This window comes from Hylobates moloch, unplaced genomic scaffold (genome assembly GCF_009828535.3).
Source record: "Hylobates moloch isolate HMO894 unplaced genomic scaffold, HMol_V3 SCAFFOLD_14, whole genome shotgun sequence".
NCBI lineage: Eukaryota > Metazoa > Chordata > Mammalia > Primates > Hylobatidae > Hylobates > Hylobates moloch.
In genome coordinates this window covers 91,360,080-91,921,288 of record NW_026652289.1, presented here as the reverse complement: position 1 = coordinate 91,921,288, position 561,209 = coordinate 91,360,080, and the positions used below count along the sequence as shown (strand labels likewise).

General features: G+C 38.5%; 1 long non-coding RNA gene across 1 annotated transcript; it reads right to left on the bottom strand.

The window, feature by feature from the left end:
• Positions 1-249,724: 249,724 nt before the first annotated feature.
• LOC131381167 (uncharacterized) lies at positions 249,725-524,941 on the bottom strand. Its single transcript, XR_009209689.1, has 3 exons — positions 524,676-524,941; positions 307,863-307,942; positions 249,725-249,786 (listed from the first exon to the last, which is right to left on the bottom strand). It is a non-coding gene; the product is annotated as an uncharacterized LOC131381167 (long non-coding RNA).
• Positions 524,942-561,209: the final 36,268 nt, after the last annotated feature.

Sequence of the window (561,209 nt, the reverse complement as noted above, 5' to 3'; positions counted from 1 at the left end):
GGATCATTCACTCATTCATTCTTGCATATATTCATTTCACCATTTATTATTAATAGCAGCAATCTGCTTTGTGTAAAGCGCTACACAGAGATAAACGAGAAATACCTTGCATTTAGACAGCAACTTAAAATTTCAAAAGCAATTTTATCATTTAGAGTCGTGGCAGGGAACAGATGGCACACTTGACTTTGGTAATTTAAGGAGCCTTTAATAAAGGGACTGTTTATTAAGGTGTGGGTAGAGTACAGGGAGACCATAGGGGCCAGTTACTCTGGGGCCTTTACTACCTCTAGGTCCTGAGGAGCCAGATGAGGGAGGTAATTGCTCCAGCAGAACCTGGAGATAGGAACACTGTAGAGAGGACCCACTTGCAGCATCTGTGTCCTTCAGTCAAGGGACTCTCTCATCCTGGGGTGACATGTAGGAAAGGGATGGGGAAATAAATATCACCACCCACTCTCTTCCCTCTTTCTGATCCCCTGCAGGTGCTCTTCAATGGTTCAACCTCACTTGAAGACAAAGGGCAAGAAGGCCCATTGATGCAGCGCTTAATGGTCAACCTCCAGGGAGTAGGGAAAAAAGGATTAAGAGTAGATCTGGTGGCACAAATGGAAATTTACTATTTAATTTTATTTTGGTCCTTATAGAGCACTATGTGGTAGGGGTGCTCCTTTTGCAAATGAGAAAGCTGCAACTGGGAAATTTGCTTATTATAAAGATAACCCAGTTACATGGCAGAGCCAGAACCTGCGTCTTCTGAATCTAAGTCTGGTGCTTATCACACTGTCTCCCTATTCTCTGCCCTTTGGACTTCCTTATTACACTTATCTCACCATGTAACTTTATGAACATGTTTTATTACTTACTAGACAGAGCTCCCTGAGACAGGGAACTAGGTCTTTGTATCCTTACTGTCTAGAATTAGAGGCTGAGATAGGAACCCAGGAGACTTTTGATGGATGGAATAATAAGTGAGAGAGCATGCAACCTGACTGAAGAGACAGATGTGCAAAGAGTTAACATCACATGTAGCAGAATACTGTAAATACTAAACCCAGACGTAGAGGAAATGTACTTTGGATGTATAGGACAAGGGGAAATGCATAATACTGCAGGTTATAAAAGCTTCATGACGTGGGGCCTATAAGCTGAGTCACACTGGAAGATAAATGTCTACAGGTGGAAACTCTAACAGAGGTACTTTGGGCAGAGAGGGCAGCAGAATCAAGGGAGGGTGATAGGGCATGGTATACTGGGGCCACGATTAGTATTCTTGGAGGCAAGTAACAGGAAATGTGACGGAAAAGACAGGATGAGATCATTGTACCGAGTTCCTTAATTGGCATGTGCTAGAGTTTGAATGTTTTCCTCATGTGTTTACAAGACAGATTTTTCAGGAAAAGATGATTGTAATGCTTTTGAGTGAGAGACAGCTCTCAAGCTGTCTCAAGCCAGAGGATATATAGCTTGGAGAAGCAAGAGGTTTCAGATGTAAGAATGCTAGTGTAGGGGTCAGGACAGAAGATGACTTTAATGGAGGTAGAATCAATAGAAAAGTGGGAACATACACCAGAACACACAGCAGAGTTGGTAGATGTTTGAGTGTCAGGGAAGGGGATGTGGGAGATTTTTCCAAGTTTCTTAGTCTGGCCAAATTTAAGAAAAGTTGAATTTTGATAAAAGAAACATGAGGTGGAAAAGATTAATGGGGGGATAATTGAGTATGGTTTTGGGTAAATGGAGTTTAAAGGGCGGGCATGGCGTCCATGAGGTGATGCCCAGCAGAAAATTGGAAATTATTACACAGTTACTTCAGTAGACAGGGGGAACATATTTTCCAGAAAAATAACAAAATCTACATGAGCCACATACATACAAAAAAGTAAGAGAAAGTCCAGTTTTTATCCAGTGATGCAGGTTAGCCTATCTGCCTTCTGAAGGCGTACGTGCTCAGGAGAACGTGCACAAGAAACCCTTCATCCTTCGCATTCCTAGGCTCTGTCCTCCAACTTGGAAATTATGCAGTCCTACTGGTGGCTTGCAAACATAGGAAATGCAGACGTGGCAATTCATCATATTTTATCTACTATTTTTTTTTGAGCTGACTGTTTAGTGATATCTTTTCAGCCTGACACTTTTACAGAAAATGCTGATAGATACTTTTAAAACTTTTAATGAAACTATATAAAAATCATTATTTCAGAAATTTTAAGAGAAGTTTGGTCTTAGTGTGGTGTAGATGAGGTTGAAAAATTACCGAAATCAATTTACTTAACCATTACCACTGCATGTAAACTTAGGCATCCTTAGGCTCTGATCATCAAGATTTGCTGCTAAAGTGTAAATGAACTTAGGGAAACACAGTTCAGTAGCTTCTCTCAATTTTCTTGGACAACATGAATATGTCATTTTACTTGATTTGAAATGCTAACGTGAAACATAAAAGAGAGTGGATCATTTCAGAGGAAAAAGAATCACATCTTGACAGCCAGATGATAAAATGCTATAACAATAAAAGATTAGGTCACTTCCAATTCTCTTTACAAAAAAACCTCTGAAATATATAGGATATAATTTTAATTCTTTAAGCAGAGTTTTCCATTTTATTTTGAAAAGGAAAGCTTATGAAAAGTGAGTATGGATATCGTGAGCATCATGGTATTATTTAATGGTTAGGGTGCTTTGAGGTAGCAGTACGTTCAAGACAATTTATCATGTAATAGTTATAGGATTACAAAATGGGCACTTTTTTTTCTTATGGTGATTTGTTTCTTCATTCATATTATGTGGGTCATTTTAAAACAACTTAGATAGTGTTCTCCTAATATCTAGAGGAGAGGGAGAGAGAAAAATAGAAAGAAAGAGAGAGAGAGGTTGAGAGACAGAGTGAAAAGGAAAGCAAATGAGAAATCTAATTAAATTTAATGGAACATTTCCAAGAAAAAGATAAAGTCTTTAGCAGCATCTGCAGTTTCAATTTGCGAACTGTAGGTACTTACATTGCCGGGAACTTACTTTTCTTTTCTTTTTGTTTTATGATTTGTCATTAATGCAGAGAGAAATAAAATAGATATAAGTATTTGTTAATTTCAGGCAAACCATTTCAACTTACATAGAATGTCATAGAATGTATGCTTAATTACATAAGCAACCTTTGTATTAAAAATATCACTTTATTACCCTCCATAAACATTTATGAATCTCTTTAGTTTATGATGAAATTAAGAGAAAATGAAAGGCAGGAATAAACTACAAAGGATTTTTTCCTCATCTTTTAAACTGACTTCATTAAAACTGTAATTTAGTGCTATGTATAACTGAGCAATCCAAGAGTAGAGATGGGACAAATTTATACTTTTATTCAGTCAAATGTTGAAAAAATAGTGTTTGGCTTTTGATGAATATTTAATATGCCAGAGAGCTCTCAAGATCCCACTTTAGCAGTGAGATCTGGGGCAGTTTTCAGCAGAGACTCAATTTCTGATCTGGCCTCCTGAGTTCCCTCTACTACTTTTCTTCCTCTCATATTCCTTAAGTTGCAAAGAGGCAGAAAAATACAACATCCTTTGCCCAAACAGTCTCTCACATGTGCCCTGTAACTGAGGTAGATTAGGACAAGGGCTCTGGGACTGAAGCAGTCTTCATTCTGGAGAAGGAGCAGGCTGCCCTTGATTGGAAGCCATAGGAGTGTGGCTATCCACTGAAGGTTCTGGCTCCCTGGTAATGGCCTTAAGCCTTGAGGGCTTGATAGAAAGCCAAAATGCTTCACAGTGCAGCACAGACTTTGGCCCTGCACTTCCTCTCTTACCTCTTGATAGCATAAGTCAATGCGCGTCAAGAACCCAGGAATTTCCTGGGGAACTGGTCTTAGGTATTCCTGTACTTCAGAAGAACTGGGAAAAACACTGGTTGGAAAGGCCTGTTGTGATTAAGAGGTGATTCTCTGGTTGAAGGAGGAAATGAGAGAGATTGGGTAAAAAATCAGGGAAGAATGAGTTCTAGATCCCACTGCCAAAAATTATGAAAATTATTAAGTCATATATTACATTTATTCAATTATTTTACAAGGGTAAGTACAAAGAGCACAAGTTTTGATTTTTAGCTTAGCTTTGAGCTCTAAACAATTCCAACTTTCAGTTTCCTCTTCAGTAATGTTGAGATAATGTTTAACGTGAAGTTTATTGTTAGGGGTAAAGTAAATGATGTTGGTAAAAACATCGTGTAAGTTTTATAAAGTAAAACTGTAAAACCCTAAATTAAAGTTAGATATTACCAAAGTCCAGTGCCCAATTTGGTGGCCATATCAGAATCACTTGGGGGTGCTTTGATCTGCCTCCCTTCCTTCTCCATTACAATAAGACCCTCTAGTGTCCCCCTCTCTCCGTTTGGTACCATTGCTCTCCTGACCCACTGTTGTGCTGTGTCCCATAGGTGCCTCAGAGTAAAAGTAATTGCCTTCAGGTGTGCTAGAAAGCGTGGGCCTTATGTTTATCCCGAGTGCTGAGGACAATGTTTAGCTAAATATATATTTATTGAATGGATGGCTTGAGTGGTAACACAAAGATGCTTACGAGAAAAGTGGATGTGTTTTTACTGTTATAGAATCCTTTTTTTAAAAAAAAACTTTAAGTACATCTTGATTATAGCTCTTATATAAAACTAGAATAGGATAATTTTTTGCCATGTTCAAAATGTAAACCTCTCATTTCAAAATCCAACAGTTCTTACTGGTAAAATACAAGAATCCTTTTTTTTTTTTTTTAAAGAAAATAAGAGCCCTGGATATCAATCATCAATTGCTACTGTTATTTACCATTATTTTGAAGGTGTTAACCAATGCAGTAAGACAAGATTTTTTTTTTTTTTTTTGAGACAGGGTCTGGCTCTGTTGCCCAGGCTGGAGTGCAGTGGCATGATCATGGCTCCATGGCTCACTGCAGCCTTGAGCTCCTGGGCTCAATCAATCCTCCCACATGAGCCTCCTGGGTAGCTGGGACTACAGGCACATGCCACCACATCCAGGTAATTTTTTGTAGAGATGGGGTTTGGCCATGTTGCCCAGGCTGGTCTCGAACTCCTGGGCTCAAGTGATCTGCCCATTTGGGCGTCCCAAAGTGCTGGGATTACAGGCGTGAGCTGCTGTTCCTGGCCCCAAAATTTGAATTATCATGTATATTCTGAGATTGGCAGCAAAAACTCACTATTTACAGTGATGGTATACATTAAAACTATACAAAATATTTTAAAAATATAAAGTGGTGGTATATATTAACACTTAATGCATAGAAAGATATCCACTGTAGGCTGGACATGGCGGCTCACGACTGTAATCCCAGTACTTTGGGAGGCTGAGGAGGGAGGATTGCTTGAGCTGAAGAGTTTGAGGCCAGCCTGGGCAACTTACTAAGACCTTGTCTCTACAAAAAATTTTAAAAAGAAAGAAAGAGAGAGAGAGAAAGAAAGAAAGACATCCACTATATACTGAGAGATAAAAATATGCTATAGAAGAGCTTATTTCATGTGCTTCCATTTTTGAAAAACAAAAGCAAAATGAGGACTGCGTATATGAGCGCATATGTATGTGTGTCTGTGTAAAGCTATATATCAAAACATTAAAAATCCCTGGGTTTTTGCAACAGATAATTTTCTTTCTTTTACACACCCCCATGTACTATGAAAAGGTTTTCCTTTCATTAAGAATAATTAATTTTATTAGCAGACAACTTAATCTTTATTAAGAAAATCTGAAGCCTTGTAAAACTTTTCAAAATATTCCAACATTAGATGATAAATACACACACAGTTAAACCTCCCTATCTCCCCTTGCCCTGAAAAAGAGAGAGAACTGGGCCATTGTTCAGTATTGGACCTAACCATACTTTTTATCTCCATTATTGATTTGGATATTGCAGGGTTTTTCTGTGGTTTCTTTTGCCAGAATTATCTATATAATAATATTAATTTTCTACTTTCCTTTATGTAAGTGCAAATTCAAAGAACAGGAACTGTTTTTCACAGTCATCATTTTTCTCTGCAGGAGTTTCTGGAAATTGTCACAAATTGGGTTGCTGCGTAGTGGGTTCCTTTCATTTTTTTTTTCCACAGGAATAGTGATGCACATGAAAGTTTGCATATTGGACCAAAATACGTTATTATTGATACTGTGGCATAAATCACAGTTAGAGCCTATGTCATAAATTTAACTATGCAAATGTGCACCTTTACATTTAAATAGCAAACTTGTATTTCATGTCTTAGAAAAAAAGCATGAAAATGTTTTTATTGATTTTACAGAAGGCCCCAAAGTACAATAAAATGATTGTATAGCCTATAAAAATATAATTTCACCCATGCCATATACTGCAGTGATCTAAAATTAATGGGCTAGCTCGAGTAAACATTAAGCACTTGATTAACAACATGTACACCTGCTATAGATTATAGAAATTCTTTTGGAGGGTTATTTCAATGGATCGTGTCTTTTTGAAAAAGTTGTATGTGGAAATTTGAAATAAGCATATTTTTGCTCTTAATAAATAAATTCATTTTCACATACAGCTATGTACAAAATCTTTCCATCTATTTTTTTGTATAAACACACACTGCATTTACATTATAATTCACTATTTGTGCTGTACATTCTAGGAGTCTGGATGAATGCATAATGACATGTATCCACTATTACGGTATTATACAGAGCAGTTTCACTGCCCTAAAAAAATCTTCTATGTTCTGATTACTCATCCCTCCTTTTTTTCCCCTCTCAACCCCTGATCTTTTCACTGTGTCCCTGGTTTTGCCTTTTCCAGAATGTCATAGTTGGAGTCATACAGTACATAGCCTGTTTATATTGGCTTCTTTCACTTAATATATATTTAATTTCCCCATATGTCTCTTCATGGATTGATAGCTCATTTCATTCAAATATTGAATAATATTCCATGGTCCGCACGTATTATACTTTATCCATTCACCTACTGAAGGACATTCTGGTTGCTTCCAGGTTTTGGCCATTATGAACAAAGCTGTATAAATATCCATACACAAGTTTTTGCGTGGACATAAGTTTTCAGCTCCTCTGGGTAAATACTAAAATGTGCGATTGTTGGATTGTATGGTAAGCCTATGTTTAGTTTTGTAAGAAAACACCAAACTGTTTTCCAAAGTGGCTGTACCATTTTGCATTCCCATCAGCAATGCATGAAAGTTCCTGTTGCTTCACGTCCTTTCCAGCATTTCTTGTTGTCAGTGTTCTGAATTTTGGTCATTCTAATAGGTGTGTGGCAGTATCCTGCTGCTTAATTTGCATTTCTTTGATGACATATGATGTAGAGCATCTTTTCATATGTTTATTTGCCATTTGTATATCTTCTCTGGTGAGGTGTTTCTGAAGGTTTTGGCCCTTTTTTTTTTGAGGGGCAAGGAATGGGGAAGAGACCTTAATGCTGTGTCAGAGGCATCCATTAGCCAAGTATGACCATCAGTGTCTGGCTGTAGGTAAAAATCATTGGGAAAATGTGTTTCTATAGGCAAGAAAAATTAAAGCTAATATAAATTTCTGAATAAGAATTTGGCTAAAAAGAAGAAGAAAAATGTTGAGTATAGGAAACACTTTTGACTAGTTTTGACTGCAGTGGGCCGCTTTTTCTGTCTACTGTAGAACCAGCAAACTAGCAGTTCAGAGGATGTGCTCACAATAAGGATAGGTGAGAGGGTACAGCTTCCCTAGGTTTCCATCCTTCTTCAGAGAGGTGTGTCTGAACTTCACTGTTAAAAGCAGTACTGTGCCTGAAGAACCAGGTGAGGGGATGCCAGAGCAAGGCTTCCTGCATTTCATACCATTAGCCATGGAAGGGGATATATCATCACTAAAGCAGCTTCTCTAACACCATATGAGGAAATTTTTGCTATGATACATTACATATTTCTACTTTCACCTTCTTTCTGGACCAAAAGTCTTTTTAATTTTAACTTTATTTATTTATAAGTGGATGAATACAAATTGTGAATATTTATTCTGTACAACATGTTTTAAAGTCTGTATACATTGCAGATGGTTAAATTGAGCTTACTAATACACGGGTTATCTCATGTAATTACCATTTTTTGGTGGTGAGAAAATTTAAAATCTACTTTTTTAGCAATTTGCAAGAATAGAATTCGTTGTTATTAACTATAGTCACCATGTTGTACAATAAATATCGTGAACTTATTCCTCCTATCTAACTGAAATTTTGTATCCTTTGGCCAACATCTCCCCAATCCCCCTCCCCTCAGCTCCTGGTAACCACCATTCTACTCTCTACTTCTATGAGTTCAACATTTTTAGATTTCACATACAGATGAAATATTTGGCCTATTTTTTAATTGGGTTGTTTGTTTTCTTATTATTGAGTTTTAAGTGTTCTTTATATATTTTGGACAACAGTCCTTTGTCAGATATGTCATTTGGGAATATATTTTCCCAATACTTGGTTTATCTTTTCATTCCCTTGACTGTGCTGTTCACACAGCAAAAGTTTTTGATTTTAATGAATTCCAGCTTATCACTTCCTTCTTTCATAGACTTTGCCTTTGGTGCTGTATCTAAAATGTCACCCAAACCCAAGGTCATCTAGAATTTTTCCTATATTATCTAATAGAAATTTTATAGTTTTACATTTAGGTCTGTGACTTTTTGGGTATAAGGGTATAAGGTCTCTATAGATTAATGTTTTTTCCATGTGGGTATCCAGTTGTTATAGTAAAATTTGTTGAAATAGCTATCTCTTCTCCATTGTATTACATTTGCTTCTTTTTTTTTTTTTTTTTTTTTTTTGAGACGGAGTCTCACTCTGTCACCCAGGCTGGAGTGCAGTGGCGCGATCTCGGCTCACTGCAAGCTCCGCCTCCCGGGTTCACGCCATTCTCCTGCCTCAGCCTCTCCGAGTAGCTGGGACTACAGGCGCCCGCCACCACGCCCGGCTAATTTTTTGTATTTTTAGTAGAGACGGGGTTTCACCGTGGTCTCGATCTCCTGACCTCGTGATCCGCCCGCCTCAGCCTCCCAAAGTGCTGGGATTACAAGCGTGAGCCACCGCGCCCGGCAACATTTGCTTCTTTGTCAACCATCTGGGCTCTCCATTCCATTACACTGACCTATTTGTCTGTTCTTTTGCCAATACTATACTTTAAAAAATGATATATGAGCTTGCTATGTTGCCCAGGCTGGCCTCGAACCCCTGGGCTCAAGCGATTCTCCTGTCTCAGCCTCCCGAATAACAAGGACTACAGGTGCACGCCACTGCACCTAGTCTATACTTTCTCCTTCAGTAGGCTATTCTGAGTCTTTTGCCTTTCAATATAAACTTTGAAATCAATTTTTAAAAATTATTTATTTACTTATTATTTATTTATTCACTAGAGAAAGGATCTTACTTTATCACCCAGGCTAGAGTGCAGTGGTTTCATCATAGGTCACTGTAACCTTGAACTCCTAGGCTCAAGCAGTCCTCCCACCTCAACCTCCTGAGTAACTAGGACTACAGGTGTGTGCCATCATGCGTGGCGAATTTTTGTTTTTTAAAAAATATTTTGCAGAGACAAGGTCTCCCTACATTGCCTAGGCTGGTCTCAAACTCCTGGCCTCAAGTGATCCTCCCACCTTGGCCTCCCAAGAATCAGTTTGTTGATGTTTACAAAATAGCTTGGTAGGATTTTGATTGGGATTGCATTGAAACTATAGATCAATTTGGCAAGAACTGACATCTTAACAATATTGTCTTCCTATCCATGAGCATTGAATATCCTTTCATTTATTTAGTTCCTTTTTGATTTATTTCAATAAAGTTGTGTAGTTTTCCTCAAATAAATCTTGTACCTATGTTGCACATATTTATATCTAAGTATTTCATTTTGCAGGATGCTAATGTAAATTGTATCGTGTTTTAAATTTCAAATTCCACTTTCTTATTGCTGATATATAGGAAGGCAATTGGCTTTTGCATATTAATCTTGCATCCTGCAACCTTGTTATAATTGCTTATTGGTTTTAGGAGGTGCTTTTTCATCAATTCTTTCAGATTTTCTGCATTAATGATCATGTCATCTGCAAAGGCAGTTTTATTTCACATTATTGTTTTCATTGCATTAGCTAATATTTCCAGTATGTGTCAAAAAGCAGTAGCGAGAAGCGACATCCTTGTCCTGTCTTGGTCTTCATGGGGAAAGTGAAATGTCTTGAATTTGCTTGCTTTTCTTTTGTTTTCTTTTCTCCCACAAATATTCCCCTTCCTTTGCAATGGAATTGATGTGAAATGCAGGAGGGCAGTTTAGGTATATGCCTAGGCACGACATGGAGGGACAGCCACTATCCTCTGTCTGTTGCTGGTAGCTTATGTTTTCAAGATTTGCTTTGCTATCTGTTAATTAAACAGAATGACAAACGTCTAAGGTCTTTTTTAGAGGTGATTTGATGTAGTGAAAACGCACTGCACAGAGACAAGTAAAGCCAAACTTCACTCCTTAATAGCTGTTTGACCTCAGAAAAGTCACTTTAATTTGATGAGTTTTAATTTCCTCATATATAAAATAGGGATAATACCAGTCTTCATAGGATTGTAAAAGACAAATGAAATAGCAAGGGCAAAGTACTTTGCACAGTGCTTGGCACACAGTAGGCTTGTAATAAATTAGTTGTCTTGCTCTTTGACCTAAATCCTATGATTGTGTGAAGGTTAATTTGAGGTAAAATATAGGTTCCCATTGAATAGTATTGAATAAAAGGAAAAGTAAAATAAAGGCCTTTAAAAAGCTGGCATAGGCTCACCCTTCTTGTCCTTACTAGACTGGGTATAGAGTAGGTGCTCAATAAATTGTACAGATAATTAATATAAAAAAGCAACTTAGGGATTATTCTTCTTTCATATTCTCCTTCTTTTAAAATCAGTCACTTCCCTTTGCCTGCCTCTGCTCTCACAGCCATTTTAAATTTAACTTTATTGAATCATACAATGGAGAATGTTATAGCTACTCCTTGGAGTGGTGGTGGTAGGTTATGACAGTGGCTGGAAAATCATACTGTCTAGGGATCTAGTTTGTCTCTAGTTCATGGGAGGCAAGTAAGTAGCAAGTATAGTATATTGGGGCAACTCTGATAGTGACTGCATGGAATGTTGCATTGACAAAGATGCTGTGGCTGCAGCAGAACTCATGGGAAAAGAGTATTATCATTAATTAGTTCCTGGGTTTAGCAAGACAGACTAGATACCTGTGTGCCATGTATTTCTACTTCATATATGTGAATTAGCTACATCAGAGGAAAAGATGGAAGAAGGGAAAAAGTAACAGGTGATTTCCAGGCAGGAAGGGAATAATCAAGTTTATAAATGTTTCTCATTTAGTGGATTCACATTTTTAGGTCCCATCTATATCAACACATTTTTCATTTACCTCTTGAGAAGATTTCCCTGGTAGGAAGATTTTAGTAGCCTGGAAGCCATGCCTTGATGAAGTCTTAAGACAGTTTTATTTTTATTGCCAGAGGTTTTGCAGTAGCAGCATAAAGCATTTATAAAATTTTGCTCTCGCCACTGGAAAATTTGATCATTTTGTCTGTTAAATAATACCTAAGCTTATACTGGCCCTTTTTTTCTCATCTCTTTTATTGGTTACTTACTTCCACAGAGTGGCAGAACATCTAGAACAGCTTGCATTTCATTGTTTATTGACCATTCCTCACTTCACCATGAGAAATATTTAAGTGTTATTTTTGGATAATGAAAAAATATGTAATCTCAAAGGGATCTCCCTAAACTCATATTTTAATAATGGGAAATAACCATTTTGAGGAGAAATGAAAAAGTGAATTATCCTACAAGCATATGTTAAAGATTAGGTGACTTTTGATAGAATAAAAAAATTGAATGGATTCTAAAAGATCATCTATGGCCAAGTCTTCTATTTTACTAATGGGAAAACTGTGACCCAGAGCAGTTGGCGATCTTTTGGCCTTAGCAAGTTAGGGAAGCATTGGGTTGGTATTGAATCTAAGTTTCATGGCTCTCAGTATTTTCCAACAAATGTTACTGATCTTCAAAAGAACTGTGTCAGACATGAGATGGTGGTGTACGTGCTGAGGATGCTATAAGCCCTTCTCCTAAGGCGGGGGGAGGGGGGGCGCAGGTTGAGATGGAAACATCAGAAAGCTTTAATCAGTGATGGAATTAGATTAATTAGAATTAATTTCTAATTCATCAGACCTTCCCTATATAGAAAGAGAGATTTTGAAAGAGACTAAAGGACAATTAAAAATATCAAACAATGGGCTAAAAGGGTTTTGGAGTTTGATTTCTAACAAATCCAGTTTATTAAATTATTACCTAAAAATACTTAGAATTTAGAAGTAAAAATAGGATGAATCTTAGAATTCAATAAGTATTAGTCAATATTCAACCAATAGGCAAAATTGCTACAGCTTTTCTTAGTGGGAGAGGAGAGGAGGCAAGAGGTAAATTAGGGCAACAAACCATTATTGTGGATACTTCCAGTGTCCTGAGAAGTTCTTGTGAGAGTTCAGAGAGGAAATCAAGGCAGGGCTTGCTGTTTGGGAGAGCAGGATAACTATTAAATGCCAGAATTCCTATCAAGATATGAATACCTATGAACAGACATATCCTTCCTGCGGTTCTCTGCTCTGGCAGTGAGGAGAGATATTCAGGGCCCTCCATCCTGCTCCCTTGTTTCCTGCAAGTTGACAGATGTGCATTGCCCTTACCCTTCCTACTGAAGGGAAATGCAACTGACTTGTTCTACTAAGTTCTTTAAAATCTGGTGCCAAGAAGGAAGGTGAGAAGAGCAGTAAATACATTTTTTCCCTTATTCAACAATTTCGTAAAAATTTATTGGACCCCTATGAAGTGCCAACCATCTGATCCCATTGCAGTGGAGGCCTAAGTAGGACTTAAAAGACGATGATGATTATAATGAAGACGACAACAACCACAAGAATGATGACAATAATAGAAGTTCCCATGTATTGAGTCCTTATTGTGTCAAATGTTCAGTTAGATATTTATAAATGTTAATCTTCATAACTATGAGACATAACTTCAAATCTATGAGACAGATATTACTATCACCAGTATTATACCTACATCTATGAACTGTACAGCCAGTCCCTAATGCAGAATTCCAAATGCTCAGCTCTGTCACTGCCTGTGTGATTAGGGGAAAGGACTGAATTGTTGGAGCCTCAGTTTCTCACCTACAAAATTGAAGTAACAATCCCCACGCCCCCGTCCCCATGGCAGGATTCGGGTGAAGGGCCTGTCATAGTACTTGGCTGCCAAGAAGCTGCACAGCAGATGTCAGATCCTTACCACTCCCTGCATCCTTTCTTTTCATCTTTGGCAGCAAGACAAGTCACTAGGGGCTTTTGCCAAGCGGAGATACCACCATGGAGAGACCCTGTCTCTCCTTCCCCACAGCCCCTAGTTCTAAAAATAACTGCTGAGACTTGCAGTCCCTGAAGACAATGTCTAAAGTGTGTTGTTCACACTGAAAGATACTCTTGGACGTCCCTTGTTCTGTGTGAACTTAGCAAGAAACCCCATTGCTCAGGAGACTTACAGAATTGCAGTGTGAGACAACTTTGGCTTGTAGGGAGAGGTAGAGAATGCTGAATGTCCAACTACACTTGGAGTAGATACTATAAATGGGTGGATTTGAAGACTGAGTCATCTAATGAAATTTTGAATTGAAAACAAGTTTTTCAGTCCCTAACAAAATCTTGGAAAAGTGGAGTTCAGATCACCCTGGTAATCCATCATCAATTTAGGTCAAGGAAGTGCGTTAAGGGTGAGTGAAGGGAAGACCTTTGTTTGTGCTAAGGAAACAATAGATTTCCTAGTAGATAAAGGAGAGAATTAAACAGCATAAACATACATGCACATCTGTAAATATGTTTATGTTCCTTCTTGCAAAAACTGTTTTAAATGTGTACTAAAACTACCAATGACCAGGTTATAACAATACATTAGTGAAACCCATGCTTACTGGATATACTGATGGTTTACTGGTTACAAAAATGTCAGCTTGGTTTATCACAAATCAATAACTCATTACATGCTCCAGAATATATAAAATCCAATATAAATCATCTTGCTGTCACATCCAGGCATTCAAATATCACACCAATTGTACTTTCAGTCACGTAACTCTTCATTTTCCCTTCCTATACTAGTTTTGGGGACTAAAATACATTTTGTATTTTGTTAGATAACAAATAACAAATGTTATTCTTGTATTTCTTTGGAAATTTTGATAGTCAAAGGGCAGACATCCGATGATAATATGAATTAAGAACTTCATTTAACAAGACCTAGCCTATAAATTTGTGTGTGTTTGTGCATGTGTTCGTGTGTGTGTCTGTGTGTGTGTGTCACACTTCCCTCTTTCCTATGTAGAAGTTATCAGGGCTTCCATAGTTCAGATTAACAAAGCTAAGCTAGGAGCACCAAATCTCTTCCAGCTGGTGTTGGCTGAGATGATTACTGGCACCTTGCAAAGGAAGGAAGATGCTCAAACTGTCCCTATAACCTATTAGGAAACAATACAGAGCTTCATTGAAAAGAATATTAATTTGCATGGCTATTCTAGCAAGATTCTTAAAGGTGAACAGGGACACATTATCTTTTTTCTTTTCTGCCTTTGAAAAACGAGAATTCAGTTTTGGCATTGATATTATAAATCAGCTTGAGTCCACAGAAGTTTGATTTACATTTGGGCACAGATGAGGAACTTCATTAAGTGTGCCCACCAACAAGCATGGACCACCTAGTGGCTAGGCAATCTGCCTGTCTATGTAACTTAAGTCTTAAGCCCTGGGGGCATATGCCAGGCACAGTGTTGCCGTTCAATAAATAAATAATCTCCATCCATATTGACTTTAATTTTTGCCCAAGGCAATGCCCTGCTCCCAAGCCTATGGTGTTCAGGGCTTCGGATCCTCTCCCTGGTACCAGCATATATCACTACCATCTCAGTAACTGTAACACATACTCTAATTGGACACAGATGTATTTTAATTACCAACCTTCCCTGCCATGACTTTTCATCTTTGTCACTATCATAGAAAAATGATCTGATTTGAGAAAAGCTGCCGTATTCTTCCCGTGCCATGCTGCAAAAAATAACTTGCAGTTGACTGGTCACAACAGACACATGCCTTGATCTTTTCACAGCTGGGTTGTTTGTATTCATGTGAGCCTAGGAAAAATATTGCTATTTGTATCAGGTGAATGAATACACAGCTAAGCCACAGGCCTGTAAACCTCAGCATGCAGATTGATGGCCACAAGCAGGAGGCATATGTTTCTCCCAAGCAGGCCCTGAATTAGTTGAAGAGGGGCACAGGAAGAAAGACTTTTCCTTTGGAGGTTTATTTTGTAATAAGAAAGAATAAGCTTTTTTTCTAAATGTATGGTTTGGTGGGTTGGAGGTGAAGGCAAGGAGTCTTAAGTTCTCAAATTGGGGTCCTTAAAGACATTGAGATGTCATGGACCTGACTGAGGTAGACCAATGAATTTCTATATTAAATATAGACTTTTTGCACATATACTTTGTGTATGTGTGTGGGAAGGTCCCATAATTTTTCAGATTCTCTTGACCTTCTAACATGTAAACTATTGATGCATTAGATTGTTTTTCAAATGTGAGCATTTCTCAGCATTGTTTTGAGGGCTTGTTAAAACATTGATTCTTAGACTCTGCTCCAAGAGTTTCTGTTTCAGTAGCTCTGTTTGTGGGGCCGAAGATTTTGCATTTCTAACAAGTTTCCAGTTGACTCTAATGCAGCTAGTTTGGGAGCCACACTTTGAGGACCACTCCTTTAAACTAATGCAAGGGTTTCCAAATCTATCTGTACGTTAGAATCTCTTGGAGAGCTCTGAGAAAATCAAGTGCTAGTCTCTGCTCTCAGATTTTTTTGTTTTTTCTAGAGTAAGGGTTTTGCTCTGTTGCCAGGCTGGGGTGTCGTGGTGCGACCATGGCTCACTGTAACATCGAACTCTCGGGCTCAAGTGATCGATCCTCCTAACTCAGCCTCCCAAGCAGCTGGGACAACAGGTATGAATGAGCCACCACACCCAGCTAAATTTTTAATGTTTTTGTAGAGATGGGGTCTCACTATGTTGCCCAGGTTGGTCTCCAACTCCTGACCTCAAGCAATTCTCCCTCCTTGCCCTCCCAAACTGTTGGGATTACAAGTGTGAACCACGGCATCTGGCCCACAGAAATTTGAGTTTAATTGATCTGGGGTCCCCAAGCATTTGAAATTTTTCAAAACTTTCCAGGTGATTCTAACAATATGCAGGCAGGACTGAGAATCACTGTCTTAGGGCTTGGGGACTGTCACAGTGATAGTATGATAGGGGAATGGAGGGGGATAGGTGATCTTTTTCACTTTCATATATTTAGCCATCTAATTGTTCCTTCCACCTAAGGTTATAAACAATTATATTAGTTTGCTAGGGCTGGTGTAACAAACTACAGAAACTTACTGTTTCACAGTTCTAGGGGCCAGAAGTCCAAAATCACGGTGTTGGCAAGCTTGGTTCCCTCTGAGAGCTTTGAGGGAAGAGTCTGTTCCAGGGCTCTCCCTTGGGCTTGTAGATGGTGGTTTCCTCCCTATGTCTCTTCACATTGCCTTTCCCTGTGTGTGTCTCTGTGTATACATTTCCTTCTTTTATACGGACAACAGTCATACTGGATTAGGGACCATTGTAACGACCTCATTTTAACTTGATTACCTCTGTAGGGACCTTATCTCCAAATAAGGTCACACTCTGAAGTACTGAGAGTTAGAACTGAAGCCTGTAAGTTTTGGAGGAATAGGGGTACAATTCAACTCATAACACTAATTCTGCTCTAAAGCTGAAAATATTTGAGGCTGGAAGTGGGATACTCTCTATTCCTTTTTGCAAGATTTCCCATTAAAATCAGAGCCTTTCCTAATCATATTAACAGAAAGTCAGTCTTTTGTAAACATTGTCTTTTCAGCCTATCATTACAGATTCTGAACTTTTCGTATGATGCTTTTGAAGCAGAGCTGCTAGATACTAGAATGAGGCCCCAGGGTCATTGCTACACAACTAGAAAAGCGAAGGTCACTGGCACCTGTTGTGATAAGCCCATCCAGGAGACACCATCAGCCATGTCTGCAAACAGACCCCAAGAAAACTTCAGCCAGTTTAGCCAGCCAAGAATTCTCCAGCAGGTTTACATGAGTCTGCTTTGCTTTGAGCACTGGAGGATCAGGTATAATATGTTTTTAATGTAACATGACAATATTTAAGGTACTAGACAACCTTGTTTTTACAGCTTCACTCTCTGGGCTGAAAGGATGCTATGTTGGCAGCATGCTTAGGGATTTTTTAAGCAGAGCAAATTGTGCAATCAGCAAGTGGACCTTAGCAAGACTGTTACCAGGTTGGCAGAACAGAGCTGGTATGGGAGAGGCGGGAAAGCAAAGAAAGTAAGTGGGTGCACATTTAATATTCTGGTATGTTCACAGTAGAGCAAGGAAACCTCTGTGGAATAAATAACACTTTCAACTACAAGCGGAATTAAGGTATGGGCTGGAGTCAGAAGGAAAGTACATTTCTACCACCAATGACTTACAGAAATGTCTAAAACTGGGCAGAAGTCTAGATGGTCATTAGCTAAGGAACAAATATGCATATAAGCCTCCTAAATAGTTTTGGCTATTAAGTACCCGTAGCTCTTAAATTATTCATTGTGCTCTGGCCACTCTGGCTCTCTTCCATTTTCTCAAACATCCTAGGCTCTTTTCCCATGTCAGGGTCTTTGTCTTCACTATTCTTCTTGCTAGAAATGCTTTTCCTCTTGCTCTTTGCATAGAGCAGTTTTTGCCATCCTTTGTGCTTCATTGTCAATGTTGCCTCTTGAATGAAGTTTTCTTCTACGACTCCATCTAAATATGTTCCCTCTCCCATTTTTCTTTTATAAAGCATTTCACATTTTGTGTATTTTCCATTTTTTTTTTTACTGTCTTTTCTTCCATGAAGGTATACTTTCCATGAGGGCTGGGACTATAAAACCAGCACCTGGCATATGGTGGGCACTCAATATAGGGCTTTTTTGAATAAACGAATGAACGAGGCTAGCAAAGAGTTCATGAATATGACCTGTGTTACACCAGAACAGAGACATCTGTCCCATCACCCAAAAGACATGGCTAATACTTTTAATTAAGTACCCACTACTGATCTGGCCTTACATGGAAACCTTATATTTATATTCTCTAATATTCAAATCAATCATGCAAGATAGAAACTATTATCACTATTTTGTTAAAGAGAAGGTTAAAGACTTGTCCAACACTGCAGACCTATGATTCAAACCTTGGACAATCTAACCCGTATTATTCTCATTTCATCATGAGACTAACAATTGTCCTTTGAGTCTCTGTAGTCCTCTTTGACTACAGTGACAAAGATGGAGAAAGTATTTATACTGCCTATCACCTCTAGTAAATGTAGATCCAAAGGAGAAACAGCATGATTTGGCTTCCTGGCCCTCCCTTCTTTTCAAGCCCAGAGGGGCAAAGCGATTACTATCCTGGGTTACACAGGCCTTCAGGTATCATCCTGAAACTCTAGCTTTGAAAAATCATGGTTTCAAAGGGAAAAATAGTAACTTTACAGTGGAGCAACGTGGAAGACTCTGCTTTAACCAAGTGATCAAAGTCAACATCATCAATATTAAAACACTGATATCAAGTACTTCTTGATGGGATGCTTTGAGATGGACTGAATATTGCTTCTTTGGTATCCTTGGCAAAAATACATAAACACATTTTAATCACGAGACAACACAGACAACCCCAAACAGGCATATTCTAAAAAAATAACTAGCCAGTACTCTTCAAAAGTATGATGGTCATGAGGAATAGTCCCAGATGAGAGGAGACTAAGGCGACATGAAACTAAATTATCCTATCGTTATATACAATCTTAACATGAGGGTGAGTTGGGCAAAGGGTATCATGGGACTCTCTATATATTTTTATACCTTTTTAAGGTTTCAAATTGCTACAAAATGAAGTGTTAAAAAATAGCACGGTTTCTACAAAAGACTATTCCAATTTCTAAAAACTAAAAACTAAAACAATAGCTTACCAAAGGGAGTTTAGCACAAGCTTGCATGTAAGCTGGGGACTCTGTATACATTTTTGACACTGGGAACCACCTTGTAGTGCCAGAAGTTGTTTAGCAGATTCTGAAGGTACAAGGTGGTAATGCTTTGTTATTATTTGGTCTCTTGGAGTAGGAATCAAGAAAAAAATGATTTTGAAATCATTTTTCAAATGAGAACATCTGTGCACATTTGAAGGGAAACAGACAATTTTTGGACCTCTCATTTCTAAATGCATTATTGGGAAAATGAGTTCTTTGTGGAGAATAGTGGACAAAGTCTGAAATCAAGAAAGGAAGTGGATGCTAATTGTGTATTTTACAACTATAATTATCTCTTAATATTTGTGTTTTTTTTCCATCTATCATTAAAGACTAAGTCAAATGCTATTCCTTTCCCGTCTTTATTCCTTTACCTGAAATAGACGAGGAAAAATCTCAGAATAATTTAATTAGGAGCTAGCCTCTGGGTACAATGACCTAAGGCCTTAAGAGGGAATCATTTATGTTTTGAGGCTTTTGACTTTTTCAGTAGACGCAACTTGTTTCCTATTGCCTATAACTTCATCAATGGGCTAAACATCATGTCTGCAGATGGCAGCGCAAGGTGTAATTGCTGGAGCAGCCAGAGCCTCTGTCCCTGTGACAGGAACACTCCCCTGCATAGAGAAAGGAAGGCGGCTGGCCATGGAGGGGGTTTTTAACAGCAGAACTGGCCTGCCCAGGAAACATTTTGCTCTAAATCCCTGCTTTCCCCACCCGTAGCAAATCTCTTGCTGTCCAGGAAACCCCTGAGGAGCTGTGAATAGGAAAGAGATGATGATGAGCAAATTTATGCATACCAAAAAGCTGTGTGCCCTGGCAAGCTCATTTCATCAGACTGTCATGGAAGTCAGTCCTCTGCAGAGACACATGCCCAGGAGAAGGGGAGGGAATGGAGTAAGAACTTTGCTCTGAAACAGAAAGTCCTCATCTCTCAGTGTGTTGGCAGGGCATCTGAAGGTGGTGGCATGGCTGGAGAAAATTAGGATTCCTGAAGACCAGTCTCTCTCCTTGTTAGAGCCTTTAAGTTGTCTGGGGCTCTTTGTTAAAGGCTCTGAAGGAAGTAGAGGCCCTTCCTCATTTTACCCAGTGTCCAAGGCAAGACCTGAAGAAAGCAATGCAGAGATCTGCTTATTTTCTTTTTTCCTATCATCTCACTGAGATAGAAGCTGATTTATAAGCCCAGGATTCCTATTCTAAGACATAGCCGATTGGCTAAGCATGACAAAGTTATCTGTATATTGCCATCTCATTGGTATAATTTTATATGTGTTTATTTATGAAAAAGCCAATCAGCTTTTACTACTGAATTCAGCTACATGCCGTCCAAGACTGCCTTCTTACAGCATCTTCTAGGATTTCAGCATTTTCTGAACAGGTTATCAAACCTAGAGATATTCCAGTTATCCATATAAAAATGAAATTCAAAGGGGTGACTGAAACAAGAAGGATATATTTTAAGAATCTGAATATGAGTGTATTGTTGAGCATGGTGAATGTGAACAGATATTACTGATAAATTATGCCATGTAAAGTCTAAGCTCATATCTGTTTCCAGGTATGAGAAGGGCATTACTGTATGATCCATATTTCTGCCACTGCCTCCCAGACCCTCCTTTTCCTGGGTGGATCTTTGAGGAATATTAAATCCATTATATTTGTAATGATTCAAAATTGTTTATCCATGATTCAAAATTGGTTTACACTGTCTTTGCCAACTTGCATGATGGCCTATGAGTCATTTCCTTTGCCTCCCTGGAAGCCTTCATTTTTTAAACAGTCCTTTCATCCAACCAAAATATGCATGTGAAAAATTTACATAACTGAGATATATTGGTAATGTGTGTAGAAACTCTCATTAGGAACCTTACCAAAGATTTTGTCAATCCCTCCTCTGTCAGTGAAGAAACTGAAGTACAGTTTGTTGAAGTTGCCAGGTTACACTATGAAATGGTAGACTCAAAACTTGAAAATAAGTCCTCGTCCAAGTAGTCTGCTGAAATTATGTTGCCTCATCAATGTCCCTCCCATCTCTAGTCAATGCGAATCAGAGTCTCAAGGTTGGAAAGTACCTTAAAGGTTTGTTAACCTACTCATTTATCTGATCTTCTCATACTCTACAAAACCCTTAACAGCTCTTCCCCTAGCCTATGCTTAAATACTCCCATGACAATGCCTTCAATAATAATTGTTGAATGAATGAAGACATAATAATTTTATTCCAGCTTCTATTATGATTGTCCTTTTAATATTTGAAGAATTTTCTTGTATTTAGACTGAACATTCATGCTTGATTCAATAGTTTTTAGGTTTTATCTTGGTTTTCAGCCTCCTCGTCACCAGGACTCTCTTCTGAAGCTGCTTCTAGTATGGTACCCAATAGTCAGTATGATGCTCAGCATGACCTGATCAGCTTCAAGGAGAATATGACTGTCCCTACTTTATTTTAGAGCCAAATACATTCTGGGTTAACACATGCTATCATCACACTGTCACATTGTGGACTCTATGAACTTAGTGTAAATTCAAACTCATTTCTAATATTCTATCTCTAATTCTCTTGTCTCATTTATTCCCATGGTTTTAGTTACTATGTATATGTTGATTCTCAAATATGTACCTCATTAAGTTAGTTTGGACCTCATTTGTGAGCTCCAAGTTCTTATGTTCAACTGTATCTTGGTCATCTGTAGTTGGATAGCGCACAGGAACATGAGCTATCAAAATTCTACATGTCCTAAATTTTAGCCCTTATTTTCTCTTTTTAAACTGCTGTTCCTCCAATATTTTCCTCTCCCTAAACAGTACCATCCTATAATGAGATACTCAAGTCAGAAATCTAAATGTAAGTATCATCAATGTCTTCCCCATCCTTCACATCTCAAATCCAAAAACTTATCACATCTGGTTGCTTCTACTCCACAAATCTCTCTGCTACTTTTCTCTCTGTTACTGGCTGTCAGCCTCTGTTGCAGGGATCCCTCCTGAACATGCTTATTCTCCACATGCTTCCAGAATGATACTTCTAGAGCTCATATTTGATCATGTTACTTTCCCCCTTGAACTGCTCAGTGGGCTTCCGTTGCTTTTATAATAAGATCTAATCGTTTAATATGGCTTAAGGGGGCCTTTCATGATCTTGATTTTGCTACGTTTTCCACCTCCTTGAATATCTATCTCTCTGCTTCACTTAGCTAATTCCAAATCTCCTCTCTTTCTTTTTTTAGATTCCAGCCTAAATGTTGCTTCTTGGGGGCATGGAAGACATCACCCAGATAAGTTAGGGACCCCAACACTATTTCTACTATCATAACACTTGGCCACACATTTTAATTTTGCTGGCTTAAAGATCTGCCTTCCTTGTCGCATTCTAAGTGCTTCTAGGGCATGGAAGCATCTGTCTTGCCCACCACTGTATCCACAGTGCCTGGTACGGTGGGAGGCATTATCACAGAGGCTCAAAATTATTCATGGAAAGAAGAAAGTCCAGGAGCTTTCATTTCATCTCTACAAAACCTTCATATTTCTAGATCTAGTGGAAGTTTTCCATGTTCTTTTTGGGAATTCTGTATGTCATAATTAATAGTACTTTTTTTTTTTTTTTTTTTTTGGATACAGGGTCTTGCTCTGTCACCCAGGCTGAAATACAGTGGTACAATCATAGCTCCCTAAAGCCTCAAAATCCTGGGCTCAAGCGATCTCCCTGCCTCAGCCTCCTGAGTAGCTAGGACTACAGGTACAAGCCACCCCTCTTAGCTGATTTTTTCATTTTTTGTAGAGATGGGGTCTTGCTATGTTGCCCAGACTGGTCTTGAACTCCCATCCTCAAGTGATCCTTCCTCCTCAGTCCCCCAAAGTGCTGGGACTACAGGTGTGAGCCACCATGCCTGGTTTAAGTTATCTACAATTTTGATAATTCTATCTCTTGTGTGTTCATTCAAGGAATTTGACACACATGTTGAAGTGCTGATGAGATCATGTGCTAAGAAATATGCATGATTGGAGTGTTGGAGGGCCTGGGAGGGTGGGTGACCAGGAAGAAGGAGAAAATGACACTGGAACTATCCTGAGGCTCTCATCAAGTTTGGTAAGAGTAAATTTGTGTGCTATCTTTTGTTTATCCATAATGTTAGCAACTTAGGTATTGTGCATTTGTACGATGATGGAGAATTTTCTAAATCTCTTTGAAATGGCTTTTCTTGCAGAAACTCATACCATGTAATCATATGTATTTTTCCTCTGAACATTTTTTGAGGTTTGTCAAAATTGAAGTTGGTTAGATAGGTAAGTCTTCACATGTAGGACTGAGACTGTCATGGAAGCACTTAAAGAAAGTTTCAGAGGGTTATAAGTAATTCTTCTGAGACATCTAAATATTTAAAGTTTTTTTCTTTTTGCCTTAATTCATGACTTAGTTCTTATTTTACTTGTGAACCATTGCAAATGATTCTATAATATGACATCTTACTGGGAACAGGTAGAGTATAAGTAAATAAATGACTTGAAGTCCTCTTAATATATGTTGCCACTGCACAGGAATGCATCATCCATTTTTTTCCACCTGGATAGTAGCTGAGAGTACTACTCATTTTTTTCCCCACCTGATAGTAGCTGAATGTCTGCAATATTTTAATTTCTATTCCTCTCTGCAAATCCACACCCACCTGCTCTCCAGTGGACTCTCTGTGTCAGAAATCACATCTATCCCCTATTTTAAATCTCAGATATGCATCTTTTAATCAGGCAATGTTTCCCTCTGGTTTTGAGCTCTCCCAGGGGTACTGAGTCTGGAGGCGTTACAAAGCCATAACAGGAACATGGCACAAGTTTCTGGGGTCAATCTTGCTCACAGGTTGTATTAGATTCCTCATATGGTCAGCTCTAGATACCTGGGATTCAACCTGTCTCCAGGATCCTTGTTCACATGTTCTACCATAGCTGTGTTGGTTTGAGACTCCCACTAGGGGTCTCAGGATGCTCCTACCATTCTAGACTCAAAGAAGTCCCTCCCATATGGGTGATGTGGCTTGCTCTGTGGTGTCTTGAAGGGGTCATGTGGCCCTAACCCAGAATGCAGAAGTGTTAACTCCCCACTGGGCAAAGTTTGATAAATATGAAATGGACCCAGTGCACAAATTCCCTCCCATCTCCTTCCTCACCCCTTCAATGACAGAGTCTCCATATGGCCTTTGAGGAGACATCCAGCAGACCAGGCCATCAACTCTGTTTGCTACAAAGGGAAAGCTAACTTGGTGATGTCCCTCATATCTGCATTCCACCCAATCTGCCTCATCCCCCTTCTCTCTCCCTCCTGCCTCTCTGGGATTGTGCTACTCGGCAAAGTGTCAGTGTGAAAGCATTTGCCTCAGGCACTGTTTTCTAGGGATTCTGGGAAAATCTATTGGATGGTATTGCACAAAAGTTTCATGAATTTCAGGATAAAATATGACTCTTCAAAAATACTTAATGCTCACAATGGGCTCTTCAAGAGAAACAGACCCCTTGGAAAGACAGGTTTGATCTCATCTACTCTTAGGGATTCTTCAGTGGAAACATTTGAAGAGGACTAGAATATGTTCTGAGTTTTTCAATACTATATTTAATGTTGAAATTTAGTCCACTCTTTCCTCCTCTTCCTTCTCTTCTTTTTTCTTTTGTGATATAATCATTACTTCACTTTGTCATTTATGTTCCCTGCCTTGGTTTCCATGGTAAGTTTCCCCATGTCTCTGGTATTTGGCATTGAGCCTGGCATATAGAATACAGCCAGTGAATATTTCCAAATCAATTCATGAATGAATGAATGGAGTACCTTTCATTTTTTTCTATCAAAATTAATAAAGATTGAATAACTGAAACTGATGCTAATTGTGATAAATCTTCCAATTCACACACATTTTTAAAAAAGAGAATTACCATTTTAAAAGTTCTTACAATTTTCCAAGTATTTAACTTTAAATTATTACAGGGCAACTGCTAGCATAGTAACCTTAGAGTAACCTATGTTCATTCATTCATTTATTCAGCAAATGTCATTGAGCTCCTGGTATGTACTGGGCATTATCATAAACTCCAGGAAACACAATAGTGAACTAAATACTCAAACCTTCCTGCTATCATGGAGCTTACATTCTATATCATGTCTCTGTGCTTTAATATGAATTGTAAAATGAGTATAGTTCCTATCTCAACCTTTTTAAAAGATAAAATGAGGATACCTGATACAGTGATAACTAAATATAATCTTGAAGAATATATATATCTTGATTTACATAATTAATATATAGGTATAATTTTCCAGTTTTAAAGATAGTATCAAGCATGTAGTAAGTACTTAATGAAGGTGTTATTATTGTTGTTAATTTTTTATTATTGTCGTTAATTTTTTTTATTATTGTCATCATTAAGCAGACTGGGGCATATTCCATAAAACTGCATAATCCGCATGAAGATAACGCAAACACGAACACCCATTTTAGTGTAGGCAGTGTTTGATGTAGCCTTAGGAAGGCATCATCATCTTTCAGGGAGAGGCAAGTGGGGCTTATAATGCTTTTCTTTCTGCCAAATCTGCTGAGACGTGAAGACCTTTGTGTCTGCCATCTTGAAGATGACTCTGTATCAATTGATATAAAACATAATCCATCCCTTTAAAGAATCCTGCCTCTTTATTAATAATCTATCTTCAGCAGCTCTTGGATTTTGCTATCACTAGGTATTAAACTTGAGGAAGGTCACTAAATGCACGTTGATAGAAAAAAAAGTAACACTAGTTATACATTATAAGGCCTGAACTCAGTGAAGACACAATGCCTTCCCATTGTGCAGTCAATATTTCACTCAGCCATGGCCTCAATGCCTGGATTCCCAGGGAATATGAATCATTCATGTGCTGGTAAAGCCATACCAATACTAGTAATACTTAAATAACTCTTTTGTGTGTGTTATATATGATGTCTGCTTGTGAAAACAGGGTAAATATCAATACAAATTAAGTAAAATGTGCAAGGCTGATTTTTTTCTAAAAAAATGCAGACAAGATATATAACCAAATATATCACATTCAGTTAAAACAGTAGATACAAAACATAAAAGCACTGAGTTTTCCATGTACAGAGTTTATAATATGATGCAAATTTAAGGATGTTGAGATTTTTCATAAACTACTAGCTTTTCTATCTCCAGAACTTGGACATTAGCGCTTTTCAGTAAAAATCTTGACATAAAAATATGTGCAGACATAAAAAAGAATGAAATCCTGTCCTTTGCAGCAACACTGATGGAGCTGGAGGCCATTATTCTAAGTGAAATAACTCAGAAACAGAAAATCAAACACTGCATGCTCTCAAATGGAAGTGGGAGCTAAGCAATGGGTGGGTACACATGGACATACCGAGGGAAATAACGGACACCGGGGGCTCCAAGAGGGGAAGGGTGGGTGAGAGGCGAGGACTGAAAAATTACCATTTGGGTATAATGTTCACTCTTCAAGTGATGGGTACACTCTAAGCCCAAACCTCACAATTATGCAATTTATCTATGTAGCAAACCTTCATATGTACCCCCAAATCTATAAAAAATATAAAAAATATGTGCACAGACTAATCATTTCTACTCATGGTCTGCTCTTTAGAGTCTCAATGCAGCCATGAGAATGAAACCTGAACGTGCTCACTGTATTCAGGAAACCAATCAACAGCACTTATGTGCTTAGCATCAGTGATGAGCATGCAGTTTTGCTGGGGAAATCTGTCCCTCTTCTCTCAAATGGTGTTTGTGTGGTATCCAGGGTTTCCATCTTCAGCTCTATTAGTGGACATTTGTGAGGACGGTTTTACGTACTGCGGGTAAATGAACTCATTTCAAAAAAATGAGTAGTCAGTTTAACTAGAATATTATTACTTGGCAGAGCTGTGCTACTCTTAGAGCAATGGTACCAAATGATTTGCAGTAGTTTAATTGGTCTTTTACTCATTTGGGATAAGATGGCAAAGCCATCCTGGAAAAGCATCATCCAAGATTTGGTATGCAGGGTGGGTAAACCAAGCCCTGTAAATGGGGCAATAAAGAGGAAAGCTGGTCACTGAGGTTACCAATTCTTTACATATTTTCATTTGTGATTTGAAGATATACGTCAGAATGATATGAGCATTGCAAAGATAACTGACACAAAAGTGGCACTGTTGGCTGGGCGCGGTGGCTCATGCCTGTAATCCCAGCACTTTGGGAGGCCGAGGCGGGCGGATCACGACGTCAGGAGATCGAGACCATCCTGGCTAACATGGTGAAACCCCATCTCTACTAAAAATACAAAAAATTAGCCAGGTACAGTGGCGGGCGCCTGTAGTCCCAGCTACTCGGGAGACTGAGGCAGCAGAATGGCGTGAACCCGGGAGGCGGAGCTTGCAGTGAGCCGAGATAGCGCCACTGCAGTTTGGCATGGGCAAAAGAGTGAGACTTTGTCTCAAAAAAAAACCAAAACGTGGCACTGTTTGGATCAGGCTGTGAACCATTGTCTCCTCACATAGTAACTGGTTGAGAAAAGATCTCGGGACTAAATTTACCCTTTAGGGGTTTACATACATCCCCTAAATCATGCCTTACTCAGTGACATTTTGGAAGATTAATGTTACGGAGCTAAAACTTGGCTTTTATAAAAATTTAATATTATTTGAAACAACTAGACCATTGAACCTAAAAGCTTTTTCTTAGAGAGTAATCTTTATGATCAAATATTTTTATTACTGATTACACTTGAGAAATTTTGCCAACATCAACTATATCCCCATGATGATCTCTTCTTCAGGTGGAGAAGCAGTTATACAATTTATGATAACAAAAATACATCTACTGTTTATTTCACAATGTTTTACAATTAATCATCATTTCAATTCAACCTCATATCACCCTTGTAAAGAATATATTGCTATTTGAGGACTGGAGAGGTTAATTATTATGTCCAATGTCATATAGTGATTGACTAATAAAGGTTGGTCTGAAGCAGACATTCGTTTATCCATTTATTCATCATTCTATTTTTTTATTGTGCTTAATAGCACATGAGATCTATCCTCTTAACATGTTAAAGTGTATAGTACAGAATTGCTATCTCTAAATACAATGTTGTACAGTACAGCTCTAGAAATTTTTCATCTCGCATCACTGAGACTCTTTACTCATTAAACAGCAACTCTCCATTTTCTCCTCCTCCCAGTCCCTGGAAACCACCATTCTACTTTCTGCTTCTATGCGTTTGGCTACTTTAGATACCTCAGATGAACGGAATCATGCAGTATTTGTCCTTCCGTAACTGGCTTATTTCACGTAGCTTAATCTTCTCAAGGTTCATCCATATGGCAGGATATGACAGGATTTCCTTCCTTGTAGGCTGAATAATATCTCAATGCATGTATATACTATTTTCTCTACCCATTCATAAATCCATGTATTCATATTTTCATATGCATTTACAGTGTTTCTACGTCTTGGCTATTGTGACTCATGCTGCAGTGGACGTTGGAGTGCAAATATCTCTTTGACATACCGATTTCAATTCCTTTGCATAAATACCCAGAAGTGGGATTGTTGGATCATATAGTAGTTCTACTTTTAGTTTGCTGAGTAATCTCTATACTGTTTTCCATAGTGGCAACAATAGTTTACATTCCCAACAGTTCAGAGGAGTTTCGATTTCCCTAAATCCTCTAAATACTTGTTATTTTCTGTTGTTTTGATAATGGCTTGTCCTAACAGGTGAGGTGATACCTCATTGTGATTTTGGTTAGCATTTCCCCAATTATTAGTGAGGTTGAGAATCTTTCTATAGACCTGTTGGTCATTTGTATGTCTTCTTTGGTGAAATGTCTATTCAAGTCCTTTGCCCATTTTAAAAACAGGTTATTTATTTTTTGCTATTGAGTTGTATAAGTTCCTTATATATTTTGGATACTAATCCCTTTTCAGATATATGGTTTACACATATATTTTTTGTATTACATCATCTAGTAATTGTTTAGATTGAGTCATTTGAGCAATAGACAAAGCTCTATGTTGTCAATAATGATCTGATTTTCTGATGTGTCCATGTCTCCACATTTATGTCATCAACTGCATTTTTTGAGGGGTAAGGGTAAAAAGTCTTTTCAATGCATGTATATTACCAGGAAAGGGAAATATGCTAACCAGTTAGTACCTATGGTCTTGTATAACAATAAATTCATTAATCAAGTTTCCATCCTGTTATTTGGCTCAGAGCAGCATTCACAAACGAAGTGACCCCAAAGATGAGAAATCTGGTGAGTGAAGTGTATCAAGCCAGTTAAGCATAAAGTATACCTAGGAAGACAGGCTGTGGGATATGGGGATGGATTTCAGTGAGGGCCTCTGAATTATAAAAAACAGTAGGAAGAATAATATGAAGATTAGGAACATGTGATATGCTAGGAGCTGCTACGGGCAGGCGATGAAAAGGGCAACAAAGGAAAATTTTTGTCATTTTGTCCTGATAAGAGTAAACTGGTTTCCCTCATCTTACCCCGGATAACACAGGCGCCTATTTACACTCTAATCAGATTTATGTGGGAGCCACTTTGTAATGGGGCTTCTTGGGGTCCTCATGCAGGTAAGTGGGGCAATTCTATGAAAGGGAATATCTGGTGATTCTCAGACCCTTAACCCTTGGCATGGAAATCCAAATTCTGTGGTGCTTTGAGGCCCCCTTTTGTCATTTAATAGCTTGGAGACATGAGACAATCTGGGTGGTCACTCAGGCAAATAACCTAAAGCAACTGGATCTCTAGTTTTCCCTTCTGTGGAAACCAGGATTGGCATGGGGACCAAACAGCCAAAGATTGCAAAAATGCTTTCATGTCTGCAGAAGGTTACAGCCACATTACTGATGGGCATTGTGCTTATTTTTCCTTCAGACGTCTCAACATTGCAAAATTTCCCATGGAGAAATTTATTTCAATTTTTATCAAGTTAAAAAATAAAATATACACTGCAAAGCACTTTGGGGAACAGCGAAATTGTAAAGCAAAGCAAAACAAAACAAAACACAAACAAACAAACAAACAAACAAAAGGGTACTGCCTCTCTGCAAGGCTAAAAATCAGCAGGACAAGGGATCCAGGGCTGCCGAGAGGCCAGAGTGAAGCTCCTGGGAAACCAGGCGTTTTCTTTTCTCCTGGTGAAAATGGAAGAGACCCACTTGGAAGAATAAAAGAACCAAGGCCAAAGAAGTACTTTTTTAAATTTCTCAGCCAGAAAATATGTCTAGAAAACTATATCATGTTGTTGGATTTCAGAGTAATTATCACTACTTAGTCCAATCCTTTTATTTTATCCATAAGGCAATTGCCTAATTGACCAAAGAGGGCAATGAACTCCCTCACAGTCAAACAGCCCTAAGCGGCAGAGCTCAGTCCCAGGTCTGGGTCTTCTGATTCTCAATCCAATGTTTTAATCTCACGTCAGCTGAATTTATAGCAAAACAAAATACATATCTGTAGTATAAATGTTAGTCTAGGCACTTATTTGCAGCAGCAGCAAATATTAATTCTATGTGCATGAATACACGGTGTACAACATCGGACATATTTTAATATCAAATTTTGAAGAGTCTAAATGTTAAGTATGAAATGTCACCTTCTCAGAGGACCAGCATTCGTAAGGATAGAAAATATCTTATGATTTGGAGTCAGATATCCTGGCTTTTATTCCCATTTTAACATCTTAATTTAGCTTCTCTCTACCTCAGTTTATCCATCTGAAAATGGGGCCAATAATAGCAAACACCCCACAATAACACTATGTGAAAATCAAATAAAATATGCTACAAATACAATATATAAATATTAAATAACATAAATACATACATAGAAAATATTATAAAGTACCTCACACAGAGCCCAACACACACAAAGGACTAAATAAATCTTAGCCATTAGAACAAATATTATGGCTAAAGGGAAATAGAAAGTGTGCTAAAAAAAACCAAAAAGGTTAGGATAAGAAATCAGTACTTCGCCACTCCCATCCATGGCACTTTGCTGCTTACTAGCTATGTGCCCTTTGGGAAGTCTCTCAACTGGAATGGGCTCCATTTTCCTCAGCTGTGAAATGCAAGCAATAGTATTGAGAAGTATCCTAGTGTTGATGTAAGGATCAAACAAAATAACCTGGACAGCATTTTCTGATATATAATATATCCGTAACAAAATATTGTGAAAGAAAGGAAGGATAGGAGGAAGGCAAGCTATGAAAACACTTGAAAACCATAAAGCATTTTTTGACTGTCAGTGACTGGGGACTTCTGCTTGTCTGTGGCTGAAAAGTCGAGAACTTTACCTTTTTGCCACAGCTCAGCTGCTGACTCATTGTTTGATGCTGGGGAAATAATTTAATCTCTAGATGACTATCTCAGTGGGTGTATATAATTTGTACTCTTCTGCCCAGCGTCACTGCATTGGATGAGATGACCTTGAGGTCCCCTTCAACTCTAATTTTCTATGATAAAATTATGTTCTCTCTGCCAGTGGTGCCTCTCCAATAAAAAGAAAATAGTAAAACCTTAGGCTAGTGAATGTGTCAAATGCTCTGAGATTTGCAGGAGAAAATTAACGTTCACAGGGTGGTTCTTGTTGAGAAAGGATACTTCCCATTTTCACACTCCCTTTTTTTCTATTGAGGTTTTTAATTTAGTTGAATTATAATGCTTTTTTGCTGCTCTACAACTTTCAGACATGGGTGTGCTTTTGTGAAAAGTCTTTAATCATCTAATTTCTTACATTCTCTGTCTAAAAGCGACATCATGAGAATTGCTAGCAATTTAAGCTTTTCCTTTCATATGACTTTTTGGTTTTCAAGACCTATGGCTAGGTAGATACAGATACTGGTGTTCACAATGAGCCAAACACTGAATTTTTAAATGTGAATGACTGTAAAAAGTGTCTCATTCAATTCCATCATTTAACAATAGGAGAGCCTGGAGCTCAGAGAGGGAAAGCATCTAAACCAAGGTCAAACAGGAATGGACTTCAGATCTCTTGATAAGCAGTAACTATGGCAAATTGCCTTTTTCAAAGATACTTGTAACACTGTCTCCCATTCCACATGCTTCTCTGTAATGTGCTTTTTGCCACTCTTCCATTAAGAGATGGAGGCTAATTCTTCTCTCCTTGAATCTGCTTGACTAATAGAATGTGGCAAAAGTGACATTGGAAAATTGAAAGGCTAGGTCATGAGGGATCTTAGCAGCTTCTCCCTGGGTCTCTTGGGATGCCTCTTGGAACCCAGCCCCAATGCTATGGGAAACTCTAGCCACATGGAGAGGCCATATACAGGCAATACAGTCAACAGCCCCAGCTGAGCTCCCAGCCTATAACCAGCACCTACTCTTAGTCAAGAAGTGAAGCTTTCCTGGACATCCATCTCAGCTCAACCTTTACAACAGGGGTCCCCAACCCCCAGGCCGCAGACTGGTACCAGTCTGTGGCCTGTTAGGAACCTGGCCACAAAGGAGGAGGTGAGTGGTGGGTGAGTGAGCATTATCACCTGAGCTCTGCCTCCTGTCAGATCAGCAGCATTAGATTCTCAGAGGAGTGCAAACCCTATTGTGAACTGTGCCTCCAAGGGATCTAGGTTGTACTCTCCTTATGAGAATCTAATGCCTGATGATCTGAGGCGGAACAGTTTCATCCTGGAACCACCCACCCACCCCACATGAAAAAATTGTCTTCCTCAAAACTGGTTCCTGGTGCCAAAAAGGTTGGGGACTCCTGCTTTAGGAGACTGAAGCCCCAACCACCATCTATGACCCCATGAAGCATTCAGGAGAGAACTCTCTGAGTCCAGCCTACCCACAGAACCATGAGAGATAATGAATATCTGTTTCAAGATCTATGTGTTGGGGTTGTTTGTTTTGCAGCAATAGGTAACTTGAACAGTACCCTAGCCTGCATTGGCTCTCGGGTTCACACTGTTTCCTGCTGGTAAACTATTTGGGATTAGCAGGGTATCTCAATTGTTGCAAGTGAGAGCCATTAATTTGAGTTTGACTGGAGGAATAATTTAATGTCAGAATTCTTAAAATTGCAGAAATTGTAACTTCCTATCTTTTGCTTATATGGAAAACTTGCCTCCTTTGCTTCTAGGGGTAGTCATGGCACTAACTGTTGACCAATGAGGTATAAGCAGATATGTGTGCAATTTTTCCAAAAGATTGCTTAAAGGAGCTGAGTTAGCCAAGAAGCAAGACCTTTTTATTCTACTTTACTTTCTCTCTCCTTCTGTCCTAGAACTAGACATGATGGGTGCAGTTTTAGCAGCTAGCTTGGATAATGAGGTGATCTCCAGTATAGAAGTTGCATCAGGCAGGGTCTAACCAGGAAAGCAAAATCATACTTCACATTTAATGTTGATTGAATTTAAAGGGGGGAAGTGGTTACACAGATCCTGGAAGAGCTGAGAAGCCAAACAAAATGGTGAGAAAACCTAGAGATTAGCAAGAGATTAGCCACTACCAGTGCCAGAGGGGAGGCAAAGGAGAGAGACAGTCTTGCTGGAGCCGACTGCAGAGTCACCCAACAGAAGCTGAAACACAGTGGGCCTAGCCTGTAGGAGCCAGAGCCCCAAATAGACACAGCCACTGCCAGGGGCAGCCCAAGGCAGAAAGGCTTCTCCCTTCCCCCTGTCCACCAAACTCTGGCCAATGCCTCCCACTGGCAAAACTCAGCAGGAAGCCAATAATCTCAAGAATCAGGGCAATACAAGCTACAGGGGCCAGCTTCCCTGCAGTACAGGGCACATCAGGGAAAGGGGTAGGGATGCCTCTGAGGGCAAATAAGCCCAGAACCACCACAGAAGCCAGTGCCGGGATGGTGAAACAGAAAGACAGAAGGAAGCTGAGCTGTGATGATCATGGAATTGCCATACAAAATAAATGCTGGTTTTCTGCAAGCTGTCATTTATTCTGATGTTTTTCTTATATACAGAAAAACACAATACTAATTGATATCAATGCCTCTTAGGGAGGGGAGTATATTAGTGTGCCAAGTCTACCAGAGCAAAATACCACAGACTGGGCGGTTTAAACAACAGAAATGTATTTTCTCACAATTCTGGAGGCTGGAAGTCCCAGATCAAGGTGTCAGCAGGCTAGTTTTCCCTGAGGTCCCTCTCCTTGTCTTGCAGATGACTACTTTCCTGCCATGCCCCTCACATGGCCTTTTCTCTGTGTGTGCCCTGCTGGTCTCTCTGTGGGTCCAAGTTTCCTCTTCTTGCAAGGACTCCAGTCTGATTGAATTAGGGCCCACCCTAATTGCCTCATTTTAACTTAATTACCTATTTAAAGGCTCCCTCTCCAAATATGGTCACATTCGGAGGTCCTAGGGAATAGGGCTTCAACATACAAATTCGAGGGAGACAAAATTTCACCCATCACGAGGGCCAAGGAAAAGAATCAGAAAGTTGGAGAGTTAAATCATCCTAAATGATGTATGCCAACCAGAAAATAATAGTGTTGATAATGCCAAACGGCCAATAATCTCAGAAACATTTTTATGTGGCTTTACAACACCAAGGTTACTCCTGGGTCGAACACCTCTGTGTCTTACAATGCTGATATGCTGTTATGTAACTTAGCCTGTTCTATTTGCTCATGCTCACCATTCGTTTTCACTTAGATCACTGAGTCTTCTAAGAGACCTAGAATTTGGCAGGTGCTAATTATTGGCTAACCCCTCAACTAACAGGAATTCCCACTTCTGCTGGGGAAAGGATTCGGATGCGCAGTGAATCCTCAATAAAGGGGCAGCTGCAAAATGGTGTCAGTTCCATAGTCTGTTCCTATAATTAGCTGCACCTTAATCCTCATGTACACAATTCTTTCTGAGACTACAAAAGCGCCATCCTCCTCCAGCTGCCAGCCCTTTCCCCTAAGCTTGCTTTTGGCTACACAGCACTGCTTCTGAAGATGTAATTTAGCCTTTCGGTTTAAAAGGCAAGGTCTAATGAGTGATCCTGACTGGTGATACGCAGAACCCTCACCCTTCCAAGCACAACGGCTGCACATAGAATAAGAGAAAGCAGAGGCAGTCAGAATGTCACTAAAGGAGGCAAATGTGACCCCGTGGGTGGAAATTTCAAGTTATCCTCTTAATCAAAGAATAGTTTATTGACAATGTTTTCAACACGGATCAAGCTTTCTCAAAGACCATGCTTTAGTCAGGTTGAATTACAAGGGTTCAAAATGGCCCCAGTGACTTCTGATGACAATAATGGTGTCTGAGGAATCAGTCGCTTTTCCCACAGGTTACGTCTTTCCTTCCAACCTGCCTTGACACTCACCTTTCTGTGAAAGAAAGCCAGGCTTGACATTTCAGATGTGAAAATTACCCTAAAACTGATTTCTGAGGTAGACACTCAGTTCTTATTTGGAAACATTCTGTTGCCAACAGCATATTCTCTCTATTTCATTTTAATTGGGCTCAGACCTAAGGGGGTCTGGGGCACTTGATCTGAGATGGGGTCCCAGGAGCCAGTGCTGGTTTTGTGTTGAGACACGGCTGTCCCGTGGGCTGCAGAGCGTGAAGAGAGATCGGCAGAGAGTGTCCGGGGACAACATGAGACAAACCCGCCAAAAGGATTGGATGCAAAGATTGAATTAGATAGGAGACAATGACATAAGAAGCAGAGGTGTCAAGACATAGAAATACTAGCTTGCGAAAGCACTGTACAGAGGGCACAGCCTGAGGACATAGCCTAAGGAATGGAAGCATAGCGTTACTCCTCCTGCAGAGGCCTTTCTACAGTGATATGCCTGTAAGCTTTCCTGGGGGTAGGAGGGCACTTCTGCAGGCATCAGGCTAGTTTGCAGACTTAATTCCCTGGTCTCTCTTCATAATCTTTCTTCCAGTTATTCTGGGGCTAATTCTCCCCCTCTGCCCTGCCACGTGACAGCTCCCTCCTTTTCCTTCCTGCTGCAAGTTCCTGAGCAGGGCTGGTCTTGCCCCATAGACTGGGTTGTTTTTCAGCTGATTATGAAGCTTACAGTGTGCCCACTGCATCAAAACAAGGTTCCCCTGCAAACCTTATCCCTGGATGGAACGTGACATCTTCCACTGAATGTCTTCTGGACCCGCCCGGTCATTCTGTGACAGGCAGCATACAGGCAGCATTCCCAGACGTGGATTCTGGGAGACAGCCATTTGAAGGCAGGGGTTAAGTTGGAGAGGGGAAGGAGGAGGGGGAGGAGTGTTTCATCTCATGTTGATTCTGTCAGATTTCAGCTGAGGTTTGTGAAGAGATAATTGTGTTATATTTTCTCATCCTTCACAGCCTGGTGGTTCCTGTATAATTATATATGCCTGAGCTTAATATTATTTCAGAAAGAAGAAAAGTATACAACAGATTTTTAGCCTCAGGCTTCTTATGATTGGGTACAGATTTTACTCTTGCAAATAATTTAGTTCTTTCTTCCCTTTGCAAGGAGTAATTGTAGGGACATGGCTCAAGTGGATAGCTGGCCTTTGGGGGATTTTCTCGGGGTGAGAAGAGTCACCAAGCTAGGGGCATATGTCATTCGTGACCTGATGAAACCCACGAAAGTGGTCCTCCTGTGTTTTAGACAGCAACTAGGGAAATGATCTTTCTGCCGTAGGCACCAGAAGCTAAAGGGGTTGGCTTGCAATAAAAATCCCATTTGAAAAAATTCCTTGCCTTTTGGGTAACCCAACCAATTTGTAAAAATTTTAGGAACATTTCCAAATATCATTTAAGTTTTGCCACTTACATTATTAATATGATTAAATATTATTAGGTTATATTTATTATGTTACACTGAATTATTACGCTAATTATTAATACATTGCCGGGACTAGAAAAATAAAAAAGAGCACCTCAAGTTGAGTGAAATTTTCATATTGATGCTATATAATTACCATTATTGAACCAGAAAGAGAAGCCGAATGCAATTAGGAAAAGAAAGCCTAGTCCAAATGTTTTTATTGATATCATTAATACACATACTCAAGATTGCTGATAAAAATTTTAATACAACCTAGTGATAGAATAAATTATACCAGTAATATAATTACTTCAAGTTAATTAAAATACTATTGGCATATATAATATTTTTCTTAAAATTGAGGATGTAACCCTACCTTCCTATTTACACTATTTAGAGTTTAAGTTACCATGTTATTGACTTTTATGTATAACTTTGGCTTTTTCTTCCCTTATAAGCTTTTGTGGTCTATAGTCAACAGAATATTGGATATTCTGGCAAATACCTCACTTTCTATGAATCTGTTTCTGATATGTAATATGGGGATGATCAGGAAAGCCATTGCTCACTGTGGTTGGGTTTTGCAGTGGTATGACGTCAGACACAAAATGCTTAGCAGGAAAGCACGGTGGTATGAGTTCAGGCTCTGACGCCAGGCTTCCTGGTTTTGAATACTGGCTCTGCGTGAGACCTTTGGCAAGTCGCTTAACATCTCTGTGTCTTGGATCCCCCATGTGTAAAATGGAGATAAATATATCACAAAGGGAAATTTAAGAATTATATGTGATAATAATAACATAGAGGGATGTTAGAAGTCTTCCATGAATTCATAGAGGTAATGGTTTTAGAACAATGTTTGGTACACAATACTCACAATATAAAATGTTTGTAATATTATTAGCAGACTATTTGGCATGCTGTAAATGCTCAATAAATAGTAGTATTTGTTATTTTTATAAACATCCTCACCCACGCAAGTCCACAAAGCAGAATGTCCTTACTTCCTATTCTACTCCCTGCCATTCACAATATTTCTCTCTTGCTTGCCCTTATATTGATCTTGTTTCCAAGCCTTATCGCTGCTTCTTTCACATCTCTTTGATTCCGTTTTATTGCTACCACCACCAGGTTTTCAAACTTAAAATATCATGATAGCCTTCAAACTGCTATTCCTGCCTTCAAACTTTTCCCATTTCAATCCATCCTTTGTGTTATTAAAAAACATGATTTTTTTTTTCCTGCTCACTGACTACTTGAATCCATTGTTCAGATTCTTTATCAACTGGAGCTCTCCATTTGTAGTCCCCGAATATGTTCCATTATCCAGTGCTCCAGCCAGGCTGATTTATTCCCAGTGGTCATGATCACTTTTCCTTTGTCTGATGTTTGTCCAACTATTTGAATCCTACCTGTTTTCCTCCTTAAGTTTCTCCTCCTAGCCCTTAAGCTTTTCTCATTATGTTGATTCGTGTAGGTCTTTCCTACACCTTTTATATACTTGCTGATAGGAACAAATACTAGATTGCATCACTTTATATTTTACATTATGTCCACATTTTGTTTATACCTTTAAGGATCTGGATCACTTTTGACAGCTCTCTTGGAAACCCTATGTTGCCCAGCATAGTGATAAACAAAATGGTAGGTATTTTAAAAAATCTTAGAACAACTATCATATCTAGCTGAAACTACTCAGTTCCCTTTTCCAACTCAATTCAGCATCATTTTCTGGTTCTTATGTGCTATGTGTAATGAGATTTGCTTTGAGTTATCAACACTGCAGGGAAATGTTTAAATTAGAATGAAAAAGCCCACCACCGATTTCTTTGAAAATGGAATAAAAACACATTTTTTTTCTGTATTCTATTACCAAAATATCTAAATCCAAAGCTATCATCTCAACAATATCACTTTTTTTCTTAAGAATATAAACTTGGTTTAGGAAATATACTTATAGAAAGTAATTAAATGGAAACCAAAATCCCTACAAAGCATTACTGCATAATATTTCTTGCAACAAAAAGATTGCCTAATGCTTAGAAATTGACAGGGTAGTAGAAAAGACCAGATATCCACTAGTAAAATTCCCACTGGACTTGGGAATTTAATAGCAGCCCTTTAAAAATGAGGAGTCAGGAAAGAAGGAGGTGAGAGGGTTTATAAGTGTGGAAGTGTTTGTATGGGAAAAAGGCATTGAAAATTCCTTTTGTTCCTCAAACTCAATCCCTTAACTACTTTAATCCCTTGAAGATTTTTCTTGTGCTCATCACAGGAACAGAAAACCTACTAAGCCTCATTGAGAGTCTACACTGCTGGGAAGAAATCATTAAGGCAATGCCTTCCCCATGTGTATTCTACCCCATGTTTTGCTTGCTTCCCGCTATGCATTAGCCAAGACTCCTGACCTTGGTTCTGTGATCAGGCACAGCACTAAGCAGGCAAGGACAGACACACTGAAATCATGAAATCATGCCCTCTTACTTAAGAAATTTCTTAAGGGCTAATTACTTCTCAGATAAGGTACCATGTTCTCTGTGGTGAAGTTAGCATCTGTGTGTGTAAGACAGCCATGAAGAACACATTGCTATTCATAGTGTGGTGTGTAGGACAGACCCTCAACCAGTGTTCACAATGGAACACAATGAATATTTCCTAAGAGTATTTATGGGAAGTTAAGGGAGCACAGAGAAGGGACTGACTAATTCTATTTTGCGCCAGGGTGGCCAAGAGGAGGGAGTGATGCTCCAGAAATGCTTCACAGCCAGTATGCCATTTGAACAAGGTCTTGAAGGATGCACAGAATTTCTCCAGTTGGAGAAGAACAAAGGCAGAGGACAGTGTGTCCACAGGTGAGGAATGACAGAAAGAACTTGATGTGCTCTGGGGAACTGAACAAGGACAGGGACTGGATGTCAGTAGTTGTTTTACAAAAGTTATCAAAACCTCACAATTTCCTAGAACAATACAATTCCCTTTGTCTGGAAGAAGATGGGTTGGTAACAGCTGCTAAGTGTTAGACTTCAGCTTCAAGTCCAGGTCAGACTTCAAGGTGGTTTGTTGTAGACCACATGAGAAGGGATGTGATCGAGCACAGATGGAAGTATAGCTCAGCTGAGGAAGAAGAACATTTCTTTCTCTGAAAGTGTTGAGAAGGAAAGGGCAGATATAGGTATGGAGGAGAAGGAGATGGACAGAGGAATTTATATTTATGCATAAGGAGATTGGTGGGGTCATCTTTTGAAAGTGAAATGGAAAAGGCTGGGGTAAGAGAAGGATAAGAGTTTTGAATAGTAGCCATGGAGAATAATAAAGGAAGTCTCTATGGATTGTCAAGGCAGCCATAACAGATGGCCAAGGGGAGCAGGGGCTTTGGAGTTTGGGGATGGGAAAGCAAGGGAGGGCTATCATCATTCAGCCATTCATTTAGCTAACAGTTAAACACACACCATATGCCAGGCATTATGCCAAACATTGATGATCCAGAGAAAAATAAAAGAAGCCCTGCCTCTAGGAGTTTACAGCTGATGAAGAAGTTACAGACTTATAAACAACTCCGTGCAAGGGTTACAAGTGCTGAGATAAAGATGTATATGCGAAAAATGTGGAGAGGGAATTTTAAAATAAGTGGTAAGGAATTCATTTATGTGGAGGAAAAGGATGCCAGGAAGGCCTTCAAGAAGTGGTACTATAAAAATGTCCTTATTCTGAGGACCTACTTGCCCATATAGGGATGAAATGGCCTGATGGCTCTGCCCAACTTCCCTTCAAATCATTAGCCAAATGGGAAAAAAAAGAGAGATAGAGAAATAGAGATAAAGCCAAATGTAGCAAGATAACCATTAGTGAATCTATATGGGCGTTCATTATAATATTTTTCAACTTTTCTATAAGTTTGATTTTGTTTATAACTAAAAAAGGAAAGGAAACAAAAAGATGGACCTTAACATGAGAATTGCACTGCGGTAATTTATTTCCTGCCAGTACACAAGGGCTGAGGGTGGAGGTGGGGCTGGAAGATGGATACTGCCCCAAGAGCAGTGACGATGGCCCGGAGGCGACACTCAACCTGGGTGGGAACTGCAGGCATCCACATTCAGAATGCTTAGAACCCCAGGTACAAGGGGGAGGATGGGGAGAGATGAGGCTGAAGAGGCAGAGAGGGTCCAGACATGGGTAGGAAGAGGACCATTCGCTAGGTCAGGGAACTATGATATCAAGGTGTTGGAAGGGACTCTTCCTTTCCAGTCTTCAAAGGGTCTCACTCTGTAGGTTCAGGCATGCCTTTGGCTTCTTGAAGTGAAACATGCAGCAGAGAAGGGGGAATGGAAGCTAGGGTGGCATTTGTCTCATTGATTTTGTAATTTCTGGGATGTATGAAACCAGGGTAAGCAGCTAGGGGCAGAATAGAGCCCATGTATTACGCAGCTCTTTATACCCAAGATGTTGGAATAGTGTATACATTATAAACAGTGGATTGGAAATTAAATGGCCATGACCAGGCTGGAATAGGTCAGACTGTTTTTTGTCTTAATGTTTTCCAGTGTTAGATCTACTGGCTGTTTATAGTACAAGAAAGAACAAGCTGACCCAAGTTATTTGAAAGCCATTGACAGTGTGCATTATTTTAGATTATTATTTTAACAGAGTTAATTCCAGGCCACCAGGTACGTGAAAGGGGAAATAAAGTCAGTGAAGTTCAGTCTAAGTGATATTTTTAAGTAATCTTAGAGATAAAGAAATACCCCACAGTTGTACTCTAGGGCATTCATTTTTCCAAGGCAATTTTCAAGAAAATTTTAACTAATTATATTTGTTTCAGAAAACTTTAAAGAATTCAAATATTTTCATGTAATAATAGTATATATTCATTCAGAGAATGAACAGAGAATAAATATATAGGAATAAATAGAGAAGCAAAAACTTTCCTGTTCTTGGCACCTGCCCCAGTGCAGCTCTAGGATCCTGGGAACCTGCGTCAGTGCCCCCATTTACGAAGCTAGCTGGGTTCTCACAGGGTTCACCCTAAATATTATAGACTGAATGTTTACAACCCCACAGATTCATATGTCGAAATCTGATCCTTAATGGGCTGGTATTTGGAGGTGAGGCCTTTGGGAGGTGAGTGCTGTTATAAAAGAGACAGTGCTGAGCTCCCTCAGCCCTCCTGCCATGTGAGGACACAGCAAGAAGATGGTCGTCTATCAGCCAGGAAGTGCGCTCTCACCGGACATCAAGTCTTCCTTGTTCCTGCACTTCTCAGCCTCCACAACTGTGAGAAATAAATTTCTATTGTTTATAAGCTACTCAGTTCATGATATTTTGTTAGAGCAGCCCGATCAGACTAAAACACTGTCAGAAGGATTATTTGTTGGGAATACCACAGAGGGGATAGTGTGTTCTCAGTACCTCTTATCAGAATGTATTCTCTCCAGCCCAAGTCGGCTGCCCTCTTCAGGCAGCCCTCTAGGAAGCCTCAGACCTGACATGCTTGAGAACATGTGTAGCTCTACACAAATCTACGTGACTTTGTGTTTGAATGGTGTTTGTACTTACCCCTAGTGTTATGTACAATTACTTAGTGTTTCAGAAAATCAAAACTTGTTGACGATGGTGATGGTTCCAGTTATTCTTGCTTTATAACAAACCATTCCAGAATTTAATGGTGTAAAATAACTGTTTTCTTATGCCCACAGATTCTGTAGGTCTGGAATTTGGAAAGGCCATGGCAGAAGGGGCTTGGTTGTGCTCTGCAGTTTCTGGTGCTTCAGTAGGGAGGATGTGGAGGCTGAGGGTGATGGGATGGCTCAGTCCTGGAATCTTCTGGAGGCTTCTGGAATCTTATACTGGATGTGTGGGCTCGTGTGACTCCAAGGCTGAGTCCAGTCAGGACTACTGATTGGATTAACTATGAGTGGCCTCTCCATGTGGCTTGGGAACTCTCCCAGCATGGTGGCCTCAGGGTAGTTGGACATCCTACATGGTAACTTATTGAGGGTCATGTAAGAGCCATGTGAAGGCCATGGATGATAATTTGGAAAGCACTTTTCTTTCAAACACTTAAAACACATTTACATTGAGTAGCTTCATTTGCTGTTTATGTGAGGAACGTACATTCCCTAGATGTAAAAAATAGGGAGAAAGAACAAAACAAGGAGGGAATTCTTATCTGTGGATCATAGTGAGAGCAATTTAGCTGTATTTTGATAACTCTAAGAAAAAAATACTGAAAGAACACAGAAATTCGGCACCGTAGTGTACCCACTTAGTGGTATATATACTCATGGTTATTGTCTGTCTTGCTCCCCCTACCCAGCTCTGGTTTCAGAAAGATGCCATCAAACCAGTAAGGCTTGCTTTGTTTGAAAGCATTCTCTTAGTTGCAGTCTCCCCAATTCTCCTCCTAAATAAAAATCAAGGAGTTGGTGACTAAGCAGGAGATTATCCCTTCAATGTCACAATTTTGCCCTCAGCCAGGCTGGTCCTAAATATAATTCCTAGCACAATTACTCAACAGGGGCAAAATAGGGGTTTTCTTAGGGCACTAGCCTTGCCATTACATATAGAGACGTGTCTGGGCCCAGCTTCCTGAAACAGGAAGGCAGTTTAATTTCTTGTTTCTTTTCACAGCCTCTTACAGCACAGTGAAGATGTAAACACTATCTGAGCAGGAAATCTGAATAGAAGTTTGTACGCAAAACATTTTTGTAGGTTGATATGTCATACAAAATTTCCTTTAACAGCTGGCTAAAAATTTCACCAGAAATGTTCAGGATATCTGAACTCTTATGCTGCTGGGGATATCCATATATTATTGGCAAGCATCTAACTTTAGGATAGCAATGTTTTGCAGTCGAAGAATTGGGACACGTGTCTAACAACACAAAAAACCTGGAACTCCTAGTTTATTCCTAATACTCTTGTCTGTATTATTGCCAAATGCAGTCTCCTGAGGTTGTTGCTTCATCTGCAAAAATGGGAGTGTTACTGGTGATCTAATGCTCACTAGTTATTTTAGGCCAGTCACTATGAGTAAACTATTATTTATTTATTTTTTTTGGAAACAGAGTCTTGCTCTGTCGCCCGGGCTGGAGTGCAGTGGCATGATCTTGGCTCACTGCAACCTCCACCTCCCGGGTTCAAGCGATTCTCCTGCCTCAGCCTCCTGAGTAGCTAGGATTACAGGCACATGTCACCATGCCCAGCTAATTTTTGTATTTTTAGTAGAGACGGGATTTCACCATGTTGGCCAGGATGGTCTCACACTCCTGACCTCAGGTTATCTGCCCACTTCAGCCTCCCAAAGTGCTGGGATTACAGGTGTGAGCCACCGCACCTGGATAAACATTTCTTAAATAGGGACTGAATGTATTTTGTCCAGCCCAAGTCTGCCCATGCCCTTTCTCTAACCATTACCTTATTATTTGATTAGTTGCTGTTCTGGCTTCCTGAAGAGCTTACAGGATAAAGAAAGACTGGAAGGGAAATGCAGAAAACAAAAGACAAAAGCATAAATAAAGATAGGAAAGGGAAGAAAAGGCAAGAAGAATGAAAAGGAAAATGGAAAGCAATCGTTTAGAACAATTAACTGTAGAGGAAATGATCTAAAGCTGCAAAGAAAAAAAAAGAGAATGGATTTTCTTTGTCCCTGCTTTCTTCCTACTCAAGGGCTGATAGTATCAAGCAAGAATTATTCCTACCATGACTTAAAGAAAGAAGTCAAATAAGAAACCCCAGCAACTCAACAGGTACATGCTACCACTATAGGTATGTTTGACAGAGGAAGACATTAAAATAGGAAGAATAACGAGCTTCTGAAATATAAGAGAGGACCTTCTCGGTAATATTGAGCCTTGGAATTGTTACCCACGCCCCCACCTCCATTAAAGCGGGGAAGGTAAATACAGTCCTCCCACGAAAACTGCAGTGGGAGTTTTGTAGCAGCCATGCTTGCTGAGGTTATTCACTGGGGCTGCCCAGCATTTGCCTACCTGCCTCATTAATGCAGAGACTATGAACTGCATGCAGAGTTGATTGGGGGAACTCAATTCTCAAGATGAGCTTTGAACAACTGCAAAGAGAAAGCTTGAAAACTTTGCAATCAGATGCTCAGTCCTAATCTTGGGAAGTGGTTCATCACCGGAGATTGGCATGTTTCAAGTGAAGAGGACAGGAGAGGTACACACGGGGCAGGAAGGAAAAGGAAGGCAGAAAGTAGGACCAAGGGAGGGTCTCATTCCTTCTGGAGAAGTTCCCCTCACAGGCATGCTCAGTGATCCACCTACGTCACACTCCAGTGAAGAGGGATGGTCAGTTCTGTGATACACATTATAGTGACATTTGCATGCTTTTTGAATACTGTAGAGCTGTGATACATGACAAATGTTTCAGTTCACAGTGCAGTGTGGTTTCTGGTCTAAATAATTATTTTATGGTCTTTTTAAGTTAAGAAGATTTCTTAAGTGGAATCATCATTACCTAGAATGTTTCCTGGCACATGTGGTAAGAGCTCATTAAATATTCTATAAACAGAGCTCAGTTACTATACAGGTGAGGAATCTTCCAAAATAATCCAATCAGAGCAAATTCCTCTGTTGTGCCTGTATTTGTAAAGCATAAGATAGGCACCTTAAAAAAGAAGACAAGTGTCATCATTTGATGTGTATGTGTATATATAAATGTATGATAGTTGAGCAGAAAGAGCTATAAATAAATAATGGTATCTGCAGTAGATATAATACCATGGGATGAAAATTGTTTTGCTTTGAGGCTCTGTTAATATATTCAATGCCGTTTATCTTCAGATTTATTCTAACACTGATTTCTGGATTTTTTATTCATAAGAAGAATAACGAGAATAAAGAATAACTTTTTCAAAATGAAAAAGTTCGATGAAGTCTGGTAGTAAAACAAGAATAGATCCAAAAGTCAGAAGACTCAGGTTCTGATCCCACAAGGGCTCCTAGTAGTTTGAGTGTCCACGAGCAACCACTTTACATTTCTAGGGCTGAACTTCTGCATCGCCAAACAAAAGTGCTGGGTTAGATGAATTTAATCACCACATCCATGTGCCTGGATTTTCTGAAAGAGAGTGACACTTTCTAGCTTTCTTTCTCTTCTCCTATCCAAACTCTTAGCATATCTTGGAATTTCCAGCAACTCCGTTTTCGAATTACATTCACAGGTGCCTCGAATTCACAAAACATTGGGATCTTTTGAGGGGTGTCGTTTCCAGAATTCTGGTGAAGAACTATGATCACTGTATTCCCTATACTCCCCTCTAGTTCTAATATTCTATGATGCTAAGTTGTATATTTTTTTCATTTCTGGGCACCATTAGGACTAGCAATAGTTTACAAGTAAATGCCTCTTTTCAAAGCTCCCAACCCTATTACTATTGCAGAAACAAAACAAAGCAAAATCCTAATTTTGTTACTTCAGAGATCAATCCAAGATTAATTCAGGATCAGGAAATAAGGTAATTTGGTTCTAGTGACACTGAATTGAGTCAGGATAAACAGTTTACTGGCCAAAAGGAATTACACATTTCAAGCATCTTACTAGCTGGAACAAAGTAATTTTCCATTACTGAACACACTTAGCCTTTTTCACAGTGAGCAATGTTCTTGGAACATTCCTCCCGGAATTTGTTAGCATCTGTGTAATCTTTAAGGACTCCCACTGCCCACTGAATTAAGGGAGTTGACATTTATTGGGTACCTGCACTGTAACATACACTGTTAGATGCCTTATAAACGTTTTAAAATATATTATCTCACGTTGATCATTAAAATTGCTTTGAAATTTAATTATGAGTACTTTACTCTGATCTTCGATGCCTTCTGGCATATGGTTTCAATTTACCTTTTGAGCCTACTTCTTGCCAACATGTAGGATAGCCTATTTCATCCTGGCTAAACTATTTGTTATGCCCAAAATACACATCCTTGATTTGCCATTTCTATAACTTTTATTACTCCATATGATTCATGGTGTGTGTGTGTGTGTGTGTGTGTGTGCGCGCGCGCGCGCTCATACACGTATGAATAATGACTGCTTACTTCTATCTCCTTTTTCTCTCTCACAACCTACTCCCTCAATCTAGGTGAAATGCCATCTGCTTAAAACAGTCTTTTGTGGTCTACTCAACTCAAAGTTTGCAAAGAGTGGTATCCAAAATATACGCATTGAGTTGAACCGAAGTCATGTATTCTTTAAAGTGTAAGTTTAGAAGAAATAAACTCCTAACAAATGATGTAAATATGTATAAGTGGAGAATGCCTAATGAGGCAGGTTATCGTTGGAATGTATTTGGACACATTTAGGGCTCCCTTCAGAGACAGAGGAATATAAATTCTAAGAAAGATACACAAAAATTTGTGAACTAATAACAGGATTTTCTGGCCTTCCTGATTGTACGACACTGTCACTAGAAGATAAGACTGAGACGAATGCTTATGGAGTAGCATAGAGACATGGTTATTTTGAAGTTTCAGTGGTGCACTCAAAGAAGATGGCAAAAATCACAGAAATGGATTTGCCATTGTCATTCTGCCGCTTCTAGCCCTGCTCTTGGAGATGTCACTCAAAGACTATGAGGAAACAACACAGCCACATGCACAGTATTCTGACTGCCAATGTGTGTGTTTGTTGAGGTGGGGGGTGAGGGGATGGGGCAGTGATGGTGGCAGTAAACCTGCTCCAACATTGCATCTCTGTATGCAGAGCCTATTGGAACTACTGCAACCTACTGCCCTCCATGTTTGCTTTCCCAGACACCGCAGACACCCGCTGATACACTCTAACATACAGCTCCACTCACTCCATTTTTGCTTCCAGTCAGGCAAGTCAGATGCATAGCTGGGATTTGCAGACCACATCTGAAGACTGTAACAACTGGCTGGGAAGGAGCCTCCATTAATTGCTGCTGTTAGGAACGCCAGAAATGAAATGAAGAAGTAACTGAGCAGTTTCAACAGTGATCTGTGCAAGATATCTAGGCTGATTCTCCAATTGGGACAATAAGAGTGTTTGAATAACTCAAATACTTGTGTTAGCATTGCTTTTTAAAACATTTGCTTCCTTTTAGAGACATGGGTTCTAATTCTACTCCTGCCTGCACTTTTGACATTTAGAGCAAAAATCTCTCAGTAACTAGGCAACGCGGTTTTGCTTTGCACAAAAGGACTCTAGCATCACCTTCTCAGGACACAAGCTGGTCATTATTCTTCTTGGACGCACAAACATTCTTACCTTCAAAGTCTCCATTTTCCCACAGAGCCAAAGCTTCAGTTCCTCTGTTCGCTTCCTGGAATGAGCTTTTCACTAATACTGTTTTTCTCTCTGAGTTCCTCCCTTCAGGAGAGAATGGGAGAAGCCAGCTCTTCATGCAGTTTCCATAGCTTCACTCCTCACCCAGAAAATCTTAAGGATTGTATATTTAGCAGGGCAGTGCCAAGGTGTCAAAGCCAAAATGTATTTTAGAAATCTTAATTCTAAAATACATTACAGAAATCTTAACTCTGACATAGGCAGAGATTACATCATCAGTTATTTGCATCATCACCAACTTTTGTTTTGTTTTTGTTCAAGTCGTAAAAAAGAAGGATGTGAAAGTATGTAAAAGGAGGCATTTACAACAGGCTACCTCAAAACCAAATAGAGTCAAGTGCAATTTTTGTATACATTTCTTAGGGAACAGTTTCCCCAGGGAATTGCATATTGGAGCTGTCACTGAGCAGGAAAGGAAGAGGCCTGTCAGGTAAATCTTCCTTAAACAAATGTGCAAGAAACAAAGTGGTATCTAAAGTTGCCCAAGAAAGAAGGTCCACTTTTCCTTTAGTTGCTTTTCTTAGAAAATTAAGTGAATATGGAAACAAACTGATAACTGTGGCAGAGAGTTCAAAACTGACCTGCTCCATTTTGCTCAAAGAAGACATTAGGCAAATGCGACTGTGTTTCTTTATCCAAAACCTAACTTTATTAAGAAATGAAAGCAGCAGACTTTGCTTGCTTTTCAAATTATTTTCATTTCATTTCAAATTTTCATTTGAAAACACGTGCTCCCTTATGCTGTCCAAACAAGTGTAAAGAAATAAAATGAAAAATCAACTTTTCAAGATCTTCAGCAAATTTATGAATCACTCTAGATTCAGAAAAATATCACTTCTAATATCAAAAATAGTTTTAAAATAAACTAGATGTTTTAATTGGTAAAGTAATGTATGCATATAGTAAAAAATCAAATATTATAAAAGACTGTCCATCAGAAAGTAATATTTCCCAAGACCCTAGTCACTTCCTGGAGCAAATTCTGTTAATAGTTACTTGTTTATCTATCCAGAAATAGGCAAATAGATCCCATACAAGCCTTTGCATCTGCCTGGGTCTGTCTGTTCGTCCACATTCCATATATGCTTTCCTGTACCTTGCTACTCTTATTTTTTAACCTTAGATACATACTATAGGTTTTTGTATATAGTTATATACAGATCTGCATGTTTAAAAAAGTAACTGCAAGTTATCAATTGTGTGGAGGTCTGTAATTTATTAAATTAGGCCTCCTCTATTCATACACATTCAGATTATTCCCAGGCATTTACTGTAACTTTTCAAGAAATACCTTACGGTCCCTTCCAAGAAGTATGACCACATACAAAGTGACTTCATGTATTTCTCAGGGTTTTTTTTTTTTTTTAATTTGTTGACTGGGGATAACAGTAGTACATATCTAAGGCAGACACTTTTGATTGCCTATTCAGCAACTATTTCCTCCTTTTTAAGTGTTAATATTCTTAATTTGTCTTGGTGGCCACACAACATGCTCAGGTAAGTGGAGTCTATAATACAAAAAAAAATGGAGTCCTATGAGATTAAACAATGATTGGTTATAGCAAGATTGACAATGACAATCCCTTTTGGTAATGATCAAACTTAATATGTATCACTTAAATTACTCTTCAAAAAGGGACATCAAATTACAATGAGGTTATCTGTTTTCAAATACTCTTACCAATATGTACAATCAAACTTTTCTAATTTGTGGGTATAAAAATTTATTTTAACTTGCACATTTTAAATTGTGAGGTTAAACATCTTTCATCTATTTAGAAGCCATTCATATTTTTTCAGTAACCTGTGTATTCATGACCTTTGTTCTTTCCTTTCATGAATTTTAAGAACATTGTATATGTAAAGGAAAATCAGCCCTTTGTCATGGGCTGCAAATATAAATCTGTCATTTGTTCTTTTAGAAGTATTTTTGACACATGAAAACTTTTGATTTTTATAAACAAATTTATCAGTCATCATTTTCTTGTTTACAAAGAACTTCTCCACTCCAAGTTTGTAAATAACAAAAATAAAAACATTGTAAAAATTATGATCCTATCTATTCTTATAAGATTTTAATTTTTTTAACATTTGATTCATATATCTATCTGTATTTAGTCATGGACATAGGTATTTTATTTTTTACTTTTTTTGCAGATGACTGGCTAGTTTTCCTAATACAATTGTATTGATCAATTCCTGTTTCTTCATTGATTTTAATATAATATTTATCATATACTAAATATTCTCAATAGACTTGGATCTATTAATGGACTCTATCCTATTTTATTGACCCATTTGTATATAATGTGCTAAAATCAAATTGTTTAATGTAGAAATACATTTTTATACTAATTGAGTGATGTATCACATTATTTGTATTTTTTGGAAAAGCTCTGACTATTTATATGTGTTAGTTTTTTCATGACAACTTTAGATTTTGTTTCTCTAATTTAAAATATTACATTGGTATTTTAATTTGGATTCCATAAGTTCATTAATTTGAAAACCGACCTATTTACAATACTGATAAAGTATGCCCTTTTTAGTCCTCAATAGAATACTAAAGTTTTCTTCGTAAAAATCATGAAGCTTTCTTGTTAAGCATATTCTTTACTATTTTTGTTGTTATTTAAAAGGATATCTTTTCTTCTTTTGTATTTTCTAAACTGTTGTGTGTGGGGGTATGTGTGTTTGTGTGCATATATGTGTGTGTGTTTGTGGACCTAGGGAAGTTAAATGACAGTCTCCTATGCCTTGTTAAATATGATTTGCTTAATATAATTTAAGCTCTTCTTTTAATACAAATTGTTACTCTTATGTGGATTATTGTGACTAACTAATGTGATGAACAATTGCTATGTAAGATATCACAACAGACACTAGAAAATGACAGACTGAATGTTTAGATGTTAGTTGAGGGAGGAAGGATTGCACAGTTCAACACCAAAATTGGACACAAGTAGCTTTGTCCAGTATTGTTTATGAATATTGTTGCTAAAATTCAAAATAAATGCTTGAAACTTAAATTCAGGGGTCTTATATCACTTCTTTAAGTCTAAGCTACATATTTTTTCACATTTTAATATTTTTGAAATTGAGAAGAATCTTATAGTCCATCTATATACCTTTTGTAGTAATGTTTCTTTTTCCTGCTGAAAAATCCCTTACCATAATACTTGATGGCATGCAGGGGTTGAGAAAAATATTATATTATAATCATATAGTTTTCTACCTCTAATCCCAGGAAAGCAAGAATAAGTTTAGTCTATTTATTAATATGATCAGTTACTTCTGTTGTTCAAAGGATAAAATGTAAGAAATTATTAAGAAGTATTGAAAATTTTGGATAAAATTTAACATCTTACTATTTTTATAAGTCAATAACATGATATATAAAGAATAAAACTTCATTTGCATCATAAAAATATGTCAAACCAACTGCCACTATTATTCTTATAATAAGACATTACAAATATTACATTAAAGTAAGGGTAAAGAAATGAAGCCCTGCCGAGTGCAGTGGCTCACGCCTGTAATCCCGGCACTTTGGGAGGCCAAGGTGGGTGGATCACAAGGTCAGGAGATCGAGACCATCCTGGCTAACACGGTGAAACCCTGTCTCTACTACAAATACAAAAAATTAGCCAGGTGTGGTGGCAGATGCCTGTAGTCCCAGCTACTCGGGAGGCTGAGGCAGGAGAATGGTGTGAACCCGGGAGGTGGAGCTTGCAGTGAGCCGAGATCCGCCACTGCACTCCAGCCTGGGCGACAGAGCGAGACTCCTTCACAAAAAAAAAAAAAAAAAAAATGAAGCCCTCTGTCACTAAATGGATTAAATTTTTGTATGAATCCTAGCCTACATTTAGATAAAAAAGTTTTGATCCTATGATTAAAAAAGGTATACATGTTGAGAAAAAGGAGAACATGCACTATAATTTTTAGATATATTCTCTTTCTTTCTGAATTAAATTGTAAAATACATGTAATAAGAAAATTAGGAAATGCAAAAATTAGTAACTTCCTTATATACCTGTAATCCCTAGTTCAAAGTTAAAATGGAAGAAAAATCTGTTCATGACAAAATTAATAACATTAAAAACGTAGGAAAAAGCTAAAAATGAGTAGAAATGAGTTGAAGAAAATCATGAAATTCTGCTCAAATATATAAAGCATATACACAGGGAGAATCATATTGTTTCTTTATACAGAACTCTTAAATATTAAGGCACTCAGAACCTACAAATATTTAACAGCTTTCTCTTCTTAATTTTAACAGCAGGACTTAAAAACTTACTACTCAGTTCACTCATTATCATCTGTCTGTGCTCAATCACTTTTTTCTATAAATGTTAGCATAACTTTTTAATTTCTGCTTTTTGCTTTTCACTAAAGGAAAACGAATCAAATTGTACAATTTCTTCAGTGCTCTGATCCACTGCAGAGATTGCATACATCCCATTATACAGAGTAGCATATTTCAGGTGAATCTGGCATTTGATACAATTTCAACAACACAGCCTGATGCTTTCAGGGATTATACACATTACACAGGGCATTCTCTGCCTCTTAATAGTATGTAGCTGTTCTCTTTCTGTCACTTTTGTCACTCACTATTTTCCACTATCTGAGTGTATACTGGTTTCCACTCCTCTCTCTGCTTCTAACTGATGCCACCATGCTGATCACCATCCACTCTTGTGCATGTTTTGTAGCCATTTGCCAAAGGCAAGCTTAGTATTTCTCATCAAGGGGCTCTTCCCTTCCACAGGGCAAAGGGGTCTCATGCGCATGCAGCTTATATCAACTGCATTTGATGCTAAGATAACGCTTTACCACTAAAAAGTTTCTAGCTTTAAAAACAAGCAAACAACAACAACAACAAAAAAACCTAACAGAACTATTTATGAGTTTGAAGGCTTCCTAGAAGCCTGGCCATTCCAGAGGCTCAATTCTGGAGTTATCTTTACAGACAAAGAAACAATACATTGTTAAATACATATAAAGTAAGTGTGTTTATTGCTATTTGAACTTATTTTTAAAATAATTTTAAGGTGAAAATCCTAATATTGTATTAGAAGGGCACAGAAACCACATTTTCTAGCTAAGAATTATATGCCAGGTACCATGCTGGACACTTTACACAGTAAATATTCATTATTCATGGTAGGTGTGTTCTATAAAGTCACCACAAACACTGCATTAGCAAATACTGAATCATTGTTCTTAGGGGAGCTACAGGGTTAGATTCCTGTGAGCCTCTGGTCACATTTTTGTCAACAGATCAACACATAGCCTTGTTTGATATGTGTTTCTATTTAAAGGCACCTTATTTAGTATATACTGTTGGTTCATTAGTGTTAAACACACAGCCAACAGCACTATAACTCAAATGCGAACAAAGCTTATCTAACACACATATTTTCTCCATAATGCACATCACAGCCTTCTTGTGTTTAGGAACGTTAGACAGTATGTCAGCACTATGGTTGGGAGCCATTTAAAGCAGCAAAATGTGAAAAGGTGGCATTAAATAAACTGTGAAAAGGACATGTGTTTACAGTATTAGAGCTGAAATAAAAAGGCAGAGCATCACCTTGCTCAACCTCAGCTGGTAATGAATGCGTGAGGCAACTCACATTTTTCACCACTTTGTGCATATCCAGAAACGACTGCACAAGTGCTACAAACATTGATTTTGAAATTATAAATACATTTTGGCAAGTAGGTGAATTCACGACTACTGAATCCGTGAATAATGAGGATGAACTGTATTTGAGTTTTCATTTTAGCATCCCTAGCTTACAGATGAAAAAGCTAAGGTGTAGAGATGGTTTTTAATAGAGAGCTTCAAGAACATATTAATGATTTGCAAGGTTTTGTTTGCGAATTCTAACACCTTTGCTCTTCCCACATGATTTCTAAATATTAATGATGAACTTATAATTCACCTTCTTTGAAGGAAGTGAATGTAACTGCAACATTAAAATAAGGTGCAATGCTCGCTTAAAACAAGATATTGATTTTCTTGGACTTCTTGTGGTCTTATTTAAGACATTTGTAAGTGTTTATAGCAAGAATACACACATATATATTATTTTCTTGTTGTTATTGGCTTTCTATTCAGAGAGATTTAAGAATATAATTATGGAGAGAGAAATTATGACAACAGTCCTCAACCCTGGTTTCACATCAAAATCCCTGGGAAGTTAAAAATGTACATATAAATGTCCAAAGCTGGCCCAGGCCACTTAATCAGAATCCCTACGGGGAAGGCCAAGACATCTGTAATGTATTTAAAAGCATCCCAGTTTATTTAGATGTGCAGCTAGGTTCGGATCCATTCAATTGCAAGATGTAGAAACCATTCAAGAAAATTCACTTCATCTCCTTCAGTAAGAGATCAAGAAAGGTATGGAGGGAAAGAGTAAAGATGTATCATATACGGTTGGCCTTTGAACAACATGGGTTTGAACTGAATGGGTCCACTTATTGTTCTGCTCCTGCCACCATGAGACAGTTAGACAAACCTCTCATCTTCTTCCTCCTCCTCCTCAGCATACCCAGTGAGAAGATGATGAGGATGAAGACGTTTATGATTGTATTAGGCCATTCTTACATTGCTATAAAGGAATATGTGAGACTGAGTAACTGATAAAGAAAACAGGTATAATTGGGATATGGTTCTGCAGGTTTTACAGGAAGCATGGCGCCAACATCTGCTCAGCTTCTGGAGAAACCTCAATAAGCTTAACCATTCTGACAGAAGATGAAGCAGAGGCAGGCATGTTAATGTGACAAAAGCAGGAGAAAGAGAGAAAGGCAGTCGGGGGAGGAGCCACACAGTTTTAAAAGACCAGGTCCCCTGGGAATTCGGAGTGAGTGCTCACTTATCACCAATGAGATGGCCCAAGCCATTCCTGAGAAATCCGGCCTCATGATCCAATCACCTCCCACCAGGCCCAACCGCCAACATTGGGAATTACAATTCAACATGAGATTTGGGTGGGGACAAATATCCAAACTATATCAATAATGATCCACTTCCACTTACTGAATGGTGTATATATATATATATATATAGTCTCGCCCCTATAATTTTTTAAATAACATTTTCTTTTCTCCAGCTTACTTTATTATAAGAATACACTATAGAATACAGATAACATACAAAATATGTGCTAATCAACTATTTATGTTATCACTAACGTTTCTGGTCACAATAGGATATTGGTAATTAAGTTTTGGGAAAGTCAATTTATACATGGATTTTTGACTGCACCAGGGAGTTGGCAGACCTAAGCCCCGCACTGATTGTTCAAGGGTCAACTGTAATTACAAAACTGGTTAAAAAGTGGTATAAATGGTGATCTAGCACCACTGAATTAAACTAAAAGAGGAAGAACCCTGCAGTTCAGGGTGGAAAAACGATCATCATCCCTTCTTTCTTATTCATTTTAGGTGAAGACAACACTAATTTTGTGGGACCCTTGTAGAAGATTTGTAATCACATCAACATGGAAGATAAGATTTTATATCACTATAAATCCCTAAGGCCAGGGATTATCGTCATTTTCCTCACCACTGAATTCCCAGAGCCCAGCACAGTGCCAGGAACAATGTAAGTCTCATTAGATTTGTGCTGAATATACTAATGAGGCATTGCATTGATTCTGAAATGAATGATGGCAAGGGCCTTTAATCCTTGATTAATTTTCCATTCGTTTATTTGTGGATATGACAAGCATGCCTTCTGTGTACGTATATGCCCTCTGGGTGGCTGTTTACTATGTGGCATACAAGAGAAATATAAGATATGTTTTTACTACTAAGAAGTATATTATTGTTGCATGGGCAAGACATATGAAATATTAGTAATCCACGTTAAATAATTATTTTAAAAGCACCTCACTGAATCACAAAGATAGTAAGTATTGGGCAATTGTTTAGGCAAAGCTTTGCAATGGCTCTGGGTCTCTAAGTGGCTCCTAGAGAACCACTAAGCTCTGCCTAGGCAGAAAGGAGCAAGTCAATCAAAAGAACATTCAACAAATGAAGGAAACACTAGAGGCATCAGCTCTGTTCTCTACAGGTCTTGCTATGAAAGAGTTGGCATTTTCTCTGGGTTTGAGAAGAATGCGTGAGTATTAGGGAATGAGCACCAGCAGTCAATTTTCTCTGCTTTTTGTGATTTTTATTTTCATTGCATATTTGAAGAGTCTCTATTATTTCCTGCAGAGTCAAGTTTCTTTTTATGTGCAGATTCCATCACACATTAAGCATGCTTACATGCGAATAGCTTCAGGTTAAAGTTCTATTTGAAGTTTTTCTATGTAAAGAGTGATTCAGCCTTGATTTAAGAAAATTTCTCATTATCTTGCATTTTCCTTGCAAATTGATCTTCTCTCAATTATACCTTGCCAGGTGTATGGGCATGTTTATCTGCTAAGAAGACAGAACTATTTTTATCATACCCTTTCCTAGCCAAGGAGAACTGGGAGTGATAAGTATGCATGGAGAGTAAGTCCATCAACATTCTTAAGTTCTTGGCACCATAAGCTCAGGTACGAGGAGTGCTAGGCTCTTGTAAGTTTCAAAATTTATATCATCTTGGTTGCTGTCACTGAAAAATGATTTGATTTAACCCTAGCTTTATTGTAGCTGGATTGAGAGCTCCTCAAAAATACTTCCACTCACTGATGGGAACAGCTTTATGAGTGTCTATCTAACTCTGAAGCAAAGCAGAGACAAAAAGGATCATTTCCTTAAATAAGAGAAACATCAGTGAGCCAATTATAGCACCAAGCCAGTCCTTGAATCTTCCTTTGGACCTTGCTTTCTTTAGAGACAGGCTGGGCACAAGCCACATGTAAAGTCTGTACATCTCACTGGGCAATGGCGAGTGCCAAGGGAAAGCAGTCTACACTTGAAACGGACTAAGTAATGCCCCCAAGGCTTTTCTGTTTATATATGATGCAAAAACACTCAACATTATCTAGCTACATCATTCCATAGTTACATTTTTAACACTCTCGGGAAATTGGAGACGGGTGGGGTTTTGAAGAAGGGGAGCGGAGCGGGCAGGCGGGGTGAGGAGGGGGTCTGGGGAATTCCAGAGACTAGCACAGACTTCAAAGTCCTATTCCTGCTAATCTCATAATGTCCTTGAGCTCCTCCAGGAACAGCTGCTGTTGTTGGTAAAGCTGATCTTAACCCTTAAGGTACTAGTTCCCTATAAACAGAAAACCACACAAAGACCAGGTGGGAATATCTCTTGAAAATAATAGATTTTGGGTTTTTTCTCCTGTTTGTCTCTCATGTTTCTATATATCAGAAGCACTCATTCACTCCACATTACTTGAATGAAGCTTCTACATGCAAAGTACTTTAAAGACAGCAGGGAATTCCAAGTGTAAGAAATATTTCCTGACCACCAGGAGTTATAATTTCCCAGTAAAGGTAGAACAGTATATTATGTATGGCAAAAAATGATTCAGAAAATAAGCTTATGAATACTAAGAGTAGGATGAGATCACCACTGACTTGGGAAATCAGAGAAACATTCCTTTTTTAAGCAGGCCATTTTTGAAGGACACATAGACTTCTGATCATCCAAGATCTATCCAGGCAGGTTGTTGTAAAGCACAAGGGAGTGACTGGTACATCTAGGCTGAAGGAAGGATCACACAGGTGTCCTGGAGACCAGATACCAAAGCAAAGAGTCTTAAATGGAAACAATTGGAAATGTTACTCTCAACAGTATATCAGAAAATGTGCAGGGAACAAAAGGTGCAAAATTGCTGAGATGAACATCACAAAGGTTGTCAAATCTAGAATGGGACATGAACAGAATATCAGATGCAGCTGAATCAGGTCTGACCTAGAACATCCCCTGATAATAAACCAGGATTGAAAACAGGGGCAGGGTATGTGAAGAACCTGGTGGTTGCCTCATTCTAGAACACTCTTTATGCATTAAGAAAACATCATTCTCAGTAAACTATCGCAAGGACAAAAAACCAAACACCGCATGTTCTCACTCATAGGTGGGAATTGAACAATGAGAGCTCATGGACACAGGAAGGGGAACATCACACTCCGGGGACTGTTGTGGGTTGGGGGGAGGGGGGAGGGACAGCATTAGGAGCTATACCTAATGCTAAATGACGAGTTAATGGGTGCAGCAAACCAACACGGCACATGGATACATATGTAACAAACCTGCACATTGTGCACATGTACCCTAAAACCTAAAGTATAATAAAAAAAATTCTCAATAAATTTCAAATGATTTAAGTTAAAAAAAAAAAAGGATTCACAAGCAAGGATGGGTTAACTCTGGTTTTAAGGTCCCAATAAGATCAGCTATGAATGGATTAGGAATCAGGCTATTTTCCACTGATAGGAGCTCTTTGAGGACAGGATTTATGTTGCCTGTACTAACAGAAGTTTACTAGTTTTTTTTTAGAGGCAGAGTGTTGCTCTGTTGCCCAGGCTGGGGGTGCAGCGGTATGATCATAGCTCACTGCAGCCTCCAATTCCTGGGCTCAAGTGATCCTCCCACTTCAGCCTCCTAAGTAGCAGGGATGACAGACACATGTCACTATGCCCAGCTAATTTATTTTTTAAAGATGGGATCTTGCTCTGTTGCTCAGGCTGGTCTCAAATTCCTGGCCTCCAGCGACCCCCATGCCTCAGCCGCCCAAAGTGCTGGGATTACAGGTATGAGCCATCATGCCCAGGCCAAATTTAGGAATTTTTTGGTAGCTCATAGGATTCAGTAAAAGAAAAGGAAAACAGACCTTTGCCACTCATGTCATTAAGGTAAAGCTCTGTCTGAAAATTATGAATGTGCCCAGAAGCAAAGAAACAGCACATAGACAATCACGAGCACCCTCACTGGCAAGCAGTAAAGGGAGAACAGGTGCAAACACTGACTGGTCTAATGAATCAATGATGCAGTGTGATCAGCACTGACTTCCAGATAATTTTTAAGTTTCTTCTTATACCATGTCAGGAAATTTGAGTGTAATTTTTCTGTTTCTCAGTGGGGTAGTATGAATTGAGCAGACTTGAGATTCAGCAGAGAAAGCAATACTACCCTGGACTTTTGCCCCAGGTCAGTGTGGTACTTAGCATTGTTGTTTTTGTGAATTGCATCATCTCTTTAATCTGCATTTTCCTATTCTCTATAGGGGAACTAGAATAACTGTTTCTCCTATATCACAATGTTCTTGTGAAGAAAAAAGTGAGTCAATAAATGTGAGATTTGAAATGAAAGCTTCCTGTGCTGCCAATCACTATATAAATTCATTGTACCTCAATCTATTGACAGGGAAATCAGCAACTCATTACTGAGCTTGGTGTCAGCTACACCTAGAATTTTTTTGCTGTATGCATACGTAATGTTAGTATTTATATAGAGCATCTTTAAAGTGCCAGGTGGCATATCTTTAAATGTAAATTCAGCAAAAGTCACTCGGCTGTGAGTTCCCACATAGTTATAGTGGTCTCTTGGACAGAGAGGTTGCCATGCTTTTTGCATAACAGGCCCCTCCCCAGGTGATGCTGACATCTTCATCTACAGCCTGGTGTATGGACTGTTAGATGAGGTAGTGTCCAGTCCAGCTTGTATGGACTAGGTTTTTAGAGAATTACAAACATGGGTCTACTGAATCCTGCACTGAACTAGCAATGTAACCTTGCACAAGTCAGTTAACCCAATACTAGAACCTTCTTCCCAGGATTGCTGGGAGGATAAGATCTGATGATGCCTGTGAGCACTCAGCATATCACTGGCACATCCAGGCGCTCAGTAAATGTTGTCTATGCTGAGGTGGTGGTAGCTGAGAAGAGGGCATGTGGGGCCAATAATCTAGCTTCCAAAATCTGTTTTATTCCCTCGGGATAGTAAGCAGCTATGTTCACAAGAAATACTTTCAGTGCAACCCATACTTCTTCACACAAAATTTCTTCAGTGAAGACTCTAAGCTGGTTGAGAAGTTTTAAGAGTACACTATTAGCCCTCACTTTTCATTTTGGAAACTGCCTCCAGGAGCTATTGTATAGCAGTATCTTTGAAAAGTTGTAGGCATTTGGCTTCTATTATGAAAGTGAACCGCCATCTGTTGGTCCTGCAACCATTTGCACAAAACTTGTATTCTTTTCGTTCTCTCTCTTTCTCTCTCCCTCTCTGTCTCTCTCTCCTCCCCTCTCTTTCTAGACAGGGTCTTGCTCTGTAGTCCAGCCTGGAGTACACTGACTAGTCACAGGTGTGATCATAGTGCACTTCAGCCTTTAACTCCTGGGCTCAAGCGATCCTCTGGCTTCAGCCTGCTAAGTAGCCGTGACTACAGGCACACGCCACAACACCTGGCTATGTAGCACTGTCTTTTGATGACTTGTGGCTCATACTTTCTTTTTCTTCTTCTTTTATTTTTGTGAAGGTCTCTGAGGGAAGCCCCTTCCTGTGCAGGCCACTTTGATTGGTGTTAGATGTCTGTTATGTTAGCTGATAATGTCCCAGTGGCTTGTGTAGTTCAGTTTTGAATGACTCGGTGACATTTGTGTCAGACATTTATTTTTAGTACATTTTTTCCACAGATACGTATCTGAGATGTGTCTCTTCATCTGTCTATCTGGCTCAATGCTTCTGTTTAAGTGACACGTAAAGCCCTGTACACAATGCTTTATTCCTAAACTCTCCCATAGCTGTTCTCTTCCTTATGCCATTATAAACAGACGCAGAGCTGCAGGAAGGACCTTAAATGGGTTCTTTATGGTCATGACTTCAATATTACATATGAAATTAATATAAATGGGCATATTAAAATAGGCCCATTGAAAGTGGCCTAATATGTAAATCCAGTCCTATGCACACAGACATACATATGTATTCACATATAAATACAAATATAGACGTACTACATATACAGTTGGTCTTCATGTGCTGTTGTCAATATTTTCTTGGAAACTGCAACTTTAAGTAAAACCACATATTAAAAGAGTAGTTTTACCATAAGCTAATTGATATAAAAAAGAGTTAAGTTCCTGTGGGATATTTCTGGTCACAAAAACATCACCGAACTTCTAATTAAAGACTCAAAACCTTCTAATATTAAATACTGAAATAAACGTGAGCTATACACACATTTAAGAATGATTAATCAAAACAAGTCATAAAAACGTTGGGTTAAAATTATTTACTCAATTTTTGGTAAATCAGTGAGTGCTGGCTGCTGTAGAGGTGCTGGGTTGCATCAAGGAATAAATGTTTGTGAAGTGAAAGTTGTCAGGAGCACCTCCTACCATCACACAGTTCCAAAACAAGCAATTACAAATAGGGCAGGCTCCCTAAGTGCCTTTGTATGATTACCATCTACTTTACAAATTTTCATTCATTCATTCACTCTCCAACCCAGTTATTCCAGGTCAGGGTTGCAGGTGGCCAGAGTCTACCCTGGCAGGTCAGGGTGCAAGATGGGAACCAACCCTGGAGAGGATGCCATCCCATCTCAGGGCACACTCACACACACCCATGCTCAGTCAGACTGGGACACTTTAAACATGCCATTTCAGCTAACATGCACATCTTTAGGATGTGAGAGGAGATCGGAGCACCCGGAGGAAGCCCACGCAGACATGGAGAGAATGTGCCAACTCCACACAGACAGTGGCCCTGGCTGGCATAGATGTTTTTTTCTCAACATCATAGCAAAATGATGTTATCTGAGGGCCTGTTGTATATATTTTATATCATCAATATTATACTGACATATGACAACAGGCCCATAAAAAGACATACAGTATCTACTTACACATAAATACACAGGTGGGTGTATATTACATATAAATATTGTGTTTTGTACCCTCAAGTAAGTTTACATTTTTCTTTTTCATTTCTGTTGGGTTTCATATGCTCCAAATCATCCAGAATATGTGAGTGTGAGGAAAGGATGATTCAGCACCCCACTATCACTCTGTCCCTGCTTAGGGATGGAATGTTAAGTCTCTTCTCCACAGTTAGGGAGTGTTCCACAGTTCTGTTTCGGAGCAAACATGTATAGGAAGCTAGCCCTATCTTACAATCTGTAGAATATTTCAGGCTATTTGGATTCATTGAATAATTTGCCTCTAAGAAGGCTGTCGGTGCTGATTTTTTTTTTTTTTTTGCCCACAACTGAATTGGGCATGCCTGTTGTAAATTCTGATTTAGCAAAACTCCATTCAATAGAACGTTAAAGAGTCAAAATATGCGAATTTAGTTTCATCTGCAACTAACCAGGCTGGCTTAAGAGAGAACATGTTTCTATTTTCTCCTCTTTTTAAAATGTATGTGCTTTGCCACTAAAATATTAATACATCTGTTAAGCATGGAAATGTATGTGAACCTACACGTTTTGCACATGCACAAAAATACTCAATACTTCTTTAGCGTAACCCCCATAACTTATCATGCGTTTCATCTGTCAGCACCAAGAATAAAGACCTTCCATGAATACAATTCCAATCATGTAATCCTGTTAGTTCAAAGTGAGCTTCAATAGCACTTGACAGACCCCGGCTAAACTAGCTCACTGCATGAAAACAAACCGCACAATTCTGTTTGTACTTGTTGACACGCTACTAAATTGTTTTAATAGGACTTACTTAGAAAGGTGTATATCTTGGTAGTTAAAGCCTATTACACTGTAAAGTACACTTCATATCCAAAATGTTGCTCTCACAGGAAAATTGTGATTACAACATTTAGACGACATAGCCAAACTATGTTGCTTTGTCATGTCTTTGGAAAACTCGTACTAAGCTAAAATTGTACCTGTCTTCGAATCAGCAGTGATGAGAAAGAAAGAAAAAAAGAAAACCCCAAAACAATCACCTAGGGATTTAGCAGAGTATGGAGGGTGTAGGTTGCTGCACAATTAACCACAGTTCTGCTTGATTATTTTTGGTCACAGCTGCAGTTTGGATGAAACTTAAATGCCAACCTTTTTTAGTCTCTGAAAATCTTGTTCTTTCATGAAATTTGTTTACCACAGCTTTCTCTCAGAGAAGATGGTGGCTAGTGATACATTTTTCAGCTCGTGGCATATTTTGCCAAAGGGGACACATTTACCTAGTGAATATAATAAATCCAGTCCTATGTACACAAGCAGTCATTTCCTTCCACTTTTTTCCTAAAGTTGAACTCCCTGGCTGCTTTTGACATCATATCCCGAGAGTGAAGGCCTGGTCTCAAGTATGAATATGGCTCTGTTTATAATCAGCCCTTGGGGCTTAGGGAGAAGTACAGTGATTCAGAATCACACTGTCCCCAGAACGTTTCCAGCTTAGCTGCAGCAATTTCATTTTCTTCTTTCCACTCTAAAAATCCTGAAAATGCCATCAGGAGATTTTCTCTGTCACCCAAATGATTCCACTAATGTTTCCTTCTTCTTAAGTGTCTTTTTCTTATTTAAAAATGGAGATATTTCTAAATGTGTTCAGTCCGTTCTCATGTCTAGGTAGGCACTATGATCTCAAACATCCTTCAGGCTGCCTGGCACACACTTGTGATATAGTGAAATCTATATATTTATTTGGTAAGTTTCCTGACATATGGCTTCTAAAACCATTGAAATCAGCAGAGTAATAAGAATATCTTTTGTATGCTAATGAAAGACTGGTGGCTGGGATTTCCTAGATAGCTTCAGGATGGGGGCTGGTCACCAGAAAGACTGAGGCAAGGTTAGAGGGTTGGGACTATTGTCCCCCACCCCCCAACCTTTGGGGAGGATAGAAGACTGAAGTTTGCCTTGATCCTCAATGGCCAATGATGTAATCAGTCCTGCTTACATAATGAAGCCACCATAAAAACCCAGAAAGACGGGGTAGGAGAGCTTCTGGAGAGCTGAGCATGCGGAGGTTCCTGAAGTGGGGCTCCCCGAGAGGACACGGAAGCTAGGTGCCTCACCCCACATACCTCAGCCTATGCATCTCTTCATCTGGCTGTTCACCTGTGTCCTCTCTAGTCTCCTTTCTAATACATGGGTAAACAGTAGAATGTTTCCCCGGGTTTCTGTGAACTGCTCTAGCAAATTAATGGAACCTGAGGAGGGAGTTGTGGGAATCCCAATGTATGGCTGGTTGGTCAGAAGCACAGGCCAACCACCCGGGGCTTATGATTGGCATGTGAAGTGGGACAGTCTTGTGGGACTGAGCACTCAACCTGTGTGACCTGATGCTATCTCCAGGTAGACAGTGCCAGGGCTGGAATGAATTATAGTACATCCAGCTGGTGTTCACTGAGGTACTGCTTGGTGTGTGGGGAAAAACCCCCACACATTTGGTGTCAGAAGTGTTGTGTTGAGTTGTGTAAGTGAGAAGAAGAAGAAAAAAAACCTCCAACTTTGTTTTTGGGCTTATTTTTTCCTATCTAAAAGAACATCCCACACCCATTCTGCCGGCACCTTGGTGCCAATCTCCAAGTAAGTTAATCTATATAAAGAGAAGACTAGGAGAGAAGGCCAGGGAGTGGGCTGGACAAGGGAAAATTGTGGAAGGTTTTATTGTTTCCTAAACGTCCTATAAAATACCCATGGTGGCCTGTGCTCACCCTGGTGCCTTCAGAGAGGGAGAAGTGACGCTCATTTTCCACAATTTGACTGTTTCCTTAAAGATGTTTCCAATAAGGGACTAAAGCATCACATAATTAGGCCAAACTTCCTTTATCCCTCTTTGGATCATCAAGGCTGCCAGCAACGAAACAGATTTGGAGCCCAACCAACTCTCAGATGACGCCCCGGCACCCACATGCTCTCTTTCCTGGACAGGCTGATGTCCATATCTTCACCAGAGTGGATGTTCTTTTGTTGTCTTGGAAACAGATGTGTGTGCCCTTTTAGAGACACACAGATCAGCATGCTGTGTCCCTGAAAAATCTCCAATATGCTAATTTTAGTCCTTGTCCTAATGTTATGAAGCTTCACTTGGTCCTCAGAGACTAAATCAGGCCCCCAAAAGAAACACTGATAGTTGGTGGGAACAGGAACAAGCCACTTCAGTTATCTCTAAGACCCGCCAGTATAAACTATTTGATGTGGGAAAGCCCCTGTCTAGTTTGTTTGGTGCTGCTATAATGGAGTATCTGAGACTGGATAATTTATAAAGAATAGACATGTATGTTTCATAGTTCTGGAGGGGAAGGCTGAGATCAAGGTGCTGGCATTTGCTGTCTGGCGAGGGCCTTCTCCCTACACTCTCAAAGGGCAGAAGGCAGAAAGGCAAGAGAGCAAGCCGCTCCCTCCATCAAGCCCCTTTGTAAGGGCACCTACCCCCAATCACCAGGGAGGAGCCCTCATGGCCTAATCACCTCTTTGAAGGCCCTGCATCTTAATACTATCACATTGGCAGCACCTACATTTTGAGGGGACACATTCAAACCATAGTAACCACCTTATTGTAAGTGAGCAGAAAGCTAGAATTAATTGCTTCAAAATGCATAGTTGAGGCAATTCGATTTTATCATAAGTAAACAATTTTACTTGAATATGGCATTATACATGACACAATGACTTTGAATGCCAACTGTGCAATTGTGTATGCACTTAACATCTGTATACCATTTTCACTCATTTTTCAACTGTGCATTGCAAGTCCACAATATGCAGGACACTGATGATTTTTTTAAATTACATGATATTTGAAGGAGTAAATATTAAGTGGGAGAATAAAGAATGGTGCACACACTTTGATCTTTGATTCTTTTTTAACCATTTCACAGCAAATAAGACAGAAAGACTAAGATGAGACCTGGCATAGATGTTTTTTTTTAAAAGCTCCCCAGGTATATAGCCAGGGATGCAGCTCACTAGTCTAGACAACGGGGAATTAATTGGCTGTTCTCACTCATGTGTGGGAGCTAAAAACATTGAACCCATAGAAGTAGAGAGTAGAATTGTGGTTGCTAGGGCCTGAGAAGGGTGGGAGAGGAGAATAAGAAGAGGTTGATTAATGGATACAAAATTATAGCTAGATAGAAGGAATACATTCTAGCGCTCTATAGCACTGTATAGTGACTATAACTAACAGAATTTATTGTATATCTGTAAATAGCTAGAGAAGAGGATTTTGAATGTTCCCAACACACAGAAATGATGAATGTTTGAGGTGACAGATATACTAATTACGCTGATTTGATCATTACAAATTGTATACTTGTATCAAAATATTACTTTGTACTCCATGATATGTACGACTATTGCCTGTCAATAAAAAGACACGCTTTAGGATCTTGCTTTTATGTCTAGGGTCAACATTCCTTGGAAGTTTGTAATGAATGCAGAACCTCAGGCCCCATGCTAGACCAAATGAATCAGAATCTGCATTTTACTAAAATCCCCAAGTGATTAGCAAGTACATAAAAGTTTGAGAAGACCTGCTCTATCATGTTGCATACTACAGCTAGGTTACATATTTGAAGCCTGTAGCTAAGCCTCACCCCTTCCTCTTTCAAACCTGCCATCAAAAGCTATGCTGCAGACACTGAGAGTCTACACTGTGCAGCAAGATATATTTTCTTCTGTTCATCAGATCTTCCAAAGCAGTGGAAATGCAGGCCCTGGACACTTTACGTAGTGGAGAAAGGCAAGTTCATTCATAGTAATTAGTCTTAAAGAGTCCTCTGCACTTACTGCATGTGGTATATTCAACAGGAGGTCTTCTTGTCAGTACAAGTGCAGCTACTACTGAAAAAGACATCTCACATATAAGACATAGTAGAAACTTACACCTCCTTTCCTCATGTGCTTGAAGAATCCTTGCTGTAACTGAATTGTGAAATAATCCCCATCCTTGTTCCTATTTCTCTCTCTCTTATTCCTATTTCTGTCTCTCTCTCTCTCCCTATTTCCATCTCTGTCTGTATATCTATCTCCATCTCCATCTTCAACTCTATCTTACTCTCCATTGCAATCCCTATCCCTTCCTGCATTTCCTTCTCCATTTTCATCTCTAACTCTCTCTCTCTCTCAATATATCTAGCTGCTCCACCATTTTCCAAAACACTATTTGAAGTGGTTCACAGTAGAATCACAGGATAAAACCATACATCATCCCAGCTCCTCCTGCCTTCCTGCCCTTTCTGAAATGGCCTTCTTTTCTCAGCCATCATATACTCAGTCCTATCCCCCCAGAAGTGACAGTTCCCTCTCTTGCTGCTCCACAACATCATTCCCTTCGTGCTGTCTCTCACAGACTCCTGGCTGGGCCACTCCAGGTCTTCTGACCCCTTGTGTCTCCTCTCAGATTCCTACATTGCTCCTATCTAGATGTGTGCAAGCCTTGCCTCTCCAACTAGACAGTGAAGCCTTTGAGGGCAAGGAATGTGACTTTGGGTGTCTGAAAAGGCATACCCTCTGCTGTACTCACAGTGTATGCTCAGCAGCTAGTGTGTGTGTGTGTGTGTGCATCTGTTTCTGTCACATGGTACAAAAGAGTGGAAAAAGCACTGGGTTTTGAGTAAAAAAAAATCACAGTAGAGTCTGAATGATCTTCACCAAGATGTTTAATCTCTGCACCCCAGTTTACTCATCTGTAAAAGCAAAGGGCTGAACTAATGATCTTTATGTTTCTTTCCAGCCCAGACTTGCTCTATTTCTGTTATTGTCCATAGTTAATGCCTCTACCAGCACTGGCTGATTGAGAATCCACTTTAACAGGCATATGACATATCTGTACCAAAAAGTAATGGCCATCAATTTGTCTCTAAACTACAGAAAGATTTGATGCTGTCATTATCATTAAGTTAGGTGGGCTTCCTCCACTAAGAAGGCTGGGGAAACAGATCATAATTCATTTAGCAAGCATTTGCTGAGTGGCTACCTTGTGGCAGATACTGTGCTGAGCCCTGGAGATACAACCCTCAAGGCTAGCAGGGGAGGCCGACAAGGCAACCAAGTGAAGCACAGTACACACACTGTTACAACAGGGCACATCCAGGGAGCTCTCCACATAGGAGTGCCCAATGCCAGACTGGGGATTATCAAAAAGTGATATTTTGGGTGAGTGTTTTAGAGTGAGGAATACCAGTGGGCAGTGTGGGGAGCATGATGTTTTATGGCAGAGGGAGTGGTGGATTCAAGACCTATGATTTGGAGGAACTAAAAACAGTTCAGTGAGGCGGAAGGGCAAGAGGTGTAAAGGCAAATGTGGCTGTAGAGGAGGAAGAAGCAATGTGGAAGGGCCTGTGATGTCCTGCAACACACAATAGGAATTAAGCTGGTACAAGCCAGGGCAATTCCCTCTTCATAAAACGAGCCACATTTCCCCAAACTTCTGGATCCTTTGGAAGAGCCCAGTTAGCCTGGATCCAAGCCTCACCAAAATGCAGATTACTCTAACCTTCCCCCCAGGTACTTCCCTAAGCACAAAGCAGGAATTAGAAATCAGAGATTTTAGAAACTGTAGGAAGAGAGAGAGAGAGTGAGAGTTACAGAGAGAGGGAGATCGAAATTCCTAAGGCCATGCAGACAAGAACAGCAAATAACAGGCCCGAAGTCACAGTCACATCCTTTGCCAACACACCCAGTTCTCGCACTTTCTCAGCCCTGCATCTTGAATAGTACCTGGTTTTTAAAAATCTGTTTAAAGCCATGATATTTCTAGACATGGTTCTTGTTTCCTGCTGTCCTGCTGCTGGCCATGACCATTCATTAGTTCACCCTGATCCCCAAGCTGCACATGCAGGTGGGAAGGGGATGCGAGAGGAATGGATACTGCGGCAGCCCTCAGGCGGAAGCAGCAGTGGGGAAATGGAGCAGCTCCTCCCCCTCCCACTCCGCTCCATTTAACTTGGCTTTGAAAAGGATGACCACTGGGGACCAGGTTTTTATCACTAGTGACTTCCTTTCCCAAGAAATGTGAGCCCTGTGGATATAAAGAATAATTGGTGAAGGACTTTGAGGTTTCTTGAATATAATAGGCTGTGTAGGTGTGTAATATTATTATTACCACTTTCTGTTCAAGAAGCGATTTAAAAAAAAAAAAGCATGCAATTTTCAGCTTTCTTTCCAGACTGGCCTGTGGCCATATTTAACGTTAATATCATATTCCTTTGGGTGCACATGATTAGGATGTTTTTTGTGACTAGTTAACGCTGACTTAAGAAACGTGTTATATAACAACATTTTTGCTTCAACACTAGGGATGTGTCAGCCACCCTGACGGCCCTCAGTTCGTAAGACAGAAGACAATACCTCCAACACATCAACTAAGGCTCACAGACGTACAAAATTCATTCTTATCAATCAATAAGCACCTTTCTTTTTGGTGATCCCTTAAGTGCACTGGAAGCTCTTTCAAGAGTACTGACCTCCTACTTGCAAGAGAATCACCAGTTTCCCTAGCGCATGGGCATTTCTTTGAGCTCCGTGCAGGCTCAGATAATTTCACAAGTTCACTCTAAGGTGAAGATAAGCAGGATCTCAAGAGCTGCTCTAGAAAACACAGCAAGCAAGATTTTGAAGATTATAGACCGATATATTTGTGTCTTAAGACAAGCCAATTCTTTATATATTCTCTTCCTGAGACACCTTGGTTAGTCCCATCTGCAGGGCTTTCCCTGCAGATGGTGTGAGGACTCGTGCATGGGAATCTTTCCTCCGCTCAAGCCTGTTGGTTCCCCACACTGTGAATTATCCCTGGTGTCCAATATTTCTTCAAAAAATTATATGTGCTTTTTAAAAATATAGACTTTATTTTATAGAGCAGTTTTAGATATGCAAAAAAAGCTTAGAAGATCATTACAGAGACTTCTCAAATACCCCTGCATCAGTGTCTCCTATTATTAACATCCTACATTACTATGATATATTTGTTACTATTAATGAACTGATATTCATACATTATTGTTAACTAACATCACAGTTTATTTCGATATCCAGAGTTGTTACCCAATGTCTTTTTCAGTTCCAGGATCCCATCTAGAAAATCATATTAAATGCATAAATCATGCCTCTTTCGGCTCCTGTTGGCTGTGACAGTTTCTCAGACTTTCTTTGTTTTTGATGACCTTGACAGTTTTTGAGGAGTGCTCATTAGGTATTTTTAAGAGTGTTCCACCAGTGGAATTTGTATGATGTTTTTCTCCTGATAAGACTAGGGTTATGGGTTATTGAGAGGAAGACTGGAAAAGTAAAGTGCCATTTTCATCACATCATATCAAAGTTACATGCCATCAACATGACTTCTGACTGTTGATATTGGCCTAGATCACGTGCCTGAGGTAGTGTCTGTCAGGTTTTTTCACTGTAACACTTCTCTTTTTTCTCCTTTCCATACTGCACTCCTTGGAAGGAAGTCACTATGTATGTGCAGCCCACACTTGAGGACTGAGGAGTTACTCTTTCCCTCCTTGAGGTTGGAGAACCTCCATTAATTATTTGGAACTCATCTGCATGGGAGACTTGACTCTTATTTCCAGTTTATTGATGTATTCAATCATTTTATGTATAAGTGCATGGATTCATGGATATTTATTTTATATTTTGGGTTTTAACTCAATACTACTTTATTTTGTTCTTTAAATTGTTCCAGCTTGGTCCATTGAGAGCTTTTTCAGTTACATGCTGTGCTCCTTTGGCATATCCCACCATTGCATTTCTTTAGAGCATTTCATTACTTTCTGACACTACAAGATGCACCAGGCTCATGCTGTACACATGCTTTTCATTTGTAGAAAACATCCAGTCACTGGTGGTCATCCCTTTAAAGAGATCTGCCCTCAACCTTTGAGCCTTAGAGGGCATGTAGTTTAAAACCCCAGGCAGAAGGGTACCTCACATGAGCAGAGTCTGTGTCCTCCCTGCTAGTGGCCTAGGCTCCAGGAGACAGACATAGTGCACGGATGTGAGAGGAAGCCACAGACAAGCAGGCAACTGGACAGAAGAATATCAGAAGTGGTTGCAGCTGGGGACCAGCCTTTTTCCTGAGACCAAGTGCCACATTTTAAGAATCAATGAACTGATCATTCACAGCTGAAAGCAAAGAGCCAGCCAACCTGATCCATCTGCTGGCAGAACATTTGAGTTGAGGCAGCCGGTTTTTAAAAGACATTGGGGTAATCTTTGGTTTAGACAAAAGCGAGAAATGGGGAGGGAGAACAGAGAGGAAGCATCTCCTTGGTGTCATGTGCCAATCCAAATTAACAACTAATGAAAGCAGATTGTATTTAGCAGATTTTAATATAAATTAGGTTAATGCTGACACATTTGAAATAGTACATTGAAAAATCAGTCTGTAATAACAAGCTAACAGATGTTGGCATTTTTGTTATTAATTATACATTTCATTATCATCTGATTATTGTCAAACATCATTCAAGAGAAAAAAATCATATAAATGATTCATACACATTTGTTACATTGTTAAGGGGTGCTAGTATCTGTTTTATTAATGCAGTGACTTGAGTAGTCTGATATCATTCTAAAAATCTCAAGTTTAATGAAGACTATTGAGTCATACACAAAATGCTACAATATTCCTGAGTTTTACTGTGCTTGTCATTGGAAGGTCTCAATGAGTTTCACATCCTGCCTCATCTTACCCACCCTCCCATCTTCTTTACCAAGGCCCACAGAGAGGATGATCAGTTTCTCAGGGAATATTGTGGAACAAATTGGACAGCATCATCACATATCATACGGCCATTTTGCAAGAAGATCCCAGAGAGAAACTGTTATGAAATTGCTATTGTAGAATCCAGGAAATTAAGAAATTGGGATTTTTTGTCTAAGATACACAAAATTATAAAACAAGCAGCAAAGATAGCTAGTCACTGCACCAAATTTTTAATAAGTTTTTTCCCTTCATATTTTTGGTCAAATCTGTTTATACAATATATATGCTCCAGATAATCTGTGCCAGCAACATAACCTTTCTACTCAGATATTATTCTAGTTATGGTTTGCTGACTACTTCAGACAGTAAAAAAGTCTTGTGATTTATGTGTTGTCTGGGGATTTCATTAGTCAAGTGGCTCCTTAACTTTGTTGGAACGTGTGGCACCAATGAGGACTGCCAAGGGTGGCATGGAAGCACTGGATATTCCCCACGAAGACTTGGTAATGGAGTGGGAGACCTTTAGCAGAGAGGCCACTTTTATTAGGCCACTACTTGTACTTGTATTGGGCCACGACTTTATTTACATGATTTGAAAGAGTCTAAAAGCCTTCCTGAAAATAACTACTTCCAAAAGCTTATTATAGCATCACACCTATTTACTACCTGGTCTGTGATTCCCAGCATGAAAATCATTCACATTGAAAAACTGACAAGATGCTGAGCACAGAAGGTTAGTGTGAAATGTTCCCCAATTTCCTGAGCATTGAGGAAACCCCATGGGCTCTCTGCTATTGATTGACATGCTAGAAAAAAAGTGTATCCTCTATCAGCCAAGTGACTTATCTTAGAGCCCTAATCTTGCTCTAAGGTCATAGTCAGATTAGTGGATGGACCAGCCAAGCAGTTGCCCTGACTTCCAACCCAGAAAGGGTGATGAATGAAACATGGGTAGAAAAGTAATACAATTCAAAACCCACATTTACCAGAAGCTATCTCAGGGAAAGCACTGTTTGGGGTGGAAAGAAATATTTTATTAGCTTCTTGGAGTATAAGTTGAGGTCTTCTGGAGCGTGTTCCAGTAACAATAAGTAATAGCTACACTGGCTTTGAAGAGAATGTGTTCAGATCAAAGCAGACATTTTATTTTGCTGAGAAGATGTGCAAAAATTCTGTCCAGAGCTGAGTTGCTCAGAGCCAAATATGTGGTCTAAGCCTGGCACTCCTGGGCCCCTTCTCTGCCTTTTTTTCACCAGCATCACACTTATGTCTACAAAAGTGCTTCAGCACTACTTCAAAAACACCAATTTCACCAGGTATCAAATTACTAACCTACTAAGTGTGTTCACATAGCCCAGCCTAGGGCAGCCATGAGCACACTTTGGCCTGGTGAAAAAATCTTTAGTGATCCTCTAACAAGGAGAGAACAGCAAGAAACACTGATATGAGATTAATATTTATATGCATCGGGTAGGGTTCTAGGGCCCTTCTGTATTGCAGGCCCTGGTTCTACAGTAGTGTTACCACAGGACAGAAGCCAATATACTGCCTTCTTCCCTTGGACGCTGGGACAGTGCTGACTGAGGGGACAGTACAGCTGCCCTGGGGTAAAGGAGAATATCTTGCCTTTGCTGTGATGTTAGGAGATGTGGAATCTTAAGAAGAGATGATAGAAGAGGACTGGCTAGAAGATAACGTCTAGGGTGTGGGTAATCGCAGGGGTGGGGTATCTTGAGAGTGGATTGTAGCCAAAGAGAACAGGTCCACCCTGATGAGAAGCTTGGGGTAGGAAACTGAGGAGATAACCATCATCCATGTTGGAAAGTGGAGCCCTGCAAACAGCCTGCACCTCTACCATAATTCAGCTCATGCCTGGTTTTAACAAGAGTTTCACTAGGGACAAAGAGTTGCATTATTGTCATCTTTGCATTGTACACTGGTTCAGCCATGATCAATATTGTTTTTCAAGACCATAATTCAAGTTTGAAAACCTGCTCTCAATTCGGAAATGAGCAGCTTCTATTTGTGGTACTTCCAAATTTCATTTTATTACTCTTACTTTGTATTTTTATAGTTCAATTATTTTTAGTAAATGTATAAAGTCGTGCAACCATCAACACAATCCAGTGTGAGAACATTTCTATCATCCCTAAAATATTTTTTGTTACTGGTTTAGTAAATCCTGCTCCCCATCTGTGTTAATTTTGAGAGCAAAAGCAATCTATGTATGTTGAACATTCAAGATGGCTTCTGTGAAAAAAGTTGTGTGCTTGAGGCCCTTAAATGGCAAGATTCTCTTTGGTAAAAAGATTTTTTTTTTTTTTTTTTTTTTTAGCATTTAAGTTTCGTGAATTTTTATTTTCCTGTCAGGTGCAGTCTTCATTGATAACAAACACCAGAAGAGAATTTCTGATTCTCACCTTGTATTTAGTTAAAACATGCATGACATTTGTCATGTGCACCTGCTGACATGACTGCCTGCCTGCCAAAGCTCAGGTACCCAACTGTGATCACACATTTGGGTGCCTTGGTATGGGCTGGGGAAGGGTTCCTAATACTGACAGTCAGCTGATTCTCCAGATACCAACTGTGTGTTCAACAATTCTATTCAATTCTGATACTTACTAAACACCTCGACTTATTGCAGACAACACAGGTTAAAGTCTCAATCCCATAAGACTGCCCTCATCTTTAGATGCCAGTCGCAAGTCCAGGGACTCCCATACTTCTGACTGACCATGTATTGTAAATATTTTTAAATTTCCTATGTATGACAATGTTTTGGCGTCTTAAGACATCTGTCTGGCTGGGGAAGACATCTCTTCTTGGCGTAGCCCATTCTTAAAGATAACAAAGGACCCTATTGGGAGCTGTTTTAATATGCAACTAACCAATCTAGGTTCATGCCTCCCTTATCTGCCAGTACACCCTCAGAGACAACATTCTTCTGTGTTGATCACCCCAAGGCCAGGTACTAGGCAACAGGAGACCACCCCTACAGCCAATCCCAAACTGTCTGTCTTGTCCTGTCTTGCCTTTTCCTCAGAAACCCCAATAAATTCAGTGGTGTAAACATTCCCCTAGTTCCTGTCTTCTGCCTTCTGATCATCATAGTGTCTTTCTCATGTATCCCTGAAATGTGGAAGGAGAAGCAGACTTTACAGGGAGGTCAGGACTTGAGGAGTGACAAGGTGGGGAGTTCTCTGGTTTCCTGATTATTTCCTGCATATTCTTCACAGGGAGCTAAAGAAGGCTCCATCTTGGATGTACTATCTGTTACTGACTGAAAAGCTCCAAAAAAGGTCTGTTCTCCTAGTCAAAACACCAGGAAAGTGCTGGCATAAAAGCAGAAAACCTTTTTTGGCAATACCTTCCATATTCCAGTCAAACATGCAGGAAAAACCTGCACCATCAGTGGGGCAAACTTGAACTTGAACTTCCACCCTGTCCCCACCCCTGAAGAAGCAGGCAGTGCTCTGATTCCTCACTATGGTGCTGTCCATGGACACGGAAACTGATCTTCTATTCCCTGCCTGACAGACAGAGACAGTGCTACAACTGCCTCCACCAGGGTAGTGTCAGCAAGGTCTAGTGGTGGGTTGAGCCTCCTTAATGACCCTGAGACAATGACACTGAATAAGCCTAGTTGATATTTCTGTTCCCCTGTCTACGTATCTCTGCTGCATCAACAGAGTGCAGTGGGAAGCTAAGCCTCCACTCTCACTTAATATCAATGAGGTGGAATGAGGTGCTTTGAAGACATGCTGGTGACACTTAGCTTCTTCTTTTCCACTGTCATGGTGTCATCAGGGCCCAGAAGGGAGCTGAACTTCTATCACTATTGTGCAGTAACAAAGTTGTGTGACTCAGCCCTCCTCCTCCTTCTCCCAGGTGGCAGTGAAGACCATCGGGAAGGTGATCTTCGACCTCAACTCAAGACAATCAAGACAATGAAAGCAAGTTGTTGCCCTGCTTTTGCTAGGAAGGGTCAGCAGCACCAAGGGGAGAGCTGAATGTTCCCCCCACTTATTTGCAATGAGGAACTATGAGTAAGTGACCCATTTTTATTGGTGTTTTATTGGTGGTGCCCAACAGAAAGTTAAACAAATGCGCCCATCTGGCCTTCATAAAAACTGACACTCAAAAGATACCACACTCAAGGGAAATCATATGTCGGCTTATTTGACATTGATGTTAAAGCAGTCATGAAAATGCTTCAATAAGTAATTACAAATTCTCTTGATACAGATAAAAAAGGAAAAAATCTCAGCAAAGGGATAGAAGTTATTTTAAAAAGACCGAATGGAAATTACAGAACTGAAAAAATGTAGTAAGCAAAAGAAAAACTTCCTGGATTGGCTCAGTAGTAGAGTGGAGATGACAGAGGACAGAACAAATGAACTTGAGGACAATTCAATAGAGTTTACCTAATTTGAACAATAGAGAGAAAATACACTGAAAAAAATTAATGGGGACCTTTGGAACCTGTGGTACAATAACAAAAGAGCTATCGTTTGTATCTTCAGATGTCAGAAGAAAAAGAAAGAGAGCATTGTACTGAAAACTGCTCAATTAAATGAAGTAGAACATTTCCCAAAGTTTACAGATAACATGAACTTACAGATTCAAGAAGGTGAGTGTACCCCAGATAGAATAAACCTAATGATATCCACGACAAGACACATTACAATTCAACTTCTGAAAACGGAAGACAAAGAAACAAAAACCGTGAAAGCAACCACAGATAAATGATACATAACTCATGGGGAATACTAATTTGAATGACAGAGGATTTCTTATCTGAAACCATGGAAGCCAGGAGAAATTGCACATTATTTAAAAATACTAAAAGAATAATCAACTCTGATTTCTATATCCAGTGAAACAATCCTTTATCAATGAAGAGAAAATAAAGACATTCTCAGACAAAGGAAAACTAAGATAATTTGCTGCTAGAAAATCTACCCGTAAAAATGGCAATGACTAAATAGGAAATAATGACTAAAGAAAGGAAATAATAACAGAAGAAAGTTTGGAAACTCAAAAATGATAGAATACTGGAATGGGAGTAAATATAACATAAGAGTAAATATAATCAAATATCTACTTCTCATGAACTTCTTAAAACTTACAGGCTGGCTGAAGCAAAACTTATAACATCATCTGATATGGTGCTCCATATATGTAGAGAATATATTTAAGGTAATTATGTTTTAAAAGTGGAGAGGGTAAAGGAACCTAAGTGAAAATAAGAATTCTACCTATCACTTGAAGTAGTAAAACATTGATACCAGTAGACTATGATAAGTTATATATGTGTAGTATAATACTTAAGGCAACCTTTAAGAAAACTATACACAGTGATATACTCACACACCATAAATAAATCAAGATGGAATACTAAAAAGATTCAAGTAACAAATAACAGCAAAATAAGATAAAAAAAAAAGAGGACTAAGAAACAAAGGAAGCAGAAAACAAATAATAAAATGAAACACTTAAGCATTAACATATCAATAATTACCGTAAACGTAAATGGCCTAACTATGCCAATCAGAAGATAAAGACTGGCAGTGGATAAAGGAAAAAAATGACTTAACTATATTCTGCTTATAAGAAACTCACTTCAAACTCAATAATGTAGGAAGGTTGAAAATAAAAATATAAACAAGATATTCTATGAAAATAGTAACCAAAAAATAAAAAACCAGGTGTAGCTATATTAATATTAGGTAAAGTAGAATTCACAACAAAATTTACTAGAGACAAAGAGAGATTAATTCTTCAGGAAGACATAATGATTACAAATGTGTACATATAAAACACCACATGAGCCAACCACTGAAAGCTGAAAGGAGAAATAAACAACTGCACAATTACAGCTGGAGACTTCAACACTCCCTTCTCAGCAACTGACAGGACTAACAGACAGAAAATCAACAAGGCTATAGAAGATCTGAACAATACAACTAACCAAGTAGGACCTAATCAACACAGAGAGAACACTCTATCCCAAAACAGCAGAATAGACTTTATAAAAAAAAGTAACCGTGAAACATTCTTCAACATAGACCATAACTTGTGCCATAAAATAAACCTCAACAATTTTAAAATAAATTAAATCATACAGAGTGTGTTCTCTGACCAAAATGGAATCAAACTAGGAAGAAAACAAAAAACAAAAAAACAAAAAACAGAAAGACAACAGGGAAATCTCCAAATACTTGAAAATTAAGCAACACACTTCTAAATAACCCATGGTCAAAGTGAAAGTCTCAAAGGAAATTTAAAAAAAAAATATAGAGCTCAATAAAAATGAAAATACAACATATCAAATTATGTGGGATGCAGCTAAAGCCAGTCGTGAGAGGAAATTATATAGCACTAAATGCTTACATTAGAAATGCTTACCATTAAAAGAAATCCATGCCAAGACACATTATAATAAAGAAGAATATATTGGTTTCTTATGGGTGCTGTAACAAATTACCACAAACTTGGTGGTTTCAAACAATACACATTCATTCTCTTATAGTTCTGGAGATCTGAAGTCTGAAATGAGTTTCACTGGGCCTCTCTCTGGTTCTACAGAATAGGTTCTAGGGAAAGACCTATTTCCTTGATATTCCAGCTTCTAGAACTTCAGCAGTTTAGTGTCTTGCTTCAGTTTCACATTGCCTTTTTTTCCTTATTTGGTCAAATCTTCCCCCTACTTCCTATTATAAGGACACTCGTGTTTGCATTTATGGTCCACCTCTATAGTCCAGGATAATCTCCCTATTTCAAGATATTTAACTTAATTGCACAGGCAGAGCCTTTTTTTCCTTTTTCTTTCTTTCTTTTTTTTTTTTTTTTTGTGTGTGTGTGTGTGTGTGTATAAGGTAGCATTTACAGATTTCCAGGGATATCTTTGGGGGCCACTATTCAGCTTACCACAGAGTACAGCAGATAACTTTATACTAATAAATTCTATAATTTAGAATAAATGGATTTCAAAAACCACAAACTGCTAAAACTCAAACAAAAATAACACAGACAATCTAAATAGTCTTATAAACATTACAGAAATTGAATAATTTAAAAGCTCCCTAAAGAAATTTTCAGGCCCCAGAGTTATCACTGAAGAATTATACCAAAGATTTACAGAAGAATTAACACTAATTTTATACAACCTCTTTTATATATAGATGAAGAAGGAACACATCACCACTTGTTTATGAGACTAATAATGCCCTGCTACCAAAACCAGACAAAGACACCACAAACAAGGCAAACTACAGACAAGTATCTCTCATGGACTCTGATGTAAAATCTACAAAAAAATTTAACAAATCAAATCCAGCAATGTATAAAAAGAATTATGCACCATGAGTAAGTGGTATTTATTCTAGGTATGCAAGACTGGTTAAACACGCAGAAATAAATCAACGTAATACTCTAAACCAACAGACTAAAAAAGAAAAAAATCCCATGATCATATCAAGTGATAGAGAAGAAACATTCAATAAGTCTAATACCAATGTATGATTTTTAAAATCTCAGCACAGTAGGAATAGAGGGAAATTTCCTTAGCTCAATAATAAGCATCCACAAAAACCCAACAGCTAATATCATACGTAATAATGAAAGACTGAATGCTATTCTTCTAGGGGTCAGAACAAAGCAAGAATATTTGCCCTTACTACTCTTATTCAACACAGTATTGGGAGACTTAGTCATTTCAATAAGGCAAGAAGGAGAAATAAAAGGCATACCAACTGGAAAGGAAGAAATAACACTGTCCCTATTTACAGACGATGTAATTGTCTTCATAGAAAATCTCAAAAAAAGTCTATAAAAAGTCCTAGAACTAATAAGTGTGTTCAGCAAGGTCACAGGATACAAAAATCAATCTCATTTTTATATAACAATGAACAATGTGGATGCTAAAAATAAAAACACAGTATTATAATCACTCCTAAGAAAATAAAATACTTAGATGCATTCGACAAAATATGTATAGAATATGTATGCCAAAAATTAGAAAGAAAAAATTAAAGGAAACAAATCACAAGAACGAGATATCATTTCACCACAGTTAGAACGACTATTGCTAAAGAGGCAAAAAGATAACAGATGCTGGCAAGGACACAGAGATAAAGGAACTCTTATATACCACTGTTGGTGGGAATGTAAGTTAGTACAACCACTAGGGGAAACAGTATGGAGTTTTCTCAAAAACCTAAAAATAGAATTGCCATATGGTCCCACAATCCCACTGCTGAATATCTATCCAAAGGAAAAGAAATCAGCACTATTTCCAATAACAAAGATATGGAATTAACCTAAGTGCCCATCAATGAATGTATGGATAAAGAAAATGTGGTATACATACACAAAGGAATACTATTCATCCATAAAAAAGAATAAAATCATGTCATTTGCAGAAACATGAATGGAATTGGTGGTCACTATATTAAGTAAAATCAGCCAGGCACAGAAAGACAAATACTACATGTTCTCACTCATAAATGGGAGCCAAAAACTTGACCTCATGAACATAAAGAACAGAACAATAGATACCAGAGATTGGAAAGGGTGGGTTATGGGTACAAACACACAGTTAGATAAAAGAAGCGAGTTGTAATGTTTGACAGCAGACTAGAGTGACTATATTTAGCAACAATATTATATATATTTCAAAGTAACCTGAGGAGAGGACTTGAAATTATACTGACATGTAAAAATGATAAACACTCAGGATGCTGGATACTCCAAATGCCTTGAGTTGATCATTACTCATTCTATGCATGTAACAAACAGTCACATGTACTGATAAATAGGTAAATTATTATATATCGATAAAAGGAGAGAAAAACCTTAAATCAAGGGATATACCATGTTCATGAATTGGAAGACTCAGCATAGTAAGAATATCAATTCTTTCTAAATTGACCTATTGGTTTCATGCAATTCCCATTTAGCTCCTAGCAATATTTGTCTATAGTCATAGATAAGCTTATTCTAAAATTTGCATGAAAATGCACAAGCCTTAGCCTAGCTAAAACAATATTGAAAAAGCATAATAAGGTGGAAAGAGTCACTATCTCCAACATTAGGATCTACCATATATTGGGAGGAATTGATTTATTCAATTTTATGACTTATTACATAGCTGCAGTAATCAAGAGTGTGTAGTATTAGAGGAGGGACAGACATCTAGATCAATGACACTGAATAGAGAACTCAAAAATAGACCCACATGAATATGCTCAGTGGATTCTTGGCAAAGGTGCTTCCTCAATGGAGGAAGGATAGGCTTTTCATCAAATGTGCTGGAGCAAGTAGGCATCCATAGGCTAAGTAAGTAAATAGAATCTTGATCTAAAACTCAAAACTTCTATAAAAATTATCTCATAATGAATTTCAGACTTACATGTGAAACTATAACCCTTATAAAAAATAAGACAAAGTTTTCCAAATCTTGAATTAATTCTGCAAAGTATGCATGGACTTGACACTAAAAGTACAAGCCATGAAAGAAGAAAAGACCTCTTCAAATTTTAATTTTATTTTATTATTATTATACTTTAAGTTTTAGGGTCCACGTGCACAACGTGCAGGTTTGTTACATATGTATACATGTGCCATGTTGGTGTGCTGCAGGCATTAACTCGTCATTTAGCATTAGGTATATCTCCTAATGCTGTCCCTCCCCAAGGCTTTGCTCTACAAAAGACCTTGTACAGAGGATGAAAAGACAAGTTATAGACTGGGAGAAAATATTTGCAATACATATAGCTGACAAAGGACTAGCATCTAGAACATATTAAAAAATGTCAAAACAATTAAAAACTGTCAAAAGCAAACAATCCTACTAGGAAATGGGAAAATTTACTGAAGGGGATATATAGTTAGAAAAAAAGCCCATGAAAAGATGTTTAACATCATTAACCATTAGGGAAATACAAATAAAAATTATGCTGAGCTATCATTTCACACCCATCAGAATAACTAAAATAAAAAGTAGTGACAGCACCAAATGCTAGTGAGGATGCAGAGAAACTGGATCACATACCTTGCTGGTCAGAATAGAAAATGGTATAGCTATTCTTTTGTAAAACAACTTGGCAGTTTCTATAAAGAAAACTAAACATACAACTCACATATAACCCTGCAAGTGCCTTAATCTCAGAGAAATGAAAAAATATGTTCACATAAAATCCATGCATGAATGCCCATAATAGTTTTATTTTATAATAATAGTATTATAATAGTTTTATTTATAATAGCTCCAAATTGGAAACAACCCAGATGTCTTTCAGTGGGTGAATGGTTAAACAATCCATGGTATATCATATCCATAGCATGTAATCTAGTGTGTGGGATTAGCAGAGGGGTAGGCTAATAGCATGTACCTAGCAGTGAAACAAAAACAAATTATTGATAATAATAATATAATAATAATAATAGCATGTACCTAGCAGTGAAACAAAAACAAATTATTGATACATGCAATGATAAAGAGGAATCTTCAGGCAATATTTGTGGGTGAAAAATGCTAGTTTCAAAAAGTTACTTACTGGATGATTTTATTTATACAACATTCTTGAAATGACAAAAATAACAGGTGAGTGTGTTTGCTCAGAGTCAGGGGTCAGTGGTCAGGGAGGGAGGGTTGGATATGTCTGTAGAAGGGTAACAGGAGGAGTCCCTGCAGTGATGGAGCTATACTTTTATCTTGACAGCACCAATGTTGACATTGATTTAGATATTACATTATACTTTTGTAAGATATTATTAAAGGAAACTGGGTAAGTGTACAGGGGATCTCTCTATACTATTTCTTACAAGAGTGTGTGAATCTACAATTGTCTCGAAATGAAAAGTTTAATTACAAATAATCAAATGCAAGTGAGAGCATTTATTGAGTACTTATTATACATTTAGCACTTAGCTAAATGCTTTTCAGGTATTATAGCATAAATTCTCACCATATCTCTGTGATTATTATCTCATTTTACAGATAAGAAACAGTGATGGCTCAGAGATGAGAACTAAATTGATTTAGGAAACTTGATTGATAGAGGCAGGGTTAGAATTTTAACCCTGGCCAAACTAAAAAATCAATTAATTGATTTGTTTACTTACTTCCACATCACCAAAATTCTTGCTTATTGGGCACATTTAAATACTCTCTGTGGTGTTCCTTTAAGATCCAGACTGATTTCAAAGCAGCATTTGAGATGAAGATCTGGGAATGGATCTGGGAATAATCATGTTAAAGGCAAAGATGAACTGGCTTTTGTTTCCTTATCCTTCCTCCCACTCCTCCTACTTCAATCATATCACCAGGTTGGGAGAAGATGGGTAGTGAATGCTTAGCAAGTCACAAGTCAGGGCCGCCATCTGAGAAGGCTGTCCCACTAATTACCATTCTTGTACCAAACAAGGAAGGCTTGGCTCTGGTGATGGGTCACATTCTCTCTTGCTCACCAACTTGCTTTCGTAAATTAAACTTCTTTGGTACGATACTCTCTTTCTTGTTTCATATGACATCCCTATTGTTAGTGTTCCTTTGTGCCTCCTGTTCTCGGTCAAATGATTGTAACTATTAGGAAATTAAATTAAATTCAGAACATTCCTTACACACAAAACTGCATGCATTTTGGAACATTCCCATTAGCCAAAGCATTGATTTTTTTTTCTTTTTTTGGTAGATAATTCAAGGCTGACTTCATTTTACTTGCTTAACACTCTATCAAACAAGGGGACTTGTTATTCAATTTCAAAATTAAAAGAGTACAGAATGGACAAGGAAAAGCTCAGAAACAAAGGTGTTGTGTGGAAGGGCAACAGAAAAACATAAAAATAAGAACAGCAGCAGCAACAATAACAACCCCGCTATTTTTCAGAGCCCTTCTTTAATCTACCTTTCTTGTTTTCTTGATCAAATAAAGACATTGAAAACTCTTTTTGTTTTTATAGGATGACAAATGTAGGGCTTCATGGAATGTCCTCAGTTTCTCCAAGTCTTTGGGAAGCCGATGACAACAGGGATTCAGAAAGTCCACACTCAGATAAGCATGTAGGTTACTGGCCACTTTGATTAAGAAGAGCACTTCTGAGTGGAAGTAGCAGTGATGTGCCCATGGAAGGGCAGCCACACACTCAGGGAACTCACATTCTCATAAAAGAATAAACCACGAACCATAGTGTCTTAGTAAGCACATCCAGGGAACTCTGTGTCTGCTCTTCTGTCCTTGGACATTTGGGGAAGTTTCCTTAGACAGAACCCTGATTTCACGTAGAGCCCACATGGTTGTGGTGCACATCTCACAACTCCTAGGTGGGCAATGCTTATGCCTTCCTAGGACGCTAAGTCTTATCAGTCATTCCTGACCAAAGAAGTCCTCCAACTCTATCTGCCTAGAAAGCCTATAAATTGGGCACAAGTTATATATTTTAAAAGTCTACTAAGGCTCAATCTCATTCACCTGCCCCAGGCCCCCTTCCTGGCTTTTCATAATCCCTGGTCTCTTCAAGCCCTGAGAAATCTTCAGCTAGAAAATGTTTTAAGTAGTGGCCTTCAAAATAAGATATGGTTACTTTAGGACTATGAAAGTGATTGTATTGGAATACAGGAAGAAAATAGTGAAGTCATATTTATCTATATTTTATCACATCCTTTTAAATTAAGTTTTTGTAAATGTTGCATAAAGTTTAACAGTACATAATCATGCATGTAATTCATAAATAAGCATTCCTATTTGTTGTACATATTTTCTTTTTTCAAAATTTATTATTATTATTATTAATATTTTTGAGACAGGGTCTGGCTCTGTCACCCAGGCTGGGGTATAGCGATCCTCTCACCTCAGCCTCCCATGTAGCTGGGACTACAGGTACACGCCACCATGCCTGGCTAATTTTTTTTTTAATTTTAATTTTTGTAGAGACGGGGTTTCACAATGTTGTCCAGCTCCTGAGCTCAAGCAATTTGCCTGCCTCAGCCTTACAAAGTGCTGGGATTACAGGCGTGAGCCATTGCACCCAGTCCTGTTGTGCGTATTTTCAATAGGCATTTTACTGATAAAGATGGAACATAAAAAATGTGAAGCCCACCCATCTAAACCATGCATGGCAGATGATTGCCTATTTTCTTCTTAAGTTATTTTTCAACATTCAGTAATAACTCATCTAAATATTTTATCACTCCTGTATTTATGCGTTCATTCACTTCAACCACTTAACAATTATCATAGCATATAACAATTAGGCCATAAGCTAGGTACTGGGTTTTGGCTCAGAATTTTTATTCCTCTCCATGAGCAAGGTTTTCTCCCCCTAAAAAATATTTGGGAGAAAAGTGATTTGTCAACCAGAATCTTAACTTCATTTTGTCTTTTCTGAACATAAAAAAAAAATCAGCTTTCTTATTAAAAAATCTCTAAAATGGTGATAATCATGTTTAACCTGTAAGGTGTTGTAAAAATTGAAGGAGAGGATGTTCATTAATGCAGCATGTTGTTAATTGGAAAACAGTTTAAAAGTGTGATGTAGCCGCATTGTTTGAGTCTCAGAAACAATGATTCCCTTCTCCAGTCTATGTGAAATTATCTCATTTTCTTCACTATTTCGCCAAAATATATTTCATTAGTTTATCACTTGGTGACTGAAAGTAGATGCCTTACTCTGCTAAAGCCACGGTGGAGGTAAAATTCCCTTCCCAGCCAAATATATCAAGCCTCATTTAATGCATCTGGGAAATATGAATTTGTCCTGCATTTTCTTCCTGTAATGGCACTTCATTGCTGACTCACATTTATCTCATGGTTGGTTATGTGTCCTAAGTGTTTTTCCACTATATTTCTGCTTAGCCATCCTATATTTGTGTTACAAGATTTGTGTTCTTTGGAGGATGACCTGGCATTTGCCATATTACATTTCAGCTTTGTTGATGAAATCATTTTCTAATCTTTCAAGAACACTTTCTATTTTTCCACATATCTAGAATTCTGGTAACCCCATCTAATTTCATATTATGTACAAATTGGATGACTATATTTGTAAGTTTTTCACAGAGGTGATAAAAAATGACACAGTGCCTACCAGAAAGTGTTTGATAGAGCTTCTCAGGTCAACACCATTAATAACTCTTTTTATCTTATTCCCCTAGGCTAAAAGAAATGTGCAAGGCAGTGGAATAAGTGTGAGCATATGGGCAAATACCTGAAGCTAGGGAAGCATGCAAGTACGGCTCCTAACACAGCCTTGGGGGATAAGGAAGTCTTCCAAGAACACGCAATGTCTATGCTGAGTGAGATATGAAGGACAAGTACAAGTGAACCAGTTCAAAAAGGGCATGAAGAACATTCTAGACATACGTGCAAAGGTCTAAAGGTGAGGACAGATCATATTTCTCCTGGGTACTGACAGCAGTTCTGAATGACAGAGGGGGATCAGGAGAACTGGTGGGACAGGAGATTGGAGAGACTGGCAGGGCCAGCTCACGAGGAGTTTTGTCAGCCAGGGTCAGGAGCCTAGACTTTGATTCCAGTGGGGAGACATCGAAGGATTTTTAAAGCAGGATTCTGACATCCTCAGTTTGTTTCATGGGAAAGTTAAAAACTATTTTCCCTTCAGTGTGAAGAATGGATTATAGGGAGGGCAAGATTTGAAGTACAGGTATATCACAATGATCTATATGGATGTCTTATTTTTCCTTCTGGGCTACAAAATACTCTGAAAAGGACATAGGTCTGTTTCTTGTTTCCCTTCCATTACCTCACAGAAGCCCTTGAAAATATTTTATTGAGTACATGAAAGAAGATACATCACATCCGTACCTTTTCCCATGTCTGTCATGGCTACCATTCTATTATGGGAGAAAATGAAACTGATCCGACTTACCTGCTCTTCACAAACTACTGCTGGTAGTATCAACACCACTCTCATTTTCCAAGCAGTTGCTAATTATTTGCTTGATGATGCATCCTAGTACTTTTCTAAAACTAATTATTCTATTGGCTTACAAATCAGGATAAATTTTACTACTGACAACAAACATTATTTTGTATCAGTTGCCTTATCTGTAAAATAAGGATGATAATTTTACCTATATAAAAGAGGTTACTGGGAAGAATAAATGAGTTAATTTAGGTAAAGTCCATAAACTAGCACAGAAATAAGCACTCAATGAATGTTCGCTATTGTGTAGTGATCAGTATCGTTATTTTAGCTACAAATAACAGAAGACCCAGCTAACACATGAGGCTGAGACTGGGCAGGGAAATAGTTGGGCCTTGGAAGGCAGGCCCAGCAAGGTGAGGGGCTCATGGACCATGACATAAAGCTTGGACCAGACTCTACAAATAAAGCTACTTATGCCTTTCACACAGATAGAAACTTGACATCACTATTTTGACTTGAAGACAGGGCTGTAGGAGAGGGAGGGGGGGAAGAGAAGGGCAGTTTTGGAGAAAGAGAGTTGTCACTACAGTGGGTAGTGGACTGGTTGAGCTCTCTCTAGATCCCCTGGGATCCTTTCTAGTGATTCCATGCACTCTTTCCCCAGCTTGTGTTTTTTTTACTTCTAAGGGCCATGCCCGCAACTCTTTTGAGAGGACTTTCCAAGGACTTCTGGAACTGCTCTTGCAGAATGCCAGAAGTTTCTGAGAGTTTACAAACCCACCAGGTGGCCTTATCAATACCAACCCCTGCATGCCTTTGAAAGATGAGCTCCCAAGCCTTCAGTGGAACAAATGCTAAAGTGTAATTTATGCTCCAGAGCTCCCCTTGGGGATCATGCTTGAGCTAGGACTTTGGCCAAAATCACACACTTGATTGACTTCTCCCTTCCTGTCCTGCAACCCCCTCTCCCTTACTGGTGTGCCCTAGGAGTATTTTCTTAGTAACTTGCTCATACCCAAATGGTGGTTTCGGGGTCTGCTTCTGCAGAATTCCTAAGAGGATATCAGGAGCAAGGAGAAGCAAAGTTGAAGAGATGCATTAAAAGGCCAAGGATGCTAAAGACAAATTGAACTCCTGCAGATTTGGCTGATTCTACAGTGGCTTCTGTGCTGCTTCCTTTGGATAGGCTGAATTTCCCGGCTTTAGCATACTCCGGTGCCATGTTGAGGAGAGAGGTAACATTAGAGGAAACCTCATGGAAATCAGGCAGAATTTCAGCTTTATTTGCAATTGAGGAAGCTGAACTTTGGTTACTCTTATTCCCACGTTTTGAGACTCTCTGTGAATCAAGGTAGCTGAGTCAGCAATCCCTCCCATATTTTCATTTCTTTTTTTTTTTTTTTTTTTGTGGCTGGTTTTGACCTGCATATGCATAGATTCAAAAGACTCACTGATTTAAAGCTACCTCAAAAAGTTTTGGTCAGGAAGTTATTTATAACCTCAACCACCAGCAATCTACCCTGATGAGTCCTAGGTGAGTTTTTGGTCTTGTTCAATCACCCCTCTCAGTAGTGCCACCACGGACTTCCTCCTCATGAACGGAACCCTCCAGGTTACTATCCCACACTTTCAGGAGACAGCAACCACTAGCTTTCATAGCCTCTGAAAATTAGGGGTGGGGTTAAAGTGTTGTGCTTGAAGGCTAATAATATCTTAGCTTTCATAAGACACTTCATGCTTACAAAGTGCTTCTATATGTCTTCTATATGTACTGCCTTGGTAGCTCTTTATAACAACATTGTGAAGAAGGTGGAGTTGATTGAATTATGTCTATTTGACAGGTGAGAAAGCTGAGGCAAAAAGATTAAGTGAAGTCTTTAGAGCCACATAAAAGGGAAGATGAAGCGCTGAGAGCCAAATCAGGATCTCCTGTGCAGAGAGGGTGGGGCTGTGGGTGTGGAGGAAGACCTTCACCACTTTTCATGCTCTCGGGCACAGAGGGATTCAGGAGCTTGCAAGAGCTGCAGGTGAAAGTGACGTAAAGTGTGGCTATGAACTCAGGCACTCTGGGGACCCTGGAAATTGCCCATAGCCCCAAACTGGCTCTACCAGACACAGCTGCTCTCTTTGCACAGGTTTAGACTTCCTTGCCAAGGAAGATCTAAAGTGAGTCATCACTGTTGATTCACCGGGCTTATGTATTTAGCTAATTCAACTAAAATTAAAAAAAAAAAAATCTGTCCTGGGGGAAGAGTTTGGACATACAGTGCTTATAACTCCTACGTTTCTATTTCTGATCATGACTGCAGTTTATGACATTTGGCGATCCTTTTGTTCTACTTAGCAAAAAGTCAGAGACAAGCATTTATGATGCAAGTGAGCACTGCACGTTTTAGCTGGTGGGGTTCTCACCTGCTGCTGTAGTGGGTGCTTGAGCATGCATGCACATGTGTTCACCAGGGGAAGTTTGAGAAAATGCTACCATCTCGAACTTTAACAGGGTAGGTTAGTTCTAGGCTATTTTCTCACCACTGACTGTGAACTAACAAGGGTGTAAGAGCCCATCTCTATGAGTCTATATGCCCGTTGTGTATGCAACACAGGGTTTTTTTTTTCATATCACCCTGTGTGTTCTTCTTCTTCTATTAGGGACCTCCTATTATACAAAGGCAGGATTCCATGCTGTCAAGAGCTGGGTCACAGGTGGAATGCACCAGGGCACCTAACCTGGGCCATGAGACCACAGCCTGGGGACAGACTGGAGTCTCACCTGCCTCAGCTTCCCTCTGCCACATTGGAAAAATGAGTAGCTAAGACATATTCCTCTGAACCCCACTAATCCAAAGGTTAAAAAAAACCCACACTCACAATAACATAATATTTGCACAAATAAAGAATATATATATATATATATAATGCAAGTGAAACCCCTCAGCCACAACCACCACTTCCTAATTTACTGCCTTTAGTACCCACTAGATCATGACATGCTGACAGGATGATGAAGTAAGGAAGATGAATATACGGAGTGTCAGCACAGCTGGCTGATTTGCCTTTTAAAAAATATCCCAGGACCAGGTCAATAAGTAACCAGAGGCTGCATGTTCATCTTAATTTTTAAACTTTAAATATTAGTTATTCTTTCCCCTGTGACCTGAAATTACAAGTCCCCATTGTCTTGATATTGAGAATAAAGTGAACCAAGCGCTGACATGCTGAAGCAGATACTCTCATTCCCCTGCCTCCAGAGGGTGTGAGGAGCCTGGGCACATGCACTCCACTCAGGGACTTTCCCTGCTTGGCACTCCCAGGGGTGAGATCGCTTGCAAATGGACATAACCATTTAAAGAATTCAAAAACATTCACTGCATGTGCACAGGGTGGGCATGCAGAAGGTGCTGATCTTGTGAGACTGCCCTTTAGGAAGGGAGTGCAGTCTTAGATGACATTAACAGAAGCTTGCTGTTTGGGCAAAGGATGAGAGGATCACTGTGCTATGACCTGCTAGAACCACGTCTCAAGTGGTGAGTTCAGGCTGGGGTGTCATATTGTAACCCCTGGTTCCACTGTCACTGCCACCCCTTTTCTAAGACACATCCTCTCAGTCACATCCTGTATTGAATAGCAGAAGTAATGTGAACAGGGAGACAAAAATCAATTAAAATAATAAAATCTAAGCTTTGGAAGGTCTTTGAAGGAAATTTTTCTTTTGACCTTTGGATTTCCGAAGGCAATAAACATGACATAGCATTGCTAATCTTATAGTTTTCCAAGTAAGGATGTTATAACATGGACAAAAATTCCATTAATTTTCATCATCATTTCATTTTTAAAAGTCATTTTGGTGCCTCAAATTCACACTAAAGAGCACTCCATTAAGTCAGTGATTCTCAGACTTTAGCGAGCAAACCAAATCACCAGGATGGCTTGTTAAAAACAGACTTCTGGGCCTCTCCCCAAGATGCTGATTCATATGGTCTAGTGGGCCTGAATTTCATCTTTCTAACAAGTTCCTTAGTGATACTGATGCTGCTGGCCTGTAGGCCACACTTCAAGGAGCACTGCTAAAAAGAAAAGAAAATTAGCTTGGCTAAAGCTCACTACTTTGTACTTATTCCACTTACTTTATCTAGGACCAAGGAACACGTCCTCATACCTGGGCTCTGGCCTGCAGGCCCACTGGCCAAGTGTGACTTGTCATCTAATGCCACCATCCATTCCACTGCTTGTCAAAGCAGATGTCAGCTATGGGTGTGGAGAACCCCACCCTCTTGCGTTGCTTTAACTCAAGGTTTGAAGATGAATATAATGCTCTCCTCCACCACTCATCCAACACACACACAAGTGAGGAGCCTAATTCCCTCCAAAGGAGAGAAAATGAAACGAGGAGGCAAGGAAGTCGTTCTTGTCTAGCCTAAATGATGACTAGCATAGGTCTTCCCTTAGTGGTTTGGCTCTTTCTGCCAGGGTGCTACTGCCTTGGAAACTACCTGGCCTGCACAAATGCCTGTGCTTGAGTCCTGCAATGTCGGCTGAGTTCCCCCTCAATTCTCTTTTACCCAAAAGTGCCCCAGTTCACAGCCCTTCTGGCCCATAGGTTCAACTACAGAAATGCCAGCTTTACCTCCCTCTGGAAAGTGACCCAGATGGATAGAGAGCGGTTCCTTCTATAATATTTGACTACTATATATTTTACAAAGCCAAATCACACATATCATATCTCTGAATCTTCAAAACCTCCCTAAGAAGTTACTATTATAGCCCTATTGTATAGATGAAGAATCTGATATTTACACTCAGTTAACATGTTCAATGTTACCTATGAAGTTATTCTGTATTATAGCAGTCATTCAACTCTGGCTGCACCATACACTTATTTCTGAAATTATTCTTATTCAGTTATGTTCCTCTTTTTGCCCTTTCCAACACAGAGAGGTGGCAAAGGTCAAACGTGAAGCTAAATACAGACTGGAGATTAACTCTACTATTTCTATAATGGGAAAAACACACAAAAATCCCTAAAGCTACATCACAGGAAAGTGACCCAATTAATTCAGTGACGAGATCAGCCACATTGATCGGCTGAAGCGTCCAGTGGACAATGCAACTCATTGATTGAATGCTTTACTTTTCAGAGGCTTGTGTAGACAGAGCCACAGGCAAGTCTCTTCTGAAAGTGTTGCCATGGCACCAGCCAATTGCTTTGCTGGTCCAGCCTCCTTTGCTTTCCAGGGCAGTCCTTTTAGAGCCTCGGTCCGAGGGTGGCTTGCCTAGGTCAGGCAAAAACCTCCTCGGATTGTATGGTTTTTCAAATAAATGAGCTGCTCTTTTAGGACAGTCTTATTTCAGTTATGAAGTACCTATTAACTCTTTATATTTACAAATTACTCGGCTTTTTATTGTTGTTGTTAGCCATCTAAGCACTGAAAAAGTGCCAGTAAGTATTATCCCCATCTTACAGACAGGGGATTAAGGCCCAGCAAGGTTTAGGTCACCCAGCAGGCTACACTGGGGCCAAAATTGTTTCTCCTAGTTTGAATATTCTCTGAACTGTTTTCTGTGTTCCCAAGAATAAATCGATAAAAATGCATTAACCTTGAGAATCAACTCAATTAAGGGAGAACAGACAAGGAATTAGAGCAGACATCTTATCAGGACCATACCAAATGGATGCCCAGTGAAATATCAGTTGGAGGAAATGAACTCAAATGAGAGGGAGATGTTAAGAGTAACCAACAGTTATACAGCATCTAGCTCTTGCTTTGTGCCAGGCAATGTTCTAAGTGTTTATATAGATTAACTGCATTAATCTCTAGCTCAGCCCTAAGAGGTAGGTACCATCCCATTTTACAGGTGAAAAACTGAATCTGTCGAAGTCTTGCCTTAGGTCAACAGATCTCAGTCTACACCAAACACAGGAATTTAACTCTGCAGGGTATATTTAGGAATTGTGCTAAATGTTTCTCAAAGAAAGAGAGAATGTTCTACAATATTCCTGTATGCTCTAAAGTGGGAAAAAAATACAAAGAAACAGAACCAAACCAAACATACAAAACTGGCCATTTTCCTCTTTCCTGAAAGCCTACTTCTGTTATAAAGCAAATCAAACTTTGTTTGTGGCAACTTTTAAAAACAGTAGAATTTTTACTGACTCCTTCCTAAAGAGACCATGAAGAGGTTGAATTTCATCACACAATACATAGTAAAACTTTGTCCCATTAGCAACTACTTTTCATAGTCCCCTTAGTCTCGCTAATTTTCATTGGCCTGTTATCAACTACTAACTATGATTTTCTCAGCCAGTTTCCTCCAAGCCTCCAAGCAACAGACTGCAGTCTGAAAGTTGATGAATTCCTTATCCTCTGCCAGAGAAGGTAGGTAACCTTGGAAGAGACTTTGGAGAAACAGTAACGAGCTCCAGCTTCTGAGAGAAATCTTGACTGAATTCGACTAACCAGGAGATCAAGGTGGAGTGATGACTTTGGCAAGCAACTCACTGTTGAGCTCATAGAAGGCAACAGCTCACTCCTGCTAACAATCATGCCTGGGAGCTACGTTTGCTGCTGCAAGTCTTGGCCCTGGGCTAATATGTGACTAGAAATTCAGGTGTAAAAAAGTGTATGCCCAAACCAGCTGTTTCTTAGCAGTTCAGTTGAAGCTGCTAAGGAGATCTAAAATACTTCTCAACATATGTGCAATGCTGTCTAAAAGTCATAGAGTTGCTGGGAGAAGGTAAGAGGGCTGGGGTTTGAATTCCATAAAGGAGAAAGGGAGTGAGGTGTTAAGAAAGAAATGTGTATAGTCTACACAACACTGGGTGTACAGTCTTTTATTTTCAACATCTACTTTTCCATCATAGACACTCAGAGTCCCAGTAGACAGAAAGTACACATAAATTCTGTCTTAGCCAAACCTTTCACAGATGCATCATTTACCCACATAAACACCTACACACTTAAACTATACCTTGTCTAGGATCATCTTGTTTTTTTTTTTTTTTTTTCCTCTTTGGAGAGCAATCACATACAGTCAATAATTCTTATACTCGCTCTCTCTTTTTAAACACCTACCATTGTGTCATAGCCAAGTAGAGCACTGAAAATAGAGATTTTTAGGCTGGGCACGATGACTCACACCTGTAATTCCAGCACTTTGGGAGGCTGAGGCAAGTGGATCACGAGGTCAGGAGATCGAGACCATCCTGGCTAATATGGTGAAACCCTGTCTCTACTAAAAATACAAAAAAGTTAGCCAGGCGTGGTGGCACGCGCCTGTAGTCCCAGCTACTTGGGAGGCTGAGGCAGGAGAATCACTTGAACCTGGGAGGCAGAGGCTGCAGTGAGCTGAGATTGCAGCACTGCACTCCAGCCTTGGGCAATAGAGCGAGAGAGACTGTCTCAAAAAAAGAAAAAAAAAATATTTTAAGTCAAGGTCTAGACACTTGAGTATGTAACAATTGAAAGAGGGTGAGAGATCAGTAAATATTAATTCAAATAAGATGTAATCATACTCGAATATGCACAAAGGATTAAAGGTGACCCAAAGTGGATGCAGCTAATTTACAGGAAGACTTCAGGGAGGAGGTATTATTTAAGTATTTGAATTGGGCCTCAACATGTGTTAGGAGTTTCCCAGACATTTAGAGGAAAAATGTGCTCTTCAGTAACTGGATAATTCATGGCACTGTATACATTTTGATTTAAAATGCAAAGCTCATGTCCATTTCAGATTTTTAACAATCCATCTGAAATGGTTTTCATATTTTTGCTTTATTAATGCAAATGCCTTCACAAAGAGACAATTTCTGTACAGGGCTTGCATGAGTGTCAAATAAAACAGAATTTCCTTCTTATGTGTGGCATACTTTTCTCTCCTTTTATTATACTCATTTGGACTGATGTGGTAATAAAAGGTCCCGAAGCCAACTATTCAAATACATTAGAATTCATGACCCTTGGGTATTCCTTATTTGTTTTCTTTGATAAGGATTTCTTTGCAATAGGTGAAAAATAAAACCCTAAAACTTCCTCATCTTTGCAAAATAAACACAAGAAGACAGTTTTTTAAAAAAAATACTCGTTTTTGTGTGTATAAACGAAGCTTAATTTTTACAGTTACAAAAAGAGAAAATAACTGTGAGAAAACTAGAGTCATGGAAGTTGTTACGTATAGTCATCCCTGGTATCTGTGCCATTGGTTAAAGGACCCCTGTGGATACCAAAATCCACAGATGTGCAAGTTGCTTATATAATATGGCAGAGTATTTGCATACAACTTATATACATCCTGCCATATACTTTAAATCACTGTAGATTACTTCTAATACCTAATACAATGTAAATGCTATGCAAATAGTGATACTGCATTGTTTTTATTTGTATTTTTTATTATTGTATTATTTTTTATTGCTATTTTCCAAATATTTTTGACCAGTGGTTGGTCGAATCATACATAATTTGTGTATATGGAAGGTCAACTTTATTAGGTTGAAGAAAACATTTTTAGAATGCCCCTGGGATTCACCCTGAGTTCCAATCATTTCAGGCTTATTCCCTAACAGGTTGTGGTTGGCACATACTAGGGCCTTGAAAAATGTATCTGTTGAATGTATGGAGGAAATAATAATAAAAATAATTGACAAAAATTGGCCAGACATTAAGAGAAATGTTATCTCATTTAATCACTAGATTAAACCTGTAGGATGGATATTGTTATTAACCCCATTTTCCAGATGAGGGCACTGAGGCTCCAAGGAATAAGTAAATTGTCAATGTCACACATGCTAAGTGGCAGAGTCTAAACTCAAGCCCAGAAGGGTCTGACTCCTAAGCCTTGTATTTCAATGACTGTAGATCCTAAACCATGCTAGGTCCTGGATCTACAGAGATTGGAGGGTGGGAACTCTTAGGGAACACAAATTATACTGGGGAGTTGATACGTGCACCAAAGTACTTAGTGAGATCAGAAGGACTATGAAGATAGATGTGTAAAAGACACTGGAGCTGGGAGGAGGGACTGACTAGCTGACTGCATAAGGTCTCATGTCTCCAGCCGGGATCCAAATGACTTTAGACAGGAAGCTCAGCTCTTTCAGAGGGGAACACGAAGCTGGAGAGAAAGAGGGATTTGAACTGCAAAGAATTAAATGAGGGTTGTCAACTTAAAGGAGTTTGGCACTTGATACAACAAACACCAGCAATGCTGACCCATTTGAACCATCTGAATGGTTATGTATTGCCTGCCATGACTGGAGGGAGCTGACAAAACTCCTAAGTGTGCTGCATGAGGTGTTTGCAATGGACACTGCGATTCTTGATCATCCAGAGAGATGCCACGGAAGTGGTTTGGGCACACGCTTTGTAACTATGTTTTGAGGCAGGTTGTTTGTGTGTGTGTTTCTTTTTTTCACCTGATTCATTCGTCATTTGTTTTTTGTTTTGTTTTATTTTATTTAGATTTCTGTAACGGGATCTTTGGGGCCTCTCTACTTATGGAGTAGCTGACATTTTGTAATGAATTAGAACTGGATATAAAAAGGCTTAACTGTCACTTAGTATCAATGGCATTAAATTGTACAAATGGTACTAAATTTAAATATTCCTTGAAAGAATAAGATTCATTTAAAAATAAAGTTTTGGGGGTCTCTTAATGGTCCAGATATAATGTACTTACAAATATTTTCTTTACTTACAATTTGTCCTGTAAGCACCATGATGACAAAGGAAAAATGTTAAATGTTACTCGTCTTAGTATCTCATCCTAAAACTGAGTGCTACCTGGTATTTTTTTTGTATTATGAGTGCATTTTTTTGCTATCTTCCTCCAAGAGAATTTTAAGCTTTCTGACTGAGGAGGCTTTGTCTGTCTTGTTCACTACTGTATCCTCAAAACCTGGGAGGAGACTGATGCATACAGGGGCTCAATAAATATTTGATGAGGAATGCACGAAATATTCATTAAAACAGTGCTGAAAATGCAGTGGAAACTTAAAATGTAACCTAATTAATGAATAAATGAGGCTCAAACCTACCCTTCCACCAACTGAAGGTGTAGGATAGAGTGAGTTGAGGTGAAATATGATTATTGTGTGAGGGTGCATGTGTGGGGATAGAGGCTTTCTCAATGCTGTGACTGCAAACAGTTATTTAGCTCCAAATTATGTAGATGTACATATTTGAAGTTTCTTTATCTCAAAAATAATGGAAAAATAAACAAAGTATAATGGTAGGCTCCATAGAGTTTAAAATTCACCTGGATAATATCTTGCAGAGTGTTTTCCAACTTGGTTCCATTCTCCCCGTCACTTTCAGGTACACCAATCAGACGCAGGTTTGGTCTTTTCACATACTCCCAAATTTCTTGGAGGCTTTCTTGGTTTCTTTTTATTATTTTTTCTCTAAACTTCCCTTCTTGCTTCATTTCATTCATTTCATCTTCCATCACTAATACCCTTTCTTCCAGTTGCTTGCATCAGCTACCGAGGCTTCTGCAATCTTCGCGTAGTTCTCGAAACTTGGCTTTCAGCTCCATCAGCTCCTTTAAGCCCTTCTCTCCATTGGTTATTCTAGTTATCCATTCTTCTAATTTTTTTTCAAAGTTTTTAACTTCTTTGCTATTGTTTTGAATTTCCTCCCATAGCTCGGAGTACTTTGATCGTCTGAAGCCTTCTTCTCTCAACTCGTCAAAGTCATTCTCCATCCAGCTTTGTTCCGTTGCTGGTGAGGAACTGCATTCCTTTGGAGGAGGAGAGGTGCTCTGCTTTTTAGAGTTTCCAGTTTTTCTGCTCTGTTTTTTCCCCATCTTTGTGGTTTTATCTACTTTTGGTCTTTGATGATGGTGATGTACAGATGGGTTTTTGGTGTGGATGTCCTTTCTGTTTGTTAGTTTTCCTTCTACCAGACAGGACCCTCAGCTGCAGGTCTGTTGGAGTTTGCTAGAGGTCCACTCCAGACCCTGTTTGGCTGGGTGTCAGCAGCAGTGGCTGCAGAACAGCATGGTACTGGTACCACAACAGAGACATAGATCAATGGAACAGAACAGAGCCCTCAGAAATAATGCCACATATCTACAACTATCTGATCTTTGACAAACCTGACTAAAACAAGAAATGGGGAAAGGATTCCCTATGTAATAAATGGTGCTGGGAAAACTGGCTAGCCATATGTAGAAAGCTGAAACTGGATCCTTTCCTTACACCTTATACAAAAATTAATTCAAGATGGATTAAAGACTTACATATTAGACCTAAAACCATAAAAACCCTAGAAGAAAACCTAGGCAATACCATTCAGGACATAGGCATGGGCAAGGACTTCATGTCTAAAACACCAAAAGCAATGGCAACAAAAGCCAAAATTGACAAATGGGATCTAATTAAACTAAAGAGCTTCTGCACAGCAAAAGAAACTACCATCAGAGTGAACAGGCAACCTACAGAATGGGAGAAAATTTTTGCAACTTACTCATCTGACAAAGGGCTAATATCCAGAATCTACAATGAACGCAAACAAATTTACAAGAAAAAACAACCCCATCAAAAAGTGGGCAAAGGACATGAACAGACACTTCTCAAAAGAAGACATTTATGCAGCCAAAAAACACATGAAAAAATGCTCATCATCACTGGCCATCAGAGAAATGCAAATCAAAAGCACAGTGAGATACTACCTCACACCAGGTAGAATGGCCATCATTAAAAAGTCAGGAAACAACAGGTGCTGGAGAGGATGTGGAGAAATAGGAACACTTTTACACTGTTAGTGGGACTGTAAACTAGTTCAACCATTGTGGAAGTCAGTGTGGCGATTCCTCAGGGATCTAGAACTAGAAATACCATTTGACCCAGCCATCCCATTACTGGGTATATACCCAAAGGACTATAACTCATGCTGCTATAAAGACACATGACACGTATGTTTATTGTGGCACTATTCACAATAGCAAAGACTTGGAACCAACCCAAATGTCCAACAATGATAGACTGGATTAAGAAAATGTGGCACATATACACCATGGAATACTATGCAGCCATAAAAAATGATGAGTTCATGTCCTTTGTAGGGACATGGATGAAACTGGAAAACATCATTCTCAGTAAACTATCGCAAGGACAAAAAACCAAACACCGTATGTTCTCTCTCATAGGTGGGAATTGAACAATGAGAAACATCACACGGGGATTTGTGGGGTGGGGGAGGGGAGGACAGATTGAGGAGTTAATGGGTGCAGCAAACCAACACGGCACATGGATACATATGTAACAAACCTGCACATTGTGCACATGTACCCTAAAACCTAAAGTATAATAATAAAATAAAATAAAATTCACCAACATTATGTTTTTCATAAAAACATTTACAGCATTCTGAAATGTGTTCTATGCTTTGAATTCTACGTTAGCATTGTTAAGGCATTTGTAACTACAAGATCTAGAAAAGAAGTTGTAAAAGTTGCAGATTTATAGCAAGTTGCCAAGAGAACAATGGTTTGATATCACTTCATTTATAATAACTCACCTATTTGTCAATCTCAACATTCCAGACACCAAAAAAATAAAAAATGAACAACGCCTTTGAGTTGTCAAAACCATCTTCATAAAAGTCTGAGTGCTAAAGCCCATGCCCTTCATTCACAAGAAACTTCACTGAGCCCTTGCTCTCTGACACAAATATTTTCTAAGCCCAGATATAATGCAAGGAACAAATGAGAAGGGTTTGGGGACCACTAGAGACAGTGAGAAATCACAGTAGAAATCCAGGAAATTAGAGAAAAGAAGCAATAGCTATGAAAAGGAGCAGGAGGTAACTACAACCGTAGCCCTCATGGCATCATTTTGGATAAGAGCTTCTTACACCTCACCAATTTTTAACGGCATTACTCTCTAATGTAATAATTTACTGTGTTAACTTTGCCCCAAAGGAAGAAATATATTGAATTTCTTCTGCTTAGGTAGGCAAGGGACTGATGATTGCATTGTATTTGTATTTCGTTCTCAAAATTGCTGATTTTCTCAGTAGAAAGTTCTGTCTTAGTCACCATGAGCCCTTAGGTTGGTCACCAAACTGCAGGCTCAATTCTTTTAAGGGGCCAATTACAAATCCAAACATGCAAAGGGACAATGGTATGGCCTCAGGGGCAGCATAAAGGGCATTGCTTTTGCTATGAAATTTATACTCTGGAGAGTATATCATTCTCTCCAGAATAACCATTCCAATGCCTACCAATCAGCTTCAACTCCTAACCAACTAATTCCACTTCATAGACATGATTATCTAAACTCAGGATAAAGCCAAGGAGCAGAAACTCACATCTCTCCTTTCTGTTCTCATTCATTACCCCTTCATTCCCTCACACTCTATTTTCACCTGGCATCTTTATTTCTGCACCTTTTTCTCAATGCCACTGTTAAGCAGTTCTTACATGTATTTTCCATCGTGCACTGGCTCTACTTCAATATGGCCACTTTGTTTCAGCTGAATGAAAACCACAGTCTCTCCAAAAACATAACTTTTGACATTGATTTATCAACTTTCACTTTAGTGGCTCTTATGGGATGAGCTTTCCTTCCTTGGAAACGATTTAATGCTTTTCCTAGTGCTCCAGGACTGTGACATTTGCACGAATCCTTTATGTCTTAACTATCTGTAAACATTGTTCTAAGATTTACGTTTCTATACAAAGCCCCATTTTTTCTTTACCAAATTAATATATGTTCATTACAGAAAATATGGACCCTATAGAAAAATCTATCAAAAACATTCCCTGTAATTATGTCAGCCTAGTGATAAGTATATTTTGTGTACCTTGTACATATAAACACACACACACGTTCATTATATTGTATGCAAAGTGCTATAATCTGGTTTTTCACTTAATGTTTTGGCTTGAGTATTTTCCCAAATCTTAACAATTTTGACTATTTTCCCATTTTTAAAAAATGTATTGGAAAATCTTTTAATATATATGATAGTATGTTGTCATCACTAAATCATTTATTATTAGACATCTAGGGTATAAAAAAGGCAAGGTATCTTGCAGCTGAAATGTAGACAAATGTAAAGACTGGTATCTGTAGCACGGATTCTGCAACTAAGTCCTAGACTCCTACATGTTTGTGTGTGCTTGTGTGCATGCGTGTGTGTGTGTGTTTGTAGGAAGGTGGCGGTGGGTAGGCTAATCAATTATGTGCAACCTTGACTCAGGTGCCTTTGCTGTTGCCTCGTTAGGCTGGGATTTCGTATGTTCTCACCACTAGGTGCTGCCTACATTAGGAATGACGATAAAGCCTCAGTCATTTGTGTGCCATTTGCCACATAAAGACATATGCTCTGAGCATATCTAGCTGTTTTAAAATCTTTTTAACTGCCATATAACATATAGTCATTCCTTAAATAACTTAATCCACTTCGAAATGAGCTATAAGAGTATCTGTTTTCTTTCCTGTCCTGCTTCTTTCATTCTGCTCTCTACTTTGGAAACAATCATGTTGGGCATTTCTGTAGCTTATTAACTATGTTTTCAGCAGTGGAAAAACACGTAAGTTCTGGGAAAATTCCTTTTTTCAATATTTTAGCACAGAGTATTGCTACTTACATTAAGAGTTTGGAAGAGAAAAATGGTACTAAGACTAAATTATTACACCCCGAATGAGTGAGATATATCTAGGAAGGAAGCAGATGATGAAAGTGATTTCTTCAAAAGAGTGAAAAATGATAAATGTACATATGGTGGCGGGGGCATTTGCCTGAGCTTCAGCCTGTTACTCTTCATCATTAAGGTTTAGACATGTCTGCAACTTTTCATCACACAGGTATTAAGGCCATAAAAAAACACGTATTCAAATAGAGCCCAGAGTTTTTCTTGAGGATGAGGAGATGTGGTTAAAGGTGAATCCACTGTTGGAATTCAAATAAAGCTGGGCATGTGTGTCGAACTTCTGTGGTGGTCTAGTAGAAGTCTAGAAGGGTTAGGCTGTGGCACTAATTATCTTCCTGGGAAGAACCCACCCTAATGGAAGAGACAGCCAGTGGAGATAATCTTGCTTATATATGTTTCCTAGGCATTGGTGAAGAGTAGGAAGTCAGCCTACGGCCTGTATCCTGAAAAGTGGCTAGGTCCTGGAGGAAGAAAGGGCTAGAAGCGAAAATAGAACGTTCGTGTTAAACTGCCTAACTCACTGAGAGTCAAGAAATACCGCCTTAGTAAGACCCCTCTTTAACCACAGAAGAAATCAGTTCTCCTTACTCTATTGCAGGCTGCTGGGCAGTCTGGATATCCTCAAAGCAGCCACCAGGAGATAATGACCAGGCTGGGATCGAGCAGGAAGAAAGACAGGGTCATTAGGCAGAACAGAGCACACATGCGGCACCTAATGGATGCTGCAAAAGGCAGCAGGGCTGCTGAAGCCACAGGGGCAGTGGCAGGCAGTGGGAGAGGGTGTCCTTCCTGGTGGAGCCTAGGTAAAGTAAATGCACGTGCTGAGAAAATGGCTTCTGAGTACACAAGCAATATCACCTGGGAGTGCCTGGGAGGCCTTGGAGAGGGGCACATTTACAGCCATGGACTTCCTGCATGAGCAAGGAGGGGATAAATCCAGGTTAACTGGGTTACGGGGATAAAAAATTTAGTAAGCCTTTTGATTTACACATCACATATATATGCTATTTTAGTGCAGAAAGACTTACATTTTAAATATGTTTTAGAAGCAGTGAAGTTCAAAGGCCTCCTTTGGGGTCAATGAAGACCTGCATATATGTACCTTCAAATGTTTAAGGGAGTTGCTCCTCAATTTAGGGGCAGCTTAAGTGAATATGTACCTAAATAGGCAGAAAAAACTGGCCTCTGAAAAGTCTTCTGTTTTCTGTTTTTAAACTTGTAGACTCATATTTGTACATTACATCAAGCTCCAAACATGTAAGAGCATGCTGGTCACAATAAACTAGTGAATTCTGCCCCAAATATATATCTCAACATGGTTTTTCCATTGCAGCATGGTATACATTCATATCCTTCCCTCTGTATCTTCTTATTTCATTTACAAATGTTTCATTTATTAAGATCTATGTAATGGGCTGTAAAGGTAACAAAGACGCAAAAGTTACCGCCAGAAACCCTATGGCTACTCCATTCTTCTATTTGTTACACAATCCGTGTTATGGCACAACTAACATGGTCACTTAAACGTCCCAAGTCTGAAAGTCAGTGAAAATTCATGATACAACTTTAAGCTATTGTATCGAGTGTTTATGTAAGTTCAATGAATACAGGAAGAACACATCAAATTCTCACCTATAATGTTTTCTATAAATGTATGAACCAGAATCAAATATATAAACATAGGCTAGAAAAAAGCAGAGTGTTCTGTAATAATTCCGGGAGTAAAATGTGTTAATGCTTATTTTTGTATAATTTATAGCTTGGTCCTGTAGGAAATTATTGGAGATTACAATGACATTTAAAGGTAAAAGAATTCAACATTACAAATGTTCATTTAATTGTACCAGAAACAAGGTGCTGAAAGTATGATTTAAATACATATACATCAGATAAGTAAAATATGGATTTTGGGCAGAAGGAGATTGAATTATTGTTGAATTTGGATCCAGAGAAAATATTATATAAGGATTATATATACATATATGATTTACACATAATATACATTTATAGGTAATGGCATATATACGTTCATACCGAAATATAGGAGGTGATTTGATGCTTATGAGTTCTTGAAACACTGCTATTTAACTGGGAAGAGGAATTACGAAGGGAATAATGAGGAAATGCAAAAAAAGTAGTTTTCCTCCACCAGATAATAGTTAGTAACTTTGCAATTTTAATGAAAATCTAGCAAATCAGGTATTGTACAACTGTTTTCTCCTCACCAAAACAGGTAAGGAGGAAGCTCATTTTCTATTGTTGAAGTCTACAGATGAAAATTCCTCTAAAAGTAAAACCATCCCCAGTAGATGTAATTAGTCTAGTTTTTGGTCATTAATAGTTCATTTAGGTTAATCTAGAAAATATAATTGCCAGTGACAGAGGAGGAGGTAGAGAAGTTCATGAATCAGTAATCTATGGATTAAATATTTTTATATCTTTTAAATCATCTAAGTAAGTAAATTACCATCATGTTCCTTTAAGGAAACGGCAGAAAATCCAAGTCTACTCCCACTCGGCACACAGATGAGCCATTCCATAATAATATTATCTTGACTGCAAAAAGAACAGTCTTTGTTTACATGTAAGCTGGAAAACTTTTAAATAATAATCTTGAGGGTGGAGAATATACAGCACTCTCTTAGGTCAAATTATGACCACAGTTACAACAGACAGTGCAAAAAGCTTTGAAAGGGATAAGATAAGACAAACAGAACTGACAGGAAAACAAAGTGGCCAGAGAAATGTTTGGCAGAAGCCCAGCATACTCCTGGCATCCTCTCCCTAGGCCTTTTGCTTGTCTGCAGAATTATCACTTATCTTCCACCAGCTTCTCTCTCTTTAAAGAAAGGCCAGTGTACCCCTTCCAATGCTTCATCAATACCTCACATGTCACAGAGTACAATGTAAATGGGCTACAAGCCCATATTTCATGGTTCTCCAAAGCAGCTTCTTCTCATAAGAACAAGGTTACGCATTTGCAAGATTTATAAAACAGAGGACTGCATCTTAATTAGGCCTGCACTGTTAAATGAAAATATTTTCTTAGACACATTGGCACTTTTCCCTTCAAGCCAATAATGCTCTTCCTCTCAAACTGTGTGCTTGTTTGTTTTAAATAAAAGATAAGTAGATATTTACTTAGAGTGATAGAGGAAATACACACCAACTACTTGGTATAGTAGGTAGGTGGAAAGGGACAAGGATCCAGACGTTCTGAGTTACACGCTGCTGCTGCCACTAGCTTGTTTTGTCACCTGGAGACAGTCATTAATCTTGATGAACCTCTATTTGTCTATCTATAAATTGAGAAAGTAGGAAATTTCTAAGCCTGCTTGTTAGTTATATGATCTGTGATCTAACCATATTGGTCAATTATAAAGTGTCATGCCAGAGATAACATTTTATGGGTCAATTAGAGTATGTGGTGACTGACTGGGGAAGTCATATATGATTTTAATGAACTCCTTTTTAAAAAGAAATATAAATTCTACAAATCAATTAAACATATTCCTAGATCCTTGATCTCACCTTCACAAAGGTATCTGATGAGGTCCTTATCATAATTTTCAAACAATTTTATTTGAGCCTTCTTAGGCTAGTTTCTAATTTGGCACAAGAAGGTTCAATGTAGATCATCTCCCTTGATTCTCGGATTTTAAGGATTGGAAATTGGAGGTCATGGCACAATTCAACAGCAAGAATATTAGTGCAGCCCAGGTCCTGTGGTTTGGGCCAGGCATCTCTCCATTGCCACAGGTTGCCTTCAGAAGTCTGAATGGGACACATAGCCCATTTTCAGGCCTTGAGAATTCCTGTGAGAATTTCAAGCAAGTTTTTGTTTCAACAGCTCACATGTGCAAGGGCCACCAAGAGTTTAGTAATGTAAATAGATAACATATCATCATTTAGCCAAGGAATCACATTATGAGCATATTCAAACCACATTCAAGAGGACACCAGATTTCCTTGAAACACCTGTAGATAAAGGAAGAAAAATCATGGTGGATGTGTAGCCAGCCTCCAACATGGGCTCCAACGACTCCTGCCTCTTGGTATTCAAGTCCTTGTGCAGTTTCCTCCTATAATGTATCATAATTGGTCTTTGTGACCAAGAGAATACAGCAGAAGTGATGGCATGTCACTTCTGAAGCTAGGTCATAAAAGGTACTCTGGCTTTGTGGTATAATAAGAAAGATATTCTGTCTTTGTCCATAGTGCCTGGCACAGAACTCCTGTTGAGGAACCCCTGTTCCCTCAAACCCCTGGACCACCACACAGAGAACTATCTCCAGGCCTGGACTTCCCCTGACTTGGGGATAGCCTTATTCTCAGATCTCTCTCTATTTTCAACTGGACTATCCTCTGTACAACCCAGAAAGCTCCATCCAAATGCTGTAAGGACTGGTCTCCAAGGGGGAAGGGGAGGAGGGATGCCATTTAGGGTTATAGATTCCCCAACTCTGCCAGCTCTAACTGTCCCCTGAGTTGCTACTATGTAAATTAAATCTACCCTGCACCACCCTTCTCTCTCTCTCTATATATATATATACACACATATAAAGAAGTAGGGTGATAGAAGCATATGTGTTCTAATGAGGCAACTCTTAGCAAGCCTCTAGATAGCTTCAGGATGGAGGCAGGTCATCAGAAAGACCAAGCCTTGATTAGAAGCTTGGAGCTTTCAGCCCCAACCCCCAACCTCCAGGGGTTAGAAAAGGGGTTAGAGATTGAGTTAATCTTGAATGGTCAGTGATGTAATTAATTGTGCTTACTTAATAAAACATCCATAAAAGCCCTAAACAATGGGGGTTTAGAAGAGCTTCTGGGTTGGTGAACACATGGAGGAGCTGGGTGAGTGGTGTACATGGAGAGTGCATGGAAGCCTCCAACCCCCACACCTTCTATGAATCTCTTCCATTTGGCTGTTCCTGAATTGTATCCTTTATAATAAACCTGTAATAGCAAGTAAAGTGATTTCCTGAGTTCTGTGAGTAATTCTAGCAAATTACTGATCCTGGGCTGCCTGATGGGGATCGGGGATGTGGTCGGGGAAATGTCCAGGTCGGGGAGGTGCTGTTCTCTGAAAGGTAGCCTAGACATTCCATCTGCAGTTGGCATCTGGAGTAGGGGCAGTCTTGTGGGATTAAGCCCTTGACCCAGGGGTGTCTGCATTAACTCTGGGAATTGGTATCAGAATTGAATAGAATTGTTGGACACCCAGTTGGTGTCTGAGTTGGTTGGTGTGAGTAAAAGCCTCTTTGATTTATTGCTTGTTCTCTTTTCCTATCTGATCCTTTCTCTCTGTCTCAGATCACTCATTGTGGAAGAAATCTGACGCCATGTCTTGAGGACACTCAAGTGGCCTATGGAGAGGCGAACATGTAAGGAATTGAGCCTCCTAGTAATAGCTAGTGAGAAGCAGAGGGCTCTGCCAACAGCCATGTTAATGAGCCCTTGGGGAAGTGGACCCTCCACTCCCAGCCCAGCATTCAGATGGCGGAGGTACCAACATCTTAGATTTGCCTACTGAGAGACCTTGCACAAAACCGCTGTCAGATTCCTGACTCTCAGAAACTATGTGAGACAGCACATGTTAGTTTTAAGCGGTGAAATTTCAGGGATATTGGTTACACAGCAGTAGATAACTATTACAGTGAGGCCGGGTGCAGTGGCTCACGCCTGTAATCCCAGCACTTTGGGAGGCTGAGGCAGGCAGATTGCGAGGTCAGGAGATGGAGACCATCCCGGCTAACACGGTGAAACCTTGTTTCTACTAAAAATACACACACACACACAAAATTAGCCAGGCATGGTGGTGGTGGGCGCCTATAGTCCCAGCTACTCGGGAGACTGAGGCAGGAGAATGGCATGAACTCGGGAGGCAGAGCTTGCAGTGGGCCAAGATCACGCCACTGCACTCCAGCCAACTATTACGGTGCATAGCTACTCCATTTTACAGGCCTTGTCATAAAATCCACCAAGGATGGATCCTAGAGTTTTAAAAGAGAAAGAATCTAACAAATTACTCTCTGAATTTCAAACACAACAAATATTGTAAGTGTAACATATATTGTATGTTAATGAAAATTCTGAGTATTTAAAATAGTTAATTCATTTTGACAAAGTTTCAAGTTTCACGACGTCTCCTGGACTACTTCTTCCATAATTTTAATTGAAGCTATTAGCATATCCCTGTTTAGTTGTCTTTAAATAAGTAGTGTAAGGATACCCACTTCTACCCCTAAGAAATGACATAGCTTAAGACTTTCTAGGCTCAGGCCGGGCGCGGTGGCTCACGCTTGTAATCCCAGCACTTTGGGAGGCCGAGGCGGGCAGATCACGAGGTCAGGAGATCGAGACCACGGTGAAACCCCGTCTCTACTAAAAATACAAAAAATTAGCCGGGCGTGGTGGCGGGCGCCTGTAGTCCCAGCTACTCGGAGAGGCTGAGGCAGGAGAATGGCGTGAACCCGGGAGGCAGAGCTTGCAGTGAGCCAAGATTGCGCCACTGCACTCCAGCCTGGGCGACAGAGCGAGACTCCGTCTCAAAAAAAAAAAAAAAAAAAGACTTTCTAGGCTCTATTTTTCTCTTAAGTTTATCTGACCAGATGGATTGTAGAATCTTTTTAGGAACTGCACACTGTAATAACAATTATGTGTTAAGCATTTTCTTTATGTAAAGCTTTAGTCCACAAACTTGGATGTGAAAGAAATGTCTCTCTTCTTTATTTCTTAAAGTCAAATTAATTTGGTTTTTGATCTCTATCCTTTCAGAAAGATAAGAAACCCAACCTCCAGCACTATGAGACTCCCTCCTCTCCATCTCCAAGGGTCAGGCCACGGTCTTAGTCATTGCCAAGAGCATCACAGAAGGCCTCTGCCTCCGGTTCCTACCTGGGCCCCTTCTATGCTCATTAACTGATGCTGCAGCCTGACTTCTTCAAGACTAAGTTGGGCTGTATGCTTTGCAATCACGGGAAGAAAACAAAAGAGGGTATAAACACAATACAATGCCTCCACAAATCACTCCATCTCAGGGGGTCAGAAAATAAATTAAATGTTAGGAAAAACAGAAAAGAAGTAAGCAACATAGTGCCAGCCTTTGGGTTCTTAGACACTCAAAAGGAAACAGAAAGTACAGAAACAATACACCAGGAAATAAAAGAGGGCATTTTTAGAAGTACCATTTAAATTGCAAGGGCTGCAGGAATCAACAGAAGGAAATAATTGGGACGAGGGGGAGGGGACTTAATAAGAATAATAATTATATATATATTCCCTCAAATTTGTATGGAATTTATAAATTATGAGGGACTTTTCACACGTTTATAACTTCATTTTAGACACTCAATGAAATTAAGTAAAATGGGGTTGGCGGCACAGATGGTAACATCTTCATTTTATGGATGAGGAACTTGGACTCAGCTAGCTTTGGCGACTTGTTGAGAAAGACAGAACCAGTTAGTCGTGGAATATAAAATTGAGCTCGGCTCTCTTCCTACCTAGTCTTTTCTCTGCTCCGCTCCCACACTTCAGTGAGAGTTGCTTTCCTGAAGGAGTAAGTTCTAAAGCAGGATTGGAAGTTTCTATAGGGACAAAGAGAAGAGGCATCCACGAGTGGCAAGGAGTGTGAAAGGGATGAAAAACACATAAGAAGAAATGGAGACAGGCGGAAGGTCCCAGCTACAGGACAGAAAAGCCAGGGTGTGGGCTTCTGAGAGATGATGCTGAGTGGTGAATCACGGGTGACTAAGGGAGCCATTGACTTCAGATTGCAAATTCTCCCCTCCTACCCCGTGACGAAGAAGTTTATCTCCTATATCTCTTTATATATGAAAAACCATAAAGAAAACACCAGTATTTTTATGGTTTTCTATAAGAAAAACCATAAAGAAAACACACATAGTGTACCATCCAATGAAAGCATATGCCATCTCACTTGGGCCCTTTATCAATCTTAGTCACAGTGCCCAATATCGTTTCCGTTTGTCATTCTCTGAGTTCTGTTGTTCAAAGCTTATCCTCTTGCCTGGACTATAGAGACAGAGGTGAAATCTTTGAGAAGTGGATCCTATCCACTTGTCATTATACCTCTGTAATTCTTAGTGATGTTCCACATTGCCTCCCACACTGACCCTGTACAAACTACTGCAAGAGTTTCGGGGGTGAGGGACTGTTACTTGAGCCTACTTCTTCCATCCTGCAAAGGCAGGGATGGAGCTCAGGAGATGGTGCTTTGCATCTTTACAACTGGAACAAGATGAAAGGTCTCTGAAGGAATAATGAGATCCAGGATTGATTCAGGACGAGAGGCCAGATGGGAACAGTAGAGCATTAGGATGTTGTGATGCCGGGGTAACCTTTCCATAATGATGTTGCGTGCCTGAAGTTTGATGCTGAGAATCTACACTGATTTCTGGCTTAGAAATAAGAAATTGATCAGTAAATGAAAAAAAAAAAAAAAAAAAAAGCCTACCTATATCCAATCTCTCCCCACCAGCCCCCTCTCCCAACATTGTTATCTATTTGTATACACAACAGTATTTTAGCAAATGAAAATTCTCAAAATTCTAATCACATCTTTATCCCAAAGCCTAGATTTAGTCAGAAAGCTTTATAATGCTTCTGACTCGGTAGAGTTAGTTATCCTGTTTAATTGGATTGACGGTGACAATTGTAATTACCTTAGATGAGATTGCCTGTAATGTAATTATACTTCCTTCATCAGCATGAGCTGGACTTGTGGAATACATGCAGAAGATGCCTCCGATTACTGAGAGGTTAAGAAGGACATTATATTGCCTCACAAATCCTGTTTGTTACTGTATAGAATTGTAAAAATTATGGAAGAAACTGAAGGAATTACTCCTCTAAAGCAGGTTTGTGATCCAAATATGTTTCTGTTTCATGGAGTAAGATGACTATATTCCACAGCTATATTTTTGTTTAAATAAAAATTATATTTTAATAACTCAATATGGGGGTAGCAATAGTAAATCTGGTATTTTATTATTATTTTGTTTCTGCTTATTATGTACAAACAGCGACTGCATCTAAAAGACATTTTTAAAAAGCATACAATACACAGTGAAGTTTAACTTGACTTTTTCTATGATCTGAAAACTTACAGTCTCTAGAATTAGCATAGTAAGTAACAGGAGATAACTTTAAAATACTAGTCTTTATGAGTAGATGGACCCATAATTAATACTTAGGAAGCCAGATGCTCTACTACAATGATAGCTTTCTCTATTTTCCAGTTAACACATGGAGAACTTTAAAATTTTCAACTGGAAGCCTAGCCTCTCAACAGGACATTTCTGCCAAATATATTGCAAACACATGTAGTTTAGGAGAAATGGCACATACTAGAAATCCACCCCAATCTTATTAGCTTTAGCATTGCTCTCATTAAAAATAGAGCTGCTTACAGGTTTTTCCTTCTGAAGCATATGAAACATAGAACTTGGAAATGTGCCCTTTTGAAAACTTATTCTTGTATTCACAAACCAGATGGTGCACATCAAATGCATTCTGATTTTCTAATGAAATAAAAAAGGATCCCTATTATGTTATTTAATATGATTAACACATCCTCAATTGCTATTTTTACAGATACTCCTGGAAAGTTAAACAACTTGGCTCATACTCTCCTGCTGGAGTTGGACAGGAAGACCTCACCAAAGCTGAAAGGTTAGGGCTGTGCTGGGGGCACTTTGCTTTTTAATTCTTCCAAAACAGGCTTTGGAGAGGTGCAAGGCCCTGCCACAGCTGCTCACAAAGAAACCTTCTTCTGTTTTTGAACATCAGAGACAAAGAGTCTGCTGTATCATAAAAGGGCTGATTGGGCAAGAAAAAGATACACACACACTGTCTGTCTGTCTCTCTCTCTCTCTCTCTCTCTCTCTCATTCTCTCTCTCTCAATTTCTCTTAAGACCAGTACTTAGTCAAGCAATATTCATAGCATGCTCGAATTACTAACATCACCAGTAAACTCTAATTCTGAGCACCATTTGAATGTCTCACTCATGACATACAGCAAAAACTTATCTAAAACCAATAACAATTTGCTGGATTTTGCCAACAGATTGGAGAACAGTATAATGTTGTTTACCTTGAAAAAGGTTGGCTTGTCTGGTCAAAAACCTGAAAAAAGAAAAGAGAAATGGATTGATTTTCCATTACTTCTGACCTTTAAAACTACAATACTGAGTTAAGCATAGTTGTGGTGTGCTTATTAATTTAGTAAATCGGATTGTCATTCTCTAATTTTATGTATCTCTTGCTTGAAGTAATAATGGCTTAAGCTAAGTTGGATTCTAACCTGAATCCAATTTCTCTATTGAATTCCACTATTAGTCAGGAATATGTTCAGCTGAGGAAAAGCATCCACCAGTAGACCAGAGTAAAACACCATGATAGGCTAGACACTGTGCATGTGAAACATCTGTTTTCTTTTGTTGTTGTTGTTAAACTTTTAAAACTTGAAGATCTCTGGTCAGCTATGTCTTATTTTATCTTCTACAGATAAGAAAACATTTATTTGGGCTGAGACAGCTGTTTCATGAAATGCAACACCATATCTCATTTTTCTTCATGAACTTCTCTCATTTAACAATTAGGCTGGAAGAACACACATTACCAATAGGTTCAGTCATATAACACTCAGAACCTGGAAATAACGAGTTGTAAGTTTCAGATCCTACAAAATAAATCAGTTACTCCATCAATTCTATAATATAAGGCAAAGAATCTGAAAATTGAAGGAAGATATTTTGAACAACACTGTGCAAAAGCTATAGCTGAGTTAGGTATTCAGTTAAGCCAAACACCACGCCTGGTTCTCAGTTTGTTTTGCAAAAGCATTTATTCTACATTTTAAATATGCACATGTTCCAACTTGGGCTAGAAAGACTTAACTAAAAATAACACCACTATCACCAAGTGATGCTATGGTTGACCAATACTCCAGGATTTGAAAAAAAAATTCCCCAAATGGTACAAATTCCCCAAATGCTACAAATTCCCTAGGAACTGGAAGCTTTTCTTCTCAAGGTGAAAGACTGTTTCTCCTCTTGGTGTTTTGCCATTAAAAAAAGAAAGTATTTAGCAAACAACTAGCAGATCCATCAAAAGGTTAGGATTCTTTTTATTTTAGTGCTCTTTCTTAATGGGCAAAAATTGATTGATTAGTTCACCTGGAATGTTCTTAGCCTTAGGGCAGAAACAAGAGGTTTGTATGCATTAGTGGACTGGATTTACAAAAGAAAAAAGTCCACATTCAAGAATACAGAGAATTTCAAAAATAGAAGAAAATAGAAAAAAGAAAAACAAGGTCTAGAAGCATATTAAAATTCTTGTATTCATTAAAAATCAAATGGCTGTGTTTTCAGTTGTATTGAGTTATCATATGTGTACTGGTTCTTTGCCTTAGTTCCAAATGTACTCATATTATCATCTCTAAATCCATCTGGATAGTTTATACAGTGAACCCTGGAATCACTTAGTTTCTCCAAATTCCATCTACTTTTTGAGAAAAAAAAAAAAAAACAAAAACTTAAGGCAGATCTTTCCCCATTAGATCTCCAACCTCTGCTGCTCCCTTCCCCCACTTGTTGGTAAAACTACTTTCTGGAAAGTTTGTTTACCTTTCAGACAAGACAAGGCGTGAAACAGAGGAGCAGCGACCTGCTTGCCACTGGCTAGAATGAAGTGAGGGGAGTTACCAGAACGCAGTGGTATTAATCCCCTGTTACTCTGATGTTACCTCAGACCCTCTTCTACTATTTATTTGGCCATACTGCCAGCACAGTGATTTACATCTTGGAGGAAGTAGTATTTACATGTGTGTGCATAAGATTCTGTTGGGGAGTTTATTAACAATGCAGATTCTTGAGCTCTAGCCTGCTCTATGAAATCTGCATCCCTAGCAGATTAGCACCCAGGAATGTTCATCGATAAGCTTTTCCAGCGAGTCTGATTAGGTATGTGGCCTCATGACCACATTTTGGGAAACACAGACTTAGGATGATATGAAAAGTGATGTCAGGCTGTGCTAAGTGCCAAGCCTTGAGTGGAAAGGTGTTTTAAGTCGCTATCTCATCTCAGAGTACATAATAAATATTTAAATTTGAGAAAACTAGTATTTAATAGATAAGTAAAATCTGTTTAGTATTTGCTATTGTTTTTATTTATGGTTTCCAAACAGATATCTGATCTGCCTTAAGCATTATTTGCCTTGGTGATCTGTAAATTCCTGAAAAAGGGAGAAAGCTTAGGTGATATACACTCTAATTAATGTGGCCCTCATATACTGTTTAAGTAATAGAATCCTTACCACTTAGAGCCGGAAAGACTTTTAAAAAATGTAGCCCAGCTTTTTAATTTTTTCAGGTGAAGATGCTTTTATGCAGACAGATGAACTAATGTAGGAATTATTTTGTACAGGGGGGTGATCTGAAATATTAATGGGCTATTTTAACCATCAGCTTGAATAATTCAAAGGTGTCTGCTTAATTCTTGTGCTTCCCCAGTTCGGATGAAAATATCCACAAAGAGAACTATGTAAGTAAATACAATTAATCATAATCAATCATGTACTGTCTTGGATTTCCCTAAAACCAAAACACTGAAATGGACACATGACATCCTTCTGGTCCTAATTTTCCACCAATTCATGAAACATTTCATGCTTTGCTTGGGACAGCACAAACCTTTCAACCTCCAATTATATTAATATTATGAGGGCACTGAAGTGCCCAAATATGTGACATGAAGTCCTTGAGTGTGGAATGGCCGTTTCCAATAGACATACAGTTTGCATAAATGGAAATGAACACAATATTATCACCCCTTGAGATTTCCTGGTTTTGGAACCAACAGGTGGTGGTCCTGGATGCTTTACAGTATAATCTCCTTTTAGAGATTCTTAGTGCACAATATTATAAATTCAGAGTTCTTCTGAAATAAAGAAAAATGTTATCTTTATTTCATCCATCATTTAAAAAAGTTATTTATCCTAGGAAACACTGAACAGAGTGATCTTTTTAAAATTTAGTTTTTTTAATTTAATTTTATTTATTACACATTATAATTACATACAATTATGGGAGTACAAAGTGATGTTATTTTATATATTATATATATATATTATATATATATATATGAATGATGTGGAATGATTGAAACAAGCTAATTTCATATCCATCAACTTAAATAGTTATCATTTGTTCCTGCTGTCTAACTGCAACTTTCTGCCCTTTGACCAACATCTCCCTCGTTCCCCACACTCCCCACCCCCAGCCTCTGGTAATCACTAATCTACTCTCTGCTTCTATGAGTTTTATTATTTTAGACTCCATATATAAGTGACAACATGTAATTTTTCTCCTTATGTGCTTTGTCTATTTCACTTAACTTAATGTCCTCTAGGTTCACTCATGTTGCCTCACAAAACAGATTTTCTTCATTATAAAGGCTGTATAGTATTCCATTGTGTATATATATCACATTTTCTTTATCCATTCATCCCTAGGTTGATACTTAAGTTATTTCCACATCTTGGACACTGTAAATAATGCTGTAATGAAGATGAGAGTTTAGCTATCTCTTCATAATACTAATTTTAAGTCCTAGACTACCTACCCGGTAGTGGAATTGCTGGACCATATTGTCGTTCTGTTTTTAGTTTTTTGAGGAATATCCACACAGTTTTCAATAATGGCTGTACTCATTTACATTCCCACCAGCAACGTACAAAGATTTTCTTTTCCCCCATCCTTGCCAGTATTTGTTATCTTCAATCTTTTTTTAGTAATAGCCATTCTGACAGGTGGGAAGTAATATCTCATCATTTCCCTAATGATTACTGATGTTGAGCATTTTTTCATATATCTGTTGCCCGTTTTTAAATTGAGTTATTTATTTTTTTGCTATTGAGTTTTTGAGTTATTACATATTTTGGATATTAACCCCTTATCAGAGGTATTGCTTGCAAATATTTTCTCTCAACCTGTAGGTTTTCTCTTCAGTCTGTTGTTTGCTTGCTATGGAGAAGATTTTTAGTCTGATGTAAGGCCTATTATTTATTTTTGGTTTTGTTTCTTGAGTTTTTTGGGTCAAATTAAAAAAATAACTGCCCAAACCAATGTTGCATAGTTTTTTTCTCCTGTTTTCTTCTAGTTAGTTTTACAGTTCCAGAACTTACATTTGAGCCCTTAACCCATTTTGATTTTATTTTTGTATGTGGAGAGAGATATGGGTCTAATTTCATTCTTCTGCATATGGATATCCAGTTTTCCCAACACTCTTTGTTAAAGCCACTGTCCTTTACTGATGGTGATCTTGTCACTTTTGTTAAAAATTAATAGACCATTGATGTGTGAGTTCATTTCTGGGTTCCCAATTCTGTTCTATTGGTTGATGTGTCTATTTTTATGCCAACATGATGTTGTTATATGTACTATAACTTTGTAATATAGTTTAAAGTTAAACAGTGTGATGCCTCCAGCTTTGTTTTTCCTGCTCAAGATTGCTTTGGTTATTTGGTGTCTTTTGCAATACCATATAAATTTTAAGATTTTATCCTATTTCTGTGAAAAATGGCATTGAAATTTTTATAGGAATTGCTTCAAATCTGTATATTGCTTTGAGTAGTATGTACATTTTGGCAATATTAATTTTTCCAAGGCATGAAGACAGAATATATTTCCATGTATTTGTGTCTTCAATTTCTTTTATCGATGTTTTATAGTTTTCATTGTAGAGATCTTTCACCTCTTTGGTTAAATATATTCCTAGGTATTTTAGTTTTTGTAGCTATTGTGAATAAAATTTTTAAATTCCTTTTTTGGATAATTTGTTGTTAGTGTATAGAAATACTACTGCTTTTTGTTTGTTGATTTTGTACCCTGCAACTTTACTGTATTTGTTTTTCAGTTCTAATAGTTTTTTTGATAGGGTGTTTAGGGTTTTCTATACATAGGATCATGTTGTCAGCAAACAGCAACAATTTCACTACTTTCTTTCTTACTTAGATGCCTTTTATTTCTTTCTCTTGCTTAATTACTCTGGCAAGGACCTCTAATATTATATTACATTGAATAGAAGGGGTTAAAGTGGGCATCTTCGTTTTGTTCCTGATCTTAAGAATAATATGCCAATAAATTGGATAACTAGAAGAAATGGGCAAACCATAGATACGTACAACTTACCAACACTGAATCAAGAAAAAAAATTAAAATCTAAAAAGATGAATAATAAATAAGGAGACTGAATCAACAATAAAATTTTCTCCCATCAAAGAAAAGCCCAGGACTTGATGACTTCATGGGTGAATTCTAACAAACATTTAAAGAAGAACTAATACCAATTTTTCTCAAGTGCTCCCTAAAAAATAAAGAAAAAGGAGTACTTTGGAACTCTTTTCATGAGGCCAGCATTACTCTGATACCAAAGCCAGACAAGGACATTACAATCAAAGAAAATTACAGACCAATATCCCTGATGAACATCGATGCAAAAATCCTCAACAACAACAAGAGTACTAGTAAACTGAATTCAACAGCATATTAAAAGTATGATTCACCATAATCAAGTAGAATTTATCCCAGGGATGCAAGGATGGTTCAACATATGTGAATCTATAGATGTGAAATATCATATTAGCAAAATGAAGGACAAAAACCATATGCTCATCTCATTAGATGCAGAAAAAGCATTTGATGAAAAATTTAACTTGTTTTCATAATAAAAAATCTCAACAAACTAGGTATGGAAGGAATGTACCTCAATACAATAAAGGCCATATATAACAACCCTGCAGCTGACATTAACCTCAATGGTGAAAAGTTGATTTTTAAAATAAATGTGATTTTTGTCTCTTTTTTACTAGACCATCATTTGATTCCTATTGGCAAAGCCCAAAACTCTGCAATGAAGGTCACAGAGTCTTTCAACATCTGGCACCTATCTTTCTTCTCAATTAACCCCCCCCCCGGATATCTCACAGATTCCAGAAAAAGTGAACACTGTTTCCAGGATCCACCACACCACTTCAGCCTCCATGCCTTTACATGTGCCATTACCCGTGCTTGGAATGCCTGTGTTCACACTCCTCTACACACAAATACACACATGCCGTCAGATACCATTCTTCCAACCTTTTCACCTGACGAACATCTGCTCCTCCTTCAAAATCTACCCCAAACACTATTTCTGTGGGGCCTTTCTCAATCTTCCTAAACTTGGTTACTTCCTTTCCTGTGCTCCCATTTTGGCTATTTCTAACTATTCTAGAATACTCATCAAACTATAAATTATACTCTTCTGTGTAAAGGTCCACCTCCCTCATTAGACTGGGAGCTTCTTGGAAGCAGGTACTGCCACTTACTTAATAAACATTCAATGCCTACTCTGTTCTGGGAAGTTCATATCCCAAAGTATAGGTCCTGGAACGGTGAGTGTCAGTATGTGATGGGTACCCAATAATGGCTGATTTAAAGCATAAATAATTGAATGTCTCCTGCAAATTCTCTCAATGATATAATGATTGTCATGAACTACCTACTTACAATTTACCTGCAGGTGTCCCTGAGAAACACACATGGAGGTGTCTTAGTTGTTAGTAAGGTGATGGGTATGCTAACTTCAGAAATAGGAAATCATTTTCAGAGTAGGTACTGGCCTTTAAAGAGCAAAAAGAAAGGGAAACAGAGGAAAAGGAGGAGGAAAAGAAAACCAACCAAACCTGGGGCCAGGGCAAAAGAAATGAATTTTCTCTTCTTAAAGGAAGAAATTTGTTTGTACCTAGGGAAAAAGAGAATAATGAGTTCTATAATAGTGATTTCAGTTCTGTAGAGAAACAAATATTATCTTTCATAATGTTTAAGCCCTGATAGCATCTGTCTCTCTTGCTGCACAGGAGATGTGAATTACGTTGTCTATGCACTGATGAATTAAAATTGCCTCAGGCATTGTCAACTGTGATGACATTTGATACGGTTTGGATCTGTGTCCCCACCCAAATTTCATGTGGAATTGTAATCCCCAGTGTTGGAGATGGGGGTCTGGCGGGAGGTGACTGGCTCATGAGGGTGGATCTTTCATGAATGGTTTAGCACCATCCCCTTGGTGGTGTTCTTGTGATAGAGTTCTCATGCGATCTGGTTGTTTAAGTGTGTAGCACTGCACCGCCCTCTTTCTTGCTCCCACTCCAGCCACGTGATGCACCTACTCCCCCTTCCGCCATGTTTATAAGTTTCCTGAGGCCTCCTCTAAAGTGGAACAGATGTCAGCTTCCTGTATATCCTGTACATACTGTACATGCTTCCTGTACACCCTGTGGAATAATGAGCCAATTAAACCTCTTTTCTTTATAAATTATCCAGTCTCAGGTATTTCTTTATAGCAACACAAAAACAGACTAACATACCACTTCACCCTGGAATTTTTTCCTTCAAATTTTTAAAGAAGGGAGAATGTCTTGGTGTTTGAAGCTTTCATTTTTTCTGATTATTTAAGTCTTTCCAGGCAATTGTCCAAACAACAGGGACTTTAAAGTCTTCATTTTTAGAAATTTTCATGTAATTCTCTGTTTGGATTGACGGTATAGATTTTTTTTTTTTTTGAAACAGAGTTTCGCTCTGTTGCCCAGGCTGGAGTGCAGTGGTGCGATCTCTGCTCACTGCAAGCTCTGCCTCCCGGCTTCGTGCCATTCTCCTGCCTCAGCCTCCCGAGCAGCTGGGACTATAGGCGCCCACCACCACAGCTGGCTGATTTTTTTGTATTTTTAGTAGAGACAGGGTTTCACCGTATTAGCCAGGATAGTCTCGATTTCCTGACCTTGTGATCCGCCCACCTCAGCTTCCCAAAGTGCTGCGATTACAGGTGTGAGCCACCGCGCCCAGCCAGATCTTTTTTTGACTAATCATGAGACAAAAAGTAATGAATGCTTCTGAAATTCCAGACCAAGTTAGAATCAAGAACACTTCACAGAGAAGAGAGGTACTGCTGTGGCTCTCAGGAAGAGATGAAAGGGCAAATCTGTCTTTGTATGATCTGTACTGTGCCAAGACCTAGCTTTGTTTATTCCATTGTGAATACATTCTGGAAGGTTATGTTCATTATGGCACTTTATCACTAATCTGATAAGAAAAACAATTAAAGTGATTGCCAACATTGTTACTTCTCATAATGAGCAAAGCAATATATATGTAGTTATATATATGAATAATCATTGGATGCAATGTATTATGGACTACAGTTAGAATTGATTTGTCAATTACAGAACTACTACACAATGCAAATAAAAATTCTACAATCTTTTCATAATTTTCATGAAGGGCCCTTCTAGATGCAAATTTTTATTTATGCAATTTTCACAGGATGCAATTTGACATGGTCTCCATCTCTAAACCAAGGGGTTTGTTGTAAACACTCTATTTAGCTTGCAATTACCATACAGTTAAATGACTAATCACAGAAACTCACTCCATGATCACTGACAAAAATGGCCACACTCAACACAACTGAAATCAACATTGAGGAAAATGGGTCTGCCTCTCACCCACACCCAGCCAATCAATCACAGCAAAATGAACTAAATATGGCTGTTTTCTAGGATGAGATACAATTAATCCGTGCAGTCTGAGTCTGAAAAATTCATATGTTAGGTACTGTTTTCCCACTTTAAATACAGTAGTGTGCCACAAAGGGAAACGTGGAAGGACTGGTTCATAAAGTCAGAGTAAGGCATTCTCTAAGAATGTTTAGATGAGATGTTTGAACTATTTTTCACATTTTTCTTCCCTTCTCTAGTGGCCTACGAAGTATGAAGATATTGATTTTTAATGAAATGTACTTATGAAGCAGTGATCATATTTTCCCAGCTTCCATTGTCTTGATTTTAGAAATAACATCTAGTTCGCTGACTGCTGGAGACCTAGATTAGGGCTGGAAAACTCAGGAAATGTCAATAAGAATGCCACTGACAGCAGGAAACAACTGCTCCCCCAGGATTTCACTCTCATTCCCCTTTCCAAAATTTATCATTTAACAATGACAGATGCTGGGGTCTTGTGGTGTATGTGACCGTAGGTAGCTCTCCTTCCCATTCTTCACTGTGGCTCTTTCCAACTGTCACTCTCCCCAAGCTCTCTCTCCTACCATACTTCTTTCTTACCAGTGTCAGCACATAACTTTGCTTCTTCAGACACAGAGACACTAGATGCCAGTATATGAGAATTCTCTCAACATCCTGAAGCTGCTGTGCTCACTCCCATATGTCATTCTCCATCCACACATTTGCTGTGTCTCTATCCATCCTCATCTGCTTCTCTCCTGATACAATGTAACAGGTGTTTTTCCTACAGTCTCAGGTTTAACCTGCTAATTAAATTCTGGAGCCTATCCTCTCATAGCCCCTCTCTCACTGTAACTTTTGAGGTTAGGTCAATAGAAGTCTTGTTCCTTCCACCTGGGTCTCCTGGAACACTTGTTCTGGGGGAAGCTAGCTGCCATGTAAACAAGTCCAACACACCTGGCTATGTTGAAAGGCTGCAAGGAGCAAGAGAACAATGTACAGCCAGGCCTCAGCAGTTCTTATTGTCCCAGATGAAGCACCTGTCATGTGGAGAAGCCTCTGGACATATAGCCCTATACAGCCTTCAGTTGTGCTACTGGGTTGCATGTTTGTGTTCCTCCAAATTTAATGCTGAAACTGAATCCCCAATCCAACAATATTAAGAGGCGGGGCCTTCAGGAGGTGTGTAGGTTATGAGAGCTCCATGTCATGAATGGGGTTAGTGCCCTGATATAATAAAAGAACAAGAGGGAGTCTGTTAGTCGCTTTTGCCCTTGCTTTCCTCCCACCTCATGAGGATGCAGCAACAAAGTGCCATTTATGAAGCCGGGAGAAAGTCCTTACCTGCATCTGTTGGTACCTTGACCTTGAACTTCCCTACATCTACAACTGTGAGAAATAAATTCTATTGCTTATGGATTACCTGGCCTAAGCGATTTTGTTATAGCACCAGGAATGGACTAAGACAAGTTAATTCTAGCCCAAGTCAAGATCTGACTGCAATTGTATGAGAGATTCTGTACTAGTCCCCTAGGGCTTCCATATCAAGTATGACAAACTGGGTGGCTCACAAAGAAGAAATTTATTTCCTCACAGTTATGAGGTGAGAAGTCTGAAATTAAGGTGTTGGCAGGGCCAATCTCCCTCTGAACTCTGGGTAGAATCTCTCCTTTGCCTTTTCCTAGTTTCTGGTGGTGGCCATCAGTCCTTGGTATTACTTGGATAGCAGCTGCATTGGTCCAAGCTCTGCCTCTGTCATCACTTGGCGTTCTCTCTATGTGTCTCCTTCCCCTTCTTACAAGGATGCCAGTCATATGGTATTTATAGCCCATCATACTCCATTATGACTTCATATTATATAATTATATCTACGGAGACCCTATTTCTTTTTTATGTATTAATTTGCTTATTATTTATTTATTTATTATACTTTAAGTTCTAGGGTACATGTGCACAAAGTGCAGGTTTGATACAGAGGTATACATGTGCCATGTTGGTTTGCTGCACTCATCAACTCATCATTTACATTAGGTATTTCTCCTAATGCTATCCCTCCCCCAGCCCCCCACCCCCTGACAGGCCCTGGTGTGTGATGTTCCCTGCCCTGTGTCCAAGTGTTCTCATTGTTCAATTCCCACCTATGAGTGAAAACATGCGGTGTTTGGTTTTCTGTCCTTGTGATAGTTTTCTGAGAATGACGGTTTCCAGCTTCATCCATGTCCCTGCAAGGGACATGAACTCATTCTTTTTTATGGCTGCATAGTATTCCATGGTGTGTCTGTGCCACATTTTCTTAATCTAGTCTATCATTGATGGACATTTGGGTTGGTTCCAAGTCTTTGCTACTGTGAATAGTGCCGCAATAAACATACGTGTGCATGTGTACAGAGACCCTATTTCTAAATAACGCCAAATTCTGAGGCAATGGGGGTTAGGACTTCAACATATCTTTTGGAGGAAAACAACTCAGCCCAAAACAGACCCCAATCTAGAACCATCTAACTGAACCCAATCAACCCAAAAACTCTGAAAGGTAATAATAAATGGAGGTTTTAAGCCACTAAGTTTTATGGTAGATTGTCCCATAGCTATAGATAACCAAAACGCCTTCCTTTACTCAAATCTACTCAACCTACTAGTTTGGCTTCTGCCAACACACTCTACTGATGCTGCTCTTATAAGCCACCAGTGACTGTCTTGGTGTTCCATCCAGTGGATGACTTGGTGTTCTAGAGGGATCCCTTAGCCAATACCTCTACCTCTGTGCCTCCCTAAAGTCCATCGAAATGACCAAGGAAATATGTATGCAAGAATAAATTCACTAAAACCCTATAAAGCAAAGAAGGTGGACATGAGCAGACTAGAAACTTGGAGTGTTTTTTAAAGATGGAAAGCGGGTAGGATTGGATTGAAGGAGGAAGAGAAACACGGCCAAGGAGCCCATGGCTCAGCAGGCCAAGGAGAGGACCACTGGGAGGGCAAAGACTTGCTTTGTCAGCAGGATCCAGGGGAGAACTCACATTCAGAGTCAGCAGAGGCTGGAGCAGGATCAGGAAGGTCTGCCAGAGTTGGAGCCAGACTCTGTTTCTGCCCCATCTCCCTTACCACGCAAAGCATGGTGGAGACATGCCCCCTTACCTACATTTGTTAGGAAAAATAGCACCTCATGGGGGAAGAAACATGAAAGTATTTCCCATCCATGTACCCTTTCTTGCCACCAGAATGGAGGTGGTGTGGTGGGAGTGGTGCCCTCTGCTGTCTAGCCATGCACACACCCTGAAGGAAGCTTGCCGGGAGGGGACCCTCATGTGACTCAGACGGCATATCCACTCATGCTTTATCCACTCACAGTGGAGGGCTGCTCAGAACACGAAACACCTTTCATTCAGTGTTTCTCAACCTCAGTACTATTGACACTTGGTGCCGGATAATCCTTTGCTGGGGGTCTGTTCTGTGCACCACAGGAAGTTCAGCAAAATCCTTAGCTTCTACCCATTAGATACCATTAGTATGCACCCTCCCCATTGTGACAGTTGTGGCAACCAAAAACATCTCCAGACATTGCCAAGTGTCCCCTTGGCAGACAAACTGCCCCGATCGAGAACAACTGCTTTTCATTTGTGACTGACAAACCCTCTCTTCGGCTCTTTGCTTATTACTAAGGGACTATAAAACTCAGTCCTCTAGGAAATACTAGTCATGTCTAAGTGTAACTGCCTTCTAAAGCCCTACTCTCATTCTCTAAATTCTTCCAGGGACTTTACTTTTTCTTCACAGACGGAGCCACAATAGAGACTCACACTTTGAGACAACATCCAGATGGCTGGTCTTCAAACTGCAATTGCAAATGCCTGCAAGGGAGGCTCTCTGTAGTCTCAAATTCGTGAGTTGTGGTTTCAGATATGTGCAGTTCTTATGCTAACTCAAAACTTTTCTCCAAGTAATGACTCTTTTTTTACGGAGTCTGAGGAGCATGGCTTACAAAAGAGGAAAGGCAGGAGCAGGCAGATCCTGTGGCTCCATTTGTGAAGGAGGGGGCAGCTGAAAGGCTAATACCAGGGATTTGACTCTGCTGAAGTCAGTTTAATCTACTCTCTAAAAGATAGGGGCAGAACAGGCTACAATTCTGTCCCCTAAACAAATGGCCTTACTGGAGTTTCACTGAAGTTAATTACCCCTCTGAAAAGGCAATGTCTCTGCAGAGGAAGGATAGTGGGGCAGGAAATCTTGGAGAGTGAGAGGACAGACATGACTGGGGTCATGGCTGGAGTCCTTTGTGGGATCCTTTGGGCTGGCCAACTCTCATTAGAGGGACTAGGAGTGTATATGGGATAGGGCGTGGGAGGGAGCCAGTGAGAAGAGGCCCTTTCTGCTCAGTCTTTCTATGAGTGTCAAGGGAATTTCTTCATTAGTTAGGCATCCAGTTATCTTTCCTCTGTGTTTTCCTGTAGAAGTAGCTGCACACATGCAACTTCCCAGCCACTCTTTTCAGAGATGGCAACTGTCTGAGTAAATCAATGTTGCCATTTCAACTCTCATTTAGCTACAACAGTGAGCTCAGCTGACAATGAAAATGGAGAAAGGGGAGGAGATTCAGGCATTCTAGTATTTACTGGAATCCGAAATGTCAAAGTGACATCCCAATAAAAAAAAAAAGAAAGAAAAAGTAAAAAATGTTTTTATTGCTCCAGCAATCAGCAATCTCTGGCCTCACCACCTGTTTTTATAAATAAAGTTTTACTGGAACACCGCTATATTCATATGGTCTATGGTTGCTTACAAAGACAGGGTAAATTAGCTGTGATAAAGAATGTATGGCCCTCAAAGCCTAAAATATTGATTAGGTTGTCCTTTAGAGAAAACGTTTGCCAGCCCTGGCTTTGGATCTCTGAAGGCAGAATTTATTTTGCACCATATGTAGTGGACTTGTTTTTCTTATCTGTGCTATAGCTAACCTAAACAAACTGTAAGGGTTTCAACATAAGACTGACAGTTGTAGAAGGTATGCATAGATTCAAGGCTTCTTTATTTTCCAATGAATCATGCTCTTCAGAGAGGTCTGAAATGCTGTGGGACCAGAGACTAGTTTGGACTCTCCAGTCAGCAGAAATGTAAGATGGAGCCAGGGCACACAAGACAAGCGACTGTCTGAAGGGAAGAAGTGTAGAGGAGGTGATGGGACCACTTTGAAACCCAGGACAGAGCCATGACGGATGGGGTGAGGTAGGGCAGAGGGGGCCTTGTAGGGCCCTCCTGCACTCCTAGCTAGCCTGCCTCCTTCAGCTTTGCTCCTCCCATGTGCCGGGGAAGCTCCTTCAGTCCTGGGAAGAGGCTTCCTCCAGCGGGTTGGGCCCATCAACGAATGCTGAAGCTCCTTCTTCCCGTCTGCTGCTCCTATACTACAATAACTCTTCTTTCTCTTTCCTCAAACCCAGACTCCCTGGAGACTTCAGCCTCTAGCCTACCCTTTGGCAGCCTTCCCAGCCCACTAGAAGCACCCTGGGGAGAAGACAGCTGAAGACAAACACAGGCAGGTCTTGTTAAAAAAAAAAAAAAAAAAAAAAAAACCTGTCAAATTTCTTTTTGAAAATCTTACCCTACATTTAAATACAGTTCTAGCGAAACATAAGTAGTGAAACAGAATTTTCTTTACAGATTGACGGCTGCAGGGTGGGGTGGGGGGTGAAACTTGTGAATATGTTCTACAGAATTTCTCTTCGAAGACAATTCATTTAATTCCACAAATCACTGGTACTATGAGCCAGCTGTTGGGGTATGGGGGGCACTTTACTCATAGAACTCCATTGTAAAATGCTGTTGGTTTCCCAAAGTAAAATCTTCTGTATACAATGATAGGATATGAGACCATTTGGATAATATAACCACCTTTTATTTATTTGCATTTGTGTAATACATCATAGTGAACAAAGCACTGTGAAAGAGAGGACCATATTTGGTCGTCCTAGCCAATCTGAGAAGTAGATAAAAAGTTATAGCTTTGTAAAAATAAGTTAATTAAGGCTCACTGAAGTTAGCTGCCTTGCCCAACCAAGACTGCCCTACAGTACAAAAAAGACATGAAGCAAGAACATGATTTCTGAGTTCTTGGCATTTTCCCTGGCATCCTTGATGTATCTTCTAAATTAGAGTGCTGGCTCTCATCTTCTAACAGGCCCCTATCACTTCTTGTAAGAAGTCCCTGAATTCTGTTGCCTGCTAAGCACTGTTTGTACACTAAATAAGGGATACATCACGAAAATACATCTAAGAGGCCATAATAAACAACATATAATGGAACTCATTTAAAAGGCACCTTTTTGTCATTTTTATGTGTAATAAATATTAAAAGTAAGTGTCTACTATTATTTAATTGTAGAAAGACTTGCTCATTTTAAAAGGCTGAGAAACAGCAAATTAACAGGTTTATTGAAGTGAGTATTACAGAATTTGAAGGAACCATAGTGGTCTTGGGTAGGAATGTAATCTTGAACAAATGGTCCCCCATGGTCTCATCTCTCCTTTAAAAAGCCAGTTAATCATAATAACTCTTTGGAGAGAGGCTGTGTGTCTGTGCCTGGTGGTTAGGGCTGCAGGCTGGTGCCAGACAAATCTGAGCAAGTTTCTAAACTTTTCTCAACTCGAGCTTTGGCATATATAAAATACTACTTGCTTATGGGGTTGCTGTAGGAATTGAATAGGATAATGCATTTTAAAAAATTACCTAGCCCAGTGCACATAGTAAATGATGGATCAATTTTTGTTATTGTTATCAATAGTATTATTGACATAAATAATATGTGTTTGGCCTCGCCCCTAGATCAGTTAGTACTCTCCTAATTTCTGTGAAAAGACGCTGCTTGGTTGAGCTATTGGAGGCTTGCAGAAACTTGTTATAGAAAAGGTGGACTGTCTTTCTCTTATTTCTTGCTACACAGTGTCCTTGCCTCTATTAAGCTAGCAACAAGCCCCAGGCAATATTACCTTTTCAAGAAGAGGATAGGCTCCCACATTGGGGCTGTCAGAGAGAGTTTGGGACATGAGAGCCACTTAAATAAATCAGACCTGACAAATCCGATTTGCAGATTAAAATAATGTTGTGATATTTACGAACAGTAAATATAGCAAGTTAAGACACCAATGACAGGCAGACATTGATTGCCTATTTTAATCAACTGGTATAATTTAGGTACCACTAGAAGCAAAATGCTTAGGAAAGGTAAATCTGATCATATATAATTTCCATTTTGATGCATTTAAGCGTCATTTAAAGACTTTTGTGCAGGGTTTGTTACAAGGTGACACATCTGCTGTATTATGTGAGTTCACATCAGGTTTCATTTGGATGTTGGAAGAAGATCTGACTTGACGTAAACAGATGCCAAACAAAGCATTAAAGCAATTTCACCAGTGCTTTTGTATTAAGATAGGCAGAAAGACGATGGAGACCTGCTGCCTCCATACATTCCCTAAATCTCTGATGCCTGTGGGACCTTATCAATATCACTTCCTCAATATCCCCACCATTTCTGAGTATTGAGAGAATCACAGCCTTGAAAGAAACTTCAAGAAGTCACTTGGTCTAGAAACCCTGGAGCAAGGTGATTGCTTAAGAGAAGCATGGTCTGGTTTTCAAAACTTATTTGTTGAATGAATACATGCATGAATGAAAAAAATTCACCTTCCATCCCCAGAAGGCTGCTTTGCCCTGGGGGTGTGAGAGGAAATGGAAAGTCTAGAGAGGCCCCAGAGGTTTAAAGCCTCATCCACTCATTCATTTATTATTTGTACCCTGCCTACTTCTAAAACAGATTTAAGGCAGTTTCCAACAAAAGATACCAAAAATAAAAAGCCTTATTCTCAATCATCCCTTGCAGGGTTTTATTATCACTTTCATGATCATCAAACACAAGTATTAAATGGCTATTTGCATGAGATGCTATGCCAGGGGCTGAATAAATCAGGCAGAGCCAGGCTCTGACCTCCGCAAATTTCCATCCATTCAATTTGCATTCATTCACTCTTCTTTTTTTTTTTTTTTTTTCCCTGAGACAGAGTTTCGCTCTTGTTGCTCAGGCTAGAGTACAATGGCATGATCTCGGCTCACTGCAACCTCTGCCTCCTGGGTTCAGGCGATTCTCCTGCCTCAGCCTCGTGAGTAGCTGGGATTACAGGCGTGTGTCACTACACCTGGCTAATTTTTGCATTTTTAATAGAGACAGGGTTTCACCATGTTGGTCAGGCTGGTCTCGAACTCCTTAACTCAGGTGATCCATCTGCCCTGGCCTCCCAAAGTGCTGGGGTTACTTTGGCAAATATTTATTCAGCACATTACACATGAAAGTTCTGTTAGGGAGTTTGGGGGGCAAACATGCATCACATGTAGATCTTGCCCTGCCCTCAAGAAGTTTACAGACTAGTGCAGAGGGCTGGGGCAAGGGCAGGTGATAATGATGTGTGTGTGGATAAGCCATAGACGGGAGCCGTGCTGTGAGCTAGTTGCAGTGGGAGAAGGACAGGGAGACTGCACTTGCTCATTGTGTCCTAAAGACATCCAGTCTAAAGTAGATCAGGATGCAGACAAAGCTGTGAAGAAGAACCCAACTCTTCCAGTAACCTCTTTGACCTCTGGCTACTCTCTGCCTTCTTTCTCCCTTGCTCTCCTCCCAAGCCCTAATGTTGTCACAGCTGCCACGATTCCCCTTTCCCAGAAGACTTGTAGGCCATCTTGGCCACATGTCCTGGAATACACATTCCCATTCCTATCCATGTCCGCTCTCTGCGGGCCATCACTGACAGCTGGGGTATGCAGCCCTGCTTTACACTAAGGTAGAAATAACTGGTCATTGTTTATTGCCAAGCCATGTCTAGGAGTGACTACTTTTAAAAGAGGGCCATGTCTAGGCACAAAGGAAGCAATCCTGATAAAATACATGGCTCCTGGAGACCGCCTGTTGGGGTGAGGGCTTTGTGGTTGCCTTCAAATCCAAGACCGGAACAACTTCCAGCCCTGACTACCTATAAGGCACAGAATCCCCAGAGAACATCCTTGAATGGTCTCATGAGCAGAAGATGCCCCTTGCTCTGAGGCCAGACTCTAAGGAGCAGAAAGAACCTCTCCAGCTACAGTCCTTCATTCCTTGGAGCAGCAGTTCTTGAACTTTAGTTTTTACAAAAATCACTGGGGAAGCTTTGAAAAAGTGCAGATTCCAAGGCACCATCCTAGAAACTCAGTTTCTACAAAAGGTCTAGAGTGGGCCATGGAACTCACATGTTTAGCAAGCGTCACAGCTACCTCTACTGAAGTGGACTTAGGGCCATCCTTAAGATATATGGCCAAAGGGATGTGCATCCTAGGAGGAGGTCCAGAGGGCAGACCTTGGGTCTTTCTTATTCATAGATTAATTCCTAGCACTGAGAATAGTGCACAGCTCTCATTAGCTATTCAGTAAATATGTGCTGATTTCATGAATGAGTGAATGTGGGCTTGCCCTGCTTCCTGGAATCCTGTGGGAGTGGAGGGCTTGGCAATATTTTGTGGCAAATGATATAGCTTTGTAAAAGGCATAAAGGTATAGCAGTGTCTACATGAAAGATTCTGGATTATGCAGATGTGGAATGAGGCAGTGGAGAACAAGTCTGTAGCTGAGGGTAGGAATCACTTACGGATCTTGCGCTGCCCTGGAGAGGCTGGCAGGCTGAGGGTGGGGGTGGGATTGGGAAGACACGCTTTGAAGCTCAGCCTGAGAATCACAGAGCTGTTTAGTACCTCACCACTCACCGTCTCCTCCCCAGTCTTCTAGAGACAAGAGACATGGAGGGCTGCAGGCAGGACTGCAGGACTGAGGAGGAGCAAGGGATGTGTGAGCTCAGGGCTGTGGGCGGTGCACACAGGGCCACCTGCTCCAGACCCTCACAGGACACCCAGCAGCCTCTTCGCACCACACCCTATAGGCAGCTGCCTCTTTGGCTTAGTGTAGAGCAGAACCCCAAATAGCCTGCTTTTTGCTGAGGCATTTACCCTGTGGCATTTAGCCTATAGTCAAGTTAGATTTACTCTTTTGTCTTCCGACTGGCTTTGATAAAGAAGAAGTGTCAATCCATCTAAGAAAAGAAATTCCACAACTTCTTTCAGTTGTGGGACTCATTGTGCGGCCTTGTAATCCACTGTCAAGAGATTCTCATGCCTCGTGTCTCATGTCAGTTAGTGGGAAAGCATGGAACACTCTGGACATCCGCTGACTGCATCATTGCACTCCTCAAAAGCACCCCTCAGGGGTGGTAGGTCTGGGCACCAGCAGTTGCTTAAGCAAGACTGGCTGTCTTACAAATCTTGCTAGCACCTATGATGGCTTAGTGGCATTTATCTGACCTATTTTTCTCTCACCAGTGGAATGAAACAGGACATTGGACATAGCCTGATTAAACTGGACTTCTGTCCAATATCATCATGCTTTTAATGGATCCAGAATCTGTTTTGGGACAATCTGGGAAAATTTCCCAATCAATATCCTCTTTCCCAGAGTTCAAATGAAGGACTCATCTAGGAATGGCTGCATGTGTATACCTATTCCCATGAGGAAAGATATGAGACCTAGATTCTGGCTGGAGACGTGACCTTGGGCATGAAGTATAAACTCTCTAGACCTCAGATATTCATCTGTAAATAGAGCAGGTGCTTCAATCAGTAGTGGAAAAAGTCTTCCAATGGCTTCTCATCACACTTAATCTAAAATTCCTATGACCTACAATGTTCTCCTATGTCTATATGAGTTAAAACCCAGCTACTGTTCCCACCCCCCTGTTCTTTGCTCTGGTCCTCTTTGTTCCTCTAACATTTGAAGCTTATTCCTGTTTTAAGACCTTTGCATCCCTTACCCCCACAGATCCCACCACCACTCTTCTTAGAATGCTCTTAGCTAGATTTTTGCATGACTGGCTCCTTCTTGTTATTCAGGTGTCAGTTCAAATGTGACCTCAGAGAGGCCTCCTTGGCTACCCCATCTAAAAGAGTGCCTTCCCACTCCATCCGGGTACTTTCAGCTATGTTCCCTGATTTACTTTTCTCAAACTACTTCTCATTACATGGAATTACCTTATCTGGCAGTTTGCTTGTTTATATGTAGTTCTGCTATAAGGTGACATATGTGTTCCTAAAAATCACTATGTCACATGAAATTGCACAATGTAAACCACAAGACTCATGGAGAAAATAGGGTTAGGGGCCCAACATGCAAAAACTTCACCGGGGACACGTTACGGGAAAAGATGGCAACAATAAAAATGATAGCACAGTTTTATATATGTTAAGTGGTCAATATATACATAAATACTACTGTACCCTGAAAAAGATCTGAAGTTTGCTTGTGAGGGCAGAGGTGGGTTGCAGCCTGTGAGTGATTGTAATGTGATAGAACAAGGATTATGTGAAAATGGATCAACAGTTGCAATACCAGATGCAGATGGATGTGGTTCATAACAACGTGGAGAACTGAAGAAGCTGGTAGATCCCTAAGCATGTCCACTCTGTATATTCCTATGTGACTCAGTTCAGCTGGGGGCAGTTTCCTGCCTTGCAGTGTTTCTCATGGACAACTCATGCATAAGCAAACACAAAATTCACATTACACCCAAATTGTTCCCTAATACATTGCATTGGAACAAATTCATGTTTTCAAAGCGAGCATTATAGGGGATCTGATAGCATTTGTTTGCTCCACTCACTTGAATTTAATCTCCATAAGATCAGAGAACTTCTGTTTTACTCATTGCCATATTCCCAGCACCTAAGCAGCCTGGTGCATAGTGGGCTTTTAATCAATAATTGTTGAATAAATGAATGAATGGCTTTTTTTTTTTACATACTTCTCTTTGCACATGGTAGTGATACACTTTCAATGGCTATAGTAATCTTTATCGATGTGGTAGTTGCTGTTGGTGAGTGAGAGGTAATAGAACAAGAAGGGTTTCAACATTACTGTGCTTGTGAAGACAACCACAAACACGAAAAAACAAAACAAATCTATTACAGGTGATTCAGATATCTACCTAGGTCCTTCCACCTTGCTAGTCATGGGAGAAGGTCTCTAACTGTATTCATTACAAAAACATGATTTTAACTATCGATTGCTTTGCAGAGTTCGTGGAAAACCATGGATGCCAGTAGAACCTGGAAACCTTACATGGAGCATAGTGTTATGTGGAAAGGCTTTTGGTGCTCATCCCATTAGGAAGAAAAGGAACCTCAAGTCTAAATGTAAGCAAGCAAGGTTGTCTGGGGAATGCTAGCTCCTGTCCCTCCTCTCCATATAAGTGTGTCTCAGACCTAAAATTTCATCACCCTCTGCTAACTCAGAGAATAGAATTAGAAGTAGCTTTGAAAGGTCATCCCAGACAGGTGGGTTATGTCATATTTTTAAAGAGTTTGCAAATTGTTTAAATTTCAGAGAAATTTTCTAGCACTACTATGTAAAAGGTCAAATCAGAAAGTCCCCAAAGAGCTCAGGAATGCTCTTTCCTTTAAATTTTCTGATTTAAATTCTGAACCTAAGAAAATGTGTCTGAAAATGCAAATGTTGTGGTTGAGGCGCTTTAGTTTATCAGGCAAAATAGGGAATATTTTGTGATGATTCTCTACTTCCTCAGTAACTGCTCAATCTTATGGAGAGTTGAGTGGAGTGGCAAAGTAATTATATGGTGAGTACCATATATTTACGATTATTTATGTTTTCTAGATTGGAGTACAGGATAATTATTTTTGGTCTTATTAAGTGCAAATTACCAAGTAGTCTTCAGGAACATGTAATTACTATGTACTGTAGTCACATGCCACTTACCAAGCAAAATGAATGCAGTGAAAATTTGATTTAATACAAGCAAAATGATGCATATGGTTTTATGAAGCAAAGCACAGAGGCCTACTTTCCTGTCTGGGGAGAGGAAGCAGAAGCAGTCCTTCTTCACATAGGGCATTTCCTCAGTTAACTACATCAACCCTTCACAAAGGTTGGTGCTCATTAAGAATACAGATTTCTGGCTGGGCGCGGTGGCTCACGCCTGTAATCCCAACACTTTGGGAGGCCTAGGTGGGTGGATCACCTGAGGTCAGGAGTTCGAGACCAGCCTGACTAACATGGAGAAACCCTGTCTCTACTAAAAATACAAAAATTAGCTAGGCGTGGTGGTAGGTGCCTGTAATCCCAGCTCCTTGGGAGGCTGAGGCAGGAGAATCGTTTGAACCCGGGAGATGGAGGTTGCAGTGAGCTGAAATGGCACCACTGCTATTCCAGCCTGGGTAACAGGGTGAGATTCTGCCTCAAAAAAAAAAAAAAAACAACCAGATTTCTGGACACTCAACTCACGCCTACAGAGTGTAACTTTCAGAGGTGAGGCCCAAGTACCCAGGGGCTTCATATGTACACCACAGTGAGAACACTACCCTCATTCAGAAAATGCTCTGACCAGTAGTTTCCTCAAAACACAACAGGGAGAATAGTTTGGAATTTTAAAAATGGGGTCCACCTATGCAAGATAGGTGGCATGTATTTTTCTGTTTTTGATTATTTCACAAGTTTGTGTTACTCTTTTTAGATTGTACTTTGACAAGTATCCTTAATCCCAACTGTTGTAAAGACACAGAAGTGTTATTATATGTTGTTTTCTATTACACATAGATCATTTAGTTATATCAAATGGCTGAAAATGTATGCCACATAGGTACACATCCATAAAATGCTCTAACAGGTAGAATTTCCTCAAAACACAACAGGTAGAATATATTGGAATTTTAAAAATGGGGTCCACATGTGCCATATAGGTGGCATATATTTTTCTGTTTTTGATTATTTCACAAATTTGTGTTACTCCTTTTAGATTGTACTTTGAGAAGCATCCTTAATCCCAACTTTTATAAAGACATGGAAGTGTTATTATATGTTTTCTATTATACATAGACCATTTGGTTAGATCAGTTAGTTCAATTTAGCTGAGATCTTTTAGAGTTCCATTTAGTTGAGATTTTAGAGTTTAGTCAATGTGTGCTCTTGTATGTCCATGTGCACGCACATAAACAAACACAAAATCTGAAGAAACAGTAGTCCTCAAAAGACCAGACACTAAATAGGGATTTGACTCATGATCAGAACAAGGGTAAACTTTCTTCCACAGATATTTACTAAGTACTTCCTTTATGCAGTGTAATTTTATTTTCCTATACCCACTCATTCAATAAGTCTCATTGATGTAAGACTCATTAGCTGAATTGAGGTAGTTCAATGAGATGGTTAAGATCACAAGATTTGGAGTCAGAGAATCCCTGGTCCACTATATACTAATGAGGAAACCATGGGCAAGTGACCTCTGTAGCTCACTTTCTCCATCTGTAAATTTGGGATAAAAATGCATATCTCAGAAGGTTACCTGGAGGAAAAAAATAACATCATGCATCCAATGTGCTTAAAACACTGTTACTATCTATAAAGGTCTCCACAAATTAAGCTATTATTGATGTAATAAACATGAGAATACTATATTTTTATGTTTGGCACTTACATTTTCTTCCACATGCATATTCTGAAACGAAAAATCAGTAAGACTTTTTTTTACACATATCTTCCCTTTCACTTTTGAAAACTCCAACCACACTGACAGGCAAGAGTAGAACATGCTTTGCCCTTGCTGAGGCAGAGAACAGGTTAACTTTCTGACTTCAAGAGAAGCCAGCTGGAGCGGCAGACTGTCTGCTAATGGTAAGGGAGGGAAAGCAAAAACTAATTTTAGCCATCATTCCTCAATCACTGTCCAGTTCCCCCTCACACTTCTCCTTGCCTACTCTCCCCATCCTCCCCGGACTGTGAGGCATAAGGGTCTTTCCCAGGGCACCTTCGATCCCTCGAGGGAGGGAATAATTTTGCAGCAACCCACTGGCCTCTTCTCTTGAATTAGAGATGCTCATGTCCCAGCTTAAAACACATCTTGAACACCAAAAATTCCAGCCTCCCATTACTTGCAAATTATCTCTTTTTATCAGAGGCCCTCATGCAGCCATGTGCCTTTTCTGCCATCTTTTGCTGAAAGTGACTTTTTCAGAAATTTGAAACACTGCTGTGGAAAAATTTGAGAAAGTCCAGATACAATTTAGCTTGGTCTTATAGTAAACAAGGATGAGGGAAGCAAAGATTAATGATGATTGCTAGGGTGACCCCATATGCTTGCACAACTTTCTTCACCCTTGCTGTTAAAGTCAAAATATCAGGGGAAAAGGAGAGAAAATTATGCAAGTAAATATTATATTTCATAAGCCTGACTTTCTGCTATGAAGATTGTGAAACAGAAAATATATTTGTGAAATGCAAACATTTTTCACTTACTAATGTTTATAATTAAGTCACAAATTCCTACTCAAACAAAAATCCTAGCTTGGGGAATAGAAACACAAACAGAAACACAACTAATGCTTTTGCTGACAGCAGGTTTCTTCTGTAGGTAATAGCAAGCATTCCATCTGTGCATAAGTACCAAGATGTATTTCTGTAGGTACACAAACATACATGCATATATAATATGGGCAGAAGCAAGAAAACCTCAAAGGACAAAAGGAAACATCTAACTGCTCAGATTCGAGAGCCACATAAGGCTCATTTTGTTCTGGATAGATAAGCAATGAAGAAAAGGCTTGGAAGACATAGTCTGGACAGACAGAGTATTAAAGAGGATTAGTCTACCAAGCCAGAGAAAACCCGGCCTGGAAAGATTCTGCTAGTGCCTAGCCCGGGTCCAGGGAGTAAATATTGAATAAAAGAAATCTTAGAATTACAGGATTGTAAGAGGCCTTAATAGTTCTCTAATTCAATCCTAGATTTGCCAGCAGAATGCCCCAGTGACCGCTGGTCTGGGAATAGAGTGATTTAGTGCAGTTGAGCTGCCTCTAATGGGCTAGGCTCAGACAAGGGCATTCCTTACCTGGGGCCATGCAGGATGTCAGCAAAGCCAAGTTCTGAGATCAATTCATCACAGGTAGGGTGCTGATCAGACCACCCCACCTGTCTTTCTACCACACTCAATCATCAACTACTTCACTTGGGGTATGGGCTTGCCTTAGCACCAGATCCTGCTCTAGCCCCCACTCCCAAGTACTGGGAGTTTTCTTGGCCTCCTTTACCTGTGATGGGAAGATGTGCTGGGGTCAGCTGCATTTGGACTGTGGTCTTTCTTAACAAATCATTTTAGTTTCTCTTTATTTCAGTTCTATATCTCCACCACTCCGCATTTTAAAGATAAATTCCAGTATAGTTTCTGAACATTATACAAGGAAGCTTTCAGTTAAAATTAAGTGCAGGCAATACATTGATTCCTGAAACTTAAAAGAAAAATCATAGTCAATTAGTAATGCTGTCAGGAACTTTCAATTTAAAGGAATATCATTGCGAGTCATTTTTTCATATAAAAATATTTTGTAATGCAAATGTCTCATTTGGGTAAATCTAGAATTTTCTCTATTGTGGCTCCTTATCCAGCCAAACCAGTAAAACTGGGGAGCAGAAAGGATGGTCTGCATTTTTAAATAATATGTACAGAACACCTACTACATGTGCATTTGTGTTAATTTTTAAAGTTGCATGCCCTCATCCAACTTCCATACCTAAAAAGGAGAGATACCACAGTGTTTTACTGATTTTTTAAAGAGATCACCTGGATGCCACTCAAAGCCCTTACTGTGAAAGCACCAACTTCTTTTCTCCTTTTTTTTTTTTTTTTTTCTTTTTTTTGAGATGGAGTTTTGCTCTGTTACACAGGCTGGAGTGCAGTGGCGCAATCTCAGCTCACTGCCACCTCCGCCTTCCAGGTTGAAGCGATTCTCCCGCCTCAGCCACCCAGGTGGATGGGACTACAGGCGTATGACACCATGCCTGGCTAATTTTTTGTAGTTTCAATAGAGAAGGGGTTTCACTGTGTTAGCCAGGATTGTCTTGATCTCCTGACCTCATGATCTGCCCACCTCGCCCTCCCAAAGTGCTGGGATGATAGGCGTGACAGACTTCTTATAGTAGCCAGCTTCCATTCAAGCTGCTCCTTCCTGCACCGTCCAACCATTGTGCCCTCACCCTACCCCATATCTGGGCTTTATTGTGGCTTCAGCTATGACTCACCCTTAAGTCTCTTATTGACCTTGTTTCTACCCCCTCCCTGCCTAACCACTTTAGAATATTTTCCTCTATTTCAGAAAGGCTATGTGTTGGGAGAAAGCCATGTATCCTCTGATCCTGTTTCAGCAACCTCAAAAGAATTAAGAGACAGAGTGGAATAGATTGCTACATAATTGATACGATTAATTTGTTTCAATGAGTGAAATGACAATTGTGTCCCTGATGCTCTTGTTTCCATCAGCTCAGTGATCTGATCCCAGATCTGGTTTCACTTTATAGGTCTAACTTAACAAACACCATTTGAAAGTCCTCTCATTTTGTAGACACTGTGGCATTGTATTTTTGTGTCAAAAAGCTGACAATCCTTTGATTTTTACAATTTGAGCCAGGCTTTGGCCCAAACTAAAATTGATCCGTCATTTCCTAGGTAGATTAGTGTATTTAGACCCAAACAAGACCAAACAAAAATTACTTTAGGCGTATTGATTATTCTTAATAGTGTGGGGAAATGAAGAGATAGCAGAGACCTGAGAATGAAATCAGGCTCTATCTAAAAGAACTCAGATCTTAGTCAATAATTGTTTTATTTAAATGTGCCACATGTATACATCATATAGCAATATTGGAAAGTATTATATATTATGGCACAAATAAGTAGAGGTTAAATTGGTAATATTATTTTATGTCTCTGCATAGGAATGTTTTGGTCTCAAAAGATAACTGTTCTTTAGAAATGCCTTGTTTTGTCATGAATGGGATTTCTCAGCATTTTACCTGTGCATACAAGATTCCACTAAATTCTTGCTGAGGGTTCTCTAGCCTTAAAAGGGAAAATTTGCTTCCCTTTTGGGGTGAAAAAGTAATAGAGTTGTTTCAATTGATGTGCATATAGAATTTTATATCAATGCTCCACATTGGTTTCAACCAAATGGGAGAAACAATTCAGGACCTGGGGTATTGATGGGGTAGATGCATCAGACCAGCCAGTTGAGGTCTCCCTTTCAATTCCAGAAGAGCCAAGTCATAACTGGATGAGGACAATCAACCTGAAGTCTCAGATCAGCCTGCAAAATCCAACAAGTTCTCGCTAATAACAAAGATAATTAACAACTACGGAGCTTACTGATGCACAGCAGACCAACTTTACAAGTCATAATATTCTTTTCATCTTTACAGATGACAAAAGCCAAGTGAATTTTCTAGAGGTACACAATAAACACTGGCAAAACCAGAATTGAAACCCAGTTGGCTTCACACCAGAGAAGAAGTTCTTGCCTGGATCCTATGAAATAACAACAATCTTATGAAGATGGCATACTCTGTGGGAAATCAAAGTCTTGTGGAAACAACAGCCCAGTGTAGACTGGCTTTGTCACAGAAGATTTGATGGGTTTGCACTGAAGAGACATATTGACATACAGATGGCATCAGAAATGAGGGATATGTTGAAATCAGAAGTATGGAGTAGGATAAAGTGACTTCCATGTCATTTAGAAGTCAACATCATAAGATTGAGTGTTGACAGCTGGGATAGATGAAAAATAAAGTTGAAGAGGCAGGGCTGATTCCTGTGGAAATTTCAAGCCAGGCTAAGTTTAGACTTGGCTTATTAGGCATAAGGAGTCCAGCTGATTGATGATCAGCATGGGACACGTTTTAATAGTGGCAATTTAGGAAGATTAATGCCATGTTAACTACAAGAGATGAAAGAAAGAAAGACCAGCAATGATGCACCACAGTTGTCTCCATGAGACTCAAGATGAGCATCTGGACTAGGATGGTGGCAGACAGAACGAACAAAATGGGATGATTTCTTAAGATATTCCCAAGGGAGAAATGATAGAGCTTAACTGATTGACATAAGGGTCACTTTAGAGTGGAATATAAGATCAGTATTTAATTCAATGGAAGTTCGTCATGTAAAAATAATTCTATGTTCTGGAACTTTTGAATAACTTCTTTAGCATGCATTTTGTGGCTAAATCTTGCCTGTTTTATAAGGTTTAATTTTGTCTTAGCTTATTTTCTGACTTTTTTGGAGAATAAACACTTTGTGAGTTGTTTAAAACAAATATTATTATTATTTTATTCTTAAGTATTTTGTTCAGTTCAGCTGTTGATTTTTTTGTTAAATCAAAACATTTGAATGATTTTTTTTTAATTTAACTTACAAATTCACTTTTGCCTTCACTATTTCGTGCTGGTTGTTTCTTCCTGAGTTTAAGGTACCTTAGTCTTATACTTTTATTTCTTTGTATCACACACAGTGCTTACCAAATTGCCCACACAGAACATTTATTGTTATAGTGATTAATTTGCTTTTAAAAATAAAGCTTTATTTTTTTTCAAGTGTCAAGCATTGAAAAATATTAATATTTAATATTTTTTTCAAATGCTCTGGTTTGATTTATCTTTAGGATGTAATTCCATGAGGACAGAGCCTGCATATGTGATGTTGCTTCACCTTTAAAACTTAACATAGTATCTGGCAAAAGTTCAAAATACATTCATTGAACAAATTAATGATTTATTTGCTTGAATAAATATTTTATTTTTAAAAATAATAATTCCAGAGCTCTGAATAGGTTAAGATTTCCTGGAAAAGCAGTAGTACACATTCTGTGTTTGTATTTTTCTTGTATTGGAAGAAAGTGTTGTATATATGTGTTTGTGTGTTTGCGTGTATATGTGTGAGAATGCATGTGATTTGATTGTTAATATGTCAGTAGAGAAATGCCTGTTTCTGAAGGCTGACCCCAGCTATCAAGGAAAGCAGGAGAGAGGGTGGTAGGTAATTTCTCAACAGATGGTGGCAGAGGCAGATCCATAAAGGAAGGGCCAGGGTCTATCACAGTTTCTGTGCTGAATACAGAAGCTGCCACCTAAAATAGAACATTTTATTTCAAAATACCAACAAAAGGAGGAAAATGATTATAAAAGAATTTAAGGCACTGTTCTGTATGTATGTTATATTATAATAGCCAATTCAAAAAACTCACAAAGACTAATACACAAATAATTTATTATATAAAACTAGCTGATATAAAAAGTCTTTCAAAAATTGAAAATGACCTATAAACCTCATTTGATACACATTTGACCAGAGGAAACTAGCCACTATTACAGACACATTTTAAGAAAGATTTTAGAACTAGTTATTCCCCAGGGATGACATCCAATGCAGAGATGATTGTACTGACCCAATGGCCTTTACTTTCAGAAACCTGTACTGCCTCGTGATCAAGGAGGTGTTTCCTAGGCTGAAATTTTCAACCTCATCTAGAGTCAGAAGTGATGTTGATCTGAACCTATGACAATGTGTGATTTGGCATCTGTTTCTATAATACTTTAAACTAAGTACTGGATAGGAAACTCAATTCCAACCAGAAAATAATAGGTTTTGTTTTTCAAGGACTTTTTGCCAGAAGAAAAAATCATCTCTTTGTTTCAGGTAATGATGAACTAAGGGATGTACATGTACACACAAACATCACACACACACAGACACACACGTGCATAGCCAAATTTTGAGACCTGCATTTTCATAATTTAACCAAAATTTGGGCAATTTCCTATTTTGTACCAAAAATGATCTTGCAAAACCTTAATATTTGTGGTTCCCATAATCATTATCCAATGAGGTCTACAGAACTCTAAATATGCCTAAACCACAGCTGTTATATACAACTTTTAGCAGAATGTTTTCTACAATGCTTTTTCAGGAAACCATCCCTGCCACAAAATAGTTATTGGCATCAGATATTTAGCTTTGTTAAACCTGGATTGAAGATTGATGATGATTCTGGGATGTTTTAAAATCACTCTATAATTGTAAATGGTTAATCAAATTCATTGCAGAATTTGAAGACTTACCCTTTGACTTAATGGTCTGCTCTGGACTCAAGAATGCTCTAATCAGACAGCAGAGCATCTGTAATTGGCATTCTTGAGGCCAATGGCCATGGCAGCCACTTGAATAAATTCCAGGAGCATTAGCCTCTCAAAATATTCCTTGTTTTATTTTCAAATGCTTTCTTCCAAATTGGGCTCCAGAATTTTTTTTTTCTTTTCCAGTTACAGAGTGAGTACAGCTATGCTCTTAATATTGGCCTCAAATATATTTTAAGCAAGTGGGCCGAAGAGTAATTCTCCATCAGAAGTGAACTTATGACCCTGTCAATTAAACAAAAAAGTCACAGTGAATGTGTAAGATAAAGACTGAGCCACAGCTTGCAGGCAGGCAGGAGAAGAGTGGGGAGGGGAGGGAATTCAGATCAAGTTTGCTGTTTTGTAGCATTTTGTATTACACAGTCAGAAATGTATGTCAGCTTTTGGATCTATTCATAGAATCTAAAACTCCCCAGCCCTAGATGCATATTTTGGAGGGCCCAAAAATGTCTGCACCTCTTTTCAGATTATCTGAACATATGGAGCATTTCTCACAGCATCAGGCCACTCCATCACTGAGACACCCCTGGCCTCTTCCAACCCACTAATGCATTAGGTTGGACCTTGCTGTGTCTTTTGGCCACAACTTAATCATTTGGGATGGCACAGTCTGGGAAGAGCTGTAAAGTACCCTGATTGTCTTGCATTGAGGAACAGCCTCCTGGACTCAGAACTGAACTGTGTGTGCCTTGGGTAGTGGAGGGAAGATCTCACTGACCAGATGAGGCTGGCACTGGGCCTGCTGGGGTGCAGCACTGGGGCTGACCAACCCAGGCTGAGAACAAAAGCAATAATCCAATTAGAGTTCCAATCCCTTTTGATGAAGACATACTTAGGGAAATCTCAGGTGTCAAGTGGCAAATACTTTTTCAGTCAAAGATACATTAAACAATAAAAAGTCAAAAAGAAGTTTCACCAATTGTGACATATTTAAATATCAACCTTTAAACTAAACAAAAACATTGAACACACACAAAAACCCCATGTAATTGTACCACTCACAAGATGATTATAAGATTTACAACAAAAAGCTTGTTCCAGGTGAGTAATGGCCCAGTGGACCACCTACATGCAGTGCAGGGCATCCAGCCTGGAACCAGCCTTTATGAGTCCACAGGTCTCCGCATATCCTCAATCACAGGGCACAAAAGATCACTGAGGCAGTCGGAGCAGTGTTTGAGGATGTTAGAATGGGGTGGGTCAGCGCCAGATTTTGAAATTTTTTGGTTTTAATAAAAAGACTTCACAGTAAAAGGAAAACCAAACAAAACTCAGGGAGATACAGCTCTAGGTCGGAAATTTCAAATCTATTTTTTTTGAGATGGAGTCTCTCTCTGTTGCCCAGGCTGGGAGTGCAGAGGCGTGATCTCGGGTCACTGCAATCTCTGCCTCCCAGGTTCAAGTGATTCTTCCACCTCAGCCTCTTGAGTAGCTGGGATTACAGGCACCCGCCACTACGCCTGGCTAATTTTTGTATTTTTAGTAGAGATGGGGTGTCACCATGTTGGCCAGGCTGATCTTGAACTCCTGACCTCAGGTGATCCACTCGCCTTGGTCTCCCAAATTACTGGGATTACAGGTGTGAGCCACTGCGCCTGGCCTCAAATCTTTATAAAAGGATCCATAGCAAGATAATTTACTAAATTATTAATTTATGTATATTTCCCTCACTGCATTTCCCTCCTCCATTCCAAAGTGTCCAGCTTTTGTATTCCTTTAAAGGTGGAAGTAGTCAGTCCTGGGCAAGTTAAGTTCCAACACTAGAATGGGAATGTGTTGGGGACCTACAGGGTGCCCTAGAATGCTTTTGGGTCCTCCGAGGGGAATTACTGTGTGGTCTCTTTGGTTGGCTGGACCCAAGTACCTGTTCTCTCACTGCTGAAAGTGTCCTGTGCCCCACGTGGTTCAGGATCCACGGAATGACCTAAGGGCTCACATCACCTTGTCTGAAAAGCATATCAATAATGACCATGGGCACTGTACGCCACAGTCTTCTCTTGAAAGGTTTTGCTTTATAAGACCCCTAGAAACTTGCATGATTCTAGAGGACAGAGGGCAGGGCAGAAAGGGAGAGCCAGTAGTAACAGATACTGAATTACCCAGCAGCCAGGTGGAATGCAGATGTAGAATCACAATCACATTTAATTTAATTTTGAAAAAAAAAAAAGAAGTCATGTGACATTTCTTACAGCTTCACATAACAGGTGAAAAGGTATAATTACCATAAAGCTATATACATTTTCTTTAATGGAAACCTTATTTCCAGGTCCAACATGAAAACAGATCAAAATTAAAGCCTTTCAAACTGAAATGGGTTCCAAAGCCTGAAGCCCTCTCTCCTCGTTTTCCCAAGCAGCACCCAAGAAGCTTCACAGAGGCCTTGGAGGTCCACAAATGTCTGTGGAATTCCATAGAGCACAGTTTGAAAACTGCTGTTCTACTTAGCATCCATTAGTGGAGAATTAATGATGGCCATAATAATAATATTAATAATATTATTCGTAATAATAACATACTGCTCTATAGTTTAAAAAGCACTGTTACGTGTGTTAGCTCACTTAGTATCTGCAGTAACCTAAAATAGAGGAAGTAGATATCCTAATTCTTAAGACGAAGCAACTTGCCCTAGGCACAGTATGAGTAAATTTAGTGCCTATTTTTGTTGATTTTTAATATGGGAAAATAAAACAAAATATGAAACTCATTGAGGACACATAATAAATACTTATATGCTCATCACCAGAAATGAATGATTATTAACACTTTATCATATTACCTGAGACGTAATTATTAAAGAAGTAAAATTTACAGATAAATAATGCTATGCTTTCCTCTCTCTTTCCTTTCCTTTTGTTTTCTGCAGAGGAACCAATAAAATTAATGTAATGTAATGTAATGTAATGTAATGTAATGTAATGTAATGTAATGTAATGTAATGTAATGTAATGTAATGTAATGTAATGTAATGTAATGTAATGTAATGCAATGGGCCCAGGTACGTACGTGTTTTATTTAAAAATGATATATAGAATTGCTTGTAAACTCGCATTGTCACTCAATATTAAATCATTTTTACTAATATTTAATAGTACTGCATCACTTGATTACATTATAATTAATTTATCCTTTCTCTTGCCAATGGACACTTGGGTGGTTTATGACTGTATACTATTATAGACATTGCTACAAAGATGATCATAGCCATAACTGAAATAGTTTCTATAGAGGAAACAATGTTATTAGATTGGTGCAAAAGTAATTGCAGTTTTTGTCTTTTTTTTTTTTTAAATGGCAAAATCAGTTTTTTTTTTTTTTGACGAGCATTATCAGTTTTATTAGATATTGCCACTTTGGTCTCCAAGTCACATCTCTACCAGCAGTGTATACAAGCTTTGATACAACTACATTACCTCTGAAATTTCAATTGGCTAGTTTTAAATTGTTTTAAAAATTTCACTGGGGTTAAATAATAGCACATTGTTGTAAATAGGAATTCTCTATTACTAATGACATTGGGCCTTATTTCATGTTTATTGGCCATGTGGGTTTCTCGTTCTCGGCATCACCTATTTAAATTTTTTGTAGATTTCTCAGTTGGTTGTCTTTTCCCTAGTGATTTCATTCATTCATTCTTTCACTAATTCATTTGTCCATTTATCTGTTCAATTATCTCTTGTTGAGGGCCTACCATATCCCAGGCCTACTTTTAGGAGCCTGTTGAGTCCCATACCTGGTAAACTTTAGTGCGGGAAGACAAACACAAGAAAGTAAGCAATAAGCGTATACTGTAATATTAGACAGTGATAAGAACTAGAAGGAAATACAAATTGAAGGAAAACGGAGAATAGTGAGAATGTGTGTGTTCACATACGAAAGAAGTGTCCAGGAATGAGTTTTCAAAGAGGTCACATTCTGATGGAAACCTAAATGAAGACAGGGAAAGAACTTTGGGAAGATTTAGAGGAAAAGTATTTCATGGTTAGAAATGAGAGCAAAGATCATGAGGAAGAAAGAACAATTTTGAGATGTGAGGAAGATTAACTAGTATAATCATGTTTTCATCCACGTACTATGTCCTTTAACATTATTTGCTAATTTGTTTGAAGTTTATTTATTTGAATATGCATACATATTTTTCCTCACTATTAAATTTTTCTTAAATTTTCTAATTCGTTACTCCTAACATAAAAGCCAGGGTTTGAAGCGAGGGTTTCCAATGTAAAATTTCACATCCTTTTTGTTTTATCATGTTACCTCTCTCAAATAACAATGGAGAATACAGACCAAATATGCAGAAAATTATAATTAAAAGCAGAAGTTTACACAAAAACTCTTCAATGGGAAATTCTCTGATGAATTTTTGAGCCTACTTTAAGACCTGTCTATTCTTTCATGCCATTCCACAGCCACTATAAATACTGGTGGCAGAATAATTCCAAACAACAAATTTCAGCTTCCAACAATGACTTCTTTTTGAAGAGTGAAGAGAGGCTGATATTTTCATGCCTTGTCCAAAGGAGCAAAAGGTTAGGCTCATTCATTTTCTTTTCTCTGTAATACCCTCTTGTTTTATTCTTAAACAAACAAAGCAAAAACATCTTCCGTCTTCCTTCAGAACTCCTCATATTTTTGTCAGGGCTACACAGCTAGCCTGTGTTAAACACTATCACGTGACAGGCACTGGAAGCAATACTTTCCATCCATTAATTAGCTCATTGAATTCTCATAACAATTTCAGGAGCGAGGTATTCATTGCCCTTTGCATATGTGGAACTCTGGTTGGGGAAGGTTAAATGACTTGCTCACAGTCATGCAATCTGTAAGTGGTACAGTCCAGATTTTCTAATCTCTAAGGTGTTTCTAATTTCAAAGGAGTTCCCACTTAGCATAAAGCAAAATAACCTAAGAAGCTCTTGAAAATGACTCTATGTTCTTTGTAACTGTGGGAAGCCCCAGGGACACACTTCTTGTCTCTACAGATGTGAGAACTGTCCTTGGGCTCTGAATACCTGATGCATGCACACTTTGCAGTTTGATAACTTACAGTTGGTCCAAAGCTCACTCAGTTCAAGTGAACACACTCCAGCCTTACTTTCTCATTGTCTCTTCCTCTTCCCCACTGTCTGCCTCCTACTGTCTCCACTCATTACTGCTGGAAGAAGGGATCTCCCTCTTACTCAACAAGGCCAAAGTGGGCCTAGCATGAATCTGTCAAAGCAGGTGGTGACCCAAACACTGGGATCCAAAGGCTTTGGGAATATCCTCTGACTCTTGTGAATCCCCAAATCACACATTTCAGAGCTGGCAGTGACCTCAAGGAATGACCTCATCCAGACATCTGCCGCTGTCAGCTGTCAGACATTATCTCAATTTTGCTGATGAGGTAACTGGTACTCTGTGAGATTATGTGACTAAGTCAAGGTTATATGCTAGGAAAGTAACTGTGAAGGCCTATATCCCTGTACAATAAGTGCTTCTTTTATTACATGATTAGAGTCTTTCCTTGGGGTTTTGCGATGTTTAAAAAACATTTAAACTTCTACAACTCAGTTGTAAACTAAGGAAAAAAATTAAGTAGTGGCAGGATGAAGACAGAAACACCAAAAGTGAAAGGAGAGAGGGCCTCAAACTCACGTGCAGTGACGAAGAAGAAAAATTTTGGTGACTTCCTGCTTTGTACTGAATAAAACATAGTTTGCATTTCCAATTCTACTTTTCTGGAATTTTACAATGATAGAGTTGGAGAAAGGGAAGGGGAGAGGACAATATGTTATGTACTACACATTTGTATCTCATTTAATTCCTCCCCACCCCAGAAACCTAAGAAATAGAAATTGGCTCCCAATCCCTTATCTACAACCCTTGTGGTTCAATGCCTCCCAGATTCAGAACTGTACAGATTTTAGAAAGTCAACAGAATGCATGTATCATACATTTCAAAACATTCTCAATAGTACTGAAGAAGGATATTTCCCTGACCCCTTTGCAGGACTTGTGACAAGGGTGCCCCATTTACTTAGCCCGTTGCTCTCAACTCCTAACGGGAGGGAGTGTGTGAGCAAATGAGGCGGGAACTGGAGTACATGAATGCTGGAACCAGCTGGCCCCTTCAGCACTGGCAGGGATGATCTCCACTCACTCAGACCCGCTGTGCTCCACTCCTCACAGGAGGGAGTGTGCAGGTGAGTGGGTGCAGGAGCTGGGGTGAGCGCTTTTGGGCACCAGCAGGAGCAAACTCTGTGCCGGCCCTGCAGCAGTCTCTAATGGGGTGCCTGTGACTCCTGCAGCCCCAGTGGGCATGTTACAGTGCTCTTTTAGCTGTGCCATCTTCAGAAAGGTTAACTGTTAGCAGCTCAGTGGGCCCTTCTGTATCTGCACTTGCTCCCAAGCTCTTGTCCGGCATCCAGGAAAAATGAGGTCACATGAATGAATTAAAGGATGGTAAATGTGGGGAATTTTATTGCCAGTGAAAGTTGCTCTCAGTGGGAAGGGGAACTGAAAAGGGAATGGGGGATATAGGTAATCTTCTCCTGAAGTCCGGCATTCTTTTCTGAAGTTACACTGTCAAGCTGTCCCTCTGAAGTCAAGCTGCTTCTCTCCAATATCCAGTCATAGTTGTCCCAATGTCTAGATTCTTCTTCTTCTCTGCTGGCTGAGTCTGGGGTCTTTATAGGCAGAGGATGGGGTAGGGTGGGGTCATGGGTGGTTTAGGAAAAGGCAACATTCTAGTGGGAAAACAGGGATATAAGTTCTCACTTTGGGCCGTGGTCTCAGGCTTTTCAGCTTGAGGGTTTCACCAGGGACCCCGCCCTTTTCTCCCTAGAATTTCTCTGACTCCTGTCCCTATCAGTATCTAGGTCAGCATCCTGTAATCAAACATATCTGTGTTTCTTCAGCCAAAAGTATGCATATTCTTATTAAGTGGGATTAGATGAAGACTATAAATAGTCTCATATCAGTTCAAGTAAGTTCAGATCAGGTCAGGTTTTAACATCAAACAAGTTACAAAAAAATTCTGTTTTGAGAGATTTCTGGAATTTGCAATTGCAGATAAGGGACTGGGGATCTACATTAATATCCTGTATTCTTATCACATCACAAATGAAGAAACAGAAGCTTAGAGTTTAAGTAATTGCCTAAGTTCCCACAGTATCATGCCAGAAATGGGGCTGGAAACTACAACCTTCAATACCACCACTTTCTGCATTACTGCCTCCAGAGAGGGGATTTCTTCACTCAAGAAGATGGCGGGTAAGCTTGTATAGGCAGGCTGACTCTTGTCTTTCGTATTTTTAGTATCTTTCAGAGGAGCTTGCATGGGCATTAGGTACATTGTACACTGTCTCAAGACCTATGAGGAAACACACTCCATGATTTATAAATGAGCATGAAGATTGTTTGGAGATGTCATCGACGTAGGGTCAGGTTTCTTTGAACTCATAATTAAATGGTGGTCAGAAATCTTTCCAAGGAAGTATGACAAAGGAGATGCTGATCACAGATTTACACTTGCAGAAAGTAGAGCCTTCCATCTGCCAGCACTTGCCTTTGTCTGGGAGTAGGAAGGAAGATGTGAGGGCAGTTACTTATCTTTTGCCACAGGACATTGGCCGAAGAGTTATCTTCGGCAAAGGTACCAGGTGTGTGGCTCTTTATGATGATACATAACCTATGTAAATGTGATGCTTTTATTAATTTTGTAAGTATTGGTTAAACATTTTCTACATGTCAGTTATGGTCCTAGAACACACTGGGTATTTAAAAATAAGTAAGACTTATTTCCTGTCCTCATAATGCTCTCAAAAAGAAAGATACAATAGAAGGGATAAGGCACACAAAGACTTAATTATAATACAGAGAAGAGAATGAGTAATGTAAGAAGAAAACTATAAATAAAGTGCTATTGGGAACTAATGGTATGATCATCTAATCAGAAAGTTCAGGAAGGGCTGTGGAGATGATTACTGAAGAAAACGTAGGATTGGAGATGGGGGGAGGTAGGAAGAAATGTGTTCCTTGTAGAGGAGACATAACATATCAAGAACAGTTGGCATTCAGCCTTTTAAAAAATTATTATTCCTGATGAGAAGCGTGGCCTATATGTGGCATATATTTATATCCCTAACTCTTCAAATTGTTTTCTTGAATTTTAATGAACTTTCAGACTTTTTAAAGTTTACACTTCAATGATTTTTAAATCATTAAAAAGTTGTACAACAGTCATTACAATCCAGATTTTGGACATTCCTATCACACAATAAAATTTCCTCAAGCCCATTTGTAATCAATTCCAGCTTCGATTTCTTAGCCCCAGGCAATCACTAATCTATTGACTGTATATTTGCCTTTTCAGAAAAGATGAAATAAATGAAATACATGAAATTATACATTATGTAGTCTTTTACACCTAGCATCTTTCACTTAGAATATATTTTTCAGGTTCACTCGGTTTGTAGCATGTATCAGCAGTTCATTGTTTTTGCTGTTGAATGTAATCCATTGACTGGATATACCATCTTGTGTTTCTGCATTTGTCAACTGATGGACATTTGGGTAGTTTCCAATCTTTGGCTACTGTGAATAAAACTATGGATATTCTCAAACAAGTTGTTGTTTGGATATATGTTTTAATATTTCCCTTAGGTAGATTACTGAATTTACAAAAATTTCTGGGTTTTATGGAAACTTTATATTTCAGTTTTTAAGAAACTAAAAAATTGTTTCTAAAGTAGCTATACCATTTTACATTTCCACCAGCAAGGTATGAAGTTTCTAGTTTCCAACTCTTGGTATCATCTGTCTTTTTTACTACAGTCATTCTAGCATGTATCTCTGTGATTTTAACTTGCATCTCGCTAGTGACTAATGATATTGAGCATATTGTCATGTGCTTATGGCCATATAGATGTCTTTTTAGGTATGATGTCTATTCAACTCTTACCAGATATATGATTTGCAAATACATTTTTCTCAGTTTCTGTCTTGTCTTTCTTAAAGCTATTGTTTCAAATGCAAAAGTTATTTATTTTAATAAATCCTATTTGTCAAGCTCTTTATGGCTTTTAATGTTGAATATAAAACTCACTGATTAACCAAGCTTATGCAGATTTTCTCATAAGTTTTCTCCTAGAATTTTTATAGTCTAAGTTCTTACATTTTAGGTCTATAATGCATTTGAAATAATTTTTTAGCATAGTTAATGTAAGGATCTGCAATTTATGGCCGGGTGTGGTGGCTCACGCTTGTAATCCCAGCACTTTGGGAGGCCGAGGCGGGCGGATCACGAGGTCAGGAGATCCGAGACCATGGTGAAACCCTGTCTCTATTAAAAATACAAAAAATTAGCCCCGCGTGGTGGCGGGCGCCTGTAGTCCCAGCTACTCAGAGAGGTTGAGGCAGAAGAATGGTGTGAACCCAGGAGGCAGAGCTTGCGTGAGCCGAGATCGCGCCACTGCACTCCAGCCCAGGTGACAGAGCGAGACTCTGTCTCAAAAAAAAAAAAAAAAAGGATCTACAATTTATTTTTTTTGCAAGTGGATATCTAATTGATCAAGCACTACTTGTTGAAAAGATTATGCCTTCTCTGTTGAATTACTTTTGTGCTGCTGTTGAAAATCAGTTGCCCATGTATGTGTGGGTATATTCCTTGACTATCTACTTTGCTTCATTGATTGAATTATCTGTTTTTATGACTATATCAACTCTCTTGATTACTGTAGCTTTATATTAATAATATACCTTCAAATCAGGTATTTTGTTCTTTTCTTTAATGTTGTATTGGCTATTGTAGGTCCTTTGAATTATATAATAAGTTATTCAATTTCTATTTATAAAGCCTGTTGGGATAATGATAGAAATATGCACCTTAACTTTGCACCATATACTTTAGAAAAATACTAACTTAGATTTGGTAAAACATGGGAACTTTGCTCTGATATATCTTCCTCTCTTGTGCAATTTTGTCATTATATATTGAATCCTAAAACCCAACACAGTGTTTTAATTATTGTTTAATAAAATCTTACATAATTTTTTAAAATTAATAAAAAAGTGAAAAACACATTTATAGAATTGTTTATATTTACCTATATTTAAAATATCCTATATATTTTAAATATATTTACCTATATTTAAAATATCCTGTATTCTTCAGTTTTTTCTTAGGATTTGGTGTTACTCTTTGGTGTCATTTCCTTTCAGCTTGAATGACTTCCTTTAATATTTGTTAGAAGGCATATCTGATAGCAACAAATTCTTTCAGTCTTTGTTTATCTAGAAATGTCTTTATTTCACCTTCATTTTTGAAGGATGGTTTTGCTGGATATAGAAGATTTGGTTGACAAGGTTTTTTTCCTCTCAATTGAAGTTGTCATTCCACTGATTTCTAAACTCTATTGTTTATGACAATAAATAAGCTGTTATTCATTCCCCTGTATGTGATGGATCATTTTTCTTTTGCTGCTTTCAAGATTTTCTCCTTTTCTTTGGCCATAAACAGCCTGTAATGTGTCCAGAGGTGAATCTCCTTGACTATTTCTGTATGAGACTCATTGATCTTGGATCTGTAGGTTAATAATTTTTAAATTAAATTTGGGAAGTTTTAAACCATTGTTTCCTCAAAACTTGTTTTTTTTTTCTGTTTTGTATTAGTTTCCTGAGCCCCCTTAATAACATACTAGGAACTGGGTGATTTAAGCAGAAATTTATTGTCTTACAGTTCTGGAAGACAGAAATCTGAAAGCAGGTGTTGGCAAGCTTGGTTCATTATGAGGGATGTGGGAAGAATCTGCTCTATGCCTCTTCCCTGGCTTCTGTTAGACTGAGGCAATCTTTGCCTTCTCTGCATCATCACATAATCTTTCTTCTACACAGGTTTTTCTGTGTCCAAAGTTCCCCCTTTTATAAGGACACCAATAATACTAGACTAGGGCCCACAGAGATAATGACCTCATCTTGATCATTTGCAAAGACTCAATGTTCATATTAGGTCACATTTACAGGTTCTGGGAATTAAGACTTTAATATCTTTTTGGAGAACAGAATTCACCCCATAATATTCCCCCTTTACTCTTTTTTTCCCCTCTAAAAATTTCAGTTGCATATTATGATATGCTTGATGTCGTTCCACAGGTTTTTGAAGTTCTGTTCATTTTTCTTTAAACATTTTTTTCTCTGTTCTTCAGACTGGATAATTTCTATTCTCAACTTCATACTTTATTTTTCTTTTCCATCTCAAATCTGCTCTTGAGCCCTTTATTAATTTTTTTTTACTTCAGATATTGTACTTTTCAACTCTAGAATTCTCTTTTGTTTTTTAAAAATAATTTCTCTCCCTTCATTGAAATTCTCTATTTGTTGAGTCATTGTTATTATGCTTTCCTTTTGTTCTTTAAACAGATTTATTTAGTTTATGGAACTTATTAATAAAAGTTGCTTTGAAGTCTTTTCTGCTAAATCCAGTTTTTATTTACTGCATTTTTTTTTTGTCTCTGAATACTGGTCTTTCTTGTTTCCTTGCATGCTTTGGAACTTTTGGTTGAATACACTTTAGATAATGTATTTTAGCAACCCTGGGTTCTGATTTCTCCTCCTCTGAAGATTATTATTTTGTTTTTATTTTATTTGTTTGTGTAGTAATTTACATAGACTGTATCTGTGAAGTCTGCCTCCACTGTAAACTATAGCTGCTGATGTTCCTACTCAGTATTATCATTTATTTTGTTTTATTTCTAGTCTAACTTCCTAGGGATCATCCCTGTGTCTGCATAATTTTGACTTCAGCCCAAGATTGGTCAAAAGTTGTGTTCAAACACCTTCAGCCAGTAAGGCTTCCATTTTCTGGGTGTTAGCTGGGAATGACATTCAAATTTTAGGCCATTCTCATTTGTCCTATCTTTTGCTTCCTTCCAGGCTGTCTTCTATTGCCTCTGAGAATGTGTGCATGCTCCACTGACCTGATATTTTTGGGTGGCTTGAGCCTTCCCAGTCTTTCCTGCATATCCACACAGCCTCCAGTCAATTCAGAATATGTGGAATGTTTATCAGTCCCCTTAATCCTATCTCATCTCCCAGAACTCTCTGTTAAATCTCTGGCTCCACTCCATTGACTGCCTCATACAGAACTGCAACATCAGTGGAGCCCCTAGATCTCCCTGTTAGCTTCTACTAAGCTTTAACTGTCAATGCTCCAATATGTATAATTCTCCAGCATGGGTAGCAGGGCTGTTTGTTTTCATGAGCTACGAAAGCTGAGTAGGAGATGGGAGCAACCACTGGCATGAAAACTGCAAACTTATATTCTTCTGACCTGAAGCTCAGTATTTTTCATGAATAAATGCTTCTCAATTTGTTGTCTGTCTTTGGTTAAATTTGAGAGTATTAAATGATTGTTTCTCATGATTTTGTCCAGTTTTATAGTTGCTTTTTTGGAAGAGAATTTGTTTGCCCCCCCATTCTGTCATGCTTGAAGAGAAACACTTTAAGACTTTTTTTCAATAGTCGTGTCCTTGATTTCCTCAGCATTGGGCATTGACTCTTTGCTGTGTCTTTACAATGGTATCTTTCCAGATGCCTTTGGTTCTAGCAGCTTGGGAGATACACCAGACAAACAAAATGGATCGAACCTTCATTTCTAATCTCTTAATCTATCCATTCAAAATCATAAGCTTACTCACGCTTCCATGAGTTTTCTCATCTATTAGCACTTTCTAGAATGTTGTATCTTTTCCCTTTCAAACCCATCACTGCTCCAAGACTCGGCTCAAAATCAGCATCCTTTATAAAGTTGTTCCTAATTACTTCAACTCACTCCACTTCCCTTCTCTGTGACATTTTGGCTTTAATTTTTGCCATTATTTTTGGAAATTACACTGATTCTATCTTATACTCTTCTCCTAACTATTCTTTTTATGCACTATTATTTTTAATATCCCCAGAGAAATCACATTTATTGAAGGCAGAAGCAAAGCTGATATTCTTTTCCATGTCTCATAGATTTTACTGAAATCCTAGATATATCTAGTGCACAATTTAGAGTTAATAGATTGAATTGAATATGATAGAGTAAATGATTCCCTGATTGATAATCATGCCCTATACTTTTAGGACAGTTAGCATCATAAAAAGATGTTTTACATTCCTCTTCACCCTGTGCAAGTCTCTGCTTGCCTAATTCACCCTATTTTTCAAATTCTGGATAAAATACCTCCTTCATGAAGCCCTTCATGATTCTCTCCTTCCTGAACTTGCAGTGTATCCTACACTTTGCCTGTGGTTATTTGGCACTTTCTGTCCTGAATCACTGCTCTTTATGTACATGACTTTTGCTGTTAAATATGAGCATCAGCTTCAGACAAGGATTTATCTCTGTAATTTATCTCATTGGCAGAATATCTTGGTATACAACTGACATAGTTATTATATAGTAAATGAATGAATGAATGAATAAAGCTCAACCTTGGTTCTACCAATTTCACTCAGTTTGTAGAATATAATGATAGAATATACACAGTATGTCCTATGAAGTCAGAGGAGGTTAGTGCTGTAAAAGAAATTACAGATGATCTAGCACGGTTGTACCTTTTCATATGGGATCATTGAGGTCCAGTGAAGTGAAATGATGTGTCCAGTAATGAGTATGAGAGGTCTATGGATGGCCGGGGAGATTGCTTTGCACGGTTTTGATCATTCTTCCAAACTCAAGGATGCAGAGTAAAGCTGGCATTGCACATTCCAAGAGACTATAGGCTTCATCAGAATTGTAGGTTTCATTTAGTGCTTCTCTTCATGGCAAGGAATTTATATTCAAATCCTTTTGCCACCAACAGTACAGCTGATCTTGCATTTACTGTAGGGTAACAAATTAACAGGCCCATTCTAATAGCAGAGTTACCAGACCCAACAACCAATGCTTTCCCTTGATGAAGAGATGTTAATATACTCCAATGTATTGATTGGCCTTTAACAAGGAAGTAGATTCAAAACTAACAAGAAAATGTAAACCTGATGTGATTTCCCTAACCAAAACACAGCAAATACACTCTCTGTGAAATGTACAGCTACTAAACTTTAATGACAATATTAGTTCTGCTTGATGAGGGGAGTAGTAACTCCTTGGTTCATCTATTACAAAGATTGGAATTCAGGCTGATTTCTCTGCACTTGGCAGGTGGCTGAGCACTAGGGAGCTAATGCAGGCCATTCTAGCTGTATTAAATGAAGGTGGCACCCAAGACATCAACTTCAAGAAAAAAGCTTATCTATGCATTTGGTTCATACTAAGCATTATGTTTGTGAAAGTGCTGATGTTTAAGAGCATGTTAACCTCAAATTAAATAAATAGTAAAATCACAACTGTAGGTTCTCCAAGTGTAGGTAGCTAACTGTCAAGTTTATGTTTTCATTTTAACCAGGTGAGAGAACTTCGCAAAAGTGCAGTGATAGAGTGCCTGCTATGTGACAGGCACCCCCACAGACATGTACTTTACTCCTGTCATTTTACATGAAGTGACTGTTGAGTTTCCCCTAGGCCTTCTTTCCCTTTCCCCATTCTGCTCCTCTGCACCACACTGGCCCCTCCTGTAGTCTCCGAGGGTACTATAAGTAGTGATAACTGCTTTTACTTCTTGACACTGTATGACAAGTCAGGTTCTCTAGCAGATGCTCTACATTGTCTCTTTTAATCATGACAAGTTGTTTAAGGTAGGCATTGTTATGTACATTTTAGTGATGAGGTACTCAAGACTGAGAAAGATGAACTGGCATGCTCAGAGTCACACAGCAATAAGAGAGAAAGACAAGTTTTGGACACATGATACCTTTGCACTGACACCTTGCTTTAACACTTTCAAACTTGATTTTGACTTTGGGCACACAAAGACACAATCCCCAGTTACTGTTCTCCATCATCTTTGTCCAATTCTGTGAGAAAAGGAGCACACAGCCCCAGCCATGTTATGCTTCCCTAGGGCTCATTCTGTTGGGAAGGGAGGCTCCACAGCAGGGAAAAGCAATGAGGAAAAACTGCATAATTTTTCTCATTTAGTTCTGTGTGTCCAAAATATCTTTAGGGATGGCACACGCTTCTGTAGCATGACCCACAGACAATAACAAAAATAACAGGACAAGAAAAAAATAGATAAAAATACTAGGAAGGCCAAGAAACATTTTTTCTTACAGTCTTACATGCACAATGCCCAGCATAGTACCTCATACATAACAGGTAATCAACATAAACAAATTTGACATTTTGATAAGCAAATGTTCTTAGAAAAATTTATTTCTTAGTCTATTTCATATGATAATCCTTGTCTATTCATCAAACACAGTTAAAATGTTAAGCAGAAAAAGCAGAGAACAAAATTTTATCCATGCTATGATTACAACTAGAAAAATTATGGGTGCATATGGGGAATCGGAAAGGAGTACAAAAGTGGAAGCAATAATTTGTTGGTGTGGTGGGATTGCGGATAATTTTCTCCTTCCATTTTGATTCCTGTTAAAGCTATTATGGTGTTGTTTGTGCGATAAATAATCTTTTTAAGCAGAAAGTATATACCAATTAAAAAGAAAACATGTAAAGGTATGTGCCAAAACCATCAAGAAACATAAATGTAGCATTTCTATTTCTGCTGGAATTCTGGCTTCTAATAAGGTCTTTATTCTCACTGTCACAAAGTGCAATCACTCCCCAAGCAACTGTGTTAAAGGAGAGAAACGCTGATGAGGGTCATCTTAACACAGGGATGATGAGTGGCCCTGGGGGTACCCCCAGCTATTCCATGGGATGATTTTCTGTTTTATGCGTGCCTGATAGGTATGGTTCTGTGGGTCATTTCTAAATAATTTATTCTGACTATCAGGAAAGTATCTACATTTTGGCTTTCCTAAGAGAATATGACCCAATTTGTGCTCATCACCTATTACATCATGCCATTTGAAAGCCATTAGTTTAGAGTAGACCCTGCAGTGCTATTAATCATTATCAAGATATGGTCTCCTAAGTAGAAACTTTGGGGGACTTATTAGAAATGCAAATACTCTGGCTCCTTAGACTTTCTGAATCAGAAACTATGTGGCTGGCCTCAGCAATCTACGTTGTAGGAGACTCCCCACCACCACATGATTGTGATGTTCAGCAAATTTAGTAATTTGGACTAAACATACCCACATAATGTTCCCACCCTACTTTTTCAGGAATGATCACTTAGTTCATATTACTTGTTTACTATTTCAGGTTAAAACAAGAAGTTATTAAAACGAAATGTGTTGTATGGAAGGGGTAGTGTTTTAAGCTATTATGTGCCATTAATATATTAGATTGAATTAATTTGTCAGTTTTCATGGCATGAATGAGTTCTCTTTAGGGCCTGGGAACCGAGAATTTAACAACAGATAACCGTTATGAGAAGAAGAACCACGACTGTGGGGAGGCAGAGGCCATCACAGAGGTTTCTGGGGTTGGGAGAGAGCAGCATTAGGACATTCTTGAAAGGGGTACATCTGGGCTCTGCAAAGTATCTTACCTCCCTTAGACTACCTGAGCCAGCATTCTGTTCATTAGAACCAGTTCAACATCCTCCTGGGGAAGTGGCTCAAGTCTACCTTTACTTGTTGTATGCATACAATTGGTATATCCATTCTCTGAATATATTACGGATTTACATTTAAAGCGGGCCTGCTTGGAAGCCTCAATTGTTGTCCAGAAAAAGCACTGCCTGCTTACGGCATGCAAAGATATTTTCAATCAGAGCGAAAATCATGTGCAGCTCAAGTCTTATCCTCCTGTATAATTATAAATCATTTATCCTGGATTGAGCCCTGCTGAGCATAGTTTCATCCTGGGATCACCATAATCCCCCTGAGAACACAGACTGCCTTGCTTTAGCACTTCCTCACCGAGGGCTTATTAGAGAAAATACACAGAAGCTACACGACCAAAACAGAACCTTACCTGAGATGTATCACAGATGTTACAGTGACACATGACAGAGAACTAAAGGGTCTGTGTGCCCTCCATGTAACATCATTGTTCATTATCTGTGTGTCAGTGTAGACTTGGCTTCAATGCTCTATGTCTTGCTTAAAAATGAGCAGCGGGATGATAAAATAGAGAAAATCATAGAGGTGCTCTCTTGAGAAAGGAAAACTGAATGCTGAAGTGACTTACTAACACATTTTCCCATCTATGGAAGGCCAGGATCATCTGTGCTGTGACAAAGTTTGTTTTCTTCCATGGCTACATCATTGATCCCTGCAAAGAGAGTCTCCTCTTTCAAAGTGCCCACCGTTGGGTCTGTAGCACTGTACTTGTGAACTGCACTCATTCATTTAGAACTTGAGTTCATGCCTTGTTCCCTGTCTTATCCAGGCTAAGCAGCTACAGTCTTCTGACTCTTGTCTTGTGACTACGAAAGGCAGCTGGAGAACATAATGGCTATGAACTGGACTCCAGAATGTACAGAGGCTACGAATAGAGGACTCTACACTAGAGTGTCTGAGTTCAAATCCTGCCCATACCACACAAAAGCTGTGTGACCTTGAGCAAGTAGTCCAATCTTCCTGTTGCTCAACTTTCTTATCAGAGAGTGTGGTGACGTTTATAGCTTCTTCACCATGGAGTGCTCAGAGAGGGTGAAATGAGACAATGCCTAGATCCCCTGGTGCAAAGTATGTGCTTCAACAAAGTTGGTTTCCTTTCCCATGCCTTTCTATACCTTGTCTCATCCTCACCTTTTTTCTGTGGTCACACTCTGGCTGTCATCCTTCTAAAATGAGTTGCTAAGAGCAGAGTGCACCTGCAATGCATTGCTCTTGGGATAGTTTCTCCCCTTATTCCTGAAATCCTATATTCCTCTAAAAACATACAAATCTTTAAATGTGACCCACTTTTTATAGCAGACTTGGGAAAGTCCCTCATATGTAATGCATTAATTCACAGACATTTTAAATTTTTTTTTTTTGCCTTCTTATCAAACAACACTGAAACGCCCTGCTTAAGACAGGGTAAGTGTAGGAGAAAAAAAGCTTTGTACTGACACACAGCTGAATACAGCCTGGTTTGCACCTTCAAACAAAACCTCAACTTCATTTCTAACTTCATTTTAGCCCCTTGGTGTGCTCTCTTTCAAGTCTAATATTCACTGATACAATACATCAGTAGCCTTTAAATATGCTCTTTCAGGCAGGAAATGTGAACTATTAGCAGGACTAAAATATGCCAGCCAAAAGGAAAAGGGTGATAGGCTGATAGGTGTGGGTGTGGGCAAAAGATGTTTTATGCAATCCTGCTGGGACACCGTCACTTTAGAAAACAATTTTACAGCCATATAGTTAAATTAACTGGTAGTTAGAGGCAATTATGTGATAAAGTAAAAACATTTATGTTCTTTAGAGCTCCAAAACTGTCATTTAAAGTGTGACAATTTCTTAAGGAATTTCACCTGTAACTTTTGAAAGATTTTATGACTAAGGACATAAAATTGAAACAGGTTGGCTGGGCGCGGTGGCTCATGCCTGTAATCCCAGCACTTTTGGAGGTCAAGAGGGGTGGATTGCCTGAAGTCGGGAGTTTGAGACCAGCCTGGCCAACATAGTGAAACCCTGTCTCTACTAAAAATATAAAAATTAGCCGGGTGTGGAGATGGGCTGGGTAATCCCAGCTTCTCGGGAGGCTGAGGCAGGAGAATCGCTTGAACCCATGAGGTGGAGGTTGCAGTTAGCCAAGATCGAGGTTACTACACTGCAGCCTGGGTGACAGAGCGAGACTCTATCTCAAATATATATATATATAAACAGGTTGTCACTGTGAAACAATATCAAACCTATCTTCTACCTGCAATTTTGTGCTGATGAAATGTCTCAGTCATAGTTCTCATGCTCAAAATCTTTACTTTCTAAACAACTGCATTTTGAAATTTAAGATTTAAAAATGTCACTGCTCCCTGAAAAACCTAAAATATGTCCATGTGCACAGGCACACACACATACATACACTTCTTGGTGCCTTGCCATATACGTATGTGTCTGTCTATATATACACATATATACATGTGTATATATGTGTATATATACACATATATACATATGTATATATACATACACATATATACACATGTACATATGTGTATACACACATATGTACATGTGTATATATACATACGTACATATACATACATGTATACATATGTACACATGCATATATACATACGTATATGTATATATATACGTATATACATATATGTATATGTATACATATATACATACATATATACATATAGATACACATATATACATATATACACATATACATATATACATATATACATACATATATACATATATACACATACATATATGTATACACACACAGACACATAAACACACATTGCCATTTTCTTGATAAGAATAAGCTCATACTTTCTTTCCTTTTTATTGCTAAAAAGTACATTGAAAGCCATAAACCATAGAAAAGGAAATAAATCACCTACTACCATATCTTCTACATAACTATTTTATTGTTACTCATTGTCATTTTTTGTCTCTGCCCATGTACATATACATTTCACACAATTGCAACCATGGTGCATATATAATTTTGTGGTTTTCCTCAGTATTTTATATTGCACATTTTTAGTATTGCTACACAGACTTCAGAACCACCAGTTTAACAAGCTGCAAAATATTCTTCGGAATGTCTGCGCCATAGTTCATCACACTATTCTTCTACTATTGGGCACTTAGATGGTTTCTAGTATCTCACTATTGTACATAGTGCTGTGATGAACATATGCGTATGACTGTCTTTTTTTTTTTTTTTTTAGTCTGTTTCCTTGGGCTGGAGTCCCACAAGCCCACAAGTGGGATTACCAGGTCAAAATGCATGCACTTTTAATTTGGTAGCTCTTGATACCTAAGGTCAAATTCCTTTTCAAAGTGTTTTATCAAGTTGTATGACCTCTAGCAATATATAAGTTCATCCATACCTCTGTGTATTTCAATTTCATAGCAACATGTTTATTTGTATGGTTTCAGTGAAATTATACATAATTCTAAAACATTTACTATGGCTCTGAATCTCTGGCCCTGGTTGAAGTCCTTCTGGTCACGTGGCTTTAATGGATGTTAATACCACAGCATTCAAATGCAGGTGCATAAGGGGACACACACACACACACACACACACACACACACAGTCCCAGATATTAAACTTCGATGGAGATGAGGGCTAGGGATATCAGTCAAGTATTTGCCCTTGTGTATTGGAAGCACAGAGATAAGAAGGAAAATGAAATGTAGTATGTGAGGTTCAGCCTCCTCTTCCTCACTTCATTCTCCCCTCTTCTTTTAACCAGCTCATTGCCTCCATTCTAGGCCCTAGGTCCTGCAGAGGTTGTATTCTCTTTTATTCATGGCATAACGCCAGTCTCTGTGTATTGCCATTGGTCCACCTCACCTTTTGTCATAGTCTAATTGCCTCTAAGTTCAAAGTGAAAAGGTGTACATTCAGTCCATCCCTTCCCCCAACTCTGCAACCTGTCCCCAACCAAATGGAGTAGGCCTCTGAACTGAGGAATAACTCAGGAGATAAGTGTGCTCCCAGCTGGCCAAGCAATGCACAAACTCTCTGAGTACCCATCAATACAGATCATGAGTTGTGGTCATCTAATCATGAGAGAATGGATCAGAGTCAGCAACTCATCTCATACAGGTCACTCAGGAGCCCAAGACAGAAATAAGTTTGAATCAATGCAATCAAAAGGTGAAAACCTTCATATAACTGGAGGTGTCAGGTGCAAAGCTTATCAATATCCTGAGTCGTCCTAGCTCTCATTAAAAATCATAGCTTTAACCTTTCATATATGATAGTTCTAGTCTAATTTTTATTATGATGTTATGGAGAATTTATGCCTATTTTATGGCAAATGTGCACTTTTGAAAATGATAATGCCACATTTACTTTTACATTTTCTCCCACATCGAATTTTGCCTCAATTTGGGGATGTTTCTGCTTGGGACAGTAATTGCAAGTTGTGAGCTCCTTGAGGTTTACAGGACATTGGTTTCTCAGCCACAGGACAATGATTGAGACAATAAGACAGGCAGCATGTACCTCTTGAAAAATTCTTGCAAATGAGCTCTGAGGACTACTTGAGCTTGGAAAAAGGAACTGCTATGATAGTTGGTGAGTATGACGCACACTTGTCCATCACTGCATAGAACTGAGTCCACATGGATGGATGGGTAGGTGGGGAAAAGAAGGTTAGACAACATGGCAGGATCAGCCATGGAGATGAATAAAATCATGGAGGTTTTCTTGACAACACACTCAGATTCCTCGGCTGTAGTCTAGTTCTCACATTAGGGAATACATATTGTATCCTATAAGAAGGTAGTGTTCTATCAATATCTATACATAAAGTTAACTGAGAGAAGAAGCAAATAACATAGTGTCATTTGTCATTTAATAGAAAGAAGTAAATGAGGGCAAGATAAAGTACCTCTTTCTCCCCTCTTCCTTGTTAATTCTGTCTCTACACCTCTCCTGTGGTATTAGAGAAATATTTGAGTTTTGCTTTATTTCATACCATTAACATTAAAAAATGGACCCAGAGAAGATGCTTGATTATTCTTGCCCTGCATCAAAACCAAATCAACTTCAATACTTGGAAGTAAGGAAACCCTAACTCTAAAATTCATTTTTTTCAATCACTTTTGCTCACTGTTTCAATTTTAGCTTCCCATGATATAATAAAAGTAAAACCTCTTGAAAGGTTATAAAGCACCATACCATAGCAACATGTTCTCTAGTCTCTCAAAAAGGCCAAAACTTGGGCAAAGACACCTTTCTACTCTCTCTTTAATGAGAATTTAGATCTTCCACGGGGCACTTTTAGGGTGAAGAAAGGGAAAACTGGGTGGGGTATCCAACTTCCAACGACCTTTGTCACTATTGCCTGTGCAACTTTAGCCAAGTATTGGGACTTTAATCCAAGGAATGAAGGATACTTGCTTAGGGCTGTAGTGAAAAAAGATCCATTTTTCACACTTCCAGAATCCCTTTAATTTTCTAAAAGGAACTCAGAAAGAGGAAGGTTTGTACAAATCAATACCTTAAGTGTTTATAATCATCTTCATTTCAACAACTTTAAAGCCAGTTTTCTAGTTATTAGTGGTTAGTAGACCTAGATGTTTATGATATTTGGTAGCACACAAATGAATTTATTTCCTAGTCCAAAAAAAAAAACCCATGGTGAAAATGTGTTTGTATTCTAGACTTTAAAAAATCCTATTTAAAACATTTCCTCCATTTAATATAAGATGGTATTAAGTGATTTCTCCCAATAATACCGCCAAGATATGGAACAGCACTGTAGTCACCACAGGCTCACTATACAGTGGCTTCGGGCCCTGACAGCAGTTTCGTAGGAAATAAGCAGACTGCTGGGGAAAGAAAAGGTCCCTCAAGGCTACCATGAGGAACTTCAGTCCTCCCTCAGCCACTCCGTACAGCAGATGGGCTTCTGGGACCCTCAGGGTCACATCTTCACTTCTGACTTTGTTGCAAGAATGTGAAGAAGCTTCCCTTCATGCACCCACCTGGCACAGAGTTTCCTGTTTCCTCTAAGCGGGGAAGGCTAGGGTTGGGGCCTCCATCCCCATTCCCAGAGTTGACTGCAGGCTTTCTCGCTATCTGTTTTCTTTGTCAGGTGCTAGGGGAGAAAAGCACTTGGTTGGCTCCATCGGGGCTGGAGAATCCCCTGTAATACACATAGCAAAGTGATAAAGGTCTTTTTCAGCTCCTAGGTCTGCATGAATTGATTCAGGTAAAAGTGTAATAGTCTTCAGCAACGTGTCCTTATAACTCATGAGGTGGCTTTAGAAGCCTGGATGCCTTGCTTCATGATCTACCTTGTTGCTATTAATAATATTGGTGATAATACTGATATTATATTTAGTAATAATACTAATAGAGAGAAAGATCTTCCAGGGAAGTCCATTAGAATTATATGGTATCACAACTTCCTACATTTTTCTAAATGTTTACAACAAACACATTATTATAGATTCAGAACATTATACACATATGTGCACAAATACATACTTTGTGCATTTGTATATATACATATATGTGTATGTGTGTATATATGTGTATGTGCACATGTGTGTGTATTTTTCTAAAGTTGACATCCTATAAACCAAATCCCTAGTTTCTCAGGGCATACTAGAGGGGATTCTCTCATTCTGCAACCTTTTTTTAAGGAGCACAATGTTCTGTCCTAAGAGTGTTCATGCTTGCTTTGAAGAATGTCCAAATGACAACCAGGACGACTCAGGAGAGTTCTGTGAAAGCTACATTAGAAGAGCAATGGCTTGTTCCATATTTTTGAACATGTGCAAATTCCCTTGCCTACATTTTGTATACTTCCCCATTTCTGTGTTTGCTTCCAGAAGGGAGAGGGCCAAGAAAGAGCTGAACTTGTTCCAGGGGGAGGTGTTTCTGGCAGGTGTGAGGATTTTAAGATAATAAAAACATGTAACAACCAGCAGTCCCCTCAGCTGAGCCACAGCTGCCTCTCCACGCCGCTTACTAAAGCCTACTTTGGAAGAGTTCTTGGCATCAAAAACTAAGCGGACCCACTTCTGTGTTTCCAACCATTTGATCTTCCTACCAGTTAGCCCATCGCTGGGGATTCCCAACCACCAAATTAGGAAAGTTTGAAAAGCCCTTCATTTCCACACCAGTTGCCATCAACTGTGGTAGGCAGAGCACACCATCTTATCTTAAGCACCTCATTTTTCTCAAAGAGCTTGTGGCAAATGAAAAGACACAGGGATACCACTGGATCAAGGGGGATAATGTATCAGCAGTTATGCATTTGAGAGAAAAAAAACATGTTTTCATTTTAGAGGTGGGAAATTCTAGAATAGTCTCTTCCTGGACTAAACTTAGGATGAATGTAGGTGAGAAAATGGAGTTGTCTTTTCTTCTGTATCTGCTTAGCATGGGTGAGAGCCACAGTGAGCTGAAACTTGACTTCATTTTGATTACTTTCATGTAGGTAGGAGAATCATGTTAATAATGCTTTAGACATACATTTTTATAAGGTTTTAAGAGGCTTTAGGCCAACGTGGCTGGTTTTCTATGATTTCCTTTATGCTGTATGCATATTTTTGAGCTTCAAACTAAGATTCTATGAGCCTGCTATTTTCAAGTGCAGATAACAACATGATTGAAACAAATCTCTATTAAAGAAGAACAAAGATGGATGAACACATTTTCTTTCATTTTATTGGGACTTACCAAATGCTGAAAGTTAAAAAAAAAAGTTAAAAACCAATATAGCACAGAAACAGGAGCTCTATGAGAATATTTGATGTTTAAAACAAAAACGAAAGCAAAACCCAAGTTGAGATATTTCACAAAAATTACCAATAAAGTTGAAAAGCAAGACATTTTATTCTGCAGTAGGGTCTTTCCCAAGCTTTAGGCTATATAAAGCTAATCAGTGAGTATTAATTAAGCCTCACAACAATTTTCCTGTGATTAGTGGTGATGCTGGTGTTGCTAATGTTTCTGGGAAAATATCAGGTGCTTATGTGGTATGAAGATTTATAAACTAGTGGGTTTTAATTTGGGGAAATTTTAATTTAATTTTCAACATTTTTTCCCTACATGTTAAGACTGGCTTGATTCTCCAGTCACATAGCTCAAGATGTATAAGAAATAATAATCTTCCCAAGAAGTATTTATGTACGTATACATTGATTTAATGTAAAAAAAATTGTGTCATTTCACAGGTTCACATAAACATCAGAAGTATCTGTGAGTTTGTGTGTATTTTTGTAAGCTGTGATCCACCACTGACTCTTCCTCATGCAGGCCAAGCTGGAAACAGACTATTTCTGTCAGCTAGGATGTCTAGCTCTTGATGCACAAGCACTAGACAGAATTGGGTTGGAATATGGTGTGACAGGGCCAAGGTTGCAAGCTGGATTCCAATTAGCTTTGCAATAGGGATACAACTGTGTCTTAGGGGCACAGATGCCCTTGGTCATCTGACTGGAAGGTAGCTATGGTTGATCTCCAGGGAAACCTGAATGTGAATGGTCCAGTAGGATCAGTCATGTCCACTGAGATACACACCAAACATACATGCCCCACCAAGGTGGGTTTCTCCTTCATGGCCACAAGGTGCTGGTCATGCGTCCCAAATGCAAAAGGTTAGGGGCCTGGGGGAGGAAACTTCTCTGTGTTCCATGGCTTTATTTTCTAGGTCATCTACATTGAGACTTTTCAGATTTGATTTTTAGTCTGCAATCACTTTTTTGCACTGAGAGAGAATTCTATTTCAAAATACTTGGAGATATAATGCACTTACAGATACATATATACCTACATATATCTAGTGTGGGTTAATTGGCTAGATTTTATTAATTAGGCAGACAAGATAAAGCGGTGAAAAGAAACTCAATTTTGGAATCAGGCAAATTTAAATTAGAGTCCCAGTGCTATACTACTTTCTACTTGTATAACCTTGGGAAAGTTTGATAATTTACTGAGTCTTGGATTCCCAAATGATAAAATGGGGTATGTCTGATACACGTGTTTTTCTCTTTTGGTTTTGGTGATACTCTGAACTCTTCCTTGTCTTGCCTCACACTACTTTTCACCTCTTTCGACTTCCGTGGTTTTGGAGTTTTAAGTTTCCTTAAAAGAAAACTTTCTATGCCAGCAAATAACAACGCTGAAAGTTTCCCTACCCCTTCCAGTAGGGCTAGCTCCATCCTTCCCTACTGCTCGCTTATGCATAAATGCACTCTAGCAAGTGTGTGTCCATGTGAGTAGCTATTGGGGTGAGAGCTTCAGGCAGTACTTAATCTCATGTCTCTAAGCTTTTCCACCTTGAGTTTTGTGCATCTTTCTGCTTCCTATCTAGAAAGGGCCTTTCATGTAGCCTAGACTGTTGCCACACTGGGAGAGGAAAAATGACAAGGAGGGCAGATGGATTAGGAAGAGATGATGTCACAAGCTAAAGATGGAAGACAAAATCTAAACGGGAACAAAATAGAATGTCCACAGATGTTCATTCCAGGGCTTCTTTCCTTCATTCTGTCCTCTGAGTAACAGAAGACATTATTTTCCACCTAGCTCTTCCATGAAATATATGAGGGAAATGCATATATTTGAGTTTAATTTCAGTCTATATTAAAAACCGATTATATTTACTTAAATCTTAGAAGTTAGATTTAGATTAATCCAATAATGGACATGCAAAGTAAAAGAAGACTACAGAATTCAATTCAGAAACTGACAGTCTTGGAATACATGTTGCCATTCTGAGCTATTAGTTATTAATGTCAAGAAAATGTGATGTCTTACTCTGGCCCTGTGGTAAGGTTGTTTTATCATGACACAAATTATAATGTGGTTTGGTATTACAGCCTAAAGGATGTATCTTTCAGGACAGACAACCAACAACCTTAGTAACTGGTCATCTGATCCAGAATAGGTTTTGGTAGTTACAATGGAAATTGATGACTGCCCATTGTATTCACCCAGTGATGGATAATTTAGCAGCCTACTTTAATTTACCTTAATTTGCAATTCAATTGGTTATACTTTTTTCCCCCAAAGTGTTAATTTTCAATCAAAGTAGATTGATTTGTCACCCTGGGTCCCTTCAGAATCCTAAAGTATTATTTATCTTGAAAATAAAAACTCATCTCTTTGGTATATGTCTACATTTTCTAGGCAAGTTCTAAGGTATAGATTTGTGGGTTGACTACCTCTTCTTCCCTCATCCCATGACATCTTGCAAAGAAACCATTTCATACATAGCAATTCCCATTATAGTAGTTTTAGATAGGTCTGTAATTTTAATGACAACTTAGTGAAAGTTTCCCTACCCCTTCCAGTAGGGCTAGCTCCATCCTTCCCTATTGCTCGCTTATGCATAAATGCACTCTAGCGAGTGTGTGTCCATGTGAGTAGCTATTGGGGTGAGAGCTTCAGGCAGTACTTAATCTCATGTCCCTAAGATTTTCCACCTTGAGTTTTGTGCATCTTTCTGCTTCCTATCTAGAAATGGCCTCCAGGAAATGACAACTCCAGGTTTAGAAATTTTCATATAGTTATCTCTAAAAGTTATTTCCACTTATTGATCAACACAGCCATTCATATCATTTAACAGATTGCTGATCTAAGCTCTCAAGATAAAAAATACTTGCATTAGGCTATAATTGTATTGAAGGCTATCCCCAAAAAATACGAGTCCCCCCACCCCTGCATTTCCCTCTCTGTTTAATCTTTCTGATTCCCCTAAAGTTGTTATCTGTGTTCCCAGAGCCACATATGGGAGCATCCCATTCTTCTCTTTCTCTCTATTTCCAAAGTCCTTCATATTCCAGAAGGTTTCCTGGTTCCTTTCTCCATCATAGCTTATCTATCCTGAGTTCAATTTTCCCAGGACTTCTTGGATGACATGTACTAATCTGAATTATTTGACCTTAGAGGTTAATGGGTTACAGTGGCCTGATGCACTAATACTTCCATATTTTAAAATACAATTCCATATTTTAAAATATAATTGACCATAGTATTTTTTTGAGTCCTAAATTTCCAGCACAGTGCTTGACAAATAGTAAATATTCAATTTCGAGCCAAAAAGCATGTATTCAATAACTACTTGTTGAATAGATGATAACGACACTTATTCACATTCTAACAAGAGTATTAGTGTTAACCCAAAGGTTTCCAGGCTGATGTTGTCATCAAAACTCAGAGCACACTTTATTTTGGGTATTTTGGGATTGGGGAACTCCAGAAAGTATGCTGAATGTTTCAAGTTATTGACTGTTTGATCCACCATAGGAAAGTCTAATAAAATTAATTTTACAAAAACAGAGTTTTATATAATACCTGGTTGCACCCACTTAGTAAGAATCAAAACATTCTAATAAAATTTAAAATATTTAGTCTTAAGCCTACTTTTTTAGTTTATTTTCGTGGTCAAAATTAACCAAACTTCTTTCATTATTTTATTGGAGATGAATAGGAAAGCTTCTGACGAATGGCAGAGACTTTCAAATACTCCAAGGCAAGTCTACCAACACGGTTTCACTCTGGAAGTTCACTCTGGTCTAGCAAATTATTCATCTTCTGAACTCTTCTATCCATCTTTATAAACTTTACTCTTATTTGTTTAGAATAAAGGGTTTTTTTTCTCCAGTTGGGCACAGTGAAAGTACCCAGAATCAATTTAGCAGGTTACCATCTTCTTATCATAAAATCATGGGACTGAAATAACACTCCAACAGTTATAGGATTCCAGAGCTTGAAGGAAACACTGCAGATCACGTAGTTCAAACCCTTCAGTGGAAAAAAATAATTTAAAAAGGTGGAAAAACACTTGTCTTAAAATAACTAGCCCAAGGCACATGTATACATATGTAACAAACCTGCACGTTGTGCACATGTACCCTAAAACTTAAAGCATAAAAATAAAATAAAATAAAATAAAAACTAGCCCATAGGTGGCATAGTAGGTGTAGACTAAAATTTAGGCCTTTTAACTCCTTGTATTAGTTTGTTGTCACGCTGCTAATAAAGACATACCTGAGACTGGGAATTTATAAAGGAAAGAGATTTCATAGACTCATAGTTCCACATGGCTGGGGAGGCCTCACAATCATGGCTGAAGGCGAAGGAGGAGCAAAGTCACGTCTTACATGGTGGCAGGCAAGACAGTGTGTGCAGGGGAACTGCCCTTTATAAAACCATCAGATCTTTTGATACTTATTCACTATCATGAGAACAGTATGGGGGAAACTACCCCCATGATTCAATTATCTTCACCTGGCCCCGCCCTTGACGCATGGGGATTATTACAATTCAAGGTGAGCTTTGGGTGAGCACACAGCCAAACCATATCACTCCTATTCCAGGATTCCTCTGTAGCACTATGCTTCATCATGAGCCATGAAGTCTTTATTTGAAAACCATTTTCGTTGAACATCTATACTGTGTCAACACTGTTAAAGCATTGCTGATGTAGTGATATAAAACTGATGACATCCCAGTGTCCTACCCCTGCCTTCAGGATACTTACAGTCTAATGAGCATGATAAAGATCTAAACAGATACCTATCAACAGTAAATGTACAGGACATTGTGGGAACATCCAGCAGGGCACCTAACTTGACCTGAGGTCAAGGAGGACACTTGAGCTGGCTTCTGTCCTGAGCCTCATATCTAAATTGAACAGATGCACAGTCATTGCTAGGAAGAGCATCTGGACACCTGAGCTGGCTTCTGTCCTGAGCCTCATAGCTAACTTGAACAGACACACAGTCACTGCTAGGAAGAGCACCTGACTTACTTGGCATGTTTCCCTCAAAGCCACACGAGTGGTTTTATGACATTCCACTGGCATATTCTACATAGTATTGGTTATAACTAGCAGAAACAAGTTATTGACTAAAAAGAAAATGCACATCTCAGAAAAAAAAGAGTACTACTTGAAGCAAAATAGTATTCTAAACATTAGGAATGGATAGGGAAGCAAAGTAGGAATACTGAAACCTCTAGCTTGGTAAGTTGTTAAGCCAAAACAGGTCTCTTGCTCAATAGTGTATTACTTGTGAGTTGTACATAAGGTTGGCCAACCATTGTAAATCACCAGGCCAGACAAGTAGCTTCATAGGGCCAGAGTCCAGAACTGCATGTGCAGAACTGAGAATAAAACACATTTCTATGGTCTGCTCAAAGGAGTAGCACCTATAGCTTAACGGAGATCCTAAGGATGGTGACTTGTTGCCAATTTAGAAAGGCATATAAGTTCTCCAAGGTTTATATATTCCAGAATACCACAGGCTTAGCTTTTACTTTAATTAGTTTCTCATAAAAACAAATTCTTGTCAGACTGTTGGGTTATTTTGCTTTGGAGAAAAATATTTCTTGAACATTACAGTGGAAGTCAGAGGAAAATAGGATCTAATATTAGAGAAATTTGTTATTGGCTGATTATTATAACATATCCAGAATCTTAGGTGCACCTGCAGTTCAGTTCTGTGATTGGTCTTCAGGATTTCACTGACTGTCAATGTCTTCATTTTTCTTGTTATAAGAGCAATCTTGCTCTGTATATATGCATATATAACAGTTTTTTTAAGGAAATGTGAAAATGTTTCAAAGGGTCTTTTTAAAAATCAAATAAGCAGCTGCAAATGGGGAAATAACCATTCCGACTCTGTTTGGGAAACAGCTCTGATCACTCAGAGCATTCAGCAACAGCACAGAGAACTGATTTAGAACAGCTCTGAATCTACCAAGAACACAGCCCTAAGTTAATTCATCTGATTGTAATCTTGGCAGCTCTTTTTGGATTGCTAACACTTTGCAGCTGTAAAAATAAAACAGCAACACCCTTGAAATAAGTTAGGTGCATATATGAAAAGCACAGCTGGGCTATTCCCCCGATCATCTGTAGATACAGGATTCTGTTTTTGAATGGTATTTTGCAAAGGGGAAAGACCACGGACATCTCTGAAGAAATGCCAGAATTTCAGAGAGGATTCATTCACAGTTCTTTTTTTCCCCCCTCTACCATTTCTCTCCTGTGTCTCTGGCATCACCTTACTACATAGAAAATGCTGTTAGAAACATCAGTTTTGGCTGAGTCCACACAAAACCAAGTAGAGATCAAGCAATTTTTTGGAGGCTCACAATAACAGAGAATCTGGATGATTCTGGGCATGAAAGTTTTTTATTTACTATAGGGATTCTTTCATCTTGAATTTTTTTGGGGATTATTGTTTATGCTGATATTGTCTTTGTAGAAACACTTAGATACTGTAAGAGTCAAATTACATTGTTGATTTTTTTAGTGTAGTGGAGCTAAAATATCTTTCTGGAAAACTTTCAACCCAATTCCAGCCTTCCTAATAGCATTTCCAACCAAACACTTGAGTATTTCTTATTTGCAATGTTCTTTACTATGTTGCACATGAATGTTTTGTCACGTCCAAGAATGTCAGAAAGCTCCCTGAAGGCAGGGTCTACATCTTTTCTCAAACACAGCCTCTCTGTATTGTGCCCATCATAAATTTGATCATGTCATTAAAATTCTTCCATGGTTCCCCTTTATCTTGTAATTTACACCTAATTCTTAGGTCTGGTTCAGTCTTCTGTCCTATATTCTATCAGCTTTCTTTTCCATTACTAATGAGTTTCTTGCTCTTGGGACACTCCAAATTTGCTTACAGTTCTCAGCTTTTAGAAAAATTGTACTCTCTTGTCTGAAATGTGGTCCCCACTCTGACTCTTGGCCGCCTGGGACACTCTATTTTTCCTTTCAGTTCACTCTGACCTTCCTTTTGAAGAATTCCTCAACTTTCCTAGGGCAGCTCTACCTGTCCCTTCCCCAGTTTTCCCCAAGGATGGTATGAATTACTTCATTTTAAGATTCATCACATTGCTTTTCAGTGAGATGGTGCACTCCCTGAGGCCAGAGTCTTATCTCTTCATTATTGTATTCGGAAGTGCTATGTAGCTGTTGACCAATTAGGACACCAGCCACACACACATCCAGTTCCTCTGTCTGGTGCATACTGGCTAAGGGCAGCCTGCCTGCGTTGCCAGGAACTACAATATATTCATTCACTGTTTACTGAACAAATGGAGAGAGTCAACTGATGAATGAATAAATGAGTAAATGCATGCTTTTTTTTTCAGTACAAGTTCATGAAGTAACTTCATTTATTTCTTAGTGGCAAAGGATGCCTTGCTAATTTTGAAATGCTATCTCACATTCAGAGGTCGCCCACCATAGAAACCTGGAAATAAAGTTTCTTGACATTTTATTCAGATCCTGTTTAAAGAAGGTCTTTCTAAGCTACAGGCAAATCTCGTTTATATGTGGGTGGATTCCCTGAATTATGGCTTACTCACAATAAACCACGTTTTAAAGTTCTTATTAAGAATTAGCACCTACTCTAAATTAATTTAAGTGTTCACAGTGTGGCTTCATTACATGGTTTGAAGTGTTTTGAAATCCCAGAGCACTAGACACATCCATATTCAAACGTAAGTGCAACACACACACAAACACACACACAAACAGCTAAATATAAAAGTCTTTCAAATCATGCTCCTGATCATCTCTTGCATGAGTAGTTTTCCAGACTCTTCAAAGTGCATTCTAATGCATTTCGTGAGATCAGAGAGGCTTGTATCATCCCCTTACGCAGATGAGAAAACAGATACCAACAGGATCAATGATTTCCCCATGCAATGCAACTCCATCATGATAGAGAAGGGCCCAGATCCACCAACTCCTGGATCGGACTTGTATTTTTGGCTATATTTCTTTGCAGTTGTATCTGTGCTTCCCACAGTGCTAAGCACAAATAATCAAGAGCTGTAGTTCCTTTCTTTGCTCCTGTTTGTATATTTATTTCCTTGGTATAAGACTGAGCTAGTTGGGAGGCCAAGGCGGGTGGATCATGATGTCAAGAGATCGAGACCATTCTGGCCAACATGGTGAAACCTCGTCTCTACTAAAAATAGAAAAATTAGCCGGGTGTGGTGGTGCTTGCCTGTAGTCCCAGCTACTCAGGAGACTGAGGCAGGAGAATCGCTTTTACCCAGGAGGCAGAGGTTGCAGTGAGCTGAGATCATACCACTGCACTCCAGCCTGCAGACAGAGCAAGACTGTCTCAAAACAAACAAACAAACAAAAAAAAAACAAAAAAAAACTGAGCCAGGGACTATATGGCAAATGACCTTTGTCTCAGAGGCATTTAAAATTGCATTATTATAACATTATAAATCTTTTGATTACGTGAGCCTATTTCTTTTGGGAATAAATTTACAGTGTTTTAATTGTCGCCAGGGTATGTTAGCTAGCAACACAGTTGGAAACACGTTAGCAGAAATTTCAGTGGCGGTACCAGGTGATGACAAGCACATCACAATATAGGAAAGACTTTGAAATAAAATTGTTATGTTTTACATTATTTGGCTAGATAATAAAATTCAGCAAAACAGAATGTTTCTTGCAATATGCCTTCTAACACCTTGTCCGGGAAAGGCGTGGTTATCAATTTCCCTGAAGCTTAAGTGACAGTGTGAACATTCTCAATAAGAAGAGGGTTTTTCAGGATTCTTAGCTTAATGTGCCTTTTCCTAATCTTATCCCATGAGCTCTAAGTAGATCTTCTTCATACCAGGCAAATTATTTCTTTTTTTCCTTTGGGTTTACATCCTCTGCATGGTTGTTAAAGGTGTGCCTGTTCTTTCTATCCTCTTTAAATAACCAAATTTTCTAAAGTTAATTTTTCCCCTATACATACATCAAAGTTCTGACATGAAATTATAATTTTATGTAGATTTTTTGACAGTTGGAAAATTCTGGAAAGGTTATTTGTTACTAAACTCAATAAAAAAGACTTATTTTTTTAGAACATTAAAGTTTGCCTGAAATAAACCTATTTATTGCTGTTTCAAACAACCACACTCTATCATGTATTGTAATATGTATCAATAGCCACCGTGGTTATCCCACACATCAATCAACAGACCAGTGGATTCTGGTACAGATAATTCATTTGACTCTATAAGATATCTTTACTAAGATGCTGGCTTTTCTGAAATTGATATATTCTAACATTACTACTGGGACTTGGTTTGAATTTTTAACCCAAAGAGATACAAACATATGGGGCTCTTCCAGACCTCAATTTGTCTGACGTGCTGCTGGGTCCTGTGGGAACTGGAGTGGAGGGTAGGACATACTGCAAAAGCCTTTAACCCCATTGTATCAACACCCAACTTCTTCAAACTTTCTTGAGTAAATATTTATTGATACCTATCCTGGATCAGACACTACTAGATGTGAAGAATATAATATGAGGGAGTGGAAATTTGAACAACTGACTAACTAGGAATGTCCTGGATCCTGAGCAATCAGAAAATGTGTAGCTTCTATCAAATTACTATAGTTTTTGAGAAAATATCTCATCATACTGTCCTTTTCTTCTCTGATCACATCTTAGTCTCTCTACCCGGTCCCTAGTTCTGTGTAATGCTCTCAAGCTTTGATCTTCTGCTTTGCTTCTTTCTGAATCATCTCCTTGAAGAGCACATCCAGTCTCATGTTCTGTGCCCACAGCCACGTTACTCACTTCCACATCTACTTCTCCAATGCTAACTGTTTTCCTGCATCGCTGCCTATGATTGATATTTGGATAATCTCTTGTCAACTCTCCACACATTCGAAAACAAACTACACACTCTCCCTTCTCTCCAGAATCTCTAGCCCAGCATTCCCATTCCCACTGACAGCCATGTATTATCCCAGACACAAAGGTAGCAACTCTTGAGACACACTTCGTTTATCCTTGATTACTTCCTTTCTTGCACCTCCATAGCCAGTCTATCACCAAGCTTCATGACTGGTCCTTTGAGGCAACTCTTAAATTTGTTCCATCTCCTAATTCCAACTGCCAACATCATTGCCCAGACCCATGTAGCTCAAGCCTAACTCACGGCAGAGCATTTGAACCAGTATTATTCCTTCTATATACATAAACAAAATTTTAAAGTCTTTCTCCTTTTTAAGACTTACAGTGCCTTCCCAATGCCTTATAGCACCTAATCTAAACTCTGCCTAACTTTACAATATCTCATAATGCTTCAACCTAAGTGCCACCTCAGTTAAGCAGAGGGAGGCACTGCATCCCACTTAGCCTGGGCTAACCTGTACCTTCCACCTCAAACATTTATTTACCATGTTTCCTGACCAAACAGCATCTTGCCCTATCCTCTTAATCCATACAAGTTGTATTTGTTCTTTAAGAAGGGTCTGCTTTGTTGTTTTATAATCTGTTCAAACCCATCCCTCCTAGCCATGATACATTTATCAAGCTTTACTCTCTATTATTTGTAGTGTGAAAAGAGGAATGTTTGTTTTTCTCACTTTCCGACTATAAAATTCTTATTTATTGTGATTTTTCCAAATTATGCTGGAAGAGATTGTCATAACCAGTATTTCCTGGTTTTACTCTTCTCAGAGAATCACTGGCTCTACTCTTCTAAGATGCTTCTTATACCACCTTGGTGTTATCTGACTTCTGTATCTAACTGCTTATAGATGCATCACACTGATGTTTTCTTAATTAAATGTTTTCATGCATTGTTATCTAAATGTATAACAAAGACTCATTAAGGCAAAGAGCATGAAGTATTTTTACATGGAGAAATTACTCCCTAAATATTCAGTGATGGCTTGTGTGAGTTGGGTAACTTTTTTTTTTTTTTTTATTATACTTTAGGGTTTTAGGGTACATGTGCACAATGTGACAATGTGCAGGTTTGTTACATATGTATCCATGTGCCATGTTGATTTCCTGCACCCATTAACTCGTCCTTTAGCATTAGGTGTATCTCCTAATGCTGTCCCTCCCCCCTCCCCCCACCCCACAACAGTCCCCGGAGTGTGATGTTCCCCTTCCTGTGTCCATGAGTTCTCATTGTTCAATTCCCACCTATGAGTGAGAACATGCGGTGTTTGGTTTTTTGTCCTTGCGATAGTTTACTGAGAATGATGTTTTCCAGTTTCATCCATGTCCCTACAAAGGACACGAACTCATCATTTTTTATGGCTGCATAGTATTCCATGGTGTATATGTGCCACATTTTCTTAATCCAGTCTATCGTTGTTGGACATTTGGGTTGGTTCCAACTCTTTGCTATTGTGAATAGTGCCGCAATAAACATACGTGTGCATGTGTCTTTATAGCAGCATGATTTATAGTCCTTTGGGTATATACCCAGTAATGGGATGGCTGGGTCAAATGGTATTTCTAGTTCGAGATCCCTGAGGAATCGCCACACTGACTTCCACAATGGTTGAACTAGTTTACAGTCCCACCAACAGTGTAAAAGTGTTCCTATTTCTCCACATCCTCTCCAGCACCTGTTGTTTCCTGATTTTTTAATGATGGCCATTCTAACTGGTGTGAGATGGTATCTCACTGTAGTTTTGATTTGCATTTCTCTGATGGCCAGTGATGATGAGCATTTCTTCATGTGTTTTTCGGCTGTATAAATGTCTTCTTTTGAGAAGTGTCTGTTCATGTCCTCTGCCCACTTTTTGATGGGGTTGTTTGTTTTTTTCTTGTAAATTTGTTTGAGTTCATTGTAGATTCTGGATATTAGCCCTTTGTCAGATGAGTAGGTTGCAAAAATTTTCTCCCATTCTGTAGGTTGCCTGTTCACTCTGATGATAGTTTCTTTTGCTGTGCAGAAGCTCTTTAGTTTAATGAGATCCCATTTGTCGATTTTGGCTTTTGTTGCCATTGCTTTTGGTGTTTTAGACATGAAGTCCTTGCCCACGCCTATGTCCTGAATGGTATTGCCTAGGTTTTCTTGTAGGATTTTAATGGTTTTAGGTCTAACATATAAGTCTTTAATCCATCTTGAATTAATTTTTCTATAAGGTGTAAGGAAGGGATCCAGTTTCAGCTTTCTACATATGGCTAGCCAGTTTTCCCAGCACCATTTATTAAATAGGGAATCCTTTCCCCATTTCTTGTTTTTGTCAGGTTTGTCAAAGATCAGATAGTTGTAGCTATGCGGCATCATTTCTGAGGGCTCTGTTCTGTTCCATTGATCTATGTCTCTGTTGTGGTACCAGTACCATGCTGTTTTGGATACTATAGCCTTGTAGTATAGTTTAAAGTCAGGTAGCGTGATGCCTCCAGCTTTGTTCTTTTGGCTTAGGATTGACTTGGCGATGCGGGCTCTTTTTTGGTTCCATATGAACTTTAAAGTAGTTTTTTCCAATTCTGTGAAGAAAGTCATTGGTAGCTTGATGGGGATGGCATTGAATCTATAAATTACCTTGGGCAGTATGGCCATTTTCACGATATTTATTCTTCCAACCCATGAGCATGGAATGTTCTTCCATTTGTTTGTATCCTCTTTGATTTCATTGAGCAGTGGTTTGTAGTTCTCCTTGAAGAGGTCCTTCACATCCCTTGTAAGTTGGATTCCTAGGTATTTTATTCTCTTTGAAGCAATTGTGAATGGGAGTTCGCTCATGATTTGGCTCTCTGTTTGTCTGTTATTGGTGTACAAGAATGCTTGTGATTTTTGTACATTAATTTTGTATCCTGAGACTTTGCTGAAGTTGCTAATCAGCTTAAGGAGATTTTGGGCTGAGACAATGGGGTTTTCTAGATATACAATCATGTCATCTGCAAACAGGGACAATTTGACTTCCTCTTTTCCTAATTGAATACCCTTTATTTCCTTCTCCTGCCTGATTGCTCTGGCCAGAACTTCCAGCACTATGTTGAAAAGGAGCGGTGAGAGAGGGCATCCCTGTCTTGTGCCAGTTTTCAGAGGGAATGCTTCCAGTTTTTGCCCATTCAGTATGATATTGGCTGTGGGTTTGTCATAGATAGCTCTTATTATTTTGAGATACGTCCCATCAATACCTAATTTATTGAGAGTTTTTAGCATGAAGAGATGTTGAATTTTGTCAAAGGCCTTTTCTGCATCTATTGAGATAATCATGTGGTTTTTGTCTTTGGTTCTGTTTATATGCTGGATTACATTTATTGATTTGCGTATGTTGAACCAGCCTTGCATCCCAGGGATGAAGCCCACTTGATCATGGTGGATAAGCTTTTTGATGTGCTGCTGGATTCGGTTTGCCAGTATTTTATTGAGGATTTTTGCATCAATGTTCATCAAGGATATTGGTCTGAAATTCTCTTTTTTGGTTATGTCTCTGCCAGGTTTTGGTATCAGGATGATGCTGGCTTCATAAAATGTGTTAGGGAGGATTCCCTCTTTTTCTATTGATTGGAATAGTTTCAGAAGGAATGGTACCAGTTCCTCCTTGTACCTCTGGTAGAATTCAGCTGTGAATCCATCAGGTCCTGGACTCTTTTTGGTTGGTAAGCTATTGATTATTGCCACAATTTCAGAAGCTGTTATTGGTCTATTCAGAGATTCAACTTCTTCCTGGTTTAGTCTTGGGAGGGTGTATTTGTCGAGGAATTTATCCATTTCTTCTAGATTTTCTAGCTTATTTGCATAGAGGTGTTTGTAGTATTCTCTGATGGTAGATTGTATTTCTGTGGGATCGGTGGTGATATCCCCTTTTTCGTTTTTTATTGCATCTATTTGATTCTTCTCTCTTTTCTTCTTTATTAGTCTTGCTAGCGGTCCATCAATTTTGTTGATCTTTTCAAAAAACCAGCTCCTGGATTCATTAATTTTTTGAAGGGTTTTTTGTGTCTCTATTTCCTTCAGTTCTGCTCTGATTTTAGTTATTTCTAGCCTTCTGCTAGCTTTTGAATGTGTTTGCTCTTGCTTTTCTAGTTCTTTTAATTGTGATGTTAGGGTGTCAATTTTGGATCTTTCCTGCTTTCTCGTGGGCATTTAGTGCTATAAATTTCCCTCTACACACTGCTTTGAATGTGTCCCAGAGATTCTGGTATGTTGTGTCTTTGTTCTCGTTGGTTTCAAAGAACATCTTTATTTCTGCCTTCATTTCATTATGTACCCAATAGTCATTCAGGAGCAGGTTGTTCAGTTTCCATGTAGTTGAGCGGTTTTGAGTGAGTTTCTTAATCCTGAGTTCTAGTTTGATTGCACTGTGGTCTGAGAGACAGTTTGTTATAATTTCTGTTCTTTTACATTTGCTGAGGAGAGCTTTACTTCCAACTATGTGGTCAATTTTGGAATAGGTGTGGTGTGGTGCTGAAAAAAATGTATATTCTGTTGACTGGGGGTGGAGAGTTCTGTAGATGTCTATTAGGTCTGCTTGGTGCAGAGCTGAGTTCAATTCCTGGATATCCTTGTTAACTTTCTGTCTCGTTGATCTGTCTAATGCTGACAGTGGGGTGTTAAAATCTCCCATTATTATTGTGTGGGAGTTTAAGTCCCTTTGTAGGTCACTGAGGACCTGCTTTATGAATCTGGGTGCTCCTGTGTTGGGTGCATATATATTTAGGATATTTAGCTCTTCTTGTTGAATTGATCCCTTTACCATTATGTAATGGCCTTCTTTGTCTCTTATGATCTTTGTTGGTTTAAAGTCTATTTTATCAGAGACTAGGATTGCAACCCCTGCCTTTTTTTGTTTTCCAGTTGCTTGATAGATCTTCCTCCATCCCTTTATTTTGAGTCTATGTGTGTCTCTGCACGTGAGATGGGTTTCCTGAATACAGCACACTGATGGGTCCTGACTCCTTATCCAGTTTGCCAGTCTGTGTCTTTTGATTGGAGCATTTAGCCCATTTACATTTAACGTTAATATTGTTATGTGTGAATCTGATCCTGTCATTATGATGTTAGTTGGTTATTTTGCTCGTTAGTTGCTATTGTTTCTTCCTAGCCTCGATGGTCTTTACAATTTGGCATGTTTTTGCAGTGGCTGGTACCGGTTGTTCCTTTCCATGTTTAGTGCTTCCTTCAGGAGCTCTTTTAGGGCAGGCCTGGTGGTGACAAAATCACTCAGCGTTTGCTTGTCTGTAAAGTATTTTATTTCTCCTTCACTTATGAAGCTTAGTTTGGCGGGATAGCAAATTCTGGGTTGAAAATTCTTTTCTTTAAGAATGTTGAATATCGGCCCCCACTCTCTTCTGGCTTGTAGAGTTTCTGCTGAGAGATCAGCTGTTAGTCTGATGGGCTTCCCTTTGTGGGTAACCCGACCTTTCTCTCTGGCTGCCCTTAACATTTTTTCCTTCATTTCAACTTTGGTGAATCTGACAATTATGTGTCTTGGAGTTGCCCTTCTCGAGGAGTATCTTTGTGGCGTTCTCTGTATTTCCTGACTCTGAATGCTGGCCTGCCTTGCTAGATTGGGGAAGTTCTCCTGGATAATATCTTGCAGAGTGTTTTCCAACTTGGTTCCATTCTCCCCATCATTTTCAGGTACACCAATCAGACGTAGGTTTGGTCTTTTCACATAGTCCCAAATTTCTTGGAGGCTTTGTTCATTTCTTTTTATTCTTTTTTCTCTAAACTTCCCTTCTCTCTTCATTTCATTCATTTCATCTTCCATCAGTGATACCCTTTCTTCCAGTTGATCACATCTGCTACTGAGGCTTCTGCAATCTTCGCGTAGTTCTCGAAACTTGGCTTTCAGCTCCATCAGCTCCTTTAAGCCCTTCTCTCCATTGGTTATTCTAGTTATCCATCCTTCTAATTTTTTTTCAAAGTTTTTAACTTCTTTGCTATTGTTTTGAATTTCCTCTCGTAGCTCAGAGTAGTTTGATCGTCTGAAGCCTTCTTCTCTCAACTCATCAAAGTCATCCTCCATCCAGCTTTGCTCCGTTGCTGGTGAGGAACTGCGTTCCTTTGGAGGAGGAGAGGTGCTCTGTTTTTTAGAGTTTCCAGTTTTTCTGCTCTGTTTTTTCCCCATCTTTGTGGTTTTATCTACTTTTTGTCTTTGGTGATGGTGATGTACAGATGGGTTTTTGGTGTTGAAGTCCTTTCTGTTTGTTAGTTTTCCTTCTACCAGACAGGACCCTCAGCTGCAGGTCTGTTGGAGTTTACTAGAGGTCCACTCCAGACCCTGTTTGGCTGGGTGTCAGCAGCGGTGGCTGCAGAACAGCGGATTTTCGTGAGACCACAAATTCAGCTGTCTGATAGTTCCTCTGAAAGTTTTGTCTCAGAGGAGTACCCGGTTGAATGAGGTGTCAGTATGACCCTACTGGGGGGGTGCCTCCCAGTTAGGCTGCTCAGGGGTGAGGGACCCACTTTAGGAGGCAGTCTGTCTGTTCTCAGATCTCCAGCTGCGTGCTGGGAGAACCACTACTCTCTTCAAAGCTGTCAGTCAGACAGGGGCATTTAAGTCTGTGGAGGTTCTTTGCTGAGTTTTTGTTTGTCTGTGCCCTGCCCCCAGAGGTGGAGCCTACAGAGGCAGGCAGGCCTCCTTGAGCTATGGTGGGCTCCACCCAGTTCGAGCTTCCTGGCTGCTTTGTTTACCTAAGCAAGCCTGGGCAATGGCGGGCGCCCCTCCCCCAGCCTCGCTGCTGCCTTGCAGCTTGATCTCAGACTGCTGTGCTAGCAATCAGCGAGACTCCGTGGGCATAGGACCCTCCGAGCCAGGTGCGGGACACAATCTCCTAGTGTGCCGTTTTCCAGGCCCGTTGGAGAAGCGCAGTATTAGGATGGGACTGACCCGATATTCCAGGTGCCGTCTGTTTCCCCTTTCTTTGACTAGGAAAGGGAACTCCCTGACCCCTTGCACTTCCCGAGTGAGGCAATGCCTCGCCCTGCTTCGGCTCGCGCACAGTGCACTTCACCGTCTGTTGTGCACCCACTGTTAGGCACTCCCTAGTGAGATGAAACCGGTACCTCAAGCAGAAATGCAGAAATCACCAGTCTTCTGTGTCGCTGGGGCTGGGAGCTGGAGACCGGAGCTGTTCCTATTCGGCCATCTTGGCTCCACCCCCCTGGGTAACTTTTAAAGTTATTTTTTTCCATCTTCTTAGGTTTCTCTATGACTTCTGCCTTGTACAATAATACCATCTTTGGGAATTATGGATTTTAGTGACCTAAATACATTATGATTGGCTTAGTTGTAATAGATATGGAATAGCTGATTGTATGTTTTGTTCTTAACTACATTTTATTTTCTCAGTATTCATAATCAATATTTACCCTGGAAAAGACAACATGGGACCAATAATAAGATATATTTTTCAGGTGAAGACATGGATATCATTACTGACTTGGACACTCCTAGACCCTCAGTGATGAACACCTAGACCCTTCTAAGATTCACTCGGTCTGAGTCTGGAAGCCAATGGTACAATCTGATGACTGAGACTGAACTTGCATTAGCTAAGAGAGCCAAGGGGCTCCTCCTAAGCCTTCATTGTGTCCCCAGTAAGAATGGATACCCTTTCCTCTTGGCCTTCATAGAACTTAGCACCTCTTAATAGCACTTGGAATACCTATGTGAAGCTCTTTGAAGTTGAAGACAATACCTTATTTATTTCTATACTCCTCAAACCCACCACAAAATCAAAGTAACCACCATTTATGGTGGAACTCCTCCTTTGTAGAGGTAATGTAATGGTACATTGGTGTAGAGGAGTTTATGGTTATGTAGAAGAGTTCTACATAAATGGTTGTTACATTGAATTGAACAAAAATGAAAGCTTTATCTACCTGGAACATTAGCATTTCAAGGAATCACACCATTCTAAATCACAGATCAATCTTTCCAAAGCAGTTCAAAAACTGTTCATAGTTCCCAACCAAATAAAATCCAAATCCTACAGCACAATATTTGAGGCTCTTGATGTCCTGAATTTAACTCACGTTTCCTGCCTTCTTGCCCACTCCTCCCCATGAAGCCAAGACAAGCTAACAAGCTACTTTCTGTATCTGCCCCAATTATCTTAACACCTTCCAGTGTGCTGCTTTCATTTACCTCTGAAGATTCATTCAATCTTCACATTTACAAATTCAGCATACCTTTGAAATATGCCTGACATGAGGCTTTCCCTCATATTCTCTCTCTTTCCCTGCCCACATCTATCTCATCCTCTGCTACCTGGAAATGAAATACTATCTTTTGAAAACTCCCATACCATTCATCTGTGTCTTAATTTATTTATTTTTGTATTTTTGTCACTTTCTATCGAGTATTATAGTGGTTTTGTATCTGTCTTAACTCCCTTTGGGGTATCAACTTACCTGATTTGTTGTTTACTCTCCTAAGGTAACTAGCTCTTATGTACAGTAGGTGCTTAAAAAGTACTTGTTGAATTGCTAATAGAACGGTTTTTCAGAATCAAGAAATATCTAGATCCACTGTCCCATTTTAGGGACAAGGCCTAGGGGCTGTTTCGTGTGGTGGTTAACATCAGGGACTTTGAAGCAAACTGAGTCCATACCCCGTATCCCATATCTCTTTGCCTCTTCCTACTCAGTGACCTTGGGCAAGTTACTTGACTTCTGTCTACCTTTATGTTCTTATCTGTGGGATAGGTGAACACCTGTATCTACCTCATAGGGTTTGGAATTTAACAAGTAACACATGTAAACACTTAGAGCAGCACCGGGTACACAGTAAGCATCACATAAGCATTAGCTCAATCCCTCAGAGCAGCTTTCTCAGACTCTATTGCTAATTTTCTGAAAGGTCTTTTCCTGTCATCTCATTTTTTTTTTTTTTGTCACATTCTTGATCCTCTCATCCCTCCTGCTTGACTGATTCTGAAATTCTCTGGTATTGAATGATTTTGCCCCCAAAGCTGTTCTACATTATTATGTCTATTTCTAGTTTTCCTGAGCTTAATATTACAAATACCTACATTTACATTTGCTACACACAGACTAGTGTTTACATATAGAACAAAGTGGCAGATATGTAATATGTAAATGATGAATGGGTTTTTCATCAGTGTGGCAGGGAGAGGCAGCGCTGTGTTAGAAACCGTATTATACAAAGAATTTGTGTGTGTGCATGCAGGTAAGGGAGCGCGAGATAGAGCAAAAATTTATGTGGGGTGAAAAACTAATTCTTCCACGTAGGAAACTTCTTCAAGAATCTCAAATCCCTGAAAGCATTACGTGGTCTCCTCAACAGTGGGATACTGCCAGACCAAGCTACTTATTTACATGAGCATTTGTTTATAAAAGTCAAGAATGGCATATATTTAATATAAATTATTAATGTTAGTAACTATTCTATTTATTTTAAATGAAAAATTATTTTATTAGGCTGCATTAGTGTTTACCTTTAGGGAATAAATAGTCATTGTTGGCCAGGTGTGATGGCTCACGCCTGTCATCCCAGCACTCTGGGAGGCCGAGGTGGGATCACTTGAGGCCAGGAGTTGGAGACTAGCCTGGCCAATATGGTGAAACCTCATCTCTACTAAAAATATAAAAAATTAGCCGGGCATGCCTGTAATCTCAGCTACTAGGGAGGCTGAGGCACGAGAATCACTTGAACCCGGGAGGCAGAGGCTGCAGTGAGCCGAGATCGAGCCACTGTACTCAAGCCTGGGTGACAAGGTGATAACTTGTCTCCATTTAAAAAAAAAAAAAAGGCATTTTTGGCTTAGATACCTTCTTGCTAGTAGTGTTCCACAGACAGACACACGCAGTACATTTGCACATTCTCAGTGTCCTTCTTTCCTTCCAGGTGATAGGCACCCTGGCAATCTGTGCCACAAAGCATTATATAACTCTGGGTTGATTTCATATGTGATGACTTCATATTAAATACATGTCTTTGTCTTTGCACCTCGGTTAAAGTTAATGTATCAGTAACATTTTACAATGAAACTTTTAAAAAGCACTTAGATTACTCATAAATCTGACACAATTCTGCCATTTTGAATTTCGATTCTTTCATTCAATCAGAGGAACCATAGAGCATTCAGTGTGAGTCGCATAAGCCTATGTGTATCCCAGTTTTGGCTTCTATGTTAAACTCAGTAAACAAGTTCCATCCATCCTCCATCCATCTAAGAAGCCAAAAACCTTGTCTCTGCACATTCTTCTTCCAATGGCCCCCTGTCCTCTCACAAGTAGAATATAATGGTCTGATGGGAGCACAGTCAAGGGGCGCAGCTTTGGCAACACTAATAGCCATCAGTCACCCACTCAGTCACACGTCCACCCTGACAGCTCATCTCGGCTCAGTGAACTGTCACTCCTCTGTCTTCACTTCCCATGCTTCCCACACACCCTAGAGAAAGTGAATCTACAGACTTCATTTTGAACTTTAAAGAAAATGACCAAATGAAAACACTTTCTGCTGACTATTGTACTCTCTACAATATTCCAAAAGATAAAATAGCCATAAACAGCTATTGAATAATCTCCATATGTTTTACAGATAAATGCTGTGCTAAATTCATTATCACCATGTCTATGTTCAAAGTTTTCATCTCTTTATTAACCATTTCCAGAAGACAGTAGAGGCTGCAATGTTATTTTTTGTTGAGTTTATTGGTTTACGCCTATACTGCCTGAACTAGATTCATGCTTTCTTTTTGAAAATTTTCAGCCAAGCAATCATTATAATTTTTTACCATCTACAGATGCATTAGGCAGGTAGGAAAAATAAACACATTATCTCAGGGATAAAAACTTTAGGCACCAAAGACTTCTCTATTTTATTACAGCCATCCTACGGGTTATCAGTGGTGGCACTTAAAGTATTAATAACATCTGAGGCCTTTTTTTTTCTGTTTTACTTGTGAATGTGCCATGGAAGATGGGCTGTTTCTTCCTCAGGCTTGGTAGCCTCATCATGATCATCATCATCAATAACATCAAACAATTTTTATTTAAAGCTTAAATTGAAACTTCACTGTGCTGGGTGGTATACACTTCTCTTTATACATATGCCAACAAAAGTGGGCAATGAGGTCATCCTGAAATTTATATATAGTGAATTTCCTGGTATCCAGCTGTACTGAGATATGGAATATTCAGCTAAATGAAAGATTTCAATGAAACTGAGATACTTAGTCACTATCTGCCATCAATAGCAGCCTTGAAGGATGGATCTCCACAGGATCTCTACCAGCCACTGTGGATTGGCCAAGGAGTGCACAAGAGGCCCCATGAGAATCAATCCTCTCACCAACCAGCAACCAACTGAATACCCCATCCTAAGAACTTGTACTGAGAGACCCAGAATGAAAAGGTTGGGATTTGACTTTGACATCTAATAAAGGTTTGGGGCCAGAATCAGTGCCATAGCAACTCAAAGCTTAATGTAAGCCAAAGCGATAGGGAGCTGGAACCAAGAACCTTGAGGAAAAGTCAATGCGCAGTGAGAGGAATATGTCAAATGTACAGCAGAGATGAATAACGGTGCAAACCCAGAGGAGGAGGGAGAGAGCCTGTCAGAGGTTCCAGGAAAGTCAGATGCACTTCATGCAATTAGAGTTTAAGAGATTTTACTGTATTCTTTCAATAAATGTCTTTATTCATTGAGAGTTTTTTGGTTTTGTTTTTGTTTTGATGGTGATGGAAGGAAGTTCTTTACAACTAAATTATCCCTGAAAAAGACATCAGTCAACCAAGACAGGCTAATTTTCAGAGAATTCAAATATACTTATGACCATTACGGGAAAACTTCCTGGACTGTAATTTGATTTTACATTGAGGCTTGACAATGTTCTCCAGGATCTTGCCATGGTCAAGGTCTTTGGATACCAAAAAGAGAGGCAGAGGAATTAACTGCTGGGAGTGGGGCTGGAGTGTATAGTGTGAACAGAAGAGCAGAGGTGCCATTGTATTAGATGGTGCAAAAGTAATTGTGGTTTTGCCATTACTTTTGCACCAACCTAATACCACAAGGAACATTCTGTTAGTCCACTGGGTGCTTTAGAACAAGAATCCCTCCCCTCCAACACATACAAAGAACAGTCCATAACAACATGACCTCTAATTGGTAGTTCATCAGGAAAGTGAATAAATAATTATAGGTGTGGGGGAGACTGCAGGAAGAGAAGGCAGGCTGGAACCAGCCAGAGCTTTCTTTCCCACTGATTCCCAATAAAGCATTGTGTCCTGACACTGACCCCTTGGAGGGGATGAGTCTGGGGGGAGACTAGTAATGTCCCCACAACTCTCAACCAATCCCTGTTCTAATGAACAACCACAGAGTAAGTGCCAACTAAATCATTGAATTCGTTTGTCAAAAAGGAGATCATCACAAATGCATATCCACATATATATAGTGCCTTTACCTGAAAATATGTTCAATGATATAAAGTGCTTTTTTAAAATAGCATCTGCCAAATGGGCAGCTACTTTCTAATATCTAATAATTTTGGTACAAACTATGTTACAGAATACAGTATGTGTGGCCACGTAATGAAAGACCAAATACAATTTGTTTATGCATATGGAGGCAAAAGCACAGAGTGAGGTTATGAAGAGGATTTCCTGTTTGAATCCTAGTTTCTTTGCACTTTAAACCACAATCTTAATGCCAAGCTGATATTCTGCACATATAATTTTAAAGTGTCTATTTGCTATATGTGTATTTATAGCAAATTGACAACACATGGTTTCTTCCCTGGAGGCTAACTTGGTAGGAAACTTTTCAGATACATATAAAGAGTATATGTCTTTGACCTATTTTCATTTTCACTTAGATTTTATTTTGGTTACATTAAAGGCAAATTGGATAGACTGTCATAATTCATTGTTCCTTATTTTTAATTTCTTGTATAAATATGTCATTATTCATAAATTATATATAGTGAAGTAATTATGCCAATAATAATGAACAATTATTGAATACTTATTCTGGCCAGATAGTGTGCTCAGTTACTAACTTGAATTATTTCATTTAATTATACCCATGACCCTACGGGACAGGCACCATTCTTAGCCCCATTTTATAGACAAGGAAACTGAGGCTATGAGAGGTTTTAATAACTCCTCCAAGATCATCTAGTTAATGAGTAGCAGCAGCAGGACTCAACCCACATTTGTCTGTCTCCACCCTCCATCATGACTTTGGACCCACACTCTTTAAACAACTCCTACAAACTCAGGTGATTTAAGCTAGGATTTGTATTTGGGAGAGCTTTGATCTTAAAATCATCTCTTCAGACTTCTGACTTTTGGAAATGCCCTTTATTCCTTACAGTATATTCAAAATCTGTCTGACGTCTCTTTAAAAATCTTGTGATCTTAATTAGGTAAACTAGCAAAAAAACTATGTCAAAGAAATAATCATAGAGGATTTTTAAAAGAGAAGGAAGGTTTGAGTTTAGGTATATATTTTATATGACAATGGTTTTTTATATAAATGCCCCAGTTTAGGGAACTACTGGCTAATTATGAAGTTCCTAATTCCGTTGTTTTAAATTCCAGTATTTGGTATTCAGAATGAAATCTATTAATGCATTTGCTCAAATTATTTTAGATTACTCACAAGTTAGATGTTCTATCTGAATGTGTTTGTCATGACAAAGAGAAATATAGGGAAGATTTTAAAAACATGAAGTCCAGCATTTCTAAAGGAGATTCAACTAAATTGGGTCCTCTACACCTGTGGTATGTATCTGTCAAAACAAATAGCTTCTCCTGCTCTGCCATGTGAGTCGGGGCCTGAGAGGATCATCAAAAGAGCATCTTCTCAGCCCAAAAGCATGACAGGAAACAAGAGATGCGATACCTTTCCTTCCCCGCTGACTGCTGAGTGGAGCTATAGTGACTGCTTCCTCCTGCCTATGGCAGTGAGAGCTTGGTAAGCTCAGGCTGAATCATGACTTTTGGTAGGAGCTGCATTTCAGACTGTGACTATTACCCAAAGAACGAACGTGAACATGAACATGAAATATGCAAGGCTTTATCTTCCTGGAACATGCTCTTTCAAACTAGCAGCAAATGGCTGGAACGATCACCCCTTCATATAAAATTACTTACAAAATAAGAAAAATGTAGGTTTTGAAAAATAAATATGATAGCCTTCCCCAAAACCCTAACATCTCCACAAGGTTTACATCAATGACTCCCATTTGTGGAACAAAGCTCTTTCCAAATAGTGCTAGTGGGGCCATCACTAATTAAATATTGAGAAAATAAATTAAGAAAAGTAAAAAAGTGTGCCTCAAAGTGAAGATGTCTTTCTTTTTATAGTGCTACAGATACTTAGAGCTAAAATGGAGAAACATCCAGAAGAATTTGAATCTCTTTCGTGAGTGTGACTAGGTTAGGCTTAGGAAAGTAGATGACAGTGGGCTTACCCTTAGGAAAGGGAGTGGAAGCCTCCCTTTTCTTATCATCCCTACTTTGAGCCTCCCCTTCCAGCTAAAGCCTTGTTGCCCAATACAGTTGACCCTTGAACAACATGGGTTTGAACTGTGCCAGTCCACTTATATGCTTATATGCAGATTTTTGTCAATAACAGTTATACCGGTGTACCTGCCTCACCTGCCTCTCCTCCCACTTTCTGAACTTTCTTACACCTTTGCCACCCATGAGACAGCAAGACCAACTTCTCCTCTTCCTTCTCCTCCTCAGCCTACTCAACATGAAGACGAGGAAGATGAAGACCCTTATGATGATACACCTCCACTTAATGAATAGTAAATATATTTTATTTTTACTGCTTTTCTTAATAACATTTTCTTCACTCTAGCTTACTTGATTTCAAGAATAAAGTATATAATATATATAACAAACGTGTGTTAATCAACTATTTATGTTATTGATAAGACTATATTTTCTCATCCTTATTATTTTTAATAACATTTTTCCCTAGCTTACTTGATTGTAAGAATATGGTATATAGTATATACAACATGAACATATGTGTTAAGCAACTATTTATGTTATCGATAAGACTTCAGACAACGGTAGACTATTATTCATTTTTCGGAGAGTCAGTTATATGTGAACTTTCAACTGTGTTAGGGGTTGGTGCCCCTTACCCCTGAATTGTTCACGGTTCAATGGTCAACTGTATGTATTTTCAAAGGGACAGCCAGGATAAAGACTACATTTTCCAGCCTCCCTGGCAGCTGGATGTGGCCTAGCTCTGGCTAATGCAATATGAGAGGAAATAATATGTCAAACTTCCCTGTAGTAACCGTAAAGAAGGGCCTTTCCTTTTATCTATCCTGCTACACGGTGGTGGGCCTTATTGAACCATGCATGTCAAGGCTACATGCTAAAGAGAAAAATATCCCTTCATTCCACAATTATGTATGAGGCTGAAAATCCAGTCTTCTAAATGCTGGCCAACTGAGAAGGATGGAGAGGAATGAAATGATAAAAGTAAGATACAAGTTAAATGGCCCCGCAGACCAACCTGCCTGTTTTCCAACTCTACTTCAAATTGCAAGCCTTTGACTAAAGTTTGAGGACTGTACTCTTGGTTACCTTAAAAAAAAATTGGACAATCAGCCCTTAGAAGCCAAGAAGTGATGAGCAAGATCTAGATGTGGGGCTTTCTTCTTGGGAATTCTCATCTTAGTTACAGCTTAAGTAAAGACAAAACTAAAAATGCATAAGGATTTGGTTATTCCTCTGAACACTGATACGGTGAATAAGTGTGGAGGAGCTGAAGCACTGTCCTCATTCAGTTAAAAATGAATGCAGTGTCCACATTAAAGTTTAAAACAGAGACTCAGGATTACATCAACCAGGTGCCTTACACTTTCCTTGGTTTTGTTCTGGGTGTAGTCAAGCATGAGGAGTTGAAGTGGCCATCCTCCCACCCCATGTCTGGATGGAAATAAAATGATACTACCTTTTGCCAGCTAGAAAACATTTACTTACATAGCACAGGAGCTTTTCATGTTGAAGTAATATGGGAAACCTGGCCTTAAAATAATAGTAACAAAGAACTGTGCTTTACTCTACTGACATGCAATATCTTGAAATCTGCAGGGGATTTTCTGACCTGCTGGGGGTTATAGAGTGTGAAAAAACAGCTGTTGGCAGTTTCAACAGTGGATTATTTTACAGAAATTTTCATGAAAAAAATTCACAAGCATTTTCCAGTATTTATTTATTTTTCCTTTTCTTCAGGAAGCATCTAAGGAGGAATATAAATTTAGTTTCCTTTTTCCCCACTGCTCAAAATGCCCTAAAGAAAACAGACATGGTGAGGAAATAAAGTAAGAGGCTATGAGTTTTATAAGATTGGCATACAAAATTACCTTCCTTATTTTATGCTGTGAACTCAGTAAAACACTTTATTTGCTGTAAGAAAAGAAACTCCAACACAGAAACACACATATATACATGAACACCTTTCATCAATTAATTTCACAGAAAATCTTTGAGAGGCTGGTTTTCTTTTGGAACTAGATCTCCAGCAAATTCCAGAACAATCTATATGTGCTATCATAGAAATTTTTTTGGCATTTCCATATAACTTTTGGTCAAAACACTCTTTGGCAAAAATATGCACCCGAGATACTCATACATTTTTTTAAAACACTTGTATAAGTTAAGCATAGATTTTTTTTTCAAAATTTCTTCTTAACAAATGTATATATTTAGTGTGTCACTGCCACTTGGAAAATTAGAGCTGCTTCTTCTTTTTCTTTTGAGGGGATCACTTTGTCTGTTTTTGTCTTTTTATTAGAAAAGTGCAGTTAACCCACAGGACTTTAAAGTGTTTGGCAAACACTCCTCATGGAGATAATTCCTGTTGTGGAGCAAATGAGTAAACAAAGGACCCGAGACAATGAGTAAACAAAGGACCACGCAATTAAGAATTACTGGTTCAGGCCGGGTGCGGTGGCTCACGCCTGTAACCCCAGCACTTTGGGAGGCTGAGGCGGGTGGATCACAAGGTCAGGAGTTCGAGATCAGCCTGACCAACATAGTGAAACCCCATCTCTACTAAAAATACAAAAAAATTAGCCAGGCCTGGTGGCAGGTGCCTGTAATCTCAGCTACTCTGGAGGCTGAGGCAGGAGAATCGCTTGAACCCTGGAGGCGGAGGTTGCAGTTAGCTGAGATCACGCCACTACACTCCAGCCTAGGTGACAGTGCGAGACTCCGTCTCATGAAAAAAAAAAAAAAAAGAATTATTGGTTCCATATTGGTGCCAACCACCACCACCACCACCACCACCAACAAAAGCCAAAACCAAAGCAAGCAAACATAAACCATTTCTGGCAGAGGAGAAAAACTGGCTGCCCACCCCATGAATGATGGTACTTATCTACTGATTACAGATTCCAAATTAAATATGCACGTTCTAGCAGGCACTGCTGAATATTGGTCATGGCCAATACTGGCTAGCTGCTTCGGTCTGAGTAAGTCTGGTCTTTGGGAGGATTATTAACAATATTCAGGTTCCCAGTAGTGCCCCTCAAGTCATGGCCTACCTTAAAACTAGCCTTTTAGCAATACATATTTGCTCATGGGAAATATTTTGAGAGATGCTGTTAGGTATTCAGCCCTCAAAAAGGACCCCCCTTTCCAGCTTTCCTTCTCTCAATTATAGTACATGAGAGCTTTGAAATATTCACATTCCTTAATAAAAGGCAAATAGCTCTGAGAAAAATGGTCAATAGGCCTTAGCCATTCAGAATAAAGAAAAGATACGGGACAGCTGGTTGAGAGCAAAGTCCTGCAGGAATGGGGTACCAGCTGGTAGCAGGGAAGGAAGCAACAAGAATGACAATGAAGAATTAAAATACACATATTGGAGGTTAGACACAGAGGCTTACCTTGGTGAAGAAACTAGTTTAAGAGCCAGGATTTCTCTTTTTTACACTTCCTAAAATCCCACCATTTACCAAAGAGGAGGTGGGAGAGGCTCCCCCTGTTCTCCAATAGGTGCTGACAGCTTCTATCGTGGGTGGCCTTCCCCCTTCCTTCTGCTGCCCTACTGGACTTGTTTCGCCTTTGTTTTTTTATTTTTTTGTTTTGTTTTGTTTTTTGTTTTTTGTCACTCTTTTAAACTGCCATCTAAGTAAATGACATAAAAAACTGCCTATCTGATTTCAGAGACCCCTGCAAGGCTCCCTTGCCTCTTCTACCCTCACTGGAGGCTGAAATTGCACAATTAGAACTACAGGACTTTACAGTGGGGTCAGACCTCTGAGAGCATTTTGAATCAGGTTCCAGCCAATTCAGGGGCCTTTTTTTAACCCTCTCTAGCAGATGAGTAGTCGATAGCAATTACGTTAGAAGTGAGGCTCCCTAGGAAAATGATTATACTTATTTTCAACTTCCCATTCCTATTTGTGGATGAGTTTTTAAAACCTACCCTGAAAAGCAGGATTTAGTAAAAGAGAAATAGAAAGCATAAAGACAATGAGAAAGAGAGGGAAAAGAAGGACTTCTTACCCAGGTGGTAGAAGAATTTGAAGAGTCCAAGAGGAAGCCCTGAAGATGTCCTCCATGTGACCAACTATGCAGCAGAGGTTTCACTGTGGCTTGACCTGAAAGCTTTGGGGCACCTTCTAAGGTGTCTCATGATGAAGCAGTTGTTTGCAAAAAGGCGAGAAGCATAGCTATGTTTCCATAAAAGGCCCATGGTGATTTTAGGCCATCTTCAGACAATTATAAATCTCTTATTCTTGCTACCCTTGAGGTGATCATTTTTCATCTTCTCTATCTCTTTGAATATCTAGTCTCATTGATCCGGATCACCTATGATACAAGAGGAGAAGGACAGAGAGAGAGACTACTGGTAGGCAGGGGGCAAAGTCACATGGAAGTATGACAAATGAAGACCCTGAAGTGGGCAGGGAAAGAGACACTCTGTGAATACAAAAAGAGAGGAATAAAGGCAGAAGTAAAGCCCATTTCCTACCCAGCCAGTCCCTCTTTCGGAAAGGAGCAGTCTGTAGAGATGCTCAGGTGTCTGTGAGCACTTTCATGAAGGAACCCTTTTTTTATCTCATTAATATGCTCATGCCCTACCTGGTTCACTGAGTAGCAACACATAAATACCTCCTACGATTGCTGGTCTCAGAAAGGGCCCTAACATTCAGTGTCCTGGCCTAGTCCAAAAAGCAATTATTAAGCAATGTATTTCAGTAGCCTGAACCCAACTCATCCACATGGGAAGGTAAATTTCCTTATTTGCCCCAAGGATAATGCTAAACATGAACAGTGAAGAAAAGACTTCCTTGCATTAATGAAAATCTTGATACTGTAGTTCTGTCTCCCTCTAACGAGATCACACCCCTGAATCTTTTGGGTCTGACTTGGTATTAAGTCATTTATAATTAGGTATAAACTACAGCAAACTTTCTACTTGTCTATGATTTATTCACGGTATCAGGCATCTTTAGGAAAGTAAGCCCTTTATATTTCTTTATTGGCAGAAATCTCATTAATTTGTTGTGTTTTTTTTCCCTGATAAGGCTCAAATTATTAGCAAGGTAATCTTAGAGTAAGTTTCAATCAGCAGCCTCACAAGGGGGAACGGTATGCAGGCAAGTGGAAACACAGGCCCCAGCCACCTGCATGGAAAGGCTTCTGCTCATTCTCCCGCACAATTTGCAGTCTCCCGGGGAGATGGGGATTAGGTTGAGCATGTTAATTCAGGATGGAATAAAATGGCTTAAATCTTTAAGCAGTTCCATCCATACCTAGATATGGCAACATTCACCATGCAGCAATCTTGTCAGCAAGGAGACATAATGCACAAAACTGTCACTAAATTATACACTGAAGCCAGTTTGTATCGGTGGCAATAGATTTTATGATAGATATCTCACTGAAGCAGGGCACATAATTTATATCTATCCCACGTCCCTCGCCTCTCCTTGATAAAAGTCAGGAGGAAGGCATATTTGTATTCTGCTGTCCTCTGCCGAGGGTGTTTAACATGCTTATAGGCCAAATGAAACCGCTTTGTTTGTTATCTCCTGGCTTCCAGAAATAGTCAGCTCTGATAATGTGCCACTGGAGTTCTGAGTTACCACATAATGATGTAATGGCCCGGGAGTACAGTGAAACCACAAATGTCCAAATGAATTGACACAATTTCCTGTAGAGGAAGCAATCTGAAAATAATAGGCAGAAATTCTGGCTCCTTTTACACTTAGAGGAGATGACAGTCATCACAGAAGGGGTGTCTAGGAGAGTTCTGGTTGATCCACAGAAGGGAATGCTCACAAATACCAGGCTTTCAAAAATAGATGGTGGACCCATCAAGTCTTCTTTATCTACCTTCTAGGAGAAAATTGGGAGCAGGCTTTGTTGAGTCAATAACCAACCCTGAGAATCACCAAACCTTCCTGTTTAAGTCTGGGCATCATTTCAAGAGTTCCATGAGAGGACGATAAGCTCTTTCACTTCCTGTCCTTGCACCTGCCCTTTTCCTCTGCTTGGAACACTGGTGTTTCTTCCCAACTGTTCTTCCTGTCTTCCCCTGCCCCACCCTGTCTCCTTCTCAGCCTTTGATTCACAGCTGAAACTTGGCCTCCATTGGGAAGCCCCCCCGGTGAAGAAGCCAGAATTTGGGGAAATCCTCTCTTTGTGCTTTCTCAGCAGGTTCCTCACCTGTTTCCTCTTAGAGCACAGCCCTCTCCACTTGACTGGGAGCTCTCTGAAGGTAAGCACTGTGCTTTATTCATTCACTCTTCTATCTCTAGGAGCCTTCCCAATGCCTGGCACAGAGGACAGGCTCAATCAATATTTACTGAATGCATATTGAAAGGAGAAATCCAAACTATGGGGATTTACTTTGTTGTTGAAATGTGTTATTTGGGGATTTCTTTTTTAAGACCACAAAGATGTCTACGAGCACTCTCTGGCAGATGTAAGCTTTTGGGTATGGCTATCTTTGCTGGATGTTCTATTGCCTTTTGGGATATCCTCTTGTACTCGTTGGTACCCTGTTCTGTGCCCTGGAAGGTGACCTACCAAGTGGGATCCCAAGCACTTTGCTCTCTGGCTTTCAGTTGGATTCAGCCAATGAAGGGCACTGTTAGCAGATGGAAGACGGGAGGAGAATGGGATGTGGATATTTACCACCAGCCCCATCCCCACTGCCTCCCTGGTGGGTTGGCTCTGTATTTCTATTAAAAAGCTGTGGTCCTTTTGACAATGTTCTATAGCTTTGTGCTAACACAGAGGCTCTGCTTCCATGGAAGCCTAAAGGTAGTAATGACTCCCTTCCATGATTTGGTACAGGCAGCTTCATCATCCCTTATAGATTTCTCTTAATCTGTAAATATCTTGGTAAAGCTCCACTCATTAAATTCTCCCTAATTACTTGGTTTGAGAGCTGTCATCTGTTTTCTGCTGGGACACCAACTGACGTGCTTTCCTTCCCTGATTCTACCATCTGCCATCATGAAGAAGGGACCATGGTGAACAAAAGAGACCACACAAAGGCCACAAAGGCAGTGTCGCTAACACCATATCCTCTCAGTATAGTGGGCGGACTCCATCAACACTTGTTGGGACCACCACTCATGCCTTCCACAGACCCCCTTTGGCTTCCTCTTTTAGAGGAAATAAAACATTAAAAACTCTTGAAAGGATGCTTACTTACCTGCCTTTTAATTTATTTCTCATTCAATTAATGTGTATTGAGACCCTATGTTTGCCCTTCCAGATAGAGTGTAAATGAGACAGGCCAGGTACATTACCTCATGGAGTTTATAGACTGATAGGGAAACAAGACCACAAAGAAGACATATGATTTATAATTGTGGGAAACAGCACAAGGGAGAAATGCATGGTGCCAGGATATTTCTGAGAATATCCTGTAGTTCATACATAAAAATATTTCTTGTATAGATTTATGTACTTAAAACATTGAATAGACATGAGTTTGAAATGTGATTACAAATGCTTTGCATTGTTATTGAAAAGCATAGGACATTCTGAGACTCCCTGTAAACTCCAAGTGCATGGAATGTCCTGGTTTTGTGTCAGCTCCACAGGACATGCGTATAGTTGATCTAGTGCCCACAGAGCTGGGCTATCTACCTGTGGTTTGGAGCTGGGTTGGTCAAGTACAATCAGATTGCTGGTAGATAAAGTGATATAGTTCCCTTAAAGGGCATTACTGCTAATGAATCTTTTTTTTTTTTTTTTTTTTTTTTTTTGAGACAGAGTCTCGCTCTGTCACCCAGGCTGGAGTGCAGTGGCGCCATCTTGGCTCACTGCAAGCTCCGCCTCCCTGGTTCATGCCATTCTCCTGTCTCAGCCTCCCGAGTAGGTAGGACTACAGATGCCCACCACCATGCCCGGCTAATTTTTTGTGTTTTTAGTAGAGACGGGGTTTCACCGTGTTAGCCAGGATGGTCTCAATCTCCTGACCTCGTGATCCACCCGCCTCGGCCTCCCAAAGTGCTGGGATTACAGGCGTGAGCCACCGCACCTGGACATGAATCTTTATGATATGTTTGTTTCCTAGTTTAAAGGAAGGATTTTAGAAATCCACAACAATGTATTATTGCTCACTGTTCTAAGGAGATTGTAATCGCAAATGGTGGTGTAGTCAAAAAGAAGGAAATTCCTTCTAAAATGGCATGATGCAATGACCATGGTAGGAGTCATCCATCTACTCAAGGAACATTTGTTGAATACCTGCCATGTGCCAGCTCTGGCATAGGCACACAGCAAGTAGAAATGGACACAAGGCAGGCAGGTCCGAGAGGAGTTTACATTTTAGTTGAAGAGATTGTCCAGAATTTGGGGAAGGGGAAGAAGCAACCCTCAGAAATGCAAGTGTCCTGAACCTTGAGCAATATTAGGTGGGAAAAATGCCTTCTCTACAAGGTTCTGTGGAGCCTGATGCTTCCATAGAATGCAGGTCCCTGCTTCCGCCGCTGCCCCTCCAGCAACTCACTTATGACACCTCTTCCCTTCCAGGTGCCATCAGAGAGCACTGCAACCTGTGTTCAGCCAGGTCATGTGAATGAATGCATAACTGAATGAGTCCACGTTGACCCACGTCTCAAGATGGAGCTGTGAAGGGCACAACTGCCATCTTGTCAGCGAGGCCCTCCAAGCCAACACCTACGAGAGCAGGTGGTTCTACTTTGGTTCCAACAACACAAAAACGGCAACTTTCTACTCACCCAACCCACCTTCAGACACATCTAGCCTGTTTGAAGCTGGGTAACTAAAGCTCAAGAAATACAAAATCCAAGATTTCTCGTCAATTCTTGGAGACTCTCTTCTGCCTCAAAAACACGGCTGGCACCAGGACACCACAAATAGGCCCATCCACTTTTGCCAAACTCTAGCCTCCTTCTGGCACCCTCCCTTCCTCTTTGCTGGGGTTCCCCGAAATACCTGCCTGGTACTTGATGTTAGATTCTCCATTGTAATCCCCCATTATTTAATCTTTGAACTTCTCAACCTCCACTCTTCTGTCTCACACCATTCGCTCATGGCTCTGACATTTGTGGCTGAGAATACAGGTGTTCATGGGATACTTCTCAGAAACAACTAGCTTCCAGAAGTTTCTGAAGACCAATGCACAGTGCAATATCTCTAATCCTATTTTTTTTGCAATATATTCTGATAGGTGGCATTGGAGGTTAAAAGTTTAAGTTCAAACTTTTGGTAGCTCAATGACATTATTGTAGGTCTTGTCCAAGATGTGAGTAAAAAGGCGTTAAAGCATCTCTGTCCATCTTATGTTTTCTCATGTTGAGAAACTGCGATGTGGTGAGGAAAAAAAAAGACCGCTACTTTGTGTCACAGGGGATCTGATTCCTAGTCCTCACTCTGCCCCTGGCCCAGGGCCTAGGGACTCAGCAGTTTTGGATCTCAATTTCCCCATAGCACTCCTTGACAATTATGATTTGATACATGTGAAATAAATTCCCAGGACATAATTCTTTAGAGTAAGTCTTAAAGTATTTTAAAACCAAAGGAAAATTGATTTTGTATCAGCCAATGGTTTCTTCCTTATCTGGCCTTGTGAGAATAGCCCAGGTGTCAAGGAGACATAGAAATGCACATGCGCAGACACACAGAGACCTGAGGATTCTGTCGATCATTTTTCTCAAGGTCTTGCTTCATGAGACTATTTCATCTCTCTTTCCTAATTCCCTTTAGGAAAGAACTTGGATGATCGGCTACATGAGGAAAGATTAGCATAGGCTGAGAATCCAATGCTGAAAAGAGGGTCTATCCTAGCACCAAGCAAGGCATGAAAACATTTTCAAGCATTTTGTGATGATGATGATAATGACAACACCATGTATTTCTCCCAAGAAGCTCAAAGAACTTCATAGGCCTCACATCAATCATCCTTGCCACTTTCCCAAGAGCAAGGAAAGGGCAGGTACTGATATGATATAAATGGCAGTAGCAGAGTGAGCCATCACATCGAATGAGAGCCTTATACATTGTTCATTGTCACTTGTAACCAAACAGCAACTACAGTGAAAGTTAGGGAGGGGATGTGGCCAGGTCTCAGGCCAGAAGCTACATCCCTGGGCAAGTAGGTGCACCTGAGTTTTGTAAATGGCACTTTGGACAATGATTTATTACTGATTATGGCCTGTCTAGTCTCATATTTTCAAGTCATATTTTGCTGTCCTGATGTTGTTTGCAGAATAAAACCTGGTTTCCACAAACTAATGATTACTAGATTTCCCCTTAAGCTTCTGATTGTCATCTATATAAACAATTACAGTAATGCTCTTCATAATATTTTGGTCAATGATGGACTGCATATATGTCAGTGGTTGCATGAGATTATAAAGGAGCTGAAGAATTTCTGTTACCTAGTGATGCCCTGGCTATCAAAATATCGTATTGCAATGCATTACTCACATGTTTGTGGTGATGCCAGTGTAAACAAGCCTGCTGTGCTGCCTTTGTACAAAGTCTAACACATACAATTATGTGTAGTACATAATACTTGATAATGGTAATAAATAACTACATTCTGGTTTATGTATTTACTACATTATACATTTTATTTTTATTTAATTTTTTAACGTTTATTTATTTATTTATTTATTTATTTATTTATTGTATTCTTTTGCTTTTGGCCACCATGCCTGGCTAATTTTTTTGTATTTTTAGTAGAGACAGGGTTTCACCATGTTGGCCAGGCTGGTTTCAAATTCCTGACCTCAAGTAATCCACCTGCCTCGGCCTCCCAAAGTGCTAGGATTACAGGCGTGAGCCACTGTGCCCGGCCTTTATCATTATTATAGAATGTACTCCTTCTACCTATAAAAAAATTAACTGCAAAATAGCCTCAGGCAGGTCCTTCAGGTGGTATTCCAGAAGAAAGCATTGTTATCCTAGGAGAAAGCAGCTTCATGTCTGTTATTGCCCCTGAAGGCTTTCCAGTGGGACAAGATGTGGAGGTGGAAGACAATGATATTGATAATCATTCACCACTCACTTACTGACTCACCCAGAGCAATGTTCAGTCCAGCTAGCTTCATTCATTGTAAATGTCCTATATAGGTATATTATTTTTTATCCATTAGATCGCATTTTTGCTATACCTTTTCCATGTTTAAACATATTTAGATATATAAATACTTACCACTGTTCTAAAATTGCCTGCAATATTCGGTACAGTAACTTGCTATACAGGTTTGTAGCTGAGGAGCAAGGGGCTATACCATTTAGATTGGTATAAGTACATTCTATGATGTTTGCACAAAGACAAAATCATCTAATACCACATTTCTTACAATGTATCCCTGCTCTTAAATGATGCGTCACTGTTCAATTTTTTGTCTAAAAGAAGGTGAACCAAAGAGCTTCCCATCCTCATGATCCTTTAGCAAATAGATAAGACAAAGGCTTATCCTGTATTTCACCACTTCGATTTCTTCCAGTGTTTCTCTAGCTTAAATATCTCCTTCTCTGCTCTGTCTCTCACTCTCTTCTGTCCTTGTATTTCCCATTTTTTCCTCATTATTAAAAATTAAATTCCTATTCTGTGCTCTAAATCATAGCCCCACAAATGCACATGCAATTCCAGTTTAAAATGTAAATAAATAGCCTTATCCCTGGAAGCTGCAGTTGTCCTAATCTCTCTATCATTATCAACATTTAATGAGTTCTAAGAAGTTCAGGACACAGTACTTGTCAAAGAAAGCTGAAGCAAGCCATGCACTCAAGTCAATCTGCTTTTTGAAATAAGTTGGTGTGGCCCAGCTTGGAAAAAAGGAACAAAACAGTGGGTCAGGGTGGGCCAAATGACTTATTGTGGGGAGAAAAGCATGAAGCCAACAGAGGAGACATTTCCAGAATATTGAGAAAAGACAGCTCCCCAGTTTGTTAATGCTGGTTAAAGCAGTTTCATTACTTGTTAAGGGTAGAAGTCAGTCTATCGAGGGTTATAAAAAGTTCAGAGTGAGGACCCAGAAACATTGGGTGGAGGCCACTTTGCTTAAACAAACAAACAAACAAACAAAAAGAGGCATGAAGGAAATACAGCAGCTAAGAATATTCCAAGGTCAGAAGAAAAGTTCCCTTCCAGGTAAAGATTTCCTGAGTGGGAAGGAAGAAAGAGGAAACAAATAAGAAACACCATGACCAACAAAAACAAAAATCACATCTTTGTTTTTTCAGGTTATATTTTGTTCCCAGTCTGTTTCCTGAGATATATCTAAAAATGAAAAAGGAAGCTTGAAATAGAATTCACTACACTTTTTAGACTACAATACAGAAGTGTAATGAATGCATAGAGAGGAGCAAATAGGTTTTCCCCATATAAACACACACACACACACACACACACACACACACACACACACTCACACACACTCAGCTCTCACGCCAGAGTCCTTCAAGTAGGAGGATTTCAGAGAGACCTCAAAGACATCTGCCTTCTAGTCTGAGAATATATGATCTAATTTCTAACATACCCACCTTGAAAACTCCTGGTTTTCAAAGCAGTAACTGATCACGACAGAAAAAATCAGGCAGCCAGGGATTCAGGGGCAGCCATACAACTGCCTCCCAGGGAAGTATTTCCCCTGAGACCTAAGGGTAATAGATGACAGTTCATTTCCCATTCATTGTACAGCTAAAGAACTAAAAACCCTACTGTCCGAGGTATTACGTTTCCCAGAAGTGCAGCTAGAGGCTACAAAACGAGAGAGTAGCACTGACTCCTGAAAATCATGTTTCTCTAGAAAGCAGCTCTCTGCACTCAAGGAAATTGTTTCAGTTCAGCACATCTGTCAATAAGTGTTAACTCTTATTGGGCACTTAAAGTTTACATTTTTAAATTAATTCTTCTTTTTACAAAAAAATGAATTATTCAAAACAGCTACTTTTGAGTGTGGACTCCTGGACACCCTGGGGACACCAGGCTGTGGATTAGCTCTAGGAGATATTTTGGCACTTGGTAATTATGAGCAAATCTTATGACTCATCAATACGCATCACTTTGATGATGTCCTCTTCCGAGTAATTTCTTCTAAGAAGTGAGGCACCTTACTCAGCTGCAGCTGAGGGCACACTACTACGATACATATTAATTCAGTGTCCCCATCAAGGACACTGAAGGGGCTTTTCTGTCCCTTAGTTGCCTGTCCATAGGGCAACAATGGGGAGGAGCTCTGAGCAATTACTATTCAAGGCTTCCTCCTATATCCTGGAAAGGTACAACAAATTGATCAGATAGTAAATTAGGCTTTTGTTAAATCCACTCAGTTTGACAGTAATGGTTAAATTCAAAACTAGATCATCAATAGCATTGAAAAGTAAGTTGAGTAGTCACTTTGATGTGCCATGGGCTGCCATGATCTTTTGGGAGCAAACAGACAGAATTCACCATTTCATTCCAAAAGATTCTTTTGTAATTGCATTTAAGCTACTTTAAGGCCTGGCTACTTATTTGGTGAAACTGTACAAAAGTACCTGCTGGTTCAGCATACTAATGAGATAAGTTTACCTTGAGGTAACTAGGTGCCAAAATAAGTCACCATGGCTACAAAATTAATCTGGCACTCCAGAAACCAGGATGTGCAGAGTCATTATAAACAACAGTGTTGCTCCCGTAACAAAAGCCATCCATTCCACATGGCTCAATGCAGACGACTGTGCAAGTAGAACCCTATAAGATATTATAAGTCTAAGGCTTAGTTCTGCAGCCAATCATAATTTGAAGTGTGGCTCTCTGGTTTCCAAAAGTAACTACCTCTGTCATCCTTTTCAGACCCACCCAAATTATAGCTTTGGCTGTGAAAAAGCGTTGGGAGAATGACTGCATAGTGAGAAAAGGGTATTTTTTGAAACGTAATTGCCCTATTTGTTGGTTCTGCTCCACATCTGGCCCACAGAGTCAAAATATATTAAAATGTCATAAAGCAGCCTCACTGAAAAGTTGAACCATGCAGGGCTCATGCCTTTTACTAGCTGGAGACATATGCTCCAAATGCCAGATCATATTTTAGGAAGATGCTAACATTGTTCCTCAAATATTCTCCAAGGGGAAAGGGAATGCTCTCCACAAACTCTGCCTTTGCTGAAGGCTGCCTCTGGGAGAGGGTCTTTTCTACTTCTTTCAGACTTTTGTACTTCCTCTAGGAGGGAAAAAAATCCCTACTGTTTCGGAAGGGTTGCTACAAAAGTTTATATCCACTCTTCTCAAAGCATCAGGTGACAGAATATCTCTATTGCATTCATCAATTTATTCAAATATTTGTTGAGAGCCTACTAGGTGTCAAAGGTGATTTTAGGCACTTCACATATATCATTGAATGTCTTGGTGGAGTTGACTTTCACGGAAGGGGGCAGTGGGAAAATAGATGATAAAAACAGACATAATAACTAAAATATATAATACATCAGTAGGTGATAAAAGCTAAGGAAAAAAGTAACAGAAGACAGATATGGAGATTAGGTACGTGGAGCATGAGGTAGTTAACAAGCGGAATCGGGTACTCTGGCTTATTAATAGGCCTCTTTGAGAAGGTGATATTTGAACAAAGGCTTGAAGGAGGTGAGGGAGTTAGTGATATGGATGGTTGGAGGAAGGTCATTTAGACACAGGGAACAGCCAATGAAAAAGCCATGAGTCAAGAGCGTGCCAATCATATTTGAGAAAGTTTGGGAGGCCAATGTGAACGCTGCCAGGCGAATGCAAGGGAAAGAATGGGGGTAGGAAATGAGATCAAATAACAATAGGTACACAGATCATGCGGGGCTTACAGAACAGTGACCTCCAACTTTCAAGTGTATATAAATTAACTGAGATCATGTGAAAAGGAAGAGTCATATCCACTTGGTCTGAGGCTGAGCTTCTCTATCTCTAATCTAGTGTCTCTGGTGCTGCTGCTCCACGGAACATATTTTGAGCAGGAGGATTTCTGACCATTGTAAAGGACTTTTACCCTGAACGCAGTGAGGATCCACTGAAAGCTTTTTCAAGTGTTGAGAATAGACTGTGGCCAGGGAAGAGAAATTGGGAGACTAGTGAGGAGACTACTGTAAGAAAGGCAAGAAAGCAGGAGGACTTGAGTCAAGAAAGTATTAGTGGAAGCAGTTAGACTATGGACATGTTTTGAAGATACAGCTTTCATAGTTTTCTGATGGGTCATAAGTTGTGTGTCATAGAAGAAGAATCAAAATTATGCTGAAGTATTTGACTAAAGCAGCTGAAAAAAGGAGTGGTAATCAACTGAAATGGGGAGTGCTGCAAGTGAGACACGGTTTGGGAGGTAGGTTAGGAGTTTTCATTTGTCCATAATACCTCTGGTGATGTTAAGGAGGCAAAATTTGGAACTTGGAAGAGAGAGCTGAACTGGAGATACGAACGTGAGAGTGGTTGACGTAAGATATTTGAAACCATGAAACTGGATGAGATCACCCAGGGAGTGAATGCACATAGAAAAGAAGAGACCAATCGTGGTCCTGTGGCACTCCAACTGGCTCATTTCCTGGTGTTGTTCTAAGAGAGTCTCTTGCCCCCAGGAAAAAAACATAGAGGAAGACTTGAAAGGGAATTCTTTCTCAAATTTTGCTGGAAGCAGTTCCTCTGGACTGAGTGTTTGGATTCTCCTCCAAGTCTCCCATACCACATCTCACGCATGCAAGTAATGAGACCACACTGTCCGTTTAGCAATGACTTGTGAACAAATGCAGAGTGGGTGTAAAGGTACAGTTTTCCACCCTCTAGAATCTCAGTTTCTATGGTGGAGCTGCATCCCTCTTCAAGGATTATCCTGCGAATGGTCAACGACTTGGAGTCCCTATATGATTTGTTGAAACAAGTCCAGGGCAAACATCCATTTGAGGCGGCAGCACAAACATTTATTAATGCATTCAACAATGTGCATTACAATGTGTAAGTACTTGCCTAAACAATTTAGAAGTTACAGAGAAGAATCACCTATGAATCTTACCCATATGACTGGTTCGGTATTCTGAACTGCTGAGCTTAGCTTGATATGCTTCAAGAAAAACAAACTACACACACACACATCATCATCGTCATCTATTGCCCTTGGGAATCTATCTTGGATCAGCTTCTCAAACCTGCTCATTCCATCTGGCCAAGCTTCTGTTGCAGATTTATCCCTTTGGTACCTTTCTTTTCTGTAACTGCTACCCTGTTAATAGGAGTTTAGATTGCTTTCAACTGGTCTGTTTTCCTGGAATACATGGTTCCATTCTACCCATGCCTAAGGCCAGCTGCAGTTCCCAAGACCAAGGAAGGGCAAAGCTGTAGGCTCCCTGCTTATTTAGGACTAGAGATGGTTAAGTACTCTCCTCAAGGAAATTGTAGTGGAATAGAGATTAGTATTGTAAGATTTGCATGACAAATCAGCCAGAGTATATATATGTGAATATACATTTTGATGTATACATAGAAGTGGGCTACTAGTAGCATAAATATTAATATTATAATGTAATTTATAGATACATGATACATATATATCACAGATACAAATCCATCTGCCTGTGTTCCATCTCAGATGATGGGGGCCACTTTTTTTTCAAGGGAGAAGACTGTTATTCCCCAATATCCACCCAAAGGTTAAATGTGTGCCCCATAATTTCCCCATTTCCATTAATAGTTCACTCTGGGTCTTTCATCCATGAATTTACCTATACCTTTTCAGAAGCTATTGAAATTTGAGAACGTGCCACCTCCTGGGGGTAATGCATCACTGGGAAGTGACAGTGCAAAAGGTATCTGTCGAGGCCTGCCTTGGTTTGTGCTCTCATGGCCACCTCTCCCCATTGCATGGAACACATTTCTCCCATCTATAGACTAATCCCTTCCCCAGGATCTAGGACCAATCCTGTCTTTAATCACAAGGTCTTAAAGAGAGGTGCTTCAACACTTAGTTGACTCAGAGGTAAATCACCATAGTCACCAATTCTGTCAGACTGTATGACCCAGTTCTACAAGCGAGCTTCTGTCTTGTTTCTGAGATCAGCTTCCCACCTTGTGCCCCAGTGGTGGCTTCACAGTCTTTGTCTTGGTCCTTTGTATCCAGGTCCCCAATTTGGTAACCTGTCCAGGATTCTAGGATTCTAGGCCTTTTTTTTTTGAGACGGAGTCTAGCTCTTCTGCCCAGGCCGGAGTGCAGTGGCGCAATCTCGGCTCATTACAAGCTCCGCCTCCCGGGTTCATGCCATTCTCCTGCCTCAGCCTCCCGAGTAGCTGGGACTACAGGTGCCCGCCACCACGCCTGACTAATTTTTTGTATTTTTAGTAGAGACGGGGTTTCACTGTGTTAGCCAGGATGGTCTTGATCTCCTGACCTTGTGATCCGCCTGCCTCGGCCTCCCAAAGTGCTGGGATTACAGGAGTGAGCCACCGCGCCCGGCTAAGGCCTTTTAAGAATAGTCTCAGCCATTCTTTCTCACACCTAAAGCATCTGCCTGCAAAATGGGAATCCTTTACCCAAAACCTGAATTGCCAGTGTCTCCTGATGCTGCCTGTCTACATGTCTGTCTGCATGATGATCCTATATTTCTGTGCTCTGCCCACCTGTCAGGACTACACAGATATTGAGCATCTGACCCTTTACACTCATTGCCTCCTGGATCCTCCTGTTGTTGATGGTGTTTAACTGTGTGGATATTGTGCATGATGCATGGTCATTTTCTCTATCATGAGCACACATGCAGGAGAAATAAAGAATATTAATCTGAGCCACTGCTTACTGCTCTGCGGATCACAACTGCTCAATTGAAGAGGGTGCCATATGCAATGTGGGAAAGGTGCAGCAAATCACAACATAAATAGCACCCTCTAGAGTTGTGCTGTGCAAAACCTGATGCTAACCACTGCTTGATAACCTAACAGCACATCTAAAGCACCGCACTTGTAGCTAGTGAAGTGGTTGTCAGCATATGTATTGGTATCAGCATTTACGGGTGCGGATGTTGACTAAAAGTTCAATAAACTTTAATTACAACCTAAAATCAGGGTCAGATTCAAAGGAAAAAAGTGTGGCAATATGCCTAACCTCAAACACTTGGTATTTAAATAATGTAACAGTCATTAAGACTAAAACTTTTTCTCACCAAGGTCAGGCAAGCTGCTTTCCCAGGAGGGGTGGCAAAATCCTAAACGATGCAGTGCACATTTCAAACTGCAATGACTCACACAGCACATGTGTGGCCTGAGGGGTGCCAAAAGCCCTTCTTGCTTTCAATGATCTCTTCCTCCCATCTGCCAGAGATCTTAGACTCCTCACCATTAAAGTCAAATTTTAGGATTAATTGGAATCCTACTCAGCTCCCTTGATTTCCTCTCTACCCCTCCAAAAAACTATTATCTTGGAAACCTATTAGGTATTCATTTTAACACAAATCACCATTATTGTCTTAATGAGTCACATGTAAGTTTCTGAAGGGATACATTACAGGTCAACTCTATGGAGGAGGGAAGGAAGAGACAATAATGTCAAGATACAGGAGCAACCTAATACATGTGGCAGGAGGGGGGTAGTGAAAACTGATCTGAGAAGCAGGAGATGTGGGATCCAATAGAGGTTATACTGCTGGCCAACTGTCCAATCCTGGTCAAGTCATGCTACATCTCTAGGTGTCTGCCCTTTCAACTGTAAAGATGAAGGAATTAGGTTAGATGATTTGTGAGCACTTGTCACTGTTAAAATTGCAAACTATAAATCTGGGAAGTTGAAGCTTTTTCTGCATGAAATGCCAAGGTGGTGATCTTCAAACAGAACAAGGACACAGATTAAACTGATGCTGAAGGAATTCCCAACAAGTATGAGGAATTGCCCCAAACCAACTGCGCCTCCTTCACAATTCTCCCCAAGGCTGCTCTGAAAGAAGATGAACACTTAATTGCAAAGCAGGAGCTCCAACAACAGCATGTGTAATTGAAAAGGTGGTTTCATGGGCACCACTGAAAACTGAAGGAAATTTGAAGCTTTACATGTTGGCATTCATTCAGAATGTGGTACTTGTGAATACCTATTATACACCCAGATTTTCATCTCATAAATTAGGTTATAATGTACTTGGTTAATTCTAGCAAGGTATTAATATCACATTAATCCAAGTCATAAAAATAAAGTATTTATGGATCTTATTCATCCCTTTAAGAACCAAGTGCCATATGGAAGGTGGTGTTGAAGGAGATGTGAGGTCCACAGATGAGTCTCCCTGCTCCCGTTCAAGGAAAAGCATCATCAGTCTTCCAGGCCCACTGACGCTCCCCGCCCTCCATGCTTAGCTCAAGCCCCATTTCTCCACAAAGAGCCCCAGGAAGCTCACCCAAAGTCTCTGCTCTTCCTGATTTCCTGTGGCACGTACTGCTGCCCCTCACACTGCACCTTTGCATTCTGGCCATCTTATGTTGTTTGGTAATTATCTTATATATGCAAGTCTTGACATTCCAACTGAATTGAAAACTCCTTCAGACCAAGATCCCATGATACATTTCTCCTTTATCTCTGCAAGGACTGGGGGCTGGCACATATTTGGTGCTCCACAACTATATATTGAACCAGATTAATTTCACAGACTTTTGAGAGTCTACTATGGGCCAGGTTGGGAGAGAGAATAATAGATTACAGCAGTGGTCCCCAGTGTTTTTGGCACCAGGTACTAGTTTCATAGAAGACAATTTTTCCAGAAACAGGGGTAGATGGTTTCAGGATGAAACTATTCCACCTCAGATCATCAGACATTAGATTCTCATAAGGAGGGTGCAACCTATCTCCCTTGCACGCAGAGTTCACAATAGGATTCCTGCTCCTATGAGAATCTAATGACACAGCTGATTGACAGAAGCTGGAGCTCAGGTGGTAAAGCCTGCTTGCCCGCCACTCACCTCCTGCTGTGTGGCCTGGTTCCTAATAGGCCACGGACTGGTATGGGTCCATGGCCCAGGGGTTGGAGACTCTTGGACTACAGAATCTCAGTCTTAAAAGCATTTATGAAGGAGAAGGAAAGAGAGAGATGTTTATAATAATCACTAAGGTGGAAGGGCCATGACAAATAAAAGAATGAAATATTTTGTATCCAAAGAGGAGAGCAATACATTTTCAATGATAGGCTAAGGCAGTGGTTGTCAAATGTTGGCATGCATTGAAATCACCTGTAGAGTACATATGGCAGAGCTCCACCTCCAAAGTGTTACTCAGTTTGGATATGGCCTGAACATTTGCATTCCTCACTAGTTCCTGGGTGATGCTGACGTTCCTAGTTCAGGGGCAATACTTTGAGAACCACTGGACTAGGGACAGATAGGCCTGAAATAACAAACAGCATTTCAGCAGCTATTTTCATCTTTTTATTTTAAATGAGTGGAAGAGGACATTGCCAAGTAAACAGGATGAGTGAAGGTGTAGAGATATGAAAGCAGCCACAATGTTTTGGGATAGAAAGTACTCGGAGAGGCTGAGGCAGGAGAATGGCGTGAACCCGGGAGGCGGAGCTTGCAGTGAGCCGAGATTGCGCCACTGCACTCCAGCCTGGGCGACAGAGCGAGACTCCGTCTCAAAAAAAAAAAAAAAAAAAAAAGAAAGCAGCTGTATGGAGATACAAGGCTACCAGAATTCGGGGGCAATATTTTGGAGGCCTTCAATGTCATGGCAGGGAGCCTGGATTATTTATTAGGTTATAGAGAATATGGGGAGTGGTGAACATAGATTCCAAGAATGGGCTGACAACAGGAGGCAACGGCAGAATGGACTAGAGGGTTTGATAATTAAGCCACTAGACCAAGCTGTCTTTATTAAGCGGAAACCAAAATATAATTGAGACATGTGCTCTTCCAAAAGCCACTCCATATGCTTCTGGGGTTTATCTGAGTAAGCAGGACAAAGGCCCCAGTTTGGTCACAGTGTAGGGTTTTGAAATTCTGCTTTTATTATCACACACACACACAAACACACAGGTACACCAGAATTTAGCAAATGCTTCCTCACTCATCTGTTTGAAGGAGCCTGTAGCCCTGAAGTTAAGATTTAGCCTGTTGCTAGCTGTATGGGTGTGGAAGCATTACCAGATTCCCATGATGAGGTGATTCTCTCAGCTCAAGAGGTGTCCAGAATAAAACTGGACATACCAAATGGAGCTGAAGAGGAGGAAAATGGTATCAAACCTGCTAATGGGGCTCTGTTTGAAAAAAAAAATACTGAGTTTCAATTCTGTCTCCCAAAAATAAAAAAAAAAAAAACAAAACAGCAGACATATAGTGCCAGGCACTGTTCTATACATTATACATATATTATTTAATTCTCACAACAGGAATCTTTATTATCTCTGTTTTATAGATGAGAAATCCAAGACATAGATAAGTCAAGGAAGATGACAAGATCACAAAGCTCGTAAGAAATGGAGCCAGTATTTGAACTCAGAAATGCCAAGAATCAGCATTTATGCAGTTAGCCACTACACTAGGTGTGTACTCCCTGCAGGGTAACAATTCTGAGGTTACACTTGCATTTGAAAAAATAAAGTCCTGATTTGTCTTATGCCTTCTTCTCGTCTGTCCTCTCTTCCTTCCTTACTTCTTTCCTTTCAAATTATTGAGCATCTATGATGTGTCAAGCACTGCGCACAGATTGAAATTGGTTTTAAAAAGTTGGGCCAATAAACTATTCTAAGCAGGGAAATAATTCTAGTAGTGAATTACATATGTGGGCAGGACACAGGGTTTTCAAAAAAATCAGCCACTCCATGGGGCCATCCTCTTGGAGTGCAGCTCTGGCTACACTTGCAACTTAATATAATTGCAGGACCTTATCCCCAGCCTCATTTAGTTTCTTATCAGAAACCATACTGAACATTTTGCAATGCCAAACAGGATCCAAAACCCCCTGGAAGAAGATAGTGTACAGACGGTTTTCATATCGTTTTTTGGGGAAAAATATCTTAAAAACACATGCATCTGAATTCTTTCAATTCTCCCATGGAATGCTAACCTTTATTTGCAGTTTGGGAGATTCCTGTCAAAAGCTTGCCGTAGCCTGAGGTTTAAACCAGAAAGAATCTGACTTGGTCCTGAGGCGGGTACCTCTGTAGCTTTCTAATCTCTCTCTCTGAAGTTCACGGGCTTTTAAGAGAGGTTGGTGATGTTCCCTGCAGAGGATTTTCTGTCATTTCATAGGCAGTATTGCATGGTTATGATATTAAGAACTGAAATTTAAATCTCTTTACATTTTCCTTAATTGCCATTATTGGCCTAATTGCAGGTACAGGGCTCAAAGACAAAGCATGTCACTTGCCATCTGTAGCCCGAAGGTACTTGAACCAAACCGAATCTGTTCAGGATGCAAAAGACACTTTAGCATATGCAGAGGCCCGAAATGGCTTTATAGACCCAAATCCTTTTAATAAGCTTAAGATAGGCCTGAATTTATTTAAATGTCTAATTCTAAATGTACGTATGCCTGGTAGTAATGTTTACCATCTGCCTGACACTGCCTGTTGAGGTAATTGTCAAGCTACAGTATGACATATGGTGCACATATTTGGACCTTAAATATAACAGCCTTGGCATGAAACAATTGGAAACCAAGATTTAATCTTTGGTATCATTCAAGTTGGAGTTGAACAAACAGACAGTTCTGGGCTATTACTGTTTTCTTCCTTTATGATAAATACTCCTCCGTAGGCATGCCTGAGAACAACATTGGAGTGGCAGGCCTGGTTTCAATGCACTGCCTTTTTCTTGCTCTGGCTCTGGCACTTAGAAACCCAGTTGGAATGGCAATTGTGCAGTGGGGGCCAGAAGCCAGTCTCCGACTCCGGCAGCAGCTGGTCTCAGCCAAGGAATATAAGGCACGGGGGCGCGGAGGGGGTGTCCCACTTGAGAGCCCAGAAGAGCTGTTGCCTTGGAAGGAAAAGGCATATCAAGGCAATAATAACAACTGGAACTCTTCTTTCTCCTCTGTATTCTATTTTTCTACCTTCTCATTTAGTCTCCATTCTGTTTTATTTCCCTATTTAGTTTTCTCATCATTGGGCCAAATATGGTGGACTCAGTGGAAAGGAGGAAGACAGGGCAGAGGCTGACAGCTCCATAAGCCCTGTAATGCCCTGGGGAAATGCACATGGCTCCAAGAGATGAGAACAACACCCTTTTCAAGTTATTTTGGTTAAATGATAGAGACCCTAGAGTGACAAATAGCTCAGGCAGTGCTCCCTTTTTTCTTTAAATACTAGCAGCACTGTAGCATTAGATACAGCTGTGTAGATGCCTAAAGCCTGACTTGAAAGACTTACTTTATGCTTGGATTAGAGGATGAGTGTAGCTATTGTCGTTGCAGTCGCTGTCTGGATCTAAAGTGATGTAAATATGGCAACAGGAATAATGTAACTCTTGCAGCAATGTTACTAAGAACGTGGTCAATACTTCTTCTCAATGGGTATGGCACTCCATACAATAATAGCTTCCAATGTAAAGTCAACATAGACACTCTCTTAAACCCTGCTTCTATCCCTCCACTGCACTGCCTTTTATTTATAAAATGAGGCACTGGGGGATAAGCAAGCCAGTCGATAATGCTGTGTGTGTGTGTGTGTGTGTGTGTGTGTGTGTGTGTGTGTGTGTGTGTGTTTGTCTGTGTGTAAAAACGCCCATGTAGTTAGGAGGCCTTGAAGACTAAAATAACAATATACTGGGTGAGTCGCCAAGGTAATTCAGGCTTGGATTTTCCCCCAGCCTGAAATGACGACTTGATTCCATATTTTGGTATCCTGCCAAGTTCTGCATTTAAGCCTCAAGCTTAACGTGTCCTCTGTTCCTAATTAGCAACAAGGCTAAATTTAGCAAAGGTTTCTCCGATGCCACCACGGACACAAAACGATACTAAAGTCTAACATGAAGACACGTTACTTGATGGATTTAGGAAAAGGCAAAACAAACCTAAAGGTGCCTCTCTAAGATCAGATGGCCTGGGATGCTAAGCGTTTTTGAAGCACAGGGATAAAATTGGCCTTGTGTAATGTTTAAATTTTGACACAGGAAATTTTCTCCCTGGAGGCCAGAGTACATATTGTAGCAGTGAAGGGTTATACTCTCTTGAGAGGCCTGGTCCTGGGGAAACAATGAGAAGAGGGGTGAGATACATTTCTCATGCTCTCCTACTCCCCTTTGGATTCCCACTGCCCTCCTGTCCTGACTTTGTTCCTTGGGTGGAGTTTCTAGCAGATCACAATCCTCCAATGCATTACCACCTCCGCCCCCTGACTTCTCCACACCTTCAGACTGGAGTTTCTCTGCAATCACGTCCCACACATCAGCCTTTCCTCCTGATTGGCCCCTCAACCTCTCTAGTGCTTCTCCCTGGCTCTCCACAGCATGTTATTTTTAAGAATTTCAAATCTACAGAAGAGCTCCAAGAATAATATGATAAAAGATGATCTAGTTATAACCTTCGCCTTGAGTCACCAGTTATTAGCATCTTGCCATAATAACTTTATTTTTCCTTTTCTCTTTCTGTATATGTGTGTATAAATGTACACATATGGTATATGTAATATTTTCATTATTCTTGCTGAACCGTTTTAGAGTCAATTAGATATTCTGACTCTCTCCTCCTAAGTATCTTTGCATGCATGTCCTAAGAACAAGGATGTCAGCTAGATAACCTCAATGACAATCATAACACTTAGGAAACGTTACATTAATACTGTACTCATAGCCACTCTGTAGCCCATGTTCATATTGTCCCCAAATGTCCTTTATCAGTCTTTTATGTAGGACATTGGTGTTTACGGAAGGTCTAAGCCAGTTGTTTTGCAGAATGTGCCTATTGCTTTAAACTTTAAGTGTTGTCACTTTTGGTCCTTCATTAATGGTCCCAAACATCCCCGTATGTGGTTAAGGCTTAAGTTCTCAGTCCTGCTTAACAATGAAGAACCAAAGTGCTGGGAGACCTGATGAAGGCCATACAGCTTACTGCTGGCAGAGCTGCAAGGAGAGAGCCCATTTCTCCTGACATCCTGCCTGGGACCAACTAGAAGAGGTGGGGCAAAAGAGCATATTTATGGTCCTTTCTCTTCCCTTCATCTTAGGGGCCCCACAACCACAGATCTAACTTCTGGAAGGCCTGAACTCCTCTCTTACTCCTGGCCTTGCTCCCCTCCACTTCTGCAAACAGCCACACTGAGCCACTGTAATTCTGTTTTCTGTGAGTTTGTTGGGTGGCCCGAGTCTCTCCAGGCTAAGATGACAGGAATGAGGCAAATTTTCCTGATAGAGACAAGCCTTTACTCTCCATGCCTCTTTTTTCCCACAGAAGGAAGGAAGGGAATTTCCACTCTCCTCCACAAAGAGAAACACTATGGAGATGATTCCCACAGACACTCCCCGGGGAAGTGACTGGTAAAACCAGACGAAGAATCTGAGTGTCCAAATTAGCCTCTTCCTCTTTTGTTCCAGGCTGCCTGTCTGAGAAGACCCACTTGCATGCTCACATGATTGCCTGTGTGTGTTTGTGTGTGTGGTGGGTGCAGTTAGAAGAGATGAGTTCCACTTAGAGGGCATATTAAGGCACCCATTTCGTGGCACATCAAAGACATATGACATTCTCTAATTAGCTTTATCAAAAGTAAAGCTGCTATTTTGATGTTTATCTGTCTGATGACTGTAATTCCCTGTTGTTTCCTAGCTCAGGAGGGCAAAGGGGTCTTATTTATTGGCTCCCTGGATCTCCTGCTTTTCTATCAGAGCATTAACCGTAATAGAGAATGCAGGCTTCCAACGTCCCTCGCTGTTCCTCGCCATAGGGTTGGATGAGCACTATGCTTGCACCGAACTCCTCTCTCCTGAAGAAGAGAGAGGGTTGCCTAGGCTGTGGGACAACAGAGACAACTCAGGGCTGCTCAGTCAGGGTGGGGGTGGTGAGGACAGAGGCAGCCAGCCAGCCTCAGATGAGTCCTGGCCGGCTGGTCTGCCCAGAGACTCCAGGAAGAATTCAGAAGGTGGGAGGAGAGGCCTGGTTCTGCTAAGCAGTTGCAAAGGATAAAAATGGAGGGGGAAGCTCCTATTTCAAACCCTTTGGTGAAAAGGCAAACCCGGCTGATGCTGCCTGGCAATGTACCATCTCTGGACTTCCAAGAAGAGGCCACCAGCCTGCAGAGGGAGGAGCAGAGGACTTCATGTCCAGCTGCCAATGCTAATGTGTTTGCTATCGAAACTGAGCCTCGGGGTTCCTACCAGGTTCTCTGGCTCCTTTACCAGGAGGTGACTGGACCTGTTCTTTCTAGAAAAATGGCCTGTTGTTAGTCAGGGGAGGGGGATGTGACAAAGGTTAAGTGGCAGTAAACACAAGGATTAGAGTCTGTCGGCCTTTTGGTTACATCACTAAGACTTTAAATTATCCCAAATGATGTTTGGTTCACTTCTGAGTGTGGGAAGAAATGCAAGGAAAAGACGACTTATCCAAAAGCAGAGGTGGCGCAGCCTAGGCCTTGAGCTGTCACATACAGGGATTTGTGTGAATGTGTGTGTGTGTGTGTGTGTGTGTGTGACAGAGAGAGAGAGAGAGCACACCTGCATGTGCACAGACACAAGCAAAGATACTGATGTTTCCCCCAAAAGTGACATTAATGTTTATGCCATATCTACATGGTGGAACCATGAAAGCTACATTACTAAAGTAAATGGAAATGAAAGAACTCACAAAATTTCTTCACACTCTGTATTACTTACTAGTCCCATTTTACAGCTATGGGAACTGCGACTTGCCCATAGTCATCTAGCTGGTTAAGGACAAATTAGTCGGAATACACCAGTCTTTCTTTTGACTTCACCACACAGATAACCTCACAATTTCTATGAACAACAGGTTTACCAGGATTTGGTATGTTCTCACTTTGTTTTTCTTTCTGACAAAGGAAGAGTTTACACTTGGAATGAAGATTCAATATGATGAATGGTGACTCAGGTGTATATTACTTCAAAGAGAATCATCATACAGAAAGCTATTTTTTTTTCTTAAACAGATATATCAGCAGAAAAATATTGGATATTGGAATTTTATCTCAGAATTCATCACAATATATCACTAAAGGTCAAGTTTCCCTAGGACATCTAACATACAATTTGAGTTTCAAATATTTGGTTGACACAGATTTTTGTATTGTATTACTTGAACAAAGCAAGTATAAGATAGTGTATAGTCAATAAAGTGGACACCACTCAAGGTAAAAAATATTATCACTTATATTTACTGATATTTCATATCAAGTGTCAAAATGAAAATACAAAATGAGACCAGGCTTTAAACAAAAATGAGATTGGTTGTAGGAGAGGGAAGATAACAGTCTACCCTGTTTTTCATTCTTATTTGGCTTGTCTCTTTTATGGAGACATCACAGTGAGAACATGTTTGATGAGAATATCAAATGCTTTTTCTTCAACCTAATAGTTTGGGTCATAGGACTCAGGAATGGTTGAAGGCAGGAAGAGTATTAATACATGGAGGTAGAGTCAAGAGACATTTCATGTCCCAGTGGACATTTTTATGACCTAAATGAGTTTGAAAATTTGCTACAAAAGACATTCCATTCATTGGAATAGAAGGGAGCCATCTTTCAAAGATGATATGAAATGCCCTTGTCATTTTCACATGGCTTGGGTCGCAGATTTTACCAATTACTGTATAGCCTTTAGTGTTTTCATGCCATATCAATGTTTTTTCCATTTGCACTTCAGGCTGGAGGTGGGCGCGTAACATCTTTCTTTCTTTCCATGTGGTGGCCTGATCCCAGGAAGCCCTTTCATTTAGGGGGCAGGACCAAAACAAAAGAACAGAGACCATGCAGCTGAATGTGCCAGATTCCCAGAGGAGCCCACTTTCTGTAGTGTACTTTTAAGTCAAAGAATTTATTTATGTTCTCTCTCTCCTTTCTTGGTCAATGACACGGGTCAAAGGCATTTAATCAAACCCTTGTAGAGAGATGGGTCCCATCACCATGCAGTGCGACGATCTAATTTGTCTTCTGTCAAAAAATGTATTTTGGGAACAGAGCTGAATATGATAAGTGTGATTTTTTTTACGGTCACTGCTGAAATATGTGTATGGCACAGATTTGCTAGGCTTATAATTTCATCTGTCTCTGGATAAATACTGAAATTGTTGTTAGCGTGGATGCTAAATACTGAGGAAACACGGGGAGATATTTTCCTTATACTATTCTTGAGTTCAGCTAGTTGAAGCCAAAATTACCTTCTGGTCTCTGAACCTGAATAATTGATAACCAAATAGGCAATGCAATGACAGAAAGATCTACAGGTCAGAGGTTTGATTGTTGCTGGAGAAATAATGATGTAAATGAAGCTTACAGTAAAAGAAAACAAAACAAAACCAAAAATCTCCTCCAGTCAGTAGGTGGTACCAAAATTTATAATGTTTGGCTATTTTGGGCGTTGTAGACAGCTTGCTAATTGCTTTGTCAATTAATTTAACTGATGTAATTTAATTTCTTTTGCTGCATCAAATAATGGTTTATTAAAGAACTCATATTCAGCTCCTTGGCCATGGATGATCAGCTCACTTGTTACTGTTGCTAACAGTTCCCAGAAACCCTCTGCTGACATCCTCATCTTCCTAAATGAGAGGAAGCGGGGAACTTGATCCCACATATTAAGCAAGGGCAGATATAGACCTAGTTTCTGAACTAGACCTTACGTCTAAAACTTAAATCTTAACTTGTAAAGTAAGAAGACAGAATGATGTCCCATATACAAGGTACTGGAGAAAATCTATTTTGGTCCCACGGAGGATCTTTCCCCCAAGTCCATTGCAGGTTTTTGGTATATGGTGAACCCCTGATGTGTCCTCATGTATTTTCCTATGTATAATTTGTTTCATTTTCTTTGCTAAAGAAGCAGAGAAAGAAACAACTCATTAGACGAGGAAGGGAAGTGAGAAGCTAGCAATAAACTTTATGGGAAGGGAAAATTCCACCTCTGAAAATAACTCCAGACAGTGATATGTCTCTCTAGCACTTAGAAAGGTCCCTGTTTAATCTCAGGAGTGGAACCATGAAAGCTACATTTCTAATGCAAATGAAAGAACTCAAAAAATTGTTTGAACCGATGAGAAGAAAATAATTTTTTTTCTGGGATTCCCCATTTGCCCAGGGGCCAGAATTACCTTCACTTCTTTCTGTTGCCTTTTCTAGAAATACCCAGAACAATACTTCCCTCTACTGCTTGGAAGCAATTATACAACTCAGATAACCAGAATTATTTATACAAAATAGCATACCTGTTTCACAGGTGAAGAAACTGAGGCATATGTGTTGGCTTTTGCAAAGTGAAGTCAAAAGGAAAGTTTAGCAACACTCTAAGACACTCTCTCCTCTATAGAATATCTATATGTAAGCATAGGCAAATGTACCTTTCTGAATGTAAATCTGAACCAATTGACTCTGTTAAAGAGATCAGGCAAACTATTTTTTTATCTATTAGTTGTTAAAGGGAAGCCTTTGAAATAGATTTAGAAGAGCAGAAGTGACAAATTATCAAAGTATGTATCTATAACTACCTGGGTCCCACATCACACTGCTGATGTCAGAACTTCTGTAAAAGGGACCTGGGCTGGCCTCTAACAAAATTTTTCAAGCAATTCTAATAACTGCTAAATGAGTGAAATATAATCCTGGCTAGTAGGGTATTTGAAAGACAGTGGAGAAGAAAATTTGTATGTCTCTTTTTATTATTTATATAAAATGATTTCAATTTTATCATTTGACAAAAGTACAGAATAAATTCATATGCACTGATTGATTATATTATGGTCTTAAGTATTTTAAATTATATAAATATATGTAATAAAGTCACAATTATCAGCCATAGAAACATACAATTTAGAAATTGTCAGCAGATGTTGGTATCTTTATATTTTTTTCCCATTTATAATTTAGCTCCATTTACATTTGGTGGCATTTGTTGAATAGCTACAGAAAGAATGAAAGTGCATCATGAGAGTGTAATTAGGTCTGTGTGACTCACCAAATGTCTGTAAAACAAAGAGAGATTTCTCAAGGGCAAAATGGCTTCTAACCAGTAGAAGTCTTATATTTCATCAGGAGGGTCATTCTACTAGTGTCCCAGCTGACTATGAAACTGGCTATGAAAATGACTTCTCAAGAAACTAGAAAGTCTAGCAGTATTGCAGTGTCAAAAAGAGATTTTTGCTGCAGAGGTGGGAGTGTTTGAGCTTATCATTGAGGGATTAAGAGCCAGACTGTTAGCAACTATCCTTCAAGTAGCCATGATAATGTCAAGAACCTCCATGGGTAGGAGTACTGGTATTGCCTTTAAGCACTGAAGATTAAAACAAAAAAAAAGCTTGACCCACTGAGACAATCGGTCACACCACCATCTGTGAGCCTGGTGTTCTATGGGGGAAAAATAACAGGCTATCAACCCAAGATTTACCTGCAAAAGCTTTAGAACTGCAATTTCAAGCCCTCCAGATATAGCTTTATCTTTCATTTAAAGAACCTTTTGTTTCCATCTAAGAAACCATAAGCAATAGGTAAAGTTGAATCCCAAGTTTCATAAGGAATATAACTCTGAGAAATAATATGTGACTTAAAATCACACAACTGAAAGTATTAGAATTACCTTAAGTCGGTTCTGAAAGCATGACCTATTCATCATACTTTATGAAGCAAGATATTTAAATACAAAATACCATGACATTAGTAATCCTAGTCAAATGTTTGCCATGAGTTATAATTTTATGAAGCTATGAATTAATAGATCCATAATTAATTTTTGAGACAAATAACATAAATGTTTAACATAAATCTTGTGGCTGGTCTCATCTGGCTTTGCAGGTAAACCATGGAAGTTATGCAGAGAATGAGGGAGAGGGCAAGGGGGAGGTTGGTTAAATGAGCCTGGGAAGGCCGTAGAAGCCAGGATAGAAAGACTATTTCTGAGGACGGATTAGAGGACTAGAGAGGAGAAAAGATCTTTGGTCTTAGACCTCAGTCTCATTCTCCATCCCACCATTCACTAGATGTGCAACTTGTAACAAGTTTCGTAGAATTCATGACCTTCAGTTTCCTCGACTGAAAGTACCAATACATAAAATCTCATGAAATCATTTAAGGGCTAAATTAAAATGATGCATAGAGAGTGATCAGCAAGGTGCACAGCAAGTGCACAAAAAGTGGCAACAATACTTTATACAGTTATTAATTGCTGGTCTCCACTGAGTTACTTAAGAGAATAACCATCATTCAATAAATAAAGTTTGCTATTACATACTACAGAACATGGTATAAATAGTTGACAATGTCAGGAGTAGGGCTACTAGAAACCTACCTGGAACCTCTACTCTGAGACTGTTAATTTGTAGCTCATATTTGAGGCCACTGTCATTTCTGTCTTTCTCACGATTCTCCTGATCTGCAGTCATGAGGGCCTCTTATGCCTCAGGTAGCTTATTAGGAGAAAAACATCAATCTCTTTGAGATATTCTCCAGCGCCCCTCCAAGGTAAATCTTTCACAAAGTTTATAACATATATTTTGAATCAGTCCTTGATAAACATATCCTTCAAATTTGGTGAAAATATATGCATTTGCATAATTTATGAAAACAGAGGCAGGCACTTTTCTTGGCATTAATTCACAATATTATCTCCTAAATAATACACATATCTATAAACCAGAAGGATGTGGAATCCTGAAATTCCTCATTCTAAGTAAGATTCAAGAAAGTACCTCTCTTTCCCATTCAAATATATCTCCCCTAGTAGCCTTGAGACAAGAATTTGATAATTTGATGTATTTATCAAGATTGGTGAGAGATGCAAGAAAGGGGATGAGAGGTACCAAAACCAAATTTACCTATTTTGCAGTTTTGCTTCAGGCTGGTTCATAATTCTCAATCCTTAGAATAGGAAGGAGGAATAAGGTATAAGTTCTACTGTCCCCATTGCTAAGTGAAAACCTAAAATGATAACCACATTGTGGAAATCCAGGTTATAATCAGGTCACTCATTTTATTGTTATAGAAATGCATGATCTTAAAGTGGTGTTGTAGGCAGTAGCTTTGTTAAAACAGAATGGATCAAAGTCTGAAAACAATGATTGTCACATTTTAGAGTGTGGACTTAGTTTTAAAAGCAGCAGGGAATCAATGTGTTTTCGTGGTATTGGAACCATGCTTTAAGAGAATAGTCTGACCACAGTATACAAAGAGATAGAAAATAAGGGAAGAAGTTTATTGTGCAATGGTTCCTATGGGAAACGCTGAGGTCCTGATGTAGTGTTTGCATTAGACAGATGAAGGTAACTCTGCAGAAGTAGAACCTACTGGAAACTGACTAGAAGCCAAAGAAGGCCAAAGAGGGAAGCAAGAGAAAGGGAGATGAAACTGTAGAAAGATTCCAAGCCTTCAGTGGTGGCTGAATGATAGTATGGTACTGCAGTTTACAGAATTAGAAGATACTAGTTATAGCAGAAGGTGGATTTGGGGATTTTACACATGTTGGTCAAGGTGCCAGGAAGGCTGTTACAGAATTGGCCAAGGTGCATTGGGAAGGAAATCTGGAGCTGTGTAAGGAGACTGAGGCATACAAATATTTTTAAGAATCTACTAGGGAGATGTTTGCCATCAAGAGAATTGATTAATCTGCTGAGGGAGAGAGTACATATCTATGGGAGGAGAGGCAGTCAAAGAAGAGAACTAGGAAAGTTGGAATTTCAAAAGAAACTAAATAGCAGTGTTAATGTGATGAAGTCAAAGCAAATGATCACTTAATAGAAAAGATGACTCAAGGGGAGCCAAGGGTATAGATTTTGTTTCTCACTAAAGGGAAGGAACGAAGAAATAAGGCATCAGCTTGGGGAAGAGACAAGCGTGAGGAAAAAAAAAAAAAAACTTGTTGTTTTTCCTTTTTGTTTGGTGTTGAGGACAACAGTCTAAAAATTATATGGAAAATGCCAAAGTAAGAGTGGTTTATGGAGGAAGAGGCTGGCAGAAGCAGCAGGAAATAGAATCAAACACAGAGAAAAAAGAATAAATTCTGGCAACAAGGAGGAATTTTTCTTTCTCACAGGCAGAAAGGAAGAGATGACAAAAGAATGATACCTCACAAGACAGAAGACAGAAAATTATAGGATTGTGGCAGACATGAGCGCAACTATTGAGAGAGTGAAGAAAGGTCTCAGACTGGTATTGTGAGACAATGGAGAATTTAAAATCATTGTTGAGATTTTGGCTGGCACAAACTAGTGGTACATTGAAGGACTGCAGTGCAACTGTGCTGGTCCAAGCGAGGACAGGCAGCAAAAAGTAGTGTTCATTTTTGAAGGCTTTCTCAAGTGGTTTTTGGTGGCTCAGACGTCAATGCATCCAAAAATTGTCAGAACTGGAGATCAGCTAGATGAGAGGAGTGAAGGTCAAGTAGGTGAGACATCCTTGAATCATCCTCACTAGAATGGTGCAAATTCTTAAAAGACAATCCAGGCAAATAAGAAATTAGAAAAAACATGGGAAAAGATAACAAACCAGGAAAATGAGCAGTCAAGTACTGGAGAAAATGTTGAAATTTTCTCAACATTTCTCAACATCAGATTTAGGCGATGTTGTTATCAGAGGTGAATTAGGGCCATTTTAATGATGATGAGATCAAAGGTGACTGAGTCACTGGTGTCGGAGGCAGAATGAAAACATAAGCTTGTGGAGCTGAAAACAGGAGTATGTATTCAGGAGTATGTATTAAATTTAGGAAGGAGGGTGAGCTTACAGTAGAGTGGGTAACTAAGAGTTAGGTTCTGAAGTCACTGAGGACACAGGAAAGTGTTGGTGGATCTTGAATGAGATAATGCAGAAGATGTTATGAACACACCAAGGGTAAATACCTTCAGAAAATAACGTCCTCCATTCTGTGGATCAGTGGTTGAATGGCCCCTGCTTAAATAGCACCAGCACTTTCAGAGACAACAAAATATGGTTCAGGTCTAATAATGGAAATCATGGAAAATCACTGTACTACTTAGTCTTTGACCAACTAGACAAAATATTGGATCTGAAAGTATATAAATTAGCTCCAGTGTTCCATTAGTATATATTAGCATCAGTAATCAGAAATCTAAAAAATAAGTTTAATGGAAAAAATGAAGGTGAGTCCCTAGTGTTTTGTTATACTCTATTTCCAGTGAATATTGTTTCTGTCTCCCTTGGAGAATCTCCTTTCAGAGACCAGGTGAAAAGTGTGTCTATAAAAGAAATATTGATTAGTTTAACAACCTCATTAAATGTGATTAACCTTTAAAGAGTATGAGGTAGATCTTTAAACTCTACAAAGCTGAAAAATACTTGTATGTTCAATGAAGGGCATCTTTTAAATACTTTGGAAATTTATGAGAATTGGGTACTCATCAGACTAAATTTAGAATTCAAAATTTTAAAATGTGTCATTATTTCTGTACTTTTGTTTTTCGGTTACTCAGAATTAAAAATAACAACATTTATTTTATTTGTGAAAATATTTATGAAGAGAATGATATGCCAAACCAGGCTAGAAGACAGTTCCGTAGAATAAAGAAAAGTTGAAAGTACTACCCCACACATAAACACACATTCGGACTGAAGTTTTACAATGTTCCTTCTCTTCTTTTTTTAATGTTTCCCAAATTCTATAACATTTGCGATCATGGATTCATAAACAAGACCTAATAACAAGAGTTTTAACATAAATAGTAATGGAACTACTAGGGGAAAGGAAGGAAATTTACCTCTGAACTACATGCAATAGCTAACCCCTGCTACTCCACAACCTCAGTTTAAAAAGTAAGTTCTTTGGCATCAGTACAAAGTTGAATCAGCTCCATGAGTCTCGATTTACAATAAGGCATAACATAAGCTTTAAGGGAGAATAGAACTTATTAACAAACGGAAAATCAGAGAAGTTTTCTTTCTTTTCTAAAAAAAAATTTATAGTAAAGGAAAACTACGTTCTTTCCCTGAACACACAGTTGCAAAAATTATTATTTATAGAGTTTCTTTAATCATGCACAACCATAAGAACGACTTCCAGTTTTTTCTTTTCCTATTCAAAGCAGATTTTTAACAAGAAAATGGTGAGGCATCAGAAACTTAGTTCCTCATGGAGTTGACCTTTTAAATATTCAGTATTTCTATTGACTGTCCATTGTATTTTCTTCCCTTGAGATACTGGTATGGTAATCAAAGCGTGGGAATAGTTAAACATTATTACAAAACCCCAAAGCCAAATGCATCCTCCACAAAAAACTGCATTTCTCTTCCAACAACTAACTGTGTTTGTGATTAAATGCAAATATAAATGCTAGCAATCAAAACAATGGCTTGCAATCATGTGCAGAATGATTCATGAATTAGCGTGTGTGTGTGTATCTGGAGATATATATATATATATATCCCGCTCTCCAGATTTTTAAATGTACTTTAGAGGTTAGAAGAAAAATAAGAGAAAAGAATTCAAGTATTTTGAATTATAATAAAATATGCTGCCAAATCCTTCAGCAACTGTTCATCATGCTAAATATATTATAATAACTATGCACTGGTCATATATATTCAAAATTCCCAAAATTATATATTAACAAATTATGTTCAAGATGCATAAAACTTAATGGGAAAACTTTTAAAGCCTGAATTTCAGTACAAAAAAACCTTTGGAATGTTCTCTACTTGAGATTTTAATGCTGCTTAGAAATTTCTTTAGGACATCTAGAACTCCTTTTGTGATTCTTCATCAGCTGTTTTACAGACAGCAGTGATCTGTATAACACACATTTTCACTTTCTGCATGATTGAAAGAGTTCATATGCCATATCCAATTTTAGGGTAGTGCATAAGATTACATTTCTAGAATACAGAAAGCGATAGCCATCAAAACTGCACCGTTGCTGTTTATAGAAATTCTCAGTATTTACTGTTTGATGGACATTTGGGAATAATAGAGAGGGTGACACCAAGATGATGTTTGGGTCACAGTAATAACTGGTAGTACACACTGTTTGACTATAGACAGGCGTGAACCAGCAAGCACTTGGATACTCAATACACTTCCAAGTGGGAAGCTTCTTTGCTTTTTGGAATGGAACCGACTTTGAAGAATATGTGACACATATACATAATATCATTCTGGCTGACTTTCTTTGCCTTGTTGAAGTTTACATGTTGCATAAATTTAGGATTTGAATTGTCCACTGCAGATTTTATTCAAGTTGTTTTGCAAATTACCTTCCGTTTCCAACAGTTTGGCCATGAATTTTACAAAGAACTCCAATGCACTTTTCAACAGAAAGCCTAGGATAGGCAGAATAGCAAAATGATCGAGAGTATGAATTATGGAGTGAGGCTGACCTGGGATCAGTCTTGGATAAATTACTTTGTTACTCTTAGCTTCAGTTTCTTCACCTTTATACGAGAAACTGTAGTAATTTTACCTCCCAAAAATATAATGAATAAGTGAAATAATACACATGAAACAGGTAACAGAGTTCTTGACAAATAGAAAACACTCAAAACTGTTACGTGGTGTAATTGTGAGCTCACATACATATGTATGACTTTTATGTAAATTACCTTTCAGTGTAATGACTGATTCTCCGTCAAGGGTGTCTGTGAATGCTGGGTTGTGGCTAATCTTCTTCCAATGCCCAGCATTGGTAACTGCTTCAGATATATTGTAAAGTGCCTTTCTAGCTAAGATATTGTGATAGAGCAAGTTTTCAATTCTAAAGAGAAGTCTCCACACTGACCCTGATGATGCTTTTACTTGCCAAAAAAAGACCACAAAATGAAAAGACTGAGAGGTGAGAGTTGCTAACAAAATTTCACACAGTGTGTTTCTCCACAGTGTTTCCAAGGGCCACAGTTTTCTCTATGTGAATATCACACTCTGAGAATGGGGTGTTGTTCACCTGTGCCTTCTGCTGATGTACCCACTATCCGTTACAGTATGTCAAGCATCAGGGATGAGAACCTCCTATGGGGACCTTTAGTGGACATTTGGAGAATCTAATTGTTGTGGTCAATTCTTACTCTAATGGCTCAATTCCTGTTCTGCAGACAAGCTTTTTGATTTGAAATCTGTGTCTTTCATTCCAGCTTAGCATGTAGGGTTGGATGCAGGAGTAAGCTCTTAGTTTCTTTTCTTGTTTCTCCTGCTGTCCTGCTCAGAGGACCTTGGTAATGGATATGGAAGAATTTAATACCCCAAAGACTCTTCAAAAGAGTCTTACTTGACAATACTTAAGTCAAAGTTGGGACTGAGACAACTATCAAAAATATATGCAAAATGTTGACTCTTTTTCCTAACGTTCATTGTAAGGTTATTGTAATACTGTGCTGCTTCCATTTAAGGGGCAGCAGTTATAGTTATGCCAATGCTTCCACCATAAAACCCCTAGTACCCAGACATTGTTAACTACCTATAAAAACATATGTAGATACAGAATATGGCATTCCAAATATCATCATAAGTACATTTTTAAGAATTCACTTAAGGTATTTCCAGAATGTTCTAAATGCTTAAAAGAAACAAAGCCATATTCAGGTTCTCAGGCAGTTTTTCAAAACACCTTTACATATTGCTTGGAAAGGTATAAAAATACAGGCAATGCTGTGTAATAAATATACACATTTTAAGGTCCTGGCTAAAGATCAAATGTTCAAAGAGCTGGGACAAGCAATTTGTACATTTGCCTCAGAAATGTGTACTTCCTTCCCTTGAGGACTGGGAGTGAGAGAGAACTTTTAAAGTATTAATAGCGTTTTCAGTTTTGCTCCCTTTGCCAGGAATTGTAGAGACAATTCTATATTTCCATAATATGACTCTGCGGTATGGAAAACATCTCTTCTTTTTCTCTATCTTAATTTCAGTCTAATTTAGATTTATCTGCTTTTCAGTCTAATTTGGACTTTTATCTTTCACTTTGTTTAACCTCATGTCACAGCATTTGAATTAAACATTTGTAATTAGGGAACTCTTACACTTTTATGGCCAAGGTTTCTCTTGTGTTTTCTTATATTAAGATAATCTTCCTTTATTTCTATCATAACCACTAATTGAGAAGTTACCAGCTTCTTGAATTTCTACATCTTGAATTTCACAGCAGGATCTAAAACTCTGAAGCCTCATACCCAGCATTCATGATTAAGACTCACCATTATACAAAGCTAATAACTAGCTATAATAGAAAGGAGGAGAAACCAAATTTGTGAGTTTATTAATTAATTCAGCCACTGGGGTTTACTTTTTTTATCTGCCTTCTGCTCCAGGCAGGCACAAACCATGAGGAACAATTAGAGCACTGACCAAAGAAAAGATGAATTACACAGAATGAGATTTCTTTGGCAAAACTTACTAACCAAGCTCATTTTGAAATATTTATATTCTCAAGTTAATTGACTTAATTAGATCAATCTTAGTCTTCATTTGTATATTATTGGTATATGCATAGCTCTCTTTTACCTTATTTCCATTTAAAAATATAATACAAACCCACCACCAATCCAAGAACTAAAACACTACCATTCACTTACATCTATTAATGAGCACCTTGCCATTCCTTACCATCCCCTAAGAAGTAAGCAATATCTCTAATTTTGCATTTATAGTTTCCTTACTTTTTAAAGAATATTGTTTTGAAGCCACATATATTTGCACAAACAATGTATTGCTTATTTTTGCCTGTTTTTGAAATTTGTGATGACAGTATCAAACTATGTAGTCCTCTCACGCTTGTTTTTCTCATTGCACATTATGTTACTAAGAGTCATCTGCCTTGTCTGTAATACTAGTTTATGTGTTGTCATTGCTGTATAATATTCCACTGTGATAATATATCACAAGTTATTTATCTGGTCTCTTGTCAGAATGTCTTATCATCTTGGTTGTTTCCAGTTGTAGGGTTGTTTGAGGTGGGTGGGCAAAGAGCAGGAAAATTAGAAAACTTTTTTTATTTTACTGCTGAAGAATTAAGATACAGATGTCTGCATGGTGTATCAGTGCAAGTGTTTCTACTTATATGTACGTACGTGTACATGTGTAATTTTTAGATCAAGGGTATGTGAATGTTCAACTTTATGAGATAATCCCAAATTCTTTCCAAAGTGATTGCTTCAGTTTACATTCCCACTAGCAATTTGAATGAAAACTCACTGAACCACATCTTCTCCAGCACTTACTCTGTTGAGTTTCTCACATTTTTCTCCCAATTAAAAGGAAGTAAAATTGTATTGCAGATTTGCACTTCTCTGATTATTAATTACATGGAGCATATTTTCATATACATATCAATCAAATATATTTACTGTTTTCTAAAATGCCTATGGAGTTTTCTCACTCATTTTTTATTTGTAGGGTTTGTGTGTTCCTTATTTGCTTGGTGGAATATTTTATAAATTCTGAATACTAATCCTTTGTCAGCTGTACGTTTACAAATATTGCTGCACTAGTTTGTAGCTTTTATTTGTATTATTATTATTATTTGAGACGGAGTCTCACTCTGTCACACAGGCTGGAGTGCAGTGGCACAATCTAGGCTCACTGCAACCTCCACCTTCTGGGTTCCAGCGATTCTCCTGCCTCAGTCTCCCGACCAGCTAGAACTACAGGCGCATGCCACCATGCTGGACTAATTTTTATATTTTTTAGTAGAGACAGGGTCTCACCATATTGGCCAGGCTGGTCTTGAACTCCTGATCTTGTGATCTGCCTGCCTCGGTCTCCCAAAGTGATGGGATTACAGGTGTGAGCCACCATGCCTGGATGTAATTTCTTCAAAGTGTCTTTTAGGGAATAAAAGTTTTTAACTTAATAAAGTCCAGCATATCAATAATTTCTTTTATGTTATAATTTTATAAATCAAATAAGTTAAATACATACTGAGCACTCACTATGTGTATGGGTTATGCCAGGTCCTGGAGATGCAAAAATGAAAACAAAATAGTCCTTTCTCCCAAGGAGCTAAAAGTCTAAGGAGAATAACAAACACGTAAGTGATTATAAAATAGTATGATATCTACTATAATAGAGACAGCAAAAAATGTACTGAGCACAACTGGAAAACCTTCACAGAAGCAGATGCAATATCTAAGCCACTACTTAACAATTGCAAGAAAGAAACATTATTAACATATGCCAAGGCTAAGTGATAAAAGAAACCATAATGAAAAACTGTGCGGCTGAGAGTGGTGGCTCATGCCTGTGATCCCAGCACTTTGGGAGGCCGAGGTGGGAGGATCACTTGAGGTCAGGAGCTTGAGACCAGCCTGGCCAACATGATGAAACCCTATCTCTACTAAAAATACAAAAATCAGCTGGGAGTGGTGGCAGGCACTTGTAATCCCAGCTACTTGGGAGGCTGAGGCAGGAGAATCGCTTGAACCCAGGAGGCGGAGGTTGCAGTGAGCCGAGATCACACCACTGCACTCCAGCCTGGGCAAGAGAGGAAGACTCCGTCTCAAAACAAAAAAAAATGTGCAAGTAAAATCAAACTTGACATGCAATTGGTATGAGTAAAGGAAAGTGAGGCACTGTGGGAATGCAACCCCCAGGGTCTCACCTGAGAAGAGATGCACTGTGGAGGGACACAGCTGACAAACACATAGGGACTTTTCATGTGTGCTGGAGTCACTGCTGTATCCATCCCCAAGACTTTTGAATAGTTTTGACACATAGTGAGTACTTCCATAGACATTCGTCAAATATCTGAGTGAGTGAATAAAAAAGAAAAGGAAAGAATGTCTATTAGTTGATGTGGGCTGCTGTAACTAAGCACCACAAACTTGGTGGCCTAAAACAACAGAAATGTATTCTCTCAGAGTTGTGGAAACCAGAAATCTGACATCAAGGTGTTGGCAGGGTAGTGCCCCCTCCAAAGACTCCAGAGAGGATTTGTCCTTGTCCCTTCCAGCTTCTGGCGGCTCCAAGTGTTCCTTGGCTGTGGCAGCATCACTCCAGTTTCTGCCTGTGTCTTTCAACGGCCTTCTCTGGGTATCTCCTCTATTTATAAGGACACTTCTCATCGGATTTAGGGCCCACCTGGGTAATCCTGGATTATCTCATCTTGGGATTCTTCACTTGATTTTTCCTGTGAAGACCTTTTTTCTCCCCCAAATAAGCTCATATTCCCATGTAGAAGGGATTAGGATTTGGACATATCTTCTTGGGACCCACAGTTTAACCCACTACAGAATATCACTTCCATGCTTAAGTCTTCAATTACTCTCTACTCTTTACTGTTTTAGGGTAAAATATGAATTCCTTTAAACAGTCGACAGGACCCTAAGAATGTGACCCTTGTCTATTTCTCAGTCCTTATCTCACTGTCTCCCTCTCTTCCTTTACTACACTCTAGTCACAAAGGCATCTTTGAGAATTTCTTCCAGGCCCTGCTCATTCACACTCAATGTCTTTGCACATTGGTTCCTCTGCTACAGATGCTCTTCCTCCCACTCCTTCTCTAGCTAACTCCCTCTCTTCCTCAAGTCTCAGGCTTTCTCTTCTGATTCTCAAATCAAAAGTCATCCTACTATTGCCCTACACATTTGAAGATTATAAAGCTCGATGAATTAAAACATATTTTTCAGAAAAAGAGGAGTAAATATCACATAGTACATACTATGGAATCTCACGCAGATTTTTTTTTTCAAAAATGAGATCTAACTGTACGCTTTGATATGAAAAGATCTCCAAGAGTGTTAAGTGACAAAAAGCAAGTTGAAAATCACATGTATAGCATAACTCTACGTATATTAATAAAAAGACTAAAACCAGACATGTCTATAAAGCTTCATGTACATATGGAAACAGATAAAAAGGATACCAGAATAATATCTCCCAACTGTTGACAGCTGGGAGAAGGGCAGGGGACGTAATGAGAGAAAGAAAGGGTTTTTCATGTTTCCTCTGGTATTTCTGCACCCTTTCAACCATGTGCAAAGAAGATACTACCAGTATAATCAGTAACGAAAATACCGATGACAGAAACAAAAATGTAAAAAACAGTATGACTGATTCAGGAATGTACAAATAGATGAACAGAACACAATAGAAAGGCTAGAAACAGGTGCATGTATATCAGAGATTTAGTGTGTGAGGGAGGTGGGCCTCAATTCTGCCAGGAAAAGACAGCTCTTCAATAAATGGTGTTGACTGGCAATTTGGTGGTGCAGATAATAGATTCTTGCCTCTAACCACTCACTAAAACCCAGATGAAGGAAAGAGCTGCATATATAAAAGAAAAAAATAAGGTAATATATTTTATAATATTGAGGTTGAAAGAAACTTCATAAGCAACACAGACTAGATAACGTGTAGATAACAACACCAGGGAAATACTTGCATATGTGCATACAGAAGCATCTGTAAGGATGGTCAGTGAAGCACTGTAACCTAAAATTAGAGACAAGCTAAATATCTATAAATAGGGAGAGAATTAGGTAGAGTGTCATACATCTTTACTATGACAAATGATTCAGCCATCAAAAGAATGAAATAGATCCATATCTAGTGACATAGAAAAGTGACATATAGTGTTGTTAAGTAGAGGAAACTAGCAATACATATAATGTAATCCAACTTATGATTTTTAAAAAGGAAGCCATACACATACATGTATAGATATGCATATGTATACACAGTCTCATACATGTAGACGCACATATCTGAATACATATGTATAGATGTGATTATACATGTATACATGTACATGTATTATAAATGTGTGGACAAAGGCTTGGAAAGACATGCATTTTTATGCTGGTGAGTTTCTTAGAAGTGGGGTTGGAGGGAGGGGCATCGATAAAACTACTTGATTAGCAATTAGCATTTCCTGCAGTTTCCTTGAGGGGATCATTCTTCCCTCATTCTCTAAGGTTCTTATGGGGATGTCAATTACAGTACACATCTCTTGCACAATGTCACTTGCAATTGAAAGTCTTGGTCAATCTAGGCTGTTTCCCTTTCACTCTATGTATTTTTATATTGTTTGATTGTCTTTACAAAGAGAATGTATTAATGTGTTCCTTGTATAAAAAGTCACACTTTGATTTAAATATTTATTTGCATATTTGTTTATTTAATATTGCCTTGCCTCACTAGACTTGAGGGCAAGGATGACAGTATAAACAGAGACTACGCCTGTTACACAGTAGTTGCCCAAGAAATAGTTATTTAAAAATAACAGTGTGTTCTGGGAAAGTTAAATAGTACATATGCCTTGACTGTAGTATGCTCAGGGAATGGCAAGGCTAATAAAGGTGGTAAGCATGTTAAGGGGAAAGTTATAAAGAAATTTTTAAACCATGCATTACATCTGTAGTCAATGGTAGTACAGATTTAGCACCTGTGTCATCAATTAAATCCTTAGTTTAAATTCTTCTCTCCTATAAAAATGTATATACTCAGTTACAAAGACTTTCCTAAGGTCAACAATTCATTAACACATGAGTGTGCTCTCCCATGTCTTCGGCCAGGTGGAAAAGCTGGTTTCAGCAGGGTGCATATGAGGCCAAGAAAACAGATGTAGTTCTTTGGTAGGTCTGTTTTCTTCATTGTAATGCACGTCCAGCTGTCTGGCAACCTTGCACTTGAGCTCAAAATGAGAATGGGTGAGAGGGTGTTTCAGAGTTGGCACAGATCCACTAGAAAGAGCTCAAAGCATTCTGCTGGGGAGTATCGACATCCTCATCTTCCTCAATAGGAGACAACTTTATAAATACAAGAACTTTGCCTACAGTGCTCTCTTACCAGTGGAATCAACATCAAAAGTTCAATCTTAATAAAAATCTATGTAAGTTCTTTCATTGTTGTTCCGCTTGTGGTGCACATCTGTTTATTTTCTTGACATGAGTTGCACATTACAAATTCACTCAGTACATGGATGGAAAATATTAGTGGGAACATTGACTGCAGCTGTCCTTTTCATAGGCTGAGATTGTTTGCAACTCTGTCTTGTATACTTTTTTAAAATGCTTTAACTAAAAATGAGTTCTTATGTCTGGTCACAAAATATCCACAATCCCACTTTCCCAGTAGCCATGACTATGGACTTTAGCAGACTTTGGCTTTATTAGACACTTGAGACACTTCTCATAACCACACTCTCATACCTGGCCCTGTTGCCCTAGTTTAGTTTACTACAAAGTGGTTTTTTGGGCATCTTGTCCTTTCATTGTCTATACAAACACAGTCTAACATTGTGGACTTACAATAAGCAATGTTACTGGCTCTGTGGACTGAATCTTTCTGGCTCCTTTTGAAAAATAATATTATTTTCCTCATATTAACAGTGGCTAATGAAAGTGCTCACAAAGTTGGGTGCACTGTAGAGAGTGGTGCCACATCTCTTGGCTACATGAAATATGGCACAGACAGCCATAGCACTGTGGCTCAGTGTTATGCCTAACTGCCACTCTTGTGAGAGTTACAGGCTAGCTTTCTTAGGCTTTCTGCTATTTTTCTTGCAATGTGTCATCAGTTCTGGACAGTGGTCAAGCTAACTCAATTTAATGACATCATTCTAGAAAGCTGGATATATAATATAATTGAGCCTGCCATAACTGTCTTTGGCTTAAGTAATTGTATGACTCTCTTTGGTATATATTTAATTGCGATTAAACCAGACTATTTCACTCTCTCTGCAAAATATTTTATTATGTGCCTGTTCCTGGTGATCTTCATTTTTTTTGAATGGGAGTGGGTGTCAGTTATGTTTCTATCTAAGTATAGTCATTTTGTGTTTATTCTGTCTTCCAAAATATTAACTACTTCTCAAAAAATAAACCATGTTTAGATATCCTGAGAAACATAGATGTGACCAAAACTATATTAGTTGGTTTCATTCAGTGTGACCATTACTTTAATATGGACCTATAAATATTTATCTCTTTTGTGCCTGCCTTGCAGGTCATAATGACTCAGATTTTGACCACATGTATAATAATTCATTTAGTCATAGTGACACAAATATGGTATTTATATCATTAAGAAATTGGTGAATCTCCTGTAGCATAAAAGCCACATACACATAAATGCCAATTTGAAGTGTTCTCTAAAGATTTGTAAGCATTCATAAATCATTACATTATTTTAAGATGTATTTGTCCAGTGGGCTGTGCTATAGACATCCTTATGTAACCTTTGACAAATAAATGGAAAAGGCTTAAAAAACAACCTTTCAAATCAATCAGCTAGAATTGGGATTTATCCCACAGGACATCACATGGCATTCATTTTCTTCTCCAATCCCCACAACTGTACAATTTGAAACTTCTCTTTAAAATGACTATTGTCATGAGAGTGATAAAATTTAGAATGTATTTTTATTTATTGTTAAGGAATGAGAAACAGAATTGAAAACAGGATATACATAGTGTAGGCCTTGACTCCTTCTTGAATGCTATTGTAAATTCAGAGGTTACTTGGGGCCTTAAATCTGATGGGATTCCATTTGCCCGCCTGGATCTTCATGGCTTGAGTGACTCTGATTAGGGGATAAAATATTAAATTCATGAACTAACCGGTAATAGTATCATATACTTGTGAAGAACTCCAACAATATTGGAAATAAAATAAACAATAGGATTCTGAGTTGCTGTGTGGCCTCTGAAACAAAATGTTTAATCAAAACCATTACCTGCGCTAATCCTCTTTGTGATGTTACATAGGAGGTGTTTCGAAAGTACCACAGAAATATCCTTGCCTTGCTACTGCTGGTGCAGGAATTTTAATAATGCTACACAGGAAGTGTCCCTAAATGGCTGTTGGTGAGGCAGGGATATTTAATGGTGCAACACAGGAAGTACCTCTGCACTGTTCCTGCTGAGATAATGTCAAAGTACTGCACGATGGAGAATGTTTTCAGCTTGGTGCCAGGCAGAAGATAACTCCTACTGCCAAAAAGAGACGGAAAATACCCTTCCTGCTGCCACAGTATGCTTAGAATGCTACAAAATGCAGAGAAAATGTTGATTGTGCCAAAAGGAACAAAGAGAAGGGAGCCCTCCTGTGTGGGAAGAGTTGCAGGGCCAAGACACTTCTGAGGCTACCAAGTAAAGCAGGCAACCTGCAGTTTGGTGAGATAAGCAAATATCTCTGCAAAGTTTCAACATGAAGTGCACTTTAAGATTTTGCACACAGGAAGACCAAGAATGCATCAACAAGGGCCTTGAAATCAGAAACCCACATCTGGTATGAAAGAAATGAAACAGGGCATTTTCAGCGAGCCAAAGAAGCTCTAAGAAACAGAAACAAAAAGAGGGGAAGAGTTGAGTCTGAGATAGCATAGCCAATATTCCTTGGCCATGAAAATGAAGAGATTTTTAACAGATCCTTACTTAGATGGGCATGAAGATGGAAAATTGAACTCCGCTGACTGATATTTATGGTTGTTCTATAGTAAATATAGTCCCCATGGTAACTGAATACTAAAATTCGTATAGTTCTCTCATTCCAGAGAGTAGGTGTAAACCTTCAACAAATCCTTCTATGATTTTTAAAACATCCTGAGTTAAAAATCACATCCTCGTACTGTAATTGATAGAAATTTGAATGGACTATAAACTTGACTATTACAATTAAGACTCTGGTGTCCTGAGTAGGCAAAACCAGGCAAGCTGCTCTCGTCATCTTCTGGATGAATAAAGAAAATGAGCAGCCACAAATTTCATGAATTCATCCATGAAAGAAACATGGAGACTCCAATGAGCCAAATGTTCTGTCCTCATCAACCACTACCTAAATTTTCCTTTCCTGGAAGGTGACAAGGTCAGTATGTGAATCAAGTTGATTAGTCTCTGGTCTCCTAAAAAACCGTAGCACATACCTTTGCAGTCTGAAGGGTCTATGGCTAGTGAGTCTCTATGATTAGAGAGGAGAAAATTAGTTATAAATATTTTCAAGTTGTATGAGGTTTTCCAGCAAATATTCTGACAGTAGGTCAAATGGTGAAGATTTATAAATGAATGACTCTAAATTCCCTCCATGCCACCAAATTCCTAATAATCCTTATTCTATTATACATTTTCTAACTTTTACTGTACTTATCAACTTCTAATAAGCTATTGATTATTTGTTATATCATTTGTTCACTGCTTGTCTTTCCCATTGTTAGAATTCATGCACCAACAAGGGCAAGTATCTATATCTACTTTTTTCACTGATATATTCCAAGCTGCCAAACATATGCTGAATACAGAGTAATTTCTCAATATACACTTACTGAAAGTGTTGAAATAATAGTTATCGACCTTAATATTTTATCCCCTCTCTAAGCCATTTCTATCTAGTTAATATGTTCCCATTAACACAGATCTAATGAATTAATAAATAACTTCTCATTTGTTTTTTATCAAAACAAGAATTCCTCCCACATTGTTCTATTACATTCTTGGAACAACTCTTTGCAGTCGCTTAGCTTCTACGTTTCACTCATTTCCTATTCATCATTTTTCCTCATACCCTATGTCCATGTCATCCTATTCATGCTAATTAATATTAACACTAATATTAATGGTATCATATGAATGCCATCTTATTAATGTTAATACATATCCTGCACGTGACTGGTACATAATGGCCCCTGTTGTACCATTTCTCTAAACCACAGATAGCATTTAGGTATCATGAGGCTTGCCAACTGAAATCCATCAGTAAAGGGTACCCAGAGGACTGTGCTGAGAAGGATATCAGTGCCACTCCGAAAGCATTCTGCATTTGAATAGGGATGTATGTCATGCGACAGGTAATGATGGCATGTCATCCTCAGATTAATGCCTCATCAGCTCATACATTTAATGTAGCAAACTCCTTCATGATGTCCAAGTTTTAGTTCATTCCTCTTTACTATCTTTAATATAAAAGTTTTTAAAAAATCTTCCTCAAAAATATTTTAATCATGCTTTTCTCCTACACATAATTTATAATGTTTCCCTGTTGTCATTATGTCAAAATATATCTTTAATCAAAATTCTAGACAGATCAATTACTGAACCTTCCTTCCCCATCCTCAGAGACTTAATCATTTGTTTTCCCCACTCAGAATCCTTGCTCTAGCCAAAGAATCTGACTGTTTTCCTCGCATGCCTTGCTCAACTCTGTCCAACTCTTGTTACATGAGGTTGCATGCTGTACCTGAAACGGCTGTCCTCCTTTTCCTGGCCAAATACTTCTCTCATCTCTCTGGAAAATAACTTCCAGGAGGCTTTCTGTAATTAACCAGACCTGGTGAGACACAGCTCCACTCTATCCAGCCTCAGGAATCCTATGTTCAGTCTTAACATATTTTTATATACAAATATAGAGCTGTATCTTAAACAGGTAAGGCTGAATTATACATGACATGCATTTATGCTCCTCCCCAGCAGTAGGGTCAGGATTTAGCACATAAAAGGAAATAGTCCATGCTGATTATAGTCTAAGGCAGAACAATCTTCCCCTCTTGTTCAGAGCACTGCAGTTATACTCAGTAATAGAGCTCAATGGACTTGTGAGTTGGAGGTGATGGGACTGTCAGTGGCCTCACTTCAAGGCCAGATGTCTGGGAATTGCAATGGTTGTGACCTAAAACAGTCTTGTATCCATCAATCTTAAATTCTTAGGAACACTCAGTCAAGGTCGGTTTGAGGAGAACCATGAGAAATATCCCACTGCACATAACTGGGGTTCAGATGTCTAAAAAAGCATAAGAGTTTTAAAAGTTTGCTACTTTCTCAAATCCATCCTAACTCTTTTTAAATCTACCAAAGATACTTTCCTCTTCATGCACTTAAGTACAGAGCTACTCTGCAGCTATAAATGGGGGCAGCTGTGGAGTTCAAGATGACACAGCCAAAGCTGAGTATAGTTTTAGAACCCCGCAACTGGAAGAGTTTGTGGCTGCTCACCTCAAAAAGGTCTCCCTAAATCTTATCTTAGCCGCCCTCATCTACTGGAGACACTCTCTCCAACACTACCAAGAAAGCCATCATGGATCTGAGCCCTTACAGAGCCATTCAGAATGTACTGAGCACCTACAAAATTACAGTCATCATTCAAGACTCAGGGAATTTAATGCTAGATAATTCCTCGGGGGATGCTTTTAATCTAATAGTGGAGGCAGCTCTATAATTATATAATTTGACTATAATGGTATAGATCTAAGATGAAAGTATGATTGAAGGGCAATGAAAACACAAAGGTGCACATAACCCAGCCTGAGGTGTTAAGAAGGGCTTTCTGGAAGAGGTGCTATCCACAATAGGTCTTCAGATTTAAGTAGGAGTTCACCAGGTGAAGAAAGACAACAGGGTTAGAGGAACTGTGTTTATGTTATTATGGTTTTGTTACAAGGATACAAAGAGAAGTAAGATGCCGCTGTCTTCTAAAAAATGTTGTAGTATTACGATGAAATGGGTCTAAGAATAAATAAACACAAGCTAAAATGGTTCAGATAAGAACCTTAGCAGTTCAGTGGCAGAAGCAGGGGTGGAGGGGAGTGGATGACATAAAGGTGTGTCATTAATGTGACATGTGAGGTAGATCTTGAAATGAAGGCAGAATTTTGGTGTGAAAACAAATATTTGGGATAACATAAGCCAAGGAATAAAGGTGGGGAAGCTAATGAATGCAGAGGCCACATGAAGAGTATTATTGAAATTGAAATGTAGAGGGTCTGAAGGAGAATAATGGGGAATCGGTTTCAACAGACAAGTTGGGCCTTGCTTATGGGTAATCTTGACTGCCAAAGTAAGGTTATTCGACTTTGTCATGTCGACCATGGAGAACCATTGAAGGTTTCTGGATGGGACAGTATTATGATTAGAGTTACCCATTAGATAGGAGATACCCATTAGCTAAAAGTACCTAAAATAATCTGGAGACAGAAGAGATAAAATTGGGGAAGTTGTTCTGGAAGTTATTACTTTCATGTAGGTGAGAAATAAAAAGAACACAGGAAGTGCAATAAGAATGATAAGAAAATAGGGCCAGGCACGGTGGCTAGTGCCTATAATCCTAGCACTTTGGGAAGCTAGGGTGGGTGGATCACTTGAGCGAAGGGGTTCAAGGCTAGCCTAGGCAACAAAATGGGACCCCGTATCTACAAAAAAAAAAAAACAAAACAACAACAACAACAAAAAAACATTAATCAGGTGCTGTGCTGTGGTTCCAGCTACTCAGAAGGCTGAGGTGGGAGGATTGCTCAAGTCCAGGAGGTCAAGGCTGCAGTGAGCTATGATTACGTCACTGCACTCCAGCCTGGATGACAGAGTGAGACTCTGTCTCAGAAAAAAAAAAAAAGCATGATAAGAAAATAGTGAATTTAAGAAATGGTGCAGTATGTAATTAATGAAATTGCGAACCACTTACATTTGTCTGTAGATGTATGTTTTCATTTGGGCAGAGGTTAGGGAAGTGGCATCTCTTTTTAAAACCTCATTCCTTTGATAGCAAATGGCCCCTCGTCCTAGAATATTATAATCACTCCATTAACAAGAAAAGATATTCCAATTAACTCTTCCCAAAGAGTTGGTTTCCAAGTCACGACTCTAGAACTCCAACTTATTTTACATAGACATAATACAAATGAGATTGCCTCCACCCTCTTGAAGACAACCTCATAGAGTTCTCCTGATGAGATAATAAAGTAGGTAGTACATAAAAGATAGTTCGTGCTTATACATTTATTAGTACTACTAGCAGTGTTCTTATGTATCAGTGACTGGGCCTAGCCTTCAGAAAAAGTCAACCTCAAAACTGAAATAAGGTTCTTAGTATTTAGCATCAAGCCTGCCTCTTACTGAACTTAGCACAGAGAAACAGGTTGAGGATGGAGATCCTGGATGGGCAATTAGGGAGGCTCCTACTCAACAACTGATGCTGTGCTCCAAACTGAGCAAGGCAAAAGACATGGAAGATTTCAAAAATGGACATTTTTTTCCCCCAGGAGCATATAACCCACTTGGTAATAGAAAAAATATATATGTATGAAGTAACTGTTGACCAAGACCAAGCAAGGATGAAGAATGTGGTTTACACTTTGAATACACAGAATGATGGCTGATATGGTTTTTGGCTGTGTCCCCACCCAAATCTCATCTTGAATTGTAGCTCCCATAATTCTTATGTGTCATTGGAGGGACCAGGTTGGAGGCAATTGAATCATGGGGTGATGGGGGGTTCCACATGCTGTTCTCAGGAGAGTGAATAAATAAGTCTCATGAGATCCAATGGTTTTATAAAGCGTAGTTCCTCTGCACACTCTCTCTTGCCTGCCTCCATGTAAGGTGTGCCTTTGCCCCTCCTTCGTCTTCTGTCATGACTGTGAGGACTCCCCAGCCATGTGTAACTGTGAGTCCATTAAACCTTTTTTTCATTATAAAATTTCCCAATGTTGGGTATGTCTTTACTAGTAGCTTGAGAACGGACTAATACAATGGCAAAGAAGGCATCTGTGTTCATTATTCTCTTGCCATCTGCTGTAGTCAATCCTTGCTAAAGCTCTGACTAAGCCACCATTATTTCTGAAGGCTGTTTTTGGTTCCAGCTCCCTTCCTTCCACCCCATGCTATACCACAACACCCTGCTCTTGGCTCTTTGCTTTTACTGTACAGACTTCAGGGTTGCTTCATAAAGGTCTAATATTAGCCTGACCATTCTGGTTAGCATCATCCTTTCTCTATAGTATTTGTGGAACTTAAAGATGAACCACGCAGACAAGAACTTTAAACTCTGTTATTGCCCTTTGTTGACACTTTCAACAAGTTAATTGTCTGCTTGCCTTTCTGTAATTACTTTAATTACATGCCATTAGTGACCACTAATAAATGCAAGCGTGTTTGATTTTCATAAACCTTACATTCTTTGCCCATCTACAGAACTCTTCCAAGGCTTTCACATGCAGTCAAAATAGAAAGAGGCAAACCAAGCACACTCACATTTAACCTTTGGGGCTAAAGTGAAAAATAAAGGATAATTCATGAATAGGCTAACTGTTTTCTCCTGCTTCTGACACTGACCAGCATTCCCTCTATAGTGATTACATATATATGCTGTGTGCTCGTTTATAAGACAGCAAAATTTAAAAGGGGTTGAGAAATAAAAGCTGGCTAATTGCTGCTATTATCTCAACTCAAGGAGAGAATTGCTGGGTGATATTATGAGGATCGAAAAACCATTGAAGAGTTTATTGATGGAACACTTTTGCTGTAACTTCAAGCTACAGAAAATGAAGGTCATAATTTTAGTTTTTATGAACAACTGATTGGGCATTTACATAGAAAGAGCTGAACTATGAGGAGACTAAGCCAATATTCTCTTTGATACAGTTTTCTAGATTACATCACAATATCTGGTACAAAAAACAGTTTATCCAGTAATTGACTTTATCCAGCTTTACCAATGAAGTACACTGCAAGCCTCAGAAAATGAATTGTATAGAGAATGGTTAGTTAAATACTTCTCACTGTGTCACCCGACCAAAAAGAAAAGAAAAAAAAATTGGCAAAAAATCAAATTCTGTGTCTGTTGGCTGGTTTAGATAGTTCCAACACAATTCTCTTGCTTATTAAAACATTAAATACACTAAATTTATTTATGATGATAGCAATATGCTTTCCTCCAAATACAAAATGATGATTTCAATCCTTAATTACTGGAATTTGTGGTTCAAATTTTTTTCTTGTTGTAAAAGTGGGTTATTCCAGGTCATTCTTGATCTTTCCCTGCTACAGATTAATGGCAACACTTGAGTGGCAGCTGGCCAGGGTTGGGCATGTAAGCTCTTTATAGTTAAGGAAAGCATTTTTAATGTGTCTAAAATGAATGGCCCCAACCAGATAATCCCAAGAAGGTAATGTGTGTGAGCACCAGGTGTTCCTCACTGCATACTCTATCCAGGTTATTAGGATGGGACTGATAACATAATTTACATGCAGCCTCCAGCAAGAGTTCATGTGGTATTTAAAAACACTCATCTTGTCAGAGGAAACAAAAACAAAAACAAGTGCTATGCAATTAATTTCAGGGAAAGGGTATATTCTCCTGATATTTAAAAAAAATATCTAGCTTGTGAATCTAGTCAATACATTTTGGATAAATGAATTAACATGCTGGGAAACATAAAATATATTCCACATTATGAAATGTCAGTTTTCTGATTCATCAACATTGATCCCACACCATGGACTTTTCATAAGTATACAATATTATCCTTTTACATGACTACTAAGTATCATGGTCTCCTGTTTCTTCAAGTACTGACACATTTTTGGATGAAACATAGATTTGTATTTTAAGATCTGACCTGACCAAGTGCTCTCAGAAAAGGAGGGAAGCACAGGGGTGCTAAGAAAATGAACTGACCAGAGTCAGGAAAAAAGTCTAGGAATTGGAGAAAAAGGAGTCTTAGGCCAGAGTAAATGGCATGAGTTCATGGGAGAAACAAACAACGGACTTAATTAAATCAGACAGTATGCCTGGAGTGTGTCAGCACTGCTTTATACTCATGCTCCCCCCACCGCCATTCCCAGTGTTTGTCTCTAAACAATTTTAGGCTTTTATTGAAGGAGATAGAGCATGAGGAAGGCTTTAAAGTGGATCATGCATAAGTGAAAGAAATACTACATAATTTTAAGCCATTTCTAAGCTCCGCCATTAGTGGAAGAAATAGTACATAATTCTAAGCTGTTTCTAAGCTCCACCATTGGTTTCTGTTTAATTAAACCTGGAAATAACATATATGAAATTTTCAGATGCTTTACACACATAAAATGCGTACAATAATTAGGTCCATCTCCTTTTACTAAATAAAAGCTTATATTTTAAGATTATAAAGTTCACTTAGGATTCTTAAACGAAATCTTTAAATTAGCAAGATAAACATATCCCTTCCCAACCTGATCCTAAATAACTTTTGCAGTTCATTTCTCTACTCATCTTTCCATGAAATCTATGCTTCAACTAATTCCCAGCATCCTCAGTAAAGTTAAATGAATAAATGAAGTGCTAGCACCTCAAATACAGAGTTCTTTCCTGTCTACCTGCCGGTGCTGAGAATGCCCAACCTACCTCCTCTGTCTGGAATATGTTCCTGTCTCCTTCAGCATCCATGATAAATGTCCCTCCCTTGCGGCACAGGTTTCACAAATAATTCTCTTTGTTTTCACCACACTTTGCCCAAACTCCCCACTATAGGCCCTCCATTCAGCAGCACTGTCATAGACGAGACAACTCAAGGAAAGTGCTCATGTATTCTTTCTGAGTCTTTAGCCAGGGCTGTTTAATAAATAAGCAATAAATAAAAGAATATAGAGGCATTATTAGACTGTTAGAAAGGGGGGAAACTGAGGCAAGGGTAGTCCAGTCCAGTATATCATCCAAACTTTGGAAAAAGTAATTTTTTTAAATTTATAGATAAAACTGATTTAATATCATGTTTTCAGACCTAATTTCAAACAACATAATTAAGTTATCTAATAAGATCTGACTTACTGTGAACTGGGATGCTGGCAACTTTCCTCTCTTTCAGCTTCTATTCCTCTACTGAACTCTGACATGCAACTCTGTCCTTATCAGGAACTGCAAGCTCTCTTACAATGATTTAAAATGTGAAGACTTATTGAATTTAGGAATAAGGATTGAATGTATGGGGGCTTTCCAGCTAGCATTCAGGTTGCCTACACAAACATGTAATCTGCCAACAAAGGAAGCGATATATGATACAGAAAAATGAAAATCAGATACACTGCAAAGGATTCTACAGTCAGAATTCTTGAGTTTGAATAGAACCTTCAAGACATTCTGTGACAAGATTTAGCTATTCTAGGCCTTATTTTCCTCATTGAAAAATGGGGATGATACTTTATAGAGTTGTTATGCAACATAAATAAAATTATAAATGTAAATGACTTAGCACAATGCCTGGCACACAAATAGGGCTCAAATATATTGGTATTGGTATGATTACGATTTAGGCTTTTATTTACGTAAACGAGAGTGCTTTCTTTTTTCAGCAAAAATTAATTGAATGTACACTAATTGCTTGGCACTTGTCAGGTTAGGCTCCATTATGCAAGCCACAAATTGACTCCTAAATATCAGTGACTTAATGTCACAAAGGCTTATTTCTTGCTCATATTTTATAGCCAATGAGGTGTCAGCAGGGACTCTGCTCCACACAGTCACTCAAGGATCCAAGTTGAAGGAGACTCTGTCACCCTGTAGCTATTTTATAGCCAATGAGGTGTCAGCAGGGACTCTGCTCCACACAGTCACTCAAGGATCCAAGTTGAAGGAGACTCCGTCACCCTGTAGCTATACCATCCAGAACACATGCCTGCTAGATGGCCATGAAATCATGCTGCAACATCATACCATAGAATCATGAAGCATTGCATGACAGCTTTCATTCTCTCAGTCTGCAAGTGACATTCGTATTACCTCCAATCACACGTCATTGTCTAGAGTTGGTCACAGTGTCATGTCTGATTGCAAAAGGGCCAAGGAATACAGGGAAAATGACAAAGAGACCATTTGCTGAGCATCACTGTTTTTGCCTCAATATTAAGCACTGAAGAAACAAATATAATAAAGACTTAGTGCCTCTTTGCATGTAGCAACTTGCATAGGTGTTAAATGGCTTTAATAAGTCAGTACCTACTAGAGGGATGCTGCACATATGAGTATTTCATTGAAGTCACACAAGACACTTTGAGAAGAATCATATTTTAAGATGATTTTTAAAGTCATGTAACATTTGCTGTAAAAGATATACTTGTAAGTTTAAGACTTAATGCCATGTACCCTTTGTGCAATAAGGTTTTCATTGCCTAGAAATAAAAGTGTAGTTTTTGTTTATGGTAATTTCATGGGATAATAGAAAAAAAACAAATATTGAGCAAACATTCTACAATTAATTAGGCCATTTACTCTTCAATCTACTTCTCTAAATTGAAAGGAGTGAGGCCTCTGGCTAAGATATTCTGACTCCAATGGTGACAGGGAGGGTCTGTCTTCCTCACGGCTCAGTGGTGAGCCTGCCTCAGGCAGCCCTCAGCTTCTTCTCAACTCAGTTCACTCCATGAGTCCAAAAGCAAGGCGACAAGCTGACAGGAACTCAGCTAGAATTCTTGGCCTTCTATTCTGCTTCATGAGCCAAAGGGAAAAGAGGCCACCTTCCAAGGTCCAGCCAGCTAGGAATTAAGCCTCCTTCTCCTTTTTTCTTCCTTTACCCTTGCCAGAAAGCCTGTGGACAGCCTTCCCAGGCTTCCGGCTCCCCTGGCCAGCTGGGAAAGGCACAGCCTTTCCAGAACCCGATGAGCTTGCCAACAATTTTTTTTTCTTGCCCCATGTAAGAGCCAGAATTGCGAGATTACAAAGCCACCATCACAATATAGTCAATAATAGATGTTTTAAGAGACCAAGGGGAAAGAAGGAGTTTCTGGGTCAAAGAAAAAGAAAGAAAATGATGAGTTTCGAGCAGTGTAGTCACAGTTTTTCATAGTTTGCCGATAATCAGAGCAAACCATTTCCTTCCAGGGGACCCCAGGCAGTCTGGAAGACATGTCTCTGAAATCCGTTCAGAGCCATATTTCATTAGTTTTATTTTATGAGAAGCTTTCTTTTTAAGCATTAACCCCAATTCTCTAATGCATGAAAAATTTAAGTTCATACTTTATGAAGAGGCATAATGCTGGTACCAAATCTCTATTTTACATATAGACTTCCTGAGGACTTGATGGAGAGCCAGCTAGTGACTCTCTTTCTTTCAGAGTGTGTAATGTGAGTCAGGAGACTTGAGCATAATTACTGGATTTGACGGGTGATGTAGATGACTTCCAAAGTTGGCCTTGGTGTCTCTTGGCTCAAGAACTCCCCTGGCCCAGCCACAGACCCTCTCTCAAGAGGTACCGACTCTCTGATTTGGCCTGGTATTATCAAGGGTCCACTGGCTCCACAAATCCTAAATCTTCTCTAGCCCTGGTTTTGAACTGGAACCAAAGCTGCCTCTGCAGTGGCTGAGGGGAAGGGCCCAGAGTGCAGTGGGTACTGCCAGCTGTGAAGTGAGGGTGAGGCTGCCACTCCTTTCCAGGGAGGCCTGTCTGCCTCTTCCTCTCATCTATGTCCCCAGTCTCACGGCTGTCCAAAGGATTAGCAAAGCATTTTCTTTTCCTCAGACTGACCCTAGAGAAGAGGTAGAGTCTGAATGTCTCTTTCCCAGGAAGTTCCCATGACTCTTTCGAGAGCAGAGTGCTGTCTAACTTATTACAGTTACAGTTTCAAATGGCAGGTACTACACAAAACATTGGAGCTCTCTCCAGAAAAATGGGCGTCATTTGCTCTATTATCTGCATAACTATAAGCAACCAGGCAAATAGTCCTTGACAGAACAAAAGCATCTCCAACCTAAAAAAAGTGATTCTACCTCCTACCTTAGACTGCAGAATACAGTTCCAAAAATCAAATCAGTATTTTCCACATTGAACAATTTCAGGATTCAGTCTTCACCTATCTCTCCCTTATATACGTGTATCTCATTTAATCCTCAATTCTACTTTTTATATCAACGTTATTGGTATTTTTATTGATATTTTTAATATGTTATTGATTTCTTCTAAAGCTCAGAAGAAATCAAGATATACAAACCACAAGATTAATGCCACACAGATTATAAGAGATGGAGGCAAGATTTGATACCAGTTCTCTTTGGCCACAAAGGCCCGTGTTCCTTCTACTGCATGGAGGCATCCACATTCCTCCAATAGAGTTCTAGGGTCATTTTGGATTCCCTTTTAATATCTTCTCTGTTTGAGAGAAAAATAAATTGCTCCTGCTCTTGTGATTTGGAAAGCATGGCCTACAGATAATTAGGGCATGTGGACTTGGTTCTAATTCTAATACTGCCAGTAGTGCACTAAGTGACTTAAGCAAGACATGGCACATTCTGGGCAGCCGTTTTAAAAATGCCATCCATCTTTAACTTGTTCTGATTTCTCTATACAATAGGGGCTATTAAAATACACAGGATTTAGAGCCCACGCTAGTGTCTAATCCGGCGGCACTTTGGCCCCTTTGAGAATCGAAATGGCAAAGCCAAGGTAATATATTCTCAAACTTCAGCCGTCCTGTGTGGCTCCCTATCACTCACAATTGCCTTCTTGCTTTTTGCTGATCTCACTTAACCTTGCTTTCCAAGGATAAAGTATTTGTGTCCTCTATCTATTCTCTTTTCTCTCCCTCCAACCCCTTCCCCCTTCCCTCTCTCTCTTTCTCTTTTTCGTGTCTGTCTGTGTGTGTGTGTGTGTGTGTGTGTGAGAGAGAGAGAGAGAGAGAGAGAGAGAGAGAGAGAGAGAGCACAGCCAGGTAGAGAACTCTGATCACCAGAGGTTGGTATATTTCAGGAATTGTCTTCCATTCTCCTGACACACATTTGTTAACCTCAGATGTTACTACCGGCATTTTCTTTCATAGACATGCCTCGCTCTCTTTCCAGGAAGACACTTAAAAATCAAAAGCAGCCTACCTTGTAATCTAGCTCCTCCCACTAGGCCCAGCCCCTAGTCTGGCTCAAATACCAAGGAATATGGGCCTATCTGCCAGGCTGCTCTCTACTGCCATCTCATGGTAATTCAGCCTCTCTCAGAGAATCCACCTTTCAGTAGGTGCAGACCCTCATAAGAGACAGAAATCATAAAGGCTGATGTCTGCCAGAGCGGCAGTCTTTACGACAGATTGTGTAGGACATAAAGGCTGAAAATATCAAGAAAATTACTGAAGGAGTTGAACGTTTAAGCAAGGTATATATCATAACTTGATTTCAAAAAGTAACAATTATGAAGGTATGACTTATGGCAGAAGGTGAATCCTGAATCAGAAAGACCCATTTCTGGGGGGAGAAAGTGGGAATTTGAAACATACCAGAATCTTGAAGATACATTTATGGAGATGAACAAACTGAAAACTTCACTAAGAGTCAGCAATGATTTCAACACAATGACTAGGACAGTGCGTCAGTGTCTCACAGAGTCTGTAAAAGCAAAGTCACAATGAAGTCCACTCAGTCACCCAGTGCCATGTCGCTGTGTGCGTAGAACTGTTGACTGCCCTGGCCCTGCTCCCACCAACATTCATGAGGAACAGCAGTCACATGTCCACTCACAGACTCTCTCTGACACTTGGCTGCTGCTTCTCCCATCACTTGGTCATAATTTGGAGTATTTCCATCTATAGGCATCATGCAACTTGCCTTCCTGTGTGGCTGCTTAACAGACAAGGCCATTACAGTGTACACATTTGGTTATGAAAAGAACACACTTTACATTGAATAAAATTTGGGAACACCCCACAAAGGATTATCAGTGTATGGCATGCAACTCACTGACCTAGGTTATGATTCAAACGGTGTGCTTGGGCAGTGCTTTTATTATTTATCTTTATTCTCCTCCTATTGTATTGTTTTCTAAATTGGCAAAGAGGGTTTAGATAATAACAATAATACTTGTAGTTTGAGCTGTATTAAATCAAGAATCCAATCTGTAAAGCTAACCCAATCTGACCACTTAGTCAAGCTCGTCTAATGCCAATTTGAGGCAAAAATCAAGATTATGTTAAATGCTTCCCTGAAGGAATGAATCTTCCAAGTTCAAACTTAAATCAAACAGCAGTATCATTCCATGGGGAAGAGACATAATTGCAAAAAAGTTCATGCCTTACCTCCAGGAGTCTTGGGCTTCCAGAGGGCTTCAGGCTGTCGATTTGCGAACAAGAGATCCAGGATTACACATTCTACAGTAAATAGAAAAAAACGAACAAAAATATATTGGGATAGCTACAAATGCTGTGAAAATGTGTCACCTACAAACTACTAAAAAAAAGAGAAAATAAATTGGAATTAGGTTCATAATTCCAGTTGATATAAGCAATTCTAGGCCTTCAATCAAAAAGATTTCTCCATGCAAAACTTAATAAGTAATCCAACAGTGTTGACCAGGGCCTGACAAAACATATGGCATGGTTATTGTAGGTAAGCAAGACCATTAGGTGGAACAAGGACATGGAATAAGGTAACACCAAGGCACAGTGTAGCAAAGTTATTTCCTTTCCAATAATTACAGTTTATGGGAAAAGTCTTATTTTGGTTAAGGTATGTCTCTAAACTGTACTAATCTTTTAACTAATTTGGGTATTGGCAGACAAGATTCAACTAGAATTTATTAATAGGGTTTTTTTCATTGCATTTGTATATATATATATCTTCTATTTACCATCTGCAGGACACTCTGAGGAGCAAGTTGTGAGAAGTATACAAAGTCTCACGGAGTTTATAATCATGTGCACATTTTTCTGAGAGCAGAAATAAAGTATTTCCTTATAAAATGGTTTTTAACTTAAGTGGGAGTAAAGTAAATCTTAAGTAAATAATAATGCTTTTAATATATCAACATACGAAAGATCTTAAAGGTAGTAATAAGTGACTGAGTTTGGGAAATAGAATTTTCATGAAGAAGGGAGGTAAGCATACCTGGGAGACTGGAAGCTAAATGAAGACAGAGTCAAGGATTTCTTTGTTAATTTTATCTCCAATATGTAGCAAAGTACATGGCATATGATAGGTATTTGATAAATACTTTTTCAATAGATGAGCAAATAAACACTTTCTGGAGAATCTGGAGGATGTTTAAATGTCGGAGCTTCTGATGGGCATGAAACAGGGCTTGCCTATTATTGTAATTCTAATATCTGCAATTGTTAATCTGACAGTACTCTGGGAATACTTACTGCATATATAACTGAACAGGTTGAAGTGTCCTGATTTCTTAACATTTCTCGAAAAGAAAAGGAAAATGAAAAAAACTGAAGACAACTTTGAAGTCCTCCCCCCACTAAACACACACACACACACACACACACACACACACACACACACACACACAACACACACACACACACACACACACACACACACACACACACACACACACCTTAAAGCAATTGTCCTCAGGCATTCCAAGGCAGGAAATCTGCCCCAGGTTCAGGCAATAAGGGGGTGCACTGCCTGTTAAGAGTTTTAAAATCATAATAAAGTTCAATTAAAAGTTGACTTGCTTTTTATCACCATCTTGCACGAATAATTCTCAATCATGTCAGTGATAAAATACTCCTTCCTCTGGGCAGATAGCTCCCACTACTCACTGTGCCACTGGGCTCAGAAAAGATGGGTTATTCACTTAAAACAGGTAAGAAATCATGCTGACAGGAAATTTGGCAGTGACAGACTTTCCGTACCCAGAGACCTCAAGAGTTCAGGGGTCAAAAAAAAGGAAAATCCAGGACTTTCTACATATAACATTCCAAGAAAGTCTACACAGGGTAGAATAGGAGGAATTGGTCTTGGAAATCATTCTGAATGGCTTCCTAGTGTGTTGATGAGGGTAAGCAAATGCAGCCCAGGGGAAGGGCTACTCCCTTTAGCCTGAGTGTCTAACAGTTGTGGGCAATTTTATCTGTACTATTCAAACCTGGATATTGGATATTGGCAATTCAATCTGTGCTTTCTTGATCTTTTCTGTGGAAGATAAGTAAGGAAAAGTGCCGCTTTAATAATTGCACAGCCTGTCAACAGCAAAATATGTAAAATAAAGGGTTTAGATAAGCAGGTGATCTTTCGGAAGGTATTGGGTCAGCTGCTCTTGATAACTCCCCCTTTGTTGTGAACTCGCTCCACATAACACAGCTCACTTCATATCTACAGCTGCCTTTTCTGAGGTTAGCCATCGTGGCTGACCATGACCCTTGGTGACTTATGTCCTTTCTCAGAGCTGAGCTTTCACCCACTTATACTGAGTACCATGAGTTGGACAATTCTTGCTCCTCATTGCCTGTTTCCCTGCAGAGCTAGTGCTCAGACACTTGTCTCCACACCATTTTACCACTTCTTCGACTGCAGTGGTTGAAACAGTCTCCATTTCTACTAATGCTGTTAATTCAGGATAAATTCTGCTATCATGAGAAAACACCAATAATGGAAATCACTTTCAGCTGTAACTGCATTTTCAATGATGAAGAAACATAGGTATGAACACACCCACACCCCCCCACACACACAGTAACATATATTTAAATTAGAAACAAGGTTGAAGTTGCTAATTTTCTTGATTGTACTGTATTTCCAACAAGAAGGCAGTCAAATCTAGTGCAATAAGTGACAATCAGTGGCATAAGACCATTATTTACATAACATATGTACTGGCCTATGCTTCACCAAGCACTGTGATATTAACGGTCTCAAAACAATCCTGTTGGTATTATAATGTTATAATAATATTATTTTTATACTACAGATGAGGGGAAACACTAAGGCCATAAAATTAAAGACAATTTTTCCAGATCACATCACTAGTAGGGGAAGGAGTTCAAACTGGTCTTCTTTCTGCTTCCTACTGGAGCAGGCACATTTACTAAATGGCACCGATGCTGCCGGTGTAGGTCTTACAGAAATAATTATGACAGTGATAAAGAACTATATCAATGTTCTCTTAGCATCCTGGCAGGGAAAGAAAAGAGACAATGAGTTAATCCCTAGCAAAATGACATGATGTGTAAAAAAGAGAGAAACAGCTCCACTTCCATTTCGCAAGCACCTAAGTCAGCGTTTGCAAAGTTATCCCTGATTCAACAGCTTTTTTTTCCATCCCTTCCTCTACTTCTAAATCTACCATTTAGCTAACATTTTCCAGTAGTTAGTTTCCAGAAATTTGCCAACATTCTTGCATATTCAGCCTTTAAACATTTAATGAGAATACACAGTGTATATGGCCTTATGTCAATCCACCTTCTCTACATTGCCTCTTCTAGCAAGCATTAGCATTAATACCAACATGTTTACATCATAATTACTTTAATTTCCTTGGCCCCAACCAGACCCGGAGTGTGTCAATCCACAGTGATTTCCAGGGTGGGGAATGATAACTGGTCTATGAAACACAGATTACAATAAATGCTTGGAAACTTGGCATATCACTTCTGAAATGATCCCAGCCTTGCAGCAGGGAGGGCACAAGCCTTTTACATTGATATGGGTAACTCACAGTTTTCCAGGTCTTCATGTTCTCATTTGTAAACAAGAATAAAAATTATTATCCTTGTGAAGAAAAGGGAACCCTTGTATACTGTTGGTGGAATTTTAAATTGGTACAACCATTATAAAAAAGGTGTCAAGGTACTTCAAAAAAACTAAAAATAGGCTGGGTGCAGTAGCTCACGCCTGTAATCCCAGCACTTTGGCAGGCCAAGGTGAGTAGATCATTTGAGGTCAGGAGTTTGAGATCAGTCTGGCCAACATGGTGAAACTCCACTTCTACTAAAAAAAAAAAAAAAAAAATTAGCTGGGCGTGGTGCCACACTCCTATAATCCCAGCTACTGGGGAGGCTGAGGCAGGAGAATCACTTGAGCCTGGGAGGTGGAGGTTGCAGTGAGCCGAGATCACTCCTCTAAGCTGGAGAGCCTGGAAGACAGAGCAAGACTCCATCTCAAAAAAAAAAAAAAAAAAAAAAAAAAAAAAAAAAAAAAAAAAAAAAAACACACCTAAAAATAGAACTGCCATACAGTCTAGCAATTCCACTTCTCAGTATATATCTAAAGGAAATGAAATTATTAATGATACATTAAAGAGATATGTGCACTCCCACATTATTGTCGCATTATTCACAATAGCCAAGATATGAAAACGACATGTGTTCACCAGCAGATGATTGGATAAAGAAAATTTGATAAATATTTACAATGGAATATATTATTCAGCCCTTAACAAAAGGAAAATTTGCCACTTGTGTCAACATGAATGAACTTTGAGGACATTATGCTAAGTGAAATAAGCCAAACACAGAAAGGCAAACACTGCATGATCTCACTCATAGGTAGAAACTAAAGAAGTCTAACCTATAGAAACAGTAGAAAAGTGGATGCTACAGGATAGAGAATGGGAGTAATAGAGGGATTTTTTTCAAAGGGTACAAAATTTCAGTTATAAAATGAACTAAGTTCTGAAAATCCAATATACAACATGGAAACTACAGTTAATAATAATGCATTGCATCCTTGTCATTTGCATATAGAGTAGATCTGAAGTGTGCTTACCACACACAGAAAAAAAAATGGTAACTATGTGAGGTGATGAACATCTTAATTATCTTGATTGTAATTATTTCACAATATATATGTATATCAAATCATCATTTTGCATACCTTGAATACATACAACTTTTATTTGTCAATTATACCACCTATAAAGCTGGGAGAAAATAAAAATACATTCTTATCTTTATCTTTTCTCTATGAAAAGTTACAAATATGAACATTTTGATATCAGAAAAGCATGTCAAGTTCCCTGGAGAAAACCAATAGGTAATATTATTGCAGAATTGGCAAGACCCTTTACTGGTGAATTAGTCCATTCTCGCATTTCTATAAAGAACTACCTGAGACTGGGTAATTTAGAAAGAAAAGAGGTTTAATTGACTCAGGTCTGCAGTCTATACAGGAAGCATGGCTGGGGAGGCCTTAGGAAGCTTACAATCATGGTGGAAGGCAAAGAGAAAGGAGGCACATCTTACATGGCAGGAGAAGGAGGAAGAGAGAGAAGGAGGAGGTGCTATGCACTTGTAAACAACCAGATCTCATGAAAACTCACTATCATGAGACCAGCAAGGAAAAAGTCCGCCCCCACAATCTAATCCCTTCCCACCAGGCCCCTCCTCCAACACTGGGGATTACAATTGGACTTGAGATTTGGCTGGGGACACAAATCTAAACCATATCAACTGGGTTTAGAACATGAAGTCAGAAACCTTTCCCCTTTATAAGTTATACAAGAGTTTAGCCACCTAGTAATGTTGCAAAGCTAAGTCTAGGCAGTAAGAATTTTAATTGGGATGTGGACAACTATTTGCCCACTTCTTCTTGTACAAACATCTATATTTAGGGGCTTATTATTAAGAACCAATTAACAGTGAAAGAGGTTAGAGTCAGAGGCCAAATTGAAATGATTGAAATTTTATGAGGAATGTTTCAATATTTCTTAGACATTACAAATCCAAATACACATTGGTCAAAATGCATCTACTGACTACCTGCTGTGTTCAAAGCACTGTGAGTACAAGATAGAAGACGATCTTGTGTTTATCGAGTACCTACTATATTCTAGGTGCTGTGCAAGGCACACTTAGTTGTGTGTCTGTGAGTGGTGAGGGGAGTCAGGGAGGGCCAGGAGGTGTAATAGGAGAGAAATGAAGTATTCTAGCTTGAGGGTCACTTTAATTTATCACTGGGATTCATACATATCTGGCAAACTTGTGAAATTACCTGATTATTTGCAGAAGAAACTTAAGAGTCTCTTAATAGAGTAAATTCAGGCAAACCCCCACTTGGTCCATGACAGTGTGTCTTTTATCAGTGGGGTTGAGCAATCCATGGGACTGTCACTTTGATTTGTGTTCTGACCTAACTTTGTATGGACTCATATATTAACATATGGTACTCATCAATTAAGAGGTATTTAAATTAAAAGGTTAGAGAGAGAGAGTCTTTCCATTTTGATAAGGGTGCAGGGTGGTTTGTGCACATGGAGGACTATAAATAATTCAATAAAATTTTAGCTCCTTGAGGGCTTGACTAAATCAGCCACACCACAGTGGTGGCAGGGAATTAGCTACCATGCCTGCATACTAGCACCTCCTCAAACCAACCATCTTACAAGAGCAAAAAGCCAGGTCCAGATGTGGAATACACTGTTGGCTGATCTGGGAGCAGCAGGAGTCCTTGGAATGGACTGGACACTGGTGGCAGTGGTTTGGCATGAGGCAGAGACAATGGGTATCACCAAAGGCACCTGAAGCAGGATGGGTGCCTTTTCTTAATGAGCACATATGAGACACCTCTATGGAGGGAGTGCTGCAGGGGCTGAATTTATTACAATAGCACCAAGAGAAAGACTTTTTACCCTACATGATCTTGCAACACATACTTAACATGGAAAATATATTTTACTTTATTTCTCCTAACTGCCTGACAATAAAAGTTTATTAACCTCATCTTACTGATGAGGGATTGTAGCTAAAAATAAAAAGTTAAAATCTCTTCTTAAAGTCACTACACGGCTTGAATGGCAGCCCCCCAAAAGATATGTCCAGATCATAACCCCTGAAACCTGTGAATATTACCTTATATAGCAAAATATGTGAATGAGTAAATTTAAAAGGGGGATGAGCCCATTCTGCATTATCCAGGTGGGCCCTAAAGGCAATCATGTGTATGTATCCTTATGAGAGAGAGGCAGAGGGAGTCTGGGGGACAGATAAACAGAAGAGAAGACATACAGGAGAGGAGGTGGCAAAGTGACCACAGAGGTGAAGATTGGCGTAATGCAGCCACAAGCCAAAGTATGACTGGAGACACCAGAAGCTGGAAGAGGCAAGGAATGGGCTTTCCCTAAAGCCTTTAGAAGGGGTGCAGCTCTGTGGACACCTTGATTTCAGACTTCTGGCCTCCAGAACTGGGAGAGAATAAACATGTTTTAAACCACCAACTATCTGACAACTGGTCACAGCAGCCACAGGAAACTATTACAGTCGCACAGTCAACTACAAAAGACATGTTTCAGATCTAAGTTTGACCAACTTTAAGCTGTGTTCCATTTGGGCCCCATGGGGATTCCCCCTGAAATACTATCAACACACTCTACAACTCTTAGGCCTACCATGACACATGCATGTGCTTCAGCCACCACCGCCTTTTCTTTGGAAATACATTGCAAAGAGTTGAGAAACTTTGGCGTTTGAGCCTATTTTCCTTTGTAAATGAAAATGTACTGGATGTGTTAAGATTTAAAGGAGACATATATGCAGTCAGGGCTATAGGAATTGAGTCAAGAGAACTTGTCATGGGCAGAGATGATCAGCAAAGGATTTATGGAGAAGAAAGTTTTGAATTGTGAAGAAAAGGGTACATGTATGTGGATAATTGTGGAGGACCAGCTTGAACATTCTAGGGCCTCTGAAGGCTTGAACAATATTTCTAGGGGAAAATTACAAGCTTCATGCAGAGTTCACTGTGGAACCCCGCTTGCAATTGAAAATATTGCACCAAAATGAAAAACTAGGTGGATTTAGATCCTGGTTGTTTTTGTTACTGTTATCATGGATTGCTGCTATTCCTTCAGGAATCTGAGGTAGTCTTATTTATTTACTGAAGATCCTTTTCTTCATTTTTTTTTAAAAAGTCCTTCCCATATCCAAGTTCATCATTGAATTGGTCTTGTAGCTACGTCTCTTTATGGTCAGGCATTTTCTCTCTGTCCATGTGCCTCTTTCAATGGCATCTGTTTTGCTAAGAGATCTAATGAATTATAAGCCAGACTAGGAACAAACAGAGCCATAAACGCTGGGTGCTTGCAGAACAGGTTTTAGCTTTATTTCAGCCCTTCTCCCCTCACCCAAGGTGAATTAAGTAATCTTTATGAGATAAAATTACCTGCACTCTTGCCTAATCTTAATAATGAAAAAGAGAAGGCCTTTTATCTCTATTCATTGTGAACAGAGTAATCACAATTCGCTATGGCTCACAGAAATAGGAAAAAAAACAATAACAACAAACCACCACAACTAATGTGTTTTTCTTTCTATCTGAGAAGCCGAAGAACCTGGTAGTTTTAACTCTAGTTCATTACAGTCAACGATTTAATCTCTGATGGCAGGGAAGCAAGAAATACGTTTATGTCCGGGGTAGCAACAGCATCACTCCAGATCAATACTCAAAAGGGCTGTAGGAAGGAGGTTCAGTTTCCTAAAAAAACACCCATACATTTCCTATCTGAGAAGAGGGAGGCCGAGATGGGTCATTTGGGGTACGTGCAGCATTTGCCCTCCAGAATTGCTGGTGAGGCAACATATGCTTGCCTGCTATGTAAGGCACTGTGCTGGGACCTGCGGAAAGCACAAAAGGTTAAAAGCATCATCCCTGCATTAAAAATCTTGTTGGTGAAAAGAGCCATAATGACTTAAAATTTTAAATAATAGCCCCAAACAATCAAAACAAAAAGAACCCCAAGTAAGAATTCAAGACAACAAAAATAGCAAAAGGCAGGCCACATTTAATTACCAATAATTGCTACAGGATGTCAGAAAAATGGGAAGAGTATATCACATTGGCGTGGTCTGGAAAAACTCCACGGTAGTACCAAGATTTGAAATGAATCACGCTAACAGGATGTAAAAGGAGAAAAACATCAGTATCTAGAATCACCAGATAGTAACTTTATGAAATATTCAGTATTTTCTGGTAATACACCAGGCCCGTCCTAGTCATGTGGCAGGATTAAACCTTGGTATGCATTCACTTGGACCTAGGCACATTGGAAGGTAACATTGTTCTTTCATCCCAATATAAATATGAATATACAAGCAGAAACATATACATTCTTCACATATTTTACAGATTTGCCCTTCAAGTTCTAATCTTATGAATTTATCCCTTTGGGACTATCTGTCAGTTTGTATTGGTCTTAGCTCATCCCTCTTAAATAAATTAACATATGAGGACTAGATTTTCCATCCCAAATAGAATGACTCATTGAAGAGCAGAAAGCAATTAAATTTCCAAGATGAAGCTTTTTCCAAACATCCTATACATCTCACTTTACCAATTAAAAAAACTGCTATGGGCATTATTATTATTATTAATATTATTTTTAATGATGGAAATACTGTTCCATGCTATGTGTAACAACCATGAAATTTAACTCTGGTGGACAAACCTCAGATTCTTGGTCTACTAGATTCAACTTAATCATTTGTCCAACAAATATTACAGATGACTCCTTTATGCTAGGTGATGTTTCCAGTGCATCAGATATAATAGTGGGGGAGAAAGCACAAGGTCTGTGTATTTATGCAGCGTACATTCAAGAGTGTGTGTGTGGCGGTGGCTATGGGGAGACAATGAAGGAGTAGTCTAATGAATAAAGGCAATTTCAGAGTGCAAGGTTTCTGCATGTGGAATAATGACAGTGTGATGAGATGATGAGGTGCAGGTGGGGATGCCTTTATTTTAGGCAATGTGGTCACCAAAGGCTTCTCTGAGAAAGTCATGTTTGAAGTAAGAATCAAATAAAGGCAGTGATGCGAAGACCAAGCAGAGGGTGGTCTGGGCTGAGACAAGAGCAAGTACAAAGGCATTGACATAGAAATGAGCTTGCTCAAGGAGCAGAAAGAAGGTCAGGAGGGCTGGGCAGAGTGAGAGAGAGGAAGTGGCTGGAGGAAGCAGGAAGAGGAAGTAGGCCGGAGTCAGACCATCTGGGGCCTTGTGGGCCACAGACAGGACCCAACATGCCTGTTTAGGGCAAATACCAACAGTAATTTCACAAGATCAAGGCATATTTAGTTGAATTAATTTCCAGATCATTAAATCTGCTGTTTTATATTAAAGTGCTTATTGGTAATAAACATCTCAGTTACTTATAAGCAACGTTTACCAAATCTATAACATTTACCAAAACTGGGATTTGTTTGTTCACCCGGTTTGATGATTCTATTATAGTTTAAATAAAAATTAGGAAATTTTTGCAATATGTTTAAATACTCCTCATTCCCCTTTCACAATATTATCTGCACAAAAGTTTGGAAAACAAAGAAAAACATTCACAATTACATTCACACCTAACACTAATGAATCCACTGATTTCCAGCTGTCTTTCTTCCTTCTTATACACTGTCCTCAAGCACACAGCATCATGATGTAGTTTTTAATCATAGCAGATATATGATTTCCCTTCAGTGCTTTCAAAGCACATTGAGAGTCGGGTACTCATCATTTTGTAAGATTTGGTCATCAGCAAGATGATTTCTTGGACTACTCTAAATAAGCCTGGCTAACCTAACTTCATTGATCACTGCTTGCAATGATTTGCCCCTTCTTGTTGGCTTAAATCTTCACTTCTTATCAAAATTGGCTTTTCAGAGTAAAGAAGACTTGAGACAAAAAGTAATTTCTGATAAGCAGTAATGAGACTGACTCCTTCTTACTGAGCTCCCTGGGCAAAAAATTAGATTCTAAGTAATTTCTAAATAATTTCTGAGAATTCACAGGAGGAGAATTCCTCGCCATAGTTGAGTGTCATTCAGTTGCAAATGAAGAGACACAGTGGTGGGATGGCTAATTAGATGACTTTAACCTCACCTAGCTATGCCTTAATAAAACCTAGAAAATAGGCTTTTTTTTTTTTTTAAGTTTGTATGTAAGATTTTAAAACTCCCTGAGTTGGGGATTTGAATACAGGGATCTAAAGAGCTTAAAAGGTCAATGGAGGAGTTAGTGGAATTGATTTTTAAGAATGGATTTTATTTAACAAATTCATGTGCTATTTAGGAAATTGAAGTAGAAGAACCAAATACAGTATATTTTAAACACTCTGCATTACTCCACATTTTCCCCCAGATAGTTATCTCTGTTATCACCCAGAGATGAAATCTTTTTAAGTAGAATTTAATAGACTCTCCACCAGAAATTCTTAAGAGTTTAATATTGGTCTAAGTGTAAAGCTGCAGGGGAAAGAGGGAAGAAAACCTATTGTTTGTTTTGAGGTTATTATAAAAGTTTTTAATTTTAAATATTTCCACTTATGGATATTGTAAACACCTCGAATTTAGTATAGTCAATACAGAATTTTTGATTTCCACTGTTACTTCTCTCCATCTGTTTCTCTTTGGTCTGTCTTGTTTAGTAAGTCACCACCACCCAGTGCAAAACCAAGCTAGGTTTTTCTTGATTCTCCTCTTTCTCTCAGATGATCCTGCATTCAATAATCAAGCCATCTGCAAATCAGTCTACAAAAATATGTCACATGGCTGTAATCAATGTATTGGTGGGCTGTGTTTTCATGTGCAGGTTCAACTGGGAAGAAACTGATGCCCAGATCATTCAGGCAGTTGACAGGATTCATTTCCTGAGAGCAATTTGAATGAGGGGCCTGGCTTTTTACAGGCTGTTGTCTGAAGGCTGCTCTGAGGTCTTAGAGGCCACCAGAAGTGGCTAGAAGCTGTCTACACACCTTGCCACATGGGTTTCTCCAACATGGTCACTCAATTCATCAAGCCTACAAGAAGAATCTCTGGCTCCAGTCTGCTGAGATGGACGGAGTTTCACATAACGCAACATAATGATGGGGGCTGTATCCTATCACCTTTGCTATATAACCAAACCTAATCACAGGAATGACATCTCATTACCTTTACCATAGGTAATTGGTTAGAAGCAAGTCACAAGTCCCATTCACGCTCAAGGGTAGAAGATTAGACAAAGCCGTGAATATTAGGAGGTGGGAATCATTGGGGCTTATCTTAGTGTCTGTCTGCAACATTTATACTGATATTCTTTATTAATAGTTTATTTATTTATTTTTGGTTTTGAGCTCATAGCTTTATTTCTTTTGCTTACTTTGATTTCAGATGTTTTGTCCCTCTAGGTTTTTTAGATGGAAGCATATGCCATTGATTTGAGACCATTCTTCTTTCCTAAAAAAAGGTGTTTAGTACTATCAGTCACCTTCCAATCACTGTGATAACAGCATCCTATACATTTTTATTTTTCATGCTTTTACTTTAATTCATTTCAAAATGCATTCTGATTTCCCTTTTGATTTCTTCTTTGACATACAGGTTAATTAGAAGTGTGTTATTTCATTTCCTAATACACGGGGATTTTCCAGATATCTTTCTACTATTAATTCCTAATTTAATTCCATTGTGGCTAGGGAATATATTTTGTATGTTTTGAATTCTTTTTAAATTAATAAGACTTCTTTTATGGTCAGAATATTGCCTATCTTGGTAAATGTTCCATGGGCCTTTGAAAATAATGTGTATTTTTGTTATTGGAGAGAGTCTTCCATAATGTCAATTAGGTTAAATTAGTTGATAACATTGATTAAGTCTTTTATATTCTTAGTGTACATTTCCTTTTATTGAAATAAATTGTTAAAATATTCAACTATGATTCTCATACTACCGCATATATGGTGAAAACCTCCAATACATCAGTATAATTTCTACTTTAAATAACCAATTGTATTTTAAAGAGATTTTTAAGAGTATTTTTATATATGCTCACACTTTTAACATTTTCAGTGTTATTACTTTGTATAGATCTAGATTTCAGCTCTTGTTTGTCTGAAACATTTTGTATTTTTATTTTGGTTTTGAGAGATATTTTGCTGAGTATAAATTCTTGGTTGACAATTTTACTCTTGCAGTACTTTAAGAGGTTTCTTCTCTGTCTTCTGGCTTGCATTGTTTTCAATGTCTGCAGTCATTTTGATGTTCTCTTTTTGTCTGTATTCACTGTGACTTTTTTTTTCTTTTGGCTACTTTTAAGGTTTTCTGTTTATCACTGGTTTTCAGCAATTTGATGACAATATACTTTGGTGCAATTTTCTTCCTGTGCTTGTGCTTGGCATTTATTGAGTTTCTTGGATCTTTGGGTCTATATTTTTCATCAGATTTGTAAATTTTCACCCATTATTTCCTCAAATATTTTTTTCCATGTCTCTTACCTTTTGAGTACTCTAATTACAAATATATTAGCCTGCTTGAAATTATCCTGTGTGAGAAATTTGGTTAGTTTCTAAAGGAATATCTTCAAATTGGCTAACCTTTTCTTATGTAGTGTCTAATCTTCGGATAGTCTCTTCCTACATATTTTTAAATCTTGGGCAGTTATATTTTATCTCTACAAGTTTGAACTAGGTCTTTTTAATTATCCTCCATATCTGTGCTTAGCATGCTCATGCTTTCTTTTACTTTCTTGAACATATAGAATATACTTATAATACTGCTTAATATCCTTGTGTACTGATACTTTCATCTGTGTTTTATTTTCTGAATCTTCTTGTATTAATTGATGTTATTTCTCCTAATAAAACGTGTATTTTTTCTTCTTCTTTGTGTGTATAAGTAAGTTTGTATTGGGTGCTTGACATTTGAATTTTATATTTTTGAATGCTGGATATTTTTGTATTCTTTAATGTATGTTTGAGATTTGTTCTGAAACCCAAATAAATTATTTGGTAAGCTTTTCAAGCCTTGCTTATAATCTTTGTTACAGAAGACCAGAGCGGTCTTTAGGAATAATTTTTTATTGCTACTAAGGCAATACAGTTCCAAGTACATTGCCAGTGCCCTGTATAATACAAAGTTTTTCCACTCTGGCTGGAAGGATGAAAATTATTACCAGCCTTATGTGATCTCTTGAGACTGTTTCACCCACTTCTTTATTGGTTCTTTCTCAAGATGTGGGTGGCTTTCTCACACCCTCATACTGATGAGAATGCAATAGAAGACTTGGGAACACTCATTATGGAGACCTCAAAAGCATTCTCTCTGTGCAGCTCTTTCTTTTCAGTACTCTGTCATACAAAGTCTAGAGACTGTGGCCTCCCTGAATTCTCAAATCCATCTGCTAAGTACAGGGGGACTTCTGTCATCTGTTTCAGATCCTCCTTCCTGGAAACTCTTGAGCAGTAAACTGAGACAATCTCAGTGATTACCTCATTTGTTTCCCTTCTATCAGATATTACCATTTGCACTGCCTATTGTGTACCCTAAAACTGTTGTTTTGGAAATATTATTATTTATTTCTTTACTTGTTTAAGGTGAGTGCATAAATGTAGTCTCTGGTCCTTCACTGCTAAAAGTAGAAGTGAATCTTTTCATTTTGTACCCTATTATATGTACTTCTTTATTATAAGTTGAAAAAAATTCTAGCGGCAGCTCTAATAATTTCAAGCAGTGTTGAGCATAAATAATATTTCCAGATATCTCTAAAGACTGTATGTGATATTAAAATATTTGTATTTTTTTTGGTGATAAAATCACAGCAACTGCTAATACTACTTAGACTTGAATCTTGCATTAATAATTGGAGGACTGTTACATTTCAATTAGAGGTTAAGTGAAAATAAAGATTCATTTTTCTTATACAAGTTCATGGACTCCTGAATTTTCCATGAATACCATGGAGGTGTATGGATGCCATGATAAGAAGTATTGTGTAGAGAAAGCCCCCTGGTTCTTCAATTTTGGGGATAAGTCATAGATCACAGAATCCGTTGCCTCCAACACCTTGTTTGGTTAAGCTTCCTGCTGGTTCTATATCCTAATTGTCAGTGAGCTCCTAAAGAACAATAAGACTAAGTGGGATAATAGGTAAAACAGTTACCATTGTGCTTGGCATCCAATAAGCCCACAATAATCACAGTAACATTAGCTATTAATCATCATCGCCATCATCATCATGGCAGAGGGGAACCATCTTGGAGGGGGGCTGAAGCTATAGAATTTGAGGGTCCCCTCTTTAAAAAAATCAATAAAATATTTTCCTTTTGCAAATCCTATGAAAACTCATGACTATATGAACCTATTACTGTATCAGGATCTCTCACAGGGTCTTGAAGCCACATGGGCAAGTAAGCAGTCCTGAAACTTAATCTTCATTAAATCCATGATAAATCTGCTTCTGATTGCCATTCTCTTTTCTTCTTCATAATTCATCAGTTATTCATGATGCCAGAGCTGTTAAGGTGGAGTTAATGGTGGTGAGAAATGTGGAAGGGCAATGAAGATAGGCGAGGACCACTACCAGGCCTGACCTTAACCTTTGGAGGCTTAGGATGAGTATTTAAGTCCTGGAGAGATTCTTTTTCCCTATATTCTCAACAGCAAGTGTATCAGAGTTGACTAGTGACAGAGAACGTATCAATGCAAGGCAGGGGTCCCGCTTATGTTACTCCTTACTCTATTCCTATCACCTAGTGTGGATGCTCTACACAGTGTGTCAAAACAATGCATGAATGTGGTTTCATTTTCCAAGAATTTTGTGAAAATAAAAATTAAAAAAGAAGAATGAAAGAAAATAATGGATATTGCTACAAGTTGTTTGAATTTTAACTATTGAATCTTGTATTTTCTAATGCTGGGATTGTGGAAAGAGGGACATATGGGGTGAACAGGGAAGGAAATCTGCTAAATTTTTCTTCAGTGCCTTTCCAATTGTCCTGCCAACTCCTGTTATTCTTCCTCCAATTATGGTCTCCTAATCCTCCCTCCTTCTAATGCCTAACTCTTATTCCTCTGGTTCCAACTGGAGTGTCTGTGGATAACTAATAATGATAATAATAATAATAATAATAATAATAGCTAACATTTATTGAGCGCTTACCGTGTGCTAGGTTCTGGGCTGTTTTTTAAGGATATCATCTCAAATTCCTACCATTCCCTTGATGTAGGTACTATTAACCCTTATATCATAGAGTGGAAAATCAACACCTACAGGATCCAGTTAGCATGCCCAGTTCACACAGTTAGTAAGTCATAAAGCCAAGATTCAAATTTAGACACTGACTGCAGAGCTTGAGCTCAAAACCACTGAGTCCCCATACTACTTGGCTGTAGTGGGAATACAATTCAGGCGTGATTCATTCAGAAAGCAAATGCGTTTTAAAAGGGGTAACTCTGTAATGAAAAGTCTTCAGGACTCAAAAAAATGTATGTGAAAAATTGGCATATTAGGTTGCTGAGGTGAATAAGAATCCTATCATATAATGTCAGTATGTCCTGTGAGTTAAATAATGAAGTAAAAAGCTCTGTGTGTGTGTGTGTGTGTGCACGTGTGCATATGTGCAAGGATGGTAAACCCTCTCTGTGAAGGCATCCTTAGCTGTCTCACAGTGAATTAGGTGATTTCACCTCCAGTGCCCATCTCAAGATAGCTCATTGCATTCTTGTTGGGTAGTCTTCACAAGATGCCATGCAGTCCTCATGGGCAGCAATCTATCTATTGTCCCAGAAATTTGCTTAACGAAGGTGTTCAACACACATTTGTGGCATGGAATTGTATTCAGGTACCAGAAGAATAAAACTGGGGAACATCAAAAATGACAAGTTGTAAAATTGCCTTGGAAATTAAGTGACATTCAGAGAAAAAGCTGCTTCACTCTAAGGAGCACTAATGGGTAGAAATTCAGTTATTAAAACTAAACCATAAATTTTTAAGTGTATCATAAACTCGAAGAAGGCAAGAATTCACAGCCTTTGATTCATATCTGCATCTTATGAGCACAGAGCCTTGTATATATCCATCAGGCTCTCCAGAAATGCCCACCGAGTGCGTGGAAAAACTGTACTGTTTTAAATATGTTCTCCACCAACCACACCACAGGTCTTGCATTACTCACAACACTAGCTGGATAGCAGTATGCTTTTGCTTGATCATTCTTTAGTCTCATAAAGCAGTGGCAGCCACAATCATTGGGGTGTCAGATTCACATGGCCAAAGAGAGCATCAATAGGAAATAAGCTTTCATAAAGAGCATGGGCTGTCTGGGCCTCAGATGAGGAGGGCTCCTTTTTCAAGGTGTTTGGGACCACTCTATCTTGTAGCTTCATTTGCAATACTTTTCAAGCCTGTGTATGGCATGCCAGAAATTCTGGCCAAAGATGGTATCCACATGGGCTCTTGATCTCTCTTCTATGCCATCTTTTTGAAAAGAGCTATTAGAAGTGGCTCCTGTTTTGAAGTAGATCAAACCAGTGACATTTGATTCTGCCTCTTTGTGGAGTGGGGCTATTGGTTTTAGTTCATGGAAGCAAACTGAAAATTTGCAGACGTGCTGTTACTACATAAATTTGGATTCTTCCTTGACCTTGAAATGCAGATAGACCCTAAGTACCATTCCCAGCTCTTTCTTCTCAGTGGGATGTAAAGCTTTTGTGTACATAATGAACTCAGATATTTTAATAGCTGATTTGTAAAATGTAATAGCTATCATTTTAAATAGCTCTTGTCATAACCTCTACAGATTCACTGTGGATTTTTATGTGAGGTTTAGCATTGTTTATTTACTTTTTTCATATCTGTTCTTTAAGAGATAGAAATTGTCACTTTTGTTTAAAATGCATTTGTTGAAAGGGTGTTTTTTTTTTTCTAAAGGGCACTTAAGTCATTTTTATTTAAAATAAATTAATTAAATTTATCTTTCTCATTTGCCTCTCCATGACCTTTTGGGAACTTGCAAATTAAATTTTATCCTAATATTTTACTTTCTAGCTTGGCAAACATTGAGACTATTTTAGATTCTGAACAAAGTTGAGAAAGCACAGATTTGTTTTTAAAAATCATTTCAATTTTGAAACAGGAAGTGATAATTATTCTGGAGATTTATCTGCTGTGGTATGAGCTTTACTTTTTCTTTTTAAATGAACTACAAATGAGAAGGTAATGCAATCATAAAACAATCAACTAAAACAAACAAGCAAATGAAAAACTCATGGGGGTAAATTCAACTGTAAATACATTCATTTAAAAATAAAAAACGTTCATGTTGTTATTCAATAAATACTATTATTTGACATGATACCATAATAAATTACTGAACAGAAACTGAAATATCTGTTATTAAGAAGATCAAATTAAAATTCCTATTAATGGGAATAAAACAAAGTAAAGATCTCCAAAATGTGCCAAAGAGAAGAAGCAGATCAAACAGAATTTGCTATGGTAATTTAAAATGTTTTTTCATACTCGATCACATAATCATGTAATAAAGATATTCCAGAAGTTTTTGAAAATATTATTTAAAAAATAAAACAAACCTAAAAACATCCCATTAAAATCCAAGAATTTTTTCCTTAAAAATGTCAGTATTTTTTATGATAAAAGAAAGGTTTTATTATGCTATGTACACACTGCAAAAACCACTAATTGCATGTGGTCTTATAATTTTTGAAGACATCACCATAGGTAGATAAAACAAATATTCCTTATTTCTCCATGTAAACATATAAACTGGAGCTTAGAAACATAAAGTAACTTGCCCAGATTACACAGATGCTAAGTGTCAAAGCTGCAACTTGAACACAAGTCATGTAGCTTTGAGTCCTTTTTTTTTTTTTTTTTTTTTGGTTGATAAAGAAACACACCCTTCTAGGGTTTTTATGGTTTCAGGTCTAACATGTAAGTCTTTAATCCATCCTGAATTAATTTTTGTATAAGGTGTAAGGAAGGGATCCAGTTTCAGCTTTCTACATATGGCTAGCCAGTTTTCCCAGCACCATTTATTAAATAGGGAATCCTTTCCCCATTGCTTGTTTTTGTCAGGTTTGTCAAAGATCAGATAGTTGTAGATACACGGCATTATTTCTGAGGGCTCTGTTCTGTTCCATTGGTCTATATCTCTGTTTTGGTACTATTGCGGCACTATTCACAATAGCAAAGACTTGGAACCAACCCAAATGTCCAACAATGATAGACTGGATTAAGAAAATGTAGCACATATACACCACGGAATACTATGCAGCCATAAAAAATGATGAGTTCATGTCCTTTGTAGGGACATGGATGAAGCTGGAAACCATCATTCTCAGCAAACTATCACAAGGACAAAAAAACCAAACACCACATGTTTTCACTCATAGGTGGGAATTGAACAATGAGAACACATGGACACAGGAAAGGGAATATCACACACTGGGGACTGTTGTGGGGTGGGGGGAGGGGGGAGGGACAGCATTAGGAGATATACCTAATGCTAAATGACCAGTTAATGGGTGCAGCACACCAACGTGGCACATGCATACATATGTAACAAACCTGCATGTTGTGTACATGTACCCTAAACTTAAAGCATAAAAAAAAAAAAAAAAAAAGAAAGAAACACACCCTTAACTCAATTACTGCAAAAGTAGTGAGGACAGGTTTCTATAAGACTGAATGGACACTGAAGAGCTCCTTGAACAAAATTCTTGATTTGCCTCATCGTTATTATCATTAGTGAGTTTTGTTTTGTTTTAATTTAGTGCTTGCTGCTATGAAGAACTCAAAGAAGAGTGATGAAAATTAAGTTCTGGTCCAGGCTTTAAGGGACTAAGAGGTTAGTAGGGGAGTTATCCAGGAAAAGAAGTAGTAACTGAGGTCTATGTATGCACAACACAAGATACCAACACCAAGTACCAATGGCCTTCACAAAAAGACACGATCAGCTGGGAACTGGAGTGAACAGCAATTCAATATTTGGTTTTTGTCTTAAATCAACTATATTGAGGTATAATTTACATACAATAGAATGTATCCATTTTTAATGTACTATTCAATGACCACTAAAATCAAGACCAACAGCATGTCCATTGCCTGTAAATATTCCCCCCAGCTTTTCCTCAGTCAATCTCTTCTCCCACTCTCGGCCTCACATGACCACTGATCCAGCAGGGTTTATCTAGATAACTGAGAAAGTGCAAAGAGGGTAAAGGAAACAGTGAGAACAAAGGGAGGACTTAAATCAGATGAATTCCCCAATTGTTAGAATTCCAGGTTATAAACCTAAATAAAATTTTCAGACCAGGAGGGAAAAATGATTTGGGTTTGTGGGGAAAGGGACAGCTACCTGCTCTCCTGTATAACCTTTCTATTCCTTCCCCAAAGTTATTTTCTGGTTTCTCACTCCTCATCCAGTTACCAACCTTAGGCCCATCCAGCACTTATATTTATCTATAGGATAAAAATGGTACCAGTAGGGCTCTGTAGTACTGGGAAGCTGTGATCAATCTGGATCACAATGGTAGCTCCAACCACCGTCCTCCATGTCCATGCATCCTCACCAAGATTCTACTCAAGTAGTTCTTAGACTTCTGGGAGTCACAGGCCTCTTTGAGGAAGCTTTCGGTCGCCCAGTAGTATGCACATAAACCATTTTGCATTCAATTTCAGGTTCACAGGGCCCTGAAACCCAATCCCAGAATCCCAAGGGTATACTTGGTGTTCAGGTAAAATCCTTGCCATAACCTTTATGTTTTCTGCACCTTCTTTCACTGGACAAACCAGGTAGATATATCTCATACCCTGTAAAAGGAATCAGGAAAGTCTCTGCATCACTGCTTTTAAGCCTCACATTAGCTGCAAAGCAGGGTTGTTGATTTTTTGTTTTTTGAGTTTTTTGTTTTTTGCCTTTTATAACACTTTGTTCTTCCCTTGGATTGGAAGTGGAGACTTCCACTACTTTACACAGAGAAATACTGTTCTGAGGCAAAGCTTGTGGGGAAGGCAGTGATGTGTGGCCTGTTGAGAATCAATGCTTCAAAAGATGGAGAGAACACAGGATATTGCAGGGTTCTCCTTGGTCCTGTTTTTCCCCAGTAACAATGGCTCAATGCCAAGAAAGTCACAGACCTCTCTAGGTACCCCCAGTACGCTATTTCAAATGAGAAGGGTCTGTCTGGATTGTACCTTTATGCTCAATAGTCTAGGATCCCTTGTCCTATTCCCACCTTCCCGTAAGTCAAACTACCCTTCCACTTTTATAATTGAAATAAAATATGCGGGACACTTGAGGTCACCTTATGAAATATCCAGCACATGCATTTGAAAAAATCCAGACATTTGAAAAGCCCATAAAACTGAGAAATGCCCTGACATGTAAACAGTTTGAAGAAGCCAATTTCTGAGGAGAAAGCCCACCTCCTTTGGGTCATGCCTTCACAGACACCCCTGCCGTAGGGACGCACTGCTCTGCTCTAGTGACCAGTTGACTGGAAACACACTAACAAGGTGAGGTGAGTTTGTTAAGGCGCCAGGGACAGTAAGAGGCATGGTGATGTCCTGATCAGTATACTGGAGGTGCGAGCACTGCATTGCAGTATCATCTAGCACATCGTAGACAATGAATAAATGAATATGTCTGGAATGAATGCACGAAAAGAAGGAAATTCTGTGACATTATCTGGTCAGAAAAGGGAGAACAGGAATGAAAAAGTTAGATATTTTGGTTTATTTTAATAGAGATTATCTTACCTATTTAACATGCATTTAATGTGAGCCCACCTTGGGAGGGTCTTTGCCTGTGCAATGGGCTCTGTACTCATTCTGTTTACTTCACTTCCAATCTTATTTTTTAAAAGGCAATTAGAATGGTGCCCAACTATCCCCTATGTACAAAAGGTCAGCCACTTCTTAAAATAAACCTCACTAGCATCACAGTTGTGGAAGTCGAGATGTGTCTCTGAGAGTTTCCCTAATTTTCTGTAACATTTTAAAATAAGCACTCAGGGACAGCTAAACACATAACTTGTCATCTAAATATGCATTTTGAGACTTCTAATAGTTATTATAAATATGTATTTAAGGATTTTCTTGCAAGAAATAAAGAGCTTTGTAATAACTCTTTTGGAAGGATTGTGCTCTATTGCATTATATGTCTCTTAAAAAATTAATGATATTTTACTGATAGACCAGGATGTCTGATAAGAGATGGTAATGAGACACTGTCAGTAAGGCATGGAGAATCTCAAATTCCACATATGATGTGAAGCCCCATTCTTCATAAAGACAAGGTCTGTGGTGAGAAGCTTGGGATACTTTGTTGTTTTTTTTTTTTTTTCATAAATAATTCAATACAATTGCTCATATGTCAGCCCCATAAATGGAGAAACACAATTGATATGAACTGGGTCATCCAGGTTCAAGGCAGTCTGTGAGAGGAAGCCTTTCCACAACTCTACAAGGGAGACAGAACCTGCCTTCAGATGCAGATAGCCAAATGCAGCAAGTTCCTACCTAGGTTCGTGTAACCCCTTCTCCAGTCAGACCCTCTTGTTTCAGAGCACACACACCCTAAAATTGTCTAGACCAATTGACACCAGCATTATTTTTATTATGGACTCCACCAGCGAAATATTTTTATAAACATATCTTCAGTACTGTATATTTATTTTCAACTCTTAAGCTACATATATTGAATACTGGTAAAGCTTAATCCATGTCTTATATTTCAATAAAACATGAGAAAATGTGCTAATATTTTCCTTTATGCCTCAATAAATCACCAAGTTCCTGGGTTTTGGGAAGTCACCAAGACAGGAAGCATGCTCATTTACTATGTCCTGTATAGGACATTTCTTGTTCCATCAAAGTCTCTTCAGAACATGCATAGGAGGGTGTCAAAGCCTGTAAGCCATGGTGACACATGTTAGCAATTCCCTTTGATGATCACAAGAGTAGCTATAAATGGGGGAGATGATGATTTTTCACGTTTGTTTGCTAGAACAAAATTCTGGATGAACATAGCACCATGACTCCCAGAAAGTTCTGAACAGGGTGGAAGGATGAAGAGGATTTTCCACAGCCCTCTGCTTGAGGCACAGGCAGGGGCTGTTCCAGAACAAAGATGAAGACCGAGTCCTCTCATTGGAAGATGTTCATCTCGGTGGCTTCTACAACCAGAACAGGTCCCTTTCTCAATGAGGATGCTCTTGTAGGCAAAACTTTAAAGCAGGACCCTTACTTCGACCCCATTTGATTCTCTTTCTGCAGGCTTTTCCCCTCTCTAAGTAGACTGAGTCGCCATGGACCTCATTTCTTTCTTCTCACAACAAGGAGGCCCTGCTTAGGAAAATATTGTGATAAATAGATTCATCCATCCATTTATTGGACAAATATTACTGAGCTCCAACAAGGTGCCAGGTTGAGAAATAAGTGATGGATCAGGCATTATTCCTCCAAGGTCTAATTGGTTAAAGTGTGTGCCCCATCAGTAATGGATCAGGTGTCAATAACCAGGCCTCCCACGCATGACTGAGGCCATGCCACAAATCACTGAAGCCTCACAAGACAATTTCTATTCATGTCTTGGACCAGATCAACTGCGCCCAGGTCATACTGAGATTATTTTTCTGGAAAATAGTCAGCTCTTCTCCATTTCATTGTCATACAGGCATGAACAAAGATCCCGGCCCAGGCGTCGTGGTACAATCGCATTAATGTTTGGGTTGGGGGTATGTACAAAGGAGTGGAGAACCATAGAAGGTGACAAGTGAGTGCAGAAACAACACAATGAACAGCAGCAAGCCAGCCTGTGCAAAGCCAATGGCAGGACACCCATCAGCAAATGTGGCCTCTGTGACCTTCCAAAGTACATTGTAATTGGGTGGATTTCTGGGTGAGTATACTGGAAAAACCAAACTGATTTTCCTCTGATGTTGTACCACAACCATCAATAAAGAAAACTTCTGTGACCAAATGTGTAAGGGTTTTCCCACAGACACCAAGTGAGCAATCATTTCTTTAGCAGATACCAGCTGGGCATCCTCCAATACAATTCAGTTCCGGCAATGTCCACCTGGAGGTAGCCTCAAATCGCACAGGTTGAGGACTTAGTCTCACAAGACTGAGCACCACGTCTATGCAGATCAAAAGCCCTAGGCTATTTTGCCTGTGCTCCTAACCAATCAGCAATAAATTGGGGTTCCCACTGCCCCCTCCTTGGGTTTGATTAATTTGCTAAAATGGCTCACAGAACTCAGGGAAACTCTTACATTTACCAGTTTATTGCATAGGATATTTTAGAGGATACAAATAAACAGCCAGATGAAGAAATATGTAGGGCCATGTCTGAAAGGGTTCTGAGCACAAGAGCTTTTGCCCCTGTGGAGTTGGGGTGTGCCACCCCCCAGGAGTGTGGACATGTTCTTGTTCACCTTCCCAGAAGACCCCTTTGGCTATATGCAAGCTCCCCAAGCCCAGTCCTTCTGGGTTTTTATGGAGGGCTTCATTGCATAGGCATGATTGATTAAATCATTGGCCATTCGGTGACAGACTCAACCTTCAGCCCCTCTTCCTTCCCCAGAGGTTGGGGGTGGGATGAAAGTTACAACCCTCTAATCCTGGCCAGTCCTCACCTTGAAGCTGCCTAGGGACTACCAGCCACCAGTCAACTCATTAGACTACAAAACAACACCTACCACTTTGAAGATTCCAAACAATATCATACTCAGTTTCTCTGAGAAAGGAGATGCTGACAAAACTGAGAGGATCTTGAAGGCTGGGCACAGTGCCAGGATGTCAAAGCAGGAAGATATCTCACTGGAGGAGAGCATGTGCCCAAGAATGAGGGAAATGCCCTTCAGCATGGATATGGCAGGGGTGTGCCCACGGATGAGGCTCCAGAAAGAGGCCAGGCATGACGCAAGGAAAAGACCTAGGAAGGCCCTGTGTGTCATGTCATGATTTCTGGATGTTGTCCTGCATGCAAACAGAAATCACTGAAGGTTTTTAAGAGGGGAAATACATTTTATAATGCATCGGACCTGCTGAACACCTTATCTCTTTGCTGGCCATTTTAAAAGTGTTCTCAAATTTGCTAGAACAGACATGATATATGATATTCCCATTTACAGCTGTCATGAAACATTATTAAAATTAAGGTAGGTGATGCTCTGTTTAATTTCCAGCACACCAGCTGTACCTCCAGTTTCTTTCCCTTTCGGAAGGATGCAGGACAGATTTCAAGCAAACATGGTAGATTTATTATTAACATAACATTGAAAAGAAACATAATTTGTGACGTTTACTACTGAATTACTATTAGTAACTAAACACCCGCTTTACACCAGATTGAGGCCTGCCACTGAATTATGATAGTGAGTGATCACCAGTGTCTAAACATATATTTGCTTTAGTAGATCCTATTTTAAGAAGTTTAAACTTCTATCTTTTTAGTTGAAGAACTGGATTGTATACATAATTTCTCTATATAGTGTATGCATACAATTTAGCAATGCAATTACAGAACATAATAATATGTGCACTAACACAAATATAATCATATTCATCCTTGGGACCCATAAAGAACAGAGCATCCCATGCCAGCCCTCCACTGGTACGAGCTGGCTTCCCCCAAGGCTTGTGGCCCTTTCTCCCAGGTTACCCTCACAGTGGCTAAGAAGACGTCACCTCTTCTTTTAGAAGTGATCATTGCCTCCCTGTTCCACCTAGCAGGGTGGGAGTAGGGGTGGGGGTCAGGCTGTCTGGAGGAAGTAGACCAGCAAGCCCACCCTTCCAGGGCAGACAGGCAGCATGAACAGAGGTGGGTGAAGAATGAAGCAAATGTGCATGCAGGGATGAAAACTGTCATGCGTAACTATTTATTTTATTTTGCACAAGGATTACACATTTTCCTTGAGGGGGAACGGAAGAGGAAGGTGATCACTGTGCATTTATCATGAGTCCAAAGTGCTTTTAGGTTTAAGCCCCATCCCCCAATCTGTGTTGTGCTGCCAGCACGTGGCTGATATAACTGCATCTGAGGTGAGCTGTCGCACATTTTGAACACAACCTTTTGAAAGTAGCGATATTTGTCACAGATATGGAGCGTGAATGGGGTACACGAACATATGCTGAGGGGGAGGACATGCCTTGACTTCTAAAATACCATCTGTTTTTTTTTTTTAAGTTGAAAATTTAAACTAGAATAGTAAAAAATAAAAAGTGAAAAAAACCCTCTTACTAAACTAAAAACAATCTAAACATTTGATAAAAGGGGAATGGTTCAGCAATAGGTAACACATAGAAAGAAGGAATATTATGCAGGGGCTAAAATTAGTGCTAAGAAAAATTCTATGTTAAATGAAAAGTGTAGAGTTCAAACTGGTATACACCATAATTATCAGTATGTGAAACAGATGCAGGTATGGTTAAGCCCCAAGCAGGGATAGGTTAAAATGAAGAGTTGCTGTATTACTGTGGCAGGATGATGGGTATGTATTGTTTATTTTCTCTCTTCCCTATTTTCCACAAGTTTTCTTTAAGGACAGTATCATAATATAATGATAATATCATGACCAAATTGATACAAACAGGAGACAGGGAAATACTGGGTAGAAGAGGTTGGCTCCCCAGCAGAGGCCCCCCCACAAGCCTGGAAACTCATGGCCCTCAGTGAGAACAGTCATTCCTCTTTTCTCACCCAAAAGTTGTCTTTTTACCCACCACACCCCCCTCTTCTGTACCCATATAAGCCGCAAACCGTAGGCTCCATGGAGAGAGACAAACAGAAGAGCAGAAGAATGGCAGAATGGCACAGCAGAGAGAAGAGACGGAGTGTCTGTATCCCAAGAGGAGTTTGGCCGGGGATGATTGGAGAGAAGATCATTTGCTGGATGGCCAAACTCCAGGGGAAAATCATCTTCCCACTCCATCCCCCTTCCAGCTCCCCATCCATCCAGCTGAGAGACGCCTCCACCACTCAATAAAACCCCCATGTTCATCCTTCAAGTCCGTGTGTGACCTGATTTTTCCTGGATGCTGGACAAGGACCTGGGTACCAAGAGGGCACTGAGCTGGTTAACTTTAAGCTGTCTGTGGATGGCAAAGCTAAAAGAGTGCACTGTAACATGCCCACATGGGCTTTGGGAGTTACAGACACCCACTCCTAGACACTACCAAGGGGCAGGAGCCCAAAGTGCTTGCTCTGGCTCCTGCACTTGCCTGTCTGCATGTTCCCATTCCTGTAAGAGGTTTGAGCACATGGTGGCCAAAAAGATGAAAATCTTTATACTTTTAGTATTATTTGAACAGGAATTTTGTCTGACTTAGAGTAATTTTATTCCTTTCGCAATAAACTAGTCTAGCTCATTCTGGATGCAACTGAGTATTTTCCCCATTATCTGTGTAATGACATATCCTTCTGATACTTACTCAAAGGACTGAGGGAGCAAAGCAGGCTTTATCCTTGAAATCTTATCCGGGCATCATGGGCCTGATCATAGCCCAGTTAAAGAAAACCCGCTGATCCCAAACTCTCAGCTATTCTTTACTCCCTAGCACTTTATTTCAGGCTTAAAATATCCCATCTCCACTGAAAGTCATCCTTGCCCATTTTAGCTATTAGGAACTTTCTCCTTTGTGAATATCCACAGCCTGTCAGTCCTACTTATTTGGGGGACACAATCTCTTCTGTATTGTTAGTAACTGCATGTGTGGGTGTGTATGTGCCTGTGCATATGATTATAAACTCCATGAGACTTTGTATACTTCTCATGACTTACTCCTCACAGTGTCTTGCAGATGGTAAATAAACACAGGGAAAAAAGTCCAAGATATAGTTGTTGAGAGAAACAATGGCCTACTCAGTCACATTTTAGCCAGGTGGCTTACTCTAAAGGTAGATGATTTGCTGGTTAGGATTCTAACGACATCCCCAACATACCATGACTGTCTTCTAAATCATCAATTTGTTTATCATTATTATTAGCAAACTTTGCACTTATTTTGTTCTAGCAATGGTGGTGAGCTATTAGAAAAATATACTGTTCTTAGATATGCCAAGAAGACAATTTTCCACGGTAGGTGGCCATAATTCATTAATTTCCCAAAACAGCCTGATGCCAAGGGACTTCTGAAGTTGCTAAAGTTTGGTAACTGTATATTGATGAAAATTTCTCTTTAAAAGTTATTTTTGCACTTACTTTGATATTTTTTAGTGCATTCCAGTTGTTGATTATTGCACTAAAATCACCCCCTAAATTAAGAGGCTTTAAACAATAATCATTTTGTTATCTCCCATGGTTTGTAAGAATTAGAGATTTAAGAAAGTCTTAGCTAGGTGGTTCTGGCTGGAGTCTCTCATGAGGCTGCAGTCAGATGGTGAGTGGAGCTGAGACATCAGGTGTGAGAACATCTGGGAGATGCCTGGGCATGGCTCTGTGTTCTTGTAGTCTTGGGACCTCTATATGGTCATGCCACATGGGTTAATTTGGACTTCCTTGCAGCATGATGGGATCAGAGCAGTCAGACTATTTAAATAGTAGCCCAAGGTTTTGCTACTCCCTGGTAGCAAAGTGGAAGCTGCATTGCATCTTACAACCTAGCCTCAAAAGTAATTTCAACTATTTTCTATTGGCCAACACAGTTATAACAGCTTGCCAAGTTTCAAAGAGAGGGTACACGGACTCTACCTCTCAGTGAGAGGTGTGCAGGTATAGGAGATATTGTTGTAGCTATAAAGTTTTTTTGCATACTACCATCTGCCACAAGGTGACATATCTATCATTACATTCTGTGTGATTAGAAATCATTTTAATTTGCTAAATTGAAATGCATTTTCCTGCCCTCACTGGCAGAAGAAGGCTAATTTTCTAGCTGGTGCTCTCTGTTGTAATAATCTGAAATTACTCCTGGTTAGAGAAGGATTTGCCTGTCTGTTTGGGTTCTGGAGAATACTATTTGGTATACACACTTAAGGCTTAGAGGGAAGGGGACAATAAGTAATACTTCTAGTTGATTTGAAATTCATAGACATCTATAGGTTTTAGGATACTATGAGTAGCAGCAAGCTTTTCTCTATTTTACAACAAAGCTTTTTTCTATACAAAGAATCAACACTCACAAAAGGTGACTCTGTCATGGTGCACTAAAAAGGAGGCCATGCCAGAAAGACCATGGCAAATGCACTTCCAACCCAGGCATTCCAGACCCGAACAAATAACAGTAATATGGACTTGTACAGCACTTTCCAGTCTGGAAGATGGCTAGTAACCCAAACAATGTCAACATAATATTTACAGCTTTAAACTGTGAGAAGCACATGCACAGATGTTGCTGTTTATACTATAGCTATCTACGGCAGACATTACCCTCAGTCATCATGAGGAAAGAGAGAGACCCATGGAATCAAATGGCGTAGGTCATATGACTAGCTGGTGGCAGTGAGCATGAATAAGGACTCAGGATCCCCAAATGCAGGCTAAAGTTCCTTCCTACTTGACATTATAGAACAGATATAAAATTTTCCATGCCAAAAAAGAAAGAAGAGGCAGCCAAGTCTCCCCTTTCTGTACATCATGGAAGGTATCTTTCTCAAGGGTGGTTATAGCCCACTGCTCCACATAGGAAGAGGAGGGTGAAGGATTTAAGTGTCTCAAGGATTGGCAAGTAGGTCACACATCTTGGAAATAGTGTGGACTCACAAAATTCGATGTGCACCATATAAGGAATATTATTAATGGATTTTAAACTCTTGAGTGGAAATATTGTCCATGTACTGTGAACACAAACAAGGTTTGATAGGCATTCAAAATCTTTCCCCAAGCTATTTACTCTAATTATAATATACTGAATGAAATCAGAATGAATTTAGCTGCCTTTATAACATTAGAAATTGTATACGATGAGGGAGGTGTGGTAAACTTGCTGGAAAGTGCTCATGATTCATGGATTAAAAACCTGGTTAATTATCTCATTGAGTTATAATAATATCAATAATGAACTAAGGAATCTGAGGTTACAGGAGATCTCTGAGTGTAGAGATGTGGCAGTCACCCCCTCACACTCCATCCATTCTGACCGAAATAACCACGTGGAAATCAGCCATCTACAGGCTACAAATGCTTTCTCTGCTCCACTTCTTGGATGAAAGGCTTCATATTAACAGATATTCATACAATATTATGGTTGGAAACACATTCAAATCAACCTCATTAAAAAAAAAATGTACTGACTATGATTCCATAAAAGATTTCAGTATATTGGAATCTTCTAAGGCCAGTTCTTTTCAGAAAACTGAGATCTGCTGTTGCCAAAACTTATGCAGCATCTATGGTTGAAAAGACAGCTGTGTATTTTGAAACTCCTGCCTGTAAATATTTAGAAGACAAATGGTACATCAAGCTATTGTATAAATGAAATTGTGTCCACATTCTTTCACAGTCATAAACATATCATTTGTCTTGCTTGTTGTTAGTGGGAACACTCTATTTTGTCATTTCTCAATACACCTTGTTCCTACCCTCTCAACTTACATTACAAATTTATTTTTACTTTTGACTTTTGTCCACTTTGGTTTCTCCCCAGCATTATTTAATTCTCTGTTTAACTTGTCTTTCACCTTCCAGATGATTATTTTTTCATTAAATGTCAATGACAAGATGAAGAATATGTTTTTGGAATTAGAAATGATTGGTCAGGAACTGGAAACACTTGTCTGGAAGGACGTGTGATCTATTTAGGTGGCACAGTTCAAATAATCATAAGAAAGACCAAAAGAGACTCATAAAGAGATAAAAAATAGTATGCAAAGTGAGTGTTTAAGGACATGATTTAAGATTAACCTCACAAGGCTGCCATGTAAGGTTAAGTGTCAAGTGGAATGTCAGGGGAATGGTAACATTTCAAAGGCAAAAGGAAGAAGGAGCAAGTTACACACAAGGTGAGGACAAACAGATGAGCCTGGTTGTAGTGTTTGGTCTCCTAAAGGTCAAAGAAAGAATTATAAATATAAATCCTGGCAACAGATTCGCCAGCAGATTCCATAAAAATGTGTCACGATTCTCATTTTCTTGTTTCCTTTCTATGTGCTAAACTATTCGAATGCATATATTCTAAATTGCCTTCATGTCCTCACCACTAATGTTTTTCATCCAGGCAACCTGCCTGCATTTCTTACTGACCAACACATAATGCTCTATTCTGTTCCTGAGTTCAGTTGCTTCTATGTTAACTCATCATTCAACACCCGTCTTTTTTTTTTTTTTTAACTTTATCTTCAGCACCATTGAGTATTTGCTTTTCTTTCTAATTTGATCCTAAAAAGTGGTCCTTCCATCTCCCTCATGCATGAATGGCAGTTCTCTTCTGAAGTTTAGCTGGGGGTCTTGTGTTCTTTCCCCAGTGCTCTGTTCCTTTCCAGCTAACAACCACCACTAAAAACATGCTTGCATCTGACTCTCCTAAGGCAACCCTCAGCCCAGTATTTCTTACTGACTATAGCTTTTTGTCACACAGATTTCTTGCCAATAACTAGTTAAATATAACCACAGCCAAGCTCATCCTAAAATCCCTATCCCTGATTTGCTGCAATGCCCACTGTCACGTCATTTTGTTTGGCTTTACCGTTGGTGAGGATAATCTCTTGCCTCCTGTGTCCTAACTCATGGGAGGCCATCTTTTAAACTCTCTTTCATGTCTTCATTCTGCCAAGTCCCTGTATTTCTCTCTTGCTCACATGTTTTAGACATGTTCCTCCCTCTATTTCTAAAACCACTGCTTTCATCCAGTCTCTAACACGTGCACAACTGTCTTAGCATATTCACAGCCTCCCTGGTTTCCATCCTTCTTTTTGCTCTCCCAAGTTCAACTTTTCCGGCATGTGAGCCACTTGCTTTTATGTAACCTTCCGAACTCAACCTAAAATATGTGCTCCATAAATGTCGGAGGCTGACATTTCCTGTCACTTGAGACTATGTCTCAGATGCATTGTATTTTTTTCCTCTTTTTCCTTTAGTGCCTGAAATGCTTTTTCAAATGAAACTGCCATGTATTCAAATTCCTCTTAGCAGTTGTGATCTTCTGGAAAATTTTTTTGCAGTATCGCAGTGAAGGATTTTTACAAATTTAAGTGAGTCTGGCTTTCTTGAGACCTCAAGTTACTTTTCATCTGATTGTTATTGTCTGCTTAACTTGGCCTCTAAACCCACAGGGTAGAAATTAGGTATAAAGTGTTCAGCTGTGAGAATAGCATCAGCACTTAGTCAATAATACACTGTCTGCTTTCAGCTCTGCCTTTGCAAAGTGAATGAGAAATCTCACACAGAAAAGCCTGTAATGAAAAGATACACCATGGCCCAGAGGATATTGTGCAGATCATATCATCACTTAGGTCACATGATAAATTCTCTCTGTAAAGGAGAGTTCACACATCCAGAGAAGAAAGTACATTCAAAATTACAGTGTTGGCACAGCTCAGGCCAAATTGTATCAGTTGTTTCTAGTAACTATATAAACAGAAGTACAGAATCTTGAGTATCTTATAATTAAAGACTTCTAAGGGCCTAATCTGTATAAATACAGAGACTGTAAGTATTGAGTTTATATATGCTTTTAAAAATAGAATTGAGCTGACTCACAAACATTCTTAAATATGTACACAAACTACTCACTTATTGGTACGTAGCTATTGTTTGGTTACAAAAATAAAACATTGCTAATGAAATAAATTTCTGGGTATATGCTCACATTAATTGGCACCATGCTCTAATTATAATATGTGAAGAATACAAGGGGATTCCTTTCTTACTTCATTGCACAGAAATCAGAAATTAAAAATTCACAAAAGCTATAGTTCTCAGATGACTTTTCAGGTTATCTCTTTTAGTTGGTGAACTCAAATGTCTTCATTCTTTCTCCTTCTGCTCTTCCCTCAAATGTCATCCCATCATACCAACTGTTTACCAGCTACAAGGTATTTGCTGGGAGATTGTGCCATATAAAATTCATTTGTTCACTAAATATTGATTATGCATCTGTTGTGCGACAGACTCTGTTCCAGACATTTGGGATACAATCGTGAGCCAAATCAAAAACCTCTCTCCCGCATGGAGTTTAAATTCTAGAAGGAAAAACAAATAATAAATAAAATGAAGGAGAAAATTACCAGAACAAGCAGAAATAAGTATACCCAGGGAAGGGGCAGCTGCAAAAGATCATGGCAGGCCCATTAGGGTGATATCTGAGCAAATCTGTAGGAGATGAGGGAGCTAGCCATCTGTGGAAAGAACATAACCAGAAGGACAGCAACTGCCAAGATCCTGGGGCAGAAGCCATGTAAGGTGGGTTTCAGGAACAAGAAGGAAACTAATGATCTGTAGCATAGTGAATAGGGGGTGGGAGATTTTAGGGGAGGAGAAGAGATGGGTAACAAAGTCAAATCTCACAGGACATAGTGGGCTGTTATACGGATGTTGACTTCTACTGTGTGCAAGGTGAAACTCTATCATGGGGATTTTCAGTAGAGAAGTAGTAATATCTGATCTATAGTTTAAAAGATTACTGTGGCTGCTGTGTTGAGATTGGTTCTAGGAGATCATGAGACAAAGAAGAGCGATGACTTAGGAGGCTATTACAGTCAAGAGATAATGGTAGCCTGTACCAGAGTGGTGCAATGGAAGCCATGAGAAGTGGGAGGATTCAGTATATATTCTGAATATGGAGTCAATAGGATTTTCTGATAGATTAGATGTGAGATGTGAAAGAAGAGAGGTGTCAAGGATAACTCCAAGAAGTTTGGGTGTGAGCAGTTAGGATGATGAATACTACAAGCTGAATAATCTTTGTGGGAAATATCGGAAATTCACTTTAGAACATGTGAAGTCAAACAATTCAGTCACACAACCAAATCTGGTAGCAGTTATAAATTGGAAGTACCAAGAATGACACTACCTTTATAACTCCCTCCACCACACACATCAATTCATCCCAGATTTTGCCAGAAACTTAAGTCACAGCAAGGTACCAAATAAGAAAGAAAATTTCTATTAACAGACTTATGAATAAAATAATTTTAAGGGGTTATTTTTGGTGCTTTCAAGACAAACACGAGAGAGAGAGAGACCAAGGTTTTTATTGAGTGTTAACTCTAGGAAAAGAAAATTTGTAATTATAGCAAATTAGCTGAATCACCTGCACCAGGCTATGACTCACACAAATCAATGCTGCACAGGTCTCCTGAAGGAGGTTCTCCTTTAGTCAGAGAAAATGACAGTGATTAAGAGCCAGTCCAGGAGGTTGGTATCCAAGGTGAGAGACACTTCTTTTCACAGTTTAACTAACTAGATACTGCTTAGTTCCTTTGCTAATTTCAGACTGTTGTGGGTGGGGAATGATTTGGGATGAAGGAAAAGGATTAATATTATGTAGGCAAGTGTTCTGAGGGAAATTTACACAATTTATTTTCAGTCCAGCAGGAACTGTGTATTCAAAAACTTTTCTGACATGCTTGTAGATGACTAATAATCTTGACACATTCGTTCATTTAACAGTAAACTTTACTACTGCCTACTGCAAATCACAGGTTTTCTTAGTGATGGGAGTAAAAACATCATAAGACATGACCCTTGCCCTAAAGATCACTGTGAACTTTCCAAGCCTGTAAGAAGGCTAGATGTTCCTTTCGATAATCTGAATGGGCACACAATACAATTTGGATTAGGCATAAGACAGCAATTGGCTAAGTAGATATTTGACTAAAGGAACCGTTGGAAACTTCTTTTTCACGGTGAGGAATGGAATCTTTTTAGTGTCAGTGAGAGATAGACAACCAAACCATGCTCTCCTCGCCTCTCCTATCTCCCCTCCCCTCCCCTCCCCTTCTCATCCCCTCCCCTCCCTCTCCCTCCCTTCTCTCTTTCTTTCCTTTCCCTCCCCTCCCCTCCCCTTCCCTTCCCTTCTCTTCTCTTTCTTTCCCTGCCTCCTTCCTTTCTTATTTTTTTTTTCTGAAACAGAATCTTGCTTTGTCACCCAGGCTGGAGTGCAGTGGCACAATTGCAGCTCACTGCAACCTCAGCCTTCTGGGCTTAAGTGATCCCCGCACCTCAGCCTCCTGAGTAGCTAGGACTGGAGGCATGCACCACCACTTCCAGCTATTTTTTTTTTTAATAGAGATAGGACTGCCCAGGCTGGTTTCAAACTCCTGGCCTCAAGGGATCCTTTGGCCTTGACCTCCCAAAGTGCTTGGATTACAGGCATGAGTCACTATGCCCAGCATAAAATATCCATTTTTAATTTTGGCACCAAGTAATCATTTTTATATAGCATTTTTTCTGCATCGTAAAATTAAGAACATTAAACTTCTACTTGAGATAAATATATTTTATATATATATATATATGTAATTTAGTGTCATTAGAGCATCACAAATACTATTTATTTGTATTAGTCAGGTCAGGCTAACAATGACATGGTAACAACCCCAAATCTCAGCACATTAATACAGCCAAAGTCAATTTTTTTTTTTTTTTTTTGTGAGACAGACTTTCACTTTTGTTGCCTAGGCTGGGGTGCAATGGCATAATCTCAGCTCATTGCAACCTCCACTTCCTGGGTTGAAGTGATGGTCCTGCCTCAGCCTCCCAAATAGCTGGGATTACAGGCGCTTGCCACCACACCCAGCTAATTTTTGTATTTTTAGTAGAGACGGGGTTTCACCATGTTGGCCAGTCTGGTCTCGAACTCCTGATCCACCTGCCTCGACCTCCTAAAGTTCTGGAATTACAGGCGTGAGCCACTGTGATGGGCCCAAAGTCAAATTTTTAATTTGTGCTACATTTCAGTAGCACCTCTACCCAGAAATAATACAGTATGAATCTTGCATCTCTCAAGAGCCAGAGCAGAATTGGCCACACTGAGCTGGAGCATTTCAAGGGGCCAGCATGCAGCAGCCACAGACTTCCCTTAGCTCAGAAAATGGTGAACATGGCCCAACTGGGTAGGGAGCCACATGTCATTAGACTTGCCATGTGCAAGTCAATGTTTCTCATCAGGGCCTTTGAGAGTGTATACTACAGGGCATAAAGAGGAAAAACAGAGTTTCCACGGTTCTAGGAAGCCAAACTTTGTCATGGAAGACGGTGACAGAGTACAGCGAGAACCTACTCTATTTTACTAATAGTTTGGAAAATTACAGAATCAAAGATAGGGATTGATGATTCACAAAGCAGGCTGCTTTTACAATAGCAACCTCACAGGAATTCTAGACTGTTGTTTAGAATATTTCCTTCTCCATTCAAAAAAATGGTGTTTTCAAGTAAGTTCTTTCAAGAAAAGCCCAGCTTCCCCACCACCTACTGTTAACTGCAAAATCTATGAAGAATAAGTTAAAATATAGTATAAAAAGAAACTGAAACTTGAATCCAATGTGATGTTTCCAACATGGTTAAGTTTAAAATCTGGCCATTTTTTAAGAATTTACAATTCAGCGATTTATTTTGAACATTTATTATCTTCCTTTGGGATCAAGATAAAGCTGTCAAAGAACTGTGGTCTATGTGTGTGTATGTGAGTGTGTGTTGTTTCTGATGACCAGCTGTGTTTAGTCCCTCTTCAAGGTCAAAGGACGGCCCCATTTTCTTCCCATCTGGCATATTTCTTACAAAGGACACACTGATATAAACACACATATTCCTCTTGTGCACTAAGTCTCGTTCCTGGATTGATTCTGGGTTAGTCAATGGGTCCTCACATATGATTCAGAAGGAGCTATGCCATGTGGGACCACACATTATCCATTTGTAGAATGGATTCTATGTACTAGACATTATTTATGTGCTGTGTAGGATACAAAATTAGATCAAATACAGACTTGACTCACAAAGTAGCTTCCATCAAATAGTGTATCACTTGCCTATAGTCTATGTTTCTGAAGACAGAGAAGGAAAAAAAGTTATGTTTATATATCACTGATCATGGAAGCTTCCAAAATAAGGAAAACAGCAGAAAACTGTCAGGATAGCATGTAGCAAGAAAAGAGACAGAGTGGAGGGTGAAAGAAGAAAAAAAGTATCTGCTTTGACTCAGATAGCTCACTTCTTTAGAGCCAGGACCCTCCTCCCTCTGCTTCAATTCTGTATCACCAGCAACCTATTGAATATTCCAATCTGCATGACCCAGAATGCACCCATTTCAACAGGATTAAACCCCTCTTTCCAAACTGCTTCCTTCCTGCTCATTTCTGTCCATTTTTTCAGTATTCATCACCAGGCTTGAACCACAGTTACCTTGTTCTTCCCTTTCTCCCTCAGCCTCCAAATCGAATCACTCTGTCCAATGCTACCGCACAGTTTCTCAGTTTCTAGTAACACTGACTCGCTTTCAGTGGAGGCCTCATCATCTCTTAGATTGTTGTCATTGTGGCCTTCTCATTTTTTCTCTGCCACCTCGACACCACCACTTACGATTTTAGCCAACTTTTGGAATTTATTGAGATGATGAAAACTTACATTACTTCTTGCTGAAAACCTTAACATTCAGTATGTAGACATAGTTACTGAAAGTCCATCATAGTTTATATTTTCAAACGCATAAGGGATCTCTGGATAGAAGACGATGCTTCTACTACTGATTATTTCTTTAGCTTAATCTCTTCCACATCTTATAATTGAACTGAATGTGACATTTAAGACATATTTTCTGTTTGTCCCATTGTGCTTTGGAAAAAGACTAAGAGTTATCCAGGAATTCCAAAGTTTTGGTGATGTTTTTCTATATCTATAAATCAGGTATCTCCCATACTCTGCAACTTCAGTGAGTTTATTTTTCAAATTAATCATTAACCTCACTAAAACTCGGTCTCAGAATGTGTGATCTATAAAACATTGAATTGCAATGTTTGGCAGAAAAAGATTCTGATAAAATAAAGCAAAAAAAATAAATTAAATGTAATAGTCACATAAACATCTCTACAAGTGGTCAATTTTTATTGAAATCTAAAACCTGCTATTCTTTTGAAGCAAAATCATAGTTTACTTTAGCTGGAGAGGTTGACGGGTTAATGAAAAGTCATCGAAGTCTCTACTGTGGTTTTTATTGCTGTTATTCTGCATGACAATCTGTTGTTTAGAAGACATATTTTATAATGGCATACTTGGATATATGTCTAATATAGAAATACTTGGTGATAATGCCTCTAGATCAATAAATGTACAACCTTTTATTAGTATTCCAGTAACAAATAACTGAAGAGCCTAATTCAAGTTTATGTTTGCATTGTCTACGGAAACAGCTCAGCAACAGAAATTAACAACATAATTAAGCAGAAAGTGACAATGTCTAGAAAGAACCAATAGCATTTATCAAAATTGGTAATTATAGCTTATAGTCTATAGACAGCTTGTAAGGAGGGATATACCACTATTTATCAGCACTTAGCACACTGTCTGCCACAAAGGCTCAGGAAATTTTTGTGGAATTAGTCAAAATTTTTGAGTAACCTATAAATATGGGAAGGATTCCTTCACAAGTAATAAAATCATTTTACCCAATCTTTAAAAAGAAAAAAGCTCATTAAATTTTTGATGAATCACTGACAGTGTAGTTTATTTTAGTTTGAAAAATAATTTTTACATCTTAAAAATGCACACTTCTCACCAAAGCAAAAATGACTTACATTTAATCATTTGCACTTTTAGTTTTTCCACACAGTGGTTCTCCTAAGTGATGCTTGGATCATAATTAGGAGTGGTTAATTATAAAGTTGCCTTTTCATCTCAAGTGTGGTCACATGGTCTTTTCAGCTCAGTTGCCTGTTCTGTTTCCTCTCAGACCAAGTCAAGTCACTTTGCCATTTTTTTTCTTTTTTGGGCTGAGCACTTACTAACTGTGTGTGTATATGTATATACACATGCATATAGGTGTATATGTATATACACATGCATATATGTATATATGCATGACACATATGTGTATGTATATATGCATATGTATATGTGTGTAGATATATACAAATAAATGTGTGTGTTTATGGAAAGAAAAAGACAGAGAAACAGGAGGAAGAGAAGGAGAGAAAGAATCAGAGAACAATTATGTTTTAATAAGAAAATTGTTTCCCCTTCTAAAATTTCACCAGTCTCAACAAAATTTACTTTCCATGTGTTTCTATTGACCCATATTTATAAATCATGTTTATTCAGGAAAGCACTTTTTGCTCCTACTCTCTCTTCTTATCTCTATGTTATAAAGACAGAAGACATAAGAATCATATCTACATAGTTTTATGGCATGGACATTGTGTGTCCTGCCATTTATTTTCAGTGTGAATATTAACAGGTCTGAAGTTGCTCTTGGCTCTTTTAGGGTTCACTAATGATTTTGTGAACACATAGCTCTCCTCTTAAAAAAGAAAGTATCTTTTTAGGTCTTAGTGCCTCACACATTGCTTGATGCCCTGGAACATCACCCCAGTCCAGCCATGTAACATTGCTGGTGGTTGGGGGTGGATATTTAGAAGAATAAAAAGAAACCATTGATAAATCTATCACATTTCCAGGTTGTCTCAATGAATGCAAAGGCTTGTGCATACACAGAAGACACTTATGAAATAAATAAGAGGCTTATTTATAATTATTATCTTTGTTTCAACAGAAACACTAAGATATCTTTTAGTCACATAAGACACGATGGCACAAGCATTTTCAACTGTACTGTATCTGAAGTCTAAACTGTGCATTTCTTTTGTGCATGTGAATCAAGAGAAGGCATTCAAAACAGATCACACAGGAAGCATTTTTGTGGGTGGCCTTGGAATTGGGACCAGCCTGATTCTCTCATGTCCACATGCTAGACCTCAAGGGGCAATGACCAAATAGTGTTCCTGCTGTCCACAGTGGCAGTTCTGCCAGTCAACCCTACCTCCAGCCCACGACTCCATCCATGTCTACCAAGAAGGTATGGTTAGTGAAAAATCTGGAATTACTGTGGGAGGATGTAGGTTTGCTGCATAGTGGGAAGAGTTACAGAGAGAAAATTATGTTCATAATGAGGATACAGAAAAAGGGGTAAAGATTTGGGTTTGAAGCTATTTAGGCTCCAGGTAATGTTTGAAATGGGAAGGGAACTGTTCAAACTACAGTGTTATGCTCAAATTGTGCTTTGAGGTGTTAATTTGAAGGGCATGTTTCTAAACATATTTTATTTGGTTTATTATTTAATTTAACAAATAAAATAAACATGATATTCAATTGTATGATAAAAGTCCCTTAAATCAAATATTATAAAGAGAAATCTTAAGACTCACAATATTCTGGGTTGAAAATTCTTAGTTCAATCTAAATGAGAAAAAAGTCTTATTTGAATCAACAAGAGAGTGTAATTTATCTAGAGTTTGTTGGTTTTATTGATAGCTATAGAAACGGCCACCATCTATGATCCAGGGGACTGACAGCTATGACTTGCCTCACAAAAGAACTCCGTGGCTGGGGCTCATGACCATCTGAGCTTTGCTGGGCTTACCTGGGCTTCCCAGATGAGAGGCCTTGCTCCTGCAATTCATCACCTCCACCCCACCCCATCTAAGAGGCTACACCACTGAAATGATAGAGGGATGGTGAAGAGTGAGGAGGGGTGGTAGCATTTGACTTGGTCTTGGTAGTTTCTTCATGAGATGACGCCTGGACTTTCAGACACTACCTTGGGCCTGTGGGGGAATGGAGTAGAAATGGGGGCAGGGTGGCAAGTTATAACATTGAAACGTATGCTCTTTTGTTTTGGTCACTTTTCAGGTTTTCTTCCTGTCTGTCTGCTCTGTCTTAGTATTTCCAGGTGCAGACACTGAACAATTTGACCTGCCACCCAGGAGACCCAGCCCACATTAGCCTGTCTCTGTGCCTATGTTTCTGCCCTTTCATCTACCTGAGTAAAACAATATATTTTATTTTGGAGGAAGCACAATTATTTTTCCCAGACCTGCCCCCAGTCTGATAAGATGCCAAAGAAAGAAAAAAACTCCCTGGATGATCACAGACAAAAGGCAAAGTCACATCAAGAACGGGACAGAGTTTGCAGCAATCATGCAAATAAAAATGGTCCCCAAGGAAAAACAGGAGTGTTTCCCTCCTCCTTTGTGGTAGATTCCTATGCTAACAAAAAGGAATTCTCTTTTTCTCTCTACAGCATGGAAAATGGTTTTCCTTACTAAGGAGGAGATTTTTGGGGGAATGATGTGAAGTGGGAAAAAAAGAAGGATGTGTAAGGAATTAATGCTAAAATCCAAGAGTGGCAGGCATACTGCATTTTTATTATTTTCCCTCACTCTGAGAAAGTTCTGGCACCTCAGAGTACTCAAGGGAGTCATTGCTGAATCAGGTTGGAAAGCACATAGGAAGAGCCTCTTACTTTCACATGTAGTTGTATGGGTGCCTTATAGTGGATGAACTCCAAACGAACATATAAGATGCTTGGTCTGTGTTACATCATTTAAAGATGCAAGAAAGTAAGAGAAACTTTTCACAGGTGGCCACTCAGTTGCTACTGAGGTCCCCAAACTGTAATTTTCTAGTCATTGAAGACGGTCAACTGAGTTGATCACAAAAACTCTGAAAACTTCAAAACTCCCACAGACAAGAATAGACATTTTAAAAAAAAATATATATATATATTATCTTTAAACACTCTTGAACCATTTTAATCATCAGTGGACTTTGACAGGACAGAGCACAGTGGCCTTAACCACACTATATAATAATAGTTGATTCAGAAAAATACCATCTGCCCCATTGCATTCCTTCCCAGGCAGTTGTTGGCTGGAGAGCCAAGTGCTTATGGTCAATGCATAATTTTATTGGTGTTCTGTTGCCTTACCACCAAATATGCAATAGGGTGACAACACAATACGCTCAAAGATATTGCAAACCTAAGTCAGATAAAATCCCTCTTAGCAATTTACTCCAGATTTTTGAAAGACTGGCTAGATTCGTTACTTCATGACCTCTTGGAGCTTCATCTCATTTCCATGTGTAGTAACGATGTTATTTCACAGCTGTCTAACATTTTACTAACTTCCCAAACCTTTTTTAATTCTTACAAGAATGCTAAAAAGAAAGCACCTCATTGTATAAGAGGACTTGGAAAATTTAAGCAACTTATCTGAGGTCACACAGGTAGTAAGCAGCAGAGCCAGGAACTGGCCAGCCTGTAACTTCTAATGATAACCCTGGTGCTCTCTGCATGGTATCATTGTTCCCTCTAGGTACCTGCATCTGGGTGTTGGGCAGGCAACTCACACACCTCTCTTCTCAGGAAGCCTTACACTCACTAGTACTTGCTGTGGTCTTAGTGGGATGCCCTATTTTACCGGAATTTCCTTTCCTCTTGTCCTTTTCCTTCCTTCCTTCCTTCCTTCCTTCCTTCCTTCCTTCCTTCCTTCCTTCCTTCCTTCCTTCCTTCCTTCCTTTCTTCCTTCCTCCCTCCCTTTCTTCTTTCCTCCCTTCCTTCTTTTGGTCCTTCCTTGCTTCTTTCCTCCCTCCCTCCCTTCCCTTCCTTCTTTCCACTTCTTTCCTTTTCTATTTATCCAATTACATAACACATCTGTATCGAGTACTTGAGTACTGACAATACACAAGGTACGTAAATACCAACTGCCGGGGAGACAAAAATCATAAGAAACCCATCTTACCCACTTTTTTTTTTCCTTGACAGAGTCTTACCCAGGCGGGAGTGCAGTGGTGCAATCTCAGCTCACTGCAACCTCCACCTCCCAGGTTCAAGTGACTCTTGTGCCTCAGCCACCTGAGTAGCTGGGATTCCAGGCCTTCACCATCATGGCCGGGTATCTTTTTTATTTTCAGTAGAGACAGGGTTTCCTCATGTTGGCCACGCTGGTCTTGAACTCCTGACCTCAAGCAATCCACCTACCTTGGCCTCCTAAATCCTAAAGTGCTGGGATTACAGGTGTGAGCCACTGCGCCTTGCCCCATTTTACCCACTTTTAAGGGTAGATCTGCGCCTAAATACTTTTTTACCTCTCCATCCTTAGAACTCCTTTTGTTCTTGTAACTGCAGTATACGGTTATAATTAAAAATACTCTGGTCTTCTGCAAAGCTGGAGTTGATTGATGTATATTTACACCATGTGTTCATAGTAGCCCTACAATGGGCTTGTAAAAGCTTTGATCAACATAAACTCATTATTCTTTTCTCTTTATATGTCATGGTGCTGGGCATATAATATGTGCTAAATAAATTCTCAGTGGTTGATTTATCTACCTTTGCCTCTATTGCAATATGATCAGGTAGATGGACCATTTTACACCTAAATTTATCTATATATTGTTGTTATTAATAATGTTCAGCTTCTTCTCTCTTCTTTTACATTTTTTAAGGGTAGATCTCTTGCATAACATGATGAAACACCTAAATCTTGCACATTTTCTGGTGAGCTATTTCAAAGTAATTTGTCTGAAAGCAATTTATTAGATTATCTTGTTTCATATACCCCATTCTATTTATCTTTTCCCTAAGAAGAATATACAATTTCTCAGGCTCCTCAGAGAAAGAGAGAGTAACAGAACTTTGGTAAGAGAGTTTAGGAAATCAAGAAGGGTTCCAATAGGATAAATAAGAATTTCTTCACTACTTCTGGGGCAGAACTCTTAAAGTTAATAACAATAATGATAAGGATAAATACCACAAATGAGAGTGCTTCATGGATTACAAAAGGCTTATAAAAGCACTATCTCTTTTAGACGTTGGATTCAATGACCCACTGTGAGTTAGAGAAGATAACATTATTCCCACTTCACAGCAAGTTTAAATGGTATCCCCAAGGTCACATATTTAGCAAATATCTGTAATGTCACACCCAGTGACTTTTCCCAAGTGTACATTTCTCTTCTTTTTTGAAATAAATTCATTTAAGATATAAAAGATAGTATTTCTGAGATCAAGATTTTCCAAAGAATTTTCCACTGAATCATAATTCCATGGGCTGTTATAAAATGTGACAGAATGAAAAGGAGTGTAATAAGCTTGGAAAATGCTAAGCTAAAACATGTTAAAGTGTAATATTTCTCAGCACATTTAACCTGCCGCCGTGCATGGTTGCATGCTGTGACTGTACATGAGTGCATAGCATCTCCCACACCTAGTGGCTGTGGAGTATGCAATATACAGCAGGTTTGTGTGCAGTGTTTCTCAAACTTATGTGACCAAGGGATCACTCTATTGATCAACACCTTCTGCAGTTTGTGTCCTAGAACACACATGGTGGGCAATGCTGATCTCCATCAGTGCCTCCTTTCTCCCCATTAGAGTTGTTCATATTATGGATACTTGCAATGTCATGTCTTTAAATGAAATTAAATGATGCTATCACTGTAAAGGAACCTTACTTCAATACAATCACAAAAGAAAACGCAAATATGTCTTATAACACCCTACTGGTATTTGAAATTGCATTTGGTACCTGACTTATTCATTCCTTTTTACAATAGTTTAACCCATATAAAGAAGCATGTGATTTCTACCATTTAAACCCTATCAGTAAAATGATCATTATGTCTTTTTAACAGAAAATATTCTCTTCAGATTTATGACTTGCATCTGGCAGACAAAAACTGTGTAATTTATACAGTTCATTACCACAATTGTAACAAGAATAAAAATCACAGCAGCCCTTAGGATATTATAAAACATATTCAAAACTAGTCCTTTCTAGCACTGGGCTTTACTTGGGGGGGAAATATTTGGTATTGTATATGTATGTGTGTGAGAGAAAGAGTTTGAGTTTCTATACCCTGTAGGGAGTACAAATCAGGGATGTGCTATTATATGATAATGAAAATGTAAATAAAAGAGCAAAATCTATCTTCAAATCTTTCCTTCTGTATTCCTGTGCTTTTAAACTAGCAGCTCTTGGGACAAAAGATTTTACTAGCAATGGCTCTAAGGCCCTATCCTCCCCTATATAAAGACCGCATCCTCATGTACCCCACAATGTAGGACTAGAAGACAGGTGATTCAATTAATCCTACTACTTGCCTGCAGGGTACTGATGATCAAAACTATTCTGTTTTGCTCTGCATCAGAAGCTCTGCAGGTTCTTGTGATAAAATGGGGACCCATTAGACAATATCAAATAAAACAGAACAAAATAACAAAACTCTAGCACCAAAGCCACGCATGGTGGTACATGCCTGTAGTACCAGCTACATGAAGCTAAGGCAAGAGGATCGCTTGAACCTAGGAATTCAAAGGTAGCCTGGGCAACATAGTGAGAGCTCATCTCTAAAAACATAAATTAAAAAACTCTTGCACTAAGCTACCTCAGATCCTAAGTAATACAAAATCCATGTGTATATTTTTGTAGAATTTGGAAACCTATCAAAAATTCACACAAAAGGCTTTCAAGGCATGAGACAAATAGACAAAGTAGCATGTATTAGTATATAGAGCATAACTAAGGAGTGTCTTATAGGCTATTTCCCCTAATTATTACAAAACACCTGCCTATAGCCAATAGACACACAACATCTCCAGCAGAAAATGATTAAAAGTAATTAGAACAGGTGTTTATTAGGCTGGAAAATTAGAAGGGAGACATTAGATTATAAATGGAAGAGAATAAATTCGTTCCCAATCCTAAAAGTGTCCCCGGATTCTGTGAAAATTTGAAAATGGAGGAAAAGGTACATTTACCTCGCTTTACCTTGCTTGAACCTGGGAGGCGGAGGTTGCAGTGAGCTGATATCATGCCACTGCACGCCAGCCCAGGTGACAGAGTGAAACTCTATCTCAAAAAAAAAAAAAAAAAAAAAAAAGTACCTTTACCATTTAGGCACAGTGAAACAAATTTCAGTTGCATTTAAGAAGAAGGTGTGGCATATAAAACCACAGCAGTATTACTCCAAGGGGTAAAAAAGCTAAAGCACAGTACAAGGAATTAATGTTCCTTTTGAGGGTGTCCTTGATTAGCCCATTAGCCTTGTAGGCCAACATGGATCAAACATAGGATTCTGTTGGGGGTCAGAAAGCAATACCCCAAAGTATGGTGCTTTGGCTTGCTGAGCACTTTGAACTAAAAATAAATAAAAATAAATAAATTAATTAATTACAAGGTCTGGGAGGCAGCCTCAGAATCAGGGACTTTCTGTCTCAGGTTTCTCTTCTCACTCGCCAACTGCAGATAGGGGATCACTCAAAAAGCTCCCCTATCTTGCTGAGGAAACTTTTTCCTCCCCCAAAATAATGCAATTGTCTTGAAACTTCCTCATTTAGAATCTCACTAAATAACCAGGGAAGGATTACCCACCAAAGAAGAGAAAAGACTAAAAGTCATCACCACAATTAGACAGACTTTTCAATGATTCCTCTGAGGGAAGCTCCGGGAGATTGCGTGGAAAACTTTATCTGCCTAATAAGACAAGTTCACAGTGCAGTTTCACCCCTCACCTTCCCACAACTGGCTGCCATCACCTCCAGAGCTCAGAGGAACCTTGTCCCAGACCATTTTCTGCTTTTGGGGCTCATTTGACTCCCCTAAAAATCATTTACTACCCTTCAAAATTACCTGCATCTCCCACCTCCCTCTCCCAGATAAAGAGGTTATGTAAGCCTCAACCATCTGGCCCTTTTGAGTCTCATATTTTGTATGACTCCCACGTACACGTTCACATTAATCAATTTGTTTGCTTTTGCTCCTGTTAATCTATTGTCAGTTTATCTCAGAAGACTTGAACCTTCAGAGGTGGGAGGGAAAAATTCCCTTTGCCCCTACAATTCATACATCTTATTCAAACTTATTCCACCTACATCAGTAAGACCTAGCCCTGATTTCCATTTTCAGATTTCTCAAGCTCTACCACCTGCTTTGCACCAAGGATATTCATTACATTGTTGGGGGATGAATGGATGAATAAATACATTAAAAAAATAACTCTAGGATAGAGACAATGTCTCAGATATTTATTCTGAACTTATTTTCCAAGTTATTACAAACCGGTAGGCTCTAATTTGACCGACACTTATGGTAGACAAAATGTTTATTTCATTAAAATCTGTTTTATTTCATCATAACTGATCTATAGAAGCAATTGAAAGCACAATGAATTTTTTCTTTTCAAAACTAATTTTCTTTTTTTCTTATTTCATGAAATGTATGCAATATCTTACAGCTCTGTATATATTCTCAATCCTTCTCTTTAAATTTCCATGTTAGACATCTATTTTCGATTACCAGCAGGAATTAGAGGTATTGGCAAATAGTCACTAGGTAATCTTCTAATCAGAAGATGTTTCGAGTGCACTTTCCTAGTTAGCATAGCTACTCTCTAAACAAATACATTGAGTAGCATGACAAATTATTAATTCTATACATGCCATTTGCTGCTTCAGACATTTTTTCATCTCTAGGCCTTCACTGATTTCCTATTTAAAATTTAATAAAGTTGCAAAATTCCATGACTCACAGAATCATTCTCTGAGCTTTTGTTATATTAGATATAAGCAGAAAACGTGAGTTCTTTGTCTGTCAATTACAGACAAACAAATTATGCCTGGTCGCAATGGTAACTGTCATCTTTAAATGATTTTAGTATTATTTAGTACTTTGAGCAAGAAAAGCACTTGGAAACAGTAAATGCTAAACTCTAGTGGGTTTTAGACAAACCCCACCACCAATGCACACACACATACCTGTCCCTGCAAAACAAGACTGTAAAAGAATAAAATTAGAACTTGCTTACTGGGTCTCTTAAGTCTGAGGAAAAATCCATACTCTAACTTGTTTACTGTAGTGGTGAATATTTCATATACATCAAGACACATTATTATATATCCAAAACATGAAGTATAATTTTTCACTTAAGGAAAAAAAATTGATTTCTTTATCCTATGTATTTGTAGTTGCTGTTTTTCTTTAGTATGTCATGTAAAGATTGAATTGTAGTCTATGTTTCTTTGATGAGAACTAGGAGTTTCATTAGACAAGGTCCCAGGAGGGCTATCAAGTATGTTATTAAATAAGCTTTGACTTAAGGAAGCAAGAAGGCAGGTTCAGAACAATTGTAAGCATTCAAATAATTCTAAGAACAAGAAAGGCTATTTACTAGCAATCTTTTATGTGACTAAGAATGCCTGATAGGGGCTGATGGTGAAGATCATTTATCAGTGGAGTAAGTCTGAGTTCTAGGCTCCAAGGCAGCTATAGTTTCTCAAATACACTTGTGTGAGTCTCTATTTTTGGTGTGCAAAGCAGGTAGTGCTTGGGTTGTTCTGATTGATCTGAATGTTCTATCACCAAAAGCCAGAGTTAAATGTTCCCTAAGCATAAGAGGTGTGGCCCATCACTTTATAATATACACATTACAGCACACAGAGAAGTGACTCAGAGTCAATCGGAAGGAACAGGAACTCCGCTTGTAACTCTTATTTTAGCAAAAGGCCAAGCCTTGCCTTTTAGTTATATATCTTTGTTAGAGGTTGTTTTAGCCCAAAGGTCTTTTTTTCTCACTCTTACCAATTTCCTTTAGGGTTGGGTTTCTGTTGCAACTGAGTTGTTTTGATGATAATGTTTCCTTTAAGAAGATTATTTGTTTAAAGTTCAGGCTAATAAAAATAACATCCCATTAAAAATATTCTGGAGAGCATAAGAACATTTTAGGAGGTTAATTGCTCATGTTACCAGTCATCCGTGAAACATATGCCAAAAATGCTCTGAAAGGTTCCAAAATGCCTCTTGCAGTGATAAATCTTTTACAGGTATGATTATGTGGAAGCAGAAATAAGAAAAAGTACATCCAACATCTGGAGTCAAACGGTTTACTGAAGTAAGATTACAAAATTAAATTTAAATGAACTTAATTGAAAGGGGAGGGGAATCTAATTTAATATGGACATTCATCATGTCCTCATTGAAGTTTCTTCTAGCACCAGAAAAATACAATGAAGTCTGAATACAAAAGTTGGATAAAGCCTCTAACGGAGTATGAAAAGATGACCAAAGAGACACAGTCAGGCAGAATATATTCTCTTTTTCTTTTGGCCATTTAAATGACATGGAATACCCAACTGTTTTGAAAAGGTAGTATCAATCAAGAAACTGAGCTTGGAAACTTATCTGTTTTAACTGTCTCTACTGTTTGGAGTTTCATTGTACATACTTCATCACTTAAAGATGGTGATTACTAGGTTTGGTTTTTAATTCAATGATACCTGACTGAAGACTCCAACAATATGCAGTTATAAGAAAATGGAAGGAAGGAAGGAAGGAAGGAAGTTAGTTCGAAGGAAGGAAGGAAGGAAGGCAGGCAAAAATAAGAGTGTTAATTTTAAATTAAATCACCTGCCCTTTGGTTTTCATCCTCTAAAAAAATATAAAATAAACAATGGACCCCCTTAACATTGTGGTTCTTAGTTCTTGCTGAACAGTTTCAGTCTTCCTAGTTCTTAAACATTCTGTGCTCTATGTGCTAAGGAAGATGTGTGAAGAAATCAAAATTACACACTATGAAGTTACATATCTATAATTATGTGGAGACAACAGAATTTTATTTTATTAAATTGATTATTTATAGATTCTAGAAAATACAGTCAAATGTTATTTTAACCTTTGTAGTCCTACACACTACGGACATTGCTAGAGGTTAACTTTATGAAAACTTTTTACCATCAACTGACACTCAGGTTCCCATCATCTCATCTTTCCCTTCGACTTCATAAATATTTAGTTTTTGTCATACATGTCACTGGCACCTTTACTTCTGATCCCTCCTTATCTAAAAGACAGGCTCCTAATACCTCCCCATCCCAACCACAAATCTAATCTAATATGGTACACACTCATCAGTCAAGTGGAAAGTAAAGGCAAAAAAATCCTTAAGCAGAAAAATGGAGTGAACAGTTGCAGACGCCAGAGAAACAGGAAGTATCAAAAATAAAGCATTAAAATTAATCTATCACCTGAAGCCAAAACCAAGGAGCAGATGATAAACATAAATTATTAGTGCATATTTATTTAGGACCTACTCTTCATAAGTGCTGAGCACTTTCAAATACATGAGGGTAGTTAAACATAGCAACCTTGTGATAAGAAAATAGAGGATAATAGCATTTCACTGATGTCTTCAGCATTGTATAGCTGGTAAGTAGCAAAGCCAGACTTTAAACACCAGTCCTGTCTTGCCATATCCAATGCTCTTACTCTATATGGCACTGCCTCAGAAACTGCAGGTGGTGAGAACCTGAGATTGAGAACCTAAGGGAGAATGAGGAGTATAACAAGAGGACTGAATCTTGTCTTAGAATGTCAATAAAGAAATAACCAATGGTACAGGTGAGGATGAAAGTGAATAATTTTAACTGTTAAGAAAAATTCATTTATCTAAATCATGTGTTCTTCACTGACTCATATCATTTACTTCCAATAAAAAGTCCAAACATATTAGGCTTTAAAATCCTTGCAGTATCTCTACATTGTATGAGAAGAAGAGAAATAGCAATTTTATGGTTCACGATGACCCCAATGGTACTGATGGTCTATGTTACTAATTGTGATCCTAATTCTATTCATAGCTACTTCATATGTACATTTTTTTGTTCTATATAACTGAATAGCTGCCCCTAAGGTCACAAACAGAAAATTACTTTTTGGAGATAGTGGGCCTGAGGCCTTAGATTTCATTACAACTTGCATTTTATTATAGTCCCATAGAATGACTGATCATAGTGCCTCCAAAAACTATATGAATATTATCATCATTCCCAAAAAGATGTTGGTTTTAGAACTGTTTTAGATAAAAAGAGGAAAAGTTAACAGTCACTTATGACACAACAACAGTTCTCACATCAGTTCAGCAAAGGCAGAAGGTCAAGACAAAGGAGAGGGCCACTAGGACTTGCAATGCACACACCTTCCTTCACACAGCTCAGAATGCAGAAAATAGAAGATGGGCAAAACTATGGGGCAACTAGTATGCACAGAGGGGGAGAAGGCAGTACTTCCAGAGACATTGGAGGCAATGGACATACAGACAGTTATTCGTTCATTCACAGCATCAAGGAGTAGAACAGGCTAGGACAGAAAATTAGGGGAGGGAGAAGAAAGGTTTATAAATAGGTTGAGGGGAGAAACAGCAAAGATCACAAAAGAATGCTTTAAATGATGAAAATAAGTTTCACAGTTAGTCTGTATATGATAAGCCCAATAATACAATGTTCTACCGTTGAAGGAAGGTAAAGGCATCCTCTGATTAAAGTTGAGCCATTGGGCTCTGTAATGATGAACTCAGAGGGAGTCAGCCCATTCAGTGTAAGACCACTGAGCCGAAGGCCACCGTTTGGCTCAACTTAAGAGGGTATCTGTGTGTTCTGAGCAAACCACCCTTCTGAAGGATAACAGTCTCCTCAGCAACAGTCAATCATCACCTGACAGGTCTTCATGTTCTTGGAAAGGTCTGTCTCATCCTCAAAACCTGCACATAACTCTCCTTACTCTCAACGCTCATAGCCTCACCACCACCACCTGCCCTGGACCAGCAGACCAGCTATTATCGCACCATGGCAGATCAGTCACCACACCAGCTGAGCACTTCCAGGTCATCTTTTATCTCCTCTTCTCTAATCCTCATTTGGCTTTGTTCACTACTTGTTCTGATCTTGGCCTCATACCTTCTGAAAGTTTTTCACTGAATCCTCTGGGACTTGAGGTCAATCATCAGTAAATCTGTTTATTCTCTACTTCCTATGGAAACTTCTCTTTTCACCTTTTTGCAATAGTTGAAATCTGACTTCCCAGATAACACTTATTCCACTAAAGCCCTTTCAAGAGATAGCTTTTACTCTCCTAGATCCCTTGTACCAAGGAGCATAAAAGTATAGTAGGTGTCCTCTGTGTTCTTCATTACTGTGTCCAGGCCTTTTGTCTTTCTTCCTCAATAAAACTCCAGCTTTCTCTTTCATGGCATCAAGCTATACTCCCCTTCTCTTGTTGGTGCTTCCTCCACCATCCTCCAGTTCATTCCCCCTCCATTCATTGGAGATTTTAGCACATGGCTCATTATCACTTTCTCTAGTACTACCCCTATTTAATTTTTGGCCATTTTGATATCCAATGGCATGATCCTTCCAATATCCTGTTTCTCAGTTTCTGGACTACTTTGCTTTTAGAGATTTCATCAGCCATCCTTCTTGAGCCACTCACTTCCACAGTCAAACACTTGACTTTGTGGTTATCAATAACTGCACTGCTTACAAAAATCTCAATTTTAAATATTCTCTTCTATGATCATGATCTCTTATTTTTCCCGATCACTCCTTCTAATACCCTAACTCCTACAATTCTAAAATCCCACAAGGACCTGAAATTCACTCTCTGTGTCTCTAAGACATAGCTCTCTCATGAAATCCTCTCTTCCCTCTTCTCTCCTTTCCAGCTTAAATTCCATAGAGGATCATTATAATCTTTTCCAAGATCCTTTTTATCTTAGTGAACTTTCCTGGTGAAATCATAACCCTCCTTAAGTTCAATTAGATGATCACTGTATGCTTGCACTTATGCAGTCTAATGTGACTGACATTTGGTAAACAATCAAAAGAGAACTTTCATATCCTGTGACTACCATCTCTTCCCACCTATCCGCACCTTTCCTGTTCTTACAGACAAGTTCTTTGTGCTCTTAGTCAAGGTCACCTTCTCCACCTAGGCACAGGAGCCTATCCTCTCTTCCTGAAGTTATTAAAGCAGGCTCCTAAGTGGTCTACCTACTTATGCCTTCCCTACCCACCCTGAGTTTCTTCCAACTCTGCTATGAATGTTCATGTTCCGCCAAAATCCTTATGTTGAAATCCTAACCCTTTAGGTGATGGTATCAAGAGGTGGGGTGTTTGGGAGGTAATTAGGTTATGAGGGTATAGCCCTCAAAAATGGGATTATTGCAATTTAAAAAATCCCAGAGAGCTTTATCGCCTCTCCCACCATGTAAGGACAAACAGAAGGCTCGGCCTATGAACAAGGAAATGGGCCCTCGCCAGACACTGAATTTGCTGATGCCTTGATCTTGGACTTCTTAGCTCCAGAACTGTGAGAAATAAATTTCTGTTATAAGCCACCCAGTATAGCAGCACGAACAGACTAAGACACACTCTTGGCATGGCAGCCAGACTGAATAGCCTCCCTGCTAATTTTCAAGTATACTGTCCATTCTCTTGTCTCAGAGCCTTTGCACTTAACTGTTCTCTCTGCCTAGAACAATCTTCCTCAGATTTCTGCCTGGCTTGCTGTCTCACTTCCTTCAAGTCTTTTCCTCAGAAGGTATCTACAAAGAAAAGCCTTACCAGGCCACTCCATGTAAAGTTCAGCCCCATATACCATTTCATATCTCCTCTTTTTTCTTTTTGCACTCATCTATATATAAAACATATATGGGCATATAAAATATATAAATGCTATTATTTTAGATATATTTATCCATGCATCATTTATCTGCCCCATTGAAAACTTCCTTGAATGCAGACACTTTCATCTGTTGAGTTTACTTCAGTATCTCCAATATACAAAACAATGTCTAGCAATACCTACATGGTGATCGATAAACATTTGCTCAATGAATGAATTGAAAAAAAAAAAAGGATGCATGAGTGATTAGGAAAAGAAAAAACAAAAAGTGATTAATGTCTTTCATATGGAAAATTAATATTTAGAGATGTCTATTTTTACCATGATATCCTCCATTTATGAAATCAAGATTTCAGGGGATCCAAGGATACAACAGTTGTCACGGTAGTGCCATGACAATATGGCACTACAGCTCATTGAAAAATACACCAAAACAACACTAAGAATTAATACAAATCCTGAACAATTCTAAAACTACTATTTTTAATCTTAGCAGTAATTGTCACTCCTTAAACAATAGATATTTGGTAAATCTTGCCCCTTCAGGCAACCTCTGAAAGTTTTACTTTTGATAACTCTACTTTCTCAGACATTCATATTCTCTCTCCCTCTCTCTCTCACAAGCACACACACACACACATACACACATATATACACATATACATTCTTAACAATGTGTCTTAATAAAACACATTATTAAGAACTATAACTCCCCTTTCTCCTCAATTTAGCAGAATCCTTTAGTGATAAAAAGATTGCCTTTATCAGAGGCTCTCAATCTGTCCCAATTTTTCATAAGTCACTGAGCTCTAACGACATTTTGTCAGATGCAAAACTTGAAAATAAAAGAAGAAAATTTGCTTTTGATTTTATTACACCAAAAATGTCTGAGTGATAGATGGAACCATTGCAGTTATGGCAGTTCTCGGGTTCCTATTGTTAGTCATGGGCTATTTTGATCAGCTGCAAAGTAATAGCGGGTGACCAGAATAGAAAATACTTGCAGTTTTCTGGAGCTTCACAAAATGCTAATTTAATAGCTGAGATTTTAGAGACCCTACTAATCTCTGTCAATTTCCATAATTTCCTGATCCTGTTCCTGGGAAGGGTCCTAAGGAGCTCTCTTTGCTGATTATATCTTACCTCCACATTGGCTTTGGGGAGAAACAGAGGTCAGTGATTGAAAAGAGAAATTACCCTTTGAGTTGGGAATGCTAGAAATAATAGACATCGCCAGATCTGCCAGATTGTGAGTACACTGTTTGACTGAGTTATTAGTACTATGATCTGCTATGATGATTTCAAACTAATTTTCAAGCTAACTGAGTCTGTTATAAACACATGGAAATTTGGGTGGAGTATTTTAGGACAACATTTCTCATACTTAACCTTATTCTCATCTTAATTCTCTCTGATTACTTTCCCAGATTAGTCTCAGAATTTTGTGACCAAGGAAGGTTTAAATTAAGTTCTAACATGAGGACAAAACAGACCATACCCAGGCTTGAAGGAGCTATTAGTTACTTTTGTTCTCTTGGGAGAACAAATTGGTAGAAATGAGGGTGGATTTTAATTGTCACAAAAGGTACAAATGATGCTGCCATGTGATTGGGGGTCTTGGGACTGGGGAAGAATATCGTTATCATTAGGGAGGACCACAGTGCACACAAGTAAGTATCTCCACAATGGTGACCTTGGCATGGTGTGCAAACTTTACTCCTAAATAAAAAATAAATGGATGATACTCTTGGTTGGTATTTCATATGTCAGGCAATTTCTTTGACCCACATCCATTATGTTAACGTTCTTCTCTAGCACTCTGGATAAAAATTTGGGCCACTATGTTTAACTTCATCCATTATTCATAGTCCTTGATTGCTTCTAACATTAGTACATGAACTGGGAGCTCTCAAAGATTTTTTATGTCATGTGTAATTGTTGGAATTTCCTGTGTATTATTTAAGTTACATTTTCCAAAAACTTGGCTTTGTTCTTAAAGGACGTGTGATCAACAGTTCTTTGCAAGGGCAAAGATTATGGTATGTTCCAGCAAATTGTGTTTGTTGACCTCAGACATTTCCCCCCACCCCCAACTCATATTGATTGTCTACAACATTTGTAATGAAACAGAGTCAGAGAGTAAACTCAGGGCTATGGGGGTATATTTGTCTTACAGATCAAACACTTAAAGCAGGATTTATGGAAGCAGAGGGCTGTGGGTCAATAGCTAAAAAAAATCTGGATTGTAAACAATCAAAGGACTTTCTGAGGTGTGAAGGAGAGGAGAAAGGAGACGGGAGGGGGTAGACAGGAGGAGAAGGGGCAGGAAGATACACAGGGTTTGCTGTGGTAGGAAGTCTACATCTGAAAAGAATTAGAGGAAAGGAGGTCTGAGAAAGACGGCTTTACCACAAGGATCAGCCCCAGAGACCCTTTCCACTCCCCTTACTGACAGGGATTGTATCGTAAACATTTCCTCTATACGCTCCCATGCTCTCATTTGGAGTAATTTTAGAACACTGAAATTTCGGATCAGTGCATTAAGAACACTAAAAATAGATACACACAATTCAGGGAAAATGATTGCATTTTGTTGTTATCATAATTTAATAACAACAGTCAAGTGTATTAGAGCTCACAGCAACTGTAAGCCTTCATTCAATGTGAAAACATAGACCTGACTGATGAAGATGCTTTTTTGACCTAACGTTCAAATCAGACAAGTGCTATTAATAAGGAATCAACTTTCTAGCAATACTAAATTCTGTGTAATGGTTTTAAGTCCCAAAAAGTATTTTTTACTTATTATTTTATCTCCAGCTAAGTCTACAGAGAATAGAGTACATATTAAACCCCTTTTACAAATTAAAAACTAAGGCCTGACATTTAAGAGACTATTTAAAATCTTAGAGACAAAAGAAGAAAAATCCTACCCAGCAAAGTCAGGTATGGTTTTAGGATTAAGATTGAGGTACACTGGTGTCTACATTAGTGCTTTTCCACTCTGTCACTCTACATGATTATATTATTTCTCAAACAAGTCTATCTGTTCAACAGTGTCCTCATATGCAGGAGTGGGACAGGATTCTGTATGGTCCTTAGTTCTCTACAGAGACAAGAGGCTCCAAGGCTAGTTCTAAGAAAATCTTCCCACTTTCTAAATGATGCAACTCAATTTAGCATGGTCTATTGGATTTCTTTTGTAGACTTTCACTTTTGATAACAAAAAGCATAATTTGATATATACAGTTCAGATGAAATGATGACTTCTGTGGTCCAGATGTGAGTTGTAGGCCACTTCCTTGGAGGCTTATAATTTCACTAAGGCCAATCACATGGGTGTTTCGCTTACTTTTTTTTTCCTCCTCACATTGCTCAACCTTGGGGATTTTTAAAAGCCCTGTTCAGTTTAACTCAGCGCCTTCTGACATCTAAGATTTAATGACTCTAATTAGGATGTCATCTTAAATTCCATGTATGTATGAGGAAACCATGACTTATGTATGGAAGTTAGGCTTTGGTGGTAATTCCTAGAAAGCACTTCTAAATCATGAAATAAAACATGAAACTCAAGTGCAAAATCACTTAATTTTCAAGGAGAATGTAATATTCAGATAAAAGAAACCATAATGATACATTCATTTACTTTTATATGCATAAAAGTATGAAGTTATATCATTACTTCCAGGTATCAGTTTATATAATGCATCTTCCAAGCTATTTTACAATCATTCTTCCATTGTTCCATAAATAGATTTTGAGAATACAAGCTGTTAAACTAAAAGTTACTGCAATAATATGATTGAATAAAGCAGTAAGGCAATTTGAGAAGAATATACTAAAAAGACTAAATATGAATGCTGAATTTCCAAAATATATCCTTCAGAAATTCACAGATGTAAGGCCATGGTCAGTATACAAGAATGAGCAAATCAGGCTGTTCAAAGTCACATTTTGCTCAGTGCACCATGGATCTGCTATAAGACCACATGAAAATGGGGACTAAGAAATATATAGAAACTATATTAGTGGCCGAATGCAGTGGCTCACCCCTGTAATCCCAGCACTTTGGGAGACCAAGGCAAGAGGATCACTTGAGGCCAGGAGTTCAAGACCAGCATGGGCAACACAGTGATACCCTATCTCTATAATTTTTTTTTTTATTTAGGAAGGCATAGTGTTGTTTGCTTGTAGTCCTAGCTACTCAGGAGGCTGAGGTGGGGGGACCCTTTGAGCCTAGGAGTTCAAGGCTGCAGTGAGCTGTAATTGTGCCTCTGCACTCCAGCCTGGCTGCCAGAGCAAGCCTCTGTCTCAAAGAAAAAGAAAGAAGGAAAGAAAGAAAATATATTAAAATGGTAGCTCTCAGAGAATTGAATGTGCCAAATATAGCCTCACTCCATGAAGATCTGGCTTAAAGGAAGATGGTAATGGAATGGGTATTTTTTTTTAATTTAACCTATTAAATTAAACAAAACAGGGTCCAAAGAATCCACCGAGGCCTAGATGATCTTGTTTGACTGTTTAACCCTATCATGGTGCAATTTCTACTTTATATTGAAAATGTTTCCAGAGATGGTGCTCTGTTTTATTAAGAATGTAAATTTTAATTATTACTTTTTTCAATATTATATTTTGGCCTCAGATTTAAGGGAGGGAGTATATGTGTGTTTGCCACACATATATGTAAATACACACACACACAGAGGAGTGGGAGACCTCCCTTTTCAAAATGATCTTCCAGTAACACAATTTGCCATCCGTCTGTCAACAGTCACCATTATCACTCTCTTTTTAAGTAATGGCATACAGATGTCTCTGATGGCAGCAAGTGTCCAGCGTGTGGAGGTGCACTGTCATCGGCCTCAGAGAGTCTTCATCTTTACGTAATCTCCTAACTAACTGCAAATGTGGTTGTTTTAGAAACCAAACATCTGGACCCATGTTAAGGGTATGACTGCCCCATGCAGAATTGAAAACAGAGTCATTTTCCCTTTCTTTCTCCCCATTGATCTTAAACTCTGTGTCCCTTTGTGCTGTATAATAATCATATCTCTTCTGAATACATGTAGTTTCATTGTTCAAAATGGAAACCATTTCCTCCACTTAGTCCAATGATGCAGACACTTAAAAAATCTAATTATTAATTTCCCTATTTTCACCCGTACCAACAAACACTATGTTCAACATTTATGGATTATGGATTTATCTTGTGTTTGCTATGGTTTTGCAAGTAGAGATCTTTAGTGATCAAAAAAGATATACCTAAACTTCAGTTTCACATATAATGGAAAAAGCCAGAACCCAGTAATATTTACTGTCCTTCGTTGTTATATATTTAAATCTTACCACTGCAAGCAAATGCGAAATCCTTAAATTGCTGGCCTCAGTGTTCCCATGTCAACTGGCATATGCTCAGGTTGGAGATCCTGCCAAAAGTCAAAGGAAAACATTCATGAAACAGAGCCTGATGGATGATTATTCTAATCCTGTCTGCCCAGCACTGCCGGCAAGCTTGGTTTATAAATGCCTGCTGCTGCTTTAATGATAAGACCTCTGAAACACAGCTGAATGCAGTGCACCAGTGGATTTTCTTTTTTTTTCCTCTCTCTGCCCTAACTACGAGACTGATTATTGATCTCTACCTGGATGTTCCTATTGCGAACAGGCCATTCATGAATACAAGCAGGACGAATAATGGTACACTGCCTAGGTAGTTTTAATAAACTGCAATCAGGACATGGTCTCTGTGGGGGAAAAAAGTAACCAACCCAATTTTAATGAAGTATGTGCTTACATGACTGCAAAGTCTGTGCACATTCTATGGGCCACACATTGGCTAGTGGAGGGCAACTGCTTTTTTACTGAGTCCCTTGTCACAGTGGACAAGGATAACCTATACCCTTACTCAAGAGAAGTTTCCAAATTCCCTCTTTTGACCTTGAGATGAGGCTCTGAGGCCTGGAGTGAATTTATCTTGTTCTGATCACACTACTGGAACAGAGGGATCTGAACCCAGAAGTGGCTACACAGACACACAAGGAATGCGAGCCCATGGAAGCACTCAAGAATCCCAAACCTGGAGACAGAGGGGGTGAAAAGCAGCTGAATTAATATCCCTGGGAGCTCTATGAAGCCTCTTTGAAAACCAGAGAAACCTTAGTTTCAGAAATAGAGCAAGGCGTTTTAAAGTTAGAAAATGTCAGACTTTGTCATTCTTAGATGAGTTTTTGTTCTACCGGTATATGAGTGTATATGTTAGCTTGTTTGATGCTAAGAGGAGATATAAGTTTTATATTTACCATCTGCGGAAGTATTTTTTTTGGAGTAACACACTTGATATTTCTGTATTTCAATAAAATGAAGCAGAACTATAGGGGTAGTTCTTCAATGGCAGGCATGCATGCAACTGTGAATATTAAAACAAGAACTCAATCCCAGCACTTTGGGAGTCCGAGGCAGGCGGATCACAAGGTCAGGAAATCGAGACCATCCTGGCTAACACAGCGAAACCGCGTCTCTACTAAAAATACAAAAAAATAACCCTCAGCTAAGGAATCATCTGGAAAATGAGGGTCACCAAGAAGAAATGTTGATACCCTACACCGTGTCCACCATGGCATGAGTCAGGCCACAGCCACTCACCTCCTTGTATTTAAGTGGAGAGAAAAAATATTTTCTTTGAAAAAATTAAATGGTATGTTTTCTATACCTGTATTATGGTCTGAATCCTGCATTATTTCACCATTTCAAAAACTAAAGAATCATTTAGGGTAGTATTATTTTGTTAAAGACTGAAAATATTTGGGCAAGTATTGAGAATGGGTGTTTTCAAATGTGAGTGTGCATAAGAGGTTTTGGAGAGTTTGTAACAACACAGATTCTTTGGCCTTACTTCCTAAAGGTTCTGAATCAATAGGTCTGGGCTGGGGTCCAGGACTATATGCTATATATTTTCAAGAAGAACAGGTCATTTTAATGCACCTACCCCAAAGATCCAATTCAATAACTAATTAGTAGAGGCCTCCTTCAGATTCACTTAATGAGAAAACCTTTTCTGTTTTAGCCAGCCCCTTGCTGTATTATCTGACTATAGTTGACAAATGAGGAGCACCGAATTTAGCAGAAGTATTTGTAAGAGGAACAACAGCTATAACATTTAAAAGGGGAACTGGCTTCTTACAAATCAGAAACTGCCATCAATAAAGCATGTGAGTAACACTTATTTGGAGGGCAGATATAAACCTAAATTTGTTCCAGTGTGTTTTGATGCTTCTTGCACAAATGAAGCTATTAAGCCAAAGAAGCCAGAGGCACACTTCCCATCGCATATAAAAACGTTCTAGCCAGGTGCAGTAGCTCCTGCCTGTAATCCTAGCAATTCGGAAGGCCAAGGCAAGCAGATCCCTTGAGCCCAGGAATTCGAGACCAGCTTGGGCAGCATGGAGAAACCCTTTCTTTACCAAAAAAAAAAATACAAAAACAATTAGCTGAGCATGGTGGCATGTGCCTGTGGTCCCAGTTACTCAGGAGGCTGAGGTCAGAGGATCACCTGAGCCCAGGAGGTTGAGGCTGCAGTGAGCCGAGCACTCCAGCCTGGGCGACAGAGTCAGACCCTGTTTTAAAAAAAAATTTCTTAAATATTTGGTTCTAACACCGACTTTCAGAAATAAAGTGTTGCATAGAGCTTTTAGCCTGAAATCTAAGACCCGCCTCCCCGCCCCCCCAACACCGACAATAGTTTGCAAATTTTATGAAATTACTTGTGATGCATTTGCTCCTCCCATCCCTTCCCCACTCCCAGCAAGTCCAGGGCTTGCATCAGATTTTTAAGGTGGACTATGACTCAACAGATTAAGAGCCTTCGGACTGGTGGTCTGCGGATACTGGTCCCAACCTTAGCTTGGCTTCTACTTGGTTTGGTGGCTTTTGACAAATAACTTCACCTCTCTACAACTCAGTTTTCTCATCTATGAAATAAAAAAGCTGAATTAGAAAAATCTGAATATTTTTCCAGCTTCACAATTCTAGGAAGTGCCAATAAAATTGGAAGCAACAGGCTGGAAGGTATCTTGACATTAACATGTCTTTGGACTAATCTCCTTATTTATGGAGGAGGAACTGAAGTCCAGAGAGTTTACCATATTCTGTAGCATGTGGGAGATATCATTATGGTGGGAGATAAAAAATGGAACCCAGAATTTCCAAATCATCCACCAACTCACTCTTCATTCTAATACACAGTTAAGTTTCTAAAGCTCTGTTTCCAGCTCATACTTTCTCATTGGCTGAGGGTGCATTTCAGGCAGGATTTTCTTCTGTTGGCAGAGAGAGGGGTACAATGCGTTCCTTGGGGCTCTCTCCCAGATTTTCTCCAGGAGAGAACATATGCCCAGGTCCCCAGAGAATTGTGCTCCCACACTCACAGCTGTACAATAGGCAAGAAAAAGCTCTCTACAAGCTTAAATAAACCATCAGCATTTGCAAAAGTGCTCTCAGGTGTCTTCAGGAAGTGTTCCAGGAGAATTGCTATTCTAAAAAGATCACTAGGTTCTCTTGTCCTGGATTTTACCCCACACTCAGACATTAATACTTGAAGTGCATCAGTGATACTCATTTATTCATCCAAAGTTCAACATTCAGTAAGTACAACTGGCAACAAAACAGACGGAGTCCTTGCACTCATGCAGATGAGTGTCCAGTGGGGAACTGTAGCCTCCTGCAAGCGCTGCTGCACTCCTGCCTGTGTGCTTTGGAAGGGAGGGAAAAGCACCTACTCCCCAAGAGAGAGGCTCATGCTTCCTTTGAGTTGCGCTCTTCTAAATTACAAACACAGTTCTGGGAGAATCTCTATTATCTTAGCATGAATCGGTTTATCCAAATTGCTTTTGTTAAACCTAACAGCATCAGGCTCTGTCTGTCTTTCCTCATTGTGTCAATACCTATTTGCTTATTAACACTTTACTTGTCCAATAATACCTAGATCAGATTCCCCCTTTTTAATCTCTCTGTGCAATTTTATCTCATGTACCTTAGAATATACAGAGCAACCTCATTTATTTCTTGGTTATGGCACTGGAAGTGGAAGAATTTTCAGCCTTTACTAGTGTGCAGGCATTATAAGTCATTTAGTTTACCCTTTTTTATAGATAAGGATAGTGTGATATAGAAGGAAGTCAGAGTCATTATTAATAAATTGTTATAAATCAAAAAGAAGGTAGTGGAAAGTATATTTTTGTTCGTTTTTGTTCTGTGTATGTTTTCATAAGATATTTTACATATCATATTTAATCTAATTCTTGAAAACACTACTCAGTAGATATATTATTATGCCCCATTTACAGATGCGATAAGTCTCAGTGGGGATAAATAACTTAAACCAGGTCAAACGGCTGCAAGTGGTAGCTGGCAGAGGCGGGGCTCAATACCAGGCCTGTGTGAGGATGCCAGAACATGCCAAGGTAGTTGTCTTACCCACCACCTCTCTCCACTTCCACACCAGGTCACAAAGATGGGAGGAGAAAATGCTGAAATTTACTGAGAAAGGGGATTCGGACAGCGCAAATGAGAAACCGCAGGTCCTTGACAACTTGGTTAAGAGTCCCATCTACTGCTCTCCTTCTGAGGCCCAACGTCAGACTCTGCCAGTCTTCACCCCGTCCTTTCACATGGAGATTCCCAACACCCCCATCCCACCACCCCCACCAAGGTGCAGAGAGGAGGGAGAAAGGGTGAGGGCACCATCTCCCTGTGAAAGGATAATGCAAACTGACAGCAGCATCTGCAAGCATCTGAGCTTCTGGCTGGTTATCCATCCAATGTGCCTTCACAATCATGCTAAATCTTTAAGTCCCAGAAAAGATAAGAACTCAGAGTTGTGGAACTGCAGGTCTGCACTTTGTGTATACCACTTTTAAAGGGCACCTCCCAATCCTCCTTTCCAAACACTACCCACCTTACACATATATGAGGTATTTGGTAGCTTTTTGCACCAAGAAGGTGGATAGGAACTAGGCTTGACAGATGAACGCATCAACTTCTCTGCTCCTCAGTAACAATACTACATCTACTTCAGGTAAACATTTCCAAATATTTTTGCAACAATGACAGCCTAAGTACCTCCAAAATAATGATGATAATCACACATTCTGGTTGTTTGGAATTGTTCACTTTATTAAGTATTTTTGTTTGTTTGTTTTTTTCTTTTGAGACAGAATCTTGCTCTGTCAGCCAGGCTGGAGTGCAGTGGCACCATCTCGGCTCACTGCAACCTCCGTCTCCCAGGCTCAAGCGATTTTCCTGCCTCAGCCTCCCAAGTAGCTGGGATTACATGCGTCTGCCACCATGCACCATGCCTGGCTAATTTTTGTATTTTTAGTAGAGACATGGTTTCACTATTTGCCAGGCTGGTCTCAAACTCCCGACCTCAGGTAATTGCCTGCCTCACCTCCCAAAGTCCTGGGATTATAGGCTTGAGCCACCCCCCGCCCGGCCTACAACATTCACTATTTTCACTTAATTTCCACCACAAAAACTGCATAAAGTGAATAGGACAGTTTTTTGTTTTTAAATTTACAGTTTTCTTTTTTCTGTTTTTTGATTTTGTTTTTTGAGGTATGACTGACAAATAAAAACAGCATACATATCTAGGGTACATGATATGATGTTTTGGCATAGACATACGTTGTGAAATTATTACCACAATCAAGCTAATTAACATATCCATTATCCATCACCTCACAAGTCCCTTTTTTTTTTTTTTGGTGGTGAGAACACTTGAGATTTACTGTCTTAGGAAACTTCGGGTATACAATACATTATTAATAACGATAGTCACCATACTGTACATTAGGTCTCCAGAACTTATTCATCTTATAACTGATGGTTTGTACCTTTGACCAACATCTCCCCTTTTCGCTACTCTCCAGACCCTGGCAGCCACCCTTTTACTCTCTGTCACTATGAGTTTGACTTATTTTTAGAAGTCAGAGTAATTATTAATAAATTATTATAAATCAAAAGGAAGGAAATGGAAAGTATATTTTTGTTAGCTTTTGTTCTTTGGTATGTTTTTATAAGCTATTTTAAATCTGTTATTTAATGTAATTCTCAGAAAACACTACACAGTAGAGCTATTATTATGCCCCATTTACAGGTGCAGGAAGTCTCAGTGGGGATAAATATCTTAAGCCAGGTCAAACAGCTACAAGCAGTCCAACCTCTTCCTCCATTCCAAATTCCTCAGGCAACATTATCCATGTCAGAGTCATCTAGATCCCTGATTTTGTTGCCCTCGCTATGTTCATATAGACTGAGCTTTGTTGCTTTTTCACTTTCTCCAGTAGCTGCTGATGGTAAAGTTAGCCAATTACATATATGCAAAGTTGTATATGACAGATAATTTGCACACTCAGTCAAACCTTTTCCTCACTCCTTTCATGGATTCAGGAAAAGAAAGTTGAAGCCTTGTGCAGAGAATAGAGAACAGAAAGGATATGCTAAAGCAGCTTCCTTTCAAAGAGCAGTTCTCAGGTCTCCTTGCATATGGCCCTCCTGAGTGAAAGTGTGGCAAGTACTTCTGAATCGCTGTAGGGCATGTGCCTCTGCATACATATGCATAATGTCCTTTTCACACTTTGGAGCTACCAGATGCCTGGTTCTGCTGGGAAGAGGTTTGGTATCCCACTTGAAATTATGAGGATTCATAAGTCATTTATACAAGCTGCAGACCCCTCTAGATGACATCTCCTGCTCTAAAGAATGATTGAGAGAAGGATGTAATAGAGCTGAAAATGACATTGAAATATTAGCAGTGCAGCAGAGTTTATATGAGGCCCCCAGCTAGATGAGGGAATTATACAAGTCAAAAGAAGAGGCACGCCTTCAGACAACACAGAACAAAGGAAGCAAGAACTGTCTAAGTGTCAAGGACTAATTTTGTTGCTATGGGAAAGGCCCTGAGGCATTGATTCATTGTATAGGCTGGTATACAGCCCTGATCCTGGACTCCTCAGGCTAGTAAGTTAGGTGAAGCTCCTCCTCCATTTCCACTTGACCCTTAAAATGACTTAGCCCTCTGAAGTAGTGGAATGAGTTTGGGGGGTGGTGGAAGAGGGCAATGTTTAGGATGGACTCAGATTAGGTCCTGACTCTGTCTGAGATGAGACTTTGTAACAGGCTGGGATCTGCCTCTCCTGGAACCACTCTCTCTCCAACCAAATCCTTCCCCACCAGCTCTACAAATTTTGTTCAGAAACACTAAGCTCATGCCACCCCCTCCAATCCCTTACAGTCTCCACCCCTCCTCCCTGCTACTAACACACTCCACTCAGGAGACTAGATGCCTGCTCCTCAGAAGAGAATACAGAGCCCTGAACAGCCCTGTCCTTCTTTTCAGCTCTTGCTACATGGTGCATCTCCTGAAACACTTCCAGTATGCCCTGCCTTTGCACTGCTGCTTGCTCCTCCTGGAGTGCGTTTCTCACTTCTTCCCCAGGGACATTTCCTACTCATTCTTTTTTTTTTTTTTTTTTTTTTTAAAATTCTTTTTATTTTTGGACTAGGTTTTTTTTTTTTTTTTTTTTGGTAGGAAATCTTTTTTTTTAAGAAGCAGCTGCCACTTGACCGGCGGCGAGGTGAAGACTTTCTCATGACACCTTGCACACATCTCTACTTGACCACTTAGCACTCTCCACTAGAATTCTATGCTATATATTTTAGCATGTATGAAACTATAGATTTCTGGAGTGCAGGAGCAATGCTTGCAAATATACCTTTTTATCCTTTACACTGAGCAAAATACCTGGCATATATGAGCCTGATAAATACATGTTGATTGAAAGAAAATGAATGAATTACTCACTAATTTCTCTCCCACACGCTTTTAGCAAAATAGCATGCGAGCCGTTATCATTCTCTGAGACACACTATAGTGATGATACTGGAGAAAAAGAGACAAAAGATCAGAGTACTAGCTGGGCTTCTTTCTCTTCAAGCCCATCCCTGAGGGTAACTTCATTTTCCCTATTAATAGCACCCCTCTGATACAATGTTAGGGTCCAATCAGGTCACAGCATTAAAGGTCTTAGAGAGAGATGGTGGTCTGTGCTACAAAGAGCTCAGGCTTTTCAATCAGATGGTCCTGTGATCGAATCCAGGCATTTCTACCAGTAGCAACTGGAGCTGGAAAAATGTTCAGAATCTAGCTGAATTTCAGGTCTCTCCTTGATAAAATGAGGAGGATAATACCTACCCTACAGTAGCAAAAACAAAATATAACTGCCAAGATGATGGCTCATTTTAGGTTCTCAATAAATGGTAACATTTATTTTTTATATCTTCAGCCTTAACCGCTTCCACTTCTTGGTTCCCACAAAGTTTTGCTCTTCCTCTAGAAGAGAGGTTCTCCTTGCTAGGGTATTAGAGGGTGATCTCGACACCAGAATCATTTAAGGTGATTTTCCAAATGATATCTCCACATCCCTTTTGAGATACACTTCTGTAGCATACCATCACTCTTACTGATAGATGCATGTTTTCTTTCTCAGGAGTTATCAGACACAAAGGGGGCTGACAATTACTTCTCTAGAATACACTTTTTCAAGTCTTGCTTTTTATTTTCACAGTGTTAATTCTAGCCGGGACCATAAACTTCTCATCCCGAAACTGTTATCAGCTTCCTAGTTGACCTCCCTATTTAAAGGTTATCCTTGTCAGTCCATCCTGTATATAATAGCAAGAATCATCTTGCAAACTCCAGAAAGACAGAGTGAACTTCTGATAAAATGGGCCCCTCAGTTGTCACCAAAGGAAGAGCCAGCCCCATCTCCCACACCAGCCGCTCTGCACTGCTTCACCCACTTGTGCCTTTGACTATGTTATTGCTTCTAACTAGAAGGGCCCTTCTTTCCCTAACCTCTCCCCGTCCCCATGCAGTTAAAGAATATCTACACATCATTCAAGACAAACTCGAGTGCAGTTAACTGTCTGCTCCTCTGTGCCACCAATGTACCTAACGCACCTCTGTTTGTGCATTCATCACACTCTGTTGCAAGTTATTAGCTCATGAGTCTTACTTCTGTGTTAGATTGTGAATTCTTTAAAGGAAGAGACTGTGTCTTAATCATTCATGTTTCTCCCCATAAAGTAGATGCTCACTAAATTTTTATTGACCTGCACTAAATTGAACTGAGATGATACCCTGTTCATGCTCCATTAAATCATTTACCTTGCTCTACTACCTACTAGGATGTGTGCACTGTTTGCATGTGTCTGCATGGCAGTCATTGCTGGGGTCTTCTCCTCACTTTTGTACTTTTTCCGTGGGCCCTTTCTTTTCTAAAAGAGATTATGCAAAAAAGAAGAGTTGCCCATTTACTAGTCCATTTTATTTCAAAACCTAGGGAGGTTGGGTAATCCCTCCAGCCAACAAAAGCCTTTTTTCTGGAAAAAAAAAAAAGGCTTTTGTTAAAAGCATCTTGTCACTTCCTACTCATTAAATCCAAACTTCTTCAGGTGGACTGCAAGATAGTACACCAACTTGACTGAACCTCTACCCAATCTAGCTGTCTGGACTAGCCCAGAATGCATAATTGCTTTTCTTTGTGACTGTGCTGTGAACAGGACAGGATTCTTTTCCTGCATGTTTCCCTCCCTAGTGAGAACAGTGCTGCAGGCTCAGATCCCTCTGGAATATCCATTACTCTATAATGGAGGCTTTGCCTCTTGAGGTCCCAGGAATTGTTGGCTTGTCCTTGATTCAATGTTCATCTATCTATTCATCAAACATTTATTGACGCTTTTCCTTATGTCAAATGCTGTGGTAAGTCCTAGGGAAATAAAGATGCATAACCAAAAAAAAAAAAAAAAGTCTGGCTCACAAAGAAGTTACTTAGGATGGGGAGAAGACAGAACATAAACAAATGACAGTATAATAATGCAAATGGAAAACAGATCTATACGTACAATGCTGGAGGGGCCCAGTGGAAGCAGATAAAGAGAAGCTGATGTTGTTTTCCACTTAGTAGCTGTGCAGAGAACCTGAAAGCACCCAACACAGATATCCTCCTCTGGCTACAAATATCCTTTATGAATTTGAAAATGCTCTTTGAGAAGACTGCTAGCCCTATTACATAAATCACTGTTGTGGTTACATGAGTGACACTACAAGCTTAAATTTCCCCTCTGAAGAGCCATTGTCCTAATAGAAGATCATTGCTGTCTCATTACAGCATCTTGAACTCTGCTCTCCAGCATATGCAACTCTCTGACTTCAAACAACTACAAGATACACTATACAACAGAGAAGGAAATATGGATGAGGAATACCCAGGAAGAACCTTCAATCGAAGGCTGCTCCAGCTTTGACTCTAGAACTGTGCTGCCCAGCATATTAAACAGTAGCTATTTAAATTTAAATTTCTTAAAATTAAATAAAATTAAAATTCCAGTTCTGCAGTGGCATCAACTACATTTCAAGAGCTCATTAACACACATGACTAGTGGCTACCATGCAGTATAGATACTGAACATTTTCATCACCCTAGAACATTCTATTGGACAGTGCTACTTCAGGAAGTAATCCGAACTATTTATTTATCAGTTTATCTTATGATTTTGTGAACTGTTTACTTTTAAAAAACTCAATTCTGGCTTGGGAGGCAACAATCAAAAGTAAAAGTTAACTATTTTTGAAGGGCTCACAGTCTAGTGGGGAAGACAATATTTTAGAAAGCAAAAAACATTGGACAAATGTGCTGTAGGTGGTATGAAAGCACAGACACAAAACAGTCTAGCTTTGACTTAAAAAGTAAGAGAAGACCTCAAAGCAGAGGGGACAGTTGATGCAATTTTTATAGGACGTGTAGCGACTTTCCTAATTTACAAAGTGGAAAGGGCACTGGAAATGGTGAGAACAGCATATGCAGAGTCACTGGGCAGGGAAGAGTTTACTGTACACAGGGAACTGCAAGTCCCTCCACATTCTTGGAGAACAGTGTAAACTTTTGGGAAGTTGAATGAGAGCAGGCTGACAAAGTAGCAGACATGTGTATTGGGTGAGCAGGTGGAAGGAAGAAGGGGGTTATGCATTGTAACACAGTAGTTAGAGAACTGAAGTTTTACCAAACAGGTTTTATGCTCCAAATTATCCACTGCTAGCTTTATTATTGTAGACAACTTTAAACAGGTCTTTGAATCCCATTTTTTCTCATCTATAAAATGGTATTAATAGTACTGCCAACATTTTATGATTGTTTTGTGGATTAAAGGAGACAACATGCTTGTCACAGTGTATGGCACTATGTCAAACATTCAAAAATGAAAGTTCTGACCATTTATTCTATAAGAAATGTGGGATTATAAAAAGGTTTGAGGAGTAAAATAAAATGACTGTATTGTACACGGAAGTAAGACACAAAGGAATTACTAACGTTAATAATAATAATTAAAATAACAGCTAACATTTACTGAGTATTTACTACCTATTGGGCATGATTTCAAGTATTTTAAATAAGCTAATTCATTTAATCTGCTCAGCAACCCTATCAGGTAGGCTACCATTACTAGCTTTCCTCTATAGATGGGAAAACGAAGGTATAAAGAAATTAAATATTTGTTACACTACTAATAATTGACAGCAGTGGGATTCAAACACAGACATCTGGCTATTGAATCTATACCATTAATTCTCAGGCTGTTCTGTCTCTGTTAGAAATTCTTTGACAAAAGCCTGCCTGATATTGTATGAATTATTTCACCCCACAGCATGATGTCAGACTCATTTATTTAAGTACAGGTCTTCAGAACAACTTTCTCATGCCATGAAAGCCAGTAAGCCAGTATGTGTGCTTTAGAAATAGGTCACAGGCCATCTAAATAGAAACAGCTAGTTGTTTGATAAACTGAGTATCCTTCAAAGAGTAGGTTCAAAAGACTCCTTGGACAACCAAGACCTGACTACAATTCCAGAGCATTCTCATCCACAGTCAGCCTGTAATAATCTCTCACTTTGTGTTAGGTCCTTATAAATGTTAGCTTCCTCTTAAGAAAATGGGGATAATGCCTGCCGCATAGCATTGCAAGGAATGTTAAATAAAAGTGTATAGGAGGATTTTTTTTTTTTTTTTTTTTTTTTTTGAGACAGATTCTCTCTCCGTCTCCCAGGCTGGAGTGCAGTAGCATGATCTCGGCTCACTGCAACCTCTGCCTCCTGGGTTCAATCAATTCTCCTGCCTCAGCCTCCAGAGTAGCTGGGACTACAGGTGCACACCACCACGCCTGGCTAATTTTTGTATTTTTAGTAGAGAAGGGAGTTTGTCCTGTTGGCCAAGCTGGTCTCGAACTCCCGGCCTCAGGTCATCCACCTACCCTGGCCTCCCAAAGTGCTGGGATTACAGGCATAAGCCACCACGCTCAGCCTACAGGAAGGATTTCTACAGTGTGTTCGCTGGGAAGTAGCTTTTGCTGCTCTGATTTTGATTCTTTTACTTAAAGCATCATCTTCCAATATGAGGTCTCTAGAATTCTGGAAAACATTTCATAGGGCTAACTTGAACTCTTAAATAGCTTAAGGACGGTGAGGAGGGTATCATAAAAATAAAATTATTCAAAACAAACACAACTCAGTGTATGACCTAAACTCTAACTCTTCCTATTTAAAGCTTTCTCTGATTTAGGATCCAACAACACTTTGCAGTGTGTTCCTGTGTTTACTCAAATCTGGGACCAGGCAAGCCTGACACATCGATGCTTTCATTGACCTCACTAACCATTTCATCTATCAGGGATGTTCTTTCAGATGTCTTTTCTTCCGACATTCTGTCCTTTTTTTTTGATGTTCATCCTCACACAAGTCCACTTTAATGAGTGAGATAATATAATTATCATCCGAATTTGCTTCTGTCCTTTACTGCCCAGCTTCTCCTTGCAGAGCCATGGCTAGGACATCCACATGTTTCCCAGCATAAGATACTGGTTGGGATCAGCCTTGTTGAGGGGCATAAGTTCCTCTCGGCTGACAATGGCAAGTAATAATTGTGGAAGGTCATATTCTTAAGCCACCAAAAGCAAATCCTCTTTTATTGGTCCCCCACATTTGGTAGGATCAGAAATTCAGATCCAAGGCATCAGCCAGGAAGTCAAAGGAATTGAAGTCTAGGAAGTCAGAATTTTGGAAGAGATGGGTTCAGACGGTGGACGTACACTTATCAAGCCCTGAGTGGAGTAAGATTCTGGAGAGATTCAGCAGGGTGGTGGCTGGTAAGAGAATTGGAAAGTTGAATGTTGCTTTGGCATTTGATTACAAGCAGATTGTTGGGAGCTGAGTTGTCATGGGAATCTCAGTGGACTAGAAAGCTCACTGTGGGTTTGAGGCCTGCAATTATCAGCTATGTGACCTTGAGCGAATCACTTAACCCCTTTTATTCTGTTGTTTTTTTCATCTCCAAAATGCAGATAATAATGGGAAATAATAAAAACTGCAAAGAGATTTTCTTTTTTAACTGAGGAAATATACAGAAGTTTATATTTTTAGACTGCCTTTGAATTTGTAAACTATTCTCATGTAAAGAATTTATGTGAAAGTGCTTGGCAAGGTGGTGGCTCGTAAATGTTGATTAAAACATCTTCAACTCAGTATTTCAGTAATGTATTCTGATGGCCTTTTTTAAGGGACAAAGAGGTTAAGTGTCTTGACCAAGGTTATGCTGCCGGAAGTTCACCCAGACAGTGTGGCTCCTGAGCCAGTGCTCCTTCCCATTATGGTGCACATCCTCCATGGATGACGGTCCTTACACTCACAGTGGCTTATCTGCGTTTGAAAGGCAAAGGCATCAGGTTGGTCTCTGAGAGGTTGATGACAGCTACTGAGAGTTCTCACCTGACACCAGGACAAAGGAGTGATTATGGCACTTTCTGGTATCACTTCCTTTCTCCTACTTTTGAGCCTTCACACATGCCTTTTTTCTATGCTTAAATTTATGATATCTTCCCTCTTCTGTGCCAAACCGAATCTCTCCCTTCTTTTAAAATTCTCAGTTGAATCCTTAGGGGCACAGGGAGTGGGAATTGAATTTCATCAGCATTTCCAGGATGTTAAAAAAAAAAATGCCCACAAAACCAACCCCCTCCCAAAACCCTGTTTATTTTATTGGCATAGACACAGACCCTACGACCTGTGGTCCTACCCTGAAGGCTCACCAAAGAAAAGCAGAAGTCCAGAGATGTACAGTATCAAGAGGGAAGCATCTGTGACTTTAGATGGTTTAAAAGGGTATCTTATTTGATAGCAGCCAATAAAGCAAGAGACAGCGCCAGATCAGATAAGAAGAAAGAACATCTCCGGCCAGAATTAAACAGGCTATTTTGGGATATGTCAAAAGGAGTAAAGCTAGATTGGAAATGACTGCAAAGGTGATTAAACAGGTGAGAACAAAGAGAACACTTCCTGAGTTCTGGCTAAGAAGGGAAAAATTCTTAATCATTTTTTAATTGTACTTCATAATTAGCCAAGTCACAAATGCTATGGCTTGGATTAAATGATCTTTCTTAAGGCAGAAACTGCTACGGATTTTTGCTAGGGAAAGTGTTGGGGGTTGGGGAATGAAGGGAGTGCTGACGCTCTTTCAATTTGTATAGCGGTTTAAGAACCCAGGGTTTATAAGCATATTTGTTTATAAAGCACATTTTGAAAGATACTGTTATTCTATTTTTGCTTTTATTTCCCTTTCCAAAGGAAATGAAAAAACAGCGATGGAAATTTTTCCAGAGGAAAAAAATCTCAACAAACAGTGAAGCAAACAGCCACTGGAAATTGCTTATGAAGCTCCTGGAGATAACGGATATATGACATCATAGTTATGTTACAACATCTTCAATGGCAAGTGATACAAATTAAGGAAATGCTGAAGTTTCATCTGAATGAGTTATTACACACTAAATATTCTTAATTAGTATCACAGAAAGCATGGAAAACAGGTTACTTACAGAAATAAAACAATAAAATCACCTCTAACAAGCATGCATATAGTATATCAATGTCCAATTTCTGCTGGAAAAGCAAATCTTCTCCAAATTAGAAGGAGTTCAGAAAGACTGAGAGAAAAATAAGACTTGAATAACTAGTTGCTTATACCTTTATTCATTTCTTGAACACTTATTTAGCACCTGTTATATGTAAGATTCTTTGTTCATTGATAGGACTGCAAAAAAAAGAGTCAAAGGACACTATCTGCCCTCATAAGGCCTGCAATCTAGGGAGAAAAACTCTCCCTTGTCTACATATCTCTATGTGACTTCATTTGGTTTATGACTTTAAATAAGCTCTACATGCAGACTAATTTCTGATTGGTATTTCTAGCCTGACCTCTACATAAGCACAGAACCCACATACTACCTAGGCCTAAGAAGGTCCACAGGTTGTCTACACAGATGTCTAAGAGGGCTTGGCTTTCTAAATAACTGTATCCAAATCAGAGCCGGCTATTTCCCCCATTCCTTCCTCAGTCCTTCAACCTCTACTATGGTTCAAGTCCATCAGCAGAAATACTTGATGGGGAAGAGAAGGGACTTATAAATAGGCCCAAGAGGACCCCACACTTGTTGTAATGTTCTGTGGTCTTGAAATCCTTAATAATTTTTTTCTTTGAACTTGTGTTTTGTAAGGGAGGTTTGATGGTACAATGGAGCATGTGTTAGAAAAGGAGACACACAGATCAAAGGCAAATCTTGATATTTTAGTACCTTTAATATGCCGGCATTCCCCCCTGCTTTTTTAACAAAAGGTTTTGTATTTTAATTTTGCACTGGACCCCTGTGAGGATTAATACTGAGTATCAACTTGACTGGACTGAAAGATGCAAAGTATTGATCCTGGGTGTGTCTGTGAGGGTGTTGCCAAAGGAGATTAACATTTGAGTCAGTAGACTGGGAGCTGCAGACACACCCTCAATCTGGGTGAGCACCATCTAATCAGCTGCCAGTGCAGTTAGGATAAAGGCAGGCAGAGGAATGCGAAAGGACTAGACTGGCTAAGTCTTCTGGCCTCCATCTTTCTCTCGTGCTGGATGCTTCCTGCCCTTGAACATCAGACTCCAAGTTCTTCAGCTTTTGGACTGTTGGACTTACACCAGTGATTTGCCAGGGGCTCTTGGGCCTTCAGCCACAGACTGAAGGCTGTACTGTCAGCTTCCCTACTTTGAGATTTTGGGACATGGACTGGCTTCCTGGCTCCTCAGCTTGCAGATGGCTGAGGTACTTCACCTTGTGATCGTGTGAGTCAATTCTCCTAATAAACTCCCCTTCATATATACATCTATTCTATTAAATTTGTTCCTTTAGAGAGCCCTGACTAATACAGCCCCTAACTTAGTCAGCTTGAGCAGCCATAACAAAATACCATAGACTGGGTAGCTTAAGTAACAGACATTTATTTCCTATAGTCCTGGAGACTGGAAGTCCAAGATCAGGTGCCAGCATGGTCGGGTTTTGGTGGGGGCTCTCCTCTTGGCTTGCAGAGGGTTGCCTTCTTGCTCTGTCCTCACATGGGAGACAAAGAAAGCTCTGGTGTTTGCTGGTGTCTCTTCCTCTTCTTACAAAACCATGAATTTCATCATGAAGCTCCACCCTCAAGGCCTCATCTAATTCTTATTACCTCTCAAAGGCCCCCCCCTCCTACTAATATCACATTGGGAGTTAATTTGACATATGAATTCTGGAGGGATGCAAACATGCAATCTATAACAGCTCCATATATTGAGTAGCTGATCCTGTATATGAATATTGTACAAATGAGATGTAGGTGAAGTGACCCTTACACTGTGCCTGCCCTCTATGCTAGGTATATGAATCTACTGCATTTCTATGCTCCTTGCTTTCTCCTGTGTGTTTTAAGTTGAGTATCAGCATTTGGTCTTTGTCTTCCAGGACTGCTGGTATAGCTTGCCCCGTGATCGACTTGGAGGATATCATTGCATCAGGGCATTTCTCCACATGATAGCTCCTGCCTGCTGGACAGGTCCTCTCTTGACTATGTGTATTCTCCAGAGAAGCAGGTGATGACACCCAATTGTTTTCTTTTCCTTTCAAAATAATGGGTTATATTTACACCACTCAATAATTAACAAAGGGTCTTTTCAACAATCCATGAAATGATTGAAAAAGAAAAATGATGTACAGTAAATGTCTTATGCACAGCCTTCTGGTTTGAAAACCAGGGCTTGCTCTGTTCCATAGGATTCGACTATTTCATTTGATTTCTCTATTGACAAAGCCACTGAAGATTTTGCATGTTAAATTTCACAACTTTCCAATGACATTTTAAAACTCTCACTCCCCAAAAGCAGAAGTGTTTTTTAAATCCCAAGAGTACTCTTTGAAGAAAATCTCTTCCCCCTCACAGTGCTTGTTAGAACAACGTAGTATAATGTATTTTCCAAAGTACAACTAATCGAAGCACTTTGTCTTTTTTAGTTTTCTGCATTTCAAAATACCTATTGTGTATGCAATCTTATAGATCAGATATACCTTTATGTATTTGGGAATTTCCTCATTTCTCAATTTTTAAAACTGTCCAGGAAAGCTGCATATATTTGGGGACATGGCATCTCAGAAAAATGTATCTCTAAGACCACAGAGATCATAATGAGGTTTGCTTTGGTATAAAATGACAACAGGGAAGTGAAGAATTACCCTATTCTTCACTTAAAAAAATAGGCATCATAGGTTGCCACTTCACATAATGTCTTAATATTCTCCCATTTAATTATGTAAATCGTCAAAGAGGACTGCTGTTTATGGTAATTTGCACGTGTGGCGGTCTGCTTCCCAAGGTAAGCTAATTTAAATCAAATTATAACTAAAGGAGATTTACCACTTGTTGATTTAGACAGACAATCATTTATAACTCCACCAAATGGCTAGTGAAGACTGCAGAATTTCAAAAGTGAGGTGAAACAGTAGTGATCCTGCTGTGAAAGGAATCGGCTGAAACACTCTGGAGGGATTTAGGATTCCCATTGATGTCAGCAAGAACTGAAAGCAGCCTTTTTTGTGAGGGAAGTGATTAGTGAATACCATTGACCCTCACTACCTCCACATTCAAGTCTTCCTTTGCACATGAAGTTAAAGGCTGTTCTCCCCAACTAATTTACCACTCTCTTTTGATACGAATCCAGCACTCTTCAGAATCTGCCTGCATTCTGGTTGCAAAGTTGTACTAAGTATTAAATGTAATTGAGAAAAGACCATTGTAAACTGCTCAAGTGTTTGAATGTCCCCAGCTCTTTTCTTTTTCTTTTCTTTTTTTGTAAACCATTAAAGATAGCCCATTTCAGTTTGAGAAACTAAGCATGTGCAAATTCATTCTTTGTTTTATGGGCACATTTATTACAGAGCAAATGCCCTCTTTAGCTAATGAAACTAGCTACATGGACTATGATAGACCAAGAAAGCTACCCAAGTCCTGAGGGAGCCTAGTCCTCCTAAATGCCCACAACGTACCCATGACAAGGGCTACAGCTTGGCTTTAGCAACCAGGAGGATGAAGATAGCAAACTGATTAAGAGATTAGGTATAAGAACCAGGGAGAGTGGGGTCCAAATATCTATCCTGTCTCTCACTTGCCAAAAGACTTTAAGAAATTTGTTCAACCTCTCTGAAATCTCAGTGTCCTTATGAAAAGATAGCATTAATTATACCTTCTCCATAAGATTTATATAACATGCCAATGCAGATAAAGCACAAAGCTTTACATAAATGTTCTTCAAAAACAGAAACTATGAATAACAATGACAACATTGTTAATAATGCAGTGTTATGCATGGAAATGGACAACTTCTAACATATTTATGAGTAAAGAGTTAAGATAGCCTTTTCCCTTCTGCATGAGAATTTGACCTTCATTTAAATTTCACGCTGGGTTTACCTGTTAAGGTTGGCTATGCTGCTGACCAGTGTTGTTTACAGTAACACAAATCCCATGATTAACACTGGAAGGCCTATACATAAGCTGTATATATTTGATAGGAAGTCACACTTGGGGTATTCCAGAGTGTGGTGAATTTGTAACTGACATGGCCTTTGTGAAGACCCTGGAAATTAGGCCTACGTTGCTGTCACCCCAACAGATAATGGCTCTTGTGGGAATGAGGCTTTTAGGCACTTGGCCGATGTGGATCTCATCTCCTTGCACCTGGGCTGTGCTGCACAGAATTCCCACAAAGACTCTCACAGAAAAGAAATACCTCAGGTTGTCCTGCTGGCATATTTGGTTTCCCATCAAGGTCCTTAAGTAAGTATGATGTCGAGTATCTCCTAGAGTAATATCGTGAGTCTGCATCTTTAGCTGAGCCCAGGAAAACTCTCTGTAGACATTGCAGAATATTTCAATTTAATTTTTTGACGATCAATTCATATGCTTGAAGGATAAGATTGTGGAGATGTTAGAACAATGTAGGTTCTAGATTCCACTGTGAATGCTTATGAAATACCAGAATTTTCCAGTGCCCATATATGTTTTCCTACTACCCTGAGAGAGACATTTCTGCCATTGGCGATTCTTTGGGACTGGTGAAGCCATTTGTGGAGGCCAACTGAAAACTTCTTGATTAGCAGCAATTCAGAAATGCGGTGTTCTCAATATGCCACATGCAGGTGCCCGAACAGGACTAAATAACATCCCTGCAGGACAGGAGTCTCCCTCTAGAGACGTAAGTCATGGCTATCTGAACGGCCAATGGCAACTGGGGATGTCCCTTGTTTTCATTGGAAGCCTTTGTTTCCCTGGTGACAACCTTTCTTAACTGGAGTTTCTGCAGAGAATTAAGCCTGAACTCTCTAAAGCATCTGTATTACATTCCTGCTGTTGCCATAAAAAATTATCACAAAATGAGTGGCTAAAACCAACAAAATTTATTATCTTCAACTTCTGGAAGTCAGAAGTCAGAATTTTAGCCCAGAAATTTCACAGGGCTAACTCAAGATGTCAGCAGGGCTGTGTTCCCTTTGGAGGTTCTGGGGGATAGAGAGAATTCATTTCCTCACTCTGCGGTTCCTAGAGGCTGCTTGCATTCCCCAGCTTCTGGTAATCTGTCACCTTCCTCCGTCTTCAAAGCCAGCAGCATAGCATATTCACATCTGTCCCTGCCTCTGACCCTGACCCTCCTGTCTCCTTCTTTGATTTATAAAAACACATGTGATTAGACTGAGCTCACCCAGGTAATCCAGGATCATCTCCTTACCTCAGGATCCTCAATTTAATCACATCTTCAAAGTCCCTTTTGCCATATACAGTAACATTCATAGTTCCAGAGATTAGGAAGTGAATATCTTTGGCGGGGGAAGGCCATTATTCTGGCATCCTTTGTTTGCAGTAAATTTTTCTTCTGTGCAACTAGAATGGTACTAGTTATGTGTCATCCTCAGAAGAATTGAGAAAACTGTCATTCAGATCGTTTTCTGTGCCCTATGTTTCAGATGAGGAACTTCAGTTGTGAACGAGTGGTTGGTGGAAATGGTGACAACAGCACCTTTAATAAACAGGCAATGAGGTTCTTCAGGGACAGTAGTTTTACAGTTTTTTAAAAAACTGGATAGACAAGGATGGCAAAGGAGGTGGGTGTTGGGAATCAAGTGTGAGCCCAGGGAAGCATATGGTGGTGTTTTTAAGATGCATTTTGGGGAGTAAATATATCTATGAAGAGAGAGATATTGAGGGAACAGAGGTGGGGGAAAGTGTAAATATGAATAGCTGGTGGTTCCAATTCTAATTTTTCTAAAAATGTACCAACTATCAAAGTTGTCTTTCTTTCTTTTCAAAAAATCTAGCCTTTATTCTAATGACCCTTGCATACTTCAGTAGAGACTCCCACAAGAAACACTCAGCAAAAAATGCATTTGTGTAGAAATCATACAATAGCTAGTTTCACTCCTCTTACAAAAAAAAAAAAAAAAAAAAATCAATAGTTGTTTCTGTCCCTAAATTTCATCTTGGGCCTCTTTGTGAAATGTGCAGTTCAATTTAGTGTTGATAGGTCATTCCAGTCAGTGTGAGTTTATTGCAATTCAGTATTAATTTCCAGCCAACTGGAAACCAAAGTACTCCAGTTAGACAGAGTCACCTCTCCTTAGTCTGCTTGACATTGTCTTTTAACCAGTAATAGGAACCATTGTCTGATGGATTGATCCTTGGAACCATCACATAAGCTCCAGCAGGAAGGCTGGAAGACTCATTACTATCAGGACTTATTTAGAGCTGAGTGAAGCCTTGGTATCAACTGACCTAGCATTTAGGATGTTTTCCATCCCAAGAAAGAGTTCCACAGTGGTAGACAAGAGGCCTGGCTTTGGCCATAGCTCTGCCAGTATCCAGGTGTATGGACCAAAGAGCAGCTCAGAGAGCAGAGGAAAGGAGGCTGGCTGTGTGAGTTACTGGTGACTTATTGGGGGGAAGCTTTTATGAACTACTGTCTGGTAGAGGACTTCCAATATCTCACAACTTAAGAGGAAATATCCTCAAAAGAGAATGCAGAGCAAAGGGTTTAACTTATTAGACCCTAGTAAAACGAAGAAGCAAGGGCCAAATTTAGGAAGGAAAGCTCATACTGGAGGCAAGAATCTTCTTGGAAATAATGAGAACTGGGCAACTGTAGAATTTGAGCTGCATGTGCACCTTTGCAAACTCTTGACTCTGCTTCTGAGATGCATCCTCCTGCTTCTCGGTTATTAATTGTAAATGGGAGCTAAAATTGCAAATGATAGGAAAAATGGAAGAAAAATTCGGTCTAGTAGGGAAGACAGATTCCAAAGCCAGTAAAATAATATAATAAATTGATATAAATACTATGAAGAAACAAGATGCTGAGAGAATCACAGGAGGTTATCACCCACTAATGTCTTCACAAAAGACCTGAGGAACCAATATTTAAGTTAAAAATAGGAAGAACAGCCCTGCAAAGACTTAGAGCTTGATGGAATTACATTTTCAAATGTCTTGAGGTACGAAAGAGCTTGTCCTGTTTGAAGAACTGAAAAAAAAAAAAACAAAAAAACCGGTGAGGCTGGTTCAAGGTGAGCAACTGAAATGGGGGTGGAAAGGCATATGTGGTGGATTACTTTTAGGCAAATAGTCACTCCCTCCTTCCTACCCAATTTCATGAAATGAATATACTTGGCCACTTCACTGATGTTGGACCTGGCCATGTGACTTGTTTTTGTTTCATGGTGGCTGAGCACACTTTGCTAACCCTTTAGTTTGGGCTCAGCTATGTCTTTAGTTAAGGGGACTTAAGCAAATATAATACAAGAAGAGGTTTAAAATGTGCTTACACAGTTGGGCTCACTCTATTGCTCTTCTGTTACTGTGGTGAAAGACCATATGCTAGATTGTCCACTGGTAACAGGAGAATGAGGGATGTGTAGCAGATATGGATCCAACATGCAGCTTGGGGTCAAGTCCAGCTAAGCCCCACTGAGATCAGCCCCCTCCAGCTGATTTCCAGATTCTTCAATAAGATTAAATAATTATCACTTTAAGCCACTGAGTTTTGGGGTAGTTTGTCTGTCAGTATTACTATGGGAATAGCTAACAGAGACAGTATATAAAGATCATCTAAAAGAGCTTGTGAAAAAACAATGGAAGTGTTTTAAGTAGGGAGTGATAGAAAATGAATTATGTTTATTGAAGCTCACTCTGGCTGCTGGGAGAGGCCATTAGGAGGAAATAGTTGGAATAGTCCTTTTGGATAGAAAGGTAGCAAGGAATAAAATGGAAGTGAATATATTTGAAATAAATCTTGGAGGCAGAACTAATAATACTCACTAATGAGTTACACACACAGAGAGAGGAAAGTGAAGAACGAAAGGGTGACTCCCAAATTTCCAGCCTAAACAACTGGGAGGAGAGTTAAAACACTCTGGGTTTTCTATGTTGCTATTTTTTTCTACAATAATAACTTAAATGGTTATGCAGTCAGTTGACATAGGGTAAGTTACTTAATCATTACTTTATGTTGAAGGTTTGCATTGAAAGTTGATTTGCGTCCAGCTTTATCTTTTACCATAACCTCAATAGTTAACCTCTAAGTACATTAAAGTTTTGTGCATTTTAGATGTTTTTTAGGGGGTGAATTAGTGGATTCCTAGAAATGGAATAAGTGGGTCAAAGCGTTTCAGTGATGTCTTTTTTTTTCTCCAGAGTTCATTTCTCCTCTAGACAGAAAGTAGAACGTGAAATGTGGAAGAAACACCTTCACAAAGAACAACGTATTTTGCTTTGGTGAAATGTCAAAGTCTCCTTAAGGCGGCTCCTAATAATAGCAATAGTCAACCTTTATATGATGCTTAATATGTGCCAGACACTATTCTAGGCACTTTATATATGCATTAACTAATCTAGTCTCACAACAGCTCTATAAAGTAGAGACGAATACTATTCCCATTTTACATACGAGAAAACTGAGGGAGAAAAGCTAAGTTGCTTCTAAGAACATGAACAGCTTTATAGAATTCACTGTGTCTGTGGTACAGATGATGCTAAGACATTTGTTTCATGCATTTGTTCACCATACGTACCTTATTTGGACCCGCAGGAAAAAAAAAAACATTACTTACTTTTGCACCAAATAATCCTTATGCTTATTGAAATGGCGGATTTGTATCTGGTGAGTTTTGCACCAAATAACCATTGTGTTGCTCCTAAGCAAATGGCAGATTTTTATTGGTAAGATTTTATAACTGATTAAGTTCTACCTCCTAGAAAATCTGGAGCCAAATGTCTAACCCATTTGTGGCAAGTGTCTAAATCTTTATGCCATTCATGTTTATCTTCATTCCTGCATCTCCATTATGCCTCCTCCTATCTCCTTTTCTCTTTTACATTTAATTTTAATTTATACAGTGGTAGATTTTATATATCAATGAAAGCTTCCAGACCATAAGAGACATAAATAAGTACAGGAGTCTCCCCCTTATTCACAAGGGATATGTTCCAAAACCCCCAGTGGATGCTCGACACCAAAGCCTATATATACTAAGTATACTATGTTTTTTTTATCTGATGGCCAGACAGCTACTAAGTGACTAACAGGTGGGTAGTGCCTGCAGCGTGAATACAATGAACAAAGGGAGGATTCAAGTCCTGGGCAGGACGGAGCTGGGCAGGACGGAGCTGGACAGCACAGGATTTCGTGACACTATCCAGAAGGGCACAAGATTTAAATCTTAGTAATTGTTTATTTCAGATTTTCCATTTCATATTTTTGGACTGTGGCCAACTGTAGGTAACTGAAACTGTGGAAAGTGAAACAACAGGTAAGGGAGGGACGACGGCAAACCGACTCAGGGAAGCCAAAAAAAAAAAAAAAAAAAAAAGAATATCAGTATAAAAACAACTCAGGCTATGTATACAACTTCCCCAGGATAAATTTTATGGGTATATATTCATTGATTGTTTGTTTGCTCTTAACAACCTTCCCTACCACTTTCAATTTTTTAAAGTGGTGCATATTCTATGGATTTGATCAGGAAATGGTGCCTGAAAGAGCTCCCCAGTCCCACTCCTTTCCTACCTATCCCCAGGGAGCCCGAGGACAACTACTAAATAATAAAAATAATAATCCTTAAAATATTAATATGATTTTTAGATAATAATGGTACTTATTAAGTGCTTACTACTATTCTGAGTATTAGAGCTTAGGCACTATTCTTAGTACTTTATAAAAAATTATTTTATTTAATTCTTACAAAACAACACTATGAGGGTGCTACTCTCATTATGCACAGGTTACAGACGAAGAAACAGGTTTCAGGGAGTTAAGCGACTTCTCCAATGATGCAGAGCTAGTAAGTGGCAGACCTGAATTTTGAACTAGGTTTGTTGAGCACACAAATCTGTGTTGTTAACCACACAATAGTTTCTCATATTCCTGGAATAATAAGATCCCAACTTTATCTAAAATTATTTCTGATTTTTCTTTTTACTATTGCCTGTCCTGATGTAACTGTTACCTGAACTAATCAGTCAGTCATATAATTAGAAGAAAGAAATGAGCATTTACTGAATTTCTCCTTTAGACTAGGTGTGGAACTAGGCACTTTCAACATTATTCATTTAAACCTCACAACAATTTCATGAAGTTGATATTATTGTTCATGTTTTAAACTTGGGACTCAAAAAGTTTATGGCACTAATATAAGGTCACAAAACTAGTAATGGGCAAATCTAGGATTGAATCTGAGTTCCTCCAAGTTCATGTTCTGTTTTCTTTCCATTTGTTCCACTAGTAGAGTATAAGCATGACCTTGGGAAAATTACAACTTTAATGCACCTCAACCTTAATATCAGTAAAATGGAATAACAAGGCTTCCCTTAAATTTCCTTGACTGAGTGCTAGAGATGAGCACATATAATTATCAGATAGGGATATGCTTTGGAATTTATTGCCCACTGCCCTTTCTGAGTTACTCTTCACAAAGGATTTTTGGTGTCCTAGAAGGCGACTTACCTCTGGGGATGTGGACACATCTATAAGCTGACTTTGAGTTATTCTGATAAGGGGAAGCCACTGGGAGCATGATGGAGCCACACAGGCAGCAGGGCCCGTGGGCAGCGAAGCACAAGGATGGGCTGCCTCAGTGTGGGCCAACACCCACAATGACAGTGTTTGCAGGGCTGCATCATTGCCACTGCATCCTTCACTGCCATCCCTTACCCCTACTGCATTTGCAAATAAACAAAAACACAGATAAATGTTCTTGGCTCTGTGTCTAAGCCCAACTGGCCTGTAGGATGTTTAATTCTGGCGAAAACAACCCATTCTAACCTCTGTGCTTATGAAATGACTGTAAGAACGTGCCTGGCAGAACTTCTACTAGTGAAAGGGGAAATGACCAAGGCCCCCAGCTATTGCCCTCTGAAACCTGGCACCAGGTGTTCCCAGAGGTCACGCTTCCCATAGGTAACTGCCAGCCAATGCCTGAGCAGGTAGGAATACTAAGACAGGTCCATGCCTAGGAGATATGGATTCTGCTAACAGCCAACCTTGGCTCCAGGACTCCCCGATGGCCTTGAGGAACTTTCATTAGACTGCACGCCTATCTAGGACCTTTCCCCTCTCCTTCCCTGAAGCCAATCTTGGATTAAGGTCTGACATTTCTCCCAGCACCCCCCTCTAACTCCACATTTTTGCTCACAGGCATTCCACTAACTAAATGCTCATACATTTAATGTCATATTGGTGTCTGCTTTGTGAAGACCCTGGGCAAATGCAGCTTATGATGTCTCCTTCTGCTTAGCTTTTAATTCCACCCTTCAGACCTTCCCCATGGTGCAATAATTGATTCCCCCAAGTCCCTACCCCCAGTTGGAAGCTTTTCCTGTTACCTCTTATCTTCACCACTTTGAGGATATATAAGTTTTTTTTTTTTTTTTTTTTTTTTTTTTTTTTTTTTTTTTTTTTTTTTGAGACGGAGTCTCGCTCTGTCGCCCAGGCTGGAGTGCAGTGGCGCAATCTCGGCTCACTGCAAGCTCCGCCTCCCGGGTTCACGCCATTCTCCTGCCTCAGCCTCTCCGAGTAGCTGGGACTACAGGCGCCTGCCACCACACCCAGCTAATTTTTTTTGTATTTTTAGTAGAGACGGGGTTTCACCGTGGTCTCGATCTCCTGACCTCGTGATCCGCCCGCCTCGGCCTCCCAAAGTGCTGGGATTACAAGCGTGAGCCACCGCGCCCGGCTATATAAGTTATTTTACCTTAAATTATGGTTATCTGTGTAGATATTTTATCTCTTCTACCAGATGTTGAGCCCCTTGAACCTAATGGCATCAAAACTTATTGATATATTATATCACACTATGCCAGGCATTGTCCTATGGTTTTACATATGTTACACATATATTTAATCCTTGTAAACACTCTGTGAGGTATGCATTATCAAATCTATTTTACAGAGAAAATTAAAGCCCAGAGAAATTAAATGACTTGCCCAATGCTGCACAACTAGTGTTAAAACTTATTTTGAATTTAGGCTTTTAGACTAAATCCTGTGCTCAAATTATTATTCAACCCCTGTCAAAATTCCTTGCTGACACAATAAGTGCTAGGTAGCTCATCCTATTTCTTATCTTAACTCCTTGGAAGCAGAAGGCTAAATTTTATGACTGGTTGGAGCAGATGTCCTTGACTTGGGATTCAGTTACAGTTATCATTTCCCAGTTCCAAATTTATTGTATAATTCTTGTTTTTTTTTTTTAATTCTTTATTGCTGTAGTTCTAATGTACATGAGTCTTTTTCTTAGGGGAGTAAGCAGATATAAAAAGCAAGGAAGAACCTCTGGACCTGTATGCTTTGAGTTCAGACGCGTATGAACACAGAGATATATTTCTCTGTCAAAGTCAAAGCAGGCTATGAAAAATAATCTCAGGGAAGGCAGAGGCCAGGTGGTGCTTTTCTCTGTTAAAACAAAAAGAAATGAATTTTTACAAATTCACACAGCAATTTGGTTATGGAAATTAAAATGGAATTCGGCACTCTCAGTTCCCAGAGCAAAGACCATGTTGCCTTCACAGCAGAATGAAACAGCATAATGTCTACTATGACTATACCAACACGTATGTTCACGTGTCTTGAGACAAGGTATTGTAAATGGAAACCAGGTCTATGAAGCCCCTTACTTGACTTAATGGCACTTATCTGCTCTTGAATTCTTTATTACAATGTTCTGTTTGTAGTGTAAATTGTGTTATTAAGTATTGATGAAAATTCCTAAAACAACCCCTCTATCCAAAAGTTGGATGCAATATTTGCATGAGTTATGAAAACTGTTGTATATAATGAGTCAGAATGCTGCCTTATGAGTTCTATGGTAAAAAAAATTACAGTCCAACTCCATGAATGTAATTATTCAGGCACCTAGTCTGATTTATCATATTGATGAGAAACTAAGCCATGAAATATCCTCTGCTAGAAACCAGCCTTCGTTCATTTTGCAAATACACTTGAGAGAAGCAGGAGGAGTGAGAAAAAACAACAAATGATCTGCCAGGACTAGAGGAAACATATTTCTTTTTCTTACAACAAAAAAATCTTTAGTAATCAAATGTTAATTCTGAAATAGATAAATGGGAAAATAACTACACACTCCTCTATATGGTTTTGGCAGTGTGAGCCTGACTCCAGGCTAGAGATGTTTGCTTTCATGCCTCTTATTCAAGAGCAAAACCTAAGGGTGGGGGACACAGAGGGAGGAGCTTCTGGGCATGAGGCATGTAGGCGTTTGGAGCTCTCCACTCAGACATCCTCATATGCCACAGTTGGTAGCTGATTAGTCCTTTGCAGGCTGCAGGGCCTCTATTGGCCCCTGCTCACTGCTCATTGCACAAATTAGTGAAAATGAGTCACAGCATGTGCAAGCACGCAGGGCTGATGAAATCCACAGAGGTCAGCTTGCCGAGAAATCCTTTCAAAGGCACTTCTGACAGATGGAAGTGCCTTTGGAGCTTCTGACAGATGGAAGAGTGGGAAGCAGATAAAGATGTTTCAGGGAAAAGAGAAAGGTGAAGTGGGAAAAGAAACAAGCTTCTGAGCTCAAAACAACAAGAGACTGCCTAGTGAATAGGCGCTAGAAAGGCAGCAAATATTTTGAATTTGTCCTTTTTTTCCAAATCTGTTTTAAAGTAGCTCTTATGCACTGCTAAACATGCATACAATGTTTGGGCTTTTCTATTCCTTTAATACAACTGTTGTCACCGGGTTGGGAGGACCTCGTGTGAAAGCTGGCAGTTGCCTATTCTGATTTGTGGGAAAACTTAAACCCTGCTACTTTGGTCTTTGTGAAGGTCCCTGGAATTCTTAACATTTAAAAAGTATTTAAAGGCCCAGCCAAAAATGAAACTGGGTATACGCAATAACGGAACCTATTGTAAATGAGATCGTGGAAAAACACTCTATGTGTGTGAATCTGTATATATGTGCATGTGCTTTGTGGAAGAAGGAGCTTGAATTTGGGTCATGAGATACACAGAGATGCTTTTGAGAACAATGAACAATTGTTATGAGAAATTGAATGTGTGCTAAAATTTCTTAGCATGCTAGAGACCCGCCTCTGGAATCAGACATAGCAGAGTCTGAGTACCAGTCTTACTCCTTGATATGTCAATCTGGGCCACTAGCTGACCTCTCTAGCTTCAATCTGGGCATTAGCTAGCCTCAAAGCTTCAATTTCTATTATCTTACAAAATGGGGTGACTTTAATATTTAACTCAGGGTCCTTATGAGTTAAAACTGGTAAAGCATATAGCTCATTGCCTGACCCATAGAAAGAAATCAATAAATTATTATTATTACTACTACTATTGTGTTGTACCAGGCCCCTGGCAGTGCCACATGTGGAAATACCAGAAGCCTGATCTCAAAGTAAAAGAGTATGACCCCTTGAGGAAGGCCAGCACTGGCCGGTTTCAAAATTAACTATGAGCCAGGGGATAGGAGTTAGAGACCAATCATACTGCTGGTGCCCATTTTTCCTCGGCATGGGAGCCACTATCATCTCACATCCTCCTGTACTTTCCATATGTGCCATCTGAGTTAACGAATTATCAAGATGAATCAGAAGCTCTGCTAGAAACCTTTGCCCACAATCTTCCCAGATGAGCTGAGGCATGAAGAAACCAGGATCATACCTCCTCAACCATAGGGAATCACAGTCTTCTATGTCGTTGGAAATAGAGGATCAGCTTAGAACCACTTAGTTGCATCAAAGCTGTAAGTGCCAGATGGCTGAGATACTCTGTCCTCATCAGGACAGGCACAAAGGGAAGTTCCCTGGATCATTTTGAGGGACAAAAATTAGGACCAGGTGGTGGCTCATGCCTATAATTCCAGCACTCTGGGAGGCCAAGGGGGGCGGATAACCTGAGATTAGGGGTTCGAGAGCAGCCTGGCCAACATGGTGAAACCTGTCTCTATTAAAAATACAAAAATTAGCCTGGTGTGGTGGCAAACACCTGTAATCTCAGCTACTCAGGAGGCTGAGACAGGAGAATCGCTTGAGCCCGGGAGCCAGAGGTTACAGTGAGCCGAGATCATGCCACCGCACTCCAGCCTGGGCAACAGAATAAGACTCCGTCACTTGTCTTCACCAAATGGTACTATAGGACTAACAAGCAAGAGTTAAGTGCAAGCAGAGGGTTGTCCCTCTGATCCCATGCTTTTCTCGTTTCAACTAGTAGACTTCACATTCTGTGAGGACAGAAACCTTGTCTTAGCCATGTCTATATTCTACCTATATCGAGCAGCATTTGTGTGATCTTATACAGTTCTATAAATGTTTGCGGACTTGGTTTTTACTTTTAAAGAAAACTCTTTTTGTATAAACATGGCTTTGTGATCCCCTTCTTTTTTTTTTCTTTTTGAGACGAAGTCTCGCTCTGTCACCCAGGCTGCAGTGCAGTGGTGCAGTCTCTGCTCACCGCAACCTCCACCTCCCGAGTTCACGCCACTCTCCTGCCTCAGCCTCCCGAGTAGCTGGGACTACAGGCACCCGCCACCACGCCTGGCTAATTTTTTTTTGTATTTTTAGTAGAGATGGGGTTTCACCATGTTAGCCAGGATGGTCTCGATCTCCTGATCTTGTGATCTGCCCGCCTCAGCCTCCCAAAGTGCTGGGATTACAGGCGTGAGCTGCCGTGCCTAGCAGTGATCCCCTTCTTAAAATGCTTGATTCATCATGTAATTGTTTATTTGCCAGATAGTTTATATAATAATACTATTACTGTATTTCTTTTGCCATGTTAATATGGCAATACTTTACAAAAAGCAAGCAATAGTGATTCTTTACCTCTTTGTATCTTTATTTATTTCATCAAATATTTCCTTACCAAGAAGAAAAGCAAAATGCAAAATACCCTCAGAACATTTACAGGGTCTTATCCACCTGTGCCCTCCCTAAACCCAATGCAGACTCTGACCCAGACTAAATATTCAACATATCTTCACTGAATGAAGAGCAGAGAGGGGCCGGGTAGGATAAAGACCATTTCTAACTATGCACAAGAGGAGTTAGCCCATATATTCCCAATGACTCCTTAGTCACCCCTCAGAAGGTTTGTTCATGGTGGCTACAAGTTCAATGTAAAATGTTAAAGTTTACAACTCATATTTCCTATAACTTTATATTAATATCACATTACCTTGCATTTACATACAGTTGTATGTTTTCTTCTTTTAGAGTTTGGTCACAACTGTTATTTTACTCATCTTTCCTCTGCTAAAAAATATTTTCATTGATAATAAACTCCAGGATGCCCCTTTGATAGACCATCTTGAAATTTTAAAGAAAGCCCTTCAAGTCACTCCTGTTACAGAAGGACCATCTTCCCATTGATCTTTATTGTAGTATCCCCAGGGCCACAGGTGTATCTAGTGTGTCCCTGGGTCTGGAGCATGAATTAGGTTGATTTCAGGAACTATGCTATAGGTGTCACTCCAGAGACTGATGTGGGTAAGAAAGATCCCATAGATTGAGGTCATTTGTGGTAACTGTGCAATGGTTATCTGTGATGAGCTCTTGTTCAAAAATAAAAATAACACCTGTTGGCTGTTTCCAATAATGAGCTAAAGCCACGAATATGATGCTTCTAATTGGATTGTTCAAATTTCTGGTTGAACCTGTGAATTTGCTTTGAAATGGTTTATTCTGGAGATTGTAAATCTACCACAATCCATTGTAATTTTTGCCATGTAGACATAGTCCAAGTTTTCTGCTGCAGTAATGTTGAACCAGATGTTCAAAGTGTAAAATCTACCAAAGAATTCTGGCCTTCAGCCCTGCAGGCTGGTAGCTTTGGCCTGGCTTAATTCACATTTTTGCATTTCTCTTATGTTTCTGGGCCACAAATATGTTTTTCTTGTTTTTTTAATTGCAGCTGTTTTAATTTTCTCTTTGTAGCATTTTATTTATCATAACTAGGGATTGGAGTCATGGGTGAAGTATGATCACCTCCAACTATTTTGACTGGAAGCTCTAGAGTTGCTTTCAACTGACTCCTAAGTCTAGGGTCATCTTTGAGCCTGCCTTCATCATTTTATTACAATAGTTACTTCCATAGAATATCTTTATATCAACTGATCTTTACTTAACTGACTTAATATCTCACTGAACTCTAAAATACATGTAATGAGACATTCCACATGTTAAGTTATCTCCTTCAGCAGATTCTCTTTAGTAAGCCCATATACTTCTATGCCCATAAAATGAGTTGTCTACATTCTAGTAGTCGCTTGTGTATGTTCCTACATCTGCTTATGTGGCTATTTTATTTATAGCATTTATAAAATTGGATTAAAATAAACTAATCAATTAAATATGAATATGAAAATAAAGAGCTGTTATCATGGAAATTGCATTGATGTGGATTCTTCTGAAGGCATGTCCCTAAAGAACCTGCCAACAAATTCTGTAGAGTTAATGTAACTGCAAACGTTTTGGGGGAAAAATAAAAGCCAGAGTAGAAGACTGTGTCCACATTGCTTAGCAAGTGCCTTGGAGTTCTGATTCTGCTTCCAAGGGACTGAACTTCCAAACTGAGGATAATACATGTGGGTGTGGTTAATGCAAAAGAGTCATTAGAAAGAAGAGAGACTCGAACTCAAAGAAAACGCTCTGGCATTGTGTTGAAAATTTGTGATTGGCTGTATGTTTATAGGTTTGAAGTTAAAAGAAAATGCTTAAGGTATATATCCTTTATATTTTGTAATTCCTTTTTTCAGCTCTATTTTTAATTAACCAATCAAACTATGGCAGATGTAAGAGCTTCTTCTATATTTCTAAATGTGAAACTTACCCAGGCTACAGAATAAAATCTTGGCTGGGCATGGTGGCTCACGCCTGTAATCCCAGCACTTTGGGAGGCCGAGGCAGGTGATTACCTGAGGTAGGGAGTTCGAGACCAGCCTGACCAACATGGAGAAACCCCGTCTCTACTAAAAGTACAAAATTAGCCAGGCATGGTGGTGCACGCCTGTAGTCCCAGCTACTCAGGAGGCAGAGGCAGGAGAATTGCTTGAATCCAGGACGTGGAGGTTGCTGTGAGCCGAGATTGCGCCATTGCACTCCAGCCTGGGCAACAAGAGCAAAACTCCATCTCAAAATAAAATTAAATGAAATTAAAATTAAAAAAATAAAATCTTATTTTCTGCTCAGCACTTTACATTTCATGTCTCATGTGAAGACTATTTCTCTCATTAAAAATTCCTCTCCACTGTTCGTTTTTCAAAATCCTATTTAAAGTTCACCTCTTTCAGGAAGGCTTCTCTGATTAATCTCATCTGTGTTTTTGTTGCCTCTGCCTTATATCCCTTTAGCATACATCTCAGTTGCTTATTCTTTTTATGTTCTTCCAAGTATTATATGCTTTTCTTATCTGTGAGGTTGGTTGGTCTCCCTAAATAGACTACACATTTTTCTAAGGCAAATACTGCTTCTTCTCTACTTTGAAATTTCCCTTAGTGTTTGATAGTACCCTTTATAAAGTGAGGTTACTCGGATGTATCTTAACTGACCTATTATTTTAGAGATTTAATTGAATGGATTAAACAAATGACTTAATATACACAGATATCTTCCTTCCTTTCAAATCCCAGTTTTGAGGAAGGCATAAGCAGCTCCCTCAAGCACATTATTTCTATCTTAAAAGCTACAAAAATTTGGTCAGAGAAATGTAAAAGATTTGAATTAATTTATTAGTGAGATAATATAAAAGAGGTCTTAACCAGTTAACCGTGTCAATGAAGGCTTTATAAGTTCAAAAGTTCACAGCTGGTTTGGAAATTATGTTCCAGGTTACGGCAGTTATAGAGGCAGAAAAAATCTTCCAACATAATTCTACCCTTTCTGTCTCTGTTTTAAAACAAAATTTCTGGTTGGAGGAGAAGAGAATTATCAGAGAAAATGAAGTGTATGTCTTCCGAGATCCCTTGCCAACTGACGACAAACTGCTTACCTTGACTGTCAGAGTCAATGTGGTTTCCATAATGTCCAGCTTATGTCTGAAAGCAAGACATAAACTTAGGAACTGGCCCAGAGAGCAGTTTATTTATTAAATTTTGTGATATCAGAACAGAGTTTAATACTAATAGAGCTCTCTGTCATTTCAAGTAATCCCATTTCACAGATTGTAGAACTGATTAAGTCAAATCTGGATTCATTTAGCAGAATTTTATCTTTCCAAACCATAGCACATTAGAGTTTGGAGGCAGCACTTGGTGGAAAATAATGTATTTAGTCATTTTTCTGCAGTATTTTGTCCTAGCTGAAATAAGCAAGCTAGTAAGAAGTTTGTCTTGGAAGTGGTCATCAAGTTTGAGGTGCAGAGAATACCCAGGGGAATTTTATTCTATTTTATTTTTGAGACAGGGTCTGGTTCCATCACCCAGGCTGGAGTGCAGTGGTGCAATCTCAGCTCACTGCAACCTCTGCCTTCCAGGTTCAAGCGATTCTCCTACCTCAGCCTCCTTAGTAGCTGGGATTACAGGTGTGTGCCACCACACCTGGCTAATTTTTGTAGTTTTAGTAGAGATGGGGTTTCTCCATGTTAGCTAGGCTGGCCTTGAACTCCTGACCTAAGGTGATCGCCCACCTCGGCCTTCCAAAGTGCTGGGATTACAAGCGTAAGCCACCGTGCCTGGGCTTTCAATCTTCAACATTGAGAATGTGGGTTTGATTTTTAAATGGAAGCAGAGGGAAAACAACATTTACTTTAAACACACTTCTTTTGGAAGCCACCCTTGCTAAGGACACTGCTTCTATAAAGGAGAGAATCGTGTTTCTATTTCTGTTATCAATCAAGCTGCTTCAAAACTACTTTCACGGTTCAAGTATGGGCATTTAAGTTTCCTTCCCATGAACAACATTTCCAGGTAATATATTCAATGGAAAGGGACCAGGTAGTATAAACTTTCACCTAAAAACTTTCATATAAACATGGAGGACTCTCAGAAAACAAATAGGTATCCCAAATACCAGTCTGGACAAATACCACCTTCTGACTAAAAGGAAATGGCAGAAGTAGTTTTGTGACATGTTCCTACCCTTCTCACCAGCCATAACAACCTTAATATTCCTCTTAGATTCTTAGAGAAGGGACTAGAGGCCACCTGTAAGACTACGCTTACTTCCTAGACTCCAGACAAATTTTCCATTTCTATGCCCAGACACTTTGCTGCTTCTGACTCAGCCACTCCTTGCCTTCCTTACTTCAAAATTGACTCCACAGGATGGTAGAACATCTACTGACAACGTCTAATCCCCCCACTTACTGAGTAATGATTTTTTGTTTTTGTTTTGTTTTTCATTTCATGAGGACTTATTTCCCACATATCCTCCACTGCTTCCCTGAAAGGACTCGTGGGCTCTGATACGTGTCTCCAGGAAAAAGCTTAACCCCATCCACCCCGATCCCAAGCGTTACCCTCTATTTCTCATCCCTGTAGCTCAGGAGGTGCTTAGAAGCAGCTACGAAAGGTTATTATTTCCATCTCATTGAATTGCTAGGAATTACTGAATTTCCCCACGTGGCCACTTGTACCTATTTTCTGATGTTTCCAAAGATGACAGCCAATCCCTGAAATCATTTCATTCGTTAAGACACAAATCTATTATCACCATGTAAATTATATATTTGATTCAAAATCCATGCTAAATGGAAAAATTAGGTTATTACTATCATCCTGCATAGATTTCATTATTAATTTGCTCATTTAAAATTTAATAATTCTAGTTGGGTCAAATAAATTATTTACAATTGTATTCTGCCCTGAGACACAAATCCAACATATCTTCAGGTATGCAATTACTCACCGTATACAGCTTCTTTAGAAGTCAAGAGGCTGCCTGGCAAGTAATTATAGGTGAAAATGAGGCCACTGATCGTTAGTTATCAGGCATCAGTTTGGGATTAATTTAAGTCAAATAGGTTGTTTAAACTACAGTTACAGTAGAAGAACACTAGATGCCTTAATATTCAAGTTGTACTTCTGATGTGATCATGGGAAAAATAAGGGGCTGAACAATTTCTCAGTAACAAATTTACAAAGGGTCAACTCAGGGGTTTGAGGAGATTGCTGGTACTTAACATATTTTACCCCATGAGAAGGCAAATGCCTTTTAAGCACACATTTCTGGCCATCCCTGCAGTAACGTGTAACCTAATAAAGAGCCAGTGCTCCCCAGCTTCCCATTGTCTGGGTAGAGTTGTTTATCTTTCTTTAGCAAGCTCTGCAGAAAGAAGAGCAGTTTTCCAAAACTTAGATGAACAGTCTGGGTTTACAAAATAGCATTTTGGTTTTCTCACAGTAGCAATTTTAGGCGACACTAGTGCTCGGCTAGAAAGCTGAACACAAGTTATAAACAACCATTCACATAACCACCGGGTGGACATTATGATGGAGCCAACTTTTATGTTCAACATCTCCATTGTGAAACCAGTTTGGTATCTGGTTTTGTAAAAGCAGAAGTCAGTTTGTGCAGGGGGTGCTGAGGTGGATTTCTTGCTGTGCTCAGCATCAAGCAGCAGGCTGAATTAGTTATATCCAAATGCAGGTTGAGATGAAGAAAGGAAGTTAAAGCAGTGCTCCAAAGACAGCTTAGTCAAAGGAAGGGCAGATGGAGACTGGAATGAGAGAACTGCCACAAAGGGGTGCAGATCTGCCAGGGAAGCACTACTCAACACTTCGGTGGGCTACCAGAAATGCCTGTCCCTGGAAATAACTGATCAGGTGTTACAGAGCTGTTTTCTTCTAAAAGAGACTAATACGACTTTAAAGTTTATTTTAATGGTGCATCCTGTTTGAAGACAGTGCTAGCTCCATTTTAAATAATTTGCCTTCTTTACATAGGATACTCCTGTAGCTAATAATATAAACAATTTACAACCACAGGCTGGGAACAGGCAATGTGAGTGGATTCGAACCCATTCTGGGAATGCACTCAGTTTTTCTTTTTCTTTTTTCCATATATATGTATCACCAGCATTTAATCTTCTTCATCCTTTTCCAATTAACACAATAGAACATAAATGTATATGTAATGCCTATTGTCCTTTAAATTATTTTCAATGCATAAAAATTCCAACCTACACAATTTATTAGTGGAATAAAACTATATTTGCTATGCACCCATAGTAATTTAATTTTTAACAGACTTCTATAAGTAAATCCACTTCTTTTTCTTTGTCTTATAAGAATTAGAATTGTAACTGGGTCAATAGATGAATTTTTTGCTGAAATCCTGGAAAACTGAATTTGGCTTTTTAAAAAATCTCCTCCAGTTGGGTAGGAAGTGATGCCCTCTGTTCAGCAGCCAGTTAACGTAACTAAGATGTATATCAATATTATAATTCAGCAGGCATATTGAAGGAAAAAAATTAAAACAAGTTTTATTTGATGTAAATAAGAATACAGGAGGTACATGGGAAAGGAGGAGGAGACTTTGAAAAGAAAATAGAAAAATGGAGGTGGAGTGGGAGAGTAAATGAAGGAAGAGGAATGGGAGAGGGAAAAGTGACATTAGCATGAGGCTCCATAGTTGACAAACGGGCAGCTGAAAAACTTTCTTCCCAAGATGGTAGTTGTTCAACACCAACACCACCCCGTAATTTCCTAGACCCTCAGATTTATGCTCATGCTGTGCCCAGCTTCAACTTGACTGATCTTTTCGGAGCCAGGTAAATTTTGTTTTCACAGCATCTATACCACCTGGAGACGTCTAATCTCTTAAATGTTAGACTCCCTAGCATGGCTAGTCAGCTTTTCAGACATGTCACAAGGAGCAATACGAACAAAATATAGTTAAGAAGTAAGAATGACACAGATTGCAAACACTATATAAGATCAGAGGTGAAAAGTTATGAAGTGCCCCGTGGGAAACAAGAAATAGAGTAGTAAGTAGCTGGGGCTAACTACTCGTGCCTGCCTCTGCAACTGGTCTACAACAGAGCTGCAGAAACTAGCCTTTCATTTGATCAGGAGGAGTAAATACATTTTAGCAGTCATTTTCTTACCTTTCCCACTCAGCCTCAGTGCCCAGATCTAATAGATGTTTCTATATCTGGTTCCTGGAGATTTAGATGGCAGGAGTAATAAGGCATCTAGCCCTAAAATGGAGACATTTGTATTTTGTCCTTGCTGCTCCTCCTCTTCATTTCTGCACAATAACCCTGGGTCTGAGGACAGATGCTAAAAGGTCTCAGCAATCACATAGAAAACTCTTATCTTAATGCAGTGGGCCTCATATGTAGTGGACACTGCCAAATCAAGCCTTAACATCTATTGACAACTGGCCTTCATAGGGGCTTTCTAGACAGAGAGGAAATAGAGAGCTCTGTTTCCAGGGAAGCCAAGGAGGGAGGAAGAGACCTGAGTCCAACAGAATCAAGGAGGCAATGAATTTCACCAGCTGTATGTAGCTTGCACTTACTCACTGCCATTCCTGCTGACTAAACAGCTCCCCCTAAAGAACGGAGAAGATTCAGCCCTCATCTTGATAATGAGCTGGCCACAATTTTCTGCTTGCTTCTTATCCCTTTAACAGATGCAAGGAAGGGTAACCAGAGATTTGAGGACTTCTCTTTACCACCCCCTGCAGCTCCAATGGGACTTCTTCCATGAGCTGATTTGTGGATTCTCATCCCGTTGTTTTCTCTTCCAAATAAATGTTTCAGTTCCTTAGCTTAATACTCTTCCTATTTATTATGGATAATACAGAGAAGTCGTTATTAACATACGTACTTAATATTGATGGTAAGTTGGGAGCTCCAGCGAATGTTATCCTTTTTATTTGCTAGTATTCAGCATTCTTTGCCCTAGTGCATGTCCAAAATAAAGTTGCTTTCTGCCAGCTAATCTGGACATCTGCTGTGCTTCAGTGTTTAGCCATTACATGGACAACAAGTTATTTACTGCTGAACAGAGTTTCGCCATGACCCCTGCTCATGGTCATGCCTAAAAGGCCCAGTGAAACGAGAGAAACCAATTACTTGCCTTTATCCAACGAAAAGGTTAGCTTTTCCATTTAGATTGTTTGCTCAAAAGCTAGGGGAACTTTTATACTAGAGAAAACACAGGCTTTGGTAATAATTAGAAAACAACAACAACCCTCTATGAAACAGAGCCTGGAATTTGCCAGGAAACATCACCAATAACAATAGTTCAGTGGCTATGTGATAAGTTAAATAATAATATTCAGTTACAAGGTTGAGAAATACCCAACTTACTCATCACATATGGACATCTCATAATGTACTATAAAGGTAAATTCAATGTGTATGTGGATGGGTTTATTAGAAAAGTGGGATAGGGGAACACTGTTTTTTCCCTTTCTCACTTTCTCATCCTCTACAAAGGCCCTTTTTGCCCACTCCAGGTCTCCAGCATCCAATGACATTGGGTTCTCTTCCCTGTTAAACAAGAAACTCTCTGAAAAGATGCTGATCGTAGTCATGCATAAGAGTTACTACATGTCATTATGTATGTCAAATATGGGGTATATTGCATTTTTAGTTATCTATGGCTTCTGTCCAAGTTTCTTTTAAAAATACAAACATTGAGAAACACGCAAAGGCAGGGTGGAGAGGAGCTCTCCTGTCTACTAAAATCCCACTGCCCATGTGACAACTATGACAAGCACAAGTGGGGGGCCATATCAACAGCACCTGAGATGGCACCTTAGGACCACCTGGATATTATGGGCTCCAAAGTCACATATCCCTGGTTATTCAGCCCTTGATTATTGTCATTGTGCCAGACAATGCAGTGCACCAAGCAGGTGCTTCACAATAAGATTAGAGGTGGCAATGAAGCTCTCTGAAAGCTAGGCAGAGGAAGTAAAAGCTGAGATAGATTTCATGCCTGTGTGTTCTTGGTAGAATTACTGTTCCGTGATCTAAGTTTGGCATTTGGTGACGTTGTCATCAAAGAGCTGGAAGTTAGGAATTAAAGTTACGTTTCTTGTGACACACAATCTGGATTCTATTTCTTTCCTTAAGCCTGAAAATGACCCTGGGCAGTCCTATGATTATCGACTAGAATTAGCAGTGGAAGATGGTCTAGTGAAAACATAGCTTGGGTGGCAGTAGGATAACATTTATAAGTATCCTGGAGGGAGTTGCTGGAGTTTTAGGGGCAAAGTTTAATGTGGCTGTTTCTTTCCCTTTTGGAACCTGAAGTTACAAAATAAACAACATTGTGGTTTTATTAAAACACTAAATACATGGTGATTTTCCACTGACATTTACCTAATCATGGGAAAGAGTATACCAAAGGGGCTCAGAGAGCCCCTGCAGATGTGTGCTTTGTAAGCTGTAGCATCAGCAAACATTTGCAGCAGAGGCAGGAAGGTGAGCTAAATAGGGAGCTCTCAGGTTGTGCGTATTTTGAGGCTAACTAAATATGGAGTCAGCTTCTGCTTTCCATCTATTTCATTGGGTCCAGTTCTACCTTTGCAAATAAAAAGAACAAAGCAATATCCATGCTATTTCATCCATCAGTTTGAGTATGTGAAATTTTAATATTTCCTGTCAGAGAGTGTCCCAGGCCAGGTATGTCTGATGTCTTCCTTGCCTGAAGATGAGGAGAGGCTTGGGAGTGGTGCCAACCAAATGACCTGGGGTTCCAGGTCTGAATTTGATTCTAGCAGTATATGGCTAGTAAGAAGAACTATAAACAGATGAAGCTAGAGGCTGGGTGCCATCTGAAGCAAGAGTTCTAAGGTCAAAACCATTGCAGTCAAAGCTTTCACCAAGTCCAAGCAATCAGTGAAGAGCTGAGGACTGGGGATGAAACTGAAAAAGGTAGAATTGCTACAGGTGGATATACTACATTGTAGTGGCTGGCAGTGCCTGCATGGGGACTGGCAATGTGGGCTTCAACATTGACTTCAACTACTAACACGTTGTGTGACCTTAGACACGCTACTGGACCTGGCTAAGCTTCCATTTCCTCATCTATAAATGGGGAAAGTATAACTGCTATGTCATTGCACTGTTGTCATCAATGAGAAAATATTTGTAAAGCATTCAGCACAGGCCTGACAAGCCACTAAGCTCTCAATAAATATTTTCTATGATGATGATAATTATCAAATGCAAAATAGAGCAAGAAGCAGAAAAAGTGACCTAAAGCATTATCTCTACATGCTTAAGATGACCAGATTTTTTTTTAATGGCTCACAAGTTGTATGGTGATATTCTCATTTTGGAAACATGGCACACGAGAGTCAACAAGTTGCTCAGTACCGCATATGCAGGGACAGAAATAGTGCATCTGTGATAGCACTGAAGGGTACCTGAGGCTCCTATACATGAACAGTGTCTTCTTTCTACCCTTCCTGGAGTTTCTGGCATTTGCACCACTTTTAAAAGAGTTTTCTTAAGAAGGTGTATCATTTCATTAATTTGGAGTGGGATCTTAATTGGGAGAAGAGAGTGATTAACGCATGTAATATTTCATAAGCATGATGGTTAGCAGACACATTAGTTTGATCCATTTGTTTGACTAATCTATCATATAATAGTTCATTTATTTTGTTCAACAGACTTTTCTCCCTATGTGTAAGACATGAAGATAGGAGTTAAGCGTGTGTCATCCTTACCTGGCAGAAAGCTGCACTGTGAGGGCACTTTTGTAATGAATGAACATTACAATGGACAGCAAAATGTCTCCAAAATGCCATCCTAAGCTAAGAACTTGGTTTAATGAAATACCTGGATACTGGCTTTTCATAAACTGTGGCCCTGAAGGAAAAGTACATGACAGTCCATATTGATTAGGGGAACTCTAAGCTAATATGATGTTTGGCATTCCTTGTTTCATTTGGCACTGGACTCACGAAACAGGTCACGCCCAGCATCTGGGAACTGACTGGCGGGACGTCTTACCTTCTGTATCAGAGTCCTTTATAAAGCAACCCTGAACTACATCATTCCCTTTGCTCCTTTCCACATTATCCTCCAGTCTTTCCTCACCATGAAATAAACAGAATACATTATTTATTTATTTATTTTGAGATGGAGTCTCGCTCTGTCACCCAGGCTGGAGTGCAGTGGCACGATCTCAGCTCACTGCAACCTCCGCCTTAGGGGGTCAAATGATTCTCCTGCCTCAGCTTCATGAGTAGCTGGGACTACTGGCATGTGCTGCCACACCCAGATAATTTTTTTTTTTTTTTTTAGTAGAGACGGGGCTTTACCATGTTGGCCAGGCCAGATTGGTCTCGAACTCCTGACCTCAAGTGATCCACCCACGTTGGCCTCCCAAAATGCTAGGATTACAGGCATGAGCCACCGCACCCAGCCCATAATACCTTCTTTATGTCATTATCACCACCTTTCTTTTTTGTTTTTGAGACAGAGTCTGTCTCTGTCACCCAGGCTGGAGTGCAGTGGCTCAATGTCAGCTCACTGCAACCTCTGCCTCCCAGGCTCAAGCCATCCTTTCACCTCAGCCTTCTGAGTAGCTGGGACTATATGCATGAACCATCAAGCCTAGATAATTTTTATATTTTTAGTAGAGACGAGTTCTTACTTTGTTGCCCAGGCTGGTCTTGAACTCCTGAGCTCAACCGATCTACTAACCTTGGCCTCTGAAAGTGCTGAAATTACAGGTGTGAACCACAGATCACTACCCTTTAATTTATGAAATTTTCTCCCTACTTTTCTCATCATAAACCTGCCAGGCCCTCACTGTTTTTCCATTTAAGTTATTCTTGAAATCTCAAAAGACTTTAAGTATTGAAGAATGAGGGATTGAAACCTTGGGAATGACCAGGTTGCCCTTTGCCAGAAGAAACAAGCCAAACTCAGTTAGTTTATGTGTGAGTTCTACCTCTTACTGGCTGTATAATCAGGCTGATTACATAACATATGTGGACCTCTGTTTTTTCATCTGCAAAATGGGGATAATAAGAGCATCTCTCTCATAGAGTTGAGTCAATCCAATGCAATGTGCTTAAAACAGTTGCTGGTATTCAAGCATTTCTGGTTTTCAAGCATTCAATTAGTACAAGCTATTTTCATATTTATTTTGCAGTAGATGCCTCATGAAAAAATGTGACTGCTTACTGCTCATTGTATGTAGATTATCTAGTCAGGATCATGGTATCTCACTATCTGAAGATTTTCTCTCTGGATAGGAACTTTCTTCATTCTTACGGCAATAACATACACTTTAGCAGGTGCTGGTAATGCAACACAATTCTAATGTACTAACCTTTTATGTATAGGGTAAAATACATCAGTGATTACCATAATGATCAGTAAAGTTCAAAAATGAATCACATTTCATCCTAATTGGTATCTCATAGTAAAAGGAAAAAAGAAGAATCGTTACTTTTGAATTTTAATGGGAGGATTTAAAGTCATGATAACAGATTGGGATTCAAATTTTCACTCTAAGCCCAACATAGTAGCTGAAACATCAGCAATAATGGAAAGATGTGGGAGGACAATTTTCTAAGATTTTTAAAAATATATAAACTATTGTCTTTTTCCCCTTGAAAATTTCAGTAGATTGTGAAAGTGTCAAACAATTCAAAGAAGTTGCTTCAAAACCCTCTGAGCTCTAAGCCAGATGCAACTTTCGACAATGTTTTTACTGAATTATAACGCACATACAGAAAAGTGCAGAAATCATAGGCACATCTTTTAATTTATATTCACAAACAGAACACTCCCATGTCACCAGTTCTAGATTATGACCAGCACCCCAGAAGCCACTTAAATGCCCTTTCATTTCCTACCCTCTGACAATAACCACTATCTTGATATCTAACACCAGCAATTGTTTTGCCTGTTTTAGCTTTTATACATGGAACCATAGGTAGTTACCTGGCTTATTTTGCTTCACATTACGACACTGGCCCACAATGTGTTTCCTTCAAGTTACTCATAGATTAAAGTAACAGTGTAGCTCTCCAGCCAAGAACCCACAGATTATTTGGGATGTTCAGTGTGATCCTTGAGGTTCTAAAGGGATCAAGAAGCATCTCTAAGGACGACTGCCTCTCTCTCCAGGGGATATTTGAGGAAATGTTCAATGCTGGGAAGTAGAAGAAAGTCAGACACTTTTGATCAGATGACTCTCCAATTCCTGCTGTTACTCTGGTACAGCCTTTGAGCTTTCAGTTATGTATTTGTAAAAATGGAAATTGTAGGGTCTGGGAATATAATACAAGGATTAATATTATTAAACTCCTACTATGTACTCAAAATGTAGTTCAATAAAGGCTAATTTTCTTGCCCTCTGTTAAAAGGCAAAAGATATCCAAAAGAGTGGCCTGGCTTGTGTGGAATGGGTATGTGAGGGAAGTGAAAAAAGGAGCCAGGAAAACCTACTTTGTTGCCTAATCATGGTGTTGGAGAATGAGATTTATGGGATGCTTTTATGGCTATGAGACTTAAGGCTTTCTGACCACCAGCTGATGGAGCTGCCTTCATCTCATCCAGCTGCCTCCCTGAATCACTGCATGGGCAGAGGCTTGGGGCTTGCCAAAGCTGGGGAGCCTGGCACAGCTCTGCTGGTATTTCACGTCTTAGAGATGACTATTGCAATGGCTTCAGTGTTGCACACTGGTAGCTAAATACAAAGATGAAATGCTGAGTGCACCTTTGGAAAGAGATCAGAAAGGCTAATAAAAGGCTTGTTCTCCTACTATTTTATGTTGGACTCAAACATTATATTCAAGTCACACACCAAATGTTCTTCTGAAAAAAAAAAAAAAAGGAGCATTAAGCCACAGGGGGCCCTTGGTCTCCAGAAGTGTCCTCATCTTGTCAAAGCTAAACTGGAATTTTTGACTATGAGCCAAGACTTGTCATCAAAAAAGCAGAAAGCATCGCTCCAACATTCTTTAATTAAAATGTTAAAGAGATGCCTATGTTGTCAACTTAAATACAGATTGCAGTATTATTTAATAAGGAAGCCAATTGTATTAAACTCTCTCTCTCTCTCTCTCTGTGTGTGTGTGTGTGTGCGCGCGTGTTTAGGGGAAGGGGAGAATACTCATAATGGCAAAATCACAGACCAACAGGTTTCCTTTCCACCATTTCCCTTCAAAATAGCTTAAGGCGACTTTAAGCTATAGTTTAGGAAAAAATAAAATTATAATAAAGCAATGAACAGAAACCAGAATATTAAATGCCCCATAGTTGAGTATATAAGAAGGCAGTAGAACTTTTAAAAATGTGGTTAATTGATGTGAGAAGACAAAATACTTAGGATTTGCTAATTATCTTCTGATTTCAGTGTTGCCAGTACCAAGTAGGTCTCTAGATGACCTGAGGTTTGCTGTCTAGCAAATACAGACTAGTTATTAATAATCTATTCAGAGTAGGATTATGGAGAAATCTGGACTGTAGGCTTTGTGAAATTTGCAATAATAATAGTAATTTGAAGAAGTGGGGGAAGGAGGACAGAAAGGGAAGAAGCAGAAGTGTAGGAAGATCCACCAACAATTATTGTGCAATTACTAAGTAGCAGACACTCTGGCAGGTGAATTACAGCAAACATTGTCTCATGTCAAACTCACCCCAACTCTATGAGGCAGATGCTATTTATTATTAATTCCGTTAAAGAGCTGATGAAACAGATGTAAATAGATGCTAAATAACCTTAAGAGATGAGTCATGCATGCCCATTCTAGAGTCCATGCTCTGAAACATTATTTTGCTGCCACCACAAGCAAGACAGAGTCTTATTGGCTGTCATTTTTCTGACCAGAGCCCACCTGGCTAAGCAGTCAGTACTGAATCCATTTCTTGATAAATTTTACCTTAGCCTCCAAAGAGTTTAACAAGGATTCTATGTGATCTGGCCCTACCCTACCTTTCTAACTGTATCTTTCCTTACATCCTTTCTTGCCTATACTTATTGTCCCCATTGCTTTTAACGCTGAGGAATCTCTGCCCTCCATAAGCTGTGCTCTTTATAAACTTACGTCTTTTTACACAAACATTCCTCTTCCTGAAATTCTTCATTCACTCTGTAATATCAACTCATCCCTCAAGACCAAGGTCTAATGTCATCTCCTCTATGAAGTCTCCCTTGATTCTTTCAAGCAAGTTAATAGTTCTCTTCTCTGTTTCCCAACTGTACTCTGTGCATACCTCAGATATAGTCTTAGGGCCTGCAGTGTAATTTTCCTGTCTTTATTTATTTCCCTTTGACACAGAGTACTTTTTAACAGGCAGGGACTATACCCTCCACTCGGAATTCCTACTATGTGTTACTGAACAGATTACCGCCTTTGTCCCTGAGGAACAGACACACCCAGAGCTGCCACAGGTGGCTCTGCAGGTTCACACTGTACAACTCCAGAAGGTGCCACCCTTAATAATATAATATGAATGGCTCCCCTGGAGTCACAGTGCACTCTCTGTACATCCAAACACAACTGCCTGGTATCAACAAGATATTTAAAAATAGGGACGCATATGATACAAATAGACTAAGAGCTGTGGCACAGGGCATGTACTATGTATAAATAACAGATCAGAGTGACACAATTTTGAATTTGAGTCCAAATCTTTATCATTTCTGATCAGTTTTGTCCCAGTTTGAATAAAACATTGACCCTGTAAAAAAGGAGGTCAGTTCATAACTGACCCAGGTCATCGTCAAACATCTCCTAAATGTAATATGCTCTGGAAAAAAATGTGGTGGGTTCTGTTTCTTTTTTCTTTCTTTTTTTTGAGATGGAGTCTTGCTCTTTTGCCTAGGCTGGAGTGCAGTGGCATGATCTCAGGTCACTGCCACCTCTGCCTCCTGGGTTCATGCAACTCTCCTACCTCAGCCTCCCGAGTAGCTGGGACTACAGGCACCTGCCACCATGCCCGGCTAATTTTTGTATTTTTAGTAGAGACAGGGTTTCACCATGTTGGCCAGGCTGGTCTTGAACTCCTGACCTCAGGTGATCCGCCCACTTCGGCCTCTCAAAGTGCTGGGATTACAGGCGTAAGCCACCGTGCCCGGCTCGGATTCTGTTTTTAATACTGTGTCTAACATGGCTCAGGCATCAGCAGACTAGTTTCATCATAAATATATGGAAAATTGACCCAATCAAGAGATTAGATGCTGATTTAGAAACAAATTGCTATCTGGGAAGGACAAAAAACCTAACACTGCATGTTCTCACTCATAGGTGGGAATTGAACAATGAGAACACATGGACACAGGAAGGGGAACATCACACTCCGGGGACTGTTGTGGGGTGGGGGGAGGGGGGAGAGATAGCATTAGGAGATATACCTAATGCTAAATGACAAGTAATGGGTGCAGCACACCAACATGGCACATGAATACATATGTAACAAACCTGCACATTGTGCACAAGTACCCTAAAACTTAAAGTATAATAATAATAATAATAAATAAAGCATTTAAAACAAAAAACAAAACCAAAAACGAATTGCTATCTGGGAAAGAGATATTCACAGCCCTTCTAATCACCACAGAGGAGTTCTTTGGGCTGCAGTGGGGGCGACCCACCTGCGGGAGTCCCTGGGCACTGTTGTAGGGCAGGGACATGAAGATTATTCACACTTCATCAAGCAAAACTTCAAACTCCAGGAAGAGGCAAAAGTGCATATGCTAAGCAAGGGAGAAAACAATCCGAACTGTGTGCAAAGCATAAATAAAATTGGCTTTCCGGTTTTAACCTTGCCTTGCCGGGCTGTCATCTTAAGGCCTGATGATCAGCAGGTCGTCTCTTTTGCTCAGGTCCATTCCTAATGAAGGTTCTGTCTGTGGGATATCCTCTCGGAGCCTTTTAGGCCCTTCCAGGCCAGCTGAAGGGCTAATGATTGGAAGCTGCTTTTAATTTCCTCCCAGCTTCCCTTTTGTTATCTTGCTGCCTGCCATCTCTCAGATGCTTGTACTTGATGGATACTGTGGAGATAAAGATAAGGGTAATTTCTTGCCTACCATGCTTTTCTTTTGATCTTTTGTGGTTTTATTTTTGCACTTTGGAGTGCAATACTCCTACTGTGCAGCCAGATGTGCCCAGATCCTATTGAGATACAGCTCGGAGCACGCAGACCACAGCAAGAGTGTTCTGAGATGGCCAGAATCATTTGTGTCTTGAATCTGGTTGGGGGATGGGGAGGAGGGTGGCAGTAGGGGGACGAGGGGAGGAGATAGGAAGTACGTGTGAGGCTTAAGATGAGAAAGCATTGGGGGAGGGGCACTGGAGAGAGGCCGAGGAGTGACGGGATGGTTGGCTGCCTCCTCTACTCACAGTGCTAAGCAATGTATTTTAGGGGACTGGATTCTATGTTGCATTCCACGTTGGTTACATAGAAAACAAATCACAGATACTGTACGAAATTCCACATTTGCAGCGCACAGCTATAAATAACGGTAATTATGCTGCCTCTTCTCCAGCATCTTGCATGTTGACCCTGAGCAGGTCCCTGGAGCTAGCCTATTTGAACTAAAAATTCCCCTTAGACCTTTTCTTCTATGGTCTCTGGCATCTTTCGAGTGACTGATTATGAGACAAACAGTCATGTAGGCCTTGGTCATTTTGAAGCTGCGATAATATAATCCAGCTGAGCTCCTGCTGCTCATGCATTCAGTCACAGGTGGTTCTGACCTGCAGCTTCAAAGGTATGAAAATAGTTTCACAACCTCCTACCAGGACTTCTTAAAGAAGTTTTGTTTCAGAGCAAGTCTAACTGAGTGATGCTAGGATTAACACGATGAACATGCACTGTCTTGTCTGCCTCAGCTGAACCTGACTCCTAACCCAAAAGTCACTGTCTTAATTTAGTTGGCTTCTGATATGGTTTGGCTCTGTGTCCCCACCCAAATCTCATCTCAAATTGTAATCTTCATGTGTCGAGGGAGGGAGGAGACTGGATTATGGGAGTAGTTCCCCCCACAGTGTTCTCCTGATAGTGAGGGAGTTCTCAGGAGAGCTGATGGTTTTATAAGTGCCGGCATTTCCCCTGCTTGCATTTCTCTCTCTCTTGCCACCTTATAAAGAAGCTGCCTGCTTCCCCTTCGCCTTCCGCCATGGTTATAAGTTTCCTGAGGCCTCCCAAGCCATGCAGAACTGGGAGTCAATTAAACCTCTTTCCTTTATAAATTACCCAGTCTTGGGTATTTCTTTATAGCAGTATGAAACTAAACGAATATAGCTTCCTTTCTGTGATTGTATGCCATCTGTATCACAGATTTTACCTTGCCCTTGTCACTGGCACAGTGTTGAAATCACCCCCTGGTCAGCACTTTCATTCCACTTTCTTTTTACAAATATTCTACTTGCTTTGTATTCTAGGTCATGTTTTGTTTTGTTTTTCTGGGATTTGAGAACAGGGACAGCTTCACTGGCCAGTCACCTGTGCTGAGAAGGGTCCCATGCCCGGTTTAACTCTCTAAAGATTAATATTACCATCTTGAAATTCTTCAAAAGTTTGGAAAAAGCCACCCCACATGTAATTTACCTTAGGAGCTGAACTCAAATTCAAAGACCGCCCCCCCACCACCACCTAAGGTCTACTTTGTGTTAGGCTCATAATAAGTGTTTTATGGTTATTCAATTTTAGGATTGTGTTCTTAACATAGGGGCTTGGAGTCCAGTCTCTGAAGCCAAATAACTTGGTTTTGAATTTCAGAATCCACCACTGACTAACTCTGTGACCCTGGATAGGTTACCTCTTTATGCCTCAGATCTTCATTTGTAAAAGAGAATACTATTATCTATCTCCTAAAGTGTTCATAAGGATAAGCTGAGTTTCAGTACAACTTCACAACAGTTTCTGGAATATAGTAAGTGAATACTATTAAAATTATTATTATATTATTATTATTATTTGAAGACTTTTTCTTTCTAATTAAACTTGACCAGCTATAAAGGGCAGCAGTGTTGGGAAGGTTTGCTAAAAAAGTCAGACTAGTTTGGAGGCTTCACAGTCTAGTCATTAGCATGGAAGAGCTTATACTTTTCCCCAACAGCAAATGAGCAGCATGACACTGTTGCCTTTGGAAGCTCACACTCTCCGTAATTCGACAAAGTCAGCCTCTCAATCTGCCAGTCTTTCAGTAACAAGAAAATGATGGAGTACTGGCAATGAAGCTCAGAGGCTTGCAGCTGCCTCCTCCCCCTCTTCCTCAGACCAGCCACTGTGGGGGTTTCATTATGGCTGGCCACAGCCACTGCTCTCCTCTCCAAACCGGTGGTTAGGAGGCTCCAGGGAGGGCACTCTGCTCTCTTCCCACTGATTACTATGATCTCCAAGAAGCTCAGAGACTAGAGTAGATTTCTTTGGGGCTGGCAAGCTCACATAAGAGGCCTGGGGGGGGAGGGGTGTAGTCAGCAGGCATCAGTGCCCGTGTGAGATGGGGACACGGAAAGGCCAGAATTTAAAGTCATCCTGGTCAGGAGCAGAACTGAGAACCCAGGGCAGTTCTGCTGGTTAATCTGTGTTACGCCAGGTTCCAGTATCATGAAAAAAGATTTTCCTGCCTAGGAAACAAGCATCTCCATTCTTGCTATGGAATCAGGAGGCTCTATATTTATACTGCATGCCATTAGCATACTATTTATCCACTCCTTTCCCAGACTAGTATTGCTATTCTCACAGAGCTTCACCAAGGCAGGAGTGAGTTGTTTCCCCATAATGATTTCCAATTGACTATGTAGCCAGCTGGGCCCTGTCCTTCCTTCCCCTTTCTTTCTGTCTCCATCCCATGCATGCCCCCAATCCCCAACTTCTGTGAGAGTTGGCTGGTGACATTTCTCTTTGCCGATTAAGGCAGTCTACTCAACTTTCAATAATTTAGAGAAGGTGACCACAGAAATCAATGTTTTGTAATAAACGGAGAACACATTTATGAAGTCTAATTTACTCTAACAAGCTCATTTTTGTTATAATGTTTTTAAATCTTGGTAATTCTATTAAATTGGAAGTCTCTGAAGAGAGTGTTGCAAGGATAATTACACAGTACGGTTTGTTTCTCAGCCCCAGCTTTACAGAGAAATCAGAAATGGTAGAGTAACACAGTGGAGCTGCTGCAACTTTTTACAAATAAAGAGAACAGCAGCCATAATGCTGGAGAGAGTGGAGGGGCGGGGAGAGGCTAGGTGGAGTGAAGGTAGTCTGCAATAGAGGCACAGGGCCCCCACCAGAGCATATGCGAGGGAGGCAGATTGGGCTCCTCTCATTCATCTGTTCCTCAAATGCGCACTGAGCACTGAATAAATGACGGACACTGAGCTAGCACGTTGGGACTGCAACAGGGACAGACAGCCCAAGTCCCTGCCCTCACAGAGCTGCTAGTCTAGCTGGGAGGCAGTGAGTAGTTCTTACTTAGGTTTGAGCTGAAAGAGGCAGTAAGAGACTTTCTACTCCAACCTTTCCATTTTATAGATGAGGAATAGGAGCCCATGAAGTATAGGACTTGTAGAAATCATTGTCAGCGCTGAAACATATCCAGAACTCCTAATTTCTAGTTTGATGCTATTTTCCCCCTTTTGATGTGACTCAGGGAATAATAAAACTTGTCTAAAATATCTCCATCAGTGGCCTGATGGGTAGTATCCCTTATCCAGGGGATATGTGCATTTTGACTGAATGAAACCATGGTGTTATCAGAGGAGATGACTGTTCAGGGGGCTGTCACAGAAAAAGAGAGGGATTTCTCTCTCCACATAGCTGGACCCCCCCCTAAAACGCAGAGTGGTGTGTGTGGAACTGACAGGCTCTGGGCTCCTGGGATGCAAGAAAGGAAGAAGGAAGAGAAGACCCAAAGGAGAAGGTGAGGAAGAAAACAGGAAGAAGGGAAGTCCTAGAAGTTACAAACTACCTACTATGTGCTGCTATGCACATATGCTTCCACAACAAATCCTCATGACAAACCTGCAGAGTTCTGCCTGCTTCTATTCATGGGGCCACCATTAGCCAAGAGGCAAAGATGGACCCAAATCCAGGTTGGCTGGTTTCAAAGACATATGTAAACGTATGTTTCAAATATCCACTATACCCCCCGACAAAATTTCCCAGTATATGGTTTCCTGTGATTTAGTGTTTGATAATAGCCTTACATTTTAGTTGACTTTCTTTTATATTCATTTTATTTTTCTGACTGCTCTCTAAATATCATAAACATTTAGTCAGTGAGGTAGTTGGATATAAACATTTTTTGAATTGCCATATGAGAATGGACACCTCCTAAATTTTCCTTTGTGTAAATCTGCATGTTCACAGGTTGAGTTTTCCTGAAACAGGACACCCTTGCTCTCTATTAGCCCCTGATCAATTTTCTCACCTTATGCCTGTAGTCTCTTGAAGCACTGTCCTTCTACAATAGTGGTATGTTCCACATCTGTGCTATCCAGTATGATAGCCATTAATCACATGTGGTGACTGAGCATTTGAAATGTGGCCAGTGTGACTGAGAAGCTGAATTTTAAATTTTACCTACCTTGTATTAATTTAAGTGTGAAAAGTCACACTGTGGCTAATAGTTAATGCATTGGAGAGCATGGGTCTAAGGGGTTCTGCCAGCATGTTGCTCCCGTAGACTTATGCTTATCTGCTATGCAGCCTCTACATTCACTGGGGGGAAACTGAAGAATGATACAAACTTACTCTGATATGAACACACAAATGTCAAAAGCAATCTGGAATAATAGCCTCAGGAACATCCAACATCATCAGTGGACTTAAGGATTCATTAAGTTTTAGAGTCCCTTCACTGATGAGCAGGATGCACTTGTCTGATATGGCTAGCTGTGTCACATTTACAGGCAGAATGAACATTCTGGAAAATTTATGTCCTTGTGTAGAAGGCTAGGAAAAAAAAAAAAAGAAGAAAAAAGAAACTCTCAGCCTGAAGGCCTACGTAAAACACAAAGCACTTCTGAAATCTTTTTGGGGGGCCAAAATCACACCAAGCAATGCCTGTGGAAGTGAATGTAATCGAGTATTGCCCTACCATCTTTCAGCACAACCACATTAGAATCTCCTTTAAAGCTTTTCCCACCTTCCCCAGCTCTAATTGATCCCCTCAAAACTATGCTAAATTTTTAGTATTCCTAGTCACCTTGCCATAAGATTAGAGCTAATTCTGAAAAAGAATCTCTGAATGAAAAGCCATTCTACCAGAAATACCACATTTCTGGTAGAAATGTTAGGAGTATTTTTTTTCTTTTCCTTTCTCTTTTTTTCTACTTTCGTTCTTTCAGTGAACTTAGTAGATATTAATCCCTGGAGAGATTATTTTAGTTGGCATCTGAATTTTAAGGTAACTTTCAGTGCTTTAAATCTATCATTAACTGTGTCTTCTAATTTCGTAGAATCTTGGTCTCAGAACCTTAAGTCTTGACACTCATTCTTCTTCATTCCTAGAGAGCAGAAGAAAGAGGAATCCCTACTCTGTCTCCCCACACTTTCTATGTCCCAGGCAAACAGCAATAGCTCAGTATGTCCTAAGCACTTTTCTAAGAGTTTCACACTCATTAAGTCATTAATCCTCACAACAACCTCTATGAAATTATTATTATAGTTAAGGAAACAAGCACAGAAAGAGTAAAAATTAATTATTTAAGACCAATTATTTAATTAAGACTAACCAATTCAATAAGTACTAATTGGGTGTCATATGTACACATACACATATGTATAGATATGTACACATGTACATATAGAGTCAAATATGTGATATGTATCACTATATACAGAAATACGTATACACACAATGACATATATAAATCACTGTGGTGGGTACAATAAGGCATAGTTATCACCCTTAAAACATGTCCAGTCCAGTGCAGGAACACCTGCATCTAGATACCTAAGGGCATGACATGATAAACTTCATAAAAGATACTAGAGCAGATCAAGTATGGTCAGGAAGAACTAAAGCTGTTCTCAGTATGAGTGTGAAAAGCCTTCTCTTCTGTTCTGTGACTCCCTGGAAGGTCCACAGTCACAGCAAAGTGGGGACCAAAGGATTGAGGCTCCATTCCCTAGAGATGGACACCCAGAATTCATGTTTAAAAATTGAAAATAATCTCATAAAATAGTTGAATCTTCCTGTGCATGAAACAGCTGTAGCCATGATGCCCAACTCAGGGCCCTGCCTCATTGAGTCCCCCCAGAGCTTTCTGCTGGCACTGATAATGTCCAGATCTCCATGCACGCTGCTGCTGACACAGCCCCATTAGCACATTACTACTTCTGTCCCATGAAATAAATCATAGCAAGGTGGTCGCCTATGCATTTCAGAAACCAGGAAAGTGGAACGCATCAAGAGGATCCTTTCACCAGATGACTAAAGATGATTTTGGAGGGTAAAGGAGTAGGAATCATATTTCCCACCATCACAGTTCATTCCTTTACCTCTTCCCCAAAAGGCCATAATAAGCTCCCATGCTTAAGAGGATCTTCACTAGGAAGCAATTACAGTCTAAGGCTAAAACTATAGGCAGTCATTTTATTACTTTAAAAAAATGTTTTATAAATAAACTTGGGAAAGAAGCACCAAAGTTGCTGTGAAAAGAAGAACAAATTATGAACAAAAAAGGCCAATAAATAAATGGTAGTTATCATGACATCCATAGCGGGTCTTCCATAAGTCATAGTAATCATATTCTGCAGGAAAGCAGCCACTATCCATCCAGGGACACTAACATCATTTTATTCAAAGACTTGAGGGGGCTGCCATTCACATATGGTAGCCACAAAATCTTTGGACAAGAAAATGAGGAGTTTGGGGAACAGCATCATCTGCCTTAAGGGAAAACTCAGAACCCTGGTCTAGAATAAACTCTAGGGCTCTGAGAAAATGATTCTCTAAAAATATCAGAAGTCTATGGAAATATGGAGATTTTTTTCAAAGCTATGTTTAAATACATTCAGTATATCTGAAATATATTAATAAACATTGTTATGTCTTTATATTAAGAATAATTGTGATAAGAATTCCCCACCAAAATCACCTCTGTGTTGGCTGGACAACCTGATGTCATTGCTAAAAGACTGAAAATGTTTTAGTCTCTGATATTACCAAGTAAACGTAATAAATGGCTGTGACGGTTAATACTCAGTGTCAACTTGGTTGGATTGAAGGATGCAAGTATTGATCCTTTGTGTATCTGTGAGGGTGTTGCCAAAGGAGATTAACATTTGAGTCAGTGGGCTGGGAAAGGCAGACCCACCCTTAATGTGGGTGGGCACAATCTAATCAGCTGCCAGCGCGGCTAGAATGTAGGCAGGCAGAAGAACGTGAAAAGAGAGACTGGCCTAGCCCCACAGCCTACACCTTTCTCCCGTGCTGGATGTTTCCCGCCCTCGAACATCAGACTCCAAGTTCTTCAGTTTTGGAACTCAGACCGGCTCTCCTTGATCCTCAGCCTGCAGACAGCCTATTGTGGGACCATATATATTTAAGCATATTTTAGGCTCCTCCAGACACTGCTTTTACTGGGTGGCTCTCTTTTGTTTTGTTTTGTTTTGTTTTGGGGTATTTTGCCAATATATAATGCATAGCCCCCTTTTATTTATTTATTTTATTATTTTTTGAGACGGAGTCTTGCTGTTGCCCAGGATGGAGTGCAGTGGCCTGATCTCCGCTCACTGCAGGCTCCGCCCCCTGGGTTCACACCATTCTCCTGCCTCAGCCTCCCGAGTAGCTGGGACTACAGGCGCCCGCCACATCGCCCGGCTAATTTTTTGTATTTTTAGTAGAGACAGGGTTTCACCGTGTTAGCCAGGATGGTCTCGATCTCCTGACCTCATGATCCACCCGCCTCGGCCTCCCAAAGTGCTGGGATTACAGACGGGAGCCACTGCGCCTAGCTGCACAGCCCCATTTTATGTAAGCATTAATGCATGTTCACAATCCAAATAGGAATTGAAGAATATCTGCTCATTTGGGGTAGTCAATATCTCTATTCCCCTATATGATTACAAACAATTGAGATTTGGTTCTATTCTCATTTATGCATAAAATAAAATTAAATGGTTTGGGTCTGTTTTATACATGTGCATTGGGCAGAGAGTTCAGGGAGTTGGCTCCCCTAACACATTCTGAGGCCTTTAGGAGAGATGGATGAAATGGTGGATGGACAGACAGATGGAAGGATAAATGCATGTGTGGACAGTCTTGACAGAAGAATTTCCTGAAAAACTGATGTCTTACTTATATAGCTGCATTTGAATTGCAATAGGAAACTTTGTTCATTTGTTCTTTATCCTTCTGTGAAATGAGAGGGATGAAGGCATGGTCCAGCCCTCACATCCTATGACACACACCTTTGTAAGGATTTTTTTTTTCGCTCTTTCTTCTCTATTTATATAGGTCTGTTTTAAATTCCTCCTCCTCCTCTTCCTCCTCATCTTCCCACAACACAATCCCTGGTGAACAGATCCTTCAACTCTAGACTCAAAATCTTCTGATTTTTCCCAGTTTTAACTGCTCTCATTTGTGCCTCCATGTGTACTGTGGGGCACTTCTCATGTTTTAAAGTGTTCATGGAATATTTCACACAGTCTCTAGATTGTTGAATTCTGTTCTTTTCTGGAGACAAGAGGTCTTGTCTTACTCATTCAGAACTGGGGTAGAAACCTAGTAGTTATTACCATTTGTTGTTCCTTCTGTTTTAAGGATTATCCTCCCTGAGGGATTTAGGCTTATTTTGTCTCTTGCCATCTCTTTTCTTTTCTCTGACTCTCTCAAATGAATATTTAAAAAAGGGTAAGAAGAGGAGAAAAGGAAAATAACATTAAGACAGAAAAACCAAAAGAGGGAAGACTGAGTAAAATGGGAATAACCAAATACCCAAGGGGGCTGCCAATTCCCGTGATTCCTCTGAATTTCCCTCTGGGCTAGACTGCCCCTCTTTGGAGCTCTGAAATTCTCAGAGCTCACTGTGCCCACCGTGGTATGCAGTATAGAATGTCATGTTTAGAAATACTGTAAACAGAGACTTGGAAGAGCAATTTAAACAACAAAATGTTGCCCTGAAATTGTTTTTGTAATTATAATCTTTGCAGTGGGAAAACATGGTCTTCTAATTTACATGCCCTTCTAGCACAAAGGTCTGACACACTCTGAGTTATAATATAAATCATTAGAAAAGGCTGCTAGATTTAAGAGAGCAGTTCTCTAACTCTGCAGTCAAGTGTATTGGGTTCTTTATTTTTTCCTTCCCAAAGGTGGCTTAAAAGCTATTTAAGCAGGTAAGTGTGGTCCTAAGAGAAAAAGCACATGGATAGGAAGGTTACAGGACACAGAAAAAGGGGTTAGAGCAAACCAGATGTTTGTCTCTAGAAAGACTACAATGGTAAAACACATCAGACATGTGTGAAAGTCTCTCTCTTTCTCTCTCACACACACACACACACAGTCTTTACTCTGCCAATCCTCAAATCTAAATTATTTTTCCCACTTCTGATCTTTGATTTCTGAATGTCCTTCTTAGGCAACATCATTATAAACAAAACATGAAGCTTTTCATTTGTATCTAGAAACAAAAGAAAAATAATAGCTACTGTAAGAAATTTTAGAGGAGGTAAAGTTATTATATGCATGTACTATTTTCTTTTTAATTTAATTTTTGTTTCGACATTTTAGTTTCTTAGTCCTCTTATCTGTATTTAACTGATAGAGAATTCCGTTTTTGGAATCATTCGTTCATTACCCCTTTCCTTCTGCCCCAACTTCTGTCTCCAGCTCCCTTAGCCTCTCTCTCTTTTCTCTATCACTTAAACATCAAGTTAGACCTCTGAAGAAAATAATTTCAGAACACAGAACTAGGGTACACAATTTAGAGTTTGGTGCCCCAGATGGAAAAACTAAAGCATTGCCATCTTTAATTCCATGTTTAAGTACTCCTTTCTGGCTTCTTAGATCTTGTCCTAAGTTGATTTCAAATACTATGTAACACATCTGATGAATTCATGGGAACAATTTCACAAATTTTTGAGTGATTTTGTCCCGTAGGGCTGAAGACACACATTTAAGGCAGCTTAAGGCTGTTAAGTAAACTCACCTTTTTTTTCTGCCCGTGAGCTACCAGCAATAGAGAGACAGTGTGGACTGCAAGGCCTGCTGTTGACCATGCAAGTCGGCTTGGTGCAGACTGGCAGGAAGCCACATTTGCCAGAACTACCACGAGCCTGTATCAGTGTGGGCACCATTCAGCTGATGCACACTAACTCCTCCTCACTGAAGGGAGATACTTTTGGAAAACTTTCGGAAATATGTGTGTATATGTGTACATATGTGTATATATACATATATATGTGTGTATATACATATATGTACACATACACTCCTTACATATATATTATTATATATGTATATATATAAATAATATCCATATATATATATTACTTAGTTCTTTTTCTGTGGAATTCTTAAGTCACCTCTACTTAAAAACTCTCTCTCGTTCCATATATATAGATATATGTACATGCTCTATCATTCCATATATACATATTCAATAATTTCACATTCCATATATAATTTTCATCCATATATATGATGTGTAAGCTCTCTCTCATTCCATATATATATATATAATTCTTGTCATCTCCACTTATAAGCTCTAATTCCATATATATATATGTATATATATATATAGAGAGAGAGAGAGGCTTTCTCATTCCATATATATAAGCTCTTTCATTCCATATATATATACACACTTGCTCATTCCATATATGTATGTATACATATACACTCTCTCATTCTATATATATATATATAGAGAGAGAGAGAGAGAGAGAATGAGAGAGCTTATAAGTGGGGATGAATTAAGATTTCCACAGAAAAGAACTAAATAATATTTTGAATTCTGTTTTTTTAGGAAACATATCTTTCAAAATCTTGAAACTCGTCTTAAGATATATTCTTCATAATTGCCTGCATATCTCGTCTCTAAGTCAATGCTTTCAATAAAAAAGGAAAAGATTCTGCATGTAACAGTCTTTAAAACCTTACCCATTGTTTTATACAAATGATACAAATTCAGCTTACCCATTGTTTTATACACCTTACACATTCACCTTACCCGTTGTTTTATACAAATTGTTTTATACAAATTCACCTTACCCATTGTTTTATACAAGTGATACAAATTCACTGTTGCCTTTAGGAAAAGGACAGTGCATTCATTCTTTCTGGATAAATGTTTACTCACTACCATTTTTAGGCATTGCCCCAGGAGCTGTGGCGGACTCAAAGATGAGATTAATATATTCCCCAGGCTCCAGTAGTTTATCTTCAAGCTGGGAAGATCAGATATTAAAATTTAAAACATTATGATAAGGGTTACAAGGAGATGTAACATGGTATTAAAGTTTAGAGGATGAGGAGGTCAATTCGTCTGGATGAAATCATAGAATTCTTCAGGAAGAAGGTAACGTATGACCTCAGTTGACACATTCCCAATGGAATGGCATGTGGAAAGGTATCCAGGTAGAAAGCAAGGAATGTGCAACTCTTTGTTAGAAGCGTATGGTATAGGGAAAAGTGGAAGAAAAATCATGTTCTACCATGAATGCCAGGAAAAATAATTTGATTTTTATTTCATTGGCTCTAGGCAGCCCTTGAATTTGCTCTCATTATGAATTGGGGAGGGCACAAGTGGGTGGTCTTCTAAATAGAATGCGGTTCTAAAGAAATCTAAGGCCTCCATTACAAAGACAAAACATGTAACTCTTTAGGAAATGTCAGTGTAATTCACCATCATAAAACTCAGGATCTTTTGTGAGGCCCTTGGGGTAGCCTAAAAAGGTTAATCCTTAAGATTTCTTTATGAATAGAATTTGAATGAGATTCAAATTTACATACACACACACACACACACAGACACACATAAAATAAACTGCCATTTGAAAATAAAAACAAATCAAGACTCTAACAGTACTTCTCACGACATCTGTGTACAGTTAAATAAATATTTGTATAGAGGATCACATGTTAGATATTAAGGTCCCAGTATCCAAACTATGCACATTCAACAACCGTTTCATGAAATTCTATCAGCCTTATTGTATCTACATGATGTTAACTGCATAGGCAGGAAGCAAGCAGATAAACCCTCTTGGGTGACTGGGTCTATTAGCATAATATATCCAATACTGGGAGTATACTTTATGTTCAAAAAGTCTTGCAGTATATACTACTCAATTCGACCCTCAAAACTACCATTAAAAACTGTCAATCAACTAAAGCCTTCACCCCTATCTCTTTTTATCTCATGAACTAGAGGTGGCTAAAAGAATTCTAACTAGCTCTCTTTAGCATCCAATGTACAATTGAGGATGGAGTTAGAATAATTATGATAATTGATCCAGAATAGAAAGTTCTTCATCCATTTGAGGTCAGCTCCTCATGGGTCTACCTGCTGCCTCATTAGCCCAAACTACATCCATCCTTCTGACGGGGCACTTCCTCTCTGAATCAGTCTCAGGCCATGAAGGAGGAAATAACAGTGTATATTCAAGGCTGCTACTCTCTTGAGTTTCCAAGGCAGGGTAGCAAAGATAAGACAGCTTGTTAAAGATAAAAAGGTTATTCGTCTCTAGATAAGACATCTTATCTTCAACACCTTCTCCTACTTTAATACTAAGTCTTTGTCAATTCAATGACAAACATCTTGATGGAAATCAGTCAATTATTCAACTGTTTGGTACACTATAAATGTAAAGAAATATAATAAAAAGAAAAAGATAAAAAGATAACGTTATTCACTTTGTGTTCATTACTAAAATATCATTTTTAGTAGTCATTGTTTCACTAATATTAATTTTTCTTTTATTCAAAACAATTTCTTTACTTTCAGTGGGAAACAGATTTCCAGTTTCCACATTTATGTGTAATATATGATGACTGTGAAAAGTTTAAAGGCATTTACTCCTTCAGTAAGAGGACAGTTCTTATTTATTTTCAGATCTACTGGATAACAGATTTTAAAATCCTGTTTTAATTTTATTCTCTTAGAACACATCATTTCTTTTGGTCAAAGCTATATTTTCCATTTTATTTGGATGACAGTTAAACATAGTACTTTCCTCTCAAGAAATCTTCCATGTCAGAGCTATAAAAGAATATATGAAAGGTTCTAAATTTTCAGTTGTTCACCAGATAGTTCTGAAACGCCCTTACTTTTGTGTGAGGCACTGGGTTGAGTCATGGTTAGAACACCACAAAGACTCAAACATAAATTTAGCCCTCAAGGAACAAGTACAGTAATTCAGGTCATAGGTAATTACACAACCAAGTGGGAAGTGGCAAGTGATATAGTAAAGGAGGTGCAGGTTTGAGGGACAGTCTAGCCCACTGGTTAGGAAGAAGGTCTAAAACTAGCCACCTGACCTTGGATAATTGTTATGCCCTCTCTAAGGATTACCTCTTAGCTGAATCAGGAATAATAATAGCACCTACCTTATGGGGTTGTTCTGCAGATTAAATGAGATAATGTACATGAGGAAATGTTCATATTAAAGAACACAGATTTAATATTTATCATCATTATTGTTAGAATAGAAACAAAAGCATCACAAAATGAGACGATGCACTAAACTGCTTATTATAGTGCTAGATTAACCTTTAGAACTCAATTAATAGTTTACAATGAGTAGTGGTAAAAACAGTAAAACAGTAATACACACCTTTATCTATCCAGAGATAGGCAAGATGATCATGTCATACTTACGGAATTCTTCAAAGAATTTTGACATTTGAATTGACCCTTTAAGGATAGATATGATATAAACACATAGAAATGAGGAGAAAGAACATTTTCTTTAGGAAGAAGGCGATATGCAGAGAAACAGAGACAAGAAAACATTGGGTATTCATGAGAGATAAGAGGCTGCTTAGCTTGACAGCTGGGCAGGGTATTTAATGAAGAGTCAGGCTGAATTGCTAATATCAATCCAACCAAAATGTCTGACCTTGATTCTGACCCTGACTCTAGCCAATATAGAACACTTCAGGAGTTTGGCAATGAAAGTTATCATACAAGCAAACCAGCATGTCACAGATATGATATAGTTCCACCTCTGAACAGGTACAGAAAACCTTACAAACAGACTGGCTTCACGAGTTAAGATAAAGAAGCCACTCATAATACTATTTTCCTTAACATTCGTATTTTCACTAAAGTTTAAACAATTGGAACCCACAACATGTCTTAAGCTCAATAGCTAAAGCCAAAACAGCTAGTTCTTTAAAAAATACTAGTTGTCCAATCATTTTAATAAAATACAAATGAAGCTTTATCATTTTTAATAATAAAGATGAGAACAAGCTTTTGCATTGGAAACATCTGGATTTTTGTCTCCTCCACACGAAAACAAACATCAAAATCGTGTTTAAGCGGAAAGCCCAGGTATATGGAGACGGCTGGTGGAAAGGGACAGAGAAATGACTGAAGGGTCTGTGGTTTGCTGCTGTCATTTGAAACAAAGTGGCCGTGTGAAAATAAGCCCCTGCTAACAGAATACTTTGAGTATCCAATTTCAAAGATATTCAAATATTTGACCCCATGTTCAAGTTACTGTTTGAAATTAAACTTTCTAACATTTATTTTTATATGCTCTGTGCAGGGTATGAGGCTGATGTATGCAAGCCCGTTATTTGCTTAGTTTGTGGCCTAGTGACTGCCCTGGTTAAGGAGTTCAGAGCAGGTTTGACAACAATAAAGGACTATTTTGATAGTGTACTAATCTAAGAGCAGTTAAATTATTAGAAACTTGATTTGTTTTAGAAATTATTAGAAACTTGATTTGAAATTAGTAGAAACTTGATTTGCGATTAAGGGACATGACCGGGTTATAATGAAAACACTTATGGGACCACGTACATATATGTGCATACACAAAAATTTTCCCAGTGATGTTTAACAAATGAAATACTCTTGTATTATGCTGATTTCTGAAATGAGTCAACTGTTCTGAAGCTGACAAAAGGTCATTCTCCAACAAGTGACCCCATTTAGTTTATTTCCTGTTGTTGTGTTGTTGCTGTTGTTGTTGTACACTACACAGTAATGGCATGAGAACTTCCAAGGTTATTTCATCTTCCATGGATGAGGAGTTTATCTCCATGTAGTAATAACCAAGATTAAGTCAGTATTTTACTCTTGAATATATTCTACCACATTAGCATTGAGACCAAATTTCAATTTACTCCAGGCAGTTACCAAAATCTGTTTTTCTCTTAGGCTTTATCTCTAGATCCATATTTTTTTATAATGATCACAATTCCACTTTCTTTTCCGCATCTTTTGGTAATAGCAATCTCTGCTTAAATGCAGTTAAAATTCATTGTAGTACCTTATTTATACTACAGCCCCATACAATACTGGCTATGAAAATAGCATTCACATTTTAAAACAATCAGACAGAGGCCCTTCAAGCAGCAGAACTACTGGGAACCACTGGGTAATATTTTTCTGTCTTTATATCTAATACATCTTGGCATACTGAATTGGTGGTGGGGCCCACGTCTGCGAATGTCTCTTCTCTGGGCTTAACCAGATGCACCAACATGCCCTGTAGAGTCATGAAGGACGAACAAATAAACAAAAAGTGCCTCTGCCTCACAGAGATGTTATCCTGCACCTGCAAAATCTCAAGTAGCATTCTCTGATGATGAAATAAAATCAAATCCACAAAAAGTGCCTTCAGCTTTTCAGAACAAAGTTGTTATCAATATTCCTGGCAGTATTGCTCCTAATGAATATGATTCCCTTCTGTATGGGAGAAGCAGGCTTAGATAAATGACTATTGCTGAACCACTCTGTGTTTATACTGTGTAGAAAAAAAAAAGATAAGCTTCATCTAGGTCTGCTCTGGGAGAGGTGGGGAGAATGAAGCTTGGTAGATTATGCCCGTGGATGCCCTGGTCCCTTGCTCCAGCCCTCCTATCCCATATCCTTGAAGAGTAGATCAACAGGGTAGCTGCAGCAACTGCTTGGCTAAGAACAAGGGCAGCCACAGAAAGGATCTAATTTCTGTAATCATGTTGTTTCCTCTACCACAAATGCCTCTTCCATCCTCTACAGGACAACTCTCATTAGGATGCTACCTAAATATTAACTCCTCTTAAAAGCTCTCCGTGAGTCCTCCCACAGAATTCATCACTGTTGATCTGGTCTGGTATAGCAGGAAAAGATCTCTCTCTCTCTCTCTCTCTCTCTCTGTGTGTGTGTGTGTGTGTGTGTGTGTGTGTGTGTGTGTGTGTGTGTGTGGTGTGTGTGTGTGTGTGTGTGTGTGTGTGTGTGTGTGTGTGTGTGTGATGTACTCTTGAGTCAAGGTGGCCTGGCTTCATGAAATCACATATGTACTGGCTTCACAGTTGAAGTTCTCTTGTGCACCTTTGAATTCCTGTTGCCTGGCTCACAGTAATATAGATTAAGTAGAATTTTCCACTTGTGGTATCATGTGGGTGCTCAAGAAATTTTGGACTTTGGAGTATTCTGGATTTAAAATTCTTGGATTAGGCATGCTCAAGCTATAGTAGCAACAGTAATAAAAATAGCCGACATATGCAGTACTTATGTGTGTATGGTTCTGTTCTGAGAGTTTTATATATTAAGTCATTAAATCCTTATACCATCCCTATGATGAAGTACTAATGTCTCCATTTTACAGATGAGGAAGGAGAGGAAGAGAGATGCTAGGTAACTTTTCCAGGGTCATACTGCTAGTAACTGACATTAGCTCTATTTAAACCCAAGCATTTTGGTTGGCTCTAGAGCTCATGAAGCACAATCAGTATTTGTCAAATGAAGTAAAGGAAGAGCAAATTAACAAATCCTCTGTAGGGAATGAGGCAAATATTTCAGCCTTATACCTAAATATATGTGTTAGGTGTATCACTTAGGATGCAGGTTGAAATTATTCTGACTGGAAAAATTATTACTGAGCTACATTAAATGAACAAGATTTTAATGGAAGAAAAATAGGGCAAAGAGTGGAGACTTCCAGGAAACAGTATGGAAGCATTTATGCAGCAAGATGGAAAGGCCTCAGAAACTCTCCTGTCCCGAACAATGACCCCATAGAACCACAGATTTTAATTTGTATTACAGAAATGCCACTGAATTTCTTAATACCATACCAAGTTAATTCAAACGAAATTATTAATAATAATAATTTTCTGGGTATAGTAGCTCCCATTTCTTTCAGAGACATCCAGTGAATCTGGGACCACTTGTTTTCCAATGACAGATTTGGTAAAAGCGAAAAGGCATTATGAAGGAAATGACAGGACATAGAAAAGATTCCATATCTCATATCTAGCTTCTAAGATATGCCATATATTCATCCTTTCAGGAGAGAAGCAGATTTTTACTAGGAAAACAAAAACAAAAAAACAAAAAACAGAGAATAAAGCACTATTACTTTGAATACTTCTATTACCTGTGGGTTTTTATATATCTCTAGTTAGTTCCAGCTTTCTAGTGCCTGCACTGTGATTATGGATGCCCAGCAGGTCATTAAAACAAGTGCTGTAGTGTGAAATGACTAGAAACTTTGATCAATAGTCTCAATTGTTATTTGGAGGGACATGGCTAAGTTCTTTCAGAAGAGCCTACTCTAATTTTCAACACTGGCTGCAAATAGGTGTCCATTTGTTGGAAGAAGTATCAAGTATGTGAGGTTTGGATTTTAATTTAGATTTTAATTTTTACTGTCACTCTAAAGCTGTCCCTGATATTCTAAGGTAATTTGGTTTACCTTAGACTATGTTAAGAAAAACACTTTTGGCATGGTAGCTCATGCCTTTAATCCCAGCACTTTGGGAGGCTGAGGCAGGCAGACCCTCTGAGGTCAGGAATTCAGGACCAGCCTGGCCAACATGGTGAAACCCCATCTCTACAAAAATACAATAATTAGCTGGGCATGATGGCGGGTGCCCGTAATCACAGCTACTTGGGAGGTTGAGGTGGGAGAATCGCTTGAACCCGGGAGGGGGAGGTTGCAGTGAGCTGAGATGGCACCATTGCACTCCAGCCTGGGTGACAGAGAGACTCCATCTCAAAAAAAAAAAAAAAAAAAAGAAAAAAAAAAAAAAAAAAAAAAAAAAAAAAGAAATATACTTCAGTGGAATCACAAAACCCATAGTAGGATTGCAAGTTGTCATCAATTATACAGTCATCAGTTCTCTGCCAGAGTTAGGGAGAGCTCTGACAGTATTAACTTCTTTTTTTAATGCTGTAAGAAAAAAATACATAAAAATTTACTTAAGATAGAAACCTGGGACCATTCTTAGATGAAAAGATGTGCTTTTTAAACTCTTTTTATAAAAATAGAGAAAGAGATAAGCAATTCTTTTCTTCGGCTCTTACTATGTCACCATAGAATTTCACTATAATCATTCTGTTTCTAAATTTGAATTGGCTTTATGTGAATTTTATTTAAAGTCATGTAACTCTTCTCCTATTACCTTGTGCTATCATCTGGTAATTGAACTTCCAGTCATCTCAGCCCTCTACAACACAGCTACAGCCCGGAGACAAAAGGACAGTCATGGAAAAAGTTTTAGGGATTAAATTTAAGCTTCTTGTTTTCCACATGTGGCCCACAGATGATATTAAGTGACTTTCTTAGACACATGGAACAAATGGAGACAAAACTCCAGTACTGCCAAGCCAAAAACCCTTGGTCTCCTGACACTATTCCATGGCCTTCCAAGCCTCCATTTTCCCTTTGAAGGGAAAAAACCTAGAGCTACATGAAAAACTAGTCTCATGGGGTCCTAGTACTTACTAGGAGACATGAATGTAAGCCATGAGTTTGTCAACCCAAACTCACCTATGTAATAAGGTTGGCAAAACCAAAATTTTTAAACTAAGTCTTTGTGTTACTCTTCCTTTGGGAAACTCTAAATCTGACATAGGTAGCAACAGGGTTGCTGATGGTAATGCACAAGATGACTTTTAGTGATACGGGTACAAACATCTCATAACAGTTATATATTTAATATTTTAATAGCTGTTTTAGGCATAACTGACATAATAAAATGGCCATATTTAAAAGGTATAGCCTAATAAATTTAGGCATATGTGTATACACCTATGAAACCATCACCATAGTCGAGATGAGAACATACATATCGATCACTCCCAAATGTTTCCTTGTATCACCCCCACATTTGTCCATCCTCAGGTAACCACTGATTTGTTTTCTATCACAATAGATAAATTTCCTTAGACATTTTTGTGAAATACAATCATGCAATACAGATTCTTTTTGCTGTGGCTTCTTTAACTCAGCTTTATTATTTTATCATTAATTCCTTTAAGGGTCATGCTTTTGGTGTCATATCTGAGAAATCTTTGCCTAACTCAAGGAGACAAATGTTTTCTCTTACATTTTCTTCTTGAAGTTTTATAGTTTTAGGTTTTATATTTAGGTCTCTGATCCAATACTGAGTTAATTTTTTGTGTATGCTATGAGGTATAAATCAATTTTTTTTTTTTTTTGCATGTGGCTAGGCATTTATTCCAGCACCATTTGTTGAAAAAAACTGTACTTTCTCTGTTAAATTGTATTTACCCTTGCGTTAGAAATCAAGTGTCCATACATGAGCGGATCTACTTCTGCACGTTCTATTCTGTTCCACTGATCTTTTTACTCCAATACCACAGTTTTGATTACTGCAGCTTTATAATAAGCCTTACAATCTGTTAGTGTTGGTCCCTTATGTTTATCTTTTTCAAAACAATTTTATCACTTTAGGTCATTTTTTATTTCCATATGGATTTTAGAATCAGTTTGTCAATTTCTACAAAAAAGTCTACTGAAATTTGATTTGGAATTGTGTTGATTGTACAGATTAATACGGATAAAATTGGTATCTTAATAATAAATAGTCTTCCAACCCACAAATACAGTATATTTACCTATTTATTTAGGTCTTCTTTAATTTCCTTTAGCAATATTTTGTAGTTTTCAGGGTTTAAATTATGCATACTTGTTTCAGCTTTATTCTGAAGTCCTTCATTTTTGATGTTATTTTAAATGGCTTTAACTTTTTATTTCAATTTCCATATAGTCATTGCTAGTATATAAATATATAATTGATTTTTGTATATTGATATTATATAACTTTGCTAAACTCACTTCTTCATTCAAGGAGCTTTTTCCACTAGATCTTCTACATAGATATTTACATTGCCTGCAAACAAAAGAGTTTTACTTCTTCTTTTCCTTTCAAGATGACCTTTTCTTCTTGCCATATTTTGCTAGTGAGAACATCCAGTACAACATTGCACTGACCAGTACTTAACTGAATTCTCAAAAGAGATCCTCTGCAGATCTCTAGAGTTCTCTTCCATGCGGCTTTCTCTTTTCAAGACCTCTGTCCTGAGAACTTTAGCCACCTTGGTCTTCTCAGATTCTCAGTTTCATATCCTCAACACAGGGAGCATACCATGATCCTCCTTGGTTTCCCTCCCTGCACAGTGGCCTGGAAACTCTCCAAAGAGTAAGCTGGAGCACTCATAGGCCCTACCTTGTTTTTTCCCCACCCCTCAGGAATCACTGTCCTTCAGTACTTGACATACAGTATCTTAAGAACCATTATTACATATGTTTTATCCATTGTTATTTGATTGTTTCACAAAGGAGTATAACTCCATTCCTTTTTACTTTATCTTGGCCAGGAGCAGAAGTCCTCAGACATTTATTTAAATGTGCACTAAAATATAAATGGCAGCTATACCAATAATACAGTAGTGATACAATTTCCTTTTAAAATAATTTTAAGTAAAAAAAAAAATCCAACTAGCCCATCGTTTTTTAAAAAAAGAATTGTATATAATAATGGAGATTAAATGGATATGGCAAAAAAACTGAAGACTTTTCAGTGAAATCTCTAAATTTGGGGAGTCCTATAATAGGGATTAAAGTAGAGATAGATGAGGGCTTACACTAAAAGGAAATCAACAGGGAAGATAAGGTAACTCTAAGCGAAGAAGCAAACATATTAGATGTCTTAAAAGTAATTTGAGGGTTGGGCGCAGTGGCTCATGCCTGTAATCCCAGCACTTTGGGAAGTCGAGGTGGGCAAATCTCTTGAGGTGAGGAGTCGGAGATCAGCTTGGTCAACATGGTGAAACCCTGCCTTTACTAAAAATACAAAAAAATTAGCTGGGTGTGGTGGCATGTGCCTGTAATCCCAGCTACCCAGGAGGCTGAGGCAGGAGAATCACTTGAACCTGGGAGGCCGATGTTGCAATGAGCTGAGATTGTGCCACTGCACTCCAGCCTGGGTGACAGAGGGAGACATTGTCTTAAAAAAATTAAAAAAAATAGTAATTTGAGCTATTCAGTGTAGGGTCAATGATGCAAGCACCCAGCAAAAGTTATTTTAGTAATCACTGCACTAAGATAACTGTTGCTCATAATGATAATTTTAAATTTTAAAAAAGGCTAAACTCTGTTCAGAATATTATGCTAAAGTGAGTAACGGTAGTACATTTTTAAAACAATAACCATTTGAAACATTTTAACAATAAACACTTGTTAAAATTTCCTGCTTAAGGAGGTAAGACAGATTTGCAGAACTTATTCACTTAGAACATCTTAATAGTGCTTCTTGAAAACTACAGAACAAGATGTTATTGCTCATTACTTCTTAGTTGATTAACACTTGTTACAAAGAATAACTTCAGACAAAATAAATTTAATAGAGTTTATTTGAGCGAAGAACAACTCATGAATCTAGTGGCACTCACAATCAGAGGAATTCAGACTGCCCTGCTGCAGTGCAGGCAATGAACTTTCAGGCAGAAAGAAGACAAAGGAGATGGATGTGATTGGTTTAGAGTTAAGACTAGTTAGATTAGTTGTTGGTTTTCACTAGTTGGGTCTCTAGTTTCTTTGTACTGTTTATATTAGTCTCCAGACTGCTAACACAGGAACCTAAAGCACTGGGCTGCATGAGGCTAATGGCCTTTCTTTTGGATTTTATTGAAAACAAACAAACAAATAAACAAAAAAGAAAAAAAAAAATAGGGTAAAGTATGTGCTAGGGAAGACATAGAATGATTTCACTGAATTTAAAGGCCCAGAGTTGGAGTAGCTCAAAAGTGTCTGGCACTGTGGTGATCTCTCAGATCTGCAGGTGAAAGGAGGGAAAGGGGTGGGAGGCAAACTAAAAATGAGCTCACTATTGGGGAAACTGACCTTCCCAGAGGTACAAAGAATATCATGAGTCTGAAAGCAGTGCCCTCTGAAGCCCTATAGCTAGAGAGTTTACTTTGAGTAATGTTTTCTGGAATAAAAAGTGCCTCATTGAAACTGTGTATGAGAATCACGACAGATTCTTTCAATCCTACAGAGCTATATTTATTTATAATTTTATAGTCAAAAAAAGTACTCAGTCACATCTCAATTTTAATACTCAGAAAAATTTAGAGACAGAGAATTATAATTATCCCTATATTATAGATGGGAAGGTTCTGGGAGAATGCAACCCGTCCACAATCATACAATTGCTCAGTGGCAAGACGGAAGTGAAAACAGACCTTTGTCTTCTAAGCAAGTGTTACTTGCAACATACAGAAGTCAGATGGGGTCTCATTTTTAACTCTATTTTCCTTTTGTTTGTTTGTTTTTTGAGACAGAGTTTCGCTCTGTCACCCAGCTGGGACTACAGTCGCCCACCACCACACCTGCCTAATTTTTGTATTTTTAGTAGAGATGGGGTTTCACCATGTCAGCCAGGCTGGTCTCAAACTCCTGACCACCTTGGCCTCCCAAAGTGCTGGGATTACAGGCTACCATGTCCAGCCCCTAACTCTATTTTTGATCCTTTGGTATTGTTAAAAAACATAATCTGAATCCACCGACTGACATGAGAGGTCTCTAAATCTCCTAAAATAATTTCATATATATGAACCTTCTTTTCTGTGTGAAGGGTTCAAGGCATTAAGATTCAGAGTGGGTTAAAAATTCTACTTATTCTAGATAGTTTTGGAATGATCACTTAAGCTGCAGTTATAAATATCTCAGCACTTAACACTCCAAACAGTTCCTCCCATTCTAATGGCACCAGGAGATATTGAGAATTTCATCAGGAAACACCAGGACCTCAGAGAGGACAGAGTGAAGGTGGTGTTTCTCTATCTATTCGAATCAGTCCTTCCCTACTCCTTACTTTTCTTTTGCTTAGGACAGTTTATTTTAAGCCTGGGGCTGTGACGCCACAACCTCATTTCACTCCCCAATCTCACGTAGGCATGATGTGTTCATCAGCCAGCTGAAATCCAGTCCTGGGATTCAGCTGATGGCTTCTAGATCAGACCCTTGGAAAAAGTAAATATTTTCTAGAAAGAATGATTTTTTTAAACTATGAATGTAAAATCATAGATATATATTCTTTTCTCCTGACAGCAGGAGCGGACTACTTTCGTGAAAAGGGAAACAGACAGTAGATAACGATCCCTGATTAACTGGAAAGGCCGGAGGGTTCCCTGTTCTCCTCAGAGACGGTTTCAGCAGCTACCATTCCAACTGCACATTCTTCCAGGCACATTTCTCTTTGACACTTTTTTTTTTTTAAAGTTAGCACTTGAGTAAGTTATTTTGCCTGGTTCACAGGCAACGCTTGTTCTGAGGAATGGTTTACCTGGCTCACTCTCCGTTCTCCTTAATTTCCAGACAACATCTCCAACAAAGGCCTATCACTCATCAGCTGGCTCCCACTCAGCTCTGAGGCTGCATTATCATCTCTGCCTACTCTGCTCCATTCACGTAGCCCTGCTCTTCTTCAAAACTGCCAAGCATGCCTCTACCTCATGGCCTTTGCTCCTAATGTCCCCTCTGCTTAGAATGTTTTCCCTGCAGATAACCACTTGGCTAGCTTCTTCATTTATTTAGGTTTTTTCTCAAAGGTCATGTGATTAAACACTACTCTCTAAAAAACAGTGACCTTCCAATTCCGCACACTCTCTCTCTTATCCCATTTAATTTTTCTTTTTTTGTTGTTTTCTTCCTTCTCTCTCTTTTCCTCTCTTTCTTTCTTTTTTTGGAGACAGGGTCTCACTCTGTCGCCCAAGTTGGAGTTCACTGGCATGATAGCTCACTACAACCTCCACCTCCTAGGCTTAAGTGATTCTCCCACCTCAGCCTCTCCAGTAGCTGGGACTACAGGCATGTGACACCACACCTGGCTAATTTTTGTATTTTTAATGAAGACGGGGTTTCACCATGTTGTCCAGTCTGGTCTCTAATTCCTGGGCTGGCCTGCCTTGCCTCCCAAAGTGCTGGGATTACAGGCCTGAGCCATCACACCCGGCCCAATTTTTCTTTATAGCATTTTCAACGTCTGGCATAGTATATGTGTCAGGAAAAACTCTTTCAAACCATGTTTTTTCTCTGCTCTCACACCACAACAACGATCATCAACACAGAAGAATACTGCTGTGACCACATGTGCGGAGGCTTCCCCTCTACACCAAGTGGGGTATCTTCCAATTCAATTCTAACACTACCTGGAGATGGTGTCACATCCCATGGGTCGAAGGCCAAGAGGTCCCCAAGACCCCTTCCCACCAGATACCAGTCACAAGTCTGGGCCCCTGGAACTTCTGAGTAACTGGCTTCAAGCTGGGGATCCCATGACCCCATTAGCTGAAGCAGCTCAAAGAACTTAAGGAAACACTTACATTTAGTGGATTATTATAAAGGATACAGATGAAGAGATGCGTAGGGTGAGGTATGGGGGAAGCGGCATGGAGCTACCATGCTCTCTCTGCGTGTGCCGCCTTCCAGGAACCTCCACGTGTTCAGCTATCCAGCAGCTCTCCAAACCCAGTCCTCTTGAGTTTTTATGAAGGCTGCATTACATAGACATGATTGAAAACCATGTAGCAATGTGATTGGACAAAAAGTGCATGACCTAAACCCAGCAAGGTCTGTCTGTTCAGATTTTTCTTGTCCTTTCTATGTAGCATTCCTTCCTCTATGGTATGGTGCAGGAATGTCTCTGAGATGAGGGTATTTTAACCCACAATCAGATTAGAATCCTGCCTTGGACAGATGAAAGGAGGACAGGAGAAGGTCACAGAGAGAGATTCTATTCCTAAGGCCTAAAGTGCCCCAGAAACAGTGGATTAAAAACCAATATATCTATCATAACATCACAGGCTGCCCCTGGTTTTTGAACATGGATCCCCTACATCAAAAGAATATACAACTCAAAAGACGCTGCCACATTACTAGAATCTCATTCAGTCATTAATAACTAGTCCAGTCCATTATATTGTATTAGTGTCTCCCAGGGTGAGGCTACTCAGGTTTGCAGGCCTATCTTCAATTTTTTTTTTTTTAACTTTCCTATAATTTTTTTCTAATTTAATTTTTATAATTTTTGTGGGTACATAGTAGGTGTATACATTTATGAGGTACATGAGATGTTTTGATACAGGCATGTAATGTGAAATAAGCACATCCTGGAGAATGGAGTATCCATCCCCTCAAGCATTTATCCCCTTCAATCTTGGCAGCATCCAAAAACAGAAGTGGTCTCAGCAAACATATAACTTCACTCTTTCAGGTATTTGGAATACTTAAGAGACAAGTATACCAAACAGTGATCTGAACCTCTTTCAAGTTGTTAATATTGGGTTTCCTAAATTAATAACCCATTTATTCATTTCTTTACTCTCAGCTACTAGTTCTCCTTCTCTCCATTAACACCCAAACTTTTTCCCCTTTGGAAGGGACATTTGAATTGCTACTGTGTCAGTCTAGATTGTAGGCAGCACCGCTACTCTAGCAAGTGCCTTCTCCTCAGTCCATTTCCATTCAGATAGCGTAAGGTTACACAAGTGCAAAACTAGTGAGCTATTTTTGCCTGCAGGCAATATAGCTGCATTTGCTCTTAGTCTCAATTTTTCTAGATGGGGTAAAGGCAAAACCGACCTCCATCAGGTCCTTAGGAGTTCTGGGGGAAGGAAAAAATTGTTGAGGTGATTTGGGGAATAAAGAAAAAATATATATAGTCATTATATCATTATACTCCTCCCTTGGCAAGCATTGCATAGTCTTAGCAGCATCCTCCCCAGTCCCTTTCCCCAGATGAACCACAAAAACAGAGAAAAATCTAGTGGGGCACTCCTTGAGTCCTCCCCACACTGAGTGTGAGCACACTCATGAAGGCATGTAAACCAGCCTTCATGCTTTCATCTCTCCCTGTTTCAGACAACTGATGCTTCCATTGCTTGTTTACTTCTCTATCAAACTATTACTCTAAGGAGCATATCTCTCTGCCCATTGTTGGAAATTACGGGTGGTATGGTGTTTTCTTTGGTCTGAAATGATGGTCGGCCATCCAAATCCATGCAATATATTGTTTTTTTTTAATAGCCCTCTGAGCATTTTCATCTTCCATTGGGTAAGCAAACCCCACTTCAGAGAAAGTGTCTATTCCTGTCAAGACCCATTTGTAGCCCTCAGGGTTATCAGCATCAGTTTTCCCTTGCTAGCTATAATCAGGACCTTTCCACTGGGGAATCTGCCCCATGGCCATCAACGTTCTCTGTCTTTTTTGCTGATAAACAAAACAGTTTTTATTGGCATTTTGTGCCTGAGGGTGCAAGAGTAACATGTCTAGATTCAGCCCATCTCTGCACTGCTGCAATACTCCTATATCCCATATCCACTGATTTCATGGACCCAGGTGATTGCCTTAAGAGAGCACATGGGGATATCTGCTTGTTGATTCCAGTCACTTTCCAAAACTGGACTAGGGTTCTTCTTATGGGCATTTACTTGCTCTACCTTAATGCACCCCTCAAATTTCCTTTAAATAGGCCAGATTTCCATCACCCTGTCGCCTCAGTGTATGGCCAGGCCATTGGTCACTGCCCTTGAGTCAGTAAAAACCCAAACACAGGGACTTCCACCACTGTTAAACTCTTCCATTACTGTTAAGAAAACAGGATGCAGTCCAACCCACTGAGCTGATCTGTTTTTACCTACTTTGGGCAAACTAGCAGGCTTCCAAACAGGATGTTGCCCATTCACTTTGAAACTGCTGTCAGTAAACCAAGCAGCTCCAGTGGAGAGATGGTCATGGTGCACTGTCCAAATGTCTATAGAATTCAACAGCACCCCACACCGTTTCAGAGTCAGTTCTAGGGGTAAAGAGGCTCCTTTCCTGTAAATATCTCCTCCTTCCATCCTCCAGGTAGCACATTCCTGTATAAACCATTTCTGTTGTATTACAAAACACTTCTGGACACTGCTGTCCCTAATAGAGCATTTCTCTGCTATCACCCAAAGCATCGTGGGTATTTCAAGTTTCAGTGTCATTCAGTCATAGGGGCAGTTTCAGTTAATGTCTGATAACAAGGTAGTAAATGCACCTCTAGTGAAAATTCTCCAGTCCAAAGTCCCAGTAGTTGTTGCTGGGAGGTGCTCACAGGCTTTTGCCATGAGCCCCAGTAACAGCTCCACAGATAATTATCGAGTAGAGAATTTGTCGCTACCTGCACTCCAGCTTCTACTCTGCACTATGTGGACTTGGGCAATCTTCCTGAGATTCCCAGTTAGCATATCCAATTGCCTGAAGGACAGGTTTACAGGCCTTCTGTTTTACAGTGTTAGGCAGGGGAAACATTCCCCAATCAGATATCACGTCCATTCCCACGACACAATCAGGTAAAAGAGACACAACCACTTCACACAAACCATGCTGAAATATACCAACTTCATAATCACATAAACCTTTACATTTTTCTGCTCTAGTTCCAGGAACTTCTCTTTCTTGTGCAAAAAGCTTTAGGTGCCCAGCCAGGGGTTGAGCCAAAGGACACTAGCCCTTTTGCCAATCTGTATTTTGATTAATCTGCCTCAGGCAATGTCAGATCAGATTTCTCTTTGTAATCTCTGCCTTCTGACTTTTTAAGTTTCTCCATACTGGAGGGAATATGGCAAACTGGTTTAAGGCCCTTTTATGCTGGGGGAACATCACAGGCTCCATCTGGTCCACTTGACCTTCCACGGTGTTGCAGTAAGAGCTCCGTCTTAACCCCATCAGTTTCCATTTTATTCATGCCCTTTCTTAGTAACCAGTTAAATATTTCTACCCTGCTTGGATGAGTCCTATGACTCTCGCCTTTTTCTCTTCCCATTTTATTTTTAATCCCTTTAATGTCCTTAGTATCAGTGAGACCCATATGTGGAAGCTGAGACCACAAATCAGATAAGGCTTCTTGAACTGTTGTTCATTTCTGCAAGAATAACATCATATGGGGCACCCATGTAGAAGGCACTTCCTTAATCACAGAATTTGCCATAATCTGGGTAACAGACATATTCAGGGGGCAAATATCCCAGTCATCATAAGGCCAGCCCAACATGGCTTGCATAGGAAGCATATCAGCTGCTTCATCTGAGGTGCTCCACTTGGCACTTATAGGTAGAGTTGGGCAGTCCCTCCTCTCACTGTAAACTGACTTTACAGTGGCTTTTATTCAGTTCACTACACTGGCTGTTTCCTTGGGAATAAACTCTTGTGTATCTGGATCATATATATCCATCTGTGATTGTTCACAGATGTGGATTCTGCATCAACCCAAACATGTTCTTCTCTGCAGCATTTAAAACCAAAGACATTGCTCTTAAATTAGTTACTCTCACAGTCTATTTTAAAACAGGTTCCTCAGGGAGCTTACGATATCCATCCACAAAATGAGATAATTCCTTTACACTATACCCTCTAGTTTCAATAGTTTCTTGGTTTTGCCCTTCCCCCATACTGACTAACTTCTTGGTGATGAAAAAAAGGTCTTTGAGGTACTTTCTGTTGCCTTGACATAATTTCCACCTTTGTGGGTAGATTTCAGGCTAGAGGCCTGAGCTCAGAGAGACACACATCTGACCTTAGTCCAGCCTCAAGGCCTGACTGGGAATTCTCTTTTACTTTCATTTTAGCTATTATAGATAGCAATAACCAAGGGATAGTGTATTTAGCATGGTTCTTATTATTTTGAATTCCCCTGCATATCCAATAAGCCAATTCCTCAAGAATTGAGACTACCATCATCCCTTAATTCCACTGGTAACTTTTACCTTTAGTAATGGAATGCAGTGTAACTACAGTTTTGTACCATGGGTGACTAGGTAGCCACCCAGCAATTAAATTCCTCATCCTCCATTCTTTCATCCTTTTTCTTTCCAAACCATATGTTTCTGTGGGCCAGGGCCCTTCTAGCAAATCCCACTTTTGACACCAATTGTGTAGGAAAAACTCAAACCATGTTTTTCCTGTGTTCTCACAAGAAAATAACAGTAATCAACACAGAAGACTTCTGTGACCAAATATGTGGAGGATTTTCCCAAATACTAAGCAGTAGACAACAGCCAGGTGTCCTCGAATTCAGTCTGACACTATCTACCTGGAGATAGTGTCAGATCCCATGGGTTGAGGGCTCAGTCCTTAAGACTGTTCTCCCTGCTCCCAGACACTAGTCATAAGTCTGGGCCCCAGAAATTCTGACTGACAGGCTTTAAGTGGGTGTTCCCATAAACCCCACTTTGGGTTTGATTAATTTGCTGGAGTGGCTCACAGAACTCAGGGAAACACATTTAGTGGTTTAATATAAAGGATTTTACAAAGGATACAGATGAAGAGATGTGTAGGGCAATCTATGTGGGAAGGGGCGTGGAGATTCCATGCCCTCTCTGGGTGCACCACCCTCCAGGAACCTCCACATGTTCAGCTATCTGGAAGCTCTACAAATCCAGTACTCTTGTCATTTTATGGAGAGTTTATTATATAGGCAAATTGACAACCACATAGAAATGTGATAAAATAAAAAGTGCATGATTTAACCCAACAAGACCTAACTGTTCAGATCTTTCTTGGCCTCTCTGGTTAGCATTCCTTCCTCTAGAGTATGGAGCAGAAATATCTCTGGAATGAGGGTTTTTTGACCCACAATCAGATTAGATTGCCTTCGGCAGGTGAAAGAAGGACAGGAGAAGGTCAGAGAGAGATTATGTTTCCCGAGTGCCCCAACATTATAACAAGGACTATGGGAGTTGTAAGCCAGGAACTGTGGATGAAAATCAATATACCTATCATAACACCTCAGCACACATGGATATGTTTACTTATTTATTGTCTGCCTTCCCCCAGTTAAAATGTAATGTCCATGATTTTAAGGGGTTTGTCTGTTTTATTTCCTGATGGTCTCCAGCAACTAGAATAGTGCCTGACAAGAGGAGGTACTAAATCAATCTTTGCTGACTAAGTGAATGATGTATGCCATTAAATTCACTTCCCAATATCCCATTACATGTTGACACCTGCCATCAAATTCTAGGTGGTACTTCTGGGTCTGGGACTAATGACATTATTGTCATCTAGATACTCAAGCCCTTACAAAGTGGACAGTGGGGTGTTTTGTATGGCCTTTTGATCTGAACTACAAAGCTATGTTCAGTAAAGGGGAACTATGCTAGCATGCCTCAACTTACGTCATTTATGGTCTATAAAATTTTTCTTCAAGTTTTTAACCCATTTTTCTTTAGGTTTTGATCAATTATTCTATTTTACATTATGATATACACTTCACAACAATGTGGACTATTACAAACAACAAATATTCACTCATTAAATTGTAATCTGTTAATCATGGCTTATTTAGCCAGAATAAGCACTGTAGCTTTGAACAGAGGTCATTTTAAATCATGAAATTTCAGAGTCATAAAGAATAATCAAAAGTGGCCAAACTTACTCTTTCACCTCGCTTAAAATTCCTCCCGGTAAAAACAACACACAATGACGAAAGTGACAGCTTCCAGTAACAAGTTCTTATCTTACTATTATCTAATTATCTTAGGTTAAAATAAGTTCTTGTTTGACTCTGTTGAGCTGTGACTTTCACTGTTTTTTGTCTTTCCAGCTCAACAGATGGGCACTAGTTGTTGGGGGTGGTAACACTAGATAAATGACCGGCTACTTGTGCCTGTGGCTGAATGGTGCCTATGTTTAGGGCACTATATTGTGCACATATGCAGATCTGTTGTGTGATTCAGGACCCTCCCACTTAGGGTCTTAATCTGCCATCACAATCCTTTATTCAAAAAGCATGATCATCTTGTGAACAGCCCTAAAGCCTAATCTGGCAGATAAGGCTCTTAAGATCACGGCCAGGCATGCCTCTCTCACCCATAACTCTCCTTAAGAAAAAATGATCCCACAGCCACAGCTAGATTGCAGAGTGAAGTGTTGTTTTTGATTTAAAGCCTAAGTGGACTTAGAAAATCATCTTGAGTTACATCCCAAAGTGGGGAAACACAGCTTGCATGGTAAAAGAAAAACTGTCATCTCCCCTGTTTTGTGCTACCTAGGGACATGTTCCCAAGTTCCTTCTGGTTATGTATAACCAGAGCAACAACACCAACAGACAATTAGGTGAAAGCCTTGAACTTAAAGATAAGCTGTCAGGGACAGGAACCCTTTCTTTCACAGACTCATTGTTCAGACTCAACATTTTAGCAGCCTGCCTTGGCCAACATGTGCAAGGCTAGAGTGGAAACCTGAGTATTTCTTCAATCATGCAAGCATTTTCTGATCTCCACTCAAGGTCACATAAATATGCACAAACCAATTCAAGTTCAGTTATTATGTAAACAAGGGGGCAGTGTTTGTTGGCACTGCCGCGTGCTGTAGTCCTATTAGTTAAGGAAAAGTAGAATTACCAAAGATGTCTTGTTAGGTGCATTAATGCCATTTACACTCATTCTTCAGATAAGTAAACTAATTAGAAACAGACTCAGCACTTCTCATTCCAAACCCTAACACACTGGAAGAATAATAATAAAGAGACAAAGAGAGGTGAGTTTTGTGCCAAACTTGTACACAGTTTTAGGAAACAGCCAGGACTGTTTTACCGAGCTCTTCACTCCAAGACCATGTAAATGACTCAGCCATCACTCCATTAGGTTTCTGCTGATGCAATACGAGAACTGTAAACACACTAACTACAAACATAGGTTATTGGCTGTTTGCATGTTTTTCTATGTTGTCTCTTCTCATAATGGCAAGGGACAGAAATGTTTACCACAGATCTATTTTTGGCTTCTGTTTTTATTTACCCCTCAGTTTTTTTATTTGCAAACTGTGTTAGCATTAAAGAAATTTTTGATAATGTAGAAAAGTATAAAGAGGATGATAAAAACCACTTGTAATTACACCATCCAAAGATACTATTATTTTGTTTTGTTGCATTTCTTTAAATAATTCTGTCTCCACACCCACGTTTATGCATATGTCTATGCTTTATTTTGTTTGAAAAAATGATATAACACTGTATACATTTTATAGGCACATAACACTATACATGTTTTTCCCAAGATATACTGTTAACATTTCCCTATATAATTAAGACAAAAAATATATTTATTGCATCCCATTCTATCATACGAATATACAATATTTACTTAAGTAAGCTGTTCATAATTTATTAGTTTCTGATTTTTCACTATTCTAAATAATGCTGCACTGAATATACTTCTGTATATATCTTTGCATATATATGTATTATTTCCTTAAAGCCTGCCCTTTTGAAGCACACACACAAATTTATGATCATTGATCAGGGCAATGTTCATAGGTGTTAACTCAAGAAAATTTAACCAAATAATATGGGCTGCCTAAGGTTTGGACTATTGAGGTGACATTTATCCAGATTTTCCTATGGTGACCCTTTTTCACTGTGGCCTGAGATGTGGTACAGTATACTGTGAAATTAAATGCAAGTAGAATTTGCCAGTGAGATCTGTGACGGAATCAGAAATTAAACTCATGTCCTGTACTACTGTGACCTTGATGCTCTTGTCACAGCTAAAGACTGAAATAGTGCAACACAAACAAGACTGTGTCAAATGGAGGAGGAAGCTCACTTCCAGCACAGTGTCTCATCCTTTCATATCCATAAGCAAGTATGCATTCTTGATGAACATTACCTCTGTAGGTGTCCATACCTCATGTCCTATAAGCAGCAACTCTCACACTCTTGTCTACCTGGAATCTTACAACATACTCATCAAAGCTCACTTGAAAGTCATTTCCTCTGAGAAGCCGTCCCTGATCTTTCCAAAAAATCATGGCTACCTCTGAGATCCCACAATATTCTTTCTTGAGAATTCATTGCTTGCGTGTGGAGTTCACTCTCAAACAATACTTCTGGAAAACAGCGACTATGTCTTACTTACCTTTGTGAGTCCACAGATTCTGATATATAATAGGGACTCAATAAACGTTGGCTGAATTAATGAGTAGTGATTGGGATATTAATACCATGAACTATGGCTCCCTCACCCCTGCACACCCTGACAAGCTCCTCAGCCAGGTTTAAAACATGGAAAATATGGAATCAGAGATGCCATTTTAGTGCCTGCCTCCTCAGCCATGATATCCTCACCCATCCATCAGTGACTCATCACCATCACCACTGTTCACCAACTCCATAGAAGGTCTGACCTATTTAATGATCCCTTCTAGGAGATAGTGCATGTCTGTGAACGCCTTATCCAAGGCAGAAAGAAAACAGAGGGCTTGGTTACCTATGGGTCACCTCCATCATGTCTACACACTTAGAAATACATACATATAGAGATGACACCCATTTCTGTATTCACATGCAAACATACACATGCTCAGTCCTAGGCAAGACCAAGAGAGAAAAAAAGAAGAGCAAAATGGGAAAAGCAGAATATAAAATGAAAAGCCTAACAAGAGACTGTGCATGTTTTATGTGAGAGATGGATCCCCAGGTGAGAGAGAGAGGAGGTAAATATACGATCAGCAAAGGTGCCACCAGATGCTCATTATAAATAGAGGCAGTACAGCATGAGCAGTTTAGCACAGTTTTAATCTGTCACCTTACCGAGTGTGCAGCCTGGAGGCAGGAAGCTGATCACAAAGGCGGTGTGCAGTTCTTAGACAGCATCTTTATCAGCCAGTTGAGGAGATGATGACTATGTTAATGAGGCAACAGTAGAAAGATATGACTATCAAGTTCTGTTTCTCAAACTTTAGTGTGCAGGAAAGATCTTGTTAAAAAACATAGATAGTTCCAACCCTAAATATATTTGGTAAGTCTGTGGTAGAGGCTGAGAAACAACATTTTTAGCATCCACCCAACTGGAATCTGAGGCAGGTCTGAAGACCATTCCTAAAAGAAACACTGCTGCAAAGGGAGGGAAAGAGACACAGAGGCAGGGCAGGAAAAGGCAAGAACTAAATTACCTAAAGGCACCCAACAATGCATACTTTGTTATATTACAGTTATTAAAGTAAATCCCAATGATTTACTCTACTTAAGCTAAAATATTCTGACATTAGTATTACTTTGTTGGCTTGAGGTAATGAGGCCAGAACCTTATACGCCTGTTTAGTTTCTCATCTATTTCTATCTCTAAATATCTATTATAGTCAGTACATACAGGATCACTACAAGAACCATGATGCCTTTGTTACAGGTTCATGCTATGAGCTGTGCAGCTTATTAGTCAACAGGTTAAGAAAATGAGAAGAAGGTGGTTTCTCCATTTGTTTAAACACTCCTTCCACAGAGCTTTCCCTGACCTCTCAACTCTTTCTGCTACACAAGCGTCCTGCAGTTCCTTTCCTTGGTGTTTGTAGTACTCGAAATAAATTACTCTCACTCTGCCTTGCTCACCACTGGGCAAGCTCCATTAAGTATAGAGTATCATCTGTCTTGTTCAGCTGTGTATGGCCAGCACCAAGAACCATGTCAGGCGCATTTTAAGTTCTAAAACATTTTTGCCCAAAGAATGAATAAGCTTTATCTTCATTGATTAAAATCTACACCAAGGTAATCTGGCTAAAATGAGACTCATGAAATAAGAAGCTTAAAATTTACTATAGTGTTTGGGAGGCCGAGGCGGGCGGATCACGAGGTCAGGAGATCGAGACCACGGTGAAACCTCGTCTCTACTAAAAATACAAAAAATTAGCCGGGCGTGGTGGTGGGCGCCTGTAGTCCCAGCTACCCCGAGAGGCTGAGGCAGGAGAATGGCGTGAACCTAGGAGGTGGAGCTTGCAGTGAGCCGAGATGGCGCCACCGCACTCCAGCCTGGGTGACAGAGCGAGACTCCGTCTCAAAAAAAAAAAAAAAAAATTACTATAGTGATGAATGAACTATGTCTTGATTGATGAAAATTTACTCCAATGATATGGCTCAATGGAGAATAATTAACTGAGAAGATACTGAAGATTAAAATGAAAAGACAGATATATAATAGACTGTTTTCCCCAACAGTGGACTCCATCACCATCTCTCTTTGGCGGGCCATTTCTTTCCTTCCTCCTTTTCGTGAGTCACAGAAGCAAGCTGGTGAGAGGATGAAGAGGCTACTGGGCTCAGGGGTGCAGTAGAGCTTATTGTGGTAGGAGACAGAGGCTGGCCAGCTGCATCAGATGGACCTCCTCTATGGGCAGGACCTGAGCTGGAAGCCTGGTCAGAGGAGGTGCAGGCTGAGCTTTGGTCACCTACCTGAAAAAATACCAGGAAATGCTGTGATGATGATCTAGAGCAAATGCTGCCCCTTCACCTACAGCAGTTGAGGTATTTGGAATTGCACCTTTATGCCTTCAAGCTTCATCAGGACCTTGATCTGTACTAAAGAAAGCTTTGTCTTTTCCGCAATGTCTAGTTAACTGCCCAACAGCATAATTATTTCTCCTGGGTAGGAAAATCAGGATTTTCAGGAACAGGGTCCAAGCTTAAGTGTTTTGAAAAAGCTTCCCTAAATATCCTGATAGATTCCCTTAGTAAAGAGTTTAGAATTCACGTCAGCTTGGCATCAAAGAAGAGCCCACATACTCTTGCTAGCTACGTGATTATCCTAAGAAATATTGTTTCCTGCCTTCTTTATTTCATCTAAGGTATTTAGAATAGAGATTTAAAATTGGTTTTTGTCTTTGTGCCTGAATTACCAGATTTTAACAATTTGTTCTGCAGTTTTCTTTCCATCTGTGAGCCAAGATCAACACTCTGAAGGAGAATACATTTCAAAGCTAGCACATCTGGATTCAAATTTGTATTCTCTTATTCACTTGCAGTAGATCTATGAACAAAAAGTTAGCCCCATTTTCTGTATTTATAAAATGGAGATAATGATAACAAACATAATAGGTATAATGCTGAAATAATTAAATGAAAAAACTATTAATAAATAGTACCTTGATCCTGGCATTTAGTAGGCATTCAATAAATATTACTTCCCCTGAACACCACCACCCTTTCTCTTGGAAAAGGTCTTAGCTTGCCTGCAAAGCACTCCTGAGTGTCTAAACATGGAGAATTTTGCGGTCTTTCTCCCACAGGGAGAAGCACCACTACCAACGGTATTTCCCAGTCCAACACAGCATGCCACGTTTTCCTTAATGAGGAAAGGAGTTCTCAGCTAAGTGAAATGTTCTTTGTTTTGGCTTGCATACCATCTAATATTTACCTTGTTTTTATATTTTCTACTTATAAGTCCCAAGTTGAAAGACAAAAAGCACTATCTGAAGAAGGCTTGTATGGTAAATATAAAGATAAGCTTCCTACTAACATACCTTTAAAATATTTAAACACAGAAATATAAAGTAATTTTACCACAACCTTCAATTCAAACATATAGGTGCCTGCTCACATTGAAATGTGACTAAGGGAACAGGTTGTCCCACAACTGTGGATTTTAATTAAAAAAGTTAGAAAATGTGAGGGCATGGCAATTAATGAAATGAAAAGCACTACTATTTATATTATGCTTATCAACTGCTTGGGACTAAGCCACGGACTGGTTTACATTTATTATCTGATTGAATTCTTACAATAAACCTATGAGTTAGAAGTCGTTAGCAGTATTTTACAAGTGAAGAAAATTCAGAGAAGACAGGCTAAATAATTTAAACCAAGGTCACCTAGCTAGTAAGAAAGAAGCCAGGATGCTGGCCCAGTTCCAGGGGAAGCCAAGGCCTGAGCAGGGTATCCACACAGTAGTATCTGCCTTCCAAAGACATCATTAATATAACCAACACCTGTTCATCCAAGATGTACACTCTCACCTGACTCTGGGCTGACTTCTACTGTCTGAGAATGAACTGGCATAAAACTCTGGCTAATGAGGCCAGTCTCCTAGAAATGGCACTTCCAGATGTCCAGAGTATAGGTCCAGAATCTGAGCTGTGTATTTAGAATTTTCCAGGGAGGCACCAGTGGCCTGCTAACTGTGGTCATGTGAGTAACCAGGCTTGTGTGGCTTCGGTGGGGAGGGGAGCAAACAGAATACGGCATGGGAGAAGAACTTCTTTCTCTGCTGACAAATAACAAATCCTACTTACTTCAACACGCACATATTTCTAAGGAACTCACTGACTTGCCTTCAACAAGCGGTGCTTAACAACCAAGATGTTACAAACTTGATTTCCACATTCTGAGCTTCAGCTTGGCACTTTCAAAATTCCCCATCAGATCTATTTTCAAGGTTTGCACGGCAACACTGCTTGTAAACAACTCAGCGCTTACTAACAGAAATGTAAATGTAAACCAGGCTACAACCTAATAAAGACAATAAGCAAATTTTGAGAATGGAGGAGGAGAAAGATGTGCTTCCCATTTGACCTGTTTGCAATTCTGATCTTCACACACCAAGTGAATGCCTTAGAAAAGCAACACCTTTTGAACAAGAATGTGCATATCAAATGCTTTCAACAGGGCAAGCCAAATGGAATAAAATGATCTCTTTTTCTTTCTGGTTGAGGGTAGTGTGACTGCTGCACTTGTTAAAAGCACAGTCATTATTGCCATAAGTAAAATAAAATAGCATTTATTATGACATTTCTGTAACTCCTTACATTTGTTCTGATTTGAGATTTTAAGCATGATTGTGAGAGAATTGAGTTCCAGTTATTTTCACGGCCAGCAGCAAAGAAATTAGTGAAAATTGCATTAGAGAATCCATCTCGGTAATGGTTTAACATGCGGTTTTTCCCCTCCAATGCAGTATAGTAGGGAGGTTTTCACTGGGAAGAGTGGACAGCAGCTTTGATTCGGACCCCTAATGTTCAAAGTAATTTAGTAGCAGGCACTTCTCTGAAATTTCCTACAAATCCAAATCCAATTAACTATGCAGGCCCTAATAACTAGTTACATGAGTTTTTTTTGTTTGTTTGTTTTTTCCTGGTACCTGGGCAACCGCTTGAGGCAACAAATTTATATCTCTTATGAGCATTTAAATTTTATTTTTTAACTCCAGAAGTTGCCCTGAAAATAACAATCACAAAGGCAAATGAAATATCAAGATGCAAATCAGTCTCTTCACTAATGACTTAGCAACTGGAGGTAAAGAGGATATGCAAGGAGGAAAACACGATGGTAAATGGAGAGACTGAGCATTTAGACCCAACCACCATGGAAGAGAGCAGGGAGAATAAGGAATGGATTGGTGGCCAAGGGAACAACATAAAGGAGATTTAAATGGGAAAGAGGGTTTAAGGTTGTTTTTACTTTTAGAGATGAGGCCTTGGAAGGTAGTGCATTTTAAAGGGCATTTCTGTCACAGTTCATTACAATATGTGAAAGGAAATAATATTGACAGAGCTTGGATCTAAAACGCTTCACCCTGCCGGGTGTGGTGGCTCACGCCTGTAATCCCAGCACTTTGGGAGGCCAAGGCGGGCGATCACCTGAGGTCAGGAGTTTGAGACCAGCCTGGCCAACATGACCAAACCTCGTCTCTATTAAAAATACAAAATTAGCCAGGCCTGGTGGTGGGCGCCTGTAGTCCCGTTTACTCGGGAGGCTGAGGCAGGAGAATCGCTTGAACCCGGGAGGCGGAGGTTGCAGTGAGCCGAGATCACGCCACTGCACTCCAGCCTGGGCGACAAGAGCGAGACTCTGTCTATTAAAAAAAACAAAAAAAAAAAACGCTTCACCCTGTGCTCTTATTTTGAAAGGATCATGTAATAGTTAAGGACAATGGATAACTAAATATTGCCTACTCTATACAAAAGCAACTGATTGAATAAGTTGGGAGAAGTGCCACAAGATCTTTTCATCAAAGGATTGTCTGCAATAGCAAATACAAGAGCCAAAATCAAATACTAATATATACATGGTTTTAAATAAATTAATGAACCTCATTACAATGGGATAACAGCCTTTAAAAAATGAGGTTAAACTATATTTACTGGCATGGAAGGATGTTCACAATATAGTCCTAAGTGAAATAAGCAGAATACAGAACAGTGTATGTTACACTCATTATATCTATATATACCTAGATATATATAAACACATTCACATGTATGATAGCCTACAGTACTATATATACACACACATATGTGCACACATTCATATGCATATATATATAAAGTATATGTGTAGATAATATAAATAGCATATATTTAAATATAATAGTTTTTATATATATACATATATATGTATAGACACATATACATGTGTGTATCTTTTTCTATCAGTTGGCTTCCCTGTATTTGCTTAAGAGAATAAATAACCATTGCTAAATAAATTGTTACTCCTACTGATCTTAGAACTTGCCAATAACATTTTCCCTACGGAGTGCAGTTGATTATGAAGTGTTGAAGTCTGCATTCTTAAGATCTGATTCTAAGTCTTTTTTATTTAGTGTTTATGTTTGAAACACATATGCTTTTCTGACATGGCATCTTAAAAGATATATACCTCAAAATTAGGTAAATACAGGTCAAGCCATTTTTGCTGGAAGAATGAAAAATGAAGACACTGGACTACATTTTTATATATTTATAAGTCCATAGTTATAAAAGAGAAATATATAGGTAAATAGGTATAACAAAATATTAATATGGTTATATCTGGATTGTGAAAATTTGTGTGAACTTGTGTTATATATTGATGTATTGATTGCATTTGTTTGGTCTTTAGATTTGTTTCATTTGGTCTTCTAGTTTATGTACTTAACAAAAAGAAGAAAACCAAACTACAGTAAACCAAGCAAAACACCTGTAACATTAGATGTGAGCTTTCTTCTTAGGTGCCATGGTATCAAAAATATCTGGAAAATCCCAGTTTTATCATTGGAATTTTTTTTTTTTTTGGCCACTTCTATATGTCAACTCAGAAAGCAGTTTGACTCTTCAGATAATAAAATGGAGCGGTGATAATTTTAGGAGATATAAAATAGAAACAGGTTAATTATTTTCATTTCTTCTTTTTCTTTTTGTATTAACTTCTAAGACTCCAGTCAGCCTTTAAAGCATAAATATGTGCCACATCTCCTTATCACAGTGACAGGAGACAGACAAATTCCTAGGTAGACAAGGACAGATCCCTGGTGAAACCCTGCCTTCAAGCCAAGGATAGTTTAAAGCCTGAAAATCAAGCTGCCAGTTTCAGATAGAATCTATGACCAGAGTGAGAACTTCCATCCCCATCTTATCCACTCTCTCTCTCTATTGGTTCCTTCTGAATGATGCCTTTTAACCAGTCAAATGGTGCTTTCTTCCAAGCCCACCCATGGACCAATCAGCATGCACTCCCTCATTCTAAGCCCATAAAAAACCCCGGACTCAGCCTTACAGATGGCTTCCTATTTTTGAGTCTTTTCTTGATGCTGAGAGCTTCCTTTCTACCACTCAATAAAATAAAATTCTACTCTGCCTTACTCACTCTCCGGTGTTCATGTACCCTATTTCTCTTGATAGCAGGATAAGAACCTGGAACATGCTAAAATGCAGGAGTGAAAGAGCTGTAGCTCTCCTGCTCGCCGAGCTGTGGGTGGTGGGAGTCAAAGGGCTGTAACACTCCTTCCTACTAGCTGAATAACAGGAGAGAAGAAGCCGCTGGGCACCACTCCCTCCTACTCCCCAAACTACGGGAGCTAAAAAGCCACAACACTTACACAGACGATATGGAAAGATGAGAGATATATATTTATCAGCTATAATAGTCAGTCTAGTAAATGATATGAGTTGATTAATTTGACCTTCTATTATGATGGATTTATTAATATGAATTTATAAACAGACAGGTAGATGGATAGGTAGGTGGGTAGGTAGACACATAGACGGACAAAGACTAAGAGACTAAAATGAGCAGGTTTAAAAAATTTATGTGGTAACAAATTTTGCAAATACATCAACTTTTAATTAGACTTTTCCCTTGAAATCTAGGTATATGTAGAAATATGTTCTCTTAGGGAAGGAAAACACAAAAATAATTGCCATCTGAAGGAAATACAAAATCACCATTTGGGAAATATCACAGTTGCAGGCAACATCCATCAATTAACACTAAAATCACTGTTCAAATGGTTGAGGAGAAATAGGATGTTAGCATTAACTGAAAGTATCTCCCCCAAGATATTTATCAATTAGAAATAGAAAAATAGGCCCTTCACAGTGGAGAAACCCAGTAGACGTTATCTTAACCAAGTGATCAAGGTTAATGTCACCAGTAACAATACATAGGTATAGCCATCATGTAACCCCAATATGATTCGCTGAGAAGGATGCAACATTACTTCTGTGGTATCCCTCACCAAAAGTGTATAACATCAATCTAATGATGAGAAAGTACCTGAAAAACCTGAATTGATAGATATTGTACAAAATATCTGGCAAGAACTCATTAAAGTTATCAAGATCATAAAAGACATGGAAGAAATGAGGAACTGTCAAAAATTATTGGGACAGACTAAAGAAACAACAGTATAAGATCCTGGATCAGATTCTAGAATTGAAAAATGACATTAGGCAAAGAAAAAAAAATAACTAGTGAACGCTAATAAGATATGAAGTTTCGTTAATAGTATTTTTCCGAAGTGAATTTCCTAGTATTAGGGGAAAATGAGTGAAGAGTATATTTAGTGAACTCTCTGTACTATTTTTGCAACTTTTCAGTAAACATAACATTATTTTAAAATAAAACTTTTTAAAATGGGGGAAAATTGCCATCTGCCTGCCTTCTGGGTTGGAGTCTTATTCCATAGATGTCAAAGGAGCTTTCAAGTCTTCAAATACAGTTTTCTATTTTACCTAAGCATAGACTTACCCTAAGTCTCAACAAAATCGCTAAAAGAGACTTTTCACAATCAATTGTGCTAAATTGATAAATTGATAGTGCCCTCCACTGTTTTTAATGATGTCCTCCAATCAGGAAGGGGCTTTCCAGCTCTCTGGGGAGTAGCAAAGTGGGAGAAAGATTGTTTTATTAAGCATTTAAAAAACAGCCCAACAGAACAGGATTGAAATGGTAGGTAGCCACTCTCTGTAACTATCAATCATAATAAAAATAATAAAAATAAAGAAGTTTTAGACATGGAAATATGTGGTGATTAATATAAGTAACATGAAACAACTACATATGCTTATATCTCCTTATACTGAATGGTAAAAATAAGTTTTTCCTCATAAAGAACTAACACTTCTTCAAATGTATATTATCTGCACTATGGGATCATTTCTTATGTGGAATATAAAAAATGTACACATTCTTCTAATTAAAATGATGACAAAAAACATAACTTACATAATCGTCTCTTCATGGAAATTTAAAAAATTATAACAGACATTGACCTCTTGTTTTTGACTCTGAGATTGTGTTTAATGTCCATATTTTTTCATTCTGTAGACACACAATAAATATTGTTAAAGGATGGCCAATGAAATACATGTATTCATTATCTATATCTAAAGTGTCCAAATAAAATATTTCATATTAGTCACTGTGTTCCTTTCTGGGGAAGATACAAAGTCTGCAACTTGGATAATACTCAGTTCTGTCACACGTGACTTAGTGAAAGGCAGAGCCCACACAGACGGGAATCCCTTGACTGTACCAGATACTCTTTACCAGGAAGATGGGCTTCCCTTGGTTGAACCAAGTGGATGAAACCAGGGATGTATGTATGTGTATATATATATATATATATATATATATATATTTCAAATTAGTTTTTATCTGGTTAATACTGTATGAGTAATAAAGAGATAGAACCCTGTTATGAAGTAGCTTATAATTCAGCATAGAGAGAAAAAATATTTCTAAAGTAATCACAGTGTATATAAGTATCAAGCTACGTAGTGAGGTCAATAAGCCTATCAGCAGCACAGTGAACACCCAGGTATTGAATCACTGCTATCCAGGTAACAAGCAGTGCTTGATGATAGAAATACAAAGGTGAACTCTTACTCTCTCTACTCTCAATGAATACATAAATCTAAAGTGGGGGCGGGCTGGAGAGTTAGGAAAGGAATACAAGCAATACAGGTGGTAAAGTGCTATAACAAAATAGGAGACACTTGATTTCTTCCTGCATGGAAGAGGGAGACTCTGGAGAGGAGGTAACGTTTGAGCCTAATGGATAAAGTGAAATTATTTTCAAAAGGACAGGAAAAAGGGCATTGCAGGCCTAAACAATGGCATGCATTAAGTTAGTAAAGCATGAAAGAGGTAAGGTATGAGGAGTTACAAAATATGTGGACATCTGTAGTATATGGTGCATAGGGAGAAGGGGCAGAAGTTACAGCTGGAAAAGCTAACAGGACCAGGGCAAGATGACCTTTATAACATGTTGGGGAGCTAAAGCTTTAAAAATAGGTAATGTAGAATCACTGCATATAAAGTGAAATTGGGTGATACACATTTTGTTGCTGCACTGATAAAATACGGAACAGAGATAATAGGCAAAACAAAATCAGAACACTATTATATCTTAATGAGAGACTCTTTATAATAAAGACAGAGAATCTGAACCCTGATTCTAAGGTCTCTAGCCAGGGTTACCAAGAGGATGGTGCTGTAGTGAGGAATGCAGAGAAGAAACTCATGAGGTCTCCTTGGATATAATAAGCTGAAGAAGACTGTTGAGCACTCCTACAGAGATATCCACTGAGCAGTCAGAGACAGGCAACAGAAAGGCAGAGGGAATAAAAAGTTTAAGGGCTTTGGTTTCTGGTGTAAGAAGCTTGAAAGATACCACTCTGTCCTAACAACAAAGAGGTGAACATATTTTTTTAAAGATCTTCAAGAGAGAGGAGGGCACAGGGCAAAGCACTGACTTCAAGACAGGAGACACAAACAGGTGCATACAGGGGGTTGTGGCTTAGAGACTCACAGGTGGAAAGTGCCCTGGGAACCAGTGACAGGTAGGAAACCCAAACTGTAATTGATGAATTGCTGAAAGCTCAGTGTGGACAATTTTGAAAGTTAAAAACGCCAGGGAACTTGTCATAGGCACAGGTGGGGAACAATATTGTGAGATTTACCTGCATGAGCTCAACCAGGTTTCTATAGTAAATATTAAAAAATAATCCCCTCAAGCTTCCAGCAGGAAGACGAGAAAGCGAACTATTTTGAAATACACCAGAGCACTCTGTTCTTCTTAACAAGGTGTAGCCACAGGAGAAACGAATTAACCCGAAGCTAACCTGCTGGGGTTTTATCAGAGCCTATCTGAAATGGGGGGAGGGAAATATCCGACACTGGCACACTCTGGCTATTCTACCCTGTCCTGTTTTTTTCTCCCTGGAGTGGGGGGAGAAAAACAAAACCTGAGAAATACTTGTGCAGTTCACAGTCTAGAGACCAATGTATTCATTAAAGATTGAGACCTAGTTATAGGACTATAGAATCCTCCGCCCACATCTTACCACCACTTACAGCTGTTCCATTTACCAAGTCCTACTTATAGCTGTTCCATTTACCAAGTTCAAAATGTCCAGCTATCAAGAAAATATTACAAGAAATACAAAATGGCAAAAAACACAACATGAACAGGCAGAGCAAACACAAGAATGGGATACAGCAGGAATGTTTGAATCATAAGACTGGAAATTTAAAACAACTATGATTAATATGCCAAGGGCTTCAATGAATAAAGTAGACAACATTCAAGAACTTATGGCCAATGTAAGCAGAGAGATGGAAATCTTAAGAAAGAACCAAAACGAAATTCCTTCGAGGTGCTTACTAGTAGGCTGGACATGGCTGAGGAAACAATCTTTGAGCTTGAGGATATGTTGATAGAAACTTCAAAAACTGAAAAGCAAAGAGAAATAAAACTGAAAAAAAAGAAAAGAAAACAATATCAAAGAACTGTGGCACAAATGTAATAAGAGTAACATAAGCATAAAGTGGGAATGCCAAATGGGAAGAAAAAGACAAAAGAACAGAAGAAATACGTGACAAAAATAAGGACTGAGAATTTCTCCAATTAATGACAAATTCAAAATTATAGATCCCAAAAGCTCGGAGAAAAGCAAACAACATAAGTGCCTGAAACACTACACCTGGGCAGATACATTTCAAACTACAGAAAAACAAAGATAAAGAAAACATTTTGAAAGTAGCCGGAGAGAAAAAACACCTTACCCTTAAAGTAACAAAGATAAGAATTATATCTGTCTTCTCAGAAACCATGAGAGCAATACGAGAATGGAAGGAAATCTTTACAGTGTTGAGTTGGGAGTGGGGGACCAACCACCTTAGAATTCTGTACCCTGCAAAATTATTCTTCAAAAGTGTAAGAGAAATAAAAACTTACTCAAACAAAAATGGATGGAACTTTTTCCCAGTAGACCTGCCTTGTAAGAAATGCTAAAAGTTCTTCAGAGTAAAACAAAATGATATAGATCGAAAAAGTGAATCTACATAAAGAAAGGAAGACCACTAGAGAAGTATAAGTGAAAGTAGAATTAAAAACTTATTTTTCTTATTCTTAATTGATCTAACAGACAACAGACAACAAAACAAAAGCCTAGTTCTTTGAAAAGATCAGTAAAAAAGACAAGCTTCCAGCCAGACAAGCTGGAAAAGAAAATAGAGGGAGAGAGACATCACAAATTACTATATCAAAAATGAAAGAGGGGCCATAACTCCAGTCCCAAAGACATTAAAAGAATAATAAAGGAATACTATGAACAACTTTATGCCCACAAATTTGGTAACTTAGATAAAATGGACCAGTTCTTTGAAAGACACAATTTGCCAAAACTTGCACAAGAAAAAATAGACAATCATACAGGCCTATATCTATAAAGAAATTGATTAATAACCTTCCAAAACAGAAAGCACCAAGCCCAGACAGGTTCACTGGTGAATTCTACCAAACGTTTAAGAAAGAATTCATACCAATTCTCTGCAATCTCTTTCAAAAGTTAGAGCAGAGGGTCTACTTCCTAAACATGTTATATAAGGCCAGCATTATCCTTTGTCCCCAAACCGAAGATATCACAAGAAAAGAAAAATACAGACTAATATCTCTTATAAACATAAATGTAAAAACTTCAACAAAATATTAACAAATAGAATCCAACAATGTATAAAAATCAACCACAACCAAGTGAGATTTATCGTAGTTATGCAAGGCTGGTCCAATTTCAACATTTGAAAATCAATCAATGTGATCCACACATCACCAAGCTAAAAAAGAAATCAATGACCATATCAGTAGATACAGAAAAAAAAATTGGCAACATCCAATAACCATTTATGATTTAAAAAAAAACCTCTCAGTAAACCAGGAATAGAGAACTTCCTCAACTTGATAACGAAAATCTACAAAAAAAAAAAAAAAAAAAATCCTATAGCTAACATCATACTTAATCATGAGAAACTTAAAGCCTTCCCACTAAGATGAGGAACAAGGCAAGATGTCCCCTCTCACTACTGCTTTTAAACACTATACTGGAAGTACTAGCTCATGCAATCAGATAAGAAAAGGAGGCTGGTTGCGGTGGCTCATGCATGTAATCCCAGCACTTTGGGAGGCCGAGGCAGGTGGATCACCTAAGGTCAGGAGTTCGAGACCAGCCTGGCCAACATGGTGAAACCCTGTCTCCACTAAAAAAATACAACAATTAGCTAGGTGTGGTGGCGCGTGACTGTAATCCCAGCTACTCGGGAGGCTGAGGCAGGAGAATCGCTTGAACCCAGGAGGTGGAGGTTACAGTGAGCAGAGATCACACGACTGCACTCCAGCCTGGGTGACAGAACAAGACTCTGTCTCCAAAAAAAAAAAAAAAAAAAAGGAAATAAAAAGCATACTGACTGGGAAGGAAGAAATAAAACTGTCCTTGTTTACAGATGCCCTGATCATGTATGTAGAAAATCCAAAAGAGTAGACACACGCACACACAAAACCCTCCTGAAACTAATAAGCTATCATACTAAGGATACAGGAAGGTTTCAGGACACAGGTGAATATACAAAAGTCGATTATTCTCCTATATACCAGCAATGAACAAGTGAAATTTAAAATTAAAAATGCAATACTATTTAAATGAGCACCCTCCAAAATGAAATACCTAGGTAAAAATCTAACAAAATATATAGCAGATCTATATGAGTAAAACTAAAAACTCTCATACTAAATCAAAAAAGAACTAAATGAATAGAGAAATATTTCATGTTCAAGGACAGAAAGACTCAGTATTATCAGGATGTCAGTTATTCCCAATGTGATCTACACATTCAACACAAATCCAATAAAAATCCCTTCAAGTTATTGTGTAGATGTTGACAAACTGATTATAAAGTTTATATGGAGAGGCAAAAGACCCAGAATAAACAACATAATATTGAAGGAAAAGAACAAAATTGGAGGACTTACCCCGACTAACTTCTAGACTTACTGTAAAAAAATACAATCATGAAGACAGTGTGGTATTGGTGAAAGAACAGACAAATAGATCAATGGAAGAGGATAGACAGCCCAGAAATAGACCCACATAAATGTAGTCAGCTGGTCTTTGACGAAAGAGCAAAGGCAATACAGTGGAGCAAAGATAGTCTGTTCAACAAATGGTGCTGAAACAACTGGACATCCACATGCAAAATAAATGAATCTAGACACAAATCTTATACCTTTTACAAGAATTAACTCAAAATGCAAAATGTAAAAAATGCAAACATAATCTGCATATAAAATGTAAAACTATAAAACTCCTAGAAAATAACACTTAAGAAAGCCTAGATTATTTGGGTTTGATGATGACTGTTTAGATACAACACCAAAGGCAGGATCCATGAGATAATAATTGATAATTGGCACTTCATTAAAATAAAAAATGTCTGCTCTATGAAAGGCCATGTCAAGAGACTGCAAAGACAAGCCACAGGCTAGAAGAAAATATTTGCAAAAGACGTACCTGATTAAGAACTGTTATCCAAAATATACAAAGAATTCTTAACACTAATAGGAAAACATGCAACTCAATTAAAAAATGGCCCAGAGATCTTAGCAGACACCTCATCAAAGAAGACATATAGCTAGCAAATAATCATATGAAAAGAAGTTCCACATCATATGTCATCAGATAAAGGAAAATTAAGATGATATACCACTACACACCTATTAGAATGACCAAAATCTGGAACACTGAAAACACCAAATGCTGAAAAGCATATGGAGCAGCAGAAACTGTCATTCATTGCTAGTGGAAATAAAAAATGTACAGCTACTTTGAAAGACAGTTTGACAGTTTCTTACCAAACCAAATATATTCTTACTGTACAAACCAGCAATCATATTTCTTGGTATTCACCCAAAAGAGCTGAAAACTTAAGTCTATACAAAAACCTGAACAAGGATGTTTACAGCATCTTTATTCATAAATGCCAAAATTTGGGCCGGGCATGGTGGCTTGCACCTATAATCCCAGCATTTTGAGAGGCCAAGGCAGGAAGATTGCTTGAAGCCAAGAGTTTGAGAGCAGCCTGCACAACATAGCAGCACTCTCTCACTATACTCAGCTAGTTTTTAGCTGAGTATGGTGGTGTTCGCCTTTAGTATCAGCTACATGGAAGGCTGAGGTGGGATAACTGCTTGAGCCCAGGAATGTGATGTTACAGTGAGCTATGATGGTGTCACTGCACTCCAGCCTAGGCAACAGAGAGAGACACTGGCTTTAAATAAACCAATAAATAAACATAATTGCTAAAACTTGGAAGCAACCAAGATATCCTTCAATAGGTAAATTGATACATAAACTGTAGTATATCCAAATAATAGAATAATATTCAGTACTAAAAAATAGCTATCAAGCTATGAAAATACATGGAGGAAGCTTAAATACCTATTACTAAATGAAAGAAGCCAATGTGATAAGGTTACATACCATATGATTCTTACTGTATGACATTTGGAAAAGGCAAAACTATGGAGACAGTAAAACGATCAGTGGTTGCCATCAGGTAAAGGTGGAGAGAAGGATAAAAAGGCAAAGCACAGAAGATTTTTAGGGCAATGAAAATACCCTGTATGATACTATAAATAAATGCCTGTATACACTTCTCCAAACCGACAGAATGTACAGTAGCACAGAGAAACCTAACATAAACTACGGACTTTGGGCAATAATATGTGTCAATGCAGATTCATCCGCTGAAACAAACGTACCATTCTTGTGGAGATGTTGACAGTGGGGGAGGCTATGCATATGTGGGGCTGGGGGTACATGGGAAATCTCTGCATTTTCCTATCAATTTTGCTGTGAACCTAAAACTGCTCTAAAACATAAAGTCTATAAAAAGGAGAAAATATTTGGCCAAAAATGGTCTAAAGTTCTGCTGTCCAATCCCATGTGGCAACTAGTACTTGAAATGTGACTAATCTGAATTGAGATATGCTATAAGTGTATAAATACACCTTATAAAAAAAGTCTTTGGATTTATAAACAAAAGTAAAATATCACACTAATAATTTTTATACTGAGTATACATTTAAATAATACACCAGATATACTGGGCTATATAAAAATATTGTTTATTTTCTCCTGCTTTATCTTTTTAATATAGATATTAGAGAAGTTAAAATTGCACATGTAATGACCTATGCAGCTTGTGTTGTGTTTCTGTTGGATAGCGCTGATGTAAAGACTCCACCCTTAACACTGTGGCAAGGTTAAGAATGTAAAGAGGGGAAGCAAGCATAGTCCAGGCACATGTCTGGAGGTTCTTCAGCGATTAACACAAGAAACTGAGAAGGCAGAATCCATAAAGACACGACTAATTATCATTTTGACAGGTCATGGAGAGGAAAACAGCCCGACTGGAGCAGAAGTGCATAAAGATAAACATGTAAAAAGAAAGGAATTCAATTATAGAGAATAAAGAAAGATTATGCTCAATCATATATGCAGTGGAATATACAGAGCAACTAAGAAGGGCAATATCACAGTGAGAACACTGTTTTAGGAAGAACCGTAAATTCACATGATGGAGACAGGGAGAGACTAAACACAAGAAGACAGAAGGAGCTATGGCTGTCATCCAGCAGCAAAATGAAGTGTTTTAGGTGAGGACAATGGTAATGGGGAAAAAAAGAAAGAAAAACCTTAGAAAGACGCCGAAGCAAAAATGAGTGCTGTCAATTGCAACTGCAATTTAAACCTTAGCCCATCACTGGGGTGATCAGGCCAACATCACAGTCAGAGCTGAGGCACCAGAGAAGTGAAGCCATACCTTGCCTCTGCCCTAGCTAATACCAGTAAGGTGCTTTACTGGATAAAAACTGCTGAAGATGGCAAACTGGAAAGTCTCCTTACACAGAGCTTCAGGAAATGGCAAGGTCACTGAAGATAGCTCCATAATTAAGACCAATTGCCAGGAACTGTCTCCCGTGGCTTTTAGCTGCTACAGACATTTGGTTTGCCTCATGTAGACACAGGATAAAACCCACCGAAAGAGATTTCCCATAGGCAAGGAAGAAATATGAACAGCCTAGGGTACTACTCCTTGACTTTTGTTGTTAACTGCTGTGTGGAAGAAAAAGCTGTATATGGATTTTTTTTATTCCTGTTTCTGTAATTTTAATGAGACCCAAAGTTAAAGTAAAAAGATTTTCAAATCTAAAATTTTCAAATGCAAAAGATAACTTTTAATTTGTGAAAGAAATGGAAATACACCCTTTACTTCAGTGTAAATATCTATCACTCTGCTAATCTACAAAATGACCTGATTCTGGAACTGAATATATCAAAATACATGTAAAAAAAAAATCCACGTAACTCCTCTGGTGGGCATTACATTCAATGTCCTCCCATGATCCCCTGTTGGCTCCAAAGTAGATTAATCAAGGATCAAGAGGTGAAAACACTTGACAAATAAGGGTATTAAAATGACGCTGTGTCTCTGAGATAGCAATTACATTAATAACTCCTGAATCCTTAAAAGAAAACCTGATGTGAGCTCTCGCAAAGGGTCTCAGTTTGAGTGTATGGGCAACCGAATCCTACTTTATCTATATAAACTTTTATGAAAGAGAGCATATAATGCATCCTTCTTGCTGCCTAAATAAACAGATCAAGTGACTGCATGTGTAGAAAGATGCAACAAAAGTCAATCTTTGTCTCACGTTCTGTTGATAAAAAATTTTGAACAGGCAGTAGGAGGACAATGAGGCTTTAATGATCGAGCTTTGATTGAAATTCCAAATTGAAGTGCTATCAGGCTTAGTCTGGAATTTTACCTACCAAGTATGAATTGTGTTGTACTTTTGTTCAGTTTTGGCCAAGAAATTAGGCAGTATATAATTGATCCTAATCAAACAAGAAATCCTGTGGTAAACTATGACCATAAATCTTGCATGAATTTGTTAAGAAATGGAACAACAAAGGAACTAGAACTTACATGTCTACTTTTTGCAGATAATACTCAGATATTTCTTTCCTTCTGTTTTGACCTGAGTACTCACATAGACTATGACACAGTGTAACATTTGGAAAGAGCTGTGTATGGCTCTAGTTTTCTCATGGATAATATATAGAAAATGCTCCTTCTTTCATATGACTGTTGTGAGAATTAAGCGAGACAAAAATTTCTAGTACCCAGATATCCATAACAATAACACTATCACTAAATAAAAGGTACTTAAGTTTAAGTTAAAAAAACATGAACTATATTTGAATATATTGACAGCATTAATTTTGCCCCCATGCAATTCCTTCAGGACTTTATAAACTCCTCCAAAGTAGCCTACAAGTTGAATAAACCATGGGAACAAATGTGAAAAGAGCAATTGGCTCATTGTAAATAAGTAATGACTATTTAAAATAAGTCATATCTACTCTACAAACACAAAAAATAGCTTAAAACAACCTGGACTAGAAATCTAACATCTTTTCCATTACTAGTGCCATAGCTCCTGCCCCATCCCCCAGCCTCTGAAACTGGCCGCTTTTGTCTTTCAGTTCATAACATGATGGGGCATATGGTTTCTAAACCCAAGCTGAGCTTACAGCCCTTTCATCGCTAAGTGTTGGGCATGTAGTTTTGTTGGTGCTGAGTAAACCCTTACCATATGAAAAAGATGCACTTCATCTGTCTTTTCCACCTGCCATAAACCTGAAAAGACTTGTTCACAAGAATCTTTCTCACACCACACAGAACCAGAAATTTAGAATTTATAGTGAGAAAGCTGAAAATGAGTCAGAAGATGAGCCATGTTCCCTTTTCTTGTACAGCCAGTCAAGGCTATCTTCTGAGAAGTATGGCCCTGCTTTCCCCTCAAGAATGATATCCAGACGATCCCCAACTTAACAACGGTTCAACTTAGGGTTTTTTTTACTTTACCATGGTGTGAAAGCAGTACACATTCTGTAGAAAGCACACTGAGTACTCATCCAACCATTGTCTTCCCATTCAGTACAGTAGTCAATAAATTACATGAGATATTTAATGCTTTATTATAAAATAGACTTTGTGTTAGATGAGTTTGCCCACTGTAGGCTAAGTGTTCTGAGCATGCTTAAGGTAGGCTAGGTCAAGCTAAGATGTACAGTATGTCAGGTGTACAGTAGTTCCCCTTACACAAGGGCAAATGTTCATATGTTCCAAGACCCCTAGTAGATAGACAAAACCATAGATAGTAAAACATCCTAAATACACTGTGTCTTTTCCATGTTAAATTGAGAGCTTTCACCTTTTCCCATAAAGGAAGCACTTTATGGCTTCTCTTTGGCATATCCAAATTTCCAGTATCACTACTCTTGTGCATTGGGACCATTATTAAGTAAAATAAGGGTTACTTGAACACAATCATCGTGATACCCCAACAGTTGATCAGATATTCCAGATGACAGCTAAGTGACTAAGGCCATGTCCACAGCAGGGATACAATGGACAAAAGGAAGATTCACATCCCATGTGGGACAGAACAGGATGGAGGACAGCATGAGATTTCATCATGCTACTCAGAATGGTGTGAAATTTAAACCATTATTTCTGGAATTTTCCATTTAATATTTCCAAATGGTGATTGACATGGGGAAACTGAAACTGTGAAAAGCAAAACCACTGATGGGGGGGACTACTGTATTAAATGTATTTTCAACTTATTTTAAATGTGCAGCGGGTTCATTGGGATACAATTCTATTGTAAGCCAAGAAATATCTGCACTTTGTAATTATAAGCACATCTCTAAAAATAAATGTCAATCTTACAGTAATGCTGGAGGGGCAACTTGAGTGTTCACCTTGGAAGATGTTAAGAGACTTGGCAGCTGTGTGTTTTAACTTTGGTTACTCCATATGATGCCAAATCAATAACTGACAGAAAAGAAAATAAAAATGTTCAAATAGGTTAGCTGTAGAACTTTTAAGTAACTAGAGTAGCTTCACTTATTTGATTTTAGCTACTGTCCAGACTAGTTCCAACCTAAGAGAGATGAGTTAGCACTCACATAATTTCTCCCATGAACCCTCCTTCTAACGTTACAGGGGAAACGGGCAACATTTTAATTTCAACTTTCTGTCAGTGATCATTATAGTCCTTTTACAGAGATGCATGAAGAGCCCAACTCAACTCTTCACGGCATTGTCAACTTTGTTCTGTAAGAGCATTGGGCCATTTTTCCAAAGGTTTCTCTGAGAAACTCTTCTGCCAAAGAGCCTTTGGACCTATCTGTGTCTTAGGGGATTCATTCTAAAGATTTCAAGGGGATTTTCTTGGCTTACTTAAGAAGGTTCTACTCAAATCTTCACTTATTTTAGAGATTATAGGTAAAGTATAATACTTTAATACTCCAAAGATAAGGAAGGGTAATGCCTTAATGTTTATTGAATGTTTACTATATATCTGAAATTATGCCAGATGCAGTATATATTATTCTCATTTAACTTCTAGATGGCCCATTCCCATTTGGCATATAAGGAAACTGAGGCCTGGAAAGAAGGGTAATTTATCCAACAACATACAATGACCATGTGGCAACTATGTGGCAGAGCTGGAATTTGAACAGAGGGTCTTTTCACCTATGTAGAATATGTACGCCAGAGAAAAAAAGGCTATAGTTGGGCTAGTACTTAAATATTGGAAGATTGTTCTTTTAAATATTGGAAGATGCTTCCTTTTTTATAAAACATACCCTGAAATGTACAGACTTACTGTCAAATGGCTTACCTCTCAACTATCTGTAAAAAAAAAAAAAAAAAAAAATAGCCAGGCCAAATTTTGAAATTTTTGCAGGCAACAAACATGTAAAAAATCACCAGAATTTCTCTGTGTATCATAAGATTCTTGATTAAATTGATAAACAAAATACACTCTGGTCAAACAAGTATGTCATGGCATACAGATCTCCTTTATGTAATTCTTGTAAATGTCTTTGAGAATATGGTTTTAAGTGATGAAGCATAATTAGTATAATTGTTATTTTGCAAGTAACAGTCAGTCATTGTATTTCACTTGGAAGGAAACTAAAAGACATTTTGAAAATGAAGAGAAGATATAGACAAAAACGATTAAAATTGCTTTCTTTTCCTCATTGTATCCCCCTTTAACTAACTTCAGCTCATATTAGACAGTAGCCTAGAATGAACACTGCCCCTAGTGATGGTCACTGAATTCCCCGCTTTATGTTCTGAAGTCTGGCCATTACCTTTGTCAGATTAGTACATCTGTGAGCTTCCTGTAGAAATTAGGGGAAAATAATCTGTTAATTGGGCTGAGAAAATTCATATTTTTCCTTAGGCCTGAAAAAAGAAGGACCTGTCAAGGCAAAGAAAAATTTGAGAATTACCACCAATTTCATCACCACTCATCCTTCAAGTGTGTATCCATTTTTAATCTTTATCCAGGTTCCCTGTCATTTGATGGTTTTTCAGCTCCTAGCAAAAAAGTGATGAGACTAATTCTAAGAGGTTTGGTTTGCCCAAATGATGTCATAAATTTGCAGTTAATAAACTCTTTAATATGAATGTGCAGTAACAACAAGGAATTTGTTAATAGTAACAGATAACATTTTATTGACTGTTCTCTATGTGTAAAGCATTATTCTAAGTGATTAACAGAAAGTTGATTATCTCATTAATCCTCACAACAGCCCAATAAGATAAATGCTATTATTATCCCCATTAAACAGATGAGGAAACGAAGCACAGAGAATTTAAATTACTACCTTAGGTGAAACCAGGATTCAAACACAGGCATTTGGGTTGTATATGTAAAAACTATAATGTTACGCTTGTGTACTTAAATACTAAAATACATTGCCACTAGCAAAGTGGCATATGCACATATATAAGCTGCTTTGTCAAAAAACATCATTTTTCAAAATGAAGATACGCATACCTATATTGAGTTGAAGAGTTGCATATCTTCTAAAAATTACATTAAGAAGGATATGTATATAATTTGTTAGAAATGAAAAGGCTAGTGATACCTCTACTTGGTGAGATTATGATTGACCTCATTGTTTATTTGTATCAATATATGGTTTTATTCTATTTTGAGACAGAGTCTCACTATGTGGCCCAAGATGGAGTGCAGTGGCACGATCTTGGCTCACTGCAAACTCCACCGCCCAGGTTCAAGTGATTCTCCTGCCTCAGTCTCCTGAGTAGCTGGGATTACAGGCACGTGCCACCACACCTGTTTGTACTTTTGGTAGAGACAGGGTTTTGCCATGTTGGCCAGGCTGGTCTTGAACTGCTGACCTCAGGTGATCTGCCCGCCTCAGCCTCTCAAAGTGCTGGGATTACAGGCATAAGCCACCATGCCTGGCCATCAACTTATGTTTACTTACTTTTAACTGTATTTCCTATTTATTTTCACAATGAATACATATTAATTCTGTAATTAAAACATTATAAAAGAGGAAAGAAAAAAAATTCCTTGCAAAGCCCCTTAATACCAGAGCCAGCTAGAAGATGAGTTACCATTGGGCCAGGCACAGTGGCTCATGCCTGTAATCCCAGCTCTTTGGGAGGCCGAGGTGTGCAAATCACAAGGTCAAGACATCGAGACCATCCTGGCAAACATGGTGAAACTCCATCTCTACTAAAAATACACAAAAATTAGTTAGGCATGATGGTGTGTGCCTGTAGTCCCAGCTACTGGGGAGGCTGAGACGGGAGAATCACTTGAACCCAGGAGGCAGAGGTTGCAGTGAGCCAAAATCGTGCCACTGCACTCTAGCCTGGCAACAGAGCAAGACTCCATCTCAAAAACAAACAAACAAACAAACAAATAAACAAAGATGAGTTACCAGTAAACCTCTTATTATTTATTGTGATACAAAGTAGGAAAGAAGGCCAATAGCAGGTGCTAGCACTGAGAATGTAAAATCTGTGAAGGCCTGGATCAAAGGAGGCTCTGGTCAATATGAGAAGATCTACTTCGTGGGTGAAGAACTTATCTTGGCTGCCTTGCTGGCATCTCAACCTTCACAGAGGTATCCTGGCCTGTGGTCCAAAAGCCAGAACTGCCATGTGGTCAGAAAAGGTCAGAACATGCAATGTTTTTTCATTATGTGACAGCACAATTGGCAAGATAGGGACATTCTTCATTAACATGTGCTTCAGAAGAAAAAAATACTACCTTAAACTAATTCTACTTAATTGACTGTAGTATAAAAATGCAAAAATTTAGATGAGACAAAACAAGCAGCTCTGAGTTACAGCATTCTACAACAGAAAACAGCCTTATTCTTAGTGAACACAGTCTGGTAACCAAGGAAAGGAATGCTCTTCTTGCTCTCTTTTTCCAGATGGTGCTAATTCTAGGGTAATGGCCATGAGGGATCATGGCTTCTTTCACAAAAGAGCTTTGGTTCAGCTCAGGAGATGGAGCTAAGTAGTCAATGCCACATTGCTCTATAGATATTCCTAATCATTTCGTGATCACCAGGTCATCCCATGGGCCACACTCGTAACAGTAACATGACAATGCCACACCACTCCATCTACTTACTAGTCACCAATCCAAGGAGAGTGATTATAGTGGAAGAGAGTCACACTATATTCTAAGTCAGTTGGCCAAATTTTAAAAGACATAATAATCACCTGGAAAACTTGTTTAAAAGTGCAGATTATCTGGGCCCTACTCTTAGATAATTTGATTTAGTTGGTCTGGAGAGAGGCCCGTGAATTTACATTTTTAATAAGAAACCCAGATAATTATTTCTAATCTTTATGGAAGACATAAATGAAAAACAGGTGCTAATATAACAACACTCAGCATATATTTTTGTTTCCCTAATAAATTCTCATCTAACTATGAATAGAGATGGTCAGGGGGAGTCTTTCAGCTTTGCTTCATTAATAATTCAGGAGGACTGAATATTGTTGTTGAATATATTTGAGTGATTGCAAACTTGGCAGGTCTTGTAGGCAAATTTCCTCCCGTATTTCACATAATCAGTCCAATGTTAGTCACCACAGCAGCCTATGTGAGGTAGTAGCTCAGATAAGAATCCTGTTCATAATTTCAACTCAATGCAATTTAGGAAAAAAATATACATCAATCCTCAGAACAAGAGACTTTCTAGCAATTTGAGTTTTACAAGTAATGGGTATATAAGAAATATTAGCTTGTGTAGCAACAGTTTAAATGCAATTTGGAATATTTTGGATCATCTTGGGACATTCCTAATACGGACAAGACTTGGAGTAGTTCTACCAATATTAAAGTGCTTGTGGTCATTTTTATTTCTTTGTGTCTGTTTTCTGGTTCCTTTTTATGAAAGAATAGGTGCATTTACACTAAGAGAATTTTTTTTTTTTTTTTTTTAGATAGAAGGCTCAGGCTGGAGTGCAGTGGCATGATCTCAGCTCACCGCATCCTCCGCCTCTCAGGTTTAAGCAATTCTCCTGCCTCAGACTCCCGAGTAGCTTGGGTTACAGGCACCCGCCACCATGCCAGGATAATTTTTTTGTGTTTTCAGTAGAGACGGGGTTTCACTGTGTTGGCCAGGCTGGTCTTGAACTCCCACCTCGGCCTCCCAAAGTGCTGGGATTACAGGTGTGAGCCACTGCGCCCGGCTGAGAAACTTTTATACACAGAATTACTGGAGGTGCTACTTATAGTATAACAAAGATAACATGACAACCCCTTTCTGGAGAAAAAATGTATGGACAATGGTATAAAACTCATGCTAAAACACTCTAACTAATCTGAACCCCTAATGTGGTGTATTTAAATGTAACACCCTCCACATTTGATCAGCCTTGTAACCTATGTAGTTATCCATGAGTTCTGACTAGACAGTGATGAAGGGGTGAGAGGCAGATCTGGGAGAGGGTGGGAAACTTATTTTGTCATCAGGAGAGACAGCAAAATCTAATCTGAGCTCTCAGGCGTAAGCACAGTTCACAGCCTCATTATTTGGTCTTTCCTAGAACTGACTGGCCTTTCCTGGAACTGAAGAAACAGTGCCATCATCAACATTGAGTATAAACTTATATACTGGTGCCATCATTCGGGGAAGGTTTACACTTCACCAACACTCCCTCCAAGTCTAACAATTCTTTATTCACTTAATAAATATAGAATGAATTTCCACTAAATGCCAGACACTGCTGGAAATACCTCAGCAAACCAAACAGATGAAAATCCTGCCCATAAAAGCATATATTTTAATGGGAGGACAGAAGTAGCCAAGAAAATTAATATCAGATATTTACTATATCCAATGGTGATCCATAGAGGAAGGCAAAACAAGAAAGGGTGCATGATTTTAAATAGGTTGATGAGGAGGAGCCCCACTACGAAGGTGACATTTAGGCAAAGACTTGAAGAAGTGAGGAAGTAAACTATGTAAAAGTCATGGGAAAGAACATTCCAGAAACTGGAACAGTAATTGCAGAGATCATGAGAAACCTTTAGAAATTTAGCATCCAAATCGTTCCCATACAGGCACCAACACCCACCTCGAAATTGAAACCTATGCATAATATCAGATTGTTTTGTCGAGAAATGTACTTTCAATATTTCCACAAGTTCACCAGTTGTCTTAGACTTTTGGGGAACAAGGCGGTGATGAAGGTTTGTTTCTACATATCTTTAGACATCTTGTTAGGCATACTTTTGTTCCTGTTCTCCCTTTTTCTAAAAGAAAACGCTATTTCTCACGTGTATCTGGAGAAGTAAGACAAATTAAATCAGAATCTTCAGTCTGCCCTGAAACAACCAGCATAGGCCCAAGCCCAGCTCAGTTGGCAGAGTGGTGTGCCCTTGCCATGAATTCTTCTGGTAAATTACACTGCCTACTCTTGGTTAGTGTATTACCTTTCTGTGGCTGCTATAATAAATTACCATGTACTCAGTGGCCTAAAACACGAATCTAGTCTCTTACAGCTGTGTAGGTCGGAAGTATAACATGGATCTCTCCAGGCTAAAATCAAGCTCCATTGACAGGGCCACATTACTTACTGTAGGATCCATTTTCTTGCTTTTTCCTGCTTCCAGAGGCTACCCCATCCCTTTGTTCATTGCCTTCTTCCTTCATCTTCAAATCTATCAAAGACAAGTTGAATCCTTCTCCTACTGTATCTCTCTGGCGTTGCTTCTGTAATCACATCCCCTTCTCTCACTGGTGACTCTCTTCCCTTTCCCTTCTCCGCTGGTAAGAATCCTTAAAATTACATGGACCCACCCACTCATCCAGAATATCCTCCAAATCCCCAGTTAATCACATCTGCAAAGTCCCTCATCCCATGTAGGGCAACACATTTATAGGTTCTGTGGATTAAGATGTGGACATATTTTGGGTACATTATTCTGCTTCCCACAGTTAGTATGCTTTTCTCTTGTTTTTTGCTTTTCTTTTTTCATTTTTCAAGATCTGATCTAAATTGTATAAGAAAAGTTTGCATTAGTCACTGCAAAACTTGCAAGAGACAGAAAAAGGCTTACATATGGACAATTATTAGAATAAAAACTATTTTCTAGGATAATATAACCCTAAAAGGGCAGCAAACGACTATAGGATCTTAAAAAGAACAACATAGTGTAAGAATTAAGTCAATCACAGCACCTAAGACACATTCTCATAATGTGTATATTGAAGCAAATTAACTAACCACTCTGAGCCTCAGTTTCTGTAACCTTTCAGGGATTTTATAAGAATTAAGAGGATAAACTGTATGCAGTAGGGGCTAACACGGGGCTGGTGCATATTGAGCGTTTACTTGGTTGTTACTGTTGTTGCTGTTTTTGTGATTGTCAACTTTTTTCTTTCACTTGCTTTCTACTTCCCCTAGTCTCTGAATAAAAGCCTAGATTTTAAAATATTTTCCATACAGGTTAGTCTTACAGATTGCATTTGACCCAAATAAATATTGCTGCTTTTCTCTCCTTCAGAGTTTGGGGGACTCTTGAACTCGCTATGCAAATTAAATCCACCCAAAGGCCAAATCAGTATGCTGTGGCACAAACCCTGGGGCTATTTTTAAGAGAATTGCCCTATGGTCACTGCCCCTCTCGTTTCTTCCCTCTCACAGCTGTTGCTAAGAGGGAAAATCACCTGGCAGAGAGTGGCAGCAGCAGCTGTCAGTGCAGAGAAAGGCTGTGGCCCAGCAGCCAGAGCTCCTGCCTCCTGCTAAAGGCAGCAATGAGCTTAGATCAGGTGAGGAGCAATGAGCTTAGATCAGGTGAGCAGCAACACTCAAAATCGGGCTTCCCCCAGGGCAGCTGGACATCTGCCTAGTGACCTTCAGGGCCACCTGCCTCTTCACAAACGGCCAAGGTGGAGGGAAGAGCAGTAGCTACCTGTTGTCGCTTCTGCTCCATTTCTGATGAGCCTCAAGTCCATCTCTTATCCTGGTGTTAAGCCCCAGATGCCCCAACACTAGAGATTCTGTATGTCTAGTTTCTGACAGTAGATAGTCTGGATGGCATAGACTGAGGAGCCTCTGCTCCCTCTAGCATGTCCTGATGCATGTTCACTCTTGAGGTTCGGAATGGAGGTCTAGCTGTCACTATTTACACTATTTGCCTTTCTGACCTTCGCTGACTTGAACCATGGAGCCACTGAATGTTCAATTTGTGTCTTAGAAATTGCTGACTTCAACCACCTAAAAAAGGGAAATGAAGGCCTAGAAAGAGACAGAGATTTTCCCAAAGACAAGAACTCGAACCCCGTTTTGTCTAGCACCCAATAACTTTTCTTTTCATGCAGCCCCAGCCACATCCTATACCCACAGTCTATGCTGCCTGTCCTTGTACCCCAAGATATAACTTTTCCATGGAGGAAGCAGGTGAGTAGCATGTTATTTCCAGAATTTAGTATTAAACATTATTTTCTTGTAGGCAGTAAGATGCAGTAGTCCTCTGCAGGTGGTTTAGGGCAATAGCAAGGATGGTCAGAGACAATACCATATTTAAGATGCAGCATCATGGACTGAGCTTGGTGGCTACATGACATACAACAGCTGTGTTGGCCTAAGCCGAGCCTTTGGGGACTGCACAGAAGGCAGATGGGTGGCAGAAGGAAAAGTTGGTGAGTGATCAGGGGAAATGCAAGTCCACATGTTCCCTGAACCTCTTTAAAAATGGATCCACAATTTCCATGATCCCAATCACCTATTACTGATTAATAAATTAAAACCTATAAGTACCAGAATGGGAGCCTCAAAGGAAATCCTTTAAAATGTCAAATCTGTCTGTTCTGTTAAAAAAGCACCTAGCTATGTAAGTAGAAAAAGGATTGTAGGACATAAGCTTGTGTATAGCTTAATGGCAGGGACACGTTTTATTCAAGTTTTTATTTTTTCTACTATTTATAATCGTGCCTCCCCCAACACGGCCCACTCCCCCAGGACTCTGTGCAGTACACATACCAGGCACTCAATACATGTTTTAACTTGACTGCATTCTTTTATCGTGACCTAAAATGGGTAAAACTCTCCATTTCCATTTTTCATGAGTTTTCAAGTGGCCCAGGTTCACTTGGCACTACAGACAATACAAGAGCAATCAGCCAAGAATGAGATGCCCTGAAGACTGGAAAAGCAGACATTAAAGCCACTTGCTGCAGAAAGTCCTCAGCGTGAGGAGGAGGAAAGCACTGCAGCGAGCTGCGGAGGGCACCCACCAGGCGGGACACAGCTGCTCCCAGTGATCTGACGATCCCATTATTCTCCAAGTTTGCTCAGATTAATCAGACTCTCTAAATATTCTGAGGCTCCCTAACACCCAACTAATAGCTACATCAAGGATAAATTTATGCTAATCTGTTAATGTGTACACCCCACAGTCATTAGCTGAGGAGACTGCCTTCTCTGTACAATTGCTAGGGTTTCTTAAGAAGAAAACGAATGGAAATGTTTTTAATAATTCTCCACACTAATTCTGTATTGTTTTTAGTGCTCACACATATGTGCCTGCAATTTTTCATCAAGTACCTACAGGATCTTATTATGTTGCAAGATGGCTTCTGGTAGACAGTAGCTTCTAAGGGGAAAACAGCTTTTTGACGGATGTAGGTTACTCAAATGTATTTGATAGAGTCCACCCGGGGTAGTTTGTCATCAAGAATAACAATACACATATTCTGATTTATGTCAGCCTCATTAATTATTTCCTTACCAGTCCATATTTTGAAGTAGCTCCATGTATGCTGAATTTACTTTTACTTTTAAAATGTTCATCTTCATTTAACTGAAAGCCCTCCTACAGTCCCTGCTGAAACAACTGTTGTTTATTGGCCGAGCAGATCAGCTTTACTTTCCCTGCCAAAGGTAAATACCCAAAAGGAATCCAAAATTACACTGAATGAAAATTTGGATGAGCACCATTTGTGTTTTAATTTGGATAAAAACAGTCTTCGAAGGTTATGTGCCGTGAGGCAAATTTGGCTTATAAAGTAGGTCGGAGGTTCCTAAATGACTGAAATTATTCCAAGCAAACTGAGTTTTGTCCCAAACTGGTTACTTTGTGTGGACCAACACAGGAAAATGAAAGGATTAGTTGGAAAACAATGTTGTGCCTGGTTGGTTTGGTCTCTAAGGACCAACTGATTCATTTATGATTCATTTGCATGTCACCGTGGCTAGACTAACCCATATGTTCACCTGATGCCCACCCACCCAGCAGTCACCTTGACATCTGCCATCCCAGCCTTCCCGCTGCACCTGCTGCTTACATCCTTATCTCTTCTCTGGACTTCTTTGCTTCCTCGCCTATTCCATGGCCTTGGACAAGTCACAATCTTACTGATACTCAGTTTTACTATTAAAATGGGGATAATGGAGAACACCTTTAGGGATGCCATAAAGAATAAATGAGACAATGTAGGTAAAGCAGCACAATGTCTAAAGCAAGGTAAAGACTCAATTAATATAAGTTAATATTATTATCTTCATTATCCTCTTCACAAATTGGCAAAAAGTAAGGAGCAAAGCAGTAGCAACATGCTGGAGAAGCTGGGCCCAGAGCTGGGTCAGAAGAGTTGGTTATTGCAGAAGGAGCTAAGGAAGCCCTTGCAATAGAGGAGAGACAAGAGACCAAGGCTTAATACACGACCGTAAACTGGCACTCTCACCACTCCTGCAGCCTGCTGGAGGGCAGATGTGAAAACAGAGTTGATGGAGCATTGCACTGACATAATGGGTCATTTTAACACCGGGCGAATAAGAACACAATGACTTCTATGAAAGGCTTGGAGTGAATGTTCCATCCAGTGGACACAATTCAGTCATTAAGTCACACTGCTGGGAACTCTATATGCCATTTTATTCCATATCAAACAGTTGTTTCCTGTAGGTAGACTCATGCTGCAAGCTGTCCTAAATGTTTTTGGTATTTTTGACTTCCCCCTTATTGATGTTTAGAATATAGGTGTGTATGCTCAATGAGAAAAAGAAAAAAAAAAAAGACAAAAAACCCGTTTTGTCTATATTGAGCTGAGCTTAGAAAGTTACAAGTCGGTCACTGACACCACACCTGGGGGCCCCACAGGGCTAGGAGATGGCAGCACAGGTATAGTCTTATTCCCAGTGCGAGCTCCATCCTAACCCTGGTGGGCTCCTGATCACATCTCCATGAGTTTCTTCTCACTGCATCATTCCCATTACTTACCAATACTGCCTTAGTCATTAACTGTTCCCTTTTAAAGTGATCCTGTTAGAGTATGAATCAGATCATGTCATTTTACTTACACAGAACAGTTACACTTTAGAGTAAAATCCAAAACTCTTACTGCAGGCTCTAAGGATCAGAATGTTCTGGTCCTTCTTCATATCTCCAAACTCATCCATAACTCCTCTATCCCTCATTTCAGCCCCACAATGATTTACCTTCTGTCCTTGCAACATGCCAACCTCCTTCCTTTCTCATTTGTGTTGGCTTTCCTCTCTGCATGAAACTATCACCCCATTGCCCCCTCCCCTGGCTCCTTGTATTCATCTTAAATGACCCCTTCATAGAACGGCTCCCTTGATCATGCTACACAAAGGAACCCTTAGCTAACACCCTTAGTAACTCTCTACCTCATCAGTATTTTAGTCAGCCTTAGAGTGTTTATCACAATGGGCACTCATTTTGTATATTTATTTCCTTATTTTGTAATATCTGTAGTTGTTTGCGGAGAGAAACCTCTAAGTCCCTGCTGTGGCCATGGCACCTGGGCCAGTGCCTGGAATTGAGTAAACATGAATTAAGTATTCAATGAATGAGTAAATAAATGCTTCATTCAAGGTTTTCCATTTTATGCAAAACAGCATGTCGTTTGATAATTATGCTCATGATCTCTTTATGAACATTTTTGTGGGGGGAGAAATAGTATCACACAGATCACAGTGAGAGGAAAAAAAGTAATGGGTTATATAAAAAGGCTAGACAAACTGATGAGTGCTAAAAAGCCTGATAACAGTGGCTGAAATGAGAGTTTCTGAAATCCTGTGCAAGAAACTAAACCGAGGACTAATAGATATTTGTAGTTGAAACGTCTGTTTTATAAAGCAATTGAGAAATCATAAAAATGTCTTATGCCTTTAGAACCTAAATATTCCAAGACAAATATATATTTTTAAATATATTATGTATTCCTTTTCAAAGAATCTGACTCGACATTCCACTATACATCAATTGATGGTAATCTATTCACCAAACTGGCTTGCAATGGGGAATTCTGGCTGAGGTTTGTGTGCCCTTGAATAAGACAAAATATCCTCTCTCTGATGATTCATTTTGCAAGTGGAAAGAAATTCTCAAAATGGGCTTGAGAACTGTTTTGGGGGGGAGGAAATGGCTGTGTTATAATTACAGCCATTTTATTTTCCTTTTTACAGACCGAAATGTAAAGATGATGTTAGAATTCCATTTGCTTCTCTCCTTTTCCACCCAGCCATGTGCCTACCAACTCCCCTTACTGAACAGTGAGCTTTAAAGAGATGCAGGTGTTGAAACATATTCATATGGAAAATGTTCCGCAAACATGGCCCTAAATTATATTTGGTAACCAACTGTGTGAATATTTATGGCAGAGTTTGCTCATCCACTAAAGGAAAGAGTATTTTTCTATTACAAGTCTCATATCTTGATAAAACGCTCACTAGATTATGTTCCACCTTTCTGAAGGAATCCCCAGTTAAAACAGTATATCTGGTTCTTCACTTTTATGTTGTTATAAAATATGTTCAGGTATATAAACTATTTTTCAGTTAACATTCCCCCTTGCTTTATTTTCTGTTTCACCTACATAGGCTTCAATGAATAAGAAAATGTATAAATGTCAGCTGGTTATCTGGACAGGCTCAGTTGCACACACAGCCATGGGTTTTTGTGACTGTTTAATTTTCAGCATGCCACACTTACGTTGTATTGATTTTTCATAACGTCATAAAGCAAATATCTATTGAAAAGGGGGCAAGATGGTGGCAACTGCTATTTCTAAAAGCAGGCATGCTGTGGTGAAGTTAGGCCAATTACTATATCCACACATTCACCATTCTCCATTCATCTCTCCAAAACCCATCATCAGATTATTCCTGCCTGTAGCTATTGTGACCTCCTACACTGGATAGCAAGTCTTCCTACACATAAACAACCAGGTAAAGAAAATGGGGTTGGGTTGGAAGGTAGAGGAAAGGAGCTCAATTTGAAATCCAAGTCTTTAATTAAACTAGAAACTCGATATGTGACTTATATTCTGATTACATCAGAAAATTGACACTTGGGCCCTTGGAAGCCAAGGGAGATTCTGTGAACGTACCCAAGAAAAAGCACCACCAAATTTCTGGCTCTGGGAGCTGGCAGAAGAGCAACAGGCTAGTCATGGAGGCAGCACTGGGCACCTGAATCACAGAATGTTTCAGAGATGGAGCTAAAATGGAACCTATTTGTGACAGGTGAGTTTGAAAGGCTAAGAAAAATCTCTTAGCTAAATTCAGGAAAAACAAAGTCTTCTGGCATTTGGTTTGGCTCCCAACTAAATGGCTTTTAACTGTGGGTCCAACTATATGTTAAAGCAAATTTTAAATATAACTCTGATTATGTTTGTATCTCATTTTAACTCTGCGCTTAATTCTAACATTGAAGTTTTCACATTACCATAAGAGAACATTCTGTATCTTTTTTTTAAATACAATTCCCAAATCATTGCTTTAAAGATCTCCACTTCCCTGCCATAGGGGCTTCTTTCCTCCTTCACACCACAGTGGTTATTTCTCTGGATAGGTCTTGCTATCTCTTTAGGAGAGTAATCTCCTAAAGATCTACTCATAGTTCTTTCAGAAGTTTGGTTCTATAAACTCACAGTAAAATTAGGCCTTGAAAAGGACCAAACTTCGTATGCTAACCCACTGTTCATTTAGAGAGAGGAAAAGAAGAGTCAAAGGAGAGTGTCTTCATTTTTCAAACTGTGGAATCCTGGCTCCTGCTGAAGTTGGAAAAATAAGATTAATAACTTATGTTTATCTAATCTGTAATTTTCAAAAATAACTTCTCAAACATGAGCTCACTTGATGCTCTTAAACCTGCAAAGATACAACAAAGACTAAAAAATATAAACAAATATCTTCCATATAAGATACATAAGTATGTGTATTTACCTTTGTTTTATAGCTGACAAATATGCTGCAGAGAACAAACACAGGCCTTTCAGCTAGTGAGAAGTGAGCAACGGGGACTTCAAACCTGATGCCCCTCTTGCTGGCCGACTGTCTTTCTGCTTCTCTTGGCTCTCCCTACTCTGTTAAAGCCTAGGGCTAAGCTAAGGCTAAAAGGGTATTAATGATTCCTTTCAGAGGCAGCTAGGACAAAGGAAATATTGCACAAGAGAACTAAATGCTTCAGATTTTGTTCCAGACTGGGCAGAGAAAAAGAGAATGAACACTTTCAAATATTAAGATTGTTGCTTCTCATCTCCATCTTTGTCAATTGTTGGACAATAGCTGAAAAGAATAAACATTTAAACAACATACACATTTCACCTTATAGGCAGCCTTTCAATTATAGGTAGGGAAAAAATGAAGGTCTCTGGAAAGTACAGAAGGAGAATCCTGCAGGAAGGGACCCAGAGGCATGCTATCAAGAATGCATTGGAATGCTTTGTGTTCTGTGCAAGACAGAATCATTTCATTATTTACAAGAGTTATTCTTTTCCTACCTCAGGAGGAAGTCAGAAAATGAGAACACGGAAACGCTTTTTGTAACATTTTAAATTTTATCTCTTAGGTTTGAGAAAGAGATTTAAGGCTGGGCGCAGTGGCTCATGCCTGTAATCCCAACACTTTGGGAGGCCAAGGTGGGCAAAGCACAAGGTCAGGAATTTGAGATCAGCCTGGCCAACATGTTGAAATCCTGTCTCTGCTAAAAATACAAAAATTAGCCAGGCATGGTGGCATGCACCTGTAATCCCAGCTACTTGGGAGGCTGAGGCAGGAGAATCACTTGAACCCGGGAGGTAGAGGTTGCAGTGAGCTGAGATCGCACCACTGCACAGGGTGACAGAGAAAGACTTCAAGAAAAAAAAAAATAGAGAGAGAGAGAGAGAGATTTAAATAAACTAGCATTGTCACAAAGTAGGAATAAAAGAGATTCCCACAGTCTTTCTTTTTTTTTATCCTTCGGAACTGTAAGGCTCTTAACTTCTCCAATAGTGCACGGCTCTGAAAAGTACTTTTAGAAAGCAGTTCCAACATTTCTTTTCAGGCAGTTCTTAAGAATGTTGGAATGTGAACAACAACAACAAAAAGTTGCTCCAACCACAGCCTGCACTCTGCATTTAGCCCGCAAGCACTGCTGACGTTGCAGAATAAATACCAATGACACCATATGCAACTTGAAAAAATTTTTTGGACTGACAAAGCTCACATTATGCAAGACTTAATTGAGTACATTTCTTCACATAGAGAGAAACAGCACAGTGGTCACAGGGTAAAATCCAGTGAATTGAATATACTGGGCATTTTAATTACAGAAAATTGTGCATTCCTGCCATCATTGTTTATAATAACTATATACACGTGCTGCATTAAACCAGTTCTGAGTTTAAGATCTAAATGAACCAGACTCAGATACACACACTGCTTTCCTACTCCCTACTGCCCTCATAGACTAAACAAGTATTGGTCATGAATAAAACATCAAGGTGAAATAAAAATATACACATTGCCCTTCTCAAAAGTATCATGGCAAAGGCCCTTACACATAATAAAACTGCTTGGTGCATCTCTTATGGGAAGACACAGAGTGCAAACAGCTGTGCTAGTCCTGGACTCAAGAATCCAGCCTTTATTAACCCAAAGCTTAGGCCACTAAGCTACCTCTCAACACCAAGGAAGAGTGGTGAATTTAGGCTAATCTCACCAAAAATGCAACAATGCACAATTGTAAAGGCAGATAGCCCAGTAAGGAACTGCCAGGATGCTTAAGGAATTAAAGAATAAGACCAAGAAACCTCAGTCAAAATTTAGAACTAGGGAAACAGTGAAAAGCTACACTGGAGGAGGATGCTCTCTCCAGTGGAAGCAAGATGCACCCAGAGCCCGGTGTGATGAGGCGCACTGCTGGAGGAGGATGAGAGCTTCATGCAAGGAAGAACCAGGTGGGCCGCAAAGCATCTCCTCTGCCTCTCCCACCAACATGCTCAAATTCAGCTTTGACCCTCTGACTGGAAAAAAAATCAACCACCAGAGTCCCAAATTAGACATTTTTCCAAGAATTGAGTCATTCTACTCCAATATTGGATTCAGTAATCTCAGAAAAAGATGCAAGAAATCAATTTCCTGATAAAGACAAAATATCTCATCAAGAGCACTCTTGGGAAACAGACTGCCCAGCCAGGCGAACAAGTCAGAGAGCAAAGGATGCAAAGACTGCCAAGCAGCATGAAATGAAGAGCAAATATTTGAACTGGTATACCCATTCCCTTAGGAAATGTGGTTGCAATGAAAAAGTGATCAAAAGAAATGATAAATATTTTCTCCATCTAAGTCATTGCTCACCCTGTACACAGTACCCAGGCCCTGGGATGGATGACACCAGTCTTCATGGACTACACAATATATGCTGTGATTTGCTACTCAAAGGGTGCAAGGCTAACCTTTGCCCTTATCATGTTCATTTGTCTGTGTATCCCTTACATGGAAATCCAAGACCTCCTTGGCCCTGCCATGTGTGCACCAAGCTAGCTCCCAGTTCAGATCTCAGGACCTGGCTCATCAAATCCACGGTTAACAAGCTTTCTTGAAGGTTCTAAATGCAATCATTGTTTTAAAAACTCATCTGTTTGAAATAAAAAAAAAGAAAGCATTGCCAGGAACTGCTTAAAGGAAAACAAAAAACTCATTTGATTTTTTTTAAAACTTTGCCCATCAGCTGCCAAGTAAACTTATTAAGTCTTCGTTTTATAAGGAATCATGAAACACATCCAAAAGCAATTTTATATAGCCAGTAGGTACTAACCAAATACATTGCCATTCACATTTACAGGTTTCTTTTTTTCTGCATCCCACTGTAAACCTCTCAAAATGAAAGTATCACATCTTTTTATACTCTTTTAGTTTCCATCACAGTTCTCTGAACACAGTGGTCTTTCAAAGTTCATGGCGGCCTTTCAATCAATATTCAATGTTCAATGTTTCAAGAAGTGAAACAGTGCATATTCTACTCACACATTTATTTGCTTTTCTGTTTTCTAAAAATAACATGACTTATTCATTTTAATGTGTTCTTCCTACATTGGAGAAAAGAGATTTCCTGAGAAGCAAAGAGCTGAAATTCTGCATATGTGCATATAACACAACATTTCTCTTACAAACATATCAACAGGTGGAGCATGTTAACTTGATTTCACGAGAGGACAGAGGCCAAACTTTGCTTAGTGTTGTACACTCTGACTTGAGAGAGACAGAGACACAGAAAGAAAGAACAGCTAAAGACAGATATAGATTAGATAGACATAACCAAACACAACAAAAGGCCTATCACAGTGTTATGGTATTATCAAAACATTATAATGATAAAAATAACTTTCTGTAATAATGTAACTGAAGATATGAGTGCTAGAAGGAGGTTCAGAGAGAAAAATCAAAGCCTTACAGATAATAGTGGGATAACACAGTGGCATATGTAGGGCAGAGTGGAGAAATATCTGGGAGTGAAGTTGGTACCAGTTTAAAAGGACGTGGTCCCGCTCCCTAGAATTCCCATGGAAAACTGAAACAAATGCTTCAAATCAAGGCAGCTAGTTAGGAAGGGAAGAGAGGGAAAGACAGACAACAACACGGGTTTAATAAAGGCTCCAGTCATCATTTTCAGTCAGATCCTAGATGCCATCTGCAGGTGAGAGTCCAGTGCTGGAGTTCTAAGGCTGAATCCTCAGGTCCCCATTTTCCTGAGACAGTTTTCTGAACGTGAGGGAGGGAGGTAGAGAAATTCAGGTAACAGACTTACAACCTCAGGCATCAGCCAAGTTTCTTCTCCAGTTACAACACGTGAACACAAAGGCAAAACATGTTTAGTAATCTCATATTGAAAAGGAGACCATTTTGCCCTTACAGCACTGAGGAACTCCAAATAGGATCATTCAAATTTTCATGGCCCTTCCAACAGTTTCCATCTTAGACTTGGGGCTTTTTTTCTCCACTAATTTGCCTGCCATTAAGTATCCAAGTTGGATATGAGGAATATCATGCTGTGGATCTTTCTTCTATTACTCTGAATGAAGACCTGAAATGTAATGGGTAGCCTAGCTATACATCATTGAAAGACTGTATTTGCCAAAACAGAAATTCATTACAAGAGATGGTATCACATAAATGGTTCTGTATAGGAGGGCTATTTCCATGTCTTCGTAGAGGAACCTGAATTATACAACTCTGTTATCTGGCTACAAATTTCTTAAATAACCTCATGCAATAAATGTTTTACTTACTCTCTGCACCCATGCGAATGCTTAAGTTTTTGTTTTTCTGGTCCCACATACTGGCTGTATGTATTGGAGAGAAGACTAACAAAGTATTCATTCACGAGACTGCGGTCATTTTTATTGCCTCATCTTGATGTCTCAGTTACTGTTCAAATAAGTGATATGACACTAGTGTAGTAGAAAGGATGTCACTCTAAATTTGAATATATGTGTATGTATATATATATATATATAATTAAATTGATGTTATGTTATATATTTGTAGTAATTAATATAAATCATTTCCAGTGATATACATATATAAAAATGATTTATATGTATTTAAAGTTTGGATTTTAAAATGTTTCAATGATTATTATCTTATTAAAAAACATGTCTGTTTCTTTCAGCCATGTCATTCTTCTACTTACACAGAACTGAACAATTCTTCATCTCCCAGTTTCTCAATCTCTCCCTCTCATTTCAGTTTAATTCCCATGGAAGTGTTGGAAGTAATTACCCTCTGAGAATGTGAGACTGGATGCTAAATGAAACATTCTTACTTTAGTTTCAGGAAAAAAAAAATGTTGCACTGTTTTCAAATCTGGGTTTAGTAACTGATTTGCCAAAGGTGGCATAATGACTCCAGTGGGATTTGGAATTTTAGCTTTCATTGAAACCTTCACAGCAATCCCTTCAATTTCTGTTATGTATAGGCCTTAAACCAGAGATGTGAATGTATCCTTGTATTTCTTAGATGAAAAATAATTCTGTCCCATAGGCAGTATGCTGCGGAAGTATTGCAGAGGCTTTAAAGAGAAAGACATTTTTTTCCTCAAGATCACCTGGAAGTTTTTCTTTACTTTTAGATTACTGAACAGCTCTTCTTTTTTACATTCACCCAGTGCATCTGAAAGGAGCCCAGCAATTATTTCAGTCCTCCCGGGATGAAGTTACAGTGGCGCACTCCCCACCCCTCAAGCATCAGCCTGCCACCAGCAACACTCCCAGCACTGTCATGGTTGCGGATGGCGATCTAGAATGCATAAGGCTGGGGCTGAGTGCTCACATTCCATTTCCTCTCTCATCTTTAGTGTCTGCTCATAATGCCCTAAGATTTTCCCACCTCTGTGATTTTTTTCTTTCTGCCTCTCTACAATATTAGTATTTTCTGTAATATCTGGCCCCCTGCTTTGTGTTAGGGAAGTTTCTGCAGGATTGAACACACTCCATTATTTAATCCACTTCTATAGAAACAACACAGCCATCCCAGAGGTAAGCTGCCATTTCACAACCACTCTTGCTTTCCCTGAAGCCTCACTTTTTGCCTTTCACTCAAAATCAAATTCCCTTGGCTCTTTGTCGCTACACTGTTTCAGAAGAAAAATTAGACTACCTTAAGATTATAAATACTGAAAAATAAATGTGCTGAACTGAATTTAGCTCATCTTTTCTTTTTCTTTTTTTTTTGAGATGGAGTTTCGCTCTGTCACCCAGGCTGGAGTGCAGGGGCACGATCTTGGCCCACTGCAACCTCTGCCTCCCAGGTTCCAGCGATTCTCCTGCCTTGGCCTCCTAAGTAGCTGGGATTGCAGGTGCATGCCACCACACCGGCTAATTTTTGTATATTTAGTAGAGACAGGGTTTCACCATGTTGGTTAGGCTGGTCTCGAACTCCTGACCTTGTGATTCACCTGCCTTGGCCTCCCAAAGTGCTGGGATTACAGGTGTGTTGGCTCACCTTTTCAATGTTCATTTTGGAATAATCAGTTGGTGCCTTAAAATAAATCCTCTCTGACATTTGAGTCTCATTTAATCTTCACCTTGGTTGAAGCTTCTGGGCCTCAATATCTCTCCACCCTCCCACCCTTCAACTCTGGGTTGCCCAGCAACCTTAAACAGCTGGTTGCCCAAACAGGAAAAGTAAATGGGATTAACTCTGGAGGAAACTAATTGAAGGAAGCATTAGTATGCCCCCAATCAGAATTATTTCAATACTAGCTGATTAAGTTGTGCTCGGCTGTCCTAAGTAAGAGTGTGGGCTGTGGAGTGTACAGGTGGAAGGACGGTCACAGACAGGCAGATGGAATATTCACAGCAGTGGTGACAGCAGCTACTACAACCATAAAAGTAACTGTCCTCTGCTTGCAAAAGTGCACGAAATCATATTACAAGTCTTTTGCCCACTACTCCTCTCATTCATGTATTCATGAATGAATTCATGCATTCATTCACTAACTCACTCACTTACCCATTCAGTAATTATTGAATGGCAACAAGCCATTATAGAAATTCTGTAGGGGGATAAACCAGACTTTGGTTTCAATTCTAGCTCCACTATTTACTAGCACTGTGATACTGAGATAAGTTTCTCAAATTTCCAAGTCTTAAATTCAACATTGGTAGAATCAAATTACCAATATCTACCTTAAAGAGATACTGTGAGGATTAAGTAAAACGGAGCAAGCAAAACAACTACTATAGTCACTGCCCAGGTTAGATCTTCAGTTAGTCCCCTTTCCCCTCTACCACAGGGCACTGGAATGTGAGAGAAATGCTGACGGTGCATTAACTAGTTTGGGACATGGGGCCATATTTCAAGCAGCAAGCCAAGATAGAAATGGAATCTCAGCAGTAGAAATTGAGAGGAATGGACAGACATGAGACTTGTTAATATAGTCTGAATTGATGTCCCCACCTAAATCTCCTGTTGAAATGTAAAAGTGTTTGGATCATGGGGGCAGATCCCTCATAAATGGCTTGGGCCATATCCTTGGTGATAAGTGAACTCTCCCTCTGACTTAACAAAAGATCTGGTCATTTTAAAGCGTGTGCCCCCACCCCCCTGCACTCTCTCTCTCTGTCTCTCTCTCTTGCTCCTGCTTTTGTCATGCGAAAAACCGTCTCCCCCTTTGTCTTCCACCATGATGATAAGCTTCCTGAGGCCTCCTTGGAAGCCAAGGAGATGCTGGCACCATGCTTCCTGTAAAGCATGCAGAGCCATGAGCCAATTAAACCTCTTTTCTTTATATTACCCAGTCTCAGGCACTTCTTCATAGCAATGCAAGAATGGCCTAACCAATGGTTTTCAAGAAAAAATGAACAGAATGAGGTGAATGTGAATAAGTGGAAATTGTCAAAGTGCCTCTGATGTTTTAAGCCTAGATGATCTCAGAGAATGGTGGTGTCATTGAGAAATTAGCAACCAAGGAAGGGAAGTTACTTTGTGGATGTGGAACAATTTAGGTGTAAGTATAGGGACCAGAGCTGATTCTGGAGTATAACAATGAAGACCATCACTTTGACTTCCATTTGCCTTTTTCTACTCTGCTATGGAACCCAGCTACCTAGAACAATGGAGACAGCAGGGGCAGGTGAAGAAACAGGTGGAGTCAGCTGGAGTTACTAGAATCTAGGCTGCTCACATGAGCTAGAACTCTGACATTCAAAGATTTAGCATTGGTTTTATAAACTCTTTTTAAGGATTCTTTTCCTTCAAAGACTATATGTATTTTTAAGTATGAGCTAGGTTATGCTGCAGTAACTAATCAGCCACTACATACCATTGCCTTAGCCTAACAAAGGCTTATTTCTTGCTCTTACTACATGTCCAGTGCAGGTTGGGGAGCTCTTCTGTACACAGGAACTCAATGATGCAACTGATAGGGACTCTACCATCTCTTAAATGCACCACCTGGGACACTGATCTTTTATTCTTCCCACATCAGGCAAGACAAACACATGAGCTTTCATTGCCTAAGTCCTAAAATTACACATGTTTCCCTAGAGCTTGTTTATCAGAACTAACTCACATGGCCCTGCTCATTACACAGAGTCTGAGAGCTACACTCTTCCATGTGCTTGGAAGAGGGGGGAGAAGTGTATGTCAGAGAACACTAGAAATGTCTTCCACTAGACACCTTGATGGGTTGAATAGCTCCATTTTTGAAACAGGTGGCTTAAATCTCTTTAATGTCACATTGGTTCATTCGGAAGATAGGGTATCAGCCACTTTAATGGTTAGGACAGTGAATATAAGGGAGGGGGGTTCAGATGATGAAAAACATAGCTGGCCTATTGAGAGCCAGAGGATATTCCCTAAGAGACCAGCAGTTTTCAAAGTGAGAGATTAGAACCTCTAGAGACCTCCAGGACCATTTCAGGTCACTCATGAAGTCTTCCCTTTTCCAAATGCCTATGTGTGGGAGGCCAAATTTTATGTACTTCACATAACACAACATATTGCAGTAGATTAAACTGAAGAGGAAGATATTAGAATCTAGCTGTCTTCTATTAAATCAAATATTAATATGAAAGAAATTTGCAAAAAAAAATTGTAAAACAATGCCACTCTTCACATGGAATATTTTTGTTTCGGAAAATAGCTATTTTTCACAATAATACATTACATATGTTTATATTAATGTGTTTATTATTGTTTTAAATGAATCAATACATATTTTATAATCTGAAATTTGACATCTAATATAGTATTGATAGAAGTCCTGTAAACATAATTTTTAAGAGTGTAAAGATATACTGAGACGAAAAGTTTGAGAACTTTCCAGACCAATTCAAGTCAGCCATATAGCCCTAAGACCCTCTGCACACCGGGCAAGTTCATTCTGGGAAATGGGGCTTCAGAATCTCTGTATACTGGAAGAATCTACTCAGAGTTTAGGTCCCCATTTCTCTGTAGGTCAGACAAGTGGTTTCAGAGACCGAGGAGATAAGGCACCATGAAGGCTAGACAGGTCCAACCCAGAGTCCTAAAATTCAGACACGTCCTCTTAAGAACCTGCATTCTGAATGAGGCATAGGGTCAACACATGGGATGGAATGATTAAGCTGGCAAATAAGCCTAGCTTGGTTGTTCTTAGTTAATTATCTCTCATAAAAGTTATCAGCGAACCTTTGCTTTAAAAAAAAATCATCCAATATCCAATAAAATGTTAGTAATAAGTTAGTAAGTTAGTAAAAGTAATGTTTGTAAAAGTTAACAAGAAGAGTATAACCTGAAGTATGAAGTTAGGATAGAAATGAGACTGGAGAAAAGGGTGGAAAACTGTACAATGATTTTCTCATTTGCAAACTTAGGGATGCTTGAAGGACTTCTACAAGTGTGCCAAGGCATTTCTGGAGTGGCCACCTGGCAATTTCATTCCTCATGGTAAGTGATGCTTTTTGCAGTTCTTCTTCTCTTTGTCTACCCTTCAGGAATGTCCTCGTTCAGTTCATCCACTTTTAATCTGAATTATACGAAAAAATGCAATAGCAGACTGGATGTAGATGATAAACAACAGGGGTTTCAGGAGATCTGCACAGTTTCAGGGTCTGTCCCTGTAGTAGGATCACCTATTACTTTCTCCTTCCCTTTTATTTTTCTTTTTCAAACATCTACATTCTTCAAATTGTTTTCTTGTAGAAAGAAACAAACTGTGAACTCCTCTCCAATAAAATAAGAAACAAGGTTTGTTACTCATTTTCTTTTTCTTTTCAACCAAAGACAGAGGCCATCTTTGTGATCTGTCCTTGCTGGAGATTATATATTTCCTCTACTCTGAATCAGCCACTAAAAAGGTTAAAAAAAAAAAGAGAAAGAGAGACAGAGAGAGGGAGAGACACAGAGTGGGGGAAAGGCAGAAAATAGGAATGTTTAAAGTACACAGAATAAATAAATAATTCAGCAATATTAACCTCTCAACTACCTGCAAAGCATTCTCTGTAGCTCAAATGGTGAGCCAGCCTTGTGAGAGAAATGGTGTTTATCATTTATTTAATATACATGGCTGTAGCCTTAGGAAGAAAGGTTTAAAAGTAATGTCAACAGGCAAAGGATCACACTAGGAGTCATGGAGCTCACCTTGTGTTTCTCCCTGAGGCAGAGCTGACGTGAATTCATTCAGGGCCATTCTATTATTCATGCAAGGAACTGTCTATCACAAATGCAATATGAAAAGGAGGTGCGCCCCATGTGAGGCATGAAATATCATTTCTAATAACTGGCAGTTTAATTTCAAGATTTCGGGTCTGCTCATTTAAAAGTACCTGAAGCAAAGTTCTACAGCACAGAATGATAAAGGAAATCATGGTTGTTATACTTTAAGAAACCTTGTCCCATTTCTGCTAGAAAATATAAGATATTGAGTTAAAAAGAAGATATGGAAAATAATGCAACACCAACAATAGAATGTCATGGCAGACAGTGCCTCAGAAGTTTTCATAACTCTGTAGCACATTCACTAGGACATAGTTTTTATAATTATCTTAGAAAACTGGTCTTATTCTTTTCTGATTCTAGGGCAACTGAGAAGAGAATTCAGAAAATTTACAGTGGAATCTCAAATTTACAGTACAACCTAGATCATGCAGCAAAATCATTTACTAATAGACTCATAGTACAGCTGACTTAAAAACCTATAAAGGACCTTGGGAATCAACCATCATAATAAACTTATGTTAGTGGTTAAGAAACGGGGGCCCAGTGACATAGGACCACAACTGCAGACTCAATGTAACCCAGTGTTCTATTACGCTTTGTGACTTTTTAAAGTTCTCTTTTAAAAATTATATGATGTGAGTGATAACAAGTGTTTAACTATCACCATATAAACGATAGGTTCAAGCACATCTTCTGGCAGATGCTCAAACATCTTCACATCTATGATACTATGTGATCTATTTGAGGTATGCCTCTTGCTTATGGAGTTTTTTTAATAAAGGACTCCTGTCTGAACCTTCCTGAATTGGACGTGTTGTGCGTAAGGGAGACACTTTTGGTAGCAATGGCTAGTTTTGTGGGATTCCTAGGATCTCGGCTCTTCAAGTGAACCCAAAGCAGTGGGTAGAGGTGATGATAGAAAAAGGAAGCCAAAGCCCACTAAACCAAGAAAGGGAGTTAAAGTAGAAGGTCAAATAGAAATGGAGGTTATAGACCCAGGACTTCCTATCTGAGTGAGGTATGGGCAACAGTGGCAGCAGATGTGATCAGGACCCTGTCTGTGCAACAGCCTGGAGCTCCTGCTGTCTGTGAATGGTTTGCCTGTGCCAGCTGTGGCAAGGGTGAGTAGGTGGGCTATGATTAAACACAGGGTTGAGACAGGCTCACACATAGAAGAGGTGTTAAGCTGGTGTGCTTGCTGTGTTTCGGGTGTAGCCTCAAATTGTCTCCAGCTGGACATTTCTCTTAGCATGGTGGGAAAGTAGAGGCAACAACCCGAGCCTCAGCCCACCCACTACTGATGAGGTCTGGCTCTCTTTCTGAAGTCAAAAAGGCTCAAGTGTTCCTCAGGCCACTTCGGGTAGGATGTGAAAGCTGCCAGTGTAAGAGATTTGTATGAAAAGAAAATGAGAGTTTGGAAAGAAAAGTGGCAGGAATTGAGCGAGAGGAGACAGATGTAAGCTGTAAGTAAACACCAAAACCTCCAACGGAAAGTCAAAGTACAATTCAACCAATTAATCAGTATGCGCCTAGAGTTGGCAATGCCAAACAGCTTGTGGTGTCACAGCCTCCAAGAGTGTTTAAATTTAATGATTCAGGACAGGGCATGTGCTTGACTGAAAAAACATATACACACACATGCATGCGTGCGTGCATACACACACACGTACGCATGTACTTTTCCTTCTGCTGACTGTGCCTGGCAAACAACCACATTCTAGGTCCTGCCACTTTGGGGTTTAGAAGGCTTAGGAATTTAAAAAAGAGGAAGATGAGGGTGGGGTGGAATATGGGACACCACTGTGTCTCAAATGACAGAAAGGAAACCACTGTGAAGGGCCTTCCAACAGTCTGGCCTTTGAGAAACCAGGACTAAAAGTCTCTCTGGAGTCTAGAAATGCTAGCTCCTGTTAAGATCAACATCAGGAAATCATAGTGAAAAAACAGGGAGGATAGGAGAGTGAGGACATGAAGGAGCTTGGCTGGCAGGGGAGAGGGAGCACAGCAGTCAGGGAAGTGGCATGAGAATGTTGGGAGAGAGGTCACATAAAAAGCATACTTTGCTGCCCAACAGTGCTGGTAAGCGTCTACCTAGAAAAGGGAAAAGATGGTTTGAACCTTGGGGCTGATGTCAAGAACAATGGCAAAGGAAAGATACAGACAAGGCATCATAGCATCATCTACATTAAAAGTTGACAGAAAAGCCTCCAGTAGAGTGCCCCACACATAACTGACCCTCAAATGTGCTATCACCTTCTGTTCTGTACAATTTCCTTGAGTGACTTTGAAATACAATAGTCTACACTGTTCACAGACATTTTAAAAATACTAAAAAACTGAATATATGCATACTCTTGCAGGCATATATCCAACAGAAATGTGTCCACTCATTTATCAAAATACAATTACAAGAGTGTTTGTAGCGGCAGTACCCACGACAGTAGGCACCTGAAAATTACCAAAATGTTCATCAACAGTAGAATAGATAACTTGTGTTAAAACATAATAGGATACTGTGAGTATTTATTCTCCCTGCTGTATAGTATTCCATTGTGAAAATGAGGATTAATATCACAAGCCTAATGCTGAGCAAAAGAAGCCAGACACAAAGAGCACATACTGCATAAATCCATTTACGCAAAATTCAAAAACAGACAAAAAGCATCTATGCTACTAGAAGTCATTAAAGTGGTTATTGTTGGTGGGGATAGGGTAGGGATCATGACAAAGTGGAGTTGATAATGTTCCTAACAATAATTTTTATGTCAAAATTAGCCAATGTCCTGTTTTCAGTGAGTACCTATACATGTATATGCACACATGAATTCTTTGTGTTTAGAGAGTAGGACACTAAGCACATTATTATCACATAATTTACAGTAATAAGGACAGTTATTACTCTTTCATGCCAGGCAGTATAGTATTGTAATGGAGGAAGGATAGGGTATAGTGTAAAACTAAGCTGAATTAAATGATTCAGCTACTTGCCAGTTCTATAATTAAGGTAAACCTATATATGCTTTAATATCCTTATTTGTAAAATTGGGATAAAAATATCTAAATTTAGGTGTATCGTGGAAATATAAAGAAATGAAAAAATAATAAGAATGGGCATATCTCAAAAATGCAGTGGGTTTGGTTCCAGAATATTACAATAAAGCAAAGATTGCAGTAAATTCACATGAATATTTTGGTTTTCCATCTAAAATAAAATTTATGTTAACACTATACTGTGCTCTATTAGATGCACAGACATTATATCAAAAAAATACATACCTTAATTTAAAAATGCTTTATTTCTAAAAATGCTAATGGCCATCTGAGTCTGCACTGAGTCGCAATCTTTCTGCTGGCAGATGGTCTTCCCTCTCTGTTGATGGTCTTCCCTCTCTGTTGATGATCAGGGTGATGATTTGCTAAAGGCCAGGGTGGCTGTGCCAATTTCTTGAAATAAGACAACAATGAAGTTTGCTGCATGGATTGACTCTCCCTTTCATGAAAGATTTCTATGTAGCATGTGATGTAATTTGATAACATTCTACCCACAGTATGACTTCTTTCAACATTGGAGTCAATCTTCTCAAATCTGCCAGTGCTTTGTTAACTGCATTTGCTTAAGAGTCTAGATCTTTTGTTGTCATTTCAACAATGTTCACAACATCTGCACCAGGAGTAGAGTCCATCTCAAGAAATCACTTTCTTTGCTCACCCATAAGAAGCAACTCCTCATCCATTAACGTTATATCATGAAATTGCAGCAATTCAGTCTCAGCTTCAGGCTTCATGTCTATTAATAATTCTAGTTCTATTGCTATATCCACCACATCTACAGTTATTTCCTCCACTGAAGTATTAAGCCCCTCAAGGTCATCCATGAGAGTTGGAATCAATTTCATTGAAACATCTGTTGATGTCAGTAACTTGACCTCCTCCCATGAATCATGAATGCTCTTTATGCCATTTATAATGGTGAATCCTTACCCGAAGGTTTTCAGTTTACTTTCCCCAGATCCATCATAGGAATAACTGTCTAAGGCAGCTATAACCTTACAAAATTATTTACTAAAGAATAACGTTTATAAGTTGAAATTACTCCTTGATCCATGGGCCACAGAATGAATGTTTTGTTAGCAGGCATGACAACATTAACCTCCTTGTACATTTCCATCTGAGCTCTTGGGTGACTAGGAGTATTGTCAATGAACAGTAATATTTTGAAGTGAATCTCTTTTTCTGAGCAGTAGGTCTTAACAATAGGCTTAAAATAGTCACTAAAACCATGCAGTAAACAGATGTGTCATCCAGGCTTTATTTTTCCATTTATAGAGCACAAGCAGAGTAGAGTTAGCATAATTCTTAAAGACTCCTAGGATTTTTGGAATGGCAAATGAGCATTGGCTTCAACTTAAAGTCAGCAGCTGCATCAGCCCCTAACAAAAGAGTTGGGCTGTCCTTTGAAGCTTTGAATCCAGACTTGAACTTCTCCTCTCTAGCTGTGAAAATCCAACATGATATCTTCTTCCAATACAAAGCCATTTCAGCTACATTGACAATCTGTTGTTTAGAGTAGCCACCCTCTTCCATGATCTTAGCTAGATCTTCTGGATAACTTGCTGATGTTTCTCCATGGGCATTTGCTGCTTCACTTTGACATTTTATGTTATGGAGACCTTTTATGTTATGTTATAGAGGTTATTTAACACTCATGAGCCAACCTCTGCTAGCTTCAAACTTTTCTTCTTAGCTTCTTCACCTCTCTCAGCCTTCATAGAATCAAAGAGATTCATGGTCTTGCTCTGGATTTGATTCTGGTTCAGGGGAATGCTGTGGCTGGTTTGAACTTCTATCTAGACCACTGAAACTTTCTGAATATCAGCAGTAAAAATGTTTCACTTTCATATCATTCATGTGTTCAATGGAGTAGAACTTTTAATTTCCTTTAAGAACTTTTCCTTTGCTTTCAACACTTGATTAACTGGTACAAGAGGCCTTGCTTTCAGCCTGTCTTGGCTTCTGATAGGACTTACTTACTCAGCTTAATCACTTCTAACTTTCAATGTAAAGTGAGAGATACATGATTCTTCCTATCACTTGAATACTTAGAGGACACTGTAGGGTTACTAATTGGCCTAATTTCAAAATTGTTTTGTCTCAGGGAATAGGGAGGCCCAAGAAGAGAGAGAAGGGAGAATAGCAGGTTGGTGGAGCAGTCAGACCACATACAAACTTTATCAATTAGTTTGCCACCTAATATGGGCACAGTTTATGATGCCCCAAAGCAATTACAATAGTAACATCAAAGATCACTGATCACAGATCACCAAAACAAATATAATAATAGTGAAAAAGACTGAAATATTGTGACAATTACTAAAAATGTGACACACGGATATGAAGTGAGCACATGTTGGAAAAACTGCACTGATAAACTTGTTCAACACAGAGCTGCCTTCAATTTGTAAAAAATGCAACATCTGCAAAGTGCAATAAAGTGAGTGCAGTAAGATAAGGTATCCTTATACTAACAGTGACTGCTAATAATGTTAATTTTATTCTTTTTCCTTTCTCAGTCAGCACATATGTATTCTATATTTGTGTTGTGATTATAACTGTATTTCTCAAGGCAATTGCATCTCTTGATCACAGCAAATGCAGGCAATCATGAAGCTAAATATGACACCCTACTTCCAAATACAAAATCTGTTAGTGTTGTTTCTTCCCACTGGACCACCACTGCCATCATTTCCAGGGTTGGATATCAATGATTCTGTTAACAGTTCCTTTGTCTATTTTCCTACTCTCAGTCAACTGCATCCAGCATATGTAATCTTCTTCATTTTCATCCATTCTCACCTTCCCCAATAAATCTAAATTGCAGCTTCAGTGCAGGTGGGTAGAATACATCCATAGGCTCGTTTGTGGAACCTGCCCTCTAGCAGAAATTAGGTGGTGTTCAGGTAATGATTCCCTATCTTTATAGACAAATTCACCTGCTGAAAGAGTGGACCATCAAACTTCCTGATTGATATGAATGGTCCAGGAGGCTGAGATGAACAGCCCCTGGAGAGGGAGGTGTGACAGAACATCAGGGAACTCAGTTAACGCAAAGCTGGAGAGGCAGAGGCAGAAGAGGTGAGGCAGAGAGTGAAGGCAACATCTAAGATACTTTCCCTTACTGCAACACTTTACATACAACTTCTGAAAACCTCACAGAAGTTTCATTCCCTAATTTCTCCTCTGTTTTCTTTTCACAAAGTCTACCTCCTTTCCCTAATTCTCTGATTCCTTTTCAACTTTTCTTAGCTTTTATTTCGATTTCTCTATCAATCCAGATTTTTACTCTGTATTTATTGAACTCACAAATAGAGCTTGTGCCCTGGAGGAACAGCATGAGAAATTAAATACATTGTATTCAATTTATTTTTAAGTTAATATTACAGCAAGTGAACCAAAATTTCATTTCTTTATATACTGGTTAATGAACCTACATTTTGGCAGACATGAAAGCTTCTTTCAGGGCTTTTCCCTCCTCTTCTTTTCAAGGCTTTTTAAAAAGTAGCTTTACAGGCAAGTTTCAGTAGGGGGGTGAGGATGGAAGTTTGATACTACAAACCTTCCCTTTTCTCTCAAATCTCAAGCTTCCCTTCTTTTGCTGAGCATCTTAAACAAGCAGGCGGATGTTTTTCCTCTTTTATTTTTTAATTGCTTATGTTGATGTGCAAGACAACATTTTCAATGAGATGCAAACGGAGTTGCCCACACAGCAATAATGGGACCTTTGTGGGCTGCTCAGCATGTGCTGTGTTTCTCTGAAGCCTTTAGATCCATACCCCCAAGCTCTACAAAGAGGTCGGTACATTTCAGTTTCTGTCTCTCCCATACCAAAGAGATGTTCTGACTGTGAGAAAAAACAGCAGGTAGAATAGTCACTGGCAGAAGTTTCTCCTACTCCCCACTATGGCTACCACTTATTTTCCACTGACAGTCAATTATTACATATTAAATAAAGTTGTACTTTATGAAGATTTAATAAAATATTGCCATGATATGGTAAGCCAGTGCCAACTGAAAGAGCTGCTTCACTCAAAGAATTCTGCTATTCAATTAGCTTTTCCTGTTAATACATCATGATAGCAACTCTGATTAGGAAACATAACATTCACCAATTTACACCTGAATGACACAGAAAAGGTTGCTAAGTGGTTTGGAATTATAGCAGGCTTATTATTTGATGTGGGGACTTACATATTTTCTGGCTAAGGATAGAATTCTGGCTAAAGACTGCAGACAATGAACAAATAGAAATTACCTCGTCAATTTAGTGTTATTTTCAAGGCCAACTGATCATTTAAGTGAGGATTTTTGCCTTTCATATAGCTATCAGCACTATCAAAAGCTTTTATTCAACAGGGACAGCAGAGACTATTGATTTCTATCCTTTCTCAGGTCCTCTTAACACAAGTTTTAAGTACCCAAACACAGGTAGTCTCTATTAAAATTAATGTTCTTGGGCAAGAGTACAGATGTTGTCTGGGCAATAGGCTTGGGCACTGTAAGTACAACAGACTTCTATGGTCCTATTTTTTTTAAGGCAAGACAAAAGAAGGCTCCCACTTCAGAAGGGATATCTCACTCTTGGGCATCAACATTAGAAACAAAAGGCAAAACTAAGAGCACATCTTGCCTTAGAATTCCCTAAAAGATCCACAACAAATGGTGTAGACACAAAGCAATGAAACAAACAATAGCACAAATAAGAATAAACTTACACGGTTCCCAACCTTATAGGTGAGTAAAGAAGGTCATGTCCTAGGAGGCTCTGGAAACTTAGGAAATTGAGGGGATCTTGGGAAGAAATTCCTGCAAACTTACAGGTATTACAGGTGAAATTAGATGGCAAATCTTTGCCTTGTCCTCCTATCCTTAAGAGGCTTTTAAAAGTCCAATCTGAAATTCTTCACAAAAATTTCCAGCAATGCAAATTTAAGGTCTACATGGTAAATCACCATTCTTGAGAGCTTGTTTGGAGGTTCTAGCAGGGGAGCACAGCTACTTGTATACTCTCTATCGGTCTTCCTCTATTGGGGATGTTCATCCTCCTCCACCGAATGCACAGCTTTGGGAGGGATGCACATGGAGCAATGAGGGAAGAAAGGGACAGCCGCCTAGCCAGACAGATCAGCCGAATCAACCATGGCAATCAATGAGGTGACAGATGTTGCAGCCAGATCACCCTCACATCTGTAAATTACCATTCTTGTTGCATCTATGTAAATAATCAAGCCAAATGTAATGTGATAAGCCTTATTCTGTGATCAAGAATTTTTCTTTGAGATTACTTTTGATCAAAAGCAGGGTGACTGTAGAGAAGTGTTGTGCTACAATGCAAAACTATGAACCATCTATAGCACACTCTTCTGAGTGATCAGAATCTGCCTTGTTCAATGTCTTTGTGCTATTTTGCAACCCTTTAAATTGCAGGTAAGAGATACACAGGCAAACTCCATCTTTTTGAGTAGAGATTTAACTGACTTCTTCCCCACTATGGGAAAAATATAGTTTTAGTACTTAGTTGTAAGTTGCCTTGGATTCTGTTACTTGTAAAACTTAAAAGTCCTTACCAAATTTTCATTTATTCCAGTTTTCTTCAGTATCTGGCAACACGTCTCCAAACTAACTTTTCCATTTTTCTCTCTCCTTTCTGGCTCATCATCAGACACCTAAAATCCAACCGCCCAGATCTCTAACTTGGCTCTAAGCAGCTTTGTGTTTGGCCCTTTTACTTGGGATCTGAAGAAGCCTTGTGAGCTGAATTCTGGAAACTTGATATAAGCCTTGAAAAGACTCACCACAACAGAAGATGATGGATGATCCAAAATACTTCCTGGAAAGAAAGTCTAGTGAAATGCTTGGGTCATACAAATCCCTATATAAGAATGTGAACATTACCAAATGCATCAATATTCCACCTTGAAAGCAAGAGCAGTGCTGTGTAATGAAAATATTTTCCTCCACTGACCTCTTGGAATCCACTGGACTGATAACCACCAGTCTCACTCCTGGTTCTTTAATACAACCTTTTACATTAATATTTTCTCTTTTTCAGTTCTGCCATCCCTTTTTAAAACATGCCTGATTTGGGGGGCTCTAAAACAACCGACCTTTGCCACCAATTCTCAAAAGATGACTTTAACTGATTATACAGGAACAGCACCAAAAAGAGTTGTTTCTGAGACTATTTCTCAGACCCTTCTTTGCCACACTCAGGATGTTTATTATCTTCTCTGAGCTGTACAGCAACAAATAACATTCTTCTTAAACAAAAGTGTGGACTGATAATGTTGAACTTTACCTGAGCCCTATGTTCCCAAAACATAGAGATGGTTAAGAACCCCCCAACACACACACACACTTTTATTTACCTAGACACAGCTAACTGCCAGTGACCACCCTTCCCTTGCATATTCCCAGGTAAGACCCGGCCCTGTCCTTCCACATGGCTCTCATAAGACTTGTGGATGACCTTCTTGTTTACCTACCTCTGTAAAACCCTAGGCCCACTTCCTTTTCTTTCAAATGTTTCTCATTAATTAATGTTTTCCCTATTGTAGCAGCCTAAATAAAATCATCTCCTTAATCTTCCACTGCATTTTTGTCTTTCACAATAGAGTTTGGATTACATGGAGGTGTATGGAGTTGTCAAAAAATCATGAAATAACACAATTCCGGTTTGTGTATTTCATTAAATATAGATTTTACCACAAAAGACAAAATGAGGACTGTAAATAAGCAATGAACCATACATAGTTAATGCTTTGTACATTTAGCTGTTTGGAGTGAGGTATTAGATGTCTGTAACTTACTTTGTTATATATATATATATATATATTTTTTTTTTTTTTTTTTTTTTTTTGAGATGAAGTCTTGCCCTGTTGCCTGGGTTCAAGCAATTCTCCTGCCTCAGGTCCTGAGTAGCTGGGATTACAGGCACCCACCACCACATCCAGCCTTTTTTTTGTATTTTTAGTAGAGATGGGGTTTCACCATGTTGGCCAGGCTGGTCTTGAACTCCTGACCTCAGGCAATCTGCCTGCCTTGGCCTCCCAAAGTGCTAGGATTATGGGCGTGAGCCACTGCTCTCGGCCTGTAATATAGATTTTTTAAAAAGATAGGTTGATCCATTCATAGATGAATTGCTAAATAGTTTGTGATAAAGCAAATATAGTAAAAGACCAATTACAGAGTCTACATGGTTAGTTTATGAGTGTTCACATCAAAGCTAATGGCAAAATATTAAAGTTTTTTCCACTAAGATTGAGAAGAAGGAAAGGATATCTTCCGTCACGTCATCATTCTATTCAATTTTTTACTAGAAAAAAAAAAAGGCATAAAGATTGAGATTTAAAGAAAACTATTTTAATTGTCAGATGGTATGATTATCTATGTAGAAAATCCTGAAGAATTTATAAAGCAATTACTAGCAGTAGTAAGTGTACTTGCCCAGGTTATAGAAGGTCAACATATGAATATTAAATATAATTTTATATACTATCATAAATAATTAGAAAATGAAATTCTTAAAATAGCATTTACATGCCATTGACAAAATCAAATACATATATACATATACATACAAATATAAATATAACATATATAATAAAATATAATTATAATAAATATATTTATAACATATTTTATTATATACGAATACATATTATTTAATAAATAAATGTTAAATAAAATGTAACAAATACAAAACTACAATAAATACAATGAAAGATGTTTGAACCCTGTAATCTAGAAACTATGAAACGTATCTGAGAGAACTAAAGATCTAAATAAATTTATCTGACTCAATATTATTATGATGTTAATTCTCCTCAAACTGACTTGTAGTTGCAACTAAATTTCAAGTGACCTCAGACTTATGATGGCAAAAATAAAATAAAGATACATTAAAATGTATATATAGCTAATTCATATTGTGAAAAACTTTGGAGATGTTTAAAGACAACAAAGATAGCTTTTACTTGAAAGGATTTATCTAATCTGCTGATATTATAAAATGCAATTAAAGCAGTGAATTACCTTATTAGAAAGAACGTGGAATGAATGAAGTATCTCATGTCATCTATTTCCATATGCCTTGTCAGTGACCTCAGATACATTACGAAACATTTACTCATTAGAAATGCAGCTGATAAACCCTGCTAACCTCAGAAAAACTTTACCAAAAGCTAAAAACAATTTAATTTATAAAATATCAAATGGATATAATTAAAAATAGAAGTGGAATTAAAGATAAAGTAAAAATAGCCTCTTGAATTAATGTACAGTAAGATAAAACAGTGTAACTTATTGTATATTGATATATTAATTTTATGTGTAATAAAATTTGCTTTGCTTTTAAAAAATCAGTATGTTTAGCTTCTTTACCTTATATTGAGCTATCTTTTTTAACTGTAATTCTTTTATTTTTAATGAGCTACCTTGTTATTTAAGTTCTAAATAAGACTTTTTGGTGCTTGGATAGAGATCATCTGGTGCACTGAAAATAGGATTAATATAAACCCTCCTAAATATATAAGTAGCCCTTTCTGAACGACAGATTATTTTTACATGTTTACTGCAGAGCATACACAGGCATACATTATTTATAAATTGGAAAATAGGCCTATATTTCTTGAGTAAACTAACATTTAAAAAAATAAAGCATACATAAAAACACAGAAAACTTCTCAGAATCATATATAAAATGGCTGGGATTTAAGGCAATTCTGACTAGAGTCTAGAGCTTACTACTCAATGTATGCCCCAAATGTCAACTGTTTTTGCTGAAAATACTAATACAAATTTAGTTTGTGTGAATAGCCATGTAACATCTAGATTAATTGCAAAATTAAGCAAGGCCTCTCTAATCAAGCCCCTATTAAAGTAAAGGGAAAAAAAGCAAAAATTCATCAGCAATAAAAGGGTAGGGTGGTAGGCAATCTTAAGACATAATTACTCAAAGCGGAAAATTCAGTTACGAAATGGCTTAAAATTACTCCTGGCCCCACCATCAACCCACAAAATTAGTATTAAGAAAAGAAAGTCCCCAAATCCTAAGAATTGTTCACTAAAGGAGAAGCAGGTCCAAGTTGCATGGGCAGTCATGGGATAAGGAAAGGAACAATATTTAAGAGAGAAAGCTAGTAGCTTTCCAAGGAGATGGGCATAAGTGCTGGCCATTTCCAAGGACAACACACACAGAGGTGGGATGCATCCTTGGCTGGTGAGGTCAGACATTTAATGGAATTTCAAAAGAAAGATCTGAACCCACTACTACCATTCACAGCTAACTTTCCCTCCTTGCTTACCACCTCTGCCCTCCTAACACTCACTTGCAGATTACAGAATAAAATAGAAGGCAATATCCTTTGTTGTGTGTGCACAAAGGAGGGAAGAATGGAAGGGACAGATGACAAAACTAAAGAAATTAAGAAAATGAATGAAATAATATAAAGGAAAAAAGAAGTGATTTACATAATATTAGCAGTAAACGGAAGGTATAGGTCAGTGGTTCTCACACTTTGCTGCATTTTAGAATAATTCTCATGCCTAGGCCATATCTCAGTGCAATTAAGTGAGAATCTCAGTATTCTTTAAACTCCCCTATGTTATTTCAATGTGCAATAAAGTTTCAGCAGTGCCTTTCAAACATTAATGTGCATAAAGATCACCTGGGGACCTCGTTAAACTGCCGTTTCTGTTTCAGTAGGTCTTGGGTGGGGTCTTTGATTCTGTATTCCTAATAAGCTTCCGGTAACACCAGTATATCTGGTTTGAAGATTGCACTATGGGTAGCAAGGGCCTAGACAGAACTGATGATGAAAACCTGAGAAAAATACAAAGAGAAAAGCATAGAAATTATGCAGTTATGTTTCTTTAATAGAAAAAAAGCAAACAAAAAAAAGACAAGTAACGTAAAATCAAAAGCAGCCAAATAATCCATCTGTAAAGAAAATCCAATCTAAGAATAGCAGAATCTGGAAAAGTGCTATGTGCTCTAGAACTTAATAAGAATTTGAACGGAGTAAAACATCAGTTCAAAAAGAAGATGATAAAACAACAGATAAAAAGATGAAAAGGGAGAATGCCAAGCTAAGGAGAAAAGATGGAGAACCAAAATACAGTCAGATATCTAAAATTCTTTTAACAACCAAAACCAGATTAGAATTGTGAAATATCAGTGCAAAGAAAAAAACGTAAGTCAAAAAATAGATACAAAGAATACAGATAATTCAATCTGGATAACTGGTGTCTAAAAGTTGAAGAATCCCGTAAGTAGACCAGAAAATACATTTAGAGACATATGGGAAATGTACACTTAAATGAAGAAAAAAATAAATACATATGTAGCTTGAAAAGACACAACATAGACCAGGATGCAAAACAGTCAAAGTTAATATATATCCTTAATAAGTTACTTAATTTTGAGGATAAAGAAAAAAGGTACAGGAAAAAAAACATGAAGTTACTTCCAAGTAGAAAGAGAAAAAGAGACTTCCCCAAAACAGCCTTTAATGACAAGGACCATGGAAACAGGTCTACAAAGTTTTAAATAAAACAAAAGTATATATCAAGAATATTTTAAGTGTCTAATCTCATTCAAGTGCAAAAGTACTACATAGATATTCTTGATCATTAAGAAACTCAGAGAATGTTCAAGAATTCTTCTTGAAAGAAACAAATGATTCAGTGACGATATGCCAGCAACCAAGGCGTAAAGCAAAATGAGGAACTCGGAAACAAAGAAAGCCCCGGTAGAATTACTGGAGATGTTTCTGCTTTTGGCATGACACAGACAGGAGCTCCATAAACCAGCTTCCCAGGGAAACAGATGAAAATTGTTTTAAAACAACACTTAAAGTCTCTAGAAATAGTCCTAAGTGCATAGAGAAAACGAGAAAACATGTATTCAAAAATCTACTAAAACTGACAGGACAACAAAAGTCTACGGTATTTGAACAAGAATCTGCTCCTTCCATTTCCCCTTCCAGCTCAGCATGGTAGAAATTCCAATCCAGACTGTGCATGTCTAAGAACACAGGCTCCCACATCCCTCAGCTCCTAGATGGTTATCTTCCTGGGAGGGGCAGAATATCAGTATTTCTTATCCTGGACCATCTACTTGTTGCTCAGGCTAAGCCCTGGGCAAATGTGGATGAGAAATAGGGATTCCCTTCTTCTGCCCAGCCCCAATTTGTGGGATGGTAGGTCTGTCTTAAACATGGTGTTGCTGAGAATACTGGGGCCCCAACTGCCCTCATCATGGCTTATAAGGCAGTGGTTCCATGTTGGAAAAGGCAAACCAAAAAAGACTTAAGGCTTTTGCCCACTCCATCCCACCAAGTATTCAGTTCCAAAAACAAAGTTGTCACTTAGAGAAAAGAACTTCAGGAAAGCACTGTCTCCACCAACAGTTCTAGAGCCTTGGCAAAATCTAGAGATTTTGCCCAAGAGGAAGAACAGTCCTAAAACACGATTACTAATCTCTTTTCAAAGGAGCAGACTCCATTTGCAACAGGGTGTGAAGAAGTTCAAGTCTAAGGGGCTCTGGAAAAAAAAAGTGTAGTCAAAAAGATAACTGGCAAAAAAAGACAATTGGCAGTAAATTAGGAGATTCATTGGAGAGATACGCAAAACTGTGGAGCAGATTGTCAGATAGAATGGGGAAAAGTGACAACAGGGAAGAGCCCTGCTGGGGTCAGATCCAGTCTCAAACTGACCTCAAGAATTATTCCCCCAAAAGAGACTACATTTGATTACATCAGTTTGCTGAGAACCTTATGCCTTAGGACATTTCCAGACAATAGAAGAATCAGCCAGCAAGTAGCGGAGCTTCAAGACGAGTGTGTTTAAGGAAAGAAACAGCGACAGAGAGACCTGATAAAACCACAGTCATCCCAACGTGACTATGGTTACAACAAAGGTTGCACCCTCTGAGGAGCAAGAGCAGAGGATTAACACTGTGGGATATAGATGTCACTAAAATAATCCAGCCAGTCTCTAAATAAGTAAACAAGCACGTAAAAAATAGCAATCCCCACAGTGGGGGGAATCGGTACCCAAAATGGCTATAATTTATTATCTAAAATGTCTAGTTTCTAACCAAAAAAATTGAGAGACATGCAAAGACACTGGAAACTATAATTTATACATTGAAAAGAAAAAAAATACAAAGAAAAATAAGTTAACAAAAACTTCCCATGAGAGTAAACAGATTTTAAAGTAGCCATTATAAGTATGTCCAAAGAACTAAAGGAAACCATAATTAAAGAAAAAAAAAAAAAGGTATGCAGACAATTTCACGCCAAATGGAGAATATTAATAAAGACATCACATTCCGGGTACTGTTGTGGGGTGGGGGGTGGGGGGGGCGGGGACAGCATTAGGAGATATACCTAATGCTAAATGACGAGCTAATGGGTGCAGGAAATCAACATGGCACATGGATACATATGTAACAAACCTGCACATTGTGCACATGTACCCTAAAACCTAAAGTATAATTAAAAAAATAAAATAAATAAATAAATAAATAAATAAAAGAAAAACAACAAAAAAAAAGAAACATAAATTATTTTTAAAAATCACATTGGCCTTCTATAATTGCAAAGTACAATAACTGAAATATAAATTAGATACCTTAAATAAAATGGATACAATCATAGAGAGACACAAACTCCCAAAACTGACTCAAGAGAAATAATATGAATAAACTATAATGAATGAAGAGATTTATTATCAATAAAAAAACCACCCAGAAATAAAAGTCAAGGCCTAGATGGCTTCCCCATTTTATTGTAGTAATACACAATATTTAAAGAAGAATTAATACCAGTTATTTACAAAATCTTCCAAAAAACAGAAGAGAAGAGAACACATCCCAGCTAACTCCTTTAGGCCTGTGTCACTCTGATACCAAAATCAGACAAAGACATCACAAGAAAAAGAAACTACACACCAGTATCTCTTATGCACGTGGATATAAAATCCTCAAGAAGATTCTAGCAAACTGAATCCAGCAACCTATTAAAGAATTTTACATCATGATCAAATGAGATTTATCCCATGAATTCAAAGGTGTGTTAACTCCCAAAAATCAGTTAAAGCAATACATCATGCTAAATCCATAGAGAAAAGTTTTTTTAAAGGTTATCTCAAAAATCACGTAAAAAGTATTTAACAAAATCCAATATTTTTTCATGACATAATTTTTCAAAAATACATAACAAACTAGAAATAGAAGGGAACTTCTTCAACTTGATAAAGAACATTAATGAAAAATCCACAGGTAGCATTGTATTTAATGGTAAAAGGCTAGATGCTTTCACTCTAAAAAAACAAAGAAACCAAAGGTATCCACTCTTGCTATTTCTATTTAATATTGTACTGGAAGTTCTAGCCAGGGAAACACAACAAGAATAGTTATGATAAAATATGCACACATACACATATATACAATAACAATTGTTGAGGAGGATATAGAGAGAATTCTCGTACCCTGCTGATGGGAATGTAAGATGGTAAACTACTTTGAAAATTATTCTGTCACTTCTGCAATGATTAAATATGAAGTTAGCATATAACCCAGCAATTCAATTACTAAGGTATATGCTCAAGAGAAATTAAAATACAAGTCCCCCAAAAACCTTGTACAAGATTTTTTTTAAGAAACTTTTTAAATTCAGGGGTAAGTGAGCAGGTTTGTTACATAAGTAAACTTGTGTCATGGGGTTTGTTGTACAGATTATTTCATCACCCAGATATTAAGCCTAGGATCCATTAATTATTTTCCCTGATCTTCTCCCTCCTGCCACCTTTTCAATAGGCCCCAGTGTGTGTTGTTGCCCTCTATGTGTCCATGTGTCCTCATCATTTAGCTCCCACTTTAAGTGAGAACACGCAGTATTTGCTTTTTTGTTTCTGTGTTAGGTTGCTAAGGATAATGGTCTCCAGCTCTGTCCATGTTGCTGCAAAGGACATGATCTTGTTCTTTTTTATGGCTACATAGTATTCTATATTGTAGATTGTATGACATATTCTTTATCCAATTTGTCATTGATGGGCATTAAGGTTGATTCCATGTCTTTGCTATTGTGAATAGTGTTGCAATGAATAGACACATTCATGTATCTTTATAACAGAATGATTTATATTCCTTTGGATATATACCTAGTAATGGATCCCATCAACCTTAATGCCCATCAATGACAAATTGGATAAAGAATATGTCATACATCTACAATATAGAATACTATGCGGCCATAAAAAAGAACAAGGTCATGTCCTTTGCAGCAACACAGATGGAGCTGGAGACCATTGTGGAAGATAGTCAACCATTAGGTCTTTGGGGAATCGCCACACTATCTTCCTCAATGGTTGAACTAATTTACACTCCCACCAGCAGTGTATACATGCTCCTTTTTCTCCACAACCTTGCCAGAATCTGTTATTTTTTTTACTTTTTAATAATAGTCATTCTGACTGGTATAAGATGGTATCTCATTGTAGTTTTGATTTGCATTTCTCTTATGAATCAGTAATGAGCCTTTTTTCCAGATGATTGTTGGCCTCATGTATACCTTCTTTTGAAAAGTGTCTTTTCATGTCCTTTGCCCACTTTTTTATAGGATTGTGTTTTTTATTCTTGTAAATTTGTTTAAATTCCTTATAGATGCAGGATATTAGACCTTTGTCAGATGCATAGTTTGCAAAAATTTCCTCCCATTCTGTAGGTTGTGTTTACACTGTTGATAGTTTCTTTTGCTGTGCAGAGGCTGTTTAGTTTAATTAGAATCCATTTGTTAATTTTTGTTTTTGTTGCAACTGCTTTTTGCATCTTCGTCATAAAATCTTTGCCAATCCCTATGTCCTGAATGGTATTGCCTAGGTTATCTTCCAGGGTTTTTATAGTTTTTGGTTTTACATTTATCTTTGATCCACCTGGAGTTGATTTTTGTATATGATGTAAAAAAGGGGTCTAGTTTTAATCTTCTGCATACAGCTAGCTAGATATCCCAGCACCATTTATTGAATAGGGAATCCTTTCCCTATTGCTTGTTTTTCTCAGGTTATTCAAAGATCAGATAGTTGTAGGTGTATGACTTTGTTTCTGAGTTCTCTATTTTCTTCCATTTGTCTATGTGTCTGTTTTTGTACCCACACCATGCTGTTTTGATTACTGTAGCTCTGTAGCATAGTTTGAAGTCAGGTACGTGATGCCTCCAGCTTTGTTCTTTTTGCTTAGGATTGTCTTGGCTATTAGGGCTCTTTTGTGGTTCCATATGAATTTTAAAATAGTTTTCTCTAGTTCTGTGAAGAATGCCAATGGTAGTTTGATACGGTTTGGCCCTGTGTCTGCATACAAATCTCATCTTAAATTGTAGTAATCCCCATGTGTCAAGAGTGAGACTAGGTGGAGATAACTGAATCATGAGGGCCATTTCCCCCATGCTATCCTTGTGATTATGGTTTTATAAGGGGCTTCCCCCTTTGCTCAGCCCTCATTCTCTCTCCTGCCTCCCTGTGAAGATACGCCTTCAACCATGATTGTAAATTTCCTGAGGCCTCCCCAGCCATATGGAACTGTGAGCCAATTAAACCTCTTTTCTTTATAAATTGCTCAATCTCGAGTATTTCTTCATGGCAGTGTGAGAACAGACTAATACATAGTTTAATAGGCATAACATTGAACCTATAAATTGCTTTGGGCAGTACGGCCATTTTAACAATATTGATTTTTCCTATGCATGAGCATGAAATATTTTTCCATTTGTTTGTGTCATCTCTGATTTCTTTGAACAGCGGTTTGTCGTTCTCCTTGTAGAGATTTTTTTTACCTCCCCAGTTAGCTGTATTCCTAGATATTTCATTCTTTTTGTGGCAATTGTGAATGGGAGTTCGTATCTGATTTGGTTCTCAGCTTGACCGTTTTTTGTGTATATGAACGTTAGTGATTTTTGTACACTGATGCTGTATAAGATTGTTTATAGTATCATTATTCACAGTCGCAAGAGAGTGAAAACAACTCAAATGTACACCACCTGATGAATAGACAAACAACAGGCAAAATATGGTGTATTCATATAATGAAAAATTATACAGCCATAAAAAGGAATGAAGTACTGATGCATACAACAACATGAATTAACCTCAAAAACTTTATGCTAAGTGAAAGAAGATAGTCAGAAAACACACTACTATTATATTATTCTATTTACATGAAATGTAAAAAATAGGCACATCCATAGAAACAGAAAAGAATTCATTAGTTTCTTAGAACTGGGGAGGAGGAAATAAGGAGGTCAATAGGTGATAGCTAAAGGGTATAGGTTTCCTTTAGGAGGTGATGAAAATGTTTTAAAATCGACTGTGGTTATGGTTGGACATATTTGTCAATACACTTAAAATTATTAAATTATACACTTTAAATGGGTGACGTACATATCAATGAAGCCATTAAAAAGCAAAATCAAATAAAACAGAGCTGAGACCAAATGCATTTAAATACTAAAAATTCCATATACTTCGGAAAATAATAGTTTCTAAAGAAAAGGAAAATAATGCACTTTTTAAAAGAAAGCCTGGCTTTTAAAAAGGAAATCAGAAGCACCAACCAAGAGGAAAGCAAATGAAATAATTTTTAGTAATATTCACCTAAAACCTGGCAGGTCGAGTTACAGGTGCTACCAATACAATAGAGAGCAAAACAGATGTGGTTCCTTCTATCTCAGGTTTTTAATAAAATGGGGAGCACTAGACAATAAATAATCAAACACATGAGTGAACAAACAAGGCAAAACTCGGTTGGTAAAATAAGCCACACAGCAAATTAAAAATAGCACTAGCTGGACTTCTGGCATAGACTTATATCTCCCTGTTCCTCATTGCCGTGTACAATTATAAACCCTGGAAATAATATCCAGAGGCCACCAAAGGATAACTCTAAAAAATGATAAGAAGATAGCAATACGGTACCTTAGGTCCCTCCTCCCAACAGAAAAAGCCTACCCACCCCCAGTATTTTCTGATGCGAAACTGCAACAAAAGGTAGCCAGTTAGGCTCACTGTCCCTCTGATAACACCAGATGAGACTGGCACCACTAACAAGAGGGATCAATCAGGAGTCTTGCTATTGATAAGTGTGCAAGGAAAGCACTATTTTTCCCTCCCACATTTTAAATTCCCCCATTCCATCCCTCCCCTCTAAGAAATATCAGGACAATCACCAACACAAGCAAGACAGACGTTTCCACAAGGGGCTCAGCATGGTAGCCTCTTTTGCCCCATGGGCCTGAGATCCCTCCAACCTGTACAGAGACATCACAATGACTGAATGAATAACACAGGCAGAAAAATCCTATCACATCACAGAAATCTCTCTGAGACTTCTTTTCCCCTCCAGAAGACACTGGGATTGCTGGTGGGGAAAGAACTTCTACCACCTCAGGCAGTACTAGCATGGATCAGTGGGGTCCGCAGTACACCAACTAAACCAAGAGGGCCTAAATAATATCACAAAGACCATGAAAATTAAGGTATGATTGGAACCAAAACCCACAAAATAGGCCAGAACCTGCATGTTAAACCTATACAAGATGACCACTTGCTAAAATAAAAATTTAAATAAGATGCAGAGCTTTCTAACATAATAGACACAATGTCCATGATGCAACAGAAAATTACGCCATACCAAGAACCAGGAAAATTCCAACTTGAATGAGAAAAGACAAGCACTGACACAGCAGCAAGATGAGATGAATCAGAAGTTGAAATTATCTGAGATGGATTTTGAAGGTATAATATTTTTAAAAAATCAATTTTAAACTCTCTTGAAACAAATATAAAATAGAAAATATCAGCAAAGAAATATAAATTTTATAAAAAGAACCAAATAGAAATTATAGAACTGAGAAATACAATAACCAAAATGGAAAAAAAAAAAACATGCTAAATGGGCTCAATAATACAATAGACATGGCAGGAGAGAATCAATGAACTTGAGGAGAGATCAATATAATTTACTCAGTTTACCCCATCTGAACAACAAAGGGAAAATAATCTATCTAAAAACAAAAAAGAAAAAAAAAATCACAGCCTTTGGGACCTATGTGACAACGACAAAAAAATCCAACATTCATATCATCAATATCTACAAAAAGGAGAATCAGAATGGAGTAGAAAGAATATTTGCATATATTGCAGCTGAAAACTTTCCAAATTTGGGTAAAAAACCCAATGTACAGATTCAAGACTCTGGTAATCCCAAATAAGATAAATCCAGAAAAATACATACCAAGAAATATCATCATTAAACTTCTGAAAACTCTAAAACAAAGAACAAATTTTGAAAGCAGCCACAGAGAAATAACACACTACCTATCGGGGGAAAACTATTTGAATGACAGTTGGATTTCTCATCAGAAACCAGAGAGGCCAGAAGAAAGTGGCACCACATTTTTCAAGTGCTGGAAAAAAAGAAAAAAAGAACTCTCAACTATAAATTTTATATCTGGCAAAATTATCCTTCAGAAAAGTAAAGGAAACAATGACCTCCTCAGACATTAAAGAAGTGTAAAAAATCTGTCAATTTGTCATGAGCAGACATATCCTTAAAGACTGGCTAAAAGAACTTCTTTAAACAAAAAGGTAATCATAAATAAAGGAGTCTTGGAGCATTGGGAAGGAAGAATGAACAATGGGAAGAGCAGAAGTATGAGTACATCCAATAGACTATCCTTCTTTCATTATTTTTTGTAAATCAGATTTGATGACTGGAATAAAAGTTATAACTTCATCTGACACGCAACAAAATGATATTTAAAAGTGAGAAAGATATAAGGACGTAAACCAAAGAAAGCTTCTCACACTTCCCTTGAAGTGGTAAAATGTTCACATGCATAGAGTAAATCACATATGTATATGTAATACCCAGGTGGCTACCCCTACAAAAACTCTACAAAAATATACACTCAAAAACATTAAATAAATAAAGATGAAACTCTTAAAAAGCATTAAGTAATGCACAGAAGGCAAGAAAGAAAAACAAGAATGAAAGGAAACAAATAATAAAATGAAGTCAAAAATATAAAAATATATATTAGTCAGGATTCCCCAGAGAAACAGAGCCAAGTGTATGTATATGATAATAAATATGTATGATATTTATTATGGAAATTGGATCACATAATTATGGAGCAGAGAAGCCCCACCATCTGCTGTCTGCAAGCTGGAGGGCAAGGAAAACTTGGTGGCACAGTTCAGTCAGAGTCCAAAGGCCTGAGAACTGGAGAGGGGGTCAGGCAGGGTAGGGCATGTGATAATACTACTATAAGTCTTAGAGACCCAAGTACTGAGATCCAGGAGATCTGATATCTGAGGGCATGAAAAGATGGCTGTCCCAGCTCAAGGAGAGAGAAGAATTCACTCTTCCTCCACCTTTTTGTTCTATTTGGGTCCTGAGCAGATTGGATGATGCCTGTACACATGATGAGTTTTATCTTTATCTTCTTTACTCAGTCTGCTGATTCAAATGCTAGCCTTTTCTGGAAACATCTTCACAAACACATCCAGAAATAATGTTTTAACCACCTATCTGGGCATCTCTGCTACCCTTTTCTGGAAACATCTTCACAAACACATCCAGAAATAATGTTTTAATCACCTATCTGGGCATCTCTTAATTCAGTCAAATTGACACATAAAAACTAATCATCAAAATATATTCGGTTCTAACATATTAATAATTATCTTAAATGTGTGGTCTAAGCACACCCATCAAAAAAAGATTGGCATTGCAGATTTAAATAAATTGCATAACTATATGCTGCTAACAAAGAAAGCTCTGATATTTAAAATTTCCCACCTTAAGTGAAGCATGGAAAGCTTACTTCAAATCAAAAATAAAAAGATAGCAAAAGACATATAAACATTAATAAAAAATGCTCAAGTGACTATATTAATATCCAATAAAGTAGGCTACATAGGAAAGAAATTTATTAGAGATAAATAGAATGAAAAAATGATTAATCAATAAAAATATAATGATTCTAAATGTGTATACACTAAAAAACATAACTTCAAAATACATTAAGCATAAACTGATAAGCTGAAAGGAGAAACAGACAAATCTACAACTATAGTTGGGAACATTAACACTCTTCTTCAGCAGAAAAACCAGATGATCTGAAGAACACAATCACCCAACAGAATCTAGTTGAGATATATAGAACAATTCACTTCCAAACTGCAGAGTACACAGGTTTTATTTTCAAGTTCTCATGTAACATTTACCAAGATAGACCCATATCCTATCCTAAAGAAAACACATTTCACAAATTTAAAAGAATTAAAATCATACAAATTGTGTTCCCCTGCCTTAACGGAATCAAACTAGAAACGAATGACAGACAACAGGAAAACCTCTAAACAACACACTTCTAAATAATCCATAGTTCAAAGAAAAAGTCTATTGAATACGCATATAACTGAGTTCAAATGAAAATAAAAGATATCAAAATATGTGATATGTATCTTAAGCTGTGCTGAGAGGGAAACTGGTAACACTAAAGGCTTACATTAGAAATGAGGAAAGTTTCAAATCAATAATTGAAGTTCCTGCCTAAAGAAAAAGAAAAGAATTCTGTTCTCCTCACTGTTATTCTACCTATACTGAAAGGTCAACACAGTATAATAAGGTAAGAAATATAACTAAAATCATATTGATTAGAAAGACAATTATGTTGTTCTGATTTGCAAATGACATGATAGAATACATAGAAACTTCAAATAAATATATAAACAATATTTTAGAATTTTTTACTTTATTTTTATTTTTTGAGACAGAGTCTCACTCTGTCACCCAGGCTGGAGTGCAATAGCAAGATCTCAGCTCACTGCAACCTCCACCTCCAGGTTCAAGCAATTCTCCTGCCTCAGCCTCCTAAGTAGCTGAGATTATAGGTGCGCACCACAAAGCCCAGCTAATTTTTGTATTTTTAGTAGAGACAGGGTTTCACCATGTTGGTCAGGCTGGTCTCGAACTCCTGACCTCATGATCTACGCGCCTTGGCCTCCCAAAGTGCTGAGATTACAGGTGTGAGCCACCACACCTGTAATTGGCCTAGAATTATTAAATGCTTTCAGTAAGGTCACACAATACAAGATCAGCACACTAATCAACAGAATCTCTACATACTAAAAATGTGCACATGGAAACTGTAATTTTTGAAAAATTGTAACTGCTCCAAAGAACATGTAGTACATAAGCATACACTTAACAAAACTGTTATGAGACCTGTATGCAGAAAATTACGAAATGATAATAAAAGAAAGAGAACATGAATAAACTGAAAGGCACACCATATTCACGGATTGGAAAGCTCAACATAGTATGTCCATACTCCCTAAGTTGATCTACAGGTTTAATGCAACTTCTATGAAAATCTCAGTACATTTTTTAAATTTGTTTCTTTTAGTAAGAGACAAGGTTATTTTAAAATTTATATGGTAAGACCCCAGCCCTAAAATAGCTAAAACAATTTTGACAGAGAAAAATAATGTGAAAAGAATAACTCTACCCAATATTAAGGCTTATTATATAGCTACAGTAATCAAGATATTATGGTGTTAGTAGAGAAACAGACACATAGATTAATGCAACAGACTAAGAAACTCAGAAATAGACCTACACAAAAAATGCTCCACTCATATTTTAGAGTGGTGAAAAAGCAATTCAAGAGAGCAAAGATAGCCTTTTCAATAAATGGCTGCTGGAGCAACTGGATATCCATTGGTAACAGGTTCATTCTGAACCTCAATCTAAACCTCAAACTTTACGGAAAAATTAACTAGAAATAGATTACAGACATGAATGCAAAACAAAATTGTAACACTTTTAGAGGTAAGCACAATATAAACTTCGAGATTTAGGGCTATTCAAAGAATTTTTATACTTTACACTTAATGAATAATCCATAAAGAGAAAAACTGATACAATTAAAAACTATTTTGATAAATTTTTTAAATAACCTTTTTCTCTGTGAAAGATCACATTGAGAGGATAAAAAGACAAACTACAGACTGGAAGAAAATAATTAAATACACATATATGATGACCAATATCAAAATATACAAAGAAATCTCCTACATCAAAAAAGTAGAAAAGTCTCTAATAAAAAACCTAATGTTATGTCTCAAGGAACTAGAAAAACAAGAACAAGCTAAATCCAAAATTAGTACAAGGAGAAAAATAACAAAGATCAAAGCAAAAATAAACAAAATAGAGATTAAAAAAATATAAAGATCAGTGAAACAAAGAGTTGTTTTTTAAAAAAAAAACATAAGTAAAATCGACACATCTTTTAGCTACACTAAGAAAAAAAGAAAGAAGACTCAAATTTACAAAATTAGAGGTGAAAAAGGAAACATTAAAACTGACACCACAGTAATACAATGATCGCAAGAGACTATGATGAACAGCTGTATACCAACAATTTGGAAAATCTAGAAAAAATTGGTAAGTTCCTCGGCACAGACAACCTACCAAGATTGAATCATAAAGAAATAGAAAACTTGAATAGACCAATAACAAGTGACAAGATTTAAACAGTTATTAAGATTCTCCCATCAAATAGAAGCCAAGAACCTGATGGTACCTATCTACTGAGTTCTACCAAACATTTAAAGAAGAACTAATACCAATTCTTCTTAAGCTTTTCCAAAGAGATCAAGAAGTGGGTACTTCAAAACTCATTCTACAAGGCCAGCATTACACTGGTACCAAAACTGGACAACGACACACAGACACACACATACACAAAACCACAGGTCAATATTCTTGATGAACACAGATATAAAAATCCTCAACAAAATACTAGCAAATAAAATCCAACAGCATATTAAAAAGATTATTCACCATAGCCAAGTGGGATTCATCCTAGGATGCAAGGATGATTCAAAATGGACAAATAAGTAAACATGATACATCACATCCACAGAATCAAAGCAAAAACCATATGATCACTTCAATAGATGCAGAAAAAGCATTCAATGAAATTCAACATCTTTCACTATAAAAACACTCAACAAATTAGGTATAGAAGGAACACACACCTCAACACAATAAAGTTCACATATGACAAACATACAACTAATATCATATCAAAAGCTTTTAGCTTTTCCCTTAAGATCTAGAACAAGATGAAGATGTCTACTCTTACCACTTTCATTCAACATAGTACTGGAAGTACCAGCCAGAGCAATTAGGCAAGAGGAAGAAATAAAGGGTATCCAAATGGGAAATGAGAAAGTAAAATTGTTCCTGTTTTCAGACAACACAATCATATATATACACACACACACATACACATATATATACACACACATATATGTGTATATATATATATAAAATCTCAAAGACTTCACCAAAAACTATTATAACTAGTAAATGAATTCAAGAAAGTGGCAGAATACAAAATCAACATACACAAATCAGTAACATTCCTAAACACCAATAGCCCAAAAAGAAATAAAAGTAATTCCAATAGCTACCAAAAAAATAAACACATAGCAATAAATTTAACCATGGAGGTGAAAGGTCTCTACAATGAAGGCTACTAAACACTAAGGGAAGAAATTGAAGAGGACATAAGGAAATAGAAAGATATTCAATGTTCAAGGATTGAAATAATTAATATTATTAAAATGTCCATACTACCCAAAGTGGTGTACAGATCCAATGCAATTGCTGTCAAAGTATCAATGACATTCTTTACAGATATGGGAAAAACACTCCTAAAATTCATGTGGAAGCATAAAAGACCTCGGATAGCCAAAGAAATCTTGAACAAAAGAAAAAAACCTGTAGGAATCAAATTACTTGACTTCAGAATATACTAGAAAGCAACAGTAACCCAAACAGCATAGTACTGGCATAAAAAATCAGACACACAGAGCAACGGGATAGAACAGAGAACTCAGAAACAAATCCAAGGCCAAGTTATTTTTGACAAAGGTGCCAAGAACATACGTTGGGTAAAAGACTGTGTTTTCAATAAATCGTGCTGGGGAAACTGGATATCCACATGCAGAAGAAGGAAACTAGACCCTTATTTCTCACCTTATACAAAAATCAACTCAAAATCAATTACATATTTAAATGTAAGACTTGAAACTATAAAACTACTGAAAGAAAACACTTGGGAAATGCCTCATGGCATTTCCTTGGGTGAGTATTGTTTTGGATAGGACCACAAAAGCACAGGCAACAAAAGCAAAAATAGACAAATGGGATTACATCAAACCAAAAAGCTTCTGCATAGCAAAGGAAACAATAAACAGAGCAAAGAGACAACCTATAAAATGGGAGAAAATATTTGCAAACTATGCATCTGACAGAGTTTAACATGCAGCATGTATAAGGACCTCAAAAAGCTCAACAGCAAAATCACTGATCACTAGGTAAATAATCATTAGGTAAATCACTAATTATTAGGTAAATACAAATACAAATCACTAATCATTAGGTAAATACAAATCAAAACAGTGAAATATCACCTCACCCCAGTTAGAATGGGTATTATCATAAAGTCAGGGAATAATGGATGCTGGTGAGGACGTGGAGAAAGAGGAATCCTTGACTGTTGGTGTGGAAATACAGATTAATACAGCCATTATGGAAAACAGTATGGAGAGTCCTAAAAAAAAAAATTAAAAATAGAACTACTATATGACCCAGTAATTCTGCTACTGCATATATATCCAAAGGATCTGAAATCAGTGTGTCAAAAAGATACCTGCATTCCCATATTTATTGCAGCACTACTCACAACAGCCAAGAGATGAAATCAACAAGTGTCCATGAATGAATGAATGATAATAGCTGTCGTCTTTCCTGTATAGTTTTTAATTTTTTTTGCTTCTAAGTTGATAAAGCTTAGAATAAGGGGAACTTAGCTTCTTTTCTGATTTAAGAATAAATAAGAATTAATGGTCTCTGATTTTCATTGGGCTGATATTTTGACAACTATTTTTGGGTTCCACTGGGTTCATGGCTATGTTTAGGTAATGATGCTTCAGCTGGCTGACTACCATGTATTTATAAGGTACTTTGAATTTTTGGGGGCAATGTCATTACTGTGAACCACTTCCTTCTCATATTAATTGTGTCATTATTTTATATGTTTCATAGATTTGAACCTGAGGTTAGAAGGTCCACATCCCCACAGTCAATGGAGGGGATTGAAAATCCTTCCCTTGCCTTTTGACCCTCAATTCTGACACAGTTCCCAGCTCACTACAGTCTGCAAACATTCCGGGTTATTAAAAACTAGTTGACCCCACATGGTCTGATAATCTCACAAATGGTAAAGTGACTGATGGAATTTTTAGAGTTAGACTATTTCTTCTCACATATTTAGAATCAAATATGACACACACACATGCACAAAGACTAGAAGTTTGGGAACTAGAAGAAATTAAGCACTGTCAAATGAGACAAAGAAAAAAGCCAGTATTTCTGGATTTACCGAAGATTAGATAGATAGACAGATAGATAGATAAACAAATAGGAGTATGTTTTTCAGTGATGACTATTATAGTTCCACTGTCAGCTGAAGTGAATATTCAATATAATTCCTAAGTAATTCATGTAAAATCATATCTTCTTAAACTTAATGATACTGTAGGCTCCTATACATTTTTATGAGCATGAGTGCCATTTAATGGATGATAGTTTTTTTTCTTTTGCTATATAGGAGGAACAATATATGCAAATTTCATATTTTCATTCCAGCATTTTCTGCTTTCTTTTTCTAGATTGTGAGAATGTTTTCTCCCTTCTGACAACCCAAACCCTAATCATGCTTCAAGATTCAGCTGAATTTAAATAACCTGCATGAAATACCTTCCATGATTCCCACAGAACTTTCTCATCTCCCTTTTCTCCTCATTCCTCCAATACCTCAGGCCTCAATCTCTTATTAGTCGTTTCAGGTCTAACAGCCCTTGACCTAGTTAGATGATACACACTTCTCAGACTAAACACTGGATCTTAAATTTCTAGTGTAGTTTTTCTACTTGCAGTTAGCAAAGGTCTAGTTATATAATAGGTGGTCAAGCAACAACTGAATAAATATGAAAGCCAATAGATTGATAACATTAAAATTAACCAAGTTCAACCTATTTGTACATTTTAGAGATGAGAAATAGATGTCAAATTGCCTTTGTGCTGGCTATTCGTCATTTGGCCGCCACACACCCAGACCCGTTTTCTCCCTCTCTGTCCTGCTATGTGCCTCGTGAGGAAATCCCCTCTCAAGGAGACTGCAATAGTAGGCAGAATAATGGCCCACAAAAGATGTCCATGCCCTGATTCTCGGAATGGCAAAAGCAACTTTGCAGATGTGATTAGAGTTAAGGACATCGAGTTAGGGAGACTATTCTAGATTATTTGGGTGGACCCAAGGTACTTACATGCAATCTTAAAAGTAGAGAACGTCTCCCAGCTGTGGTCAGAGAAAGAGATGCAATGATGGGAGAAGGTTCAGAGGACTCAACTCTATCGCATTGCTGGCTATGAAGATGGACGAAAGGGCCATGTGTCAAGGAATGTAAGTAGTTTCTGGAAGCTGGAAAAGGAAGGAAATGGATTCTCCCCTGGAATCATCAGAAAGGAATGCAACCCTGTTGGACAACTTGGCTATGACTATGTTGAACTTCTAGTCTACAAAGATATAAGATAATGGGTGGATTTCTTCCCTGATCCCTCCCTTCTTCAGCCCTGTACCATAGGCTGTACTTGTGTCCCTCATACTTTACTCCCAATGGCTGAATCTTCCTCCTTCATGCATCCAGCTCCAACTAGGCTCTAATAATCCTATGTTTTCTCTCTTTACCCCTTCACTCTCAGAGACACCCATGGCTCCCCACTAATTGCTTGTTTCTGGAAGCATCTCTATCCCTTGATTATTCACTTAATGCAGCCAACACCTCTGCTAGTAGTCACTCACTATACACTTTTTATTTTAACAGTCTGGGGTAAATTTATTCCCTGCTAGGACCCAGACTAGGGCAGCCTTGTTTCTTTAAAGCATTATGAAAGGTTGCTAAAAGTTCATGTATACTTGAGAGAGGAGCATATATCCAAAAGACAGGGGAAAGGTCATGAGAAACCATCTGACCCCTGAAAGAAGCTTCAGAGTCTTATGACTTTTCCATTCCCACGAAGCATGTTTATGATGTTTTTAATTCTGTGATGTCCGTGCGTCCTTATCCTCTCCACTCACACCATTCCACTACTGCTATCTGTATACAAATATTTCTTTCTTGATGGATATTTACTCTCTGTGTTTGCAATTTCTTATGCTTAGAATCCTTTCTCACCTTTTTGTATTTAATGTTCAAGATACAAACAGATCTCCGAAAACAAGAGGATCAAAATTTCAGAATAAGCATCACAAAGATCACCAATTTGTCCACACCAAACTATACTCCATGTTTAGCATGCAGAAAATTAGCAGGTTCATGAAAGAGATTGTGAATAATAAAATGGATACACAACAGTAGAACATATTCCTTACTAGTACAGATATCCAGATGCTCTAGATCATTCTGTGCTGTAGCCAGAAGCTGACATTCACAAATTCTGGCCCCATTTGAGAGTTCTGACTTGCTTCTCAGACAACACCTACTTCTTCCTCACTGTGCCCACAGATCAGAGAACACAAGAATGGATGGTGTGGAGGGACCATCTCTTCCAGTGCCTTTACTTCATAACTGAGGACAGTAAAGTCCATCAGGATGGCTACTATTAAAAAGGCTATGGAGAAAAGGGAACACTTATACACTGTTGGAGAGATTGTAAATTAGCTCAGCCACTGTAGAAAGCAGTTTGAAGATTTCTCAAAGAACTTAAGACACAACTACCATTTGATCCAGAAACCCAATTATTGAGTATATACCAAAAGAAAAATAAATTACTCCACAAAAAAGACACATGCACTTGTATATTCATTGCAGTACTATACACATTCACAAAAACATAGAATCAACCTAGGTGCCCATCAATGTTGGATTGGATAAAGAAAATGTGGTAAGTATATACCATGGAATACCACACAGCCATGAAAAAAAAACAAAATCATGTCCTTTGCAGCAACATGGATAGAGCTGGAGGCTATTATCCTAAGCGAATTATTGCAGAAACAGAAAACCAAATATTGCATGTTCTCTTTTATAAGTGGGAGCTAAACATTGGGTACTCATGAACATAAAGATGGCAACAACAGATACTGGAACTACTGCGAGGGGGATGACAGGAGCGGGTAGAAGGTTGAAAAATTAACTGTTGAGTACTATTCTCACTACCTGGTGATAGAATCATTTGTATCCTCAATCTCAGCATCATGCAATATACCCATGTATCAAACATGCACATATACCCCCTGAATCTAAAATAAAAGTTGAAGTTATTAAAAATAAAATGCTGTGGCAGGTAGGCAGGCAGGTTCAGTGCCTAAAGGCTTGGATGACAGGGTCGGATTTCTTGGGCATTTAAACATGACGCCATCACTTAACTGTACAAACTGGGACAAGTAACTTTACTTCTCTGTGCCTAAGTTTTCACACATCTGTATAATGAGAGTAATAATACTATTTATCACAACATTGTTCTGAGGATTAAGTGAGATCATATCTGTAAGGTACTTTATAACACATGCTTATAATCAAGAAATGGGCTGAGGATATTAGAATGAAAACTAAGCTTATCCATTTTGATGCATGATTAATCCTTAGTAACCCTGAAGAAAAGATATTCTTCGCAGATGATGAAACAGAGACTCACAGAGTTTAACTAATGTGGCCTAAGTCACAAAGTTCTTGCTCAATGGAAAAGATTCAAATCCAGATCTACCTGATTCTAAAGTCCATGCCACTCATACTCCCCCATGCTGTGACCTTTTTATTCTGAGCACAAAGTTCCTCAGCTCTTCTTATGGCCCTTCCCAATGTTCGGTCAGTGCCCCCAAGGTTCATTTTCCTTAGGTTACTGTTGACTCTTCTCTCTCCTTCATTCAAATATGCTATCTAAACTAGCACAACCACATACTCTCCACCTTTTCTCTGCCTTATTTTTATTTATACCACTTATCACTACCTGATATCATATTACATATTTAGTTTATTTTCCACCTTCCCCACTGAGATTGTAAACTCCACGCAAGGACTGTTGTCAAATTTTGTCCATTGCTATATCCATAGCATGTAGAATGCAGCCTAGAACACGGTAGGTGCTCAACAATCATTTTCTTTTTTTTTTTTTTTTTTTTTTGTTTTTTTTTTTTGAGACAGAGTCTCGCTCTGTCGCCCAGGCTGGAGTACAGTGGCGCGATCTCGGCTCACTGCAAGCTCCGCCTCCCGGGTTCACGCCATTCTCCTGCCTCAGCCTCTCCGAGTAGCTGGGACTACAGGCGCCCGCCACCACGCCCAGCTAATTTTTTGTATTTTTAGTAGAGATGGGGTTTCACCGTGGTCTCGATCTCCTGACCTCATGATCCGCCCGCCTCGGCCTCCCAAAGCGCTGGGATTACAAGCGTGAGCCACCGCGCCCGGCCCTCAACAATCATTTTCATGAAAAATAAATGAATGAGTGGATTAATGAAATCCTGTCCTTCTACAAGTATTGGACAAGTGCACTCAACAAGAACACTCAATATATCTATTGCTTTCTTTTCCCAAGAAAGCACCAGTTGCTAGAGCTTAAAACTCACACACCACAGATCTCCACTTTTTTATGCTCTGCCATTTAAAATCATTTTCTGTATCAAGGCATTGTACTCAGAGCAGTAAAAACTCTTTCTGTCACTTTTTCTTATTTCCTGGTGTGTCTTAAATCCTAATTATTATTGTCTGTTTTATATTGAACAAAACAATACTGACTTGAATTTGTCTAATGAAAACTTCCATTATCTTCCTACCAAGTAACTATTCAAGTTAAAATCAATACTCCCCAAAGGGCTGGGTTCCGATAAAATCATTACAAGCCATTTTTTTTTTTCAATTTCTGCAGGGTATTATGAAAAACAAAGTCAAATTGCCCAGTTCTTGCCTCCTGGGCTCTTAAAATCTAACACAGATAATGACGATGTAAGAAGTTATATTGGGACACAAATAACCAGTTCATGGGTTGATGCTATGAGACGCAAGGAGATTTTGAGAGTGAAGTCTGGGTATGCGCAAGGGTGAACTTTCCTAGTCTAGGTTTTACTGTTTGCTATTTCTTCTACTTCGAATCCTCTTCCACCTTTTGTACTAAAATTATATTTCTCACTGGTTGGCTTCTCAAATTCCAAACCTACTCAGTTTTGGACATTCCAATTTCTCAGGCAGCCCACAAAGCAATAGTGCTCAGTATAGCTTTGTGAATATGTATAAGTTATTGTGTGTGTTTCCAGGATGCTGAACATATACACGGTGAAGTTTCAAGAATGTAATATAGGGCCGGGCGCGGTGGCTCATGCCTGTAATCCCAGCACTTTGGGAGGCTGAGGCGGGCAGATCACGAGGTCAGGAGATCGAGACCATCCTGGCTAACGGTGAAACCCCGTCTCTACTAAAAATACAAAAAATTAGCCGGGCGTGGTGGCGGGCCCCTGTAGTCCCAGCCACTCGGGAGGCTGAGGCAGGAGAATGGCGTGAACCTGGGAGGCGGAGCTTGCAGTGAGCGGAAATCGCGCCACTGCACTCCAGCCTGGGCGACTGAGCGGGACTCCGTCTCAAAAAAAAAAAAAAAAAAAAAAAAAAAAAAATGTAATATAGAGCTAGTACATCCTCAAACAACCTATGATCAACAGTTTTAGTAATAGACCACAGCTGTTTAATAATAGGGGTTAACCTCAGTTCTCTAAGAAATGTTTACATAGTAGTTATACATCTATACTATGCATAGTACATTCACCTAGTTATGTCCTAAAATGTAATGTATTCTCCTGTTAATGAGAGTCACCTCTACTCGTTTAAAATTTCCAGATTTTGTTTAATGATCAGGGGTTGCTTTTATAATCGGAAATAATATTATTTAAAAAGAGATATATTTCCAATCCTGCATATAGTTGACTATAAGGATACCAATAACATTTTCTCCTTCAACTCCCTGAGCAAACTGTCATTAGTTTGTAGTTTAATGCAATATCTGTTTTTTGCAGATTTAACAAAACTTCAAGCCTGATCCCCAAGTTTTCATACATATGCATATGCCCTATGGCTCCTTCTTCATCACATACCAACCCTAAGTCATTAGCATGAAGTTTTACTTGATTGAGCCTGACCCAGGTCTACAAAGTATTATGCAGAACACAAAGGAACAACTGGGAGGAAAATTCAGATTAAGCAGCTCAGCTTTGAGGATCCTGTGGCTGTTCTGCGTTTAAAACCTTGGTAAAGCAACTACTGACAGTAATTTCAGATAATCAGGCAAAAATGGGTTGATACCTCAAAATAGCCAAGTGCATGTTTTAAAAAAAATATTAAAAGTAATACTGATTTTTGCCATTACTTTTAATGGCAAAAACCGCAATTACTTTTGTACCAACTAATAGTAATTCCTTGTAAATGTGAAGTACCTAATCTGGGATAGCCCCTGATTCAGGGCATTATACAGATTATCTGTTATAGTCAGAACACTGTAAAAAAAATTATCTTTATTCCATGTTAAAGGTGGGTTTCAAATTCCAGAGTGATCAAGTGACTTGTCCAAGGCCACACAAGTCCTAAATAGCAAAACTGGAATTCATACCCGTGACTGCCTTACTCCAGACTCAAGTTCCTTCCTTTACACAAAGCTTGTACAGATTGGGTAATCCTGACTCTGCCAGGAAACTCAAAGGACAAGGGCCAGAAATACAGGGAGGGAAATTCATGTGTTACACAGAATTTTCTATCCAACCTGTCCCTACATTTAGCTAGGTAAATTCTTTTAGATTCAGGAACCTACTGGGGAAATGTGTAATCCGGCAGAACTAGAAAGTCCACAGGAGCCAGACACATATTTGGCAAGCAGTGTTTTGTTTCACAGGTTGATTTTTAAGAGGTTTTTTTTTCCATCATTTTCTTCTTCCCTCCTTCCCTGACTTCCTACCTCTCTTTTTTCCTCTCCCTGTTGGTTTGACAATCTAAGTTAAGCTCCACTCTGGGTCATGTATGCATTATTTCTCTTCAATGTACTTGGCCTTAGAATGTATTTGGAACCAGAATGCATGGAAATCAGCTAGGGGAGAGAAAGGGGAGGAGGAGATGAAGAGAACAAACCCTACTGTGGCTCCAGGCAAACAAAATCAAGCTTCCAGAATTAAAAAAACAAAACCAAAAATGAAACAACAACAACAACAAAACATGTCGCATTCTGTACCACATAGGTGGTGACCACTTACTTACACACAGGTCTGCAAATGCGAACAGCTGTATCTTGCCTTCTTTTGATTTCAGTCGTTTCTTTTGTGAAATTCAAGGATGGACTATGATTCCCAAGCCCCAAGTTTAACACCCTGTGGTTCTTAGAGTATCTCCTAGAGTTAAATGCGAATGGAATATTGAATAGTAAGTGGGAAAATACACTCCAATAGAATCATTTAACTCTAGAAATATTTTGTAAATACACATTTTGGGTTACACATTGTTGTATTTAAGTCTAGATAATAGTGCCATTTGCATTCTAATCTCAGCTCGGTCCCTTTCTTGCTAGGAGACAGATGAAGCTCTCATTCTTTTTGGTGTTTTAATTTCCTCAGTGGTTAAGCAAGGCATTCTGCCTTTCAGAATGTCTGGATGGACACTATAGCAAAACCTTTTAGAATGTTTTGGCTTAAAAGGCGTCTCTCTGAACCATATTTATGTTTTAATATACTATTTTCCCCAGTCATCAGTAGGATTTACAAAGAAAATATATTCATATAATGGGATTAATTTCTCTAGATCCTTGGATGATCTCAAAATGTTTGGCCTTGACTAATCAATAAATTTGAATTTTTGGCAAATACCAATTATTATGTACATGATTCAAATATTTGCCATTTTCTGCATAGTCAAGGCAATCTAATTTTAACTAATTGTAAGAAAATAAATGTTAATATTCAACAGCATTAGAGTACTGTTTTGTTGCACTAAAATTCCTCTAATGACATAAGATATCAAGATGCAAAAATTCCATGGAGATCCCAACGCATGATGTATAAAATCATGAGACTAAATGCTGAAGTTGGAAATGATCTTAAAAAGGAAATCTAGTGAAAATGCTTGACTTTATAGATGAAGAAAGGAGGAAAATAAAATTTCCTAAGCAACCAGAGGTATTGTACTAAGTGTTTTACTGCACCAGTGTATTCAATCTTCATCATAGCTCCATTACAGTTCCTTCATTTCACCTAAAAATAATCTGAAAGCCAGGGAAGTAAAATAGTTTACCCATTCTCAGTGATATGATTATGATCAAACTCCAGATTCTGTATCAGAGGTCCTCGTTCAGAGATCAAGCCAAAAACCTATAAGTCTACTTGAGCCTAAATCCTATATTCAGTAGTAAAATGCCAACAAGCTGACCAACAAACTTTTCTTTCTGAGAGAAACAATTCATGGTAGAAAGCTGGTACATGGACAACTGGGGAATGGTAAGACCACTTGTGTGCCTCTTTTTTAGGATGACCAATTACTGTATGTATAGAACAGGCTTTTATCAACTACTGAGATCCAAATGGATAATAATCATGTTATACAAATAAAAGCTCAAATTTATTGAATATTTATGATATATCAAGGACTTCTAAAATGTCATTTTATACCTTCACATAACTTTTAAAGATAAATATTACCACCCCATTTACAGATGATGTAACTGAAGCTTAGTCGGGTAGATAACAACAACAATAATACAAATTACTTGTATAGAATTTACAATAAGACAGGAACTAAGTCCTTGATCACATATTACTCGTGTGTTACACATACAACTTCTGTAATCATCACAACAACCCTATAAGGCAAGTATTAGTATTATACCCATCTACCATATGGGAAACTGATATACAGAGAGCTCTAGAATCACAAAATGCAATGGTAACAGAGCCAGCCAGGCTCTTACACACTGCTCTACACTCAGTATGATGGAGACAGCCAGTGGACACAGAAAGATTTGAACCTAAGACTTGGATTCCGAAGCCCATATTCTTTCCAGATCTTCATGTTTCTCAATCCTGTCTGCTCTTTAGAATAATATGGGAAACTTTTGGGGAGTAGGATTTCTATTAAAGCAGTTGTCGCCAACCTTTTTGGCACCAGGGACTGGTTTCGTAGAAGACAATTTTTCCACAGACCATGAAAAAATTGTGGGGTTGGGGGATGGTTTTGGAATTATTCAAGTGCATTACATTTACTGTGTACTTTATTTCTGTTTTTATAACATTGTAATATATAATGAAATAATTATAAACTTACCATAATGTAGAATAAGTGGGAGCTCTGAGCTTGTTTTCCTGCAACTACACGGTCCCATCTGGGGGTGACAGGAGACAGTGACAGATCATCAGGCATTAGATTCTCATGAGGAGCCCACAACCTTGATCCCTTGCATGCACAGTTCACAATAGGGTTCACGCTCCTATGAGACTCCAGTACCACAACTGATCTGACAGAAGGCAGAGCTCAGGCAATAATGTGAGCAATGGGAAGTGGCTGTAAATACAGATGAACCTTCACTAGCTCCTTGACCTCCATTCACCTCCTGCTATGTGGCCAGGTACCTGGTCTGTGGCCCAGTAACAGCCCATGGCCTGTGGCTTGCAGATCGCTGTATTGAAGAATGTGAGCATTTTCTCATGTATGCAAACTGAAGGAGGTTTCAGTTGAGTTGCATATTTATTCCTAAGTGTCAATGAATCCTAAAAGAGGAGAGGAGCACCTTCCCTGTTGCTTGAAATGGAAGTTCTCATCTTGATTCTTCAGATAACTTGTCAGCCACTCTGAGGCAGGCTCTAGACCCATTTCCACTGGTCCCAGCCTAAACATGGCTGCCAGCAAACTCAGGCCAGAAAATCTACATGGGTTCTCCAAAAATGTCTTTGTGATCTAGATTTTTTTTTTTTGTCTAAACATCCCTTAACTTTTCACTTTGACAATCACGTATTGAATTTCAACTATGGGCAAAATACTGTGCTAGGCACTCTTGGGAACACAGATTCCTTGGCCCCAAGGAAAGCACAATCTGTTGGAGAAAATACAAATATTGGCAGCTAAATATAACTCCTATTATAATACCAAGGAGCCCTTTTGGCTCTGTATCTAAGTTTAAGTTTCTGCTATATGTGAGAAAATTAGAATGGGTTCAGGTATCTTCTGGGGGGTGGGGGGTCAAATCAAAGCACATAAAGGTGAAATATGGGGCCTTACAATGTGTTTCACTTTCATAAATGAGTTTAGGCAACTCTGTGTGCTTTTAGTGTGCCCTGGAGAATTAGGTAGATCATTATTGTTGTTGTTGCTATTTTATTCTCCAATGACGAGTTTACAGCATATTCTCTTCAGTGGTTTGTGTCCCTGAAAGCAAAATAAACTCAACATTTTCTTCCTGCAACCTCTCATGAATATTAATGATGTCTTTATTTATTGTTTGGCAAATATGACAAAAATAAAAATGCACTATAGCGAAAAAGAACATGTATATACCAAAAGTATCTAGCTACTGTCAGAATACTTGTGTCATCATCATTATCAATAAATGCACACTTCACAAGGATGCTCCATACACTGTACCATCCCACAAGTCCCTGTAACCATTGACCTTTCTTAAAGAGTGCTGCTAGTTCTTTGGTTGCTACTTGTTGAACTCCCATTAATTTTAAAGTTGTACAGTTTTGTTGTGCTTAAGTCAGAAACATGGAGTTCAGTGACAATGGGCCAAAGAGATTTGTAGGAGCAGTCTTCCAGAAACAGAACTTCAGGGCCTCAGAATCTTCCCTCAAAGATTTTTGTGCTCAGAGGCTCAAATATATAAAACAAAGAATTAAAACGGTCATAGTTAAAAGGGGGTGTAGAGTCCTACCTATACAGACCTACTCTCACACCCTAGAGCAGCCCAAAGCAACTTCACAGAGCCCTTTGAATTCTACACATCACACTTGCAAAGCCACTGATCCAATCCATTTCATAGAGGAGGATCCAGACTACCAAACCAATTCAAGTAGCTCAGGCCACCGAGTCAGAGGCAGAGTTGAAACTAATACTCATATCCCTTCGGTCATAGTCCATTGCTCATTGTACACTACTTCTTGCCTCTCTACATAGTGCAATTTGAGAGAAGAATAAGTGAAAAAAATTACTAGAAACATTTATCATGACAGTCTCATTTCCAATGTGGCAAAATAGAACTCCTCTGGGGTTTGCCAGACAGTCCTAAAATCACAGTGTGATCATTTAAGTGGAATAACTATTGCACATTGAACCAATAAAGTAAAATGGCGAGCCTCAAGATGTCTTACCCATGTTCTTAGACCTGTAATAGAACTTATAAAATTCCTTGTATGGAATTCCATTAGCTCTGGCAGTCCAAAATAAGTATGACCACAGTGAGAACCTGACCAGGATTTTGTATAGTAAAGCTAGACTTATTTCTAGTTCAACCTTATCCCTACTGGTGGTGCTAATTCTACCCAATGCCATTGAATAACTCTGATAAACCTTGTTCAAGAACACAAAAATTCTAAGTCAGTGATAATCTTGTTGTGCGTGTGTCCATTCGATTCAACAGAATACAAGCATTATCCAGCAGGAGGATGCAATGTCATTGTCACTAGCTTGCAACCTAGGCCTAAACAAATCCCTTCAGAAATTATACGAAAATTAAGCTTCAGAGAGCCTTAGAGGCTATACATAGAATTAGTGATTTGAACTATATTTTGAATCCCAGTCCAGGGCTATTTGCCCAAGTTGCTTCATAATCTATGTCTTTCCCCTTCCTAAAGGAAATGTTAGCTGATATCCAAGATAGGCAAATAATTCCTCGGCATTTTCTTATTCCCTTTTATAGAAAGTGGTTGACCCTTAGCCTAACCACATCTATAGTGGATGCACTCAATCAATTATTCTTTCTGATAACCTCTAGCAACAGCAGGATTCATCTGAAGACAGAATTATTTACTCACAATTTTGTTAATCCTTTATGTTAGAAGGTTAATAAAAACCCCTCTTACACAGTATGGTAGGGAGAAAAATAAACTGATAATATATATCCCCATTGTTACCATTTTAAACCAGCTGTATAAATTTAGCATTTGTTTTTTAATTCCATTATTACTGATATTGGTTACATAAAATGCTATGAGTCATATTATTAAATACTTAGAATTCTATTATATTGACTCTTGAAAAATATGGCAACATGGGGGTAGAGAGAACCCCACATGAATCCTCTTTCTTCTGGCCAGACTAAACATGTCCAGTGGATGTGATCCATTTATCAAGCTACCCAGGAAAGGGGAGATCTTGTTCTTCGATAATCAATTCCCAGATGTTACAGAAAATGGCAGATTAAAAGACTCTAAGAACATGATCGTCCTTGAAGATAATAAAAAAATCTGGCCAAAACTATTGGAATCAACCTTTTCAGAACTCTGGAATCTAACCAAAAGATTGATGCAATCCAGATAACATTTTTAACACAAGCATGCAAACTAAAAACTGGCTAACTCTCTGTAAGAAGCATGAATTTGTGTTTTGATTTACCCTAGTCCTATCCCTTGCTACCCAGCTCAACAGCAGTCTTGAAAATAACAGTCATAATTCCAGGTACCAATATCTGAGGGAGAAGAATGTAACAAAGTAACAAAGAATTCCTATGTAGTAATGATTCCCTGGAAGACCCACTCAAAAGGCCAGTATTTATCCAACCTGACTGGGAAATTGCCTAGTACTAAAGCTGTTACCCCAGGGAACATTGTCAAAAGCAATTTACAAGCATAAATCCTAAGCAAAAAGAACAAATTTGGAGGTATCACATTACCTGACTTCAAGTTATACTACAAAGTTATAGTAGCCAAAACAGCATGGTGCTGACATAAAGGTGGATACACAGATCAATGGAACAGAATAGAGAGCTCAGAAATAAAAACAAATACTTAACAACCAACTGATCTTCAACAAAGCATAGGAAAACATAAATCAGAGAAAGCACACCCAATTCAATAAACAATGCTGGGAAAATTGAATAGCCACATGTAGAAGAATGAAACTGGATTCTGATCTCTCACTATCTATAAAAATCAACTGAAGATGGATCAAAGACTTTAAGACCCAAAAGCATAAAAATTTTAGAGTAAAACCTAGGGAAAACACTTCTGGACACTGGCCTAGGCAAAGAGTTTATTACTAAGACCCCAAAAGCAAATGCAACATAATAAAAAAAATTAATGGGACCTAATTAAACTAAAAAGCTACATAATAAAAAAAAATCAGAGTAAACAGACAACTCATAAAATGGAAGAAAATATTTGCAAATTATGTATCTGACAAAGGACTGATATCCAGAATCCACAAGAAACTCAAACAAGTCAGCAAGAAAAAAACAAATAATCCCATAAAAAGTGGGCAAATTACATGAATAGACATTTCTCAAAAGATATATAAATGGCTAACAAACATGAGAAAAATGTACAACATCACCAATCAGGGAAATGCAATTTAAACCACAATGAGATACCACCTTATCCCAATCAGAATGGTCATTATTAAACAGTCAAAAAACAGTAGATGTTGGGTGGATGTGGTGAAAAGGGAACACTTATACACTGCTGGTGGGAATGTAAATTAATCTGATCTCTATGGAAAACAGTTTGGAGTTTTCTCAAAGAACTAAAAGTAGATCTGTTATTCAATTCAGCAATCCCACTACGGGGTATCTACCCAAAAGAAAATAAATCATTATATCAAAAATGCACCTGCACATGAATGTTTATGGCAGCACAATTCACAATTGCAAAGATATGGAGCCAAGCTAAGTGCCCATCAACTGATGAGTGGATAAAGAAAATGTGATAATATATACACCATGGAATACTAATCAGCCACAAAAAGAATGAACTAATGTCTTTTGCAGCAACTTGGATGGAGCTGGAGGCCATTATTCCAAGTGAAGTAATTCAGGAATGAACAATCAAATACCGTATGTTCTCACTTACAAGTGGGAGCTAAGCTGTGGGTATGCAAAGTCATACAGTGTGGTATAACAGACATTGGAGACTCAGGAAGGGGAAGGGTGAAAGAGGACTGAGGAATAAAAAGATTACACATTGAGTACAATGTACACCGCTCAAGCAGCAAGTATACTAAAATCTCAGGCTTCAACACTATACAATTCATCCATGTAACCAAAAACCATTTGTATCCCAAAAGCTACTGAAATAATATATGTTAAAATAATATATATTTTTATATATGTATGTATAACATTTACAAGCATAAATGTGTTAGTCTCTGCCTTAGACTTTACATCCTGGTTTCACAGAGCCTAGAGGTCTGCCAGAGGTGATCGCTTTGGGTCTTCTTAGGTCTTTCCTGACCTTGTGAACAGCCCTGGGACCGCATTTGACCGCTGAGATCCCAGAAATATATTAGACACTTTCAAAACCCTTATTCCCAAAACATCTCATTCCCAGCCTTTCCTCACAAGAGTTTTGGTTGATATATTGTTTGTTCCAACTGCTATCCATTTTCTCAGGCAGCAGACACTAGAACAGGCTGGGAACTTTCCCTGCAAGGTCAGGGACACAGCAAGAATGCCCTCTCTCACCACTTGTAGTCAACATTGTACTGGAGTTCCTAGCTAATGCAATAAGACAAGAAAAGGAAATAAAAGACATGTAGATTAAAAAATAAGAGGTAAAAGTATCTGTCTGTGAATGACTTGATCTTTTATATATAGACAATCCCCAAAACACCATAAAATTGTTAGAGCTAATAAATAAATAAATTCAGTAAAGTTATAGGATACGAAATCGACATACAAAACCAGCTGCTTTTCTATAAGCTAACAACAAACTATTTGAAAAGAAAACTAAGAAAATGATCCCATTTACAATAGTATCAAAAAGAATAAAATACCCAGGAACAAACTTAAGTAATGAAGTAAAAGATTTAAATACTGAAAATTACAAAAAAAGTTGTAGAAATAAAGAAATGGAAAGACATCCCACATTCATACATTGGAAGACTCAGTATCATTAAGATGGCCTCACTCTCCAAATTGACAGATACAACGCAATTGCTACTGAAATGCTAATTGCTGTTTTGCATAAATTGGCAAGCTAATTCTAAAATTCATATGAAAATTCAAAAATCCCAAATAGCCAAAATGATCTTGAAAAGAAAAAGTTTAAAGGACTTACATTTCTTGATCTCAAAACTTATTGTGAAAGTACAGTAATCAAAATACTATGATACAGGCATAAAAACAGACGTAGAGAGCAGTGGAATAGAGACCAGAAGTAAACCCATGCCTATGATCAACTGATTTTCAATGAAATATGTCAAGACCAATTTAACTGAGAAAGAATAGTCTTTTCAACAAATGGTGCTGGAACAACTGGATATTCACATGCAAAACTTTGAATTTGGACCCCAGACTCAAGCATATACAAAAATTAACTCAAAATTGATTAATTACCTAAATGCAAAAGCTGAGAGCATAATAAAATTTTTAGAAAGAAATTCAGATATAAATATTTATGACATTAGATCAAGCAATGGTTTCTTAAATATGACACCAAACGTACAATCAGCAAAAACATTACCAAGTTTAACTTCATAATAATTAATTTGTGTGTGTGTGTGTGTGTGTCCAAGAACACTATGAAAGTAAATAGACAACCCACATAATGGAAGAAAATATCTGCACTTCATATATCTGATGATGGTCTAGTACCCAAAATATATAAATAGCCCTTACAGCTCAACAATAATCATACTAAAAACCTAATTTAAAAATGTGCAAAGAGTTTGAACAGTCATTTTTTCAAACAAAGTATATGAATGGAAAATAAGCGCATGAAACGATGTTCAATCTTCAAACCAGCAATAGTGTGAAAAAAATAAATTTTAAAAAATGCTCAAATTTACTATTCATTAGAGAAATGCCAATTAAAGCCATAATGAAATACCATTTTATACCCACCAGCTTGGCTGTAATACACACACACACACACACACACAGACACAAACACACACACACACACCCTCCCCCCATAGAATAACAAGAGCTAGAAAGGATGTGGAGAAATTCCAGGCCTCACACCTTGCTGATGGGAACGTTAACTGCTACAGCTACTGTAGAAAACACTTTTGACAGTTCCTCAAAAATTTCAACATGGAATTACCATATGACCCAGCAATTCCACTCCCAGGTATATAAAAACCAAGATAAGCATTCACACAAAAAATTCACCGCAAATGTTTATTACAGCACTATTCGCTGTTGCCAAATGGTGGAAACAACCTAAATGTTTATTGACTGATGAATGAACAACATGTGGTATATCCTTACAGTGGAATATGATGCAGTCATATGAGAGACTGAAGTATTGATCATACTGCAACATGGAAAAACCTTCAAAACACTATGTTAATTGAAAGTAGCCAGACACAAAAGGCCGCATATTCTACGATTCCATTTAAATAAAATCTCCAAAAGAGGAAACTCTGTAGAGACACTAAGTAGATCAGTGGTTTACAGGCGCTGAAAGTAGAAGGAAATTGGGATTGACTACTCACAGATATGGGAATTATTTGGGGGTGATGGAAATGTTCTGGAATTAGACAGCGGTGATGTTTGCACAATATTTTGAATGTACTAAAAAACACTGAATTATTCATACTTTAAAATTGTTAAAATGATAAATTTTATGTTATGTGAATTCTACGTTAAAAAAAGAATCAATTTTCAAAGAGCGTTTATAATTTCTGTTTAGCCTATTACCCTCAGACCGATTTTTTAGAAACAATGAAAGCAGGGTAAGAATTAGAAAATATTTCTTCTCCTAACTGCTATCTCCTGAAGGGATAAACTGCTGGCGCACAGTTTTATGTAATAAAAAATAGAAGAATTGTCCTATGCAAGAAACAAAAGTAATTATGAATTAGATATATAGAATCTTAGTAAATGGCCAATTCTGGAAAGCATAAGTAACAAATTTCATTTCCTCAAATATGTGTGTGTATTTAAAAGCATCCCTGCCTGGAAAGAGTGGGAGTAATGGCGATGAAAAGTGGATTTTAGTGAAGGTAATGCATACATCAAATGGGGCGTGCTCTTTGGATAATGACTTGCAAGAACAGCAAGTAATAGGAGAGATATGAAATATTAAGAAAGAGGAATGGATGAAGAGACAACTGTTTAGAAGCTAAAGAATCAAGAAGCGGATATTCAAAGCTGGTCAGAGTAACCTGTTTAGGTGTGTCGAAAATAAAATTTTAGGATCAGTCAAGACAATGCTAGTCCAGGCTCATTTATGTGAGTGACAGACAAGATGAGAGAACTGCCTGTTGAAGGATTTCAACGGCTAAACTCGACATTCAAGCCAAATAAAATAGAGAGAAAAAGAGAAGGGAGAAAAGAGGAAAGCAGAGGAGGAAGGGAATAAGGAAGGCAAAGAGGAGGAGGAAGAGGGGGAGGAGGAGACGAATGGGCAGGCCTTTTCTTTTCAATATACTACTTGGTAAAAGTGAAGAAACAAGGCCTTAGATTGTGAGGACAAAGACAAAGGGGAGGAAAGAGGGGTAAAAAGTAAAACAGAGGAAAGGCCTGTTAAAGTCTCACCAGTGACTAAGATTTATTTGTATCAAGTTCATTTGAGCAGTGTGATCATTACCTACATATCCGTTATCTGTATTTTATATATAAAAACGCAGGGAACCATTGGTTCTCCCAATGATTCTTTAAGAGTGCATCAGAACCACCTGCAGGGCTTGTTAAAACCTAGCTTGTCGGCCTCACCCCTAGTGTTTCTCAGGCAGTTTCTCATCCCTTTCTCAGGAATGGGGCCTAAGAATGTGCATTTATTACAAGTTCTCAGGTGTGGCTGACAGTTGCTGGCCAAGGGACTGATGACACTTTGAGAACCACTGACTTAGAAAGCAGAGTATAAAGGAAGAAATCCTGGTGACCTGTGACTCCAATGTCTATAGAAGGATAGATGAGATAGAGAAGGCAGAGTAAGAGCCAGCTATTTATAGGGCACCTACCACTTGTGTTAGGTACTGGAGATGGGAGACAGAAGGAAATACAGGCAAATCGTTACTCTCACACAACTGACACTATAGTGATGTTTATGCATTTATATGTCAGTTATTGGTGGTGCTTTCTTGTTTGAATTCTACATGCTAGTTATTCTTATATGTAACCATGGAAATCTAGCATTCATGAAAAGTATTTGTATATTCAAGATATACAACTTTACATAGATTATATTCTGTATAAGAAAAATAAAACTTATGTGACAATACATTTTATTAAATGAGAGTGTGAGGATTACACAGGCAAAAGCTGGAGCAGATTAATCAAAAAATCCTGGCAGACCTATGCTTTATAGGTTAAGTTAAAAGTTTTGTAGATTGCTTAATCCTCAAATATTCTTTGCCACAAAGAAGAATTTTTCTGAGAGGCCTGAAGTAAAAACACTTCCAAGAGAGTTGCCAAAATTAGCAAATAAAAATAAAACTTCAGTTAAATTTGAATTTCAGATAATAAACAATGAATTTTAATACAATAAAGTTTCATGCACTATTTGGAACAGGTTTATACTAAAAAGCTTTTCATTCTTTATCTGAAATTCAAATTTAACTAAGTGTTCTATATTTTATCTGGCAACGCTAACCAAAGCATACTTTGACTAAACATTCACTCAATGAACATTTAATACATTGTCAGTCTTCTAGAGAAGATAGAAGCATAGAACATATTCTGTCCCACACATAATAAAGAATAAAGGATGGTCAAACTGCAAAGGTTTTAAGAATGCAGTGGAGAAGGAGACCAATATGACTGTAATTGTCAAGGAACAGGACCTTCATCATCCAGCAAATATGACTTCAGCTAGTCCTGCAGACATCTTAGGATTTGATTAGCCAAAAGCTAGTACCAAAGGTTTGCAGAAGAAGTGAACAGCATGCATATACAGTGTAGAGTCTGGACAAATGACAGCAGACAAATGGGAAATAAAGGAGATCAGCTGTGACAGACTGAGCCAATATCTGCACACCAGCACACCCTCACAACCTGTATAGCACAAGCCATCTTGAGGCACAATTACTGACCCTTGTCAAATTTCAATATGTATCCATGACCATAAACTGCATGCCCCATTTTTTTAAGACCACAGGGAGAGACCTAAAAGCATAGCACACCACAGGGCACTTAGATATTCTGAGCCTCTAAGACAAAGAAATAGCATCTGATGCTTGGGGTGTTTTTAATTAGAAAACAAATAGATCTTTAGTCCTAGAGCCATGAAAAAGATATCTGGGAATTTGTATCTATGGAGAAAGAAAAAGGCAGCAGCTGGAAAAAGTCAACTCTTCATCTGATTCTAGTTTGAAATGAAGGTTCTGTACATCCTGTATCCCCAAAGCAGTAGCATAGAGCCTCATGTTGGAATCAGTAGACCCAAGTCTAGTCTCTTTAGTACACTCTCAGTAAGACAGTATGTGAGCTTCAGTTTCCTAGGTGTAAAGTAACAGTTTGGGATTATATGATCTCTCAGGGCCCTTCCATTTAAAATTCAGCGATTAATTGAATAAATCATTCACTCATTAAACACTGAGAGCTGCCATATGCAAGGCAATTTTCTAGGAGCCATGATGGATACAGAGAGAATAATTTATTCATGGTCATTTATTTGTCACTAGGTGAAACCTCATCCTTACATACAGGGACCCACTTTGGCACTCCATAGATGGCTAGTCTCTGGCTGAATGAACTGAGACTGCCAGGATTTGTTATAGGCAGTCTCCTTCCTCTCTTCTATATTTATTTTACTTTCTTTTCTAAGTCCCCTTAAAGAAACTCCACTTGTCTGCAATTCTGCAGGGCATCCTGGTCTCAGCCTTCCATGGTGATGATTAATTCATCTGATAAACTCAAATATGTCAAAGCTCTAAACTAAAAAGCAGGAAGCTACATCTGAGTTACCTGCAATGTAACAGTGAACATCAGTTATTTTTTCTCTACATATGAGTGACTTCAACTAGGAACTGACTGAGATTTAACAAATAAAAGAGATAAATAAATAAACATTTACCAAGGCTTATTGGTTCTGGGACAGAGCTATCATGTAACATCTTATTTGATCTGTGCAACCATTTTCCGACAATAGTTTATTAAGTCCTCATAGATTAACCCAAGGTAAGAAATAAGCAGTAAACTTGCCTCAGGTCAAAAGTACCAGTGCCAGGAGTAATCTAGATTTGTCTTCATACAAAACCAATGTTCTTCCCGGTAAAGTGGCTGATCTACAGGCATGGTTCCAGGCTGCTGGTATGACTCAATCATTTGCATGACACATCCATCAATAAGTTAAAGTAACAAAAGGTTTTATATATATATATGTGTGTGTGTGTGTGTGTGTGTGTGTGCATGTATATATACACACACACATATATATGAATTCTTATATATATAAAATATATAATGTATGGATTCAATTTCTTTTTAACGTCAGTTTCAGTGACTTCATTCCAACATGCTTTCTTATTCACGCAACGTCATATATCATTAGAATTATAGTAGAACAGAAGGTTGCAAAGTACTGAAGGGCTACAAGGTGGATGTGGGGATTCTTTTGTCAGGCGGGCCTATTTCAGTCCTGAAATTGCACCTTGAGTGCAGATATCTACCTTTTACACACGCACTGCTGGCCTCACATTTTTAGATGTATGCATGCATGTGTTTGTGTGTGTGTATGTGTGTGTGAGAGAGAGAGAGACAGAGAGAGAGAAAGATGAGAGAGAGGAAGAAAGAAAGAGAAGAGAAAGAAAGAGAAAAGAGAAAGAAAGAAAGAGAGAGAGAAAGAAAGAAAGAGAGAAAGAAAGAAAGGGAGAGAAAGAAAGGCGTAAGGTAGAAGAGAAGAGAAAGAGGAAAGGAAGGGAAAAGGAAGAGACAGATCACAAATCAGAGCAACCCAGAAGCAGCTCTCCAATAATCGTAAGGAGTTAATCTGGACAATCATGACTTTAAAGCAACTAAGCTTTTAACAACTTGTACAACAAAAGTAGGAGCTTTTCTAAGCTGTATTATTTTATATGTAGCTGTTTCCTTGATATTTTTATGGCTCAGAGTCAATGAAATAATCATGTTGTACTTTTATAATACAATGATGCCCTGATGATAATCATGTGTTCAAGCATGTATGCCTTTACCCTAATGAGCTCCTGATCACTTTGATTTTTGTGGTCTTTGGCATTTTAACGAATTCGTCCTATTACACCTTTGGCTGGCAGGAGGAGCTTGGAGGAAAAGCTTGTTTGGGAATAGGACACATATTGAACCAATAGGCTTACCAAGTTGAAAATTCAGAAGAATAACATGATTGAGCCATGAAATACAATCAGAAAAATAAAGCAATGAAAGAAGCTGGCATAATATCTGATGTGAACCAAAGCAGAGATGCGGAATGAGATGAAAGAATGGGTTCTGGGGATGCAGAGACAGGGAGACTCCAGGGCAAAGTCTACAGCTGAAGAGCCAGACCCTGCTCATCTTGTTCTTCTTGTGGCTTCTTCGCAAGCAGGCATATGTCTTGATTGTTTCTGACACTATTTACTATTCACAGGTTCTTTGATCCTCCCCTGCTATCTTAACCTTCCAATCAGTGTCTATACAGAAACTCTTCTTGGTCCTTGACTCATCCGTTGCAGCTATGGATTTGAAAAGCAGAAAAATAGTTGATAGAATTATAAATTTAAAAGGAATGAAAAGGCTCTGCATGCATGCCTATTGATAACAAAGTACTGGACTTTTCGTCTGTGACCTCTATGGCATCTATTGTCACTACTCAGATACATTCTTGGTTGATGTCTGTGTTTATGTTTTAGACGGGGAGATGGCTAAATCTGCACAGATAATTGCATTAGTTTTCTAGGTCTTCCATAACAAAGTACCACAAACTGGATGGCTTACACAACAGAAAGTTGTCTCACAATTATAGAGGCTAGAAATCTGAGATCAAGATGTTGGCAAGGCAGTTCCTTCTCAGGTCTGTGAAGGGAAAATCTGTTCCATGGTGTTTTCCTAGCTTCTGGTGGTTTGCTGGAAATTTTTGACATTCCTCAAATTGAAGATGCATTACCTTAATAGCTACCTTTATTTTCATACGTGTGTTTCTGTATCAAAATTGCCTTCTTTTATAAAGATGTCGTTCTATTGGATTAGGCTCCATCCCAGTGACCTCATCTTAACTTGGTCATCTGTAAAGTCCCTGTTTCTAAACAAGATCACAGTCACAAGTACTGGGGATTAGGACTTCAACATCTTTTAGAGAGACACATTTCAATTCATATAGCAACATTACTATGTTAGTATATGTGTGTATGTCTGCGTGTATATTAGGAAAAGAACATACCCAATAAAGTACTGTTATACCAAACAGTCAAAGAATTCTTAAAACTCAACAAGAAGACCAGGCGCGGTGGCTCACGCCTGTAATCCCAGCACTTTGGGAGGCCAAGGTGGGCAGATTACCTGAGTTCAGGAGTTTGAGACCAGCCTGACCCACACGGAGAAACCCCATCTCTACTAAAAAAATACAAAATTAGCTGGGCTTGGTGGCGCAGGCCTATAATCCCTTGGGATAGGCTACTTGGGAAGGCTGACGCAGGAGAATTGCTTGAACCTGGGAGGTGGAGGTTGCAGTGAGCCGAGATTGCGCCACTGCACTCCAGCCTGGGCAACCAGAGCAAAACCCCGTCTTAAAAAAAAAAAAAAAAACCCTCGACAAGAAAAAAACACCCAATTAAAAAATGGGCCAAAGACCTCAGCAGACACCTCACCAAGAATGATATATGGATGGCAAATAAGCATATGAATAGATGCTTCACATCATGTATCATCAAGGAACATAAATTAAAACAGCAATGGGATCCCACAACACTCTTACTAGAATGACTAAAATCTGGAACACTGACAACACCAAATGCTGGTGAGAATGTAGAGCAACAGGAACTCTCATTCATTGGTGCAAACACAAAATGATACAGCCACCTTGAAGACAGTTTGACAGTTTCTGACAAAACTAAACATACGCTTACCATATGGTAAGAAGCACATGGAGGGGGCAGGGTGTATATGAAATAGCTTTGTACCTTCTTCCTCAAGTCTCCAGAGTTGGTGACATTCCATAGTGATAAAGGGCAGATCTACCAAATCTGAGAAAACCATAAGACTGAGGGTTGATGTACTACTCTGCTCAAGATTGGGAAATGCCAGGGGCTCTCCAGGGTGCAACAGGGAGGAAAAAAGTGGGTATTCATGACCTCAGATATCAGAACAAGGATCTGCTGGTATTACACAAACCAAGCAGGGTTCCCTCTGCCATTCTCATGTCTTCACTGAGCAGCAAGAAAGGAGAAGGAACAACCAAGTAGAAGTTAGGGAAGATAAAATGATTGGTTTAGAGTGACAGGAAGTAGGAGATAAAGATGGGAGTAACAAAGAATAAAAGAGCAAATTTTTGATGAGTTGTGGATGTTAATAGGTTCCAGACTTCTACTTATAGTTCAACTGAATAACTGTCATTGTTGTGAAGAATTTTCTTTCATAGTCATTTATTCAACAAATATTTATTGAGCATCTACTGTGTGACAAGAATTTTGGTGACTTGGAATGAAATGAGGTATAAGGTATAGTTTTCTTTTGAGGCAACAGTGCTGAGTGGTTGCTAGGGTTTTGAAGTTAAAGAGATCTGAGATAAAACGTCATTTTCACAGTCTGCACTTCCGTTTCCCTATATGTAAAATGCAGACAAGAATAGTATAATACTTACCTCACAGGGTTATTGTTAAAATTAAGTTAGCTATTATATGAAAAGTACTTAGCATAGTGCCTGGCAAACATTAAGTGCCCAATGGGTGCAATTATCATTATTATGATTAGATCCATAGCACAGAGGATAGAAAAAGAATCAATTCCAATGGTAAAAAGTATAAGAATGGATTCACTGAAGACATAACATTCAACTTGGTCTTTGAAGTCAGAGTCAGGAAAAGAGTGAAAACAATGTAAATTTAACAGCAAATAGTATTTCATCTTTTCTTCTGTTAACACTGAAGTTGTCCTGAATTAAAATGCTTTGGCATTTTAATAACAACCATATAGCAAACATTAGAAAAAGAATCTGTAGTTATTGCTAAGACTCACAAATTATAATAGACATTATTTCAAAAGATAAAGCAGAAGCATAGAGTAAGAGAATGTAACCAAAGAAATAAAAAGAGGAATTCAAATAAATGTATGTACCACTTATAAATTCAATAATTAACATTTTGCAGGACAGTATCTCTTCCCAAGTTCTCTACAGTTTTACTTACCAGACCGAATTTGAGCTTTATCATAAAGTTAGTGATGACCAAAGCTGGCAAGACAGGGGTACATGATCAACTTATCAACTGCTAAAGTTCATGCACAGGAAGCTGATTTTAAGCCTCTTCTTCAAAGCTGAACGCTAACTTGGAGCCAGCTGACATAAGATGACAACACGCAAGCTTGATGTCAGAAAACTGGCCATATGAAGCACAGTTCAAAATGCTGACTTCAATAAAAAAAAAAATCCCGAAAAAGTACTGCCACAGGTGACAAAAATTAAAAATCAAAGGGAGAAAATGTGAACAGAACTCAAACTTTAGGAAGACCCTTAAAAACCTTTTGGAAAAAAAAGACACTACAAATCTCTTCGACAGAAAAGTTACAGGTTTAAAACAGAGAAAACTGACGAAAAGTAGATAATACTCCTCAAAGAGTAATTGTTTTAGTAAGACTTTTGAATACATATACCTAAAATTGCATATGTTATTAACATAGATTGATAAGTTTTGGCACTGATGGGACCAAAAAAATCAAAGAAGATTGTCACAATCCTTGTGAAGATTTTGTAAATATCTGCAGAAAACCAAAATCTTCAGGGAGAATGGTCAGCACTATGGTGTGTCTTTCTAAAGGCTAAATGTGTTAACTCTGGCTCTGCCTCTCAGCGGTATAAGATGGAACCTGGGATCATGGCCCAGTCAGTAAGCAGCCAACACTATGCCCATAGTCCTTAGTGGGTCTAATGATGAATAAAATATGAATGCTGTCCTTAAGTTTCCTTCAGTGTGGTTTTTTAGTCACTAAATCTGTTGACAAAGCAAACCCTTCTTGCCCCAGCTTACATTTGCATCTCATTTATTTATCCAATAAGCATAATTGAGCTCCTGGTATTAGGACCTGAGAATACTAAAACAAATAAAAGGAAAATGTCACTCTCCAAGAGCACAGTTAATGGAAGAGACTGGGCATTTGTTAATAGCACAATTGTGGTCATCTCCAGTTCTGCATGGTTAATTAGTAGGGAACCAGAGATAAATAATAAAAAGATGTGTTTAACTATCCTGACAGGACTAAATCATATTTCCACTGACAAATGCAGAGAAGCTGAGAGATTTTTCCCAGGTGGAAAATGGATATCGTACTTTCTTGATGGTACAGAATCACTGTTTTGTTTTGGTGTGATTGCCTGTAGTCAAATATTATACCCCAAAAGTCTTTTCTCACCATAGGAATAAACACAGACGATTTATGAAATAGGATTCAGGACATTGGGAGACAATTTCAACCAGGGGCTATGAAGGAAAAAGTGGTGGATGGCAAGAGTAGTGAACCTGAGAAAAAGATTTGTAGTATCTGGAAAGAAAACAGGTTGGGAGAAAAAACAAGGGGCAAAGAAGGTCTGAGAAGCACAAGTCCTGTACCCAGTGGGACTCAGGAAGCAACAGTCCCTTTCTGACCAGATAGCTCCATGACTGCTTGCTCCATTTCTGGACATCTCATACGATGGGTCATTTCTGGAGGATGTTTATTCCTAAGTGTATTTTGTGAAAGACTAGTCCCATAAAATCCTAATCCACAAACATAAAAAATGGATTCCCTGGTCAAATAGACTGGGAACTTGTGTTGTATCAGTCATGGCCTTGCAGTTGGTTCAGGAGTTCCTAATCACTTGCGTGTGTGTGTGCGCGTGTGTGTGTGCGCTTGCTTGTGCATGTGTGTGAAGCTTTTGGGGGTTTGGTGAAACCTATGGACGCCATTTTAGAAAATATATAAAATAAAATGCATAAAGATGGCAAAAGGATACAAATTAAATTGAAACTCAGTTAACAAAATATTTTAAAGACGAATTTCTAGTATAGGAATGAATGTGCTTTATTAATCCATTTAAATAATGTGATCTAACATTGGGCCTCATTACTAACAGTTTCAAAATAGTGATAACGATTAAACAGTATTTCAAGATGTCTACAAATCTGTAACATGACATGAAAATATCTGCGATACCTGTTCATGACAAAATCAGAGACACTGCCACTGTCTTTTGTTTACATTCATAACTGAAGGAAGTGCTAAATTTCTTTTAGAAGTTAGTGAAAATAAAGGAGTAAATTTTTTTTTAACTACGCAAGTTCACAATTTATTTTTTTTCCCTAAGCTCACTAGCCCTTTTCTATTTACAGATGTCACTGGGGTCCTTGGACCCCAGGATAAAATTCCTAGGAACAGACTTTAATGAAGGAACTGCTTAAAGAAGTGCCCGCAGGGTTAATGAAATAATCAAGGGATGGAGAAACACCGAGGGAGTTGCAATAACAGGGAAGCCTTTAACATCCCTGATGCTGAAGTGGGCGAAGAAGAAATATTGTTTCTTACAGCCCGGAGGGAGCTGGAGCCATGGGGAGGGCCTGCTCTGCAAGAGCTATATTCATAGGGGATCCCAGCTACTGTTGGTGAATTGGCCCCAAAGCAGCAAAAATGCAGGGAAGGAAAATCTATTTTCCTCCTGTTCTTTTATCTTCTACAGGTTATCTTCTATTGGCCAAACCCAATAAAAAGTCAGGGGGCACAGAGCTTGGATGTGTTCCACAGGGGTTAGATTCCAGGGGACCTACAGCAGTGCACAGAGGGTGGAAAGCAGATCTCAGGATTAGTGTGGGAAGGAACAGCAGAAAAATTAGCCCATTAAGTAACTATGGCTTTTTAGGGCAGGTTTTCCCAGACATTTTAATATATTAACATTGTGGTTACTGAATGCAAGTATTAATGATTAATTTAATAAGGAGGGTTCATCAAATCTATCATCTCAAAATCAATTTTTCAAGGAACAACAAAGAGGATTAATCTTCTGTAAAACAAAAGTTGCAAATGCTTCTTTAGAATTTTCTAGAGATGTGTATTTTACCTGCATCAAGTGATTTAGCTGTCTAGCCAGGATATCACGTTAGTTAGCAAATACCTGTGAGAGACCAGAATGACCTAATTTCTGGAGCAGCTATAATTATTAGGCAGCAGTGAGAGTTGAGAATAAACATGTGGAAGGAAAATGTCTATACGGCCTTGATAATTTACTGTTTTTTAATAAGATAATTTGAGAAAGAGTCCATTTCATTATAGCAGTTTGGTGAGCCCATTCCCCCTCATGCTTAGCTCAGGAACTCCAAACTCCTCAGACCAGCAGTTCAGAAACAACAAATGATTAGCTGGGCTCCCGTGTAGATAAGCATGTTCTACAGCCCTTCCACTGAAGAAAAGCTTGTGGTAGCCACTCTAACCACAAATTCTTTCAAAATATGTCTTTTAAACATTACAAATTGTATATCTATTACTACAATCACCTAGCTCACCACAACAGCACCTTGGCACAGATTAATGAAGAACTAAAAGTCACTTTGGTAAGAGATAGAGAACAGCAATAAAGAGGAAGTTTTGGTTTATCGCTTGTAGAAAGGGCTCCAATTCTCCACTTCTTCCTGTCTTCATACCACTTGCAATGTGGCTTTGCAGCTCCTCTCTGTAAGGTGCAGAGTGTATTTCTCCACTTCCTCTGGCTAGAATGGCCCTGCAACTTGTTTTGGCCAACAGAATATAGTGATATAGTGGAGATGACAGTGTGCTCATCCTGAGCCAGGTATCAAGAGAACTTGCCTGCATCTGTTCACTCTCTTAGAACACTGCCCAGCTGCTGTGAACAAGCCTGTGTGAGCCTGCTGCAGGATGAGACACTACGTGGATTAGAGCCAAGCCACACCATTTATCCCACCCAGGGCCCTAGACATGTGAGAGCTCAACTAAGATCGCTAAAGCTGGTCTACAACTGACCTATAGCTGACCACGAATTCATAAAGAAATCTAGCCAAGACCAGAAAACGTAGTCAGCTGACCGGAGCTTATATTGCTGATTCACATAATTATGAGCTGAATACATGGATGATATTTTCAAACATCGCTTTTGAGGGTGGTTTGTTATGTAGCAATAGCTAATTGATGAAGTACAGAATATAATTCTATCTAGCCCCAGTTAAGCAAATAATACAAAAACAAAGGTGGGTAGCATAAAAACACCACGTTTCTTATGTTTGAAAAATGAAGGGATTTTGACAGGAAGTAGAGAATGAACAAGGCATTAAAAAAATCAACTCTGAACACTTCACATTTGTGTTTGGGACTGCTAATGAAGTAAACAGAGACCCAGGTACAACACACCAGGAGGACGGTAATCACAGTCTTTAAGAGAAAAAGGCAGTAAGAAACCCACTCTTAAGGATCCTGTATTTCCTAAAATCTTGTATTTAGCCATGTTAGAGAAACAGTACTTATGACCTGGTAAGTGTAACCGCCTAAAAGAATTTTATTGAATGTGCTTCTGTGAATGGCATCTCAGGATCCATGGTCCATCTCTCGCAGTTATGGAGAAGACTGGTGAGCATGTTGAGACAGTGAAAGTCCACTCCCAACTCCATCCAGCTGCTTTAACAAGTGCATGGCAGCCATCCAAACAATAATGGATCTTGACAACCAAAAAGGTATTCTTCTATAAGATGGTCATTGAAAAATTACTATACCAGGGTCAAAAAGATTTACTTCTTCAAGTAGCAAGTTTAAAGCTATACAGGAGGACCATAAATGGATTAAATGTTGCAATGCCAATGACAACAGTGAGAAAAATATAAATTACAGCTTTGGAAATAAGATGTAGAAGTCATTGGAGTAGAAAACCTCAATTAGTTAGCAATCGACAGAAGAAGCATGGGTTTGGCATCATACGGATGACTTGGATTTAACTTTGATGCTGCCACTTAACAAGCTACATGACCTTGCCTATGTTACTTAACCTCCCTGAGCCTATTACCTGTTTTCCAAGATGGAGAGAAGAATATTTGCCTCCTAGAGTTACTGTGATGATTAGATAACATGTATCAGACAATTGACACAGTGTCTGGCACACAGCAAGGATTAATAAATTTACAGTTCCAGTTCCCTATGTTGAAGGCAAAGCATAATCTCCATGAATACTTTGCTTTGGCTATCATAGCGTTTGAACTGAAAGGGTTTTATCAAGAGCTCAATCACACCCTCTGAAGGCAGTGAAAAGCATAACTGAGTTGTAGATAATAAGCAAAATGGAGAAATAATGCATCTTTGTTTGATGCTGTTAGTGACAGTCCAGGTACCTTCCAACTTCCAACAGATTGTGTGCCAAAACTTAATGTGTGAGTCACTTTCTGGAAACAATTTTATAGATAGTGGTTAGATTCTCAAGCCACCTCAGAAGAGTATATTCAACCCATAATACAGTTGACTGAAGCATTTTAACTCTGGATTCCAGAAGCAGAGCCTCATGTGGTATAAGAGACAGGAAAATGAAGACCAGGAGAAGAGGTGTTGTGGAAAAAAGGCAAAAACAGAACTGGATGAGTGCAACAATCCAACAGCTATGGTGCATTCTTTAGGGTCCAGGCATTGAACCATGTGCATAATTGTTTTATTATATAATTCTTACAGCATCTCTGAAACAGGCATTTCCGTCATTTTCCCAACAAAAACAAACAATAACAACCTAGAAGCTCTAAAAGGTTAATTAATTGGTCCAAAGTCACATAACAAGCAATACCAAAAGTAGAAGAGAATTTTGAATTAAGTCAGTGACCCAATCAAGAAGTGATCAGAAAACAAAATTTCAGCTAATATAGACTTCAAAGTGATACCTTCCTTATAGTGGAGAGGAGCCCTTCAGGTTATTTAGCTAAGGGATACTTTATAAAAGTGTGTGTGTGTGTGTGTGTGTGTGTGTGTGTGTGTACATGCAAGCAGGAAGCAGGTCTGTGTGTGTATATATATGCATGTATTTGTGTGTATGTGTATATACAAACATATACACATACACATGACATATTTGAATACATATCTTTTTAATATATTTAACTTTAATTAAGTGAAATCCAGGAAAATGGCATAACATTTTTCAAATAGTACAGGAAGGTGTAAAATGAAAGCTAAACATCTCACACTACCTATAATTTTGTCTGTATTCTTTAGTAAAATACATATGACTATTACATATACTCCCAGAGGATTACACACACACACACACACACACACACACACACACACGTGTGCTTTGTATTTCACTTAATACATCTTAGAACTCTTTCTACATCAGCACCAACAGCTAACCCATTCTTTTCACAGATGCAGAGTATTTTGTTCAATACATTAAAACTTAATTTCCCTACAGTTTCCTGTTGATAGGAATTGTTTTGTTTTCCAGTTGCTTGCTATTACAAGGTATACCTGGTTCAAATATCTTAGAAAATTTTTGCAAGTGTGTTACTGGGGTAAATCCTGAGCTGTGAGGTTGTTGGGTTAATGGTACTATGAATTTAAAATATTGATTAATCATGCCAATTTCCTTCAGAAACATTGCGCCAATTTATAGCTCCACTCATAATGTCTGACATGGCTTCTGTCTTAGTCTATTTGGGCTGCTATAACAAAATACCATACACGGGGTGACTTACAAACAACAGGAATGATTTCTCACATCTTCAGAAGCTGAGGAGTCCAAATCAAGGTCCAGGCAGATTCAGGTCTGGTGAGAGCCTTCTGCCTCTTTGACTGTAGAGGGTGCCTTATTGCTGTGTTTTTATATGGAAGAGGTATCTTCTGAGTCTGATGACCTAATCACTTCCCAAAGCTCCCACTTTCTAATACCATTATCTGGGGGTCAGGATTTCAAGAAATGAATTTAGGGGGACACAAATATTCAGACCATTGCAGCTTTTTTCTTCACATCCTAACCAATGAGAAGTATTAGCAAATTTCTAATTTTTTTTGCCAAACTCATAGATTAAAAATTGGATCTTATTCTGATTTTCATCTCTTTAATTATATTTGATGTTTAATATTTTTTAAATATCTACTGGTCATTTGAACTTATGTGAATTGTTTTTATTTTTCAAGTATTTATCCTTTTTGTCCATTTTTCCATTGATGTATTAGGTTTTTTCTTATTGATTTCCACAAGCTCTTTGAAAATTAAGGAACTGACTCTTTGTTTTTCATGTGTATTGCATATTATTTTCTTAAGAAACATTTTTCACAAAGCAGCAATTTCTTTGACTTCAATTTCACCTTTTAAAGCAAATTTCTGATTACAGTTTGGCTTCCTCTTAAATTGGCTTGGAAAAGAATATGTTCTGGTTATGCTATTAGGCATATTCTGGGATGTGTAACATGTATAACGTTATATTTTCTTTTGTGAAGGGATACATTGGCAAACGGATTTAAACATACTACCAAGTATTATCTATGCTTGTGCGTATGTTTGTTTTTGAATCTTTAATTTGAGTTAACATAGATTACACATTTTGCTGCTTCAAAACCACAGTCTGTCAAACAAATAATTAGTAAATAAATACTTTAATAATGTGAAGAACTTGAAGTGTTACTTAAAGCTACAAGCTCATGAAAAGTGTTTTTGTAATTTTATGCAGATTTAACATAAAAATCTTCTCAAATAACAAGGTATATCATCCTAGTAGTATTTTTAAAAGAAAAAAAGAACCATTCAACAGTATCAGTTGCTTCTTCAAAGTTGTAAGTTACATATCAGGACTAATTTAGACAGAGTATCATCCCATAAGAACTGCCTGTCATTTTACAAATTTAGCCTAAATATTTGTGAGGAAAATGCCAGTTGTCTGATTCTATAATTTTAAAAATCAACACTTATAAATATTCTATGTCTTTCACCACAGCTTTGCAATGATCCTTGGGCACTGCTCCTCGACCTCTCTGTCACTGCACTTCACATGCTTCTCAGGTGAAAACCACAAACATTCTTCAAGCATTTGGCAACACGTGAGTACTCAGTCCCCATGTAATCTATAATATTATCAAGTGTTCTATAGATGAGCGAGATTTGTTTAGAATAAAGAATAACATCCAAAAGTAGAAGCCGTAGCTAATTATTTCCCATCAGTTTTGAAATTTTGTGAAACTGATTTATTATATACATATATATATCTCCATCTCTCCACAAATATTACCATGTATGAATATGTGTCTCATATATATATCAGGTGTAGCTATGAATGAATTCCTGCATTAACAGAATTAATATATCTATGAATTTAAATGTTCTTGTAAATATATATGAGCTAAATTCATATATAAAACAGTATCTGAACAAAAATATATTAATAGCATATTTGTGTTAGTCATTTAAAACACATATATTATTTGAAAAATGCCCAACATTTTTAACAGACCCCTGTGTGGCAAAGTGTGTTTGTGGTAACTGTGCACAACCCCCTTTAATATATCTGTGGACAAAGAAAAGCATCCTTGATGTTCAAGGGCAACTATAACCTGGTTCCAATAATGAGAGTTTAGAGAATGCTCTTTTTCCCGTTAAAGTCTTCAGAGAACAAAGATTCTCTAGCCACAGATCTTTAATAGCTTCTGTTTAGATTCAGGTAGATTGCACGATATAAAGTATAAACAGCAGATGTTTGTTTGAATTTAAATGCAACTGAATTGTCCATCAAAAAGAATACCATTCCAATTTATAATTAGCCTCAAAATAAGTGAAAATCTATTTCTGTCTAGAATGAAGCTTAGGTCTGTTTATAGAACAGTCATCAGATCATGTGCTCCACTGCTTACAGACAGATCATGCTCATTCTTAATAGGCTTTTAAATCCACGTAACTGTCAGCAAAGAAAGAACAAACTAAATGTGCAGATGATACTATATTAGCCAAACTCACTCTTCTCCAACAGTTAGAAGTTCTGATGGGGTCTTTGTGCCCATCTGCCATTTTCTATAATAAACTCAGACTCTATCCTAAGAAAACTGGTAAGTACAGGTATACATCTTCTGATTTATACCTTAACAACAATTTTTAAGTTTACTTAGTAACAAGGTGAATTAGAAGTGATCACAATTTCCCTCAGGATAAAACATTTTTTTGCAGATGGTTATTTATTTGTATCAGGGCAGAAAGATTAGAGAGTCCAAAGAGTATTTCTAACACGGCATAACAATTTTCTTCTGCCCATAAGTAAAGGAACCAGACAAGAACAGATGCCAAATTCCCTCATCATGTGTACTCTAAACACAAGTGTCTTCAGAATCTACAAACAAAAACCGGAACACATTCAGGGAACTCAGTTAAATAATCATTCTGCATGCTGTTAGCATTATTATATTACTTCCTGACCTTCAGACATGTCTTTGTGTGACCTTTTCCTCCTTTTCCATTAAACGTTTAAACCTCTCTTTGCTTGTGAAGCCTTCCAGGCTGTGCTTTTCCACTTTGTCCTAATCCCCGCTAATACCCCTTCCACTGCATCACCTTTCCCTTCTCTCTGTCAACAAGACGAATCCTTGAGCCTGTATCACCTTGAAAACATGTTTAAGTCGTACTTTTTACACTTAAACAGTCTAATTACTAAATCACTGCCATCTAATTTTTTAAACAAGACTCAGGCAGTGAGAGAGATATGGTTAGTCTCCATGACCAGGCATTAGTATAATGTATTGCTTGACATCTTATTGCTCATGGTGCTTTTAACAGTTTTCTCCATGCTGACACACATGGATGACATTCTGATCAATGACCCAATCTCATAAATTAGCCCAGATCTGCGAGCCACCACCAGCATGCCACACGCAACTCCACATCACCTTTCTCATTCAAATGAGCATACCAAAATGTAAATGAATAATGGAACATTATTATCTCAGTGGTCAAGACTTTTAATTTCTTAAAATAAAAAGGGAATAATTTGCAAATGTTGACACTTTATCAATAGCAACAAATTACTCGCCACACACCACAGAAATGATCACAGCACCTCAACGTGTTGAGTCTCTGTGGTTAAGACCTTCTGCTACAGGCTGTCATTTTCCCATCTACTTCCTCCAAACCCTGTCATTCACCAAACAATGTCAGGCACACCACAAAACGTCTTTTATTGATTTTGTATTAAAATAAAATAAGTGAGGCTAGTAAAATCCAATGGGATATATGAGTTTTCAAATAAAAAACCTGGGGATAGCCAAGCATGTGAGACCATCAGATTTGGGTTGATTTAGCCTAGTCATAGTGGAGGAGAGGGAACCAAAACGCATTACAAATACTTGGAGTTGTGGAATCATCCACCCACTCCTCAGAATCACTGGCTTCAGATAAAACTGTAAAATGCCAATTAAAACCTGCAAGGCAGTTGTGGCACACTCTAGAACTGTGCTGTCCAATGTGGTAGCTGGCCATCTGTGGTTTTTTCAATTTAGGTTATGATTAATTAAAATGAATAAAATGTAAAAATTCACCTATGTCCACACTAAACCTCATTTGTAACCTACTGTTTAAGAGCGATGCTGTCCAACAGAACTTTATGCAGTGATGGAAGTATTCTGCATTTGTGCGGTCCAAAATACACAGCCACTAGCCACATGGCTATTGAGCACTAGAAACGTAACTGAGGAGCTGAAATTTCAACGTAATGTAATTCTGATTAAGTTGAATTTAAATTTAAATAGCCATATATGGCTAGTGGCTACATAGATAAGAACATTGCCAACACTTCAGAAAGTTCTCTTGGATAGCACTTCTCTAGAACTAAGGGATCCCTTATGCTGGGATCCGAAAAGGAGGGAAAGGAAGAATACCTGAGACAGGGATAGTGCTAGAGTGGAAAAATATGATTTCCTGACTACATGTTATCTGCCAGGCACTCTGTTACCTGCTTTCCATGTGTAACGTCACTTAACCTTCACAGCCTCAGGAACTGCTATTCATCTAACAGCAGAGGCAGGAAAAGATTTGAATCCACATCTTCCTGACACCTCATGGCACACTCTTTCCACACCTCTATATCATGATAATCATACAGTCACCTTCATCTCATCAGAAAAGAGGTAATAAGGAGGTGTCATGTCATTAAGACATGCAAAAAGAAAGGAAAGGCTACTTTATATTTTGGACAGCAAACAGAAAATGTGTTGCTGTGAGAAACAGTATAGACTTAAAAGGAAATAGAATTACAGAAAGTGGATGATTGGTAGTTTTATTATTAAGGGAAGCTGGAAATGCTTGAATTGCCATAACTAAAATTGTAGTAACAGTGATCATCCTAACAATAGCAATCATTCATTGAATTCTTCCTGTGCTCAATACGTCATGCTCATAATCACCCACTCGTCAAATGTCAGGTGAGAACGTCACCGTCAGAGATAAAATAGCAGTTGGGAAAAGCAGAAAGTTCTGACTCATTAACCTCATTCTTATCGTCTGAAGTGAAATTTCTCAAAGGTTTCTCACAGGTACACACAACAAAGTGATGAGGGAATAGATACCACCCAATACCAGTCAGCGAAGAGATGCACTGCCATTGTCATAAGTCATCATTTCAATTTTAATTTGCCGATTGCTTAATTATCCTTGCATATGTCCTAAATTTTTCCTAAGCTTTGTAGCTGGTGACCACAATTATTCTCAAGGCTATCACTGAAATTTGCTAGGGATTGGGTGAATTACTTAATTTTAATGTACCTTTTACATTTTTGTGGGTGACCTGTCAGTTTATTGTTAATATTAGAAAGAATCTCAGTCCATCTTGACCTCCTTAATATTATCTCCTTCTTAGCAGTTTTCATTATCATTCGTAAGGGCAGAATTGTTACAATAGGAGGACATTTAAGGGAGTAATAAAGACTTGACTGTCGGCAGTATTTATCTCACGGTGGCTGGAAAATAACTTCAGGGGAGCTAATTATTAAATAATCAATAATGATAATCCTTTAATTAAAGATAATGTATGTTACCATCTAACCCAATCCTTAGCACATAAAACCCACTTAATAATTATCTGTTTCTTTCCTTTCCTAGTCTAAACTTCTTGACAGTAAGATTACAATATTAAGTTGTGATTATAAGTAAATTTGGCCAAATGTTTTCCTCTTTGATAAAAGGTCATGATAGAATTTTAAAATTTTGATTCCAAATCTTATATAAATATGGCCTTACGAGAATAATTGATGCTTCTGACTTTCAGATAGTGTCTAATTATTATTTATGCCAAAGGATACTTAGGCTGCAGACATTTCAAAAAACTGTCCGTTTAGGATCATGCATCTAAACGATATATTTGTACTTTAATAAAAGGAAATATATTATTGGAAATATACTGCTTTGTCTTAGCAATGGACTAAAACAAGATCAGGAAAATATATCCTTATTTTGTGTATAAAGTAGCTTTATAAACTGTCCCCATTGATTAATTTATGATAGATCTTATAGCAGAACATTATGTAGCCGTTAAAGAGAATGAAGCAAATCCATAATTATTAGTATGGAAAGAGATGCAAGCTATATAGTTACATGAAAATGGCCAGGTATACAAGTGTATGCATGCTATATAATTTTTTTCAGAAAACTGTAAATTTGAATGACTTTCAAACTGAAAGATAAAAAATAGACAGTATAGATAGATGATGGCAATCGCTATTATATTATTACTGGTATCATTAGGCATCACACACACAAAAGTGTTAGTAGCAGTTACCTCTACAGAGGGTACAGTAGCAAGATATTTATAATTTATTTTGTACTTATGTACAATTTAAAATTTCTAATTATATACATGCGTTACTTTAAAAAATTATCAGCCAATATATGAGCATTGACATTATATCCACTACTGTTTTCCTACATCTCTGGAAACAAAGAAAAAAAAAACACTGTATTAAAAGCAAAAACCATAGTATGTGTTATGTTTAAATGACTTTTAGTACTACTGATGAAAGGTTTAACTTAAATAGATATCTTAAAAAAAAAATAGAGCAATTCTGGTTTGGGCATATAACAACTTGATCAAAGAAATATCAAGTGGCCAAGTATACCCATCCTAAAAAAAATCACAGCTTGTATCTTCTAAGAAAGGGAGGTCATATAACAAGCTCTATTTATTTATGATGACTTTCAGAAACCCCACCTTCTTTTGTGTGTTCCCCTGGCCTCAAAATAGAAATAGAAATGTGCAGAAAAAGAAATCTTGGCTTGGATGAATTATTATTTGAACCTATTCAGGGTTCCACTAAAGTCTACATACAGTAAAAGCTAGTGAAAAGTCCCTTTATTTTAAGAAAATGGTATGGGATTTAATCAAACATATTTTTAAAAACCGAAGTTAGAAACTTAAAGGGTAGGTCATTGGGTAAAAGGCCTAACATCTTTCCAGAAATAGGACATCTACTGGAAGTAAGGACTTCTTATATCATTTTCTTTATCCCATTCCCTTTTTAAGCAAAGAATGTAGTCGTTTTCTTTTACTTAGGACAAAACCTAACATTCACACTGGTACAAGAACTGCTGGTTATTCCACTTTAAGGGCTTGATAGGCCCTTGGCAATTGCTCCTTTGGCCCAATGAATCAAAAGCATTCATAAGAATTTCAATCTTTTCCCTTTTATACATAAAGACTAAGTTAGGATTGGCAACATTTGAGAAACTTCCTCAGAAATAAGGAAGTTAAGCCTTGTTTGGCATATGAGCATTGCTGAGGATCAACACAGCAGACCTGGACAGGCAACGGGGACCAGGGAATGATTTCAGCTTAAGATTTCTTCCTCACATCTGACATTTGTATACATTCTTAAATGAAATATTCAGAAAATTTACATTACTCTTGAGATCTCTGAACTGAAACAGTGGACTATATTACAGCATAGCAGTGAATAAATTAATATAAAGTTTTTCAATCTGCCACTTTTGATGAATGATTCTTTGGGCATTACTTTTCACTGAACTTCAGGGAGAAAACTGGATTACTGGATGGTTGATACTTGTTTAGAAAGTCAAAAATGGTCAAAACTCCTCTAGCATTTGCAAAACTGTACTCTTTGAAATGTTGATCCCATGGAATATGTCTTGAAAGTTAGGGTTCCATGATCAAAATATTTTGGAAGCATTTCATACTATATTCTCCTATTGGTAATTCAGTATACATTCACATGTTGCAAATTCTAAGTAGATAATAAAAGAACCAGTTTAAATTTAACATGGCATGTCTCAATCTTTTTTTATCATGGAAATATTTCCCCATGTACTAATATTTTATTGAATATTTTATTCCCCATGTATTAATATTGTATTGAACTATACTATATATAGATGATACTTTTGAAACATGAGATTATCCTACCTATTAGAAATAATAGAATGGCCTTGGGTCTAGCTATTGCAGAAAACAAAGAATATCTCAAAGAGTAAAAAGGAGAGATCTACAAGCTACGCATGTGGTCCAATCAACATCCTGAAACTGAACTCCTTATTAGTGAAGATTCTTCCTTTATTGTTACTCAAATTTGGACAAACAGCAGAGTGAAAGAAACCACAGGCAGTATGAGAGACTCTAGTTATCCCAAGAGGTCAACCCAATCTTATTTATCAGTGAAAATACTAAGCCCAAAGATGTTACAGGACATGCCCAAGACCAATCTGGTAGTCAGAAACAGTCCTGGAATGAGAATACCAACTTCTGCCCAATGATAAGCAGAAATATTAATATTTTTGATGGACTCAAATATAATTGAACATTATTACTTTGGGGCTCACTTAAGACCATGATGAGAAATGGACAATTAATGGGATTTAAAAACTGTTTAATGTTCTTCTATGCTTTATAATTTTGATTGTTCCTGAGATCTTTATATTGAAGAAATGGAAAGCAATAGAATGTAGAGCAGTATAGTGTAATAATGAGGGTAGTGGCTAGTTATCACCCTCTGCTGAACACAGAAAACACAAAACAGCCTACAAGCCTCTTCTGAAACACAATTCAAAAACCACCGACTATTTAGAAGGTCTCTTGTATCAGCAGGTTTTTAATGCTTTAATACAGAGGACTAAATAGAGAAGATATATCTCATCTGTATTTTCATAAGACTCTAAGCATAAACTTCCTTATTACAGTGATAATAAAGATAGGTAATACTTACTGGGTGTTTTCTATATCTCTAGCACTATTCTAAATGGTTTTAATATGTTAACTAATTTAATCAGTATAATAATCCCATGAGGTGGGTCATATTATTTTTCTCATTTAAAAAAAATGTGGAAACTAAAGACCAGTTGGTTTTAAAACATGCCCCAAATCTCACAGCTCTAAGTGGCAGAGACAGGATTTAAACCTAGGTAATCTGACTCCACAGCTGAAAGTCTTTAACCATTATAGTATTTTGTGCGTGCGTGTGTGTGTGTGTGTGTGTGTGTGTGTGTGTGTGTGTGTGTGTGTGTCTGCCGGTGGCTACTGTACCTGTTTCCACAGTCACTCCCTCCTGTCCATTATTGGTACCTCTGATGTTGATTTCCCAACCTGGTGAAGTACCAGAATTCCCTAGAAGGCATCTGTAAAATGGACATCTTAGTCCTCTCCCCAGGGTACTCCGATCTCGTACTAGATTAAGTAGTTTCAGAAAGCACAGTGGTTATTCTGGAGGTACTGCTCCAAGGATCCGTGTTTGGAGCACAATTTAGAGCCCTTCTCTCTTAGAGGACTGCCTTTTTCATAAAAAATATGGCCTGGGTGCAAGGAGCCAGAAGAGGAGGAAAGACAAATAGGGTAGCCAGGCAGATTTGCTAAATTGGAATCTTACCAGCAAATCTTCACATCCCCTTCTCAAACCATGAAATTCTTGAGGACAAGGACAAAGCACTACTTAGACTTAGACCTCCCATGATGGCTAGACTTGTGCCTGATTCATAAATAGGTTCTCAGTTAATATTTACTGTCTAGGTTTCTAGGTCAGTATTATTGGAAAAAGGTAATAAAATAATGGTTTTCCAAAGAGACTCAGAAGAGTTTTCTGACTGATAATTGCCTACTGCCCTCATGATTCTTTAAAACCCAGAAATTCTCTCACCACATTGTAAATGGGAGATATAGTAGGAGGGCTTCTTCACCATACTGGCACAAAGGAGGAAATAAGAAGGTCAAGCACAAATGGAGCAAAGGAGGAAGCCATGTATAAATGATGGGAAAACTGCAAGTCAATGGAGAGATTAAATATAATCAATGTTCATTTCATCACATTAATTAAATCAAGCGACTGTATTCTTTTTAAAATTCTTTCAAGGCTGGCTCCCTAGGACCCTCAAGTGAATCGAGCCACTCCTTCTCTCTTCCACTGCTGCCTAATTGCCCACCACAGGCTAATGGGCAAACAGTCCTCAGCAACCATTTATCTTTTTTGAAGTTTTCTCCTGGAGCCTCCTTCATGAGTAGTGGTAGGTTTTCCCTTGAAGTTATTTTCTATCTCTCTTATTTGTTTGTTTTTTAAGGCATTTTTGGAGAGGCTTCTTTGCTGTTTGCTTCTGAAGCAAATCAGAAACACTAATTTGCTTTTGTTGGTTTTTGGAAGCTACCCCAGCGGGAGCAGCTTGCTGTGACCAGGACTTCTGCCTGTGGATGGTGGGGAGAGGGCTGCAGGAATGCTGTTGTGACAGATAGGAATGCCGTTGGCTAAGTGAACACATTCATACTGTAGAGCTGAGGAGCAGAACTCCTGATTTTGAGAAGATGCAGCCAATGAGAACATGCACACATGACCACCCGAGAACCATGCATTTATTATGTCTGTGTAATTGTGCACAACATAGTAATTGCTGGCTAGGATGGAAGCTCCTGTTTTCCTTAGACATGGAAATGTAGTGCAAATGCGACAGTGCAGGTAGAGAAAAATCCTCACGGGCTCTGAGGCTGGAAGGAAGCTGACAGTTCATTTCAGGGTGATGGGAAAAGCATTTTGCCTAAGGGGTGAATAAAAAAGTTTTGAACTTACTCAGAACCTGTAAATGCTAATTCTGGCTCTGCCTTCAACTGGTATTGTAACCCTGTCCAAACCACTTCATCTCTCTGTCTCCCAGGGTTCTTTCATCTGTAAAATCAACATGACCAACCTGTTGGCCATGAGTTCTTTTTCATTATATTGTTCTGCCAACAGATTCCATATACACGCCAAAAAAGACACATATACATGTTGGCTTTTGACTTTTTACCTTACATTGATTTTCAGTAAGTAAAAGGAACTGTATATGAACATTAATACATATTGGATATTTATTTGTTAAAACAACCTTCAAGGCATGTGGCTTGAGGTTAATAATATTATACCCACTTAACCCAGTCATCCATGTATTCCAAAATTTTAGTATAAGGATGTTGAAATGAAGGGAACTAATGATGAGCCTTTAAAGATACTGAATTATCAGAAGAAAAGGTACAGTTGTGTCTACATTATCTATTGATGACATTAAAATGGGATAATTTTAGAAGTGTATTGGTAGGCAAAATAAGATAAATAAATGTTGTTCAAATGCAAAAGTCACGTATCCAACTACTATTTTTATTTATGCATATGACCTATACATGCATGCTATATTTATATTGTTGCAATAATGTTATTACATAATTTTATATTTCACTGTTTTCACTTACATTGTCTCATAAACATAACTTGATTATTTGTATATAAAAGTATTACTTTAATGGCTTCATAAAACTAAATGGTGTTGATAAACTATAACTTATAAAATAATTACTTTGCTGGACTTGTATCTCTTTTTGCTATTAATATTGATTAAAATAAAATATTTTTAATTTTTAGCTTATTATGGTCTGTTCAAATGGTTTCATAAGAGAATATATAATGCCATGCGTATACATATATCTGTGTATAATGCCATCAGCAAATAATGTACACAGCATTTTTTACAAGAACCTCCCTATATTTGATACTAATCATTTTTATAATATAATATTTTATGCATTTCAGAACTTGGCAGAGTGACATTGATGTGTCTGGCAAATATGCTTTTGACCCTGCTCACTAAACCATTGATCTTAACCTGAAGGTTTACTTATTTGTTAACTGACTCTCACTCACTCATTGATTAATTCCAAATTTGTCACCAGGCACAACTATGTAATGACAATATGTCAGACCCTCACTGTACAACGTATACCTTCCTTTGAGGGTTCACTTTCTCAAAGAGAGAAATATATACAACGACACATGTGGAAACTGTTAATCACATCAAATTCCAAAATTCGTAAGAGCAAAAAGAAGACAATAAATAGTTCATTATTTTTCCTTAGTAGCATACTTTCAACAAAATATACTAGGTATCTACAATGATCAGAACTGGTTTTGTAATCCAGGCCACGAATTAGCCAACAACTTTTAAATTCCAACACAGATTCTTTTCAGAGGCAGAAAGTTTTTCAAAGGAATTGGGAAGAACTATAATCAAGTAAATATTAATTTTGATGTTCTTATGTCCTCTTATACAGCTTTCTCTTCAACCACACGCCTACTACAGTGTCCAAAGCATAGTAGGTGCTAAATAAATCTGAAATTTTTACAGCTTCTTTCTCTTTTCTCCCCAAGGCTGTCTACTAACTTTTTTGGGTTCAAATCCCTGTACCTGAAAAATTCTACAGAGGCCCATACTTCAACAAGTTTAACCATTCTCCAATTAAAATCCTCCCTCAAAACAACTATAAACATCATTAATTGAGCATTTAAAATATGCTGTACACGATACTAGATGATTTACATATATTATTTCATTTAATTCATATATGATCTGCTTGATCTCCGTCTATTATAGAAGTTCTATAATTTATCAGAGATGTTATACAACCAAGGTCACAGAGCTGACAGGTGAGAGTTGAGATTTCTATCTAGCTAATCTCTAAACTCCCCTTTGATTCTATATCACATTATCCTAGTGTCCCAACTCCAGAGAAAGGTCCAAAACCTACAAATAAGTAGTCAAATCTGTCAATCCAATCCAGACCTCAACTGACCAGGTGATTAAACATGGTCGTTATTAAACAGTCACCCTTTCCACAGTAATTAACTTAATGAAATATTATGAAGATATAACCTCAATTTTATTGCAAACAATAACCTCTGGCCACATATTTTACAGTGTCTCATTAATGATCTTTCACACAAACTGAATAGTCCATAGTGAGAGAATTTACCTTTTCATTTATTTTTTGAGACAGAAGATATTTATATACCTCACAGTGGAAAAGTACCAAGTCTCCGTTGATATTGTATTTGGAAGACAAGAGCACCACAGTGAGTTAAATTTTTCACTGAATTTGGCTTCAATGCTTTTGAATAGCTTAGGATGATCATTGATGAACTGTAGCCAGAGTGATAGTTCCTCACAAAATCACCTTGAATGGCTACCTATAAGAATAGAAACTGAATTGTTGTAATAATTCGACTCTTCCTTCTCTGCAGTTGCTCCGAGTTCCAGCGGTCCAAAGTGTCCACCACTCTCTTCCAAGTCAAAGGAGGTTTGCAATCAATAGCTTATGGTTACTGCTAGATATTTTATTGTCAAATTATTTTGTATTATCTATGCCATGAATATTTTCTGTTTAAAATAATTAACTTCTATGTAAACATACTGGTACACAGCACTGATTTATAATATTTTCAGTCTCTTAAATTAAATAAGCCAATAGAAATGCGTGGATTTTCATGTCCACAAAACAATTAGATTCATTTAATAACTCTTAACATGCCCAAAGTATTTTCCTTTTGCAGGGGCAGAAAGAAGGTGATGATTCTTTTCCTCCCTATCATAAAGGGTCAAGGTCGACACTCTTATTACAAAAACAGGTTACCTAGAGAAAAGCATAACAAATGTTTTACATACACACATGAGCATGGGAGTCCTATAAAGTATGAGCTCAAAGATGCGCCAGATGGTTGAAGCTTAAATGACCTCTTCATAGGGAAGAGGAACATGGGGGAATGGATTGGCCTGTAAGGGTGGAAAGGCACAGGAACAAAGGTTAAAGGTTGTCTTGTTCTTAGACATATAAAGTCTCCTAGACAATCTCTCAGAGCTGCCCTCAGAAGAACAGATGAAAAATCTGCCTGGGTGTGGTGAAGGACTTCCAGTCTCTTCTCTTTTCCAGTGATTGATCTTTCCTAGTTATTTGATGAGATTTCTAGGGAGAGGATCTCAAGACAATTGCCTTTCTTCTGGAAAGAAGCTTTCTTAGTCAGATAAGAAATTCCAGAAAGAGTCCCTCCATGCAATTGGGGTTGGGGGAACAGGACAAGGTTAGAAGGAACTTGATTCTGAGGCAGCTTCTAAGACCTCTCAACATGTCAAAGTGCCAGTTTGGGGGTATTGCCTTGTGAGCCCCAAAACTTTTAATAGTGAAAGATGGCATCAACTGAGTCAGTTCAAACAGGCAGATCCAGAAAAGGAAGTTGAAGAAACAATAGTTCAGATTCTTTTAGAAAATAACTTTTTAAAAAACAATTAAGGATCTAATTATATAAATATTTTGCATTCTTTGTTTTCACTAAAAGAAAAGAAAGAGGTGTTGTTGGAGAGAGATCTCTCTCAGATATATTTTATACACCATGGTAGATAGAGTCTACATCTCAGAAATTCCTTCATTACAAAATTTCCTACACTTTGTCCACATTTTTTTGCTCTTAGAAGTGTAATTGTTACCAGCTGCAAATATGTAAGGGTCTGCAGCCACCTCAATTCTTGCCTTCTCAGAAGAAAGAATTCAACTGAGGGGCGTAAGGCAGAAAGAGAAACTGCAGCAAGTTTTAGAGCAGGAGTGAAAGTTTATTAAAAAGCTTTAGAACAGGAATGAAAGGAAGTAAAGTATACTTGGAAGAGGGCCACGAAGGTGACTGGAGAGATCAAGTGCATGGTTTGACCGTTTGACTTGGGGTTTTATATGTTGACATACTTCAAGGGTCTTGCATCTCTTCTCCCCTGATTCTTTCCTTGGGAGGAGGTGTGCTGTCCATATGTGCAGTGGCCTGCTAGTGCTTGGGAGGTGAGCATGTACAGTGTGTCTACTGGAGTTGTAGGCATGCTCACTTGAGGCATTCTTCCCTTACCAGTCGAATGTCCCTGGAAGGTCATACACCAGTTAAACTCTGCCATTTTGCCTCTTAATGTGTCTGCTTGAGGCCACCTACCCAACTCCTGAGATCTTATCAGGAAGCTGTTGATCACCAGTTTCAGGTGTATCTATTTATTGGGAGACTGCCTTTCCCAGGGACTCGCTGTGACCGATTATTATTTTAGAGACGCAGTGTAACAACTTCCTGACAATCACCTGATGGTCGCCTAACATTCCTGGTGGGGTCAGGGAAGCCCTCTCCTGACCTGCTGATTCCTGACTAGCTACCTACTATAACATAATGATATCGGAAGTTCTCCCATCCTCTGAATCTGTTACAGACCACAGGCTCTGTGGCTCTCCATGTAAGAACATTAACATGAGGCCAAGCAATTTCCCAAAGCTTTTATTTTGGGGCTTGTGCTCAAGCATAAGGAAGACAGCATAAGCTCAAGGATCCTCCAGCTGACCCCCCAAAAAAGCCAGCAGAGGTTTTTTATTAGGCAAAGTGTGGGAACTGACCTCAGGAATAAGATATGCCGTCTGGGCTGGGCAAAGTATGTGAGGAGTAGGGTATAGAAATTATCTTGAATAAGGGACCAACTGGTGGTCTGACCAACGGCAACAGGCTGTAAATCAATTGTTCAGCATTCCTTCCTGAGGTGGGACACTCCACAATCTTGGTTTAATATTTGGATCTCTTAAGGTCAGTTTCTGGAATTAAGTAAAAGGTATGGTTAAACATTATGGCTTCAGTGAGGTAGTGGTATAGGTTTTGTGATCAGCAGGACTGCATAAAAGAATGCTCTAGTGGGGGTGAAGCCAAGCCCTGTACCTACTCTGTCTCAAAACCACCTACTCTAGGAAGTAATGTTGCCAAACTTCTACTGATATTGAATAATGTCTGTATTACTAAAACTATCCTTCTGATGACTCTGAATAATTTAAAAGAAAAGACAGAAATCAGGGTCATAGGAAAAATTATTAATGTGTCTTTTATATTTACCACATTTCTATTTCTTTCTTTGTCTTGAAAGCATTATCACTCTATTTCTTAGATAAATTAGTGCCTATAAATTTTGTAAATGAGCTCAGTACAACAGACCCATTAAGACATATGGTAGAGATGTCTGTAATGTATGCCATTCATCCGTAATGGTTTTTATTTTGAAATTCTCTTTGTAGAGTGCAGTGTTGGTTCATTTTACTTCATAAAACACTTGTGTAAGTATTGTTCTCTACAAACAAAGAAGCATAATGTAGAAACAAATTATTTGGAAGTAAATTTAAAAGACTGAATATTCCAAGATGCAAAACACACATGAGCTTTCTACTAAATAGATGAATAAGACAAGGCAAAAGACAGTTTCCCTTAGCTCTAAAAAGACAGAGACCACCTTAAATACAGCTTACATACTGGCTCTTCATGCCCACCCTGCCTTCTCCCTCTCTCTTAAAGCACACTCAGAGAAACCACACAGCTCTGGTGAAACAAGAAATCATTAAGTCATCATATTGTTTTAGTAACTGTTTCTAACGAAGAATGATTTTGTTAAGCATAGAAACTAGGAAATGCTGGGGCAGCATTCTAGGTTAACTTTTGGAAATATCTTTCTTTTTCTACCTATAAATGTGTAAAATGTATTCATATGATGTTTGTAGGGCAATTTTTTGAAAACTGCCCTGCAGTTTTAACTCAACCTCAGAATGTCAGCCTTAGTAAAATGGTGAAACTGTATGTGTACTTTTATCCTAGTACCAGATTGAAACTTTTAATGACTTTACTACATAAATTTAAAGCTGGTTAGAGTAGTGCATAATTAATATTTCTTTATTTTAGTAATTCACTAGAATAAAATAGTAATAATTAACATTGACTAAAATGCTAAGAATTATAATTAAAAGTGGCACTGTGAATTTATTCCAGGCTTATTTTATGCTTTTGAGTACACATTTTGTTCCCAATAGATATGTGAATTTTATAAAATATAATTTTCCAACCCCAGAGAACGGTTGCCAACTCTCCCTCAAACAAGTACTACTTAAATGTGTTTATCTGATTAGTTGTACCTTGTTTCCTGGTCCTTTATAGTCTTATAACACTTTTCACAAATGTAGTTGGTCTTCTTCCCAAGAAGCTAATAAGATCAGCACATCAGATGCTCACAGAGTAAGGAAGCAGGGGGAGCTAAATCAAAACTGGAGTCTTGTGATTTCCACAGCCCTTTCGCCCTTTCCCTTATTTCAGGGCAACTTAAGTACACAGATAACCTTCAGTGTTCCTTCGTTGAGTAATCTTGCTTTTGGTTTGAGCAGAACGTAGTGATACGGAGTATACAGACAAAGACATAGATATATACATCATAAAAAGTGTGTTCTCTGAGGATGACCTCAGTTCTACTGCAACTGGCTGAAATCTAGGCATGCTACTTGGCCTCTCAAAGATTCTGTTTTTTTAAATCTGTCAAACAGCATTAATAATAGTAACTTTCATAATGAGAACTAAATGAAATAATGTATGTAACTAGCTAACCTAGCTCACTGCAAGACGCACAATATGAATTTGGTAAATGCCATTTATTTGTATTATTAGACATCTCAGTTCACACACACACACACACACACACACACACACATATACACAAAATACTCTAGAATAAATCCTACACTTTGGTGCTGAGAACGCATGAGAGAGGAGAGATATATTTTAGTTTAGTAAGTTGTTCTTGCAAAGGAAGGTTTGAGGAGTGTTTTATCACGGAAAAGTTGAGCACAGGTCAAGATGGAATAAATAAATTTCTAGCTCTTCTGTAGCTAGGTTTTCACAATGGGACTACATCATTTTTTGGGAAGGAATTGCAGAAATATCACACACATACACAAGGACCCATATATATATATCCACTTAGATATTTAAATATTCGTTCTAAAACATATTCCAAGTAAAACAGGAATGTTTTATTTTCTGCTGTTTTAGGGGTGACACACACTCTTCCTAGAGTACAGAGTTCTAAGTGGCTTGCTTATACCTTTGCCTTACTCAACCACAAAACCTACTCCACCCAGCAAGACTACTCAGCAAAACACTTTGCTGGAAATGTATTGCGAATTCACAGGAATTGCAGAGCTCTCCAGGTGGTGTAATTCATGGCTGGTAATGAGAGCAGCTGAAACCATCTGTTTTCATAACTTTCTTCTCCACCTTAATATAAACCTCTTCATTACAATAGGTCTATTTAACTATCCTAACAGATTTGCTCCTCAAATATTTTGTGGGAAGACTAGAAATAATGAGACAAAAATAGATAAACAAACAAGTGGACTTACATACAGAAACTTCTAATCATCTTAAAGCTCAATTACTTACTGCTGATGCTGAGGCACAAAGGCAAAACCAATAGGGGAAACGTGTAAAGTAATTGTCAATGTTTTTCTCTTCCACATCTTCCTTTCTCCTGTTTAGTCCTCAGACTGATACTTTTTAAGGGAAGTTCCTTCCCAGGAAAGGACTCCGAACTGTACCCATTGAAATCTCTTCCTTTAGGTGTTTCAGAGAAGCACAAAAACATATTGACGTATACGTGTCCTCTCTCCTCTCACTGTATAATTTTGTGATCCTTTGCTACGAACAGTTTGTCAAAAATATTGGTGTCAAGGAAGTAGAATGAAAATTTTGGGCTTTGGGTTTAGAAAAAGTTAAATTTGAATCCTGGCTCTCTTGCTTACTAATTAACCCTTATCCTCCCCAAATAAAAGAAAAAAAAAAATCTCATCCAATTGCAAGTGTGAATCCAGGTCCCTGCTTGGTCCACCCTCGGTGTGAAAGATTCACTTGGGAGTTACACAACACAGGAGCCCTTCTAAGCAGAGGAGGGGGCCAAACTGTTATTGTTTTCACCTAATCCACTTTCTTAGAGCTCTGTCTTTAGGAAACAACATGATCTTAGACACAATCGGATCCATATCTCATTTTATTTTTTAATTGACAGATAAAATTATATATATTTATATTGCACAATATCAAATCCTGAAAAATATATACTTTGAATGGTATAATCAAGCCAACCAACATATGCATTACCTCACAGAGTTGTCATATTTTCTAGTGAGAACATTTAAAATCCGCCCTCAGCGATTTTCAAGAATACAGTATATTAACGATAGTCACCGTTTGTACAATAGATTTCTTGAACCTATTCCTCCTGTCTAACTGAAATTTTATATCCTTTGACCAAGATCTTCCCACCCTCTGCACCAACCCCTGGTAACCACCATCCTACTCTCTACATCTAAGAGATCAAATTTTTTTACATTCCACATGTGAGTGGGATCATGAGGTGTATACACAATGGAATACCATTCAGCCACAAAAAAATAAGGAAAATCTGTAATTCTCAACAACACGGATGAAGTTGGAGGGCATTATGTTACATGTGTCAGGTAATACCAACTCTGTCCTTTTCTAGACAGTAAGCCATTTGACTCCCCAAGGAAATGATTTAAATATATCCAAAAATTATTATTAGTTTACAAATATGACACAGAAAAGAATTTGTAATTGTATTTTGAAAAATTAGCAAAAAGATAAGAAACATAAACAATAATACTTAGAGTACTCCATAGTGTGTATATATTAAACAGTGCAATAATTAATGACGGTATGGGAATACAGATCTCTATATCAAGAGATCATTTCAAGACATTTCTGATAAATTATCCAAAACAGCCAAAGAAACTGGTAGGCTCAGAAAAGCCCTTCAGTGAGTCATGAATCATCAAACAAGACTTAATGCTAGAATTTTTTTTTCCCACTAATTTTGTTGTTGTAGTTAAATTAGAGGCTATGAATGAACTATTGTGGATTTATTTCAATTAATTCCCCCTCTCCACTCCTTTCTTTCAATCTTTAGCCTAGGTCTTCATTACAAAAAAAAGGACACTTGCAAGTTCAATCTTTGAGATAAATTTAACAAAGCAAGGCAAGATAGAATAGCAGTCTATGCACATCTGTAATCTAACTTAAAAATAGAATTTGAGAGGCCATCCTAATTGTTCTGATTTTCTACTCTATTCCAATGATTTAAAGACCTTAAACTCACTGCCTGTGAAAACTTAAAAGTGTTAGCACACAGAGAACCAGTTAAGTTTGGCTCTCTAAACATCTGGAAGATAACCTCCTATATAGGGTACAGCTTTAAATCATCACAGGCTAGGAGGAGAGACTCTTCTATGATGGAGAGTAAAATATCACAGGTTAGGGAAGAACAACTGTTCTTAAAAGTACCAAAGTGATATTAAAGAATCCACAGAAAAAGCTACAAAACCACCACCACAGGTACTTAAATCCAAACTACAGAAAGCGGGAGGGTTAGATTCCCCATTTGGCCACATAGATGAGCAAAGGTTTTCTGAATTTATATGTGATTTTTCTTCTTAACAGTGCTAAGATCTCCTAGTATATCCTGTTCAAGAAACCATTCAGAATCTGGCATTTTTCCCAGTTACTCAAAATTCTAATGAAAAGAAGCAGTCACACAAACCCAACCCGACAAGCTTGAGATCTTTTGTTGGTTGTCTTCTATAATTGATATTATGTGTATATTGAGAATAAATGGATGCTGTAGCCTCGTGCCAGTAGCTCATTCTAACATGTTTCGCATTCTCTTGAATCGTGTGCAACTTTAGAAATTTCCAATCATCTTACTTTTAAATACCTCAGCTTACAATATGAAAGGGCTTAGCGCTGATTCAAATTAAGACATTTTACATAGCTCTGCCTGCATGCTTTCAAAATACTCAGTCAATTAACATAAGCTACCTTCCAAAGGATTTGCTTTAAGTCAGGTAGAAAGGAATATTATTTTAGAACCAAAGAAGGAAAAAAGAATATAGAACATATAGCAAACCAAATTTCTGAAAAAACGTTAAAACTGCTCAATTTCCCCATATTTTAGGGGGGCTATCTTTCTTCCTCTTTAAAGAGTTCTGCCAAAGATCTCTTTTGGCACACAAATGTCCTCCAGGAGGTCTCCCAAGGGATATAATGTCCAAAATGTTGCAGCCTCTTCTATCACACAGTGGCTCAGAAAGCCTCTCTGCAGCCTCCAAAATATTGCAGGCTCAATTACCCTCCGGGTGCAGTGAACGGGCAGAGCCATTAATCATTCCCAGGGCACTAAACGCCCTGAGAACAGTTCTGAGTCTGGCAGCATTAGGGATGTCCAAGAACTGAGCTTGTCTCCAACAGCTGGGCCATGCTGCCACCTGGAGGACAGCAGAACACATAGCTCCTCAGATGCCAGTTACTTCCCTCCAGTCCTAGTGGACCTACAATGTGTGGGCTATGCTGGATGAATATCACCTGCTTCTTGGGTGGTTAACCCTGTTCTCACGTCTCCAAAAAAAAAAAAAAAAAAAAAAAATCTGAAACTTTCCCCTTCATTGATAAGTTGCTGTGGAGCACCTGAGGCCAGTGGCGGTGCGTGAAGGCAGGTGGCCTGGGGGGTCCTTGCTTTCTCTGCTGTCTTTCATCCACACCCTCACCCACATTGAATCCCCACTGTAGGTGAGCCTTTCCTCTCACTCACCCATCCAGTTAATGGGGGTCTCACATTCTGTTCTTTCAAAAAGACATCGTGTCCATCCTCAAAGTGCTCAGACTCTGGATGAAGAGGTAGACAAGAAAATAGAAGGCTGTGCTCGTTCAGGATGAGTGTTCACACACAGTGAGCACCAGATGCAGTGGAACCCCAAGAAGAGATACCTAAATTGGTCAGGGTCAGGGGTTAAAGGACATTAGGAAAGTCTCCCATGAGAGTGATCCTTTAGAGGCATCATGAAAAGAATAACAGTGTGGTTTTGACATCTGGTAAGTCCATGGTAAAATACACAATTATAACCAAAAATCATGCAAACTTTCTGATTTTCATTTTCTTCCCCTAGAAAATTTTGTATTAATACCTATTTTATAATGTTATCGGGGGAGATAGAAAATTATATATGTCAAAGAGCTGTGAGAGTATATTAGCTCAACACCAGATAATCATTTTTGTTCTAATTATCCCATCTCTGGCAGAGAAAGTTAGACTTATCTGGGCAGAGATAAAGGGCAGGGAACGGATGACGCAGTCCTAGTAATACAGGAGATAAAGCAATGTGCTCTGGGGTCTTCACGCAGCACATCGTCACTGGAAACACTTCTGTTTCACCCTTCTTTTCATGTTTCTCTGTGTCCATCTTTCCTCTTTTTATTCTGCTCTTTTTTTCTCCACTGTCCCCACTCAATACTCAAAGGAAAGTAAAATTGCCATTTGTTTCTAGAATATTAAACAAGTTTTTAAGTTTCAGGTAATTAATGATAAGAATATTTGTATAGAGGAGAAATAGGCATCTGGAAGTGATTCTTTTTTTCATCAAATTTCCTTTACGTAACTTGGTGGAGAACTTGGTAGGCAGGTAATACTATTCTGGTAAGTGCTGACACCGGTTGGGCCCTATAGAATGCACTAGTTAAGTTTGAGTGAGCTGTAGTGACACCTCCTGGTAAGACAAAGAGAATATCATTCAACACAAAACTTTCCACACCTTTATACTTTCATGATAAAAAGCAGTACATGAAAACATCTTCCATATGAGTATCTTCCTATGCGGAACAAAAAGTTTGTCTGTTAAGATAGAGACACTTACATATACACATACTCCAGTTGACTGACTACCATTTTAAAAACTGGCTGAGTCAAAGAAAGAAAACAGTTTTGTTTTTATGTCACGACATCAGGTAACTAGTGTAATTTCCTAGACAAATCTTTCATTCACATATTTTGGTACTGTGTGTGCAAGGCTCTACTGAACATTCTCTAAAGCTAAGAAGTTAAGAAGTTACTTTATGTAGTATTTTTGACCTGGTTCTTTGTGAAATGCTGATCTGATACTTCCTCTTGAATGCCTGGACTATCAACACCTTAATACTTTCACCTCAACTCTGCCCACTCCCTAGCCCCCACACTGCAGTTTCCCATAGGTCTGCCCTGGCCTGAAGTATCTTCAAGTCTAGAGGCCCCCAGTCCACTTACCTCCCCACTCTCCCTCTCAAACTCTCTAACTCTTTCAAAATGCACCTGTGTTTTGACAAGCGTTTTTAAGACATTAGGTACCGGAAGTAAATGATAAGGAGTGTTAATAACTTAACCTTCTGTATCTCCTTAGTGACATATATATGACATATATATTTGACCTTGTAAATATTAAGTTAGCTTCTCTCAGAAATACAATTCCATGATCTTAATAATAAGAATCTCAGCCAGCCAAACAAACCAATCATCCATCCACCCATCCACCCATCTACCCATCCATCCATCCATCCATCCACCTACCCAGTCACCCAATATTTATTTAGTTGTCTACCATATGCTGTACTCTCTGTTAAGTATTAAGGGAAACAAATGTAATCACAACAGACATTATCCTTGTTTCACAGAATTTAAAATCTAGTCATGAAATAGAGGGGAAAAGAGTTAACCAAACAAAAGAAAAGCTCAAATTGAGATAAGGTCTATTAAAGAGACAATAAGGAATAAAGAGTGAATAAAAAGGGTAAGAGATATTCTGTAGATTAATAGAAGTCCTGGACAGGCTCTTCAAGGAGAAGGCAGAGCTAGAGACATGAAGGGCAGGAAGAAGCTATGAAGAGTCAATAAAAGTGTCCCAGATAAAGGGAACAGCATGCACAAAGGCCCTGTGACAGAAGAAGAGTTTTGTTTTTGTTTTTGTTTTCATAGAAATACCAAGGAAGCAGAGAGTGGCGAGAATTGAAGCTGATGTATGTGACTATAAGGATTCCATTCAAAGTGTAATGAGAAGCCTTTGGATGGTTTTAAGCAGAGAAGAGTATAATCTAATTTCGGCCTTGACAAACAGCTAAAACATAAGGTTCAGTATTCCTTATTCTTGAGATTAGAAGTGTTTCAGATTTTAGATCTTTTTATGGTGATTTTGGAATATTTGCAGTAGACTTACAAATTCAGCATCCCTAATCTGAAAATCTGAAATCCAAAATGCTCCAATGAGCATTTCATGTGTGTCATGTCTGTGCTCAAAAAGTTGCAGATTTTGGAGGATTTCGTATTTTGTATTTTCATATTAGGGATACTCATTTGTTCCTCATAACAACCTTACAAGATATGTATTAATATCGTCAATTTTATTGATGGGAAAATGGAAGAGAAGTAACCTGCCCCAAGTCTCACAGCTATTAAGGGAAAGCTCTGGGACTTGTACTTAGACAGCCCATCCATGGGGTCCATGCTTCAAACACCATGCAATATGGCCTCTCAGATGTTTGTTTCTACCAGGGCAAGCGTGAGAGGAAACTGCTGGGAGATAAGGCAATGATCCAGGCCCAAAATGATGGTTTCTTAGACCAGAAGGATAGCAGTGGAGATGGCAAGAATTAAGTTAATTTGTCATGTCTTTTAGCAGTTAATTCTATGAAATTTGGTGGATTGGATATGCTAGGTAAGAGAAATGCCTGCTGGAAACAGGACAATATTTTTCTCTATTGTGATTTTTCTATTGTGTCTATTCAGTAGACATTTTCTGTGTGGCCAGAATCTTCCCATCAAGTTGTCTCTTCCAAGATGAGTATATCTTCAATAGATTTGCTACACAGAACAATTTCCATTTCAATATCTGATAGGGCAGCCTTTTAACATGTTCATTTTTCTGGTCATTTCTATGTACAATCATAACATTGTAAGATATACTATGTATAGTATTGTTTTATTTTTCTTTTTACACTATATCATTCATTTTTACTTTATCAACAGTTATTCTTTGAAAAAAATTGTTTTTAATAATGATAAACATGCTTTTTTCCCATCTTTGGGCAGATGTATTGTTTCTAATTTTACATTATTCTAAGAAACTTCCTTTATATAAATTTTTGACTGAAACCCAGATTATTTCCTAAGATTAAACAAATAAAAATAGAAGTTCTAGGTCTAAGGGAATAGTCTTTTTCATTGGAAAATTGCATTTACCCATTTCTACATTGCATTCTACTAAGATACAACTGTTGAAATTCCACCAGGGCTCTGTGAGAAAACTTGCAAGAAGGTAGATTATGTGGGAGCAGGCGCTAGTAGATGGATAGATGTGGCTGTGAATGTCAGTGGAAGTTCCTTTCTGATGTTCTCCATTTTATCAGTGAATAGGAAGCATGGCCTTCATCTGAGAGTGAGGGTGTAGACAGAGGTACTGAGTGTTTAAGGAGAGAGGAGAAAGTATCATATAGACTCAGGAAGCACAGTAAGATCACCTGATAACCTTAAGAACACACTTAAGATTAGTGAGTATGAAATGACACCATGGTTATGTATTTCCCTTAGATATGCTCAGCTTCATGGATGTAGGCAAAGTACAAGAATGTTGGATTCAGGATTACACTTCTAAATCTTCATCTCTGGTCCAGAGTGCTATGATAACCTTAGTCTAATGTATGATACTTGCTGCTGGACTTTCTTGATTCTCCATCTGTGCCTCACTTTTCTGCCTTCTCTCCAGCAACTCTGTAACAGAGACTACTATCTACTGCTTCTTCACCTGCAAAATTTATACCTGACTTGTAGCTTCAACTCTCCCATTAAGCTTTTCTATACCATCTCCTAAGTTGAGACATACACCCTTCATTATAGCTCCAACATCCTGTAATATGTATGATTTCATCTACACATTTATTTGATACCTTTAATTTTTCATTGTATTCTAAATGCCTTCAGAGCAGGGACCTTTTCTTTTTAATACTTATTTCTTATTTCAATACCTGGGACATGGTAAGTCCTCATTCAATGTTTATTAATGAAATTAAGTGAGGTTTCCTAATCAAATGATAAATTTCCTCATAAACCTTTATCAGCAAGAAATCAAGTGCCTTGATCATACCCATGCCATGGCCTCATTACTAGCGAAGGCACCTTTCCATAAAAGGTAACAGGCCTAAGAACAAATTATTCAAAAGTGTTAAAAATAACACAAGTATTCACTTCCATTTGTTGCTTATATCCAATATGTAGTTTATCTCCTCAGCTTTAGGATGATAGTAATACTTATAATAAATCCTGTATTTGTATATATTTTTTAGATTGTCTAGATATTTTCATGATTTCAATATAAACTATAAAACACACCACAAACACAAGCTCTTACAAAAAGTATATCAAGTATATATATAAATACTTGAGACAGGGTATCACTCTGTTGCCCAGTCTAGAGTGCAGTGGTACAATCACGGCTCTCTGCAGCCTCAAACTCCCAGGCCCGGAGAGTTCCTCCCACTTCAGCCTCTCAAGCTGCAGGGAGTACAGGCGTGCATGACTGCACCCGGCTATTATTACTATTATTATTTATAGAGACAGGGTCTCCATATGTTGCCAGAACTGGTTTGGAACTCCTGGGCTCAAACAGTCCTCTCATCTCAGCCTCCCAAAGTTCTGCGATTACAGGTGTGAGCCACCTCACCCAATCAAGGATGTCAAGTTTAAACCCAGCTATGGAGATTCCTTCAAAAAGAGAATTTCTTTTTAACAAATCTTCAAGAAAAGATAGACATTTAACCAATTTGGTAGGCTAAGTTCCAGGATGGATATAGTATGAAGAAAATATCTAAAAGGTTAATACATTATAAAGTTATTTAATAAGTTAGATCTTTGTAATCAGGAATTTACACTAATGTATCTTTGCCTCATGAGGTCATGTATAAAACACATAATAAATGAAAGTGGTCAGAATAAATGGACTTACTTCTTCATTTTTTATTTGGTCATTCTACCTTTAGGGAGACACGGGCATGGAATAAAGAAAGGCCAAACTTGGAGCTAGTAACATAGTATGGGAATTGCAGATACATTATAATTCTCTCACTGCATTCTTCATACACAAATTGCAATGGAAAGTAAAGATAAAAGAAGCCTCGATTGCCATTAGAGAATAAAATAGGATTTCCACTTAGATCCTTAGAAGCAGCTATTCTTAAAAATTAATTCACTTGGTAAATTTTCAAGTTTCCTCCTCACTCTTCCTGTGTGAACATTTATCTTACATGCTCTGGATGGAAATGGATGTTACCAAATCTTGGAGTTCAAACTCAGAGCCCCAAGAGTTATTCATACCTGAACAAGCTAGTGAGGGATATTAACTGGTCTCCAAATCTCTTAGGGGCCATTTGAAGACAAATTCTCTGCCCAAATGTTATTAATTAGATATTTAGCACCTTAGCTAGCTTATTTCTGAGAGCCTTTGGAGATCAAAAGGGTATGAAAAAGTGAGGAGAATCAAAGCTCAAACACCAATTTGAATTGAGCCACACAATGCGAATTTACTCCAGCACTTTGTTGCAATGGAATCTATAAATAATCCTCTGAGGTTCACTTGCCAATTAGAAATCATCACATGGCATACACCATAGATGTCAGTAGTTAATTTGCATGTCAGTGATACATTAATTTGATGAAAATTTTAAAGCTTTATGCACTATTGATATCATAATTGGAAGCACATTTAGTGTACTAATACACTGATTTTTATTGTATCCAATGTGCTTTTTAAAAGGCCACGTTTAAATGATCATTATTTATCATTGTCTGATAGCTCGTTTCAGTTCAAGACAACACATCTGCATTTTAGACTTTAAGCTATTTAAACATTAACTGTAATCAAGATGTCTGAAAAAAAGTCATGTCTATGTGGGTGATAGAGAAGATGAAAATCAGGTTTACATCTAGAGGTAGCTGGTTAGATTTGGAAGTTTAATTCAGAGTGTTCGGCCTTAGCCTAAACATGCCTCTTTGGGTCGATAATTTAGTGATAATTTAGTTTTGTGGTTTTTTTCTCTCAACTTTTTGCTTCATTTTATTTTATTTTGTGTTTTTCTCCCTGAGTTTTTCTACAAAGAGTACAGTTTTGTGGGTGGTCCCTTCTAAGAGCTGAAAATGGTGGTTGATTCAAATACAAAGAGAAACAACCTGTGGGTGCTTAAACGTAACTACTGTATTTAAGTGTGGTACTTAGAACAAATACTGTATTTACATAGACAGAAATTTCAAAAGCTGCCAGCCTGGTGGGATTAGCTTGCCATGGGAATTGTCACACCTGTCAATCAGGTCGGCCAGGGTAGCAAGGGGAAAGCCAGTGATAGAGAGACAGAGGAATCAAGAAAGAGAAGAGAGGGAAAGAGAAAGAGAAAGGGAAAGAGAAGTGTATGGGAGTTTCCACTACCATGGAATCACAATAACTTTTTCCACATTTATTTCCACCCTGATATCCTCAGACTACTTAAGTTTTAGTGTACCCAGAAAATTAAAAGATTTGGTTACTTGGGTTTTCTGATTGGTGCTATAATAGTGTTTTTCTAGAAACTGAATGTCATTAAAGTCAGGGTTGGGCTTTCATTTTGGTGCAACAGATGTATGCACATGTTGACTCACTTTGAGCTAATTCCTTAGGAGTTTATGGCTTCTCCACCCAGCCAGAACACAAGTATCTTTAGATCAGAAATCATGCCTCCTTTGTCTCATGTCACCTCAGCATTTGCAATATTAGACCTTAATAACTACTTGCAGGCTTGATTGTACTTCTAAACACTTATTCATATCAACCTTGATGATCTGCCTTCTTCCACAAGTGAAAAACAAAAACAAGACATTATGACAGAGAAATTGTATACATAAGTAGAATAAAATAAGGTCATTTGGAAAGATAACACATATATTCATTCCAAGAAGTCTTATATGACTAATAAATTAAATCTCCCGTGGGCTCTGAGCTTTCTTGTGCCTAAAGCAAAAAGAAAATGTGATCAGTTAAGAAATCTACATTACCCCAAGATTAAAATTACTAATTTATCAGAAAAAAAGCTAGGTATCAAGAGTACACACAATCATTAATATTTATTGTCTTATATCTCCTCATTTCACAAATGTTTCATTTTTATTACCCATTAATGTTAGTCTTCACGTTACAGGAAATATAAATGAATATTGGTTATTAAAATAAAAATCTAATTCAAAACATTTTCTTCACAATAGCTTGCGAAAGAGAAGACTAAATTTAGTATTTAAATGGGCTTATTTGAATCACTTAATCAATGTGTTTCTAGTTGCATTTAGTTATGAAAACTGAATCAAACATCATCTTTCATAGTAAACATTTAATAAGAGCTAAACTCATAGAAGAAACTAAGCTTTTAAAATAAAGTGTTCCCAAAATAAACACTGACGATTTCCATTTTTACATAAATAGAACAGCACCCCCCAAAAATAAAAAAGTGAGTGGAATTAAAGCCACCATTCAAATGTAACAAAGCAAAGGCACCATGAAACTCTCTTATTTTGCCTTATGCGATATGAAGTTAGTGCCTGAGTTACCCAAATGTATATTATGTACTACACAGCTCGGACTTTTAAAGGTCAAAGACAAATTCCTCAGTGAATTTTATAAAATGAAACTTGCCCTTCTTTTCCTAAGTCCTGACTCCAGGTTTAATAAAAGTTGTTCTCCTTCTCCCTTCACCCCTCCCCCCACAAATTCCTACATGTTTGCAACAGTAAGTTCTCTAACCAGACAATGCTGAAGATATTTGCACATAAATGTATGACATAGGAGAAAAACAACAAAAGAGTCAGACCCAACATAGTATTAATTTAAAAGGCAATTAATTTTGAAGAAGAAAAGGGTATCAACATAAACTCAGCAAGGGCATGAATGATAGTATATAGTACAAATAAATCTCTATTTGGGGGTCCTGAGAAATTTCAGCAAGTGGTTGTTGAGTAATGAATGTTTGTAATTCATTAGCTACTATTTTAAGATGCAAAGCACACCATGACATCAATGATGTTCTTTTTAATCTCAACAAACAGGCTATTACAATTAAAGCACTTGCAAAAAGACAGTATATTTAAATATAAGTTTTGATGAGATTTCAATGTTTTAACAACAATAATTGAATAACACTTCATAATTCCATAGAAAGACATAAAAATCTTGAGATTGGTTCAAAAATACATGTGTTTGTAAACACCAACCTTTTGTGAATATTTAGAAGCAGCTAGCATTTCTATTTTGAAAATTCTTTTTTTCTCAGATCCCTTAATAAGGTTTTAGTGTACCTTTAAGAAGATAATGGTAATTAACTTAAAAATATTTATTTTCCAAATACAGAAAATAATAACATTTACAAGTGCTTCATTTTCTATGCCCCCTTTCCATCTTCCTTCAGTTCCTAGACAACAAAACAATGGTTCATTCTTCATGTGGAAGAGTAAACCCAATAAACGCGAATGGCCAGGGGGCCTACAGCAGTGAAATTATGGCTTCACAAGGACGTTTTTTTTCTTTATGAACAAGTTTAGAAGGACCTTTTTCAACAGATTTTAAAGTCATGCATACTTCAATGATATAATTATCTTGGCAACACTAAATACTGCTAACTGATAAAAGAGACCAAAATAATTAAGTTCTGTTCTTTGCACAATCAAGATTTAGTGCAGTAATCAATCTGGGTAAGAATTTGGAGTCTGGAGACTTCAGAAGATGAACAAGCTACTAGCTAAAATTGGTCATGTGGGAAGATGGTTAAATGAGTATACAGTTTATACATAGCTGTGAATACTCTTCATGTCTTAATCTTCATTAGAACCTGGTTGATTCATTGCTCATGTGGTCCTGTACTAAGTCGGACATGGTATACAAGTAGACAAAAGAACAATTGAAAAGATAATCCAATGCATTCAGTGGGCACGAATGGCATTAAAAATGTAAAATAATAGGGTTGAAAATATAATAGTTTTTAAGCAAAGAAAAAAAACAAGAGGTACCAAAGCTGCTATGAAAGCGTTAAGGTTATAAACATTATGATAAAAGAGAGGGAGAGAACACAATAAATATACTTTTCCACATATATATTTGTGGAACCGTGAGTATGGTCTGGATGCCTACCCAGTTTCCGTTTTTATTTTCTTCTACCTAACTCTCTCTTCTCTCCTTGCAATAAATCATACAGCTTTCCATACCCTAAACAACACTCCCACTGCATGGTTTTTCCCTGTGGAATCAGACTGCCGTCATAGAGAGGTGTTCATGTTAAGTACTTCTCCTGAGGGCTGGAACTCCAGGCTTCATCAGATTGACACACTTAGCAAGTCCATCAGGGATGTCAAAGTGAAATATAACAAGGTCAGTTGGGTGCATTAGTAACTACTGGGATTTACGACCAGCTACAAATACTATATATATATATATATGTGCACATACATATATATATATGCACATACATATATACACATACACACATACATACATATATACACACATATATATACAAATATTGTATATTTGTAGACAATATTGTAAACTTGTATATATATGTATATATACAGACACATATAAGAAATCATAATAATTTAATAATTTCCTTTGTCAAGAGCTTATTCTGAATACTACCCACGGACCTCAGAAAAAGAAAGAGCATTTTTTCCCAGCAAAATGTATCCTCCTTTGTAGTGGGCTAAGGAACAGGCACCATGAACAGGTGATACCATTGTAATTTAAAGAATGGAAGAAAGTCAAATAAGAGTATCTACCATCCAACGAAAGGAACTGTATGCAGAAGTCTTTTGGGATCTCCAACTGAGGATAACCGGCTCCCTCTGATTCTGGGTACACATGTCTGCCTCCATGAATGTTAGCATGCGGCCAGGGTGGGGGAGCAATGGACGTCTACACCAGTGCTTGGCCATTTGTAGAGTGGAAATTGCACTTTGCTTTCAAAAATGGATTCTCCTCCCAGAACCATGCAATTCGACTAGCTGAAGGCACAAATGGAATAAGCGCACATTCTAAAAAAAAGGAGGGAGGGGGCGAAAAAATAAACCCCACCCAGGAATCTTTAAGAGAAACAGGTGCTAGCAAGAGAAAGAGGCCAGCTGTCAACACTTAAAACTCCATCTTCGTTACTCTGAAAACAATTTCAATGGGGGAAATACCGTGCCCTGTTTCTGGGGGTTTAATTTACTAGGCTGTCTCTGTGAATTAGAGTCGGATCTAAGTTTCGCACTCAGGAGCGGTTTTCTCTGTCGACTACGTTTGCTTTTCCGAGCTCGAAGTCGGTTTCTAAAATGGGCAAGCCTTTTCCCTCCCGGAAGCCTTGACCCCACTCCTCCAAGTCGTCACTTTTATTTACAGCCCGGTGAGCGGTGTCTGTGTCGCGCAGCCTGGCCCCAAGAACAGTCACCGCGAACAATGAGCCAGACAAGGGACCCACCCAGCGAACGCCTGCTCGCCGGCCGCGCGCAAGCCCGCTAGCGCGGGACGCTCCGGGCTTCGGGGCTCTCGGTGCCCCCACCCCTTCCCCTCTAAACCCCAAGGAAAGCAAGAAGGTATGTCGTTCCCTACACCCAGGTACTCGTGCTCACCCAGCCAGCCCTGCCTCCCAGCACCCACCAATTAGATGCCGTATCTAAAAAGAAAATTAAAAAAGCGGGCCGGCGTGGCGGTTCAGCCGGCTGCCCACCCGGATCTAACTCGCCCAGCTTGAGGGTTTGGCGCTCACTTGCGCCCGAGTCCGCGGCATTTTGAAATCCCGGAGGATTTGAGGTGGGGGCAAGAGGTGGGGCCAGGAGCCATAAAGTGGCTTCCGCTCCCTCCCCCCGGCCTGGCACGGTTCTGGGATCGGGCAAGACACAAAAGACGGGTCTTATCAGTGCCAACAACTCTGCCGCCGCCTCGGGCCATGTTGCGCACGCGAACCGGGCGGCGGGCCTCGTGGTCCGGTCCCTGCGCCGGCCGCGGCGCGCCCGGAGGCTGGAGCATCTTGGACGCCGCCAGAGCTCCCCGGCGCGCTTTTCGCGCACAACCTCCGTCAGCAGCTCCTCGCTTCGCAGATAAAGAAGTAGAGGCGACGGAGAAGAAATGGAGAGAAAGGGGAAGACTTACTTGAGGGCCGAAGGCTCAGCCTGACTCCCGCTTCGGACTCGGCAGGTGTCTGGCACCGCGGGCCCAGGCGGAAGGCGCTGGCGCAGCGCAGAGCAGGGACTCCACTTATCGAGGACTGGAAACTCCCCTTGCCGCCCGGCCCCAGCGCTGCGCTCCTTGCTGTCACCGCTCCGAGCGACGCAGGCACGCTCCCCGCTGCCTCCTAGTCCTGGTGGGTCTCTCTGCTCTCTTCTCCCGGTTCGTCCGCTCCCTCACAGACCACACCCTGTCACCTCAGCAGCCCTCCACTCCTTCCTCTTTGACACTTCCACCGGTTACTCCGCCGTCTGCGTCCTCCCACCCCCACTCAGCCCACGTGCTCCTGCCGCTCCCTCGGCTCTAACTTCCCCTGCCGGGAGCCCCCACCTCCGCTCTGAAAACCCTTTGGTCTCTGAGCAGGGGAAAGGTCCTGGGGTCTTCGCCCACATCTCCCCAGGCCCTTCGGTGCAAAGGACCTTGCTTTGATTTTGTCATTGCGATGGTTTAGATATATCGTGTACTACATATTGAGATGTAGTTCTTTAAATGAGCTACATCACTTTTAATATGGTAGAAATGTATTCCCAGGTGTTAATCATCTAACCGCTGTTCATTGGCCTTTGGAGTTAGACTGTCAGCCCAGCTTTCTCCATATGCAAAAAGGCCCACAAAGTTCCAGAACACCCTCTTTAGCCCAATCCAAGCCAAACGTGCCATTTTCTAATGAGCCCTTCCTCACTGTTACTGTTGTGGAAATATTTTTATATTTACTTTTCCCTGTTTCTGCAGACAATGAGAAGTTCCATTCTAAGGGCTTCCCTCAGCATTCCGTTCTTAGTTTCATGATAATACCTATCACTCATGTGACATTTTCCTGTTTGGATTACTTCCTCTACTGCTGGTTTTTAAGTTTCTCTAGGCAGAACTTTTGGTCTGTAAGTTTCTCCAGGCAGAAATAATTCATACTCATACTCATAACTTTGTCAACAGCTCCTAGTGTGGTCCTCGGCATACAGTGTGTATTCAAACAATTTTCAAGGAGTGAAAGTCCCTTAAATAAGAGGCAAGCTTTGGTGGTTTTATGTGGTATTTAAAGGAAGGAAGACTTCAATTTGTATGCTTGGCCTGTATCCCATGTAATTGGTCCTGTGGAAAACAAAGCATTTTGGAGTTAGCTGGATGATTGCTCATACGCTCCTTTAATCCTTGAAACAAGTCTTCCTTGTAAATATTACCCACTTTTTCTAAGATGATACTGAGGTTAGTAACTTGGTGATCACTAAATGTGAAGACCCCTAAGCCTTAGAGATCCCATGGTGCTTCACATCAGCCCCAGCTGCATCAGGCTGGCGTTAATGCAGTACTTGACTGCCCAGCTACGCAGCCACATGCAAAACCTGCCTACCAGAACCACAGAGAGCTTACCCAACCATCTTTCCTCCAAAAATAGCATTTATTTTTCCCTCCCTCTTTCTCTTCTCTTGCTTGACTCCCTTAAGTCAGAGTTCTAAAAAACAATAAACAAACACCTCTCAATGCTCAGACCTCTTGTTAAACTTATTGTCTTAACTCCTAAACTCAAAAATTACTTTTATGCACATATCTTGCCTTAGCTATCCCTGTGTCTCACACGGGGCTCCATATCTCTTTGGTTTCTCCATTCAAATAAATAGTAGTTAACATTTGTTAAGTTAGAGAAACCAAAGATCAGGTAGCAGCCAGCCATTGGTCCAAGCATTAACACATAATAGCTCATTTAATCCTCAACATCCTTGTGAGATAGAGCCTGTTTTATAGGCGGGGAACAGAGGCATAGAGGTATATCACATAGCCTGTAATTAGTGGAGCACAAATTAGATCCCTGGCAATCTGCTTCAGAGGCTGCTCTCTCGACCACCATGCTTTAAATGGCCTACCATAATCCCTGGCACCTAATACATGTTAATGAGCATTTTAAAAATAATGAATGTTTACCCATCCACACTTAGCATCATAGCAGGAAAAAGAGACAGTAATGAAATTGGTAGAACTTCAGGTTTTTGAGAACATATAATTGACCTCAATACCACAAGAACTGCTTTCTGTGGTGGGACTATGGACCCTGCCTGTGGCCTGTATTTGAAACATGAGAGGGACATGGTCCATGGTCATGACATCGGGTGTGCATGACAGATCACTGAGCCTTCACGTTTGGGTTCTAGGACCTCCTTCACAATCAGTGAAAGGCATCTCCAGCTAAACCGATTCCTGGCCAAGCCCACCAACAAGCCAATTTGTGTTCTTCAGGGACCCAGCAGTGAGCAATGTCAGTTCCTGTGGCAGGTTAAATAATGGCCCCCACAGATATCCATGTTCTAATCCCCTAGAAACTCTGTTACTTTATATGGAAGAAAAGGGATTTTGCAGATGTGATGAAATTAAGAATCCTGAGAAGGGGAGATTATCCTGGATTATCAGGGTGGGCCTTAAGTGCAATCATAGGTCCTTGTAAGTAGGAGACAGAAGGAAATTTGAGACACAGAAGAGGAAAAGGGAATGTGACCACAGAGACAAAGATGGGAATGATGCAGTCACAAGCCAATGAATGGCAGCAGCCACCAGAAGCTGGAAGAGACAAGGAAGGAATTCTCTCCAAGAGCTTCTCAAGGAAGTACAGTCCTGCTTACATACTGATTTCTGTCCAGTGAAAGTGATTTTGGACTTCTGACCTCCAGAACTGTACAGAAATAAGTGTATATTGTTTTAAATCACCAAGTTTGTGGTAATTTGTTACAACAGCCAAAGGAAATGAAAATACAGTTCCCAAATCTGGAAGATGACTTTCAGTACCAGGGGATGAAATAAAAAGATATTTCAAGCAATTGGTCAATTTTCTCTTCTGTGGCCAATGAAGCCAATCATTTGTGGGGAGGGAAGGAGGAGGAGAGAGGAACATTTAACTCTCAGCATATTATATAAAAGCCTTCCAATCTAGACTTTGCCATTATCTCCAAATAATAAATACATACAATGACTGGGATATACTTATATGATTTAAAGTAGACTTGAAAATTTAAATTTGTTGCTTACTACCCAACCATATTGCCTAAAGTACATGATAGTTTATAATTTTTTAAATTGACTAAGATTTTATTTAGGATTTTAGCATCCTTATATAATAGTGCCAGAACTACCCTAATGCTAGTAAGTAAGAAGGAGGCATTACTAATCAACAGACATAAAGCTTCAGTCAAGTGAGATGGGCAAGCACCAGAGATCTGCTGTACAGCATTGTACCTATAGGCAACAATAATGTATTATACGCTTAAAACTTTAAGAGGGTAAGATCTCCTTTAAGTGTTCTTACCGCAATGAAATAAAATATAAAAAATCAATATCTGGTTTAATTTTAAATATGTATGCAATAATTATCTAGTGAACATATGCATTATTCATTATAGTTAAAATTGTTAATTTGTAAAATGAAAAAATATATAAATTCTTCTAGAATGTAATTCAGGCTCTCTTGACCTCTGAGACGCTGTAGTATGTTAAATTAAGAACCTTGATAAAGGTATTATATTTCTTTTTAACTCGGACCACCAGATAAAATATCCAGTTAATACAAATTACATCCAGTTAAATACAAATTACAGATAAACAGTTTCAGAATGAGTCCATGTGCCATGCAATATTCAGACAAAAATTGCCTCTATTTTGCAACCTGTTGTTAATCATGCAATCAGTGGGATTCGGGAACATACCTATACTAAGGAGTTATTCATTATTTATCTGAAATTCAAGTTTAAGTAGGTACTTTGTATTTTTATTTGATATACTGACAACCCTATTTTTGATTTTTCAAATGCTCATGCATTTCCCATTTTATCCCTTCTCCCCAAGCCTTCAGTGGGACTAATGTATGTTCACTTAAAGCAGGGCTGAAAAGAGATTTAACCCCTCACTACTGGCCTAGGGCTGGTGGTGCCTTGCTTACATAGCAGAAAAGAGGGTATGATGTGACTTCTCTAAGATGTATTCACAGAATCTAAGTCTATTCTGCCTGTGAGGGATTTCCCATTAGGTTATGCCACATGTTCAGCATGCCACTATTTAACATACAAACAGTAGATCAGATTAGGATGGAAACATATTTTTCCTTTTGAACTACTTTAACCCCATTCACAGTTTTTTGGATTTAGTACAATAGTTCTGGCCAGCAGTAAGTAAATAGTTCCGCCCCTTTGTACCCTTTCCCCCATAACTGCTGGCAGCGAGATGTATAGTAAGTGTACAAAAGAGCAAAGGCAGAGATGATAATAATTTATGTGGCCTGTACTGGAAATACGAGAGGGACAAAGTCAAGGAAATCACTAAGTTATTTGAGAATTAGTTTCCTCCTCTGTAGAAATAGACCATAAACCTTGTAAAATGTTCAGCATAGGGTACTCAATCACTATATGGCAACAATTTTTGGGGCCTTACCTGCTATGATTCCATGCAGTGCTTTATCCCCCAGGCATGCCTACTATGAGGATTTACACATAAGTGCTCAAAACATCTTAGTTAAATGAATGAATGAATGAATGAATGGATATAAGGTAATTTATATGAAAGTGCTGTAAAATTGACAAAGTATAGTAGAATTTTAAGAGGTTAGTACTAATAGTAATAATAAGTAATAATGGGCGACACCACTGAGTCTTTGATTCTGGCTCAGCTTTGGAGAGCTGCTCTGCGAGAAATGTTTGAGTCTTCTTTGTCTTTTTAATCCAAAAATTCAATTGAGAGAGACACTGTCTACAGAACAGCAACATCTATTGATCAGTGGAAAATGTTTCATTCATCCAGTTTTGCTCAGTAAAAATTCCCATTCATCCTTCAAATACTTTTTACTATATCTCTTTCACGATACCTGTGTCAATTAAATTAGTCTCGGCCACATTTAATAGAGACCCCCACTCTTCCCAGCACAAGTGGCTCTTCTTTGTCTTCTGTATCAGCAGTGCAGAGTTCAGCTGGCCACAGCTAATGTGGTGTCACCACAGTCATTAATGCAAGGTGATACAAGCTTCAACACCCTGCACTGGTTTTAGCCCATGATGGCTGTTGAGACTCCAGGAATCATGACTTTAGGAACTGGAAATAGAAAGTAATGGATAAAAAGTGAGCTCCAGCTGAATCAGTCTTCTTTAAAGAGCCTGGTCCTAGTCAATGAATTTCAACTACTCTATGTGCAAGGAGAGGCTAGGAATTGTCTTTTAGCAGGATACATTGCTGAATGAATACAGCTGGGGTCTATTACTAAGGCGAACAATTAGAAAGGATATTAGCCATGTAGCCAGCGGTGTTTGCCATTGACCTCTTCACTTTTCCTTTCATCTTCATCTTGTAAGTCGTGGTTTGTTATCCATTGGCAACTCCTTGAAGGTTCTGTAACCCACATAATTTTCTCCTCTTTTCCTTTGCATATGTTTAGCTATTTCACAAATCCACTACCTACTCTCTATGTTGTCGTTCCATCTTTCTCATGTTTGGCTTACTTAATCATCTTGTAGCTCTTTACATATTTTATTTTTATTCAATTCTAAACTGCTTATACTATCTACCGTTTTCTCTAAATCTATCCAAATCTTGCTCTTTGACCCTACAGTGATTGACTGTATACATTTTCCCACATTTAATCCAGGGGCTTTCAGGGTCTTTGATCCTTTGTGATCTAAGAAAGATTGGCTTGTGATATGTCTGGTATTTGCTTCAAAATAATCTATTGTTGGAGACAGAGAAAAGTCAGTGGTGTACAAATGAAACAACATAACTCTGTGTTGAAATTTTTGAAACTGGGTGATGGCTAGGTGGGGCTTCATTATATCATTAATTCTGATCTTGTGTGTGCTTTACATTTTAAATAATAAAAAGTAAAGAAAGACATGATTGGCTTGAATCTTTGTTTTGCAATCTGCTGAAGTATAAAGTCCTCCCTAAAATTTGTTTAAAAAACTCCAAAAGGATTACCTTGTCTTTGTCACTTCTACTTCGGGGATCTTTCACATTAATGCCACTCTTCCAGACATTTTTCCATACATGACTCTCAGCTATTCAGCAAATTACTTACATACATACACACACACACACACAATCCTTTCACACAAAGTAATTTAAATAAAGTAGTCTTTATTAAGACCTATTGACCATATTTAGTGCTCACATCACGTTACCTAGCAGTATAGAAGACTTCTTCATTCTTTTAGCTATGTGTGGCCTTTTGATTTAATTCTCTCCGTGAGATGTAAGCAGAAGTTTGGTACAGTCTTCTTCTCCCTCTGTACCTTCCCTTTATTCCTGCTGATTAGAATACAGACCTGAATTGTAGAGCTTGACTAGCCATCACAGACCATGGAGCAATACTATTTGATGGTAGAGCATCAACACAGAAGGGACCTGGGTCCCAGAAAATCACAGGAAGACCTTAGCAGCCCCGGACTGTCTGTCTTTGATTTTCCTTATAAACACAAGGAAAATAAACATCTGTATCATTTAAGACATTGACATTATTATGTTGTTGTTTTTTTCTATTATATGCATCCAGACTTAATCCGACTTGATATACTTACTAAGGATTTTTCTTTTTTCTAAACAAATGCAATTCTGAAACCAGGAGAAATTCTACTGACAGATATTAATAATTTATTTTTGTCATTAACCTCATTTCACCTCATTCCTGTATCCATTCTCAGATCCAGTCATAGACCTCTCTTTTCTCCTTGATTTGCTATCATCCAAATGAGTATAATAAAAATGTATTGCAAAAGTGAAATCTAAGTGGCTTAAATATTTCATTAAAATGATATGTTGACTGTTTCAGTTATCAATTGTAGCTAAAAATCACTCCAAAATTTAGTAGCTGAAAACAACAATGATTTATTTTTTCTCACAATTCCATGGGTTTGCTAGGAGCAGTTCAGTAGGTCTTTTGTTCCCCATAGTGTAGCTGAGATCACTCTGGTAACTACATCCAGCTGGGAGATCTATTGTGGCTGGAATGTCCAAGATGTCCAAGATGGTCTCATTGTGTAGACCTCCCTCTATCTGGCCTCTCATTATCCTGTTGTCCAGCCTGAGCTTCTGTGCAACATGGTGGCTTGCTTCCAAAAGAAACAAGCTGTAACGTGCAAACACTTATTAAGTATCTCAATGCATTATTCTGGCTAACTTTCAATTAGCAAAGGAAAGTAGCATGGCTAAGCCCAGTGTTAATATAGGATATAAATTCACAAGACTGTGACTATCAATAAGTGTGGCTCACTTGGGCACATCATTGTCTTAATCGCTGACTTGCTAAGTCAAAAATACAGCACACGATTTGTGATGGCTGAATGTTTGTTTCTCCCTGCCACCCCAAAGTCACAATGTTGAAGCTCTAACTCCCAGAGTGATGGTATTTAGAGGTGGAGCCATTGGAAGATAATTAGGTTTAGATGAGGTCATCAGAGGGTGGTGCCCTCATGATGGGTTTAGTGCTATTATAAGAGGAAAAGACAAGAGAGTTCTTTTTTCTCTCTCTCTTTCCATTTGCATCCACTGAGAAAAGGCCATGTGAGCACACAGCAATATGGTGGCTGTCTGGAAGCCAGGAAGAGGGCCCTCTCCTGAAGCCTAATTTGCCAGTACCTTGATCTTGGACTTCCAAGCCTCCAGAACCATGAGAAATAAATATCTGTTGTTTAAGCCTCCTGGTCTATGGTATTCTATTATAGCAGCCTAAGCAGATTAAGGCAGTATCTGAACTGCATTTTTGCTCCATCTCCTCCTGATGTTCCCCAGCAGTCAATGCATAAAGAAGCAATTTTATTTAGCTGGGGAGTATTTTTTCAAATAAAGAATGTCATTTAAAGATGAAATCTCATTTTTTTCACATTTTTGTCATATTCACTTTTCTATTTCAGGTTTCATTTTTGTTACTAGCTATCATATTCCCATAGTTGTGTTAAAAGCAGATAGTGGTCTAAAAAGAAGAAAAATATTCATCTATTTCATGTATGTATGAAGTTTTACATCCTGAACTAATTTAATTTTGTAATTATAGTGTAAGAAAATACGTATTTTATCACATCCCTTACCAGGACTGTGCATTATAATTTTTAAAGCCCCTATCAATTTTATTGGTGATACATGGCTTCTGTGTGATATTTCCATTTTTGTGTTTTCAGTGAGGTTAGGCATATTTTCAAATGTTTTTTGGTATTTTCCAGTGGGGTTTTATGACTTTTCTTAATAATTTATAACATTTACTTAGAAATTAAAGATGTTAACCCTTTGTCATATTAGGTGTAAATTTTTTTCCCACTTTGCCTTTTAATATGCCCTGTCTTTATTCATAGGTTTTAAAATGCTTTAAATGATTAGACAATTCAGTAGGTCTTCTGCTCTGTAATTTCATCTGTTGCTTTCACGTTTAGAAAGCCCTTACATATCCAGCCATTTGTTGATATTCACTTATATTTCCTCCTAATTTGTTATACAATTAAACAGTTTAAAATCTCACTAAGTCTCTTTTACATTGCATTTTGATACTCCAATGTTAAGATTTACATGTATTAGCATCTATTTTGATGCTATCTGTTCTACTCCATTTATCTAATTTCCAGTTCTGATACACAGAAAATAATACTTTAATTATTGTGATTCTGTAAGACCCTAAAATATGTACTACAGTAAATTCTTTATTGTTAATGTTCATAGCTACACTTATCTCTTCACTTTTGTCAAAAACTTACAGAATTATTATTTTTTCTATTGCCAAAAAATCCATTTGGGTTTATTGAAATTGTTTTAAAGTATAAATTAATTTGAAATGGCCGAAACATCTTTACAATATGGAAGAATGTGGTTTGGGTTGCATTACATGCAACCATGTAATCTAAACATGATTGTGTTTAAAGCCATTATATTGTTCCAAATTTTAAGCCATCTTGCATTCCTGGGTAGGAGTCCCGTGTAATTTGGGTTAAGTGTGCTACTAAATATGGGTTCTTCATATGTTAGTTTTAAGCTTTGAATCTTTATTATCACTGGGATTGCTGTATACTTGTGTTCTCTTGGACTTTTTGTGTTTCACTCTGAAGGTAGCTTAACAAAATAGTTTGGTTTGTTTTTCAGGTATTTTTTAAGCTCTGAAATATTTCATATATAACACTATGATTATCTGTTTTTTGTAAACTCAGAAAAAGCTTACTTGTAAAACTTTCTTGACCAAGATATTTTATAGCTACATATATAATAAACATTTCAATTTGTTCTACTCTGATTTATATTTTTGCACAAAATTAGGATTACCTTATATATTTTTATTCAGCTATGCATGAATTTTTTATGTAAAGTAAAATACCTTCCATACAGGTTTTTATATTTACTTTATTTTTATAAATTGATTTTTTTAAATAATTATGTTTCCCAGAGGTGTCCATGAAAAAAATTCTTACAAATCTCTATCTATTCACTCTGTTATTTTTTTTTTTTCAGTTTACACACAATTCACTCCTTTTTCCTGCTTGGGTTGCCTTCTTTAAAAGTCTCTGACTTCTTTTAAAAAGGACAGTTTTATGTTCACAGCAGAATTGAGAGGAAAGTCCAGTGATATCCTCTATGTCCTGTTCCCCTACAAATGCATGACTTTCCCATTATTAACATCCCTCCCCAGAGGGTATATTCATACAGTTGATGAACACTGACATATCGTAATCCTCTAAAATCCATAGTTTATCTTAGGTTTCACTCTTGACATTGTACATTCTATAGGTGTAGACAAATGTATCTATCATTATAGTATTATACAGAATATTTTCACTAGCCTAAGAATCCTCTGTATTCTACCTATTCACCGTTTCGCCTTCCTTGTTAATTGTTTTTATGTCAAATTATTTCTAACATTGTGTTGCTATGTTTTTTGTGTGTGAAAATGTATTACTGTTATCTTTCCATTATAGATTTTATCAATAGAATTGCCCACTCAGCCATTTAATGCTTTCCCCCCTTGAGTTCCTTTTTGATATTATTGTGACCTCTGTTTACACGTCTTTCTTTCTTTCTTTTTTGCTAATAGGAATTTTAACTCACACATAAATGTCACAGTCAATATATTTAACCTTAATTCTATATTTTTGTTAACATTTTATTTTTTGTGTGTTTCTGTATTTTGCCTTGGAGGCTTTGTTTTATTTGCTTCGTTTTTATTCTATCCTTGTCAACTAGAAATTTTATTTTTTGTTTTACTGTAAGTTGTCCTTAAGTTTGTCAAATATTTAAACATGTATCTTATTTTTTAAGGTAATTTCTTGGAAATGTGCATTTAATTAAAATGAAGTTATTTAATCTGAAACAAAAATTCTGCTGTACATAGTTGAGATAGGGCAAAGTATAATGTATGGATGACACATTTCAGTAAAAAAAAAACTGGAAAATGCAACAAATTATTATGAAAATAGGTATTTGGTTTGTAAATAAAATATTTGTTATCACTGTCACCTTATTAGTATTCTTAGAAGGAACAAATAATCAAAATTATGATTTTCTTGCCATAATTTCCCAACAAAATGTTATATATTCTCTTCAGGATCATGCTGCAAAGGCACCAGCTTTATCAACTCATACATTCAAAATATATTTTATGATTTTTTATTACATGTTAGGCAGCCATGAAAAAAATCAGACTTGGTTCCTGTCATCATGGAACATACACCCAAGTTGGAGAAATAGATATTATAAACAAGTAGATAAGGAATGCACACATGCATGCACCCACATCCCTCCTGACTTTTGATCACTTTTCGGATGTATTTTAATGAGGCAGGAGGAGATATAGCCACAGCAAGTAAGCCCTTATATTAACATGGAAGTTCTGATATAAATTTTGTCTTCAGTGATGCTTAATTTACAATGCTTAACTTCCAACCCGTTAAGATTCTTAATATATTCACTTCAAATTTCCCTGACCTAGAATTTCTGCTAATACTTTAATACTTTGTATTTTACAAAGAATGAGACAGCTTAAAGGGACCCTAGAGCTTATTTAGCCCCAGGGTGGTAAATACAAGCATCAATGTCATATTCCCACCTCCTGTGCGCACTGCAGACGTTGTCAATCAATCTCAATAACTATTTATTTTAAAGCTGGAAATAGCTCCAGAAATCATTCTCATTCTCATGGCAGCATTTTGGTTTGCAGTAATCACCTGAAGTTTTTTAATATGAGAGGTCTGTTGGAAAAAATTTGTGTCTTAGAATGAGGAAAATTATTGCCAACTAAAACTTAAAAACATACAATTCTTAGTAGATCCATATTTTTAAAAATTCCTCTGAATAATAATTTAATAAGTTGGGATTTTGAAATAGGAGTTAAATTTAAAGGGAAGAAAATAAAAATTTATTCTGTCATACTGCTCATTCCTAGCCCAATTCCTTTCCCAACTCTGACAAGTTTTAGGACTATTCAGAGATCTTGAACTAGACCTGTGGCATTAAGCATATGTTTCCTACTTATATTAGCTCAGAATAACATTTTCTTTCAGTGCAGACTCTTCCTCTTTTTAATACAACTCACTATTCACTTCTCATTAGACATGATGCTCTCTTGTAACTACATAACAATGCAAAAGCTGAACATCAATGTAGTCACTGAAGAATTATTTCAGAATAGATGTTGCACAATTGACAGCTGTATTAATTTATTCAACAAATATGTATTGAGTGTCTTCTAAGTACTAGGCAATGTAATAGGCTTTTGAGATACATCAGTTAACAAAACAGAAAAAAAGATTTCAGGCCCTTATAAGAGTTTCTAGTTGAAGAGGGCAGAGATGGAGATAACAGTTAAGGTGACAGTAATTTATGTTTTATATTAGAAAGTGATTTTTGTTATACAAACGGAAAAGCAGATGAGAAATATAGGGAACCCTGAGAATGATGATGGCGTGCAATTTTAAATAGTGCCTTATAGAGAAGGTGACATTAGAGCAAATATTTGAGAGAGGTAAGAGAGCTAGCCATGCATATAGCTGGGGAAGGATATTCCAGGAACGGGGATCAGCATGGAAAAAACTCTTTTTTTAGACGGAGTCTTGCTCTGTCACCAGGCTGGAGTGCAGTGGCGCAATCTTGGCTCACTGCAACCTCCACCTCCTGGGTTCAAGCGATTCCCCTGCCTCAGCCAACCTGTAGCTGGGACTACAGGTGTGCGCCACCATGCCCAGCTAATTTTTTGTATTTTAGTAGAGATGGGGTTTCACCATGTTGGCCAGGATGGTCTCAATCTCCTGACCTTGTGAGCCACTGGCCTCAGCCTCCCAAATTGCTGGGATTACAGGCGTGAGCCACTGCGCCCGGCTGGAAAAAAACTCTTAAATCAGGAGTGGTCCTCATGTATTTGAGGGACAGCAAGGATGCCACTGTGGCTTGGTCAGGGAGCACAGGAAAGAATACCAATAGGAGATGAAGAGAAGGGGAAGGGCATATAATTTAGTGCATGTCGCTTTGCACAGGCAACCAAAATTTTATACAATGGTTAAATAAATATTAAATATGTTAATGTAATTCATACATGTGATTTAATTAAGTATATTTAGTTAGGTTTTAGGCCAAAGATAGCAGGAATCTAATTACCTACAGGAATCCCCTCTCACTTTTGAACTCTTTAAAAATGTTCCCCAGGGCTCATTTAATAAAATAATAGATCCCTATTTATAAAATTTAGATTTCCCTAGTCTTTACAAACCATCTCGGCCCTGCCCACCACTTTTCTAAATGCAACCTACAGAACACATTTTCACATTCAGAGTTTGTGTTTTTCCACATCTAACATAATTACCTGTGAACTATTTTGTGATATTTCTGCAAAATAAATTATATTACAATGCATTTTGGACTCCATTAACTACATAAAACAATTGATTTGAGTCTATTGCATCCTTAGCATGGTGATATAAACTGAAATAGATGTTATTATAAATGCTAAAGATGCCTCATGTGTACCCTTCAGGCTTCTCTAGTGGTGCTGAAATGAGGTGATGATTCCACAAAAACTCAACTAGCAACCAGAGTATCTTTATACATCTCCTGCATTCATTGCAAGAAGAATGGATTTCAACTCTCAGGGAGGCAGAGTCATACCTGAAGACTTAACTGACATGAGGCGGACACAGCCTCTTTCCCACCACCCTCCAGTGACAGTCCTGTTCCAGCCTAGCTTCAATGGACAAAGCATCCAGTCACAACATATGCAACCATTGTATGCCACAGGGACGGTTCCTTGTGCTGTGGAGGATACACAAAGGTAAGGCAGTTCTTACCTATTGAACATTTATAGTGTTTTATAAATTTCAAATCACACTCATGGTTATATGTAAGAAAGCTGCAGAAAATGTTGCTTTTTTTCTAATTGGAAATAATTGAAGAGGTAAAGCTTAAATATGTAAAATAGAGAATAATCAGGTTCCAAACTAGGCAGCCCCAGCCACAATCTCATTCTCCCCGTGTGAAGGCTTCCTAACTCGTTTCAAATACTGATTCTAACTAGCGAGTTAGAACTAGTTTCAAATACTAATTCAAATACTGATTCCACATACCACTTACTAAATCCATGACTCTGGATAAATTGCTAAAACTTCTTGTGCCTCAATTTCCCTATCTGTAACATTAGGATATTAAAAACAACTTTTTATTTGTATGAAGATTAAATTAGATAATCCTTGTAAAGCATGCACCCCAGTGTCTATGTCAATAAATGTTACAACTAATATTATTATTCTATATCAGCCATTTTCTATTTCTGTGAGTAACAGGAAGTGGGCAGGTTTTCCTCAGAGAAATAAATAAATTTATCTACCACATGATCTCAAATGTATCACCAAAAAGTTACTGAAAAAAATGATGGAAAGTAGCATTGAAAATTTAAAAAATGATTTCTTTTGAATCATTTAATTAAGTGAAAATTTTTCTCTTTTATACTTTCTATACCCTTTTTTATGAGCACATATTACTTTCATAATCAGAAAAAGTAAGTTTAAGCTTGAAACATCAACAGAAATACAGTTGATTCACTTGTAATGATGTGGTTTATAAATTTGAGGGTGGTTTTTGGCATAATTTAAAATGTGTCTATTTATAGCATTTTTTTTCTGTTAAGACTAGCAAGAACTTAGTATTATGCAAGCATGAATGGCATTTAAGAGGCTTGATTTAATAGACATCACTTACCTGTATAATAAAACAGTAATCCAATAATTAGGTTCTAATTAAATTTAATGTTCACATAAAGTAATATAATAATTCTATGCATATTTTTCTTTATCCGATAAAGAGATTGCATTTTTTGTCAGTCTATTTGGGTAAGTCCATGTAAATTTCCCAACCCAGTTCTGTTGGGTTTGGTATGGAATCAGTCTGCTCTTCAATGGATAGCACTGGGAAATTTTCAGGATTGAACAAAAACCATGAATCATTGCAGTAAGCATTTATATGATTGTGATGCCATAAAACTAAATGATAACACTGTAATGGGGTGGGTATGTTCAGCAGCAGAATGAACATTGAAACTTTATTACCTTTATTTGTGGGGCTTCTCTGCCTCCACTCCACTGGATTCTGCTGATGTCTTATCACTGGATTGTTACCACCAAATATAATTATGATGAAAAACCAAGGGCTCAGATTATGATGATGTGAAAGTACTAATAACACAAAACAATCTAGCTAGATGCGTTACAAAAACACTTGCCTCTTTCAAAAACTCTCTCACAAACCCAATCCAAAACTAAAAATTCCTAACCATAATTCCAAGATTATAAATCCTGCTTCACAACTACTAACATTAATGTATCAGAACTCACCAACTTTAAGACACTGCCAGCACCAATAAGCTTTCTTTCTAAACAATTGTTCAACCTGCTTTTTCCCCAATAAACCTTAACCTTTCGTTTGTTTTAAAGTGTTCTGTTAATTGTCACAGACTTCAGTTTATACCTACCGAGTGCCAAGGCTTGTGCTTAAGATACAGAAAGGAACAAGATATAGCCCCTGACTCCAAGGAGCTCACAATGGGATGGAGGGCCATGATAAGCCATCAGAAGACTGTGTGTGGCAGGAGCTCTAGCACAGGTGTTTTCACAGAGAATAACTTATCAGCACTTGTCCTGAGTCTACCATGAAATGCTGGCACAATGTCTGGCCCATGGTAAGCTCTCAACCCTAGACCATGAGTTTGTTTTACAAAGATCAGCTCTTCCAGGAAGTCTTCCTTGCTTAATTCAATGTCGACTCTAATTGCTTTAAAAAAAAAAAAAAAGTTCTTTTCATTGCTTTTTCCAAGTAAGTAGATTTTTTTACCCCAACTTTTATTTCAGGTTCAGGGAGGACCTGTGCAGGTTTATTACATGGGCAGATTGCACGTTGCTGGGGTTTTGCATAAAAATGAGTTCATCTCCCACGTAATGAGCATAGTACCCAATAGGTAGTTTTTCCATGCTCATCCTCCTTCTAACTTCCTTTATGAAATAATCTCTGGTGTCTATTGTTCTCATCTGTATTAGTTCAGTCTCATGCTACTAATAAAGACATATCCAAGACTGGGCAATTTATAAAGGAAAGAGGTTTAATTGATTCACAGTTCAGCATGGCTGGGAAGGCCTCAGGAAACTTACAATCATGGCAGAAGGAGAAGTAAACACATCCTTCTTCATATGGCGGCAGCAAGGAGAAGTGCCAAGCAAAAGAGGGGAAAGCACCTTATAAAACCATCAGCTCTTGTGAGAACTCACTCACTATCACAGGAACAGCATGAGAGTAACTGCCCCTATGATTAAATTACCTCCCATCCGGTCCTTCCCATGACGTTTGAAGATTATGGGAACTACAATTCAAGATGACCTGCTGCCATGTAAGACATGCCTCTTCCCCTTTCACCATGATTGTAAGTTTCCTGACACCTCCCCAGCCATGTGGGGAGTCAATTAAACTTCTTTTCTTTATAAATTGTCCAATCTCAGGTATGTCGTTATAGCACCGTGAAAATGGACTAATACAGAAGATACGTAGGTATTAACTTTGGAGAAAATTGTTGTCCCTTTTTCATCAATAGATGGTTTTTTTTTTTTTTTTTACATCTTATCTAATAAATATTTGGCTAATCTGGAGTCATGAAGTTTTTCTCTTTTCTACTTCTGCTAAAAGTTTAGTGTTTTAGCTGTTCTATTTTGGTTTATGGTTCATTTCCAATTAAATTTTGTGTGCAAAGTGATGTTGGGTTGAGGTTCATTTATTTCACTAAAGATATCCAGTTGTTTTAGCACATTTGTTGAAAAGCCTTTTTCCCTCATTGAATTGAGTTGATTCTTTGGCCAAAAATTATTTGACCATATTTATGGGTCTACTTATAGAATCCCTACACTCTTTCATTGATCTGTTGGTTTACCTTTATTTCAATATAATACTATCATGATTATTGTAGCTTTATAGTAAGTCTTGAAATCAAGCAGTGTCCATCCTCCAACTTTCTTCTATTTCAAAATGGTTTTGACTATTCTAGATCCTTTACAAATTTTACAAATAGAGTCAAAGGAGATCATTTTGAAACTTAAACATTTAACAACTACCCTGTTGGATTTTGAACTTGGATGGGGCCTCTGGCCCTTTTGTTTTGGCCAATTTCTCCCATTTGGAATGGCAGCATTTATCCAATGCCTGTACCCCCATTGTATCTTGGAAGTAACTAACTTGCTTTTGATTTTCCTGTATAAATTTTAGAATGATCTCATCAATTTTGATCAAAAATGCTTGCTGGAATTTTGATTAAAATTTCGTTGAATATATTGATCGATTTGGGGAGAATGAACATTTTAACAGTTTTGAGTCTTACAATTCTTGAAAATGGCTTATCTTTCTGTATATATATCTTTTAATGTCTTCCAACAATACTCTTTAGTTTTAAATATAGAGGCCTTGTTCTTGCTATATTAAATTTATTCCTAAATATTTAAATTTGTGATGCTATTATAAATGCATTTTTTATTTTTTGAGATGAGTCTCACACTGTCGCCTGGGGTTGGAGTGCAGTGGTGCAATCTCGGCTTACTGCAACCTCTGCCTCCCGGGCTCGAGAGATTCTCTTGCCTCAACCACCCTAGTAGCTGGGATTACAGGTGCCCACCACCACACCCAGCTAAGTTTTTGTATTTTTAGTAGAGACAGGGTTTCACCATGTTGGCTAGGCTGGTCTCGAACTCCTGACCTCGTGATTCACCTGCCTCGGCCTCCCAACATGCTGGGATTACAGGTGTGAGAATGTCTTTTTAAAGTTTTAGTTTCCAATTGTTTGTTGCTAATATGTATAAATATAAGAATGCAACTGACTTTAAATATCAACTTTGTATTCTGCAATCTTGCTGAATTTACTTACTTTGCTAGAAGGATTTTTAAAAATACCACTTAGGATTTTCTTTGTAGACATTCATATAATTTATGGATAAAGAACATCTTACTTTGATCTTTTGTCCTTTTTTTCTTGCTTTACTGCACTGGCTAAGAACTGTGGTACAATATGATTAGAAGTTTTAAGAGTAGACATCTTTGTCTCCTTTCCCAGCATTAAGAGGCAAACATTCAGTCTTTTGCCATTAAGTATGTTAGCTATAGATATTGAAAATATACACACACTCAAATATGTGCATTTTAATGTTATGGAAAACATAGAGTTTTGGCCAGTAAGGTAGATGATTTGTGTATTTGAACACTTATTAATATATTGGAATATTAATTTTAAGATAATAATATCTTTAAGCTCAAATACTAAACTTTAACAAACTCAGTCATTAAGCCTAGTGTCATGAGAGGTGTGGTAGTAAGAGTATCTGGAAAAGGTCATTTCCCACATTTTTTGAGTGTTATTTTTATAGAAAAAAAAACACTGGTTCACTAAAAGTTTAAATAGGAAAGAGTAACAATTGATAAAGACATGGACTTACAATGCTATCATCCCAGGAAATACTACTATTCGAATGTCCTTGGTAAGCTTATCTTCAAAATACAGGTGCCATTTATGAGATTTGGGGGCATCATATGCCCCTTAGGAGATTTTCACTATCTTGTTTGCTCCAAACAAGAAGATCAAGATTCTGACATTCCTATCCTCATGTTGCCTGTGCCCCAATCCCCATGTGTTACCAGGAATCTTTGGTGTCATTTGTCACACACTGTGCCAGTGGCCCCATTCCTGCCCCTTATGGATTCAGGGGCACACATCTCCTTTATGAGTTTCATGTGTCACCTCTCCACCAGTCCCAGATCTGGGTTGTTCTGATTTGGCCTCATGAGAGTTATATAAGTGATTCCTTTTTCTTTCTGCCTTTCAATTTGTTTATCTATAAGGAAGGGGAGGTGTGCTGGGTGGAAGTTAACCTCACAGTATTTACCAAAACCACAGTAGAAATACAAATTCATGTCTCATAAATAATTGGTTTTAAGTTCTGAATATACAGAACTTTAAAGACAAAGCAGTAGAAAAACTAGTCCTACTGAAGAGTCAGAAGTGTGTCAGGAATAGCTCCATTACGGGGGGAGAATCCTGACACATCCAGGGAGTTGGCAAGCTCAGGCACTAGTTTTGATTTAAGAACAAAGAACGTAGATCTTTGTATAGAGTTAAGAATCCCTTGGTTCACAAAATAATCACATTCTATTTTATCTGTTTTGTAAATTTGGATTTTTGCAGTCTGGGTCTAGTTAAAGTCAAGCAAACTCGTGGTAAAAACAAAAAGTATACTGCTTTGTCCCACAGCACTTTTAAGCCCGCTGTTTCATAGGATCAAAATACAGGGCAGCATAAAAATGTATTCAGTGTATGTAGCAACTGTTAATGTGTGCTGGAGAGATTGGTTTCTTTCCAGGTTCATCTCCTGCAAAGCTACTTTCTCACCTCCACCAGTCCCCAACACACATCCCTAGTTTGCCTTTTGTTGTAATTATACTTTAGCTACAACAAACATTTCACCTCGCCTTGAATTGCTATCCTCTTTCATAACTGCATACTATTGCATTAGCTGTTTCTGCCACCTGAAATGTCCTTTCTCTCCTCTTCACTGATTAAATCAAAACAAGTTCTTAAGATCCAATTCAAATGTTTTCTGTTCTCTAAAGCCTCCTCTGAATTGCTAGCCATTATTTATTTGCACCCATTTTTTATTACAGCATTTACAAAACAAGAGCTTGCCTCTTTCTATTGTTCATGTATGTCAACTACACTAAGCAGGGCCATGTCTAATTTGTCTTTAGATTCCAAGTGTTGAAGACAAAGATGCTTAGGAATTGCTGGCTGAGTGGCTAAATGAATGAATTAATGAATGAATGGGTTTTTCACTTTTTTTTTCTGCTGTCTTGAACTCCTTTTCCTCACTAAATATTTTTTATAGCATTTAATATCTTCTAACATATTATAAAATTTCCTTGTTTACTTATATTTATTATCAGTATCCTCCTATTAAGTCAGAGTGTCTGCCCTTAGTGTGCATTAATATATATTTAAGGAATTGATAAATTAGTTCTGCTGCATATTTTTCTTTCTAATCTCATGTCCTTGATTTTCATTATTTAGGAAGTGGGTTGACTTTCAGTATTATCCCATTTCCTGGTTGTTTCCCTGCAGATTTTGTATCTTCATCTGCAATTCCACACAATCTAAATAGGATTCTTTGTAATAAGGCTTTGCAAGTTTCTGTTCAATGTTTAACTATTAGTTAAACATTATCACCTTTTATCAGCCTTAACAAGTTACCTCAGATATGTTTATCAGATAGGTCCTAGTAGAAAACGTGGGAAGAGACAACATTCATTCATTCATTCAACAGAAAACTATCTAGTGCTGCCTGTGTGCCTTCGTTTAATATGTTGGTCATGGTCACCACCCTAACAGAATTTACATCTACTCCTGAGGTCCTCAATCATCTGCTACTTGCAATAAACTTGCAAATGCTAGAATTTTTGGTAGCCTAAAAAATTTTAAATGTTCATAACGCAATCACTGCCACAATGTAAAACTGACTCTCTATAAAAATGCTTATGATTATCACAAAAATTCATTAGCACCATGCCTCTGTTTTCTGAAAACTGTGTAATCTCTGGACTAAACTCCATTTTATCATCAAGAGACAATGTTTTCCTGTGATCCAATGAACATTCTATCTTTCCCTGGTCTCAGCTTGACTTCACTGTACCATGCTTACTTCTTTTTCCTTGCTCTCTCTACCTTTCACAAACTATGCAACACAATGTTGCATCTCTCAGAGGTCAGTGTGAGAGTTTGTCTATGAGAATAAATTCTACACTTGGATCAAAATTGGGGGTACACAGACAGAAAATTTCTAGTTTTGGATGATGGGCAAGTTTGCTATGAAAATTGAAAAAATGAAAGTATCTGCTCAATGGAAGGATGTGTAGTTGGTTGGCTGAGATATAAGGGCCCTGTACAGCCAGCAGGCAGCATGAAGGCCCTGAGAATGGGCAGTCACAAAGGAAGAAGAATGGTGATGCTGGCAAAGAAAGACACTTCTACTTCACAAATTTTTCTAGGCCAGTCCATGTTCACAACCTCCTAGAATCTTCGGAGGTGTTATTGACTCACAATTATGGCAATTTTCACTTAATCTTAGGATCCAATACATTATTAGGCCAGTGTACAGTTGTATGTCCATTGTCACATTCTATTACCCTGGATGCATTCCTATGCAGTCTTCCAGGAAAAGTGCATTCTTCCCTATCAAGCCTTCTCCAGAAAAGTATGGGCCCTATTTACGGTACCTCCTTTCCTTCTTCCTCCAGATAAGGCTCTGATTCCTCCCAGCAACCACTGCGTTTTAAATCAATGCTACCATTTCCACACAAACTATTCCTGCTTATACTCTGCTTCTTCCTAGTGACCCTTACTTGTTTCTGAGTATAAATCTCATGTTAATCAAGTTCAATTGTTTTCCCTAAATGTAGCATCACCTTTCATTTCTTCTCATAGCATCAACTCTACAATTCTAGTTGACAGCAGTTTTTTTCTTCCAGGAGTTAATAAACTTGTCAGTTAACAGACAATATAAAATATATATTTATATAAGTTTGGGGATACATGGACTGAGAAGCATTGTATATGTATCGTTAATAAGATATATCCTTGAAATAGAAGGACTCCCAAATCTTTGAAAGTCAAATGATAAAAAAAGAAATAATTGGAATTCAAGCAAAAAACAGCTGTTTAGGATTTTTATGTACCATATGCATTAGAAGACATGCCCCAAAATGTTTAAAGCAGGGATATTCCTAGTAGGCCAGGAAATAGGAGAATGAATAAACAAATCAGGATATGTTCATAATGAATACTCCTCATCAGAGTCACAGAATGAATGCAGCTGTATACATCAACATGGATGAATCTCAGGAATATATTGTTTGGCAAAAAATATAAATATCCATGAGTACACAAGTAGGCTTTAATTTATATGCAAAATGATCATGATTGATTAAGGATATATATGCAGTTAAACTGGAGATTAAAGATAAGAAGACAACTAACTCCAAATAAACAGATTTGTAAGTCACCTGAGAGTGAGGTGGGTGCAGGGAAGATGGGATGGGATAAGTGGGGAGCACCCAGGGCTTTCAAAGTGTTAGTCATGTGCCATTTCTAGAGCTGAATAGGGGATTATATGGCTGCTCATTTTATTATTATTGCTTATGCCTTCAATATATTATAAATATAATTTTGCATATATTTAATAATTAATAAAACAATTAAAAATCAACACACTAATAACACTGTAATGAAAAGAAATGGGAAACTATTAAGTTGTAGTCCTACTTCATATAATGGCTGGACTAAAATTTCATATATGAACAACTTCTCAAGAAATTAATAGACCTTGGCAACTTTCTTGTGGGGTATAAAATTTGTAAAAATTACGGATTTTCTGAAAATTGCCGCGACACTTTCTTGCTTTATGTTCTATTAAGAATAGAATAATAAAATATTAATAACACATTCATAAATGGTTAAACACACTTGATGTAATTTGCTTAGGAATTCTTAGTGCAATGTATACACCCAGTGTATTTTAAGAGTCACGTAATTTATGTATGCGTCCAATTTCACTATAAGACTCACACAAAGAAGTAGAAACCCAGAAATCAGCCAGGACTTGCTGTCTCTCATTTTTCTTCCTTTTGCTTCCTAGGTAACATTTGCATTTATTCTTTCTTCTCCCTCATTCTCATCTTGTTTACCTTGGCTCAAACTCTCATCTTTTCTCTACTATGTTAGCTTCACAAGGGGTTTTCCTGTCCTGTCTTTTTCTGTGCCAATTCAACCTCCACAGAATTTGCAGCCAGGCTGATCTTTCAAAACACAAATTCCACCTCAATATGTTTAAAAGTCACCTAATTTTCTTTTCTTTTTCTTTTTCTTTTATTTTTTTTTTGTGACTGAGTCTCTCTCTGTTGCCCAGGCTGGAGTGCAGTGGCGCGATCTTGGCTCACTGCAAGCTCCGCCTCCCAGGTTCATGCCATTCTCCTGCCTCAGCCTCCCAAGTAGCTGGGACTACAGTCGCCTGCCACCAAGCCCTGCAAATTTTTTGTATTTTTAGTAGAGACGGGGTTTCACCATGTTAGCCAGGATGGTCTCGATCTCCTGACCTTGTGATCCTCCCGCCTCAGCCTCCCAAAGTGCTGGGATTACAGGTGTGAGCCACCGCACCCGGCCAGTTACCTAATTCTCTAAAGAATAAAAACTAAACTCAGCATGACATAAAAGTCTTAAAAATCCAGACACAGTCTATTTTTCTAGTCCCATGCACACCTCAGGCTTCAGCTTTACCAAGCTCTTTCTACTTCCTCTGATGCACTTTCTTCCTAGGAGATTTCTGCATATTCTTCCATCTTGGCAATTAATGGCCATTTGTACTCTCTTAATAAGACTTTATCTACTCCCTAAAACTTGGCTTCACTGTTATTTTTTTTTTTTTTTTTCCTGATCCCTTCTGACCTTATTCTATTCCCTGGTACATTGAAGCACTTTTTGTCCTGTACTTCCTTAAGATGCAGGATGTGTCTCTATGACAGAATTTTTCATAATATAGTGAAATCATTACACTTTTGTTAATCTCTTCTACTAAGCTTTGTGCAACTTGAGAGAAGAGACTCTAGATAATTTCTTTTTCTATTTTTGGGTCTAAAACACTATGTGGAAAATAATTTTATTGAATAGATAAGAGAATCAAGACGATGAAACCTATGAAAAGGGCAGGTACGGATGCAGAACTTGGGCCTGAGCATTGGAGGAAGGAGACAGAACATGAGTTTCAAGCAAGAAAGTAAGAAAATACACCAGAGGTCATAATTAAAAGTATGTTTTATATACTCAGGGTGAAATATTTCTCATCATGTACCATTGGCCTTAATCAAATAAATACTAAAAACGTTATTAAGCAATGATGGCAAGTCTGGATAATTCATGGTAGAAAAAAGAGACAAAAAATAAAAGAAAAAGTTTTTTTGTTTAGATCTTTGGGTGTTATTTTTTGGAGGCAGGGGTGGGGATGCTCTCATTCTTTGTCCAGAAAATGGCAAGCAAATATTTTGGGAAGAAGAAAACCAGTGCACATGGGTGCAGAAGCGTTTTTGTGGGCAAACAGGATCTATGTGATGAAATGTTTGATCAAAATGTTTATTTGAAATGTTGGTGCTCTGCTCCACTGAGGAAAGTTTTCTATCCTAAACATTTGCTTTTCGTCATTGTGAAAACCAGTTCAGTGAATCCAATTAACTGAGCAGTAAAGACTCCCTAAAGCCAGGTATACTCTGCTATTCCTTCCCAGAGAGTTGCTGTATTGTTTAAACTTGCTTGGTCACTCCAGCATTTGTCTGGGCTTCTGGCAAATCAACTGAGCATGTGCACTTTTCTGAGGGATGAAAAATACAGGAAGCAGCTACTGACTGTTGTGGTCTATATAAATTACTTAGAAGGCTGACCTTGCGGCCTGCTGTCTGACGGCACCATCAGCTACCATTGAGCATGAGTTCACTCTGTGCCAGGCACTTACATACATTGATAGTCCCATCTAACTGTCACAACAATCATGTAAGGGACATTTTTTATCCTCATTTTACATAAGAGAAAACAGTCTCAAGAAAGCTAAATAACTTGTTTAAGGTCACATCACACTGAAGCTCAAGGTCAAACCCAACTACAGAGGTGAATTTCTATGAAGCTGATAAAGCTTAAGCTTCTGGGATCCTCAACTGCATAAGCCTGTCATCAAAATTTTATATTCTTTTTCTTAAAGACCCCAGAAGTTATACACACTTCAGGCTCCACATACTTGGATCTGCCCCATAAAACTCGTTTATGTCAGAACCAGAATTCAAATTCAAAGTTAGCCAAACTCAAAATTCTTGGCTTTCTAAAATTATTCCTCAAAACTGTCAATTGTACCTCACACCTGAAAAGTGCTCTATGCATGTTTAGTAAATGAATGAATGAACAAATGAATGAATGGATAACAGATTTGAGAAAATAATTAGAAAAGTTGTACTCTTACACACACTTTTAAGAATTTGATTATCTACGTTGTTATACAAGTCATGACCACCTGAGCTTGTATTCATATTGTGAGGTTGTTCTGTGTTCTCTCTGGAGATTAGTGCACTTACTTAACAGTGTAACATCTGTTACCAGGGGCAGAGATTAGAGACAGGACCTTCTCAAATATCCCAGGCCTAGCAGGATTTAAAGGTGGTCCCAGAGTTTGACTTGCTAAAATTATCATCTAAACTTGAGTATCCCAGGATGACTTTATCATAATTGTATTTGTTCCTATTGTATTATAAGGGGGTTGTCCTGGCTGTTTTTACCTTATTAGACTGTCTAGAGGCCTACTTATCTCCTTCCTCATTACTCTTAACTAATTGAATTCTTGGGTAAATCTTCATCTAAAATGGACTCTGGGCATATTTCTTTTCCAGTTAATTACTTTCCTGCTCATTGGTATAATTGCATATTTTGCATGTTCTAGAGAAAGGACACCCAAATCAATAGCAAGGAGACTGGAGAGACAGGGGGACAGGTTGGGCATGAAATGCTTTATCTTATATGTAACCCATAAGCATGCAGCCCATTGCAGAAGTGAAACTCCATACAGAAGATCCTGAAGGGGCACACAGCCACTTCTCCTACAATGCATCCTCCCAATATTGCAAAAGGACATTGTAATAAAGCAACATCCTGTGAAACATATAGCCACAAATGGTAGAGTTAGAACTTAAACTACAGTCAATTCCATGCCTTTGACTTCTACAAAAAATGTCAGTTAAAATCTTGTCATTATTTAAAAATATTTATCTATTTTTATTCTTCGATGTTAAATGACAATTATGTATACATAGTACATTTGTAAAATACAGAAAAGCACAAAGAAAAAATAAAAATTTACTGTATTATTACCCACTAATATTTTATATCAGTGTGGTCTTCCAATACTTTCACATACACACATGTATACAGGCACTTTTTTAGAGCAGAGTTGAGATCATATGGTCTATATAGGCTACGACACTTTTTGAGGCATTTTTGTGCACAATATGTCTAATAGGACTAAAGAAATAAGCAGGACATTAGTCTGGGAGTAGGCTGTAAGCCAGCTCACTAATTAACACCACATTTATTCTTGTATTGTAAATTGTAATCCTCTGTTTATTTGAACTCAGATCTCTAATGGTTTAAAACCCAAAGTTATGTATCAATTAAAAAATTATTTTTCACAAGTTATGTCTAAATTCAAGGTCTTTAATTTTCTTATTAACCTAAATTAAAAATATTTTCCCCTATAAAGTTGCACTTAGTGAGTAGGTTTACACCCAATCTGTAACCAACCATCTTTCTTGTTAGATGCACAACTAGAACCATAATAAATGTGGTAATAGTTGTTTTCCAATTAGTACTATTAGTACCCATTCAGAAATCTGTTAATACACTAGAAAAATAAATAATTAGTTACTGAATTTAGACTGGCTCAAAGCCTGTTACCTAAAACACACTATGGATGGATATTTAATCTGATATATCTAGCTATTTTTTAAATGGGCCATAATATAGAACCTAGAATTTGAGAACCCATTGATGACATCTGAATGACAGACTCAAGGCTCTACCTTGGGCTTTCGAGTCTTCAAATTCACATTTTTAAAAAGCAATAAATTATGATATATCCTTAATGAAGGATAATGCCAAAGATGATCACTTCACACCTTGACAACCATGTGAATTAGACAAAGGTAGCAGACTTTTTCTTTCAATATTGGTGGGAAATAGTTGCAAGGCAATGTGACCTCTCTATCATTGTTGTTTCTAGCTGTGTTTAGTCTTGTTGCTCTGAGTCCTGTTAGCAGTTCTGGTAACTGCTCCAATCAGAGACCAGTAGCTGTTTATAACTAGGGTTAGATAAATTATAAGCTTACAGAAAAGCATCAACTCTATAGATGAAGTACAGTCAATTCTTTGTATCAGCCAGTTACACATCCATGTATTCAAACAACTGAGAATGGAAAATAACACTAGTCCTGGTATGCAGAGCTGGATGGATACGGATGGCTGGCTGTATATGGAAAAGCAGTCTCCTGCTTATCTAATGAGCACATGAAAGCTATACACAATAATTTGACAAACAAGATAAACTACAAATTTCATAACAGAAAATAACTGTCATGAGAACAAATTTTAGCCTCTCCAGCTGATACAGTTTGAATATATGTCCCCGCCAAATCTCATGTTGAATTTAATCCCCAGTGTTGTAGGTGGAGCCTGGAGCCTGGTGGGAAGTGTTTGGGTCATGGCGGACCCATGTATCCAACACTGTGACATGTATCCAACACTGGTGGGAGGTGTTTGGGTCATGGGGGACAATCCCTCATGGCTTGGTGCTGTCCTCCAATAATGAGTGAATTCTCATGAGATCTAGCTGTGTAAAAGTGAGTGGCACCTCCCCTTCACCCCCCCTACTTCTGCTTTCACCATGTGATGTGTAAGCTCCAGCTTCAATTTCTGCCATGAGTGTAAGCTTAAGCTTCCAGAAGCCTCCCCAGAAGCCAGTGCTATGCTTCTTTGTACACTCTGCAGAACCCTGAGCCAATTAAACCTCTTTTCTTACAAATTATCCAGTCTCAAGTATTTCTTTGTAGCAATGCAAGAACAACTAACACATCAGCTAAATAGCTGGACTGTGGATATTTTAATTATTTATATTTTAAGTAATTCATCCTTCTACCTATACTCTAAATCTTGAAAGAAAAGACTTAGATGATTTAAATAAACTGCATATAGGTAATAAGATTGCTGAAACAGTTATAAAACCATAAAATAAGGTAAGTGTATTTTATAGTTAAGGAATATAGACAGTGAATTAACATTAAATTGGACTCTGAGTATACTAACAGTCAAGGAAACAGTAGGATCACAAAATGTCATATAGTCCTTTTTACATAACAAAATAAAATATATTTGTTATTGAATATTGACAAAGTTTTCCTAGTACAAATGACTAAAGAATTTAATGTAAGAGGCTTTAATAAAAGAAGCATAAGTGAATTTTTCCAGTAACAACTTTACAGCAAATGCTCAAGGTACCCTTGGTTTTTAAAATTAATAAACTACTTTTTAGAGTAGATGTAGATTCACAGAAAAATTGAGTAGAAATGCAGAGAGTTTCCACATACCCACTGACCCTAATCATGCATACCCTTCCCAACCAGCAACCACAGTCAGGATACATTTGTTACAATGATGAATCTACATTGACATATCCTTATCATACAAAGTCCACTGTTTACATTAAGTTCTCACTTGGTGTACATTTTGCAGGTTTTGAAAAAGATATAATGACATGTATCCACCACTGTAGTATCATAGTTAATAGTTTCACTACCCTACAAATACTCTGGGCTCTCCCTCTTCATCTCTCTTTCCCCTGTAACTACAGCAACCACTGATCTTCTTACTATATCCATAGTTTTGTCTTTTTCAGAATGTCACCTATTTGGAATCATATAGTGTTACCTTTTCATATGGACTTCTTTCACTTAGTAATCTGAATTTGTTTTTTTTTTCCACGTCTTTTCGTGACTTGATTGCTCATTTTTGTTAACACTGAGTAATATTCCATTGTCTGGAAGTACCCTACTTTATTTATTCATTCACCTACTGAAGGACATCTTGCTGTGGTTGCCTTGAAGTTCTAATAATTAAGAATAAAACTGCTAGATATATCCCTGTGCAGGTTTTTGTGTGGACATTCAACTCCTTGCATAAATACCAAGGAGCAGGATCCAGGGATTGCTGAATACTATGGTAAGAGTATGCTCAGTTTCGTAAGAAACTATGAAACTGTTTTTCAGAGTGGTTGGACCATTTTGCATTGTCAGTGGCAATAAATGAGAGGTCTTGTTGCTGCACATCCTCACCAGGATTTGGTATTGTTAGTGTTCTGTATTTTGGCCATTCTAATAGGTGTGTAGTGGTAGCTCATTGTTTTAATTTCCATTTCTCTGATGACGTATAAAATATCTTTCCACATGTTTATTTGCTATCTGTATATCATCTTTGGTAAGGTATCTATTAGGGTCGTTGGCCCATTTTGTTTTCTTATATTTGAGTTTTAAGTGTTCTTGGTAAATTTTGCCTCACAGTCCTTTATCAGATATGTCTTTTGCAAATATTTTTTCCCAGTATCTTGTTTATTTTCTCATTCTCTTGAGGCTCTGTATAGGTTTTGCTGCATTACAGGCATTTTACAAACACGAAGGTGATTCCAGTGGAAACAGAAGTTTGCACCAGTGACGGAAACGTTTGTCAGCGGTGACTCTTGTGGTGCTAAAATCGTTGGTGTCTCAAGGTTCAGCTTAGCCTCGTAGTGTATTAGAAACTCCTAAGGTATTAAGTAGGATATAAAAGGTGACAGCTGCTCCTGTGACCTGGGTTTCAAAGATGCATTGAGGCATAATTTCAGCTTTGCTCCACTGCAATGTCCCCCTTCACCCATGGCTGCCCTCAAAATTTTCTGTTTATCTTTGGATCTTAGCATTTTCACTATTATATCTCTAAGAGTGTTTTTCTTAATATTTATTATGTTGGGGTTCATTGTACTTCTTGGGTCTATGGATTACTGTCGTCTTAATTTTGGAAAAATTCTTGGCCATTATCTCTTCAAATATTTCCTCTTTCCTCACCACTCCCTCCTTCTTTTCTCCTCCTAAGAGTTTTGTCTTTTGCAAATATTTTCTCCCAGCCAATGGCTTGTCCTCTCATTACCTTGACATTGTCTTTTGCAGAGCAGAAGTTTTTAATTTTAATGAAATCCAAATTATCAATTATTTATTTAATGGATCATGCCTTTGGTATTGTATCACAAAAGTCATTGACATATCCAGTGTCATCTAGATTTTTTTTCTGTGTTGTCATCTAAAAATGTTATAGTTTTATGTTTTACCTTTAGCTCTATTATTCATTTTGAGTTAATATTGGTGAAGGATTTAATATCTGTGTCTAGATTCTTTTTATTTTTGCACGTGAATGTTCAGTTGTTTCAGCATCATTTGTTGAAAAGACTATTTTTGTCCCATTTTATTAACTTTGTTCACTTGTCAAAGACTAGTTGACTATATTTCTGTTGGTCTAATTGTGGGCTCTCCATTTTGTTCTACTGTTCTACCTGTCTACTGTTTCACCAACACTGCAATGTCATGATTACTGTAACTTTATAGTAGGTCTTGAAGTTGGGTAGTTTCAGTCCTCTGAATTTGTTTTTCTCCTTCAGTATTAACTATTCTGGGTCTTTTGACTCTCCACATAAAATTTAGAATTAGTTTGTTGATATAAACACAAGTTACTGGGATTTCAATTGGAATTAAATTGAATCTATTTGAATCTATAAACCAAGTTGGAAAGAACTGGTATCTTAACAATATTGGGTCTTCCTTTCTAAGAACATGGAGCATATATTTATTTAGTTATTCTTTGATTAGAGTTCTGTAACTTTCCTCATGTACCTCTTACACATATTGTGTTAGAGTTATAAGTATTTAATTTTTGAAGATGCTAATATAAAGAAGAATAGGTTTTTAATTTCAAATTCCATTTATTTATTGCTGGTATATAGGGGAATGACTGATCTTTGTGTATTAACCTTGTATCCTGCAAACTTGCTGTAATCACTTTTTAGTTCCCAAAGCTTTTTGTCAGTTTTTTTTCAGATTTTTTTATGTAGATCATGCCATCAGTGAACAAAATCAGTTTCATTTTTTCCTTCCCAATCTATATGTTTTGTTTCCTTTTTATCTGATTGTATTAGCTAGGACCCCCAGTATGATATTGCAAGAGGGGACATCATTGCTTTGTTCCGGACCTTAGCAGAAAAGCTTTGAGTTTATCACCATTAAGTATGTTGTTTGCTGTAGGTTTTCACAGATATTCTTTATCAAGTTGACAAAGTTCTCTATATTCCTTTTTTTTTAAAAAAACTGGAAGTTGAATATATATCAAATGCTCTCTTTTTTTGTTTCTATGGATATGACCACGTGATTTTTCTTCACATTAGCTTGTTGATATTAGGAATTACATTAATTGACTTTCAAATGTTAAACAAGCTTTACATACCTGAGATAAAATCTACTTGGTCATGGTCTATAATTCTTTTTATACATTGTTGGATTCAATTTGCTAATATTATCATGAGGATTTTTGTACCTATGTTAACCAAAGATATTGATTTTCAGTTTTTGTGTAACATCTTTGGTTTTGGTATTGGGATAATTCTGAACTCATAAGTAAGTTGTTTTCTTTACCTCTGGCTTCTTTTAAGATTAAAAAAATCTTTGATATATGAAACAATTCTCAATATCACTAATCATGAGGAAAATGAAGTTAAAACCACAATGAAATAATGAAATATCATCTGACATCTTTGACAAGTGTTGGTACTTGTCTTTCCATGCCTAGCTTATGTTGCTTAGCATAATATTCTCCAATTTTATCTTTATGGTTTCCTTTGTTGGACAGAAGACTTCTGGGTTGCTGTAATCCCATTTGTCTATTTTTCTTTTTGTTGCCTGTACTTTTGGGGTGAAATCTAAAAAATCATTACCCAGAACAATGTCATGTCTTTTTTTGCTGTTTTCTTCTAATAGTTTTAGTGTTTCATGTCTTATATTTCAGTCTTTAATTCAATTGGAATTGATTTTGTATATGGTGCGAGATAAGGGTCCAATTTCATTCTTTTGCATATAGTTATCTAGTTTTTCCAAAATCATTTATTGAAGACACTGTCCTTTTTCCATTGTGCATTCTTGGCACCTTAGTCAGAAATCAATTGATCATACATGTGTGGATTAATTTCCGAGCTCTCTATTCTTTTCCATTGGTTGATGTATCTATTTTTATGCCAATGTTACATTGTACTGGCATAATTGCTTATTGCTTTGTAGAAAAATTTGAAATTAGGTAATGTGACGTCTCTAGCTTTGTTTTTTTGCTCCTGATTACCTTGGACATTTTGTGTTTCTTTATTCTATATACATTTTTTTTATTTTTTTCCTTTTAGTTCTTTTTTTTTTTTTTTGCCCTTTTATTTCTGTGTGCCTAATTTCTCTGGCAGACTTTCAATACTATGTAAAATAGAATTTGCATGCATGGATTTTTTATGATAAAAGGACGTTTAATTTTGTCAAATGCTTTTTCTGCATCTAATGAGAGAATCAGATGGTTAATGTGATGTTTCATATTTACAATTTGCATATATTGAACCATCCTTGCATCCCAGGGATAAATCTCACTTGAGCATGACAAATTATCATTTTAATGTGTTGTTGAATTCAGTTTGCTATTATTTTTTGAGAATTTTTGCATTTGTCTTCATCAAGGTTATTGGCCTGTAATTTTGTTTTCTTGTGATATTTTTGTCTGCCTTTGGTACCAGGGTAATGGTGGCCTTGTGGAAGGAGTGTGGATGTATTCTCTCCACTGTGCTTCTTTCGGAACAGTTTGTGACGTACTGGTATTAGTTCTTCTTTAAATGTTTGTTAGAATTCATTGGTGAATGCATTGGGTCCTAAGCTTTTCTTGGATGGAAGACATTTTATTGCTGATTTAATCTCCTTACATCTTATTGGCATATTCAGATTTTCTGTTTCTTTATGATTCAGTCTTGGTAGATTGTATATATCTAGAAATTTACCCATTTTTTCCAGGTTATCCAATTTATTGGCATATAGTTATTCATAATAGTCTGTTATGATCTTTTCTAAGAGGAGTTATGTCTTCTGTTTCATTTCTGATTTTATTTATTTGAGTCTTCCTTCCTTTTTCAATTTTATCTTTTCAAAAAACAACTCTTAGTTCTCTTTATCATGTATATTATTTTTCTAGTCCTTGTTTCATTCATTTCTGTTGTTGTCTTTATTTTTTTTATTTCCTCTGCTAACTTTGGGCCTAGTGTGTTCTTTCTTTGTTTCCTTGGGGCTTAAGTTGTTTTATATCTTTTTTTTTTGATGTAGGTATGTATTGCTGTAAACTTTCTCTTAAAACTGCTTTTGCTGCATTCTATAAGTTTTAAAATATTGTGTTTTCATTTTCATTTGTCTCAATATATGTTGAAATTTTTCTTTTTTTTTTTATTGTCCCATTGGTTGATTAGGAGCATGTTCCTTAATTTTCATGTATTTATGAGTTTTCCTAAATCTCATGTGTTATTAATATCTAGTTTCATAAAATTGTCATCAAAAAGCTACTTTATATGATTTCAATCTTCTTCTATTTGCTAAGATTTCCACTGTGGCCTAACATATAATCTATTCTGAAGAATGAGCCATGTGTACTTAAGAAGAACAGATATCCTGTTACTATTGGAGGGAATGTTCTGCATATGTCTATTGGGTCCATTTGATCTAACGTGTTTCCCAAGTCTCAAGAAAATAATAATGTTTCTTTATTAATTTTCTGCCTGCATTATCTCTCTGTTGTTGAAAGTGGGATACTGAAGTCCCCCTACTAGTATTGTATTGTAATCTATATTTTGGTGCTCCAATGTTGGGTGTGCATAGATTTATAATTGTTGTATCCTCTTGATAAACTGACCCCTTTATTATTATATAATATCCCTCTTCATCTCTACTTATAGATTTTGATGTAATGTCAATTTTGTCTGATATAAGCATAGCTACCCCCGCTCTCTTTTGGTTTTCATTTGTGTGAAATATATCCCTTTACTTTCTATTTTTGTCCTTAAAAGTGAGCTAAGGTTCTTATAGGCAGCATATAGTTGGGTCTTGATTTCTTTATGCATGCAATCACTCTATCATTTTATTAGATAATTTAATCCATTTGTATTCAAGGTAATTATTTGATAGGTAAAGTCTGCCTACTGCCATTTTGTTAACTGTCTTCTATTTTGCTGTCTTCCTTTGTGGTTTGATGGTTTTCTGTCATGGTGTGCTTTGAACTCTTTCTAATTTTGTTTTGTGCTTCTAGCATAGATTTTTGCTTTGTGATTATCATGAGGCTTACATTAAAACATCTCATACTCATAATAGTATTTTTCAAGCTGATAACAGCTTAACTTTACATACCACTGTATGATTTTTTCCTCCCATGCATATTTTGATGTCAGAATTCACATAATTTTATTATATGTATCCCTTGACACCTTATTTTAGCAATAGTTGTTGGTAATAGTTTTGTATTTTAACCTTCACACCATAGATAAAACTGCTTTACACAGCACTGTTATAGATCTAGAGTAATCTTAATATAGCTCTGTCTTATGCCATTAAGTTTTGTCTTTCATAAGTTTTGTTATTAGTCTTATTTTCTTCTGCTAAAAGCACTTTATTGAACAATTTCTATAAGGCAAACCTGGTGGTAATAAATTCCCTTAGTCTTTTTGTGTCTGGGAAAGGTTTTATTTCTCTCTCATTTATGATTAACAGATTTGCTGGGTAAAATATTCTTGGCTGGTAATTATTTTTCCTTCAGCACTTTGAATATATACTCCAACTGTCTCCTGGCCTGCAGGGTTTCTGTTGAGTGAACCATGGATAGTTGTATTGGGACTTTTGGTATGGGATGTGTTTCTTACCTATTGGTATTCTAAGAATTTTTTCTTTGCCTTTGATTTTTGATGGTTTGATTATTATATGTCTTGGTAAAATTTCTTGCAGCTGAAATTTGTTTGAGGGCCTCTGTACTTTCTGTACTGGGATGTTGACATCTTTCCCCAGATTAGGGAAGTCATTAATTTCTTCAAATATTTTATTTGATCCTTTTTCTCTTTCTTTTCCTTCTAGAATTTCTATTATGTGAAGTTAGGTCTCGTTATGATGTCCCATAATCCCTGTAGGCTTTCTTCATTCTTTCTTATTATTTTTTCTTTTTGCTCCTCTGACTATACTTTCATATGTTGTGTCTTCAAGCTCACTTATTTTTTTCAAATTATTAAGTCTTCTGTTAAATATTTCTATTGCAATTTTTTTTCAGTTTAGCCTTGTGTTCTTCATGCCTAGATTTTTCATTTTTTATTATTAATATGTCTTGGTCAAACTTTTAATTTTCTTTGTGTACTGTTTTCCAAATGTTTATTTTTAAAATCTGTATATTCTTATAGTTAATTGGATTTCTTTACAAGGATTATTCAAATTATTTGCTTGTAATTTCACAGATCTCTGTTTCTTTAGGGCCCAGTCTTGGAGTTTTCTTAGTTTCTCATTGTAATCCTTGTGTCCTTGTTTTGGTGTCTGTGCATTTCTTCAGGGGTTATTGAAGCCTGGGACCTCCTATTCTACTATCTTGCTGAGATCTGACATTACTCCCTCTCGAATTTTTAACTTTCAGAATTATCCACTCTGAGCTTCCAAAAATCCATCAATTAAGTTCAGGTTTTCTTACTCAGGTAATGTTCCTTGAGAATATTTCTGCCCCAGTTAAATTGTGATTCTATGTATCCGTTTGCCCATCTCTTTAATTTTGGGAGCTTTTCCCTGTGATCTCACTTCTCTTATAGATCTAACTTCTTTTTTCAGTTTTTTTTTTCAACTTTTTACTTGTTATTAGGAGAGAGCAGCAACTTCTAAGGTCCTTATGTGTCAGGCCAGAAACTGGAAGCCCTAAAGTTATCTTGAAATAATTTTTTTCTATTGGCCCACAAGTGCAGTCTTGAGTTAATCTTATTTCTAGATAATGGCATATGTTTTTTTCACTCTTTCAGCCTTCAAAGGTATCAAGACTATCTTATATCTCAGTGGGAATGTTTCTCACTGAGGATGCATGTAGTTTTCTGATGATGTAACTTAGTAGAGGTCTAAAGAGCAACATAAGAAAAATTTCATAGGTAAAATTAGTCTTAGGTTTCTTACTTCAGTGTTCTTTATACTGGAATATGCCTTCCCCTGAGGATCCATTTACACTTTCCACTAGGCACCCTGGCAGGAATAGTTTTAAGAAAATCCATTTCCAAATCTTAAACTGCCAAATGTGTAGTTTCCTATAATTGATTTGCATGGCAATTTTCTAGTGGTCAACTATGCTAGAGGCTTCCCATTTATTCTCTTTAACTAATTTCCCTCTCATAATTTGTTTCTCACTTTACAAAAGAAAGGCATAGATTTCACACAAAGGAAATCGTACATAATACCTTACCTGTGGGTGAAGGTCCAATCAAAGGGATAATTTAAATGATAGCAATGACTCGGAAATAAGTTATTTTGAAAATCATCTGGGTTCTAATTCTTTCTTCTCAATAAAATCGAATGAAGGACTACTCTAGCAATTGGATTATTATAGATAAATTTTAATGAAAATCAATTTTTGTCTTACAAAAATTGAAAGGAGTTCAATGAATTCAGTTTCACTGCTATAACAAAACTCTTAATTCCAATCTACTTACATATGACAATTTATCTTGATGCATACGTTTATAATTGATCTGAATCCTGTTTCATTTTAAAAATTAATTAGTTTTTAAATTTTTTCAATTGACATATAATTTTTTTATATTTATGGGATATAGAGTGATATTTTGATACATGTGTACAATGTGTAATGATCAAAACTAGGTTATTAGCATACCTAACACCTCAAACATTTATTTCTTTGTGTTGGGAACATTCAAAAGACTCTCTTTTAGCTTTTTGAAAACATGCAATAAACTATTTTTAGCTATAGTCACCCTACAGTGCTATAGAACCCTGGAACTTATTTATTCTATCTAGCTGAAATTTTGTATCCGTTAACCAACCTCTATTTTCCTACCCACTTTCCCAGCCTCTAGTAACCAATATACTACTGTTTTATATGAGATCAACTATTGTAGCTTCCACACAGGAGTGAGAGCATATGTGAACCCTATTTTATTTTCAAGGAGGGTACACAAACTGAAATGAAACAAGAGCTTATTTCATTAAAAATACTTTTTAATGCCATTT